The following is a 576,716-nucleotide window of genomic DNA, read 5'->3' as shown; positions in this document are numbered from 1 at the left end:
TGATTCCAGGAGACTCTTGCCAAAAGATGTTTAATACTTCCATTCTTCTTAACCAAGCTGACACAGTCCTTAGAACAGTATGAGGTTGCAGGTGTATGTGCCTGTGATTGTGTATTTTTCTTCCCATTTAAAATTCTCTAACCAATACCACTGTCCTCCTTGACATTAGCACTAAGGGAAAAGTCCTTGAAAGAGACGCTCCCATTATTTCTGGTCTCCTGAGTTTGATAGTGTGGTGGTTATATAATCTTTCTAATATTCTGAGATGCATAATGCATCAAGCTCTTTGGCTGCCAAAGGAGCATCAGAGACAGATGGGATGTGTAATGAGAGTGAGGCAGGTGAGGCAGATCTTGCTCAAAGCTGGCTGGTGGGGATAGTGAACTTAAAGCATTTTTTGATCTCTGCAAAGAATGCCATGAACTGAGATTTGGGGGATCTGGAAAAGTATCCTTAATCATGGTAGATCCAAAGCACTGGGGCCCTGCCAGACCAGGGCCCAATAAAGCTAAGCCTGTGTTAAGTAGGTTGGAAGGCCAAATCCCTGCTGAGTTACAATAGTGCTTAATTACACATACTTTCACATTCTTGGTGCCTTCCCAGAATTATTACACACAAATACTAAGATAAATTGGTTGAATCACTTTCACCAAGTTAACTGTAACAAATACTTTCCCTGTCTAGAGCTTGAGAAGGCAGTCTGAATACAGCAGGCATCCTGGCTACCTAGGAACCAATAGATGTGCTGTGAAAATTAATGAAGAGAGGGAAGGAGAAAGAGGGATAGAGAGAAAAAAGGAAACTGGATGTGAAGCAAAAGAGGGAAATAATGAACAGAAGGAAAGGAGATGAGGAGGGAGACACAAGAAAGGAGTAAGGAAGAGGGGAGAAGGGAATAGGCAGGAGTATTTAATATAAGAATCGGGGATGGGAGAGGGTTGAGGGTGAAAAATAGGCAAGAAAGAAGAGAGGAGAAAGAAGGAAAGCAGCTAGGTTGCAAGAATAAGGAGGAAGGTAAAGTGATTTTTAATAAAGAATGAAGAAGGGAAGGAAGAAACAAGTGAGAAGAGAAAAGAAAATGAGAGACAAAAGATGAAGAGAAGGAAGAAGGAAGAAGGAGAAGGAAGAAGGTCTGCTGAGGAACACAGGAGTAGTCAATTTGGGTCTGCAGAAGACTTCCATAGAGAAAGGAAGTGATTCATTCACCACGAAAGTACTGCATCATGACCAAGGATTAGTTTACTTACTACAATGTTTCCCCCCGATTCTGTCATCCAATGCATGAGCCCATTCTTCCATGGTCAGTTTCCCACAATGTTGTAACAACCAGTTCACTTCCTATGAACATACTTTATGTTGAGAACTGATCAGAGAAGAGTGGGATCATTACTGGATTAACTTTCAAGTTACTTCAGAAGGAAAAGTTTAGTAGTAACACCAGGAGCCCAAATGTTCTTCTGGTCAAGACCTACTAATCAGTGCAAGGACATTATTTTTGCTATTTTATCAGAGCACTTAGTTCATAAACCAACTTGTCATTTTTTTCTTCTCTCTTCATTTCCCAGATGAGAGTAATAGGTCAAGTTTGTGCCCTACCCAAATTGCCTTTACTGGGCTAGTGCACCATCTCCCAGCTGTTGTGTGTTTTGGATTGCAGCTGTCTCCTTTTCCAAATCTCCAATACAAGAATTGTCCTTGGCCAAAAGGAGCCACCTCACCAATGAGATAGTCTACTTCTCCCCAAAGAGTCACTTCCTGATTAACTGACATGAGGGTACAAAAGGCAGGGTCTCTGGCCTCATGGTGGGGCACTCTGTAACATGATTCACATTCTAGAGCTCCTTGTGGGATCCAGCTGAGGCTAGACCTCTCCTGAAATCATGTTTTTGCTCAGATTTTTCCTTCATTCCTCTTAAGTGCACTCCCTTAATTAACTACTTATACAAGATTCTCCACCTCAGGCTCTGCTTCTCAGGAATCTGAACTTAAACAGAGAGATTACCATCAACAAAATTGCAAACCTAAGGGCAAGGGATTCTGGAAATACTCAACATCATCCCGCTAAAAATGTCTACCTGCCAAACCATTTGCATGTCTTTGAAGTAATATTTTGTGAATTGCTGCTGCCTCAAAATTATTTGAACCAAAATACTTCCAAAATATGTGGGGGCTCCATGCAGACCCATGTAAAGTATTACATATTTAGAAGCTCATTTGCATACTGTTAGGGGGAAAAAAGGTTATTTTCAAAGAATACTTCCAAAAAGTTTTCTTTTGTTCCTTATTTGCTTGGTTTAGAAAATACTGCACTGATGTTGCAGTAATATGAATGCATAACTTCTGGGTTGAACAGGAAAGCAAAGTACCCCAAATTACTTAATATAACCCTTGTGGTGATAACTAAACACTTTCTTCAGCATTTTACCATTTATTGACTACATTTTATTTCTGCTTCAATAAGAAGCTGTCAAGTACTCTGAGAATTTCACAAATTCACTTTACCCTACTGACTACACTTTGCCATAAATTAATTACTGCAAGTGCATAATATTTATTTCTGCCTAAGGCGGTCGGCACTGGTATGTCTTATTAGCATTCATTGAGGAATATAAAAATAAAGAGTAGAGTTGGCAAGTAAAAAGCATTTATGTCTTCACATCTTCAGTGATGAGGCTTAAAAATAATTTTCTACTTTATTTCTTCGTTGAGTTTGTGCCATAGGCAGCCCCCTCACATTTTTAAGTTGGCTGTGTGAGAAAAATTCGACCAAGGGGTAATTCAAGCTCTGTCACCCATTAAACACCCACAAAGTAAACATTGCAGATGTTTGATCAATTTGAAACCTGTTTCCAGTAATTTCTATAAGTCAACACTCTAGACTTTGATGCCACAAAGAGCAAGAGACAGGTCTGGTTTTTTTACCCGATTCATTTTTATGTCAACAAAACATTCATAGCAACTTACAAATAGGTATCATTAAATGCTTATTGAATAGATGAATGAACTTGAAGCCAAAAGATAAAGAGAACAAAAACCACTGGTGTGTGGGCAATAGATTTAGCTACTAGCACATGGTCAAAAAGTGTTTAGACACTTATCTGGCATTTACTTATCTTCTCTGAAGTACTGGGGATCTGAAACCTCCCTTACAAATTTAAAGTGCTGTAACTAAGTACTTGACCTCATAGATAAAGTGGGGAAATTCAATGGTGGGATCAAGTATCTCTCAGGTGGCTCTATTTCAAACTCTTCTGTAAACCATGTTTCCAGGAAAACTAACTCGACTGAGCCAAATAAAACTGGATCTGCCTGTAGAAAATAATTTAAAGCATCTTGTTGAACTTTGCCCCTCAAAGTGTGATTCATGAGAAGCATCAATGACATCACCTGGGAGCTTGTTAGATACTTAGAATCTTAGGCTCAGCCCCAGACCTACTGATCCTCCAGACTTCCATACTCCTGGTCAATTAAATGTATGTTAAAGGTTGGGAGGCACTCTTGTGGAAGAGTTGTCAGCAAGCAGAGCATGGGCCCAGGTTCTCTTTGCCATTTTTGGGTACTCACACTCCCAAAAGCCAGCAACTGTGACTCTTTGTTACAGCCCTGCCTTCAGACTGCCAGAACTTGTTTTCCCTTTGCACACAGAAACAGGTAGTACCTAAGAATGCATGCTCCCATGGGTTAGTCCTTAACTAATGACTGATAGGTGACAGTACAAATAATCCAGACCCCAAGCCCCAGAATGGACAACTTTGTTTTCACAACTGTTCTGTCAGATCGAGCCAGAGTAAAACTCCATGGGACTTTGCTTGATATCACATTCCTCTTTGGTGTTCTTCCCTTATTCTCCTTAAGGGTCTGTTTCTGGGGATCACAACCTAAAACATATCTATCAATATTATGCTTGGAAAATTTTAAGAACCAGTTCTCTGGGGAAAAATAAATCTCTGATTTTTAGTTTTTATCAGTTGCCATGGTGTAAATACTCCCACCATTACAGATTTCAAGCTATAAATATAAGGTCATAGAATTAAGAAGAGATGCTTACAGTCTGTTCTCACAAGCCAGTATGAACTGGTTCTAGCGTAGCACAGCATATATTCATAGCCCACCTCATTTAAAACCAATAATTCTACCCCCAAGCTTTCTTGAAGAGCAACTATAGCAGAATATTACAGAGCATTAAGCAAAACTTTCTAAACATCTATCTGTCCAAAGAATCACACAGCACAAAAGATGCTCCAATTTACTGATCCAACAAACATTTATTGAGCAATCAGTATGTGCCCATCACTGTGGTAGCAGCAGAAATGAAACCAAATAAGACGTACATGATTTTAGTCTATGAGAACTTTACATTCTAGAGACAGAAGCAAAAAATAAATAAATAGTTTCTAACTGTGAAAAATACTATGCATGAAACAAAAAAGGAGTCAAGATAGACTATGTACTGGGTGAGTTTGGAGAAACTCATTTGAGACAGATTCACCAATAAAGGTCCTTTTGAAGAGCTGCCAGTTTTGTGAAGACTTAAAGGAGAAAGAAGAGCCAGCTTTGAAAGAGTGGTAGCAAAAGCAACCCAAGCAGAGCTAACAGTGTGGGCAAATGTCTGGAGACAGGAAAGAGCCTGGGATGTTTGAGGAACTAACAATAAAAAACTACTACTGGATGGGGTCCCTGGGCGGCTCAGTAGGTTGAGTGCCTGGCTCTTGATTTTGGCTCAGGTCATGATCCCAGGGTCCTGGTGGGATTGAGCCCTGTGTCTGGCTTTCCGCTGAGCGTGGAGTCTGCTTCAGATGATCTGTCTCTTCCTCTGCCCCTCTCCTGTGAACTCTCTTTCTCTCTCTAAACTATAGTAACAACAAAAATAACTGCTACTGCAGCAGATTGTTGGGGGAGGGGATTTAAACAACATTAGGTGGTTAATGTCCATGTCAGGCTGAGCCTTGTGGGTCATGGTTTGAAGTGTGGGTTTTATTCTAAATGCAAAGAACAACCATTAGAGTGTTCTGAGCAGGTAGGGGAGTGACTGATCTGAATTATGTTTTAAGGTGATTCTAAATGTGTTCAAAGTAGATTGACAAGAGGGAAGCTAGGGGACCAGTTAGGAGGCAAGAAGTAGCCCAGGAGAAAGATGATAATGCCTTTGATGTGACAGTGGCAACATATATTTGGAGATGTGAATGAGCTGAGGATACATTTTGGAAATGGAGCTGAGAGGATTTGCTAAGGGACTGGATGTGCCATTAAAGAAAAGAAAATGAGTTAAAAGTGTGATGCTAGATTGATGAGTTGAACAACTGGGGGCATGCATGTTTTACCTTCTTTTTTTCTCTTTTCCTAAAAGAAGGACAAGTTCATTTAACTGTCTTGGTCATACCTCCTTTTTTGCCCCACCTATGCTTCCCAGAATTTTTCAATTAAACATGGAAACATGTCTCTTTAAAATTCATATTACTTCATATTCTCATGATTTCAGCCAGTTTTCTCCACCCAAACACTTACTTACTCAACAAAATCCCACAACAGAACTGAACATAATTGATAAAGAATTCTCAGTGGGTACCTAGGGAAAAGAGACTTTAACTATAAATACTCCTATGTTACTCTTCTTGTCCCTATCTTACTTCAAGGGACATGAATTTGTCCAGTAAAGACATGTCATGCTTTTCAAACTTTAATTTATCAGTTTCACTTAGAAAGTGCTTAAACACAGATTGCTGGAACCCACCTCCAACATTTCTCATTTAGTAAGTCTAGGGTAGTGCTCAAGAATTTGTATTTCTAACAGGTTCACAGATGATGATGATGATGATGATGATGGTGATGTTCTGGAATCCCTACTTTGAGAACCATATAGATACACTATCAAAATTGCATTCAGAAGCTTCCAAAATAGACAGAGGGAGATGGCACTATTCATGTATTATTTTTAAGATGGTTTAACTTCCAATGTCATTTCTTTCTCTAAGTCTTAGGTAGTGAATTCATCAGTCAGACTGTTGGCAGTGCCCACCTGCCACTGTGTATAAAGTGAGAACTGCAAGCCTTCAGAGAAGCAGAACACTCTGGGCACAGTGGTAACTTCTCATTATAAGAGACGAAAACAGATGAGTTAATCAGGAAGCCCCTTCAACTCCACAGAGGTTCATAATTCCTATTTCAAGAGTTCAGAAAAGCAGTTAATCTGCTGGAAAGATGGAAAATGAACTGGCTGTAACAATCTATTCATGCCAGAGGGGACTTTACATTAAAGACAGGATGCTCATGTATTATCATTAAAGGCATCTAGGTTGTTCATTCAAGTATTTATATTTTAATGCTGTGTTTAGTGAACCTGCTGGCCTTTCCCTTCTAGGTAGGGAAGAGCCACAATAACATTATCATATGATTGTACACTACACTATAGTTTGTGAAGTCTTTAATGGAATATATACATATATATATATAATATAATATTATTTTGTTATATTATATATATATATATATATATATATATATATATATATATATATATATATATATTACAACCTTAGATTAACCTGGTACAATAAGAGTTATTCTTTCCATTTTGCAGATAAATAAAGTAAAACTCACAGAGATGAAAGACTTTCATAAGTTCACATAGCAAGATGGTAACTTAACTGATATTTAAATTCAGGTCCTTTAACTCTTTGTGAAATGATCTGACTCCATGAGAAGTCAAACTCTTAAGGATTCTATGGCTCCATGAGTTCACTTCCAACTCACCACTCCATGAGTTCACTTCCAACTCACCATTCCATGAGTTGATAAAGAAAAGCCCTAATCTCATGGTTAATATCCAGACAGTCATTAGACTGAACTCATCTCATGAAACGCTTTATTGAAGTCTATACTATGAGGGGCCAGTGGGTCTGAGTTTCTGCTCATTAACCTTATGTACATTTTTTTCTGACCAGCTAAGGCCACTGAGAGTTCCAGCCATTTGCTTTGACTACTTGTTGTTGATTTCTTTTAACAAAAAGTCAAAAACCCTAAATAAAGGCTACAACAAAAGTTTGAAGATTATCAAACCGCCAAATTTTGACCATTTTTAACCTGCTATTTATTAACCATTATTAACCAGCAATTGTATCAGTACTTTCCATTAAGAATGATGTTCTAGAATGGGACATGGCATTAAAGTCAGAAGGTCTGGGTTCAAGTCAAACTCTGCACAGAGCACCTAATGTCTGTGAGTTTCAATTTCTGACCTGATGAGACAGGAATGATTACAATAATACCTATTTCATAGTATCTTTGAGAGGATGGTGTGAGATTATTCCTTTCCACTATGATTTATCAAACAGCTATCTTGTTCTAGGTGATCTGCTAAGTGTTGAAGATACAAAAATAAATAACTTTGCTTGCCTATAGGGAACAAAGTTTAGTGAAAGAGGCAAATAAGTTAATCAGCTGTTGCAAAATAGCTCAGAAAGCTATAACAAAAGTCAATGAAGACAGAGAGAAGATAGTAGCTAACTCTGTGACCAGTGTAGGGCTTAGATGATTCCGAGGTGCCAAACAAGAAGACTATCTAAATTAGCAGTATTTAGAATCACCTGGGGAGCTTTAAAAACTGATGCCTTGAATCCCCCCTATATAACATGTTTGGATAGGTGGAGAGAGGTGGCCCGGGGTCATTTGTAGAGGAACAGATTTTATACAGTGAATGGGTGGTACTATCTGGAAACATTAATGTTGAAAAGTGCAGGAAATTGTGGCTTTCATTTCCATGGAAAGTATTTACAGATGAAAGCATAGACAACTAAAATTGAGTGTGGAAAAAAAAATAACCTTTTGAAATGGGCACACTATGTCACTTCCATATTCATGGTCAACAGTGATAATTTCTCAACCAAAGGTATTAAATTAACAACCACTTTTTATTGTTTTCAGTTGATCTGGGGGAGAAAAAAGATACCAACCATATCTACCTGGCAGATGTTAGCCAAGGTCTGGTCTGTTGCTATGATGCATCATCACTAGTAATTACAGCTGGATATGGGTGCAGCTCTGTCGGAAAATCTCTTGGGGTAAGATCACAATGTACAATGCTCTGAGCTGGAAATGTTGCCTATGCAAATATTTATAGTTGGGAGAGTATATAGATATCCAGAGACCACCAAGTTTTCTTTCCTGGCCACCACCTATGGCCACAGAAGCCTGAATGCTCCCTCAGATTGGCATGCAATGACTGGCAGTCACAGATCATAATATAAGCTATCAAAAGGGATCAAGAAGGACCAGACCAGGTCTAAACAGACCAGAATCTAAAAGGATAGATTCTCTGACTCTTTTGTTTCTCTTCCTTCTTATAGAAATCCCATTAATCAGGAATAGTGGATGGATGTTTCTTTACTGTACATTCAGTTACCCTTAGTCTTGTGGGGCAGGGGTGGGGGGCATTGTTTTTCCTTTGGAGAACTATCTTTCCTTTATAACCAGTCTTATAATTCGGGTGGAAATGACTCCAGGTCCAGCTATAGGGAGACATCCATGAACCCGGGCTAGTTATCAAACTTTATTCCCTGGCCATGGTACTGGTTAGAGAATGTCAAATAATCCATGGTGATTCTTCTACACTCAGTGCTGGTGCTTTTGCTGGACTAATTGCTAAGGAGATGCCCTATTGGGATAACTGGTCAACTATAAATCTGGGACTCCTGGGTACCTAAGAGAAAAAGCAAGACTGAGAGATGAAGATAGGGAGAATACTTCTGATGACACATTTGCCCTTTGAGATCCATCTGTACCTAAAGCCAGTTAACCCTGGACCTTGCCGCTATGAGCTAAAATTCCACTATTTCACTCTAGATAGTTTGATTTTGATTTCAATTTTCTATTACTAAGAGAGCTGAATACATAAAATACTCTGTCTTGAAGGACGGAATGAGTCCAGTTAGTAGATACAAGAAGAAGGGCATTTGCCCAGGACTGGCACCATATAGAGTAATGTTTCTCAAATTTTTTCCGTGAAGGGTTAGATAGTAAATATTTTTGGCTTTATGGGTTACACAGTCCCTCTGGCAACTACTCAGCTCTGCCTCTGTAGTATAAAAGCAGCCTCAGATAGTATGTAAATGAAAGGGTGTGGCTGAATTCAATAAAATTTTATTTACAAAAATAGTGGTGAACCTTATTTTCTGATTCCTGACTTAGAGAACTTAACCTAAAAAAAAGACAGCTATAGCACAAGTGTCAGATTAAGTAGACTACGCAGAACAGAAAATTCATGCTACAGATTCATCTCTACTTCCTCCACACCCATGGTGGGCATCACAAATCAATCATGGAAGTGCACCAGGGATTGGCAATGTGCTGAAAAGCTGCATCCTCACAACTGTGCTATCATAATACCCTCTACATCTCATCCCTCTTGAGCTATTTCTCCTTTTATTTATGGAATTTCCAGTTCTAAGTATCATATAAGAAGCATAATCCAAGGAATAATTTCTCATGGAGGAAAAGAGAGTAGGAATAACTGAAATCCTAAAATGAAAAAATCTTGAGATAATGGAGGGGTCTGTCTAGCCAAGGCTGGACTCTAAAGGGTTGAGAATTCTCTCTGTCTCTGTCTCTGTCTCTCCCCCTTCTACCCCTACCTCTACCTCTATCTTCAGTACTCTCTATATCTCTATTTCTTTTTACTGAAAACCTTCATAGATAGAAGCAGAAGGGTGGAGCATATAAATTGGATGGGCATTTTAACACTTTTAATAGTTTTTGTATTACCTTATAGTGAAAATTTAAATTTACCTTGAAATAAAAACCACCTTTATTTTAGGAAAATCACTCTGATATAGCTTTTAGCTATGCAAAGGTAAAGCAAAGAATTTTAGAATGAATTAATAGAATGCAAAGACAATCTAAGCTTCTCTAAAATAGACTGTAAAAATTTTGATTTCATTGTGTTAACATTTTACAGATTATGATTTCTCTAAGGACACATTCATTTCCTAATTCATGTGCTGTTCCTAAAAGTGAGTGTCTTTTCTTAGAAGATATGTACTCCAGGGCACTTGGGGGGCTCAGTTGGTTAAGTGTCTGGCTTTTGATTTTGGCTCAAGTCATGACCTCATGGTTGTGAGATGGGGCCCTGACTTGGGCTCTGGCTCCATGCTGAATTGGGCCTGCTTGGTATTCTCTCTTTCTCTCCTCTCTCTCTCTCTCTCTCCCTCTCTCTTTCTCTCTTTCTCTGCCCTTCTACCACTAATGACCTCTCTTTTCACTCTGTTAAAAATAAATTAACATTGTAAAAAAGGAAGATATATATTTCTATTTATGCAAAAATCATAAAAAGGAAAGCATAATAGAGAGATTGTGTCAGCAAATTTGCAAGAGGGACTCTAAAAGGAACTGGATTGATAATGCCAAAATCCACCTCAACTGTTGTACTAGAGACTTGTTGCCTAATATTGTCCACCTGGTGATGGTCATCACAAAGTGATTCCTGGAAGAGAGTCAACCAAAGATTTGTTAATTTGTTTTCTTGAAAAAAATGGACTTCACAATCAGCAGTCATCTTAGGACAGAGCAGATGTGAGGCTAGAGAGGGAGAACATCAGAATTTGATCTGGGACTTCAGATGGACAGGGGCAGCTGCTGGTTTAGAGATATCAGCTAGGTTCTGCAATTATGATGACAGGCTGGGAGCTAGCAGGAAGGACCTGGTATTAGTTTCCTAGAGATGTTATAACAAGGTACCATAAACTGGGTGGCTTAAAAAACAGAAATTTATTTCTGTTCCAGAGGGTAGAAGTCCAAAAATCAAGTGGTCAGCAAGGACATGCTTCCTCTAAAAGCCTATAGGAGAGACTCCTTCCTTGCCTCTTCCTAGCTTCTGATGATGGCCATCAGTCCTTGGCGCTCCTTGGCTTACAGCTATATCACCTTAATTTCTCTCTCTGTCTTCACAGAGCATTCTCTTCTCTGAGGCTTCATCTTAAAAGGACACTAATCATATTGGATTAGGATCCCATGTTAGCCCTGTGTCACCTCATCTGAACTGATCACATCTACAATATTTCCAAATGTGGTCACATTCTGAGGTACTGGAGTTAAGACACTGACATATCTTTTTGGGAACATAACTCAGCTCATAAACAGATCATACCTCCCAGAGGTCTTCCAGAAGGGGTTCTGACCTATGAACTCTGAGATCTCTGGTATCTATTTCTAGTCTTTATCACCCACTATTTCAAAGGTTTCATCACCCTGTATTATCTGTCTCTATGGCAGGTTAAAGAAAAAAGTATGCCCAGGCCCAGGTATAATTATAGAGAGAATCCCAAGCCTTAGTGGACCCACCTGAGACACTAAGATGCAACCAGTAAAAGAGGGCAGAAATCTAGAGTCAAACAGTTGGCAGGGGTAGCCAATGGGATAAATGTGTGGAATATTTAAGCAATCTCTGTGGATGTGCAGAGACACTTGAGGAAATCAAATATTCTAATTTTTTTTCAACGTTTATTTATTTTGGGGACAGAGAGAGACAGAGCATGAACGGTGGAGGGGCAGAGAGAGAGGGAGACACAGAATCGGAAACAGGCTCCAGGCTCTGAGCCATCAGCCCAGAGCCCGACGCGGGGCTCGAACTCATGGACCGCGAGATCGTGACCTGGCTGAAGTCGGATGCTTAACCGACTGCGCCACCCAGGCGCCCCGGAAATCAAATATTCTAAAGACAGAACTTTATGCAAACATAATGAGGGCTCACTTCTTAATTTTGGTATTTAATAAATAAAGGAGTTTAACTTTATGTTCTAACGATGGCTGATAGGGTCTTGGGGGCACTTGGGATTCACTCAGTTTGTCTTTACCAAACTTTGAGAAAGCAAGCAAGTCAATAAACATGTTTGGACAATTAGGAGCTCACAATCTTTCTCCTTCTTCTCTGACTAGACAGCATGTTTCCAAAAAGCACAATAGTTAGTGGGAATAATGGCTTCAAGAATCCACAGTGTGGAAAACTAGCCCACTCCATCTGGGAAGAAGCCAAGAGGACGATGGTCATTCCCTAGGAAAGTATTGTGAGCCAAAGGTTAAAGTGTTTTCTATCCAACTACTTGATAAACACAGAAGGGAGACAAAATTCAATGGCAGTTAATGGCATTTTCTAAATTTCTTAATTACTTGTGTTTTTCGTTATTAGTTAATGACCTGAAAACATGAGATAAGACAATATTAACTCATGAGCATCTGAATAATTGAATTAATATGACTACGCAAGATGTTGCCTGGAACCGTGTTGTAATAAATAAAAATAAAATTTCTTTGATTAAAAATTCCAAGGAAGTATACATGGCCCCCCATCCCTCCAAATTGCAGTGGAGTAACTCAATTTTTAATTCTGATTTTAAGTCTAACTTTTAATTCTGATCTTCCCTGTCCTGACTATAATCCATGAAATAGAATAAGGATAAACAAATATATATCTTTTATTAGACAGCAGTTTCCTCTCTTCCAGATATGCAAAGTGAGGCTGTAAGGAGCATTTTAGTGCCCCCCACCCCCAATGATTAAGTTAAATTTAATATATGAGGTGACCAGACTCTGGCTTAAATGTCTGTTACAAAATGAGGGAGACCCATTTCCTGCCCTCAGGAAGGTCACAGTCTACTAGGGAATATGATTTATTTACAACCAATATGAAGTGTGTAATAATAAATGTATATAAACACACAGAGATGGCATTGCTGAGGGAGATGAACCAAGTGGGATGGACAGGTAAGGGTTACAGAGATGGTTGTATTCCAGCCAGGTCTGGAATTTAGATTAGAGTAGCCAAATGGACAAAGTGGCACTAAAGAAGGCTTCAAGTACAAAGGTCTGAAGAGACAAAGGCACAGACATTAAAACAGGGTGGCACAAAGAAAAACAATGTTAAGTTTTTATGTGTCTGGAATGCAGTGTACAAGATAGTCTAGAATGATTGGCAAGCAGTCAATGGGACCAATGAAAAGTTTTAAGCACGGGAAATAGAGTAATAATTTTTTTAAAAAAATTGCAGAGGAGACTGTTGTCTGTAGCTTATTACTCATAGGTTAGCAAGAAACTTTTATGAGGATGAGATCATAGGCTCAAGTCCATGCAGGCCAGTAGCAACCTCAAGTCTGTGACCACAGACAATATTCCAGCCTCACCCCAGCCATTCCTGTTTGGGGCAATCCCTACATCAGGCTTTTTATTGTAGGCAGGTATGTTAGGGGCAGCAGCTGGGTGTCTGAAAAGACAAATGTAGGGACTATCACCAAGATGACCCAGAGAACTTGGAGTCAGCTTTTCATTATTATCAAAACCCAGATTTTGTATGCTGAGGTTGGAAATGCTACAGGCAAGAGACGGGAGGTATTATCATCTGTCCTTTCTGGCCTATACCCTACTTCTTTGGCATTTTTCCTATTTCCACTCAAAACATAATGGAAAGGGGAAAAGAAAGTTTTGGGCCCAAGAATGCCAATTCTTGTGCATCAGAACTCTCTTTCTGAACCTAGGGAAGCATCACTAATTAATCATGGGACTCTTTCCACTAATCCTCAGTATCTTTTTGATCTGTCCAGTCTGCTACCATAAACAATTAGCATTGGCACAGGAAATGAAGTCTAGTTGCCATCTCGTTTTAGAACAATTCTACAGGATGGTTTGTTAACATTGGCTTTACGAAGACATAATCCCATTGGCATGTTGTTTAAAGTGGTGGCATCCATGTTTCATGAGAAGCTTTCAGATGGCAAGGCTGAAAGCCAGACCTGGCAAAGTCAAGGCAAAAGTTAAAAGGTAAGGGTAGGAATAATCAAAGAAAAGATGTCCAAAATAAGCTCCCAGGGTCAAAGTCACATGCTGTCTCTCCTGCTTGGAATACTCTTTCAGCTTCTCCTACTTTGGTTAATTTCTATTTATTCTTCAGGTCCCAGCTTAGAAAATGTTCTTACATGGGAGATGTGTGAATTCAGCTGCACCTTCTGTTGCACTGACACCATCCTAGATTTTCTCTATCATGGCAACCTTTGCCATATGAAAGTCATATGGGTATTGTATACCACTCCAGGGATTTATGACATTAGTCCAGCTCAACCTTATAACTTGCATAGCAGATGCCTCATTTCAATTTTACAAATTGAATGGACAGCAGAAGACAGAGAACAATATGATCTGGCCCTCCAACCTGATTATCTCACTCAAAGTCTACATATTTAACTTGATGAGAAAGAACAAGAAACATGAGACTTTGAAACAATGTCTTAGGCAGAAAATCTTTCTTATTTTTCTTCTACAAGAGGGTCCCATTTTTTTTCTCAGAATACAAGTCTGAAGTTTGGGCTTAAAACTCCAATTTGCAATGTCTAACAACTCCTGACACTTGCTGAGTGAATACAATCTGTAGGCTAAAATGCTATTAGAACCCAGCTTGTTATTACATAAACCTACATGTTCTGTGTGTACCTGGAACTGAAAGAAACAATCTAATCTGGAAGAAAAATCAGTTGTTACAGTCAGAAAGATGTGGGCTTTTTTTTTTCTTTTTTAATTGGGAGGGAAGGCTTACATTTCATTTTGTAAAATCTTGGTCAAGTTACTTAGTCTTTTCAAGTTTCTAATTTATTCATTTGTAAAACACTGCAAATTTATTGTGAGAATAAGATATGATATTTGTCCAAGTTGGTACAGTGTTGTATCCATAAGAGACAGTGAAATAAAATTATTGGTACTCATTTAAAAATTATTACTTGGATAAAAAACTTACATACATAGATCATCTCTTTCAATCTTTATAAAGTAAACTCTATCATTATATCTATCTGATAGATGATACAATTAAGGCTCAAGGAACTTGCCTGATCTGCCCGAGGACATTCAAAGAGTAGTGGGCAGACCAAGATCCAGACCCAGATTCATCTGATTCTGTAGCCTATGCCCACATAATGGGGCATATAATGGTGGAATATAATGGTGAGGATAGCTCTGACCTATCAGCTTATCAAGACAGCGAAGAAATACCTCTAAACTCTAAATGCAAGTTCTAGATAAAACTATTTCCTGTCTTCCCTCGACATAGTAGGCAAAAGTTGCAGTGTGGGGCTTCTCACAAAGCTTTTTAAAAGGAGTTCATTAAGTGTTCATTAAGTGTTCCTCTCTTTTCCTCCATTCTGCTGCTGGGAACATAAATGTGATGGCTGGAGCTCAAATGGCTGTCTCACAACAGTGAGGCAACTTTGAAGATAGAAGTCATATTAAGGATGGAGGAGCAGAAAGGGAGAATATACCGGGGTGATTGATTAATGCAGCCCTAGACTGTCAACCATTGATCATATTTTATGGGAGAGTGAAAAAAATCTCCTTTCTTAGGTAAGCCACTCTTATTTGAGCTTCTTTCATATATAGCTGAATTTAATCTTAACTAATACAGGCTTCCACTCTATTTTTCATTTATATATTTCTCAGACTCTGAGATAAAGTAGTATGGAGACTCCATTTGTATTTTAAAATTTATAAAGCATAACTGAATCAGGCAAGGTGCCCACAAGAATAGCTAGGGAACACCAGAATGACAGAAGAATCCACTACTGCTTCTGGGTCAGGAAAATTGTGAGAAATGAAAGGAAAAGCAAATATTCATTATTCTGCTTTGGAGTACTCCAAATACTCATATTCTGCTCCCAAGGGGAAGACTCTCAAAGACTGAAGCTTCTGAAATAAAATCTCATATTTATCTCCTCAGAGATCATCCTACTATTTGGACTAATCTTTCTGGATTCTAGCGGAGCACAAGAAACAAAAGTAGCCCATTTATCTTCATGTTCTTGCAAGAATATGATTCAAGAAGTTCCTAAAGGACCAAAGGCAACAGCGACAGGCACACTTTCAGCAACAACCACAGCGTGGAGGATACATATTGAATTCTTACCAGGGAGAATTCAAACTCCTTTACTTCTACTTAACTCATTGAAATCTCAAAACAACCCTATCATCACTGATCTCTCCTACAAATCAGGAAATTAACATGCAGAGAGATTCTGAATTAGGTATTCACATGAAAGAATGACTTCAAAAAATAATGATAAAGCAATAATTTGAAACCCATCTAATGTTTGTAGTCGTGGAAACAGTAGTATGAGTGTTCTCCTTGAAAGAAAGAGAAGATACAGGATCGGAAATATGAGTCCCTCTTTAATAAGGAATTGACGTTAATTAAAGGAAGTCATGAAGTAAATCTCTAGAATGTTAAAGCACTTGTTTCTTCTGGTTTTAAATTCCTTCCCTGTGCAGATAGAAAAGCCACGGGATCCATCAGTTGTAACCTGGCAAACATAAAGAGTTTTAGTTGGTTGACAAACCAGCTAAGGCAGAAAGCTCAGCAAAATTTTTAATCTTCAGTGCTATTTTTGGCCCTTTAATCCAAAGAAGTAAGAAATCACTCTCAAGTAATTTTACTATAGTATTTGTGTAAATGCATCTGAAATATAAACCTCCATATTGTTTAGGTATCAAAGTCTATAAAATACATCTTAAAAAAATGTGGCAGGTTATAGAAAATAGCTAATTTAGGATAGAATAATAGTTTATAAGTTGTATCTTGTGTTAAATACTTCAGATGTAAACGAATTTATAATAAATATACACGTAAAATCATATTACTTCTTTAACATCTAGAAGTAAGCTTCCTTTTTCAATATCATTAAAAGTCCAGAACACTTTTTGAGGTGGCTTCAATATTTACTATTAATGTCTCTCTGTTGCCAGTCCCAATAAAACTGGATCAAATTTTAAAATGTGTCATTAATAGTTTAAACCTAAACCAAGTAACAAAGTCTGTTTCTTCTACACAATAGAATATGATAGTCTGGAGCTTCCATTTAAGGCAGAGTAATTATATATGGGCTAATTTTTTATAGCCTGAAAATGCCTTTCTAAGCTTGGAGTTACATGAAATGAGGACTTTCAGAAATATATCCTTGATTTTAATGGATCTTCATAAAATTGTTCACATATTATGTTTTTTTGGTTTCCAAAATTGTCCTATAATTAAAATGGGATATATGTTAGCCCCATTTCACAGAAAGAAAGTCAATGAGAGTGGGACACCCTGACTTTTTGTTCTCTACCTATTCAACTATGCCAGAATCTTCTTTACTTTAAAGAAGGAAGACAATGTTTGAAAGGCTACCTCCAGCAGGTCATTCCTCCTTAAGCTACAGCAAGGGCCTCCTCCTGTTATAATGTGTGAAATACTGAAAGGTACACATGCCTCCAGGCCTCTCACCTAAGCCCAAGACTAGCACATCTCTCCATGGAAACTAATCTGATGAGTTCATTTTGAATCTCTAAAATATGCCCCGAAAAAATGGACATAACAGTTGTTTGAGAGGTGATGGGAATTCATTAGCATCCCTTACAATATTATCAGGGATTGATTGTCATCAGGGATTAGTCCTTGGAGTTGATAGAGTGGAGGGGAAAGCCAGAAAATCCCCCAGTCGAATTGCTTAAGGGGAAGGTCATTTCAGATGATTAGACAAAAGACAACATGATAGCCAGGCAGTAATGTGGAGATGAGGCAGGTGGAAACTAAAAGGAACCTATAATCAGATTTATCTGCTCTCCTGTGTTGCCTAGGATTTGACCTTGATAGTATAGGTAACATAGATGAGCAATCACCAAGCAGAAAGCATAATATATAGATGATCAGGGTTTAATCTTCATCATAACTTTATGAAGTAGGTATGATCATCTTTAGTTTCACAGAGGCGAATAAGTGACTTTGCTCAATATCATGCAAGAGGCAACAGAATGATTGAAAAACAGGTCTGACTCCAACAGTATTTGAGCTCCCCAACAATTAAAGCCCTCATTACTGCTTCACAAGTATCCATTTGCTTCTCATTATCCTAAGATGTGGCTATCATTGGAGACAAAGAAACCAGAGCTAAAGTAATTTAAGGATTGGCTTAATTCAAAAGATCAAACAAATGAATGAACAAAGTAACTCACCATCAGCTTTGTGATTCCAATGCCCATTACTTTTCTACAATGATATTCACTCATTTGTTTAACCAAAAGTAGTGAGTGCCTCTTTGTTCATTGTGTTAGGTACTGGGCATACAAGAATGAATAAGATATGGTCCCTTTCTTTGAACTCAACATCTTAGGGGAGCAACTGACAAATATTTAGAAAAATAATTAGATTTTAACAAGGTAAGTATATTACACTAAAGGATATAGAAATCTCCAGAGAAATCTGAAAAGACTTCACTTAAAAAGATCACAATTAAGTCAGGTCTTCATACTACATAACCTTTAAAAGTGTCTCTCCAATTTATAACCTGTTGCTCTTCTCTAATAACTGTGTCATCATCACTATCCACCAATAAATTCCTAGGGACAACATGACTACTTTGTATCTCTATTGACCATACCTAATTAGACCCTCAGTGTGCATCTAACCAGAGCTGGACCAATCAGATTATCTCTCTGGAGAACCTGAACTGAAACACACAAAGCATAGGGATTGGAAGCCAAGTCACATCAATGGTGGTGTTCTAGAAAGAAACTGTCCCCACTCTGTGGTGTTGGAATCCCAGAAGCTGTTCAGAGACCAGCCCTTCCTGGGTAGTAATCTGTCCAATAAATTCCATTCCTTGTCTAAATTAGTGTAATATAGATTTATCTCACTTGTATCCAGTCGAGTTTTATGTTAGCAACTACCCAAAGATGTATAAGAGGTACCCAGACGTTTAAAAGTATATAATATTTGGAGCCACAGTTCGGAGGTTCACAAATGCCACAGTAAACATGGACTTTATACTGGAGGTAAGATCAAGCCAAAGGAGTGTGTGTTTGTTTTTAGAGAGTGTTATAGCCCTTAAATGAGCAAATTAGTAAAGGGGCAATACCAATAAGGCATAAGATAAAGAAATGTTTACAGAAGCAGTTGAAGATCTATAAGAAAATGTCAAAACATTTCCCCCAAAGTTATTTTGGAGTGAAGCTATACACAACAAAGCCTCCATTCACAGGACCCAATATGTCTGCCTTCCTTCTGGGTGGTTGTGCCAAGTATCTTTCACTTGCCCTTCCAGATCTTCTCTCCAATTTGTACCTTGTTCTGTGTCCCAAGAGGCTGGCTGACATGGGCCATCTCTGCCCTCTGGTGGACTTGGCCATTGGAGCACATCAGTGAGAGATCAGAAGAAGAGAAGAAAGTTCAGGGCATTGATTGCCTGGGTTGCCTCTCTGCATAGTCTCCATGAATTTGAAAAAAGGGTGCTGTTCTTCTCAGGAAACATTCTCCACACAGCTCTCATTTCCTCTCTCTGATTTCTCTGATCTTTTTTCCTTAGGCTTTCAGAACCATTCTTCCCCATTTCCCCTTCAGATGACCCTATTTCTAGCCCTAGAGTAGTATCCAATCTCTCTTGATTTCTCTATGCCCTGACCAGGCCTTTATAAATAGTCCTTTTCTAAAACTGTCTTCAAACTATACAATTTGTATGCCACCTTATTCCTGCAATAACCCTGATCAAAACAAAATCCTTCTAGTGCCTTGGATTTGAAGACCTGGATATGAGAAATGTGTTCCCTTTATAGCTCCCTACCTCAGGAAACAACCCCATGTATAATGTCCTTTTTACAGATTATCCAGGGGAATTCTAGGGTTATTACAGTCATAACTAAACATGTTAACAGCCACAGGGAATCCAGAATTTCCCCAAGAAAAATTCCCTGTGCCAACCTGAGATGAAGAATACATCACACTAAAATGAAAGAAGTGGCACTTGAGTAATAATAAACAGAACAATAAGCCATAGGCAAAGTCCAACAAGCAAGGAGAATCAGGCAGACATAGGGATGGAAAGTTGGGGTAAATTGCTTGATGATTTGAACCCACTTTAAGAACCAGTCACAACTGTTTAGGTAGCCTGTAGGGCAGAGAACAGAAAAAAAGAGGGAAGGTAACTTAACTAAAAAAAAAACCCTCTTTACAACAATGGCTTGAAATAGGTTTATCACAAAGTCTGTTCCAACACATTACAGTGATTCTGTTACATTTACATATAGAGTCTTTGATACATCTGCTAATATAAGGAGTATCTTCACTGAAGCCTTATTAACTCTTAAGTTATTCATGCATTAATATCTTCATTCATCCACCCATCCATCCATTCAACAAATGATGCCAGAACAGCTACAGAATATGAGACATGGAGTTACGCATGGGGATACAAAGTAAAACAAGAGATAGTGCCTAATGACAATCAGGTTGAGCAGACACACAAAAAAGATAAGTGAACAAGTTAATGATTCTAGGATGATAAGTACAGAGGTAATGAAATGCATAGGGTGAGGGGAGCACAGAGGAAGTAGATATGGCCCAGATTCAGGGGTTCCTTGGAGATGGTCAGGGAAAGCTTGATTGAAGAGGTGACAAGCTGACTTACAATGTTAAATCTGATTTTAAAGGTGAAAGGCATATGGTATGGATCATAGGCATCTTTAAATAGAGACTACCAAAAAGAGCAAAGTTTTTTCACATCCTTCAAGGAAACTCAGTGCCTTAAGTGGTACCCAGGGGCTAAAGTACCCTCATCTCCTTTCCAATATGTAGTTTGGTTGCTAGGCAACCACAACTGGGCTAAATCCAACCTCATTCTCAATTAATTTGGGGAAGATAGTTTGTTTTATAAATTCATACCCTTGGAGCTTCATTTTACAAAGAAAAGGGAATAGCTTCTGGCCTATCTGATTTAACTGTGAATTTCCTGACTTCTCTTCAATCATACCTCAACCACAATGAAGATTCAAAACAGCCACACCTATCACCATGAGAAAGTACTGGTATCATTCTTTTCAAACAACTTTTTTCCAGATACACTTGCTATAAGCCATTAAACTTTTTGAAATCTCTTGGGAAAAAGAAAGGTTATTAAGATGCATTTTGAGTGTCTTCTAAAAACAAGGAGATCTTGCAAATATAGAGAAAGGTGTTTTGTAATTATATATATCCAACTCCAATGGCCTCTGGCTATGTAACTGACATGTAAGTTGCAAAGTGATGAAATAGCAATACATTTCAGAGGCTTCATCCCTGAGAATTTTAATGATGATACGAATGTACTCCAATACAGCATTCTTTTTTTTTTTCTGACTCCCAGCAGGATACCAATTTCAATGAAAGGAGTTTTCAAAAATCTCAATAAAAAATGAGATATAATAAGACAAAATCATATACCTACCACTGTCAAAGTTTGAAAACCAGAACTATTAAATAAATGTATGAAGAATGATTTACAAAATTAATCACATTAATTAACACAAATTGATGGTTAATAAAGGAATGATTGCTATTGCAGCTCACTAGTGCTCTAGAGAGCACACAGTATAGAATATAGGTCTGGTGCTATGGGCAAGTTTTAACAAAGTTTGAGTTAAGAATTTCTCCACTCTTTATAGATAGGTTCCCAAACTGAATTCTCTACCTGACCACTAAAAGGCAAAATGCTGGTACACACATAAGGATGAAAATAACATGTATTATAGAATAATTCATACATATAAGTGATTAAATGAAACATATCCATATTGTAAAATGCTATTGAATCATCATATGGAAACAGGCAAACTTTTATGTTCTGAATTAGAAAAATCTCCAAAAAAAAAAAACAAAAACAAAAACAAATAAACACAGGTCTTAAAACAGTTCATGCAGTATGAAACTGTTATTAGGAATAAAAAAAAAAGATGTGTTCATTTGTTTCTAAATGTGTAAAAGGATACAAAAGCATATACACCAAGCAGCCTTCACTATTTACTGATTATTTTACTATTAAGGTTGAGGAAAAGTAGTGTGTATTTGGAAATTGAGCATTACATATATATACATGCAAATAGAATGTTTCTTAAAATTTCTTCCTCTGTGGGTATAATGTGTGTTTCCCCACATTCCTTAAAGAGAGGAATAAAGCCTTTACCAAAGACTTTGGAAAACCTCCTACTAAAGGTTTTCTATAAAACTCACAGAAGTTAAATAATTGCCTGCCTGCCTGCCTTCCCTTTGTGTTTTACTTTGAATTGTAAAAATATATGAAAACAAAATATAGAAAATAGTATGATATTCCCAAGTATCCACAGCCAAATATAACCAATGTTAATATTTCATATTTTCCTCAAAATTATTTTGTTTCTAATTAAAATTATAAACAAAGCTAACCCTGTCCATCCCTACCTGCACATACACATTGATAGGTAACCACTGCCCTCAAGTTGGTAATTATCATTCCTGTGCAAGTTTTTATTCTTTTGCTAAATATGCATATTATATACTGTTGATTACTGGTTCTTATTATGTACATAAAGAAAATAAATAAAATTGGATGCAGAAATATCACCATGAAAAATGGGTCCAAATGCTGAAAGACGTCTTTGGAAACAAGATGTGCCCAGTGATATTGGCCCAGGAAGTACATTTGAGAGTAAGCCTATGAAGTACTAATCTTCTACTACAGTCCAGTGGCTCCAGAAGTGCCCTTTCTCTGGCCTTGGCAGATGATCCCAGCACCTGAGCCAACACCACAGACCCGGCAACATTGATCCTATTTCTTCAGGCATCCATCACTAAGAGAAGAAAGAAGGGCTCATTTTTTTCTATCTCAGGTGGTACTGACGCCCCAAAGCTAGCACTGTAGTCAAAGGAGTGACCAATGGCCTCAGAGAAACAATCACAGAAAGAATTTCTGGCCTTGGAGCATCTCAGGAAAAAAAAAAAATACTACATGCATTGGCAGCAGACGCTAATAATCAGGTATAGAGCACAAATCTTCCAGTTCTTGATCTGTATGTCTGGGATTGTATCCTTGCCAATTTATTTATTTTAAAGTACTAAAAATAATTAGACAAGAATAAATAGAAACATGCTTTTTGTATTTTTTTTTCAAAAACAAAAAACAAAAAAGTATCTTTGAGTACCCTTCACCAAAGCTCACCTGGCTGAGCTCCAGGCCTGATGCCTCAGCCGTGCCCCTCTCTCAGCTTGGAGGGGGTCTCTGCAGGGACGGGCCATCTGACAGCTGCCTCTCTTACTCCTATCCATGAATTGAACCTTTGTTCCCAGATCCTGCTGCCAGTTGAAGACCTGGAGCTAATCATAATTATTCATCAATGGAATAAGTGCCTTTATTCATGGTATTTTTTTCTAGCCTTTTTTTTTAAGTACCCTAGTTGTAGTATAGAAAAAGTTAATTTCAGTCAAGCTCCAGTACAACTGTGTCAAGACCTAGTCTAAGGACTGTCTTTACTGATGGTATTCCCTTTGTGTTCTATATGTGATATTAAAAGCTAATTTGAAAATTAATGATAGTGTATACATAATACACTAATGATAGTGAATATATCCTTTTTTTTTGCCTGAACTGGACTCCCTGGTCTGTTTTACCCCGTGTATTGATTTAAATAATGCAATTAAATCAGCCTTACCCAGGTATATCTTGACAGAGTCAAGCAAAGAGGCTGCACAGGTGGATTAACAAAAATGCAAGGACTGTGGTTAGAGCCACTGTTGGAATTCTAAACTCTCTACAGCAGTGATCAAGAAACTATTCCTGTTAAGGACCACATAGTAGAAACTTTCTGCTTTGCAGGCTGCATGGTCTCCATGGCAACCACCCAACTTACCTATCATAAAGCAAAAGCAGCCCTAAATATTATGTCAAAGAATAAGTATGGCTATGTTCCAATAAAACTTTATACAAACAGGTTATATGTTGTTTTGGCCTGAAGGCTATATTTTGCCAACTTCTGTTCTATGGAAGTGAGGGATGCAGAAGGAATTCAGCTGCCACATCTCTCTATGGAACCCTGGGGCTGGTATGGCTGATCTAAGAAGCCACCCTCTTCCCTAATGCTCCAAGTGCATCCTTCTGGAAGTTGTGTACATTATGGAGATAAAATCCCATTCATGATGACCTCTATTTGGTCAAACTTGCCAGAGAAGGTGTGTCCCCTACTAGAACCTGGCTCTGAGTAGGTGGATCAGCATGTCTCCATGGAAGGAATAAAGTGTGGGACATGGGTTTGGGACATGGGTTTGGGATTTGATTCCCAATTTTGCCACCATTATCTCTGTTGTCTGTTGTCTAGGCAAGGCACTAACTCTCTCTGGGCATGTTCCCATCTTGCAAAATGAATGTGTTGAGGGTATATTACCTCTGAGGTACCCTACAGCTGCAAAATCCCATGACATTTGGGAAGGTATAAATAAATGCATTCTTGCGAAACCCCACAAGAGTTCTCTCTTGCCATACTGTAACAATGTTCTCTAGGAACTCTTCAAAAATATTAACAAAGAGGATGAATGACTGATTTAAATTCTAACAGTTCCCTTTCCCTACCTACTAGTCACCAGAGAAAAAGACTGACCTCAGAGAATGACCAGGGAGGTGGAAGAATTTCAAGTCAAGGCTACAGACCAGGGATCAAGGAACCAATGAGAAAGGAGAAGTTCAACATCAAAAGAGAAGATCCATTATAGAAGAGAAACCTGGCTTCAAATAGAAAGGCAGATGAAAATCATACATTACAGCAAATTTTTTCCATATTGTCCCAGAAGGGAGAAATGAATGGTATAATAAGGTGGATTTGGGTTCAGTTCAAGCAAAAGAGATACTTTCTGGAAATGATAGATTTCTAAAAATGCAGCAATTATAGGAGCATGTCATTCACACAAGTGTGCAAGAAAAGACTGGCACTTGAGGTAACACAAAAGGACTGAATGAGGAGTTGGGCAAGATTCCTTCTAGCCTGGAGATTCCATAACTATGTCCCTATGTTCACAGAAGATGGACTTTGGGTACTTAGTTCAGAGCCCAACTTCCTCCATTCTAAAAAAGCTACTGCATTTTCAGAAATACCCAGCTATTAGAAAGTATTTCAGACAAAGGAGTTTTCTGCAATATTTATGCCATTCTCCAGTACCCAGTACAATGCTGAGCACACCGTGGGTTCTCACTATTTAAGAAATGGAATAGGGGCACCTTGGTGGCTCAGTAAGTTGGGCATCCGACATAGGCTCAGGTCAAGTCTAACTAGTTCATGGGTTTCAGGCCCCACATCAGACTCTGTGCTGACAGCTCAGAGCCTGGAGCCTATTTGGATTCTGTGTCTCCCCCTCTCTCTGCCCCTCCTCCACTCATGTGCTGCTTCTCTCTCTCTCTCTTAAAATGAATACACATTAAAAATTTTTAACAAATAAATGGAATAAAGGGAGGGAGGAAGGGAACTAAAAAGGAAGGAGGGAAGGAAGGAAACAATTGGAAGTTACTCTATAAAGTATAACTAAAAATTGAATGTATACAATATTGTAAAGGGAAGTATTTAATGGTTTATATGTTCCTACTCGTACTTGAAGCACTAGCTTCCCTCCTTTTCTCTCTCAGAGGGGTCACCCAATATGATGTCTGAAATGGATGGTCCTGCTACCCCACGATCAAGTTTATTCATTACATTCCAAACCCTGCAGCAGAGTTGGCGGAGGCAGATGTGAGACAACGATTGGTTGGTCACAGCTCTAGTGCGCCCTACCCTTAACTTGGCAGCATCCCTCCATGTGCCCCAGGATGAAGTGGGCACCAGGGTGAAAATGATCATCTTCTCTGTAGCAACAGCAGGATACTCTAGAAGTCACAGCAGTTATGGAGAGGACACAGCTTGAGGCTCATATCTGGGATGCTAGGATAGGCATATAAGGGATTCTGGTATGTTACCAGTGTCAATTAACTCTGGTTTTGGAAAGGAGAGCCATAGTAGGTAAAGACTAAATGGGGAAATAAAAATCCCATTCTTTTTCCCACCTAGAGTATAATGGGTCATGTCTATGTATTGCATAGGTTAGCAAATATAAAGCAGTCAATGCTGTTGGAAACACATTTGGATACATGGCTCACTTGATCTTACTTGCAAGGAAGTCCAGGCAGGTATTTTTATATAGAAACAGAATGGAAGGGTATTTATTGAATGCCTCCTATGTTTGCTGCTTCCATTGGAAAAATGAATAAATATTCCCATTTAATCCTTCTGGGAGAGATATCATCCCCACCCAACAGATGAAAAAAACCAACTCAGACTAAGGAAAAGAAAGAATGTGTCCATTGTCATGGAGCAGGTGAACCAATCAAAACCTTCTAATCCTAATTCCAGGCTCCTGAAATACCAATAATAAATGTGAACAGTGCATCCATTTCCACATGTCTCCACAACCAAAAGACAATTCCTTCCCAGAAGCATCTGGACCTTAGAGGGCATCACCCAGTTTACCAATCAGGAACCAAAACTCCAGGGCTCTGCATCTTTGGAAATGAGAAAGGGAGTATTATTGTTATCAGTCTGTTTCTGTAGAGGAAAAAGGCTAGCAAATGAGGATCAGAATCCTGCCAAATCTAAAGCCACTGTCTTCATAGAAACCTAATTTCTACTTAATAACACTAAATGATTAAATTAGATCCTTTGACGCTTCTTAAGAACAAATGATAGCTAGCATTTTGTTTTTTATCAGTCTTTTGCTTTATGACTCCAGCCTTGAATGAGTGTGATCAAGAGGGATTCTTTGAGTTTTCTTTCAATATTGGGAGAACGCAAAAATGTTTTCTCATTATAGCAGCAATGCTGGTAGCAAACATAGGCTGCATGTAGTGATAAACATCTCGAGGGGTGGGGTTATACTTGACACTTATTGGATGATTACATTAGATTTGCTGTTAATAATTTGTAGCCCAGGAATGAATATAATGTCTCACTCTTCCCCAAAGAAATATTTTACTTTACCTTTTAGTGCAAGGGAAATTTGGTGAATCTCAGTCACCACAAATGAGATAAAGAGTAATTTGTCAGATTAAATCCCTGAGCTAAAAATTAAACTATGAGAACACTATATGAGCTTTTTATCAGTCCTAATCCTTGAGGTAATGGAGGGGCACACATTTAGATCCCAGAATTGGAGTCATGGCTGAGAAAAGTGGATTAGGCTTAAAAGGGAAGATCTCAGACAAAAGCAGATATGACTTCTGACTGGGTTTTTCAAAGGAAACTAGAAATAAGGAAAAATTTTAGAAAGTGCATTGGCCTAGATAAGATCCTAAGAAAATACAGGTTAGATCATATCCTTTGTCTGCCCAGGGCTCTTCATCTGGGAGGTGAGGAATGTGTAGGTAAGGGCATAAGGCTTCTCATGTCACATCAAGTAGAAGCCTAGAAGACATTACAATGATGACAAAGCCCATCTGATTGAGATGGCCTCTCCCTCATCTCCTGTCACTCTCATCCTTGCCTACTCCATCCAGCCACAGCAGCCTCCTAGTTTTTCTTGAAACTTCCTGTCTCCATGCAGTTGTATTTGCTATTCCCTCTGCCTGGAATACTCCCTTCACTCTGACCCCCAAGATAATGGCCTGGTTCACCCCCTCCAGGACTTTCCTTACAGATCCCCTACTGAGTAAGAATTTCCCAGATGATCCTTTTAATAATGGCAACAATGCTGCATCCCGGCCCTTTTACCTGGTCACTCTCATTGCATGTCCTTTCCCCATAGCACTGATCACTTTCCAACATTTTTTTCTCTGTCTCCCTTTTATTCTTTGTCTAATTTTACACTTTTATTCTCTGTCTCCCATAACTCCTCCCAAATACAACGTTCATGAGACTGGTGATTATTGTATGTTTGGGTCACTACTGTACGCAAAATAGTCCCTGGCACACAGTTGAATGAATAAAAGAAAGAAAACAAAATCAGGAAAGATTTTGAAAATTGTACATAAAGAATAAAGCAAGATAAGGGCACCTGGGTGGCTCAGTCGTTTAAGTGTCTGACTCTTGGTTTCAGCTCAAGTCGTGACCTCACAGTTGGTATGTTCAAGCCCTTTGTCAAGCTCTGCACTGACAGGGCAGAGCCTGTTTGGGATTCTCTATTTCTCTGCCCCTTCCCTGCTCACAAGCTCTTGCTCCCTCTCTTTCTCTCTCAAAATAAATAAATAAACATTAAAAAAAATTTTTTAAATAATAAAGAAAAGTAAATGGCAAACAGTGGGAATTCCCACTGTTTCACTTGGCATGGGTGCTTATTCCCTGTCCTCCTGTTCTTTGAAATGAGCTGCTTATATCTCAAAAGTTCTGTTCTGCATGAAGTAGTTATAGCATTGCGGCAGAGAGCACTGGGAATAAATTATTGTCTGGGCTGTGGCAGGTGTGGCCAAGATGTGTTCTTTTGTAAGAGGCTTGGCAATGGCGGGGTGAGGCTGGAGCCTGCCTGGGCCCCAGGGCTCTTGGTTCACGGTCCATTCCACCATGCTGCCAAAACATCTGGTAAGAATGGAAGGACACACACAGCCAGAGCTTGTGTCTCATCATGCCAAGCAACAGATTTATCTAAAATTTCCACTAAATGAAATGAGAACAGAGGAAGAATAAACACACGTGTAAATCTCTGCAATTCCTGGGGCATCTCGGTGGCTCAGTCAGTTAAGCATCAGATGACTTCAGCTCCGGTCATGATCTCATGGCTCGTGCGTTCAAGCCCCACGTCAGGCAGGCTCTATGCTGACAACTTGGTGCCTGGAACCTGCTTCAGATTCTGTGTCTCCATCTCTCTCTCTCAGCCCCTCCCCTGCTTGTACTCTGTCTCTGTCTCTGTCTCTCTCTCAAAAATAAACATTAAAAAAAATCTCTGCAATCCCCTGCAATTCCTCTAAAATGAGAAAAAAAAATGATTTTCTAAAAAGATATGAATCTACAAGGACAAACAAGATGGAAGAAGAGATAATAGTAAATAAGAGATGTGAACTAATTTGGGGGAAACTGAGAAACAGTGGGAGAATTACCATGTTTTATCAGCTCTAAAACTGCATCTTTTTCACACTTTCACATTTCAGAAGGAAATATGACTTTAACATCACAATTGAAATTGTAAGCATTTTTTTCTTTCTTCATTATTCACTAGATGCACTAGACAGTGCATCATAAAACAGATCTCATCTTAGATGAAATTAAAATATGGTAGCCTCAGAGATGAATCTGAATGTCAAAAGTTTGTAGACAGCCATGTCACTAAGAGGAAACAAAGCTGCCTTGCAAAACTTCAAGAGGGAATGAGGGCTTGGAAACACTAGATGCCATGAAGGTTGGACTCAAGAACAAGGCTGAAAAAGGGAGAAAGGTGCAAAGTTGGTTTTAAAACAAAACGAAACAAATATTTGGGCTCCTGCAGATCCCTGCCACCTCACACTGGTGCAGCCAGGTTACTACTCCTCCCTTCTAATGATGTGGATGGGGTTGCCAAATAAAGTACAAGACACTCAGTGATATTTGACTTTCAGATTTGCAGGGGATATACTTATACTAAAAAAAGCATTTCTTGTTTATCTGAAATTCAAATTTTACTAGGCAATCTCTACTTTGTTTTTTGTTTTTGTTTTCATTTTGGCTAAATCTGGAAGCTCTATCTAGGAAGAAATTGAATCAGAAGTATTCCAAACTCTGACATGCAAGCCCCATGGATGCTGATGAAGAAGCCCACGACTGAAAAAAAGTGGTTTAAGTAAAATCCTATTGAATGATGACAGTCTTAGCAACACTCGGCCATTCAGCTACAAGTGCGCTGTCAATCACATATCTCCACTTCCAATCACCACCGGAAGAAAGCAAGAAAGCAAAGGGAGAAAGTAGTGGGATGTTCTGTGGGAGCCTGGTCTGTGAGAGAGAAAAGACCAACTGACTTTTGGTGGTCCCCTAATGAAGCAGCTGTCCTCTACCTAATCATGCTACAGAAAGGCCCACCATTCAACAAGTTTCCCCATCTGCTCCCCCTACATATAAGGCTCACACTCTGGCTTTTGCCTAACTATTAATATGGGCAGACAACAAAAGCCTGCCAGGTGTTTAAGAAAAGCCTGTAACATGAGGCACAGTCACTGAAAATGACACAGAAAAATGTTCATAAAGTAGAAAGGTAATATGAGGAGGGGGAAAAAACCTTAAAAGATACCTAATACCTTGCTAGAGAGAAGAAATGATATAATATTTATTAAGTAAGAATATCACGACATCTTTAAAAAGGAATAAGAGGGGCGCCTGGGTGGCTCAGTCAGTTAAGCAGCCGACTTCAGCTCAGGTCACGATCTCGCGGTCCGTGAGTTCGAGCCCCATGTCGGGCTCTGGGCTGATGGCTCAGAGCCTGCAGCCTGCTTCCAATTCTGTGTCTCTCTCTCTCTCTCTGCCCCTCCCCCGTTCATGCTCTGTCTCTCTCTGTCTCAAAAATAAATAAAACGTTAAAAAAAATTTAAAAAGGAATAAGAGAATAAGAAAAACTCTTGAAAATTAACAATATACTCATCAATATTAGAACTCCACTAGAAGGACTGAAAGATAAAGATGGTGAAGTCTCTCAGAAAACAAAATAAATGAACATAGATATGGAAAACTGGAATGAAAAAAATTAAAGAATATTGAGGAGATCCATCCAAGAAGAGGAACATTTGACTGATATGAGATAAAGGAAGAAGGAAAAAAATTATCAAAGAATGTAAGGATATTATTTAGAACCAAAAAAAGCTATGAGTTTCTTGACTGACAGGGCCCATCGGATGTACAGGACCAAGAATTAAAACAGCACCACACCAGGCCCCTTGGCATGACCTTTCAGAACACTGGTGTTGAAGAAGATTCTTAAAGAATTTCTGGGGTCTAGTAGGCATCCAAGCTATGGCTCAACATCAGGTGGACACCACCTTTCAGGAAAGCCAGTCTCAAGTTGGCAGAATGAGATTGCCTACTAAGACAGTGATCTCAATGACAGTTTAGCTTTCTGGGGCGCTAAGGAATGATAATGAGGGGTACATAGAGTGAACTGGGCTGGAGTAACTCCTGAACAGTGGTCCACACTGTCTTTGCTCAAGAGAACGATGTACTTTATTTGGCTCTCATGTTGGTGTAGTTAGCCTTTTACAAGAACTTAATTTTAGAGCACACAACTGGAGGTTCTGGACACAAAACTTCATTATACATAAATTACATGGGGAAAGAGCAAGATTTCATGGCACCAGGGCATTCAGAGGAGTCATGATATTTATAAATAAAAACACTGTAAATAACTGTAATCATTCAACAGTAATTAAAATTAGAAAACCTCACCCCAAATCTAGATCTCTAGCTACAAAGCACATAAAGATCTAACATCAGGGTTCTCGGAACAATTTGCTCAAGCTTCATAATAAATACCTCTTTCAGATCTGGTATACAATTTTAATTGGCCACAAACTCTACCATTCCCTATTGTCCCCAAATCCTGAGGTCAATTGTCTGTTGCCATTTATTATTTACTGGGCAGTACTTTTTATTACAAGAGAGTTGAGTAGAAAATGATGTTTTTGGGGTGCCTAGGTGGCTCAGTCAGTTAAGCGACCAACTTCGGCTCAGGTGATGATCTCGTGGTTCACAAGTTCCAGTCCTTTATCTCGCTCTGTGCTGACAGTTCGGAGCTTGGAGCCTGCTTCAGATACTCTGTCCCTCTCTCTCTGTGCCCCTCCCCAACTCGTGCGTGCTCTCTCTCTCTCTCTCTCTCTCTCCCTCTCTCAAAAATAAATAAATGTTTAAAAAAATTTTTTAAAGAAAAAGAAAATGTTTTTCCTTTGACCTGGTCAGCACCAACCATATTCATTACCAGCTTAACATTTGTGGGCATCTGAGTTGCTAGCCAGCTTTAGCAACCCACATCATGCCATTTCACTACAACTGAGTCTATCTATCACCTTAATGCTTTCTCATAAAGATAATTTTATGTATGGGGAGTCCATGCATGGGCCAGGGGTGAAAACTATCTCATAAACTAACCAATCACTTATTCTGGACCTCTGTTTCCTTCTGCAAGAGAAATCTTGTGATATTACATTGCTAAGGTGCTGCTAATGTAGTAAGACTACCAGTTTATTTCTGTTGGGAAAAATATGGCTAACTGAGAACATAATATTTTCATTATTAAAACTAAAGGCCCATTTAATGACTTTTTTCCTCATTTGCTCCAACTCAAACATGGAACCCCCATTTCAGATACATTTCATTGTATCCCTGATGTGTCCTCTCTACATTTTCTCAATTCAGAACATAAAGAAGGGAAAGAGACAATAATTCGTGGTTATGTATCTCATAGAGATTTAAGATTGTAGCCTCAATTCTTCCATCTTAGTACAGAGACCTTTCACAAACTCAGTTGAGGACGTCTCTGAAAATTAAGGAGAAAAAATCCTGGTGTTACTGGTAACAGCTGCTGACAATTTATCAAGAACTTGATTCAACTGTGCTTTGTTGGCCCTGACTAGACGTGGGGAATCTCTGAAACTTGCCTGTAATTAGAACATCCCTATTGTGGGGTGTAGGGTAAGGTTTGCCTCAACCTTCCTCATGTGCTATTTCAGGCAGAGAGATCCAGGTGTGCAAAGACCCAGTGGAATGAAACACTAGGGCTGCTCAATGAACTCTGCATTGTCCAATGTGCCAAAGAGGGTGCACAGCTTGGGGAATTAGGTGGTATAGATGAAGGGTCATGGCAGGGATTTTGCAGAACCACTGAGGCAGACCGTATAGGATATTACACTGAATGTGTTTGTAAACTGGAAATACACTCAGAGTTTTAATTTTTTTAAACTAATTTGAGAGAGAGGGTGTGTGAGTAGGGGAGGGGCAGAGAGAGAGGGGGGAGAGAGAGAACCCTAAGCAGGCTCCACACTGTCAGCTCAGAGCCGAATGTGGGGCTCTAACTCATGAACCGTGAAATCATGACCTGAGTTGAAAGGCTCAGAGCCAGAGGCTTAATGGACTGAGCCACCCAGGCACCCCATGGAAGTACACTCAAGAGGCTTTAGAATAAACCCTTCTTGTCTTTTTTATATGCTTCTTCTTTTATGTCAGTGACAATAACCACCTTTCTGTATGGGTGCTATGAGTGCCTCTCACTACATTAGGTGCTTTATATCATCTTCTCTGACCTTTTCAACTACCCTGCAAAGAGCATATTCACCCACCTTTACCCAATTATTCACCCATCCTACACATGTTTTTTGAGTTCCGACTTTGTGCCAGCTCCATTGTGACAAGCACTGGGGATGCAGTCATGAACAAAACAGTCAAGATCCCTGCATTCATGACACTTATATTCTTGGGAAGAGTAAATGATTATTAATTGAATAATAACATGTAAGAAATTAATAAGCACTCTGCATTGAGGCAGGACATAGGGAGGTATGATAAAGAGTGTTGGGCAACTACGATACAAACATTTTTTTATGAACTGTAAATAATGGCATGACAATACAAAGGAGCTGTGCAAGAATAATTTAGACTGAGGGGAGGGGTGTCAAACAGACCTGGGTAAGTAAGAGGCATTCAAGCTGAGACCTGAATGGTTTATGGGTGAGATAGGTAGAGTGCAGGTAGGAGGAGAGGTGGCAGGGGAGTTGTAAGCAAGAAAAGCACAGGTGTGTGCCATGAGGTAGGAAAGACGTGGGTCTGTTGGAGGCACTAAAATAAGGCCATAGCAATGTCAGGCCTCATAGCGTGTCAGGTAGTGGGCCAAGGTGAGATGGAAAGAAAACTTCACAGGCTAAACCCCCATGAATGCCCAGGCCATGCCCAGGGAAAGAGGTTCACAGAGATTAATAACAGGTCCAAAGAGCCCACAGGTAATGATCAAGACTGGATTAGGTTAGATTAGAATCAAAACACAGAGTTTCTACTACACATGCTATCTCTCTGTGTACTAAGGGAGAGTTAGGGTACATACACACAGAAATATTCTCCTGATCTGGGGCTACCAGTTCAGGAGCAGATCCTTGCCATTTAGATGTATGTTTTGGTTGTTTTGTTTTGTTTTGTTTTGTTTTGTTTGTTTTGTTTTGTTTTGTTTGATAAAGATGACCTGACAGTGGCTGGCCCATTTCTTCCAGCACCAGAAGATCCTACTGACAGCTGTGTGTCTCAGTAAGGAGCCAAGACCAACCGTGCAAGTCAAAACTGGGCTGGAAGTGCTTAATAACTAAACTTCCAGAGCCACTGGCAAGTCAGATGATAGAGGAATAAACAGAGTCATTACATTCCACTCTTGGTCTGTAAATCATCTGAGAGCTGCCATCATTTTTGTTGAGGTATTTTAATTGCTCTCATTTGCAGGAGCAAATTAGGTGTAGCATTGTTCTTTGGATGCTGTTCAGAATGGTGCCAGGAAGGAACAAAATGAGCAAAACATGAAATCCCTTTTCCAAACAAAAGCCCAAACTCTTGCTAGTGTAATTGATTTGTAAACCTTGTCAAGATAGTTTCTAAGGCAAATCTAATCAGTGGATCGTGGGGTTTTTTTAATCAAGGTCGAGAGAAATTGTTCAATTAACACGTGTATTTAACACCAGGAAAGGCCCCCCTTGCATAGAATTCCAGACAGCAGGATTTCACTCCCTCATGGTCTCTAAAAGCTCAGGACAGGGGTGCCTAGGTGGCTCAGTCAGTTAAGCATCCAACTTCAGCTCAGGTCATGATCTCATGGTTCATGGGTTTGAGCCCTGCATCGGGCTCTGTGCTGACAGCTCAGAGCCTGGAGCCTGCTTCAGATTCTGTGTCTCCCTCTCTCTCTGCCCCTGCCCCACTTGTGCTCTCTCTGTCTCTCTCTCTCAAATATAAACATTAAAAAAATATTTTTTAATAAAAAATAAAAACTCAGCACAAAATGAGGATTGTTTTCTACAGCCAAACTATTGGAAGTTTGTGGAATTAAGGCTTCCCTAACACATGCTAAATAAAATGGTGATTAGAGAAATAATTTGAGGAATTCAGGCAACCCACACACTTCTCTCCATTTATCTGGTTAATGTATTTCTGTTTTCTTCTCACCAAGTTGGGCTGTTCTGACTAATTTCTTGCTTAATGATATAACCACAGGAAGGGGAGCAGGGAAAGGAAGATTTGATTTAATTCAAGAAATTTTTAATGAATGCTTACTCTGTGCCAGCTATGGAGCAAGGCTGTGGAGATTCAGTCTACAATTGGTGGTACAGAGACAGGCAGAGCCCAGAATGTATGGCCACACTGTAAACTTGCTGAGACCTCAGCAACATTCCCAAGGATTCACATAGGCATATGAGGTAGCTCTGGGGAGCACATGTGTGGGATTTCCAGTAGCAGTTCCAATACTGAACATTTGAACCAGAGACCATCAAACAATTTCCCAAATTCCAACATTCAAAGATCCAATCTAGATTCTTTTTTTCTTTTTGTTTAAAGTTTATTTATTTATTTGAAAGAAACTAGCTGGGGAAGGACAGAGAGAGAGGAAGAGAGAGAATCCTAAGCAATCACCTCACTGCCAGCTCAGAGCCCAACACAGAGCTCCAACCCACGAAACCATGACATCATGACCTGAAACTAAGAGTCAGACGCCTGACTGACTGAGCCACCCAGGAGCCCCTAATCTAGACTCTTTCTTATGTGGAAATACCCAGTAAAGTCACAGCCCTTTGTGTGACAATTAACTTGAGTATAGATCTTTAAACTACTTTTGTAAACTATTTTTTGTATATCTTGTATACCTTTTGTATATTTTGAAAATTATCATCTGTATGGCCCCTTCCACTGAGATTGTTGATTTCCAGTAAATTAAGTGCACCTATCAATGGAGTATTGAACTTTTTTTTAATGTTTATTTATTTTTGAGAGAGAGAAAGAGAGAGAGCATGAACGGAGGAGAGAGAGAGAGAGAGAGAGAGAGAGAGAGAGAGAGGAAGACATAGAATCTGAAGCAGGCTCCATGCTCTGAGCTGTCAGCACAGAGCCAGACACAGGGCTCCAACTCACAAACTAAGATCATGACCTGAGCCAGAGTAGGATGCTTAACCCACTGGACTACCCAGGTACCCCAGAGTATTGAACTTTTACCCAAATGTCTTAAGCACTAAGGATGGAATTTCTCTGGTAAAGCAAATCATTAGAGGTACGAGGCTGAAATTAAATTAATTTAATATTAATTATCAGTTCGACTTGTTTATGAGAGGCCCACCATGGAGGGCTTACAGAGACACTCTGGCAAGTAAAATTAGTACTTGGATCAAAGACAGGCCTAGTTAAGTTAGGGGTGAGGGTTAGAAAGGACTGTGAACCAGGAACCAAAATATATTACAAATCCCTCAAGAGCTCTCAGAAATAAGCTATAAGGCGGTGTCCCCAATTTCCAAACCATTTAAGTAGAGCTATATGAGGCTGCCATTTTTGTAGGATAAAAGTTGTCAAATATCAGTAATTTCATGTGGTTCAAATTAATGTAGTTAGGCTATCTCTAGATTTATGAAGTGCTGTTCAACGGATAAAAACAAAGAGGGCTGTGGGATGAGGTTTTGGTCAAATATTTTAGGCAAATCTTGTAGATTAAACATCCACATTAGCATATTTAAGTCTCTGAGAAGTTCTAGAGTTAATAAACCTATTAACCACATTTCCCAATGGTCTTTGATTTTGGAACTCCTTTTCCCTATAAGAAACCTTGGGGACACTTTAGAAAATACCACCTTTCAGTATTCAAATATGTCACTAAGAGCAGTTGTAGGTGACATTATGTCATTCGGGATTGATAGAGTGTTTATGTGTTGAAAAACGTGGCCTTAGGGTCGCCATTTGTTTCAGTACAACATCTATAGATATATTTATCAAGATAATCAGAGGAACTCTGCTCAGATTGTAAATGAGTTATCTTCATGAGCAAAATATCTTGAAAAACATAAAATCCACCCTCATAGATGTAAGATGACAATCTGAGAGCAATGAATCCTCCCATTTTTCACCTGAAATATCCCTCAGTTCTTATCTACACATATTCTTAAGTGAACAGAGTACAATGGGTAGGAATGACAGCTCTCTTTCCTCCTATTCACAATGAATTATTACTTTTGGGGAGCAATGAAGTGATTCGCAAATGATTTGGTTCAGCAAAGTGTTAATCAAATAGTGTTCTACAATGTAGAAACCTTAACAAAGTAGAAAGCTTGTGCATGAAGCACTGAGACCAAGGGAAATAAAATAAACTCTGGTATTATTAAAACAAGAGCCACTTCTTTGGAGAGACTGCACTAAGACTGGTTCAATGCACTCCCAGGTAACACGACACTGGGACCCAAAAAAGATTCTGTCACTTAATAGTTGGATATGTTAGGGGAGCCTGGGTGGCTCAGTTGGTTGAGCATCTGACCTTGGCTCAGGTCATGATCTCATGGTCCGTGAGTTTGAGCCCCACGTTGGGCTCTGTGTTGATAGCTCAGAGCCTGAAGCGTGCTTCAGATTCTGTCTTCCTCTCTCTCTGACCCACCCCCACTCAAGCTCTCTCTGTCAAAAATAAATAAACACACAAAAAAATTTAAAAAAATAGTTGGATATGTTAATGTTAATGTTAATGATCTATGGCTGGACTTGATTTTCCTCATCTGTAAGATAATGAGGGATGTCCAAAATACTTCTGCATACTCCACTGAATTCCCACTGGACTTTTTCCTTCTATTACACCTTTTCCAGTTTCTATCTTTTATCAGGTTCATGTATATGCTTATCTTATTCCTCTTTCTGGGTCTCCAGGACAAAAAGAAGGAAAAGCTAACTCTGATGCACCTTTGTGTTTTACACACCTCCTAATGGTGGTGAAGGGTGCAGTTCTTGGATCAGACAGCCTGGGATGGAGTCTTGATTCTCTTGATTCTATTCTCTTTGGGCTGTGTGACCTTGGGCATTTGCCTAACCTCTGCACCTCAGTTTCTGCAAACATTATATTGGGATTATAATCATACCTATGATATGGTTAATTCAATCCATGCACTATATTTAGAACAGTGAGTGGTATATGGTCAATCCTCATTAAGTGTTAACTCTTTCATACTTTCATTTGTTACTTGATAAGTACCTGTTGATCCAGTAAACATGTAGGTGATCATAACAGATGAATATTCCTTCTGTGTCAGGAAAATAATTTTTCTACTCTAAAAAACGTGTAAATTCTCCCCATCTCCCTCTGAGCGGCACAAAAAGTATTGTCTTAATCCTGGCATTCTCAACAAGTTATCTTGAAATTTCAACATATTTCCTTATATCCCAGCTCCCTTTTAAATTCCTTATTTTCCCTCCCATCTTTTGAGAATAAGACCTCTCCACATTTTTCTATAAATAAGATCTTTGATGAAGAATGCAATTTTATGTGAATAACACTGAGTCATACTTCTTCTAAGGCTGGGGAAGTGATTACTCTCAATTAATGGTGTTTATGTTCCCTCAACTATCTGCCTGGTATACTGGCTGGGAGATTCTGCAGATATCAGACCAAGTGTATTTATGAGAAAAGGTGAGCACTGTCAAGGTATTCCCTCCCACTAACTTCATCCCAGACTGACTCTTTCTAGTTTCTCTATAGGTGTTTAGCCTCTGTAATTCTCTCTTTCATTGAAGGTTCAGAGTGGATTAGAGATAAATCTCAAGATTTATTCTACACCATGCTGTTCAATACAGTACTCCCTACCTACATGTGGTTATTGAGCATTGAAATAATGCTTGAAAGCGCAGGGTGTCCAAACTGAGATGAGCTCCAAGTATAAAATATCCACTAGTTTTAGAAGATTTAATACTCCCCCAAAATGTAAAATATCTCATTAGTAATTTCTGTGTCGATTACATGTTGAAATAACTCAATGTTAGATAAATTGGGTGAAATAAAATATACTATGAAAATTAATTTCAACTGTGTTTTACTTTTCTGTATGCAGCCACCAGAAAATTTAAAATTTTGTGATTTGTTTCATACTTTTATTGAACGGCACTGATCTACTGCATAATCTAAATCTAGAATAATCTCTGTAACAATTCCTGTTCTTTCACTGTGTAAAGCCCAGTGAGAAATTACTATTCTTACTTTAGGTTTAATAAAATTGGGAATTCCTGGAGGCGAAACAGCTCATAAGAAGCAATGAGAACATTAAATTTTAGGTTTGTCTGACTCCAAATTCAGGTTCACATGGTTGCACTAGACTATATTTTAGTGGCAAAATGACCCAATATTAAATAACGTGAAATCCTTGAGTCTGGATGGATTCTCCAGAAGCAGATTCTGCAATGGAATTTGGGGTGCATGAATTAAGATTGAGCAAACCATAAGAAAGCCCAAGAAAACCCCAGCCAACCTGACAGGAAGCTCTAACTGCAAATCCTGCCCCTCAGAATGGTCTCTTCTTGGGCCAAAATAACCAGACCTTAGACACCTGACTCACTCAGTCACTGTGTATGCTACTCTGGGAAGGACACAGATGAGGATAGAGGGGCTCTCTGCAGCTGAAACACCCTGAAGGAGCCAAAAGCTAGGGCCATTTGGGACTGTACTCCCTTTAACAGTACATCCTATAAATCCTTGAAGGGTCTGAGTGATGCATTTCTTATTGAGAATGGTATTTTTTTTAATTTGTTTGTTTTAACTCCCCTTTCATTCTTCTAAATACCTCCCGGAGAATTACTTCTCTCACCTCATACACAAATACAAAGTGGGCTTCAGTCTCAGAAGTTTGGGAGACAATAGAATCCAGTTTCAATTTAATATTATTATTTGTTTTTAATTGCATATACTTTTATAGCTGTATTCTTACTTATGAAAATGTGTATTGGTTTTCTTTGCATGCTTGTATCAAGTTTTCTTTATAAAAACTTATTTTGAAAAAGAAGAAACTAACTGAAATATGCAAAGTAGGCCTATTTAAAGCAAATTAGATAGCTCAGTGGCCTGGGATTCAACATGACAAAATCTGGAGAGCCAGAGTTCACTCCTAATAGGGAAAATCAAGAGTACGGGTAGTCACTTCAGGTCAGGAGATGACAACTGGTGAGTAAGGGATGGAGATCACTGAAAAGCACAAAGCGAACTACCCATGTCACAGTTTGTTCTAGAATTGGACCAGTTCAGAATCAATTTTGCCTCTATGAGGTTATACATTCTTGCCAGTTCCTTCTCTTTAAAGTCTTGGTTTTCTGGGATGCCTAAATGGCTCAGTCAGTTAAGCATCTGACTCTTGATTTTGGCTCAGGTCATGATCTCACAGTTCATGGGAGATTAAGTGTGGCATTGGGCTCTGCAGTGAAAGCTTAGGGACTGCCTGGGATTCTCTCTTTCCCTCTTTCTCACTCTCTGCCCCTCCCCCACTTGACTCTCTCTCTCTCAAAATAAATTTAAACAACTGAAAAATAAAAGTCTTGGGTTTCTTACAAAAGTCTGTTATTTCACATTGCATTGCTGTTTTGTGGTGTCCTTCTTAGTTGAGAGTTTGTTCTTCTAAGCCTGATGTCCTACTGACATACCCAAAACCCTGAAGCAGTTGAGACCAAACCTTAGTAAAGCCTGTGTCCTACTATAAAAAGATTGATAAGATATTTCAATATTGTAGGCCTGCGATGGGGCCCCTACCTCTTACTCTTATATAGTAGAAAAATACAAAAGAAACTATTAAAGGCAATTCCTTCTAGGGAGCAGGGAGAAAACAGGAGAAACTGGGTCAAAGTGTGTAAAAAGGAAATATATATATTTCTCAATACTACTGCTTTAATGTTTCCCCAGTGTTATGTATTATTGTTACAGTTGTTCTTTCAAATTAGTTAAATTAAAACATAAGTACTCCAAATCAAAAAGCTGGCTAGCCGAGGAAATACAACAGAGGGCCACTGTAAGCCCATGGGGAGATGTTCACTCTCTTGAGTGTTTAAAGATAAAAAGCCATCTAGCAGCAGAGCATAGGAAGAATTGTTCTGTAGATGAATGAACCTGAGGAGACACAGCAGGATCTTTGTGAGTTACTGGGATTTACCAGCTGCTGACCATGAGAGTCAACATGGGAGAGCAACAGAGAAGACAGCATGAATGAAAGAAGTTTCTGCCGAGAGTGAGTGCTCACCCCCATAGGTTATTCACAGGGAACTCCCACTGGCTGGATCTCCACTGACACAGCAGACAGGCTGTAAGACCCAGAGACATTATTCTTAAAGGCAAGACTCTCTGTCATCTCTATCCCTTATTTTCCTTTGGTTTTTCAAAGCAATTATCAGTATCTCAATCCGATTGATTGATTGATCATTTCTCCCCTTTGCCATCATCTAAACATAACCCTATGAGAGTAGAGAGGAGATGTTGACCATTTTTTTACTGCTTTGTTCCCAGAGTCTAAAGCAATTCATAGAGTCTCAGTAAATACTTGCTGAATGAATTAACACACTGAGAGATGAGACACTGCTTAGCCAGCATCCCTATCCAACCATGAAATATGTATAAACACAATTCAACAAACATATCTGAGTCAGTGCCAAGAGACCACCAATAAAACTGAGACAAGTGTTCTCTCTGGTTTTAGCCTAAGCTTAATTATAAAATATAGTGTAGGAACTATTATTTAAGAAGTTTTGTTATTAAAACACATCACCTTAATAAGTGTGATAATGAGATCTTTTCATTACGTGAGGAGCAAAGAAGGCTCTCAGATGATGATGTAGGTTTTTCCAACTTGGTTTACCAATATGCCTTCACATTCCTGAAATAATTACTATCTTCACCATAATTAGGTTTCATTATCTCCTATTAACATAAAGTAGATGTTCAACTAAAATTTGAAACTATTAATACAAATTGGCAAACACAAAGAGTTAATAAATTATATTCATTAAAAGGACCAACTTAGGTTCTTTTTCACTGGGATGTTTGTTAACATAGTTGCAGCACACAAGCCTTTCCTTGGGTTTCCCTCAGAGTTGCCCTCTGACCTTTATTACAATTTTTATCCAGTATCTTTTACTGGCTTCTCCTCCACTCATCCCTGTAGATGCCAACATTCACCATGCTTTCATCCTTACATTTCTTCTCACCTACTCATGATTCCCCATCCCCATAATTTTATCAATTATCAGAATACCCATCATGTAATTTTCAAACCCCTATCTTCCTCCCTGACATGTCTACTAAGCTCTAACCCCATACCTCCAAGCCTTCCACCTCACCATAAATTACTATTGTGCTTTCACACTCAACATGTTCTTTCCCTAAGCTCCTTATTCACATTGTTACTCCTGTTCTTCCCATGTTCTCCATTGCAGTGAATGACACCAATACTGTCCCTGCCTCTCCATCCCTCAACAGCTCTTATATGGACTGTTTTGAAAATCCTAGCTTCAAAGACTTAAATATTTCCATTCTACCAGTACTTACCATACACTTTCAGAGAATGCACTATAGAAAACACTGAAACATACAGATGACTCTATTTCTTTAAAACCTGCAAGAACCACAGGGTACAAGATCAAAAACAACACTTCTCTGCATGGTACTATTTCTTTGCTTATCACAATTTCAATTCCCACTATATCAACTCACACACTACTATTTTTCAAGCAAATACTTGCTCTTACCCAGACACTGTAGTTCTCTCTTCCCAAACTGCTCTCTGTCTACCTTCCCCACCTAGTGAATGATGAAGGATTCATCATTCAAGATCAGTATCAAAAATCTCTTCATAATGACGCTTTCTTCCACCCTCTCATCATTCACCGAACGTACTCTCAGATTTATTTTCTGATAACTCCATGAACCCCTACCATAGAAGTTACCACATTGTATTTTAATAACTATTATGCTGATACCTATTTTTCACCTACATAGAATATAACCACTGCAAAGATCCATACTTTAGCCATTTTTTACTTTTTTGGATTCCTATTATAGCAAGTGTCTGCATATGGTAGCATGTCTGTGGATTGTTTGGAAGTGTGCATAAATAACTGAATGAGAAAAATGAATGACCAAATCAAATAACTGTGTCCTCAAGGAAATGGTGCAACCACTCAGGAAGCCGTCTACAGTATGAAGAGATCACTCTTCAATCTAAAACTACTGCTTTGCCTGCTTCATTTCTTCCCCAATCCCAAGCCATCCCCTTACTCTCCAGATCATAATTCTATAAATGTAGTAATATAGGAATCAAAGAGAATGGGTCTAATTCAGAAGATGGAGATTCTGGACATCAGTAGTCCGTTGCACATGATTGAAAATTTGGGCTTATTAAACTTCTCCTGCCCCTTACAAAGCTGGCCTGGACATCAGGTTTCTGATACTTTCAGAGCCCAAGTATTAATGTTTAACACTCTTCCCCGGGGCTGGGTAATGACTGCAGCATAGCAATCTCTCTTTGTTACCTCCTGACATTACCGAATTACCCAACAACAAATAGCTGGCATTCATTCTGTGGCTGACATTTAAATCTGTATTCTTTGTAACGATTACCTTTTATCAATGATTGGCTATTGATTACTCCCATCTGGGTCTGCAACTTGATGAAGGTAAGGTGGTTACAAACACTTTCTATGTAGGCTTGGTTCCCAGAAACCCAGCCTGAGCTGGGTAAATGAGGTGTCCAGACACAAAATGAATAGCACCAATCCAAAATTATATTAACTTTTAATGAGCCAAGATTAAAAGAGCTCCAGGGACTTAGAGTTCTTGGGGAGGAATAAAAATCTAGGCTTATTAAATACCATTTTGACTAGCTTTTGCAGAGGTTGAGATTCTGTTTTCCCAGAATTCTGCACATCTTCCATGCATTTGGAATACCTATTAAAATATATACTTCACAGCGATTGTTTGCATCTTAGCACCTCTTTAATGGAGGCCACAGAGAGATGAGATTTGAATCAGAGGGGAAGAGATGCCTCAGGAAACTTTCCATATAATTAAGCTCAGTACTGAGACCAGCTCCGTGCCACCAAAATGAGGTGAAAATTTGGGGAGGTTAGAGAATTAATTGCAGGGATTTGAAAACTTAGCCAACTATCATGTGTTTAATAGGAATTTTGGACAGTTTGAATTTGGACCCCCAATCTGCTACTCTTAACAAATGGCAAGAGAAATAAATGTCATGACTGAGAGCACAAATTTGTGTCATAACAGTCAGAATTTAAACTATAGCTTGGCCACTTAAAAGTCATTGGGTAAATTAGTTAATCTTCCTATTAATCTATATAGTAGAAATAAAAATGACCTTCTCTGAGGTGTTGATGGAAGTGGTGTTGATGGACATGACTACATTTATTGTGCCTAACAAGTTGTTCAGGTCCTAGAAATAATTCAATAAAAGGTTAATGCTATTATTATTACTTTATGCATTTACCACATAATTGTTGAATGCCTCCAGTGTGCCATGCTCTGCGATGGGGTAACAATAATGAAAGGGGGAAAAAAACGTAAGATTCCTACTATCATGTAAACATTGCTCCCATCTGGGTCTGCGACTTCAATGAGCATAAGGTGGATACATACATTGTTCATGTAGCCTGATCTGGGTAAATGAAGAAAACAGGTAATCTCTATTTGTAATAATGTCATAGGGATGTCAAGCAAGGTTTTACATAAGATAAGAATAATACAGCTGAACCTATTTTAGGTAGTCAGGCCAGAGAACACAGCTCTGGAGTAGCAGCATCTAAGCTAAAAACTAAGGAAGAGAAATGAAAACCAAGACAGAAATAGGGGAAATAGCATATTCAAATATCCTGAGGTAGGTAAGTGTGTGGGCTATATGAGGGGATGAAAGAGAGCAAGCATGATTGGAACACTGTGAACAAGGAAGTTTGCAGAGATATGCATGGGCCAGATAATGAACAGCTTTTCTGATCATGGTGAGGTATTTAAACTTTACACAAAGAATAACAGGAAGCCATCAATAATTTTTAGGGCAGAAGAGTATGTTCAAATATACATGACAATTCAGTATTCTCCCCCAAATATTTGCTTCCCTTACCAGATCTAAGGCAATATATAGAAGGAAGTTGTCACTCTCATCTCAGTGCTCATCACCTACTCTCTGTGGGCAACAATGCATTTTTATACCCCACATCTTTCCACTCCCAAGAAGAGTGAAAGAGAATGCTACCTTAAAGCAAAGCATAACAGATACACAGAGTGGTGTATCAATCAATATACTTTGTTGAGTTTATTCTCACAGTGGTGGGTTATTCGCCACAGGCTTTGAGTTCATTTATAGCCTAAGAGAGCAAATTTTAGTTTCTAAAACAATGATATTTCATAGTTCATATGAACAAATGGATCTTCCAATAACATTTTTTTAAGCTTTGCAAAGCCTTGTGGTAAAACGTTACACTCTTTGGAGATTACACAACAATATTTTAATAGTCAATTTTAAAGATAGAAACACAGCATGTACAGATTTAAATTTTAGTAAGACTTTTATCCCTTTAGATAGTCAGTTTAAAGTACTTCTCCTCCCTCTCTTGCCAAAAAGGGCAAGTTCAACATCACTTGAACATTTTGTTAGTAACATTATTCTCGTCTTCCTATCAAATGCAGTTATATTTATTTTTTGAAAATGTTTATTTATATTTAAAGAGAGAGAGCATGCACATGAGTGGGGGAGGATGGGGGAGGGGGGTAGAGAGAGAATCCCAAGCAGGCTCCACACTGTGAAGACGGAGTCCAACATGGGGCTCAATCTCACAAACCGTGAGATCATGACCTGAGTCAAAATCAAGAGTTGGATGCTTAATCAACTGAGACACCCAATGCCCCAATTATATTTCTTTAATAAGACGTAGTCAAAGAATTTAAACTCTATACCCCTCAGTTTGCAATAGTTATCTGGTGAACTCATTCACACTAAGACATGAAGATATAACTTCACCCAAGCATATCCGACTTTGAAGAGCAAGTGGATAATGCCTAGAACTTACTAGATGGGAATTTCTGAGATCACTTATAAGATATGCACGAGTAAATTAGTGTTACTGGAACCTTCCAAGTTAATTTTCTAAATTCCTCCTTTGACCATGCTTAAGATACCTAACTGGAACATTTTGCTTACATAAATTTCTGGATATCCTTCTAATGTGGGGAAGAAGTGAAGAGGAAAATAAAGATATGATCCCTCCCAAGCTAAAAGAAATCCAATTCTAAGATTACTGAATGCAGGGATTGTCTCATTCTCATAGAAACTCTATGTCACCCTCCAAAGCTCTACTTGTTCCAGTTGCTGCCATAGGAGCTATCCAATGAATATATATTGTTACCTCCATTGGCATAGAATGCTCTGGAGTACTATTATTCAGCATTGGTTGCTTTGCTTACTTACTTATGAGCAAAGAGAGACAGATGCAGATGGTATGGTGTTGTTCTGACAGAATTATGGGAAGATGGCAAGGGGCATAGTCTCACATTTCTATCCCCTACTAAGTGAGTATACCAGCCTCTCAGTCCCTCCTAGCCCTTATTCCTTCCCTCTGGACTTTCCTTATTCCTTTATCCTATAGCCTTTCTGCTGTATACTTCCTGCCAATCCCCAACCCTGGATCAATCCCACATATACGCTTTCTCCACAACTGCTCCCAGGATTCCCCCTAAGGGTTAGAGAAAACTATAATTATGCCCTTTTGGCTACATCATGTTTTCTGTTTTCTGAGTCATAGTTTCACAGCTTCTCCTGCCTTTCTTCACATTCTTTCTCATTGCCCATGAGGCCTTCTCCAAAGTTTACCAATTCAGTCAAGCATCAAGGCTCCACCTCTACCTCCTCCCATTCACACAATAGCTCTACTTGTTCCACAGGAGAAAAAAAAATACAGGCCAGTGTGCCACCACCTCCAATTTTAGCAATCCTTCCATGCATGGTTACTTACTCCCTTCTGACTCAGGGGAATAGGGTTTTCTCTCCCATCAGAGACCAACTTCTCCACTTGCTGTGTGTGTGTGTGTGTGTGTGTAATTTACATCCAAATTAGTTAGCATATAGTGCAACACTGATTTCAGGAGTAGATTCCTTAGTGCCCCTTACCCATTTAGCTCATTCCCCCCTCCCATAACCCCTCCAGTAACCCTCAGTTTGTTCTTCATATTTATGAGTCTCTTCTGTTTTGTCCCCCTCCCTGTTTTTACATTACTTTTGTTTCCCTTCCGTTATGTTCATCTGTTTTGTCTCTTAAAGTCATCATATGAGTAGTCATATAAGACTGTATCAAGAGATGCATAAGGGCATTATATCACAACTAAGGGGTCTATCTACAAAGACCTAACAATTGTAAACATTTATGCACCAAATGTGAAAGCACCCAAATATATAAATCAATTAATCACAAACATAAAGAAACTCATTGATAGTAGTACCATAATAGTAGGAGATCAACAGCCCACTCACAGCAATGGACAGATCATCTAATCAAAAAACCAATGAGGAAACAATGGCTTTGAATGACACACTGGGCCAGATGGACTTAACAGATATATTCAGAACATTTCATCCTAAAGCAGCAGAATATACATTCTTCCCAGTACACATGGAATATTCTCCAGAATAGACCATATACTGGGAAACAAATCAGCCCTAAGTAAGTACAAAAATATCAAGATCATATCATGCATATTTTCAGACCACAACACTATGAAACTCAAAATCAACCACAAGAAAAAATTTGGAAAGGTAACAAATACTTGGAGACTGAAGAACATCCTACTAAAGAATGAATGGGCTAACCAAGCAGTTAAAGAGGAAATTAAGAAGTATAGGGAAGTCAACAAAAATGATAACACCACAAACCAAAACCTCTGGGATGCAGCAAAGGTGGTCATAAGAGGAAAGTATATAGTAATCCAGGCCTTCCTAAGGAAGGAAGAAAGGTCTCAGATACACAGCCTAACCTTATGCCTTAAGGAGCTGGAAAAAGAACAGCCAATAAACCCCAAACAATCAGAAGACAGGAAATAATAAAGATCAGAGCAGAAATTAATGCTATCAAAAAAAAAAAAAAAACAAACAGTAGAACAGATCAATGAAACCAGTAGCTGGTTATTTGAAAGAATTAACAAAATTGATAAACTACTAGCCAGTTTGATCAAAAAGAAAAAGGAAAGGACCCAAATAAATAAAATTAAGAATGAAAGAAAAGAGATCACAACCAACACAACAAAAATAAAAGCAATAATAAGAGAATATTATGAGCAATTACATGCCAATAAAATGGGCAATCTGGAAGAAATGGACAAATTCCTAGAAACATATACACTACCAAAACCCAAACAGGAAGAAATAGAAAATTTGAACATACCCATAACCAGTAAGGAAATCGAATTAGTAATAACAAATCTGCCAAAAAACAAGAGTCCAGGGCCAGATGGCTTTCCAAGGGAATTCTACCAAACATTTAAGGAAGAGTTAACACCTATTCTCTTGAAACTGTTCCAAAAAATAGAAATGGAAGGAAAACTTCCAAACTCTTTCTATGAAGCCAACATTATCTTGATTCCAAAACCAGACAGAGACCACACTAAAAAGGAGAACTATAGACCAATTTCCCTGGTGAACATGGATGCAAAAGTCCTCAACAAGATATTAGCCAACTGGATCCAATAATACATTAAAAAAATTATTCACCACGACCAAGCAGGATTTATACCTGGGATGCAGGGATCGTTCAATATCCATTTGTCGTGTTTAATCTACTCTTCTCTAGGTTATACAGGTAACTATTCTCTTTCTCATTCATTTTAATTCCTCTGTCTCAACCAAATCCATTCACTTCAAAAGTATTGGGGGATCTCAATGTTCGTAAGCTATTTAACTTTCACATTCCCCTGCCCCAAACCTGAGGTTATGACCTTTGTCTCTTTATCCCTTACCTCTCAATTTCTTGAAGAGTTGTACACACTCATGACTCCATTTCCTCACCCCTCTTTTCTCAACTCTAATCTAGCAGTTTGCTCAAACCATTCTAATTAGACCATCAATGAAGCACTAATTGTTTCAACTCTTGGCTCTTTTCAAGCCTCAACCTTCTTGGGATCTCAGTGGTGCGTGACATTGCTATCCGACCTTCTCCTCCCAGAGACGTCCTTTTTCTGCCTTCATGAAGCCAATCTCTGCTTTTAACTCTGTCAGCTTCCATACTATCTCTTTCCTTAGTGTCAGTGCTTGTTTCTCTGCCATCCATGAAATGCGGGATTCCCTAAGCCATCACCATTGATTTCCTCCTTCTACATATATCTGTGGGAGTCCTTTCCCCACTCACATGGTGTCAACTATGGTTCAACACCACTGGTTTCCTAATATGCATCTCTAGACAAAAGTCCTCTACTAGGTCATCCTGCCTTGAAAGTCTTCCCCTCTGAGCAAACTGTATCACCTCAGCAAACTCTATACACAGATTTGATCACTGCCTTAAAAATTACAGTGGGTCCCTTGGTCTTCAGGGTGAGATCACCTTCATTACTAGGTTTATCAGTCTTTTCCAAGCTTGTTGTAGTCCTCCTTTTCAAACTCCATCCAGTATTTGTTGGATCAATGTAGTAAATATTACCCAAATACAGCGTGTTCTGCCTATAATGCCTTTCCCTATCCCCACTCCTACCCATAAACCACCCCCCCATTAATCTCACCCAAAATACTAATTCCAAAGAAAAGAACTAATCATAGCTGGTATTTATTGAGTGTTCACTACATGTCAGAGACTATGGTGAGTTCTTCACATGTATTATCCCATCTAATCTGCAAAACAACTTGATAGATAGGCATGATTATTATTATTACCCCTTTTATATATAGAAAAACCGAAACTTTCAGGTTTAAGTAATTTCTTTAATGTCACAAGGTTAATAAATAAATTTGATCTGAGCCTTCTCTCCCCAGCACATGACCCAAAGTCTTGTGTTTTTCCTACATATTTCTGTTTGTATTCATATCACACTCCTCCTTAACTACTCATTCATACTTCCATACTCTGGTACCATATTAAAAACTGGTTTTATTCATTTATTCCCTCTCCCCACCACACCCTTCCAACATTCTTGACAAATACTGGTGGTTGAACAAGTGCTTTCTACATCTGAATTTGAAATAAGGGCTTTATACATATTGACTAAGGAGTAGAGTGAAACTTCAATGCAAACTATCTCATAAGCCTGACTGTAAAGTTGACTGCCAGCACTTTAAATGATCCATTTACCATTGAGTCCCAGAAAATGGCAAACACGTACAGCTCATTCTCTGTCCCTCAATCTCTAAACCTCTTGAAATATGTTTTCTGTGCAGAACTGTCCAAATCACAGTGACTTACCTTGAAAGGATTTTCTGTTGATAGAAATCTATGGTTTTCATTTTTTTACAAGATAAACACTCAGAATTGTGACTTAGCAGCCCTGTGAAACTGAGATGTTAAGGCCAAGTGACCATCCATTGAAAATATTACAGAGGCAGAAATACAGCTCTCACAGATTACAGTCACAATAACAGTTTCCTATTCTCCCTAGGATATTCTGTGACATCTTACATTTACCTTGGATGGAGAGCCTGCATACTATAAAGTAAATGGTGTAAGAAGGGAAGAGATGGTCAAGTAAGCAGAAGGGCATAAAATAGAGTTATCACCATGCTCTCATTGTATCAATTTGTCTTTCTCAAATACAGAACCTGTAAGTCTCTCTACACCTCTCCAACAATTACAGGGTAGTTTATCTTCAGCTGTACCCCAATACTAAGTACTAGCTTCCCAAAATCCACTAATGCTTGACTTTTGAAATTAGTGACAGGTAGCTGTATTTTACTTGGGAATAAAATGGATTGATTCCTTCAAATGGATGTAAAAAGTTTCCCATTTTTAAAAGTGCTGGGAGTTATTTCTTTTAAAAAGGTAAACATGAAGCCAATGTGCTATAACCACCTGTTGGCTTGAGCCCTTACTCTATCTTCTCGGGGTTTAGTCCTCCATATTTTCTCCTCCTGACATCCATCACCATAATAGGAGGACAAAATAATGAAAGACTTCCTATGTAGGTTAATAGAATTTCAGGGCTGATAGAGAGAATGGGGAAACCACTAACCCAAACTCTTCATTCTGCAGATGGGAAGAATGAAGTCAGGGAGGAGAATGACTTTCCCAGACTTCAAACATTTTGGGAAAGTCCTGCTGAATCTGGCGAGAGCCAAAACTGTGTCTCACTTCCTAACTCTGCATTCAGTGATATCATGTTTGTAGATTGATAATGGTCAGAGTGGAAGTATGTACACCTGTAAGACACTACAAATTGGGTACTGTCTCCCCCCAGAGAGCTGGTTTACTAGCACACCACTGTTATATATTTGTAATATATAAATGAAACCTAACAATCTGTTTATATTCTCATGAGTCATGTCTTATTTCTTTTGCCCTCTTTTTCTTGCCTGATTGTCTGCTTTAATTAATTCATAACAAGTGGCTGTTGACCACTTTTTATATACCAGGAACAATGCAAATATTTGCAGATAACATGGTAAAGAAAACAACAAAGTCCTGCCTTCATTGCACTTACTCTAATAGGGCACATAGGCATTTAGCATATGATAGTTATAGCTATAAATAAAAGGCTTAATATGTGCTGAAAGAGCATGTACAAGAGAGACATAATCTAGGCTGGGGCACTGATATATTTCAAGGAGATCTTCTTGCCAACCTACACAACATGGTCTATGTGATTCCAGAATATGTTTTGCAGCCAGAAAGAAATGAGTTTGAATCCCAGCTTTAAATATTCTTGTTGTGTGACCTTGGACAAACTCTCAAAGCCTTCATTTTCTCTCAACTAAAATGAAGATCATCACCTTCTCCATAGGGATGATGTGAGGATTGAATTGATAAGCACATGGACTATTTAGCTTCAAGGCTGGCACACCACTGGTGTTCAATGAATAGCACCTATGTTTATGATTGGGATGATTAGTATTATCTTTTCTTCCTACTGCATGTCTAGAATGTTCACTCTGTCCATGTCTTTACAGGACATCAGCTTTGCCTCCATGTGTAATTTCTCTGAAAACGTGGGGGACTTGCAGAGGCCATCTGGCAATTGTGGACACTAGCCAAATCATCACTAATTGCCTAAATGCTCTGGCTCTCCTTGGTAATGGCTATGGCAGGTCTAATTAGTGCAGACCACATGACATCTTTGAGTTGCTGCTGTTGAGAGCTTGAGCCCAAGCCAGCAGCTCCAGTTTCCTCCAGAGTTTGGAGAGGAGCCTTTGGAGAATCATATTAACAAAAAGCTGGGGTGGGGGGGTCCTGTCTTCTCCCACGCCCTTCATGTGGGAGCTTGCTGTGACTAAAAGAAGCACAGAGGTTGTGATTAGAGGGACAGATGGAAAGTGGGAACATTCACTTAGCAGCTTTTAGTGACCTCTGAGGAGTGATCTTTAAGCAGCTCCAAGCTCTTGGCCTGGATTTTGATTTGCAGAGCTAAGGCCAGGGTCCCCCAGCCTAGGGTAGGAAGCATATGCTAGTTCCAGGATTCACCTACCATTTAGCCTCACAGCTGCCTCTTTTTGCATTGCCATATGTGGTCATGCCTCAGTCTCAGTAACAAACACCAAGATATATGTTTACTCAGTATACTGTCTGCACACAGTAGGAACTCTGCAAATGTTAGCTGAATAAACAAGTACAGGAAGTGCTATGGTGTCCTTCACTGTGGTGTGCTTCCTGATTATTACACATTCTACCCACCACCCCGTCTTTTGTTTATGCTGAGAGTCAGACATAATATAAGAGGAATGTATGGAAAACCCTTGCGTGGAACATGGCAAATGACCATACAACTTTATTATCAGGTGCTATTTCCCAAAGATAAGCAACAAGACAATGTTTCTCTAGGCTTAGCCATGGATAATGTCAACATACATTTGAATGACATTAGCCCCTATGCCCCTGCACTGTGGCCTTGACTGAGTTATTACAGATTTTCACACGCTCGCCTTTTTCTTGTATTGAAGGTCAGAGAGAAAAATGTTAGCATCTGCTGAATCTTGGGTGGTCCAGCAGTTAATAGTTTACAAAGCTATTTTCAATGCAACTGTCTCACCCTGCCCTCCTCCAGCCCTTTTGAGAGAGGTGGGGATTATCAACTCTATTTAACCTTTGTAATCAGCAGAGATGCCAGTCTCAGCAACTTGTCCAAGGTCACAGAGCTCATATACGAGATGAGAAAAACAGAGAACATCACTAAATTCTGCAAACTCTTCCTGCCACAACACTCCAGGGTGGCATTTTTCTTTTTCCAGACAAATTCTACAGTCACTAGTATTTACTTATACCAAAGCAGGAGAGAGAGGGGCTCACAAACATTGCTTGATTTTTCATTGTCAAAGTAACCTGGCTGAGGGAAACCACATGAGGCTTTTCCACCAGGGGATGAAAAGGATTTTTAGACACAGAAATATGGCCAGAAAAAAGGGAAGTCACAAGTAAAGAAACTTATGTATATATAATCTGCCTCAAAGGTACACCACAGAAATAAATAATCAAACTTAAATGTGTCCCCTAGACTAGCCTGTAAGTCCCCAGTGAAGTGTGATTAAGTGTCCAATGGTTGTCTAAGCACCCACATTCTCCATCACAGCTCCACTTCACACAAACTACAAACTGATAATTTGTACAGCTGGTGACAGTGGGGGCCAAGTTGCTTTCACATTTCCTTTACACCATGACACCCTAGAGCGATTTTGTGGAAGGCAATTTTCCCACTTCTCCAAAGGACTCCATACTCACTTCTATAATTCATTCTGGCTTTGAAGAATTGAGAAAAAAATATTACAAAACTCTTTCAGTAAAGGCCAAGTGTGTGTGTGTACTGGGGGAGGAGGGCTGGATGGGGAAGCCTGCAGGGTTCTGAGATTAGGCAATACTAATGACATTAAACAAACTCTTAATTTCTTCCCCAGGCTGAACCACTGATATTATAATAGGTTTGCTATTGGAGATTTTTATTCTTTCAGATAAATCCAGAGTCTGACACCTAAACTCTCCCTTAAGCAATGGCTCATGTTTACACGTGTTTTTCAATAAAAAGCAACCTAGAATTTGAGAGTTGGAAAGGTGTCTATGGAGACAGACTGCGTGAATTTGAACCAGAATGTTCTACTGAATTAGCTGTGTAACTTTGGGCAACTAAGTTCAGCCTTCTGAGCCTTTTTTCCCATGGAAAGGACACCAATGCAAATCCTCTAGTTAAGCCACTGCTGAGGCAAACAGGTCCATGTGGGCTGAGGCCAGTTTTGCAGAAATGCAACGTGAAACTCACACATATCCCTTTAGGTTCCCAGGCTTCACTGCCACAGTGGTGTGAGAAGCATGCAGGAAAGTGACTGGTACTCACACGTCTGCAACCCAGACCTGTGGGGTCACCCTTGAACAATTGAGGGATCATCGTTCTGAGTACTTCCTTAGGGCTCTGTAGGGAAAAATGTGTGCTTTTGTAGAAAACTAGACCCTGCATTGCCTAGACCCTGGAAGACTTCTTTTTTTTTTTCATGTTTATTTTTGAGAGATGGAGACAGAGTGCAAGCAGGGGAGGGCAGAGAGAGAGAGAGAGAGAGAGAGAGAGAGACACAGAATCCAAAACAGGCTCCAGGCTCTGAGCTATCAGCACAGACACCGATGCAGGTTTCAAACTAACAAACTGTGAGATCATGACCTGAGCTGAAGCTGGACACTTAACCGACCAAGCCACCCAGGTATCCCTAGACTCTAGAAGACTTCTATAGAAGCTATTTTACACACACACACACACACACACACACACACACACACACACACACAAGTGATTAATTTGTAATGATGTCTGAAAACCACGCTGTTCAGATGCTTCTTTCAATCATCTAGCTGAACTTTCTGGATGGAGTCCATAGGTATCTCTCTTTTAAAGACTTGGGCTATAAGGTTATACCTTTCCTTTTCTTAACTCCTTGCAATAAACTTCCTCAACAACATAGTCAAATACTGTTAGAGAACATAAACTCCAATAATTATACAGAATCTGAGCTGTCATGACTCTTACTGATGATGTGCCCATTGAAGATATCAAAAAGCCCCCTTCCATAATGACTAGGTAAGATCCATTTCTTCCTATGTGCTGGCTATTAATGAATAAAAATAATCACTTGGTGTGATCCAGAGTCGGTGTGATCTGTAACTGTGTAACAAGAGACACAATTAGCACCAGGCTTGGGAACTGTTATTTTAATGAGTGTTTGATATAAAAGGATCATTACCTTTTTTTAGTATAGGAACAAAAGACTTAATACGCCAGTTGGTGTCTGTAGACAAGCTAAATGGCTTAATTATCACCATTAGGAATCAGGTATTGAAACTGTGTTACAAATTGCTGAGGACTGAATTTTGTGCAGAGAGGGGTGTCATCAGAGAAAGCAAGGAGGAAAAAGGTTGTTAACAGACATCCTGACAGGTCATTTTCCTATTTCATTTCATTGTACGCACATAAGAACTCCCTCTGAGGTTGATGAAAGCAAGGAATCACAAGTATCCAGAAACACTGATGGAACAATCATGGGGTTCTCAGAAGCGAGGCTTTGTAGGGCTCCTGCAGCTGTTCTTGAGGTGGGCAGGGGGAGAAGGGGCCCTCTGAGAACTCTTCACACATTTCCTCCATGCCCTGCTACCCTCTTTAGCATGGTCTTTTCCCTCTCACCCTCCATGGCCTGCTTTGTACTCTTTGCCACCTTCATGTAATTCCTCAGGCCACTTTCTATCTTGAACTTCCTACACAATCCCTTTTGCTACTTTAAATCCTACCTACTCCTCTTGAATCCATTCAAATCACTCTTAACCAAGACAGTTTCTGCAGAACTCTAGCCCACTGTGGTGTTCTGAATTGGTTTTAGTCAGATCTATGGCAACCAGAACTTAATCACTCATGAGTGGCCTCCTCATGTCAGCTCTACCTTTCACTTAGATGCCTAAGTCTTTTGGTATCAAGGACTGCTTGAAGGAAAAGGGAATGCATCAGTTAGGATGAGGTTCAGTCCTGAGTGACGGGAAACTCAACATGTACATGTGGTGGCATACTTCACAAGACAGACATTTGCTTCTTTTTCATGTAAGCACTAGAGATAATATAGTGGTTCTATGACTGTTGGAGACCCAAGCTCCTTCTATTTTGTCACGCTACCATCCTCCATACACAGCTTACATTGTTAGTTTCAAGATTCCAATTAACTTTACCAATTTATCCAAATAATAACAAACATTTATAGAATAACTTCTACATCTTAAGCCCCTGTCCCAACCCATTCCTTACCCCCTCAAGGCAGAAACCAAAATAAAAGCTTACCTACAGGTAGTTTACTTGGGAATGTGACATTAAAGTGCCAGGAGAAAGGGACAAGAGGCAGTGTAATGGGTTCAGGGAGGGAAAAACAATACAAAATTGTGTTACACACAAAGGCTATCGGTATTTAATCCCTTGGGACATTACAAGAAACTGTTAAAAGATAATTTTTCAAGTTGAGTAAACCATGATTCTCATACAGATAGAAAAATAGACACATGTTAAATATTTACCTCATAATCCATGAAGGAACTAGACAGATATTTTAATCACTTTACAAAAGAATCCAAAGAACAGACATATTCACAGATGAGGAATATTGAAATGAATGTACAAATGGAGGCAAGCTTGCTTTTGCCACAGCAGGAAAGAAAGTCTTATGAACAGGACATAATTTGTCTATAGACAAGAATAATTTTGCATTGCTGTGAGTCACTTATAATTTAGGGTATTGTAAAATACTTTATAGAGAATCAGATAATCTGGAAGGGTATCCTCTAGCGTCTAGACAATTCAGGGGCTAGTTTTCTAGAAAACCACACATTTTTCCCTACAGAGCCCTAAGGAAATACTCAGAACGATGATCCCCCAATTGTTCAAGGATGACACCACAGGTCTGGGTTGCAGACGTGTGAGTACCAGTCACTTTCCTGCATGCTTCTCACACCACTGTGGCAGTGAAGCCTGGGAAACTAAAGGAATATGTATGAGCTTCACTTTGCATTTCTGCAAAGCTGGCCTCAGCCCACATGGACCTGTTTGCCTCAGCAGTGGCTAAATTAAAAGGCAGGCTGAGAAGAATTGCATTGGTGCACTTTACATGTGGTGCATTGGTCATCTAATAACTCTATTAGACAGATGGAAAAACTGAGGTGCACAGGATGTTGCCCAAGTTCACACACCTACTTTGGTAAGAGACTCTGGTTTCAAATTCACACAGTCTGTCTCCACAGCCACCATTCCAACTCCTACATTCTAGGTTGCTTTTTATTTGAAGACCACATGGAAACATGAGCTGTTATTTTGGGGAGAGTTTAGGTGTCAGACTCTAGATTTATCCGAAAGAATAAAAATTCCCAATAGCAAACCTATTATCATATAAATGGCTCAGCCTAGGCAAGAAATTATCAAGTGTTTGTTTAATGTCATTAGTGTTGCCTGTTCTCAGAACTGGGTGGGCATTCCTTCTACCCCACAACACACAACATTGTTTTCAGGATGGCCTCCTTTGAGAAACATGAACAATACAGAGCAGAGAAGACAGTTAATGTGTTTTCAGCACTCAGGAGACCTTTGTCACCACACGAGCCATCTAGACTCATGTGTGAAATATAGCGATGCTCAAGGCTCAAGGACAAGTCAGAAAAGTCTAATCTCTTTCCCTGCCTCTTAAAAGCCACATCCTCACAGGAAGAACTATGAAAAGAAGGAGAACATGCCTAGAAGTTCTACTTTTCTACAACCTTGTCCTGGTTTTTCTTTTGAAGAGTTATGGGGTTTAGATTTGTTTTCCCTTTAATCTTTTACAAAATTCCTCTTTCCAAAGGAACATCCTAACATTTTTATAACAACCAAGTAAATAATACATACATAAGAAAAAACTGTAACCATCGAACCCACTTTCACTTTTTTTTTCATTCTCCTAGACTAATGGATACTAATAGCGTGATGAGTATCTTTCCTATTCCCATGTGTAACAAAAACATAAATGCACACACACAGATTTTTGTCACGTGATTTTTTAATGCATCTTACCATTTGCATTATGCTCTAACTTTCTTTCTTAGGCAAATAATGCATTGTGGACACTATTCCAAATCGTTAGAAGATGAGTTATTAATTTTTATCATCTACATAATGATATGTAATATGATTATATGGAAATCCAATAGCTAATTTCACCCACACCTCTAGTCTTGGAATGCTTTTCCCTCCATGACCTCATCTTCCCCTTCCTGGCTCTTGTCATGCAGGCAGAGTCAAATCAACTTCCTGGAAATGAGGATGCTTCCGAAGGTTTCAGGCTAAGAACACTGCTCAGAGTCATGCAAGTTCTCCTGGATTTTCAATATCTATTGATAAAGCAAACACCAAATTTGAATAGAATAGTGAAAAGGACAAAAAAAGCTCCTGCCTGTTCTCAAGAATTTCTAATTGCTTTTTTCAAGAATTTCTAATTATGCCTAAATCACACAATAAAGAGAAAGGTTTAAGATACAAGAGAATTCAGGGTGTATCCAAAAACACAAATTGATCAGTGATGCAGGTTTAGGTCATTCAGTATAGAATCCACTCCGCAGCCCCATGGCACAGCATCCATAATCGAGTTTGAGTACACTTTTAAGTGTTCCACAGACCACAGAAAGGATGGTTTAAAAATGAGAGATGATGGGAAGAAAGAGCATTGCTCATTTTCTATCTTGCTTCTGACTTTTCTGTAAGGCAAGAGTGACAGAAAGATAAATGACTGGAGAAAGAAAATATAGACAGATATTGATCCATCAATTTCTAGTTCTATCATATACCAATAGCTACTGATACAAGAAAGGTGAAACTCAAGCTGGGTTGAATGCCTTTAAATGCTTTTTGTGTTTAGGTTTCTGATAAAGAGCATTTGAAGACACCAAGAGAATTCACAGACGAAATACATGAATGGCTATAAGGCATCTGTGAGAAATGCTGGAGAAAGGATAGCTCATTCATTCATTCATTCAGTCAGTCAGTCAGTCAATACATTTGTTGAGCATCTACTATTTGCCAGACACCTATGATAAAAAGGTGAACAAAAGGACAAGAACCATGTCTCCACATTGTAATGAAGACGTAATGCAATGAACAAGGAAATAAAATAATGTAAAATTTTAAATTGTATCAAGGATATAAGGTCATATGTACTGGTAAGCTGCATGTGAGATGTTTCATTCAGATCTGGCTGCCATACCCTCAGTTGAAGCCTGACAAACTAGAATATACCTAAGGAGACAGTTCTTCATGATAAAGAATCTGGAGGTCTTGACATTCAAGAAATCATAGAAAGAAATGATGTTGTGTGGAATAGAAAATTCATAGTTAATGTGACCCTTGTCTTTAAATCCTTCAACAACTGCCACATATATAATCCCTTTTTATATATGAAATCATAAAAGGTGGACAGTCTTGCAATGAGGAAAATGTCAGGTCAATATACAAGACAATGTTCTGACAACTGGAACTATCTGCACATGGACCCTCTCTGCTTTGGGAGATAGTGGGCAGTCTATCACTGGAGGAAATAAAACTGAAGTAATAGGTCCACCACCTGGAATGTTGTGGAGGGCATGTGTATATAATCAACAAAATAAAACCAAACCTACTCTTTACTTCCTTCTCCTTCTAAATGGAGTCTAGGAGAAAGAACCTTGGTCCAAGAACTTAGTCCAAGACCTTGAAGTGGTGGTGTCACCCTGAGCAGGGTTTGGAGAAGCTTGAGATATCTCAATTTCTCTTCACAAGAAAGGGAAAAGAATTTGTTTTGATTCTGATTGGGAAGGGATCTAGAAGAGAGGACAAAAAGGGAAATAAATTTAAATATAAGAGATAACAAGTGTTGGCAAGGACATGGAGAAAAAGAAAACTTATTATAGGCATACCTCTGAGATATTGTGGGTATGGTTCCAGACCACCACAATAAAGTGAATACAACACTAATGCAAGCCAAATGGATTTTTGGTTTCCCAGTACATGTAAAAGTTATGTTTACGCTATACTATTAAGTATGCAATACCATTATTGTCTGAATAAAACAATGTCTGAAAAAACAATATATACACCTTTACTAAAAATACTTTATTGGGGCACCTGGGTAGCTCAGTCAGTTAAACATCCAATTCGTTTTTTTTTTTTTATTTTTTTAAGTGCTTATTTATTTTTGAGAGAGAGACAGAGACAGAGAGACAGAGACAGAGACAGAGACAGAGAGACAGAGTGTGAGCAGGGGATAGGCAGAGAGGGAGGGAGACACAGAATCTGAAGCAGGCTCCAGGATCTGAGCTGTTTACACAGAGCCCAACGCGTGTTCAAACCCACAGACCGTGAGATCATGACTGAGCTGGTCGGATGCTTAACCAACTGAGCCACACAGGCACCCCAAGCATCCAATTCTTAATTTCGGCTCAGGTCATGATCTCATGGTTCAAGAGTTTGAACCCCATGTCCTGAGCTCTGTGCTGCCTGCTTGGGATTCTCTCTTTCTCTCTCTGCCCCTTCCCCACTTGTGGCACATATATATTGTGCCACACACACTCCCCCTCTCTCTCTCGCCCTCTCAAAATAAATAAACATTAAAAAATACTTTACTGATAAAAAATGCCAGCTATCATATGAAATTCTGATAGGTTATAATCACTAATTGCAAGTCACTGTAACAAAATAATAATGAAAAATTGAAATATTGTGAGAATTACCAAAATCTGACACAGAGACACGAAGTGAGCAAATGCTGTTGGAAAAATGGTGCCTATACACTTGCTTGATGAAGGGTTGCCAAAAACCTTCAATTTGTAAAAAATACAATCCAAATATCACAATAAAGCAAAACACAATAAAACGAGGTATGCTTCTACATTGTTGGTGGGAAATGTAAATTGGTTGAGCCACTTTGGAAAACAACACATAAATTCCTTAAAAATTTTAAAAAATAGATCTGCTATATGATTCAGCAATCCCACTTCTGTGTATATGCCCAAAAGGAATGAAAAGAGAATATCAAAGAGATATTTACAGTCCTATGTTTATTGTTACATTATTCACAATAGCCAAGATACGAATGAATAAAGATGCTGCGTGCACGCATATGCGCGCACGCACACACACACACACACACACACACACACACACACACACACACTGGAATGTTTCTCAGCCATGAGAATAAAGGAAACCTTGCCTTTTGCAAAAACATGGATGGACCTTGAGTACATTAGCTAAGTGAGAGAAGTCAGAGAGAAAGACAAATATTATATGATATCACTTATGTACAAAATATGAAAAGCCAAATTTGTAAAAACAGAGAGTAAAATATTGGTAACCAGGGGTTTGGAAGTGGAGGAATAGGAGACATGTTAGTTAGGGGCAGAAACTTGCAGCTAGTGGTAAATAAGTGCTAGAGATCTAATGCATAGTGTAGTGAATATACACAGCAGTATTGTGTTGTAATAGTCAAATTTGTAAGGAAACTAGATTTCAATTACTCCCACAACAAAAAAAAAAGAAATGGTAATAACGTGACATGATGGAGGTGCTGCCACCATAACGGCAATCATACTACAATATATAAATATACTAAATCAACATGTTGTACAACTTAAGCTTACCCCATGTTATATGTCAATCATATTTTAAATAAAAAAGGAGAAAAGAGGAAGGAGGGGGAAAGAACATCTGGAATATGACTTGATGAAATGATCCATCTACTGTTTGAAGAAGAGTTAAGTCTAACATCCATTTTTAATTTGTTAGTAGACCTGATTTCAGAAAGTATTCTGTGTAAATGTGTATTTAAATAAAGAAACAGGACTGAGTCCCTTATTTCTGTTGATTTGGAAAAACAGGAACAAAAAAGTTATATTCAATCATTTATTCATTTCATTTATTCATTCGTTTAACAAATATGAATGAGGCACCTATAATGTCTTATGAATCTTGCCTTTTGCAAAAACATGGATGGACCTTGAGGACATTAACTGAGAGAAGTCAGAGAGAAAGATGAATATTATATGATAACACTTATAGCTGCAAGTTTTTAGAGCTCATATATTGATGTAAGATGATACTGATTGTAAAATGCACTATTATTTTATGTAACACTAAGAGAAAAAAATGCTTCCAATTAGACTACAACTTTAACTGTAAGTTGGATCCCACTTTCAAAGTTGCTAAGATGTAAAAAAATAAAATGTATGTCTTAGAATCCATGAAATACAATAGTCCTATTTTTTCTAGGCCCTGCTTGGAATAACACCTATTAAGTATAGTGGCCACATTTTAAAAAGGAGCTGATGAAAAGGAAGTTTTCCAGAGAACACTGATATTTGGATACAATCAAAAAACAGAAAAGTAGAAGAAAAACACACACAAATACAACCAAAGCAAGAATATAGAGCTAAAAAAAAAAATGTAGAACTGGAGATGCCCATGGGAATCAAGTCCATAGGTATTCTCATAAATCTTCCCACTGGTCTGGTCCCTTCTCTAATCCGTAGAGCAGAGGTTTCAACTAAGGGCCAAAATAATTCTAGAAAATATAGTGAAAAGATATCCCAAAAGAGTATCAAATGTAATCCTGCTCTGTAAAGTGTTTAAAAAGGTAATCTTTATTAATCAAAGAAGTTTGGAATAGATTTAATTACAAGAAAATTGAGATAGTATTATTAATTGCAAGAGTTTGCAGGACACTTTATATGCAAAGGTATATTAAAACCAAACCAACACACAAAGGAGTAGTTTTCCCAGGTTTTTTTTTTTAACTTTTCATGATAATACACTAAATATTGACATATTTGGAACCTTTTTCTGGAAAACACCAAATTGTCAAACACTTACCTAAAGTATAACTAAATAGTTTTGTTCAAGTGGTGTTCTACCCAGACACCCAATGTGTATGCTTAAAGTGGAGCTGCTCTGATTTAAGGTGAATAGAAAGGCTACAGGGCGGGAGTGGCAGTGCCTTGTAGGTCTAGGTCATCTCAGTGCCCTCAGGGGAGCACTCGAGTCCTCTCCAGGGATAGTTAAATTCTACAAATCAAAGTTTGGAATAATGTAACTTCTAAGGTTCATTACAATAACGTGCTAAAGTTGCCTCCTATTGATTCTTGAGGGCCAATTCTGCTCATATCTTCCCATCTTCATGGTCAATAATATCAAGTATAGCATGAAATCAGCCACTGTGGGAGGATTTACACCTCAGAAATGGGCAAACACCACAAATCAGAATTTGTTTTCCAGAGTCATTTTTCCAGCACACCACTGCTTGAAATTATGAGTCCAACCTACCACAAATTTTGAGGTGAGAGAGCAGAGGTTGGGGACATGACCATGGCTAGGACTACTTTTAGACAGATTTCGCATTTTTCTGCTTCGTCCAGAATGTCTTCCTAATTTTGATTTCAGCCTATTTAGATATAAAGAGCTTTCCTCACATGTTTTTGCTGCCACGTTTTCTTCTTGCTTTCAACTTCTATTGCATTTGTTCCAAGATGCTAGGCTGAGAACTCATCAGGGGTCTGAGAGTTACAGAAAGATTTGCCAAATTCTCTCTCTCTCTCTTTCTCTCTCTCTCTCTCTCTCTCACAAACACACACACACACACACACACACATTTCCTGAATCAAAATTTTTGAAAAGTATATATAAGATCGTGTATGTATGGGGGAAGTATATGAGATAGAGAGGAATTATATGAAAACAGCTAGGAAACACAACTTAGGGCTTTACCAAAACTATATTCTATCTTGTATGGTTTGGTGTGCTATTTTTCTTCTCTTCTTAGACTCAGTCTACTCAGGCTGTTATAACAAAATACCACAAACTAGTGGCTTAAATAACAGAAATTTATGTCTCTCAGTTCTAGAGGCTGGAATTCTGAGATCAAGTTTCCAGCAGAGTCTGGTTTCTGATGAGGGCTTGCTTCCTGGCTTGCAGGTTGCTACCCCTCACACATGGAGAGGGGGAGCGCTGTCTCTTTTCTTGCTTTTATAAAGCCACAGGGCCCCACCCATAAGACCTCACTGAACCTTAATTACCTCCTAAAGATTCTATCTCCAAAATTAGTCCCAAATTAAGTCCCACTGAGAGTTAGGGCTTCAACATATGAAAGTAGAGGAGGACACACAACTCAGTCCACAGCAGACTCCATGTTCCTTAAGGAGAGAGCATAGGTTAGCTATCATTATATGTAAACAAACACCTACAGCATGGGTTACGTTACACGTGGTTAAATACACGGTGATTGAGACAGGACCTCCCACCCCCAGTTTCTTCTCTCCATGTTGCCTACTGCTCTTTTCTAGGATTAGATAGAATTTGAGGGTAAGAGTAATGAAGACACAGAGCCTAGAGAAGGGAAGTAATTTGAGTTAGAAAAGTGATTTGACCTACTTCACAGCACAGAGTAGGAACTGAATAGATATTTTAAACTGGTGGACTGGATGTCCCAGGTCACACAGTGATTAGGGACAGTGGTTCATAGGGATAACAGTTAGGTCTTATTTATTTCTGTTTCCATAGTGTTTAACACACCAGAGTCAGGTGCTCAATGTACTTTAATCAAATGATTGTTTGTGACAATGGGGAAGTCTCTTTTATCCTCTTTGGTACAGTTATGTCATCTGTACAATGGAAATAATAATGTCTTAAAGGTAGGAGACTATATTAACTGGTCTTTTGGTCCCATTGTGCACAGAGCTCTCTGCCTCTTTGTTAACAGAAAAGAAGATGATGCAGTGTAGACAGGAAGTTAAAGGGGAAGGCAAGTCCCTTTTCTTTTCCTGCATATTTCAAAACCATCCTGTTCCAGGTCTTTATTCCCTGCTCCTGTTCACTGAATTCTTTATGTGGTTGTAAACTGACCAAAGAATGGTACAACTTAAGGTTAAGCTGATTTTATGTGACAATGGAAATAAAAGACAGAAATCAAAGTATATGTCTTCGTTGGATGATAAGGTTCTCAGCTATGATCTTGCACAGAGTCTCTATGGCTGTGCATCAACCCATCCAGATGAAAAAATTAAGTGCCCTTGAATCACTGCAGTCTTCTGTTATGGCTCAGCTGGATGGTGGAGAATTACAATTGTGCTCATTGCTTACACAGTATTGTGACACTCAGAAGACCAACCTGACCTAATTTGTAATCTCTATAACCACTCATCTGAAATCATATACAAAATATATTTTTTTCTCTATATATTTTCTCCCAACAGCAAAAATTTTGGATCTCATTTGTCTTAAAATGTATGGATTGCTTCCTGGGGTCTTTCAAGAAAGAATAAAACCCAACACAGCCCAGCAAGGGTTATTTAGAAGAGGGTGCCATTTCCTTTCATTCCACGCATTGGGAGGCCTGGCCAATTGGGAGTCAAGAAAGCCTGTCAACTTTATTTAATTAAAATGAAAGGAAAGAAAATCCACTTGAACATTTCTAATCAACAGGAGTCTAATGAGTCATGTTGGTTCCTGGAGTTGAGACACAGTAGGCCATTTTTGGAGCTAATTTGCTTCATTAATATTCAAAGGATGTAGATCTCCCAGCATTTTCTAGGAGACACAAGAGCCAGATACATCAGAGAGAAGTTTTTATTTTGCATGTGATGTTAAACAGATGTTCCTCAACGAACCAACTATAGCACCTAATATAAAATGTCCATTTGAACAATTTTCATATTTCCTGCCTCATTCCCACTTTCAAAATGGATCTGTAACTCTTACCTCTAAGATTTCTCCTCTTCTCAAATTTTTAGATTTGATACTGATGCTACTAAGACAATGGTGCCTGGCTCCGGAATAGTGGAAATCATTTGGCCTTTGGAGCCCATCAGCCTGGGTTCAAATTCAAGTCTATTCAATTTTCAGGTGTTATTTTTAAAAATAATTTGGTTAACTTGTCTTCTGTTCAGTAATTTATAAAGATTTGTTAAGCACTTCTGTGCTAGGCACTAGATCAATGGGAGAATCAAGGCACTCTGAACCTCAGTTTCCTCTTCTGTAAACTGGGGGCCAAATGTTCTGTTTCACAGGATCATAGTGTTAATGAAATGGGACAGGATAAAGAAGACACACGGATCACAGTGGTCATTCAGTAAATGGTAGTTTCATCTCCCCCAGTCCAGGATCACCATACAGCTACAACTATACTCGGGCATTTCATTGCAAAGTTGTGACTTTGGCATAGAATCGCAAAGTTGAAAGGTAGGGTTTTAAAGGCCAATCTGTAAAGTATGGATAAGCAGAAACTCTCTGCGAGGAAGTAACCTAGACCTTGTTGTCATTTATAATGTGATCTATCAGACAAATTATAAGTCAGGTACTATTAATTCCCTAGGCAAATAGTCCTTGCACAGGATCTTACATGTAGCATGCATTCAGTAAATGGTTTCAGAAGTAAGAATGACCCAACTAGAGAAAGAGTGGTAATTACATCTCTACCCAGGAATAATAATAATAATAATAATAATAATAATAATAATAATAATAATAAAAACAACACTCTACAAAATGTACAAAGCTATGTTCATTCATTTAATTCCTGCTTGGTTATGTACATATGTGTGTCTATACACTTACACAGATCACTATGTTTAAACATAGTTCTAGGCACTGGAAATATTTATAAATAAGACAATGGCCTTGCCCTCACAGAACTCATTTCTAATGAGAAAAAAATGGTCAGTAAGCAAAAAGAAATAGAATGTCAGTAGTGGGAAGAAAATGAAGTTCTTCAGTTACCTCACACATTCCTGTCCCAGAGTCTTTTTGAAGAAAACTGAAATAATATGAGTAAAACTAAAGAAAACCAAAATAATATTATAGGAGAAAGAAGTATGTGTTATTTCTTGACAAGGTGGTCGTGGAAGAGGTCTCTGAGAAACTGTTGTTACAATGAAGTCCACAGGCTAAGCTAAAATCTAAGGTAATAACATTCCAGGAAAAAGGAACAGCAAGGGTTGGGACCTCAAAGTGGGAGCAAGATTTGTATATTTGAAGAAGAGCAAGATGACCTGTGTGGCAAGAGGAGAGGGAAAATAGAAGAGAGGGCAGAGGTGGTGGGAGATGAGGACCAACTCTCGTAAGTCATGGTAAGGATTTTAGATTTGATCCTGTATGTAATGAGGTGAAAGTATTCAAATATGGCTCCAAGAATCCCTTCCCTGGCTCACACATGTTATTCCTTGAATTAAGAGGTGAAGCCAGTTCCCATGCTCTTATATCTAGGCTGCCCATGTGAGAGCTCTGATCAAGAGAATAAGTAAAGTGATGTTCTGTGACTTCAACTCCAGGCCTCAAAAGGACTGGCAGCTTTTGTCTCCTTCCTCTCTGAGCACTGGGAACATTCTATCTCAGAACACAGCTACCATGTCACTTGGAGAGACCGCATGAAGAATTCATTCAGTCCGGTCAAAAGCCCAACAGAGCCTCTAGCTGACAGCAACATCAACTTCCAGCATATGAGGGAGCCATCTTGAATGTTCCACACCAACAGAGCCCCCAGAGGACCCCAGTAAACACAGAAGGGAGGAGAAGTGCCCAGTCAGCCCACAGAATCATAGAAGATACTAAATCATGATACAGAATCATGGAAGATACTAAAATGGTTTTAATGAAGTTGTGAGTGTAATTTGTTACACTCATCCAAAATAGATGAGAAGCCATTGGATATAAACTCCAGTATGATATCTAATGTTGATACTATCCCTAGGAGGTAGGTTTCACTATAACAGGCATATCTTGGAGATATTTCAGGTTTAGCTCCAGGCCACTGCAATAAAGTAAATCAAATTAACTTTTTGTTTCCCCGTGCAAATAAAATTATGTTTACACTATACTATAGGCTAGTAAGTGTACAATAACATTATGTCTAAAAATATACATATCTTAATTTTAAAAAGTTATTGCTAAAAAGGGTTAGCCATCTTCTAAACTTTCAGTGAGTCATAATAACTGATCACAGATCACCACAACAAATATAATAATAAAGAAAAAATTTGCAAAATTGCAACCACTACCAAAATGTGACACAGACACACAAAAGTAAGCAAATGCTGTTGGAAAAATGAGCCAATAGACTTCTTGGCACCAACTTTCAATTTGTAAAAAGCACAATGTATGCAAATCACAATAAGGCAATAAAACAAAGTAAGCCTGTAGTCCCTATTATATATGTAAAGATACAGAAGTTAAATATGAGTTGCCAAAAGTCACAGAGTAGCTAAAAGACAGTCTGGTGTCAAATATGGGCCTTCTGCAGAGTTCCTTCCCTTGAGTATTGTTGAACATGTATCCAACAAAACAGAGCCACCTAAATTTCATGGACATAATGGGTAATTCCAGATGCTCCATTAATCACATTGCTATATACCTGAAATGTGCCTATTAAAGTATCTAAAATTTAAATTTAAAACTAGAATTCTTCCACCATCTGTATCAGACTATTTAATATCCAGCCTAAAATCACTCTGGGGATGTTGAATATGTGAGATAACTAAAGACAATGTCTACCAAATGTTTTGTAGCTGAAGACAAAAAAAAAAAAAAAGAGCAAATTCATGAATTTACCTTTGCTTATTCTGAAATTACAAAGTCAGTATTAGTCATCTACATTAGGGACTTCCATCTTGAACAGAGACTACTTATTTGAAAATGTAAGTGAACTTATTCCCGGGGGCGGGGGTGGCGGGGGGATGCAAGACTTATGAAAATTAAAATGTGTGAAAAGTAACTATATTTAGACAGGTTAAGAAATCCACATTCAATTTGTTTGCTGAGTGGGTAACCTGAAAATAAATGCATGAGTATATTTTCCTTCTTTTGAGTATACCAGAAACAGAGAACAGTAAATGCACTTTCCACCACATGCACTGTGCTAACAGCCTTTGAAGTAGTGCTTCTTTTTCTCAATATAGCGTCTAGGTGCAGGGGATGCTCACATTACATGGTGAATTGCCTAGCGTATAGTAGCCCTCAATACATGTTCATTTGTTGAAAATGTCCCTACTCCAAGACTCAATTTCTTCATCTGTAGATGAGGATGTGGCCTAACAAGGTAAACAGGTGACTTTATGATCTTTACTTGCAGTGAACACTTCCCCTTGTGAGACTTTCCCTTTGATCCTAGACTCTACCTTACACCCTTTATCGAAATGGTACTTCGGATGTTCTACTAGTTACTCACGGTAGGTCCTTGAGAAGGAACCACTTATCCTTTGCCAGGCAAGTATATGCTGCTCTCCAACCTCTGAAATTTATGACCGCATGATCCTCAAACCATGGAAATCTTTAACCAAAATTCTTCTTAAAATGTTTGTCATTTTAACATAAGGAAGATGATTTTACCAGTAACTGTACTGAACTACCCACCATGGACTGCGCTGGGTGATTAATTACTTAAGTACTAATTATCACTTCATTCTTCACTGCAGTGTTTATGGCATCTTTGTATATTTAGCATGTAGAAAGCTCTTTAGCTCTTTTGAATGACAAGGTGAGCAGAAGTGCCTCTCTATTAAAAATGTCTCTATAATTTGTAAGTCATAACAAGTCATGTTTTTATCTAGACTTGAGTCATCAAACTAGAAAGTTAAGATCTAAGAAATTGTTCCAGTAGATATAAAGGGGTGGGTGGTGGAGGGAAGAGGAGAATCCTAGTAAATAAAAGCAGGGTCACATAGCCTTTGAAAGAGTACGAGCTGTGTGCAAAACATTGTGTTAGGTCTTTAGGGACCTCAAACTAGAGTATGACAGTGTCTACTCTTCAGGAACCCATTGTCTAGATGGACAAATACAATTACCATGGCTCACTGTGCTAAATGTCAAAATGCAACAGGATATGCTCCAGAGATTTGATGGAGAGAAAGGTTAATGTGGGTGGGAGCTTGGACAAAGAATGCAAAGACAACTCCCTGGAGGACAGAGGACCTGTTTATGTAACCTGCAGCATCTAGCTAAGTGCCTGGTATATAGTTGATGCTAAAGAAACATTAGGAGAATTCAACAGACATAAGATGTACTTAGTCAAGTAGAGAAGAGGACATCTGAGTTGAATGCACAGAAAAAGCAAGGTGGGGATGGCTGGTCCCAGTGACCTCTGGAACACAAAAGGCAGGCCTGGAGCAGGATGTCCAAAAGGTGAGAAGAAAATAATGCTTTTTCAAAACTATCTCCTTGAAAAATCTCACCTACATCTCAAAAATGCCTTCTGTTCCACAGACTCACATTTATTACTTCAACTCTACTCCAAAGTTTGTTGGAGCTTATTCTTTTCTGAAACAGCCATGGGACATCTGTCTTGGAATATTCCACTGGGTCCTCAAAGTCAAGTACTCTGAAATCCTTCTCCTCAACTCCCTCCTAATTTTCCTCTTTTTGGTATTGAGAACAACTTCACACAAGACTTGAGACGATATTGGTACTCTAACCCCCTTATGCTCAGACATATTCTTGATGATTCTCCATTGACCCCCACACCCTATTCTCACTGACAGCCCCTCTGGCAAACAAGGTTCATGCCTTCCTTCATCTCCTTTGATCAATTATATATGATTTTATCATCTCCAGCCTGGACCCACTACAATCCTTTCTCTCATATTAACCTCCCAACAGAACAACTTGCATCATGGCATCTTTCATGTATGCACCCATTACACCGAGTAAGCACCTACTATATTTCCAGCTCTGAGTTTTCTGATCACCACTCTCCCATACACATACACACAGAATCAGAAATAATTTCTCATTCTTCTTCATTTGTAGGATATTTATGTGATCTCTGCTTTTATATTTGTGAGATACTTGGAACCATAATCATGTCTGTCATAGTATTGCTTGAACCATCCTAGCACCATGGTCTTGCACAGAGCTAGTGCTCAATCAATGGTTATGACAAAAAAACAAACAAACAAACAAAAGAAAATAATGCAGGATGTCAGCACTATACAGCTTGAGGATCCTAAATGCCAGGCTAAGCTATTTGGCCTTCATTCTACAGGAATTTGAAAGCTCTTGAAGATCTTAGGTATATTAAGAGCCATCTGCAAGCCTATGAATTAGGAAGATTGTTCTGCAATCAATAGATAGAGTTATCTGGGGAGAAGAATCCTCTGAGCAGCCTTGTTTTTATGAAGAATTGTGATACCTTAGATGAATGAAAAATTGGTTAAGAGAAAATAAGTACAAACATCAAAATGAAAATTGAGAAAAAATAAGTCTATCGTATATCAAGTGTCTCAATAATCCTTTAGAATTACATGAAGATGTCATTACAGTATTTTTCAGTTGTCTGTGGTAATCAGGCAGAGTAGATAGTGTTAATATAACGCCATCTTAAATCTTTTCTGGGATAAAGAATAGTAAAAATAAACTATATGCCTATGTAATAAAGGAAATAAACCTTTGTTATGTCAGGATCTCTCTCTCTCTCTCTCTCTCTCTCTCTCTCTCTCTCTCCCTCTCTCTCTCTCTCCCTCTCCCTCTCTCTCTCTCTCTCTCCCTGTCCTTCTCCCTCTCCCTGAGAGAGACAGGGAGAGGGAGAGAGAGAGAGATTGAGACATATAGATACCTACATATATAGAGATAGATAGATAGATATAAAATCATCATCATATAAGGTAGAAAAAGTAACTTTAAGAAGCAGTTTAGTTTATTTGCACTGACCATCAGGTGAGAGAAGTATATGTGAATATGGAAAGGGTTACAGAAAATTCAAAAAGAAAAGAGGTAAACTAAGATCTCTAGAAGTGCTATCAAATGAATTACCAGACTCCAGGTAAATTAGAAAGTTGTGGCATCCCCATAGTCACATAACATGTACATTGGGCCAAAAGCTCCTCTCAATGATTCATCACCTTGGCCACAAAACTTGGTCCTATTTTCTATGCAACCAGGTAGATATAAGAGTAATTGAAGATTCCTGCCAATGTCCTAATATGAGTGAGGAGAGAAAAGATATACTGACCATCTGGGTTTGGAAATTGACTCTCTTTTTTCTCAGAAAACAAGGTTTATCAAGCTTAGGGATGTATATTTTCCAGCAACTGCTTCCCAAACCACCAGTTTGTTGTTGTTGTTGTTGTCGTCATCGTTGTTTTTATTCAGAGATGTGCAGCAACCATTTATTATATACATATATATGATAATAAAATATAAAACATATTTATATAAAACATTTATATATTTAGATAAAATATAAAACTTTATATATAATATAGTATATATTGTCATATATAAAACTATTTATATATATAAAACATATTTATATACATAAATAGTTATATATAGTTATATATTACTATAGTTAAGGAGATTCAATAGTGAATCAGATAGATTTGACCCCAGTTCTCATGATATTGCAGTCTAGCCAAGAGAACAGGCATTCAGCAATTAAATACCACAAATTGCGATGAGTGTGGTGACTAGGGAAGTTACCACAGGACCTTATGGAGTAGCCAGGGGGTATGAGGGAGAGTATCCAAAACTAGTCTAGCACATCAGAAATATCTCCTTCTGGAACTGATGTTTAAGCCGAGACCAGAGTGTAAAGAGAAGGTAGCAAGTTAAGTGGTGAGGAAACACCCAGCCTAGGAAAGGCTGTGTGCCAAGGCCAGGTGATCTGACAAACTGGAGGAAGCTCTAGATGGCTGGAATATTGAAAGAGGGTGCACAATGATGAGAATTGAGAGCTAAGAATATTAAGAGGGCATATGACCTTCTAGTACATGAAGAAACACTTGAAGTGTTTATAGCAGATGACTGACAGTGTCATATTTATGACTAATTATAGTTATCTGGGAGGAAAATGAACTAGAAGAGAGAAGATGAGAAGCCAATGCCTGAAGATGCCACCATCTTCTTCTGCCATCTTGAATTAATTCTTTCAGTGACTTTTTTTGTGAATACATTTCTTTTAGGATGCTCACAAGAATCACATACTAACACTGTCCTTCTGATGTGATAAAGAATACATATATCTGACACACAATGTGGTAGGAAAACAGGGGTAAGGTCCCTCAGAGCTGGTACCAAGTGTCCATTGAAGACATCTCCATTCACCGGAGAGGATGTTTCCTTGACTCCAACATCTCTGCTATAGATTCCAGTCAGGTCTCCATGACTTGCCCAGACTTCTTCCATTCCAGCATCAGTTGACCCTCTTTTGTCTTGCTACTCTGGACTCCTTCAAGACTTAGGTCAACTGCTCCATGTCTAACTTGCCCAGGCAGCCTCTGGAATTCTGCATCACATCTTCAATGTTCTGCTGCCCTGTCACCGTCAGGGGCATGTTAAGGATTTGGGGGAAAAGGGGAATAACATCACATCCCCAAAGCAAACAGCAGGGGCAGATTAGCAAATGACACTTGAACATACACTTAACAACCTCACAGGATACATGCTTTCTCCTCAAATGATACGTAATTACATAAAAAAATTTATCTAAGCTGTTGGCTTAAAAGTATCTACACACTTCATTGGCTTAGAGATGATTTCTTAAATAGTAACTACTAGTTACTTTGGGTGATGCTATGAAAACACCAGTAGATCCTGGAGAACTCTCTTATTCACCCACTCACTTATCCAGACATGCACAAGTAAACAAGACCAAGACACAACTAAGCAAACAATGCCAACACAATTAGATGACAGCTAAAACAGATAAAGGGGATTCAAGTCCTATGATGAGTCAAAGAGGGAAAACTAATCCTGTTTGGAGATGTCAGAAAGTACTCTCAACAAAAGTGATGCGTGAATAGTTTATTTAATAAAACTCATGGTGGTATCAGTATTATGAACAATAGCAGTATTATGAATAATAAGAACAATTATTGATGAAGTAATGACTGTTAAGTCACAAGTGATTTTTCTTAGATTATCTTATTAATTGCCATGAAAGCCCTATAAGGTAGTCATTTTTAAGATGTCTTGCAGATGAAAGAACCAGAGACACATAATATTAAGCAAGAGGGTAAATAGTTCAACTATTGTATCCAAATCCAAGGGCTGATATCTTTCCATTGCTCTATGCTCCTAAGACTTAACAAGGTAAGCAGAGATAGGAAAATGGAAGATGGAATGTTGTGAATGAAGGCACGGAGCAAAAGGGAGCATGGAACATTTGGGAAGTGAGTGTGATTGCTCTGCATGAATAGAAGATACATGTGCAAATGTGGTGAGCAACTAGAATAGTCAGATCCTTACCAGCCAATGTGTTGGCACTTTACTCTGAAAGCAATGGTGTGAAGTCTTTGCAGATTATTGAGGCAGAGGGTGGCAAGAGTAGATTAGCATTTTATAACGGTCACTCCAATGTCAACCCCATTGGAGGGAAAGTGGAAATGCAGCTAGGGAGAATGGCTGCAGGAATCCAGGTGAGAGCACTGGAGGCCTGTACTAGGGCACAGCAATGGTAACAAAGAAGATGGCAAAACAAGACAAGGGGATAGAGAAGTAAGTAAAAAAAAGCAGAGGGCAATTCTTAGTTTCTACTGGGAAAATAACCACAGTTAAATCTTTGAATATTATTCTTGGAAAGGAAAGCTTTCATTATCAAGATCATGGTAAAATCAAGTACACAACTATTTTGAGAAATATCCGTTACATAACTGTGCATGTAAATGAAAAAAGACCACACATTAAAGTTGTGTGTGTGTGTGTGTGTGTGTGTGTATGCTATTTGTTTTTGTCATCAAAATATATGTCTATATCAATTATCACATAATAAGCACTTTGGCCAAATGTATCAGTAAGTCCAAACCAGCCTTTCTCTGTCCACATAAAACTCTATCAATGACCCAAACATCTAGCATACACAAAAGCAGATATTTTTTAATAATTTATTACAAATGAAATTCATTTCCACATAATGATATCCTTAAATTCCATCTACAACGCTTCATTCATAGACAAAAGTCAAAAACAGTGACTGTGAATAATTGCAACCCATTGGAAAATCAATCTTGCTAGAACTCAAGAAAGCTTTCTCACTGCTGCCATGTAAAGGAAACAATAGGAAATTTGGAGAAACGTATAATGAGTTGCTTTGGGATGGGGTATATTATTTCACTGAGCCTCTCAGCTTCTCTCTTTTCTGACCTTGATTTCTTATTTACATTTTATCATGCTCTTGTGGAAAGAGTCAGAGGCTAAAATAAATCAACAGAAATGTTCTAAGTATTGACAATGGCTAGATAAAAGGTGAGAAGTGTTCTTGGGCCAGAGGCAAAGTGGGTAACAACACTATAATGAGTTAGCAACTGCTTGTCACTACTTCCCAAGAAAGCATTCATTTGTATGTTTTCTCCACAATATCAAAAGCCCTTAAGAGGAAGGAAGAGGCTTAATTGTGACCTTCTCTATCCTTAGCACCTATTACAGTTCTTAACCCAGACATTATGACTAGATGGCCATTGTTTCTCATCTCAACACAAGGATGGGAGTTAACTGTCCAGGCTCATAAACAGTCAGTGTGCAAAGTCACAATCTACTTCCACAGCATTTCAGAGATAATGCTCTACAGTAAAACTTTGAGATGTAATTTGTGTATTGGAAAGACAACATTTTAAATTTTGTAACATTATATCGAATTTATATCTAGGTTTACTGGAATTTTATAAGCAACTAAAATTTGTGCCACTGGGTCTAGTTTAGAGTATTATAATGTAAATAGAATACTTTCTGGCTGTCTAAGAGTAGTTTATGAGTATTCAGGTAAACCTCTGCAAGTAGCTTTTTAAAAAAAATCTGGGAAAATATACATAACATAAAATTTACTACCTTTGCCAGTTTTAAGTACACACTCCAGTAGCATTAGGGATGTTCACATTGCTGTGCAATCATCAACACTATTTATTTCCAGAACTTTTTCATCATTCCAAACTGAAACTCTGCATGCATTAAACAGTAACTCCCCATTCATCCCTACCCAAGCCATTGGTAACCACTACTCTACTCTCTCCATGTATTTGACTACTTTAGGGATCTTGTATAAGTGGAATCCTACAAACTCTGTCCTACTGTGTCTGGTTTATTTCACTTACAATACTCTTTCCAAGGTTTATCTATGTTATAACAGAATTTCATTCATTTTTAAGGCAGAATAATATTCTTGTGCATATGTGCGTGTGTGTGTGTGTGTGTACCACATTTCGCTTATATATTCACCCATCAATGGACATTTAGGCTGTGGGTACCTTTTGGCTTTTGTGAATAATGCTGCTATGAAAATTGTTGTATAAATATCTGTTCCTACTCCTTGCTTTATTTTGGACAAATACCTAGAAGTGGAGTTTCTAGTTCTAATCCTGTGTTAATATTATGTTTGTTGGTTTATTTTTAGGAACCACCACATCTTTTTTCCACAGTGGCTGCACCACTTTATATTCCCACCAACAACGCACAAGAGTTCCAATGTATTGATGTTTTTCACAACAATTATTATTGCTGCTTGGTTTGTTTGGGTTTTTTTTTGTGTGTGTGTGTTTGTTTTTGGTTTTGGGTTTTTTTTTCATGCTAGGTATGAAGTGGGATCTCACTGTGGTTCTGATTTGCATTTTCCTAATTGTTAGTGATGTTGAACAATTTTTTTGTGTCTTTATTGGTTATTTGTAGATCTTCTTTAGAGAAATACCTATTCAAGTCTGTTGTCCATTTTTTAAACTAGGTCTGATATTTGTTGTTGAATTCCAGGTATCTTTTCACAACAAGGAAAAAATTTCTTAAAACAGGGTTTGGCAAACTATGACAATGGGCTCTGTGCCCATTGTAAATAAAGTCTTATCAGACTACAGTCACGTTCATTGGTCAATGCACAGTCTACAGCAGCTTTTATACTACAAATGCGGAGTTGAATGACAGCCATAGAGACCACATGGACCACAAAACCTAAAATATTTACTACCTGGCCTTTTACATAGAAAGTTTGTCAACCGCTCTTCTAAAGATGCCATCTGGTTGGGCTATTTTTGAAAAGATACCTGGGGCTAAGAATCATAATTTTGTTCTTTTATATTTTGTGTGCATAATGTAGTCTATGATCGGCCTATGGTTTAGGGTTGCCAGATAAAATAAAACATGCCCAGTTAAATTTGAATTTCTGATAAATGACAAATAATGTTTTCATATAAGCATATCCCAAATATTTCATTGGTCATACTCACCTTAAAACATTATTGTTTTGTTCATCTGAATATCAAATTTAACTGGGTACCCTGTATTTTTATTTACCTTTCATGACAATCTTAGTATGGTTTCATAAAATCAGGGTCAGTAATGAGCCCCAAAGTTTTGGGGGAGCAGGAATAGTTTTGGCAGGTTTTACATTTTTTCCACATTTTCAAACATTTTTTCCTGCTGTTCTCTTTGCTTGAAAGGCCTTTTTACATGTTGCCTTGTGAACTCCTGAGACTCAGAACCGTTTGAGGCCTTTATTGACTCACTTCAGGTGAAGCTGGTGCCCTTTCTCTATGATTACCTTGCACAATGTTAATAATATAATCATTATTAGTAGCAACAAGAGCTAAAACAGAGTCGATGATTTCTATGTGTGAAGTGCTCGAGAACATGTAGTAGGTCTTCAACAAATAGTTAATGAATAAACTTAAATAAGATGGTGCATGAATTAAATTGCTGATGGGCACTCTTTTCCCCCTCCTTTAATTATCCTGTGCAGCCAAGACTGGTTCCCAGCTGTTTAAGAAATTGCATGATACTAGCTTCTGGACCATCTCTTTACCACTACAGTCCAGAACTCTCTTCCTAAGCCTCAGACATGCAGTGTTCCTCCTGTAGCAGCCAAGAGGGGTGGAGTATCCCCATGTGCTTACCAAATGTTCCCCATCAAAGTATAATCCATCCAGCATCCTAAGTCCTTTGACATCCTAGCTTTTGCTTCTCCGTGAACACAGGTACTAGAATATTTGCTGCAAGTGTGTTTGTTAGCTAGGGTACCCTTGCTGGTAGGTAGCACCATACATTAACACACTTGTAATGAAAAGTACCTAAGGAAGGGTCTCACAAAAGGTGCTAACTTGGGGAAGAATTTTCTTTTTTTTTTAAATATAATTTATGGTCAAAGTGGCTAATAGACTCAGAGGCAAAAACTGGGACTACAAATAAAGGGGAAGGCTTCCCCACTTGGCTCTCCTCCAGTCTTTGCCCATTTGCCTTCTAATCAGTTCCTTCCCTATCCTTACTCTTCTGTCCACTGTTTGGGGATGACTCTATAAACTACATTTCTCAAGTTTATTTGCTAAGTGGCTTTCCATTAGGTTCAGCCAGTGGGAGGCTCCTGTGGGAAAAGCCAAGGCACTCTCCTCTTCTCTCTTTGTCACAGGCAGTATCTCTGGCAAAGGCTGTGTTTCCACCATGATTACACTTAGCACTGAGCAGCCCTGGCTCCTTGGCTCTGGTCACACCACCTCCTCTGTTTGTTCTTCAAGCTTTGAAGTGACAGTGGATTCCTGTGATTGTTAAACTCTGAGGTGTCTCATACCATTTGGCTTTTGAGCCCTCCCAGCAGCTTTCTAAGAAGTTGCTGCCATTTTATTCATGGTATTAAATTTCTGGCAAGTTCTGTTTCCTAGACCCCTGTATGATAAACCTGCCCTTCAGGAAGGGGAATGCAGCAATTTTGTCATCATTTCCCAGGACAGGGCCAGAGCCAGGGGAAGAAGGATTGCTCTGTATTCCCAGGAAATCGTAATCATGCTTGTGCTCATTCTAGATTTCAATGGGACAAGGTAGGAGGAGGATTAGGGAAGAAGGACGGGTATAAATGTCACTAACATTTGTTTACCACTTGAATGTCTAGGATTTTTAATTAATCCTTAGATCAATCCTTCTGGGTATTATTATCCTCAAGGATTGAAGAACAACCTTCAAGGTAAGCAATGAGAAGCTACTGCTTTGAAAGATTGAGCTGAATTTCCAAGGTTACATAGCTAAAGAAGCCAGTACTATGATTAGAGCCTAAAAAGGTCTTTTTCCCTCCACTCTACTGATGAGATAATTTTCATAAAGGCAGAAAAACTCGAAATCACAAAAATCAAATCAGGTTAAACAAACAGTATGTTCAATTCTGTCATGGTTGTGAAATAATTCCTCACACTTGAGGTTTTTTTTTAACATTAACATATAATTAAGAACTGATGTATTTTCTGCAAAACAAATCAGATTCACCTATACAGACAACTTGAGACATACTTAGATGCTCTAAAAGGTAATGTTCCATCCAAAAAATTTATTATCTCATAGTATTTTATGATGCCATCAGGGGGCATCGTGAGCCTCTGGGTCTGTCCATGAAACCCTGGCTGATCTAGATCCACCTGACGATGAAATTACACACATGTTTAGCTGACCACTGGGGGCAGGTCAATGATGGACATAATGAGTCACTTAAACTCCATGGGACATTTGAATGCAGGGGGTCAGCTTTTCTACTTTAGGTAGTGAGTAGTGCTCTATCGGTTCAGTTTAGCTCAGGTAGCTAATTCTTCTAGTGACCCCAAAGACAAAAATAGAAACCTTATGTTTTAGAGTTCAAGATAATTCTATAATTGAAAAAGCAAAGACACCCTATTGTAACATTAAAAACAATGGAAAAATCATAAGCCAAACACAAAAATGAATACTGTTTTAACTACCTAATATATGTCATAGTGTATATGTATGTATGTATATGTGTGTGTATATATAGATGTATATATACACATAAAAACACAGTATATATACTAAAAACAACTAGAGCTAAATGGAGCATTAAAAACACCTAGTATATATCCCTAACTTTATAAAAGAAGACATTTTGAGCAAAAGAAGTCAAGGTACATGTACAGGATATATCTTATTCACACATATATACACATGCACACACACACTCATACACACACATACATGGAGAAAAAGAATGAATACTGTGCATCTATACATCAATTAAAGTCCCTGTCAGTGAAGTGGTAGAAATGACAATCAAATAACAATTATAAGAATTTTGGTTGGAAAAGAAACTGTCTTTGGCCTGCTGAGCCTTTTGAAAAGGTGACTCTTTGATGGAATGGGACGGAGAAGAACATACTGTTCTGAAGAGGAAATAAATAGCATGTGGGGGTGGGACAGAAGAGAGAGAAGAGAAGACTGGAGAAGAGAGGAATGTTAGTGAGAAACATGACGGGAGTTTTAAAAGCAGACATTTTAGGTATTTAGATTGTTTTATGTGTTTGTGGTTGTGCCAATATAAGGATCCTCCAGAGCCTCTAACTCTCAGCCAAGTCTACAAAGCACACAGCCTTGTGTATGGGTTTGAGGTAAAATCAAGGTAAAGGTACTGAGTTCTAGGAGTAGGTGGCAAGGAGAACAGGCAATAGGAAGTGAGATTCAAGGAAACTCAACGGCTCAGTAGGAGCAGGAACTCTCCACCAGCAGAGAGCATGAGTCTGCAAGGTCTAGCAAAGGTCTGGAGAACTTGGGACAAACACACTGTCCAGGGCTTGAGCTGACTGCTTGAACCATGCATGCAGCTTTGTGGAAATCCCATTTTTGATGTGCTAGGGATGTGGGCAGGTTCTAGCCCTCTCGTTTCTGGGTTGCTGGGAACAGAGTCTGAAAAGGTAGTAGTGCTCTCTGAGATTTGAGGCTCTTCTGGGGTGGCCAACTAAGAGGAGAGCCACAATCCCACATTCGCAGAGGGATGACCAGAAAGACAGAGACTTGACAACCATGGGGTGATGCCTACCAGGGGCAGAGGAGAAGCTCTGGCCTGAAGCCACAGGGGTTGCTGAGGACAGTGAAGCTATGGAATTACTGCCCATTTACATGACTGTCCTCAAGTCTCAAACCCATGTTTAGCCTTCTGTTATGGATGGTTACTATCATCTCAGCAAATCAGCAAGATTTGTGTCCTAATAACCAAAGTTAAGAGCTAAAAGCTACACACTACTATCAGAAGGGATGGGAGGTAGAGAGAGACAGACATGTGTAAATTGAGCCAGAGTGTCCACTCCAGATGATTGAGAGTGAGGGACCACATCTGGAAGTCTAAGCTTACACTAGCATCATCTGGAAAAAAAATGTGTTTCTCTAGTTGCCTTCTCAACTTGCACATGCACCTTTCAGCTCTGTTCCTTCCTCTTGCATCACTGGAAGGGTCTGGATGGTGGATGTGATGGGAATTAAAAAGACAGCCACACCATTTTTTAACACAAGTGACAAAAACCTGATTCAGAATAGCTTAAATGAAAAGAAAGTGTATTGGGTCAGGCAATGGGAAAGTGCAGGTGTGGTACCACCTTTGGGAAAGACCAATGTTTACGTGCTGTAACAGTAGGGCTTGGTCTCTTGCTTTCCTTCTGTCTCCCTCCATGTTTTCTGCTGACTGCATTTCCCAGGAGGGGAAGATGGCTTTCAACACTCCCAACTTCACCTCCCACTTAGCAAGTCCTTTGGGAATGAGGACCCTTCTCTCCCCAAACACCCTTACACAAACTCACAAATGGTCTTTTGGCTAATATTTAAAACTCTTATCCATTCCGTAAGTACTTATTGAGCTCTTATGATCTTGAAAGCACTGTTCCACAGCTAACAAGACAAAACCCTTGTTCTTAGGAAGCAGCTATTTATGTGCCTGAGCTATTCCCGGGGAGAAGGGATACTATGCCTGGAATGATCTGGACTAGATACTCACCACCATGGGGCCGTGGCAAGGAGTTCGCACTGTGACTGATGGTCCCATTCAGACATCATGGAATGAGGGAGGGACAGTTTTCCAAAGAATACAGGTGTTTCAAGCACACAGAACAATTGATGTACCATACAGCATCTCACTGTTTTCTCTCTTAATAAATTCCAGAGCTGTCACTTCAAGCCCACCAGCTGCATTTAAGTATTCAGACAGGAAAGGATGCCAGTGGAGGCGCTTTTTTTCTGGGACAGCTTTCATAATCCCAGATAAGGCAGCAAACACACAGGTGTTTAACAGGTATGAGGAATATTGTCTACCACATCCAAGTCTGCAAACTTAGTAACTGTGTTGGCATCTTGGCAGCTGATCTTGTTTGCATTTATAAATTAAGTTTTTAATACTCAACATTTGTATAGGTGGTATTTTTGGCATTTGACTTTTGTCTTGAAATCAAAATGTCATGGTATTTTTTAAAGTGCAGAGATTTGAAACAAATGCAAAGCAAGAGCCTCTGGCTTGGAAAATAACTGGACTATGGTCATCCTGAAATGGGATGTAGTGAGAGACCCAAAAAGACCCATATCAATTCTTCTAACAGGGGCCACATCTGGGCGTGCCCTTAATTTTGAAATTCCAAATACTTTTAACAGTGTTTGTGTCTGGAGGAACATCGTAAATATAATTCACGGCACCTAGGAGATTCAGGAAATGAGATTATATACATAAGGGGATAGGAAGGTCTTATAGGTGTCACAAGTACTTGGTGGAAGGTTACTAAAAACTAGCTTTTTTTGTTTCACTGAATGTCAGAGAAAGTCATGTGGCTGTGAACCTGAGGCAGAAGGATGATAGGAATATTCAATGCATGACAAAAGGGGTGACACCAATCAGCAATCCTGGGCATTGCCCTTCACGAACACTTACCTTCCTGTTTTATACTTGCTGGATCACTTCTATTTCCTTTACCGGATTCTAAGTTCTGCAAGGACAGAGACCAAATGTTTCTCACTTACCTCTGAAATCACAAGGCCCAGAAAAATGCTTTTCACATGAGGATGAGGATGGGGATGGGGATGGGGATGAGGATGAGGATGAGGATGAGGACAAGTTTAGTGATGACAGGGTGCCTGGGTGGCTCAGTCGGTTAAGCGGCCGACTTCGGCTCAGGTCATGATCTGACGGTCAGTGAGTTCGAGCCCCGCGTCGGGCTCTGTGCTGACAGCTCAGAACCTGGAGCCTGTTTCGGATTCTGTCTCTCCCTCTCTCTGACCCTCCCCCATTCATGCTCTGTCTCTCTCTGTCTCAAAAATAAACAAACGTTAAAAAAAAGTTAAAAAAAAGTGATGAGAATGGTGATGAGGATGGTGATAAGGATGGTGATGAAGATGAGGATGAGTTTGGTGATGAGGATGGTGATGAGGATGGTGATGAAGATGGTGATGAGGATGAGGATGGTGATGAGGATGAGGATGGTGATGAGGATGGTGATGAGGATGAGTTTGGTGATAAGAATGGTGATGAGGATGGTGATAAGGATGGTGATGAAGATGAGGATGAGTTTGGTGATGAGGATGGTGATGAGGGTGGTGATGAAGATGGTGATGAGGATGGTGATGAGGATGAGGATGGTGATGAGGATGGTGATGAGGATGAGTTTGGTGATAAGAATGGTGATGAGGATGGTAATGAAGATGAGGATGAGGATGGTGATGAGGATGAGGATGAGGATGGTGCTGAGGATGAGGATGGTGCTGAGGATGGTGATGAAGATGAGGATGAGTTTGGTGATGAGGATGGTGATGAGAATGGTGATGAAGATAGTGATGAGGATGGTGATGAGGATGGTGATGAGGATGAGGATGGTGATGAGGATGGTGATGAAGATGAGGATGAGTTTGGTGATGAGGATGGTGATGAGAATGGTGATGAAGATAGTGATTAGGATGGTGATGAGGATGAGGATGGTGATGAGTATGAGGATGGTGATGAGGATGGTGATGAGGATGGTGATGAGATGAGGATGAGTTTGGTGATAAGAATGCTGATGAGGATGGTAATGAAGATGAGGATGAGGATGGTGATGAGGATGGTGATGAGGATGAGGATTAGGATGATGGTGATGAAGACAGCCAGCAGTTACTGAGTATTCCTCATTTTCCAGGCACGATTCCAATCACTTTAAATTAATTAATTCTTTGAATCATCCTAACACCCTTGAGGGTGTTATTACCATTACTTTTCCCCCCTATGTTGTAAAGGCTCATAGAGGTAGTGATTTTTCCAAAGGTACACACCTATGAAATAAAAAAGGTAAGATGGAAGTCCAGGTAATGTGACTCAAGATCCTGAGCTCTTAAATACCTGTTGAGTGGATGAGGAAAGGCCTCTTATGATCCAATTACTTTATTTTTAATTCCATGAGAGAGAGGAAAAGAATGAAGCATTCTGGATACTGTCTGTGAGTAGAGAGCGGGGAAGTGAAACACCTTCCAGAACCTCATTTTGCTGAAGTCATAGCAGCAGATCAATCAGCAACCTGCCTAAGTGAAGATTTTTTTAATTAAAAAGTTTTAAAATCAAAGTAATACATTCCTTTGAACGAATGTTCACCCACCCTTCACAACCTCAGTCCTGTTTGGCAAAACATTACCAATCCTTGGTTGTTTCTTTTGGTAGTTCTTCATACTTGGACTTCATAATCAATATCAAATTTAGTCATTATGTATCACCTGCCATATAGTAAGGCAAGATTTGGATAACTTATATCACTCTTTTTTTATTTTTTAAAAATTTTTTAATGTTTATTCATTTTTAGAGAGAGACACACAGAGTGAAAGTAGGGGAGAATTTTTTTTGGTCTTTTGATAATGCAGAAAAAGGAAATGAGGAAGGGATATAAAGAGGCCTGTTGCATGGACTCTATCTACAGTGTGGTTAACTGCCCTGGAGAGAAGCATGACCCAGTGTGTGCTCATCTTTCTCCTTTCTGCCAAAGAGAATTCATGTAGTTAAAAGGTAAGGGGGGAAAATCTTGTAGGAAAGCACCTGAATCTCCTAATAGAGTTAAATTATCTGGCCCTGAACTAACATAATCATTCTCAAACATGGGGGTACAAAAGAATTACCTAGTCTTTGTAAACCATGCAAATTAGCCAGAAACCAGGAGGTTCTAATCTAAAGGATCTGAGATGGGTCTCAGGGATCGTCATATGGGTGGGCAGGATAGACGTTGGAAAATCACCAATATGACTACTGAAGAGTCTCGAAGGTGGGGTCATGCACTGCCAGCAGGAATGCAGGAAAAAAATGTCAGCCCTGATTCCAAGGAAATACACTTTACTAATGTTCAATACATAAATTGGCAGAAATGCTTGTATATAATTTAAAATAAACACATAAATTAAAGCTACAGAATGAAAGAAAATAAGTTTTTAAATTGAACTAAAAATTTTGGAACCACTACAAAAGATCATGCAGCAAAATATATGTCTCCTTCCCATTCCTGACCCCCCATTCCTCAAACTCCCCTCTCCAAGTTGACCCATTAGCCCTGATATCTTTTCTTTCCTTCTTGGGAGTTTGTGTATACACAAATACCTAAATCTCTTTTTCCCTGGACACAGATGATAGCTTGTTAAAGACATTAACCAGTATCTTGCTTTTTCTTTATTTCACTAAAAAATATAAGGTGTTGGTTCTGTCTTATCAGCAGATGCTGATGTGTCTCATTCTTTCTAGGTAGAAGGAAGCCACATAATGAAATGATTTTCAGCCCTGACTCTTGGGCTAGAGTGTCTGAGTTGATATTTCATCTTTGCCATTAACTAGCTGTGTGACCTTGAGCAAATGACTTAACCACTCTGAACCTTTGTTTCCTCATCTGAAAAATGAGAAGAATAATAATAGCACCTATCTCATAGGACTGAGTGAAGATTAACTTAGTTTATGAAAAGTAATTAGAACAGTGTCACATGCATTGTATGTGCTTATTAGCATAGGAAAGGATCAGGTGATTCTGATGGGAGTGGGCCAAGGAACATACTTAGAAAATCTTGCCCTAAATTAAAATGGTTTCCTATATTTCTTCACTCCTTCATTCATTTATGTACTGAGCACTTAGAATGTATCATATAACAAATGTAAACAAGTGAACAAAAAGAACCCACTCTTGCCTCACAGAGAATCCAAAGAGAGGAACATCTAAGAGTAGAATTTTAGGATATATACCACCATCAAGGGTTCTTAAAACACACAAAATAATGTAGTCAGCCTCAATAATAATATCTCTCGTATGGTTGCTAGTAATTTAAAATTTATAAAATCCTTGAACTTTTTATTTATCAAAACTTCTCTGTGGGCTGAGTTCACTATCCCTGCTTTGCAGAGTAGGAAATAGGGCGACATCACACTTAAACAACTCGTTTAAATTCAAAGTGCTAAAAAGGGCCAGAGCCAGAAGTCAAACCCTAAGATCCAGCCTTCATCTCTGATTGCCTTCCCATCTCACTGTGGTCCACTCTTACTGGGGGCAGAGCCTGGGGAAAGAAGATATATTATTACTATAACCTGCCTATTGTCTCAGAAAGTCACACTCCCAATCTTGTGGTGATCATTTATGAACCAGGCATCTGTTCCAGCATCCTGCCCAAGGCCGTGATGGATGTAATTCACCCCTCAGTAAGGGAGGGTTTTCTGTGATCTCAACTGGAAATGCAATCTCCGTGCAGCAAGCTTCCTAATTCAATAGTTTTGGGCCAAAAAACCCACCTCTTCTCTTGTTTCTGTAGCTGTGATGCCCTCTAGTGGGAAAAACTGGCATCATGCCCTGAAAGTTGCGCTGAGTGACAGGATGTCGCTCATAATCCTTCCTGACAGGGTGTGAATTGCCACGCATAAACTCTGATCTGCCTTGGCCTAACTCAGCATTATTGAAACACTGGGTCACATCCCCAGATTAAGATGTGAGAGCCTCCTTAAAGCCTCAGGATGCAGAATTATATCACAGATAACATATCTAGCTTTTTATTTTAAACTATGTGTATTTCCTACACTTCAGGGGACAGCCTCCTTCCACAACACACACACACACACATGAATGTAGAAATTATCTGGCCCAGAGACTGCACAGACAACTAATCGAGACTGGGATTGTGGAAGTGTTTTTGATGGCCTGCACAGTGCTTTTTGCTTCTTCATTTGTTGTTTTTTTTCTAAAGTGAATTTAAACATTTAAATGCTTTTAGGTGAATTTGTACTCTCTAGTTATCCACATACTTTTGTTGTTGTTAGTTTTTTATGATTTCCTATTGTTTCAGCTTGATTCCCCCAAAACAGATCCAAGACAAGGACTTGAATACAGGTGTTTCATCTGGGAGAGGATCTTGGAGGCCGTGAGACAGTGGGGAGACTGAGACAGGGAGGAGAGCAATGCCAATAAAGAGTGTGTTATGGGATGAACTGCGTCTCCCCAAATCCCCATGATCCAGTCCTAGCCCCCAGTACCTCAGAAAGTGACTGCATATGGCTAGGGGGTCTTTCAAGAGTAAGTAAGGTAAAACATGGTCACATGTGTGGGCCCTGATCCAATAATGACTACTACCCTTATAAGAATTGGAGATCAGGACAGACACATACAGAGGAAAGACCATGTGAGGACACAGGGAGAAGGTGGCCATCAGCCAGTCAAGCAGAGAGGCCTCAGAAGAAATCAACCCCTGCTGACACTTTGATCTTGGAGTTCCAGCCTCTAGATGGAGCAGATACATTTCTGTCTGTGGTCTGTGGTCTATTTTTATGGCAATCCCAGGAAAAGAATACTGGATGTTTGAATGAATGAAGGGGCCACTGCTGTTGGCAAATGGGGCTCAGTCCTGCTGAGGTCTCTCTGAGAAACCAATGGGAACACACCTCAGAATTGTGCTGCCAGAGATGGAAAGGCTGGGGCATTTGCCCTAGCATGGTCCCCCCTTGGCTGAGGGCTATTTCCAGGAGCACTGCTGATTGCCCTGTGAGAGATGGAGCCGGCTTTTCTGATGTTGGAGAGCAATGTCTGAAGGGAGAGGAGCAGACAGATGCAGGCAGTTGAGGTGAGAAGCGTGCATAGTGTTCAGGATAAATGTCCACCTTCTGTGCAGGTAACCCAGAAGTGGGCCAAGAGGAAACAGGACCAGCGTCAGCTGGGCCTGCTACACTAAATCTCTCTCATCAGTATTAATCTATATTAATATGCTGTGCTATCACCTCACAATGAACTAACTGCTTTGTACATTTACATCAGTGCAAGTGCTAAGGGGACATGTGTACTTCTGCACTAACTGTCCCTCTGCCTTGAGCACCCACTTCCCAGACTCCAACATGTCTTCTTCTGACCATGCATGTCTCACTCAGGTCACATCTCTTCCAGAGAGCCTTCCTCTGACCACAGAAGCTGCCCACCACAGGCATGCTGGACAGACCTGTCCAACTTAGAATCCCTGCCACTCCCCCCATGCATGCAGTTGTGCACATGGCACCAAACATCCCCGAGCCTTTGCATGTGCTGCCTTTTATATGAACATTTATTTCATCATGTGATGTTTCTGAATCTTAATAAGAGGACAGTGCTTGCCACTGTTGTACAAAGCAAATGTATGACAGTTATCACTTTGTTTTTCTCCATTTGTCAATTTACCACATCCCCCTTCCAATGACAAGCATTGTTCTTTTGCGTTAGGGCAAAGCTAATGATGATGCCCCTGCATTGAGTACTGTTTCTCAGCCACAAGATGCTTTCAAATGTGTCATCTCAGGAGGCCTTCAGACACACTGGTGAAACATAGAAAAGGAGCAGTATCACCCCTACATTCTACAGACTTGCAGACCAGAGGCCAGAGCAACTGTGAGGCATCCCAAGGTCACCTAACAAGGTTGCAACAGAGCCACACTGAGAAACCAGTTCTCTAACTCCCAGCTTGGAGTCATTTAATGTTCAGATGCTGGTAGGAAACAAAGTCTCATTTCACACACAAAATAGGATAGTTCTGAAAGAAAGCAGAGCATCAAGAATGGCTTCTAAGGAAATTCCCCATGAGAACTGACTGTTTCACTGGCTAGGGATTCCTCTATCTCTTCATTGGAATTGTTTTGTTGTTTGGTTAACAATGGTCTTCAGCTGCCACTGCACAATTAAGCTCCTTTCCGGTTTAGAAAAATTATATAGTATACTTAAGCAGCTTATCCCTACCGCCACGGCCTGAAGAATCTATTGGCTTATTTTTCTAAAGTTTGTTTTCCATCTAAATGATGTTACAGATTAATAACCAACTATTGCACATGTAATCATGCCAAAGCCTTCTCAGTTTCTTTCTTTGCACTTTTTTTCTGCCCTACACAGCAGCTAGAGTGATCCTTTGACTCCATATGACAGATCATGTCACTGCTTTGCTCAAAACTGTTTCCCACCACAATGAGGGTAAAAATCATGCCCTACATGACCTGCTCCCTGACCCCTCCTCAACTCTCAGACCTCATCTGCTATCCCTCTCCTCATTCATCCTGATACAGCCTCACTGGCCTCCTTTTTGGACACACCGACTGTGTGTGTGTGTGTGTGTGTGTGTGTGTGTGTGTGTGTGTGTGTGTGTGTGTAGGGCCTTTACACTTGAGGTTTCCTTTGCTGGAACTTTCTGCCTGATTTGTGCATGCCTACCCTATGCCTCTTTCATGCTTTGTTTAAACATTATCTTTTAGTGTGACTCTTCACGCAGGAAAGGATTTGCTTGCTTGATTTGCTATCAAATCCCCAGCTCTTACAGAACTAAATAATATTTGTTGAACTGATAAAGAGGACATATATATATGTAGTGTTTGAGTAGTTGTTAAATATACCTTATTTAAAATAATTCCAATAAGGAATCTAAACATATGCCATGGATAGATTATGGACAACTCCACTATAAAAATCTCACATATTGATCACTTCTGTAACAGGAAAATATGGGGAAGTCTCTGACATTGGCAGATACATGGTTATTGAAACTGTAAGCTCAGATGTGAGTTCTGACTTACCACTGTCAGTAAGGCAAGTAAGAAAGACAAGAGGGGCATTTGGGTGGTTCAGTTGGTTAAGCATCTGACTCTTGATTTCTGCTCAGGTCATGATCTCGAAGTCATGGGATCGAGTCCCTTATAGGGCTCCATGCTGAGCATGGAGCCTGCTTGAGATTCTCCTTCTCTCCCTCTCTCTCTGCCCCTCCCACACACATGTTCTCTCTCTCTCTCTCTCTCTCTCTCTCTCTCCCCCCTTTGTCTCAAAAATAAAGAAGTAAACTTAAACAAATAAAATGAAAAAGTAAACTCTCCATTAAAAAAAAACAAGAAGAAAATGTGTCTAAATGCATATGTAACTCTTAAAATCTTTTTCAGAATCTGAGGTTGCATAAACTTCTCAGTGTCTGACTTAAATCTCCCATGTTGACTGTTCATCAAGCACCTACTCTGTGATTTAAAAAAGAAGAAGAAAGCTCTTGGGAGGGACATTGTTTATATTTGAGTTTCCTCAGCAGATCCTGAAGAAAAGGTTGGGGGCATGTAATTGCTTTGGGACATGATGCCAGGAATCAAAGTAGAGGAAAGGGAGATGAGACAGGGAAGGGAAGGAAGGCAAAAGAAAGGGGTCCTAACAAGCAAATCATCACTGAAGACAAATGGAGTCAGTCCTCCTGGGAACCCTGGGAGAGACAGCCTCTGGGAAAGGAGATTGTGTGGCAGTGTGAGTAGCAAAGGCAGGCATGAGCCACCAACCAGCACAGAGGAGGGCAAAGCCGTCTGTCAGAGCTTCAGGAGACATCCTGAGGAAGTGATGGTCAACAGGAGCCTTGCCAAGCAGAGATGATGGAGAACGGCATTGCAGGCCCTGGAGCCAGCTTATACGAAGCATAGACGGGCAGTGGAGACAGATGTCAATTCACATACCTGGGTGTTTTAGACATGTGACTATTTCTCCAATAGCTGAATTTAGTTTTTCCTTTGGGCCATCCACTGGGTGAAAGAAAATCAATTTAGGTCCCCCACCGCCCCCACCTCCCCACTGCCTTCTCACTACAGGAATTTGCAGAAGCTCCAAAGGCAACAGGTAAGGTGAAAGTATCTGGTTCGGTGGTTTCAGGTCCTGATGGTTAATTTTATGTCCCAACTTGGTAGGAAGTGGTGCCTGGATATTTGACCAAATACCAGTCTAGATGTCACAGACAAGGTAATTTTTAAGTGAAATTAATACTTAAATCAATAGACTTTTGAGTAAAACAGATTACCCTTCATAATATGGAGGCCATAGAGAAGAAAGTTGGACCTCCCAAAAGGAAGAGGGAATTTTGTCTCCAGACTGCCTCCAGGCTCGAGCTGCATCAACTCCTCCCTGGGTCCCCAGACTGCCAGAATCTGGACTTGCCAGTTTCTATAGTCACATGAGCCAGTTCCTTAAAATCAATCAATACTTTTCTTCTTCTTCCTCTCCCACTCCCTCTCTCCTTCTCACTCTCTCTCTCCATCCTATTGGTTCCATTTCTCTGAAAAAACTCGAACATTGACCTACTTGCTTTGGAATCCTTGGAAGTAAAACTGTTGCCTCTGGCCTCCAGTCACACTTCCTCAAAATAGAGGATTCCATGAAAATATCTGATTTCTCTCTGCCCCTGTAGGAGGGATGGAACACTGGTGGTTCTCTTGTGTATCTCTGGAACCAGAAGAGGTTCTGTGATGTGTGTGTGACCCTCTGTGCCTAAGCATGTCATGGCAGCCTTTCTGTGGTACAACTCCCTCACCATACTGAGTACGGGGGAACCTCACCAGCCTCAGCCCAGGATGCTTTGGCTTGGGGTCCCCAAACTTACGTTCCCATCCCCAGCCCCTTGCCAGAACCCGATGGAAGCAAGCTTGCAGAGGGTGTGGAAGGAAGAATTCTGAGAGCCAGGCTCATTCTCAGGAGCCATGCTAGCAAATTACCCTAGCTTCCCCTCAGGCATCCCGCCTCTCTCTACAATCTTAAACTGTCATTTGTTCCTCCTGTTCTCTTCCTCCTGTTTTCTCCCTCACAGGATTTTTCATAGTTGTGTGCTGGTTCTTTGTTATTCATCATTGAAAGAGTAAGTTTTCCTTAACCATCTATAGAGAAGGGAACAAGGGTGTGTTTCAGGTGAGCAGGAAATTTTTCTTCCACTCAAGTGTTTATTTGTGAGTTTGTTTGGGCTTTACATCTCTCTAGGGAAAAAAGGGTTTATATGTGAGTTTTTATGGCCTTTACATCTCTCCAGGCAAGAAAAAAGTGGGGGCAGGGAGCAATGAGACTGTTCATACTTTAATTCTCTCTTTTCTTCCACTACCTCAATGACAAACTTCTGTCTGCAAACATGGCTGTCTCTGTGTGATTCTTTGCTTAGACTCACCTCCTTAATGTCTCAGACTGAGACTAAATTCAGGGCAACTCCATCTGTCAGCCATGGCCCTGTTTGCCAACTCTATTCTCAAGTAATTTTTTGGTTGACATCAAAGTCTGCTTGCTTGGCTTCTAGAATCATCCTTCCCAGGCTTTTCCTGAGACCTTCAGTTTCTTAACTGCACCCCAGTTATACCTCTATTTCGTGGGTCTGTCTTTCCACCTATGTCATCATGTGGGGCTTCAGCAATCTCCTTCCACTAAAGGTGAAATTTTTATTTGTCTCTCTGAGAAACTTTCAGCTGCTGTGTTCAAACCAGATGTCTCTTATGGGCTCATTATCTAGTCCAAGAGGACAGGAAACCTGGCTCTGCCCAGTCATACCTTTTTCTGCACTTACTTGTTTAGGTTTGAAAATTCAGGCCCTGAGGTCTCTGGACTTCATTTTGAAGATCAGGTCCTTGCAACTGAAAAGCCTTTCTTCTCAGAACTTCTCTGTCTGTAATGTACTTGAAAAGTGTGTTTTAAAACTCAAAAGCCAAGATCTGACTTTGGTGTTACCTGAGATGTGCCCAAACCACCATGTGCTAAACCAAAGGATGCTTCAAGTTTCCTGGCAGGCAATGGATTTAAAAAATTATTTTCTGAGGATAAACACATACCAGCTAACATATCAAATTATTATTCTGCCACACAGCATAACGGATAACATTTCAGAGCCCATATGCTACAGCAGGAGCTAATTATCTTTTATTATGGTGCAGCGAATCATTACAGACAAAATAACAACTAAAAATAAAGAAGTACCACCTAAGTGCAAGGACAGCATTTTGGCAAAGAATCTTTTAGCCATCTTTCCTAGACCAATCAATCTCTCTCCCTGTAACACTAGCTTGCTTGCTCTCTCAGGATGTTATGATTTAAAACATATTCCTAAATATTTTATCCCCATTTTGTAGTAATTTGACCACATGTCAAAACTGTTACACAAAACACATGATACAAATTTACTATGATTTTGTCAGAGGCAGGGTTATCCAGAAATCATTAATAGTATAAATAAAAATATTTTATAGGCATCTAAAGATATGTATTACATTTCTCCCATCTCTCAGAAAACTATTATTTCTGGAGTCTGCAAACTATAGTATAATGTATATTAGAGCCAAATTGAAAATTTCTAGGTGATAATATTAAATAGCACTAATATTTTTAAATGTGAGCTACTCTTTCTCTCTTTAAATGTTAACAGAATAGAGGTAACTTAGCATGTTTCTCTTGGCACTATCTTGTCGGAAAAATAAACTCCGAGAATTTATTTGTATATGCAGACTTTATTTCATTCAGTTTTGTATGAAATATCATAACCTTTATTACAGAACACATTGCAACTTTTTATCTTTGGTCTGGAAGTTTTCTAATAGCCTGTGCCCAAAGCAATACAATTCTGACATTTAGATGGAGTCAAATATCCAAATATCTCAAATGGGTTGTTTCATGGTTTTTTTTTTTTTTTTGGTTGAAAGGAATCCAAGGTGATCCAGAAGCTTCTATTGGTTAAAAGTGAATTGCAAAGCATTGTCAGTGATTCTGTATCCACAAAAGGAGGAATTCAATTGAAAAAAATACATCAGGAGAGAAAGTCAGACTAAGAGGTTGACAAGTATGAAGCAAGGGGCCAGAACACCTAGGTTCATGAGCTTATTCTAGCTTCTTAACCAACTTGGGTCTTGTTTTTCTCATTGTAAAATGGGAAAGTAATAATAGCTCCTTAGCAGAACCATTTTGAGGGAAAGGTGGCATGTGAAAAACACTATACGCACAGTGAAATATGTGCATCAGCTGCCATTATTAACAGAACATTGCATTTTATCTCAAACCATACATAAAACATTGCATCTCTCGGGGCACCTGGGTGGCTCAGTTGGTTAAGTGTCCGACTCTTGATTTTGGGGTGTGTGTGTGTGTGTGTGTGTGTGTGTAATTTATTGTCAAGTTGGTTTCCATACAACACCCAGTGCTCATCCGAACAGGTGCCCTCCTCAATGCCCGACTCTTGATTTTGGCTCAAGTCATGATCTCATGGTTCATGAGTTAGAGCCCTATGTTGGGCTCTGTGCTGACACTCTGGAGATTGCTTGGGATTATCTCTGCCTCTCTTCCTCTCTCTTTCTCAAAAATCAATAAATAAACTTAAAAAACACAACATTTCATCTCTGTGATGTGTCTTCAAGTTATCTCTGACTTAGGCTAGCATCCCTAGGAGAGTCTGAAACCAGCATGCTTCTTGGGGAGAAAAAGAGAAAAGGGCAGGAGCAGAAACCAAGGAGAGGTGAGGTTTCAGCTACCATCCAGCCCTAGCCTGATCCCCTGGGGAGCTCTGAAGTATGAATGATATCATAAGGTCACCTTCACTTAAAGCAAAGGGGTCTTTAGCACCTCTACATCTGTCACTGTCTGTGGGGTAGGTGGAAGTGATGTAATACCCCAGGCATTTCCAGGTAAAGCAGCTCTGTCAAGGCCAATTCTCCAGCAAAGGGTATAGTTGTGGGCTATCAGCAGCTAACCCTCCCTGCACTGGGGGGGGGGGGGGGGCGTGGAAGGATGCCCCACCTGGGCAAAGGAGGTCTTGACTAGGGCACCACAAGCATCTTCTATAACCAATTTGTTGACCCCAAAACATTTAACCTTATCCAGATCTTTCTCACATTGATTCCCTGTGCAGAATCAAATTATCTGTTAGTCTACGCAAAGCCTCAACCATAAAACCTGTAGCAGCTTAAAATAGAGAAACTGGTAATGTGTTTAAAAGTCACCAGATTCATATAGTCTTATCATATGATTCACAGATAAAAGCTAGATATGAAAATAAGATTTGCTCTTGTTTATAGATCCAGCTGTCATTTACTGAATTCCCAATATGTGCCGAGCCCTCTGCTACCTACTTCCACACAGTAACTCGTGCCACCCATACAACCGTCTTATGAAGTTGTTATGTATTATCTTCCTTCTGCCCACCTTGAAATTTTATGGCTTAGGAAAATGAAGGCTCCCTTGAAGAGTATTCACTGAGAGATGGAATTGAAAATGTTAATAGTCCAAATGACCAAGATTACCTTCTAGTTCTTAAGGAATGTTAGAGAATGTTGAAAGTTATCCCTGGCATTTCAATTCTACAATTTGTAACCTCGATGTGTGTCAAGGTGCACATAGGAGCAATGATGAACAGAGCAAGCAGAGCTGGTCCCTGCCTTCTAGGAGTTCACAGAAGGGCGGGGGTTGTTGGTGGCACCAATGATTCCTCATGAATGGTGGTATCCCTGAAGAGAGCCAAGGAATTAATTCAAAATGCCTTTACTGAACACCTACTCATGTGCCCAGGCTTGAACCCAGAGTGGGGTAAGGTACATTAAGGAATAAGCCGCAGTCCCTGCTGCAAAAGGGTGCATGGTCTAATGATCTAATGTGTCCTTATTATTTAACTTTCTGGCTCATAAGTCCTTACCTTAAAATCTAATCTTATCTTTACCTCAGTCTTATGTTTGATTTATTCCAGAATGGACATGTTAGTAGCAGTCCCAAGGGCTACATTGTTCCACCGACGCATTTATATGCAAAACATCAAGTCTTTGCTAGAGAATAAATACTGACATTTGTCCTATAGGGACCACATCAGGCAAAAAAGTAAGAACTAAATTAGATATCTTCACTTTAGTAAAACAAAAAAATCACTTTCCTAGAGATGTGGTTAAACATCAAGCATAATCTTGAATAATCTGAACTGCAAGAGTTGCCACTTTATTTATTTTTTATTTTTTTAATATGAAATTTATTGTCAAATTGGTTTCCATACAACACCCAGTACTCATCCCACCAGGTGCCCTCCTCAATACCCATCCCACCCCCCATCAACCCTGTTTGTTCTCAGTTTTTAAGAATCTCTTATGGTTTGGCTCCCTCCCTCTCTAACCTTTTTTTTTTCCTTCCCCTCCCCCATGGTCTTCTGATAAGTTTCTCAGGATCCATATAAGAGTGAAAACATATGGTATCTGTCTTTCTCTGTATGACTTATTTCACTTAGCATAACACTCTCCAGTTCCATCCACGTTACTACAAAAGGCCATATTTCATTCTTTATCATTGCCAAGTAGTAGTCCATTGTATATATAAACCACAAGTAATCTACACATTCAGTGCAATCTCAATCAAAATTGCACCAGAATTCTTCTCAAAGCTAGAACAAGGAATCCTAAAATTTGTATGGAACTATAAAAGACCCCGAACAGCCAAAGTAATTTTGAAGAAGAAAACCAAAGCGGGAGGCATCACAATCCCAGACCTTAGCCTCTACTACAAAGCTGTAATCATCAACACAGCATGGTATTGGCATAGAAACAGACACATATACCAATGGAATAGAATAGAAACCCCAGAATTAGACCGACAAAAGTATGGCCAACTAACCTTTGACAAAGCAGGAAAGAAGATCCAATGGAAAAAAGTCTCTTTAACAAATGGTGCTGAGAGAACTGGACAGCAACAAGCAGAAGAATGAAATTAGACCACTTTCTTACACCATTCACAAAAATGAACTCAAAATGGATAAAGGACCTGAATGTGAGACAGGAAACCACCAAAACCCTAGAGGAGGAAGTGGGAAAACACCTCTCTGACCTCAGCCGCAGCAATTTCTTGCTTGACACATCCCCAAAGGCAAGGGAATTAAAAGCAAAAATGAACTATCGGGACCTCATGAAGATAAAAAGCTTCTGCACTGCAAAGGAAACAATCAACAAAACTAAAAGGCAACCAATGGAATGGGAAAAGATACTTGCAAATGACATATCGGACAAAGGGCTAGTATCCAAAATCTATAAAGAGCTCACCAAACTCCACACCCAAAAAACAGATAATCCAGTGAATAAATGGGCAGAAAACATAGACACTTCTCTAAAGAAGACATCCAGATGGCCAACAGGCACATGAAAAGATGCTCAACGTCTCTCCTCGTCAGGGAAATACAAACCCAAACCACACTCAGATACCACCTCACACCAGTCAGAGTGGCTAAAATGAACAAATCAGGAGACGATAGATGCTGGAGAGGATGTGGAGAAACGGGAACCCTCTTACACTGTTGGTGGGAATGCAAACTGGTGCAGCCACTCTGGAAAACAGTGTGGAGGTTCCTCAAAAAATTAAAAATAGATCTATCCCATGACCCAGCAATAGCACTGCTAGGAATTTACTGAAGGGATACAGGAGTGCTGATGCATAGGGGCACTTGTACCCCAATGTTTATAGCAGCACTCTCAACAATAGCCAAATTATGGAAGGAGCCTAAATGTCCATCAACAGATGAATGGATAAAGAAATTGTGGTTTATATACACAATGGAATACTACGTGGCAATGAGAAAGAGTTGCCATTTTAAATAGATACATTGGATTTATTGGAATAAAAACTTTGATCATGCCAAGCATTTCAAGTATTCCAAAATTCAAACAATAACTGAGTTTTCTTTATTTAATTTTTTAATGCTTATTTATTTTGAGAAAAACAGGGGGAGAGAGAGAGAGAGAGAGAGGGAGGGAGAGAAAGAGAGACAGAGAGGTGTAGGGGCATGGAGAGAGAGGGGGAGGGTGGGAGAGGGAGGCAGGGAGGAAGGGAGGAAGGGAGACAGAGACAGAGAGAATCCCAAGCAGGTTCCACTATCATCATAGAGCTATCTCAAGGACCAGATCATGACCTGAGCCAAAATCAAGAGTCAGATGCTTAGCCAACCAAACCACCCAGGTGCCTGTACAATAACTTAATTTTAATTATTCCCCCTGTTTCATCAGATTCCATCTTGACTCCACCTCAGAAAATAAGTCATTTCTTTGTCTGAACTAAACAGGGATTTATCTATCTATAACTAATGGCAGTGGTCAACTCCTGGCTCACATTAGAGATATTTCTATACAGTTATCATACCTTATCTCTCTTAATGTCTTATCTCCCTTAACACATCCCCTTCTAGATTTTCAGCTCCTTGAAGTCAAAATATTTATTCTGATTAGTCTTTGCTTCCTTTGTGGCACACAGAAGTCATCCAATCACTGATGATTGAATGGCTGGCTGGATTCATGAATGAATGGATGAGTATAGAAATGAAAAATGTGGCATTCTTTGCCTGTGTTCTCTTGGGGCTGTTAAAGACTACAGGACATTATATGATTCATCCAGAACAGAAAATGAAGGAAGAGAAACTTAGGGATAGAACACTTGCTAGTGGGGAAAAATGGTTGGCAGAGAACATAAGCCTTGTACATAGTATGTGCTCAAGGAAGTCTCTTTGAATTGTGTCTGAATTCCACAGGTGCAAACTGGGTGAGGGATTTCCTAGACATGCATACCAGGAGCCACAGATTGGGAAAAAAAAAAACAGGAAACAGAAGCAGGGAGCAGGATCCACCATCCCTTGAGCTATCTTAGTACTATCCACTACATCCCTGTCCCACTTGCGCTCCCTGACATCTAAAAACTCTTTCATTAAAGAACATTTAGAGATAAATATTGATATCTAATCCTCCTGGGTAATTTCCCTGGATACTTATTCTCTGGCCTCTCCACATTCATTGTCTCTTCTACAGGGGACAGCCTTAACTTTCATTTGGGGACCCACTTCTCCCCAGCTTCACCATATAATCTGGACTTGTGGTGTGACAAATGGTGTTGACCTGAGATAGCTAGTGTGTCACATACTCTGGCCCATTGTGAATGGCTCAGAAGTGGGCATGTGATGCAGAGCAATTTGGTAAGAATGAGGTTTGGAACTTTTGCTGGGTCTTCTAAATAAAATGTTCACTCTTCCACTGTATTTGAACCTAGAAGAATAGAGGACCTGGGCTGCTAGCAGCCACTATGACTATGCAGAAAGAGCCTTTTTGAAGAAAGCTACCACACAGAGGAAATGGAGACTTCATCATTTAGCACCTAAAACAGACCTTCATCTGGACTTTCTTTTTATGTGATGCAATAAGTTCCTTTTGTGCATAAAGCCAGTTTGGGTTCAGTTTACTGTTACTTAAACCATGAGACCTGACAGAGAGTACAAATGCCTTGAAGGAAGTGTTACCATATGAGTAAAATTTACAGTAAAAAAATAAAGGGCTATAGCAGACACAGATGGTGCCTCCCCCAACCCCACCTGCTATATCCATACTTCCACCCAGGTGGAGGTGAAACTGTAACTTCAGTGGACAAAAGTCATACAGGCTGATGGTTTCCTCAATTGCCCAAATTTTCGCCTGAGGACTTTCTCTAGTCACAGGATCATGGCCATTCCATACACATGGCAAAATAGGGAAGATAATGTACCGAGAAGCAAACTTTAACCAATGAAGGATATGAGTTGCCACCCCTCAGTGGGATCATTCTGATTTGGGTTTTAAAAAGTCTATCTAGTAGAACAAAGTCCTGCTCTCCTGCAGTAGTAACTCACTCACTGAAACTACCCTTACTGTTCCTCCCTTCCCATCTTGCCTCCACATTCCCTCACTGCACTACATGGAATCATCTCTCAAATAAACAACTTGCACCCAAATCTTTTGTCCAGATCTGTTTGGGGTGGGGGACTCAAATTTAGGAAATGACTGGGGAAAAAAAAGAAAATGATTGATAAAAAAATGTTTCTAGAAGGCAGCAGGAGGAGGGGGAGAGGGACTAGTAGGCGCTCCCATGAAGGAACACAAAATACAGAGAGAAGACATATGAGAACCACTGTCTGTAAGAAATAGCCCACAACACAACTGTGCAGAGATCATGTGTGTAACCCAAAGCCTTCTCATCTCTATCATAAGGAAAAGAACATGAGATTTGGAACCTCAATATCTTACAGCTCTACCACTTTCTGTTAATGTTAATTTTCAGTGAGTGACTTAAAACCTTTAAATCTTGTTTTCCTCATCAAGGGCTGATAATACTTATTGTAAAGAGTGGTTTGAGGTCAAAGAACAAAAGAGAGGAAAATGAGTTGTAAACTCTAAAGCACCAGGCAAAAGCAATTATTTCTGATTCTCAAGTACAGAAAAGGTAACGTTCCAAGACTAAAACCAGATCTGAACATAGAAGAGAAAATCACACTGAGAATGCAAAGTGAAAATATTCCACCCCAGGAGATTACTCAGACTTGAAAAAGGATAACTATATGACACAAACATGTGTTAATATTAGATGGTGCCACTTCAGTAGTTACTGGTTTATTGTGATCTGTCAAGGAAGAAGTAGAGTATTAATACAAATCCATACTCTACAAATACTATAAAGATAAAATTGGTTTAAAAGAAGATGGTCGACATTATTCTTTGAAGGTCCCAGATGGATATTTTAGAAAAGGGAGTCAGCAGTAAAAGTGTTTTATAGCCTTAGAAACTTAACTAATTTAGAATCAGAAGTTTACTGCTTCACCAATATTTATGGGATTACAAATTTATCTAAAAATTTGTTTTTGTCCCATGTACCCAAGGTTATTAATGAGCCAGCTGCTGGTTATTAATCTTCATTTCCTAAAACAAAACTGGCCCTATGTTCCTTGCAGACCGTACATCACATACAGAAACCATATCCTGGAAGCCAAATTAAGCTTGAGTCAATAGCCTGTTAAAGCCAAGAGTTGTGGGCAAAAGCCATAGGGAACTGCATGTCTAACGTTGCAGTGATGGAACCACATTTAGATGTAGAAAGATTTTGGAAACATTCTATTTTTTCACATAGCAAATAACTTAGAGCTTTAAAACTTGGTGTTTTTTTTTTTCATCTTTATTCCACTCTATTTTTGTACAAGTGTTTCATCTACTACAAATTGGGTTTCAAAGACAAGGTATAAAGGGACTGAGCCAACATCCATCCACTGACAAGTGAGAGACAAAAGTTCATATGAAGAAGAATGCTAATATTATCAACATTGCTTGTGAGTTTAGTAGGTTTCAAGAGGTGCTAAGTGTTTTAGTTACCATTTTATCTCCATCTCACAGATGTGCCATCTGAGACTCCAAAAACTTCCCTGATACACCAAAGGTCATAGAGATCATTTGTGGTACATCTCAAATCTGAATGTAGTCTCTTCCAGGGCTCTGCTCTTAATAACTCTGTTATCTATATCTCCCACAAGAAATAAACTAATGGACTTTCACAACTCTTGTTGACCAGGAGGAGTGACAGAATGCACTAGGAAGTTGCTCAAACTTTTACTACTCTTCACCAGAGTAGATGGGATTTTATGTAAACTTTCATACTGAATTTGAAACAGACACATGGCAGCCCATCATCTACCAGTAGATGGTAGGTCTTGTATTGTCAAGTCACAGGGGTCAAGCCTTAAGATAAGACAGCAATTTCAGCCAATACCTTCATTGAAGACTTGTTAGGAACCCAGAGGACTCCACTAGGTCACGCCCAGAGTTGTGACCACAGAAGCTATGAGATAATAAATGTGGGTTGCTTTAAGTCATGATTTTGGGGGTAATTTGCTAAATACCTGCAGATAACTAATATAGTAATGTTTTTACATGTGAACACCTGTAGGCCTTACAAAATCCACAAGAAAATAACCAGTACAATTGTGAAGGTTAGGGTTTTCGAGAAGGGCTTTCCACCAACCTTACCTTTAAAAAATCAGAATGGAATATTTGCGATAATCCAGTTTTTAAACATGAAATTTATATACTTCTTTATAAGATGATGCATTTGGCTGAAGTTCTTGCCACAAACAGGCTTTTCATCATTCTAGAGATTTTTTTTAAGTCATTAAGGGGAGAAATAGACATTCACATTTAATGATGACTTAGGACTATCCTACATATTCAATCATAAAGCTTTTTATCCATAATAGAGTAATTAGCATGGAGCAGTGAAATTCTCAATGAAGTTGTGTTTCCAGAACATGAATTATTTATTTCCTATTGATACAATGCATCTCTGTCTCTTTCTAATTTCTTTTCATCGGATGTTTGCAAAGACATCACTTCATAACCAAGGAATTAGAGAGAGGCCAATGACAGGTAAATGGCTTTACTAAATGCTCACAAATTCCTCCAAAGATTTTAGCCTTCATGGGAGATGAGTCATTGTTGGTTCCTAAACAATTGCTTGCTTAACATCGCTGGTTTATATTCCAATTTACTGAATCGAGATACATGCACTAAGCAATAGCCACTTACTGTCCTCCACAAGTCCTAATGACTATGTGTGGGCATTTTATTATTTTGTTTTCCCACACTAGCTTTCACCTTCTGAGAAGGATTTCTAACTTATATTCAGGTCTTGCTAGAAAAGCAAGTGATGAGAAATTCACTTTGAACGGTGTATAAGGGCTGAAACGTGAATGACAATAGCTTATATCAGAGACACAAGGATCTAGAGTTATTAAAGACCTGACTTTACTTACACAAAGACCAGAAGGTGGGAGGGACAGGACATAGTATTTACTACCACTACTGTAAAGGAGCAAGTGAGGCTTGTCCTGGGTAAGTGTGTCTCCATATTCAGTTCTAGAAAAGCTGGTACTAGGTGTTAAAATGTCTCAGTTTCTTTGTGGTCTGCTTGCTAAGTAAATTAGATCCACGGTTACTATTAGACCCTGTCATTAGGTTCAAAGGGTTTTTCCTTGTATGGGTTTTCAGAAAGTGAATATGATAACTGAATCAACATGCATCATGAGAGATGGGGTGTCAGCCATCTGTGACGTCACAGCCATCTGTGGTGGTGATGGGCCAGCATCTGACCCCCTTCCCCACCAGAAAGACCGTGTAAGAGAATTCTGAGGTCAGTACGTTGATGAGGCGACATGGAGAGCTGCTTCTTTGCTCGGGTCACATTCAAAGTTTCTGCAGACCTGCAAGGCTGTCACTCAAAATGATGCATGGTCATTAATTCACTGGTCATTCCAAGCATGGGGAATTGTCTGGGACCAGGTTGTAGTGTCAGGAGTGTGAAAATTCATGGAGCAGAGAAGATACAGGGTCTTAAAGACAAGCCAAATTGAAAGTGTACCGGCTGTCAAAATGTCTGTTAGCGTACAATTTACTGTTGCGCCAAACCCTTTTGATACATTATCTCATGTAATTTTCCCAGGAACCCTCTGAGACAATGGCTATTTGCGGTTTCTCTCCATGGTATCTATTCATAGCTGAGAAAGCTCTGGCTCAGAGAGGCAAAGTGATTTAGTCAAGGCCAGAGTTCTTAAGTGGAAGGTCCTGGATTTGAACCTAGATTTGCCAGCATGTAAAGCCACACTGGTTGCCCTCTGAAATTGTTGTCTCAAAAGGTTAAAGACAGACTCACAGCAGGACATCATCCAGGAAAGGAAAGGAAGGGAGAAGAGCAAAGCTCATTGAGGACCCCTAAGCCAATAATATGGTGGCTATTCTTTATCAGGAGTATCAGGGGTCAGGCAGGAGGGCTCAAACTCCACCCAACAAACAGGCATTCTGGGGAAAGGCACTGTGTCTCCAAGGAAGAACAGACAAGGACATTAGTTCATGCATTCTGTCATTTACTCATTCCATAAATATTTATTAAGAACCTATTATGTACCAGGCACTATACCAGGCACTAGTTATATAGTGATGAATAAGAGGAACAGTAAAGTTTCCTGCTGTAACAAGTGCATGTTCAGGTATAGGAGATAGGTAGGAAGGTTTGCAGATTTGCAGATGATTTCAAATAATGGTAAGAACTATGAAGAAAACAAAACAGGTAACAACACAGGCTAATACACCTATCTCTGAGTGCCATGTAACCTAAGTGGTAAGGGAAGGTTTCCCTAAACTTAAAGATAAGTTAAGAAAAAGACCCTGCTAAGGTCTGAGGTGAGGGACAGGCACTGCAGGCAGGAAGAGCAAGTGAAAACCCCTGAGGTGGACACAGGCATGGCATGTTTGAGAAACAAAAGAAGGTCATCTGGCTGGATAACAATGAGCAAGAGGGAGGCAGAAAGACAGACAATAAGAAGACCTTCTCATGTTAAGATAAGTCTGATGAGAAGCCACTGGGTGATTTGAAGTGAGAAACTAACAGGATTTCAATAGGGCCTGGAGGCTGGGAGGAATTAAGATTAGTAGCCATAGCATGTGGTCAGTGCTCCAAAGTGGGATGCTGGCTTCAGGACATGAGGTCAGGGAGGGCTGGGCAGGCACAATACAGAAACAAGACGAGACAGAGTGGCCATGTGGGGGCAACATGGGAGCCATGGGCAGATCTTGAAATCTGCAACCAAATGCTGTGTGTGCCTCAATGTTCACTGATTCTACATGCATACTGACACACAATCCTGGGTGCAGGGATTAGCACACTCATAGAGTTGATGTTCTGGTAGAAAGAGAAATGAAACAGCTATGTTAGGTCATCACACTCAATAATAAGTGCTCCAAGATAGAGTGGCTGGGCAATGAGCTTCTCTAGATCAGTCAAGACTCCATGGAAAAGGTGACTCCCAAAAGATGCAACTCACAGAGGCAAAGATGAGAGCACTCTAATCAGAGAGAACAGTGCAGAAAAAGGCACAGAAACAGGAAAAAATCTTACGTTGGAAGAAAAGGAAATCAGCCAGGGAGCCTGCAGCTTAGACAGCAGAGGGGAGGTAAGCAGTAAATGAAGGCAAAAGGCCGGTAGAGGCAGTTTAGGTCAGAGCAGAGAATCTATCCTAAATCACAGAAAGGTTTTCTTTAGAGGAAATGCACAATTCACTTTACCGAAAAAAAAAAAAAGCAACAATAGTTAAAAGTTAACTGAGAACTTGCTATTGAGTGAACATTGCATTTGCTGTTATTACTATATGCCAGTAACTGTTGCAAGCACTTTACTTACGTTACTCCTCAAAACAACTCTTACAGCTAGGTACTCTTTTGTCATTTTGCTAATGAGAAAACTGAAGAACGGAGAGGTCCAGCGAGTTTCCAAAGGTCACACAGCTCGCCAATAGCTGAACCAGGACCTGAAACTAGGCATTTGATTCCAGAGTCCCTGCTCTGGTCTATCACGCTAGGTTGATGCTCTTTAATATTCAAATATATTTGAGTGCAGGAGGTCATAGGGAGATGTGAAAACCAACAGTGTGGGTAGAGTCAGCATCTGGGGTCACCCTGAACATAGAGTAAGCAGAGTTATTCTTCACTTTTTCCCCTCTTCTATGTATTCATTCAAAAGTTTATTTGACATTTACTATATCCCACACACCATGTTAGATGTTAAAGATCCCTGGAGAGCAAAAACAGAGATCCTCATTGGTGTGCTCTCAGTCTGTTGGGGGTGGGGAGGACACAGGTATGAAATAAGCAGAGAAATGATAATGATTTGAAATTAAAACAGCAATGGGTATCATAGGGGAGACACAGGTGCTGCTCCAAGAGTAGATGACTGATACAGCCACCATGAAATAGTAAAACTCAAGAAAGAATTATGTACCTGAAAGGCCTTTTATTTAGAAAGTACTTTTGGCTCCAGATTCCTGAGTGTGGCTACAAAGGCTCAGTGGGAAGGGGTGGGAAGATGGTTAGCATGGAGACATGCCAGGCTCCTCAAAGTGACTCCACAGTCTGGATTGACAGGTGAGAGATAAATTGTTATCTTTAATCACCCTTCTTGATTTTCCAAGTCTGCTCAGTCTAGCAGGTAAGAGAGCCAACTCGGGATATGTGCTTGGACCAGGAATAAATGTGGTTATTTGGCTGCATTGTCCTGTGGACCCAATCTCTAGTGAAGCTGGATTTTCCCCCAAAGGCATGGATTAGGAACATCAGTGGGAGAAGGAAGACAGCTCTTCCAGAGATCTTGGCATTTTAGCATGAACCACAAATATTAAGGTAAGAGTGAACTCTAGGAAGCAGGATAATAGGCAGAAAAGTAAGCAAACTCTGGACTCGACCAACCAGGTACCTGTTTTAGTTTGGGTTTCCCCCAGAAGCACAGCCTAACTCAGGGATTCCAGGGCAAATAGTGTATCTGGGAGGTGACTGCAAGAAACCCAGGTAAGGGTGTAAAGATGGGAGAAAGGGAAGGCAGTCAAAAAGGGTGTGTTTTCAAGTCAATTACTAAGGAACTAAACCCTGTGAGCTTAATCCTACTAGAGAATCCAGGGTGAAACATGGACTTCAAGTTTATACCATTCAAAGGGTGAAGAAGGTGGGGTGTTTATCCGCTATTCCCATCAGTCAGTCACTGGATGAAGGTAGCTCCAAGGGGATGTTAATTCACCAGACTCCTCTACCTGCCCTATTTCCAGGCAGAGAAAGCTCAGGTGAGCCACAGATAGCGTCATGGGTATAAGCACATATAAATTAGGCTGCACGCATAGAAAAGGTAGATGCCAAGGGGATAAGGGCATCTAATCAATAGAAATCTCCATACAAAGAAAGCTATATATACCTAACTTCTTGGGGCCTCAGTTTCCACATCCATAAAAGGAAGATAATAATATCTCAATCTCTCAGGACAAGAGTCCAAAAGAAGGCCAACCTCATAGAGAGATGCTACTTGCACAAAATTTACAGCACATCAAGTGTTCCCACAAAGGTCTGTTCAGTGAATGAATAGATGTGGGTGTATGCTGGAACCAGCTTGCCCTGCCTCACAAGAGCAGATTGTTAAATATTCAGGAATTTTACAAGCCACTTGTTAAACTGTTGGTAGCTCAAAACCAGCCATAATGGGTGGTCTTTACACACTGCAAGATCAGAAAATACTGCACATCAGGTTATTGTTTTTCTCTTTTTTTCCTCTGAGAGCCAGATCACGAGCATACCACTGAATGTATGTGGAAGTATTTGGCCTGCATCAAACATACAGGAGGTGCTGTAAAATGTGTATTTTCTTTCCTTCAATGAAATTAAATGTGGTGATGAAAAAGCACTCCTTTGCACTGTGTTTTTCATCTCATTTCTAGTTGCCAGCAAGTGCTCCTCAAAGTGGGCAATTATCTGTTATTTTTTTATTCATTTAAAGAATTAGAGGGGAGATAAAGGAAATATGATGAAATGTTAAATCTAGGTAATGAATAATACATAGGAGTTTATTATTCCCTGCAATTTCTTGAGCATTTAAAATACTTCATAATAAAATAAAAGGAGGGAGAAAAACTAAAGATGCCCTTAGCTTCAGTTCTGATGCCATGGTGCCCCGGGATTGGACAGGATGAGGGTTTCACCATCAATACACACTGAGAAACACCTGAACAAGAACAAGTGCCACCATCAAATGTGGGACCAAAGCAGGGCTGCAATTAAGCCTTCATCTGCTGTGAGGCTGAGCACAGCGAATTTAGATGGAACTTTTGAATTATCCATAATCAGAGGTAAAGGGAGAAAAAGAATAATTAACACATATCACATATGCCTTGTAAATATCAGTGATAAACATATCTGATCAAATTGTGGTGTTTCCCTCGTCGATTTCTTTTCTCATTCCTGGTAATTTTCATTAGAATTTGGCTACACTGATGAAACCTTGCCATCTTTTGCTTGGCTCCTCTTGTTTCTAGAATGATCAGTAAACATGATATATGCAGGGAATTGCAGATAGTGCTTCTTTTCCTCTCCCAGACCATAGTCCATCAAACTTTTCAAAATAATAAATTCTTAATACCAAAATGTTTGCCACTAAGTGTCTATAGACTCAGTTTCCTATTTCTCCACCAAAGAATTATGAAGAAGATCTTAGGCATTACTAAATTCAACCCTCGTCAAATGCATCCATCTGTTTTCAGTCCCTGTCAGTGGGGCACGTCCAAACTCCACTAGAATCATTTTAATTTGGATGCACTGATCTGTGCTCAGCTGCCCGGACAGACCCCTTACTTACCCCCCTCCAACCAAACATGAATGTGTCCCCTTAGTCTGACGTCTTCAAAATTTTCTCAAGTCAGATATTTTCTCCATACTTCACTGATCTGGACTCTCTCCTTCAGACGTTCTCCATTTTAGATACACCTATGTTTCTGACTTTATGTTTTTTTTTTTCATTAGTGTAAACCTATTTCTTTCTTACCATGGCTGCTTTAACATAATCACTGCGTTCTATCCATAATAGTTTTGACTTAAAATGTTTTGATAGGTTGGTGGGTGGGGGCAAGGAGGTGGGTATTTCAGAACTTTCAGTGAGCAGACCTGGTTTCTGGAGTTGTCTCCATCTTGATTTTCTGTTTCACCTTGCATAAGTAACTTAATCTCTCTGGGTCAAGTTTCTTGTGCACATTCACAATGTGCACTAGATCCCCAAATTGTTCATGTTTGCTGAAAGCTCATTATTTCTGTTATTTTACCTCTAACGAATGAAAAATCCTGACATTGGGGAATCAGGAAACTATATTTTCCAAAACCTCTCTTAGTGTTTCTAAACAAACTGATCCATGGATATGTGTTAGGAAAAAATAAAAACATAACAACATTGGCTAACATGTATGGAGTAGTTGCTTAGCACTTTACAACTCTGGAAGTCAAGTATTATCTTGTCTTCATAGCTAAGGAAATCGAGGCCAAAAACTAATTAAAAACAAAACAAAACTTTCCAGGGGACATACATCCATGAAGTGGAAAGCTGGGGTCTCAACCTAGGTAGTCCATTCTCAGAGCCCATAATCTTTCCATTGCTGTGTTGGACTATTCTAAGAACGACTGCATAAGAGGATGTAAATGATCCTTTCAAATTTATTATCAACTTTTATTTTTTTCCAGTAATATTTTACAACTTTTGTACTGATTTCTGAAGGCTCTATCTTCTTTGTGATGGGTTAAATATGTTTTTAAATAACTTCTAGGCTCTTTCCATAATTTGGCTATTGTTGTAGGCACTGCTATAAACATTGGGGTACATGTGCCCCTATGAATCAGTATTCCTGTATCCCTTGGATAAATTCCTAGTAATGCTATTGCTGGGTCATAGGGTAGATCTATTTTTAATTTTTTGAGGAACCTCCACACTGTTTTCCAGAGCGGCTGCACTAGTTTGTATTCCCACCAACAGTGCAAGAGGGTTCCCATTTCTCCACATCCTCACCAGCATCTGTTGTTTCCTGAGTTGTGCATTTTAGCCACTCTGACTGGTGTGAGGTAGTATCTCAGTGTTGTTTTGATTTGTATTTCCCTAATGATAAGTGACATTGAGCATCTTTTCATATGTCTGCTGGCCATCTGGAGTCTTCTTGGGAAAAGTGTCTATTCATGTCTTCTGCCCATTTTTTCCCTGGATTATTTGTTTTTCATGTGTTGAGTTTGCTCATCACCTGATGAATGGATAAAGAAAATGTGGTTTCTATACACAATGGAATACTACTTGGCAATAAGAAAGAATGAAATCATGCCATTCGCAGCATTATAAATGTAACTGGAAGGTATTATACTGAGTGAAATAAGTCAGTCAGAGAAGGGCAGGTATCATGTTTTCACTCATATGTGGATCTTGAGAAACTTAACAGAAGACCATGGGGAAAGGGAAGGGAAAAAATAGTTACAAACAGAGAGGGAGGGAGGCGAACCATAAGAGAATCTTAAATTCAGAGAACAAACTGATGGTGGATGGAGGCGGGGAGAGTGGGGAGAGAGGAAAATGGGTGATGGGCATTGAGGAGGGCACTTGTTGGGATGAGCACTAGGTGTTGTATGTAAGCAATGAACCATGGGAATCTACCCCAAAAACCAACAGCATGCTTTACACACTGTATGTTAGCCAATTTGATAATAAATTATAACAAATAAATAAATAAATAAATAAATAAATAAATAACTTCTAGACACACAGGGAAAATTTTTTTAGCATTAAAAAAACGGTCCTTTGGAAATATTCCTCTGCCTAGAATATCTCCTTCACCATTTTTAGCCACCTTTGCTGTTGTCATCCAAGAATCCACACAAATGCCATTCCATCCAGAAAGTCTTATTGATATTCTATCCCTACTAATTAGTACGCATTAGTGATTAATGTGGGGTATATTATCATTATCAATCAATGTTGATGCATATATCTCCAACTTTTCAGTGCTTGGGTTAAAATCATAGACCCTGACCAGCCTCCCATTTGGCTTCTTGCCTAGGAAATACAGCCAAAGGAGCTGAGGAGTAGATAAGGTTAACCAGGAATCCAGTCCAATCCTCATAGCTATGTACTTTGCTCCTTATCTTCAAAATCTGGTCTTCAATTTCCACCAGCTCCTCTCAGATACTTTCTTCACCATCTAGATTGTTGTTCTGCACTACTCTATCTTTTGCCCATAACATGTGTGTTCTGGGGTTATTAGCTACAATAAGATACACACACACACACACACACACACACACACACACACACACACAAATATCATCTAATCATTCATTAGTCCCTTCTGCTTAAAGAATATCACAAAATATCTTCAATATCAAAACTCAAACTTCAGACTCCCAACTTATGACCACCATCTTTAGGTCTGATTCTGGCCCTACTATTTACCAGATGTCCTAGTCAATACCTAAGCATTCTCCTTCACTCTTCTCTCACATCCAATTGATTCCTATTTCAACATAGACCACCACTATCTCCTACCTCCAAAGGTCCCCCTACCTCTCATCCTGCTCCCCTACAATTCATTCTAAACAGACATCTTTCTAAAATACAAATTTGATTATGCCACACTAAACCGTGTCAGGAGGCTCCCCTGGCCCCCAAAATACAGCCCAAATTCTTTAGCAAGGGAAATAAGGTGATCAAGACATAGCCCCTACCTACCTCTCTTATTTCCCTCGAGGCAACTGGCCCCCCAATTTTGCTGAACCACTGTAGTTTTCTGTATATCTCTATCAAGTGGTCCTTTGCATGAACCTTCTCTATGTTCCATTCTCTTGTTAACTATTTTCTATTTGCTTTTCATTATCCAAATTAGTTATCATTTCATCCAGGAAGCTTTTGCTGACCCTTTCTTCCCAACTTTCACCAAAAAAATATGGTACCTCTTCTCTATAGCCCCTGTGCTTTCTATTGTCATTCATTAACTTTGTTTTCACCATTGGCAGATTTTACTCTCTACTCCAAGCTTTTCAAGGGAAGGAACTATGTCTTTTTTGATCCTGCTTATAGAGTTCAGTAACTGGTAGATATGTGGCACTTAGTATGTTCTTTGAATAAATTAATATTTGCTTGCCTTTAATCCACCAAGGATCTTGGTGCATTTAATATCCAAGATGACAGCAGGATAGAATATTACATGAAATATCTAGAAAGCATAGACACCATTTGCTCTCATTCTTTCAGGAAAGGCATGAAGCTTTGAAACCACTGTAACCATCCCTTCAGATAAATATTATAAGATGGAATAGTGTTCTATTTTTAAAATAGAGAACATCTTTCTTTCCCTTGGATAAGACACAATGAAATCCATTTCTATTCCGAAAATAAGAAAAATAAAAAACTTCTTTCTAAGTTAATATCCAAGAACTTTCTGTGGAGGTAGTTTCAGCAACCATAACTTGACCCAGAGAATATCTGAATCCTTGTGATAATATATAACATTACAGCAGGTTTGTACTTTTAGAGCAATGTGAAACTCAGCTAAATTTATGATACTGCAATACAATGATATAGATTCCAAAGACTATTTCCTGGGCATGGAATTCAAAGACCACAAACAAAATATGGGCTTTTCTTCTCTATTTCTATTTACCTTCCCAAATAACTTATGAAGAATTTCTCTACGATATAATCATCTCTACCATCTCAGGAACTATTAAGAAACTGTATACCTTGACACAATGCAGAATGGAGGCCGAGATTTAAGGACATTGTAAGTTACATAGGACTAATTCTAGTTCCTTCAGAGGACACATTTCTTTGGGGTCTGAGTTGAATAGCCTAGCTGCACATTTCTCTTCCCGATCATCTGAATGGTCAGCATTTGAATCTCAGTTCATATAGCAGGCAGGGGAACCTCATTAAACGCCGTGTACTCAAAAGGTCAACAATTTCTCACACTGAAGAAAGGAAAAACGAGAAACCCCTCCAGAAAAACAACTGAAGAATACTGTAAATGTTAGTAAATGAGAAAATGCAGGAAAGACCCTGCTGGAAGAAGATACTGGGCAAAACAACAAAACACAAAGGGAAATCCTCTATCATCCATCATGGTCCACACTGAGGTCTTCTGGTTAACCAACGTTTTGATTAGTTAGAAATTTATTACCTATTAAAATGTCCAATGTTCAAAGAAATATGATAAAATTAAGTAACACTCAAGGTAATTTACTTTCTCTTGTGATTTAGAGAAATTCAGGATATGGCAGGAACTCAGAGAAATCCAGCAAGCCTAATTATTCCTTTGTTCTTATTTCTCCCCCTGAAATCAAGTTTCTGCAAAATCTCTGTTACCTTGTACTTAGCTACATCGGAACTCCATGTTGCCATCTTTAAAATGAGGGTGACAGAGGCCTGGATCTCTCCTAGTTTTAACTCAGTAATAATATATTCCTTTCACCACAAAGTTATATTGATACAGGGAAAAAGCCAGTTATTGATTTCTGTAATGATAGATCCCCCCCCCGCCCCCATGTAGACTGCTAAGCTCTTTTACCATTGCTGAATTTCTTAATGGTGTGTTTAGAAAATCAGATTTGGAAGACAATTTGTTCTGTTGTTGGATGAATTAATTCAGAGAAAATCATTTGATACTTTTAAGTGTGTTGAGTTTTTCTTGTATTTTCTCAAATATAGTTTCTCTAACACATCACTGTGATTGTCTTTAAAATTAATGTTCTGAGGCTAAAAACTCCAGAGTGGACACAATGGGCAAAAGATATTCAACAAAGTGAAAGAATACTATGTCTAAGGAATATACAAATGCTTCTTTTTCAAATTTTCCTTCCAAGAGAAGGTTGTAACATCCATCAAACACTCTTTCAAGCAGGCAGCACATTTATTATTAGCCACTGAAACCCAACCTTCTAAAATTTTCCATATTAATGACAGCTCCTAGGGATAATTCCCATTTAGGAGGTTAGGAGTCATTACGCTTTATTATCTTCCATGTCAACAAATATTATTGGGAACAAGTGAATTAAATATTCAAGACATTTAATGCATTTATTTACAAATCCCAAGAATGAATTTATTCATGTCGTTCCATTTGGGTTCATGCTTCATCAAGCATTAAAAAGCCTTCTACCACATGCCTTTCATAATTTGACAAGTCTGTCAGCCTGGCTCTACCTATGTGCATGAATAGGTAAATCTGTAAAGACACAAGGTGAGATAAAAAAAAAAACTCACTTGTTTTCAAATGACTGCACTAATCATTCTAATTGTGCTTTTGCTGAAACATCTCCTTAAAGAACTCTGAAATCTCATATCCACTCTGGCCATGTAAGAACAAATTATCCTTCCATATTATGTCAAGCCCCAATTATCCATAAATTTGACATTCAGTTGTCTTTTCTTTTCAAATCTGTAGATTATTTCTTTAAAATGAGCACCAAACTGAGGGACAAAAAATAGGGTGGTAATCTTTTAAAACAGGTATACACATCACTGAAAAATGTTTGCCTTGTGGAAAGGTTGATGTGTGCAGTGTCAATGCATTTGGTAGTTCTAAATTTGATTATTTGAGTGTGTTGGAATCCTTCAAGGCAAAAATTCTCTTAGGCAAGTGAGATGTTTTTGAATCAACATATTAGGGCCAGATTGCATCAAATAAAAAAAGAAAAAAATAGTGAACGATTACTGCTTCTAACTGAATATCTGGGGAATTCTCTGAGCAATCTAGGCCACTTGACTGCCCCTGTGAGAAGAGACTAAAGATGACGATTTAAAAACAGCTAACATTTTGTTAATAGTGTACATTGTTGAGTACTGCGAGGACAATCTGAATTCTCATCCTAAAAACATAAATAAATAAAGCCAGTTTACCTCCCAATGGAGATCAGAAGCTTTTACAAATATTTATAGGTTCACTAAGATTCATTAGATAAAAGTTGACTATAAACATTATGAGAAAATGCTGAAAATATTCAGGGAGAGAAGGAAAGAGAGTGTAGACAACCAATAGGAGAATTCAGGAAGATGTGTTTTTCAGTATTTTCTTTCTAAATATACCATCAGGAATGCTAGTGATTATTCTCTGATGCTAAGCTTATGAACGGCCTTCTTTGATGTCCTAATATATTATTTCCTCGTGACACCTAGTAGATGAATTTCTGAAAAGCTCCCTTACAGACCAAACTATAGGGAACATGTGACACCAAAAGACAGATCAGATCTGAAGGGAAATTAGACCTGTAGCCATGGCAACCAGAGTAATCAAGTAGCACATTTTTCTAAGTTGGGAATGAGAAAAATTCAAAACATTACTAAGGGGGGCAAATTCTTTCCTAGCTCACCATGGGGTGAGTGCTGAGGGAAAAGAGTGGGTTTTGATGGATTTGTGTTGGGTGAGAGAGTCAAAAGTAGTGTAACAGAGCTAATGTAGGATTTTAGCACATTAGGAAGCCCATACTCACCCACCTATGGAAGGCACAGGGTCAAATTTAATGTGTTTCTTCAGACAAGAGAAGAATGTTCACATTTATAAAGCCTCAGTGAGAAAAATTAATCTTGCAAAGGAAATGCTCTGTTGACACTAGAGGAAAGGTGAGTGCTGATATTCTTGTATCCAGTCCTTCACCCCACATATATACCTTAGGCACCTGCAGCACTGGGGCAATGCATCCAATTGGATAATGGCTGCCTAAATAGTAAAGTGACCAGAAGGTGAACAGCAAACCAAAGAGACTTTTCTAGAAAGAAAAGAAGTCCTCTGTATAGGTATATAGAAACACAGGACTCTCCTTGAGCACATGTTTCTACGCTTCAGAGGATGTTCTCCCCCTCTCCATCATCGATTTCCTCCGTAACATAGAAACCTTACACACATGATGTTCCATCAAAGCCAATAGTTGTGGTTTTCAAACATTAGCATGCATAAGAATTACATGGAAAGTCAGTTATATGTTTAGGTTTTTAAGTCTCCACCCTAGTGGTTCTAATTTAGTAATCTGAGGTAGAATCCAAGAATCTGCATTTTTAACTACAGGGAATCCTTGGACCTCAATTTGACAAACAGTGGACTAAGGAAACCATTTTCCCTTAAGAAAAGATGCACACTTAGAAAGTCCAGATAACATAAGACAGAATATACTTCTTCCAAACTTGGAGTGGGGAAACAAAAGGATAAAGACAAACATTTGTTTTCATTAATAAAATATAATTATTATGTGTAATAACTATTAAATTTTACATCCTGACATTTAGGTCACTTCAAGCTTCTGCTGGAAATACTGGGCATCACCTATACTTAGTTATGGTGACTGTCCATGAAAGGTCTTAGTCAGATGAGATGGGGGTGTAAATGAATGGGACTTTGGGAATCATATTTGGTCTTAAGGAAGTCTTCATTGTAGCAAAACCATTCCTAAAAGAAAGTGTTCACACATATAGCGGCCAAGTGGACTGTTTTCCTTTCTATATAAAGAAATTATCAGGGGTCCTGAGTGGCTTAGTCAGTTAAACATCCAATGCTAGATTTTGGCTCAAGTCATGATCTCATAATTCATGGGATTGATCCCTGCATCAGACTCCGTGCTGACAGCACAGAACCTATTTGGTGTTCTTTCTCTCTGTCTCTCTTTTCCCTTCTCTCTCTCTCTCTCTCTCTCTCTCTCTCTCTCTCAATAAGTAAATAAACTTAAAAAAGAAAGAAATTATCTTTGGAGATGGGACTGAATTCTAAACTACAGCATCCTGGGGTGGCTACATGGCTCAGTTGGTTAAGCGTCTGATTTTGGCTCAGGTCATGACCTCATAGTCCACAGGTTTGAGTCCTGTGCCAGGCTCTAAGCTAACAATCTGGAGGCTGTTTCAGATTCTGTGTCTCCCTCTCTCTCTGCCTCTCCCCCACTCGCCTTCTCATTCATTCATTCATTCATTCTCTCTCTCTCTCTCTCTCTCTCAAAAATAAATATTAAAACTTCTTAAAATCTAAACTATGGCATCCTATTACAACCATGGCATGACCAATGGGAACCAGAAGAATATCCTAATATTGGAAATACAGGAGATACAATAGTCAGTGTTTTCAATCTGTTATCAATTATAGGGAATTCTCTTGGAGTAAAGCTCACATTACAATTACCTGAATTCTACTTTAATTGATTTAAGGAAAGCTGTGGCTATCTGACTACTTTGAAATGGGAAAAAAATTAATGGATTTTCTACACCATTACAACAAAGACAGGTATGCAAATGTCAAATTATAGAATGTCAATAAGATTTTAATTTGCTGGTTTATATTTCTAAATACCCTAAGATAGTTGGTTATTTGGCTGACTTTTATAGTAAAATATTAATATTCATTCCTCAACTGTTTTGTTACATCTGGCCTTCCAAACAATAGAGTTTGACTCTCTGACTTCTGAAGCACTAAGAAGAAAGAGAGAAATGCTTAAGGATACTTTTTTAAAACTGAGTGAGAGATTTTTAAATATAAGGGATTGTCTCTCTCTCTCTCTCTCTCTCTCTCTCTCTCTTTGATGGGTTCATTACTGTTGTCCTATTCTCCTGGCAGTATTGTTATGAGAGTCTTAGATTCTGAACTCCTAGAAAATTGAAATTGTACCTTAGCCTATCATTTTATCTTAAAAGACTCATAAAAGATGTGCCCTAATGATCAAAATAGCCCACAGTGATTTCCATGGCACAGCCCTGACCTAGACAAGCAAGTTCATACACCAGAGGAGGTGAGGAGGAATAAATAACAACTAAGCACTTCAATTATCAGTAGAATATCTCACTTCACTGTTTCCTGTTGCTTTGTGGGTCTTTCCTCAAAGAGAGCCTGATCTTACTCATTTATCTACAAGACAGGTTTATAAGCTATAGAGGAAGCTAGTGGACATTTTCCAAAGTGCATTTATACCTCATTTCCCACTCACTCAAAAGTACTACTTTAAGGTAGAACAGAAAATATTACTTACCATGGAAATAGAGGAAACTCAGAGTAAAGGAAATAACAGACGTTACATAAGCTATACATGGTAAAACTAGGGCTAGAACTCAGATTGCCTGACCCGAGGTGCAACCCTGTGAGCTCTGACCACGCCTCTTATTTTCCTACCTCTTGGTGTTCTGTTATTGAAGTTCCTCATCACTAAGGCTTATCATTAAGTATTTATTTAGCATCTACTATGTGGAAAATATTTAATTCATCTGCATAGGCCAAGGTATAGTCATGTTTTCAACTTCCACTATCTGAGACTTCATATTATCTTCATCTGTGCAAAGGGTACAGACTGGATTGACTCCAAGGTTTCTTTCCTTCTGGGGCCAAGCGTGTAGTTTTTGTTTTTTTTTTTCTTTTTCCCAATATATAACAAGGGGGAAGAAGATACAAGTTACTCAGGCATAATTTAAAAAGTCTGCCTATTCAATTGCCATTTAAATTTCCAGGGGAGTTGGAAGACGCAGCATCTTCCCTTGTTTCTGGTGGGTTAATAACTTCTACATTACATAAAACACTAGGTTGCTTAATGATATATCATAATAATGAGGGTAATAACCAGAGGGCGCATGCTTGTTTTGACCATTTGTCATGCTGCTGGCTTGAAACCATTTATTTCTCCTAGTCACTATGTTACAGCCCAGGTTTGTACTTGTCCTGTTCCATCAATCATTAGCTTAATTGAGAAAGAGACCAGATCCTTATTAATCGCAATTATCCTTTGAGACAACATCCCCCACCCCCCACCCCCCCACACACAAAATCCAACAAAATCAGATGAACAGATGTAGTCTAGTTTGTATCTAGTCCTTATCTTCTAAACTATTTCAGAAGAAATTATTCTGGCATAGTATAATTCTGATGTCATATCCATTTGTATATAATAAGGATAGTTAAAATATTTTTCCAATAAGTGCCTAAGAATGAAACTCTCTCTCTTATATATTTGCTACAGTGGAGGATTTGGATTCAGAGGACCTAGCTTGTACTTCTGAGGTATATCACATATGCTATTGAGCATTCTTTATTTCTCAAAGTGCTTTCATGGCTTCCCTCTCAATACATCCTTAGCACAACCCAAAAAGGGAAAGAGGACAAGTTGTAAATGAGGAGGGTGCAGTATCTACATAGGACTACAGTGAACAGTCTGAGGTCTTAAGTCAGACAAAGACAGAAGTCAGACCCCGTACCTCTAACTTCTAGTCTAGGCCCTTTGTCCTCAGTTGTACTATGATTTTACACAAACTAGGATGGGTGTTACATAAGGAGTCATAGCAGCTTAGCCTCTGGGCTCTCAGTCTTTCTGTCAGTGGATCACTCCTATCTTTCTTCCCCCCTGGGGTCATTCAATCACACAACTGGGTTAACAGTAGGGAGCTGGGACATGAGCAAAATCTGAGAAAGACATTTAGGGTCTCAAGCAATGTTAAGATTTAATGGACACACTTCAACCGAACCCAATGACAATTAAAATACCAAACCAGAAAAGAAGCATGAGAACATCCAGGAGAGTTCTTAGTTTTCCTAAATGGATACCTGGATGCTTGCTTTCTCACATAATTTTTTTCCAAAGAACATTTTGGAGGGGTCTCCTGCTTTATAGATATTCCAAGCATATATACATTGTGCAGTCAAAAGCAGCCACTTGGAAATGAATAGCAAAGAACACACTCAGACACACACATACTTCTCATCCTACACATAACCAATGCCTACAGCAACGGACTCTACCAAACCAGTGCCACCTCAGGCCCAGCTTGCTGTTGGGGTATGGTGTCAGATCTCTGAGGAAAGTTTACATGAAGAAAGGCACAACAAACAATGTGCTTCCCCGAGGTGTCATCCTGTCAACTCTGTTTCCTTCCACCAGGGCTAGAAGACTGGGTGCTCTTCTAACCGAGTCAGAATCATTTAGCTCATGAATAATCCTGTCACAACTAGTGATACGCTCCACTAGAATCATTCAAAGTTAATACAAGTGTAAGTTTAAGAGCTTGATAAAATCCAAACACAGCTTCCTTGCTGGGGACATCGGTGGTACCAAAGAAAGGAATAGTGGGCCCAATAACTTGATAATAAATATGCCCCTTAAATTGCCAGTGGGAGGATACAATTCCCATTGTGTCCATTAACTCAGGAATTGTTCTTTCCATTTGCAAGTGAGTTTTGAAAGGAACAATTTGCATTTCCAACAACGGTGTCTCAAGCCTGTGACAAGATTTAAACTCCATATCAAACTTCACTCTGGCAACTGTATATTATCCTGTCCTAACTCTTCAATTAGACATTTAGTTATGAATTGATTTCCCTGGTAAGTAGTTGATTGTGTATGGTGGAGGTGAGGCAGAGGAAAGGATTGCTGTGTGGCCCCCACTCTTTGCAGTGCTGGTTCGCTCATCTAGACACACAAATCATACATGTGTTTATGGTGGCAACTGGCTCTAATGGCCCAGTTATATTTAAATTCAAAGTACAAACTTTAACAAAAAAGTATTCATGGTTTACTGTGGAAGAAAGCCAGGGTGACAGCTAGCCACTTTCTCTTTAAATAAGCAAGATAATAACCAGGCAGCACATGTAAATGATAGCTGCTGCATATTTTAAGCAGTGATGGTATCGCTGCTAAAACAATACTTTATTCTAAATTATGTTTCATCTGAGACCAATAATATTGGGAGTGAGCCATTAGCCTCTCTTTTTCTTTGAAAAGAGCTGATTGTGTGTTATCAATTCCAAAGACCTACCTGTAGTTAAAGCCGAGGACAGCTCTCTGAAGTGATCAGGGATCTCACCTTGCCAGAGAGAATTTCCCCAAAGGACTAGGATTAGCTGCCTCCATGCATTGAGCACCCATTAACTGCAAGGTTTTTATATTTGGAAACAGGGATTGAACCCATTATAACCTAAGTGCATAGCAGCCAAAGCAGTGTCTTGTGGATTTGGGAAAGAAGGGAGATCGGTTTTGATGGTCCTTGACCCTTACTGTCCACAGATGAGCTCATGTGTGGAGCAATTTCAGCCCTGCTACATCCTTCTCACTCAACCCTCCTCCCCCACATGTACATTTATGCAGGCTCAACCTCATCCTAGGTTGTGGGATTAATCCTGAACTGAGGATCGAAGGAAGAAAAAGTTGGCCCCAACCTCATCCTCTGAAAGGCAGCACCTTCCTCTGTTTGTCTAGTTCCCTCACAGAGTGCACCATGAACTGATAATATCAAAAGATGGAAAGAGTCTGGACCCCTGAAAAACCAAACGGATAAGAATTTACACTTAGTTGCACTGCAATCTACTTGAGCAAAAAGCAAACTGTCCTATGATAATTCACTGAGATGGGGGATTTATTAGTTGCTAACAAACTATAAAATAATGAACACCTCTTTCCCTGGACCCCACCAAGCATCCCCATCATTTAGCCAGAATGACATATGTGCTGTCATTTCAAATGCCAATCTTACCCTTTAAAGTCTTCTTCAATCATTAGTCTTCTTTTGACTCCTGGCAACTCTCCACCACCCATTGAAATGTTGACTGTCCCTCCACTGTGTGACAGGGTCAGTAAGAAATGAAATGAATCAAAGCTCCTGGCTGTGCCCCAGCAAGTTGGCTGCAAGTACAGCCAGTTCTAATTGATGGAGCAACTTACTGAGTCTCTAAATTAAAATATTCGATTTGAGCCACATGACATCCTAGGATCTGCGTGACCTCTCTCTGGGGCTCAGAGGTGGTGACATCGGAATACAGCAGGAAGCGGTAAGTGCACCTGTTCTGTAATTAAGGTCCTTCCTCACTCTTCAGGGAATGATTCCAAAGCTTTGACTTGAGACACAGGGCAGATAAAATGTTAATTGCAATCATGTAGGAGGAGGCACAAGGTATGAGCTGCACTGCTCACCTTGCTAAGTCAGATTTCCAGAAGGCGGTATCTGAGGGTTGATGGCTCTATTAGCATTCTTACTGTGCTTTCTAAGCCTGTAATATTTGCTGAACTCTCTCGACCAAACACATGGTTAAGAAGAGAAAAGGTGCCTGGTAGGTAAGAACAATGGGGCTCACAAGTGACAACTTACAGGACTGGGGGATGTTATACATGCAGAATTACTATTATTATGCATCGTACATTAAGTCTGTCTGGAATGAATGCTGATCCAATTCTGTCAAACACAGAACAACAAAAGGCACATGTGCTCAAAGTATGCTCCCTTAGAAAATGTCCATATGAAGATGCTCACTGGGAAATGTGTAACCATTTTTCCCTTTGGTAAGTATATCAATAGATTTTGAGGAATTGACACAAACAAATTTAAAAGGGAAAGGAGAAATTATTGGCATAGCTCTCACCCTTAGGTGAAAACTGACCCCAGTCTTCTGACTGCTGTCCAGTGGCATTCCATTATACTACTCCCTGGTATCACAGTGATCACACCTTTTCTATGAATAAACTTAGGATGTCTAATATATGGCATCTGAGTAGACACTATCTAACTCCACTATGTCATATCTAGCTAATTAATCTCAGCACTGTTGTTCAACCACATTCTCCAGATGGCCAGTAGTAATTGACCAAGGTTAATAAAAGAGATGAAACTAATTGTTCATTCAGATACTGGACATTGCATTTATTATTCTGCTAATAATGCCTTGAAGGTATCCCACTAGCACCCATATCCTCCCACCCCCAGACCCCTACAGTATGCTCAGGAAGTCAGATTGATCAGGGCACAAAATCCACCTTCATTAGCCTCTGGCTATGAGTCCTGGGAACACTCACCTGACTTTTCTTTTCTTTTCTTTTCTTTTCTTTTCTTTTCTTTTCTTTTCTTTTCTTTTCTTTCTCATGAAAAGAACTGAATATCTTTTTATTTTTTTATTTTTGAAATATAATTTATTGTCAAGTTAGCTATCATACAGAGTACACAGTGTGCTCTTGGCTTCAGGAGTAGATTCCCATGATTCATCACTTACATACAACACCCAGTGTTGATCCCAACAAGTACCCTCCTCAATACCCATCACCAATTTCCCCTCCCCCCTAGTGCACCTATCAATCCTCAGTTTGTTCTCTGTATTTAAGAGTCTCTTATGGTTTAACTCTCTCTCAGTTTGTAACTATTTTTTCCCTTCCATTCCCCCATCGTCTTTTGTTAAGTTCTCAAATTCCACATTTGAGTGAGAACATATGATATCTGTCTTTTTCTGAGTGACTTATTTCACTTAGCATAATATCCTCCAGTTGCATCCATGTTGTTGCAAATGGCAAGATCTCATTCTTTTTCATTGCTGAGTAGTATTCTGTTGTATATGCATACATCACATCTTCTTTATCCATTCATCTATTGATGGACATTTGGGCTCTTTCCATAATTTGGCTACGTTTCTGATCCTCTGTTGTATTACTGAAACCATTCCCCATAGGATTAATGGTTGAATCTAGCAGAAAATTTAAAGCTTGTCTTTCAGAGAACTGTTTCTCCCTGATCAGGTATCTTTCCTTTTCAGATCCCACTAACAAATCCACTAGCTATTTCTGCAGAATCCTGGACTCAAGGTTAAGGGAAATGGTTCCAGCCTCAGAGAAAGCAAGGCCCTATATTCCTGGCCTGAGATAACAAGCCCAAGACCCTATCCAGTCTATACCAGCTCTTGGAGCATGCCCACAGCCTCCTCTCCTTGTCCTAGATAAAGTTTTGCCTCATTCTTATGTTGCCTCCACCTTAGAGTAAACATAGGATGTATGTTTCATACATACATACATACATGAACACATGCTCAATGTACATGCTCCATCATTCCTTATGAATAGTCATAAGGTCCCCTGACCTTTTTCATCAATATGTATGTCATCTCAACCCCTATGATTCTAAAAAAATTGGTTTGTCCCCTTTGAGGGTGGGGGATTTGAAGCTCGTGCTCCTGTCTCCTCATCTGGCTGCTTCTTGAATCAACACTTCCCTTGTTGTATACCTGATGTGTCAGAGATTGGCTCTGCTGTACCTCAGACAAATGGATTCAGGTTCAGTCACATTATGCATAAAAATGAGAAATAATGAAATCTTCATTACAGTATGATTGGGTAAGGATTATATAAGGTGAAATATATGAAAATACCTAGCACAATGCCTGGCATATCAAGGGTGCTCAATAAGCATGGGTTCATTTCATTTTTCAGCATGAATAGCATTGAGATGCCATCCAGAGACAAAGATAACTTGCTCTCAGGTCTTATTTTTCTTTTACTCCCCCATAATGTTACACCTATTAAGTAAGAAACATAAACTTCATGACATACTTCACACTTAGAAACAGGATTCACAATAGTGCTGAAAATATGAAGGCATGCATGCAAAATGATTTTTCAAATATTGAATTTTGTTCCCAACAATGTTGGCAGAGAAAATTGGTATAAGCTATAGGGTTTCATGCATTACTACTAGGATGAAGTTAAAGCTTCCTGGGCTTTTTCATGGAAGAGGCTAGAAGATGGAGGCTGGAATCTTTGGCATGTGTTAATTAACAAAAACAATGCTGGGAACAACTTTGGGAGATGAGGAAGAGGAGTCTCTTGTTTTCCTAGAACAATAGCTGGAACTCAGAGCCCGTCAAACTCCGCCTACAGGTGCCCTATAGGTGCCACAGAAGTCAAGCAGATTATCAACGAGAAGTGAATGTGAAATAAGAAGAGAAGCAGCAAGCCCACAAGCCTGTTCTCTAAGGACTGTAACAAGGCAAGACTGAAATCTTTGAGCAACAGATAATGTCAGTTCCTTCAACCGATGAAAAATCTCCAGCACCACAGAGACCATTGAGGTTGGAGTGAGCCAGGTAGGTCAAGACAAAAGAAACCTGTTTCCATCTGATATGTATGTTAAGGGAAGATCCCTGAAGGCCATTTCAATGGCTCCACACAGCCTATAAGACAAAATCTGAACCTCTAAGCATAACCTACAAGGCCCTCCATGGCCTAACCCCACCATTTTCTCTAGTCTCATCTCTTACCACTCTCTGCCTCATAGAGCAGCTCCACATTGCTTAAAACTCTGTGCATACCATGATGTTCCTCTTCTGTGGGCCTTTGCTCACATTGTGCCCTCCACCTGGAAGACATTCTTTCCCTTCTTCCATTCCTCCCACCAACCTCTTCCAATTCTCCTGCTTGACTCCTTTTCTTCTAAACCTCAACAATCACAGTGGCAACCGGGTGGCTCAGTCAGTTAGGCATCCAACTTCAGCTCAGGTCATGATCTCCCAGTTCATGGGTTCGAGCCCCATGTCAGGCTGTGCTGACAGCTCAGAGCCTGGAACCTGTGTCTCCCTCGCTCTCTGCCCCTGTCCTGCTCGCACTCTGTCTCTGTCTCTCTTTCTCTCTCTCTTAAAAATAAACATTAAAATAAATAAGTAAACAGACAAACAAAAACTCAACAACCCCAGGAGTCTCCCACAAACTGTGTCACATGCTTTTTCCATGTGTCCATTAATTTACTGAGCATAAGCCCTGTCCCTGCACTTACCATCCTGCTTTATGACTAACCACCTCTGAATCTTCTAGTTTAACATATAAACAGCAAGAGGACAGGACTCCATGCTTTTCAGGGCTGTAGAGCCAGTGCCTAGCTCTGTGCTTGGTACAGAACAGTACAGCAATGGTTACTGGATAAATGATACCTGGATGAGGAATGAATGACTAATGAATGCCTTAGACATGGAAAGGCAGTAAAAGAGGGAAACCACATCTTACAGACCACCTACTAATCACTCCAACCACTCCCACCCAGAGATATGGAAGTGTTTAGGTGACAATATGTGGGAAACACTTAAGACTGGGGTTTCTAGAATTGTCACACTAGCTCTCCCACCACACAGAGGGGCAGCCAACCTATCTAGCCCTGAGTATATCCAGTTTCTTTCCCCAGAGATGGCCTTAAAGTTACATTCCTTTTTTTACCCCTTCTGATATAGAAAAATCCTCAGTACTCAAACACTAATCACATTAGACTGCTTGTCACTTCAGTCGACACCAGAGGTGAAGCTATGTCCACTCCAGCCTCAGCTCGTCATCATACCTGATGACAGTGTGATGATAAAAAGTGACATGAGGCACGGCTAGCATACGTGCACCACCCACTCTTGGCGATGCGAGAGATTTAGCTCACAAGCATTTTAAGAGCAGAAGGAAAGAAAGTGGTTTCTCAAAATTTGTGGTTGGAATAAAAAGGATAGGTAAAGTACTCTCCAGACAGCATCATGATACAAATGGTATTAAGTGATGCAGTATTTTTTGTGAGCCATTTAACCCATTACTCCCTGACATAATAATAAATGTTACAAATATCCAGTTCATATTACAACCTTGCTTTCCAAGAGACCAGTTGATCAGTTACTTACACCGCACAGGAGTCAATATGGGAGCTACGGAGGATAGAAAAATGTTTATTTTGTGGCCCCTCGAAAGGTTATCAATTCAGCCTATTTGCTACAATGTACACTTTCTTCCATTAAGACATTTAACAAATATTTGTTGAGTTCCCACTCTGTGCACACCACTACATGAAGTATTGGAGGCTTAGTTGGGTCAAGAGGGAGAAGGGATGACAAGACTGGGAGGGTGAACTGACATCTGAAATGCAAGTTGATAAGATCCTAAAATAAATCTTTCTTTGTCAATTTTTTAGTGATGTTCCCTTTAACTTTGTGGATCCAAACTGGGTTTGCAGCGTTTGTGATAGCGAGTGTCAAGTTTATGTTCTATCTTAGAAGGTGAAGTAGAAGTAGCTTTTGGATATAAGCAGAAGTCTTAACCAAAGATGCAACAAGAATTGATTTATTCATTAATAGAAGATACAGCATCCACAGTAACCCTGATCTAACTATTCTGGTAAGAAAACTAGGAGAAATGGAAAGGTAATGAAGAAACTCCAGGAGCTTTAGAGAACTCAGAGAATGAGGAAAGGTGTTGAAAGGTTAAATGAATAATTAATGTTTAATAAAATTAACAGTGATTAATAGCAAAGTGGCATTTCATCTTAACACCTGGTACCACTATTGGAGAGAGAATTAAAATCATCAGAGAAGTGACTTATAAGGACTTAAGTAGGTGGTGAAAGCCTAAGGATTTAGGACCAGGATATCTGAAAAGGGCAAAAGAAAAGGGAAAGAGTTGATTTTTCTCCCAAGGGCAGGAGAGATGAATGAGAAAACGAGGAAATAGGGAAGGTAGTGCTGATACTGGGCATAGAGACATGAGCCAAGAGAGCCACTGGCACAAAGTTGGCTCTAAAGAATTTTAGGAAGGAGAAATTCTAATATCCAAGGTTAAAACTGTTTCACGTGCAAGCGTGCAATGTCACCCTCTCCTCTGTTCCTCTAAAACTTACAAAACCTCTCAAAAAACTTTAGGCTACTATAGTTTTCTTGGAATCCAATGAGTTTTATATTGAATTACACAGAAAAGCACACACACACACACACACACACACACACACACACACACACACACACAAATGCATGTGGGAATAGAATTCCTGAGGCAAACAAGGGCAAGGGATTATAATCCCTGCAAAGAGTTCCCCGAACCCTTGAAAACTCCCACAGGCATTTGAGGGGCTACTTACTTCTAGGTTACTTTGGATCTTTGAGGCCATTGGGAGTTGCTATCAGGGGCACAATTTTTGGGCATCCATCTGTAGGGGTTATGATTGTGTCAACTGGCCTTCAAACAATCAAAATCTGGAAAGTCATCTTTCTTCCTTGGCAGAAAAGTAAAAGTTTCTAATCAAAAGGAAGACTTTGCAATTAAAAGCACAATTGAAACTTAATCAGTTGGTATGGTCAAGTAAATGCTACATTTTCTTTCCTAATCTACCACTGAGTGCAAACAGGCAATAGAGACAAATGATTTCTATGAAAGTTCATATAATATGACCACAACTTTGAAGGGAATCTTGAAATCAGCAATTGAAATAAACCTCATTTTTCTTACTACAAAATAAAGTTATTTAAAGTTATTTTTTTAAATAACTTTTTAAGTTTATTTGTTTATTTTGAGTAAGAGAGAGCATGAGCAGAGGACAGTTAGAGAGAGAGAGAGAGAGAGAGAATCTCAAGCAGGTTCTGCAGGGTCAGTGCAGAAATCAATGTGGGGTTCAAACTCACCAAACTATGAGATTATGACCTGAGCCAAAATCAAGAGTCAGATGCTTAACCGAATGAGCCACCCAGGCGCCCTGCAAAATGAAGTTATTAATGGCGACATTTGAATAACGTCTGTAGTCTAGTTAACAGTATTGTACCAATGTCAGTTTCCTGGTTTTGATAATGTATGTAGTTATGTAAGATGTCATTATAAATTGGGTTAAGGCTACATAGGACCTCTTTGTACTAGTTTTACAACTTCTTATAAGTCTAAAATATAAGATAAAAAGTTTGAAAGAAATGGTGTTAATATCTTTTTCACAGGGTAGTAATAACTAAATGGGATAAAACATGAAAATATATTGTTAAATTGCCAAAAGTGCATGATTCTTGGTGGTTTAATAATCATTCCTATTTTCCAGCTCTCAAAACCAATGGTTTTTCTCAGGGTAATAATAGCTAATGTATATGTACCCCTTACATGAGTCAGCTATCATTTTAGTTTTTTAAGTCTGTTTCCTCATGTAAGTCTCTCAACAATTCCATAATAGACTAATTGTTTTCTTTTTGCAGGTGGGCAAAATGAGGCTGAGGGAAGAGACATTTGGTAAAAGTCACATAGCTTAGAACTGGGTAGAACTGGGTCACAAAGCTAGATCTCAGATTCTACTGCTGGAGCTCTTCAATACCACACACAATGCCTCTCCTTTTGCAGTCTCACCTCCCCAAGATACCAGAATAAAAGAGATTATGGTTTGTATTCATTTGTTTATTTGCTGCATAAAAAGTCACAGCAAACTCAGTGGCTTAAAGCAATAGTCTTTTATTATCTCATCATTCTGTAAGTCATAAAGTTGGAGTATGGCATGGATGGGTTCTCAGCTCACATACTCATGCACTGAAATCAAGGGGTTGGGTACCTGTATTTTCATACAGAGCTCAAGGTCCTCTCCAAGTTCAGATGGCTGTGGCAGAATTCATTTCTTTGCATTTTAAGACTAAGGTCTCCATCTCCTTGCTGACTGCCAACCAGAGGACACTCACAGCTCCTCGAGGGTACTCTGATACCGTGCCATGTAGCTCCCTTTATCTTCAAAGCCAGCAATGGAGACTCTCCCTACATGAAATCCTTTTGGATTTCAAATCTCTATCCCTGGAAGAGTCTAGGCCGTTTTAAGGGCCTACCTAACTAGGTCGTCAGTCCAGGATAATGTTCCTTTTTGTAAAGCCATCTGTGTCGCATAAATAACATAAAGATGGCATGGCATATTTCAGAGTCACAGCTTGGGGATTACCTAAGGGCCAGGATCTTCAGAGCCATCTTAGAATTCTGCCTATCCCAGTGCTTTTCCAACACTGCCAACCTTCTTAACCTTGAAGTACAAGGGTATGAAAAGATAAAAGACCATCTCAAGTTAACCTCAAAATGCAATTAACTGGCTAACCCAGGCCTTTGGTATGTATTATACAACTGGGAAAGGTGGTGTGCTACCTTTCCCAGAGTTCCTTGATTAGTGGAGACTTAAATGCATACCAAGAGTCAATGTTCGATTGTTGTTGTTTATTTACTGTCCTATTTTGACTAGGACAGAAATTGCTATGAAAAGAATATATCAAGGAACACATTGAATGACAGCTTATCAGGATAACTAGGAAAATCCAGACTACATTCACTCATGCGACATGGTTACTCTTTAGGGGACTCATAGAGGCACGACTCTCCAAATGGACTACTTTGAGTATTTTCCTGTCAGATCAACTGCTGCTAAATGTTAAATGTGAAGAGGCCAAAATACTAAAGTATCAAAGGTTTTAGACCTCCCTCTCCACCAGAGGACAAAACATGCTATATTCACCCCCCAGCTCTTCTTCCTCTCCCCCACTGCTCCTGCAACACCTCCCACTCTCCAGGAAAGAACATTAGGGCCAGACTGTTATTTGGATTTGTGATAGAATCATTACAGAAGGGGCAGAAAAAACAAGACTTAGGGAGGCTGAGGTAAGAAAGTCCTTTACAAGAAAAGCTAAGTCAATCTATAAATTAAAAAGCTGAAGAGAAGGAAGAGATAAGACAGAAAAATGTGTGCAAGCTGAAAGCAAAAAGTAGCAGGGGGTGGAGTTAGAAAATGAGCTACTTGAGAGAATATGAGATAGGAAGAACAAGGAATCTTTCAACCTCTTCTGAAAAAAAAATTCTTAACTCAATCTGAGTATTAATTTGCTTGAGGGGGGAGGATGTTCCTAAATCTACTAAAACTATACGTAAAATTGTGTGTGAATATAATTTCTTGAAAATTAATCTATAAAGATTCTGGGAAGGTTATTTGACCCTAAAAATATTGTGAGAAAGATACCATTACTATGGGAAGAGCTCCAGAAAATGCCTGTATTCTTCTGGATAAGACACAGAGTTGTTATTATAGTAAAGGACTCAGACAATTACAGGCATACAGAGGCCCTGAAGATATAAGTCACTGGCTTCCCGGTTATGCATGGGACAGGGCATACCTAGCACATACATTATAAAAGTGTACCCAGTATTTGATGGTTGAGAAAGCTGGCCTAGTAGATATTCTATTGTCACTTGATAACAGTTTGTGGTGGCCAGCCTCCAAGATGTCAACCAATGACCACTTCTTTCTGGTTTCTACACTTTTTTGCACTCTTTTTGCATAGTGAACCAGGGGAGGCTTGAGTGACCAACAGAACACAGAAGTGGTAATATTTTGCTATGGAGATTAAGTCATGGAGGTCAAGTGTTGTGGCCTCTGCCTTGGTCTTTTGGATTTCTTACTCTGGAAAGCTAGCCACCATGTCAAGAGGGCACTCAAGTTGCCCTATAGAAAGTCCCACATGGAGAGGAACAGAGGTCTCTCAGCAAGAGCAAGCATCAACTTATCAGTTACATGAATGAGCCAAACTAGAACTGGATCCTCCAGTCCCCATCAAACTTTCAAATGACTGCAATCCTGGCTAATGTCTGAATGTAATCTCATGATATATTCAAGCCAGAACTGCACAGTCATGCTGCTCCAAAACACCTGATCTACATATGTTGTATAAAATAGTCAATTATTATTCTATAAGCCACTGAATTTTTTGAATAATTTGTTACCTAGTGTCTAGCTAGTTAATAGGCCAATGTGCAGAGGTGGTGCTCAATTATGAATTACTAACACTGATATTCAATCTAATATAAACAAAGGTAACATTTGATAAAAACATAAATGCATGTTTTTGCTCATTATGAATGATAATGGTGCCATAACTTATAAAGCACACAGTAGCACATTTTTACCATTGGCTGGCAATGAGTTTATTCCCTCCTGGTTACAGTGGGAAAATGCAATGCTTATATTTTCTTTTGACATACTGATTTCACAAGCTACTATAGATCCCTCTAACTCTGCAATAAAACCACTACCTATTAAACAACAACACCAAAAAAATCCACATCCTTTCTACATTGCTTGCCTTTACAATAACAAAGGGAAAAGCTTATACTAATCCTCAGCTGGATTTAGAAACCAAAGAAAGTGAAATGTAGCGGTATGCTAGTGACATAATAATGAAAATCATCAAATCGGCATTAATACTGTTGGAATTTGTTTAAGTAATAAATTTAAATGTATTCACTACACACCTTGAATAATATTATATTCTCTACAATCAAAAATTAATAAGCATGAAAGTCTACAATGTTTTTATTTCTGAAAAGAACAAATATTATGGCTTCATAAGAACAACTGAGTGATCTCAATATTTTCTCCCTCAAATATAAGGCAATTAAAGATGAACCAACCACGAAGAAATATTAATAATTACAAAATGAAAACCACTGAGGAAAAACTCACAAACAAATGATGGATTGTGTAAACTAGATCATTAAAGCCTAGTAATTTGCAAGGTTTGCTGAACAGATCAAGTATTATTTATTTACAACATGAGGAATTATAGTCCCTCCCTTTTGCAGTACTCTGGTAATGACAAACAGTGTCATTTGGAGCATTTTCAGAAGGCAAACTGTATATTTCTAGAGGTAAACTATATTTGTGTCTCAATGAGAAAACCAAACTCTCTCTCAAAAATAAATAAATAAACATTAAAAAAAAAGAAGTTCAAGAAAGACAGGTGATTGCTGAGCTTTTACTGATAATCTTTTTAAACATCTATCAGCAGGGATGAGCATGTCTGTAGCAAGTGACAAGAAGAAAGTTAAACTAGTGTAGGCAATAATAAGAGCAACACATAGTGAGATTTATTAAATACTTACTGTAGATTGAAAAAGTGACCATAATCACTCCTAGCTCTCCCTCTATTTAAACTCTTTGCAATGTGACAGATTTTCGTATGAAAAGGTAGTCTACTTCTCCATTTCACAGATGGGGGTTGGTCTCATGACTTCCTTGGTCTAAGCACCATGAGAGAAAGGATGTGGGAGGGCTTGCTGGAGGATGTGGGACCGTGCAGAGATAAACCAAGCCATCTCAGAAACTTACCACAGATGCATGAGTGAGCAGATCTGAGACAAGAATAACCACCCAGCGGAACCTAGAAAAAAGGCCAACCCATAGAATCATAAGTTCAATTGATGGTTGTTTTAAGTCACTAACTTTGGGGTAGTTTATTATGTAGCAATAGTTAACTGGTATGTGCCAGGCATTACCTAAAGTGTGTTACACACATTATTTAATATAATCCTTGCCACATGCTATGAGGTAGGTAGTATTAGTATCTCCATTTTAGAGGTGAGAACCTGAGGCATAGAACAACAGAGGGAATTCATTGTTTAATGTACCTGAAATATTCCAAGGAGATGATCCTACTGGATTCAGGTATGACTGGTCTAGATCTTTAGGCAATGTCACCAGGACTCTGCTTTAATTATTATCCATTTCTGGCTCCACTTTTCTCTTCACTGTATGGATTTATCCTCAAAGTCCCCTTCCCTGGGGGCTGGCTATCTGCTCATAATCCAGAGGAAAATAGCTCAGGTAAAAGTCTAGGGAGGCTCTGACTAGCTAGACCTACTCATGTGCCTAATTCAAGGACCAGGGGGCAGGTGAAGCCTTATGACTGGCAGTTCCATCAGAATCACCTGATGGGGACGGGCTAGAGAGCAATTGTTCTGGGATGGAGAAATGAATACTGGGCGGACAGTAGAATTATGCCCTCTGCAATGAATCACAGATTCATTACATGGATTCTAGGACCCCTGAGTGCTGACGTGATTGGAAATATTTGAACTATAACATCGAGTCTGTCTAGAACCTGGTGTACCCTCCAACACACAAAACCAAGGACTCTACTCTTCTAGTCCCCAGGCACCCTTCTCTTCTCCCATCTCTCCATGCCACCTTGTCACAGCTCCTCTCCCTGTATAATAAGAACACTCTCTGGCACTTTTTAGTTTTATAGATTTAGCTGATGTTTGAAGAACAGCATTTTCTCCACAGCTAAATTGGAAAGTGGATTATTTGCTTTACAAAAGGATTCTCGACTTTACAAAGGATTTCCCAGAAGAGGACTTTAAATAGCAACCTCCCCCTAGTGCATTTAAACTATAATTCCATTTGCAAGCTACTGCTTCTCAATACCTCAAATTTAGTTTACTTGAGGGGCTAGGCTAGGCAGGGACTTCTAAAAGTCCCTCCAACTCAAAAAGTATATGAGTCTGACCAACAGCTCATAGCAGAAAGACCAGGATAGTGGTACTTGTTGCTCTCACCTGTAAAAGGTGTGTAAGAATGTCACCTACCACAAAGTTATGTTGTGAGGACCAAATTAGTTAAGATAGATGGCATGTCTAGCACATTGCTAGTACAAATCAAGTAGTCTGCCTGCAACTACTTTGACTAGCTTCCAACCCGTTTTGGCTTCCTAGCCAGAGGTGTCCATTCAAAATATAAATTCTACCTTGTCACACCATTCCACTCAAAATCTCAATAGTTTTTCAATGCCACAATCAAAAACCTCATTCCTTGGAAGATTCAATGAGGGCCCAATACCTGGCCTTCCCCTGGCTGCTAGTACCATTACTCACCATTCTCCTTCCCATCTTTACACAAAATCTGATATTTTCTCCAAATTACAAGAAAATGAAATTTCTTCTCCTCTTCTTCTAGCTCCTCCTGTGAGCCTCAGCTCCATTTCTGTGCTCTCCTTTGCAATGAAACTTCTTGAAAGATTTGTCCATGTTCATGGTCTTTAGTTGTTCCCTCCCCACTCCCTACTTGAAATCTCCACTTGGATATAAAATGCAAATCTTATCTGCATGTCCAGCAACGAACTCCTAGTCCCCTCCTTCTCTATCTTGCTCTCCCTGGACTTTTTCTCACATAAGTTGATGCAAATCCAAACTTCTGGATATCTTGCAGGACTGTCTGTCTATACCCACCATCCATATCCATCAGTTAACCCTATTGCCTCACCTTCAGAGTACAAGTGAAGAATGACCACTTCTCACTAACTGCACTGCCTTCCACTGGCCTATGCCATAGCTGTCTATTGTTGGAATTACTGCAATAGCCTCCTCATGACCTTGGCTTCCACCCTTGGCTCCCAAACCTTTATTTCCAGTAGAGTAGGAAGATAAATCCTGTTTAAACAGCAAGTCAGATCATGTCCTGATTGCTGAAAACCCTTCAGTAGCCATTTCACTCCGAGCAAAAGCCAAAGCCCAACAATGACCGGAAGGCCCTCTGTAATCTAACCACCACCCAGATCTTTCTAGCTTATTTCCTACTAACTCTCCACCTGGTCCACTCTGCTCCAACCGTAACAGCCTGAAACCTTTCCTGAACATGACAAGCACACTCCCATCTTTTAAACTGGCTGTCCTCTCTTCCTGAAACACTTTTTCACTGGGTATCTGTGGAGTTCTCCCCTCACCCTTCAGACTGTCACCTTCATAATGAGGCTCCCCTTTATCAGTACCTTCAAAAGCAGGAGTTGCTCCCACCTGGAGATACTCATGATTCTCGTTACCCCTCACCATCTGTTTCCCTTATCACTTTCTAATGTACTATATAATTTCATTATTACGTTTATTATTCACTGACTCTCCCTTTCCCAAATATATTAGCTCCTCAAGGACTGTAATCTTAGTGTGTCTTGTTCATGTATCCCACACAATCAGAAAAAAAAAACCCAGCATATAACAGATGCTCAATAAATATGTTAACTAAGTAGATGCTCTTGTCATGCTGGTCTTCCATTCTCCTAAAACTTGAAGCTATAGTTCATACATCACTTCCTCAGAAAAACCCTCACTGATCTCCCTGGTAAATTTCCTTGATGACAGTTTCCAAAGTCCCTCTGCTTCACAGAACTTGTTTTTTAAAGTTTATTTATTTTAAGAAAGAGTGTGTGTATGTGAACCACAGAGAGAGAGGAGGAGAGAGAATCCCAAGCAGGCTCCATGCTCTCAGTGCACAGCCTAAAGCAGGGCTTGATCTCACCAACCTGGAGATCATGACCTGAGCCGAAATCAGGAGTCAGACGTTTACTCGGATGAGCCACTCAAGTATCCCTCCTTCATGGCACTTTTGAGACATCTAACTTATATTTGTTTTGTGACTACCCAAGCTCTCTCAGGACAGGGAAAATTCTGTTTTTATTTATCATCTTTATCACTAATACCTAAGAGTCTTTGCATATAGTAAGTGCTCAATAAGTATTTTTTAAATAAATGAATAGCAGATGGTTATTCATATTATTATAAGAAGTTAATATTCCTTTACTCATCAATGGCCCCCAAGCACATACACAATTAGCATGATTAAAATCAACCTTCTTTAGGAGCACATGGGTGGCTCAGTCAGTTAAGCATCTAATCCTTGATTTTGACTCAGGTCATTATCTCATGGTACCTGGGCTCAAGCCCTCCACTGGGCTCTGCACTGACAGCATAAAGCCTGCTTGGGATTCTCTCTCTCTACCTCTCTCTTTGCCCCATTCCTGCTGTTGCATGCTCTCTCTCTCTCTCTCTCTCTCTCTCTCTCAAAATAAATAAACTTTTTAAAAAATCGTTAAAAAATTTTTTTAATGTTTACTTATTTATTTTGAGAGAGGGAGAGAGAGAGAGAATCCCAAGAAGGCTCCACACTGTCAAAAGAGAGCCCAGAGCAGGGCTCAAATTCACAAACCATGATATCATGACATGAGCTGAAACCAAGAGTTGGACACTTAACCAACTTACTCCTCCCCAGGCACCCCTAAAATTTTTTTAAATTTTATTTCCTTTATTTCCAGTAGAGGAAACAGCTAATTGTCCCCCAAATAGGCCAGTGGTAACCTGCAGGGCTCCTATAGATACTCTGCCTTCTACCCTATGTGGCTAAAGGACTGTACCCAAGTGATCTGAGTGCCTTCTATTAGAACTTTACCTCAGTATTAGTTGGTTTCATCTGAAACAGGCCTTTTCATTTCCATCTTAAAAGCATGCAAATATTTTTGTTTTATGAATAAAAAATTGAAATTTGCCTGGAGAACCTGAGTGGTTCAGTCAGTTAAGCATCTGACTCTTGATTTTGGCTCATATCATGATCTCACCTATGTTGGGCTCTGGGCTGACAGCCTGGAGCCTGCCTGGGAATCTCTCTCTCCCTCTTTCTGCCTCTCCTCCACAAACACTGTGTTCACGTGCTCTCTTACTCTCTCTCAAAATAAATAAACTTAAAAAAAAACAAATAGAAATTTGCAGATTAGACTCCAAAAATATCCATTCTTAATCTTTTCACTTTAAAGTGTTTTCTTTTTAAATTTATTTTATGACAGATTAATTCAAAATTCATCATTGTAAGAGAGATGGGCATAATTGCCCAAAAAAGAAAAAGATGGTGGTACATCTCTGATCTTCTGAAAACTATGTAAATACTGATATTCTACATGCATGGAATTATGACTAACTGAATTAGGGCTGATATCGTATACCCTGGATTTGTTGGGTTGTGTTAGTAATTTAACACAGAAAATTACTGATATAATCATCTGGTTAGTAAAATTAAATAGAGCTTCTTTCTTGATACACTATAGCCTTTTAATCTGGGACTTGAGAAGGCTCAGAATGAAGAGACATGGGTTAACTGCTTATGTATTCCTAGTTTTCTCCTCAGAACATTTACATAGTGTGTCCCTGTTGGAATGTTCAAGATTGACTGTTGAGCACTAAATAGCCTGGGCCCAGCCATAGGAATAGATTAGTACACAGAGGCCTGATGGAATTTTCCTCTGAAGAAGGGCTCTACCTCTCCTTCTCACCCCACTCTGAACAGACACTGTAACTCTTGTGTGGGTCTGAGGCCTTGGTAAATAAAGCAGTGGCAAAGACGGTGGGTTAGGCATCTTATATTTACCAAGGACTCTTGAGAGAAAAAAGGAAACATTTTAACAATTTTACTACCAAATATTTCAAGCATATAAAAATGTATACAAATAATAAAACTAACACTCTTACGTCCACTATCAAACTTTGTCAAATCTTAACATTTTACCTTGTATCAGATCTAGTAGAAATAAAAGGGAACATCAGAGATGTGGTTGATGTTCTCTAAGGACCCCACCTGTACCACACATTCACCTGTCTTCTTTCCAAGACATATTTACTCTCCAGAGTTTAAAGTTTACATTGACGTGTGTTTTTTATTGTTATCTATAAATTTTTTGTGTTTTAAAATATATTCTCTAAGCAAGTTGTACATACACACATACACACACACACACGCACCTTGGCTCACTATTCTATTTTTCAGATGTATCCATATTAAAACTTGAATAAATCACATTCCATGTCATCTACTTTAAACCAGTGAATTGCATTTCAGCATTTAAACTCATAAGTGATGGGGCACCTGAGTGGCTCAGTCAATTAAGCGTCTGACTTCAGCTCATGATCTCACAGTTTGTGGTTTCAAGCCCCGCATCAGGCTCTGTGCTGACAGCTCATAGCTGGAGCCTGCTCCAGATTCTGTGTCTGCCTCTCTCTCTACTCCTCCCCTGTTCATTCTCTCTCTCTCTCTCTGTCTCTCTCTCTCTCTCTCTCAAAAAACTAATAAATTAACATTAAATTCCTAACAGATCAACTCATTCTCATGGTGGTATATGTTCATGTTGTTTCTTTTTCTTGGTATGGCAGGGGTACTGGTGGCAGGAGTGAGGGAAGAATAAAGAGCTACTTTTTCTTCCTGGTGATTCCAATATATACCCTGCAAGAGAGTCTGTGTGGTTAAAAGATGTCTGTGATGGTTAATCTTACAGGTCAAGTTGTCTGAACCATGATATCCAAATTTTTAGTTAAATGTTATTCCAGAAGTTTCTGTGAGGATGTTTTATGGATAAGATAAACATTTAAATTGATGGAATGTGAGTAAAGCAAATTGCCCTCCATAATGTAGGTGGACTTCAATCAATCAGTTCAAAGAGAAGAAAAAGCTAAGAGAAAAAAGACTGAGGTCCCCTGTGCAAGAAGGAATTCTTCCAACAGACTGCTTTGTCCAATGAAATGCAACTCTTCCCTGAGTCCCCAGCCTCCCAAGCCATCTGGTAGATGGTGGATTCATGGAGTCTTCAGAAGCACATGAGCCAATTCCTTAAAATCAATCAATCAATCAATCAATCTGCGTGTGTGTTTGTGTGTGCACATACATATATGAATGTACATACACACACACATCCTGTTACTTCTATTTTTATGGAAAACGCTGACTAACATAAGGTCAAAATATAAATTTCATTTGTTTTCATTTGTGGCTCTCTGGTCTTTGGAGATCCAGAAACTTGGGAATGGAGCAAAAGCAATGGACACATTTGTTGTGTATGCTTTTCTAGTTGTTGTGTATGCTTTTCTTTCACCTAAACTTACACTTTCGGCCCTGGGCCGTGAGTTATTTTCTCTACTCTCTGTGCTTTATCAGAAGATGTAAGATAAGGGGCACCTGGGTGGCTCAGTAGGTTAAGTGTCCGACTTCAGCTCAGGTCATGGTCTCATGGTCCGAGAGTTTGAGCCCCGCATCGGGCTCTGTGCTGATAGCTCAGAGCCTGGAGCTTTCTTCCCATTCTGTGTCTCCTCCTCTGTCTGCCCCTCCCACACTCATGCTCTGTCTCTCAAAAATGAATAAACATTAAAAAAAGAATTAAAAAAAAGAAGACACATGATTAATCTCATAGGCACTCAACTATTGTTTATTAAATTATTAGCTGAATAAATGTGCGTGGTAATTTCAGAGAGCCAAATAGGGATAATAGTAATAAAGGGACCACTTAACCAACAAATCCATCAATACAAATACACCTGTGTGGCATGGTCATATATTTAGCACTATACTGGAAAGTGTTGGGTAATAGGGTCCAGAGAGACTTGGAAAAATAATTGCAATGGTGACATTTAAGGTAAAAACATAAAAGCAATCAAAAAATGCCGGTACAAAAGGAGCATGTGATAAAAACAAATATAAAAAGAATCATAAGATAGTAGTGATAAAAATAAATATGAGAATAAGTATGAGAAGAATGAGAGGTAGCATGATACGATGATAAAAAGAATGCCGAATTTGGGAACTGAAGGACTGCATTCAAATCATAACACTGCCACCCTGTGTTCCATATAACCCTTGGCCAGACAATTAACTCTCTAGCCTTGTTTGCCTTTTTTACAGAATGACTTTCAATTGTCTCTCACTGTGTTCACCCTCTAGATTTCCCATGTGTTGAGTGGTGAATAAGTCAGTTATATGAACGTCAAGTACTAATTTATTGATTTCCATCTACCTGAACATCAAGTACTAATTTATTGATTTCCCTCTACCCTCTGTTTGTCAATCACAAAAACTACTCTGTTAATGAGGTAAAGCAGCATTCAGTACTCAAGGTGCTATGTTTAAAATTTTTTTTACATTTATTTATTTTTGATAGATGGAGAGAGAGAGAGACAGAGCACAAATGGGGAAGGGGCAAAGAGAGAAGGAGACACAGAATCAGAAGCAGGCTCCAGGCTCCGAGCTGTCAGCACAGAGCCCAACGCGGGGCTCGAACTCACAAACCATGAGATCATGACCTGAGCTGAAGTCAGACGCTTAACCTGAGCCACCCAGGTGCCCCCCCAATGGTGCTATGTTTAAAAGAAACTACTGAACTCTGTCAAAATCCAGTGACATTACCAAGTACAGGATGAACCACTCTGCTACTTCTTGGATGACTTCACAATTTACATCCTGTTCTGGAAACTTCAGAATCTTGTGACAGATCAGATCATGCAACACGGGTCATGTAAATGCCTTCAAGTTGCTCAAATCAGCAACCCCATAACAAGATAGGCAGTCAGATGAAATTATCAGAAGCACAGATGGCACTCAATTGGGTTTAGTGTGGGAGAATTCTCAAAACATGCGGGGATTGAGTTCTCCTTTATGCTACCCCTTTGTGGAAATGCTTTATGTTTAATCAACCTCTCTTTGCCCACATGCCTGAGAAATGCAATTCCCTTTTCAGTGGGGAAAATTGGCCCCTGACTGATTTCCATTATATTTATATATCCTTTGCCTTCCTGGGCATGCATCGGCTGGGTCTCTGCAGTGACAAACTGATGGATGGGGCTCTCTGGAGTGGAGAGGAGATGCAGCTCCATAGGACAGGGTTCCTCCTTTCCATCTATCTGCTCTGAAGGTATACCATCTCCCAGCTGGAAGCCACAGAAACACAACACAAAGATCCTGAGACTCGGAAAAGTGCTTTGAAAAAGAGAACTGAGAAATATAAAGTACAGTCAAAAGTGTCAGGGTATTCGGTTACAGTCCTGGCTCCACTGATAGCTAAATAGGTGACCTTGGATAAATCACATAAACTCATTAATAAAATGGAAATCTTTCTACCTCATTTCTCTTGGGAAATAACCAAAAAGTGAAAACGTATATTAGGAATGCAAGGGTTTTTGGGTTTTTTTTTGATAAATATGATCATATATAGTCTACTAGGGATAAAAATCTCAAGGTGCTTCCTGTGGTACCCTCATTTGGCCCTGAGCAGTAGAGCTTTGTGGTTACATGTAAGGAAGGGATTTGGAAGTCACCTGCAGGATTTAAATCTCACCTCCAACTCTGGCCATAGGTGTGACCTCACATAAGTTCCTCAAACTGAATTATCAACCTTTTTTTTTCCTTATCTACAAAATAATTAGCTCACAGAGTTATTGTCATGTTAGTTCCACATATGACAAAATTAACATAACTGAGTTGATTCTAGTTCTGGAAATTATTCTGGACACGCTGGTGTTATTTGGTATAGTATTTGTGTAAAAGGCTGAAAAGAAGCCAACGTAGAGGATGCTAACACAAATCGTAGAGAAGGCAAAGTTTCTTTCTATGTCTAGTGCCAGCAGGCACCCCCAGACCCTCGTTCCTCCTTCCTGCTATCCCTTTAGTGAGCTCAATGGGATTTTAAAGCGGCTCTTCCTCCACACTGCCAATAGAAGAATGAAATACAGATATAAGATGCTGTCCTCCAAAACGTACATTTTGTGGGGCCAAGCACAGGAGACAAAGAAAATCTAGAGGAAAATTCTAGAGTGTACACACAAATGCTCAAGACATAGGATGTCAGAGATGAAGAAGCAAGGGAATTATCCTAGTGGTATACAAGCCACCATGGCTGTATCACAAAATCACAAAATCACAAAATCACAGTGAAGTTCTTTTGTATTCACAAAGTCACAGTGAAGTTCTTTGAGTGTCTACTGTGAAAACATTGTCCAACATACTTTATTATCTATAATCTCATTCAGTCCTCATAAATCTCCTTCAGAGTAAATATTACCATTCCCCCTTTAGAGAGGAGGAAAGGCTCACAGTGATGTCTCCTAGATGAAGTCACACAGCAGTTATGAAAAGAGAGTGAGTCTGTGATAGGTTTTTACAGCTCTGCCTTACCTTCCCAGAATTTTAAAAGTTCATTTGGCTGGTCACATAAAATAACTCACCCCTAAGTGTCCAGGGCGGTCTTCTGGATTCTGGACCTTGTGCCGTTATTTTCTTGCTTTCACTGGCCCACTGGAAGCTTCAGTTTCCAAAATCTCCAGATAAGGAGTGGTTCCAAAGGTTCCCTGAACCTAAAAGGGAGAAGAAAATAATAGGTAGACAAAATCGTAATTGCACAAATAAAAAATAATGGCAGAATAGACCACTAAAAATAGGAACTAATATTTCCTGGAAAATGAGGGCAACAAAGTTTAAGACTTTATCCTGATAAAATAAAACTAAAATGTATTAAAGGGAGTTAATTTTACATTTAATAAAAATATAAATTATACTGCAATTATTTGACAACTATTAAAATTAACAAAGAATATTTGAGATCATTTTCCAAAGAAATTACGTAACTGCATGCCCATGATACCCTCCAATGTAAAGGGAACCATGCTTGCAAAAAAAACACTGAGAGTTCATCAATTTTCCCAAAGGCTTCCCTGCATCCTTTGATATTCAAATCATCAAATTATTCTCCTTTGAAGCCTATCGTGTCATCCTCCTTGTCGATTTTTCTCTTCTTCAATTATTAACTGGCCTAACTCTGTCAGATCCTCATTTGTCAATTATTTTGCATGTGATTAGAGAAATTCATCATCCCTTCATCTTTGCAAAATCCTGCAGCTTTTTCCAAGACGTGCAGTTTCCTTCTGCAGTCAAATTGGAATATACATGTGCTATGTTGTCAGATGTCTGAGAGTACCCAGCAAAGGTACCAATGCTGTGGATGTAGAGAGCAGTATGTTAAGTGAAGAGAGATATTCTCATGGACACTAACTGTAATGAGGGGACAGTTTATTAGTCCATGCTCTCATTCACTGATGCCTTTCATCCCACTCTCCTACATAGCTGTAACTCTAGGGGTGATGGTAAATAATATTATGGTAAAAGGATTCTCTGTATTAGGAAGAATAATAACTCCTAAGTCCTGGGGAGCTCTTCACAGACAGCAAGCTACTTTCACATCCACCACCAGTGTATCCTAACACTATCCTTTAAAGAGAGGTGGAGTAAGTATTTTTATATACAATTTCTCAGACGAGGAAACTGAGACTCAGCAAGGTGTACATTTTTAAAGAATTTCTTCCTAACCTACTCTCCATCTTCAAAGTATTAACTTTTGTTTACTATTTTCTTGCTTGGCATTGAGTACTGTGCTAAGTATTTTACATGTAGCACCCCATTTATTCTTGATAACTGTCTGAGTGAATGATTACAATTAGGCATAATTAACTTAATTTTGTAAAAACAAAACTGAGGATAATTAAAGTTAAGGAACTTGTTGTATTAAGTCACTTATTGCTACAACAATCCTGTATAAGAAATGACCCCAAAATCTCAAAGGCTTCCAACAACAATCATTTATTTCTTACTCAAAGAATCAGCTGGAGGGCTGAGTTGACTCTGGTTCAGGCAGTAAGTTGGGTTCAGATCTGTTCCATGTGGGTCATTTATGACCCATGCTGAAGTTGCAGTAGCTATCTGGGGCAAGACCTCCTCATGACATGTCAGCAGTGCATGAGGCTATGTTCATGTCATATCTCCAAACCTGCCACTGTCCAAAATGAGTCACTGAATAAAACCAACTCAATGGAAAAAGGATGTAGAATCTGTCTACACTGCTGGGAAGCACTGAAGAGTCACATGACTAAGAGTAGGGGTGGATAACCTATCATAGGTGTGGGCAGGCAAAGAGGGTAACAGTTACATATTTTGTATTTCTGACAACAGCCATATCTTACCACTGGCCCAAGTCTCCCCACCAAGTTCTGACTCCAGAGCCCATGCTGTTAATCACTTCCAGGTACTTTGCAGGAACTGCACCCAACGCACAAAAGTGAGTCCTTGTGGTCATGTTGATACTATATCACCACTTCCTCCTGATCAAAGTTGTTTGTCACCTTCTAGCTGAACCCTCTTGATCCTCCTCTGTATATATAGCCCCGTGTAGCTCAGGAGCTAACCCAGAACTGGATGATTACTTTCTGTATTTCGAGGACAGCAGCTAAGAAGAAAAGATTTCCTCCTGGGCTGCACTGACCTTAATAGTATATTGAAACAGCAATTCTCAGTTCACAAAGCATTTTCATAGTTCTTATCTCAATGGACCCTTCTCCCTTAAATTTCAGGTAATAGACATTATTATAGCCATTTTAAAGATTTAGAAGCTGAGGCTTAGCAAAACAAAATTACTCTACAAATACATAGTTCATGAGCTCCCTGGTCTGGAAATGACGTGAAACCTTCTGCTTAATGTACTTCTATCATCTGGGCAGGCCACTTACTGAGACTCCTGCAGATGACTTCACTTAATTTTCACAGCAGTGAAATGGGTCAGATGTTCTTATCTGTTTCTGTACACAAGAAGTTAGAACTGTCCCAGGTCATAAGTGAGGGAAGTGGCAGAACCATAGTCCAGCCCAACTGTGTCACTGCACTGCCTCTTCCTTTAAACTCTACATGCTATTTTGTTTCTTCTTTCATTCTTGTCCCACCTCTCCACTAGGCAATCAGCTGCCAAAAGCCAGATGGTCTCTTGCCTCAAACCCTTGTGATATAGCCAAACCATGGTCTGGACCCAGGATTTGTCTTTGACTCCATACCTGAACATTTTCGTTCTTTTTTTTCTCAGTCTCCTGTATGCTACTCTGTCTAGTTCCATCTGGATCAATTGCTTGCTGACCCTCAGGCCTATTGGCTAGATCCTGATGCCTATTACCTCTCATCCTGCCACACAGAACTTCTCTTCTTAATGTCCTATTTTAAGACATTTCTACATTTACAACTCTATCAGTTTGGACTAGAATGTCTTCAAGTTCAACTTTGGGACAAATAGGTTTTCAACATGTTTACAAGAATAAATCTATCCTTGATGTTTTTGTCCACAATATGTCTCATGTATTTAAAATGTTCTTTTTATTTAAATTTACATATAATAAAATTAAACCTTTTTATGTATAGTTCCATGGCATTTAACACATGAATAAGTTTGTGTTACTATCATAACTGATGCACAGAACCATTCTGTCACTTCAAAATTCCCTTCTGCTTTCCCTTTATAGTTACACCCTTCTTCACTCCTAACAATTGATATCCACTGATTAGTTCCTCACTGCTATAATTTTGTGTTTTCAAGAATGTCATATAATATGTAACCTTTTGAGCCTGGCTTCTCTCACTCACGATAATGCCTTTGAGATGCATCCAGAATGTTGTATGCATAAATAGGCCATTCCTTCTTATTGCTGAGTGACATTTCATTGTATGGATGTGCCCTGGTTTGTTTTTACATTTCTCTGTTGAAGGACATTTGGAAAGTTTCCAGTTTGGACTGATTATGAATAGAGCTGTCATAAACATTCACATATAGATGTTTGTATGAACAGACATTTTCATTACTCTAGGATAAGCATCCAGAAGCAGACTGCTAGGCCATATGATAAATGTATTCTTAACTTTATAAGAAAGTTCCATACAGTTTTCCAGAGTTAGAGGTAGTTTTCTTACCTACCTCTATGCAGTTTTATTACAGGCAGACTTTTGTTTGTTGGTTTGTTTTGTTTTGTTTTAGAGACAGTGTGAACAAGGGAGAGGGCAGAGGGAGAGAGAGAAAGAATTTTAAGCAGGCTCCATACTCAGTACAGAGTCCAATGTGGGGCTTGATGCCACGACCCTGGGATCATGACCTGAGCCAAAAATCAAAAGTGGGACTCTCAACTGACTGAGTCACCCAGGTGCCCCTCACAGATTCTGTTACAGTGCTTACACCCGGTCTTTGCTCCTCCAGATTTACTCTTGGCTCTTCTCCATCTTTCTCCATGCTCAGAAGACTAGTATCCATGGCTACACCAAGTAACTCCCTTATTTTTTGCTTCCCATTGGGTTTGGCTTGTGGGAGGCACTGTCAAGATGGCAGAAGACAGGAAGAGAAGGATGTCAGGATTTGCTTGCCTGATACCTCCCTTCTGGTTGTCACAGTTGGTGTATCTCTCTAACATAACCATTGTTTCTTCCAGGCCACACACTTTGATTCCCTTGCCTCCATGGGCCTATTCTTGGTCACCAGGGGTCAATGCACTGTCTCTGATCATTGTATATTCTTTTTATATTCATATGTTTATATGCTTTTTATATTTATATTAATCTTTGCAAAGTCACTATAAAATAGGAAGATAGCTGAGAAAACAGAGGCACAAGGATAAATTGCCTGAGGTCACATAGGTGGTAATTAGCAAAGCCAAGATGAAAATCCAAGTCTTTTCACCCTTAAGCCCATGTTCTTCCCAATAAACTGACTGCATCTTATTTGTGTCAATTCTCTTTTCATATATCCCTAGAGATAATTCACCACACATGCTGGGAACATTAAAATAAACTAGCAAAGTCTTGAATTTATTGTCCACATCTTCTCAGCATGTTGACTACATCAACATAGCTTCTCTTCTTCCTATTTATTGATTTTCTTTCTTATTTTTTTCTTGTTTTTAAGTGAAAGAGAGACAATGGGGGAGGGGCAGAGAGAGAGAGAGAAAGAGAGAGAGAATCCCAAGTAAACTATGCACTGTTAGCACAGAGCCCAACGTGGGGCTTGAACACATGAACTTTGAGATCATGACCTGAACAAAAGTCAGACGCTTAACTGAGTCACCCAGGCACCCCTGATTTTGTTTCTTTATTCCTAATACCCATGGTATCTTTTGTATCAATTCTAAGCTTAATAAAAAATGATCAAAATTCCTGAATAAAACATGGGAAGGCTAAATAAAATATTTTTGTTCTTAAGTGACTATTGTCTAATGCTAATATGCCCTATATTCATTATTTCAATGAATAATTGAATACATTAATAATTTCTTTTAAACTTTAAATATTTTAACATAAACATCTACTGGAACAATGGTGAAATTGAAAGGAACCATTCTTATTTAACAAAATAACCAATGCCTATGGGTGTCTGGCTTTACTACCCTTAGGAAGAACATGAATATAGACACAATGCACAGCTCTATATGCACATTCATCTATTCATTCCTTTGCAAATTACTGACTTCATTTAAGTCATTTACCCAACGTCTTTCTACTAGTAAATAGAGGAGCTACTTCTCTTGATTTTCACATCAGGAATCTATTTACTATGTGAGAGTAATTTAAACTGGGATCTGTAGAACCCCAGGGGTCCCTACATGCACTCTTAAGGATGTGCTAGGTGCTCTTCAGGGTAACCAACCACCCCAATTTTTCCAAGAGTGAGGGTTTTTCCCAACATGTGGGACTTTCAGCACTAAAACTTGGAATATTCTGGGCAAACTAATGAAATGATCATTCTAACTGGACAGAATGTGTTTGAATTCAATTACAGGAAGGTCACCCAGATGATTCAGTATATGTGTGTATATACACACATATACATACATATATATAGATATATATACACACATGTGTATATATATACATATATATTAATATTAATATTGGAATTATGCAAACAAAATTATTTGTAGCTTTAATCCTCTTCCCTACCACATTTCCTTTCCCTTATCCTCAACTCCAGAGGAGCCAGAAGCAGAAGACTGAGTTGGGGGTAAAGTGGAGAAAGGAGAGCAAAGAACAGCCTGCATTTCCTTCGCCATTGCTGGTCAGTGGAATGCAAAGAAAACCTAAACTCGAATGAGCAGATCAGCTCTGAATTGGATGACAGACTGGATTCTTGAATTCTCCATCTCTGAAAATGATATTGGTAATTATCTCAAAGTGACCAGAAAACTAATGGAATCTGCTTAACGCAGCAGGTGGGAAAAGAGAAAGGAATTCAATAGACATATGAAGGCAGAACTGGGCACAAAACAAGGCCCTTTCTTGGCTGTTCCCTACCAAAGCCAGCCTGCTTTAAAAAGTAGTTATGGGAATGCAGGTTATCTCTTTGAATATTGATTTCAATTCTTCTGGGTGAATTCCCAGATGTAGAATTGCTGGATTATATGGTAGTTCTAGTTTTAATTTTTTGCAAAATCCCTATACTATTTTCTATAGCAGCTGCATCATTCACACCAACAATGCATGTGTTCCAATTTCCCCACATCCTCACCAACATTTATCTTTATTTTTAAATAATAGCTACCCTAACAGATACGAAGTTTGCTTTTGATTTGCACTTCCCTGATGATTAGTGACACTGAACATCTTTTCCTATACCTGTTGGCCATTTGTATGCCTCTTTTTGCAGAAACGTCTATTCAATCTGATTATTTGGATATTTTTGCTATTGAATTATAGGAGTTCCTTACACATTTTGGATATTAACCTCTTATAAAATATATGGTTTGCAGCATTATTCATAATATCCAAGATACCTGAACAACATAAATGTTGATCAATGGATGAATTTAAAAAAAAAAAAGAAAATGTGGTATACACATATGATGGAATACTATTCAGCCTTTAACAAGAAATAAATCCAGGGGTGCCTGGGTGACTCAGTCAGTTAAGCATCTGACTCTTGGTTTTGGCTCAGGTCATGATCTCATGGGTTTGTGGGACTGAGCCCCACATCAGGCTCTGCACTGACAGTGCAAAACTTGCTTGGGATTCTGTCTCTTTCTCTCTCTCTCTCTCTCTCTCTCTCCCTCCCTCCCTCTACTCCCCCGACCTGTTCTCTCTCTCTCTCAAAATAAATAAACATTTCAACAACAAAAGGAGAGAAATCCTTCCATATGTGACAACATGAATGAACCTGGAGGATATTATGCTAAGTGAATATGTCAGTCACAGAAAGAAAAATACTTCATGATGTCACATGTGGAATAGAAAACAGTCAAACTCATAGAAACAGAAAGTAGAATGGTTGTTGTCAGGGGCTGGGAGAAGAAAGGAATGGGAACTTGCTGTTTGACAGTTATAAAGTTTCAGTTATATAAGATAAATAAGTTTTATAAATGCTGTTTGACAGTTATAAAGTTTCAGTAATATAAGATAAATAAGTTTTATAAATCTTTATACAACCATGGTGCCATTTTTAACAATAGTGTAGTATACACTTTAAAGCTTATTAAGAGGATAGGACTCATTTCAAGTGTACTTACCACAATTCTAAAAAAAAAAAAAAAAAAAAAAAAAAAAAAAGGTAAGGCAGTTATGAAAGAATCAAAGGCCCCAGTGAATGACTTGTACGTGGAAAAGGAGAGGCAGGGATCAGGGTTCTCAGTCTACCTATGGGAGAAACTGGAGTAACAATGATACTTCCATGTATTATTAAGGCCAATGACGTGGAGATGGAAGGTTTAAGTTCTAGTAATATTGTATCACTTCCTGGCTGTGAGACATTGGGAAAGTCATGAACTATTTGAAACCTCACTTCTGCATCTGTGACATGGGAATGGTAATATCCACTGCATATGGTTCTGGTGATGGGAAAATATGTATGCACAAGTGCTTTGTAAATATAAAGCACTATGGAGACATGAAATATGATCATTGGCAACAGAAAGAAAATCAAGAGAAAGAGTCTCAATAAGGCATAGACAGCTGGTTTTCTATGAGGTCATTCTCAAAGGAAAAACCACAGAGGAGTGGATGAATCCTTAGATAGTAGAAAACAAGACCAGAAATCAAGGTCAGGGTTGTTGATTTATGGCTTTCTCAGGTGAAAGACAGCCACAGTCAAGTATTTTGTACCACACCCTTCCCTCACTCCCTTGTTCAATTTCAACTCATCCTTCTGATTTCATTCATCTTAATGAGCACTTCCTCAGGGAAGCTTTCTCTGAACACCCTTCCCACCTGTCAGAAAAAGTCCACCTCAACATAGTTGAAATGTCACATTTACTTTTTCAATTACTTGATTGATGCACCTCTCCACCCAACGCCTAGATAGCAAGCACCAAGAAGGAAGGAACCAGAACCATGGAGGTTTATCTTTATATCCTTATCACTAAGCAGATTGACTGGTGTGGAATAAATGTATACTGAAAACCTTAATGAATAAATGAATAATACATTCTGCCCCATCTGTCCTTCCTGATCTGCCTAATAATACTACATACCATCTATCCTTGAATTCTGAAACTTTATTATATCTAGCCTTTCATTGGAGTTTAAGTTAATGTTGTGTCTTTCCAAATTGACTCTCTGCTCTGTAAAGACAGATGTTGGTTTGTCTCTATTTGTTCACCCCACATTGCCCAGGATGTGGATGAACTCATAGGTGGTACTCAGTAAGAACACAGTGCCTCTTAGTCAGCTCATGAATCCACTTTTTCCACCATCCTTGCCAACTGCACCCAGGGGAGTGCTCAATTCAGAAATGGATGCCAATTGGATCTCTAATTAAAGTATATTATTCAGATTCTGACAAGGCCTCCACATGCATAATGGATCTATAGAGTCCTTTGTCCAAACGGTCTCAAACTGCACCTCAGAGTCCCAGGGTTCACTGCAGAATTTCACAAGCTGAGCAGATAGAGAAGCTTGGTGGGAGCCAAAGGGGAGATTTTAAGTTTTCTCATCTTTTCTATAGGCCAAGAAGCTGTCCTCTCTGTTCGATACATGGGGGGTTCAGGTTAAGATTTTAGTGGCCAAAAGAACTGCTCTAGTACAATGCTAGCATTTTACTTAGGGGGAATTACCCAGATAATGGAGGGAATTGGTGGCTGAAAATTGACAGCAGAACACCACACGAGAAAACTACAGTGATAATCTCTTCCGAATGGAGTATTTTCCAAGTTTCTATGTAATCTGAAGCTCAATTTCTATGAAGGTAACAGTCCCCAGAACCCTCTCTGTATCGCATATTCTATGATCTGGCTGATTTGGCATTATTAATAATATCATTTAGAGAGTAGAATTTAATAGTCATCCATAGAGACTTGCTGAGCATGTCAGTGTGAGCCCATGCAAGTGAATTCCCTCATGGGTGTGGGCTTAGGTATGTCTTCCGTAAAAGAAATCATCCTGTCATTAATGTGTGTACAGCCACACTTGTCAACAGTAATCACAGCAACATCAGTAACCGGCAGAACACAGAATAGATATTTTGGGGGAAATGGACACATCTAAGACATTCCAAAAACAGAATGATCTCTAGCATTTGTACTCGTTAATCTAAGTATGCAGGGTCTATTTTCATTGACAATGCTTTTTTTTTCATTTATTCTTTCTGACTTCCTCAATGAATATAAGTTTATAATATTATTTTCCATTTTATAATCTTATGGGCTGAATCACTGAAAACATACAATTAAACCAGCAAAAAGAAGGAACCTATTTTAGGCACTATAAGACAGGGAATATTAAAAATGTCCCAGGACAATAGACACTGTTTTCTCTTGAGAAGCTCTGCCATTAATCTAACCAAGAAAAGAAATTTTCTGGGCCTAAATGATCATAATGAAAAGAAACATACATACACACACACACACACACACACACACACACACACACACACACACCAGCAACAGATCACTGCAAAAGAAATTCAAAAATAATGGGAGAAAGTTGGTTAGCAAACAGCATGAGTCTTAGTGTTTATTTAAAGGAAAAAAATATTAAAAAAACTACCTCTCACAAATCATTCTCAACCTCTTTTGGTCTCAATACCTTATGTACTTAAAATCAATTGAAGACCCCCACAGCATGTGTTTATGAGAGCTGTATCTTTCAATATTTACCATGCTTAAAATTAAAATTGAAAAATATAGAGAATATTTATTAATCTATCTTAAATAACAATAAACTAATTACATTCATAACATATTTCTATGAAAAATGAAAAAAAAGGCTTTCACCACTGAAAAGCTGTGAAGCTCAGGTTGGCAACTATACATTTTTCTGAAATTTGAAATAGTGGCATGGACCCTCAAATTTGCCATTGGCAAATAGTGATGGCAGCTGTTTTTCTTGAAATGGCATGCTCAGTTCATTCATTTTAGAGAAAATGTCTGCCAAATGCCAAATACCAATAGCGTATCAGCTAGTTGGTCTTTCAAGTAAAAATGCTGTTCAATGAAAAAAGCAGATAGTTCTACTCACAGCTCAAACAACTGCTGAACCACATTTCCTCAAGATGACCATTATATCATACTTGGCTTGCAACAGAAATATTTCATGTGTGCTTATTATTTCTTCACACAGAATAATTAATTAAATTAATAATGTTGCTACCTCATCAAGGACAGTCCTAAGTGAAACTAGCATTTTTTTAATATGAAACTTATTGTCAAATTGGTTTCCATACAACACCCAGTGCTCATCCCAACAGGTGCCTCCTCAATGCCCATCACCCACTTTCCCCTTCCTCCCATTCCCCATCAACCCTCAGTTTATTCTCAGTCTTTAAGAGTCCTTATGGTTTGCCTCCCTACCTCTCTAACTTTTTTCCCCCTTCCCCTCCCCCATGGTCTTCTGTCAAGTTTCTCAGGATCCACCTAAGAGTGAAAACATATGGTATCTGCAATGAGAAAGCATGAAATATGGCCTTTTGTAGCATTTTTTTAATACTGTAAATACATGGTTTGAAGAATACAAAGACTCCTCATATGATTTAATCCTACTGCCTTGGTTTGTACTGAAGCAGCATTATTTTTGAATTGGCAGTATCAGTGGAAAAAACATATGGCATCTTGGCATTGCTATGAAAATAGTTTGAACTTTCAGACTCCATGAAAGGGTCTTGGGGACCTCCAGGGGACTACAGGGATGACCAACTGTCTTAAATTCTTCTTCTCTTTCTTTCCTCCCTGTGCTTGTAAACAAAGCCAGTGGAAGCCTGGAGACAAATACTGATGGGCAACCACAGGTAAATATACTATGTCTCCTGTCCCCAAAGACCCCGGGCTCCTTGAAAGCCCCATCTCCTAGTGATACACTCTCTTTCTTCCCCCACATGGACCCCTGTCATTTGCAACAAAAACAGTCCCTAATCAAGCAGAGTATTCAAAAGGCCCAAACCTGACCTTTCAGGTTTGATTCCATTCCACGGATTTTCCATCCATTCCATGGATTTTCCATAGCGTACTTAATATTATTTATATCTATAATATAGTAGCATTGATTAATTGATCAGTATGTAAACATTCATTCTCATTCTTTTTCTTACATTCTGAAACATGTTATGAGTAAGTTTATTAGATTAAATTATATGAAATTTCCATTTTGGAGTGTGTCAAAAATGGTTGAATAAAATCAATTTCATATAGTTCAACCTAATAACCAAAGCATTATTTTCTATTATTAGAAGGGAAAAAAACAAAATACATCAGCTGAAAAAAAATGGACTGTCTTCAAGTGATGGACATTTGTCCATCCAAGGAGGGACATTTACTCCAATAAGAAGGAAATTCAGGGAGGTAAAGATTCCCTGACTTAAAATGTGTTTAAGTTGAAACAAACAAGGCAATTTTGGACCCTGCTGGTTTCACTCAAATATTGAACACATCTGTTTTTTGTTTCCATGACCCGATATTGTTGAGAAAGATAGATCTCCCATTGCTGATGTCCTTCCATGTGGACATCTCTCACACACCCCATCCCACTCACTCCTCCCCATTGTCCTTCCATGTGGACATCTCTCACACACCCCATCCCACTCATTCCTCCCCATTGAGAAATTTGAGATAAAGAACAGGAACTTAACTGGACCTATCCACCCTTTCTCTTAGGATGACACATTCTGCTCTATACCTTCAAACTGTACCTTGAACAGGGGCAGCCTCCTAGGTGAGAAGAGATGGGCTGTGTTGCTGTAGCACTATCTTCAGTAGAAACTTTTATAGTAATCTGGGGTTCACAGTAAATAATCACACAATAAGCCCATACCCAAAGCGCTGACTTCTCAATGTCTAGCTCTCAATATGGCAGGAAAAGAAAGATTAATTTTTGACTCTTTAGACATCAACATCGTGTTGTTCATATTTATTCACCCAGTCCATAACATAATGCCTCGTACACAGCAGCCATTGAACAAATTTTTGTTGAATGAGTGAATACTTGCAAATACGCAGCTTCTTAAGAATTAGACTCTGGGTTACCCATGCATGAAGCCCATGGGAAGAAGTTTATATTTTATGTTAAGGATGTTGAAGGAGTGGGAAATTACTGAAGGTTTGAAGCAGGAGGATGCACGATCAAATTCATGTTTAAAATGTTAATTAAATAAGTGTAAAGACAAATGGAAATTTGTTTCTGGTGGAGATCCAGACAAGGGCAGGTGGTGGCGAGTGTGGGAGGAGAATGTCATATGGATCTGTTTCCACCTCATTACTTTCATGGTCTTCTTTCCAGAGATGAAATGGGGAACTAGGCATCCTGCTTGATCTCTGTAGGTGGGTGGTATTACTTTTGCGACCTGCTCTGGATATCTGGCTGTTTGTCCTTGATACAACAAGGCCTCTCTGGGGCTTATGATGATGATGTAAATTATTTTCCTCAGAGGGAAAATAAAATTGACTGTGTAATTTTATTGATGAGTTTTGGCTATCTGCTTCTCAAAGATAAAAAGCCTTCCACACATTACATGACTGGCAATTTAGACACTCCTTCATAGTCATTGTGGTCTAGTGATCATGGATGTCAAGTGGGGACAAATAATTTTCTTGTCTTTGCCTTCTGTCTCAGAACTGCTCTGTAAACAGGCTGATGGAATATTTCAGATATGGCAAGCAGACCTGAGGACCAGCTTTAAGGTTTTAAGGGTAATTTTACCACTTACCACTCTCACCTATAAATTGGTCTCTTTTCCCTTAAAAGTCACCATCTTTAGTAAAAGCCACATCATCTACAACATGGAAGGAGGAAGAGACTGCCAGCCTAGCCAACTAGATCAGCTGGATTAATCATGACCATTTGTAGGATAAAAGAGTAGATCAGCAAAAGCCCATATCTAAAATCAAATTGTAAGAAAAAGTTGGAGTTGGAATGAAAGCCAATAGCGACCAGGAGTAAATGTACAACAGTTTGACATTGTCCCAAACTCACGAGGCTATTTGTTATCAAATACAAAGGTAAAACGGAAGCGTAATAGCTATTGATACTGTTTTTCCCCACAATCCCTAAGACTTGGAACTTGGATTCCTGATGAAAACTGGTAGGGTTTAGATCATGCTGCAAGTGAAGAGCACAGAAGTGAAACCACACCACCTTTCCAGTCTCCAGTATAACAGGATTAAGTGTTCTCCTTTACCAGAGTCACATTCATCAGAGAAATGTTTGCTTACAAGTTCAGTTGTGCAGTTTTTTGCATGGATAAGCCATAGAGTCTAAATATTTGCATTCATTCATTCAACAAATATTTACTGGATGGCTGCTGTGTGCCAGGCGTTATACTACAGACTAAGTAAATAGATATTAACAAAACAGACACAGTCTGTAACCTCAGGATTACAATATATGCAGGCATGTGCAGAATATAAAATTTCCATTTCTTCTCTTTTTTAACGTTTACTTTTGAGAGAAAGAGACAGAGCGTGAGGGGGAGAGGGACAGAGAGAGGGAGACACAGAATTGGAAGCAGGCTCCAGGCTCTGAGCTGTCAGCACAGAGCCTGATGTGGGGCTCAAACTCACGAACCGGGAGATCATGACCTGAGCTGAAGTTGGATGCTCAACCAACTGAGCCACCCAGGTGCCCCTAAAATTTCTATTTCTAAGCCAGATACCATGAAAACAATTTAACCTATGCAATTATTATATAGATGAGAAAACTGAGGTCTAAGGAGTTACTTTCCTAGAATCACATAGGTAGTAAACAATAGCATCAGAGGTGATGATAAACACCATTAATCTCTATTGAATACTATGTACCAAGTTCCTGGTAAGCAAGTTCTTGACATGGGCTACTTTCATAACTTTTTATGTAATTTTTCTAAGATAAGTACTATGTTCATCTTAATTTTCTAGATAAGACAGATATATGTTCATAGTCCTGGGAAATCATTGAGCTAAGGTTTATTTCTAGGCAGGGTGACTTGAGGAATTCCTAATCACTATTATACTCTAAAAATATGTCAGCTCAGCAACACACCCCCTCATCACCAGTTAAAGTCTAACACCTACTAGTATCCACAAAACAAAGAGAATTTAGCCAATGTATAAAGAGAGGGTGATACAGTAACCATCTGTTTGCTTGCATTAAAGCCAGGAATGGCCATGCAAAAATAAAATAGCTTTGAGATTTCCAAAAAGTATCTTAAATCTTGGTCACTGGTATATCAAATTTTAAACTAAGAATTATACATGTTATAAAATGATTATTCTTAACAATAGAGGTTGAAAGGATGTAAGTTCCTTCATTTTACCAGCAAGCTTCCAAGAGGATCTTGAAATTTTATAACTTTCAGGTCCCTCAAAACTTTTATTTGTCACTACTTTAGCCATATAGAAGTGTGTCTTAAGAGTTAACTCTGGCTTGACGTTTACCATGAGACTTTGGGTAATTCATCTCTTGGAACCCCTATTTCCATATCTACTAAATGGATATATACAATCTTGGCATCATAGGGTTGCTAGGAGAACGAGAGTGGCCATGTTCATATAGCAAGAAAGATCAATGTTACATGTTGCTTCTTATACCTCAATTTCCTTGAGGATAGCTTTTATCTGTAGTAACAAAACCTCAAGATACAGTGGCTAAAATGACTAAGGGTCCACCTTTCCTGATTAGTAAGTCTAGAAAGAGTCTCAGAAATATCATGGGGATCCAGACTCTGAATCTTACTCTTTAGCCTTCCTTAGTGTAGACTCCATCCTCATGGTCTCAGAATGACTGCTCTACTCCAGATATTGTGTTTGCATTTTAGGAAGAAAAAAAGGAGAAGGGAACATGAGGTATGCCAGTTAAATTCATCTCCTTATATCAGGAAAAATATTATTATTTCTAGAAAGTCCACTGTGTAAGGAGAGAGTTAATTTGTACGGAATCTGTAATAATTTTATTCTTACCTCAGGGATGCCTGGGACCATGCCAGGAAGCATGGTACTGACCTTTGGGCAAGAAAGGGATAAAATGCACTAGCTAGTGGTTTATAATATTATGTTTAAAGTCCAAAACTCCCCAGAAGGCATGCTATACCAGCTTCTCTATACTGTTCACTGCAAACATGTAGATTGATAGGCTACAGCTGATTTACCTGGTTTTATAGCCTAGTTTGTGTTATTTGACCAGTAGGGTATAAAAAAACTCAGTAAACTTGTGCCTTAGCTTCCCTGAGAACAAGCTATCTCACATGTATCTTAATAGTTTATTATCTGGTAAGGAAGTACCTCCTCTGAGACTGAGAATTTATGCCTAGGTATCTCCAACTTCCCTGATGTTTACCCATGATTTCTGTCTCCTGCTATATTGTATCTTATGTCATCATTCAAGATACATATGTATGTATATGTATATTTATAGAGATATACATATATATCTTTAAATATATATATATATATCTATATATATGATATATAGATATATTTATACAGAGATAATATTTATGTGTCTAGAATTTATATATACGTGTGTGTGTGTGTGTATATATGATCTGCATTTACACACAGGATCTCTATTTCTGTGTTACACACACACACACACACACACACTTATGAGTTATTTATCCAACCCTGTGTAAACGTTGCAACCATCCAGTTATATCTCATTGATAAGAAGTGAATCCCATGGCAATTTGAGCTCTATGAGACTTGGGTAGTGAGAATTTTTACCTGGTAACACTTCTTAAACAAAATTGGAGTTCTGTACACATGAAAGAGAAAGTCATTTATCTAGTATAACATTCTCAAACTTTTGCTAACATCAGAATTATCGATCATGAGGCCCCATCCCCAGAGTTTCTGATTCAGTAAGTCTGGGATGCGGCCTGAGAATTTACATTTTTAACAGCTTCCCAGGTGATGCTGTTGCTACTGGTCCAGGGATTGTACTTTTGAGTACCATTTGTCTCACAGAACGAAAAAGGATGGGATTAGTTTTGCTTAATCTCTGACAGCTTCTACTGGGTTGATTTTATGGTCCAAGCAAAGCAGAAAATAAATGAAGAAATGAATATTAAACCTGGATGGGGCTTATTTCTATTTTCCTGGGGAAAACACCAGATAAATGTCAGCCCATTTCATTGGCTTTATTTGGTATGGGGACCAGAAGCACGCTAATGAAGAGGCTGGCTATTTGGCCAAGGAGTTTTAAACCTATCTCAGTGGTGACGAGTGAGCCACCTGTGCCAAATGCCATAGAAGAAACACAGAGGGAAAATGACAGATGAATCCTAGGGATGCCAGTTCTGAAAATGCCATTTTCCACCACAAAAATATGACCAGAGAGACCATGCGTCCAGAAGCTGCCAAGTAGAAGCAACAGAAAAAGAGGAGAAAAGCTGAGAAGTGATGCCAATAGCTTTTTATTACAGGTCTTCATTTACTTCAGCATAAGGTTTGTGTTCCGTCTATCATGGGAAGGGAATCTGAGGCTTTTGGACAAGCCATTGGAGAAAGACACTAGACCCAGCCTGGCTTGAGAGATACCTGACCCGCCCCTTCTCTCCTAAATTCTAATGACCTATTTCCCTAAATCTTGTTTGATAAAGGTCTATGATTCTTTACCCACAATTCTGAAATCCAAACTCTCTGAAAACCAAGAGTTTGTGGTAAAACCTGACGTGATTACATTCGGCAGCAAAGCCTGATGTAATCTGACATAAAACTATTCATAGTCTTTAAATTTTCTTACTTGGCATGAACAGTTCTACATTTCACTGCAGAAAAATTAACACACTTGATTATAAAGCTCTGCCCAGACATGCTGGGGAGATTTTACACAATGAAATATGCATCATGTTACCTTTCAAAAGAAGAAAAATTCTGAATTACAAAATGGATATGGTCCCAGGAGTTTTTAATACCGTTTTGAGGACCTGACCTTTGCTTTGTCTGATCACGTTGGTTCCCATTTTTGATGAATCTTTGTCACAGCCTTGTCCAGATCTCCTTCCCCCGGGGCACCTTTTCAATGCATCCAGATGTTCTTGAGTTTCCTAGCAACTAGAGATGTGATGCCACTAGTCTGTGGCTGAATCCTATTTTGAACTCAGCAGGAAGCCTTGCTCATGAAGTCCCATCTCAGTGGACTGAAACTCAGGAGAGTAAGTCTGAATCTTCTGACATGACTGGTTACTTTGGGAAAATCACCTTAATAGTTTAATTCCTCTGTTTCTTCCCTTAGACCACATCCCTGGCAGTATTTTTATACACGAAGGGAAGAAACCAAAGCTCAGAAAAATTAATCAACTTCTTACATTACTGTCTCAACATGATTCTAAGACACAATGTTGGAAGCAACTTGAGGCAAGAAACAGATTCCACCATCTTCTATACAGAACAAGCTGCATAATTTGCAGTGCCTTGTGAAAACAAAAGTGCAGGATCCCTGGTCTAAAATGTACTAAAAGTTTCCAGATGGAAACATGAGAGCATTTAAACCAAACACCAGTGCTTTAAGTGTGAGGTGGTGCATGGATGCATAAGGCACATGCCCATGAAGCTGGCACTGCTACTACATTTTCCACAGCACCTAATATAATATGACTTGATGAAATAATGTTTTAATTGAATGTCATCCATGTCAATTGATGGGAGGTAATGCCAAGAAATGACACCCACAAAATATTATAAAGTTGACTTCACAATATTCCTCCTTACTTTAGTACTATCCATTAGACAGTCTGCTTAACTTGCAAACTGCCTTTTTATGCATTGAAACAACACTTCTGAAGCAGGCATATTGCCCAGGAGATGCCAACACTGCTAAAAACCTATCTGTGCTCAAAGTAATTTATTATCCTTAAAGCTCTTCCTTCCTTTTATAGACCAAGTTATAACCTCTTCCAGAAACCATTACCCAACACTTTCTCAAAACACTTCCTTTTGGTTGTATTGTAGATGTGATGGCATGTCCATTTGTCATGGTGAGTTTATAAACATCTAACATCTCTTCACTGAATATTCAACTTATTCAAATACTGCCAGCTCAGGACATGAAAAGAAGCCAATCAGCCAGTAAGGCCAACCTCTACACAATTATGGTTAATTGGTAGAAAAGTTTGGTCTTATTGTGAATAAGCTGGTAATGTTCAATTATCTGTATACATGAAAGGGAGAAGTATTTAAAGTCTAAAATAATGCACAATTCAAAAACCTCTTTTGTGACTGTAGAGTTGCCTTTTTTCCCTATATTCTCAACTGTACTTTGTGTATGATGTGTGAACAATGCCATGTACACAAAATACACAGGCAGTGGAGTCAGATAAGCCAGAGACTTGGCTGGTGTCTCCTTTTTGTCACCTTGTGCAACTCTAATGACAAAACTATGCTCAAGCTTTGAGGAACCTTAAATAATCCCTGCTTTTTCATACCATGGGAGGAGAATCTGAAGCTCAGAGAGGCTTCTTCCTGCAGTTCTGTCCATACTGGAAACTGGAATCAGATTCCCGTCTTCCCTGCTCTCTTCGAACTCACAAGGTAGCTAAGGGCTTGCCTTCTAATGTACTAGCCTAGGTTCCACGTCAAAAATAGAGCTAAGCTGTCAAGGAAACTATTCAAAGCACATAAGGCATCCTGTTATTTTGATTTTTCAGGTGTCCACAAAATACGTTCCTTAGGGTGGTAAGCATTAACTATCATCAGGTCAAGCTATTTACTGAATCATTAAATAGCATCAAAAACTAGCTAAATAGCACACTGCCAGATAACTAAGGAGTTAACAACAACAAAGAATGAGGTGATAATATAGTCATCTTCCTCATGACAGGAGTCAATGACCAATCTGGGAGACAAAAGTGGGTTGTCAATGGACCCTAACCTCCCCTGGAGCAAGTTCTGTCTGTGTGCCTTTTATCTCTGCAGCCAAAGCAATCCTTCCAAAAGTGAAGTCTTCACAGTCTTTCTCTGCTCTTAGAATAAGGGCTAAATCCTTACTGCTGTCTTTGAGGCATAGCACAATATAAACTAGGGGTCAGAAAACTTCTGCGTAAAGGGCCAGATAGTAAACATTTTCAGCTTTGCCAGACAATCTCTATGGCAATGTCTCCATTCCATCACTGCAGCAAGAAGGCAGCCACAGAAGCTTAGTAAGTGAACAGGCAAAACAGTGGTGCAATAAAACTCTGTATAAACACAGGTAGTGGGACGATCTGGACTGCAATCCATGGTTTGTGGATTCGTGGTATAAACTATGTATCTCAAACTTTATGCCTACTAATCACCCGAGGATCTTGTTAAATAGAGATTTTAATACAGTCTGTCTGGAGTAGAGACTGAGATTCTATATATATTTTTAAAATCCAAGTTAGTTAACATATAGTGTAATAATAGTTTCAGGAGAAGAATTTAGTGATGCATCACTTACATACAACACCCAGTGCTCATCCCAAGTGCCCTCCTTAATGCCCATCACCCATTTAGCTCATTCCCCACACAAAACCCCTCTAGCAACCCTCAGTTTGTTCTCTGTATTTAAGAATCTCTTCCTGCATATGGCAAGATTTCATTCTTTTTGATCGCTGAGTAATATGAAAATCTTCTCTTTTTCTTTAATCTATTCATTCAAAACCCATCTCAGGTGCCCCATTCCTTAAAAAAAGATGCTCCACAGAGGTCAAGCACACCCCATATGCTCTCACTGGTCCAGACACCTCTCCATCAGAGTGATTATCACATTTATAATTTTATATTTGCTTGTGTCATTCTTAAGGGCTATCTCGTCCATTGGAATGTAAGCTGCTTGAGAAGAGATGATATGCCATTTTGGTTATTTTACACCATGTCCCTAACACAGTTTTCTGCAATAGTTGATACTCGTAAATATTTAATAAATCAAGGAAGCAATTAATCCTTATTGTCTAGAATGGCTCATAGTAGATAGGCACTTAGTTAAGACTGGCTAACTATTATTTTATTTTATTTTATTTTACTTATTTTATTTTATTTTATTTTATTTATTTTATGCGAGTGTTTGTGTGCATGAGCCAGGGAGAAGGGCAGAGGGAGGCAGGGAGGGAATGGGGGGAGAGAGAGAGAGAGAGAGAGAGAGAGAGAATATCTCAAGCAGACTCTGTGCTGAGTGTGGACACAGGGCTTGAACCCACGATCCTGGGATCATGACCTGAGTCAAAATCAAGAGTCAGCACTCAACCAACTGAGCCACCCAGGCACCCCAAGATTGTTGGATAACTTTTAGGAAGTTTTTGAATTCACAAAATTTAAAAATTTAGAAGGTTTTTTTATACCTCTTTACTGTTCTCCTTCCTTTCCTTCTGTACTCTACTTCTCTCTCTCTCTCTCTCAAAACCAGTAATGTCCAGTGGAGCTTTCTGCAATGATGGGACTGTTCTATGTTGTCCAATATAGTAGCCAGCAGTGCTACTGAGCATTTGAAATGTGCTGGTGCAACCAGGGAACTGAATTGTAATTGTATATAATTTTAAAATTTTAATGTGAATGGACACATGTGGCTCGTGACTACTGTATTGGATAGTATAGCTCTAGATTTTCTTGGAGTGATTATATCTATTATAAAAACAATGGCTATGATGATAGTTACTAAATCATTTAGAATTGATTCACCAGGAGTGTGAGGGAAATACCTTGTTTTGGAATCCATTGTATTGCCCTGTGTCTGGCATCAATTGTACTATGCCCTTAGCTTGAAGTAGATCTGAGTGGTACATCTGTATGATGGCTCAGTGCCCAAACATGTTCCTTTGTGAAAATGTGAGAATGCTCTTCCTCATCTTATTAAACACAATCGCATTTATTCTTTCCTGGGGGAAGTGGGGTTAACTTGAATATGGGTTTTTATCATACTTTTTGATAATTCACATAATTCACAAACCATAAAATTCACACCTTTAAAATGTACAATCCATTTAGTACATTCACGATGTTGTATGATCATCACCACTAAATCCAGAACTTATAACCACTTCAAAAAGAAATTTCATACCAATTAGCAATCACTCTCCATCCTTCCTTATCCTAAAGCCCAGGAATCCACTACTGAATTTACTGTGTCCTTGGATTTGCCCATTCTGGACACTTCATATAGATGGAATCAATATGTGGCCTTTTTTGTTTAGTTACTTTCACTTACCATGAGGTTTGATTGTATCAGTACTTCATTATTTTTATAGATTGTATCAGTACTTCATTATTTTTATAGCTTTTTAATGGTACAGCACATTTTCATTATCCATTAATTATCAGGCACTGGGGTCATTTCCAGGTTTAGACTATTAGGAATAATGTTGCTATGAACTTTCATGTACAAGTTTCATGTGGGCATAGTTTCATTTCTCTTGGGAATATACCAAGGAGTGGAATACCTGGGTCAAATGATAGCTCAATGGGACTGCCAAACTGATTTCTAAAGTGGCTGTGCCACTTTCCAGCAGCAATTAGGATGGTTCCAATTTCTCCACATCATAACACTTGCTATTATTGTCTTCTTTATCATAACCCTCTTAGTGCATGTGAAGTGGTATCCCTTTGAAATTTTAGTATGAAATATACTAATTAATGATGTTGAGTGTCTTTCATGTGATTATTGACTACTTTGGAGAAGTATCTATCCAAGTATTTTCCCCAATTTTTAATTAGGCTTTTGTCTTTTAATTTTTGAGGTGGAGGAGTTCTTTATTCTGTGTATAGTCCCTCAAAAGATATATAATTTGCAAATATTTTCTCCCCGTGGGATGTCTTTATACTCTCTTGATCATATCCTTTGAAGAATAAATAAGTAAATTTTAATGGAGTCCAATTTATCTATTTTTTTCTCTTTTGTTGCTTTTGCTTTTCGTGTTATATTTGCCAAATATTAGGAGTCACAAATATTAATTTATACTTGTTTCCTTTTGAGAGTTTTTTCATTTTAGCTCTTTATGTCTTGGATCCATTTTGAGTAGATTTTTGTTAATGGCATGAGGTAGAAATCCAACCTCATTCTTTTCATGTGGACATCCAATTGTTCTAGCACCGTTTGTTGAAAAGACTATACTTTTGCCCCATGAATCATGTGGTATCTCTTTCTTTCTTTTTCTTTTACTTACCTAATTGCCTTGGTTAGGACCTCCAATGCAATGCTGAAAAAAAAATGATGTGAGTGGACTTCCTTGTTTTCCTGATCTTCCTGGACACTTCAGTTTTTTACACTTAAGTGTGATGTTAGCTATGGGGTTTTTGGTGGATTATCTTGATCAGGTTGAGGAAATTCCCTTCTATTCAGGCTTGTTCGAAGTGTGTTGAATCATGAAAGGATTTTTGGATTTTGTGAAATGTTTTTTCTGCATCTATTATTAAATCAAATGGGTTTTGCCCCTTCGTTCTATTAATGTTACGTATTACACTGATTGATTTTTTAATGTTAGGCAAACCTGGTATAGCTGTGAGATAAATCCCACTTGATCCTGTCATATAATCCTCTTTATATGTTTTTGGATTTAGTTTGTTGGTATTTTGTTAAGATTTTCATTTTGATATTAATAATGTATAGTTTTTTTCTTTTTCATTTAAAGTATTGTCTAATTTCCTTTGTCATTTCTTCTTTGACTCACTGGTTATTCAGGTTATTTAGGAAGGTAGTGTTTAATTTCTACACATTTGGGAATTTCCCAAATATCCTTCTGTTGCTTATTTTTATCATTCCCTTGTTGCCAAGGAACATCATACTTTGTATGATTTCAACTCTTTCAAATGTATTGAGATTAGTTTTATGGCCTAATATATGGTCTATTTTGGAAAATGTTCTCAATACACTTAAGAATACATATTGTGTAGTTACTGACTGAAGGACTCTATAGACGTATGTTAGGTCTAGTTCATTTAGTTTGGGTAAGTCTTTTGTTTCCTCAGTCATCCTCTATTCAGGTGTTTTAGCCATTATATAACATAGAGCATTGATGTTTTCAACTATTAATGTTGAATTGGTTAATTATCCTTTAAGTCTATCAATTTTTGCTTCATGTATTTGGGACTATATTACTGGGTTTCTATCTGTTTATAATTATTATATCATCTTGGTGAAATTAACCTTTTATTATTATAAAATATCCTTCTGTGTGTCTAGCTTTTTCATAAAATCTGTTTTGTCTAATATTAGTAGATCCACTCCAGATTGTGGGGTTACTTTTTTATGGTATATCTTTTTCTATTCTTTTGTTTTCAACAGATTGTGTCTTTGAATATAAAGTGTATCTTTTTAGACAGCATTTAGTTCAATTATTTTTCCAGTTTTACTGAGAAAAAACTGACATACATCACTGTGTAAGTTTAACATATACAGCATGATACTTTGATTACCATATATTATAAAATGATTACTACAAAGGGTTTATTTAACAACCATCATCATAAATTTTTTTAAAAAGAAAAAAAGGAAGCAACCCAGGTGTCCATCAACAGATGAATATATATACATCCCATCCTGTGTGTGTGTGTGTGTGTGTGTGTGTGTGTGTGTATGGAATGTGTGATATATATATATATATATACACACAATGGAATATTATTCAGCCATTTAAAAAATGAAATCTTTCCATTTACAATGATGTGGACGGAGCTAGAGTATAATGATAAGCAAAATAATTCAGAGAACAACAAATACCGTATGATTTCACTCATATGGGGAATTTAAGAATCAAAACAAATGAGCAAAAGAAAAAAGACAAGGATACAAACCAAGAAACAGACTCTTAACTATAGAGAATAAACTGATGGTTACCAGAGGTGGGTAGATAAGGGGGTGGATGATATAGGTGATGGGTATTAAGGAGTACACTTGTGATGAGCACTAGCTGATGTATGGTGTAGCTGAATCACTATGTTGCACACCTGAAACTAATAGTGTATGTTAACTATACTGGAATTAAAATAAAATTTTATAAAATACAAAAAAAAATTTATTCTTATGATAAGAACTCAGAATTTACACTCTTAACAACTTTCTTATGTAACCTCCAGCAGTGTTGACTGCAGTCATCATGTAGTACATTACATATCAGTACTTATTTACCTTGTAATTGCAAGTTGGTATCTTCTTTTTAATGTTTATTTATTTTAGAGAGAGACAGAGCATGAGCATGGGAGGGGTAGAGACAGAGGGAGACACAGAATCTGAAGCAGGTTCCGGGCTCTGAGCTGTCAGCACAGAGCCCAACGTGGGGCTCGAACTCACAAGCTGTAAGATCATGACCTGAGCTGAAGTCAGCTGCCCAACTGACTGAGCCACCCAGGGGCCCCAACAAGTTGGTATCTTTTGACCACCTGCATCCAATTCCCCCACCCCTCAACCCCCTGTCTCTGGTAACCACAAACCTGACTTCTGCTATAATATTTGTGTGGGTTTTGTTTGTTTGTTTGTTTGTTTGTTTGTTTGTTTGTTTGTTTTGGGGTTTTGGGGGGGCTTTTTAGATTCCACATGTAAGTGAGATTATACAGGAGTTGTCTTTCTCTGACTTATTTCACTTAGCTTAATACCATCAAATTCCATCATGTTGTTACAAAGAGAATTTCCATATTTTTATGGCTGATTAATATTTCATTGTACATACATAGCACAGCTTCTTTATCCACTAATCCACTGATGGGCACTCAGTTGTTTCCATGTCTTGGTATTATAAATAATGGTGCTATGAACATGAAAGTGTAGCTATCTTTTCAGATAGTGTTTTTGTTTCCATTGGATATGTTCCCAGAAGTCAAATTGTTGTATTATATGGTGGTCCTATTTTTAATTTTTTGAGGAATCTCCATACTGTTTTCCATAGTTGCTGCACCAATTGACAATCCCACCAACAGTACACAAGGGTTCCCTTTTCTCCACATCCATGCCAGCATCTCTTATCTTTTGATGATGGCCATTCTTACAGTTGTGAAATGATCTATCTGTTGGTTTTAATTTTTACTTCCCTAATGACTAGTGATGTTGAGTATCTTCTCATGTACCAATTAGCATTCATTAACCTCTTTGGAAAAATGTCTATTCAGGTCCTTTGCCCATTCTTAACTGGATTGTTTGTTTGTTTCTGCTATTGAGTTATAGGAGTTCTTTATATATTTTGGATATTAACCCCTTATCCAACATATGGTGTGAAAATATTTTTTCCCATTCCATAGGTTGTCCGTTCACTTTGTGGATGGTTTTCTCTGCAGTGAAGAAAGCTTTTTAGTTTGATGTAGCTCACTTATATTTTATTTGGTTGCTTGCACTTCAGGTGTGATTTCCAAATAAAAATCATTACAAGAACCCATGCCAAGGAGCTTTATTTCTATGTTTTCCAAGGGTTTTCCAATTTTGTTTATCTTTGTAAATAACCTGTTTTTAGTTTAGTTAATCTTTTCTGTAGATTTTCTGTTCTCTATTTCATTTACTTCTTCTCTAATCTTTATTTTTTCCTTCCTTCTGCTAACTTTGGGCTCAATTTTTATTTTTCTTATTTCTCCAGATATAGAATTAGGTTGTTTATTTGAGATCTTTCTTGATTCTCTTTCTTTCCTTTTCTTTCTTTCTTGATTTTTAATGTAAGTGTTTATTGCTATGAAATTTCCTCTTACAACAGTACACTGTTGCTGCATCACATAAGTTCTGGTAAGTTGTGCTTCCATTTTTATGTGTTTCAAGAAACTTTTATTTCCCTTTTAACTTCTTCTTTGATCCACTGATTATTCAAGAGACTGTTGTTTAATTTCCATGTGTTCGTGAATTCTCCAGTTTTCCTCTTGCTCTTCATTTCTAGTGTTATGTTGTTGTGGTCAGAGAAGATAGTATAACTTCAGACTTCTTGAATTTGCTAAGATTTTCTTTGTGGCTGAACATATGGTCTATATCCTAAAAAATGTTCCATGTGTATTTGAGAAGAATATGTGTTCTACTGTTGTTGGATAGAATGTTCTGTATATGTCTGTTAGGCCCAGTTGGGCTATAGTGTTGTTTAAACCCACCATTTCTTTATATTCATTCTCTGTCTGGAGCATGTATTCACTGATGAGAGTAGGGTATTTAAATTCCTAACTACTATTGTATTGGTGCTTACCTCTCCTTTTATCTCTGTTAGTTTTTGTTTTATACATTAGATACTTCACTGCTGAGTATATTTACAATTGCCTGTGAGGTGAGTCCAGAATAGAAGCTCCCACAAAGCAACCCACAATGCTAGGGGTGCTAGTTGTTCCCCTAGGCTCTCTTTTCTCACTGAGGAAAAAGGAATTCCTTCTGCAAGGTTCTGCACTGACCTGAGGGAAGGACCATGTGGTTAGGATGTAGCTGTTCCTCTTACCTTTCTAATGCAGTCCATCTTGGTCTCTGTGGTACAGGGGAATGTTTCAGCCTCATTCACACATTCTAGGAGTCTCTCAGTGGTGTCTTGTTTGTGAACAGTTGTCAGTTGTTTTTCTTGTGAGGCAGACTGAGGCAGGAATGACCAAGGCTACCATCTTAGTGATGGCACTCCTGGATAATTTGTTTTTTAACTCATTCAGCCAATCTCTGCCTTCTGATTGGAGTGTATAATCCATTTACAATTAATGTTATTACTGATAAAGTAGAATTTGCCCTGCCATTTTTCTATTTATTTTCTGTATATCTTATAGTCTTTCTTGTTCCTCTGTTACTTCATTTTTGCTTTCTTTTTCTGTTAAACAGACATTTTCTGGTGTATTATTTTAATTATTTTTCCATTTCTTTTATTATTTTTTATTACTTTCTTAATGGTTACCTTACAGATTACAATTAACATTTAGTTGATAACATTGTAGCTCAGATTAATGCCAACTTAATTTCAATAGTATACAAAAACTTTGCTTCTGTATACCTGCATTTCTTCTCCTCTTATGTTGTCATTGTCATATAAATCACATCTTTATGAACTGTGTGTCCATCAAAACAATTTATAAGTATTGCGTTATGCAGTTGTCTTTAAATCAAATGAGAGAAAAAGGAGTTACAAACCAAGCATGCATTTATGTTGTCCTTATTATTATTCCTTCCTACAGATTTAGGTTACTTTGTAGCATCATTTCGTTTCAGCCTAAAGGACTTTGTTTATTATTTCTTACAGGGCAGGTCTTCCAACAATAAATTGTCTCAGTTTCTGCTTACTAACAGTGTCTTCACTTCTCCATTTTTGAAAGATAGTTTCACTGGATATAGAATTCTCAACTGACAGTCTTTTACTTTCAACATGTTGAATATGCCATATGAGTTCCAGGCTTTTGATCAGAAATCAGCTCTTCTTATGGAGGATCCTTGTAAATAACAATTTTCTTCTTTCTTCCTGCTTTCAAGATTGTCTCTGCTTTTGGTTGACTGTTTGCTTATAATGTGTTTATGTATTATCTCTTAGCGTTTACCCTACTTGGAATCATTGAATTTATCTGATGTGGAAACTAATGTTTTGCATCAAACTTCAGCCATTATTTCTCCAAATATGCCTTCACTTTCTTTCCTCTCTTTCTAGAACTCTCATTAAGAGCGTGTTAAGTTGCTTTATAGTCTCCCACAAGTCTCTTAGGCTCTATTTTTAAAATTCTTTTATCTGTTTTTCATTCTGAATCATCTCAATTAACCCATATTTAAGGTCGTTGCTTCTTTCTTCTTACTGATCAAATCTGATGTTGAATCCCTCTGGTGAATTTTTAATTTCAGTTATTATACTATTCAACTTCAAATTTCTCTTTGGTTCTTTGTTTTAACATTTTTTAATGTTTTATTCATTATTGAGAGACAGAAACAGAGCATGAGCATGGGAGGGGCAGAGAGATGGAGAGACACAGAAACCAAAGCAGGCTTCAGGCTCTGAGCTGTCAGCACAGAGCCCGATGTGGGGCTTGAACTCACATTCCATAATATCATGACCTGAGCTGAAGTTGGATGCTCAATCGACTGAGCCACCCAGGTGCCCCTGGTTCGTTTTAAATAATTAATATTCCTTTACAGATACTCTCTATTTGGTGAAACATTGTCTTTATCAGCTTGGGCTGCTATAACAAAATACCACAGACTGAGTGATTTCAACAACAGAAATTTATGTTCTCTTAGTTCTAGAGACTGGAACTCAGAAATCAGGGTAACTGGATGGTCAGATTCTGTTTGGGTATCTCTTCCTGTATTGTAGAGGCTGCCTTCTCACTGTATCCTCTGAGTTGGACATAAAGGGAGAGCAAAGTCTCTGCTTTCTCTTCTTAGGACCTCACCCTTGTAACATCATCTGATCTTAATTACCTCCCAAAGACCCTATCTCCAGATATGATCACATGAGGGATTAGGGCTTCAATATAAGGGACTTAATACAAAGGATCTGAAACTGACTGACATTCTGAATAAAAATCCCTAGTACATTTTCAGCCCACCTCTTTTTGTCCTATGCTGCTGAAGGTTCAAAATCCTACCCTATCTCTGATCTGTTTTTTATCTATGACTTTTAAATTGTAAAAATATGGTTCTAAAACATTCCAAATGAAAGTTCCAAACATAGGAAATAATTTCAAAAACATTTACTGAATTCAACAGAAGCCAGTGAAGCTGCTGATGAAGCATTTCCACAGATCTCCGTGGTCTCCTCTATAATCTTTTCCTCTGCCCTACTGACCTAGCTTCTTCCCACTCATTTTCTACTTCCTTCTGCATCTTTTAAATTAACCAAGGTTCTTCCTTTCCAACAGAAAACACCTTGTAATATTCTCATTGTAAAGTGTTAAGTGATGGATGATACAGTAAAAAGGAACACTGAGACTTAGTTTCCAAGATTGCTTTTATATCCAAACTTAGTTCATAATTAGAAAAATTTCTTCTTCCCTCTCAAGTACCACATGAAAATATTGATCTCTACAGTTTTATTTTTAGTGTTGCATGAATCCACAACATAAGTTTCATAAGTTGCATAATAGTGTTATTATTAAGTCATCACCCCTAGGCACTATATATTTTTTAAAAGTATATGCATTTAAAAGAGAATAAAGAACGATGGCAATGTTATATCTTAAGGCGGGACTCACTAGTGGTAAGATTTCAGGTACTATATACTTATTGTATAAACACTTATTTAGGGTCCATGCTAAACACCCTCCCTATGTGTTAGTAATACAGAGATAAGTGACCACTGCCCTATGAAAGCACATAGTCACACAAATTAATTTTTGGAGAAGACTTCGTTCAACCAGAGTTGGTAAATGAAATCTTACCTCCCTTGCCAATTTCACTCTATTAGTAATTCCCACCTTAATAATCATTTTGGCTCCTCAGGATAGACTGCTGAGAGTGGATAAAACATATGTGTTATGTATATAGGTGATACAATTGTACAAGGGCCACAGATTTCCTTTCCCTACTCTGAGATTACCTCATGCAGTGACTCCTTTTTGCTTTAGTTTTCCATCTCTTCATGTTAGTTTTCCTTCTTGTTCACTATGTTTTACCTCCCTGAATCTTACCTCTCAACTATATTAAGGGGATAATGATAGCACTTACTTTATGGGGCTATGGGAAGACTAAGTTAGAAGATGTATGTAAAAAAAAAAAGATGTATGTAAAACAATAAGCAGAGTCTGATACACAACAGAAAACCACTATCTTCTAAATCATTGGTTCTCCATTGGTTTAGAGCAAGAGGTAGAGTAGAGCTATTTTCCCCTAAGGGGACATATGGCAATATATGGAGTTATTTTTGTTGTAACTTGGGGAGGTACATTACTGGCATCTACAGGGTATAACCCAAAGATGCTGCTAAATGGCCTACAATGCACCAGCCTCCCACAAAAAAAGAATTATCCAGCCTAAAATGTTAATAGTATCAAAGCTGATAAACCTTGCTCTAACTTAGTGCTAGAAAAAAATGTTAAAACAAGTTATGACTATAATATATTAATTTTTGTTAACTCTCAAACTAAATATTTGCCTACTTTTCTTAAAATCATAACACAATAAACTCAAGAAAAGTTACTGTATGCTTAAGAGCAAGTACCAGGCAACACAGAAAGTAAAGCCTAGCTTCTCTCCTTCCCTACGTCCTTCTCTCCATCTCCTCCTATCTCTATTTTTCCGTCTGTTTCTCCCTCGTTCCCCTCTCTCTCCTTTTACCCACAGTTCTGCAAAGATGGCTTCCAGGTGCAAGCAAAGATTTGCAAAGAGCATCAAGGCACATCATTTGCATTTCAAGTTCACCATGAAAATTTATGTTCCTGCAACAAGCAGGAAGCCCAGGAAGCTGATTTTCTCTGGTGACATATGTACTCCATAAGGCAGAAATTGTTGTTGTCAGAATAACTGAGCTAAAATATCAGGATATTTGCCTAAACTCAGAGAGCTTGTCATATAAATTGCCACTGAGCAGGGACTGCATATGGGATGAGAACCTGCTTTTTGGAGAGGTGATTTGTCAGCCAGGTAGCAGAACTGGCACAGTAAATAACACTAAAATGAAATGAGCTACATTCTCAGAAATGGTGTACTTTATGTTGCAATGCGCAGTTAGGGAAATAGAGATAAGTAATAGCTACCTACTACATGCTCACATTTCTACCTAATCATGGCCTCCTCAGTCCCAGGTACTATGTACCAGTGTGGAGACTGACCATGGGTCTGACATCTTTGATGGGGAGGAATATGTGCATATAGCTAATAACATGGGAGAGGAAATAAAAATATGGGTCTTGGGAAAAAAACAACAACATAGTGACATGAGTAGATACAGGCTGTAGGTTAATCAAAACTAGCTGGGATTAAGGAAGACTTTGAGAAAGTACATTTGAACTCAGTTTTACAATATGTGTAGGATCTGGATAAGGACTTCTTGAACGCCAGGACTTCAAATCCATGAACTTGAATGGAAAACAAAATCACATCTTGATATTCACCAATCTCTGACATTTAACATTCCTTCATTTACTAAAGTAAACCACACACATAATAGTTTTGGTAGGACCTGTGATTCGGTCACCAGTAGAAATCATAGGTACCCTCATGGCATGTTACTACATTACAGATAATTGAAATATTATTTATGTTCATCGCTCCCTTGAAATTACAGTAATTATTAGACCAACTGTTACATCTTATTTATGAGTCCATTAGAAAAGCACATACATTACCCTAACAAATTAAGTTTTTAAATGTGTGTTCATTATTTTTAAATATAATTGGCTTTCTGTGTAAATTTATAGATTTTATATTATGCATTTTAGAATGCTGTTCTGACAAGAAGTGAACAGATTTTACCAGATGCCAAATGGACCCATGGCACAAAGGAAACTAAGAACCTGTAACAGAAAATGGAAACTGGAGAGGTGCCTGGGTGGCTCAGTGGGTTAAGCAGCTGACTCTGGGTTTCAGCTCAGGTCATCATCTCACACTTCATGAGTACAAGCCCTGCATCAGGCTCTGCAGCTGGCAGCATGGAGCCTGCTTGGGATATTCTCTCTCTCTCTCTCTCTCTCTCTCTCTCTCTCTCTCTCTCTCCCCCCTCCCCTACTCATGTTGTCTCTGTCTCTCTCAAAATAAGTAAATAAACTTAAAAAATAAAAGAAAATGGAGAATGGAGTAGACACATTTGTCACATAACAGTATAGACAAATATACAAAAGGATGACTCCATGATTTTGAGAAATGACTTCATGATTTAAAAATAACAAGAATTAGACCTGACATTTTTATAGTTCTTTAATGTGGTTCAAACACTGATATTAGTCAATTTAGCACTCTAAAAATTTTATGAGGTCATTATGATTATTGCCCCCATTTTACAGATAAGGAAACACACAAAGACAGGTTGAGTGATTTGACCATAGTAACACAGCTGTTAAGAGTTAGAGGTTACCAAGCTGACAACAACTATGTTATACTGCTACACAATAATAATGGCATTCCTAAAAATAGCAATGATCATGTGCTAAGTGCTGCATAGGCATCAGGCATTGTGATAGTGCATTACAAACTTCATGTAGTTTAATTCTTATGACCATTCTGGAAGGCAGTTATTATCCCTACAGTACAGAAAGTGAGGCTTAGAAAAACTATGAGATTTTCCCAAGTCAGACAATAAGTGGCTAAAGGAGAATCTGAACTCAGGTTAATATGATATCAAGCCTGGCCTCTTAATGTCTTCAGCCAGGCCAAGAAGTTTTATTTTAGTCTGTGGCAACAGGGAAACACTAATGGCTTTTGATGGGAAACCTACATTATATGATCTGTATTTTTTTCTAATATATGAAGTTCATTGTCAAATTGGTTTCCATACAACACCCAGTGCTCATCCCAAAAGATGCCCTCTTCAATAACCATCACCTACCCTCCCCTCCCTCCCACTCCCCAATATGATCTGTATTTTAAACAGATTGACATGGCAATAATATAGAAGATAGTTGGAGCAAAAAGCTGGAAGCAATGAGATCAGTTAAGCAGCCATTGGAGAACGTGTCCAAGGAGAAGTTAAGATAAAAGTAAGCAGAGATAGGAAAGGCATTTGAGGGAAATAATGCTATCTCGTACAAATCAGACATCACAGGGGGCAGCGTAACAAGTGGAGAGGTCAATGACACCACCCAGGTGTCTAGCTGGTGATTATGGGACCACTAAATGGAACAAGGAACAAAGGAGGACAAAAAAAACCATGAGCTCTTCCTTGCACATAATGAATCTGAGGTACCCATGAAATACCTTGGTGGGTGTATTCAACGGAAAGTTGGAAGTTTGGGTGTGGTCCTCTATAACTGAGATGTAGTTTGTGTCCTGCAGATGTTCCTACATTCCAGGACTAGATCAAAGTAGTGGAGCCAATGGAAGAGCTGAGAAATGGACAGAAAGGCTTAGGATGCAGACATCAAGAGAGGAAATTGCTCTTAATAATAGAGGGAATTAGTGGAGACAAGAGAAAAAGAAAGAGTAATAAAACAATGAAATATATCCTCAAAAAAGAATTTGAATTCCTTTATTTTTTATTTTTGAGAGAGAGAGAGAGAGAGAGAGAGAGAGAGAGAGAGAGAGAGACAGAGTGTGAGCAGGGGAGGGACAGAGAGAGAGGGAGACATAGAATCCGAAGCAGGCTCCAGACTCTGAGCTGTCAGCACAGAGCCCAACGCAGGGCTTGAACTCAGGAACCGTGAGATCATGACCAGAGCTGAAGTTAGACACTTAACCGACTCAGCCACACAAGCGCCCCTTGAATTCCTTTTTTGAGGCTCTTTAAAGCAGGTAGGAATAGTCATCTTAGACATATTTAAGTCCTTATTTGCATAGAGGCAGAGAGATGGAAAAAATGACACTATTAGGTCCTGCCTGATCCAGTCACAGATTGGGAGTTCTAAGATAAATGATGAAAACAACATTTGGGCTCCTGCATAAGGAGAGAGGTTAAGACGGGGAGCAGGTGAGTAAGAAACTATCTTTTCAGTCGGAAAACTGGAATGAGGGAGGTGTGTGTGTCCATGTGTGTGTATGTTGGGGGCTGGCCTTAAATTGTTTACATTTATATGCCACGGTTACAACATTGAAAAACTCTAGAATCAGCTTACATAGAAATTTAAACCATGAAAATAGAAAAAGAGCCTGAATATGAATGTGGTAATTTCTATAAAAAGCCATGATTCTTTGGTGGGGGAGGGGGGATATAGAGTGGTGGATAATAAACTACTCAAGCAGGTGAATCATTTTAAATACCTGGGAAATCTCAATAGCCCAGGGGAGGAAAGAATCCTGAAGCTAAGAGATTAAAATTTATTACAATAAAGAAGAACATTAAAGGAGATTTATAATATCATCACAAAGCCGATTATTAATTTTGGCAGGGCAACTTGGATATGGAAAGGAGAAGATAAAAAGACAATATGGTAGAAGCTGTTGAAATGAAATTTCCTGTCTTACTTGAGGCTTGGATAAGATTTAAAGAGTGAAAATACACAGGATGCAGAATATTGGTAGTCAGTGGTAATTGGTGACCAGAATTTACTTTTACAAAAACAGAAAAGATCAACTGGAAAACACATTGAGACTTTGAAATACCAGGTAGTCTGAACCAAACAAGACACCCCAGATAATGCCTGCCCATTCAAATATAGATCCCATCGATACCAAGAATAAGAACCAGTCTTCTGTGTCTGACTCGATTAGAAGTCTTCTGATTTGCCCACTAACAGAAAATCAAACCCTCCTTGAGGAAAAGAGAAAAGTCTTGACTTCTGAACCAGGAAGTACTAGGGCTAGCATTACATTTCAAGTCAGCTTGAGGCAGAGGCTCAAATGCTTTCCTAAGAACTCTGTTCTCTTTGTCTCTCAGATCAGCTCTGCTCTTCTCTTCCTGTGATTTCTTTCTCACTCAGTCTCTCCTCCTGATCTCAAGGTAGCTGCCAAGCTCTAGACCTTACCTCCTCACAGTTTTCCAACCAGTGGGAGAAGCACTGTTCTCCCTACAATGGTCAAGCATGAATCTCAGATATGATGCTCACTGACCAAATGGGAGCCTTCTACCCATCCCCAGCCAATCACCATGCTCAAAGGAATGTGATACGATAATTGGCTTAAACCAATCTGAGCCCAGCCCTGGAGTGTGGGGGACAGGTGAAGATTAAATCATAGGAGTTAAAAATGAGGGGCAGTTCCCCAACAAAAAGTAGGGGATGTCTTTCACAAATGGGGACAAGGAATGCAAAATATAATAAACATTCACTGTAGTTAACAAGCTTCAGTTCTGAGAGTCCCACCCTGTGTATAATTTAAGCTTCTTATGCTAAAATTTTAATCCATTCCATAGATCAAGGGTGGTGTCAAGTACATATCAATAAGCAAAAATCCTCATTGTTGCAATGGAGAAGAGTCTTTTGATATTTCATATGGGTGGTCTGCCTAATTGGAGTAATTCTAGTTATTGTAATTGAGTTATTTTCATATTTGTGCAAACAAGGTAAGGAAGATGATAATGGAATATATATTTAGCAAGGTAAAATCACCTATCCACACAGTCATCAAATATCATATTGTTTATCATGTAAAGAGCTTTTGATTCTTTTTTTTTTTAAATCTTTTAACATTTATTTTTAAGAGACAGAGAGAGAGAGAGACAGAGCACAAGTGGGGGAGGGGCAGAGAGAGAGAGGGAGACACAGAATCTAAAGCAGGCTCCAGGCTCCGAGCTCCGAGCTGTCAGCACAGAGCCCAACGTGGGGTTCAAACCCACAAACCATGAGAGCATGACCTGAGCCGAAGTCGGCCACTTAACCAACTGAGCCACCCAGGTACCCCTCAATCGTTTTGTTTTGTTTTTTTTTTTTTTTTTTAGTTCCTCTGGTGATCACCTGTGCCTCCGTGCTGTAAGATGTCCACCATTCACTGGCTCCAGTTTCACTAAGAAAGGTCTGAACATATTAATTACAACCTCTTAGACTTCCATGCAATTCATGCTGTTGAGAACATCAAATCTCTTGGAAAATAACAAAGGAGGGTGGGGGTTAAGCATTACAGATTTTGGCACAGCACACAACAAAGCAGCACACAGTCACTTTTTTTTTTTTAAGAGAATGTGATTTTTAAAGAGAATGTGATTTTTAAAGAGAATGTGATTATCATGCAGAAGAAAGAAGTCAAAAGGCACTGGATCTCCTGCTCCATAGGTGGGGGTATTTGAACACATTAACACATTAAACTTTTTTAACATCTGGGAGAAGAGTTACACTCTCTATGTTATAGTTTCACAGTGTATAATTACAAATGCCAATCCAGCCACAGCAACGGCTGCCTTGAATATATTAAAGGAAAAACCATGCATCTCTGGGGGGAGACAAAGAAGAGAAGAAAATTGCATTGTGTCATCATCCACCAGGCAGGGGTATTTCTCTGCACTGGGAGTGCAGAAGAAGAAAATATACATATAGGGAAAGGTCCCTATGCATGAAGGCAAGTACCAGAAGTGGCATTCTGTTCTGTCTGCTCAATCTCACCTCTTTCTTCCCACACTCCCTCTTCTCACTTGCCTAAGAGAGCCTCAACACAAAACAGCTCAAATAGAGGACTCATTAGAAAAATACACTTCTTCATAGAAACCAAGCTCTGATTTCTTAGAATCTTACTTACAATATGATTTTTAAAAAACAAAAACAAAAACAAAAAAAAGCTCTTTCTGGCTGCCTTCACATCATGTTGTCAGCTTTCAAATAAAAAGTGAATTACAATTCCTTTGTGTCACCAAAAGCAAAGCAGATAGAAAATCTTCTAGGAGGATGTATTCAAGAAACTCAGCAAATCATGTATTACAAATAGACAAGCAAGATGCCCCAGAAATACACAATCCAGTTCTTTTTCGATGTCTACAAGCATGAGGGGGATGTTCAGGATCAGTCTTCCATGGGTATGGCAGGTAGCTCTGAAGCACATTCACTCCCTCACTGAATGGACATTGGCTAATGCTTATTATGTGCCAGACACTGTGCAATTTACCTCCATATGTTTTTTCATTCAATCCTCACTTTATCTTCATTTTTAGTGATGAAAAACCTGGGGGCTCAGAGAGGTTAAATAACTTGCCCAAATGCATAAATCCAGACAGTGGTAGAGCCAGGTTTTTGACCAGCATCTGCCTGAATCCAAAGCTCATGTATTTTCAGTACACCATACTGCCCTCTGTGAAAGGCACTTAAAAAAATTTTCCCTGCCTAACATGGGGTTAAAGATTCATGAAGATGATGCTACCTGGACCTCAGGGCCCAAGGTTAAGTCTCACCTGAGATACAGGGACTACTCCAGGGCCTCCAGCCTCCTTGCATTCAGCAATGTCTGCATCTAGGACCTTGGGAAGAAGAGAGGAATCTTCCTTCAGGAAACAACATCAGGACCCAAGAAAAGGTGGCTCCAAAGGGAGCACCAAAGACTCCCCTGGGCTTACCCTCAGGAATGAGGACAGAGAGCCCAAGGTTGAGGAGACATCCATCTAAGAAAGAACATCAAGTACTACAGATCTGGGTCAGTGCTTTGGGAATGCTTGGACATCTATGGGATTTGCCCCTTCCCTTTGCATCTTGTTTATGTTAAATCTTTTTATGATTTCAATGTTTAGAAATCAACTCCCTGAAGCCAGGAAGAAGAAAAAAAAAGCACAGGAGCATATTTGCCTGAGTAGCCAGGGAGGTAGGGCCATACGAATGGCATTCACCTCCACAGCCTGTCCAGGGAAGGGTGCAGTGGCTTAAAACTATGTCCACAAATTGATACTCCACTCCCGAAGAGGTGGAGCCTAATGTCCCTCCCTTTGAGGGTGGGCTAGGCCTAGTGACCCACCTCGAATGGGAAGTAGAATAGAGCAGAAATCACATGTGACTTCAGAGATGAGGTCATAAAAATGGTAGTATGGCTTCCATTTCAGTGGCTCTTTCCTTTGAGTCACTTACTTGGGGGAAGCCAGTTTTCAGGTTGTAAGTAGCCCCATGTAAAGACCCACATGGCAAGGAATTGGGATCTCCTAACAACAGCCACAGGAATGAGGTTGCAAGTGAATCCCCCAGCCTCAATCAAGTTAACACTTTGACTACAACCTCGTGACAGACCCTAAGCCAAAACCACCCATGTAAGTCACTCCCAGATTCCTGATCTCAGAAATTGTGTAGAATGATTCATTTTGTCTTAAAGGGCTACATTTGGGAATAATTTTAACACAGCAAGTAATACATATAAATAACATAAGAGATACCTCAATGTTCAGAGAAGAATAGCATTGAAGAGTAAGGAAGGCTAGATGATTCTTGAGGATTTTCTGATTCTTGAAGCATGGCTCTGAGACCCAATCTGGGAGGAAGGGGGCTTCCTAGGCTCCTTACATGGAAAAAAACTGGAGAAGTTCCCAAAAAGGTTAAAAAGGGGAATATTTTTTTTCTTTTTTCCCCTATGTAAAGAAAACCTGTTTACAGATCTTCCAAGTGGGGCACCTGAATGGCTCAGTCAGTTAAGCATCCAACTCTTGATTTCAGCTCAAGTCATCATCTTATGGTTCCTGAGTTTGGTTCCAGCCCTGCATCAGGCTCTGCACTGACTGGGATTCTCTCTCTCCTTCTCTCTCTCTCTCTCTCTGCCCTTCCTCTGCTCCATGCTCACACGCACATGTTCCCTCTCTCAAAATGAATAAATAAACTTAAAAAGAAAGATCCTTTAACTGAGGACTTTAAGAGACAAAAGAGATGAACATAAGGGAAGGGAAATAAAAATAATATAAAAACAGGGAAGGGGACAAAACAGAAGAGACTCATAAATATGGAGAACAAACTGAGGGTTGCTGGAGGGGTTGTGGGAGGGGGGATGGGCTAAGTGGGTAAGGGGCGTCAAGGGATCTACTCCTGAAATCATTGTTTCACTATATGCTAACTAATTCGGATGTAAATTTTAAAAAATAAAAAATAAAATTAAAAAAATATCCTTTGTGCAACATAGAAATATAGGAAACATATTTAAATTTATGCTATACAAATGTTTGTGTAAAGGAGAGTGATGATATATTATTAGCTGTTAGAAAATCATATTAAGCCATCACAAAATGTGCCACAATTGTATCTTGGTTGTCTCCTCTCTGGAAGATGCTGACTAGATATTTTGGGAAGTGAGAGGTTGTTCTTGCCATCAAAGGGCACGGAGGTTTCTTACAAAGCAGAGATACAAAGAGTCATCATCTATTCAATAAATGCTTCTGTACCAGTTACTATGTGTCAGGTACTACATTTGCCTGTGGACAGATGATATGAAATCAGATGCAGCTCTGCCCTTGGGATCTTGGAGTTTACATGGAAACAGACAAGATAATAAGATACTCTAATACTACACGTGATAAGGAATAAGCATTGGATATTCAAAAAAGCACAGAACAGGGTGGTAACATAAGCATATACAGTAACACCTTGGATTGCAAGTAAGTTGTTCTATGAATGTTCAACAAGATGAGCAAAGATTTGTAATAAGTTTTAACTTGATAAAGAAGCAAGGTCTTGCAATTTGAGTATTATATGACACAAACATCACATGATCACAACTGAGCACAATGGTTCATGATCACAATGGTTCCTCTCTCTCTCCCTCCCTGCCTCTCTATCTCTCGGTCTCTCTGTCTCTCTCTCTGAGATTGTGGGTGATCATCTCCCATGCTCAGCTGCTTTGTCTCAGGCTGCAGTGTTTGGAAGAAATTAGTGATTTTTCAGAACGTTGGAAGGTGCCCACAACTGGCACTAGTGTATCTTTTGGGACTTCAAAGCACCTATGGACAGTCCTTTGCTTTTCCATACAAGAGTAAGCTTAGGAATGCTTTGCTTAATTCTGGGTCATTAGATAGGTTTCCTGTTAAAGTTGCACAAAAAGAAAAAGATTCCACTCAGCCAACAGACAGCAGTGATTCTGTTAGTGAAAGTGAAAGTCGTCCTGTACAATAACCCTCTACCCTCTTTCCTCCTTCACATCAGCCACGAAGGCTTTCAAAGGTAAGTGTAGTTTCATCTGTTCATTTTTTCTTTATATTTTGTATTTTCTTTTGTATTATGTTACAGTATTATAATCACTTGCATATGAATTTTTTGGGGTTGTGGAATGAATTGTCTGAGTTTCCATTATTTCTTACTGGGAAATTCACTTTGATATACAAGTGCTTTGGATTACAAGCATATTTCTGGAATGAAACATGAGGGAACGCTTCTAGATAATTAACAATACCAAAGTTTGAGGTATGAAACAAGAGATGTGGACACTAAGAAGTCTGAAGAAGTGAGACTTCCCAGTGGATTGTGATTATCAGAGGAGAATCGTCTAGAGAGGGAAATACGGGCCCTTAAAAGACAAGTGATGAATCTACCCCCAAAACCAAGAGCACACTGTATACACTCTATGTTAGCCATCTTGACAATAAATCATATGTAAAGGAAAGTGGTAAGGAAAATAGTCAAAAAAGTGAAGGAGACATGTCATAGAGATCACTTTACCAGCGTTAAATCTTTACATGAGAGTATTTAACAGAGGGGAAAGAGCATTTGAGAAAGTCAGTGTCTTAGTTGCTATAATAATGCTGCATGACACACAATCACCTAATCTCAGGGTCTTTATGACAAATTCATCTTTTTTTCTCACTCTTGAATCTTTGGGATAGACAGGGCAGCTGTGCCTCAGATTATGAGTTGGACTCCAGTTCACTCATGTGTGTGCACTCTTGGCCCTAGCCTTCAGGGACAGTGGTTGCCTGGGGTATGCTCTTCTCATGGTAGGTCACAGACAGGGAAATCCATGCAAGCAAAGTTCTGTTTGAATCATATTCACTCAACTTCCCTCAGTGGAAGCAAGTCATATACTCAATTTCAACAGTCATGGGATGGCAAAGTATACTCTACTCACATGGAGAGGTAATGCAAAGTTACCTGGCAAAGACTGGGGTTTACAATCTTCTTGTGAAAAAATGGAAACAGTAGTGCAATTTATCATAGCCAGTCAGAAAGTTTTTCATTTATGGTCCAGGAAGTAGAGACCTATTAAAGTTTTTGAGCATCAGAGTGGCAGGCAGTGGAAACATTTCAGTAGAGCACAGATCAGACATTGGAAGCTAGTGCCACACAGTTCATGTGTACAGCAATAGGAGAGGTAACTATAATTTAACAATGGTGATCAAAGAGAATGAAGGCTGGGGAAATCACTTGAAGGGTGGACTGAGAGGACTTTAATGACTGATTGGAAAATGACGACAGACAGATAAAGCTAGAAGAAAAGTACAAGATGATTCTAATGTCTCATATTTGGATGAGGAGAAGCTGTGTGTGTCATGCTCACTTAAAGGAGTGGAGTTGATGTGGAAGATGGGAAAATAATAGACTGTGGTATATAATATGGGGTCTTATGGTGCATTTGATGTATGGAGTAGCCAAGCTGGGGCAGCCAAGAAATGTCTAGAAGGTGGAAAGTTCCCATTAACATCTGGGAGAAAGGTCAGATTTGAATATGTATAATTAAAGTCCATCCATATGAAGGAGTAGTTGAAATTCTCAAGGAAGTGAGCATAAATAGAAAGGACCCAAGTTTATAGGACGAGGATACTGGGGTGAGGTAGATGAAAAAAGATTGTAAGACAAGGATAGTGATACTCTGCATGAGAAACAATAACTCTGTAGACAATAATACATAGGAAACAAAATTCTCGATGTAATTATCTTAGATATGTCTTTGTCCATATTAAAATTACTTTGGGATTTTAAAACAGATTGCATTTCTGTGCCTTTGTAGAGCATTATCTATAAAACAAGAACATGTAAAGATGGGAATTTACGGATGTTAAAAAGCAGAAGAGAAATGCAGCAGCTGGAGTGTTCATGAAAGCATAATCTGTTATGTGTGGAAATAAGCAGCATACATTTGCTATGATGGGGCAACCCTTATGAAACTTCATTGCAGCAAAGTGAAAAATCCAAGCAGAGAAACTTTTCCAGCCCAAAGGGAGAAATGTGATGAATTCTTTTAATTTTCTTTAAAGTCAAATGCTCCCTTGCATATGCCAGTATCACAAGAGAAGAACAAAACTGGCTGTGTATTCGTATTGTACACTTCTTTAAAAATTAAATGAATCCACTTAATGTATTAGATAATCACTATTTCTTCATGACCATATTATGTATGATGTCAAGTCAAACATGTACAGTAGAATCTTAATTGAACCATGGAAACATGTACAAATGAGACAACATTCATCCATTATATGGGATATGCATGCAAACTATGGTTCACAAAACACTTTTGTACACGATAGTCTTTGATCTTCACACAATGCCTATAAAACAGTCCTAGGATACGTTCTTACTCAATTTACAAATGAAGAAACAAAGCATAAAACATTAAATCATTTTCTCAATATCATGTAGCTGGAGGGTCGAAGTGGCTTTCAAATCATGTTTGGTGTCCTTCCTATCCCATCAAGATACTTACCTACACAAAAAGGAGTCCTCCTAAATCCCTCCACCTCCTCCCCTCCACTGAGACTTATATTGTCTATTTATTGCCTGCCAGATAAAATTCAACATTCTTTACAGAGCATACAAGCATCTTTGTAATCAGTCTTTCTTTTACCACTCTGATCTCACCCTCTGCCACTATCTTCCCACCCACCTCAACACACGGATTTCTCCACCATGATTATCTGGTGACCATGGGGCTCCCTCTGGTCTTGGTGGTGCCGTCTGAAGAGGGCAAAAAGAAGTTTCCCCATTTGGGTCATCAGGTGTTTCTTGATGGAAGAAAGTGTGGTTTGGTGGGATTCCTACCAGTGTCTCCCAGCTTCCCAGTGTCTCTGAGCAAAGGAGTGAGTACTAAGTCTTTAGGGACCAAAAGGCTGTCTTGACTAAACCGCTTGCTATAACCTGGTTCCTTTATCTGGTTCTGCTGGCCCATCTGGAATTTGGGGGTCAGGGAAGAAAGAGCCTACATGTAAAAAGAGGTGTCCTGTCCAGGGCAGCTTGCTATACCTTGGTTCTTTTTGCTAGTTCTGACACCTTCCCTTTCTATCTCCTGATAAAAAAAGGGATGGGGGGGATCTCAATATTGGTGTGGAAGGAGAAGCAGTCCCTTGTTTCTGGCAGAGCTCTCAATCTATCCTTCTTCCAAGGGTATCAGGCTCACTTCGTGTTGTTAAAGGGACTTCAGTTCAATTCAGGGGAAGAAAAAGCTTCCTGGGCTATCTTTTGTGGTTACATGAGGAGTCAGGAAATGCCAGGTGTGTAACTTTCCTCTGTTGGGTAACAGGACACAAAACCACCTGGAAGAACACTATATTGTTCTTCCAGAACTAGATCCCCAAGTAGCTCGCCTTCTTCTTACCACCTAGCAGAGTTATCCTTTGGTTGTCTCTCACACCATTTCTAGGGTTTTTAGTCGTAGTTAGCAGAGAAGAGCAGAAATAATGGGCCTAAGACATCTTGTTTGGATCAAAAATAAACCCATGTAGGGGTGCCTGGGTGGCTCAGTCAGTGAAACATTCAACTTCAGCTCAGGTCATGATCTCACAGCTCATGAGTTCGAGCCCCGCGCTGGGCTCTGGGCTAACACCTCAGAACATGGAGCCTATTTCAGATTCTGTGTCTTCCTCTCTTTCTGCTCCTCCCTTGCTCATGCTCTGTCTCTCAAAAATAAACAAACATTAAAAAAAGTAAACCCATGTTATTTTATCATATCAAAGCCAGGATTTTTGTTAGTATAATTATTTCAGACATGACTCAGTAATGTCTTTATGTTTCTCATTCCTCTCTTCAATCCATATCTCCTGCCCTCTCCATGCCTTCTTGCTCCCATCTCCAATGTCCTCACCCCAACCTTCAGCCCTTTTGTTTCAGTGAGCTCATGCAACTCTCCTGCCTCCTTCCATCCTCTCTTCAACTTTTACCTAATAATAACCATACCAGTCGTCATCATCATCATCATCATCATCACTATCATCATTATCATCACCAAGATTAAAAATGAAGCTGGTAGGAGGTACCTAGAAAATACATGCAGATATAGCCACCAAGGCTAGGTAAGATAGGGACTAAGGGCAGAGATAACCCTTAAGAGCAACCAAGAAAGCGAAATCAGAACTGCTAAGGACTGAAGTTGAAGGATGCTGAGCACCAGTATGGCTGAAGTTTAATATTAGAAATGTGTGTAACATGTGTATTTTCAAAACTTTACACTTCACTTGTGTTTTGAAGTGTTCATAAATTATTGGCTTGAAATATATTCAATAGCTTCATTTGTTAAATTTATGAATTCTAAATGATTTAAAACAAAATACTAGTATTCCCATTACTACTTTAGTGTCATGTATTTACATGGAACCAATAGTAAAAATGCAGGTAGCGATACCTTCTTCAGTGTTGAAATTGCTCATCATACATCACACTGCTCTTTAAACATGTCAACATTTGAGCATTTTAATAATCATTCATCTCCAATCTTTTAACAAAGTAAATACTTCTACCACACATTGAGCAAGACAAGAACAGCCTAGGATTATTTAGATACTACAGAAATTTGGACAAAACAGAAAACACCAGCTCGTATCAAAGTGTGGCATGCCCCTAGGCTACTGTTCAACATGGCAGTCTGCAAAGTATCCTTGTACATTGTGAATGTATTACTGTGGAACCCTACACATTCACAACAAAATCAAAGATACAAGTTAATGAAAACCCAGGGGCTTTCAGAATGTTGCAATAGGTATCATAAATGTAAGCAATAGGTATCATAAAGTGCCACGTTGCACAATGGAAAACAGCTAAGACTGTTGTGTAGAACAAAGATATTATGCCATATCCAAATGCACTTACTAAAAATACAGATGCTATAATTTCAGTATGTGGGTTTTATAACTATGGCCCTATGGGCTTTTTTCTATGAAATACTCATTAAATCTACCATTTCTATTTTTTGTGTTTGATAATAATTGCTTGAGAAAAGATAAAAGGTGAATGTTGAAACTGTTCTACAGTTTCCATTTACCACACCTGGTGACAATGACTAATTCATAGAGATAATAACAAAAAGTAATTCCCTTAACACATACATATACATATTTTTTACTCCTTATTGCTCATTCCAGTTATATACTTCTGTTTCCACGGAAAACAGATTGGCAGGAGAGAAACAGCTGCTCTTACCATACCTATTCCAAGTGGATCATGCAAATATCATCCTCTTTGTTTTTCCCAGAATTCTCTTTAGATAGAATATTGCACCTCTAGAATTTTAATGCCCACACCATTGCTCCTAATGTTATCTGATATAGAAGAGAGGTTCTATCTTTTCCACTACCTCAAAGCCTTACCTGGACATTCCATCCACCAAGAATAGTTTTGTCCTCCAACTCCTAAAGAATAACTGTCATAAAATCAAAGAATCTCTAAATGGGACAGAATCCTGTTTTAGCCTGTCCTCAGTGTTTAAGTTCATATCTATTTATCCATTCAACAAGCATTAGTTAAAACTTGCTTCATCACAAGACACTGTTCTAGACAAAATATGTAACTGAGGACACACACACATTCCATATTCTTAAAGAACATATCAGTACACCTTCTTTAGAATTGAAATTTGTCAGTTATTTAGGGTTACATTCTTTCAGCCCTTAAATAGCTCATGATGGTAACTTCATCCCTGTCTTCTCTAGTCTGAATGTCTCCAACTCTACTGAACCAATGCATTTTACTTTTAATATCTGCCTATGTCTACTCCCCAACTAAACTGTAAGCTTCTAAGAGCCAAGTTTCACATATTATCTCTATTCATCTAGCACAGGGTTTTTCAGCCCCAACATTATTGCCTGGATAATTCTTTTTTTCTGGGGAGCTCTTCTGTGCTTTACAGGATGCATAGCAGCATCCACAGCTCCTATTCTATAGATGCCAAGAGGAACCCCCCTTCCAACTATGCACTGAAAATGTTTCCAGGCTTATCCAAATTTTCCTGGGGAATAAATCACACCTGGTGACCACTGGTCTAGCACTATATCTGGCAATGTACCATGCACTGATATACAACTCACATTTATAGAGTAAATTACCATTTGCAAAATTTTTCAAATATAGGTCTCAGTGATGCTCATGATAGCTTTTGAATTATGTCTTTATGCTCAATTTGTATTTGAGACTCAAACCTGGGTAGTTTGAATCCAGAGTCAGCACTTTGAACTGAGCTGTGTAACCCTGGGAAATGTACTCAACATTCCTGAATCTCAGTTGCCTCACCTATGAGATGGAAGAAAATAGACACACTCATCTCAGAGTGTTGTAGTGATGATTACATGAGACAAACCTAGCACATAAGGGCTCAATAAAAATTGGCTCACATTATTATTCCAATAAACACAGATATGAATGCTGTGGCTGGGTGAGTGTTCCATTAAGTCATCAGGAGGGAAAAAAAAGAGTTATCAGGAAAAACTTTATCTCTTTTTGGAGATTCAAAAGGTGTTATGACTTAGGTTTGATATCACATGACAGTTATCTTTCCCACCATATGAAAACATCCTGTCTGTGACAATGGAGAAGTAGGACCACATTCAAAGATAAAAAGAGACAAGTAAAGAGATGAGAGACAAATAGAGAGACAGAGAGTGAGAAAGACAAAAGGAAAATATTTGACATTAAGTGAACCTCCAGTTCCAGCCCTGTTTGCAACTAGTCATGCCCTTGAACTTCCTAGCACTTGAACTAATGTAACTAGTAAACCCGTTACATTCCTTTTTATGCTTAGGTTAAGTAAGGATGAGTTTCTATCTCCATCATTTGAAAGAAGTTTGACTAATATAGATATTCAGGATGACTCTTTACTGTCACCCAAAGAAAACTGTTCTCTTACAACCATGAAACCATGACAGAGGTCATGAATTGATTAATCTAGTTCAAGATCAAAGGAATATTACTAAGGGATAAATATACCGTGGTTTTCCCTAAATAGTTTCTGTTTAATTCTGTTTTTCTGTAATTTATAATGGACAAAGTTATTCCAGTTAAATGTCCACATTATGTAATTAGCACTTAAAACATACAAAAAACACTTTCGTAGGTCTAAGCATATACTGAGAAAATGAAGTGTTCTCTAACTTTACATGCAATTTTCTAGAAGGACAAACAGGTAAGATTAAAAGATAACATATTATGGCATAAATAGAGTTATTTGGAGCCAGACCAAAGGATTTAAAAAAGGAACTTCCGTACATGACAGATGCCAGTTTTGTCCCCCATTGTAAATATTCATTCATATTGTGCATGCACACTCATGCACACACACACACACCCCTCTCAATTGTAATATTCTCCTGATCAAAGGGAATAACAAACAGAAATATACAAATAGCAACATGAATCCATCAAAATTATGACCAAAGAGAGAACAGTCAACTCAAGCTGTGAGCAAAGGCTCACCCTATCATTGGCATCTCAAGTGCAGCATTTGATTGGGGGCCACAATTCTCTTGTATTATTTGCATGCTAGTTTCAACCAGAATGGAGCTGGGTTGAAGATTAAGGGGTTACCTAAAAATAGCAGAGAAAATTAATCTTTATGCTATAAAACTCTTCAGCCAGAAAGGAAATTTGGGACTAGCAAGTCCTCTGAAAACATACAAATATGTTTTCTTCTCAAACTATAATTCTCTTGCTTTCCAATAATCTAGCTTTTGCAACACCTCTATGGTATCCCTATTAATACCATGTTTCCTCCACTGACTACTGTTTTAGGCCTGCAATCCTACAGTTTTCTAATTTGTCACTTCTTAGTTTGCTAGAAAAGAAAATTTACTTAGGCAAATATATCTAGAAAGACACAGATTAACAAACCAAGCTACTGATCAAATTTATATACTTATTTATTTATATGCTTAATGTGGGAGAAAGCACATTTGAAAACGGAGAGAAAATCTGTTCTTAAAACTGAATGTATATATTACCATGGTCCACCACGTTCAGGGGAGCAAAATGTGATGCCATAATAAAAATGAAAATTTTTACAGAACTTTAGAGTTTAAAAGTGTTTTTTTTACATCCATATTTTGATTTATTCCTCTCACAGGGTTGGAATTGTTTCAAATGAGGAAAGAGAGGCTCAAAAAATTTAAGGAACAAAAACCTAAGTTATAAGCTAGAAAGTGGTAGAGCTAGGACTCAGATACAAGCCCAATGACCCTACATTCCATGATATTTCCACCATACCTATTGACACATTGAGCCTTAATTTTCAGAGAGCAGATGGTGTCACTCCAGGCTGAATTTCAGAGATCAAGACTGGAGAATAATGGGGGAAAGGAGTTTGAAATGATAACACATTAAAAGTCACCATCTACCTGTGTAACTAGGAGAAATCATAATCTCATCCTTAACCTTTCCCTTCCCTCCCTACATTCTCTCCCTCAGATCGGTTACCATAGGCAAAGACATTCTTCCTACATCCATATGGTCTGTGTATAAAAACGATGAAGTCACATATACAAGTCTCCATCCCGTTCTTAGGCATTCAAGAACTGATTTTGCATGAAAATAGAATATTGTAGTAGAAGAATTAATATCTCTTTTGCACTTGGCAGGTAATTTTTTTTCATCAATTAGAAGAAACAGATACCTTAATTTGTATTTCTGACACCATGCTCACTCAACTCTGTACCATTTTTCTCTCTCAGGGGGTGGTACCATACTATGCACTGCATGGCCTATGGGCATGTCTTCCTTTGTTGGTGTGTGTCTGTACAAGTGCAGGACTTGTCTTCATGAAGCCCAATCTATGAATAGTCAAGAAATCCCTCCACAGACTGATCCAAAAAAGTGACGAGTCTGGCAAATACTTCAGGTAAATGATAATATTACAGTGAAATTTCACTTTGATAAACAATTAGATTGTATTTATCAACACAAATAAATGAGCATGAAAATAAAAAGCAGGACATACATGCCTTCACACTTTTGTCTCCATCTTCAGGGGTAAAATCCAGGCCAGTAAGTGAGCAAAGAGAGATAGGCCTCTCTCAGAAGAAATGGAACACATAAACTATTGCACCTGTGGCAGAGCATTGGAGGAAGAGTTAGCCACCCTACAAGTAGGTAAAAAGTCAGCTAAAATTTTAATTCATTCCTTAAAAGCTAATTGTAGGCTAGAATGTCATTTTGTCATACCTCCAGACACAAGTGGTATCTACATTTCCCAGAGCTCTTTACTGAGGACTCACAAGAAATGTTGGGGACAAAAAAGATCCTGGAGAAACTCTCCCTTGGTACAGAATCTCAGCGCAAGGGATGATCAGTAACTGCTGGGGGAAAGGAACAAAGCCCATCCCACTTTCCCAGACTTCTCTTTCCTAGAAAGCAAAGGCCGTAAGCTGCTGGGAGAGGAAAATAAATTTTGTCGCTGCCAGGGCACAGCAAAGAACCATTGCAAATGGAGGATGGGTAGGTGAAGCCACTCCAGAGAACTGGAAACTATCCTGGGTCAAAAACCCTATACCAAGCAGAGGTTGCTATGACAAAAGATGAAGCAGGAAACTACCAGCTAAGACCAACTACAGATCCAAGTTAAAGTTGGGTTCTCAGGAGGCAGGAAGGAATGCCAAGAAAGCATTGTTCCTAAGACACAGATGCACATTGTCATGTACACCTGAGGCTGGGCCGTGACAACAGAGCACCCTTCTTAGCCCTACCATGAGGGTAAAACAGAGGAAGGAGCAACATGAGCCCTTTGCAGGAGGAGGGGCAAGAGCCTGGAGATGCCATCTGTGCCACAGTGTGTGGGAAAAGCTGAAAGCTGAGGGTGGGTGTGTAAAATACTAATTCATGGGTCCACAACGGTAGCAATCAATGGTTGAATACACAAATAAATAATAAATGGGGAGAAGAGACAGATCTCTGTGAGGATTTCTCAATCATTTATAGATATCCTACCCTCAAATGGGTGAAACATAACTCCCCACACCTTAAATGTAAGGTGCACATGGTGACTTCTCTAAAAAGAGTACAATATGAATATGGGGAAAATCTGGAAAATACAACTCAACCATGACAAGGTCAGTATCAACAGTGATGAGTCATATTAACAGCACGTATTCTTGGAGTGACATAATGAGAATGGTAATTGACCTCTGTGCTATTCCTCCAAAGAATCTACAACTCCAGTATAACTATAAGAAACAAAATAATCCAAGAAATCTCAATTGTGAGACATCCTACAAAATAAATGACCAGTACTTCTCATAATTCTCCACGTCTTGAAAATTATAAAAATTCTGAGAAACCATCACAAACAAGATGAACCTAAGGAGACATGTCAACCAAATACAAGGAGGTATTCTGGATAGGATTCTAGAAAAAGGACATTAGATAAAAACTAAGAAAATTAGTCCATAAAAATATAACTAATGTTAGTCCATTAATTTTAATAAATGTACCATGGAGATATAATGATAACACAATTTTTATACTTTCATACTTTATATTTTACATGTAACCAATATGCAAATAATAATAAGGTGTCAACATTGCATCCAAATATACCATATGAACATAAGATATTAATAATGAAAGAAAGTGGATGTAGAGTATATGGTAATTTTCTGTACTGTCTTCACATTTTGTCTATCTAAAATTAACCCCAAACTAAGATTTTATTAAAATATAAGGTCAAAATAAGGGACTTCTCAGGCTTCTCAACAAAAATTCTGAGAAACCATCACAAACAAGATGAACCTAAGGAGACATGTCAACCAAATACAAGGAGGTATTCTGGATAGGATTCTAGAAAAGAACAAATGAACAGATATTTTTGTTGCCAGCAAACATGTGATCTAAGAAATTACAAAGGATGTTCTTTGGACAGAAGGAATAAGATCTCAGACAGAAACTTGCATTTATATAAAGAAAGGAAAAGATCTGTAAATGCTTCAAATAAAGGTAAACATGTATATATATTTTTATTTTAAATGTCTCCTAAAGAAAACTCACTGCCTAAAGCAAACTTCATTACATTGTTCTGTGGCATTTGCAACACACACAGAAGTATATCAAGACAACAGTACAAATGATGTGTGGGAGGGAATGGAAGGTCCTTGTGTGGTACATGGTCCCATAAAATTACCTGAAGGCAGATAGTGGAAAGTTTAAAATATAAATAATGTAAAAGACTAAGTAAACTGCAAAATTACAGTGGGTGCCACAAAATTAACTCATGATTAAAGGAATGAGACATGAAATAATTTAGAAAAGCCCATGAGGAAAGACTGAAATAAAGAAATCAGTAGTCACATTATTTGGTTTTGGAGGGTTTTTATTTTCCTGGTTTTTCTATTCTAACTAGAGAGATAATAATGTTTAGAATCAAAATACCCCAAAAGACAAAATAGTGATTTTACCCATAAAGCTCTTGGACTTTAATTTTGCTTAAAACCTTTTTTGGCTTGTGCCTTGCCTGGGACAGCATGAGTTAAAGGTGTGAAACAGAGGTGCATATTTTGATGGGAGTCCATGACTCTGGGTCTTCCTAAGAGTAGGGAAAGATGAGGGAGGGGATTATCTAAAGACAGAGGTAAAAAGAGCACAGGCTGACCAGGATGGTTTCAGCTCCTGATTTAGCATCTTCAGTCTGTGATCTTGGGCAACATTTGACTTTACAGGACCCTCAACTGCTCAGGCATATCCTGAGGCTAACACTCCCTACTTTAGGGAAGTTTTAAGGATGAAATAAAGGCACATAGTAGGTCATCAATAAATGTTAGCTGCCCTAACAGCAAGATGCCAATGAAGTATATTTTACTCGAAACTAAGGATGAGATTGAAAACACATAATAGACAAAACATCACCCAACCCAACAGGTATCACAACCAATAAGAATGGATACTACCATGAAAAACATCACCAGATTCTGCCAAGTCAGACTGGATGATTATCAGCTTGAAACTACAAGTTATTTTCACTTCTAATGTCGGCCTGATCACCCTTTCATAATTATCATGGACTACTTCAAACACAATTATTTCTTAACTTTTGTTTCTGTGATAAGCAAAGCAAACACCATTAAAAAACCTGTTTCCTGGTAGGTTGAAGCCTGAATTTTAAGTGTTTTGGCAATAAATCAACTGTGGTTTTGTATCATGTTTACAAACATTTGTGATTTCTCTTCTAAGTGGAAGCAAGAGTACCATGTGGGCCTATTTCTAAATTTTATTGTTAGTCTTCTCTTCAAGTTTCTCCTTCTTCTCCTCCTTCTCCTTGCCCTCCTCCCCCTTCTCCCCTTCTCATTTTTTCCTCCTTTTTTAAATACATCCTCCAGATATTAACATTTTGGTTTATATGAGAGGTTTACATCCACCAACTATTTAGTCTAATTTTTGTCTGATTGTTTTCTTTACTTGATTTTAATTCATTCTGTCTGATTAACAACTACTGAATAGCAACAAGATATAAAGTGCCTAACTGCAAGATTAAACATATAAATACATATATGAAGTCTTGGGAAAATTTCTGCTTATGTAGACAGATTAGGAAGCTAAACTAGATGGCATGAGAATCTAATCTAGAATGCTTACCATCAGAGTTAGACATTGAAATAAATTTACTTGTACAAGAGGGTCAGCAGCATGTTTGGCAAAAGGTATGCCTGACTGAGAAGTCAGGAGAACTAGGTGGAGGAAATGACAAGTCAACAGAGAGTGCAGAGATTTTCTGAAGAGTAGAAAGTTCTAAGAGACCTCCCTAAATGGAGGGACCATAATCCAAGGACCTGAGCTTCAGCCTGGCCAAAGCCCAGAGTTGCCTGACATGAGAAAGTTGATTCATGCCAATCAAATACAAGAACCTGAAGCACATGGGCCAGTCTGCTAGTTTCCAGTGGGGGGTATCCTGTTCTAATCACTAGAAATCTTAGTCCCCCATCTAGGTCCCCATCATTCTCAAATCAGAAGCCTGAGACATCAAAAGGTTGCAGTGTGACAGACTGAAAGTTTTATTTCCAATGCTAAGCGCCCAGAAAACTTGGCAATTGCAATTCTAAATGCCTGAAATGGCATGCCCAACCTGTCCCGGCAATCACGAAAATCACCGTGGTCCCGATCCAAGGAGACACTGAAGATAGAGTAAAAACAGAAAACAGGAATATGTTGTTTCCCTTTAAAATACACATAAATTTTCTTTCCCTTTAATCATCTTATTTCCTAATCTACAATATCTGAGATGCTTAGTAGTGTTCCAAATACCTGAGTTTTTTTGCTGGATTCATGAGCAATTGGAGGGATACCAATAAATAGACTGCCCAATGTGTAAATACCCAGCCATTTTAAAAGACTTGCAGAAACTGTAATTCTGGACTGAACAAAACATCTTTTGACCTCAGGAGGGTCAGAGGTGATAAATTCTCATGCCACCTCATAATGAAAGCACGAACCCACAACCTGTCCTTCTGGTTGCATTCTGAAGATGATATAATGAATCAACTGACAAATATGCATCAAAGAAGGCCAATATTAGGCTAGACCCTGGCCTCTGAAACAACTAAAAGGGCCCTAATGCTGCTGATTGAGAGAGTATTCCTGCAAAGGTAAGGAACACTTTGGTTCAATAATTAATGTCTTCTTGTTTAAGAGTTTGGTATAGTCACATTTGCTTTTGGAAACACCATAAATGGAAAATAGGAACTAATGTTAGTCCAGATCCCTCAGCAGTGAAGCCACAGATGGATATACTAGGGAGTATGAATTTAGAACAAAGGGCTGGATATTTTTTAGGGCAATTTTGTTAAGGCTACAGTAAGAACTCATACCTGAACTGCAGTAAGAGTTGATTTTTGCCACTGAAAGGTACTAAACACACACTGCCAACATCTAGCTCTGGAATACCTATCCTAGCCCTACCAAAACCATTCTCTTCTTCTGACAGTCTTTCCCCATTCATATGTAACTAATTATATTTCCACTTACTACATTACAATCATTGTTCTGTCCTATGTCCTGAGAAATGCAGGCCACCTTGAATGGATTTTCATAAACTTCTTAATCACTTGTATATCATCTTTTGGTGTGCTCCCTCACATGAAATATTCCATACACTGTGCCTATATTTTCTTAACTTGACTCTGAGAAGGCTGCTGTTACTCACTATTGACCTCAGGAATAAACATATATAGTAGTTTCAACTTCATCTATTTGTATGACTTTGTGCAAAGAATTTCATCTGTCTCACTTTGGTTTCCTCATCAATAGTAAGAGGACTAAACTCAATTATCTGAGAGTTTTTCCAGTCCTGTCACCTGTGGTTATACACTTGCCCTTCTTTGGCCATGGTAGGCACTAAACAACAGAGACAGAGGGTACAGAAACATGACATAATGATCATGTATTCAGTATTAAGAGGTAACAATTCTATATTTGCATTAAAAAACAATGAAAATATTAAAATGTTCATTGCCAAAAGAAGTGAACTCTTTCCATAAACTTACAAAATTGCTGCCTTACCAGAAATCCAATTTAACGCAAGGCACTATAATATCAAGGATATATTACTCAGTATGTTCCCTTTAAATACTGCTGTTAAAACTGTTTATATCATTGAGCATAATTTTTATTGCTCTAGGAGCCACTATTTTCCTGTGGGAACACATCTCTGAAATTTTGTCAATAGGAAAGAAAGATTCAATTTACAGAAATTTGATTTACAAACAACTCTTGAGATCTTGTAGTGCTCTTGGATGTCCCCTGGTGGCCAACTATAGTCAATGCAAGTTTAATAAAGCAGTTAATACATGTGGTATCACCAGCTCTTCTGCTCTCTCTCCTTTGCCCAAAAACTGTAGCCTGTTTTAGGATCTATTATCACATATTGCATTTGAAGGTAAATCAGATATCATTTGCCTCCACATATTAAACAGGAGTACTAATTTAAACAGGAGTACTAATCGCAAAAGTCACAAGAGCTTTGTCCAAGATCATAGAACCAGTCACAGGCCAAGTTGGGACAGGATTCCAAATGATGTGACAACCAAAAGTCCCATAAAGCTTTTTATAAGTTCCCATCTCTCAGCATACCAAGGAGCCTATGCTTCTTTGTTTTCTTCTTCTATTGTGAATATATGCAAAACAGTAAAATTGTAATTGCAAGAATTGTATACCCTCATTGAGCTCATTTGGTTTAAATGCAGAGTGCTATGATTCTTGTTGTTTATTATCCAGAACTAAAACTCCTTCATGTGTTTTGGGAAAAAAAGGAAATGATACAGCAGAATTAGGATGCATAAGTCCATTTAATTATTGTTTACAAGTCTCAGTGAAGCAGTATGCCAAGAATTTCCTTGCCACCCATCCTGTATTCTAGATGAAGAGCCACAGCCTGAACACTGACTGCCATAGAGTCTGAATAGTCCTGCCAGGTTTTAAGCAAGTCAATCCATCAAACTAGAACTCAGTGAGTACTAGCACTAGAATTGCTCCAAATCTGAAAGGAAGGATGAAATAATTGTCTTAATACTAGACATCTCATGGGAAATTGTTCAAATCCTGGTAGTGCTTAAGATTTGAGTCAGGATCATACAATCCCAGAAAAACTCCCCTGACCATAATATATGGCAAAGTGATCCCCAAATGGCAAATAATAACACAAATGCCACAGAATACAAAAATAAAAAACCCTAGGGCACAAATGTGCTGGCATCACCAAGAGATCTTTCCAAGTTTTACCTATGTTAGATCCAAAGGTGAATCTTCTTAACTTTGGATCCAAATCTAAATTTCAGCACATATTCTTCTTTTCAGATAGTCAGATTTTAAAGAGGTTCCTTCTACCCATTCATTCCAATTAAAAGTTTAACACTCTTTAATATCTCCAAGAATTTTATTTTTGCCAGCAATAAAATTGGATAAGAGCCACAGTAACAAGCAAAGGGAGATTGGCAGAGTCTGAAAAGCAGATCAGGTAATCAAAACATCTTAATACACACCTCACCAAAGAAGATATACAATGGCAAGTGAGTGTATGAAAATATGTTCAATATCATTTGTTACTAGGAAACTGTGAGTTGAACAATGGGAATTATCACTACACACCTATTAGAATAATTATTTTTTAAAAGACAAACCAGTTGTTGACAGGGATATAGAGTACCAGGAACTCTCATTCATTTGGAAAATGGTACAGCCACTTTGTAAGACAGTTTGTTGTTTTCTTACAAAACTAAACATAGTCTTACTATACAATCCAGTGATTGTGCTCATAGGTATTTACCCAGCTGATGAGTTAACTTATCTCTACATAAAGTCACTCATAAATCTTCATAGTATCACTATCCATAATGTTAACAACTGAAAGCAAAGCAAAATGTCCCTAATAGGTGATGAATAAACAAGCTATGGTATATCCATGTAACAGAGTATTATTCAACAATTAAAAAATAAGCTATTGGGGTGCAACAATTAAAAAATGGTGTGTATATATATATGGAGATATATATATGTATATATATATATATATATATATACACATACATATATATATAGAATAGAATAGAATAGAATTAAACTATTGACTGAAAGAAAGGCAGATGGTAGGGGCAAGTTTCCTGCTACTGCAATGGGAGTTTAAAGACAAACATGGGGAGAATGCCAGAATGATTCAGGCAGTAATGAATTAGAGTCAGAGACATCAATATGAACTCCTATATAGCTTAACATAGATATAGACACATACTGAAATATGTGTAGAAATGTGTATATACACAGGTTGGCATATATACATATAAGTTCTGCCTTTGTCAGCTGAGAAGGTCTAAATGGAACACCACCTAGTGGTAAGGTGTGCTCCTAACATTCGGATCCTGGCTTCTCATACCCTTCTCCAGTGAAAGGAACCACAGCTCACTGGCTCATTCTAGGACTGGGGAGCAATTGGAGCCACAGAATTAAGTGGCATTGGATTATAACACGAGGTAGAAGATAAATATCCATGAGTCCATACTGATGGCAATCAATGACTGAATACATAAATAAATGGTAAACAGAGGAGAAGACACAAATCTCCAAGAAGAACTCTGATATACTGTCCTGTCAAAAGGGTGGAGCACAATGCCCCACACTGTACGTGCACAGTGCACATGATGACTACTTTAAAGAGAGTACACTATGAGGAAATGGGGAAAAGAGAGGCAACTGGATAGTGTGGAACCTGACAAACAGGACATCAGCCATGATCAAGGTCAATAGCAAGTGATAAACATTTCTAGATAAATACACAGCATATGAAGAAAATGGCACTTTTACCTCTGTTTTCTTCCTCCCCAAAACCCAAAACCTCAGTCACATCAAGGAAAAGCATCAGAAAAAAAACAACAAAGGGATATTCTCCAAAATTCTTGATCAGCATATGCCTCAAAATTGCTAAAGTCTTCAAAAGTAAGAAAAGTCTAAAAAACTGTCACAGCCAAGAGAAGCCAAAGGAGACATGACAACTAAAAATAGTATACCAGACGGGATTCTGGAACAGAAAAATAGACATTAAGTAAAGACTAAGGAAATATGCATAAAGTACGGACTTTAGTTAATTACAATGTATGGAATTTGGTCTATTAATTATAACATACTATGACAAATGACTTTACTGGACCAGGTGAATTGTCCTCTTTTGCACTTTCATTACTTACTCATCACCCACACTTACTCTGGTAGCACATATCACATTAGTGGTAAACATCTGCTCAGTGGTCTGCCTTTTCCACCAGACTCTAAGCTCCACAAGGGAAGAAATCATGCCTACCTTGTTTATCATTACAGACATCAGGCCTGGCATGTGGGTATTAAGTAAATACTATGTGGGCCCTATTGAAATGGAAGATTTATTAGCTTCTCCATCAGACTATTAGCTACTGTGAACAAGTATTGTTGCCTTTGGTCTCCCCAGCACCTATCACAGGACCTGGAATATATTAGCTGAAGATAATATAGCAGAGTTTGAAATCAATGAGATGACATCAAGGACAACTCAGGGAGGAGAAACTTTCCCCAAAAGATGGCTCTTTAGAGTTTCCTTCCTCCAATTCACTTCACTCAGTAATCATGTGCTCAGGTTATCCTGTGTGATGTGCAATTTCACATGACTATGAATTATCTATTTAAAAAAATAGTAAGGGGTCTATTGAGATGTGAAGCAGACCTAAAAATCCTTAAGACTGACCATTTGTGCTCTTATTTTTGTAACTATACCAAGGCCATAATCCATGTGGCCTAGCTGAGAGTAATACTAGTGTTTGAAAAATGTTCAACAACCAAAGCATAATTTCAAAATGACTTCAAAGTCTTTACCATTTCTCAAATACCACAAAAAAGTACTTTTTAGGACTGTTTCCTTTCATTACCTTCCCTCACACACCAGTACCAATCCTGTGCTTTCCTCTTCAACATGTTATTTAAAAAAAAATTCCTGCTCCCAGTTAAAATGATGAATATTGCTCTTCTCCCTTCTCCACACCTTGTGAAATGATGGCCAAGTCATCATATCCCCAAGCCAAAAGGGTCACCCAACTCCTGTTACCACAGTTTAGTCACATTAAAAATAGCGGAAAGTACACTCAACTGGACTATTTATTTTTCTGCTTTAATATGTTCTGGAACAAAAATCAATTATTACTATGTAAGTGTCTCCAGTTATTTTTTTCCTTTAACATTAAAGAAGGTAAGGTCTTTCTTATTTGTTTCGTATCTTCTTGTGCCCTTCAAGTTACTTCTGTATTTATGTCAATATATTCCCAGGAGCTCTATCTTCAGGTCCAGCCTTATATCTGATCTTCTGGGCCCTCCAGTGTGGCTGTAAATACCTGATTCCCTGAATTTCTACCACATAAATCAAGAATAGTTTATATTTCCTAGGATGAAACCTGAATTATTCAATCCTAACCAGATTTTTTAAAACACACGAAATGCTAGAATCATAAAGCTAAACTGAAGGAACAAAAGGGAAATTTCCATGCACATATGGCAGGTCCTTTAGAGAAGTATCATATCTCTACCAGTGAATGAGGTTGGAAGGAGAATTTTAAAGTGTCCCTGGTACCACCAGGTTTATTTCATGCTGTTTACTAGCAACTTGTATATACTAACAGAATCGTCTGTGCTTATAAGCACTGAACCAGAAAGTATAGCCACATCTGAACATTAGGTAGATGTAAATCAATTAAATTAGAAGCACAGATGAGTACTTCTTTTGGGTCTTTTCAAAGGACTAAGTCCAGTACTTTGCTACTCAGTGAACTCCTATTAAAATAAACAATTCAAGGGGGGGAGGGAAGAAGATGGCGGCGTAGGAGGATGCTGGGCTCACCGCACATCCTGCTGATCACTTAGATTCCACCAACACCTGCCTAAATAACCCAGAAAACCGCCAGAGGATTAGCAGAACGGAGTCTCCAGAGCCAAGCGCAGATGAGAGGCCCACGGAAGAGGGAGGGTAGGAAGGGCGGCGAGATGGTGCGCGCTCCATGGACTGGCGGGAGGGAGCCGGGGCGGAGGGGCAGCTCGCGGGCCAAGCAGAGCCCCTGAGTCTGGCTTGCAAAAGCAGAGGGGCTGGACGGAGGGAGTGTGTTCCGACAGCAAGTGCGACTTAGCATCTGGGAGGTCATAAGTTAACAGCTCTGCTCAGAAAGCGGGAAGGCTGGAGGACAAAGGGAGGGAGAGCTGCTGAGCCCCCAGACAACAGAGCTCAGTTTGGTGGGGAACAAAGGCGCTCGCCAGCGCCATCTCCCCCGCCCATCCCCCAGCCAAAATCCCAAAGGGAACCAGTTCCTTCCAGGGAACTTGCTCGCTCCCCGCAAACACCCAACTCTGTGCTTCTGCGGAGCCAAACCTCTGGCAGCAGATCTGACTCCCTCCCGCTGCCACAGGGCCCCTCCTGAAGTGGATCACCTAAGGAGAAGCCAGCTAAGCCTGCCCCTCCTGCCCCTGTGCACCTTGCCTACCCACCCCAGCTAATATGCCAGATCTCCAGCACCACAAGCCTGGCAGTGTGCAAGTAGCCCAGGTGGGCCACCCCACCCCACAGTGAATCCCGCCCCTAGGAGAGGGGAAGAGAAGGCACACACCAGTCTGGCTGTGGCCCCAGCGGTGGGCTGGGGGCAGACATCAGGTCGGACTGCGGCCCCTCCCACCAACTCCAGTTATACACCACAGCACAGGGGAAGTACCCTGCAGGTCCTCACCACTCCAGGGACTATCCAAAATGACCAAGCCGAAGAATTCCCCTCAGAAGAATCTCCAGGAAATAACAACAGCTAATGAACTGATCAAAAAGGATTTAAATAATATAACAGAAAGTGAATTTAGAATAATAGTCATAAAATTAATCCCTGGGCTTGAAAACAGTATAGAGGACAGCAGAGAATCTCTTGCTACAGAGATCAAGGGACTAAGGAACAGTCACGAGGAGCTGAAAAGCACTTTAAACAAAATGCAAAACAAAATGGAAACGACGACAGCTCGGATTGAAGAGGCAGAGGAGAGAATAGGTGAACTAGAAGATAAAGTTATGGAAAAAGAGTAAGCTGAGAGAAAGAGAGATAAAAAATTCCAGGAGTATGAGGGGAAAATTAGAGAACTAAGTGATACACTAAAAACAAATAATATACGCATAATTGGTATCCCAGAGGAGGAAGAGAGAGGGAAAGGTGCTGAAGGGGTACTTGAAGAAATTATAGCTGAGAACTTCCCTGAACTGGGGAAGGAAAAAGGCATTGAAATCCAAGAGGCACAGAGAACTCCCTTCAGACGTAACTTGAATCGATCTTCTGCATGACATATCATAGTGAAACTGGCAAAATACAAGGAGAAAGAGAAAATTCTGAAAGCAGCAAGGATAAACGTGCCCTCACATATAAAGGGGGACCTATAAGACTCGTGACTGATCTCTCTTTTGAAACTTGGCAGGCCAGAGAATTGGCACGAGATCTTCAGTGTGCTAAACAGAAAAAATATGCAGCCGAGAATCCTTTATCCAGCAAGTCGGTCATTTAGAATAGAAGGAGAGATAAAGGTCTTCCCAAACAAACAAAAACTGAAGGAATTTGTCACCACTAAACCAGCCCTACAAGAGATCCTAAGGGGGATCCTGTGAGACAAAGTACCAGAGACATCACTACAAGCATAAAACATACAGACATCACAATGACTCTAAACCCGTATCTTTCTATAATAACACTGAATGTAAATGGATTAAATGCGCCAACCAAAAGACATAGGGTATCAGAATGGATAAAAAAACAAGACCCATCTATTTGCTGTCTACAAGAGACTCATTTTAGACCTGAGGACACCTTTAGATTGAGAGTGAGGGGATGGAGAACTATTTATCATGCTACTGGAAGCCAAAAGAAAGCTGGAGTAGCCATACTTATATCAGACAAACTAGACTTTAAATTAAGGGCTGTAACAAGAGATGAAGAAGGGCATTATATAATAATCACAGGGTCTATCCGTCAGGAAGAGCTAACAATTATAATTGTCTATGCGCCGAATACCGGAGCCCCCAAATATATAAAACAATTACTCACAAACATAAGCAACCTTATTGATAAGAATGTGGTAATTGCAGGGGACTTTAACACCCCACTTACAGAAATGGATAGATCATCTAGATACACGGTCAATAAAGAAACAAGGGCCCTGAATGAGACATTGCATCAGATGGACTTGACAGATATATTTAGAACTCTGCATCCCAAAGCAACAGAATATACTTTCTTCTCGAGTGCACATGGAACATTCTCCAAGATAGATCATATACTGGGTCACAAAACAGCCCTTCATAAGTTTACAAGAATTGAAATTATACCATGCATACTTTCAGACCACAATGCTATGAAGCTTGAAATCAACCATAGGAAAAAGTCTGGAAAACCTCCAAAAGTGTGGAGGTTAAAGAACACCCTACTAACGAAAGAGTGGGTCAACCAGGCAATTAGAGAAGAAATTAAAAAATATATGGAAACAAACGAAAATGAAAATACAACAATCCAAACGCTTTGGGACGCAGCGAAGGCAGTCCTGAGAGGAAAATACATTGCAATCCAGGCCTATCTCAAGAAACAAGAAAAATCCCAAATACAAAATCTAACAGCACACCTAAAGGAAATAGAAGCAGAACAGCAAAGACAGCCTAAACCCAGCAGAAGAGAAATAATAAAGATCAGAGCAGAAATAAACAATATAGAATCTAAAAAAAACTGTAGAGCAGATCAACGAAACCAAGAGTTGGTGTTTTGATAAAATAAACAAAATTGACAAACCTCTAGCCAGGCTTCTCAAAAAGAAAAGGGAGATGACCCAAATAGATAAAATCATGAATGAAAATGGAATTATTACAACCAATCCCTCAGAGATACAAACAATTATCAGGGAATACTATGAAAAATTATATGCCAACAAATTGGACAACCTGGAAGAAATGGACAAATTCCTAAACACCCACACGCTTCCAAAACTCAATCAGGAGGAAATAGAAAGCTTGAACAGACCTATAACCAGCGAAGAAATTGAATCGGTTATCAAAAATCTCCCAACAAATAAGAGTCCAGGACCAGATGGCTTCCCAGGGGAGTTCTACCAGACGTTTAAAGCAGAGATAATACCTATCCTTCTCAAGCTATTCCAAGAAATAGAAGGGGAAGGAAAACTTCCAGACTCATTCTATGAAGCCAGTATTACTTTGATTCCTAAACCAGACAGAGACCCAGTAAAAAAAGAGAACTACAGGCCAATATCCCTGATGAATATGGATGCAAAAATTCTCAATAAGATCCTAGCAAATCGAATTCAACAGCATATACAGAGAATTATTCACCATGATCAAGTGGGATTCATTCCTGGGATGCAGGGCTGGTTCAACATTCGCAAATCAATCAACGTGATACATCACATTAACAACAAAAAAAGAGAAGAACCATATGATCCTGTCAATCGATGCAGAAAAGGCCTTTGACAAAAACCAGCACCGTTTCTTAATAAAAACCCTTGAGAAAGTCGGGATAGGAGGAACATACTTAAAGATCATCAAAGCCATTTATGAAAAGCCCATAGCTAACATCATCCTCAACGGGGAAAAACTGAGAGCTTTTTCCCTGAGATCAGGAACACAACAGGGATGCCCACCCTCACCGCTGTTGTTTAACATAGTGCTGGAAGTTCTAGCATCAGCATCAGACCACAAAAGGAAATCAAAGGCATCAAAATTGGCAAAGATGAAGTCAAGCTTTTGCTTTTTGCAGATGACATGATATTATACATGGAAAAATCTAATAGACTCCACTAAAAGTCTGCTAGAACTGATACATGAATTCAGCAAAGTTGCAGGATACAAAATCAATTTACAGAAATCAGTTGCATTCTTATACACTAACAATGAAGCAACAGAAAGACAAATAAAGAAACTGATCCCATTCACAATTGCACCAAGAAGCATAAAATACCTAGGAATAAATCTAACCAAAGATGTCAAAGATCTGTATGCTGAAAACTATAGAAAGCTTATGAAGGAAATTGAAGAAGATATAAAGAAATGGAAAGACATTCCCTGCTCATGGATTGGAAGAATAAATATTGTCAAAATGTCAATACTACCCAAAGCTGTCTACACATTCAATGCAATCCCAATCAAAATTGCACCAGCATTCTTCTCGAAACTAGAACAAGCAATTCTAAAATTCATATGGAACTACAAAGGGCCCTGAATAGCCAAAGTAATTTTGAAGAAGAAGACCAAAGCAGGAGGCATCACAATCCCAGACTTTAGCCTCTACTACAAAGCTGTCATCATCAAGACAGCATGGTATTGGCACAAAAACAGACACATAGACCAATGGAATAGAATAGAAACCCCAGAACTAGACCCACAAACGTATGGCCAACTAATCTTTGACAAAGCAGGAAAGAACATCCAATGGAAAAAAGACAGTCTCTTTAACAAATGGTGCTGGGAGAACTGGACAGCAACATGCAGAAGGTTGAAACTAGACCACTTTCTCACACCATTCACAAAAATAAACTCAAAATGGATAAAGGACCTGAATGTGAGACAGGAAACCATCAAAACCTTAGAGGAGAAAGCAGGAAAAGACCTCTCTGACCTCAGCCGCAGCAATTTCTTACTCGACACATCCCCAAAGGCAAGGGAATTAAAAGCAAAAATGAACTACTGAGACCTTATGAAGATAAAAAGCTTCCGCACAGCAAAGGAAACAACCAACAAAACTAAAAGGCAACCAACGGAATGGGAAAAGATATTTGCAAATGACATATCGGACAAAGGGCTAGTATCCAAAATTTATAAAGAGCTCACCAAACTCCACACCCAAAAAACAAATAACCCAGTGAAGAAATGGGCAGAAAACATGAAAAGACACTTCTCTAAAGAAGACATCCGGATGGCCAACAGGCACATGAAAAGATGTTCAACGTCGCTCCTTATCAGGGAAATACAAATCAAAACCACACTCAGATATCACCTCACGCCAGTCAGAGTGGCCAAAATGAACAAATCAGGAGACGATAGATGCTGGAGAGGATGTGGAGAAACGGGAACCCTCTTGCACTGTTGGTGGGAATGCAAATTGGTGCAGCCACTCTGGAAAACAGTGTGGAGGTTCCTCAAAAAATTTAAAATAGACCTACCCTATAACCCAGCAATAGCACTGCTAGGAATTGACCCAAGGGATACAGGAGTGCTGATGCATAGGGGCACTTGTACCCCAATGTTTATAGCAGCACTCTCAATAATAGCCAAATTATGGAAAGAGCCTAAATGTCCATCAACTGATGAATGGATAAAGAAATTGTGGTTTATATACACAATGGAATACTATGTGGCAATGAGAAAGAATGAAATATGGCCTTTTGTAGCAACGTGGATGGAACTGGAGAGTGTGATGCTAAGTGAAATAAGCCATACAGAGAAAGACAGATACCATATGGTTTCACTCTTATGTGGATCCTGAGAAACTTAACAGAAACCCATGGGGGAAGGGAAGGAAAAAAAAAGGGGGGTTAGAGTGGGAGAGAGCCAAAACATAAGAGACTCTTAAAAACTGAGAACAAACTGAGGGTTGATGGGGGGTGGGTGATGGCTATTGAGGACGGCACCTTTTGGGATGAGCACTGGGTGTTATATGGAAACCAATTTGACAATAAATTTCATATATAAAAAAAATAAAAAATTAAAAAAATAAAACAAAAAAATAAAATAAAATAAACAATTCAAGAGAAAAATTCAAAAGACTCCCAAAGGAACCACACTGAACCTCATTATATCCATGTAAAAATGCTTTCATGCCCTCCCTAAACCTCTCTCCTTATACCCAAGACTTTTGAAACTAAAACACTCGGTATCTTATTTTATGCCAAGTTTTAAGGGTTTTATTTGCTTTTTGAGTTTATTTATTTTGAGAGACAGAGAGAGAGAGAGAGAGTGAATGAGGAAGGGACAGAGAGAGAGACAGAAAATCCCAAGCAGGTGCCATGCTGTGAGCACGGAAGTTGATGCGGGGCTCAAACCCACAAACCCTGAGATTGTGACTTGAGCTGAAATTAACAGTGGGGATGTTTAACCGACTGAGCCACCCAGGCACCCCTAAGTTTTAAGGTCTTCCAAAATCGTATTCCAGGGGTGCCTGAGTGGCTCAGGCAATTAAGTATTTGACTCTTGATTTGGACTCAGGTCATGATCTGGTAGTTGATGGAATTGAGCCTGCACCTGACTCTGCATTGACAGTGCATGGAGCCTATTTGGGATTCTCTCTCTCTACCTCTCTCTCGCTCTCTGCCCTTCCCTCACTTGCTCCATAAATAAACAAAAAAATTTTAAAAAATAAAATCTTATTCCAAATATAGTTATCATATTTCCAGTAGATAACAATAAAAAAAATGTCCAGTTTTAAACTTTGAGAAGAAAGAAAGTACAATAGACACCCACCAGAGAAAATGTATGCTATATTAGGAAAAAAAAGATAAATATTGGCACATAAAATATTAAAGTTTTCTTTCCTACAAGTGAGAAAGCTCCATTGATTTTCTTAAGTCAAAGCCATCAGGTTAATTAAAGGTTTAATGATGTAACCTAGCTCTCTTTAGATGAACTCACTTCTTTCTTTGAGCCTTTTGTTTTTTACATTATAAATGTAAAACCTGCCTCAGCAAGTCTGGGAACAACTTGGTTATTGATCTTCCAAAACCTATTACTTGGGAGTTGGCCTTTTAGATCCATGGTAGAATATGTAATGTCTACCTGGGAGTTACTGAAAGCCCCATCCACCATTTGAAATTAAAATCAAAGCATTCTACAAGTGTACAGGGAAAGAAGTTGTGAAAGAGAAATGAGGAAAGAATAAATGGCCTTTGAACATTCTTTCATATTCTGCCTATGCAAAGTGGAAATTATCGGGCTTTGCTCCCATTTGGGACAAGGCACATTCATTCTTGTCTTGAAGAAAGGAAGAATAAGAGCAGAAGAGTTGTATATATTGTTTCTCCTTCATTGGTCCCATAGACCGTGAGCCCCTCAATCAGAGGAAGGAAGCAGACCCTGACATAGACATTAGCATGCAGGAAGATTATGGAAGAATATTCTTAAGAACACCTGAGAAAGAGACAGAGAGAAAGCAAAACCAGTTGAAGGGAACAGCTAGGTTGCATTGCAGGCTCATCCAAGGGCTAAGTCAACCCTATGAGGAACTAGGATATGGGGATGGCCCTTCACAGTTAGACCTTCAGAACAATCACTGTATATGGGCTGTCACAGGAAGGGATTGTGAACTTGGGTAAGGCAGCTCTGTAGCTGAGTCAATTCTTGAAAAGGACTGACAGTAGAAGGTTGTCAGCCAAGAGCATTCACACCAGACCAGGAGTTAAGTTCTTCAATCTTGAAGGGGTATCACAGCATCCATTGTGTTATTTTATTTATTGCTTATATCCCTAATTACCCAGTAATGGGTGTACAACATTAAGTGTCCAGTGAAAACTTATTTAAATGAATTATTCTGCACTATGGAGAATCCAGCCAGAGACAGGCCTTTGTATACTATACCCTTAGGCACACTAGTCCTTATGTGCGTTTTCTCACATACTTCAGTATAATGGTCGTGAATGATCTGGTTAATGCTATTTCAAGCACTGAGAGGTAGCAGAGTGCGCCAAGAACTTCAGTTATCATGAACAGATAAAGACCTTATGTTGATGGCATTCCCCTACCAATTAAATCTTTTGGAGTAAACCATGTCCAAAGGGAAGAGACTTGGGCCATCTATAAGGGTATATTCTCTAAGGGCTAAGGTGGTCATAGTCAAGCAGAGTGTGATACTCTCCATTTTGCAAACCATGTGGAGGGCTCTTTATGCAAAGGGCTTTGCATGGCTTAGTGTCCAGTGCTCACTTTCCCATGCCAACCCTGGAATGTGTTTGGCTCTGAGCCAGCCCCTGTAAAGAAATGGAGACACTATCAAGAGACCTACCATATAATAAATTTGCTTCAGATAAAAGAGAAGCATGGTGAGAGCTCTTATGATTTTTATGGGAATTTTAAAATTAAAAGCCTTAAGCATCCACATGAAGTATAGCCATTAATTGTCTACACATGCTGTACTTGTAATATAGTATAGGGTTTGTTTGTCCTATATCTTATATAGAAAGTATCGCAGAATTCTGGTACAATGCTGGGTGATGATATTCCTTGTCTGACTCAAACTATCCCAAAGTATACACAGCCCAAAGAGCATAGAGATCATATTAAATATGAAATCATTAAGAATGTGCCTCCAACTGATAAATCCAGTTCCTTTTTATTAGGATAATTAAGACTCTGAAGGGATTTTGTAAGAGAATATCTTGGATTAAATAGTACATTTTCTAGAGAAGATCTAGGTGCAAAAGTGATTAGGGTGCCCCAAGAAATCTTTGTCTGTTGGACTATCTTCATAAGGAGCTAAGACTCTGGGAAGAAAGCAGGGTAACCTGGGAAAGTGACTTCCACTGGTCAAAGCAGAGATGGGATTTAGAGAAGAAATACACTAAGCATTGCTCCACACATTCGGGGACACACACACATGACCTGACAGCTGCGTGCCTTTCCATCTATGGCCAAGATTAGTTAGTCACTCACCAGACTCACACTCACCCTCCATAGTGTAATTATTGCTGGTAAACAAATTTCAAGCCTGGGATTACATTTCTTAGCACCCCCTTGTATCCAAGAAGGACCAAGAAATGGCAAATAGCATCTGGAAGTGATATATGTTACGCCAAGCCTGACCCATAAAAATCTCCTACACAATCCTCTGTATTCTTTTCCCCTTTATTATCACAATGGCTAGTATAATGAGCAAAAAGTAAAATTTTATTATGTTAAACCACTGAGATTTTGTGATTATTTCTAATGGTAGTGACTTGATCCTGACTAATACACCAAGAGAGTAGTGAATCAATGGGGAAAGGATGGTCAGTGTCCAACCTTCCTGTAGTCAAGTAACATGAGAAACACCCCTTGATCTGGAAATATGGGAATTCTCAATTTCTTTGCCAAAGACAGTTTGAGAAGAATGGAAAGAAGAGAAATAAAATTGAAGTGGATAGAAAAAAAAAAGAGAGAGAGAGGAGGTAAGAGATGAAAAACAACACTTGTTGACAATTCTTCTAATAAGTTTTTCTGTGAAGGAGAGAAGAAAGAAACATGGCAGAAGCTGAGAAAAGGCAAGAGGTTAAGATGAAAGAGAGAGAGAGAGAAAGAGCTAGAAATGGTGAAAGATGTAGAGATAAAGAGATTGAGATAGAGATATAGTGCTAAAGACAGATAAAGAGAGAGATACAAGCTGAGATAAAGATATAGGAATGGACAAAGAGAGAAAATGATATATAGACATAGAGACAGAGATGAAGAAAGATGTAAGGATTTATAGAAATAGAGATTCAAAGAGAGAGGAGAGAATGTAAGACATCCTAGACATACTGGCATGCTCAGGATATGAGCAGATAATTCCACTCCAGAATGGTCAGGAAATTGAAATGACTACCTGCAACCTAAGTGGGCAAATCAACCCACTTCACGGATTACTAACTTTCCAAATACACAACTACTTCCTCACTGAAATATACAGCATTTCAGGTGCTCACAACCCCACCTCTATGAACACAGAGAAAGATCATTAACAGAGCCCCCTCTCTTCCACCAAAACTATCAAGTTTAACTGTTAAAAATGACCATTTCTAGATAGTCAGACATCTCTGAATGGAAACTTATTAGAACAGAAAGACCGAATGGAAACTTAATAGAACAGAAAGACCACCAGGATCAGAGTGGAAATGGCTTTTGGCCTGGCTATGCTGGTTCAGCACAACTTACAACCTTAGACAAATCACTCAATGTGTTGGACTTCACCGAACAATGTCCAAGTATTACATACCTAGAGGCTACTGATAAGGACAAATAAAACATAATTAGAACGAGGTAAGGAAAAGAATTTGAAAACATTAAAATGCCCTGATTTATTCATCATTAATTCAGAAAATAAATACCACACATTTCCTGTGTACCTAGCAATGTGTACTAGATATGACACTGTAAGACACTGCCTCATGGAGTTTGCAGACTGGTCAGGAGACACAAAGAACCAAACCAATAAATGCATAATGACAATAAGTGGTCAGTTGAATAGAAGGGAAACATAGAGAAGGGGTGCTATCTAGATCAGATTATTAAAGAATACTTCTTTGAAAAGATAATATTAAAATGCAGAATCAAAGGTTGAGAAGGAATCCAGGCATGCAAAGAGTGAGGGTAGTGGAAATAATTCCCTGTTGTCATCACAATTTTCTTTTTCACAGTTCAAGATCAGAACAGCATTCAAATAGATCCAATCATTGGGATTTTGTGTTTCTTAAGTCTTTTAGAATCCATACATTCCCCTCCTACTTCTCTTTTCTGGATTTTGCCCTTTGCATTCCTGTGGCAACATTGTTTAACTTGCTTCTGTGTCCCCTGTAGCTCCCGTAAACTGGTAGTTAGACTGGGCTTGACTGGTTCAGGATGAGTGTTTTGATATTTCTTGTTAGTGGTTTTCTCTACTTCCATGAGTAGGCATGTAGTGTTCAATTAACTGTCTCTTTTTTGTGTGTGACATTAAAGTCAATGATGATCACTTCCTACATCTGTTATTTCATTAAGGTCTGGGGATGATCTAATCCAGTAGTTCTCAAACTGTGGTCCTGCACCAGTAGCAGCAGCAGCATCCAGCAATTTATTAAAAATATAGAATCCCCAGGAGGAACCAAGATGGCAGAACAGCATGGAAGATTTTTTCGTGTCTCACATCCAAGAAATATAGCCAGATCAACACTAAACCATCTTGCACACCTAGAAAACTGATTTGAGGATTAACACAACAGTCTGCACAACCTGAACCACAGAACTCAGCAGGTACGCAACAGGGAGAGGTGAACTGGGGAGAAGCCAGGGAGGACAGGGAGCTGTTTTTGCTTCTGGAGAGAAGACAGAGATGGAGGGGTGGGTGGGCAGGGGAAAGTATAGAAAGCATATCCCCCTGACCCCTGCCCAAAAGCAGCTGGAGACAAAGAAAGAATACACAAGAGACTGAACAAAAAAGGGAGAAAGGAGAAAGGAGAGGGTTTAAATTCCATTGAGACTCTATAAACAGGGGGAGTGCAGAGTCTGAAACTCCACAGCTCAATACCTGGCAGTGCTCTTGTGGGAAGTGCGAATCCCCAGGAGCAGAGTGAAGTCCAGGGGACTCTTCGGGCCACACAGGGAAAGGTGGTTCCCCTGCTGGGAGGACATTAGATAGAGACTGTGGCCCCCCCATCAGGCAAAGGTGCCAGGAGATTCCGGAGAACAACCACATTCACTGGTGCTGGAACAAGGTCATCAAGGATGAAGGCTGGTGCCAGATGTGTGTTTTTATTTGCCATAATCTCTGAAACGCTGCTGCCACATGATTGCATGAACTTTATCTGGGGTGGGCTGGCACCCAGCCACAGTCTCTGGGCATCAGCAGCAGCACGGTCTCCTGAACATTCCTGGGTGCATCCAGGACCCGGCCACTGCTCAGTGAGACCCTCCTGCAGAAGGGCAAGGCCACAGTCCCTCAGAAATAAAGGGTCAGGAAAATAGCCACATATGAGATAAAACTCAGGAGGGAGGTGCTGCCTGGGGAGTGGATGGAAGCTGGAGACAAAGGACTGGTGTGTGACTGCTGATCTGGGAGAACAGAGTTCCAATACTAGAGACTGGGTAGCTGAGTGACACCATTTTCACCGCTCCCACACATGTGCATAGGCCCCTACAAGTGCCACAACAACCCACCCCAGTAAGCTAAGCAGTGCCATCTAGTGGAGAATGGAGCTGTTACATTAAACCCTGCCTAAATGAGCCTACCTTGCTCTTCAGGAACACCACAGGTTTCTCCACCTGCTTAGTTTACAGACTATAAAGTGCATCATAGGTTGACTTCTAAGGGAAAATGATGTAATTTTAATCATATTTCAGTCTGCTCACTGGTTCATCTATTCAATTTTCTTTTTTTCTTTTTCATTTCTTTTATTTTTCTTAAATAAAGAAAAAAATAATATTTATTTTCAATTTTTATTAAAAATATTTCTAATTTTTTTCTCCTATATTTTTTACTTTTTTGTAAAATTTTCAAATTCTATTTTACGTCCATCATTTCATTTTACTCTATTTCATTGTATTCATTTTTTCAAATTTTCAAATGTTTCTTTTTTTTCCTTTTCTTTTTCCCCTTTGTTCTATAATCTATTAAACCCCTTTCAACACCCAGACCAAACACACCTAGGATCTAGCATCATTTATTTGATTTTGTGCGTGTGTGTGTGTGTGTTGTTTTTCATTTTTTAATTTTAATTTTTTTAATTTTAATTTTTTTAATTTTAATTTTTTTACCTCATTAATTCCTTTTCTTCCTTCAAAATGACAAAACAAAGGAATTCACCCAAAAAGAAAGAAGAAACCACAGCCAGGGACTTAACCAACATAGATACAAACAAGATGTCTGAACCAACATTTAGAATAACTATAATAAGAATACTAGCTGTGGTTGTATTAGTATTAATACTAGAAAGGGTTATCTCCTTTCTGTGGAGATTAAAGAAGTAAAACTAGTTAGGATGAAATAAAAAATGCTATAATTGAGCTGCAATCTCCAATTGATGCCACGGCAGCAAGGATGGATGAGGCAGAGCAGAGAATCAGCGATATAGAGGACAAACTTAGGGAGAATAATGAAGGACAAAAAAAGAGGGAGATTAAGGCAAAAGAGCACAATTTAAGAATTAGAGAAATCAGTGACTTATTAAAAAGGAACAACATCAGAATCATAGGGGTCCCAGAAGATGAAAAGAGAGAAAAAGGGTTAGAAGGGTTAAGTGAGCAAATCACAGAGGAAGACTTTCCTAACATGGGGAAAGACACAGACATCAAAATCCACAAGGGACAAAGGACTCCCATTAGATTCAACAAAAACCGACCATCAACAAGGCATATCATAGTCAAATTCACAAAATACTCAGGCAAGGAGAAAATTATGAAAGCAGCAAGGGAAAAAAGTCCTTAACCGACAAGGGAAAAAAGACCAGGTTTGCAGCACACCTACCACAGAAACTTGGCAGGCCAGAAAGGAGTGGCAGGATATATTCAATGTGCTAAATCAGAAAAACATGCAGCCAAGAATTCTTTATTCAGCAAAGCTGTCATTCAAAATAGAAGGAGACATAAAAAGTTTCCCAAACAAAAATTAAAGGAGTTTGTGACCACTAAACCAGCCCTGTAAGAAACTTTAAGGGGGACTCTCTGAGAGGAGAAATGATGAAAATAAACAAATACATACATTCATATATACATACATACATACCAAAAGCAACCAAGACTAGAAAGGACCAGAGAACACCACCAGACACTACAACTCTACAAGCAACATGATGGCAATAAATTCATATCTTTCAGTACTCACTCTAAACGTCAATGGACTAAATGCTCCAATCAAGACACAGAGTAACAGAATGGATAAGAAAACAAGATCCATCTACATGCTGTTTACAAGAGACCCACTTTAGACCTAAAGACACATTCAGATTGAAAATAAGGGGATGGAGAACCATCTACTATGCTAATGGTCAACAAAAGAAACCTGGAGTAGCCATGCTTATATCAAACAATCTACACTTTAAAATAAAGAATGTAACAAGAGATGAAGAAGGGCATTGTATCATAATTAAGGGGTTATCCACCAAGAAGATCTAACAATTGTAAACATTTATGCACCAAATTTTGAAAGCAACCAAATATATAAATCAATTAATCACCAACATAAAGAAACTCATTAATAATAATAACCATAATAGTAGGGGACTCCAACACCCCCACTTACAGCAACGGACAGATCATCTAATCAGAAAATCAACAATGAAACAATGGCTTTGCATAACACACTGGACCAGATGGATTTAACAGATATATTCAGAACATTTCATCCTAAAGCAGCAGAATACACATTTTTCTCCAGTGCACATGAAACATTCTCCAGAATAGACCACATACTGGGACAAAATCAACCCTCAACTAGTACAAAAAGATCAAGATCATACCGTGCATATTTTCAGACCACAATGCTATGACTCTTGAAATCAACCACAAGAAAAAATGTGGAAAGGTAACAAATACCTGGAGACTAAAGAACATACTACTAAAGAATGAATGGGCTAAGCAAGAAGTTAAAGAGGAAATTAAAAAGTACATGGAAGCCAATGAAAATAACACCACAGCCCAAAACGTCTGGGATGCAGCAAAGGCAGTCATAAGAGGAAAGTATATACCAATCCAGGCCTTCCTAATGAAACAAGAAAGGTCTCAGATACACAACCTAACCTTACACCTCAAAGAGCTGGAAAAAGAACAGCAAACAAAATCCAAAAGCAGCAGAAGACAGGAAATAATAAAGATTAGAACAGAAATCACTACTACTGAAACAAACAAACAAACAAAAAACCAGTAGAACAGATCAATGAAACCAGAAGCTGGCTCTTTGAAAGAATTAACAAAATTGAGAAACCTCTAGCCAGTTTGAGCAGAAAGAAAAAGGAAAGGACCCAAATAAATAAAATCAAGAATGAAAGAGGAGAGATCACAACCAACACAGCAGAAATAAAAACAATAACATGAGAATATTATGAGCAATTATATGCCCATAAAATGGGCAATCTAGAAGAAATAGATAAATTCCTAGAAACGTATACACTATGAATACTGAAACAGGAAGAAAGAGAAAATTTGAACAGACCCATAATCAGTAAAGAAATCAAATTAGTAATAAACAAGTTCCCAAAAAACAAGAGTCCAGAGCCAGATGACTTTCCAGGGGAATTCTACCAAACATTTAAGGAAGAGTTAACACCTATCATCTTGAAGCTGTTCCAAAAAATAGAAATGGAAGAAAAACTTCCAAACTCTTTCTATGAAGCCAGAATTACCTTGATTCCAAAACCAAACAAAGACCCTAATAAAAAGGAGAACTATAGATCAATTTCCCTGATGAACATGGACACAAAAATTCTAAACAAGGTATTAGCCAACAGGATCTAACAGTACATTAAAAAAAATTATTCACCATGACCAAGTGGAATTTATACCTGGGATGCAGGGCTGGTTCAATATCCACAAAACAATCAATGTGATACATCACATCAATAAAAGAAAGTATAAAAACCATGTGATCCTCTCAATAAATGCAGAGAAAGTATGTGACAAAATACAGCATCCTTTCTTGATAAAAACCCTCAAGAAAGTAGGGATAGAAGCATCATATCTTGAGATCATAAAAACCGTATATGAGAGACTCAATGCTAATATCATCCTCAATGGGGAAAAACTGAGACTTTCCCCCTAAGGTCAGGAACAAGACAGGGATGTCCACTCTCACCACTGTTATTCAACATAGTATTGGAAGTCTTAGCCTCAGCCATCAGCCAACACAAAGAAATAAAAGGCATCCAGATCAGCCAGGAGGAGGTCAAAGTTTCACTCTTCGCAGAGGACATGATACTCTATATGGAAAACCCAAAAGATTCCACCAAAAAACTGCTAGAACTGATCCATGAATTCAGCAAATTCACAGCATATAAAATCAATGCACAGAAATTGGTTGCATTCTTATACACCAACAGTGAGGCAACAGAAAGAGAAATCAAGGAATCGATCCCATTTACAACTGCACCAAAAACCATAAAATACCTAGGAATAAATCTAACCAAAGAGGTGAAAAATCTGTACACTGAAAACTATAGAAAGCTTATGAAAGAAATTGAAGAAGAGGCCCCCAAAAATGGAAAAATATTCCATGCTCCTGGATAGGAAGAATAAATATTGTTAAAACGTCAATAGTACCCAAAGCAATCTACATATTTAATGCAATACCTATCAAAATAACACTAGCACTCTTCACAGAGCTAGAACAAACAATCCTAAAATTTGTATGGGACTAGAAAAGACCCCAAATAGCCAAAGCAATCTTGAAAAAGAAAACCAAATCAGGAGGCATCACAATCCTGGACTTCAAGCTGTATTACAAAGTGGTTATCATCAAGGCAGTATAGTACTGGCACAAAAACAGACAATCAGATCAATGGAACAGAAAAGAGAACCCAGAAATGGACCCACAAATGTATGACCAACTATCTTCGACAAAGCAGGAAAGAATATCCAATGGAATAAAGACAGTCTCTTCAGCAAATGGTGCTGGGAAAACTGGACAACAACATGCAGAAAAATGAACATGGACCACTTTCTTACACCATACACAAAAGTAAACTCAAAATGGATGAAAGACCTAAATGTAAGACAGGAAGCCATCAAAATTCTTAAGGAGAAATCAGGTAAAATCCTCTTTGACTTGGCCACAGCAACTTCTTACACAACACGTCTCCAGAGACAAGGGAAACAAAAGCAAAAATGAACTATTGAGACCTCATCAAAATAAAAAGCTCTGCACAGCAAAGGGAACAATCAACAAAACTAAAAGGCAACCAACAGAATGGGAAAAGATATTTGCAAATGGCATATCAGATAAAAAGCTAGTATCCAAAATCTATAAAGAACTTTTCAAACTGAACACCCTAAAAACAAATAATCCAGTGAGGAAATGGGCAAAAGACATGAATAGACACTTCTCCAAACAAGACATCCAGATGACCAACCGACACATGAAAAAATGCTCAACATCACTCATCATCAGGGAAATACAAGTCAAAACCACAAAGAGATACCACTTCACACCTGTCATAATGGCTAACATTAACAACTCAGGCAACAACAGATGTTGGTGAGGATAAAGAGAAAGAGGATCTCTTTTGCACTGCTCGTGAGAATGCAAACTGGTGCAGCCACTCTGGGAAACAGTATGAAAGTTCCTCAAAAAATTAAAAATATAACTGTCCCAGAAATTGCACTACTAGGTATTTATCCAAGGGATACAGGTGTGCTGTTTCAAAGGGGCATATGCACCCCAATGTTTATAGCAGCACTGTGGACAATAGCCAAAGTATGGAAAGAGCCCAAAAGTTCATCAATGGATGAATGGATAAAGAAGATGTGGTATATACATACAGTGAAGTATTACTTGGCAATCAGAAAGAATGAAATCTTGCCATTTGCAACTACCTGGATGGAACTGGAGGGTATTATGCTAAGTGAAATTAGTCAGAGAAAGACAAATATCATATCATTTCACTCATATGAGGACTTTAAGACACAGAACAGATGAACACAAGGGAAAGGAAGAAAAAATAACATAAAAACAGGGAGGGGGACAAAACATAAAAGAATCTTAAATATAGAGAAAAAACAGAGGGTTACTAGAGTGATTGTGGGAGGGGGGATGGGCTAAAAAGGTAAGGGGCATTAAGGAATCTACTCCTGAAATCATTGCTGCACTATATGCTAACTAATTTGGATGTAAATTAAAAAAAAAATAAATTAAATTAAAAAAATATATAGATTCTCCAGCCCCATTCCAGACCTCTGAATCAGGAATTCTGGGGTGGGGTCCAGCGTCTGTGTTTTAAAGAGCCCTCCAAGCCATTCTGATGCATGCTAGTGTTTGAGAACCATTGCTCTAATTCTACGTTTTATTTTTCATTGATTAGCTGTATTGCTTCTATAAAAACTTTCTCCTCCCCAACTCTGTGGTTACCATGACACAAAGCATACAGCTTTCAGAACAGTGAGTTCCCTAACCACCTTCTCTATTTATTTGCTACCTACAGAAATGTGAATTAAAATGGGAGCTATTCAGTTTGCTTTGTATTTGTGTATGTTGTGCTCTGTATTTAGTGGCTCCAGCAAAAGCAAGGATGCTCAGATGATGGAAAATTTGAGCCTAAGCCCCTGTAAAGGAAGCACCCAAGAATGTTAGCAGGATTGACACCCTAGGAAATGAAGTGCTCGCCATTTCTCAGCACTTCTGATCTGCCTTTTCCCTGCAAGTATGTGTTACACAATACATGCCAGGCCTTATTAATCCAATTTCCCTGTCCCTATCCAAAGGAAAGGATGGCCCTAGTAATGATCAATACCCTTACTGTGATGATAAACAAAGACAGATGAGCCTGTGAGGCCTGGCTGGTATTTGTAATTACTGCCTCTGTAGGCATTCAATTACTGCTAATGAAAGGGTGACAGGGCTCCCCCCCTTGCTGACAGAGGAGCATTTATGCAGGCTCTGTGGCATGACTTGCAGCTGACAGCGGTCTCTTCTTTCCTCTCCTGACTGCAGTTCACTCCACCAGGGCAGTTTCCCTGGTATATGGAACTCTAAATGCCATGATACTTCCCCTAATGGAATTTTTAAGGAAGGAGTTCATTTTGTTCATCATAATTCTATCTTGTCAAGCTATTCCCAGGCCTGCACGTGGACTGTCAGCATGATTCACTGGCATTTTGTGACTCAGGTGGGTTGAATGAAGACAGGGTGGTGAGCACAGGTAAGTATCCCTGCTTGTTGACTCTCTGCTCCAAGTTTTTACTTAAAAGACAGACAGCAAGAAGGCAACTTGAGCAGCTGCTTTTGCTTTTCAACATTCCAGATCAGATAAATGAAAGTGCATGTGCTATAACTTTTTCTCATTGAAACAGATATCATTAAGCAACAATCAATTCCATTTCCCTTCCTAAAGAGCTAAGTACAAAGGCCATCTGCTAAGTGCCAGAGTGGCATCCATTTTCCTTCCTGATAATTGTATCTTTCAGGATCACACCTATGGACTCATGGGGCCCTGGCCAGACCTGTTTATTGGTACATGTGGCCTAGCTGCTGTATGTGTTGGCTGATAACAATATACAGCTGCTCATTCTCTAAAGAAATGTCCTCAGGCCAACAGAGGTGCCTCCTTCCACCACCACCAGGACTCAGCCAATGACTGACTAGCACATGGCTGGTCTCACTGAATGGGATCATGCGGAAGCTTGTCTTCACCTGAAACCACATTCTTGATTATCAACTTCCCACTTCCTCAACCCCCTCCTCCAATGAATTTGAATTGAGTAAGAATTTGAATTGAGTAAGAATCCCCACTGCAGACTCCATTTCTGGAAAGCCACACTCTAAGAAATTGGAAAGGGGCTGATCCCAGCAAGTTTCAGAGCCCAAGAAAAGCACTGCATTCCTCTTAAGTATCAATGATTGGTTCAGGGATGGAATTGGACCAATGTCAGGCCAACGAAAACCCTATCTGGTGGAACCATTTTAAAAAGACTGTTTTGGAACTAGTGGGAGTCTTTCATCAGGGCTAGGACTAGGGTGAGGTGAAGTGAGAGAGGAATTTCCTGAGGTGCAAAGGAGTTACCAAAAATTTCAATAAACTTGGAATTTAAATTAGTGCAGACACTATGGGATACCAAAAAATTAAAAATAGAACCACTCTACCCCACTTCTGAAAATATATCCAAAGGAAATGAAAACAGAACGTTGAAGAGTTATCTGTACCTCTATGTTCATTTCAGCATTGTTCACAATTGTCAAGATATGGAAACAACTTTAGTATCCATCAACAAATAAATGGATAAAGAAGATGTGTATATACATACAGTGGCATAGTATTCAGCCATGAGAAAGAAGTAAATTATGCCATCTGCAACAATGTGGATGGACTTGGAACCATCCCTCACCTTGGAAGGTGTGGAACCCTTCCCCCCACAAAAAAAAAATGAAACTCAAAAGAAACAGCATATAAAAGTAGTTGCCAGATGCTAGAGGGTGGGTGAAACAGGGAGAGGGAGAATGTTAAATAACAGGCAAAATCTTTTAGGTGTAACATGATAAGGCCTGAGGATCTACTGTAAAACATGGTGACTGCCAGTTGCAAAGACTTAAGTGTCTCCCCCACCAAAAAATACAAATATGTAAGATGATAGATGTTTTACTTAACTACATGGGGAGAATATTTTTACAATGCATGTATATTAAAAAAAACAGTATTCAAAATAATATTTTAATTATTTTTAAAGACAAAAAAAAACCAGATTCAACTAGGTTCAAGATGGTGGCATAGGATGATCCTGAACTCACTCCCCACATCACATGTATACAATAAATACAGAGCTACATAGAGAATAATTACCTCTGGGGGGCGGGGGGGGGGGGGGACAAGCAAAAAACCAAAACTCCACAACAAAGACCAAAAGGAAAAGCAAGATTGGTAAGTGAGGCATACAGATTATCTCACCCAAAACACCCCCTCCAAGTGTGGAGATTCATAGTCATGGGGAATGTCAAATACATCAAACTTTTCTCTGAGAAGTGAGGAATTTGTGCTCTACATTAAACACCCCAATTCTTAGATCCTGCACAAGACAGAGGAGTCCCCTCAAGAGTGTGCTTTGAAAAATAACAGGGATTACATCCAGGAAAACTAAAGAATTGCAGCAAATGGAGAACCCACTCTTAAAGGACTAGCCTTGGACAGTTGTCCCTGGACACAGTGCAAAAACACTAATTTGAAAAAGCTCACACTATACAAAGAAGATCCACTTACTAATCTTAAAGCATTTACCAGAGAGGCAGAAAAACACTGCTACTTTCTCCAGGGACAGAGTTACTGGTGGGTGCCATATTTGCAAACTTACCCTACCTTTCTAAGGTTGGTATTCATGGATGCCATTTTGTAACTGTTCCTCTAATCTTCTAGAGCCAGGGGGCAAATCCAGCTGAGAAACTGCCCACCTATGCAGCAAACTACATACTGCAGCAAGGCCAGACACCAGCCCAGTCCAACACCTATCTCAGCACTGTTGCACAACACAGCTAGGTTGGGTGACAGTACCACCCACCCCCACCACAGCAGACAAGCAAGTGCAGCCCACATATAGGACAACCCTTGAGCATGTAGCTCTAGTAGTCAAAGGGGATTGTGTATGGGGGCTCTGTGTGAAATCCTCAAAAAGAAGATCCTTTGAAACTATAAAATGTAGCTGATTTGCCTAATACATACAAACACAGAGTTGGGCAAAATAAAGAGGCAGGGGGATATGTTCCAAATGAAAGAACAAGACAAAATATTAGAAAAAGACATTAATGAAATGAAGGTAAGCACTCTACCTGATAAAGAATTCAGAAGCACTCACCAGACTCAGGAAGAGAATGGATGAACATCATGAGATCCTCAACAAAGAGACAGAAAATGTAAGAAAGTTCTAAACACAAGTTATAGAGTTGAAGAATACAATACAGTAACTGAACTAAAAAATACACTACAGGGGTTCAACATCACACTGGATAAAGCTGAAGACAAGCTCAGCAAGCTGACAGACAAAGAAACAGAATTCACCCAGATAGAGCAGCAAAAAGAAGAATTTTAAAAAGTAAAGATAACTTAAAGGACATTTAGGGAATAATAAACAAGAATAACATTCATATTATATAGGTCCCAGAAGGAGAAGAGAGAGAGAAAGAATTGTAAAACTAAATTAAAGTGGGGCACCTGTGTGGTTCATTCAGTTGCACATCCATCTATTGATTTCAGCTCAGGTCATGATCACAGGGTTCATGGGATCGAGCCCCATGTTGGGCTCCATGTTCAGTGTGGAGCCTGCTTAAGATTATCTCTCTATCTCTTGCTGCCACCTCTCTCCCCAGCTCACTATCTTAAAAAAAAAAAGTTATTTGAAGAAATAATAGCTGAAAACTTCCCTAACCTAGGGAAGGAAACATAGACACCTACAGATCTATGAAGTCCAGAGTTCCAAAAAAAAAAAAAAAAAAAAAAAAGACCCCAAAGTTCCACAAAGTTCCCAAACAGAACTTTTGCCCAGAGTTCCAAAAAGTTCCCAAAGAGAACCACACCAAGACACATTATATTTAAAATTGTAAAAGTTAAAGATAAAGAAAGACTTTTAAAAGCAACAAGAGAAAAACAACTTATTACATACCAGGGAAACCCCATAAGGTTATCAGGAGATTTTTCAGCAGAAACTTTCCAAGTCATAAGAGAGGTCACATTATACTCAAAGTCTTGAAAGGAAAAAATCTGCAACTAGTAATTCTCCAGTAAGGTTATTATTCAGAATTGAAGACAAGATTAAGGGTTTTCCATATAAGCAAAAGCTAAAGGAATTTATCAGTACTAAACCAGCCTTACAAGAAATGTTAAAGAAATTTCCCTAAACTGAAAAAAATGGCAGCAATAACAAAACATATGAAAGTAAAAATCTCACTGAAAAAAAGGAAACTATACAGTAAAAGTAGATCACTTCTAAAGAAAGCATGAAGGTTAAAAGACAAAAATAGTAAAATTAACTGAAACTGCAATAATTAGTTAAGAGATGCATTTAAAAAGATGTAAAATGTCATCAAAACCATACAATGTGGCAGGGGAATAAAAACATATAAAGTTTTGGAATGTGTTCAAAATTAAGTTGCTATCAACTCAGAAGAGACCATTGTATACATAGGAATTCCTACAACTTTACAGTAACCCTAAAGTAAAAATTTATAGTAAATTCACAAAAGAAAATGATAAATAAATCTAAATATAACACTGAAGAAAGCCATCAAACCACAAGGGAAAAGAGAAAGAAAAGAACAAAACAAAGAGGAACTACATAATTAGCCAGAAAACAGTTAACAAAATAGCATTAAGTATATAGCTATCCATAATTACTTTAAGTGTATATGGACTAAACTGTCCAGTAAGAAGACACAGATGGGCAGAATGGATTTTCTTTAAAAGACTCATTTATACGCTGTCTAAAAGAGGCTTACTTCAGAAGTAAGGACACACACAGACTGAAAGTGAAGAGGTGGAGAAAGATGTTTTATGCTAATGAAAACAAAAAGGAAACTGGTAGAGTTATACTTGTAGCAGACAAAATAGACTTTAAAACAGAGACTTTAATAATAGACAAAGAAGAGCATTACATAATGATAAAGGAATCAATCCCAAAAGACATATATTTATAAATACATGTGCACCCAATATAGGAGTACCAAGATATATAAAACAAATCTTAATAAACCTAAAAGGAGAAATTGACAGCAATACAGTAACAGTAAGAAACTTTAACACCCCACTTACATCAATGATAGATCATTCTACCAGAAAATTAATAAGGAAATATCATCCTACCACATATTAGACTAGATGGACTTAATAGATAAGTATAGAACATTCCATCTAAAAGTAACAGAATATATATTCCTCCCAAGTGCAGTTGGAACATTCTCCAGAATAGATCACATATTAATCCATAAAAAGAGTCTCAAAAATTCAGTAAGACTGAAATCATATCAAGCTTCTTCTCCAACCACAAAAGTATGAAACTAGAAACAAATTACAAAAGGAAAACTAGGAAAACCACAATTCTGGAGCTTAAACAACATGGTACTCAACAACCATGGGTCATCAAAGAAAGCAAAGGAGAAATCAAAAAATTCCTTGAGACAAATGAAAACAGAAATATGTCATACCAAAATCCTTGACGCAGCAAAAGTGGTTCTAAGAGGGAGGAACAAGAAAAATCTCAAATAATCTAACTTTACACCTAAAGGAACTAGAAAAAAATACAGGAAGCCCAAAGTCAGTAGAAGGAAGAAAATAATAAAGATCAAAATGGAAATAAATAAAGACTAAAAATCAATAGAAAATATCAATGCAACTAAGATCTGGTTCTTTGAAAAAAATAAATAAAATTGACAAACACTAAGAGGAAAAAGAGAGAGAGCTCTAATAAACTCAGAAATCAAAGAACAGATATAATAGACATAATGACATAATAGAAATTCAAAGGAATATAAAAGACTGCTATTAACAATTATAAGCCAATATGTTGGACAACCTAGAAGAAATGAATAAATTCCTAGAAACATACTATCTGCCAAGACTGAATTATGAAGAAATAGAAAATCTGAAGAGACCAATTGCTAGTAAAGAGATTGAATCAGTAATCAAAAACCTCACAACAAACAAAGATCCAGGAAATTATGGCTTTACTGGTGAACTCTACCAAACACTCAAAGATTTAATATCTATCATTCTCAACCTCTTCCAAACTTATTTTATGAAGTCATCATTACCTTGATACCAAAACTAAATACCACCACAAAAAAAAAGAAAAAAAAAAACTACAGCCAGTACCAATGATGAACTTTTATGCAAAAATCCACAAAAAAATATTACCAACCAAATTCAACAACACATTAAAATGATTATACACCATGATCAAGTGAGATTTATTCCAGGCATGCAAGGATAGCCCAACATCCACAAATACATTAATATGATATACCAAATTAACAAAATGAATAATGATCATGATCATTCCGATAGATGCAGAAAAAAGAATATGACCCAATTCAATATCCATTTATAATAAAAAACTCTCAACAAAATGGTATGGAGAGACTGTACCCAAACCAATAAAAACATAATGATGAACCCACAGTTAACATCATACTGAATGGTATGATCAGGAACAAGACAAGGATGCCCACCTTCACCACTTTTTTTCAACACTGTACTGCAACTTCTAGTCACAGAAATTCTGCAAGAAAAAAAATAAAGGCATTCAAATCGGAAAGGAAGAAGTAAAACTGTCACTATTTGCAGATGGCATGATACTATATATAAAATACCCTAAGGACTCCACCAAAAATAAAAAATAGAATTAATGAATTCCAGAAAGTAACAAGATATAAAATCAATTTACAGAAATCTGTGGCACATATATATACTAATAATAAATAATCAGAAAGAGAAATTAAGGAAATAATCCCACTTGCAATTGCATCAAAAAAGAAGAAATACCTAGGAATAAATTTAACCAAGGAGGTCAAAGACATGTACACTGAAAACTCTAAGATATTGATGAAAGAGGGGCACATGGGTGGCTCAGTCAACTGAGTGTCTGACTCTTGATTTCAGCTCAGGTCATGACCCCAGGGTCATGGGATTGAGTCCCACATTGGATTGGGCTTTGTGCTGAGCATGGGGCCTGCTTAAAATTCACTCACACTCTTTCTGTCTCTCTCTCCCTCCCTCCATCTCTCTCTTTTTCTCTCTGCCCCTGCATCCAGCTCACACACTCTCTCTCTCAAATAATAAAATGAAGGATATTTATGAAAAACATTGAAGACACAAATATATGGAAAGATATTCCATGCTCATAGATTAAAAGAATTAATAGTGTTATAATGCCCATAGTACCCAAAGCAAATACAGATTGAATGCAATTCCTATTAAAATTCCAATGACATTTTTCACAAAAATAGAACAAATAATTCTAGAATTTGTATGGAACCACAAAGGACACTGAATAACCAAATTAATATTGAACAAATAAAGAACAAATCTTGAGGTATCACACTCCCTGACTTCAAACTATGCTACAAAGCTATAGTTAACAAAACGGTATGGTACTTGGTCACGTGGGTGGCTCAGTCATTAAGCATCCAGCCCTTGATTCCAGCTCAGGTCATAATCTCTTGGTCATGAGATTGAGCCCCACGTTAGGCTCCACACTGAGTATGGAGTCTGCTTTCTCTCCCTCTCTGACTCTCCCTCATTCACACACTCTCTCAAAAAACAAACCAAAAAAATGTATGGTGCTGACATAAAAATAAACACAGAGAACAACAGAACAGAATTGAGGGCCCAAAGTTAAACCCTCACATATATGGACAATTAATTTATGGCAAAGGAGCTAAGAGCATATGGTGGAGAAAAGACAATCTCTTCAATAAATGGTTTGGGAAAATGGACAGCCACATGTAAAAGAAAGAAACTAGACCACTATCTTACACCATGCACAGAAATTAACTCAAAATTGATTAAGGACTTAAATGTAAGACTTGTAAACATAAGATTCCTAAAGGAAAATACAGACAGTAAGCTCCCCAACATCAATCTTAATAAAATCTCCTTAGATCTGACTCTAAAGGCAAGGGAAACAAAAGCAAAAATAAATCAACGGGACTACATAAAACTAAAGAGCTTCTGCACAGCAAAAGAAACTATCATCACAAGGAAAAAGGAATCCACTGAATGGAATATTTGTTAAAAGTATTCATAGTACTGTCTCTACCGCCAGAATCAATCTTTTGCAAATCATATATCCGACAAGGAATTGATATCCAAAATGTATAAAGGGCTCAACCAACTCAACAACTAATAAACAACCTAACTAAAAACTGGACAGAGGATCTAAATATTTTTCCAAAGAAGAATTACAGATAACCAACAAACACATGAAAAGATGCTCAATATTGCTCATTATTTGGAAAATTCAAATCAAAACCACAATAAGTTAACACTTCACATTAGTCAGAATGGCTAGTAACAAAAATACAAAATATAACAAAGGTTGGAGAGGATGTTGAGAAAAAGGGAACCCTCATACACCGGTAGGAATGTAAATTGGTGCAGCCCCTATGGAAAACAGCATGGAGGTTCCTCCAAAAACTAAAAATAGGACTACCATATGATGTAGTTATTCCACTTCTGGGCATTTATCCAAAGAATACAAAAACACTGATTCAAAAATGTATATGTGCCCTTATGTTCACTGCAGTATTATTTACAATAGCCAAGAAATGGAAACACACTCAATATCCTTCAGTAAAGAGATGAATGAAGATGTGGCGCGCGTGCGCACACACACACACACACACACACACACACACACAAACACTACTCTGTCTTAAGAATGAAATGTTGCCATTTGCAATAACATAGATGGGATTTCAAGGTATTATGCAAGGTAAAATAAGTCAGATGTAAAAAGACAAATACATATGATTTTGCTCATATGTGGAATCTAAAACACAAACAAACAAAACAAAAATGGACTCATAGGTACAGAGAACACATTGGTAGTTTCCAGTGGGGCAGGGAAACAGGGGCTGTCCAAAATGGGTGAAGAGAGTCAACTGTATGCTAATATATACTAACTAGACTTTGGTGGTGATCACTTGGTAGTGCATAAAAATGTCAGATTATACTGCGGTACACCTATAACTTACATAATTTTATGCATCGTTTACCTCAATAAAAATTTCACAGAAAAGTTTAACGCAAAAAAATGATAAAAATATATCAAATCTTTACATCAAGATAGTATCAGTATTATATTGATTTTTCCTGTTGCCTCATGTTCAAATCAGGCTCTGCACCACACTGCAACTCTTCTACCACTTTGGAGATCACACTGAGAATCCAGCCAAGACAGACACAGATCCAAGAGATGTTGATAGACAGACTCTTGCTGACAGAAATTACCATGTGGGATAGGAGTGAGGATTAAATAAATTTTAACTCACGTAAAGCCCTTCAACATGGCCTAGCTCATAGTAAGCCCAATATAAATGCCAGTTATGGTGGCTGTTATTGTCTCTCCTGTCAGAATCAAACCAAATCTGTCTTCTCTGAACAACTACAGCATTCTTTCTTCATCTCTTATGGTTCTCATGTTCTACTTAAAACAAGGAAATGTATGCTAATGGGTAATCTATTGTTAGTTTCTTATCTCCTTGGTGTAGGAAGTAATTTACTAATTTTTACTTGATGCCCTTTTCCAAGAACCTAGGATTTAGTCCAATGTCTCACACACAAAAGATACATGTTTGCAGAAAGAAGAAAAAGACAATTGGAGTAGGAGGCTGAGAAAACATCATAAATTAGAGGTGTTATAACTTTTACTGAGTCTGTATCAAATTATAGTATCAGGGGCTGTGTTTTTTTCTTTCAATGCATATTCCAGCCTCTCAAGTTGAGAAAACATAGTGTTAATAACATGAAATACATCTCCCTCCCTCCTTCACTTAAGCAAATCCTGGTAGTTCTTCATAATTAGTTCAAATTCTTCCTTTTCATCGAAGTTATCTTCATCCACTAAGCAACCCATCCATCCCTTCATCCTTTTCCTTGGCAATCTGATCATACATGTCATTGGTGTCCACCATCCAACAATATTTCTCTGCTTCATTAATCCTAACCAGTTGTGTGATCTTGGGCAAGACACTTAAACTGACTGCTTGGTTCAGAAGGTGATCATCATTTTCAAAACAAATAATTTAAACTCGATGGCCTCTGAGATCCTTCCTGTCTCAGATTTTGGGTCTACAATTCTCTTTTGCCAGCCTCTCACATCTGAGAGTCAATGGAAGACATTTAACCTTTATTGAACTGCTTGGCACTTGATTTTTATCACCACCTTGGTTTTACTCTTTAAGAGGGTTTCTAGGGGGATCCTGGGAAGATGGTGGCCTAGGAGGACGCTGGGATCACCACACGTCCTGCTGATCACTTAGATTCCACCTACACCTGCCTAAATAACCCAGAAAACCGCCAGAAGACTAGCAGAACGGAGTCTCCACAGCCAAGCAGAGAGGAGAGGCCCACGGAAGAGGGTAGGAAGGACAGAGAGGCGGTGTGCGCTCCACAGACTGGTGGGAGGGAGCGGGGTAGGAGGGGCGGCCCGCCGGCCAAGCAGAGCCCCTGAGTTTGGCTTGCAAAAGCAGAGGGGCCGGACGGAATGTATTCCGACAGCAAGCAGGACTTGACGTCAGGAAAGTTATAAGCTAACAGCTCTGCTCGGAGAACGGGAGGGCTGGAGAACAACGGGAGGGAGAGTTGTTGAGCCCCGGATGACAGAGCTCACCTTGGTGGGGAACAAAGGCGCTCACCAGCACCATCTTCCTCGCCCATCCCCCAGCCAAAATCCCAAAGGGAACCAGTTCTTGCCAGGGAACTTGCTTGCACTGCGCCAACACCCAATGCTGTGCTTCTGCGGATCCATCCCTCCGGCGGGTCTGACTCCCTCCCAGTGCCCCAGGGCCCCTCCTGAAGTGGATCTCCTAAGGAAAAGCGAGCTAAGTCTGCCCCTCCCACCCCTGTGCACCTTGCCAATCCACCCCAGCTAATATGCCAGATCCCAGCACCACAAGCCTGGCACTGTGCAAGTAGCCCAGATGGGCCACACCACCCCACAGTGAATCCTGCCCCTAGAAGAGGGGTAGAGAAGGCACACACCAGTCTGACTGTGGCCCCAGCGGTGGGCTGGGGGCAGACATCAGGTCGGACTGCGGCCCCTCCCACCAACTCCAGTTATACACCACAGCACAGGGGAAGTGCCCTGCAGGTCCTCACCACTCCAGGGACTATCCAAAATGACGAAACAAAAGAATTCCCCTCAGAAAAACGTCCAGGAAATAACAACAGCTAACGAACTTATCAAAAAGGATTTAAACAATATGACAGAAAGTGAATTTAGAATAATAGTCAGAAAATTAATATCTGGGCTTGAAAACAGTATAAAGAACAGCACAGAACCTATTGCTACAGAGATCAAGGGACTAAGGAACAGCCAGGAGGAGCGAAAAAAGCCTATCAACGAGCTGCAAAATAAAATGGAGACAACTACGGCTTGGATTAAAGAGGCAGAGGAGAGAATAGGTGAACTAGAAGATAAAATTATGGAAAAAGAAGAAGCTGAGGAAAAGAGAGAGAAAAAAACCCAGGTGTATGAGGAGAAAATTAGAGAACTAAGTGATGCACTAAAGAGAAATACTATACGCATAACTGGTATTCCAGAGGAGGAAGAGAGAGGGAAAAGTGCTGAAGGTGTACTTGAAGAAATAATAGCGGAGAACTTTCTGGATCTGGGGAAGGAAAAAGGCATTGAAATCCAAGAGGCACAGAGAACTCCCTTCAGACATAACTTAAATCAATCTTCTGCATGACATATGATAGTGAAACTGGCAAATTACAAGGAGAAAGAGAAAATTCTGAAAGCAGCTAGAGATGAACATGCTCTAACATATAAAGGGAGACCTATAAGACTCGTGACTGATCTCTCTACTGAAACTTGGCAGGCCAGAAAGGAATGGCAGGAGATCTTCAATGTGATGAACAGAAAAAATATGCAGCCGAGAATCCTTTATCCAGCAAGTCTGTCATTTAGAATAGAAGGAGAAATAAAGGTCTTCCCAAACAAACAAAAACTGAAGGAATTCGTCACCACTAAACCAGCCCTACAAGAGATCCTAAGGGGGATCCTGTGAGACAAAGTACCAGAGACATCGCTACAAGCATGAAACCTATGGATATCACAATGGCTCTAAACCCATATCTTTCTATAATAACACTGAATGTAAATGGATTAAATGCGCCAACCAAAAGACATAATGTATCAGAATGGATAAAAAAAACAAGACCCATCTATCTGCTGTCTACAAGAGACTCATTTTAGACCTGAGAACACCTTCAGATTGAGAGTGAGCGGATGGAGAACTATTTATCATGCCACTGGAAGTCAAAAGAAAGCTGGAGTGGCCATACTTATGTCAGACAAACTAGACTTTAAATTAAATGCTGTAACAAGAGATGAAGAAGGGCATTATATAATAATCACAGGGTCTATCCGTCAGGAAGAGCTAACAATTATAAATGTCTATGTGCCGAATGCAGGAGTCCCCAAATATATAAAACAACTACTCACAAACATAAGCAACCTTATTGATAAGAATGTGGTAATTGCAGGGGACTTTAACACTCCACTTACAGAAATGGATAGATCATCTAGACACACAGTCAATAAAGAAACAAGGGCCCTGAATGATACATTGCATCAGATGGACTTGACAGATATATTTAGAACTCTGCATCCCAAAGCAACAGAATATACTTTCTTCTCGAGTGCACATGGAACATTCTCCAAGATAGATCACATACTGGGTGACAAAACAGCCCTTCATAAGTATACAAGAATTGAAATCATACCATGCATACTTTCAGACCACAATGCTATGAAGCTTGAAATCAACCATAGGAAAAAGTCTGGAAAACCTCCAAAAGTGTGGAGGTTAAAGAACACCCTACTAACGAATGAGTGGGTCAACCAGGCAATTAGAGAAGAAATTTAAAAATATATGGAAACAAACGAAAATGAAAATACAACAATCCAAATGCTTTGGGACGCAGCGAAGGCAGTCCTGAGAGGAAAATACATTGCAATCCAGGCCTATCTCAAGAAACAAGAAAAATCCCAAATACAAAATCTAACAGCACACCTAAAGGAAATAGAAGCAGAACAGCAAAGACAGCCTAAATCCAGCAGAAGAAGAGAAATAATAAAGATCAGAGCAGAAATAAATAATATAGAATCTAAAAAAAAACTGTAGAGCAGATCAACGAAACCAAGAGTTGGTGTTTTGATAAAATAAACAAAATTGACAAACCTCTAGCCAGGCTTCTCCAAAAGAAAAGGGGGATGACCCAAATAGATAAAATCATGAATGAAAATGGAATTATTACAACCAATCCCTCAGAGATACAAGCAATTATCAGGGAATACTATGAAAAATTATATGCCAACAAACTGCACAACCAGGAAGAAATGGACAAATTCCTAAACACCCACACGCTTCCAAAACTCAATCAGGAGGAAATAGGAAGCTTGAACAGACCCAAACCAGCGAAAAAATTGAATCAGTCATCAAAAATCGCCCAACAAATAAGAGCCCAGGACCAGATGGCTTCCCAGGGGAGTTCTGCCAGATGTTTAAAGCAGAGATAATACCTATCCTTCTCAAGCTATTCCAAAAATAGAAAGGGAAGGAAAACTTCCAGACTCATTCTATGAAGCCAGTATTACTTTGATTCCTAAACTAGACAGAGACCCAGTTAAAAAAAAAAAAAAAAGAGAACTACAGGCCAATATCCCTGATGAATATGGATGCAAAAATTCTCAATGAGATACTAGCAAATCGAATTCAACAGCATATAAAAAGAATTATTCACCATGATCAAGTGGGATTCACTCCTGGGATGCAGGGCTGGTTCAACAGTCGCAAATCAATCAATGTGATACATCACATTAATAAAAAAAAAAAAAGAGAACCATATGATCCTCTCAATCGATGCAGAAAAGGCCTTTGACAAAATTCAGTAACGTTTCTTAATAAAAACCCTTGAGAAAGTTGGGATAGGAGGAACATACTTAAAGATCATCAAAGCCATTTATGAAAAGCCCACAGCTAACATCATCCTCAATGGAGAAAAACTGAGAGCTTTTTCCCTGAGATCAGGAACATGACAGGAATGTCCACTCTCACCACTGTTGTTTAACATAGTGTTGGAAGTTCTAGCATCAGCAATCAGACAACAAAAGGAAATCAAAGGCATCATAATTGGCAAAGATGAAGTTAAGCTTTCACTTTTTGCAGATGACATGATATTATACTTGGAAAATCCGATAGACTCCACTAGAAGTCTGCTAGAACTGATACATGAATTTAGCAAAGTTGCAGGACACAAAATCAATTTACAGAAATCAGTTGCATTCTTATACACTAACAATGAAGCAACAGAAAGACAAATAAAGAAACTGATCCCATTCACAATTGCACCAAGAAGCATAAAATACGTAGGAATAAATCTAACCAAAGATGTAAAAGATCTGTATGTTGAAAACTATAGAAAGCTTATGAAGGAAATTGAAGAAGATATAAAGAAATGGAAAGACATTCCATGCTCATGGATTGGAAGAATAAACATTGTCAAAATGTCAATACTACCCAAAGCTGTCTACACATTCAGTGCAATCCCAATCAAAATTGCACCAGCATTCTTCTCAAAACTAGAACAAGCAATTCTAAAATTCATATGGAAATACAAAGGGCCCTGAATAGCCAAAGTAATTTTGAAGAAGAAGACCAAAGCAGGAGGCATCACAATCCCTGACTTTAGCCTCTACTACAAAGCTGTCATCACCAAGACAGCATGGTATTGGCACAAAAACAGACACATAGACCAATAGAATAGAATAGAAACCCCAGAACTAGACCCACAAACGTATGGCCAACTAATCTTTTACAAAGCAGGAAAGAACATCCAATAGAAAAAAAGGCAGTCTCTTTAACAAATGGTGCTGGGAGAACTGGACAGCAACATGCAGAAGGTTGAAACTAGACCACTTTCTTACACCATTCACAAAAATAAACTCAAAATGGATAAAGGACCTGAATGTGAGACAGGAAATCACCAAAACTCTTGAGGAGAAAGCAGGAAAAGACCTCTGTGACCTCAGCCATAGCAATTTCTTACTTGACACATCCCCAAAGGCAAGGGAATTAAAAGCAAAAATGAACTACTGAGACCTTATGAAGATAAAAAGCTTCCGCACAGCAAAGGAAACAACCAACAAAACTAAAAGGCAACCAACGGAATGGGAAAAGATATTTGCAAATGACATATCGGACAAAGGGCTAGTATCCAAAATTTATAAAGAGCTCACCAAACTCCACACCCAAAAAACAAATAACCCAGTGAAGAAATGGGCAGAAAACATGAAAAGACACTTCTCTAAAGAAGACATCCGGATGGCCAACAGGCACATGAAAAGATGTTCAACGTCGCTCCTTATCAGGGAAATACAAATCAAAACCACACTCAGATATCACCTCACGCCAGTCAGAGTGGCCAAAATGAACAAATCAGGAGACGATAGATGCTGGAGAGGATGTGGAGAAACGGGAACCCTCTTGCACTGTTGGTGGGAATGCAAATTGGTGCAGCCACTCTGGAAAACAGTGTGGAGGTTCCTCAAAAAATTTAAAATAGACCTACCCTGTGACCCAGCAATAGCACTGCTAGGAATTGACCCAAGGGATACAGGAGTACTGATGCATAGGGGCACTTGTACCCCAATGTTTATAGCAGCACTCTCAACAATAGCCAAATTATGGAAAGAGCCTAAATGTCCATCAACTGATGAATGGATAAAAAAATTGTGGTTTATATACACAATGGAGTACTATGTGGCAATGAGAAAGAATGAAATATGGCCCTTTGTAGCAACGTGGATGGAACTGGAGAGTGTGATGCTAAGTGAAATAAGCCATACAGAGAAAGACAGATACCATATGGTTTCACTCTTATGTGGATCCTGAGAAACTTAGAAACCCATGGGGGAGGGGAAGGAAAAAAAAAAGAGGTTAGAGTGGAAGACAGCCAAAGCATAAGAGACTGTTAAAAACTGAGAACAAACTGAGGGTTGATGGGGGGTGGGAGTGAGGGGAGGATGGGTGATGGGTATTGAGGAGGGCACATTTTGGGATGAGCACTGGGTGTTGTATGGAAACCAATTTGACAATAAACTTCATATATTGAAAAATAAATAAATAAATAAAGAGGGTTTCTATTTAAAAACTGGGTGCTGACTTTTGTGGGGGAATAATTCTAAGCACTTAAATCATCTCCTGGCTCCCCAGAGCTCCAAACACTTTGCAGGCAATTGTCTTATTAATCCTCATGCACTTTATAGAATGAAAAAAAAAACTGTCAAGAATAAAAGCTTTCCTCAAAGATCACCTGCTAATCAGGGTGAACCCAAGAGAAGAGGCAAAGGAAAATATTTCTGATGTTCTCTGTCGTCATGACCCAAGACACTGCCAACCTAGGGAAGTCTGACATGATTGAAATTTGCTCCCTAGTCAATTTGTAGAAAACTAATCTGAGGGCAATACAAAACATCATATCATGAAAACTTTAGATTCAATTTATCTTTGAAATACAATATATAAGATGACATAATAGGATATGAATTCAATTCTATTATCAGCATCTGGGCTCAAAATTATAAATTTAACCCCTTAACACCTGCAGACTTTGAAATTTACTTTCTCTTCTGTGCAAAGAAGAAAAAAAATATTCAAACTTATTTCACTTGTTTACTTGTGAGGTTTAAGGAAGAAAATGGATTAAACAGTCCAGCATTTAGTACATAGTAAAGACTGAGTCTCTGTATGCTACTGCCATATTTCATAGTATTATTATTCCTCTGTAGCACTTTTAAAATATGTTTGTTTGTTTGTTTGTTTGTTTGTTTGTTTGTTTGTTTTGAGAGAAAGAAAACACAAGTTGGGGAGGGACAGAGACAGAGGGAGAGAGAGAGAATCTCAAGCAGGTCCACACTGTCAGTGCAAAGACCAAAGCAGGGTTTGAACTCACCAACCACGAAATCATGATCTAAGCTGAAGTCAGATGCTCAACTGACTGAGCCACCCAGGCGCCCCACTCTGTAGCATTTTCTCTCCCATACTTCTTTTGTAGAGGTTAGAGATTTAGAGAACACAAGTGAAAAGGCCTCAGTGTGATAGTTTGAGTAGTTAAAAGGACCCTTTGGGGTGGGAGGCACAAAGATTGAATGTGCACCTAAAGATAATTATTCATTCATCAAATATTCATTGTGTCCGATCTTATGCTAAAGACTGGGATTTCAAAATGAACAGGAAGGCTTCCAGTTCTGCTATCAAGGAACTCACAATTTTTGGCAAAGTCTGCTCCTCATACACTGTTTTTGATAAACAATGTGTCTACTAAGGAGAGAATGGGACAAAGGGGGGGGGAAAGTTTTATTTTGTTGATATTCTTTGATGTATTAGTTACCTTCTGCCAAATCACAAACCTCTCAATGTCTCAGTGGTTTAAAACAATACATATTTATTTCTTGCTCATGTTACATAAGCAGTGCAATTGATTGTGGCTCTGCTAGGCTCAGCTCCACAAATCTTTTCATACCAGAACTTGAGGCTGAAGGAAAAGGTATATTCTAGAGCATACTGATCTCATGATAGAGAGCAATAACGAGAGATGCAAATCTAAAACAATTACAGCTTCTGTTCAGATAGTTTCCTTTGGCTACAGAAAGTCATATGATCAAGCTTAGTATCAATGGGATGGGAAAATATGGTAAGGCTATAGGGAAGTGAGTCAAAATGGAGCACAACAAATAACTGAGAGTAATAAATTTGTCACACCTGTAATGAAAGATAGTGGTAAGCTGTTAATATTCAGGAAAGGAATATTCAGAAAAGGAAATAAAAAAAATAAAGACATTAGTGGAATTAAGTCATTATGGGGCTTTGTCTTACAGAATTTGTATGTGCCATAGACAAACTATCAGAAAACTATGTGACTGTTGATATCAAGTTTGGGAAGCAAGTCAGAAAATTGGGTTTTTAGCATATTGATGTTGCTTTTCCCATGTCAAATCCAGCTTATAAGAGACATACCCTTAAAATAAATACCTTTGTATTACTTTACCTTTTTTTAAACATTAAAAAAATTTTTTACATTTATTTATTTTTGAGAGACAGAGCACAAATGGGGGAGGGGCAGAGAGAAAATGAAACACAGAATCTGAAGCAGGTTCCAGGCTCTGAGCTGTCAGCACAGAGCCGACGGTGGGGGTGGGGGGTGGCCAAACTCAAAAACCGTGAGATCATGACCTGAACAGAAATTAAGCATCGGACACGTAGACTGAGCCACCAGAAGCCTCACATTATCTTTTTTTTTAAGTTTAAAAGGAGTAACTATATGTCACTAACTATATTTCCTTAGTGACAAGCTATGAATTTTATATAGATTACCAACTACAGTCTAATCCTCCAGGAAATATATCTAACTATGTACTCATTATCTTAAGTCTCAAATTCATTTATCAAATAACAAGAACAGCAACCGGATCTAGTTACTTTTTAACCTTAGACTTCACTATGCATGGAGTGAATAATAATTTTTAAAGGTTGGATTTTCAACTGTCACGTCTTTCAGCTTTTGGGATAAAAGAAATCAAATGAACAAATTACTAGTTTATGGAATACAATATATAAAAGAGTAAGATTTTCCCATATTTTTTTGTCCTGAATAGAAAGTTAACAACCTTTTTGTTCATTTAGAGATCTCATGCCTAGCAGTGATAAATTTCACTCTACTATAGAATTCAATAGTGCATATTTTTAAAGTATTATTCTTGCTTTGATAACTGCAGCTCTACATTTTACTGCTCAATATTTTCTGTCACCAGCTAGAAATTAACATATGGCTTCTGGTCAGAAAATAAAATAACACAATTAGCACTTGTACAACCTTCTGGTGAATAATGCAGACAAAATGTTCAACCTCACAGTAACAAACACAGATTGAGCCAATGACAAGTTTTTATGACCAAACAACTGGTAAAAAATTTGGTAGCTGCCTGAGCAGCAAGGGACTCAGGGATATTTAGATATATCATCTCACTTTAATTTTCAATCTCAAGCAGCCTAAAGTAAAAGATGTTAATGCATTAAATTTACTTGGGTGAACATAAAAGACTCTTAAAAACTGAGAACAAACTGAGGGTTGATGGGGGGTTGGAGGGAGGAGAGGGTGGGTGATGGGTATTGAGGAGGGCACCTGTTGGAATGAGCACTGGGTATTGTATGGAAACTAATTTGATAATAATTTTCATATTAAAAAAACATCGACTTAAAAAATAATAATAAATTTACTTGGGTGAAAGAGAGAGTCTCAAGACTAACTGGATTGCAACAAAGAAGGGAACCATCATCTCTGTAACTCCCCACACAAAGTTCTATAAGTCTAAGTCTCTTAGACTAATACAAAGGATTACTTAATTTCTCATCATTTTAACCTTCCCAATATTGAGTTGTCTTGAGGCATAGTTTTCTGACTGGCCATCTGGTTTTAACACTACCTTTTCATTATTAGTGTATTTTTATTAAGATAATGGGCCTAATTATAAAAGCTACTTTGAAATCCTTTTCTGGCTATTTCCAATATCTTGGAGTCAGTCTGCATTTATTTTATGTTCTCTTTCTTTTTATTGTGAGAAAACACACATGAAAATTTACCAGTGTAATCATTTCAAAGTGTACAATTCAGTGATATTAGTACATTCACAATGTTGTATAACCATCATCATTATATAGTTCCAGAATTTCTCATCATCTCAAGTGGAAACCCTGTACCAGTTAAGCAGCCACTCCCCATTATTGCTTACCCACAGCCCATTACAACCACAAATCCATTTTTTCTGTCTATCGATTTGCCTATTCCAGATTTCATGCAAAAGGAATCATACAATATATAGCCTTTTGTGTTTTGCTTCTTTCACTTAGCATAAGGTGTTCAAGATTCATCCACATTGTAGCATGTGTCAGTACTTCATTCATGTACATAGTTGAATAATATTTCATTGTACAGACTCTGCCTAGAATATATTTTTCCATCTTTTTAATTTCCTTGTTTCTTTTCCTTTGGATCTAAAGTAATTCTGTTGTAGACAACATATAGATGAATCATGTTTTTAATCTATTCTTCCAATCTCTACGTTTTTTAGTTGAAGAGTTTAATCCATTGACATTGAATTAACACCAAGTTACGTTCAATAATATAAAAACTCTGCTTCAGTTTAACTTTGTCCCTCTCCCTTTGTATTCTTAGTGTCACAGATTATCTATCTATTACATGCACATTAAGATAGATTTATAATTTTTATTTTTTATTTACTTTTATTTATTTTCTATGCATTTCTCTTTTATTTTTTTTAACATTTATTTATTTTTGAGACAGAGAGAGACAGAGCATGAACGGGGGAGGGTCAGAGAGAGAGGGAGACACAGAATCTGAAACAGGCTCCAGGCTCTGAGTTCTCAGCCCAGAGCCCAACGCGGGGCTCGAACTCACGGACCGTGAAATCATGACCTGAGCCGAAGTTGGCCGCTTAACCGACTGAGCCACCCAGGCGCCCCTGCATTTCTCTTTTAAATTATATAGGGGGGAAAGAGAGGAGAAGCAAGCCAAAAAAACTACATATACCTATGTAGTTACCTTTACCAATATTTTTTATTTCTTCATATGGTTTTAAGTTACTCGTAGTGTTCATTTATTTAGGTCTAAAAGATTTCTTTTAGCGTTTATTGCAGGGCACGTCTACTATTAATGAACTCCATCTTTTGCTTATCTGGAAATACCTTAATTTCTCCCTCATTCTTGAAAGACATTTTTGCCACATACATAATTCTTGGTTGAAAGTTTTTATCTTTCAGCAATTAAAATTTTTTAATATTTACTTTTGACAGAGCAAAACGGAGTGTGAGTGAGGAAGGGGCAGAGAGAGACAGAGACACAGAATCTGAAGCAGGCTCTAGGCTCGAGCTGTCAGCACAGAGCCCTCTGCGGGGCTTGAATTCACGAGCTGTGACATCATGAACTGAGCCGAAGTCAGATGCTTAACCACCTGAGCCACCCAGGTGCCCCTATCTTTCAGCAATTTAAATATGTCATCCCAACCACCTTCAGGCCTCCACGGTTTCTAAGAAATTGCTACTCTCATGTGTCTCAGTATGGGTCACCTTGACTTATCCTACCATGAATTCTTTAGCTCCTTTATGTGTAGGTTCACATTTTAAAATAAAATGTATGAAGTTTTAGACCATTATTTCTTCAAGTATTCTTTCTTCCCCTTTCTTTCTCCTCCTTCTGGGATTCCCATTAATGTGTATGTTGCTAACTTTTACAGTGTTCCACAAGTCTCTTCAGTTGTTTTGTTTTTTGGGTTTTTGGTTTTTGTTGTTGTTGTTGCTGTTGTTTTTGCCCCTGGAAGTGAATAGTTTAATTTGACATATGTTCCAGTTCTTGGATTAATTTTTCTGTCTGTTCAAATTCTAGTTTGAACCCCTCTAGTTAATTCTATACTTCAGTTATTGTACTTTTCAGCTCCAAAATTTCTATTTTTAAAAAATATTTTCTTTTTATTGATACTCTCTGTTTATTGAGAAATTATTCTTCTTGTTTTATTTTTTCATCCATTGCTTCCTTTACCTCTTTGAGAACATTTCTGACAGTTGATCTAAAGTCTCACTACAGTAAGTATAATGTCTGTGCTTCCTTAAGGACAGTTCCTGTTAATTTCTTTTCCTTTCCTTTTTTTTAATACCATACTTTGTTTCTTTACATGCTTCATAATTTTTCATTGAAAAGTGAACATTTTGGATATGTTGATTTGCAAAAATAAAAAAAAAGAACAAGAAAGTAAGTACAGAAAAACAGGTAATGAAAAAAGAAAAAGAAAAAGCATATACTCCAGGTCTTTTTAATTTGGCTTTCTGTTGAGGCATACTTTCAATGCTCAATCAGACCACTCACAACTCTATGTTAGTTTTCACGTACTCTGAGCCCAAAGACCAGCTAAGGGTGAAAATGTATGGTCTTCTCAAGTCTTTTCTGAGCATATGTGCTGGCTTGAGCATGTGTGTGTCTTTCCAGATTCCCCATGAACATGGCAGTTATTCAAAGCTACTATTCTCCCCCCAAAAATGTTACTCCCTGGCCAGTGAAGTATAAAGGTAGATAAAGTAACTCAGAGAGAATGTGGGAAGTGGAAGGAGGATAAAGCATTGGTCCCAGCACAGAACCCTAGAGGAACGTAAGGAATAGATGAGACACCAGAGGATTCCCTGGAGCATGACCACACAGAGAAGTGGGAATAGACAATTCTGTGAAGAAGACATTCCAATGGACAACAGACACATGAAAAAATGCTCAACATCATTCATCATCTGGGAAATACAAATCAAAACCGCATTAAGATGCCACCTCACACCTGTCAGGATGGCTTACATTAACAACTCAGGTCACAACAGATGTCGGCGAGGATGCAGAGAAAGAGGATCTCTTTTGCACTGCTGGTGGGAATGCAAACTGGGGCAGCCACTCTAGGAAACAGCATGGAGGTTTCTCAAAGAATTACAAATAGAACTACCCTATGACCCAGCAATTGCATTAGTAGGCATTTATCCAAGGGATACAGGTGTGTTGTGTCAAAGGGGCACAGGAACCCCAATGTTTATAGCAGTGCTATCGACAACAACCAAAGTATGGAAAGAGCCCAAATTTCCATCAATGGAAAAAGAAGATGTGGTATATAAATACAATGGAGTATTACTCAGCAATCAAAAAGAATGAAATCTTGCCATCTGCAACTACATGGGTGGAGCTAGAGGGTATTATGCTAAGCCAAATTAGTCAGAGAAAGACACATATCATATGACTTCACTCATATGAGGAGTTTAAGACACAGAACAGATGAACATAAGGGAAGAGAAGCAAAAATAATATACAAACAGTGAGGGGGAACAAAACATAAGAGACTCTTAAATATGGAGAACAAACAGAGGGTTACTGGAGGGGTTGTGGGAGGGGGGATGGTAGGTAAGGTGCTTAAGGAATCTACTCCTGAAATCATTGTTGCACCATGTGCTAACTTGGATGTAAATTATAAAAGATAAATTATAGAAAAAAAAAAGAAATGAGAGGAGATGATGTGTCCTCAGAATTTACTGGTGAAATCAGAGCTTCAGCAGCAAGAAAGCCAAAAGGCCACATAGGGCTGGGGAAAGGATTGAACACGGGCTTAAAAAAAAAATGAGGTCCTGATTGTCCAGGACTCCTCAAAAATTTTGAGAAGTTTTAAGAAGACAAAGGAAATGGAATGATGGGTTTGTAACTAGAAGGGACTTATATCAGCCTCTTACCTTATACTTATTTTTATTTTTAAGGTGGAAGAGAAAATAAAACATTTTTTTAAAAGATGGAAGAGAAACTGTGTTTAAAATTGGAATAAAAGTTAAAAGTTAAATTTTATTCTCATTGAATAAAAGAAGTTGAAGATATAGGAAAGAGGACACCTTTTAAGTTACTCTTAAATAAATAAAAAAATTGGGGCACCTGAGTGGCTCAGTTGGTTAAGCATCCAATGCTTGATTTGGCTCAGGTCATTTTCCCAGGGTCGTGGGATCAAGTCCCATGTTGGGCTCTACACTAACAGTAGGGAACCTACTTGTGATCCCCTGTCTCCCTCTCTCTCTGACCCTCCCAGCTCATATTCATTCTCTCTCTATCTCTCTCTCTCTCTCTCTCTTTCCAAATAAACTTAAAAAAAAAACCACAAACTCATATGAGCAGTACAGAAGTAAGTAAAGTAGAAAATGAAAGCCCTGCCCCTTCCTCCAGGACCTACCACATTAAAGTCCCAAAGGTTATCTTTGTCCTGATTTCATTTTTCCTTAATGTGTATTATTCTTTACCATACAAGGTAATTCCATTTATTATGTTTATTATTCATTTCCCTGGATGAAAATGTGAACTCCACCAAGACAGATTTATTTCTTATTTACTGCTTGGCACATAGTATTCATTAGATAAGTATTTTTTGAGTAAATCAATGTTGCAGATGCTTCTGGATTTTCTGTACATTAAAAGAGACCTTACAATGTACATTATTCTACAACTTTCTTTTCAACAAAATACAACTATATCCTTGCAAAGGGATCTACCTTATTCATTTGAACAGTTACATAAAATGCTATAGCAAGATTTATTTAAACAATCTTTTACTGATGAGCATCACAGATATTTCTGATTTTTATTATCATACATAAGCCCATTCACACATTCTATTTTTTTACTTTCTTGTGAGAGAATTTCTAAAAGAAAAATTCCTAAAAGTGGAATTACTGAGTCAAAGATTATGCACATTAAGATGTTGACAGTGCATCTGAAATTTGACCCTGAAACTATGTTGGATCAACTTGAGTAGATGGGAGTGGAAAAGGGCCATGGACAGAGCCAAGTTCCACAGGATATGGAGGACTTTGGACTGGAAGAGGACTCGAACCAAGCATAAGGAGAAGCTCTAAATAAAAAAGATACTTGGGTAAAGAGCATACCTGTTGAATCACCATCAGAACAAAGTAATGAAATCTTTGTCTCAGACAAATAAACATCACGAATCCTCTCCCTTCCCAGAGCCACACAGAGAGCTGGCAACACAGACTGCAGAAACTATTTAGCATTCCTTCCCTGGGCCATCCCTCTCCCCACTGCTTTGTGCCAAAAGCAACCACGGCTCCCTGTCTCCCTTTAAAAACATAATTAACATTCTCAGTGGGGTGAGTTGTGCACATTACTTGCAGATGGATGCTTCCTGTCTTGTTAGCTAGCAAGCCAGCTTTGGAGTAATACGCCAAACAACGCCCTTAGTTCACTTTTTCTTTAATTAAGGGAACCTTTTGACTCTGCTGCTACATTCTGACTCTCTTCAACAATTCCACAAACTTGCATTTGTGCCAGACACCGTGCCCACCCAGATAAATCAGACATGGCCCTGCTTTAAAGAACTCAAATTCTTTCAGGAATTCAGGCCCATACATAATCACAAGGCAATGCAGTATTAGAAAAATACTATATACAGAGTGCTTTGAGGGAGCTGTAGAAGCAGAGGAGGAGAAAACAGGAATTGATTCTGTCTGGGGCATAGAATTGGGATGCTTTTGCAAAGGACAGTTTAAACTGGGAGAATGAGGAAAAGATTTGGTGCCAGAAAAAAGTCCAGTTCCTTGTCCTAGCTCCCCTCTTACTAGCTTAGGGCCTCTGGGCTTCAGTTTCCTCATTTACAAATTGGAAAACATAGTTATCCCTACATTTGAGGTGGTTGGAGGTACCTATTATTAACCACAAGAGACCACACAAATATGAAGTAGCATAAGCATATCAATCATTTAGTTAGCATCTACTAATACCAGGCATCGTTTAGGCATTTGATATTCTTTAGCAACATCAGAGCTCTCGCAAGATGGATGTCATTATTTCATTTCATAGCTGAGTCAGTCATTAAATAAATTCTAATTGGCAGAGTCAGAACATGAACACAAAGCTGCTAAAACGTGTCCTCCTTCCAAGTTACCATGCTGCCTTCTGTTTTTCCTGTTAGGCACTGGGGTGGCCAAGATGCTGTTGGCTCAAAGTGGATTCTGGCAATGAAAGGGGCACTACAGGAGACATTATAAATCTACAGATTATGAATATCCTCATCAGCTCCTCCCCTCCATGCTTATAAACCACTTGCTACCACCACCACTATTTTTTAATCCATAAGAATTTGCTAAGTGTAAACTGTAGTTGTAAAGCCTTGTAAGAGAATGCCATTAAGGATGCTGCCCTCCTGGGGTGCCTGGGTGGCTCAGTCAGTTAAGCCTCTGACTTCAGCTCAGGTCATAATCTCGCAGTTTTGAGTTCAAGCCCCACGTTGGGCTCTGTGCTGACAGCTTGGAGCCTGGAGCCTGCCTCAGATTCTGTGTCTCCCTCTCTCTATGCCTCTCTCCCTTTTGTACTCTGTCTCTCTCTCTCAAAAATAAATAAACATTAAAAAATATTTTCAAAAAAAGGATGCTTCCCTCCAGAAACCTTTACTATTGCTGCAAAGGTAGAACTAACATCTATAGAGTAGAAAGCAATCTACTTAGTTTGGTCTAGCACATCCTGAGTCTGAGACCTTTAAATGAAGATGTCCAGTAAGCAGAGAAAAAAAAAGTGTATCTGGAGCTTTGGAATCTTGGAATTGTTGGCATGCAAGCAATATTTGAAATAAATTGCCTAAGTGTTAATACAGTCACCAATCTCACTCTGAATTCTGAAGCCCATAGCAATCCAGGGAAAGTACAAAGGAAGAGAGAAATTCAGTCTCAATTTCTTACATTCAGTTACTAGGAGAACAATATCATTTGGCTTATCTTCCTTTTCTCCATGTTTTCAGAACAAATATCTCACCATTGCTCTCAAAGAAAAAAATCTACCCTGAGGATGTAAATGAAAGAAAACATACCTCTTCCCTGACTTTAAAATAATAAATAAATAAATAAATAAATAAATAAATAAATAGGAGCATAATGTATCTAAAAGGTAGTTCATGGAATCCACAAAGCCATGAAAGCTGTATTAAGAACCATGTGGCATATATTTAGCCTTATACAACCAGAAGTAGCATACAAATCAAGCCTCAGAGTATTTATTCGTGCTCCAAATGCAGTTGGTCAAATCCCGGAAGGCATTTCCATAATGACAGTTTTCTATATGCCTGCTCTCTACCAGAAATTATGGGTTCCATAAAAAGTAATAGCAGTATGATTTTAGTTAAAACCCAATTTACATTCTGCATTTCTGTTCAATAGTCTAGTTGATTGAGGCCCTTTGGGAACAACTCTCATCCTGTGGTATCGGAGCTCATTAAATAAAACCATGAATTGGGCAAAATGGTTACACACTTGGTTTACAAGTTCTTGAAACATTATTTACTTTTCTCCTTGGCTTAAAATATCAAGCAAAAAAAAAAAAAACCCACAGATATATTGTTACTAAATTTTTCACATACCAGGAAGGAACCACCTTAGTTTATTGGAAACAGCAACCTCATCTATGTTTGGGAATATAAATTGACATAACTGCCTCAGAAATTGGAAATAGCATATTTCTACAAGTAGCCACTAAATCTGCTACATGTGAATCCAGAAGCCAAAAGCTCAGTGAGGTGCTACCTAACTGAACAGAAGGAAGAAACAGGTGGAGTGATTATGTGGTTTTAAAGTTAGAAGCATCAGGGTACCTGGGTGACTCAATCAGTTAAGCCTCTGACTTCAGCTCAGGTCATAATCTCACGGTTTTGAGTCCAAGCCCCACATTGGGTTCTGTGCTGACAGCTCAGAGCCTGGAGCCTCCTTCAGATTCTGTGTCTCCCTCTCTGCCTCTCCCCTGCTCGCTCGCTCTCTCTCACTCTCTCTCTCTCTCTTGAAAATAATTAAACATTAGGAAAAAATAATAATAATAATAAAGTTAGGAGCATCTGTAGAAGCTTCACTGTTATTCACCAACATTCATAACTCAAAAACCATGTCCACTGTACAACCTTTCCCATGTTGTGCCAGATCATTCATTATTAACTTGTGATCTTTGCTAGTCCTCTGAACCTCAGAAGAGAAGCTGAGAACTTCATTTCCCATAGCCTCCTTGCCCCTAAGGTTCCTGATTAGACCATGAGAGGCAGTGCTGCATGACCTGACAGGCATACTAGATTTGAAGTGGCTCTTGAAAGAAATTCTTGGGAACCTCCTGTACTTACACTACAGACCTGTGGTTCTCTAACTTTAGTGAGCGTCAGAATCCTCTGAAAGGTTTGTCGGAACACAGATTGTCTGGGCCCCATCTCCATGGTTTCTGATTCAGGAAGTCTAGGGTGGGCCTGAGAATATGAATCTCTAGCAACTTCCCAGATGATACCAATGCTGCAGACTGTGAGACCACATATTTAGAACTACTTCAACACACTGAGATACCTGGCGAGATTCCCAGAGGTTCAAGGAATTCAGAGATGAATTCACAAGAACTACTTGCATCACATTTGTAAGCTGAGATCATCAGGTCTTCACCCAGAACTTTGTCCTGTCCCTTTCTTCCATTGGTCACATAAGCTTCTAATTCCCTTGTATGAAAACCTTCACATACCTAAGATAAAGACTGATGATATACATCTCCTCAAATTCATAGCCACCACCCTTCTTATTGCTTTTTTCTCACCTGACCTCTCCCTAACCCAGCTATCCTCCAAATGATAAAATTATCTGGTGCCCCTCTTAAAAACCTTTGATGCCCCAACCTGAAAACAATTGAAATGTCTGTCAGTGGTGACTATGGACACAAATTGTGGTTCAATGGAGTACTAATCAACAATAAAATAAAATTAAAAAACCACTGATGCATGCAATAATATGGATGAATCTCAAGGACAACTTGCCAAATGAAAGAAGCCAGACTCAAAATGTTACATACTCTATGGTTCTGCTTTTATGACATTCTGGAAAAATCATAACTTTAAAGCCAGAAATCACATTGGTGTTGCCAGAAACTAAGATGGAAGATGGAGATTCACTACAGTGGGGTAAAGAGCATTTAGGGAGGTATTCTACATCCTAATTATGGTGATTATATATATTTCTGTGTATTTGTAAAAATGTATACAACTGCACACCTCAAAAGGGGAAATGTTATTGTATGGAAATTACACCTCAATAGACCTGACTTAAAAAAAAATGGATGCCATGCTCTCTATTACCAAGGGCATTAATTCTAAATTCCCTATAATGAAAATGGAATGGAATAGAGGCAAAAGGAGAGGATTTGTGCTTATGAGTGGTGCAGAAAACAGATAAGACTGAAGTCCACACCAGCATCTGCGGTCCCCTGTACACTCAGAGAATTCTCTCTCAGGACTGCTATCAGTGGCCGTAAAAATCTCTAAAAACCAGAACAGTGTTGGAAAGGGACGAAGAATAATCTAATCGTGACATCACATTTGACATGCCCAGAAAAAAAAGTAACTTAATTAAAGCCACAGGCTTTGACACTTTCTTCTAACTGTCCTAAAGAATATTGCAGTGGATGGAAACTTGGAATAGAAGTAAAACCTCAAGCTAATATTGAGTAAAAATTCAACTCTTACTTTTTCATAAGCTGGCAGATATTTTGGAATTGTGGACATCTGATCCAGCTACCAGCATTCCAACATTATTCTACAAAACTTCAGCCATTGGCTCTCTGGAAATCTCTACATTTAATGAATTTGTTGGAAAATGCACTTCATGCACTATGGTAGAGGCTTCTACTGTTCACTTATATATAGTTATCCACTCCTTCTGGGTGCATGAAACGATTACACTTCTCTGACTCCCACCCTGCATGGGAGAAGGGCCATATGACTAATACTAGTGTGTTGAAAGAAGTAACATGCTTGACTTTCATGCTGGAACACTTATTTGATGGTGTAGGATGTTCTAGCACTCTTTTCTTGCTGCAGTGATCAGGGAAGAAGCCTTGATGTTGAAATGGAAGGCAGTCTGAACTATGGAAAATGGACAACAATTCCTCAGGACAGTAACCAGTATCCCCAGAGGACTTGCATAAATGAGAAATGGGGTTTTGTTGTCCCAGGTAGAGACCTTTAGGTTGTGTGTTATAGCAGCATCACTCAATATATCCTGGCTAATACACTCATATTTAACACCCAAGTTTAATGTTAACTGAGAAAATTTATTATACTATTCAATTTTGTCTCAGGACATGATTATTCAACCCACAGGCCTTAGAAACTTTGATATGAAAGGAGCTCAACACTTGTCTGATATGAAAGGTCATCTGTTACATAAGAATCATCCAGCCTCACCTTTATTTCACTACAGCTCAAAGTGCCTCTTTACTTCCAAGGGGAGCTCTGCTTTGTAAACAGACAATAAATATCAAGTCTCCAGCCTCAAAGACTACCGATAATAATGATTATAATATTACTGTTATACTATTATACATTTAAATATATATATTATATATATTTAATAATATATATATTATATAAATTATATATTATATTATATATAATATATATATTATATATATTATATATTATATATATATTATATATATATTATATAAATATATATATTTAATATATAATATATATTTAAAGAAGCCACAGGAAGAGGCGCCTGGGTGGCTCAGTCGGTTGAGCGGCTGACTTCAGCTCAGGTCATGATCTCGTGGTCCCTGAGTTCGAGCCCTGCGTTGGGCTCTGTGCTGACAGCCTGGAGTCTGTTTCAAATTCTGTGTCTCCCTCTCTCTCTGACCCTCCCCCGTTCATGCTCTGTCTCTCTCTGTCTCCAAAATAAATAAACGTTAAAAAAAATTAAAATAAAATAAAATAAAATAAAATAAAGAAGCCACAGGAAAACTTTAACAGTTCCTCAAACTTTCTAAATTATTTTTTAGGTACAATCTACCACAATTTCTCTTCTCACACTATTTTATAAGATTCTTATAACTGAATCAAGTCCATGAACCTTACCAAATGGTTTGTTGGTCTATAAATCAGGATAAACTAGGTTACACTATGGTTAAAAAAAAAAAAAAAAAAAACAAGCCTGAAATGTTTTATACCACAAGCTTATTCCTCACCCATGGTATATGTCCACTGCTGGTAAACAGTGGGCTCTGCTCATTGCTGTTACTCTAGATATTTGCTACCACCATCACTGAAACAGCAGGAAGAGAAAATGTCAGATTACATATTGGCTCTTCAGTCCTCCCCCACATGACTTTCCAAATTTAATTGGGCCAAATTAAGTGACATGATCACATCCAACTTAAAATGGTATGGCAAAATAAAATCCTACTCTGTGCCTCGAAGAAGAGCCTCAAGTTCAAGTATGTGATTAGCAGTCAAATGACTTACCTTCCATGCTAAGTAGATTTCTATGTTATCTTGTATTCTCTTTCTCATAATGTAGATACTCTTATTCATATTTCATAAAAGAGTAAACAGATAAAAATCCTTTACTTATGGATTTCCCTAAGGTTACACAAATAGTAAAAGCAGAAAAGGGATGGATTTGAACCCAGGTCCAAAGCCTGGTCTCTTTCCACTAAGCCACATTAACTACAAACACAGCAATGAAAATTTAGCAATGCTATGGACTATTTATATAAATATAAGTGTTTGTTATAGATTATTGCCATGCATACTCAATTTATTAATTTAATAGATTTAGGTATTAAGTAACTATTATGTGCCTAAAACTTTAGCTGTTATGGAGTATCACACACATACACACAATGAAATTACCATCTTTAAAAAGCTTAAAACCCTTTCAAGGCATTCAGGTTACAAGACACTGGTCCATGTTCCTAGTCAATAGGATGCTGTACCCAGAATGAACAGTATTTGCATACAGGAACTCCGATTCAGATTGTGATTTTGTTACAGGTGGTACAAAAGCAAGTGAAAAAATTCAACATTGCCAGACACAAATCTCAAATCTCATGCCTAGCAAAATATTCCCATTTCCCCCTCAGTCTTCATCAGCCTGCTCATTCAAATCATCAGTATTCCTGTCAGGCATGACATCAAATGACTCAACAGCAACATTTCTCCCATTCTCTGGTGTAAAATTTTATTTAGAGAGTGACATACATTTTGACATTTGAGATTTTTTACTAAAATTTGAAACACAAAGGCAAGAAAATGCTGCCAGCTTCTGAAGTACAAGCATTTACCTCAGGTTCAATAATAAGATCTCATCAAGAAATATGGACAGCCAGTGTCCTAATGGAAAATTTTTGCCTGCATTTTTAATATTTCTGTCAAGAAGTTTGATGGCTGAAGCTGGTACATTTTCCACAAATAATTTTTTATTCAGCAAAATCTCTGCCATCCTTGGTAATAGGGGAATGATTAATTGAACACATACTCCTGATTTGTCTGAGACCTAAATGGATATTCTCACCAAGAGGACCTTCAAGTTGTGCCCTGCTCAAAGATGCCCTGCTGAGGGGCGAGTGAGGGGCAGAGACCCAGGCTAGGCTTGCTTCAACCCACCATTTGAAGGAGAGAGGGTTACATTTTCTTGTTCACACAGAGATGATAATGGGCTGGCAGAGTCCTAACGGAAGCCCTTTCAGAGAACAACCTTGCTTTTGACTCTCTAGTTCAGCCTCATAGTACTCCTCCCTCCCCTCCTATCTCTTCTTCCTCATTTACTCCAGTATCCTCTGCCTGAGTCAATCATTGCTTTTAAGCTCATTCCATTACAGTCCAGGATTTTTTTGGAACAGGCTGTTGTGTGACAAGAGAACACAGGGAAAAAAATTCTCAGAGGTTTTACTGGGCTCCATTGCTCCCTTAATCTAAACCCCAGTCCTTTCTTTGATCCATCTGGGCTCTCTGGCCCTAGGAAGCCCTTACCCTGGAGCCCCCACTTCTGTTTCGGTTCCCATGAAACTTTTTTGGAGAATCTAAAAAGCCATGAATTCGCATCACAGTCCTCTATGGCTCATTAGCATCTTATAGGGGATTCTGTCTTTCTCAGAAGGCTCTACGTGAAAAAAGAGTAAGAAGTAAGTTACCAAACCATATTTGTGACCCTCTGCCTGACATTTTTTTTTCTCTCATCATGAGTGTAAAACACTAAGGAAATTGTGTAAGAGTAGAATAGGAGAACACTGGAGGGTAATGTTCTGTACCTTGATTTTGGTGATGGTTACATGACTGTATGCATTTATCCAAACTCATAAAACCATGCACCAGAAACAATGAATGTTACTATATGTGAACTTAAAAATTTGTAAGAAGAAATAAAACCATTGAAGGAAAACGAATCCATCTGGAGCTTGCATGAGGAGCAGGAAAATGGAGGGAAACCCTGAAATTGCCTTTCTTAGGGCCCCAGGAAGAATAATCATCACAGAGGAGTTGAGAGGAAAGTTCTCAGTCCCAGGGCTGATGAAGGAGAAAGGCAGCAATTGACAGGCCACAAGGTATTGAGATACAACCCAATGATACTTGCTGGGAAAACCATCTCCAACTTCTGCATCTTCAGTTATGACCCCTGTTCTTTTAGTCCCCACAACTTGGCTCCCCTGGGACACTTCCTTCAGATTGTAGAAGCAACCATGAAACAATGAGTTCTGGGGAAATGCTAGCTCCAGAGCAGCACAGTGCAGGAAGATGTGTTCCTGAAATTCTACTTATACATTTTCTACAAAAATGTTTTCAAGTTTGGTTCAAATAAGAGTTACAACAATAGGGGAATAAGCCCAATAGTTACTGTGAGCCAGAGAGCCCTTCATCTCCTCAACAACCACATGAAGAAGACATCTTCACTTTTATTTTATAGAAGAGGAAAAGCTGAAAGACGCTAAGATCTCAAAGCTAGTGACAAAGCTAGAATTAAACTCAAGTACAATGAAAATTATGTAAACTCAACGCAATTAAGTTTTCCGCTCTGTATTCCAAGGGGCTTATGTGCTGAATGGGCATCTGTGAGCTATTCTGGGCACCGAACTGATGCCTAACTGTGCCTCTATGGGAAAAGGAATTCCATTATCCAGCAACCACCTGGCACAGACTATGGAGACCCATCCTGAGCTAGAAATGATCCTATAATCTGAACAAAATCACCAGATCTGCCTACACAGGTTTATCAATGCTCAAAGCCTTAAAGTACAACAGGTCATCCATGAGACCAACTAGATATAATTTCATGTCTTCAGTGAAAATTCAAAAGGCACTTACAAAGTCCACTAGATCTCAGGACTCCCATTGCAAAGTAAAACCTTCACCAAACAGTAGTCTCCAAAGCACCAGTTTGCAGAGATTCAGAATTGCCAGTGACCAGCTAGTATTCCATTCTCCAGCAGAGGAAAGGGAGATTCAGTGAGGTCAAGCAACTGCTGGTTCTGTGGGCACCCGGTGGAGCCTGGATTCAAATCTAAGTCTGACACCAAAACCCTGCCTCTTTCCATAACCCCATATTGCTTTACAAAGGCAAGGCTATCTGCCAACAGTCTCTGTATCTCAAAATGGGAAAACTAGGTGAGTTCACATTTTAAAGGTGTTTTTAAATAGCTAAATTCAATCAATATTATGGTAAAGAGAAAAAGAATTCAGGCTTTTAATTCCATCCTGCAGGCCAAAATGCTTCCACTCTGTCACACATGAGCTTTCCTTGGTTTCAGCCTTGTGGAGAAAGAAGCCCTTTCCCTGGGGGTTCCACGCCTTGCAAATGTCAGCATAAAATCAGCAGTGCTTACATAAAAATTAAAATTATCTTCTCTTTCAGAGCACCTGGGTGGCTCAGTCTGTTAAGCCATGATCTCATGGCTCAGGCCATGATATCATGGTTCGTGAGATCAAGCACCACGTCTGGCTCCGTGTTGACAGTGGAGAGCCTGCTTGGGATTTTCTCTCCCTCTCTCTGCCCCTACCCAGCTCACGTGTTCTCTCTGTCTCTCAAATAAATATTTTCAAAAAAAATTATTTTCTCCTCCTCCTGACTGAAAAGGGAGATACAAGGACAACCTTAGAGATCAAAGAGCAGCTTCCACAGAATGTTGGTTGATGACAGTGAGTGCTTGATAAAAAAAATAGCATGATTTTAAAATTACAGTAGGTGACACATCTCAGTGTAGATACATACCAGGCACCATTCTGAGCACCACCAATAGAAAACTCTATTAACTCTCATGGCAACTCAAGGTAGATCCTTTCATTTACCTCCACTTAACCTATGAGGAAACTGAGTCACAGGAAAAGTAAATAAGCTGTCAAAGGTAATATGGTCTGTAAGTAGAGTTAATTTCAGCTAATAATTGAATTCATCTTGAGAATAAGGATTTGGAAGAAGGTTAAATGTTATGGATGATATTACTCATATTCTTCCTCTTTTGAGATTCACATACAGCTCATATAATTTAGAATACATTCATTTATCTGCAATTATATATATATATTTATATGTTATTATACTTATGTATTATTGATAGATAGTATATTAATATATTTAAATTACATAATTTAAATTTTATATAAAATCTTATATTTTTACATATAATTACATATGTGATTATGTACAAACATTATATATTACAATAAAATATGATACATAATATAGTAATATATAAAAGTAGCAGGGAGCTTTCACCATAAACTCCTATCTAATATATGTGACAGAAACTACTATCTCTGCACTCTTTTTCACTGAGGCCAAAAAGGAACACAGATACCTTTTTGACACAGTTCTGCAGACAACCACAATCAACCAGGTAGAGCTACTGTGGCAAGCTCGAGTCTAGATGCCAGACTTAGGACACCCGAGACTGAAGACTAGTCAAGGTCCGTCCTGTGAGTCATTAGTCTTCAAGGGTAGCACGTGGTTTCCTTGTCACCATATCTCACTTAGCGGCAGAGCAGTGGGCCCTATCCACCATGAGGGGGCATGTGAGCAGGATCCAGAATGGAAGTGACTCTAGGGAAGAAAAGCCCTTCTTCCCCTGGCCACGAAGATCACCAGGGCGAAACACAGTTTAAAAACAGTGAAATTTACATTCTTAAATATCGGGCACTTCCAGTTAAGGGGCATGTAAAAAGGAACCATGACTTCATCTCAAATTAATCTAATTAGTTCATGAGGTGCTTTCTAAGAAGAAGCTTATCAGGACACTCAATACACACAAACTCAAAAGAACACTCAGAACCTTTCCTTTAGAGATTTCCTCTTCTCACACTTAAAAAAAAGAAAGAAAAAAAAAGTGTGCAGTACTTTAAAGATCCTTACCAGCAATCTATTTGTGGCCAATGCTTGTGACTAAAGCTCAAACAAGCAGAAAAGAATGTGTAAGTGTAGGAAAAGTTTAAGGTCTCATTGCAGAGAATTCAAGCTCCCACTTTTCAGCCAGAATCAGGTGCTATCTGGGGATCCCCAACACCAAATATTACTCTTTAATTTCTTTATTCATTACTCCCTTGGGCAAAGTGCTTGCTCATAGTTTCTGTAACAACCCCGTTAAGTCTATGGTTGTTAACCTCATTTTGCAGACTGGGAAACTGAGGCTCAGAGAAGTTAAATAACACACCCAAGGATGACAAAGCTGGTTATCTGAATTATTTCCCCAGGAGACATCGCAGACTTGAGAACTCAAGGAAAGTGATTTATTATGAAGTATTTCCAGGGAAAAACTAGCAACTACCCAAGTGGGGAATCAAGACATTAGGCAAATATCCTTCCCATGAATGAAACTCTGGAAACAGCATGGGTCTCACTTTAGAACAGAGAGGGAGACAAACCATAAGAGACTCTTAAATCATAGAATAAACTGAGGGTTGATGGGGGGTGCAGTAGAGAGGGGAAAATGGGAGATGGGCATTGAGGAGGGCACTTGTTGGGATGAGCACTGGGTGTTGTACATAAGCGATGAGAATCATGGGAATCTACTCCCTAAACCAAGAGCACACTGTATACCCTGTATGTTAGCTAACTTGACAATAAATTATATTTAAAAATAAAATAAAAATTGAAAAAATAAAACAAATATAATGTCCCTCACAAAAATATTGCTGTGGGGGGAAGGAAGCCAGAGGGAAGCCACCCGTTCCTTTCAGGATCAAAGCTCTCATTCTCCAGCTGCAATCCTGCCCAGGAATTGCCTTTGGCCAGAGGAGCAGCTTTGAGCAAGGTTCAACCTCCTGCCAGAAGTAGCTGCCTCTCATGACTGGTCAGTGTGGGAACACAAAGCCCTTGGCTTTCAGTGACCCACTCAGAAGGGCTATTCCTGCTCCAGAGCTCCCTGCAGCAATGCTGGGGGTGGGTCCTCCTTTGCCCAATGCTGTCTCCCTCACTCTCTTACAGGTGTGGGTCCAAAGCTCTCAGCGAACCTCTTGTTTGCAATTCCTGCCTCAGAGTCTGTTTCCCAAGAAAGCAAACTTGGGTCAAGAGAGAAAGCACCCCAGAAGCCAGTGTGGTCCAAAACAGCAAAGGGAAATGAAGGGATGTTGGAGGGGTGCACTCCCAGCCTCAACCACACTGGTGCATGATGGAAGCAGCAAACAATTACCCTAAGTTGCTAAAAGGCAAGACATGGCATACAGCTTCATTTGCCAAATCAAATTTGGCAAATTTTATTGGTTGGACATATCCTCAAGCTTCGTCACTTTTTGAGAACCTGTCCCTAGAATTGCACAAAATATCTGGAAAAGCACAGGAAAGTGCCACTGGCACACCTCACCTCACTCAAGGATGTCCTGAGGAGTGGGAACTGCATTATTGGCAGGGGTGATGATGGTGATGGTTCAGGGTAAAGAAGGACAGAAGGACAAGGGTTATAGTGGCACAGGATGAAAAACTCTTAAGTTATGTCCCTTCAATGCCCACCAAGCTCTGCATAAGCCAAGCTTTGTAACTGTCCCCAGGCCCTGACCTCTCACCTATTAGAGAAGAACAAGCCCTCCTCACTGGTAAATGGTAGCACGTGGGCCACTCTGTATAGCTGTTGAAATTTCTCCCTTTGCCTTCCAAATATTATGTCTTCTGACCCCTCTTACCCTCTTCAGTCTTCCTCCCTTCCTACCTCCTTGCTGCTCTCCCCAACCACAGGCCTTGTGGGGAGTGGGTCTTCCACCACCCTCCCTGGACCCTGGCTGCACCTCTAGTCACTCATCCCAGATTACTCCATTCAGACTTTTCTCTTAGCCAGAAATGGCCTTTCATTCCTCCTCCATTTGTTGAGATCCTATCCCACCTCTCCAGCTGCAAGACAACTCCCTATCCTCCAAGAAGCCTTTGCTGACTGCTTCAATACTGACAGACCACTCCCTTCTCTAACCATCAACACCACTCAGTCACGGCATGCCTTTCAGTGAAAATAATCCACCTGTTCTCATTTTTACACTGATTCTTCACCTCCCCAAAGGGACTATCTGCCAAGACCTAAATAAAAGCCCTTATAATCTTCCACAGCACAGAACATGGGGAAACAGAGGATATTCTCAAAAAAATAATAATAATAAATCCACTGACAGTTTATTATAGTTAAAAAGTTAAAAGCCGAGAATGATTCCTAACTCTAGCAGTCCTTCAAATACCAATTACAAGCTATGGTCCAAAGTGTGTCCATTATTTTCCTTTAAGTTTACTCTTTTTTTAATGTTCATTTATTTATTTTGAGAGAGAGTGATAGAGAAAGAGAGAGAAGCAGAGAGAATGCCAAGTAGGCTCCGTGCCTGTCAGCACAGATCCTGACGCAGAACTTGATCCCATGAACCGTGAGATCATGACATGAACTGAAATCAAGAGTTAGATGCTTAACCAACTGAGCCACTCAAAGTGCCCCTCAGGTTTAATCTTCAATATTAATTGAGCCATATTTCATTCTGAGAAATATTAAAGGCTCATTTTCCCACTCTCTTCCTCTGTATCCATCCCCAAATCCTTTCCCAAGGTGAGACACACTATCTTGCATCAAATGCCACCATTGCAGTGTCTCTATTTAGTCTGAGAGGCAGATCAACAGCTGTTGGACATTATGCTCCTCCAGGCATAAGCCACAGGGCCATGCACATGGGTCTGTATGCACCAGACCCAGATGAACTGAACAGAAAGGGTACCCACAAAATGGATAATAGGTCCTGCCATGCTCAGAGACAACAGAGATACTGGAAAGAATGAGAGGCTTGCAGAGAGTAGGATTAATGAGCATGCTCAATAGTGAAGGCTGACATGAGAACCATTTCTTGCCATCTGGGAAATGTAGCAGCAAGAACAGCAAGGAGAAATGATGCTTCCTTATGTGACAATGCCAAGGTGGTTTTTCTAAGCCAGAAAAACCTGGGTTCAAACCCTGGTTCTGCACTTTCCAGGAGATACCATGAGTAGGTTACTTCAACTCTCTGAGTTCCTTACCTAAAAGATGAAGATAAAAATAGTACCTAACTCATAGAGTTATGATTAGGGCATAAATGGTTAGCATAAAAGGATTGTGTTCCCTGCACTTAGTATACAGCTGTGTGGGGAACACTGCTCATCCAGGACTGTGTCTCCCAGACTTTTCCACATCTAGATAGGATAATGTGATCAAGTTCTGGCCTACGGGACCCTCCACATTCACACACACACAAGCCTCCTGATGTAGAGGATCCAGCGAATGGCTTTAAACCATACCAGCTCCCAGACAAGAAAACAAAAGACACCCAGTCTCTCAGTCATTTTTAGGAGGATATCTGTCAATCAAATTCCTATAGTGGACTCATGAATATATAAGAACTAAATTACTATATTAAGCCACGGAGATTCCAAGGTTTGCCTATTAGATAAGCTAATCTTAAATTAACCAAAACAAGGATTACGTGTTTTTATCTCAAGCAGTGAGCACCACACTTGACACACAAAGTAAGCTCCTCTTCTTATTAGCCCTAACTCTGTACGGCACTTTATACCTTCTAGGATGTTTCTATATTGGACAGACTAATTCAATGTGTGTTGCCACTGAAGAGGATAAAAAGTTAAGAAATAAAATGCAGACTCCATTCTTCAGGGATGCATGCACTAGTGGTACAATTAGACCTGTATGTAAGTGATAATATTGCAAGGCAAATTTTATTAAACACTTTAAGAGAGGCTCAATGTGCAATGAGAAGGGGGAGATTAAGTTTACCTGAAGAGTTTGAAATATTGCTGGATGAGGGAAGATTTGATTGGGGACTTGAGACACAACTTATACTTTGACAGGTGGACATTGGCCAAGGGGCTCTGGCAGAGAGGATATTATAGATAATGGGCAGCAGTAAAAGGTCCCAGTGTAAGTTTCCAAACCACATCCTCCATTCTTTTGTATAAGGAAAGCGTAGCAAGGGGTAATAAGCTTTGTCAAGGCCAGGTACAGGTGGAATACATGTGCTATGAGGCAGAATGGGAATTAGGGCTGCATAGGTCACTGGGGCCTCAAATGCCACACTCAGGAGTCCAGGCTCCACATTATTAGTAATGAAGTACATTACTCATGGCTTTGACTAGAAACTACAGAAACCCTAATGGTACAAACTTAAGCAAACAGGGATTTACAGGCCCTGCTCATAATCAAATTACTAGTAGGGTGAAAGCTGGTCCTTTGGGACAAATGGAACCAGGGATCTGAGCACCATCAAGAATCACAGGTAGGAACCCTATGCCCCAATCCCTATTCACTCTCAAAATCCTATTTTGTATTACTTTTACTGTTTTCCACTGTCCTAAAGTCCTTCACTTATTGGCTTGCCCAACCTCCTAGGATATAAGCTTCCCAAGGACACAGGTCACTCATTCTCTTTGCCAGACATCACAGCTTCTAGTGTGGCCTCTTATATGTCAGGTACACAGCAGGCACTCAGTGAGTATTTGTTGCAAGAATGATGTAAATGGACCAGACATTTTTAAATGTTGAATGTTTATGAATATTTAATCTCCCTGATTGCTCCAGCTCACCATATAAATTCAGACATCTGCAGTAAACTTTGTATGGCTCAGTATCTCTGTGATTAAAGTCCCCAAGAATCACCAATGTGTGTTTGAACAAAGCCGAAGGTCACAAGCTAGCCTCTAGTGAATAAACCATCTTGTGGTACCCCAGGGAGGTCAACCAGCCGACCTGTGTGAGATGTTCTAACAATTCCAGGAGGCTTCTCTGAAATGTCTGCAATTTCAATCTCAGAAACTCCTCCTATACCGTGTGCCAAACTCTATCCTTGAAGGCTGAGGCGCATATACAGGTTTTATGTCACATAAAGGGTCACAGTGACATTTTTTAGACTTCATCCCTATTCTATAAATGGAGGTCACTGTGGAACTGTGGAAGGAGTATATAACTAGGTGTAAGTGAGACACAATCCCCTCTTAGACCTTAGACTCTGAAACTATTCCACTCTCTCTCTCTTTTCTGAGGTCCTGCCAGGTCCTTTGGTTTTGCCAAAACAGAGATGGTCTGAACATACTGGAGAGTTCCGCATTTGTTCTCCCTGTTATCACATAATGAGATGATCACAGCCCTATTTTGAGTCTTTTTGTCTGAAATAGCCTTCCCTATTTTTACTACCATTTGACAAAAAAAAAAAAAATACAGCCAAACTAAGTTATTTCAGGATCAAGACAAAGAATCATCACACAATGCTCTGGGTAGATTGAATTTTTTTTTAGCCACTCCACCCCCACCCTATTTTTGTCCTATATTTTCACCTTGATCTGAATACTTTATATGTATGTTACTCTGAAAATAAACAAGGCATCACAATATTCTTTTGTCTTTTCATTCCATTTTTTAATAGTTTGGTATACATTTTTGTTGGAATTGTTAAGTACCACCAGAACTCACAAAACAACACAGGCATAGGGACATATTACATACCAATACATCACACTTTGGTCATTTTAAGGAAGTCTATTGATGAAAACCAGGAAAGGAAAAAAGGTAAATAGCAAAGACAGGAATACTCCATAATTTTCTCAACAACAAAAATGGCTTCTCTTTGGAAGGCAGAGAATCTTATCTGAAAACTATTCCCAGTTGATGCAATCACTGGGATTGCATTAGTCACAAACCCTTTCATATGAATCCAAAAATACTTTTCCCCAAGCACTACCATGTGCTAAAATGAAATAATGGTGAGACCAGTGGTGCTACAAGCAAATTACTATGTTGTTCACCTCTCCACTTTGCTGCCAGGATGAAGTTCAGTCAGTATTAGAGAGAGGAGTTTGTGCAAGCCCATTTTTAAATCTCATTTGGTACCACCTGGGACCAGTGATATTTATTTACCAGGTGGTAATTAAGACATAATTTCCATCTGTAGCTATCTCCAACATGAGACTCAAATTTTCTATTCATCCCAAATCTTTACTGATCAGAACAAAGATTTATGCTAGGGACTGCAGAGCATGGGAGAAAATCATTTTCAGTCCTTTAGGAAATGACAATCAAATGGGAGGAAGAGAAAAGCGGCATTAATATGCTAAGACAAAAGTGAGTGCCCTTAGAGCTAAGAAAAGGGAGCAACATAGCAAACGGCAAGAGCTGTGGACAAAAATGGAGTTTGACTCTCCCCCTCAATGTATCATTCAGCCACTACTACAATAATACAGGGCAGCAAGTATGCTTGTAAGCTTAATAGCTTGCAACATCAAACATTTTTCTCATCCTGCTGGACACCTGCACTCAGCTGATCTAGAGTGTGCTCCTCCTGAACATCCTGAACTTGGCTCTAGATTGTGCATTGGATTCAGGTCTTCTCCACATCTTTCTCACCTCCTTGAACCAGTGACTCTGAGACATATTCTCATTATACAGAATAGGCACATGACCTTTGATTTTGGCCACATGAGCCTTATACATTTTACTCATAATGGACTCAAGTTTTATCTATAAAAGAGATCATTTATAAAGGCTGTAATTTCCAAATGTCAAGAACAATATGCATGTGAAAACAAAGCCCTTTCCAACCCCTTCCTGTCTCTCTTCTACTAAGACCATTGTGACAATAGCACAATACTTGCAAATCTTTTGTTAGTATTCTAAGGCTAATGACCTTGCAGGGATGCATTTCATTTCTTTGAGAGGTATAAGTTGCTCTGTATCTTACTTTCAGATGGGGTAGAGAAAGTAAAACCACTCTGAGCAAAATGTGACAAACTTTGGGATGTTGGAGTCTGGTGCCTAGGGAGAAGAAAAGTCTTAAGGGGAAAGAATAGACCAAAAATATTATATTGAGCAGGGACATTGTTGGGGTGGTGGAGCACAGGGTGAGAAAAAGAAATCACTCTGATGAGGAATGGTTAAGTCTTCTCGGGAGTAAGAACTGATGTTAAATTTTAATTTGCCTCTATTGTACTGTTCAGTTATTTTTCCCTTCAAATACTGTATGCCTATAAGTAAAGGCTGTGTCACACAACAGCCTTCTATAATTGAACTTGAAGGGAATGAAAGAATAAAGATTCTGGGCAGCACAGAGCAAAGTTAGTTATAGCAGAAAACAGGAGATGCAAGATCCAAGTCAGGTTGAAGAGGTGAAAAATTTAGCAGCTGGAAGAAATCCACAGTGAGAGGTAAAACATTAAAAACACAAGCCTCTCAAAGAATTATTAGCATTCTGAGCTATCTCCAAACTTCCAGCATTCTTAGTTTCCCTGTGGAAATTCCTCTCCTCCCTACTTGTAGGTCTGCAAACACATGGCCCTTCTTTGCCCATGCAGTAGAGAAGGGACCTGCAACACAAAATGCTCAGTGAAGAGCCCTCTACCCTCCTGAACACAAAAACTGTTTCGGGTTGGACATTCAGTTTAATTACAGTCCTATGGAATGGAGACAGAAGTTACAATAGATACTGGGAATAAAAGGGTATCTTTTCTTCATCAGGTGTAAGAACTAAGGGCCATATAAGCCCACATCTGCTGTTGGCCATCTTTTCTATCACCTAAAGACAGCATGCCTGAGAATGAAGCCAATACGACAGAAAGCAGGTACAAAAGGTAGAGAATCAGAGTCCTGATGGCATTCTTTATGCCCATGGATCCAGCCATAACTGAAGCCCCATCCACACCTGGGGTCTTCAGACCCAGACTCCAGAAAGGATTCTGTCACAACCCAAAGAGTGCCTCCTCATAGCCTGAGTTTATGTGCACACCAATTTACCCAGTCTATTCTCTACAGCAGGAGTCTTTCTGTAAAGGACCAGACAGTAAGTATTTTAGGCCTTGTGGGCCAGAATGTCTCTCTGTTGGAACTACTCAACTCTGTTGTGGTGCAGAAATAGCCATAGACGGTATGTAAATAAATGAGCAGAACTCTGTTCCAGTAAAATTGTATTTATAAAAACAGGTTGGCAGCTCAAATTCTCTCCTCGTGTTGTAGTTTACTGACCTTGGCTCTACAGAAATCTTAGATGGTAAATTTCACTAATGGCCCCTGAATTTGTGCTTAAAAAAATTCAGAAAGGAGTACATCTTATAGGGGTGGTTCCAAAATTCATTGCCATGGTTAAAAGGGGATTTGAGTGGGGGAGTGCTGTTTTATTTTTTTATTTCAATGGCTAATACTATGACTGATGTAACAGATTCTGCAATCATACACAATGTTTCCTCTTGTCTATTCTATCTCTGAGGTCCAACATAGGAAACACTCAGCGTTCATAAAATTTAGCTGGTAACACTTTACTTTTTAGGCCTAAATACGGTGCAACTCCGAAAATCAGTTGATTGTCTAAGCAAACTACTACTGACCAAATCAGTACAAAGCAATGCTTCTTCCGTCATATTTGTGCATTCCATATTTGACAATGACTGTTGCCATCCTGAGATACCGCTAAGCTTTACTTACCCCTTTGTTGAGGGGCTGAGAAAGCTTCCTTTCCAGCTTATTAGTTATCTCACATTCCAATGTCATTATCCTCTAGGAGAGTTTTCTCCTTGAAATAGTTGTTAGAACTTTGTGCTCCACTGATGTAAATGGACAAAACACTCACCTAGGTAGCTTTATTACTTTCTTGTGAAATGCAGTCAGAATGGCCACCATCGGCATGTGTATGAATCTAATTCAAAGGCAACTTTGAGAATCAGTCATGAACCAAGAAAAATCAGGTTTACGTGATCAGCCAGCCACAAGTGCAGAAAATACAGACAACAAGGCTAAGCTCTGCCATCACCTGGCCATGCTGTTCACTGTTTCTCCAGGAGCTCTAGAAGTTTCTATTTGGGTCACTTAGGGTTGAATCTGACCAAGTTCTAGAACTTTTGAGATGACAGCCTTCCCTCTGGGGGCCTCAAAATCCTGATGACTGATGTCTGGATTTATTGAGGCCCTGGTTCCAGAAACTGTCATCTGGTGTAGCTAGTGTCCCTGACTCACTGATGTTTAGTCTTTTCTGAACTCAGGATCAAGACACACACATTGCCTCTAGACCAGAAAAATCTTACCTGACACCCATAGAAGGCCAGAGGCTGGGAGAAAGAGGTTAATCTCTGGGAATGGGAAATGTTAACCACATTCACTGCCCCCAGGTTGTAGGAACTCCAAAACCTTAAACCTACTCCTTTCCCAAAACTCAGGATCAAATCTGTCTCCCTCCAGCCCATCAGATCAGGCCCTAGTTGGGTTTCCCAGCAGAATCCCAGGATCCATGTGCTATAAATTTCCTTTAGGTCTTCATTGATATAATCCCAGTGCTTATCATAGTATCTGGCACACTATGTGCCAGGCATTATGTGTCTGACACTATGTGTCAAACATTATTGATTGCATAGGCCAATTAATGAATGTGTTGAGAACTTGTGCATACCCCTCAAATGGTATATGGTAATAGAATACTGTTTGGCAAAATTTATTCCCAACTTTCCTCCCACACAAGAAATATACTTGCTTGACTGATGTTAGACTTGGCCATAGGATTTTCTTGTTGTTCTAATGATGACAGATTGCGCTTCCCCATGCCTTGAATTTGGGGTTAGCTATGTAACTTGCTTCATCCAATGGGGTGCAGGCTGACTTGATGCAATAGAGACTGTGCAATGGGGCTAACCTTCTTATACTTCCCTCATCATCGTAAGAACCCCACTCTCCCCAAGGTAGCCATAGCTCCTTTGCTCTGGGATGTAGAATGAACACATGCAGAACAACTTGAGCCCATACCACAGTAAGGAGCCAAGCCCAGCTGGATCTGCATGTTGATGTACAGCCACCCAGCGAGGCTAGCCTGGAACAGTCAACTGTCAGGCAAACCAGTGACAAGTAATCAGGAATAAATGACCACAATACAGTGATGTCAATTATTTCCTCATTAATAGTGAGGAAAAAAATAAAAAAATATTAAAAAAATAAATGGCTGTTATTTTAAGCCACAGAGTTTGCAGCACTTTGTTATGCAGCATTATTATGGTACTAACAGATACATCCACTGCCACCAGGAATATTAACAGCACTGTCACTACTCCATCACTGCTGTCATCATGACACAAGCTTCAAGCACAGGAGAGCTGTGCTCACGCTGAGAAGACAGAAGAAACAATGGCAGCCCTAGTGCCTAAATAGAAGACATGTAAAGGAGATGCTAGAGAAGGAGAAGACCCATAGACACTGCTTGTTTAGTCCACAACAGTATGGAGTAACTGCCTTGAAGGTAATAGCTATCATATCAAGAAAATCCTCTTGGGGCGCTTGGGTGGCTCAGTCGGTTAAGCGTCCGACTTCAGCTCAGGTCACGATCTCACAGTCCGTGAGTTCGAGCCCCGCATCGGGCTCTGGGCTGATGGCTCAGAGCCTGGAGCCTGCTTCCAGTTCTGTGCCTCCCTCTCTCTCTGCCCCTCCCCCGTTCATGCTCTGTCTCTCTCTGTCTCAAAAATAAATAAACGTTAAAAAAAGAAAATTAAAAAAAAAAAAAGAAAAAGAAAATCCTCTCAACTGAAGAAGAGAAGCGTACCCTGTGATTTCTTTCCACTTTCCTATGAAGTGAAGAAATCAATTAAATTCCTTTTTTAAAATAACCACATCAAAAGGCCCTCACAGATTTGAGTGGGTACACACATTGTGACAATAGCTAATAGCATTAAGATGCAAGTGCAGTCATTTGTCAGGGTCCTGGACATTCAGCACTGGTGACTATTAAATGCAGCCCCAAGCCCCTCATCCTTCCAATCAACATTGGTTTTGAGGCTAATACCGATGCTTGCATATACATTTGTTGACTTTTTCCCGAGAAGTTTCTAAAAAAGACAAACAACAACAACCAAAAAAAAAAAAAAAAGGCAATGAAAAGAAAATGGCTTTTTGTTTGAATTTCCTTAAAGAGTCATTTGGTGAAGCAAGCATCATCGGCTCTGGTAAACAAGCAAAATTCATTTAAGTGATCTCTGACTGTTCTGAGAAATTGGAATCTGAAGCCTTGTAGCAAATTGTCTCAAACGGATCATGGAATGTGAAACGCATATGATATAGGCAGGATTGCCTTTATGACAACTCAGTGAAGAAAACAATTGCTGGGACTTCTAATGCTCAAAGTCAAGGCTCTGATGTCTGCTATCTTTTGAAAGAAAATTTTAATGTTTATTTATTTCTGAGAGACACAGAGATACAGAGCACAAGCAGGGGAGGGACAGAGAGAGAGAGAAGGAGACACCGAATCTGAAGCAGGCTCCAGGCTCTGAGCTGTCAGCAGAGAGCCCGACATTGGGCTCGAACACACAAACTGTGAAATCATGATCTGAGGTGAAGTCAGACAGAGCCACCCAGGCATCCCTCTGCTGTCTACTATCTTGATAAGAGAATGACCCCAAAGCTTGGGATAGATGCGGCAGGTAGCGTGCAGGAAGGTGAGGATACCTGAAAGATACAGGAGCCCAGGAAGCAACCCAAGCATTATCCTAACTCTTCACTTATCTGCCCCTTCCTCCAGCTTCCAAAGAGGTGTTCAAGGATGTCAAAGAGACCAAACTGTATGCCTAACAATAATGACTAGTACAAGCTGGCTTACCCTGTGTGCATCCCATAAATAAAGGTGTTTATCTTCTGGCATCTTTTTCCTACTTCTGCCCTTTCACTTGGTTCCTTCTCCCCCTGGAAATCTCATCTACTCCATAGCTGATGCCTATCAAAACTCTAGTTCCAGCCTGACCTCTCTGTTGAGCAAAATCCATATGTCAAACAAGGCAAGTAAGTTATTTCACATGAACTAAGACTCCACATGATCCAAGTAGAACTCATTAATTTCCCCCAGATATATTTCTTCTCCTGCCTTCCCTTCATCAGGCAAAGGCATTAGCCCAAGCTGAGGGACCCAGAATCATTCTTTATCCTTTTATTCTTTCTACCCTGAAAGCCAGCAGGATGCCAACAGCTACAATTTCTACTCTGCTAACCTACATCAGCCAGTCTTTCCAGGCAACTTCCCACTCATTTATTCATCCAATATTCACTGAGTCCCTATTCTGTTCCAGGCCCTTTTCTAGGTGTTTTTGGGATATAGCAGTGAGCAAACAGACCAAGAACCCTAACCTTGAAGAGCTACTTTTAAGTATGGAAAGAGAGACAATAAACAATAAATAAATAAGAAAATTAGATGGCATGCTATGGAATTGTGGTGGTGTTAGGGAAAACAAATCTGAGTAAATGGATGGTAAGTGGGCAAGTAGATGGGCTGTGTGGAGGAGGAGCAGGGTAAGTGTAAGACACAGTGGGCAGGGTAGACCTGCCTGTGAAGATTAAGTTTGAGCAAGGATTTGAAGGAGCAAAGACTTAAGCAGGATTAAACAATCCAGGCAAAATGGGATGGGGGCTTAGACCACTGGTAGCAATGAAGATAGTGGGGAAGGCAGAGGCAATGGGATTTTAGGATTGGTTTAATATGGCATATGAAAGAGCAAAGTCAAGGGCAACTCTAAAGTTTTGTCCCCACCTACTTAAAGGATGGAGTTACCCACCAACTGAGAGGAGAAAAGCTGGGAATGAAGCATGTTTAGAAAAGGGAAAATCACTAGTACAGTCTTGGGCATGCAGAGTTTGAGATGTTTATTAGACATGTGAGCAAGGACATCAAGTAGGCAGCTGCTGAGATCCCAAAAGAGGCTGGGATTCAGGAGGGAGGTTTAGAGCAGAGACACAGCCCTAGCCTAGATCCATCGCTTTGCCTGCATTACTGCAGGGATCTCATAATTGGGCTCCCTGCCTCCTATTTTCTATCTTCTGTAATTGTGCTCCATATTACTACCAGACAAGTATCTCTAAGGCCAGAATCAATTCCATTCCTCACCTGCTTAAAACTTCTGATTAAATACCAAATTAAACACTGTTCCACAGTATGGCACTCAAGTCTGTATTTCAAGCTCTCTCTTATTAGGCACAAACAAATGGAGATGATACACTGGCCCCTAAACTAATCGATAGCCTTGAATGCATCAGGCAGCTTTGAACATTTGTACATGTTCTCTGGATGTGGAGTATCACTCCTCCCTTCTATTTCTGGCAAATCCAGTCTTCCGTAAAGTCCTAATTCAAGTGCTGCCTCCTTGCTAGCCCTTGTTCTGCACTTCCCACCAGAATTAATTGCTCTTCTTTCTGTCTTTCCATTGCACTTTGTACATCCCTCTAGTGGTAATACTTACCATGTGGCAACACAGCCTTCCATCTTTGACTAATCCACTGACTAGATGCTACTTTATTCACCTGAGTCAGTGGCTAGCACAGTGTCTAGCAAGAAATGCACAGAATTGCAATGAACCAAAAGAAATACAGCTGCCTTGTCAGTGCACATGACAAATTGGCCCAATCTAACAGTCTGGGGAGGTGGCATGGGGAGTGGGTAGTGATGTTCCCCCATCACGTGGGCAAACCAGGGGCTCTCAGTCAGGGCGAGGAGGCCTCCTCCAGGTAGGTGACTGCCTGGAGCTCACGGCAGATAAAATTCCCCTTTCATTCTGTCCTACTGCAATCCTGGCAGAGAAGAGCAGTGGGGTTAACAGGCTTGAGTTCTAACAGTAGGGGTTTTGTTTAGGCATAAAGAATGTCCTCATTAAACCAAGAAATGAGATGGAACTTGCAGAGAAACATTAAGGGAAATAGAAAAATATTCTCTAAATTCATCAGACACCAGAGACCTCAGCAGGCACCTCAGTTCATCACACTTTGCTTCCCTTATATTTACAAAGCATCCACAGGCCTGCTTCTGCAGTTTATTAATAGATATACCTCCACCTCTGGATCCCCATGCATACCCTTTTCCTGCCTTCTCTATGACAGTGTCAGAGATCACATTGAACATTTGAAACAACTGCCTCCCAGCGCTAGTTGAGCCCCTCTTTCAAAGGTCTTTTGAAAACTTAGCACTTTTTAAGTTAAAGCAAAACCCTTCTCCAGTTCAGAAGAGATGAGAGAAACCTCTCCTAATCCCAATTGCAAAACTCCCACGTTCTCCTAGAGAAATAACCAGCCACAAAGTTCACTTTGGGCTCTTCTCTGGGACTTGGGGCTAATTCCTAATTCCTATAAACATGAGAGACCACAGGGAAGCTCTGAGTCCTGAATATACTAAATAAGGCTCTTTGGGAGAAAACCAAAACAACAGTGACTTGGGAATGGATTTATTCTTCAGTATGTTTTAGGTCTCAATTGCTTCTAAGGAAAAAAGCAATTTCCAGGGGTGCTCAAATGTGACTTTGAGGCAAAAATAATCTAAGATTCAAGAGGTCCAAAGAGAGGCCACACCATGAAGCCAGGAAATTTTATTTGTTTTGTTCACAGTTATATTCCCAGCCTCCAGAACAGTACCTGGCAGAGTGAGTACACCATAAACCTTTGTTTGATAAACAATGAATCACAGGACTTAAAAGCTAGGTACAAATGGAAGGATGAGAAGTCAAAGATCAGTTGCTGTGGTAAGGAGCCAAGCAGTCATTGTATATTTTAACCTGATTAAACACTCTTAAAAATACGTAAATAAGCAAACTATGAGGTGTCCTCCCAGCATCTAACAGTGTTTGTGTCTAATGTGTGTACAAGTAGAGAAGTGAGACTAATGGAGACATCCCACCAAATATTTACCCACGGGAGGAGTCCCAAATACCCCCGCCCTTCTTCTCTTCTTTACTCTCTCCCCCAACTCTTGGTTGCCCTGTCTCCCATCCCCTCACTCACCATCCTCAGGCAACCTGCCACTAAATATTATGGTTTTTGTCTATGTGCTCAGTCCTCTTTGTCAAGATCTTTTTATCTCTTTTCTGCAGTTGCCTCCCACCATTCTCCTCTCTCCAGGCACTCGTGGGTTCATCCTCTCTCCATTCTGCTGCCCAAATGACCCTTCTAAATCACCTGACCCTATCTTTTTCCTCCTTACAGACCATTACATCTTCTCCCTGTCTAAAACACAATGTTTTAGTCATGTCCAAGACTTCACCAGCTTCACTTCCAGCTAACCCTGAGCATGCCTTGCCCTGTATGTGAACTGTCCTATGTCCCTCTCCCCACTGCCTGCTTGGCAAGCCCCTACCCATAGTTCAAGGTTCAAATATCTTAAGGATTTAGTAGTAAGTAAAAATATTTAAAAAACTAAGCCTCTGAACCCTTATACCATCCACATGCCTAGAAGGAAAAAGCTATTGTACATATTTTTCTAAAAGCCTGAAGGAATTCCTGGTTAAAATGTACAAGTTCAAAAAAAAAAATACAAATGCTTTCAGTCCCTGGAAGGGTGAATCCCACATTTCTGTAGTTAGCTGATATGTATGTGGCCAGAATATCTTAGTAACAAACAGTTAAGCAGTGGCACTCTGAAAGTCATTGCTGATTAATCTACTTAGGTGTCTTATTTGTCTTTGATTTTGTGATTTCTTAATTGTGCCATTTCCTGCAAGGATTGAGGCTGCCAATTACTGCCACCTTAATGAAGTAAAATAATATATTTTCTCCAACAGTGAGAGTTAGAATAATTTAAGGCCATATAATATTATGAGCAGTTTGGCATTCATTTCACTGAATTTGTTTACTCTTGTGGAATTAAAGATAAGAACTTCCAGCAAGACAATAAACTCAACATTTAGTGATATGTCTGTTTCTGTCTCAGAGGCCATATGCCAAGGATGACAGCCATGTTTGGAGATAGTCCAAATGTAAGTTCTTTTCTCAGTGGTGGGAGAAGTTGTCCTCAATCATGAACAACATGTAAAGTCAATAAAAGAAACTTCCAAAGGATATGAAAATGCCACTGTAGGGCTCAGTAAAGATAAGTGGAAAACAGTAAAACTTTCTGCAAAATCCTTTTTTTTTAAACTATAGTTTCAGAAAGGTAAAAATCATATACCCTTTCTTAGCCTTAATTCTAAGCCCTCTAAGGTAGTTAATTAGTAATATTAAAGATGTGATAAAACAAAACAACAGCAACACACAGTTTTTAATTACTTATAAGTTTCAAAGAGCCTGCAACAGAGAGGGAGTATATCTCATAGTAAGAAAAATCCTGTGATTGGCAAAGATAAAATAGTAACTTTTCTTTAACACATTCTGCTTATAGAAGGAGGAAAATGCAGAGAGTAATTCTCTCTCATGTGAATGAAACACAAGCATGCCTGGGAATCTGAGTTCTTTCTAGAGATGAACACATGGAAACCCCACATTAAGTGTTTACAAATTGGAGGACCCTCCTGACCCTACAGTGCAAGCCACAGAGAAATCCAAACCTCTCCTTTCCAAGCACAAAACAAAAACCACAGTAAGTCCACATTAGCTTAATGCAAACCTTGCTAAATTAAGCAGTGATGGGACCAGCTGAACCACTGTAAGAGCAGTAGCTGTTTGTATATAATGTTTTCATCCCTTCAGATCATGTTCAAATCAAAAGGCTTAGATACAGTAGGTCTCATCTGGCATTTTGAAAACCATTAAGATAAAGCCATAGAGACAAACGGGCACAGAATAAACCAACAATGTCTTCCTCAAAAGTTTCACAGGTGAAATTTAATGTGACCCGTGTGAAACTGAATCTTCCTAGGGTTGGGTCACATTTCACTTACCAGTCAGGTTTCATGTAGCTTGTCTACTATCACAAACTGCATTTTGCTCTGTTCTTCTCCTTAGGATCCTAAATGTAAAAAACCCTGAAGACTCAACAACAACAAAAACAAAAAATCAAAACAAAACAAACAAACAAACAAAAAAACCCTTCAGACCTAATAAGTAAAGTCATTAAAAGTTCAAAATACAAAGACACCAATAGTGTCTAGACACCAATAGTGAACTCTGTGAAAAGGTAATGAAAAAAACAAGCACTGTAACATCAAAAAGAAAAAAATGTCTAGGAAGCAATTTAAGCAAAGAGGTGAAATACCTGCATGTTGAAAATTTTAACAGTGATGAAGCAAATGAAAGAAGACACAGATAAATGGAAAAGACATTCCATGTTTATGGGTTGAAAGAATATTGTTAAAATGTCTATGCTAACCAAAGCAATCTACAGATTCAGTGTGGTCCTTGTCAAAATCCCAAAGGCATTCTTTACAAAAATATTTTAAATTGTTTTAATGTTTATTTATTTTTGAGAGAGAGAGACAGAGCTCGAGAGGGGAAGGGCCAGAGAGAGAGGGAGACACAGAATCGGAAGCAGGCTCCAGGCTCCAAGCTGTCAGCACAGAGCCCAACACAGGGCTGGAACTCACGAATGGCGAGATCATGACCTGAGCCAAACTCAGATGCTTAACCAACTGAGCCACCCAGGTGCCTTAAAAATATTCTAAAAAGTAGTCCTAAAAATAAATGAATGAATGAATGAATGAATGAATGAATGCCAAAGCGATCTTGAGCAATAATGACAACGTTCAAGGCATCATACTTCCGTTTTTAAAATATATTATAGGCATCCAAATTGGAAAAGCAGATTTACAACTACCACTATTGGCAGATGACAAGGTACTAAACACAGAAACCCTGAAGACTCTACCAAAAAAAACTATTAAAACTAATAGGTGAATTCAGTAAAGTTACAAAATACAAAATTAATATACACAAATCTGTTGGATTTTTATACAGTGAGTTATCAGAAAGAGAAATTAAGCAAACAATCCCATTTACAGTTGAAACAAAAAGGAATACAATACCTAGGCACAAATTTAACTAAGGACGTCAAAGACCTGTACTCTGAAAAATAGAAGATACTGATGAAAGAAATTGAAGAGAACACAAATAAATGGAAAGACGTAAATAAATGCTCATAAATGTAAGAAATTATATTGTTAAATTGTCCATACTACCCAAAGCAATGCACAGATTCAATGCAATCCTTATCAATATACCAATGGCATTTTTTCACTGAACTAGAACAAATAATCTTAAAATTTTCATGAAACCACAAAAAAGAAAACCACCCAAATAGCCAAAGTAATCTTGATAAAGAAGAACAAAGCTTCAGTTACCATGCTCCCTGATTTCAAACTACACTACAGAGCTATAATAATTGAAACAGTATGGTACTGGCACAAAAACAGACACACAGATTAATTTAACAGGATCGAGAGTACAGAAATAAGCTAACAATTATACAGTCAATCATCAAGAAAGAAGGCAAGAATGGGGGAAAGATAGTCTCTTCAATAAATGGTGTTGGGAAAATTAGAAATATACATATACATATATATGTATATGTATATATGCAAAATAGTACAACTGGACCACTTTCTTATACCATATTCAAAAATAAATTCAAAATATATTTAAGACTCAAATCTAAGATTAGACACCATAAAACTCCTCAAAGAAAACAGACAGTAAGCTTTTGGACATTGATCTGAATATTTTTTTGGATCTGTCTCCTCAGGCAAGGGCAACAAAAGCAAAAATCAACAAATCCAACTCCATCAAACTAAAAATCTTTTGGTAATGAAGGAAGCCATCCACAAAGCCAACAGGCAACCTAATGAATGGGAGAAGATATTTGCAAATGATTTATCTGATAAGGAGTTAATATCCAAAAATATTCAAACAAAAATTTGGGCACAGGACCTGAAGAGACCTTTCTTCAAAGACAGATAGCCAACAGGCACATGAAAAGGTGCTCAACATCTCTAATTATCATGGAAGTGCAAATCAAAACCACAATAAGGGATCACCTCATACCAATCAAAATGGCTATTATCAGACAAGAAATAAGTACTGGTGAGTATATGGAATATAAAATGGTATATCCACTAGTCAATAGTATGGAGGTTCCTCAAAAAATTAAATATAGAACTACCACACACTCTAGCAATTTTATGTCTGGGTATTTAGCTGAAGAAACCAAAACACCAATTTGAAAAGATATATGCACGCCTATGTTCACTGCAGTATTATTTACAACAGCCAAGATAGGGAAGGAATCTAAGAATCTATCAGTAGATGAATAAATAAGATTTAGTGTGTATATATATATATATATATATATATATATATATATGTGTGTGTGTGTGTGTGTGTGTGTGTGTGTTAGTATATATATACATATATATGTGTATGTTTAGTATATATATACATTTATATACACACATATAGTGTAGTGTTACTCAGCCATAAAAAAGAATGAAATCTTGCTATTTACAACAATATGGATGGATCTAAAGGGCATTATGCTAAGATAATCAGAAAGATAAAGTTAAATACCCTATGATTTCATTTATGTGTGGAATCTAAAAAGCAAAACAAACACAACAAAACACAAATATACTCATAGATACAGAGAATAATATTGTAGTTTCCAGAGGAGAGGGGATTGGGGACATGGACTAAATAGGGGAAGGGGATTAAAGGGCACAAACTCTAATTATAAAATAAATAACTCACAGGGATGCAATGTGTAAGTATAAGGAATATAGTTGATATTTTAACAACTTTGTATACTCACAGAAGGTAACTAGATTTATTGTGATCATCACTTCATAATGTGTATAAATGTCGAATCACAATGTTGTACACCTGAAACTGATGTAACATTGTTTGTCAACTACACTTCAATATAGACACATATACGTGCTACCATAATCAAAAGAGTATGGAAAGCAGACACATAGGCCAATGAACAGACTAGCATGCATCTAAAGTGAGCCAATTTTCAACCAGGGTATCAAGAATACACAATGGGGGTCTGGGCGCCTGGGTGTCTCAGTCAGTTAAGCATCCGGCTTCAGCTCAGGTCATGATCTCATGGTTTGTGAGCTCCAGCCCCACGTCGGGCTCTGTGCTGACAGCTCAGAGTCTGGAGCCTGCTTCATATTCTGTGTCTACCTCTCTCTGACCCTCCCCCACTCACGCTCTCTCTCTGTCAAAAATAAACAAACACAATGGGAATACACAATGGGAAAAAGAATACACGATGGGAAAAGGATGGTCGCTTTGATAAATTGTGTTGGAAAAACTAGATATGCACATGTAGAATGAGACTGAACCGTTATCTCACACTATATATATAAAAATCAGCTCAGAATGAGTTGACAACTTAAACACGAGATGTGAAACCATAAAGCTACTAGAAGAAAATGTAGGGGAAAAGTTTCTCGACATTGTTTATTCAACAGTTATTTACTAAGACCCTGGCTAGACCCTGGAAATACGAAAAACAATATCTTCTCACCATCTTCACTAACCTCAGGGTCTAGCTAAGGTAAGACTGAAGTTAGAAAGTAGCAAAAGCTAAAAGTTCTGCTGGTAAAAAAAAATGGTGATCGCTTGAAAGAGTATATTCCAATATTACAAAGTAACTTCACATTTGTAAAATGCTAAAATTACTCATTTCTAGGACCCAAACTGAAGGAAATTATGCATGAGGCTACACAGATGCTGTGCTAATCATCTGGCTGGGAGCAGTGGAAAAGACATTTTAGGGAGAATAATCAGAGAGGGCTTCCTGGAGGACAGGACATTCAAGGTGAGACAGAGAACACAAAGGATCAGTTATGGGATGGTGAGGAGATTTAGCTACAACATTACCACAGAATTTCTAGACTACTTAGGAAAGAGTGAATTTGGTATTCGACATCCCTTACTTTCACTTTCAGACTCCTTTTGTCCCCTTACACTTCCTTTGATTGAGGTGACCCTCTTGTCAGGGGAGCAACTGTCCCGTTTCATGTTAGAGACTTGTATTCATTAGTGAGGAGTTCCTCAACTTCTTAACACCACCAGGGAGATACAGAAAAGCAAATGTAAACAGTATTCATACATGTGTGTAAAAGTTAAAAAGTGAGGGCTAATGTATACATATATGCTTATATATGCATACAAGATCTGAAAAAACACACAAATATATTGACAAGCATGGTTGATTCTGGGGAGGAAACTGCAAATCTTAGGATCCACAGTGGAAGAGGAGGCTTTTTTCACCGGCTGCCCATTTGTAATGTGTTGGTTGTTGTTGCTGTCTGTTGCTGACTTTGTCCATGTACTACTTATCAATTTTAAACTAAAAATTAAAAAAAAAAAGCCAACCCAAAGGAAGACCGTTACCATAATGCCAAAGCAATGAACAACAAAGCTCAAATTGACAACAATGAGGCACAGGGTGGGAAAGCTATTTGAGGACTCAGAGAGCCCTATGTGAAAGTTGCCTGCTCCTTGTGTCTGTTAGAAGCAGCCTGACCCAGGGCTGACAAGGTGCCTTTATTATACCATGCTTAAAGTTCATAATATACATAAGAGGCTATCCTAGTCAGTCTGGGTTGCCTGACAAAACAACAAAGACTGAGTGACTTCAAACAACCGAAACTTAGCTTCTCACAGTCTATTCCGGTTAAGAGCAGCACTCTTCCTGGCTTGCTTAATACCTCCCTAAGGCCCCACCTCCAAAGAGCATCACATTTCAGGTGAGAGCTTCAACATATGAATTTTAGAGGCCGTACAGTTCAGTCCATAGCAGATGGTATGTGTTAAGATGCATCTTAAGATAAATATTTGGTTCCCATCAAGCACATTTATCTTGTAAAGGTGAGTCAAGTATAGAGGGCTCACTCTTAAATAACACTGTGTGTGTTTTGCGGCAAACTTTTTATCAGAAAGAAGTGTAGATACAGGGTTGAAGTATAGAACCTGGCAGGAGAAAATGCTTTGCCCTTCCAACCCAGGAAGACGCAAAGTGGAAGCCAAGTAGGCTCATTAAGAAAGTACAAAGAGGGTAACAAGGAAAGCCTTAGTGCCACCTGCTTCCATCTCTCCTTATATCACAGGGTAGAAAACTACCCTATAAAGCTAAGTAAAACGCCATCTGTGCTGTTGCTTCTGGAAATTGCTTAATTGATAGTACACCAGGAAACAAAGTGAAGTGAGCTTCTAATTCACTCAGCTCAGCCTCACCTCAGGAGCCTCAAAGACATGGGGAACGTGTATTATGCTTAATTTGGAAGTTTAGACTCTTCCTCCTGCATCAGATTTGATAACCTAACAAAGAAATATCACACTGCAGTATGAACCCATCTTGCGAACAAACAGCCTTGGTTGCCACGTGGCTTCCAAAATCATCACTGCCCCGGAGCCTTTCTATTTCTCGCAGCACTGGCAGCAGAACACTGGAGGTCTAATGTAGTTCCCTTAACACATTTTCCTGTAGTTCCATAAAGGTCCATTTTGCAAGAAAGGCAACATGTGTTTTCTGAGAATGGAAGGCAAAGTTACACACAAAGAGAAATTAACAGGATGACAACTACCTAGAAAACTAAATACAAGCTCGTTTTATTGCAACTCACTCCTGAATGCCATTGAAACCTACAGGCTTGAGATCAATACTCAATCAGCGAGGAGGTCTCAACACCTTGAGAATCAGCTGGCAATGTGCCACCCATCTATACAATAGGTAGCTATTGACCCAAGCAGTGCCTGCAGCAGATATAGCCACGTTCCCTCAGGTAATCTGGACCCTCCTGATAACCCACACTTGGCAGCCAGAAGGATCTCTTATCAGTTCATTATCTGCCAAGGGGAGAATTCTTTAACAGCACAATTGGTGCTTCAACATATACACCAAGTCATTGAAACTAAGTTTTGAGACCTTTAGAATTGTAAGGTTCTTCGATTGATTCTATTCGGCAAAGTACTGACTTCAATCTGTAGCTATGCTACCAAGAAATTGAATATTTTGATTCCTGATTTAGAAAATTCACCTTAAGGGTTTTAAATCTCCAGGCTCAGAAAGAGGTGATGTCTTTTTCTTCCCCACAGGCATGTTTCTATTTGTAGCTGTACGGGCTAGCCATGAGGCAAGCCATGTCACCTCTTTTTTTTTTTTTAATTAGAAAATGAGGCAAAAAAAAATGACAGTATTAAGTACCATAACCCAAGTTTGTGGGGCAATAACCATGACCTTGTAGGTTGCTTACTACTGTCTAAATGCTTTACAAAGATCCACTCATTTCATTCTCATAGCCACATAGGAAATGGCTACCATTTTTACAGATGAGGAAGTTGAGGCACAGATAAAGTAACTTGACTAAAGTAGAAAGAGTTTGGGCATATTTCAAGGAGGCTTCTGGTTAGTTTCAACTCAAACACTTGAGTTTTGATGGGGAATAGAAATGTCCTCCCTCAAAAAACAAACAAAATATAACTTAACATGGTATCCCTGAAATTCTTAATGCTCTTAGGTAAGTACAATGAAGACATGCCTCCTCCACCCTTTCTGCGTATGTATGTCCATTAACCTGACGTCCCTACACAAAGTACATATTCAGTGAAAGGTGCCAGAAGGAGAGAAGAAAGGCAGGAAGGAAGGGAGGGAGGGAGGAAGGAAGGAAGGGAGGAAGGAAGGAAGGAAGGCAGGCAGGCAGGCAGGCAGGCTGCCTGGCTCCCAGTGTTTTTTCTAAATTACTGTGGTCTCTACAAAGCCCTTTATGCAGACATGGCCTCGGATAACAAACAAAAATGGTGTCTTCTCAAGGCTTTAAAGATTGCTCTCAACTTCAGCACCCATCCCCCCAAAATCAATACCTGGATGACTCATTCCTTCCTTATCTGTGAGCAGTTTCATCTAGTATCCACTGATCTACTTCTGCTTAGTTCTACATAGCTCACATCCCCACCCTATGCTATCTGGTACCCCTGTCTTCCCCAGGGTCCAGGTAGTCAGAGCAGTATGTGTGGGGCAGACCCACAGGCCACTCAAGTAGGACAAGCTGACTCCACACAATCACTCTACCAACTCCCAGAAGACATTCTCTTCCCACTGTTTCTGCCTCCCCAAGTAAGAGGAATCTTTAACTTGCAGTTAAGTAGGGAAAGTGGGCAATATAATAGATAACAAGCACTTGAATGGAGTCAAGACACTTGGATCTATCAGGCTCTTCCTTTCCATTAACATGCTATATGACTTTAAGTCTCTTCCCTCCTAGAAAAGCAGAGGCTACTGGACTACCTGGGTGACAGCAAATGCATGTTACCATTTTTCACCCCCAGTCCCAAGGCATGAATCACTCATCAGTCATTTTCTGATGAGCCAAAATTACCAGATGTCAAAATTCTTCTCAATAGACAAGCACTACTGAAAAGTAGCATAATGGCATAAGCCTCTTTGCCACCTCCCGAATTTGATAATACTCAACATCTTTTCCATTAATTAACGTGTGCCTTATTGTGTTGAAATCAAGGGCAACTGGTCAAGAGTTTGGGGATTTTTTTTAATCACTACTTATTTACTCATCTCATCTATGGCATGCGTCTCATTCTCTCTACCTCCTCAGAGACTATCAAATATATGTGTACCCATAGTATGAGAACCTAGAAATGTTGGTTGTGGGTTAGGAAATTTGGAATATGTTCCTTCCTTCATTCCAACTCACTCGACAAATTGTTTCTGAGTAGCAGCCATGGACCAGCTTTATCCAGATGCACTCTTGATAACTGCTTACCTGTTTGGTTGAGGATTCCCCATTCTAATTTGATTCTTTCCTTTCCAGTGAAGGACATTTTCCCTAATAGAAGTCATTAAACCAGCTGGGTATGGCTGGTTGTCTCCTATGCTTACTTTTCAACTGCAACTCTCCCAGGGATATGTCCACCAGTTAGCCCCTAAAACCTCCTATTTAAGGGCTGCATTAGATGGAGTTTGGGTGTGTTTAACCCCAATAACATAACACAACACCTCTCAGGCCCTAAAGAAAGAAATTTTCCAAGAGGAGAGAGGACCCTGAGGTGGTACAAGGTGAGCTAAGGTCTAATTTTACTGACTTTTACATTTTTGTCTGCATTAAGGTACATTACCTGCCCACTCCCTGGCCACTTCACTCACTAAAAGGTTCATATTCCAAAGTCAGGACTAAATGATAGAATTAAAGAAATGGGGCCCAATCACTTTTTCTAACATCTACAGGGAACACAGAGGCCAAAAGGCCCAAATGGTTCCATGCCTATTACATACAAGGTACAATGCTGACACTCGGATGGGAATCAAAAAAAGAAGATATCAGGGAATAATTTCTGACTCAATCAAAGGACATGTGAACAGTTGCGGCTGCCCATAGACAGAGGAGACTCCTCAGGGAGTAAGGAGCTTCCCAGCTTGGGGAGTAGTAGAAAAAGGGGGAAGATATATGCTTGTCTTCTTCAGCTCTATTACCTCAGTGTCTGGCACACAGATGCTCAATAAAGACTTTTGAAAGAGGAGAGGAAAGGGGATATAAAGAATCAAGATAAAAATCCTGGTTCTAGACAATCTTACTCTGAGAGTGGCTGGCTTAAAAGACCTTTGGTCCCTCCTATTTCTGAGACTCTGTGATTCTGAGAAAAAAGAGAAGTATAATGAAAAACTTGACCAAGGTTGTTTTTAGTTTTGGTTTGGTTTCGGTTTTTCTAAGCAAGGTTTTTAAACAGCGATCAACAGAACTACTAAATGCGGGAGCTCCCCCTACTGGACTTGATGAGCTTTGCTGATTTGTCAGTTCTTGGAACTGGGAGGTAGAAGCTTGCTTTCTCATACAAATCCTTCTAGACGGTGAAGAATTTACTACTCAGTATGCTACACCCAGGCCTGAAGAATTAACTATGGGAAATGACAGAGTCATAAGCAGTGACAACACTATTGATTCTGATCAAGAATTTACCTTGATCAGTCTAGGCTTTATTTCCTTCTTTCAAAGAATCAGGTTCATCACCTACAATAAAGCCACACCCCGTTCTATTAAATGCTGCCAGTCAATTAACAGGTCTGTATTAAAAACCTACTATGCACCAAGCTGTTTGGCACTAAGGATGCAATGGCGAGAAGTAAACACAGACTATCACTAAGATGAAGTACAAGATACTATGAGAATGCCTACATGTCATGTGAGGGGGATATGGGAAGGCTGTTCCAGAAAGACGTCCAGGAAGACTGATTTTCCGGGCTAATGTCTGAAGGATGAATGGGAGTTCACGACGCACAGTAGGTATTCACCATTTACAAATATTGAATGACTAAGCCACGCAGCCCAACCTTTCTATTTCAGTTTATTTAAGATTTTTTTGCATGCCTACTGCTAAATAGATTGTTCATGCTTTGAGGGCAGGTGCCTTAGCTTGGACACCTGCTAGCCCTTAACCTAAATTATTTAAATAGAGGATACCAGGAGATTTTAGGTCTCTACATTGAACTAAGGAATTAAACCAGAAACCTGTGTTGACTTCACTTTCAGCAGTATCACCTTTGACTTGGAAGTAATTGGAATGTTAATAATAGTTAAAATTCAATCTCCAAATACCACTCATGGGTTTCACATTTAAAAGACTTTAGATAATGCAGACTCCTCCTACCCATTTTGAGAGGTTAACACATGGAGTCATAAATAAGCATTGATGTGAGCAGGAGTCAAGAATAGTAACTGTTAACCCAGGCATGCAAGGTGTAAATGGTAACTACTCCTGAGAAGAAGGAATTGAAAACTGACATTTATTGAGTACCTACTATAATCCAGATATAAGTTTCTACTTCTGCATTTTATCTTTGTAAAAACGATGTGAAATAGATATGTCAAGTTCAATTGATTGGTAAAGTGACATAACGTAGACCCTGGGTCACAATGGTTGCACAATAGTAACAATTACATTTCTGCCAATCTTCCCAAATTGCAAAGCAATAAAAATATATATTAAGCCACTATCATGTGCCAGGCTTTATGCCCAGTGTTTTACAGAAGTGCAGCACTGACTTAATTCTGGGTACCACTTTTTTCCTTTCTGAATGGGTGCACTGGGGCTCTAAGAGATGTCACAACTTGCCCAGAGTCACAGAGCTGCAGAGTGAATGAGGCAGGACTCTTCATCAGGACCTGACTCCAAAGACCCAGTTCCTGGATACATGTTACACAGCATCCCTGTGCACTCAGACAGACAGACCTAGAGGACACAGGAGGCTTGGATCACACAGGAAGTCATCCACAGGGAAATCTTGTTTTCAGCCTACCAAAACTCCACCCTATTGTCCATGCTGAGCATGAAAAACAGAAGAATCATCCTTTTGCTCAGGCAAGAAAGAGTGAATTTTATTCTCCTGGCATACATTTCAGGCTAGAAAAACTCTAATAGGCAACCTCAAACTTTAGATAAAGTTTATGCAAAGAAGATGCTCTAGATTGCTACAATTTAACTTTTAGACTCCTTGCCATCATGAAGTCCTTCAAAGGGATCATACTTTTTAATGTTTTTTTTAATTTATTTTTTTAGAGAGAGTGTGAGAAGGGTAGATGCAGAGAAAGAGGGAAAAAGAGAACCCCAAGCAGGCTACCTGCTGACCGCAGACAGCCCGAAGCAGGGCTTGAACTTACAAACTGCTAGATCATGACCTGAGCCAAAATTGGATCCTCAACTGACTAAGCCAACCAGGTGCCCCTCCAAAGGGATTCTATTCAAGCAGGACTTCACTAAGACAACCAGGAGGGAGTTTAAAAATACAAGATCAGGCAAGCAAGGCCAAGAGTGAACAATGAACAATGGACTGGGGAGAGTTCTTTGCCCTCTTTTGCTCCGACTATACCCTCCACCAGACTCACCTATGTGAACTCCACCCAACTCTTTTCTCTACCTAGCTGCACTTGTTCTGCACTCTGGGGCATGACTGCAAACATGTACTCACCTCCTTGGATATTTAGTGTATTCACCAGAAGCAAGGACGATGGCTTATTTGTCTCTATGATCCCCAGGGTCCAGCTCCATAGCTCACCAAGAATGTTCCCTCAAAATAACTTAGCTGTTTCACTTCTATCCTAGTCAGCTTGGAATACCACAACAGAATGCCACAGACTGGGTGTCTTAAACAAGAGATTTTTTTGTCATAGTTCTAGAGACTGAGAATCCAAGATCAAGGTGTCAGCAGTTGGGTTTCTGGTGAAAACAATCTTCGTGTCTTGCAGATGTTGCCTTTCACCATGTCTTCATATGGCCTTTCTTCTGGGTGTGCAAAGAGAACTCTCTGGTAGCTCCTCCTCTTCTTATAAGGACACCAGTCCTATACAATTAGAGCCTATCCACATGACTTCACTTAACCTTAATTACCTCCTGAAGGGCACCATCTCCAAATATAGTCACATTTGGGTTAGGGCTTCAACATATTAATTTAGGTGGAACACAACTGAGTCCATAATAGATGTATCATGATTTTCATCGTCATCTTATTTATTCTTGTATTTCCGACACGATGGCCCCAACACGATGTAGAAACTCCAATGAATATTCACTAAATAATCCCATTCCACAGCACCCACAAGCTTTGCAGTCAGTGTGACCAGCTATGTGCTATACAGGAGAAAAAAAAAGCCACAGAGCTGTAAAAATGTAGGTTTCCTGAGTCTAGAAGGACGTGATTAATCATCCACCCGTTCAAGCTAAAAATATTAATGGAAGATGCAAAAAAAGAAAATGAGATCTGTCAAAAGGAAGAAAAAAATGAATGTGCATGAATGGATCAATCAACTAATCAATCAAAGTGTGTTTTGTATGGGATTCGGAGGTAGCTGCTGTTTTCTATTTCTGCTGGCCCTATACCTTACAAGCTGAAACACTTGGTTTTGCTTCTGGATTGGTGCATCAGATACACCGTTTGGGGTTTATAAATCATGAAAACTGGCTCTTACTGTTAGAATCACAAAGGCTTTTCATGTAGATGAGAGTGTTTGCAAATAATCAGGATAATAGACATTAATTGTAATTAGACATTGATTGTAATGCCAATATTATGTACATACATTATAACACAAATACCATTTTTCACATGTAACTTCTAACTCATTCAGTCCCTGCAGGCAAAAAGATAAATGACTGCTCCTGGAGTTAACTGGAGTCAGTGACTCTTCTCTTTTATTAGTTTAAAAATTAATATCCTGTGAGAAGAAACTGTATGGTCTGGAAAAGGACTGTTCCAAGGCATGTCCTTTGGGATCAGATTAAATGCATTCAAATCCCCACAGTGCCACTCATTACCTTGGAGAAAATCTTTGCTATTCTAGTGCCTAGGCTTCTCATCTGAAAACCAGAGGCAGAATAATACCAGGGGTTAGATGTAACAGCATACGTGAACAGGCCCTTAGTTTTTCTTGCGTTTGAGAGCTGCAGTATCCTGTATCATCTACAAACCTTCACCCTTTCTTCCCAAAAGTTACCACCCCCAGGGCTCTCTAGTCTTAAAAGAAAATACAAACCATCAGAAATTCTTTTCACTCAACACTGGCAGTCTACAGTGAAAATTAAATTTTCAATGTGAATTTGGGAGGAGGCCAAGGTGGACAAACAGCATAGAAGTCTTGTTTTTGCATCTCTCATCCCTGAAATGCAGCCAGATCTACACTAAACCATCCTGCACACCTAGAAAACTGATTTGAGGATTAACACAACAATCTGCACAACCTGAATCACAGAACTCAGCAGGTACGCGGCGCAGAGAGGTGAACTGGAGAGAGAAATGGCAGAGGGCAGGGAACTGTTTTTGCTTGTGGAGAGAGGACAGAGACGGGGTGGTGTATGGGAAAAACAACCCCCCCAAACGTAGCTGGAGAGAAAGTGTAAAAGTGGAAACAGCTGCAGGGACTGAACTAAAGAGGGAGAAAGGAGAGGGTTTAAATTCCATTATGACTCTATAGTCTGAAACTCCGCAGCTCAATACCTGGCGGTGCTCTAGTGGGAAGGGCGAATCCCCAGGAGCAGAGTGAAGTCTGGGGGTTCTCGGGCCACAGGGGAGAGGCGGTTCCCCTGCTGGGAGGACAGCAGGTAGAGGCTGTGAGGCCTCCTACAGGCTCTCAGTGGACCCTGGAGAACAACCACATTCGCCGGTGCTGGAACAAGGCCATTAAGGGTGAAGCCTGGCACCAGATATGTGTTGTGATTTTCCATAATCCCTGAAATGCTGCTGCTGCTACACGATCGCGTGAACTTTTTCTGGGCAAGCAGTCCCCAGCCACAGTCTCTGGGCATTGTCACCAGCACTGTCCCACGAACGTACCTGGGTGCAGCCGGCACCTGGCCATTGCTCAGCGAGACCTCCCCCAGGAGGTCTAAGCAGGTCAAAGCCGCAGTCCCTCAGAAGTGAGGGGTTGGGAAACACACCCCCATTTGAGATAAAACTCAGGGCAGAGGTGCCGCCTGGCAGCCTAACAGCTTGGTCACAGACACTGTAGAAGCGGGGAGTGGACAGAAGCTGGAGACAAAGGACAGGGGTGCTTTTGCTTGTCCGGGAGTGCACAGAGTTCTGATACTAGAAATCAGATAGCTGGGTGACGACATTTCGACCTCTCCTGCGAACGCACACATAAGCCTACACATGCCACAGCAATCTACCCCAGTAAGCTAAGCAGCGCCATCTAGTGGAGAACAGAGCCATTACATTAAACCCCGCCCAACTGGGCCAACAGCGCTCTTGAGAGACAAACACAAGTCTCTCAGCCTGCTTAGTTTACAAACTACAAAGCGTTTCATAGCTTGACTTCTACAGGAAGCCAGATGTAATTTCAATCGTACTTCATTCTGTTCGCTGGTCCTTTTATTCATTTTTTTTTCTTTTTCTTATTCTTGAATACAGAAAGAGAAAAAATCTATTTTTTATTTAAAATATTTTTATTCAGCTCTCTCCATGGTATCTCATCGCTGCGTCAGTGCAGTTAGGCATCAGCAAAGTAATGAGAGGAGAGAGGAGGCCCCAGCTCTTGGGCACCTGCAGAAACTTAACTCCAGCTCCAGACACACCATAAACACTTTCATCTAACGGAAGATAAGCTGTGAAACCGGATTTCTGAACCACAAGACACTTGTGTAAAAACTGCATTCCATGCCAGGCCTGAAATGTTCCAAAGCTCAGTTCGTATTTTCTTTTAGAAATTATTTTGGCGAGGAGAGAGGGAAGATGGTGGCGTAGGAGGACACTGGGCTCACCACACGTCCTGCTGATCACTTAGATTCGACCCACACCTGCCTAAATAACCCAGAAAATCGCCAGAGGATTAGCAGAACGGAGTCTCCGGAGCCAAGCGCAGACAGGAGGCCCACGGAAGAGGGTAGGAAGGACGGCGAGGCGGTGCGCGCTCCATGGACTGGCAGGAGGGAGCCAGGGTGGAGGGGCGGCTCACTGGCCAAGCAGAGCCCCCGAGTCTGGCTGGCAAAAGCGGAGGGGCCTGACAGACTGTGTTCCCACAGGAAGCGCGACTTAGCGTATGTGAGGTCATAAGTTAACAGCTCTGCTTGGAAAGCGGGAAGGCTGGAGGACAAAGGGAGGGAGAGCTGCTGAGCCCCCGGACGACAGAGCTCAGTTTGGTAGGGATCAAAGGCGCTCGCCAGCGCCATCTCCCTCGCCCATCCCCCAGCCAAAATCCCAAAGGGAACCAGTTCCTGCCAGGGAACTTGCTCGCTCCCCGCAAACACCCAACTCTGTGCTTCTGTGGAGCCAAACCTACGGCAGCGGATCTGACTCCCTCCCGCTGCCACAGGGCCCCTCCTGAAGTGGATCACCTAAGGAGAAGCCAGCTAAGCCTGCCCCTCCTGCCCCCATGCACCTTGCCTACCCACCCCAGCTAATACGCCAGATCCCCAGCATCACAAGCCTGGCAGTGTGCAAGTAGCCCAGACGGGCCACACCACCCCACAGTGAATCCCGCCCCTAGGAGAGGGGAAGAGAAGGCACACACCAGTCTGACTGTGGCCCCAGCGGTGGGCTGGGGGCAGACATCAGGTCGGACTGCGGCCCCTCCCACCAACTCCAGTTATACACCACAGCACAGGGGAAGTGCCCTGCAGGTCCTCACCACTCCACGGACTATCCAAAATGACCAAGCCGAAGAATTCCCCTCAGAAGAATCTCCAGGAAATAACAACAGCTAATGAACTGATCAAAAAGGATTTAAATAATATAACAGAAAGTGAATTTAGAATAATAGTCATAAAATTAATCGCTGGGCTTGAAAACAGTATAGAGGACAGCAGAGAATCTCTTGCTACAGAGATCAAGGGACTAAGGAACAGTCACGAGGAGCTGAAAAGCGCTTTAAACGAAATGCAAAACAAAATGGAAACGACGACAGCTCGGATTGAAGAGGCAGAGGAGAGAATAGGTGAACTAGAAGATAAAGTTATGGAAAAAGAGGAAGCTGAGAGAAAGATAAAAAAAATCCAGGAGTATGAGGGGAAAATTAGAGAACTAAGTGATACACAAAAAAGAAATAATATATGCATAATTGGTATCCCAGAGGAGGAAGAGAGAGGGAAAGGTGCTGAAGGGGTACTTGAAGAAATTATAGCTGAGAACTTCCCTGAACTGGGGAAGGAAAAAGGCATTGAAATCCAAGAGGCACAGAGAACTCCCTTCAGACATAACTTGAATCGATCTTCTGCACAACATATCATAGTGAAACTGGCAAAATACAAGGAGAAAGAGAAAATTCTGAAAGCAGCAAGGATAAACGTGCCCTCACATATAAAGGGGGACCTATAAGACTCGTGACTGATCTCTCTTTTGAAACTTGGCAGGCCAGAAAGAATTGGCACGAGATCTTCAGTGTGCTAAACAGAAAAAATATGCAGCCGAGAATCCTTTATCCAGCAAGTCTGTCATTTAGAACAGAAGGAGAGATAAAGGTCTTCTCAAACAAACAAAAACTGAAGGAATTCGTCACCACTAAACCAGCCCTACAAGAGATCCTAAGGGGGATCCTGTGAGACAAAGTACCAGAGACATCACTACAAGCATAAAACATACAGACATCACAATGACTCTAAACCCGTATCTTTCTATAATAACACTGAATGTAAATGGATTAAATGTGCCAACCAAAAGACATAGGGTATCAGAATGGATAAAAAAACAAGACCCATCTATTTGCTGTCTACAAGCGACTCATTTTAGACCTGAGGACACCTTTAGATTGAGAGTGAGGGGATGGAGAACTATTTACCATGCTATTGGAAGCCAAAAGAAAGCTGGAGTAGCCATACTTATATCCGACAAACTAGACTTTAAATTAAAGGCTGTAACAAGAGATGAAGAAGGGCATTATATAATAATTACAGGGTCTATCCATCAGGAAGAGCTAACAATTTTAAATGTCTATGCACCGAATACTGGAGCCCCCAAATATATAAAACAATTACTCACAAACATAAGCAACCTTATTGATAAGAATGTGGTAATTGCAGGGGACTTTAACACCCCACTTACAGATATGGATAGATCATCTAGACACACGGTCAATAAAGAAACAAGGGCCCTGAATGATACATTGCATCAGATGGACTTGCCAGATATATTTAGAACTCTGCATCCCAAAGCAACAGAATATACTTTCTTCTCAAGTGCACATGGAATATTCTCCAAGATAGATCATATACTGGGTCACAAAACAGCCCTTCATAAGTTTACAAGAATTGAAATTATACCATGCATACTTTCAGACCACAATGCTATGAAGCTTGAAATCAACCACAGGAAAAAGCCTGGAAAACCTCCAAAAGCATGGAGGTTAAAGAACACCCTACTAACGAATGAGTGGGTCAACCAGGCAATTAGAGAAGAAATTTAAAAATATATGGAAACAAACGAAAATGAAAATACAACAATCCAAATGCTTTGGGACGCAGCGAAGGCAGTCCTGAGAGGAAAATACATTGCAATCCAGGCCTATCTCAAGAAACAAGAAAAATCCCAAATACAAAATCTAACAGCACACCTAAAGGAAATAGAAGCAGAACAGCAAAGGCAGCCTAAACCCAGCAGAAGAAGAGAAATAATAAAGATCAGAGCAGAAATAAACAATATAGAATCTAAAAAAACTGTAGAGCAGATCAATGAAACCAAGAGTTGGTTTTTTGAAAAAATAAACAAAATTGACAAACCTCTAGCCAGGCTTCTCAAAAAGAAAAGGGAGATGACCCAAATAGATAAAATCATGAATGAAAATGGAATTATTACAACCAATCCCTCAGAGATACAAACAATTATCAGGGAATACTATGAAAAATTATATGCCAACAAATTGGACAACCTGGAAGAAATGGACAAATTCCTAAACACCCACACGCTTCCAAAACTCAATCAGGAGGAAATAGAAAGCTTGAACAGACCCATAACCAGCGAAGAAATTGAATCGGTTATCAAAAATCTCCCAACAAATAAGAGTCCAGGACCAGATGGCTTCCCAGGGGAGTTCTACCAGACGTTTAAAGCAGAGATAATACCTATCCTTCTCAAGCTATTCCAAGAAATAGAAGGGGAAGGAAAACTTCCAGACTCATTCTATGAAGCCAGTATTACTTTGATTCCTAAACCAGACAGAGACCCAGTAAAAAAAGAGAACTACAGGCCAATATCCCTGATGAATATGGATGCAAAAATTCTCAATAAGATACTAGCAAATCGAATTCAACGGCATATAAAAAGAATTATTCACCATGATCAAGTGGGATTCATTCCTGGGATGCAGGGCTGGTTCAACATTCGCAAATCAATCAACGTGATACATCACATTAACAAAAAAAAAGAGAAGAACCATATGATCCTGTTAATCGATGCAGAAAAGGCCTTTGACAAAATCCAGCACCCTTTCTTAATAAAAACCCTTGAGAAAGTCAGGATAGAAGGAACATACTTAAAGATCATAAAAGCCATTTATGAAAAGCCCACAGCTAACATCATCCTCAATGGGGAAAAACTGAGAGCTTTTTCCCTGAGATCAGGGACACGACAGGGATGCCCACTCTCACCGCTGTTGTTTAACATAGTGCTGGAAGTTCTAGCATCAGCAATCAGACAACAAAAGGAAATCAAAGGCATCAAAATTGGCAAAGATGAAGTCAAGCTTTTGCTTTTTGCAGATGACATGATATTATACATGGAAAATCCGATAGACTCCACCAAAAGTCTGCTAGAACTGATACATGAATTCAGCAAAGTTGCAGGATACAAAATCAATGTACAGAAATCAGTTGCATTCTTATACACTAACAATGAAGCAACAGAAAGACAAATAAAGAAACTGATCCCATTCACAATTGCACCAAGAAGCATAAAATACCTAGGAATAAATCTAACCAAAGATGTCAAAGATCTGTATGTTGAAAACTATAGAAAGCTTATGAAGGTAATTGAAGAAGATATAAAGAAATGGAAAGACATTCCCTGCTCATGGATTGGAAGAATAAATATTGTCAAAATGTCAATACTACCCAAAGCTATCTACACATTCAATGCAATCCCAATCAAAATTGCATGAGCATTCTTCTCGAAACTAGAACAAGCAATCCTAAAATTCATATGGAACCACAAAAGGCCCTGAATAGCCAAAGGAATTTTGAAGAAGAAGACCAAAGCAGGAGGCATCACAATCCCAGACTTTAGCCTCTACTACAAAGCTGTCATCATCAAGACAGCATGGTATTGGCACAAAAACAGACACATAGACCAATGGAATAGAATAGAAACCCCAGAACTAGACCCACAAACGTATGGCCAACTAATCTTTGACAAAGCAGGAAAGAACATCCAATGGAAAAAAAGGCAGTCTCTTTAACAAATGGTGCTGGGAGAACTGGACAGCAACATGCAGAAGGTTGAAACTAGACCACTTTCTCACACCATTCACAAAAATAAACTCAAAATGGATAAAGGACCTGAATGTGAGACAGGAAACCATCAAAACCTTAGAGGAGAAAGCAGGAAAAGACCTCTCTGTCCTCAGCCATAGCAATTTCTTACTTGACACATCCCCAAAGGCAAGGGAATTAAAAGCAAAAGTGAATTACTGGGACCTTATGAAGATAAAAAGCTTCCGCACAGCAAAGGAAACAACCAACAAAACTAAAAGGCAACCAACGGAATGGGAAAAGATATTTGCAAATGACATATCGGACAAAGGGCTAGTATCCAAAATCTATAAAGAGCTCACCAAACTCCACACCCGAAAAACAAATAACCCAGTGAAGAAATGGGCAGAAAACATGAATAGACACTTCTCTAAAGAAGACATCCGGATGGCCAACAGGCACATGAAAAGATGTTCAACGTCGCTCCTTATCAGGGAAATACAAATCAAAACCACACTCAGATATCACCTCACGCCAGTCAGAGTGGCCAAAATGAACAAATCAGGAGACGATAGATGCTGGAGAGGATATGGAGAAACGGGAACCCTCTTGCACTGTTGGTCGGAATGCAAATTGGTGCAGCCGCTCTGGAAAGCAGTGTGGACGTTCCTCAGAAAATTAAAAATAGACCTACCCTATGACCCAGCAATAGCACTGCTAGGAATTGACCCAAGGGATACAGGAGTACTGATGCACAGGGGCACTTGTATCCCAATGTTTATAGCAGCACTCTCAACAATAGCCAAATTATGGAAAGAGCCTAAATGTCCATCAACTGATGAATGGATAAAGAAATTGTGGTTTATATACACAATGGAATACTACGTGGCAATGAGAAAAAATGAAATATGTCCTTTTGTAGCAACGTGGATGGAACTGGAGAGTGTGATGCTAAGTGAAATAAGCCATACAGAGAAAGACAGATACCATATGGTTTCACTCTTATGTGGATCCTGAGAAACTTAACAGGAACCCATGGGGGAGGGGAAGGAAAAAAAAAAGAGGTTAGAGTGGGAGAGAGCCAAAGCATAAGAGACTGTTAAAAACTGAGAACATACTGAGGGTTGATGGGGGGTGGGAGGGAGGGGAGGGTGGGTGATGGGTATTGAGGAGGGCACCTTTTGGGATGAGCACTGGGTGTTGTATGGAAACCAATTTGACAATAAATTTCATATATTAAAAAAATAAAATAAAATAAAATAAAATTTCTTTAAAAAAATAAAAATAAAATATTTTTATTCAGATATTTTTAATATTAAAATAATTTTCTTTTTATTAAAACATTATTCTTTAATTTTTTTCTACTATTCTTTTTACTTTTGTGTAATTTTTTTTAAATTCTATTTTACTTCCATTATTTCATTTTATTCTATTTTATTGTATTCATTTTTTCAAAGTTTCAAACGATTTCTTTTTTCACTTTTTTCTTTTTCTTATCTTTCCCTTTTTTCCCTAATCTATCAAGCTTCTTTCAACAACCAGACCAAGACATACCTATAATCTAACAACCTTTATTTGATTTCTTTGTGTTGTTTTTAATTTTAAGTTTTTTACCCTACTTCCTTCAAAATGACAAAACAAAGGAATTCACCCCAAAAAAAAGAACAGGAAGAAATGACAGCCAGGGACTTAATCAACACAGATATAAGCAATAATGTCTGCACCAGAATGTAGAATCATGATAATAAGAATACTAGCTGAGGTCGAAAAATAGATTAGAATCCCTTCCTGCAGAGATAAAAGAAGTAAAAACCAGTCAGGATGAAATAAAAGATGGTATAACTGAGCTGCAATCTTGACATGGCAGCAAGTATGGATGAGGCAGAGACGCAAATCAGCAATACAGAGGACAAACTTATGGAGAACAATGAAGCAGAAAAAAAAGGGAAACTAAGGCAAAAGAGCACAAAAAAAAAATTAGAGAAATCAGTGACTCATTAAAAAGTAATAACATCAGAATCGTAGGGGTCCCAGAAGATGAAGAGAGATAAAAAGGGGTAGATAATTTATGTTAGCAAATCATAGTGGAAAACTTTCCTAACCTGGGGAAAGACACGGACATCAAAATCCAGAAGGCACAGAGGATTCCCATTAGATTCAACAAAAACTGACCATCAACAAGGCATATCATAGTCAAATTCACAAAATACCTAGGCAAGGAAAGAATCATGAAAGCAACAAAGGAAAAAAAGTCCCTAACCTACAAGGGAGGACAGATAAGGTTTGTAGCAGACCTATCCACAGAAACTTGGCAGGCCAGGAAGGAGTGGCGGGATATATTCAGTGTGCTGAATCAGAAAAATATGCAGCCAAGAGTTCTTTCTCCAGCAAGGCTGTCATTCAAAATAGAAGGAGAGATAAAAAGTTTCCCAGACAAACAAAAATTAAAGGAGTTCATGATCATTAAACAAGCCCTGCAAGAAATTTTAAGGGGGACTCTCTGAGGGGAGAGAAGATGAAAAAGAAAAAGGAAAGAAAAGAAAAAGAAACAAAAACAAAAAGACCAAAGTCAACAAAGACTAGAAAGGACCAGAGAACACTACCAGAAACTCCACCTCTACAGGCATCATAAGAGCAATAAATCCCTATCTTTCAGTACTCACTCTAAACGTCAAAGGTCTAAATGCTCCAATCAAAAGACATAGGGTAACATAATGGGTAAGAAAACAAGATTCATCTATATGCTGTTTACAAGAGACCCATTTTATACCTAAAGATACATTCAGATTGAAAACAAAAGGATGGAGAACCATCATGCTAATGGTCACCAAAAGAAACCTGGAACAGCCATACTTATATCAGAAAATCTAGACTTTAAAATAAAAACTGTAACAAGAGATGAAGAAGGGCATTATATCATAATTAAGGGGTCTATCCACAAATAAGACCTAACAATTGTAAACATTTATGCACCAAATGTGAAAGAACCCAAATATATAAATCAATTAATCACAAACATACATAAACTTATCGATAATAATACCATAATACCAGGGGACTTCAACACCCCCATTTAGAGCAATGGACAGACCATCTAAACAGAAAATCAACAAGGAAACAATGGCTTTGAATGGACTGAATGGGCTTAACAGATATATCCAGAATATTTCATCCTAAAGCGGCAGAATACACATTCTTCTCCAGTGCACATGGAACATTCTCCAGAGTAGATCATATAGAGGGACACAAATCAGTCCTCAATAAGCACAAAAAGATCAAGATCATACTGTGTTTATTTTCACACCACAATGCTATGAAACTTGAAATCAATCACAAGAAAAATTTGGAAAGATAAATACTTGGAGACTAAAAACCATCCTACTAAAGAACTAATGGGCTAAGCAAGAAGTTAAAGAGGAAATTAAAAAGTACATGGAAGCCATTGAAAATGATAACACCACAGCCCAAAACCTCTGGGACACAGCAAAGGTGGTCATAGGAAGAAAGTATATAGCAATCCAGCCCTTCCAAAAAAAGGAAGAAAGGTCTCAGATGCACAACCTAACCTTACACCTTAAAGAACTGGAAAAAGAACAGCAAAGAAAACTGAAAACCATCAGGATATAGGAAATAATAAAGATTAGAGCAGAAATCAATGATACTGAAACCAAAAAAAAAAAACAAAACAGTAGAACAGATCAATGAAACCAGGAGCTGGCTCTTTGAAAGAATTAACGAAATTGAGAAACCTCTAGCCAGTATCATCAAAATGAAAAAGGAAATGATCCAAATAAATAAAATCAAGAATGAAAGAGGAGAGATCACAATCAACACAGCAGAAATAAAAACAATAATAAGAGAATATTATGAGCAATTATATGCCAATAAAATGGGAAATCTGGAAGAAAAGGACAAATTCCTAGAAACATATAAACTACCAAAACTGAAGCAGCAAAAAATAGAAAATTTGAACAGATCCAAACCCAGGAAAGAAATTGAATTAGTAATCAACAATCTCCCAAAAGACAAGAGTCCAGGGCTGGATGGCTTTCCAGGGGAATTCTACCAAACATTTAAGGAAGAGTTAACACCTATTCTTTTGAAGCTGTTCCAAAAAATAGAAATGGAAAGAAAACTTCCAAACTCTTTCCACAAAGCCAGCATTACCTTGATTCCAAAACCAGACACAGACCTCACTAAAAAGGAGAAGTATAGACCAATTTCCCTGATGAACATGGATGCAAAAATCCTCAACAAGATACTTGCCAACCAGATCCAACAATACATTAAAAGAATTATTCACCATAACCAAGTGGGATTTATACCTGGGGTGCAGGGCTGGTTCAATATCCACAAAACAATCAATGTGATACATCACATCAATAAAATAAAGGACAAGAACCACATGAGCCTCTTAATAGATGCAGAGAAAGCATGTGACAACATACAACATCCTTTGTATGTTTCTTGAGAAAAGTCCTCAAGAAAGTAGGGATAGAAGGATCATGTCTCAAGATCATAAAAGCCATGTATGAAAGACCCACCACTAATATCATCCTCATTGGGGAAAAACTGAGAGGTTTCCCCCTAAGGTCAGGAAAACAACAGGATATCTACTCTCACCACTGTTATTCAACATAGTACTGGAAGTCTTAGCCTCAGCAATCAGAAAACACAAAGGAATAAAAGTCATCCAAATCAGCCAGGAGTAGGTGAAACTTTTACTCTTTGCAGATGACATGATACTCTATATGGAAAACCCAAAAGATTCCACCAAAAAACTGCTAAAACTGATTCATGAATTCAGCAAAGTCGCAAGATATAAAATCAATGCACAAAAAATCGGTTGCATTTCTATACACCAATAATGAAGTAACAGAAAGAGAAATCAAGGAATCTATCCCATTTACAACTGCACCAAAAAAACATAAAATACCTAGGAATAAACATAACCAAAGAGGTGAAAAATCTATACACTGAACACTAGAGAAAGCTTATGAAAGAAAGTGAAAAAGGCACATATAAAAATGGAAAAATATTCAATTCCAGGCTCCTAGATTAGAAGAACAAACATTGTTGGGGCTCCTGGGTGGCTCAGTCAGTTGAGCGCCTGACTTCAGCTCAGGTCATGATCTCGCAGTCCGTGAGTTCAGGCTCCACGTTGGGCTCTGTGCTGACAGCTCAGAGCCTGGAGCCTGCTTCAAATTCTGGGTCTCCCTCTCTCTCTGCCCCTCCCCCACTCGTTCTCTTTCTCTCTGTCAAGAATAAATATTTTTAAAAAAATTTTTAAAAGAACAAACATTGTTAAAATGTCGATACTACACAAAGCCATCTACATATTCAATGCAATACTTATCAAAATAACACCAGAATTCTTCACAGAGCTAGAACAAACAATCCTAAAATTTGTATGGACCCAGAAAAGACCCCGAATAGCCAAAGCAATCTTGAAAAAGAAAACCAAAACAGGAGGCATCACACTCCCAGACTTCAAGACATATTAAAAAGCTGTAATCATCAAGTAGTATGATACTGCACAAAAACAGACACCCAGATCAATGGAACAGAATAGAGAACGCAGAAATAGACCCACAAATGTATGGGCAACTAATCTTTGACAAAGCAGGAAAGAATATCCAATGGAATAAAGACAGTCTCTTCAGCAAATGGTGCTGGGAAAACTGGACAGCGACATGCAGAAGAATGAACGTGGATCACTTTCTTACACCATACACAAAAATAAACTCAAAATGGATGAAAGACCTAAATGTAAGTCAGGAAGCCATCAAAATCCTTGGGGACAAAGCAGGCAAAAACCTCTTTGATCCTGGCCACAGCAACTTCTTACTAAACACATCTCCAGAGGCAAGGGAAACAAAAGCAAAAATGAACTATTGAGACCTCATCAAAATAAAAAGCTTCTGCACAGCAAAGGAAATAATCAGCAAAACTAAAAGGCAACCAACAGAATGGGAGAAGATATTTGCAAACGACATATCAGATAAAGGGTTAGTATCTGAAATCTATAAAGAACTTATCAAAGTCAACACCCAAAAAACAAATAATCCTGTAAAGAAATGGGCAAAAGACATGAATAGACACTTCTCCAAACAAGACATCCAGATGGCCAACCAACACATGAAAAAATGCTCAACATCACTCACCATCAGGGAAATACAAATCAAAACCACAATGAGATACCACCTCACACCTGTCAGAATAGCTAACATTAACAACTCAGGCAACAACAGATGTTGGTGAGGATGCAGAGAAAGAATCTCTTTTGCACTGCTTGTGAGAATGCAAACTGGTGCAGCCACTCTGGGAAACAGTATAGAGGTTCCTCAAAAAATTAAAAATAGAGCTGCCCTACGACCAGCAATTGCACTACTAGGTATTTACCCAAGGGATACAGGTGTGCTGTTTCAAAGGGGCTTATACACCCTAATGTTTATAGCAGCACTATCGACAATAGCCAAAGTATGGAAAGAGCCCAAATGTCCATTGGTGGATGAATGGATAAAGAAGATGTGGTATATATATTCAATGGAGTATTACTCAACAATCATGAAGAATGAAATCTTGCCATTTGCAACTACCTGGATGGAACTGGAGGGTATTATGCTAAGCAAAATTAGTCAGAGAAAGACAAATATCATATGGCTTCACTCACATGAGGATCTTAATAGACAAAACAGATGAACATAAGGGAAGGAAAGCAAAAATAATATAAAAACAGGGAAGGGGAGAAAAGATAAAAGACTCTCAAATACAGAGAACAAACAGAGGGTTGCTGGAGGGGTTGTGGGAGGGGATATGGTCTAAATGGTACGGGGCACTAAGGAATCTACTCCTGAAATCATTATTGCACCATATGCTAACTTGGATGTAAATTACATAATAAATAAATTAAAAACATAAAAATAAAAAAATAAAATAAATAAAAATAAAAAGCAAAATAAATAAATGTGAATTTGTATGGTGAGCCAAACATATTCCCAAACATGGAATGATGACTCAGACCATCACAGTTCACTTACAGGGACCAGTACCTGACTCTGGCTTCCCTTAGAACAGGGCACATGATATTAAGGTCACTGACAACTGGTAAGGAAAGTCCTAGCAGTGGCACTCTGATGAAATAGGACTCAGATTATGCAAGTGAACCCAAGTCACACAGGTGTAAAATGGCAGAGCCAAGGTTTGAACCTACATTAGTGTGAAGGCAAAGCCTGAGAGCTTACCTGTTATGCTGTAATATTTGCCTATCGAGTAAACATCACCCTGCCCTCAGTACCTTTGCTTTTTCAAATCAACCAATCAATCAACCTTAAAGATGTTCTACACAAGCTCAGGACAGAACGACAGGCTTCTATATCACCAGAAATACATATAGCAAGAAGCTAAAGTCCAAGAAATTCAGCCAATATATAGGCTGCTGTTTCCTAAGATGTCAAACAGCTTACCTGGACGGAAATTTTCACTGGGGGTCCTCTCAGTTTTGAATCACATTGACCCAGCACTGGGTGTGCCAGCTCTGCAAACATAATAGCCAATATCTGGAGCAAGATGAAACAAATTATCCCCTCATCCAGATGTTTTGATGTTCATTAATTGACATCTTATTAAGAATGTGTTATGTGCTGGGTATCTGGTAGGAGACTGGCTCATTTTTCTTATTTTCCAGATGTGTTGTACAATAAGAATGGAAACATGGTCTCACTCCTAGAAATGAAATGAGTGGAGAAAAATGACAGATTATAAAACAAACATCTCTGCCTAATTTGCAATGAATTAGCAGGATTTATTACTAATAACAACATAATGGGCTGGCATACATTCATGGAGAACTAATGGCATGTCAAGCAATATAACGAATATTTTATGCATATTATTGTCACATTTAATCCCTGCACCTATTTTCATTGGAGACACAAGGATTTGGAGACTTGGAGAGGCTGTAAAGTGGAAGTGGTCAAGTTACATTCAAAGTGTGACTGTCTGACTCCAGAGCCCTAACTCAACTGTCACTTCAGTGACTGTTATGTCTTTGCTACATAGAGTGTGGTTCATGGACCATCAGCAACTGACTTCTGGAAGTTTGTTAGAAATGAGGGATGTCAGCCTCCCTCCCCAGATATGATGAATGCATGCCTACACTTTACCAGGATCCTCAGGAGACCATGTGCTAACTTCTAGATGTCCTTCACAGACCACTTGCTTCATATCACCTGAGTGCTTGTGGCAAAAAAAGCATCTACTCTCCATTCCAGGTTCATTGAACAAGATTCTCTGAGGGTGGCACCCAGGAATCTGTACTTTTATGAGTTCTTCAGTTTGTTTTGATGGCACAATGACATCTGATAACCAATGCTGTGTTATATTTCTTCTTTTCAAGGTCTAGCTGTGGGGTTCTATTCTTCTGGAAATGGAAGATGTATCCCAAAATGGAAGAACTGTAAAAAAGAAAATTGGTCCAATTGAGGGCTCTTAGGAAGACATTCACTTGTTGCTGATTTGTAATCCTGGGGAAGCTTGAACCATCCTATCAAAGCCAACTCATCAAGTCCATCCAATTCAGCAACATATGCTGAGTCGGTGTGCTCAGCATTAGGAGCAAGGAACAAGGGTGAGTTTTTAACTAGGAGGATGATAAAAAGACACAAACAAACATGATCTAAAACACCGGAGCTCATTGGCATAAGAGATGCACACTATCCAAATCAGGTCTGCCTAACTGGAAACCCCAACACCTTCTGTCAGCCAGTTAGCCCCATATGGAACCAGGGAAATAGACTGGCCATGACCTCAGCCCCTCTTCTTGGTGCTGTCTGAAGTTAGGCTGGTACACAAAAACCTCTAGGCCTCCCTGAGCCTAGACAGACATTTGTACATCAGCATACAATTGCACACCAACCATGTTGCCCTAATGTATTCACTTGGGTTTTGGCTTTGCTTCTCCTGTTTAGCTGTCAAATAATCTATTTAGATTAAAGCTTCTGCTCTGTCAGGACACACACCCATGGCTGATGTCCACCAATCTCCCTTTTAGCTCCCTGAAGTGAGCTAGCATCTGGATTTTAAGCATTCATTCATTTTACATGCAAGTGCCCAGGATTAAGATACTATGGAGATACAAGACTGATTCTATATTCTACACCTGGAAATTTGACTTAGAGTCTAACAGTGCAGGACATTAGCCATTAAATACTTACAAACAGAGATCGATGCAATGGAGGTGAGGTTTGGAGTCCTGTAAAACTTAACAGAGGACCAAAAACTCAACCAGGGTCCACACAGCAGTCTTTCCTGAGGAAGTGACATTCAATGGAGACCGGAAGATCCAGAGATGAGACTGATTACCTGGACCCCTGCCATCCCTTATGGATCAAGAAGACTTACACCTGAAAGTCTACTGTTCTACAATGGCCTTCAATCCGCATTTAATATGTACTCAATCTGCATTTAATATGTACTAGTGTGTGGGGCGCCTGGGTGGCTCAGTCAGTTAAGAGTCCGACTTCAGCTCAGGTCATGATCTCACGGTTCGTGAGTTCGAGCCCTGTGTCAGGCTCTGTGCTGACAGCTGAGAGCCTGGAGCCTGCTTTGGATTCCATCTCTCTCTCTCTCTCTCTCTCTGCCCCTCCCCTGCTCACACTCTGTCTTTCTCTCTCTCTCAAAAAAAAAAAAAAAAAATATATATATATATATATATATATATATATATATATATACTGGTGTGAACAAATGGGTTTTGTGCTTTGTTATAGATTGAGTCTATGTTGAAGCCCTAATCTCCCATGTGACTATATTTGGAGATGAAGCCTCTGAAGAAGTAATGAAGGGTAAACCAGGTTATAAGGATGGGGCCCTGATCCAATAGGATTGGTGTCCTTTTAGAAACACCTGAGAGATCCCTCTCACTCTATGACATGTAAGGGCACAGCAAGAAGGGTGCTGTCTGCAAGCCAGGAAGGTTCTCCCCAGAAAACAAACCCTGTTGTAAACTTGATCTTAGACTTCCAGCCTCCAGAACTGTGAGAAAATAAATGTCTGCTGTGTAAGTCACCCAGTCCATGGGTTTCATTATGTCAGCCTATGCAGACTAATACATGCTGTATTTTGATATGCATCTGCTAAAGCCACTTCTTTACCCATTTATCATTACTTAGAATTACAAGAGAAAAATTAGACACAGGGTCTTGAGGATTTATTTTCTCTCCTTTTTTCCTGATCAGCAATAATGTCTGTGTGATATTTGTAACAGTGGGCTAAATTAAAATAAGATCAGTAATTTTATAGTTTAGGCGAACAAAATCGATTTTCTATCACAAATATATTTCTTAATTTTAAGTAAACAAGGTATCCAATAAATTTACACATTTAAATGGTTAGAATGATAATTTAGTGTTTGCTTATTCACATTAACTATTTAAAATTATGGAAAAATATTGTTTTAACATAAGAAAATGAGTATTCCTCAAGTTTTGCCACACCTCCTTTTTTTTATAGTATTTAGGGATGAATAGTCTCCAACATTTTTCTTATTTTTTGTGAGAAAGGCAAAGGTTAGCCCAGCATCTTTTGGATTTCACAAAGGTTTTTGATTTGTTTTTTCACAATTACAATTCACATTTTAACAACTATGGCTGGTCTAAGAAATGAAAGCCTTTATTTTCTTATTTCCATTAATTTCCTTAATTACTGTGCTCTACCCTTACAAATATATAAGCAATGAGGTAAGTAAGCATCCTAATTCCTATTCAGTATAGGGAAACGTGGTGCAGGGAGGGGACATGAAAATAACGCCAATGTCACAAAGTCGGAAAATGGAAGTCAGCTTCCAAATTCAGAACTGTTTGACTCTCATCTACTGCCTTCTACACTTAACCACTTAATTCCTCATCTATACTTCCTTCTCTTCTGATTAGAGCTCTCCTCTCCACCACCTTCCCAACCCAATACCCTCACTAGCTATGCTGTCCAGAGGACCCTTCACCATCCATCCTCCCCCATCTTGTCTATTCTAGCACACACTGGCTCCCTCTCTCCACCTCACATCTCACACCCACACCAGAGTGTCAGGAAATGAAGCACCACTGGAATCCAAAATGTGGAAAAACCAACCCCCTACCACTGGTATCTATAGAATGTTAGAGAGAGGCAGCACTTGACCTTGAAGTTTTGGGGATGAACCAAGCTGTAGAGACATGTAAACATTATGAACAAAAGTAGGGAGTAGGTAAGTTATAAAATGTATGAAATATATCCCAAATCAGAGTTCTATTTTGAGAAAGAACAGAGTGCATGCATTGGACATGTCTATCACCCAGACAGGTTGTCTAAGTGAGCTGTAGGGAATACTAGGCACAGGTTGGTAGAGGCTTGCTTGTGTCTCCCCAGCATCTCTCTCTGCTGCTAGTAACAGATGCCAGCACATCCATGTGACCCAAATGAGGCCAATTCTAGTACCGCCCCCTGACAACAGTGATTGGTCCAAGGTGGAGGGCAAAGCACTTGACTCTAGCTGGACTGATCAGATTCTCTATTCTGGGAATCTGAGTATTCTTCAGACACATAGTCACCAAGAGTGGTTGAACTTGAGTCACTCTCTGACACTCTTCTAGAAAGCAGGTCATGCACTTTGGCCTCTGAGACCTCTGGGGCATCCCTGTGTCCTATTATTCCTAAGACCTGGTTATCTGTCTCTTCCTTTGGTTTACTGAGCTACTCCATTTGCTGGAGTCAGATTCTATTGCTTTAACACAGACTAAGGAGTTTGTACTTCATTAAGTAGGAAACTCAGGGTCATTAAAGGATTTTAAGAATATGGGGATTATTATCAGGCATGCAGAAATAATCCACAGGGATAGACAGAAACAGCATAAGAATGCCATTTACTGATATGCTCATCAATGATTATTCAGAGCCAGAGTTACAGTCCTTGTACTGGAAACAATGGGACTGATGATGGGTTTAAAATATCAACAAAGAAATCAGAGAACTCAAAGTAAGGAGTCCCATAAAGCAAGGTAAATTATATTCCAGACAGTCAGAAACACATTCTTCTTTAATCTTGATCATTCCAGATTTGAAAACTATGATTTTCAGAATCACAGAATATTCAGGTGACATGTGACATTCCATTACTTGGTCTCAGGAAATTGTGTGTGTGTGTGTGTGTGTGTGTGTGTGTGTGTGTCTGTGTGTGTTTTAAGTGTGTATATATTATTACATTTTCCCCAACCCCCTCAAAAAAATCCAGCCATGTCCAAAACCTAAAAAGTCCTACAATTCAATAGTATTCCTGATGAGACATTATGCTCTCTTTTTAAATTCATTTTTTAATGTTTCTTTATTTTGAGAGAGAGAGCATGAGTGGGAAAGGGGCAGAGAGAGAGAGAGAGGGAGAGAGAATCCCAAGCACACTCCACACTGTCAGCACAGAGCCTGATGGCAGGGCTTGATCTCACAAACCGCGAGATCATGACCTGAGCCAAAATGAAGAGTTGGACATTCAACTGACTGAGTCACCCAGGAGCCATGAGAAGCCTTGCTCTTAACCTTCCTCACTTCTCACCTTTCAAGAAACTGTGCTTGGATGATATGAGCTCAGCCAAAGGCCAGTGGACTCAGATTTTCCTTGGGATAGGAAGAAATAAGAGCATCCCATGATTATGTCCCAATTTAGGTAACTTTGGGCTTCATTTTCTTTCACGATTTGATGCTCAGAAATGAGAGCAGAGAGTCATGGGTATCACTGACCTGCCTCCACATGCAAAAGGAGCCTGTCAATTCACACAGTTTGGAAGGTCGCCCATTCCAGCATCAAATTCCACATTCTCTAACAGGGACTGTTAGAGTGTCCACACTCTTGCTTTGTTCTCCCATTTCTGTCCTCCCTGCTTCTCAGCAGACCATACAGGGTATTATAACATGTATGAGCCTAGATGTATATGCTTGTGTGCATTAGGAACAGTCATTTTAATTCTTTAGTCACATATCATAACAATATCATCAAGGACTAGAAAATCTGAAGACTTTACCTGTGTACAGAATTTTTTAATTTGCTAAAACTTTTTACATTATTCCATCAATTATATTAAAAGGCAGAGTTTCTCAACCTCATCACAGCTGACATTTAGGTCTAGAAACTTTTTTGTGGTAGGGGACTGTCCTGTGAATTGTGGGACATTTAGCAGCACCCTTGGCCTCTGACCATTACCTACCAGTAGCATCCAGCCCAGTTGTGGCAATCACAAGCATCTCCAGACATTTTGGGGGCAAAATTGTCCCTGGTAAAAATTGCTGCTATAAGGTATTGCCTCATTTCTTCTAGATGCCCCTTACTCCATCCTCTATATCTGCCTCATTGGCAAAGTCCTACTCATCTTTTCATGGTTAGTTGATACATGGCCTCCTCCTGAAAGTCCTCCCTGGCCTCCCAGAACCAGTTAGGGGCCCTTCCCTGTCTTTCTTCAATCCCCCTAGTCACCTTAATTTGCAACTGTTATACTTAAATTTTTTTTTTACATTTATTTATTTTTGAGAGACAGAGAGAGTCAGCACAAGTGGGGGAGGGGCAGAGAGAAGGAGACACAGAATCTGAAGGAGGCTCTAGGCTCCAACAGCTGTCAGCACAGAGCCCAACACGGGGCTCGAACCCACAAACCATGAGATCATGACCTGAGCCAAAGTCGGACGTTTAACCGACTGAGCCACCCAGGCGCCCCAGCAACTATTATACTTTACGACAAGTGCCTGGTAATGTCTCCTCCCCCATCGACTGTGAGTCCCGCTTATTGTTCATGCCCAAATTGCATGGCAGGGTGAATTATATCTGGTAGATATCCAAAAACTCCTTGGAACAAAGAAAATAGGGCAGGTAATATTAGCACCACTTTGCTCATGAAGAGACTGAGGTTAAGGTAGTCAACTGACTTCCTTATCTACGGTCATAAAGCTTCTTAAATAGTTCAGCTGCTTTTACTTCCCAAATGTCTCTGGATTCCAAATATTTGCCTCCATCCTCATGGAAATCACCCAAGTCAAAGTCATCATTTCTCACCTGGGCTTCTTACAATCCTAGTGGTATCCCCTCCAGGACGTATCATCCGTTCTGTACATGCCAGCCTTGTGGTCTTGCAGATGCTTATCTCCAAGATCATAGCTCAACTCTGCTAGGGAAGGCCCTGCCCACCTCTACACCCATATCTACCTCCCCCTACCACGCCTACCCCCTCCCTGGATTTCCCTCTATTCCAAATATGGGCAACTCCCTTCCACAGCAGGGCCCTGACATACACTTCCCCCTCTCCTGTAATGTTCTATTCCTTCTTTTCACCTAACAAACTTTTCTATTCCTGATACTCTTAGTTCTAAAGTCACTTTTCCTTCTTCAACACTCTACAGCATGAATTAGATCAAGTACCCCTGGTGTAGGCTCTCATGCCCCAATACCTTTCTCTCATAGCACTTATTATTTATGACTGTTTGTGTTGAATGTCTCTGCCCCTGGTAAGAATTGCCGCTATAAGGTATCACCTTACCTCTGCTATATAAGTTCTACGATAATGGGCCCATGTTTATTTTGCCCACTGTTTTTATGCTACTACATTGCACAGCAGCCTGGCACATAGTAGGCACTTGATGCACATTTATGGAAGGAAGAAAGGGAGGAGATAGGAAGGAAGAAGACAGAAAGAGTAGAAAGAAGGTAGCAAAAGGGGAAGGAAGAAATGGGAAGAGGGCAGATTCAGAGGAAGGGAGGGAGGAAGATAGAAGCATGCAAAGAAATATGTAATACACAGAATTATCACTGCTAGCTTATACACTGTGGCATTCTTAAAGAAAAAGCCCTTTTCATCTCCACTTTGACAAGAATGCTCAGACCATCTTAAACCATCCACTTATCTAATGTATCATGTAAGCAATTGTTTGGAATCTGCTACACAAAAAGAGAATCAGAAATCAATAGAGCTTGTGACCTTTAAAGGAAATGACATTTTTTGCAGGATACACTGGTGGCACATGGCGAATGTGACAATTTTCAGGCAGCATGTTGTGCCTCTAGAAATATATTACAGATTTTCTGTCTGTACACCCACCTTTACCTAAGCTGTGGTTGGATTTTTCCACATGGGAACACTGAGGTCATCAGCCTCCCCTCCTCCTGCAGACAGAGTCTTTGCATATGGAGCAGCCCTTTGGGAGGTTGGCATTGGTGTGGGAGAGGGTGAGGGCCACGGGAAAAGGGAACCTGAAATGGTAAAGGATGGAAGCTAATGGAGAAGAACAGAGACAGCAAGGGGGTGCCACCTTTCACCCCTTCCCTTCCCCCCTCTCCTATTTTCTCTGATCAAAGATGGGGAGAAGTGAGAACACTGGCTCCTCCCAAAGCTATAAGATAAATCTGGTTCTTATCAAAATGGGTGCTTTAGGGCAGGCCTGGTATTCTGCACTTAAGTCCCCCTGCACTTCTATTCCCCCTTTCATCCAGGGAAGCCCAACCTCCAACCCCTAAAATGTTCCAGATTTCATAAGTCCCCACCACTTGTGATGGTTGATTTCATGTGTCATCTTGGCTGGTCCACTGGTACCCAGTTTCAGGTCAAACACCAGTCTAGATATTGTGAAGAATTTTTTTTTTGTAAAACACTGAAATCAGTAGACTCTAAGTAAAGCAGTCACCTTTTACAATTTAAGTGGGCCTCATCCAATCAGTTAAAGGCCTGAACAGTAAAGGCAGATTCCACAAGAATAGAGAAATTCTGCCTTATAGACTGCCATTGGACTCAAGGGGCAATATCAACTCTTCCATGGGCTGCCTGCTGGCCTGGACTGCAAATACGGGGCTGAGACTCCAAAAATCATGTAAGCTAATTCCTTAAAATAAACCTCCATCTCCTAATCTCAGTATGTCCCTTCCTGCCCCCATCTCACTGTACACACACACACACACACACGCACTCATATACACACATACATCCTATTGGCTCCGTTTCTCTGGAGAACCCTGACTAATATACAACTCCTCCTCCTCCTAATCACAATGCACAACTCTGGGTCTGACTGCCCAGGCTTGCTGGGACAATCTGATTAATGATTTCTGGCTGCAGCATTATTAGATATGAACACAGTGAGAAATTACCCCTTCGGGTGAACACTCACTGTAGCTAGGGCCCACAGGTGTATCCACACACTGATTTTTATCTCACAGCTTCCCAGACAAGCAAAGAGAAGGACCATCTGTATGTCCCTTTTTACAAATGAGGAAAGTAAGGCCCGGGGAGGTCAATTGGGATGCCCAAATTCACATGTCTACTGTCAATTGGAACTCAAACCTGGGTTTGTCTTCCATTCTGGCCTCTTTCTGGCGTTGTACTGGTCTGCCCAGAGCCAAGCTCCTGACATTACAGAATCTAATGGTGGGACCCTGAGACACAGTGTCAGGCAGAGGGAAAAGCTGAAACATGTGGCAAAAGAACTTGGATTTGGATTAAGTCAGACCTGCATCCTAACTGTGCTAACTCCCTGGGGGATCTTGCACAGTCATTTCACTCCTCTTGGCCTCGGTTTACCCAACTGTGAAATGAGAGGGCTGGACTAACGATGAGTAATTTCTGGGAAGGATCTCTCTCTTTGTGCAGCTTCCAAAGTGCCATGATTGGAGAGTAATGGCCAAGTAACAAGAATAAACTAACACAAGGAAGGAACAAAGGTTTCTGGTGTGTGTATGTGTGTGCATGCGTCTGTGTATGTTTGTGTGTGTGTGTGTTGTTGTTATCACTTTTCTCTGCTGCCAGGGTCTGTTTTGAGTTTTTCCACCCTTGACACCCGTGTCTGACACATCTCTCCAGCTCATAATGAGCTTTCATTCAAGTCACTGATCAATAGCAGGAACGAGCAGGTCTGTGTCTCCTGCTTGTTTTCTCTATCTTCAATCTGCCAAGACAGATTAGGCTATTTCCAAGGTCACTCAATATTCAGGGAGAGAATGGAAAGATATCTGTTGGGCTGTTCATAGAACAAGGCTGCAAACAGACAAGCTGAGAGCTCAACTGTGTGTTCCATGACAGATTCGATTTACATCAAGGTCAAAGAGGGTACGTTTTCTTGCTGAACCCTTCCCGAGTCAGAGCTGTTGGCTAGTCCATCAGCTACCAAGTCAGGGTCCTCCCTAATGGAACACTGACTTATAAACACAGAGCCAGCCTCACCAGTCAAGAGGTGCAGTGTAATCTTGTGATTCGAGGTGTCCCTTGCTATGCAATCTGCTTTACCAGTCTGTTGAAACATTCATCACTGGACTTCAGTGCAGGATACAGCACAGAGCCTCTTTCCTTACCAATCCTGACATTTTTGTTGCAATAGCTAAGTCTAATCTCTTGACAAGTACTTCTATTCACCCAATCACGGCAATGCAGTCAGTACTTGTAGAGAAAGCATCTGTTCAGCCTCCACCTTTGAAGACATGCATAGAAGTTTCCTGGTTCAGGAAAACAACACAATAAGAATGGCATTACCCTATTCCCCCAATTATTTGGGAGGAAACTGGGAAAATAAGACATAGAATATCTCAAGTAAAAAAAGGTTTCCAATTTTAAACCTGTAAGTGATCGTTCAAAAACTGTAAAGATAAAACCCAGGCTACAACATACAGACTTGGGGGGGGGGGGCCTGCCTCAACTCTTATTCTCTTTTGAATTGTGTCTCCACAAAAAGTCTTATGTTGAGGTCCTAACCCCTAGAACCTCAAAATGTAACTGTATTTGGAGTTTAAAGTATACCTTTAATGAGGTAATTAAATTAAAATGAGATCCATCAGGGTGAGCTCTAATCTAACATGACTGGTGATTTTAAACAAAGAGAAAATCTGGACACAATCACATACAGAAGGAAGATGGTGTGCAGACACAGGGGAAGATGGCCATCTACATACCAAGGAGAGAGGCCTGGAACAGATTCTTCTCTCAAGGCCCTCAGAAGGAACCAACTCTGCTGTCACATTGGTCTCAGATTTCTAGCTTCCATACCTGTGAGAAAATGACTTTCTGTTGTTGAAGCCCCCCAACCTGTGGTACTTTGTTATAGTGGCCCTAGCAAACTCATAAAACTCTCTCTGAAGACGGTGCAACATTTGTCGAATACCTGAGGCATAGATTCAGATGCAGGGGTCTCTCTCTTAAGAGGTTTAAAATGCCAATAAAATAGTCAGCGTTTCAAAGGGGATCCTTTCTAGAGGAAAAACATGTAAATATAATATGTATATATGAGAGAAGAGAAAGAGAGAGAGAGACACACTTTCTGTTAATCCTTTATTTGCTATGATACTTTGAAGTTGTCTAATCTGGCTATGTGAATCACAGTACTACTAAGGAGCAGTCCTTGGTGTTATTAAGGATTTAATTCAATCATTCTATAAATATTTATTTGACATTTCCTATATTCCAGTCACTGTACTAGGAACTGGGGTTACAAGTGTGAACAAAATCCCTACTCTAATTGAGCTTATGTTCTAGGAGGGGAGATAGGTGAATAAGAAGTCATACCTAAGGAGTTGGTTAGGCAGTGATACAAGCTATGGAAAAAAATAAATCAGGGAAAAGGAATGAATTGTTGAGAGCTTTCATTTTAGACAGAATGGATGGGGCATGCTGATTGGTGACCCAATGTCTCTCTGCTCTATCCCAGTCCTTCCAAGGTCAGTTCTGTAAAGCAGGGGGCTGGAAGCCTGTGAATTATATTCCTAAGATTCCCTTGCAGCTGGCACCAGCTAGGTTCTGCCAATGCTTCCTCTGCCAGTAGGAATCACTGATGAGAGACTGGAAGGCAGAAGGAAGGAAGAAGCAATGTTCTTTCTGCTTCTGGTGGTGCTTTAAGCAACTTTAGCTGCCATGGTGGAGTGGGCGGGTAAGGGGGGCTCTTGAGTTCCTGATCAGACAGACTGACACCAAGAGCAGTAACCCTGCAGCAGTTAATGGCTCTGCCTTTGGCAGTGGTAACACCAGAAGCAGGTCTCTTCTAGCTCCCAAGCACCAATGGAAGTAAAGACTGGTCTTGCTGCAAAGCAGTGGCAGTGTTGGACCCAGAAGCATCCGTCTCTGTGGCACATGTACAGCCTCTGGGTTACACCATTTCTCCTTTTCTTTTCCAGCCCCCCTGCTGTCATGAATCTGTATGGGCCCACCTATTCCTTCTGCCCCACCAGGCTTTCAATTTGTAATCAATCTCCCTCTATTACATTCTCTGAAAACAAACAAACAAACAAAAAACAATTGTTCCTGTGTTTCTAATTAGACAATGACCAGGACAGAAGGTCTCACTAAGAAAGTGGCATTTGGGTTAAGGATATAAAGAAAACAGAGTGAGACTTGGGAATATCTGGGGTAGAAGCATTCCAGGCAGAGGGAAGTGTGAGTTCCAAGGTCCCAACTGGGAACATATCTGTTATTTTCAGGGAACACTAAGGAGGTCATGGGAGATGGAGGAGAGTGATGAAGGGAGAGAAAAACAGAAAATGAGATTAGAAAATGAGCCTCAGATCATGAGGCTACTGAGATGATGCTATTACCCTAAAAAAAATTCAAGATCCCCTATTAAATGTATAGAGAGAGAACGACAAAGCTGGACGTCATCATAATTTTGAAGGAATATTGGAACCCAGTGTATGCCTGCTCCAACATTATGAAAATGGAAAAACCATGGGAACTGTGATTTAAAACAGGCTCCTTGAAGACTATAGCCCACAGGCCAAATCCAGCCCACTACCAAATCCAGCTTTTGTAAATAAAGTTTTAGTGGCACACAGCCACACCCATTCACGTACACATTGCATATGGTGGTATTTGCATCATGATGGTAGACATGAGTACTTGCAACAGAGACTATCTGGACCACAAAGCCTAAGATATTTACTCTTTCCTTTGTAGAAAAAGTTTGCCAACCCTGATGTAGAGAGTTAGTCATTTCAGTGATAAAGAACTGATTTCAGAATAGGAAAATAACCATATATGGTTAGTAAAAAATTTTTACCTACATAATGTAGAGTCTTGGTATAAAGTTAGCAGAAGTATCATAAAATAAAAACCTTCAAGCATCACATCACAAAACCTTCAACTACTTTTTCTTTCACCTATTTTTTTAAAAAAGGTAGAATCAGACCAATAAATACAGAGAATAAACAGATAGTTGCCAGTGGAGAGGGGGCTGGAGGGTGGGCAAAGTGGGAGACACAAGATTCAAACTATGGAATAAATAAATCACAAGGATCAAAGACACAGCATAGGGAATATAGTCATCGCTACTGTAATTGCTTTGCATGGTGATAGATGGTAGCTACACTTTGATAAACGTAGCATAACGTATAGAGTTGTCAATTTACTATGTTACTTGAAACTAATGTAACATTGTGTGTCATCTGTACTCAAATAAATTAAAATTTTTTCAACTAAAAGCAGTCTGCATATAGTCAGGAAAGTATCAATGAGTCGTAGGAAGGGAATGAGGCGATGCAGGGAGGCACTGAAGTCAGCCATTGGCATGATCTCTTGAGCAAGATGATACCTGCTTAATCAGAACGGAACAAACAAAAGCCAATAGGTGTCCAAAAGAGTGGTGGAAATTCAGCAATTCTGGATAAGACAAAGCTTCACATGGTTGGAAATCCCATCCTAATCCTAAATCCTAGGACACGGAAAGGGAGAAATGCATCTGTAGTTCTCACTCTACACCCCCCTCCCACATCTTCCCAAAATGAGCACCCTCCGTCCACTTCATCTTTCCTTACTTTTGCCTAGGTCATATCCCACACTGAGCACTGAGCACTGAGGGAGAATAGTAAAATTTGTCTTTGCATATGGAAATTTAGCTCCTCATTTTCTTGAAATGTACAGAAGCAGAAACTAACATTTGCATTTCATAGTCTCCAGATTCCCACAGACCTTGATGAGCCAAGAGGCAGTTAACACAAGCATTCCTGGGTAAACTCAGTTTTCTATTGGCAAATAAATCTTTTTATATTAAGGTGAAACAATAATAATCATTTTAAACAATCATGTGGAGTGTGATTACAAAATAGCTCATTTGGAAAGAACATTATCAGCTTATGAGATCCTTGGAGATTCTAAGACGGAAGGTGCTACAGATAAAACCAACTGTTATGGGGCTTTGTTATTTCCACAGCACAAGGAGGCAAAATTCACATTTTAACACTGTAATAAGAAAACAATGCAAAGTCTGATTAAGTAAAAAGTGAGAGCACTTGTTACAGCCAAACTCAATGTCCCTCACATGCTTGCTGGCATTGAGGAGGAATCATGGGAGAGGTTTCTAAACTCCCGGGGCTCCTCAGGTACCATTCAGTTTTGTGCACTCACATTCTGATCACGCTCCCTTTGATGGCTGGGTAATAGCAAAGGTTTGCTAGCAAATGCAAACAATTACATTTTGCAGTACTCCATTCTCTTGCTATTTACCCAAGGTTTCTGGAAAGCAGAATTCCATCTGGCCGAGTCTCAGTCATGCTGAGCTCATTTCAATGGTGAATTTTCCAGAACACTATAACCTCCCTGACTTGGGTTTATTGGTAAAATGTCAAGACTTGAGTTACTCAACCTGCAGAAGAGTCGGGAGCATTGAGTAGTATTGCCAACGTATGGTGGAATTGTTTCTGAGTACATAGTAACTCCTGGAATAATAAAGAACTAGCATTCATTCATTCAACAAACAGAAAGTGAACCCCTTCCTTGTACCAGATGCCGTTCTAGGTACTGGAGATAAAATTATGAGATCACAGTTGGGATTTTTCCTCCTTGGAACTTCATATCCAACAGAAATGGGAAAGATAGGTCAATGGTTTTATGAAAAGATGTGCCCAAAACCATTTCCTTGTGAATATGGCAACCAGCCCCATTAACCTTATTTACACAAGGACAAATACTACTTAACCTTCTTTCATAACAAAATTATAGGCAATTTTGAGCAAAGCCATCCAAATCATGACATCTGAACCAATGCAACTTAACTCCTCCTTGTACTGATAAAGGCAATATCTACTTTCTGAACTATCTGAACATTTTTCACCCTTGTGGGGTTTTTTTGCTACTGCCACACACATCAGGCTTGCTTCTATGCAAAACAGAAATTGCAGATGCTTGGATAATACATTCCCTTCCTCATCAGCCTTTCCCATCTTTATGCTGTTACCTTCTGTTCCCTTATTAGCCTATTACAACATGGCTTCTGCCTCCATCTTGCCAGTTGAGTATTGACAACTTTATTAATAACTTCCCTGTTGCTTAAGTCCAACAGACAAATGTCATTCCTCAGCTTCCTGATCTTCTCAGCTGTATTCAATAGAGCTGACCACTCTGTCCTACCCTTGTCTTCTGGGGCACTGCATTCACGTAGTTCTCCTCTTACCGTCTTGACATCCCTTGCTCACTGATCCTCCTTTAAATGTTGACATTCCCCAAGGATGTCTCTACAACCTTTCTTCCTGGCTTCATACTTTGTCTCCTAGCTTCCATTGCCATCTTTGTGCTAATGACTTGAAAGTTTATGTGTCCAGCTCATGCCTCTCCTCTGAGATGAAGAACAAATGCTCAATTGTCTACTTAACATTTCCCCATATACCACCACTACCTCAAAATCACATATCTAAAAACTAAATTCATGATCCAATTCCATAATTCATTTTTCTCCAAAGTCCTCTGTCTCCATGAATTGCACTACCAAATTTTATAAACTAGAAATTTCAAAGTTGATATTCCTCCTTCCTTACCCACCACATCCCAATCAATGTCAAGAATTATTGATTCTACTCCCTAAATATCTCTAGAACCCATCCAAAGTGTGTGGCATATCCGCTAACACCTCACTTGTTAAAGCTAGTCACATGGCCAAGCCCAGAGTCAAGGAACAGGACTGTCATTCCTCTATTGCAAATCTATAGGGGAAAAGGCATGGGTATATAAATGGTTGAAAAACTGAGGCTACGGAGGGGTGCCTGGGTGGGTGAGGTCGGTTAAGCATCCTACTCTTAATTTAGCTCAGGTCATGATCTCATGGTTGGTAGATGGAGCTCTGCATCAAGCTCTGAATTGACAGTGCAGAACCTGCTTGGGATTCTCTCTTCCTCTCTCACTGCCCCTCACTCCCAAAGAGAGAAAGAGAGAAAGAGGAAGGAAAGGAAAGGAAAGGAAAGGAAAGGAAAGGAAAGGAAAGGAAAGGAAAGGAAAGAAAGAAAGAAAGAAAGAAAAAGAGAGAAAGAGAGAAAGAAAAAGAAGGAAGGAAGGAAGGAAAACTGAGGCTAAGGATACAATCTACTCCCCCACACTGACCTGACATCCACTTGAACACAATCCTAGTATCCCATACACAGCACAGCTTGGAAACACACTAGCAGCCCCTCTCCCTTTATTCTCTTTGGACCTTTAACCAGTTCTGCTTCCTGTCTGGTCTCATATTCATGAAAACCTTCATACAACATGGCTCATGATGACTGTTAGATGACAAAGACTAAAAAGACAATAATCAATGTTCTGTTCTTTTCTAAGGGGAGGGCTGTCTCTAGGCAAAGAAGAATTTATTTTAATCTTTTTAAAAAATGTTTATTTTTGAGAGAGAAAGAGGAATTTATTTTAAAGGCAAACAAATAATAGGAGGGTTGTGTGCCATTTTGGTGTTATCTGGGCCCTTGCTGTGCAAAGTGTGATTCATGGACAAACGGATGGGGCATCACCCACGGGCTTGTTACAAATGCGGAATCTTAGGCTCTGTCCAAAACTACTTCATGAAAATTTGCCTTTTGACAAGATCCCCAGGTGATTTGTATGCATATAAAATTTGGGAAACACTGTGCCATGCTATGATTCCTTCAAACTCAGAGACCAAGAGGTTGCTTTGGAAATGATGATGACCAAAATTGAATATAACCAGTTTCCACTCTTTATAGACATAGAAATGGACAGCAAACAGCAATGTGGCAGTTGCTATTAGATTATTAGACCCAAAGCTTTAGTTTTCAAAATCTCCTGTAGGAAAGGGGATGATGTGTTCCTTAGTGAACAGTCTATTTCTTTTGAAATCATGAAATTTCACAAATTACAAGAAAGGTCACATTGAAAATTAAAGCTATAATTTTATTGGGTGACTCCTCTCAGGCCGACAAAATGGTTTTTCTTCACTGCATCATTTTTATTGAATTTCTGGGTTATTTAAAAGGGGGAAAAAGGTATGCCCAAAGTGAATGAGTATACAGTCTGTTGAGTGAAGAAAAAGTATAAAAGATTGTCAATAATTGTGAAATGACAGCTTATGATGAATGACAAAATTAACTCAAGAACCATGTAGAAAACAAAAGCACCCAAGCAACTTTCTAATGTATGAATAATATTGACAGTAAATATGAAAAACAAAGTGCATTTTCAGGACACCTGGGTGGCTCAGTCAGTTAAGCATCTGACTTCGGCTCAGGTCATGATCTCACAGTTTGTGAGTTCAAGCCCCGCGTCAGGCTCTGTGCTGACAGCTCAGAGCCTGGAGCCTGCTTCAGATTCTCTCTCTCTCTCTCTCTCTCTCTCTCTCTCTCTCTCTCTGCCCCTCCCTGTCTCATGCTCTGTATCTCTCTCTCTCTCTCTCTCTCTCAAAAATAAACAAACATTTAAAAAAAAAGAAAGTACATTTTCAGATATAATCTACTCATCCAGAATGTAAGGAGAAATGTGCTTTATGTAATTTGGACAACATATATACATCTGCAAAAGTTTCCTGTGCCCTTTATAATTCATTCTTCCCTCCATCCCTGGTCCCCAGGCAACCATTGACTGCCTTCTGTCGTTACAGATAAGCTTGCTTGGATTTTTAGAATTTTATATAAATGAAATCATACATTACATATTCTTTTTTTGGTCTGGCCTCTTCCACTCAGCATGATTTTGAGACTCAACCATGCTGTTGTATGTATCAGTAGTTGACTCCTTTTTATTGCCAAGCAGGTTTCCATTGAATATGAGTATACTATCACCTGTTAGTGGATACCTGGGTCATTTCCATCCAGGATATTAGAAATAAAGTTGCCATGGAAATGCGGGGATAGGTCTTTATTTGAACATATGTTTTGGTCTTCCTTGGGTAAGTACCTAAGAATGCAATGACTGGGTCATGTGGTAAGCATGTGTTTTACTCTTTAAAAAAAACAATGTAACCATGTCCTAAAGTGGTTGGACCATTTTGCATTCCCACCAGCGAGGTATGAGAATTTTGATTACTCCTGAACACTCAGTCTTTTTCATTGTAGCCATTTTAATGGGTGGGTAGTATTACCACTCTATGGTTTTAATTTGCATTTCTCTAACAAATAATTATCCTCACCATCTTTTCACATTCTTATTGCCCATTAGTATATCTTATTTTTGAAGACTCTATTCAAATATTTAGTGCCTTGGTGGGTCAGTGGGCAAAGGGTTCAACTCTCAGTTTTGGCACAGGTTATGATCTCACAGTCGTGAGATCGAGCCCTGTGTTGGACTCTGTGCTGACAGCACACAGCCTGCTTGGGATTCTCTCTCTCTCTACCTCTTCCCTGCTCATACACACATTCTCTCCCTCCCTCCCCCTTTCTCTCTTAAAATAAATAAGTGTTTTTAAAAACAAAAAACAAAAATATTTAGCTTGTCTTCACTGAGTTATTTTGCTTTTTATTATCAAGTTATACAAGTTTGTTATGTATTCTGGATACAAGTCATTTGTTATATGATATAAAAAAAGTTTCAAGGTTCTTTCTGACTCTCACATTTTAATAAACCATTGTTTGGAAGTATTCTGAATATTCAGATACTTGTAATTGTGGAATCGAATGGTGTGATAAGTATTTTACTTTTCACTTAATCATTTGTACTTTCTGCAGAGGTAATCCACTAAGCATGGATAAATTTAAAAGGACTCCAAAGCCTTCTGTTCATTTATTTTGTTTTCTAGGACCAGAGAAGTTTAAAATATACAGTGTGACTTTGTTAAAAGCAACTGTTTTGTCCATTTTCCAGCAGCTATGGAAGAAATGGGACCTATTTTGGAAAAAAGAAAAAGGAAGAAAGAAAAAAAAAAGTCATACAGAAAAGAATCTGTTGTTCCTTAGGCGTCCAAAGAAGCATGTGCCCTAAAAGTAGATAGGAGCTTCCTGAGCCTCCTAATAAGACTTGACAAAAGGAGTCATGAAGGCTAATTAGAAGACATCACAGACAGGACACCAAAAGATAAAGGCAAGTCTCACTTGAAGACCAAGTGAATGAGTTTGGTTACTGGTTATTGTGGCCAAGAGAATGAGGAAGACTAGAGAGATAGGCAATATCAACATCTCTGGGCGTATGTAGTCCCAATATTTCTTGGTGCCCCTCAGGGCTTCTGATGACTTCTTAAGTACTACAGCGTATGTATTCAGCACTGCTCTTCAGCTTGAGAACAAAGAAGGGATCAAAGGATTCCTGCCATCAAGGCCAGAAAAGGCAGATAACAACAACAACAAAAAAAACTAGGATGAGAATCCAAGAACAGTTCAGGTAGCATGGTGCACCACATAAAACAACACGAGGCATTCGAACCCAGCACAACCAAGCAGTGTGATACAAAGGATTGGAGATATACCACGGTTTCTCTGGCACCCCAGACCAGATGTCCTTCTCAAGTGGGGAACTCAAAGCAGTCAAGTTGGAGCGAGACCCAAGGGCAGAACCAGAAAACATCATGACAGCAGCAACATTGATGGCATCAGGGCCAGAAAGCCTAACTTCAGAAAATGAACAGAAACTACAGAGAGATATAACCCCCAGATTACCTTCTTGTGATTAGCCTGTTTCTAGACATCAATGGCCAGCAGCAAATGAAAGCTTGACAAATCAAGGGTAGAACCTAAGAAAAGAATGACCCCAAAGAGCCTGTGGTCAGAGATGGTTCTATGCCTCTTTTTACCTTCCATGGCAAAAAGTCTGTGTTTGTCCCAAGTGAGAAGACTGTGTTACAATGCTATAATTAATTAGACATATGTCCAAGTTAACTGTTTGGTAAAACTCTATAGTAGACTATTTACATTCTCCTCATACTGGTTCCTTTATGCATTTTTCCATAAAAGAGACATAAAAAAGAAGGAAATCCTGCTGCTTGTGACAACATGGATGAACCTGAAAGACATTATGCTAAGTGAGATAAGCCAGTCATAGAAAGACAAATACTTTACAATCTTAGATGTGAAATTTGAAAAAGTTGAATTCATACAACCAGAGACTAGAACAGTGGTTTCAAGGGTCTTGGGAGTGAAGAAAATGGTGAGATGTTGGTCAAAGGGTACAAACTTCCAGGTGTAAGACAAACAAATTCCCGAGATCTAATGTACAGCATGGTGATTAATGCTGCAATGTATACTTCAAATTTGCTAAGAAAGTAGATGTTAAGTGCCTCACCACACACAAAAACAGTAACTATGTGAGGTGATAAATGTGTTAATTAAGTTGATTGTGATAATCATTTCACAATGTATACATATATTAAAACACATTAAACACCTTAAAAATAAAATCACAGGGGCGCCTGGGTGGCGCAGTCGGTTAAGCGTCCGACTTCAGCTCAGGTCACGATCTCGCGGTCCGTGAGTTCGAGCCCCATGTCAGGCTCTGGGCTGATGGCTCAGAGCCTGGAGCCTGTTTCCGATTCTGTGTCTCCCTCTCTCTCTGCCCCTCCCCCATTCATGCTCTGTCTCTCTCTGTCTCAAAAATAAATAAACGTTAAAAAAAATAATAATAAAATAAAATCACATTGTAAAACTTAAAAATAAAATAAATTTTTCAAAACTGGTAAGATTTAAAAAATCATATTCAAGAGCTAGTAGAGAGGCTATGAAGCAAGGAATAACCCCACTTCAGAACTGTCTCAGTGAGGGCTGCCTGGGTGCCTCAGTTGGTTAAGGTCATGATCTCCCAGTTCATGAGTTTGAGCCCCACGTCTGGGTCTGTGCTTACAGCTCTGAGCCTGCTTGGGATTCTCTTCCTCCTCTCTCTCTGCCACTTGTGTTCTCTCCCTCTCTATCTCTTTGTCTCTCTCTCTCTCTCTCTCTCTCTCTCTCTCTCTCACACACACACACACACACACACACACACACACAAACATTAAAAAAAAAAAAAAAGAACTGCCCCAGTGAAGGTCCCACTGCCTCTAGAACAGACACTGAACTTGGTCCACGGATGGGCCCAGAACACTAGGACTCCCGCACATACAAGTATCCCCAAAAGTCAGATGCCTCCAACATGCTCCCCAGAAAAAGGACTCCATGCCCCACCTGCTTCCTCCTGCCACCTGACTCAAAATCTGTCCCATGTTTGCATCTTATTTGCTGAGCCTATGTCATATGTCTGCACCCAGCAGCAAGGGAGTCTGGGAAATTGAGTGTTCAGCTCCTACCTTGTGTAGGAAGGATTCATACTAAGAAAGACTTTTCAGAAGACTCTGTGTGGCCACAAAACAATACATGTCCACAACATACGTGGGCACTTCTATCCAACCAGGCCAACAGTTAGCCATGCTGGGGGTACAAGTAGGGAGAGGGAGACTAAAACTTTCCATGGCACAGATATGTATGGCAAAACATCTAGTTTTACTAAATTTTATACTCATTCCAACCCAGTCATATGTTTCTTACTATTTTTTCATGTTCTTTTCCTTTTTTTTTTTTTTCATCTCTTATCAGAGGTTCAAGTCAAGCTTCAGCCTCTGTCACTGTCATGGAATGATAGATAAAACTGAGTTTCTGAATTACTGTTGCTGGATAACAAGCCTACGCTCATTTTAAAGAGCTTTGCTCTGCTCCACATACAATAATGATTAGCTAACAATCACTATTGTATTTTTGCAAGTACATTGAACTTGTAAAAAAAAAAAAAACTTTTATGTGACCAAAGCTAAGTGTCTAAACAATGATAAAAACATCAGAGGCCACAGAGAGTGGAAAAGTTCCAAAGAATAACAAAGGCTATTTTTCTCATAATAGCAAGCTGAAAAGAAGGTCATGTTGGCAAGATAAAGAGACTCTCCTAAAAGAGAAGATCAGAGCAACCTATTAAAATGAATCTATACTACTAATATCACAGAGTTGTCATTCAATTATCTTGCTTAATTTCATGAAACAAAGATTAGTGATTATAAACCAGAACAGAAGGCTCAAATTATTCAGGTAAATGGTATCTGTATTATCATAACTTCTGATATTACAATAAGGTCAGTCCAAAATTGCTCAAGCTGGTGTCTGTCTACCTACACCAAAAATGTAATACATTTTTTAAGTGCACACGTGCACACACACACAGAGCAATGAACTGCTTTGTTTGTGGACAACTGTACCAATAAAAACATAAGGAAATTATCAGGCAAACCTAGTTTAATTTTTCAAATAAATTTTTGTAGTATAAAACTTCTCAGAAATGTTTTCTTCTTCTTTTAATATTTATTTATTTTTAAGAGCAAGAAAGACTGAGAGAGAGAGGGAGAGAGAGAATCTGAAGCAGGCTCTGAGCTGCCAACACAGAGCCTGATGTGGGGCTCAATCTCATGAACCTTGAGAACATGACCTGAGCCAAAGTCAGATGCTAACTGACTGAGCTACCCAGGTTCCCCTCAGAAATGTTTTCTTAAGAGTAATGCATTATTTAAAATTGTTTAATCTTGGGGCGCCTGGGTGGCGCAGTCGGTTAAGCGTCCGACTTCAGCCAGGTCACGATCTCGCGGTCCGTGAGTTCGAGCCCCGCGTCAGGCTCTGGGCTGATGGCTCAGAGCCTGGAGCCTGTTTCTGATTCTGCGTCTCCCTCTCTCTCTGCCCCTCCCCTGTTCATGCTCTGTCTCTCTCTGTCCCAAAAAAATAAATAAACGTTGAAAAAAAATAATAAAAAAAATAAAATTGTTTAATCTTACTTAACTATCTTTAACAGTCCCAAAGCTATGAATACAAGTCAGACTGACTTTATCATTCTAGGTAGATATACTTTGTGTAAGTGCCAAAGCCCTACTTAATGTATACTATACTATCAATATTAATATAAAATAAATTCTATTTTAGATGAAACTTTAAGAAAAATCAATGAGTATATAATAGAAATTGGGCACTTAACACATGAAATACCAACCAAAAATTTATTTTACAATTATGTACTTAAGGTCTTTAAGAGCGGTAATACATACAAATTCAAACTAGTAATGATTTCTCTTAAGTGAATTTACCATGTGAATAAAAATACTAAAATCAAAATAAATATCTTAAGTCTGACAGCTTTAAAAATATGCCTACAGTTATTTTTAAAACTGTTAGAAAGCATAGAAAATTTAAGCATTCAATCCACGTATTTCTTAAGGAGCCATTTCATTAAAAGATATACCCTTTTTTTTTTTAAGTTTATTTATTTATTTTGAGAGACAGAGACAGCGTGAGTCAGGGAGGAACAGAGAGAGAGAGAGAGAGAGAGAGAGAATCCCAAGCAGACTCCATGCTGCCAGCGCAGAGCCCAATGCAGGGTTTGAACCCACAAATCCATGAGATTATGACCTGAGCTGAAACCAAGAGTCAGATACTTAACCAACTGAGCCACTTAGCACCCCAAAAGATATACCCTTTAAATAAAGGTGTGGCAGTCAGCCTGGATAAACTCGTAACTAAAGTCCAGGAAGTACTTTGCCATCCAAATCGGCACTGCCTTGCTCATAAGCAGCGTTAGGACCCCATATTCCTAGAACCATGGCTTTTCAACTGGTCCTCTTGAGAGGAATGGAGCTTCACATTTTCAAAGCTTATAGAAGAACTTTACAAATAAACTTCATACATTGCACTGTTGAAAGTCACACAGCCTTGTCTTTCCCACTTCTGCTGACCTGGAGGACCCAGTGGACCCATACGGGCTACCTCCATTATTCCACAAATGTTCTCTAACCTCAAGCTGCCATTCTCATCACCTGCAGAGACAGAGATGAATAAGAAAGGTGGATGGTGATTTCCCTGATATACGTTGCTAATCATGTTAGTGACATTAGGCCTAGACAGAGAAGAATTACCCTCACAGCTAGATGGATAAAGTGCCCTTTATTTGCAAGTTCCTGGGATGGAAAGCTAGTGCTGGACAAAACAGTGAAGTTAGTTAGGAAGGTTGACCCCAACTTAGCACACTCTCTTCCTCACCTCCAAGTGTCCTGGGTTCTCACACTATTCCCTAGAGCGAGAACATCCCTCCACACCCCTCAGCTGCTCTCAGCCTCCAGTTCCCCATCTGAAAAATGGGGATAATAATGTTATAATTTTTGTGTTTGTTAAAGGAGCTGTTATAGGTAGCTAGATCCCAGTTTGTGCTAGCCCAGTGTAAGATATTTTCCATTTATATCAGCACAGGTGATATCAACCACACACTACTCATCAAATTTTCTAGTTATGGTTTAGGGCTAAATATAATAATCCTAGCTCACATTACTATTGACAGCATCATCTTTAACTCTCATGAGCTCTGGAGCCATGCATAAATGAGGTAGAACAATGGCTTTATATATTTTTATAAATACTATCCATTTAGCTTTTTCTATGCACCAAGCACTGTGGTAAGGATTACACACACACACACACACACACACACACACACACACACACACATCTCTTAACCTTTGCAACAATCTGAGAAGTGATGTGCTAGCATCCATGCTGGGGCAGGGAGAGCAGGGAAGGAGTAAGAGAACTCTATAGTGCTCCTCTAATACCAGGTAGACAGCTGTCTCCTCCCTCTACATGAAGGGCTCTTTTGGAAAGCAGACTCCCCCAAAAGTGATCATCATCTTTAATAAGAAGCACAGAGTATGTTCATGTGTGCACATCCTGAAGATGGATGTGCAGCTCTATTCACATCCCACCTCCAGCCTGTTCCGTCAGCTGGAGCAGGTAATTTCATTTTCCTTAGACTCAGCTTCCTCAAGTGGAAAGCACAGGCTAGATAATGTCTACAGGTCTTAAAACCCCTAACATTGCAGATAGTTACCTAAATCATTCTGTTGCAAAAAAAAAAACAGAGGTCCACTGGAGCTAGTGCATGAGGAAGCAGCTTTTCCATAGTATGGTCACAGCTAGAACTGGGAAGTGGTTCAGCCCTAAGGAAGCTCTGAGGCCACCCATTCTATCATGGAGTTTCTGCTTCATTCTGGGCTTCAACTCTGTTGTCTTCTTTTTTCTGTCCACCTGGGCTCTCCATTTCTAAACTATTTCTCTCTCTCTCTCTCTCTCTCTCTCTCTCTCTCTTCTTTCATGACCCTGATAATGTCAGTTTGCACATTTTCTTCCTCATGACATTCTATGCCCTTTAGCACCCACTGTTATGTGGGTTGGCGTGTTGGTTTTCCAGTTTCTGGAAGAACTGAGCGCTCCAAGCAAACACTTCTTGCCAGTTCATGGTCATGGGTCACTGTTTAGGCTATGCACTGGCTGCTTGCAGTAGACCCCAGCCCTGATACATTCAGCTGTGATCAGTGAGGGGAAAACACCACCTGGTATGAAACAATCTCATTCCTCAGCAGGGTTTCTGGGTGGGGCACCTTCCTGGGGGAGGAGTAATGTTCAGTAAGGACACTGGAATGTCTAGCAAGACTGCTATACCATATTAATGTCTCTATTAAAAGACATGCTTTTGGAACACCTGGGTGGCTCAGTCGGTTAAGCATCTGACTTCGGTTCATGTCATGATCTCACAGCCTGTGAGTTCAAGCCCCATGTTGGGCTCTGTGATGACAGCTCAGAGCCTAGAGCCTGCTTCAGATTCTGTGTCTCCCTCTCTCTGCCCCTCCCCATCCATGCTCACTCGCATTCTCTCTCAAAAATAAACATTAAAAAAAATTGAAAAGATATGTTTTTACCAGTGAATAGTGGCCATGCTTACTGCTGTGCCTTGAAGACACATGCACACACACACACTCACAGACACACACAATTTTTGACTCACACACCCATGCATACACACATGAAGAAGCATTAACTCTGTATCTGTACAACTGCAAACGTAACATATTCCACACTTTCATAACATGTAAGAAAGACCAGAGCAGCCCTGACATCCAGCGAGCCCTTGAGGTTCTCCTATTGAACACAGACAACGTCACAGGACATCAGCATCACACAGGGCCGTGCTATGAGCATGATGGGTCAAGACAAAAACAAGAACCGCTCCATCATCATGTCTGAATAGAGACAAACATGAACACTGTTCAAGGTGCCACAGAACCACAAAAATAACCCAACAGCGGTTTACTAATTACAGCATCAGCCTCCATTTCATCTTCCCTCCCTCTAGATAAAATGCATTAAGTTATCCAAATCAGAATTACGGCTGCATCCTGACAACAACCAATCCACAACAAAGCCCCTCTTCTTTAAACTCTCCCCAAACCACCTGACCCCAGGCCAAATCTCATCTAAGTCTTTTCTAACACCCTCTGGAACATCCGATAGCTCCTCATGGGATCATTCTCCCTCACTGCAATGACTAATGGACCAAACCTGTATAATTCCAGGTGTGTTCTTGGAAGGTACTGACATGCTTAAAGCTTATGAAACAATTTTACTTATGTGAAATTCACCTACTTAACCTCACACTTGCTGTATGAATACAAGTTATCAATAAATGAAGTCAATAAGTGAAGCAACTAAGTCAGTAAGCGAAGCAACTAAGGTTTAGCAAAGGTTACTGGAGTACACAACTGGTCATCAGCAAAGGCCAAATTTAAATACAGAGCTGGCTTATTCCAAACCCAGTGTTCTTTATTGCAGAGGGAAATAACCTTCTCAATGTGACTGTTTTCCTTGGAATAATTATAGAAGCCAAAGACCGTTGTCTGTATACTTGTGTGTCTCTGTCAGCTTCTTCCGCTTTCTCTTTCACACAACCCTCTTCCTAATTTAAAAACCAATGTGAACAACATGAAACTATCACACTTTTACTCAAAAGCTGTGATCAATTAGAATCTGAGGATTGGCTGGAAACAAGGACCAGCACCATGATTTAGGAGAAAATGCCAGCGGCACATGGAGATACTGCCCCAGATGACATGTGGCCCCTGGGGACATCTCCCCCTCAACACCAGCCAGCCTGGGCCAAGCTGACCAATTACCATTCTTCTCCCCTCCTCTCTCTTTTCTGCCAACTGGCAAATATCCAGTTTCCATTGCTATTCAAGCACATGGATAGGAACCAACTCCTCCTCTCAAACTTTTCATTTAAATGGAGGTGAAAAGTCATCGTAATGTGTACTTACTATGAAGAGTTGCTCCTATAAATGGAGTACTGAATGACAGTTAATAAAACACTGAAAACGAGGCATTTTCTCACCTGAGAACTTAATTGCTACAGCAAATTTAACAAGGAGCCCTTGACATTCTATTTCATAAAAAGTGTTTTATTCTCAAATTGTACCTTTGATTTACAAACTGCAGAGTGAGGGCCTATCAGTGGCCACGGGGAACATTTCTCTTCTGAAATACAAGGTATATATAATTTACACATGTCAAGACTAAAACTAATTTATTTGGCTTACAATATAACTCAACGTACCTTTAATTTATGTCATTATAATTTTGAAAAATTAACTTTGAAAATAAATTAAAGCACTGCCCATCTTCACAAATACACATATCCCTTGAGATTTTGTATAGCCCAAGGGCTCAAGTTATCACTATAAATGGGAGTTAGAGAAGATCCTTCCTTACCCTTCTAGATTGGTTTAAACCAAGAATATGAATAATAGAATGTTTATTTCAAGTCCTTATAAATATTTTAGGACTTATTTTTCTTAGCAAGGCTAAATGAAGGTTTAAGTTTTCTATCTTAAAAGAACTTTATCAAAGGATTTTACATGATAGAGAGTATGGGTATACCTTGTTGTTGAGGAAAAAAAAGCTATTTTTGAACATGTTCCAATTTCATTGACAAATACTTATTAGGTGTTGATTATATCAATCAAGTCTCAGCTGAAAATATATGCACACTCAAAATAAATAATCCCAAAGGGCTTATTTGCAAAGGGGCAAATTTCAAAGGCACGGGCATACAGTAATCACAAGGGGTAGGCACCTGAGGCTAGCAGCAGTGAAGCCACGTGGCCCCTAGGCCAGGGGCCCAAAGTAGAGAATGGTTCCCAGACCTGGAAGGAGGGAGTCCAATAGTGGAAGCTACCTTTAGAGGAGAAAGGGTCTATGGGAGGATAGAGGATGAATAGTTGGTATGAAGAGCACTCACAGGGAGAGAATAAAAATCCTGATCTCACTCTTCTCTCCCTTTCCATTTTTGGGGGTTGCTAGAACTGTCCATTGGCCAAACCCAAGTTGGATTAAGAGGACACCAGAGCCCATTGATGCAATGCACAGAGGTCAACCTTTGGGAAGAGAGGGCAGGAAAGGATGGGAAGTGGATGGGAAAGAGCATAAAGAAGATGTCAAGCACACCTAGCACACTGTGCTAAGAGGACACACAGTTGAATAGCATCCCTGTCTCCCCTCAAGAACTGTGTGGTCTATGGAGAAAAGAATATAGGTGTATAAATTAAATAAATTATAAATAGAGTATTACTGAATTTTAGTGAAAGGAAAATTGTAATTCTTAGAAGCTGTCTTTTTTGCGAATAAGGGGAGGGGCTTTCTCTATTTGGTACAAGCACCCTTATTTTCCTTAGGATAGTTCTCAAACTTTAGTGATATGTGAATCACCAGGAAGGCTTGTTAAAATGTAGATTATTGGGCCTAACAAGTTCTGGGGTAAGCCTCAAGAATTTGCATTTCTAATAGGTTCCCAGTTGATGCTAATGCAGCTAGGGAAACTATCTGTCTGCCACACTCCAAACCTCAGTCCCTAAGGCTCATACAGGGCTATCAATTTCACACCTATCCAGGACCCAGGCCTGACCACTCAGCATCATCCATCACCTTGAACCCCATCCCACTGGGGCTAGGTTGGTCTGTGTGAGGCATCGCTGACCGTAGGACGCCCATCTACAGTTTCCTCTTCTTCACTGGAAACTGGCCCAGCTCTCATGTGCTCACAACACTGTTTACTCAAGGGATACATCTTCAGGAAATGATTCAAAGTCTGTGCCAAGATTTAGCAATAAGGATGCTTGTCCCAACATTATTAACCACCTAAATACACAGCTATAGGAATTTGGTCAAATAAAGTATGATACTGTCCACACAATGGTATACCAGGAAGCCATTCCTTGATAAAGAATGTTCACAATGCATTAAGCTAAAAACAAACAACAACCAAAAAAAGCAAGTTACAAAACTATCTGTAAGATATTGTCCCCTTTTAAGTATATATATGCGTATGTATGTATGTGTGTGTATACATACACACACACACACACATGCATACATACACATATATATGAAAGTGAATACACCATTGTATTAACTCATTGTTTCTAGGTGAGTGGAACAATGGGCTTATTTTAATTTCCTTTTTTCTTTCCCTGTCCTTTTCAGAATGAGCATGGATTGCTTTTGTAATAAAAACAAATATTAAAAGAAATTTCATTTTGAAACACATACGCAGTTCTCATACTGACTATATCTAATTTAAGGGCTCAAAAAATAAACGCCTATATTTTCTCTGTTTTCTCATACTTCTGTGGCTTCATAAAGTCCAGATGTATTAGTTATAATTACGTTTTGCTGCATGTGGCCTAAAACCCAAACTGAGAAGGCTTATATCTGAGAAGGGTTTATTATCTCCCATAAAATATATGAAGATGAACAGTCCAGGGTCAATGTGACAGCTTACACATCCAAAGGAACCCTGTCACCTCCTAGGCCTCCCCTCCATTGTTGCTGGAATGCAGCCTCTTCTGTAAGATGGCTGCTCAAGTCCTGATCATTTTAGTCCTATTCCAGCCAGGAGGTAGGAGAAAAGGCAAAAAGAATAAATACTCTCCCGCTTCAAGACAGTTGACTATACTGTGCATACCACTATGCACACCACCTACCCTGTCCGTTGGCTAGATCTTACCCATGCTGACATCTAGCGGCAAAAGAGGCTAGCAAATGCCTTTACTGTGCATGGCCATATCCTCAAATAAATTTGGGAGTTCTATTACTGTAGGAGAAGTGAAAATGGAGACGGGAAACTAACCAGCAGTCCATGCTATACCATGTCAAGTAAAAGGCATAATCTCCTTAAAGTCTCCCCCAGTAATTCTTCCAGATAAAGCACTCAAAATTAGGGATCTTTCTACAACATCTCTTGGTAACCTGGGTCTCAAAATTCCCTAACCTCATGCCATTGAACTAACATACCTCAGTGGCTTTATTTCAGAGATAGCTAGTATAAGAAGAGAATGTTTAAGCTTGGAAAAGTTTGTAAAATTTCCACTTTTCCTTCACTGTCATGGCTGACAAGACTCTTGCTTCTGAGAAGCTGGTCACCAGATAGAGTGGAGGTTCGTTACCCAGAGAGTTTCCTGTATCTGCACTACTGGAATCTCATTTTAGACAGAACATCAGATATGGAGCTGATTTCCACAACAGATGGAGTCTACTGATTATGCCACTCCAGCGGCACTGGCCTTCTCATTGACCAGGAATGTGCCAGACAGCTCAGTGCCTCTGACCTTGCTTGGTCTCTGTTTGGGATGCTCAGAGGTTAATTTGGCTCAGTGACTCACTCCTCTGCCTCCTTCAGATCTCTGCTCAAAAGTCACCTTATCGAAAAGGCCCCTGCTATCCACTCTCAATTTGAAATGGCAACGGCCTGCCTCCCCACCCAGCACTCTCTGCCTCCCATTTTCTACTTCATTTTTTTCCTTTGCAATAATTTATGTCAAATAGAGTGTTTTGAGCAGTCAATTTCTGCCCTGCCCCTGCCCCAGATGGTTAACTCCATGAAGGCAGCAATCTTCCTCTGTTTTACCTAATCTTTTTGCCACCTGGCCTAGAGCAGAACCTGGCACATAATGGGTACTCAATAAAAACTGAATCGATGAATTAATGAACAAACAAACAAACCTTACATCCTAGTATCTCTGACAAAGTACTGACTCAGTTGAATGGGTATTTTAGGAGAGAATAAATCAAATAATTCTAGGTGTGACTCATGAAATTCAGAGCTCAGGTTTGTACTTTCAAAGCCCTTGTCTTGCTAGGCTCTGTGCTAGACAATAACTAAACAATGGTGAGCAGAACCAGAAAGGGTCTAGGTCATTCAAGTTTCAACCCGATCAAGTAGCACAATACAAGTCATACAGTCCCACAAACAAATGTAAAACCAGGACTGTGCCAATCACTACAAAGGAGACAGACTTCTTCCCAAATGATTGTTCCTATCACCCTGTATTTTTATATCACCTTTCAATAGATCTTACGTAATTTTCTATTTGTTCACTTCTTATTATATACCTCCCCCACTAAAATAAAGGCCCCCTGATAATAGGGATTCATCTACCTTTTCTCTCTAACCTCAGTACCTGCAACAATGCCTAGCACTTAGAAGGCATATGGTAAATATGGTTGGATGGATGCATAATGCTATGGATGCATGACAGAAGGTGAGAAAGGCAAAGGAATGGTATGATTGATATGAGATGTGAAAGCTAAGAACAAGTTAACTGGGCAAAGAAGGAGAGGAAGGATATTCCAATCAAAGAAAAACAGCAGCCTGTACAAAAGCTTTATGGTCAGAAGGGGCATTGTCTGTACTCAACTACAGCTTGTGGTGTGATATACACAAATAATCCAACTCATCATCTGTTTTTGTAAATAAAGCTTTAGTGGAATACAACCATGCTCATTCCATACTGCCTATGACTGCTTTCACACTAAAGAGAAAGAGCTGATTAGGCAGTGGTAAGTAAATGCAAGGAAGGCAAAGGGACCGCAAAGCCCTAAATATTTACCATCGTTTATAGAAAAAGGTTACTGACCTTGATACAAAGGCTCATTGTTGGACAAAAATATGGTAGGCAGCACTACTCAGAGTGTAATCCTCAGACCAGCAGCAACAACATCCCCAGGAAAAGTTTCAGAAATGCACACATCAGGCCCCATCCCAGTCCTACTGATTCAGAATCTCCAGGGCATGCAGCCATTTGCATTCTGAAAGCTCTCTAGATGATTCTGATGCACACTAACCACTGTGGTAGAAAATGAGAGGCAAAGAGAAATGTAGTAAGCAATGAGACTGGAGAAGTCAGCATAATCTAGACCATGCAGGCATAAGGACATGTTCAAGAATTTAGTCTCTATCTAAAGGATAAAAGGAAGCCACTGAGTCATGTTAAGCAGGCAAGTAATATGAGCAGGTTTGCAATTTGTTATCATTCTGGCTACAGTGCAAAGAATAAGTCATATGGGGGCGCTAGAGCACAGGTGGCCAGACCAGTTGGGAAGTTGCAGTCCCCAACAGGCAGAAGACGGAGAGGGATGATTCTAGTCTGAACTATGAAGGATAAAGGTAGCTGTGAATTTAGGGGAATGTAAGAAACCAACTAAAACATCCAATCACCACGCTTTTGTTGCCCTTGTTGCTCTTATCAAACCTGAACTTCAGTTTCCTTACCAGTAAAATGGGGATAGTAACTCACAAATTTGCACTGATAATTAAAGGATACATTTTATAAGAAGCACCCAGCACAGGCTCTAACACAAGATAGGGATTCAACTAATAGGAGTTCTTTTTTTTTTTTTTTTAAGCTTATTCATTTATCTTGAGAGAGAGAGAGAAAGAAAATGCACAAGTGGGTGAGGGGCAGAGAGAGAGGGAGAGAGATAATCCAAAGCAGGCTCTGCACTGTCAGCACAGAGCCAGATGCAGGGCTCAAACTCACAAACTGTGAGATCATGACTTGAGCCAACATCTGGAGTCACCCGCTTAACCAAGTGAGCCACCTACGCACCCCAGGAGTTCTATTCCTGAGATCCCTTTCATTTTTCTCCTGCTTCACCCTAAATGATGACTCTTCCATTCTGCTTTGGCCAGTCTAGAACATGACAACTTGGAAGACAGGAACACATTCCTATGTCCTTTCATCTCTAGCAAGATTGGGGTCCACCTTTATGGCCAACTTTAAAAATGCTATCAAAAACACTGAAAACCCATTCATCCAAGATTTTAAGTGAATTAACAGAGCCCAGAATTTATACAGTTATTAGGAGGGAATTCTTTTTTTAAAGCAAATAATTTTTGTTCACTTACACCCCACCCTATTCCAAGCAGGATTTAAGATGGCTTCCAAAAATGTGCATACCACAGAAAAATAAATCGAAAGGAAGACAAAGGATACAAAAAAGAAAATAAGTAAAAGAAAGTGATTCAACACCATGAATAAGGTCAGTAAACTCCCTAGGACTATGCCACTAATTTGGCTGAGTTTTGCAGAAGTCAATATGTCAAGAAAGCCAGAGTGGGTTACAGGATTCACAGTGTCCATCAGGCTAAAACACAACAGTGCTAAAGAAAAGCTCTTAACACAGAGGCCAGAGAAAGATGCCTCCCCTGAGCCCTCAGATGAAGACTCGGAATAGGAATAATGTAACAAACAACATCCTTGCCAGCCCCACAAACAGCCCTGAAAAACTGCTTCCTAATGTTACATTTTGTAAAGCCGGGATTCCAGTTAGCAAAGGGGAGAATAGGACACCGCGAATGTGCCACTTTGGTATGTGGATGATTTTGAGCTGAAGGATCAAGATCCAGCAGATTTCAAAAAATTTTATCTTTCCCTTAACTGCCTAAAACAGTTTAGATAGAGGGCCTAGCCCAGAAAGGGAGCTTTATCAGAGATAATTTTTTATCTGAAGGAATTACCTGCATGGCAGGGCAAGCATCTGATTGCCAAAAGTCTGCCCTTCTCTTCCTATGAACTTCCCTCCTCCCCTTTAAAACCCCAGGCCTCTATCCCATTCCTTAGCTCTGGTGGCATAGAAGCCAGAGTTGCCAGACTACCTTTGGGTCTTACATTTTTATGGGACTCCCGTACATTTGAAATTAATTTTGTTCATCTCCTGTTAATCTATCCTGTGTCGATGTAATTATTAGACATGCCAAAGAACCTAGAAGGGTAGAAGAATGATTTTTCTGCCCCAGCATTAGCATCATCTATCATTAAGTGGTTCCCTTGAGACCTGAGGAATTAATGTTGTTATTTCATTCAGCTGTGTTAGTCACATGCAAGGGGAATGTGGGAGTTGGAAAGTAAGAGGAATCCTCCAGCCCAGAGTTTCTGAGGCTATGTCTTGGATTCCCTGGATTCCAGAGATGCCTCAGAAAAAGTGTGGGCTTGGAGGAATATGCCAGAGGCCAGTGATGCGGTTTGCACTCCATGTCCTTGGCTCTAAGCAGAGCAAAGTCTGAAAACCACCATGGCCTCAGTAAAGTGAAGATTTAGCGAGCCCACTTGAGAGTTATTTGGTGGTCAGAGAGACTAGGTTAAAATTCAAACTTAGATACACACTAGATCTGGGATTTTGGAAAAATTACTTAACCCCTCTGTGCCTCAGTTTCTTCATCTGTCCAATGGGCATATTATATTAATATTACCGCCAACATAAGGCCACTGGGAAGATTAAGCTTCTTGATGAAGATACAGTCTTCTGATGCTATGATTTATAATAAATACATAGTTTGGCCTTCACCCTGGTTCTTGGCTCACAGATCTCAAAACCCTTGGAATTTCCTGAGTGATAAAAGCAATGGGAACATCTATTGTCAAAGTATTTGGTCTCTTGTCCTCAATTCCTGAAATTGCTTCAGAGCCATGAAGGTAAGTTGGGCATCTTGTTATTCATAACAAGTCTCTTTCCACCACAGTTGGGTGTCAGTTAGGTGACTTTTGGAAAGCATGTAATGAAGGGGCTGCTTGCCAGGAAAACCAACCATGCATAGAGGGTTGGAACTTTCAGTCCTATCTCCTGATTTCTGGAGGGGAGAGAGGCTAGATGTTGAATCAATCACCAATGACCAATGATTTAATCAGTCATGTCTGTATAACTAAGTATCCATAAAAATCCAAAAGGAAGGGGTTCAGGTAGTTTCTATGTTGATGAACCAGAATACTTCCCTGTACCACCATGCCAGGCCCCAAACTATACAAGGACAGCAGGTCCTTTTTTCAAGGCTTCATCCTATGTATTTCTTCATCAGGCTGTTGATTTGTATCATTTTATATCATTTGTAATAGGTTGGTAATCTAGTGAGTAAAAAGGTTTCTCAGAGTTCTGTGAGCCACCCCACCAAATTAACTGAACCCAAGAAAGAAGTCATGCGAGCCTCTGATTTATAGCCAATCCATCAGAAGTACTGGTGATAATCTGGACTTGTAACTGGCATCTCAACAGGGTGCAGGCTTGTGGGACTGAGCCCTTGATCTATGCAATCTGTTGCTATCTCCAGGTAGATAATGTCAGAAATGAGTTGAATTGTGGGACACCCAGGTGCTGTGGGAGAATTACTTGGTGCTTTGAGGAACTCCTCCCCCCCTCACCTCTACCCACCCCCCCCCCACACACACACACTGGAACCGAATTCAAAACCCACAAGTCCTTTAACAGAATGCCTGATACAGAAAAAGTGCTTGGTAGTGGGGCTTTTTTTAAGTTTATTTAGTTTGAGAGAGACAGAGACAGGGCAAGTGGGGGAGAGGCAGAGACAGAGAGGGAGAGAGAGAATCCAAAGCAGGCTCCACACTGGCAGCACAGACCCTGATGCAGGGCTCGAACCCATGAAGCCATGAGGTCATGGCCAGAGCCAAAACCAAGAGTTGGACGCTTAGCTGACTGAGGCAGCCAGGCACCCCTCAGTGGTGATTTAATAGCAGAAGTGTGGGTAGGAAAAAATATTAACCCCCGCATCTAATTCAACCTCCTACATAGGAAGAAATTGCTGCTATAAAAATACTCTGTCCACACAAGGGCTATTGAAAAGAAGACTATCCAGAAGTTGAAGGGACTTGCCCCAAATCACATTTCCACTAGCAGAACAGGCACTGAGCCCAGCCCTCCTACCTCCTTGTCCAGTGCCCGATCCACATGAAAGGGAGACTGGTTCCCATTCCTCACAGCTGTGCTCCAACTCATTCTCATGGTCTCACTGTACCTATTTCCTGAAACTCAGTGTATGGAATGGCAGTTAAGTTCTCATTTCACATGTGATCTCCAGTGAGCAGCTTCTAAGAGAAGGAATCTAGATCACATTCAGGATTAGCAATACAGAGTTTGGCAATAAATTATTAATCCCCACCAGTGGAAAGAGTAGGGACATATTTGCAGATGTCCTTCACTATAGCAAATACCATGCTACATAATAGTTTCTTGAAGATGGAAACCGTGTCTTAGTGTTTTGGACTCCCCACAGCACATCTCCCTATTGTGAACACATAGTAAACCATTTGTCAATGTTTACTGAGTGACCAACTAATCATTTGTACAAAATCTTTAATGAACATTAAAAAAAACAATAACGATTCCTTTGACCTTTTACAGAACATAAGGTAGATGGTATTACTTGAGGCTAAGAATTATGTGCATTAAGTTATTTACTTTCTTAAGATCCTCTGAACATATAACAGTGCTGAACTTAGTTTTTAGAAGGTCCGTTGGCTGAACAATGGGCAGGAACATTGCACTGATTTCTATTAGGAAGATGTCCATTTGTGAAGGCACTTAAATCAGTTCAGAACTCTTACATAATGGCTGACTACAATATGCATTGCCTCTGAAACTTGCTTATTTTCAAATAATTCTGACACTCCAAAGTTACTGGGTCCCTATATCACCCAGATGCTGCACTGCTAGCTACAAGCCATAGGCAAATGAATCAATGAATCAGAGTTGCTGGCTTCCAGCAAAGATATAAATGCCAATTAATCTTAAGCATTCAGATTTATATGAATATAAGAGCAAGAAAATTGTTAATAGAACATGTGCCTGGGGCAGAGGTGGTGAGTGGGAACACTTCTTGGAGAAGTTTCCTTTGAGTAAGATAGATTCCAAAGATCTGTTATGGAGGGAAGACCATTCCAGATAGACAGACAGGCTTTAGCACAGGTGTAGAGGTAAGGAATTACAAAGCATGTGACAGAAAGTAGCTGTCCAAAGTAAGTGGAGTAGCATGTGATAGAGTAAACTGGAGTGGAAAATTGAAAAGGTTGTTAAGCACTGATCACCAGGCAGGAAACACTGGAGTTTTCCAAAAGATAATGGAGTGTGGAAATGTTTTTGAGCAGAGAGCATTGCCTTCAAGTTACTGGAGAGAAACAACAGAGAGACAGAGCAAGATAGACAGAGACAGAGAGGCAGAGAGAACTAGGAGGTGAAACTGTACCTAAGATATACAGAGAAATGTTCTGATTTTTAAATAAATCAAAACTGCTTTTGGAACTGTAACTACTCAAAATTCTGGGTGTGTTGACTAAAAGCAAGCCTTACCCTTCATCAGTGCATTTGTAAAGAACTTCTTTTTATTATTATTTTTTAATTTAAATTCAATTTAGTTAACATATAATGTAATAATAATTTCAGTAATAGAATTTAGTGATTCATCACTTATTACAACAGCCAGTGCTCATCCCAACAAGTGCCCTCCTTAATGATCTTCACCCATTTAGCCCTTCCCCCCCAACCAATACACCACCAGGAACCCTTAGTTTGTTCTCTGTATTTAAGAGTCTGCTCTGGTTTGTCACCCTGTTTTATTTTATTTTTTGCTTTCCTTCCCTTATGTTCATCTGTTTTGTGTCTTACATTTCACACATGAGTGAAATCTCATAATTTTGTCTTTCTCTGACTTATTTTGTTTAGCATAATATAGTCTACGTCCATCCACATTGTGGCAAATGGCAAGATTTCATTCTTTTTCATCACTGAGTAGTATTCCATTGAAAAATATAACACATCTTCTTTGTCCATTCTTCAGTTGAGGGACATTTGGGCTCTTTCCCTACTTTGGCTATTGTCGATAGTGCTGCTATAAGCATTGGGGTGCACGTGCCCCTTTGAATAACCATTTCTGTATCCTTTGGATAAATACCTGGTAATGCAATGGCTGGGTCGTAGGGTAGTTATATTTTTAATTATTTGAGGAACCTTAATACTGTTTTCCAGAGTGGCTGCATCAGTTTGCATTCCCACCAGCAGTGCAAAAGGGATCCTCTCTCTCCACATCCTCACCAACATCTGTTGTTGCCTGAGTTGTTAATGCTACCCAATTCTGACAGGTGAGAGGTGGTATCTCATTGCAGTTTTGATTTGTATTTCCCTGATGACGAGTGATGTTGAGCATCTTTTCATGTGTCTATTAGCCATCCGGATGTCTTCTTTGGAAAAGTGTCTATTCATGTCTTTTGCCCATTTCTTCACTGGATTATTTGTTTTTTGAGTGTTGAGTTTGGTAAATTCTTTATAGATTATGGATACTAACCCTGTATCTGATATGTCATTTGCAAATATCTTCTCCCATTTTGTCGGTTGCCTTTTAGTTTTGCTGATTATTTCCTTCCAAGCTTTTTATCTTGATTAGGTCTCAATAGTTTATTTTTGCTTTTATTTCCCTTGCCTCAGAGACATGTCTAGAAGTTGCTGCGGCCAATTCAAAGAGGTCATTGCCTATTTTCTGCTCTAGGATTTTGATGGCTTCCTGTCTTACAGTTAGGCCTTTCATCCACTTTGAGTTTATTTTTGTGTATGGTGTAAGAAAGTGGTCCAGGTTCATTCTTCTGCATGTCATTGTCCAGTTTTCCCAACACCATTTGCTGAAGAGACTGTCTTTATTCCATTGGATATTCTTTCCTGCTTTGCCAAAGATTAGTTAGCCATACGTTTGTGGATCCATTTCTGGGTTCTCTACTCTGTTCCATTGCTTTATGTGTCTGTTCTTGTGCTAGTACCATACTATCTTGATGATTAAACCTTTGTAATACAGCTTGAAGTACAAAATTGTGATGCCTCCAGCTTAGGTTTTCTTTTTCAGCATTGCTTTGGCTATTTGGGGTCTTTTCTGGTTCCATACAGATTTTAGGATTGTTCGTTCTAGCTCTGTGAAGAATTTCTAATGAATCAAATTACTTCACATCAGTTATCTCACGTTTGATCACAGTCATGGAAGATAAGGAGGTTTGGGATTATCATCCCATGCTTACAGATGAGGAAGCTAGGACACAAAGAGGTCCCATAGCAAGCTGGTAATTTTTAATACTAGAAACCATCCTTCTCTCCATTAGCCCCCCTACTCATTTATTTAACACATCATAATATTCATTTCATAATTATTTCTTGAGCACATATAATATACTGAACATCACAGCAGGAAGGCATTCCTAAAAGCCAGTACAATACCTGGCATAGTCTAGGTGATCAATTAATTCTATTTCCAGGTTTTCCTCTCCATTTGTTGCCCTGAAAAAAGCCAGTACCTCATGTGGCAATGAGAATATGCCTATAACTCTTCGTTTCTGAATATTTTTTACTATTATCCAGGAATGCGTATAACTTGCATTTGATTTTGCAAGTCCTTCTCCTATTCAAGCAAGCCCCCATCATAACCTTTCTGAATAGCAATGAACCCAGGAGTTCATTCAATCATTCAATAGACATTTACTAAGTGTCCATGGTGCAAGCACTGTTTTAAACACTGCCTATACAGCAGTGGATGAGACAGACCTACAGTGTCTGCCCCGATGAAGCTCATAAAGGAGTGAGGAGGTCAAAGCTTGAAGGGTGATTGCAAAGTGGGAACAATAAAGATATGTACCAAAATTGCCCCTGAGAAATTTTGAGTTTCAAGTGAATGACGTATGTAGAAATATCCTTGCAAAATATTAAATACTGAACAAAAATGTATGGTTAATATGGTAATAATCCTAAGTACAGATGTATGGAATTTGTATTAGTGGAGCAAGAAAATAGCCAAGTTTCTTAATTTCTCATCAAGAGTTTAAGACAAAGTTGGCCAAACACCACCAATGTCATTTGAATAAATATTTCAAATAATAATTTGACCAGGGAATTAGAGATTTCATCTGTGTTGTGATAAAACTTTATGACTCTAAGAGCAAAGTTGCCTGAAGAGGCTAACGTAATACTTTCTTTTCTCCCCTCCAAAATTGCTAAATCTCTAAAATTCAAATTATGATATACCTGGGCAAAATCATTTTCAAAAACTGCAAAGTACAACTGTTAAATCATGTATTTATACTTAAAATGTGTAGACTATGTACCCTGTAGCAGGTTATAGAGTTGAATAGTACACAGGCCCTTCCCTACAAAGACTCTCAGTCTAATGGGAGAGGAGAACATGTGACCTGGTCCTTGGATTAGAATGTGGGGTGTGCAATAACAGAATTCTACCCTGAAGAGAGTGGGAATCTAGGGCAAGGGCATCCAACTTTACCTTGAGGGGTAAGGGTTGGGGGAAGGGATAAAATGGAAGTAGAACTAAAAAAGTCTTTCTAGAAGAACCAATACCAAAATTAATACCTAGATGAGAAGTTAGTCAGGCAATTCTGTTCATCCTCCTTTCTGCTCCGTGAAATACTTGGCTCCCTTGTTTGACAGAACACAACATCCTCCCCTAGCTTTTCTCCTACTTCTCTGGAACTGGGCCTTCTTAGTCTCCCTTTCTGATTTCTCCTCATCTCCCTAAATTCAAAACATTGGAAAATCCCAGAGTCCATCCCTTGAATCTCTTTTTTGTTGTTGTTGTTTTCAATATGAAATTTATTGTCAAATTGTTGTTTCAAATTGTTGAAATTTATTGTCAAATTTGTTTCCATACAACACCCAGGGATCATCCCAACAGGTGTCCTCCTCAATGCCCATTGCCCACTATCCCCTCCCTCCCACCCCCCAACAACCCTCAGTTTATTCTGTTTTTAAGAGTCTCTTATGGTTTGGCTCCCTCCCTAACTTTTTTTTTTCCCTTACCCTCCCCCATGGTCCTCTGTTAAGTTTCTCAGGATCCACATAAGAGTAAAAACATATGGTGTCTGTCTTTCTCTGTATGACTTATTTCATTTAGCATAACACTCTCCAGTTCCATCCACGTTGCTACAAAAGGGCATATTTCATTCTTTCTCATTGCCAAGTAGTATTCCAGTGTATATATAAACCACAAGCAATCTACACACTCAATGCAATCCCAATCAAAATTGCACCAGAATTCTTCTTGAAGCTAGTACAAGCAATCCTAAAATTTGTATGGAACCACAAAAGACCCCAAATAGCCAAAGTAATATTGAAGAAGAAGACCAAAGCAGGAGGCATCACAGTCCCAGACTTTAGCCTCTACTACAAAGCTGTAATCATCAACACAGCATGGTATTGGCACAAAAAAACAGACACATAGGCCAATGGAATAGAAGAGAGACTCCAGAATCGGACCCACAAAAGTATAGCCAACTAATCTTTGACGAAGCAGTAAAGAATATCCAATGGAAAAAAGACAGTCTGTTTAACAAATGGTGCTGGGAGAACTGGACAGCAACATGCAGAAGAATGAAACTAGACCACTTTCTTACACCATTCACAAAAATAAGCTCAAAATGGACAAAGGACCCTAGAGGAGAAAGCAGGAAAAAACCTCTATGACCTCAGCTGCAGCAATTTCTTACTTGACACATTTCCAAAGGCAAGGCAGTTAAAAGCAAAAATGAACTATTGGGACCTCATGAAGATAAAAAGTTTCTGCACAGCAAAGGAAACAACCAACAAAACTAAAAGGCAACCAATGGAATGGGAAAAGATATTTGCAAACGACATATCGGACAAAGGGCTAGTATCCAAAATCCATAAAGAACTCACCAAACTCCACACCCAAAAAGCAAACAATCCAGTGAAGAAATGGACAGAAGACATAAATAGACGCTTCTCTAAAGAAGACATCCAGATGGCCAACAGGCACATGAAAAGATGCTCAACATCGCTCCTCATCAGGGAAATACAAATCAAACCACACTGAGATATCACCTCATGCCAGTCAGAGTGGCTAAAATGAACAAATCAGGAGACTATAGATGCTGGAGAGGATGTGGAGAAACGGGAACCCTCTTGCACTGTTGGTGGGAATGCAAACTGGTGCAGCCACTCTGGAAAACAGTGTGGAGGTTCCTCAAAAAATTAAAAATAGATTTACCCTATGACTCAGCAATAGCACTGCTAGGAATTGACCCAAGGGATACAGGAGTGCTGATGCATAGGGGCACTTGTACCCCAATGTTTATAGCAGCACTTTCAACAATAGCCAAATTTTGGAAAGAGCCTAAATGTCCATCAACTGATGAATGGAGAAATTGTGGTTTATATATACAATGGAATCTCTTTTCTTTTGCATTAACATGCCCACCTGGTCATCTCATCCAGTATCATCACTTTAAATGCTATCTCTATACTGATGGCTCCCAAATTTATGTCTCCAGCCATGGCCTTGCCTCTGGACTCCAGACTTGTGTGTCCAACAGTACACCTACCATCTCTGCTGAGATGTTGAAAGGTATCTCAAACATAAAGTGTCTCAAACCAATTTCTGACACCTCCCTCCAAACCATGCTTCTTCCAGTCTTCGTATTCTATTCTAATTAACTACATGGAAAATCCATCCACTCAGTAGCACTGGCCAAAAACCTTAACTCCCTCTTTTGCTGGTAAGTTCCAAAAACTCTACCAGTAAATTCTCTCCACTATGCCCTCATTTTACCCAGAGTTTAATCCCTTCCCACCACCTCTACTCCAGCACCATCATTTTTCAAATGAATTACTGCTCTGTCTCCTAACTGATCCCCATGCTTTTACTCTTAGCCACCTGCACCTCTGAATACAGCAGCCATAGGGAACCTATGTAAGGATCCCTATATAAGACAGATAATTCGGTTCAAGTCCAAACCCTCCAACAGCCTCACCATTCACTTGGAGAACAAGCCTAAGGTCCCACATGATTTGCTCTACTCACATTATCTCTCTGACCTCATCTCCCATTACTTGCCCCATCACTCACTCTACTTCAGCCACATGAGCTCCTTGTTGTGCCTCAAACACTCCAGGTACATTGCTACCTCAGGACCTTTGCACTTGATATTCCTCAACCTGGGATGCCCTCTTCCCAATTATCCACATGGTTCACATCCTCATTCCTCCAGGCCTTCTACTCTATCAAAAGTTATGTTCTGCAAGCCATTTCCTGGCCACCCTATCTAAAAGTGCAAGCCATACTCTCAACATTTCCTATGCTTCTTCCTTGCCTTATAGTTTTGCTTAGGACTCACCACTCTCTTGTATATTTTACTTCATCAGTTTGTGTATTTTTGATCTCCCCTACTAGAATGTAAGCTCCATGAGTGTGGGCACTTTTGTCTCTTATTTACTTTTGTGTCTTCAGCACACGGAACACTGGCTAACACAGAGAAGGCATTCAGTAAATATTTGTTAAATGTAGGAAAGAGAATTCCATTCCAGGCAGGAGAAAAGCAGACAGAATGCATGATGATAAGAAATAGTCCATATTCTTTTTTTTTTTTAATTTTTTTTAACATTTATTTATTTTTGAGACAGAGAGAGACAGAGCATGAACGGGGGAGGGGCAGAGAGAGAGGGAGACACAGAATCGGAAGCAGGCTCCAGGCTCTGAGCCATCAGCCCAGAGCCCGACGCGGGGCTCGAACTCACGGAGCGCGAGATCGTGACCTGAGCGAAGTCGGACGCTCAACCGACTGAGCCACCCAGGCGCCCCTAGTCCATATTCTTTTAGTGAAAGGAACAAATATATTAAATGTATTTTCCAAACTTAGAAAAATTTAGAAGAAAAAATATTTGCATGGCAGCAACGAAGCTATATAATGAACACTGTGTGCTTTTTCTGCAATTCCTAATCACTTTTATTTTAAATGTTTTATAAATATATTTAAAAGCTCAATGAATTTTCAAATGCTTCAAAACATCAGGAAGTTATTCTGGAACATCAAATTGTTTCTAAATCACTTTCAAAAAATTCAACTCATCAGCAAGCTTACAAAATAAACTAGTTTAATATCTAAAATGTTTTTAAACTGTGCCTTAAGATGTTTGGATTTAAAATGGGGAAAAAATGTTTGGAAACAGTTGTGAATGCCAACTGTTTTCAAGCTGATCATGTTTAAAATTTGATGTTTTTGTTATCCTGGTGAGGAGAAAGAATAAATCAAACATTTCAAAGTTACTTACAAAGCAACATTTCCAAATTTGGGGGAAAGTAATTTGAAAATGTTCAAAGACACTTTGTGTTGCCTTATCCTTAGTAATAAATACCTGAAAATGTGTCTGTCAATAGGAAAACTAGCTAATAAATAAAACATTTTTTTAAAAAATTTTAATGTTCATTTATTGTTTTTTTTTTTGAGAGAGACAGAGAGACAGACAGACAGAGTGCAAGTGGGGAAGGGGTACAGAGAGAGGATGACAGAATCTGAAGTAGGCTCCAAGCTCCAAGCTGTCAGTACAGGGCCCCACGCGGGGTACAAACCCACCAAATGTGAGATCACAACCCGAGCTGAAGTTGGATACTTAACTGAGTGACCCACCCAGGCACCCCAATAAGGCATTTTAAAATGGAATATTAAAAAATACCAAATGTATTCAGCAAAGAAAGTAAATTGTGGAACAAAAGGTAAATCATAATCCCATTTACATTTTCTCTAGGAAGTTTAATGTATTTATCTATAAGACATACCCATGTCTATGACTGTCTGGAGGAATAATTCTCCACTGATGCTAATGGGGGTTGCCCCTACAGTGAGACACTAGGTAGAGGAATAGGGGGATTTAACTTTAATTTAACCTCTGTTGCACTGTCTTAAAATTCCTTGAAATGTGATGAGTTATCCATGAGGTTTTTTTCCTTAAAAAATAAAACGGAAAACTGTTTCAAAAATTTTAAGCATAAGTAGGCCTTCCCAGCTTTTGAAGGACTTTAGGTAATAGAATAAATAGCCAGACATGTTAAGAAATACTTTTTCTACAGTATCATAAGCTCTGTAGCAACAACACAAAGTTTAGGAGATATACAGACAAAGGAACATCTCAGTCTGCTAGAAAGCCTTCCCAGAAGATAATTGGGTCAGTTCTTGAGGGACATATAGAGCTGAGCAAAGATATTTCTGGCAGATTAGCAGAGCCAAGGCATGTAAAGGGCATTTTGGAGAGAAAAAGTGGCAGTTTAGCTTGACTGGAAGATGGACACAAGACTCCTTCATGGCTATTTCTAGGAACACTAAGCCCAAATTGGGATGAACTTTGGTATAAAAGAGGATGTATATAAGTAAAAGTGTCAGGCACATACCCCATTTTGGTCCAAATCCCAAGCCTGTGGTTCTTCTAAACTCCACAACTTTCCTCTGATAAAAAGTCCCTGAGTTGAGCATCCTCACACAAAGCTTCCTGTATAAAGGTGAAAGGGTACTTATATATAACTTACCAAAGGAAGAGACTCTTAAGTAATAACCTTCTTGATTCAACTTTTAAACTTTTCTTACTAATGCCACATCCATGATTATGTTTGTTCTACCCAGTAACTCACAAGAATAGAGGAGTTGGGATATTTTTGCCTCCATTTTATAGGAAAGATCATGGAGGCCAAGAGACTTATCATTCTGCAAGTTAATGACTTGGCTAGAACTTAAGTTCACATTCCTGGTACCTCCAGGCCAGTGTACCTCCCACTGGGTCACATCATAAAATGATAATGGGTCTTTCAAACCAGAAGTGAGTATCTGAGGGCATGTACTACCATTCACCATTCTTGGCATCTTGGAGAAAATACTGAAAAGAGATATTCATTACTTCATGAAATTTCTTCCATAACAGTAGTCTTTTTTTAATTTCTCATTGTTGAGTGAATACTTAATTTGTTGATGGTTAATCCCCAAAGAAGTCAAAATCTATAGAACCTATTTTAGGTAGAATCTAGTGGTTCAAAAAACAATAAAGGAGAGAAGCTGATGCTCCAGAAGGGTAAGGAAGACACATATAACCATGTTTTGATCAGGAGTTAATTTATCTTTGAAGACAGAAGGATAAGAGACAGACCACAAATACCTGTTCTTCTTTGTAAATTCACTTTCCTGATTACTTGCCTTTACCCTGAGGAAAAAAATCAGTGTCTAAAACTACTTTTACCTTTTTGTGACTTAATGTCTCTGAACTTCTTTTTTTTAAGTTTATTTATTTTGAGAGGGAGAGAGAGGAGAAAGAGAGAGAGAGAAAGAGAAAACACAAACAGGGGAGGGGCAGGAGAGGGCGAGACAGAAATCCCAAGCAGGCTCTGCACCATCAGCACAGAGCCCAATGCAAGGCTCAAAACTATCTGGAAGCCTGGTTCATAAATCTGCTTTCAGCCAAAATTTTAGAACAGTAATCAGATTTACCCTTCCCACCTAAAACAAGGAAAAATTGGACAGAAAATATGAAACAATGGGTTTCAAGACACTGAACAACGGGCAATGAAGGACACTGATACTTGAGAGATGAGATGAGCCCTAGGATGGCCCCAGATGACTGCCTTGAGAGAGTTTCCTGACTAAAAACACCACAAAGACATTAAAGGATTAAACTCTAAGTAACATAACTACATATCAGAACAAAGCTTGAAATTATTCATAAGAATACAAAAACATCCAACCACAAACAAGATAAAATTCATAATGTCAGGCATCCAATGAAAAATTCCCAGATATACAAAAAGTGTGTGTGTGTGTATGTATTTATGTATGTATATGTGTGTATGCATATATATGTGTGTATATATGTATGCATAATGAGGAGAAAAATTGATTACTCAAAACCAGCCCAGAAATGATACAGTTGTTAGAATGACTAGATAAAGATGTTGAAAGAATTATTATAACTCTATTCTATATGTTCAAAGTTTAAGTAGAAACATATTTTTAAAGACAAAAATAGAATTTGTGGAGATAAAAACTAAAACATGGAAATGGAAAATACACCAAGATTGACAGAAGATTAGACTTTACAAAATAAAATCAGGGAACTTGAAAACATAACAGTAAAATGATTTGAAAGACGAAGATCCAAATTCTTCCAAATTTGATTAAACCTATAAACCCAAGAAATTCACTGAAGTACAGCACACACACACAAAAAAATATTTTAAACATCGAGATAAACTCAAGGCACATCATAATTAAACTGCTCAAATCACTGAAAAGGAAAGAATCTCAAAATCAGTCCAAAAAAAAGGCTTATTACAGATAGAAAAATAAAGATAAGAAAAGATGATAGCAGCTTTCTTTTGGAAACAATGCAAGCAAGAAGAAAGTAGAACGTCTTAAAAAAAATTTTTTTTTACATTTATTTATTTTTGAGAGACAGAGCACCAGCAGGAGAGGGATAGAGAGAGAAGGAGACACAGAATCCGAAGCAGGCTCCAGGCTCCAAGCTGACAGCACAGAGCCTGACAGGGGGCTTGAACTCACAAACCATGAGATCATGACCTGAGCCCAAGTCGGATGCTCAACTGACTGAGCCACCCAGGCGCCCCGAAAGTGGAACATCTTTAAAGCACAGAAAGAAAAAAATGTAAACATAGAGTTGTATACCAAATGTAAATATATTTCAAAAAAGAAATAAAGTGAAATAAAGATGTGTTCAGAAAGAATTCATCACCAACAGACAGGCACTATAAGAAACGTGAAAGAAAGTCCTTCAGGCAGAAGAAAAACAGTATCAGGTAGAAATACAAATCCACACAAAGAATGAACATCACCAGAAATAATAACTGTATGGGTAAACTGTTTAAGATGTTCTCTTACGACTTCATGTAAAAATAAAATATACGACAATAACAGTCTAATGGTCAGGAAGGGAGAAATGAAAGTGTATTACTACAAGGTTCTACTACACTTGAAGTGAAATAGTATCACTTGAAAGGAGACTATAATAAGTTAAAGATGGACTATGAACTGTAGTACACACAATGAAAAAATAGAGTTACAGATAAGAAGCCAACAAAGGAGGTAAAATGGATACAAAAATATTCCGTCCACAAGAAGAAGAAAAGTAGAACAAAGACAAAATGGGGCAAACAGAAAACAAACAAAAAGATAGTAGCTTAAACCTAATCACATTAAGCGTAAATATCCCAATTAAAAGGCAGAGACTGTGGCACTGGACAAAAATGCAAGACACAATCATTTGCTACCTACAAGAAACACAGTTTAAATATAAAGAAACAAATAGATTAAAAGTATGGAAAAAGATACACCACCCTAACACTAATCAAAACAAAGCTGGGGGGCACCTGGGTGGCTCAGTCCATTAAGCTGAATCAGACTCTTGGTCTCAGCTCAGGTCATGATCTCAGAGTTCATGAGTTTGAGCCCTGCATCCAGCTCTGTGTTGACGGCACAGAGCCTGCTTGAGATTCTCTGTTTTTCCTTCTATCTCTGCCCCTCCCCTGATTGTGCTCTCTCTCTCTAAAAATAAATAAATAAACTAGAGAGAGAGAACTGGTGTGGCTATATTAATATCAAAGTACATTTCAGAGCAAAGAAAATTATCAGAGATAATATGTCATTTTTATAATGACAAAAGTGTCATTCATCAGGAGGATACAACAATCTTGAATGTTTATATATCTAATAAGAGAAGTTCAAAATATAAATAGCAGAGAATTATAAAACTGCAAGTATAAATAAATTCAAAAATATAGGCAGATATTTTAGTATCCCTCTCTCAATAATCAATAGAATAGACAGAAACTCAGTAACAGAGTACAGAAGACTTGAACAACACTTGCAACCAATAACTGGCATTCATATTTACAAAACACTCAACTCAGCATTTATTATAGTAGAGTTAATTGTGCCTCTAAAAAAGGTATGTTAAAGTCCTAACCCTCCCTCCTATATTGTAGATGTGACCTTATTTGGGAAAGGGGTCTTCACAGACATCATTAGTTAAGATGGGGTCATCCTGGATTAGTGTGGACCTTAAATCCAATGACTGGTCTCCTCACAGGGAGGGCATGAGAAAACACAGAAAGATATAAAGGCAGAGCATCATCTGATGATGAAAGCCAATGCAGCCATAAGCCAAAGGACACCAAGTATTACTAGCAACACTGAAGCTAGAACAGCATGAGAGAGATTCCCAGGCAGAGCTCCCAGAAGGAAACAACTCTCACAAAACCTTGATTTCAGACTTCTAGCCCCCAGAACTGTGAGAACTGTACATTGTTTCAAGCCACCTAGCTGTGGCTAGTTGTTACAGTAACTCTAAGAAACCAATACATTATAGATCAAAGTTTTATAGGGTTTTTGCATATGAATATCTCATTGTTGCAGCACCATTTGTCAAAAAGACTATACTTTATCCATGGAATTGCCTCTGCAGCCTGCATGATAGGCAAAAACTAAGTCCAAGGAGATCACAGACCTAAATGTGAACTTTAAAACTATAAAATTTAAGGAATAAGACAAAAAAGAATGCTTTTTTGTGACTTTGGGTTAAACCAAGTTTTTTTTTTTTTCAGATATGATATCAAAAGCATGTTCCATGAAAGAATAAAAAGATAAACTTTATCAAAATTAAACACTTCTGTTCTTCAAATGAAAATAAAATGAAAAGAAACACCACAGACTGGGAGAAAATACTTGCAAGTGATGTCTCTGGTTAAAAACATATTTCTAGAATACATAAAGAACTCTCAAAATTCACTAATAAAAAAATGAAAAGCCAACTGAAAAAAAATGAAGATTTTAACTGACCCTTCCAAACCAAAGAAATACACAAATGGAAAATAAGCACATGAAAAGACGCTCGACATTATCTGTTAGAGAAATGCAAATTAAAATCATAGTAAGATCCCATTACACACCTAGCATAATAAGTAAACCTAAAAAACTGGCCACATCAAGTACTGACAAGAATGTGGAAGAAATGAAGCTTTCACACTGCTAAGATGTAAAATGACAGAACCAGTTTGTAAAACAGATTGAGTTTCTTCAAAGTTAAACATATGTTCACCATATTATCCAGTTGTTCCAGTCCTTCTATTTGCCCAAAAGAAATGAAATTGTATATGCTTATGTTCGTACAAAGACTTTTCCATGAATGTTTATTATGATTTTACTTGTAATATTAAAAACTAGAAACAACCCAAAAGTTCATCAACATGTGAATGGATAAACAAATTGTGGTATACCTATGCAGTGGAATACTCCTTACCAACAAAAAGTAATGAGCTATTGACATACACTACAAAGTGGATAAACCTCAGTGATGATCTTGGGTAAACCAAAATGAGTATTTTGAAAGAAACCAGACTTGAAAGAGTACATATTTTGTGATTCCATTTATGTAAAATTCTAGGAAATGCAAACTAGTTGATTGTGACAAACAACAGATTACTGGGTTGCTTGAGATAGGGCCCAGGAGAAGCCAGGGGAAAGGATCATAAAGGATGATGAAGAAACTTTTAGGGGTGACATATATATTCATTATCTTGATGGTGGTGATAGTTTCCTAGATGTATAAAACCATACTCTTTACATGTATACAGTTTACTGTGCCTCAATCATACCTCACTAGAGTGGCTAAAAAACAAAAACAACAACAAAAAAAAACAAACAAAAAATATCCAAGAAATAAATGGGCTCAGAGATGTAAAAAAATTTTCAAACTACAACATAGGGCGTGTCAACAAGTAAAGCCAGGTTAAATAGGAATTTAGAAGAGAGTATATCATCACTTTTCTAAGTTTCAGATTTGCAATGAGTTTAAAGTTTTTTAAATGATTTCAAAACAATTTGAGATATGTCAAAATAGCATTCAATAAGCTTGGGTTCAAATTTTGACACCTGCTAGAGGTGTTGGACTTGGGCACATCAAAATCTCATTGTCGTACAAATTATAGAAACCCACCTCAATGACTTGAATGTCCTGGCTCAAATAAATGATAGCTCCAGCTCAAATGCAGCTAGATTGCAATCAGTATGGTCAGACCTCTGTTTCATTTCCTCTTGGCTTCTGCTACTTTGGCTTTATACCAGCATTCACATTTTCCCCTGGAAAAGCCAGGACAGCAGCCATCATCTCAACCTCCCTTCCCTATACCCAATGGGAAAGACAGATCTTGTAGTCTAGTTGATTTAAAGAAAGTCACCTAATTCCTTCTGATTGGCCTGGTTTAGGTCACATGATCATTCTGACTTATCCACTGTGGATAAGGAAATGTGATACTCTGAGTGGTATCATACTCCCTCCAGAGGGCATGAGAGGAGTTTATCTCCAATCAAACACTGGGGACCATTTCTAGAAAATAAGAGTTTGGCTTCGAGGGAGGCTAACACCAAATCCCCAATAGAAGCAGCAAACCCAGTTTTCAGCACATGATACATGTTCAGGAAACAGTACCTCCAACTTTAATTCTGGATCAGAAAGGAGCTAGTGATTTTATATCATATAATGGAGGGCATGCCGTCAATAAAACAGAGTTTTATCCAGTTGCCTCAATTTTTTCCTCAGGAAATTAGGGAAGACCAGACAAGAAACATTTTCAAATGTTTCAAATGTTCAAACATTTTCAAATGGATATACCAGGCTAGAATTCCTAAAAGTAATGTTAAGGAAACTTAGGCTGAGACTATTACAGTGGCCATCAGCTATGTGAAGGATGCTTATCATCCCTTTTTCTGGTCATAAGGCCCCATCTCTTCATCTCCAGGGACAACCATGTAACTCAGACATGGCCAATGACAGTACACATTCCCCAGCCTACACTGACTGGTTCTGGAGAGGTTCATGCCAAAAAGAGAAAACCAAGAATTTTGACTGGATTTTTTTGGAAATAGGATGCTCTTCCTAATGGAGTTACTAAGCAAGTAGTTTACGAGCCTACAGCTGTTGATGATTACCTTTGTCACCATTATGGAGGGTTTGACTGAAAAGAGGACAACAGAGAAAAAAGAAAAGCTCAAAGAATGAGAGACATTTCCCAATGACCATATTTGAGCTTCTGGATCCAGCCATACCTGAATGCAGTAGTGCTCCCAGACTTTCCAGTTACATGACCTAGTAAATTCCTATTTTTGCTTAAGTCAGGTTTAGTTGGTTAGTAGAAACTGAAAGTCTGCATACTCACATAATTCCTCAGCTCCCACACAGCCAATTCAGTCCAGAACCCTGACAAGGCTTTAGGTCACAGTGGAAAATAGACAGCAAATCCGCTTTCTAAGGATCAAGCTTCAGATTTTTTTGCTCCTAGATTGTCTACTCCTTGCACGTCTGACTTCAAGCACTTGAATTGTCTTGACTGTCAGGTTATTTGGACTTTATTACTGTTCAATTTACAGCTATGTCAATGTAGAATTTGGAATGAGTAAGTGTAATAAATTGATCCTATTTGCTGTGATGCCAGAGCTTAGCTAGATTCAATCATCCTCCAAGTGATACATCTACAGCTGGGGCCAGCATGGGGGGAAGCACAGGAGGGGAGGAAAGAAGGTCAGGGGGTGAGAGTTAAAGAAGGCAAGCACAGCAAAGTAAGGAGAATCACCTAAATGCTGTGGAAAGTACACTGGACCAGACATACCCAGACCTAACCCCACTCACTCTACCTGGGCAAGCCTTTTCCCCTTTTGATACCTCCACTTTCCTCTCTACAAAATGGGCACAAGACTGTGTGCTGGGACCACTTTCCCAGGGTGTTTGGGAAAAGGAAATAAAATAATAGATGAGCAATGTAGGGATAGTCTTGTTATTGCATCTATATTTTCATAGGGGGAGGCTATGCGGCACGTCACGGCATCTCAGATCCAGGTGACCCTTCCTGGAGCCTCCCACAAGTTACCAATCTTCCAGGTGGAGCCTGTCCTCCTCCACCTGCCTATTTTTCGTACAAAAGGTAGGTATAATCGGATAGGAAGAGCAGGAGATGGGTTCAACCAAATCTGAGTTTGATGCTCGCTCTACTCCTTTCTAACTGCATGATCTTCAGCAGGTGAGTTGGAGACTCACCTCTGGGGGTAATGAGGTAGTGGTGGAGGAAGGTAAGAAGGGAAGGGAACAGATAGGTAATGAGGACTTAGTAAGTGTCAAACATGCCAAGCACTTTATAAATGTGAACTGATTTAACCCTCACATGACTCTGTAGGGCAGTTATTATTTTCCTTATTACACAGGTAAGAAAATGGTCTCAGGTGAAGAACTCAGCTGGCCTACAGTCACACAGGTGGTGAACAGGAAGATAGCAAGGATTCCAGCCCTGGTTTGAATGTGTCCAGAGTCCATCTTTATTTTACTGCTTCTGCTGGCAATAAGTTCAATAACAACAACAACAACAACAACAACAAATAATGGGAGGAGTGAACCTTATCAAGTACTGTGTTCAGGACCTCAGAATGGTATCCCATTGAATCCTTTGACATCCTTATGAGACAGACCATCATTTCCAGATGAGGAAATAGAGGTCCTGCAAGTTGTAGTGACTTTCTCAAGGTCACAGAATGCCCTTGGCAAGTGGCCAAGGTAGGATTTGAAACTGCACAGTGTGACAATATAGCCTGTGACCTGTTCACTGCTATGCAGTATTGTCTCCTATATAACAGTATTTGGGAAAATGTGAAGTGAGGTCCCTAGTTCACACAGAGGTGCTCCTGGGCCCTAACCTTGATAGGGTGGCTGCTCCAAGACTCATTACAACTGTGAGGTCTGGAGCACTTTCCTAAGTGTCTCCCAAAAATCTTTCTCATACACTCAACTACCACACTGCTGCAGGCTCTGTGCTCTGTTGCTCTGTCCTACCCTGGGCCAGAAAGGGGCGTCCATTCACCCAGAGCTTCTGCACCACAGGTCTGTTGGGACTTCTCCTGTCTGTCTCCATTTCTTCAACATGTTGTCAAGTCCATCAGAGCCACCACCTGATAGAAAGTCTCCCGGATGCCTCGGGGTTCCTATCTCCTCTGTGAAGCCTATCTGCACCTTCTCTCCTCCTTCCCTTCCTCCCTCATTCTCCTCCACAAATATTGATGTAACATCATACATCTGAAGAAAGAAGAACTAATCCTGGGTGTTTCAGGGCCACCTCTTCCCCCTAATTTCCAGAGCACTTGTTTGAGACCCCAAAGCCCATCTTAGGAGTCACTCTCCAGCCCCCTCCACTTCCAGATGCCCATCAGGGCAGGCTGCTTCACATGACTCCCTGGCTCTCAGCTCATACGCCAAGTGCTCAGCTATGTACTATTAGCTGATATCTGGTATCTATTGTTGCAGGTCATTTTCCCAACAACCTGGTGAGATAGATCTGATTACTTCCTGGATATATTAATGAGAGAGCTAAGGAGTCACATAAGACCTTAATGTCACTCAGCAAATGGTGGGGCCGAGGCCCAACCACTGCAGGTTCCATAGTGGTTTCTTGGCAGGGTTGGCATGGCAGACAGAAAGAGACTCATCCCTGGGGGGCAAGATAGCCAGGAACTAGCCACAGTCAGCTTCCCTCTCAAGTGGAACCTTCCCAAGTCCAATCCTTCTCCGGGCTCTGAGTCGCTTGCCATCTCTAAGTAGGAACTATGGACTGGATATTAATAACAGTACTACTAGATACTATTAATACAGCTTCCTTTCTAAGTCCTTATGCATTGCTAGGCACTCTGCCAGGTGGACTTGACAGATTGGGAATACCAATTGTTGGACTTGATTCAACTCTTGGTTCTACCACTTTACTCATGAGTGGCCACAGCCAAGTAACTTTTCTCGATTTCCTCATGTGAAAAATGGGGATAATAAGAATACCTACTTCAGAGGTGCCCCAAGGATCCAGTTAGTATAGACAAAGGCCCCTGGAACTACATTTAGACTGAGATTGTGTTGTTGCTGTCTTTACAATCTATGCCTTAATTATCTCATATAATACTCTCGCCAGCCCTCTAAAGTATAGACTATGATCTCCATTTTATAGAAAAGGAAGCATAGGCTTAGCAAAACTAATTAACTCGCCCAAAGCCACACAGTCACTTATGGGTAAAACTGGATTGGAACCCAGGTTTGCCTGACTCCAATGTCCAGGCTCTCATGCTATACATGGCCCCACTACATCAGGGATTCTCAATCTTGGCGCTGTGACATTTGGGGCCAGATGATTCCATTTTGTGGGGACCCGTCCTGTGCATGACAGGATTCTGAGCAGCACCCCTGACCTCTACACACTAGATACCAGTAATACCACTCCAGTTATGTCTCCAGATATTGACAAATGTCCCCTGGAGGGAAAAACTGCCCTCTGTTCAGAATCGAGATGCTCCCCAAGGTCAATCTCACTCTAACATTCTACATTTCTACTCTATTAGAACTCTGACCAAGTGACATCCTCCAGGAAAGCAGAGAGGCTGGTGATACTGTTTATTAGACAGAACTTAGTGGGCATGCATAACTCATCCTTATAGGGCGGCAGCAAGTTCAACTGGCACCTTTGTGATAAAGAAAGGTGCACCCATTGAACAAATACTGCATTGCATCCTTTTTACTTTTTAATATCTTTGAGGTCGACATGTTTTATAATCAATGGCCTATCAAGATTTGATTGGCAGCATCTCATCTTTCTTAGTTGTACCTAAAATAGTGGAGCATCTTACAAACAATGGCACCTTAAACGTGTTGATAGACAATTTGCAAAGCCCCCACATCCTCCCATCACTGAAGAATAGAAATTAGAAAAAGTCACCACCTCTGAGCATAGATGGCCCCAAAGGCCATGGCTCAGCAAATGGATAGTACATTGGTGTGAAGAAAAAGATGCCACTTCCTCCAGGCAGACATAGGGCACAGAGCTTGGGGTGGGGGGGGGGGGAAGGGGAGGGAAGCACAGGCTACATTTCAGCCCCAGGGGTATTTGTGTAACATACAGCCTTACAATACATGGTGGTCTAGCTGTTCCCTCATGATTCACTGACCAACTGTGCCCAACCCCAGCAGCTAAGAATTAAAATATCATCACACACCACTGGCTTCTCCGAGTTTGAAATAATTTCACATTACACTTTGTTGAAACGGTTTCCATTTGTTTGTTGTTTTGCAAACCCCAACAAAGCAGGTTATTCTACAGATTGAGAACGCCAACCAATTACCTGAAACTCAAAGGCAAGTGAATAAACATCCACGATGTGATATTCTTTAAAGAAAAGGGAAATGCTCCCTCAACAGGAGACAAATGTAACAAAACAGCTATTAATATTGTTCCCTGAAGAAGAATGAGTTAGTATAAAACCGGGAAGGACAACAGCCATGCATCTTTCTCTGCCTTCATAAAATACAGCCATCCTTAAAATTGATGTGATTACTTGTGAAGCCAAAGTTTCTCTACTTTTTCTTCTTTGATAGCTGTGTGTGCCTTAATGTGTTTTAAATGTGTAATAAAAATCTAATGAAAAACATACATTTATTCAATGTGGCTGCTACAACATGTGCTATAAAGCCCAAATCCTATAAAGTTGAATTTTATAGCATTTCTTAAACTTGTTCCTTCTACTTATAGCTGCCCTACAATATTGGTCAGAATTTAGTGCTTCTCTCTCCTACCTCCATCTCCTAGGAAATTACTGAGCTTGGACATTCAGTTCCAATCCCTGCTCCTTCCTTTTGCTTCCAACCTAGCTCCTATACTATATCCTCACACCCCTCATGTTCCCAGCATCTGCCCCACCCCACGATATTCCACCACAAAGACATTTACATGAGCCAGAGCTTGTCAGAAAACCCATACCAAAAAAGCACATGACCAGACTCCCCTGGCTAAAAACAACTTTTTATATTAAAATGTTGAGCAGTAGAGTTAGATCAGGGCTCAGCAAACTACAGCCAGATCTGGCCCTCCTCTGTTTTTATAAATAAAGTTTTATTGGAACACAGCTTTACTCATTTGCTTAGAGATTATCTATTGCTGCTTTCATGCTACAAAGGCACAGTTAAGTAGCTGCAACAGAGACTTTATAGACCACAAAGCCTAAAACACTTACAAAGTGATCCTTTACAGGAAACATCTGCCAACCCCTGGGTCAGAACCAGCTCTCCAGAGCTAGAATGCCTGGGTTCACATCTCAGTTGTGTGCTTTACAGCTCTGAGCTCTTGGGCAAGCTAATTACCCGACTTGCACTTCAACTTCCTATAACTAAATGGAGATAATAAAAAGAACCTACATCATGGGTTTGTGAAAATGCATAGCACGTAGAAGAGTACCCGGCAAGTGATGCAAGAAGAGTTCTCAAGAGTTGGGTGTTGTTACTGTGCCAACCTAGATGCTCTGCTCCCTAGCACTCCTCAAATGATGAAAGAGTTGGCCTACCCTTCCTTGTCTTCCTTCCCTAATCTTTCTCTGTCTTCTCAATCCACTGTCTTGTCCCACACCTTGGTCATTCCAATAAGACTGCTCAAGATTTGCATCCCTCCACATGACCACATCCTACCACTTCTGAAATCTTTATTCCATTCTACTTTTCAGTGTATTCTGATAGGGTAGGACCACACTCCTCTTGGGGATGGGCTTCCTCCCTGGGAATATCCGTTCAAGGGTATGGGTTGACTGCTACAGTTGCTCTAGGCTCTCATGCTTTAGAGAAAAGCAGTTCTTTCCCCTGAATTCGATCCCCTAGTAAGCCACATTGAGGCAGCATGTACACATAGCAGCCACATTCTACACAGAATGTACACAGCAAGAGCAAAATCCCTAGTCTTCACTCTGATATCTGCCTAATGACATGAGGATCTTCAATTACTCCCCTCTGAGGAGTGAAAATAACTTTTCTTCCTTGACAAAAATTGTCATAGTTTGGGTTCCCCAAAAAGCAGCCCTGAGGCAAGACCACAATGTAAGTAGTATACTTGGGAAATAATCTTGAGAAATATCGAAGAGGAGGAGGAAGAAAAGCAGAAAGGAGAAGAAAACAAATAGAAGGTATATAATCAGGCAACTTATAAGGACGGGCAACAGGTACTTAGTTCTGATGTGGATCTTTGAGATACAGCTCAGAACATATATCTCCAAGTCATCTCAAAGGGGCAAGGAAGTGTCCTCTCAAGGCTCTATCCACTGATTCTTATCAGTCACTGGTTGTGGGATGCTCCCTGAGGTGTTAATTATTTGGCCCTCCCAGCCTGCAAGGCATGCAGGGATAGCAATTGGAAGTCAGACCAGAATGCACTGTAAAGAGGCAAGGGGATAGGGGCACCTATAGCATTAGAAACAACACTGTGTCAAATAAATTACCCCCAGTGGAAGGAGGGAATGGGATTGGAGTTCTGGAAGATGGCAATTTTATGTAGAAATTGAAATGTGCTCGTTAAATAGAGATGCCATGTGGCTGTTAGACAACAATTGCCTTAACCAAAGGCAACTGAAAGTGTTTGAATTTGGAACAGAGAGTATTTATTCTTCTGATAGACCTGCTCTGGGATGTTTAAAATAAGAGCAGCTCTCTACTTTCAAGGTATTATTAATGTTACTAGGCTGTCAATCAAGCTCTGTTTTCATTTGTCCTAGAAGAAAATGCCCCCTTTTCTCTGTACTTAAATTGTGTTATTTCTCTTCACCGGTACTACTGAACAAAACTGTCCCTGTAATGACATATCAAGCTTTTTAACATTTTTCCTTTACATGAACACAAATAACACTTTTAGGTTAGTCTGGTCCATATTTCACAATACAATAAGTGAGGGACAAAGATATTTTTAACATTGGGCAGCCATATCAAATTCACTCATTTTGCGGTCCTTTATTCAAGCACTCATCCAATCAACAACTTGTTTTTTGAATATTTATTTTGCAATTTGTTAAAGGCTAGAGGAGGGTGTTGAAAAATTAATAAGCCATAATCTCTGCCTTTAGAGAATTTAAAGTATAATAGTGTTGCAGAGAGCACTGGTTATTTTGGGTCTGCCAGCATCCATCCCTCTCCTTTAGTGATGGCTCTCTACCTCAGTACAGAGAGTCCCCATCCAAGGTCACATGGAGGGCCTCGGATGTAAATCTGAGCGTTTGGATTGGAGTGGTGAAGTGTAGGACAAACCAGTACATATAGTCCTCATATAGACCTGTATCTATACTAGGTCATGGGACCCAGGCCAGTCAATCAGCTCACTGAATGCTCTAAGACACAGTGATTCATTCAGAGGTAACCACATGATCAAATTTGTTTTATCAGAGTAAACTCTAGGACTTGTGTGGGACTTGCCAAGAAGATGTGCTTCCTCCTTTTTCCATTGAACCTGAACTACAACTGATTGAGGGTGGAGCTCCTACAGCCATTTTGCTCCCAACAGAGGAGAGGTTATCTGAGAATGCAGCTAAAATGAAGGATGAATAAAAGGAAATGGAGCCCTGATGACACTCATTGCACCAGGGACCAAACATTCACTTCTTTGGACACCTTGGGGATGGGACCCAATAATGTACCTTTTATGACTAGGCCAGTTCACAAGAGATTTTCTGATAAGCTTAATCAATCCATGATGATATTTTCTGATGAGTAATTTCATATGTTCATCCAGTTCATGAGACAACAATGTAATGTAGTCACCCAGAGATTAAATGTGTCCTCTGGATGTAATGAGAGAGATATAGAGTATAGAAGCACAGAGATAGGGTTCTTGATCTTGATCTTGGCTGGTCAGACCCAATCTAGAATATTCACAAATTCTGGATAGATCCCTGAATAAATTAAAAATGTTTAGGGAAGGGAAAGCAAGATTAGGTAAGACCGCCTAAAATCATGTCATAATAATGACTAAGATCATCGGGATGCTTATCTAGAAGAAGAAAAACAGGATAAGTTATAACTTTACAGTTATTTGTATAATTACTTAATCATCTGAATGATTGGGGCATTCTAAGGACCATCAAATCAATAGTGTCCTCCTTGTGACTGTGTTTCAAGCCAGCCTTTGGCTTTTTACTTTGGCTGAAGGACTGAAAATCTGACATCATGGTTTGCTGGTCTGTGAAACTAAGCCTAAAAGTAGAATCCATCAGTGGTACTTGAAAGTTAATTCTGTTACAGGCAATACTGGAATACTGGATATTACCCATTCATCCAGCATTGCCTGGTCTCATCTATCACCAAAGGTAACTTCAGAAGCAGTTCTCATGTTGGCACAGATTCCTTAACAAACTGAAACATCTAATGTAACACACCTGCCTGACCAATGCAATCACAGCCCCGCCCTCAGTTCTTCAATCTTCTGTAACTAAACAGCATATTCCAGCATTAGGGGATTTACTTAGCAAATACTTCTGAAGTATCTAATGATCATAGGGCATTTTGAAGGTAAACTCTGGTTGCTGTGTATCTAATTCAGTGAGGTATTATTTACACCCTTAAAGGACGCACAAATTAGTGTTACGATGTTACGTGCATAAGAAAAGCACAGCGGTATTTCAGAGAAGCCATCTAAGAAACTCATGTCTCAGTTCTTCTTCTTGCTCTACACAGACATTGCTAATGACCATGACAATCTTTCCCCCTAGATGCAACTTCAGAATCCTTCTCAAGACAACTTTCCAAGCAACTATTATTAATTGACCAGATTTCCTTCCAGAGATGACATAGTTTCCACTTCTGACTTGGAGTTTATAGGGAAAGGAGATTGATTCCTACTGCAGAGATTTCCAGTACTAAAAGAGAAAGAATGTCTCCACAAAGAAATTTGAGTAACAGTCTCACCATATGGAAGAAACCACATGAGCCATGATTGAGATGGGAAAGTAGTGCCATTTGGCTGAAGTGTCTAAGAGTGAAAATAAGGCAGTGAACAGACGACTGAGGCATCAGACCCTACACTGGCAACCAGAAATTATTTGGAGGGTAAAAAAGAACTATCGAAAATATTGTATCAGAAAGGTACTATGTTTTATAAATGTCATTGGCAGGACTCTGGGAATAACAAGAACAGGAGAAATCAAAAAATAAAATACGGAGAGAGGGGTTAAACATGGGATGGGGGGAGAAGAGAATAAAGGTCTCAAAATGAAAATAACAAATGACAGTTGGAAAAAGCATCATGGAGAAGAGAATGATGGGGTACTGGCCTGCGAGTGGGAAGAGGAGAGAGTGGGAAAAGGAGATCTTGACTCTGGGATTTTGAGTTTGAGTGAGAAGGCACAGTACCATGAACCCTGAGGGGTTAGTTTCTTTTGGAGCATGCTGAGCTTGAAGTGTCGTAAGACATCCAGTTGCGATTTCCAAGTAGAAGTTGAGAATATAGGCAGGAACAACAGGGGAAATAAAGGATGAAGACATGGTGGGGAAAGCTCCAGGCATGAGGAAGTAGGAGCTTAGTGTGGATGAGAGGAAGGATAGCCAAGTGATAACTTAAAAGAAAACCTGTATCTAAGAAGCAGCGTGAAGGAAGAGCGTCGCATGAAAGAAACCAGAAACACTGACACACACTGTTTTCTAAGATAATAATTCCTATCCAGGGCCATAGATGAGTTTGAATCAAACAGGATCTTTCTTTCTTTTTGTCCTTCCTTACTCCATTCCTTCCTTCTCTCCTTCCTTTTTATTTATTTTTATTTTATTTTTATTTATTTATTTATTTATTTATTTATTTATTTATTTATTTATTTTTTTTTTTGGCAAAGCAAGCTGCTGTAGCAGTCTTGGCACTGACTGTTGGTATGGTCATCTAGAGGCCACCACAGAATCACTCACTTCCTGGACCCCCAGAACTCAGGGTAGAGAGAGCTGTGCACAAAGCTAGGAAGAGATTCTCTTAGCTAAAGACTCAGGTCCAAGCCAAACTAGCCTCCCAGGGCCAGGTGCAGGGAAGCATCCACTTGTGTACCTCACATACATTTATGGCACCCCCTATGAGTCAGGCTTTGACTTGATACTGGGTATGCACAAGTGAATGAAACCCAAGCCCTTTGAATACCAGCCCCATATTGGGCCTGGTAGCACTAAATATGGATGGATGAGTGGGTGGATGAATGGGGTGGGTGGATGAATGGGGTGGGTGGATAGATAGTTGGGTAGGAGTATAAATTTGTTGATAGTGATATGGAATAACTGTTAACATACTGGAGTTACTGTCTTTCCCCTCTCCCTGATAGCAAAAGAAGATACTCATTTAGTCCTTCTCCTTTTAATGCCCTGCAAAAAGGATACTGCAATTGTCACAGATCTTCTTTCCAATCTTTGGAAAAAAGGACCAAACCAAACCACTCACACCCATGCTGATTCCTATGAAGCAAAGACTGAGAGTTAATGATGCAGTGTACCACTACTCCTCCTTCTGCCGCTCTCTATGGGTGGCATGTGGTGGGGAGGGTACATCTAAAATGAGGGACAGAACCCTTCTTGGATATAAGCTAGTAGTCCCAAAACGTTGCTGGACTCGGGTTAAGAAACAATGCATCACGGGGGTGCCCTCTATGTTCTATACCAGGTGCAGGTTGAAATCAGAATTCCCGCCTGGATTGTGTTCCCCTGAATGGAATGTGTGACAAAGACAACTTCACCAAACATGGCATGGGCTTCCTTGCGTTTCCCAGACTTCTTGAACTTAAAGTTCTGACCATGTAACTAGATCTTGTCGATGAATGATTAATGGAAATGGTATGTATCCCTTCTGGACTAATGTAATGAAGAGCTGCTGCATCTTTTCTAGCTCCCTCTTCCCTCCCTGATGATCTATTTATAAACCACATATTCTAGATATCACAGTTAACAAGATCGAAGAGGCTGCCAGAGTGAGAAATGATGACATGTTTGGACCTTTAAAATGTTACATCACTCAGATGTCAGGGTTTGTTATTGTAGCACAGACTAGCGTTATTCTGACCAATACCTAATACCACTCTGGCCATGAACCACATTGGGTCACAGGCTCATTTCAGTTATGATTATGATATGGAATAAATCTTTTGAAAGGTTGCTAGACTCATTCTCATATAACTTCATTTTCTAATTGGTTGTCTCTGAAATATACAAGCACTCATACACAGGGCTGTACTGTCAGATGTACATACCAAAAATACACATTTGTATTTCAGATAATATTTGTAATACAAACGCAAACCTGAAAATTCAAAGAAAAAGATTTAGCATCCATATCTACCCAGATCAAACACTGCTTGTTTTCTCTTATACACACTGTATTAGATTACAGTATGTTTGAAGCATGCTTTTCAGAGCTACAAAACACTTACAAAAGCAATAATATGAGACACAATTGATGTTACATCTATGTATGAATAGGAAACTGATGTAAAGTTTAGTGTCCTGTTTTCAAGACAGTCAATTTAATTTCAAGGAACACTTATAGAGGTGCTTGAAAGATAGATCATTTTTATTTGGTAGCTTCAGGGGTAAATTTTAACTATCCTCTCATTTTTTCTATTAAAAAAGGATACAGGAAAAAATGAGAACACTTAATTTTTTTCAACCCTCTAGCATAAGTATTAGGGACAGTCAGAAACACAAGAATGAGGGAATAATGAAAAAAGCTTTTGGCTATTATATTGTTACAGTTTATCAATACTGTCCTGTAAAATTTTTATATGACATCTCAAGATGTGATAAAAAAAAGTCATAAGTTTAAAATAAAACTGTCCCTCTAGTTCTCTTCTAATCAGCCCATATGTGAAGTTGTAGAAAATATTATACTTGAATTCTGCAAGAAGAGAGAAGGTAGATCATATGAAAAAGATAGAACAAAGCAAATATATAATTTTGTTTTAAAATACTAAATTTATTTTACATAAATAAAAAAATTATATTCATTTTATTTTTTAAACAATACCAGTACTCATTAAACCACTCTCAAGGTCTATAGAAAGATGGCAGTCTCCGTCAGTCTAATACCAAATACTGTGGAAGTTACAACTAGTTTTCAATTTCTTCCACTGACGCATCCATCCTCCCATCCCCCCCATCCATCCACCCCCCATCCTCCATCCATTCATTCCACCATCCATCCCCCAACCCCCCTTCCATCCACCCCCCATCCCCCCATCTATCCCCCCATCCCCATCCACCCATCCCCCAACCCCCCTTCCATCCATCCCCAATCCCCCCATCTATCCCCCCATCCCCATCCATCCATCCATCCACCCATCCCCCAACCCCCCTTCCATCCATCCCCAATCCCCCCATCTATCCCCCATCCCCCATCCATCCATCCACCCCCATCCATCCATCCCCCCATCCACTATCCATCCGTTCCCATCCCCCCATCCATCCATCCCACATCCCCCCATTCCCCCATCCCCCCACCCTCCCATCTGTCCATCATTTATCCATCCCTCCATCTATTTCCCCATCCATGTATCTATTCATTTCATTCACTAAATGTTCAATTAGTTTATAAAATACAAATGCTAACCTCAAAGAACTCTGTAAACTATTAACAAATAATTTTAGAGCAAAGCTGACAGACATATGGCATAGGAGAGGTACCAAAAAAGTACTGAGAGTTAAGAGAAGAGAGGAGTAAGCTCAGTGGAGATGGAGAAGCATTCAAGGAGAAGGCTGAAGGTAGAAACAAAGGGGCTAAATCTTGAAGTAACATTATTAATAAATAGCTACCTGTCTCAAAGTAATTTTATTAGCTGCCACCAAAACATATAACAATTTTTTAAATTTGTTTAATGTTTATTTATTAAGGAGAGAGAGACAAAATGTGAGCAGGGGAGGGGCAGAGAGAGAGGGAGACACAGAATCTGAAGCAGCTCCAGACTCTGAGCTGTCAGTGTGGAGCCCAACGTGATGCGCAAACCTAGAAGTCATGAGATAATGACCTCAGTCAAAGTCGGAGGCCCAACTGACTCAGCCATCCAGGCACTCCAAAACATACAACAATTTCTGCCAACAACTCCTGGGAAGTTTTACCCTTTACCTAAAAAAAAAGTAGAATGTAGACTGAAGTGGCAGTATTTTTTTTTTCAACTTTGTTAAGCAGAAAGTTCCACAATGTCTTTCCAAGTAGGGCCTGCAATCAAAATGTCATCGATGTGCCTCCTCCTGTTTTTCCAATCTCTCAGGAAAATTGCCATTTAAAAAAAAAATCATGGCAGAACATTTCAACATTATTTCTATGCTGCTGTCCAAAAAGGTGGCCTTTGATTAATGTCAGAATTCAGGTATTATTCACATTGGATGCTGTCATTATTTTTTTTTAACTTGGGGCCTGACTTTTCTGGCTAAGATTTTCTAGCTAGACAGCTAAGGTTAACCTCACATACACATTCCACCTGCCAAAAGGGAGAGAGAAAAAGAGAGAGAGATAAAGAGAGAAAGACAAAACTCTGTAACTTTTGGGTGCATAAGAAGGGAACTCAGCGGTATCTCTGGGGCCCACTCATGGGATGGACATTTTGGAGAGTAACACATTACTGATGAATCAGCCCACCTTTTGCTGATTTTCTGAAGTCCATGGGGACTCAGAGCCGGTCATTCTCTTTGCAAGAGTGGCAGGTTACTCTCCTGTTTTCCCATCAGCTGTACCACTATTTAATCAAGGGAACTAATCAACCGTGGAGTTCATAATGGATGTCAGTAACATTTCCTGTGTTATGATTGATGAATCTACCTTTGGACTTAATGCCTTTGTTCAAAATTAGATGACAATAGCATCGAGATTAACACCATATTTTCTTAAAGCTGCATTACATCAGCTAATACACGTAGTTTTCTCACAGCGATTCTACTGCACTGGTGGGACCAGGGATGATTTTAGGCAGAGTCTGAATCTTTTTTCAGGCTAATGACTTTTTTAGGCAGAGCTTGACTTTTTTCATTCTAATGACTAACATGTTATATTTTAACATGCATTAATAGAAAGCTTCTGTTTATGATGACTGATACTGGCTTTTTTCATGAAAGGTGGTGATAAAAATTTTCCTTTCTGTAAGTATTTAAATAAAAATTAGTCCTCTGCACATATGTGTTGAATGAATAAATCTCTTTCCATCAAAAAAAAAATCACTTACTGAGTCACCTTTTTCCTATCTCTATCTCTTTCTGCCTCTCCAATCTATTCTCTCCCTTAATATTAAAGTTAATAAAATGCAGATTACCCACAGACAACTAACTCCCTCAGCCAAGTGTGCCCTCTAGGGACCTAGTATCAAACTAGTGACAGAGTCCTCCCCACTGAAGCCTCTCTCCTAGCACTGGTGAAACCTGACCACTAAATCCTTAACCTACTGGGTACTTGCTTCATTTACAGTGTCTTCTTTGTTCCCTCCTATTTTCTTTCATTTTTTGATTAATCAACAATGCTTCTTAATAATAATCTCAAAAGAACCTCTTGATAGATTGCAACCATTAAAGGACTTTCTCTACAGAGAAATGTGCTTGAAATATTCACTGGGTTGAGGGGTAAGGGCAGAGGAGGGACCACGGAGGAGTCCTTCAGCAGTTATAATAGGAAAAACTAATAAGACTAAAAACATTCATTTCAACTCAATGGGGAAAGAGTGTGGTTTTTTTAATTATTAAGTTCTTAAGACAACAAAAGTCATATTATTGCACTATTAAAATTGAGCAAAAAGCAAAAGAATCTTCTGCATAATAATAACTAACCATATTATCTTGATTTAAATCTTCACTTAGCCCCTAGAAACAGTTCTCTCCTGATAATACAGAAATTTCAACAATTATCCATTTCTATAAATCCCTTTCCATTTGCTTTTCTTAATTTCTTAGTGTGCACTACAACACATTTAGGAAGGGGTCTCCCCTCATTGGAGCATGTAAATGTGAGCTGGTTTTGTCTTTTCCAGGAATTGTCACCAACTATGCTCTGTAGAATTTCTGATGCTTCCTGAATAGAAGCCTGATTGTGTAACTTGCTGGTCACCTATTAAAGCAGTCTCAGGTTGGTCCTTTAGGCTCAGTCATGTTTGTTTCAAAGTGTCCATTTCTTTTTTTTTTTTTTATGTTTATTTATTTATTTATTTTGAGAGTGGGGGGAGGAGCAGAGAGAAAGGGAAAGACTCCCAAGCAGGCTCCAAACTGTCAGCCCAGACTCTGTTGCTGGGCTCCATCCCATGAACCATGAGATCATGACTCCAGCCAAAAACCAAGAATTCCACACTCAACTGACTGAGCCACGAAGGCACCCCAAAGCATCAATTTCATATTCAATTCCCAACTAGCCTCTTACCCTTTTTGTCCTCACTACACACTAAAATGGTGGCTCAAGATCCTGAAAAGGAAGGAGGCAGGCAGTACCAGAAGTTTCTTTCCCATTCCCACTTTCTTTGTGAATGGTCTTGAAGTGAAGAAGGAAAAACAGACATCTTCTTTTGGGACTGCCCCATAGCTGCAATGAGACTCCTCTTTGGTCATAACTACTGATGTATTTCTTTGTACTATGGACTTACGCAGTAGAAGTAGGGACTCCAACAGGCCCTTCTGCTGGGGGCTTCACTCAACATCTGTCCAAGAGGTAAAACCTCAACTCCTCAGCAGGACATTTAAGGCCATTTATAATCTGTTTCAAAACCATTTCCAATCTCACTCCTGTCACTCCACTCCAGGGACCCTCTGTTCCAGCCCTAGGAAAACTCTGTTTGCCAAATCTGTCATGCTCTGTCCTCTGTCCTGGCTTGTCCATTTGCTTCTCTGTCTCCCCCAATTTGGATTGCCATCCCCATCTTCTCAGCTATCTAAATTCTTATTTATCCACTGGTCTTGAGATGCATTAGACTTCAAGGCAGGTATGAGGCTAGGGATACTCCCAGTTCACCGAGTTCTCTGGAATTCTGAAACAGAGGACTCTAAGATTTGGAACTGGGAGAAAACTGAAAATATCCAAACTTACCTTTTATAAGTCATCTGTACACAGAGGTGATATTTTCCCTCTGCTTTCAGTACTTTCTATAATGCTGCTATAATTCTTCCAGAACGAAAAGTCAATTTAAAAATAACAATAAGCCATAGAAAAAAGCCATCAAGAAAACATTTTAAATTTCTTTCACAAGTGCCATCATTACTCCCACATAAATGATGCTGTTTTCTTAAAACAAACAAATTATTAAAATGATCCAGCAAAATAACAACCCTGATTGTTTCACTTAATGTTACTTCCTTGAGAAAATACACACACACACACACACACACACAGTGGAATATTCCATTATGGTGGCTTCTATATGTCATCTCACATACATGTCCTCAAAGTGATGCTTCACATCAAAAACAACAAAATGCGATAATTAGATGACGTTAACTCAAACACCATATTCTCTGTGCCAAAGAATAAAGCAATAGGAAAGACTCTAAACTGACATCTATAAATCAATGGTCTTTTTTACAGGAGGGAGATTTATCATTGGTTGTCTGGAATGGAATTTTCTATCATGTTATCTATCTCCTCCTCTCTCTCCAAAATAAACCATACATATAGAAATAACCTGAAAGTTTAAAAAGGAACATTTGCTTTAAGTGAGTAGAACATTTCTATTTCTTTTCTGAAAGGACCCTTGTTTCAGGTTCCATTACTCTATATTCATGAGAAGAGATACAAACTGAAAATTAGTTTGGGCTTTTTCCTTCCTTGGAAGGTTTTACAAAATTTCTGTAATGTACTCCAGGGTGGCTGCCTGCCTGGAGTCCTCAGAGAGTCAGTGAATGGAGGGGTAATTGATTGCCTTCAACCCATTAGACCTCCCCAACATGGGAATCCAGGTCCCAAGCAGGGCAGATCTGGGCATGTAAAACTAGACAATTTCTCTGCACTCCGGCCCTCAGGTTTTCCCTGTGGTGAAACTGGGAAATCCTGCACAAATTCTCCCACCAAGGCCAAAAACACCATAGATTATTTTAATTTCATTTAAAATTCCATTTTGTAATTTGAAGCAAAGAGTGTCTTTATGGAAACATGATAGCTGGGTGGATCTATATGAAGCAGGCGAATGAAGTAAAATAAACATTGCTATCACCAGCCTCCATAAAATGAGATCACAGACCTTTCTTTACCACCATCCAAGGTGTGGATATGATCATATGGACCTTCGCAAGGACAAGGTCACGGGGCAGGAGTTCAAAATCTGTTGTAAGACACTCTATCTAGAATCGTTGGGGTTCTCTGCTCTAGAGAAATGTTACATCTCATCTCTTGAAACTAAATCTGTTCATAAATCGCCGATACTGGTAAGTGACTGTTAGTAATAATAATAATAATAATAATAACAAAATAAAATAAAAATAGACAAAGTCTTTCCTCTGAAGGGAATGTTGATGGCATGCAGGCAGCATGGTGAAGGTCTGAGGCCACTGGTGCAGAGTACAAGTCCCACTGCTGACAGTAGCTAAATGTGTTAGTTAGTAGGGGGAAAGCACAGCTTCCATTGCCCTCAATTCTTCAAATGTAAAGTAAAGTTGGAGGAGAATTGCAGATTTTCCAAACTTTTAAAAACTAGTTAAGAAATCTTTGCTCCAATGAAATCTTGTGTAAGACCCCATAATATAGAAGAATAAAATATTACACTACTCCAATTGAAAAGAAGTAGGGCAGAGGCCCATCCATCCCGGGAAACCCTGGAGATCTAGGGTCCATGGTTTGAAATCACTTGAGCTATGGCAGAGGACTTCTCAAAACATTTCCAGCCCCAACACTCAAAAATATGGCTATGCAAACTATAGCCCACAAGCTAAAACCAGCCCACTGCCTGCTTTAAGAAAAACCTTTATTAGAACACAGAAATACCACTTGTTTCATTATTGTCTATGGGTGCTTTCATGCTACAAAGACAGTTGGGTTCTTGTGACAAGGTCTAAAATATTTATTTTCTATCCCTCAAAAGGAAAAGTTTGACAATTTCTAATCTAAATACTTTTAGCTTGGTACTTGGTGCACAGGTGATAATCAATCAATCAATCAATACTTCCCATCACCCCATTCTATGCTGTAAGAAAAGGGGTGCCAAGTTGCTGGTTGGAACACTTCCCCGTAAAAAGCCAATCTACAAGTATTACATGGACAACGGCACCTAGGTGGCTCAGTTAGTTAAGCATCCAACTCTTGATTTTGGCTCAGGTCATGAGATCATGGTTTGTGAGTTTGAGCCCTGAGTCAGGTTCTGAGGTGATAGCATGGAGCTTGCTTGGAATTTTCTTTCCTTCTCTCTCTCTACCCCTCCCTCACTCACACCCTCAATCTCAGTCTCTCTCTCTCTCTCTCTCCAACATTAAAAAAAATATTATATGGACAAAGAGAATGGAACATGTAGACTGAGTTTCCAATAATGTCACTCAGTCATCAATCTGACCATACAATTGATAAATGAAGTAATGGCATCGCTTCCTTTCTAGTTGAGTACTGTCCCAATCCAGGGACCTTCAGAAGAAATAGGAATCTCAGGTGACTCATGTCCCATACTACTCACTGAATGACAAATAGGAACATCTACAAAGAAAAAGCAGTTGCATTAGATCATTTGGTCAATAAAAGCAAACAATATATTCATAATCTGGTTATTTGAAAGTGAAACTGTGAAGACACCAAGATACAAAACCAAATTAGATACTAGTGATAGCAGCAGCCCAGATCAGAGTTCTTAATAACGTGAATAGTAATTACATTTCAACTGGGGCTTCAGTACTATATGTGAGATATTCTAATCCGTCACTCAAACGTGAAAAACACTGGCTTTGGCCACTGGCTAATTATTGGATTGTCATAACCCATTTCATGCCCACCCATCTTTTTCTTTTTTAATAAGCTGATTTTGTTAGTGCTTTTATTTTGTAATTACAGTCTCCTGACAAGTGCCTCTCCCATACCTGTCACTTTACAATGGAATCTACTGAGAGAGGGGGGAAAAATCCCCTATGTATAGATACTTCAAATATCTTACCATCTAGTCTCACATGTAGTTTTGAAACATTGCGGGAGGAATGCTGAACTGCCATTCTAATGCCATATAAGGTTATCGAGAGCCTTAAGGGAATATATAACCTCTTTTTTATATAAAACTTCCTTTAAACATGTATGCAGAATTAACAACTCTAACTTAGATGCATTTCAATGAATCCTGGGATTAGCTCTCTTTTTGGGCTGATTAGTAGTTATTTTTGAGCTCCTATAATTATCAGGATGACTAATTTAATGAATACCATGACCAGTATTCACACCCCTCGTAACAGAGTGTATAGTGGGACTTGCTTAGAGTAAGAAAGGGGTGGCTTCACAACCTCTTTCCAAGTAACATTAAAATCATGATTTTTTTTTTTTTGGCCATTTCTGTCATGGTCATACTTCATGCACCAAAAATGGTATGCTGCTCACTCCTCTGGATCCACACAGCCACACCTGTGAGCACCTACTATGTTGTCAAGTGTGGGCTCATCATGGTATGGACAGCTTAACATTTTATATGGCCACCCTACTAGACTGTAGATGGGGGCTGGGAGAAAGTCTTATTTATCTATAGGTTTCTTACCCCTAACCTAACAGGTGGTACCTTTCAAAATCTCTTCAGTAAACATTTGTTAACTTACACACAGCTCTGCTGGTATGACAAAGCCCATTCAAGTCAAGCACAATGCCACCAAATTGTGAAGCCCAAAAAGGCACAAACTATATTTCTCTTCTATGTATCATCAATGCTTATCATCAATAAGGCCTCACACAAGGTAGCCGCTGAATGAAAGGTTTGTGGAAAGAAGGAAGATTTTCACTCAGGAAGTGAAAAGCCCATTTGGTCATACAAAACCAAAATAACTTTCACCAAAAACGCTGTGGATCTAAATCAGCGGTCAACAATTTTTTTCTGCAAAGGACCACTAAGTAAATATTTTAGTCTTATAGGTTTTACTGTTTCTGTTGCAAAGACTCAATTCTGCTACTGTAGCATGAATGCAGCCAGAGACAATATGTAAATAAATGACTGTGTTCCAATACAACTTTATTAATAAAATGAGGCGGGGGCCATATTTTCTTGCCAGCCATAGTTTGCTGACTTCTGAGATGAGAAAGGCAAAATATTAAAGCTCCCATAAGGTAATACAGCAAAGTATCTATAAGATCTCACCATATGGAAAGAGTCTTTAAACAAAATACAAAAAAAGCAGTTAAACCATTATAGAAAAAATCCCGTATCAGAGTTAAGAACAATGGAGTACTATGCAGACATGTAACTAACCGTAGCTACCAACACAATATGAAAAACTTCATGACATAATGTTGAACGAAGGAGACACCGTACAAATGTTCACATACAAACACCATTAATGAAGGGAAAAGGTAAGTTACAGGGGGATAAAGAAATCTGTCACTTACGTAACTAACAAAGACCATAAACGCATTCTGGAAACAATTCCAATGGATGTTTTCTTTCCCCCACACCAACAAGCAATTCCCCAGCACCAGCTGGGTGCCCTAAAATTCAACTCAATTCTGACACTATCTACCCAGAGAAAGCATTAGACGCCAGAGGTTAAGGGCTCAGTCCTACAAGTCTGCTCCCTGGCCCCCTCTGCCTTCAGATGCCAGCCGCAAGCCCAGGTAACAGCTGTGCTTCAGACCAACTGGTTAAATCAGAGGTTTCCATGACCTCCTCTTCAGGTTTGATTAATTTGCTAGAGCAGCTCACAGAACTCAGAGGAACATTTTACTAGCTCACTAGTTGGTTACAAAAAATATAACTCAGGAACAGCCAGATGGAAGAGACGCATAGGGCAAGGTGAGGGGAGACAGTTCAGAGCTTCAAAGCCCTCTCCAGGCACACCACAATCCCCAAATCTCCATCTGTTCACCAACCTGGAAGCTCTCTGAAACGTGTCCTTTCAAGTAGTTATGGAAGCTTCATTACATAGTTGATTGATTAAGTCAGGGGCAAGTGGCACTTGATTCAACCTCTGGCCCCTTTCCCCTCCCCAGAGGTCAAGGATTGGAACTAAAAGGTCCAGGCTTCTAATCACAAGGTTGGGTCTCCCAGCAAGCAGCCCCCATCCAAAGAGTGTTCCAAAAGTCACCTCATTAACATAAAAAAAGGCACGGTGATTGCTCTCAACGCTTAGGAATATCCACAAGTGGTGCAGCTCTGTACCAGGAACAGGGACAAAGACCAAATACATACTTCTTTTTTATTTTATTTCTTTTAATGTTTATTTATTTTAGAGAGAGAGAGACAGAGTAAGAGTGGGGGAGGGGCAGAGAGAGAGGCAGACACAGACTCTGAAGCAGGCTCCAGGCTCTGAGCTGTCAGCACAGAGCCTGGTGCAGGGCTCAAACCCACAAACTGTGAGATCAAGACCTGAGCCGAAATCAGACTGAGCCACCCAGGTGCCCCTATATTTCTCATTACAAATCACAATACCACAACCCATAACACAGAAGGAACCCCTATTTATCACTAAGGGAAGGGCAAATGAAATAGAAAAGTGGAAAAGGACAAGAATAAGCAATTCATCAAATAAGTATGTCCAAATGGCCAATAAACATATGAAAATAAGACCAACTTAATTCATAATTCAGAAAATACATGTCAGAACCACAATGATGTACCACTCCATGCCCACTACAGTGGCAAAAATTTTAAAGGCTGGACACAGTCCAAGATGGCGTCTGACCTCACCCCTCACCTCCTCCCACAGTCACACTGAATCCACAGTGACATACAGAACAATTTTCTCTAAAAAAGACCCCAAAACTAGCGGCCGGACAGCTTCTTCCCATGAGGAAAAGGGAGAAGGCCCACAAGGAAGTGTGTAAGAAAGGCTGGGACACAATGTTAGCATAAAACCCACCCCAATCCACCCACTATAGGGGAGGAGGGAACTCACACGCGTGGAACTTCTCCCGGAGGAGCGAAGAGTCCGTACCCCACATCAGGCACCCCCCAGATTTTAAGACTTGCACGTGAAAGACAAAGCCTCCAAACATCTGACTGAAAAGCAAAAGTGCCACCAGGCAACACAAGAGCTGGGGCAAAGTGAGAAACTGTTCTTAAGGGCCTGGAGAGAACTCACCTGCCCTCGGGGCCCAGCTTGGAAGCAGCCATTTGCAAATCACCCAGACTTGCTGTGAAAGATTCCTTTGCTCAACTGAAAGCACCTGCCTCAGGGGCTGTGGCCTGTAGGGCCCAACTGGTGCCATTTTCACGCCCTCCCTCTACCTTACTAAAGCCAGCAGGCTCCAACAAATGTCCCCCTCAATGCCCATCACCCATTTTCCCTGACCCCCCATCTCTATCAACCTTCAGTTTGTTCTCTGCATTTAAGAGTCTTTTATGGTTTGCCTCCCTCTGTTTGTAACTATTATTTTCTTTCCCTTCCCGCATGGTCTTGTTAAGTTTCTCAAATTTCACATATGAGTGAAAACAGATGATATTTGTCCTCTGACTGACTTATTTCACTTAGCATAATACCCTCTAGTTCCATCCACATTGCTGCAAATGGCAAGATTTCATTCTTTTTCATCACCGAGTAATATTCCATTGTATACATAGACCACGTCTTCTTTATCCATTTATCAGTTGATGCACATTCCATAATTTGGTGGGGAACCCTCTTGTCCTGTTGATGGGAATGCAAAGTGGTGCAGCCACTCTGGAAAACAGTGTGGAGGTTCCTCAAAAAAATTAAACATAGAATCCCTAAGACCCAGCAACAGCACTACTAGGAATTTATCCAAAGGATACAGAAGTGCTGATTCATAGGGGCACATGCACCCCAATGGACTTTTTCTTTTCCTCTTTGCAAGTGCCATCTTCACCCTCCAATAGGTGGGTGCCACCTTCTCGTTCTCCCTCAGCTATGCTCCACAGCACCAGTATCTTGCAGAGGGAAGCTTTTACACGTATCTGTGCCTGGTTTTGCCACTGTAGTCCAGGGAATGCCCCTCTCGGCCTGGCCCTGGAGGCCAGGGTGGTTTGCGTTCCTGGTCCCATGGGACTGTATAATTGGAGAGGCAAGTCCTGGTAGGCTCCCATCCCCAGTGCACTGCACAGACAGCAAACTGAATTACCACCCCCAGCCTTTCTGAGAAAGAAGCCTATTTGCTTGTCCAGGGGCTTTGGCCCAAGGGGCAGGCTAGTGGTCAGACACACATCTAGATGCCTACCGGAGACAGGGGGTGGGGGCACATGCAGGGAAGGGAGGCAGGTGGACACAATCTTTGCACACTCTCTGCCTCACTCTAGCTCGCCGATATCTCCCATAAAGGAGCCTATGCCCTTGTCTAGAGCCTATGCCCTGATTTTTGCAGGTGCTGCCTGGATACCTCTGTATGCCTGGCTCCGGTGGCCTGTGGGGCTTACACTTGGGCACCTATGGGTTCCCCAGGACCATAATCAATGGGATAAAAGTTCTTAAACGGCTATCCCCAGGGCATAGTCTTTCTGTGAAAGAGACCCAGAAGCTTATTTTCAGAGTCGGAGCCTGAGGGGCAGGCTCCTGATTAAACACACATCTAAGGGCTGGCCATAAAGCTTTCCAGAAACCTCAGAAGGCAGGCACTACTCAAGCTCTCCCTCTGCTGTGCTCCAGAGTGCCAGGATCTCTTGGAGGAAAGCTCTCACATGTGTCTGGTACCCCAGTTCTTATGGCTGCACCCAGGAGATACCCCTTCAAACACCTGGCTCTAGGTGTTCCTGGGTCCCCTGAGACTTCTTGACCTTTAAAACTGCTGGGGTGCCTGGGTGGCTCCATCAGTTGAGCATCCGATTTCGGCTCAGGTCATGATCTTGTGGTTCGAGAGACCCACATCAGGCTCAGTGCTGTCAGCTCTGGAGCCCACATTGGATCCTCTGTCTTCCTCTCTCTCTCTGCCCCTCCCCCACTTGTACTCTCTCAATAATAAGTAAAAGACTAAAATAAATAAATAAATAAATAAATAAATAAATTTTAAAAACCTGCCAGTATTTTACCAGCAAAAGATGGGCTTATGCAGAAGAAAAAGAGAACTGCAATGTGAGGCAGGTTTCAGGTTTGGCACACATCTAGGTGACTACAGGCAGGCTCTCAAGGGATGTAGGCTGGTGGGTGCCATCTTTGTGTGTTCCTTCCAGTTCACCCATCACTCTCAAAAATGAGCTTATACACTCATCTGGAGCCCTGATTTTTGTACTATCACCCAGGCAACACTTCCAGATCACCTGGTTCTGAAAGCCACCAGGGATTGTGTATGTGGCCCAATAGGACCACATATATTTTCATAGTTTAAAAGCTGCTACCTGGGGGTCTGGCTTCCCATCAGCCTGAATATAGCTAAGATGACCCAGCTATAGAACACTGACAAGTCTTAACACGACCTCAACAACAAGTGATAGCTATTAAAAACAAAATAGGCTGCTTGGACAATCATAAACGTTCAAGAGATAACCAAAAGCTAGGTCGACCCATGAGATTCAACTCCTACACAAGAGCCCATTCCTTCAAGACTGAGAGAGGTGACTGTTTCATCTAATACACAGAAATAAACACAAAGAGTTGAGCAAAACAAGAAAACAGAAAAATATGTTGCAAATAAAAGAACAAGAAAAAAGCTTAAGGAAAAGGCTAATAATACAAAGCATTGATGAAATTTGAACAACAGAGCTCTCTTGTGATGTTTTGGGAGCATGAATTGCTACAATCACTTTGGAAAACAGTCTGCCACAACCTGCTAATGTTGAATGCATACTCTAAGAGAAATGTGTGTGCAGGTATAACAAAAAATATGTTTAAGAATGTGCATGGTTGCATTAATTGCTAGGAACAACTGGAAACAATCCACGTGTCCACCAACAGCGGAATGGATAAATGTTCATGCAATGGAATATTCTATAGCAGTGATTTAACAAGCTAAAGCCACACATACAACATGGACTTCACACGCTCACAAACAAACAAAAAACCTACAAATGAGCACATGCAATAATCCCATTTGTATTAAGTTCAAAAACAGCAAAACATAGCCAGTGATTACCACAGAAGCTGGCCATGTAGTCACCTTCATGGGGCAGAAAGAGGTTATCATTGAAAGGGGTATCTTAAGCCTTGTGAGTTCTGGCCATTGTTTCTTGACCTGTAATTGCATAAGGATTAGCTTGATAATTACTTATCAAGCTAAATATTTATGTGTGTGTGCTTTTCTCTCCGTGGTAATAGTTCATAATTTTTAAAAAAGAGCTTTAAATTATTTAAGGCCTGTTACCTGTGAAAGTAGAGATATTTAAAAGTATCACCTTCAGCAGGTCTTCCTGGTCTCTTCAATGATGCTGCTACTACATCTTTTTTTTTTTTCAACGTTTATTTATTTTTGGGACAGAAAGAGACAGAGCATGAACGGGGGAGGGGCAGAGAGAGAGGGAGACACAGAATCAGAAACAGGCTCCAGGCTCTGAGCCATCAGCCCAGAGCCTGACGCGGGGCTCGAACTCGCAGACCGCGAGATCGTGACCTGGCTGAAGTCGGACGCTTAACCGACTGCGCCACCCAGGCACCCCGCTGCTACTACATCTTAATGGATGTGCCATATTCCTTCAAGCAAAAGTGCTACTACATGTTTTCTGAGACTAGGTCATAAAAGGCACTGCAGCTTTTGTCTGACTCCCTTGATAGCACATTGGTTCTCACGGCACCCCTAGGAGCATAGCCGCCATGCTGTGAGAGGTTCAAGCCAAGAGGAAGGTCATCTGTGTGCTTCAGTTGAGAGCCATAACTTAGCCGAGCTTTGGAGTCATTCCAGCTAGGTACCACACATGTGAGTGAAGAAACCACCAGAAGATCCCCACCCTCAGCCAGTGACATCCTCCCAGCTGAGGCTCTAGACATCCCAGAGCAAAGACAAGCTACCAGCCATACTAACTCAAGTCCCTGACCTCCAGAAACCATGAGTACAAGGAAATGGCTATTGTTTTACGCCACTAGGTTTGCAGTGTCTGTTACATAGCCATAGCTACTGGAATGACCACCTTAACACCATTGTTTCTAATTTTTGTAAGAATTTGATGAAGATAGGCATTTCACTAGTGTTTGTAGGACAGTGTGGGTAAGGATTAGAGCAGTAAGGTGAACTGCCCGATGTTATATGCTGGAGCCTCCATTTAAACCTCAATCTGTCTATCCCTGAAGTGTGTACACTGTCTATAGGTCATGCTGCCTCTCTTTCAGGAAGGGATCAATCACTCCAACAACATACCTCAGAAATGTGTGCACCAGAGATACAGGTTTCCTTGATGTCACATCTGATGCTATGCCTGACTGCCAGAATTTCCTTAAGACTAAGAGGGTTTAACAGACTCTGCCACACAATAGCTCCATGCCATGGGCAATTCACCCAGCCCCCATTTTCTCACCTGTGAACTATCACTCCAACACTGGGACATATGATAGGCTAATGGTAACTTTGGGGGTTTTATGAGGATAAAAAATGAGAAAATCATGAAATTTAAAAATGATGATGCCATCAGACATGGTGCATCTTGGCCAATTGACTAGTTTTGAGAATGTGAAATTCTTACACACGTCTGCAAAGCACTCATAGTTTTCAAGGCATTTCTACAACATACCTAGGCAAAAGCACTTGGTAAAATGTAAGGGATGATGACAGACAGCATTATTGTTGAGACACAGGGAGACAATAAAATCTGAGGACCATCATTTTGCTGTGGCCGTGGAACCAAAATGAAAGAGGAGGCACAAGAAGGATCGGGCTGGGCCATGGGAATGTGGTTTTCCTTCTCTGTATCCTCATCATAAAAACAGAGCCAGATACTCAGATGAAGTGTCAAACTTCCAGAATCATATTGCATAGTACAGTCCTTTTCAAGCCAGCCAATGAAATTTATGAAATCTCGGAATTGGAATAACCATCTTCTGTAATCTACAGGAAAAATTTTCCTCCCAATTCTGCTCCCTTGTGTGAGAGCTCAGCAAAACCCTTCATCGTGGCAATGAGGAGAAAAACAAGGAAAGTCCATCAGCATATTTATGGTGGCCAGTGTGACATTCCCCTTTATGAGATAAACCTCTGTGAAAGGACATACACCTCTGAAGAGTCAAACCTCCCACAAAAGGGTGGTTAGGGCCCCACTCAGTGATCTCAGTTCAAGGACTTCCCGCTTTTCTAGACTACAGGAGTTTAAAATGTGCTGGGTACCACAGGCTGATTCTCTCTCTCTCTCTTTCTCTCTCTCTCTGTATCCACAGCAGCACACACAATGGAACATAACATGAGGTCAAGAAAAAAGTAGAATAGAAATTCACTTTCTATCTCTAGGAAGAAATGGGAAGATGGAACGTCATGTTCTGAAGTGACTTTCACTGCTCTCCAAGGAGCAAAACACAATGAGAGACCCAAAGAGCAGGGTTAGAGGCCATTTTCTTGCACAGCTTTTGAGCTAATGTACTTTATTCTTGGAGTCTTTTATTGTACTCTGCTCCTTTTGGGGCAAAGAAAGTCATTTCAGAACTTGTTCTGCCACCTTCTGTGTTTCATGGAGTCAAGTGTTGGTCTGTCTTCAAAGGACAAAGCATTCTTTGTTGATTCCAAGTCTTTATGGAGTTCTTACTATGTGTTCACACAACATAAAGTTCTGTGTATGCCCTGGCACCCAAATCGATTTGGTGATCAAGAGATGCGTGGTTATTCATTCAAATACTGACTGTGCTAGGCTCCCAGCTCAAGTTGATGAAACAGACCATCTCTGCCCTAATGGAGCTCCAGTGTTATGGAAATAGCAGTGGGTCTAGGTCCGGAGTGCCATAGCCCTAGAAGCAGAGGTGACTAGCTGTCTGTCACAAATTCATGCTTCCCCCCATAAAGTAGTTACTGGGAAGCAGTTGTCTAGGATGTTTCTAGCTCCCTTTACATCTAGGCTCTGTCTTGCTCATCATGCCCTAACCAAAAAAAAAAAAAAAGTGTGAAAGTGATACACACTACTTCTAGACCCAGCCCATAAAAACTTCCTGCACAATCCTCCATGCTCTCTGTCTTACCCTTCTATTGGCTGGATGCCAATGTCTGTAGGAGACACATAGTATAGGTAAGACAACCTATGTCAGCCTGGATCCCAAAATGACTCCATGGAGCAGACGTTTCTGTCTTCAATCTCTGCCCTGCCACCCCACCATCACCAATTAGACTTGACATAAGTGAAAAAATAAACTTCTATTCTATTAAGCCACTAGATTGAAAGTTTATCACTACTGCTATCTTTCCATAAGCTACAAATACAGCATCTTCTGCTCATTCACATATTTTTTAAAGATTATTTATTTATTTCTGAGAGAGAGAGAGAGAGAGAGAGAGCGCACAAGTTGGGGAAGAACACAGAGACAGGGAGACAGAGACAGAGCTCGAGTAGGGGAGGAGCAGACAGAGAGGGAGACATAGAATCTGAAGCAGGCTCCAGGTTCCAGGCTCTGAGCTGTCAGCTCAGATGCAGGGCTCGAACCCATGAACCATGAGATCATGACCTGAGCTGAGGTCGGAACTTAAACAACTGAGCCACCCAGGTGCCCCTATTTTTTATTTATTCAACACACTATTGAGAACCTACTATTAGTTAGGCATAGTGCCAGGCACTTGGAATACCATAGCTAGGTAGGGACAGAAAACAAACAAAAAGATAAATACACAAGAGAATTAAAATTGGAATGATGCTATGAAGGTGTCTGAGTCCATGCAGGATGCTATAACAAAATACCACAGACTGGGGAGATTATAAACAACAGAAATTTATTTCTCAGCATTCTGGAGGCTTGGAACTCCAAGACTGAGGCACCAGCATGGTTGGGTTCTGGTAAAGGCCCCCTTCCTATTTCATAGTTGGCGCCTTCCCGCTGTATCTTTACATGATAGAAGGAGGAAGTCTCTCTGTAAGAGCAGCATTCCTATTGATGAGGGCCCCGCCTTCATGACATAATCATCTCCCAAAGGCCCCACGTACTAATACCATCACTGTTAGGGGTTAGGATTTCAACATATTGGGGGGAAAGGGTACAAACACTGAGACCATACTGAAAAGAACAAACATTACTGTGATAGAGAGTAATTAAGACGCATCTCTAATGAGTTAACAATCTGACCTGAGACCTGAAAGATATAAAGGAGCCAGCCACGTACATACCAACTGACGGAACAGCAAATGCACCGACCTCACTAGGCATAATCTGGGAACCACCCGAAGTTGTGTGCACTATACTAGGTAAGTCAGGATACATACAAGGCATAAACTGAGACAGCTCCTAGGAGGTATGGTCCCTACTCTTGACCTTTTCAACCACAGTTCCAAGGTCAGTCACACCTTCCCTGTAGTCCCAATGTCTTCCCTTCCCAGTGCTTCACCATCTGGCTGTGGCTGCCCCTGGCGAGGACTGACTGACCCCCAAATGACTGTTTTTTAGCAGCTGTAGCAGCAAGCATAATTTTAGAACACTGCTTGAAATCATCTTCTGAACACTAAAATGAAATCATTTCAATCAGTGAAGCATTTTAAATTTATGACTTGTTTTAAACTGGTGAAATTAACATTGGCTTGAATGTCCCCAAGAATCTTGACCTGAGGTTTCAAGAAACAAACACCATGCAAATTGCCAAGTATTTTGTTATAAAATAAATAAATAAAAGGCAGGGCAATCACAATAACCTCCCCATAGAGTGTTTCCTCTAGTAAGGAACAGGAAATTGTTACAGTTTCATTTCGGGACTTGGGGACCACATTTGCTATGAACTCTCCTGCCCTTACATGAAATATTGAATTAATTTCTGTTATCAGTTGGAATATGTTGCTGTCTCATTCACTGTGAATCACCCTGGCTGAAAATATTTACTATGTTTTCCCCTTTAGAGTCTCCTGTGTCAATAGCCTGGGGGGATAAACTGTCTGATTTAGTTATAGAGAAAATCACTGTTTTTATTTGATGCCTATTTTTTTCCAAGGGGACAAGAAAAGCATTCTCACCACTATCAACTTGTTTCTAAGAAAAGAAGAAGGTGCCATTTCACTAAAAATCTATCATACAGTCTGAATGAGATTGCTTTGAGCTAGGATGGGGGAAGCTCCAGGAGATGATTGAAGAAGAAATGAGAAAGGAATGCTGGCATAAAAGAGAAGTACTGAGTAATTCCTGATGTGGCCTTGACCTTGGAGGCAAAGGGAAGCAGAACCTTCCATGTTCAATGGTCTCTACAGGAAAATAAGAGCTGAAAAGGGTAGGGAGGGAGAGAGGTAAATGGAGTCAGAAGGCTGGACTGTGGTCCTGACTTCATTTCCAAGTAATAATATGTAACTATTACTCTGGGCCTCAGTTTCTTCACCAGTTTCTTCATCAGATTTTGGTTTAATCTCTGCCAACCCTGATGGTTTTCTCAATGTTCATTGAATGTTGTGATAGTTATTTTTATGTGTAACCTTGGCTGAGCCACAGTACCCAGATATTTGGTCAAACACTTTTCTAGATGTTTCCATGAAGGTATTTTATGAATGGGGTTAAGTTTTAAATCAGTAAACTTGAGTAAATCACATTGCCCTCTATTATGTGGATAGGCATACAAAATTGAAGACTTTACAAAAAAGACTGACTTCTCCCAAGAGAGGGAGTTCTGCCAGCAGGTGGCCTTCAGGCTTGAACTACACCTCTTCCCTGGGTTTCCAGCCTGCTGGATTCTGGGCCTGCCAAAGTGCACTTTCAAAATCACATGGGCCAATTGCTTATTGGTTTTCTTATTGGTTCTATTTCTCTGGAGAACCCTAATACAACCACCTGCAATGTGCCATCATCCTAAACAGTAGGGATTTATTTAAAAAAAAAAAAAAAGAGGCAAAGACTCCTGCCCTCTCAGAGTTTATGATCATGGCTAAGTCTCTGGGGACTGTGTGGGATCATTTCCTAATCACAGTCCTCTGGAGTTGGTATTGACCAGGAGTAGAATGAGAATCAAAGATGTGTTGAAGTGGTCAAAAATCAATAAATGATTGAAATAAAATAAAACCCAGTGGGCTCATGTCCTGCAATAGAGGGAGATACCTTGTTTCTCCCTGTTCCTCAGACCATCCCTGGAACATACCCAAGTGCAGTAAGTTCTAAAGGCCTTTTCACACCATTTTCAAACCACTGGAAAATAGAACATATCCAGGTAGGACTGTCCACACTGGTGAAGCTGGCCCAAAACTCAAATGCTCTATAGCAAACAGTGGGGGAGGAATGCAGATTTTTTAAATTTCAAGCAGTGGTTCTCAACTGGCAATGATTTTGTCCTCCAGAGGACATTTCTCTATGTCTGGAGACATTCTGACGGCCACAACTGGGTGTGCGACCGGCATCCTAGTACATACAGTCCAACGTACAACACACAGGAGGCCCGCTCCCAATAAAGAATGATCCAGACCAAAATGGCAAGAGCTCTGAGGTTGAGAAATCCTGAATTAGTACCAAAGAAGGCAGATATCTACTTAATAAAATGAATACTATTCTTTGAGAACTATGTAAACATAGAATCAGGGGCTCTATAAGAAATGAGTTTTGTGTTGCAGGACATTTCCAGGGAGAAACTACAATGCAGTCATGGATATTACAGAGAAGATCCAAGTCTTGACCTAAAAGTGATTCTCAAACATATACAGGAAGCTGCATGGAGTGGTCTGTGAGTCTACATCCAGTTTAAGGATGAAGAAACATCAGAAGTCAAATGATTTAGGGGTAATCCTGTGGTCCTCTGCAAGCAGAGTTAAAATTCATAGCTATGGAATCTTGTAAGGAATGGAGAAAATTCATCTTTGATTCAGCAGACACAATAACTTAACTGAACAGAAAGTAAAAATAATGTGATCGTTATTTATAATTATTGCATCTACCATATTTGAGCACTTCCTCCTAACCCCTCTGCATGTCTTATATAATCCTCACATACAAGAGCGGGAAGTACAATCAAGAATGAACTCATGACAGTCTTGAGGCAGCTACTATTATTATAATACCAATTTCTCAGATGAGGACACTGAGGCTGCCTGAGATTAATTAATTGGCTCAGGGTCATTCAGGCAGGGCTCGGCAGAGCTGGGATGTGAGCCCAGCCTGCCTAATAACCAAGTCATGTGTTCTCTAGAGTGTGTTCCAGCTACACGAACAAAACCAGGACCAGAAGATCCTATAACTGAAGACTAAGTGAAGCATTAATGATGCTGCTTGTACACTGCATCATAGTTAAATGCTAGAAATTAGCTTTCCTGAAAAAAAATCCCTGTTAATGAAAATCCACCCTGCTTCATCCTCTGTCAGCACAACCAGAAGACTCAGTAGAGGTCAGACTCTTGGTCTCCCTGGACCTAAACATCATGGCTTATAAAACAGGGCAAAGACCCCATCAGTTTGTGAGACCCGTTACAAGTACTAAGATCATGTTTATCAGCAGGGTCCCAACAGGAAACAGATGTACTACTCAAGAACATTTCAAAGAGGGAAAGGGATCCATTCCAAAACTCAAGGGACAGTACAGGAACCTGGGCTAATAGCAGTGGAGTTATCTGGGTGCTTGGGAACTGAGGGACAAAAGGAGAAAGTAGGTCCCTGAACATGGAAGCAATGTAGAAAAGCCACCTTGTGCACATAGGGGACTGAATCTGTGTCACTGACTGCATAGGGATTGAGAAAGTCAAGAGAATAAACACTCTGACCTTACTCTGCTCCCTTCCCACCCTATCTCTTGTTGGGACTCCACATTGGCCAAACCCCACAGAAGGGACAGGGCAGGGACCCTATTGGTGACCTTTTCTGACATCACCTCCCAGGGGCAGAGAGAAGAGAATATTGGAAAGGAGATTTGTAGAGACAAAGCATGCTGTCAAACATGGGATACGATGGAGCCTTAAAACACATGAAGAATGTGCAGCCTCATCAGGATCAGAAGGGGAAAAAAACAATTTTAAGTATTTTTCCTTTCAAATTTGGAAGAAATATTTTAAGATAACATCAAGTGCAAGTGGCTTTGATGAAACAGGTATACTCATTATAGCTGACTGAGGTAAAGATGTTCCTTGTATCTGTAAGGCACTTTGGAAAAAGCAGCAAGAAGTCTTAAAATATTCTTACCTTTTGACTCACTAGAATATTCACTCTAGCATTATTTATAAAGGTGAAAAGCTATAAGATTAAATGTCTAACAATAAGACTTTGGTTGAATAAATTATAGTATATTCCTATGATAGAAAACTCCACAACCATATCGTTGGAGAATATTTAGTGATAAAATGTTCAAGATATAATATTAATGACAAAAAAAATCAAGTTATAAAACATATACCATGAGACCCAATCCTTTGAACATATTCTGCATGTATATCTGGGAATACATCTGAATTCAATCAGGAAGGAAGTACGCGAAAATATTAGCAATAACAAACTACTTCTGAGTCATGGGATTTTGGGTGATCCTTATTCCCTTTTAGCTGAGACAACAGGAAAAAGCAAAAAGGAAATATGTGCCAGGCATGGGTATGCCTCAAATCAGCAAGAAAATCAATGTTTTAAATTTTAGATGAAAACATGGTGTTATTCCCTAAGGTCCCTAAGTCATATCAGAGAACTCAAACAGGGAAGGGAAGGGGGATACTCCAGTCGCCTTTCTTAGTCAGGAAAGACAAGATTCTAAAAATGAATAAAACTTACAAGTCAAGTATCTATTATTTCTTAATGTAGCAATTTAAAGTCAAGCTTTAGTTACTTTAAACAATAAACCCTAAAATGAATGGCTCTATCAAAATGCATGCCTCCCATTCTCATTAAGTGACACCATTTACTGTTTGCTGGTCCCCAAGGCTATGACAACAGTTTCTTAGAGACAAAAAAAATCCAGTTTACCAGACTCTCCCATATATACCACTTCCGGTATATTAGCCTCCATGTTTGCACGGAAGGAGCCATATGCAAAGCCGCCAGCACAACTGATGGCTGATACACCACTACTGAGCTCTGCTACAACCTGGAAAGTCAATGTTGTTGTTCGAATTGTGCTGATGGGGAGAGTGAAACCAGAGTGGTGAATCTTCTCACCTAAGGTTACACAGCAGGTGATGGCTTCAGCCCAAGAATTCCAAGGCATTTTCTTTACACCATCTTCTCTCCAGATGGCTGAATGTGCTTGAGGCAAATGCAAGGCCAAGAAGCCCCTGAGGAACAGACGCCCTCATACATGGCCGCTCAGGAGGGCCCTACACGTGAAAGCCTTAAACCGGACATGCTCTTGGTTCTGCATTTCATTTCTCAAAACTCATCCCAATGAATCTTCAAAGAGGTACACAATTGTTTATGGACAGAGACTCTTATGACAGTTGTTTTTAAGAGCAAAATAGTAGGAAACAACATAAACGTCCAACAACAAGGGAATGGTTAATGAAAGGATAGTCTAACAGTATAACAGAATACCATGTAGGCATTTTAAATGGTTTCAGAAAAGAAAAACCCAATGGCATGAGAAAACGCTCACATTATAACTCTGAACGAAAAAGAAAACAATGTGGCAAAGATGACAAATTGCAATCCACAAGGACAAATATAAAATGATGATTTCAAAGAAGAATGACTGCCTTTTGCAGTCTCTAAATAAATACTGGGAGGACTTTGTTTTCAAAATAAAACAGCTTAGACCCTTGAAGAGTCTTTTCTGCTGACCTCTATCTTCAAAGCAGTTCAACAAAACTACATTCATTTTGGTTATAGCTTTGCTTCTGATTATAATTGTAATACATGCACAAAGCAGAAAACTTAAGAAAATAGAAAAACAAAAAGTACACAAAAGCACCAATAACTGTCATATTTACCCTACACAACCTGTGCCCCTCACCTAGCCAGTTAACAGTTTTGTCCAAAATTCTCCCCTTTTTCTCCCACTACAATTGCTCTTAACCAAGTCTTGAAATTCGGTAATTAGTATATACGTGACTATATGAACAGAAATCAAAAATATTCCTTAACTCTACAAGCATATTTTGTGTCTTCTTCTTTCTTGTGTTGTTCAAAATGAACTAAAATTGTAAAATAAATAAATCCTATCAACCCACCAAAACTAGCGGCCAGCCTTTCCTTCCCCAGGCATCATGGGCAAGTTCTTTTTGCCCAAGAATGAGTAGAGGAATTAAGTCTGAATGAATGAATGCATGCCAAGTAAATATTCCTGGACTGGAAAAGAGAGTATGTAGCTGTCTGCTAAGCTGTTTTCGGGCCTATAAACAATTAACAGCAACACAACATGAGGCAAAGCTGCCATCAGGTTTTGTGTGTCTTGCTACGGGAATTTCTGAACTGCTTTTTGCAATCCTCACATCAGTAAGCACAATTCACTCCTTATAGCACTTTTTTTTCACCTAATGGGCTTTAAACTATTTGGCTTCCAAGTGTTCATGTTGAATGAGGCAGCAGGGAAGAGAAAAAAAGTGTTTGGCAAAAAGGGCTAATTGTCTTCACCTCGCTGGAGGCACTCTGCCTTTGGTACTGCCCACAGTGTCCCTGGGTCCTCTGAGCCTACCAGGACCTTCTCTATTATATCTCGCTGCTTCGTGGAGACAAGGAGCGGGATATCTACAGACCCAGTTATCACTCTTATAGACATTTCTATTCCACCAACACCACTCATTCTTCTCTTGCTCATAAAGATCAACGTATTAGAACACAGAGTTCTGGTGTCATTTTGTTCATGGTCTTATCCAATGATAAATGGCAGAGAGACAGAACAAAGACATGATCTCTCTTTTGCAAGCTCAATGTTACACTAAGAGACAGATACTCTTTGATAACTCTCCTGGTTATCATTAAGCATTCATTATTCATTCGTTCACTCAATAAATCCATATTAAGGGCTTACCATACTAAGCCCAATGCAATGAGCTGGTGAAATAACAGGGAATGAGGCAAACATGAGCTCTGTCTTCATGAAGCCCCCACCCCAGTGGAAGGAACAATGAGGAAATAAGGAAATAATCAGACTCTCAGATAGAAAGCAACAGGACAGACACAGGGTGGGCAGGGAAGGTTGTATGGTGCATCACAATGCTCAGATCCTCTTTCAAAGCAGGACTTCATGCCTGGGAGTACTGTCCACTCTTGACCTTCAGATGTCAGAGCCTTTACAGGTATGGTCTCAGCTGCAGAGAGTTGACTCCTCAAGGTTGCATCCTTTCCAGTGGGAAGGGAAACCCCCATTTAAGGCTGATCCATGAGAGAGTATAAAGGCCGGGTCATGGCTGCCAGCTGGAGGAAACACTGCAAGACCATTCTAGATACAAAGATACAAACCACAAATGCCTGTGTGGTCGACCAGGGCTGTGCCTGGCCCACATTGCTCCATGACTCCCTCTGCCCACTCCAGCTCCATTCCTCTTCCTCCCGCAGTGGGTGAGCCCAAGAGCCCCCACACACATCACACCCATCATGCTAAATTCCACCTCAGAGTCTGCTTCCTGGGAAAGGCAAAAGTTGACCCTTGAAGGGTGAGCAGGAGCTAGCCATACCAAGAGGCCAAGGAAGCAATACAGATTGAGGGAATGTTATGTGCCAAGTCACTGAGGCATGACCTAGTTGGCACAGCAAAGGACCAGAGAGGTGGCGCATGTGTTGGGAATATAGTCAGCAATCTAGCTGGTTAGGAGACAGAATCAGGCCCAGACCATGAAGGGATCTGTAGACCATGACAAGGGGCTTGGATTTCATCCTAAGGGTAGGGGGAGACAAATGAAGTGTTGTATTCCAAGAAGCAATGAGATTGAATGTTTATTTAAGAGATGACTCCAGTGGCTTACTCTTCACAAGACTGTTGTAAGCACTGGCAATACCCAGAGGCATAAAGCTCTATTCAAGCTGTCCCAGTATATGACTTTGGGCAGATAGCAACTACTTAAGATTGGTCCAAAAGATAACCTTGCAGGGTAAGAAAATGGAAAATGCCTAGCAGCTAGTGAACACCTACTATGTGCTAACCTAACAAAGCTTTCAACAGAGGCATAATTGCCTTCAGGTAGCAGGGACAGCAATGGGGGCAAAGAGAAAGAAAGTGGTCTAAATTCAAACAAATAGTTAAAGAAAGACCAGGGATGTGAATCCAGGTCTTCTGGCTCCATAGCAAATTACCTCCTCTTTACAAGGATTATAGTATTGTAACTATGTATCATATATATTCTTATTTTATATAACTATGGTACTATATGAGTATAGTATAAATATTATAAAATATTATGTCTATTGCAAAGCCAATGACAATCACAGGCATTTAAATGACCAATATTTGCTGTTCTATATAATCCCCAACCTATTGAACAGTTGCACCTGCCCCTAAATAATCTTCCTAGAGGGCCTTAGAGAGAAAAGGAGGAGCCCAAATGCAATTGATGGCATCCAAACGCTGTTTTGTGTCCTGAATAATTTTGGGCACCTTCCCCCCAACAGATCCCCCAGGAATGTTTCACAAGAAGGCCTTCCCCTTTGCAGGTTGCCTACTACAGACACAAATGTATATCCAATTATCAGCCAACTTTGGCTGATTCATGTATCCCGCAAGCCCACCCATTGTAATTCAGTGTAAGTGGCTGAACTTTCAAGAGTGTCTGCCTCTGCTATCCCTTGATCTGGAACAAGATAGCAAGGCAAATGCCTGCAATTGAAGGGCTTTTATAGTGTGGTGATGTGAAGGTCAGGGGAATGTAACTTGCTCCCTCTCCCCTCCTTCCAAGGCTTGCACAATGAAGATTTCCAACACAAATAATGTAAAAGGGCAAAGATGAATACCCCCTCTTCTTAAACACTTCTGAGAAAAACCAAGGTCATCGATGCATTACATTATTTCAGGGAGTAAGATTCCTGCAACAACCTGAAAGGGCACAATACAATTCCAGCCCCACTTCCTCCCCCAGGAAACCCAGTCAGGGCATGCTCTTTTCTTTACTAAACTATTGCTTTTCCTGTGTTCTGCCTTTGTTTTCTTTTTACTAGTACTGCACCTATAAGCAATGGACAGGCCCTGCTAGGGAGCAAAAGGAAAATCTTGTGGCCATTGCAAGGTTTCAAATAGTTTCAAAGTCATCAGTAATTAGGCAAAACAAAACAAAAACCCTGAGGCAGGTTCAAGTAGACTATAGACAAGAGAGGACAAATCCAAAAAAAAAAAAAAAAAATCCTTAAATCGAAGTAAAAATTCAAGAACCAAGAAGTAACCATATTTAACTTGATGAGATTTTCTAAATGTATGTTTAGAAGTTAGTAGAATCGCTTCTTGGCCTTTTGGCTAAGATCAAGTGTAGGAGTTAGTAGATAATGTCCTAATTTTCCAGAACAGCCAATTCTCTGGTCAAGAAGGTCATCTCTTCCTGCACTGAGCTTCTCTTGTAGAAGGATGAGTGTTTTATTTAATAAATGTTTTTTAATTAAGTTTATTTATTCATTTCAAGAGAGACAGAGACCAAGCTGAGGAGGGAGGGGGAGGGAGGGAGGGAGGGAGGGAGGGAGGAAGGGAGAGGGAGAGAGAGAGAGAGAGAGAGAGAGCAAGAGAGAATATCCCAAGCAGGCTCCACACTGTCAGTGGAGATCCCAACGCAGGGCTTGAACTCACGAGCCGTGAGATTATGACATGAGCTGAAACCAACAGTTGAACACTAAACAGACTGAGCCACAATGCCCCAATAATAGTTTTTAAAGGTAATTCACTTAACTTCAATATATTATATACACTGAAGTGTGTAATTAGTAGAGTATAGCTTGACACAGTTTCACAAAGTTAACATTCTCCTGTTACCAGCAACCAGATGAAGAACTTGAACACTGCCCAGCATGCCAAACCTCCTTCACAGCCTTCCCAGACTCTACCCCCAGAGCTCTTCCTCAAAGGCAATCAGTATCCTAACTGTCACAGGTTAGTCTTGTCTGGTGTTGAACTTTATATAGGTGGAATCAAGTAGCATGCGCTCTTTAGCAAAGAGCTTGACTTCTTGCTTAACACAGTGTTGTTTTATCCACGTTACAACGTGGAACAGCAGTTCATTTGCATTACCTCCTTGCGCAACCATAAAATATCCAATGTAGATGGACACTTTGTTCTTTCCTGTTCCCATCCACCATGAACAGTGCTGCTATGGACTTGCTCGCACAGCTTGGGCACACAACTGTACACACCTCTGTTGGAACTTCTAGATCACCCAGTATGTGTGGAGTCAGTTTCAGTAGATACTGACAAACAGTTTTCAAGTTGAGTGCACTAATTTACATTCCCAATGACAAGGTATGAGAGTTCCTGGTGATCTAAGCCCTTTTTCCAAGGTTTGGCTGGTTTTGAATTCTTATCAAGTAATACATGTTTGTGGTATTAAGAAAACAATTCCATAAGACTTGTAATGCAAAAGAACAGTCCCCTACCCTACCCTGAGGTCCTGCTCCCCAGAGCCAAGCATGTTCAATTCTTTTAGCTTTTTCCAGCATTTATCTTTGTGTTTCTATACACATATTTTTTTATTCTTTAATTATTTTAAGGATTATCTACTGATTTTCTCCTATAGAAAGATAAAGTTTGAGTACTCTTACACCCTATTCCCCACCCTCCTCATGTACATTTCACCTCTACCTTCTTGGTAATACTGCTTTATTATAATGTTGGTTGTATCAATAGTTACTGTTCAAATTATTATTATATAATTATTCACAAATGAAACCAATAGTATAGCACAACCTCATTCCCCCCTTTTTTAAGGTTTATTTATTTTGAGACAGAGGGAGAGAGCATGAGTAAGAGAGGTGGGGCAGAGAGAGAGGGAGAGAGAGAATCCCAAGCACGATCCACACAGGCAGCACAGATCTGGACTTGACGCTCGATCTCACAAACCATGAGATCATAACCTGAACCAAAATCAAGAGGCAGACACTTAACCCACTGAGCCACCCAGATGCCCCCGCATTCCCCTTCTTACACAAAATTGTGTTTTCCTTAAAGTTAGTAATTGCCTTTATGTCTCATCTACTCAGATTTCTATTTATCACCAGTTTTTCTCAGACTCTCTGAAGAATTACAAACGCCCTTCAAAAAGGTGCAACTCCTCAGGAATTCTATCAGTACTGCATATTCCCTTTGAAGTTTGGTGAGATTTTTTGGGGTTCGGGGGTTTCGTGGGAGCTTTTTGGGTTTGTGTGTGTGTGTGTGTGTGTGTGTGTGTGTGTGTGTGTGTGTGGTTTCTGTGTTTTTGTTTCATTTGTTTTGTTTGGCAAAAGGCCTCTGTCTTCCTGCTCACTGAGTCTCCTGAACAGCGGTCATACTGGGAAATCCCCTCTTCATCATTCTAGGAATTCCTGTACTCCTTTTTATAGCTGGATCCCCTGTCTCCAGAATCTTACATTTTCTTTCTTTTGCTTATTGGAGCAAATGTTTTCTTTTGCTCATTGGAACAAACCACCAGTAGCTCCCCAGGTATAAATGTTTTGAGACCTCTCACATCTGCATTCTATCTGTACCTGTGATTGACAGGCTAGAGGTATATGGATGTCTAAGCGAGAAGCCTTTGCTCAGCCTTGAAGACATTGTTCCCTTGACTTCTTGGCTTCCAGGTTTGCTGTTGAGAAGTACGATCTCACTGTGATTCCTGATCCTTAGATATGTGACTCATTTGCTCTTCCCTGGCAAGGGATCTTCTCCTTGTACCCTTCATGCTCTGAAATCCTATGGTAATATGCCTTGATGTAGACTAATGTGCTGAGTACAGTGAGTCCTTTCAATCTGGAGTTTCAAGTTCTTGGTTTATGTATATGTGTGTGTGTACATATATATGATTTTAAGTTGTTTTTTAAAGTTTTATTTATTTTGAGAGAGATGGAGAGAGCAAGTGGGGGAGGGGCAGAGAGTGAGGGGGAGAGAGAATCCCAAGCAGGCTCCATGCTGCCCACGGTGGAGCCCGAAGTGGGACTCGAACTCACAAACCTCAAGATTCATGACCTGAGCCAAAACCAAGATCCCAGTGCTTAATCAACTGAGCTACCCAGGTGCTCCAATATTTTAAAAAAGACTTCCCTTTTGTATCTCTCTTGGTTGGTTGTTGCATCTACGAGATTAATTCTCTGATTTTCTCATCATTTCTCTCCTGCTATCCATGCCTTTGCTCTTTTTCTCTACCTTTTAGGAGATTCCCTCAACATTAATTTTCAAACTTTTGATGTTTTTTTCCATTACTATTACAATATTTTTCATTTCCAAGAGCTCTTTGTTCTCCAGTCCTTTTTAAAAATAGCATTGTATTTTGTTTTATCAGTGAAATATCTTCTCTTTTCTTCTGAAAATATTAATTATAGCTTTTTAAATGAAGTTGCCTCCTGCTCACTTCACTATCACTGTATTCATCAGGTTCATTTCCTCCCAGTATTTGCTTTGGTCTTTTTCATTTGAGAATAGAAGCTTTCGTCAAAATCTGGTGATTCCTACACATCCACTGATATTTAAGAGCAAGGCAATAAAATGCTGATTGGCAGTTCACGGTGAGTAGGCTGGGGTTTACTTGAGGGTGACTGGGTAGAAATTTATCTAATTCATTAGAGGTCTTTTCCTTTGGAGTGCCCAGCTACGCATAAGAAAAATCTTCCCATCTCTGCTGCCTACATTCTGGGAATTGAGGAGAGGAAGGGGATTGGATTAAGAAGTCTCTCTCCTTATTTGGTTTTAATGTTTGAAGCCACCTCACCATTGCTTCTGATGTCCTCAGTATGAACCCCCTCTGAGTTTCTCCAGATGCTGTGGGGGAAGATCCATTACCTGGATCTTCAAAGTGGGAAATAGCATCCCAGATAAAACAATTTATTACACGTGCAATATTAATAGGGTGTGTGGACTTTTTTTTTTTTTGGCTTATTTTCTGCTTTTTAAAAAATTGCAGGGGTGCCTTGGGTGGTTCAGTTGGTTAAGTGTCCGACTCCAGTTCAGGTCATGTTCCTACAGTTCATGGGTTTGAGCCTTGTATTGGGCTCTGTGCTGACAGCTCAGAGCCTGGAGCCTGCTTCAGATTCTCCTTTCTCTCTCTCTCTCTCTCTCTCTCTCTCTCTCTCTCTCTCTGTCCCTCCCCACTCATAAAATGAATAAAGTTGGGGCGCCTGGGTGGCTCAGTTGGTTAAGTGTCCAACTTTGGCTCAGGTCATGATCTCACAGTTCGTGAGTTCCAGCCCCGCGTCGGGCTCTGTGCTGACAGCTCAGAGCCTGGAGCCTGATTCTGATTCTGTGTCTCCGCCTGTCTCTGACCCTCTCCCGTTCATGCTCTATCTCTCTCTCTCTGTCAAAAATAAATAAACATTAAAAAAAATTTTTTTAAATGAATAAAGATTTTTTAAAAATTAAAAATAATTGCAGGGGTGCCTGGGTGACTCAGTGGGTTAAGTGTCCGACTCCAGCTCAGGTCAGGATCTCACAGTTCATGAGTTCAAGCCCCACATCAGGCTCTGTGCTGACAGCTCAGAGCCTGGAGCCTGCTTTGGATTCTGTGTCTCCTTCTCTCTCTGCCCCTCCCCTACTCAAGCTCTGTCTCTCTCTGTCTCTCAAAAAAAAATTAACAATAAAAAAAAAAGAATTGCAAACCACAGAAATGAACTCGGGCAATTTAAATTTAAATTTAAATGGACTCAGGTAGGTAGTTCACTGAATTCCTGGGAAGGCTGCAAAGCCAGGTTCCAGGATAATCTTCTAGAACTAAGCCCAAAACCACCCAACAGAACACTCTGATGAGGAAATGTTCACAGACACTGCTACCCACTCAGCACAAAAGTAAATTATCATTGCTCCCACAACTACCCCACCAAAGCCAGTTTTATAAAGAAACTTGACCTTACATCACTGCTTCCACTAAAAGCTTGAGTTCTCTGCTTGAAAAATGAAAACACACACAGACCCTCTTTCCTCAGCTCACTTCTAAATTAAAATGTCATGTGTCTGATTGGCAAAGCCAGGTCCCATGATTGTAGGGAAAGCTGGGAATTTGAGTTTTCATTGGGGAAGAAAGACTATCACTGTAGATTTCCCTAAGTATAGAAACACTACCCAAAAGATGATGGAAGGCCACAAATATGAGAGCTATCCTCTGCTGAACGGATTCCACACATATGTCTTTAGAGGTAAGTGTGGGCTCCGATTTTCAAGTCTCTAGAATTCTGTGGCAAAAATCGGCTTATTTCTTGTTGGAATTCTATTCTCTGGGTATTTTGTTCAAGCTTTCTTGCTCTCACCATCCAGTTGTCATTCATCCATCTGCTTTCCATCTTCTAAACCCTTGTTGACATCTTTAATTTGCTGTTGGTTCCTTCCTCTGACCTTTGTCTCTGTAGGTTTATAGCTTTTTAATTCTTTTCCCATCATCTCAGTGGGGTTCTTGGAGAAGTGGAAATCAATGTGTGTTATATCTAATCAGACTTTAAGGTATCCTTTGTGTGGCTATTAAGAAGAATATATGTACCAAGTGATTTATTGATTATTTAATGTACCACAGAGTAACCTCTTGAAAATTTTAAAAGTTTTAGTGGGCTCAGACACATCAAGACTGCTCCACCTCTCACCTGCTGAGTTTCTTCTACCTAGGTAGGAAGTCAGGCCTATGTGGACTTTCTTGCTGAGAATTTTCAATATTTCAAGAGTGAAAAAGGAGAAATTGGCAAGGTGAGTCCTACTTTGTTTTTACCACATGGTGAAAGGGAGCTCCAGTCTCTTACCCCTGTAGCATTTCTCTCTCCAGATTCTATTGGAAAATCTCAGGGAAGAATTCTGATTGGCTGGCTTGGGTCACACACCCACCACAGGGGTCAGTGTCCATGAGGATTTATGTCTGGCCCAGTCTGGCTTACTCCATCCTCCATGACTAGAGCATGGGTCTTTTCACAAGTGGTTGGGGGAGTGGAACAAGACATTCTGAGGCAAGTAGCCACCTAGTGTGTATACACAACACTGTTGTGCAATGGATATTCCTAGACATCACACAACCAAGGCAAGATGCAGACATGGAAAATAAATTTGTAGTAGGTTGAATAATGCCTTCAAGACATATTCTCATTCCCTCCAACTTGTGAATGCTACTTTATACAGCAAAAACAAACAAACAAACAAACAAACAAACACTAATGTGCATGTGTGGTTAAGTTAGGGGTCCTGGGATGGATGCTCATCTTGGGTCATCGGTCTGCTCTCTAAATGCAAACAATCATATACAATCAGTATATGCAATCAAATATATCCTTTAAAAATAGGGGCTGGGAAGAGAGGAATTTGAGAGGAATTTGACCTAGCCATAAAAAAGAGAACTCAATATGGTGATGTAGACAGATTATATCAGCTGTTACAAGCCATGATGTGCTGGGAGCCACCAGAAGCTGGAAGAGGCCAGAAATGAATTCTCCCTTTAAGCCTCCAGAGAGAGTGCAGCCCTTGGTTTTGGCCTAGTGAAGCTTTTTTTTTAATTTTTTTATAGTTTATTATTTTTGAGAGAGAGAGAGAGAGAGGGAGAGAGACTGAGAGCAAGCAGGGAAGGGGCAAAGAGAGAGGGAGACAGAATCAGAAGCGGGCTCCAGGCTCTGAGCACTCAGGACAGAGCCTCACGTGGGGCTCACACCCACAGACCTGATCATGACCTGAGCTATAGTCAGCCACCCAACCGACTGAGCCACCCAGGCACCCCTGGGTGAAACTTAAGGAAGATTACTATCTTCCAGAACTGTGGGAGAATAAAGTTCTCCTGTTTTAAGCCTCCAAGAGTATGGTAATTTGTTACAATAGCAATTGGAAACAATTACAGATTTTTGGTATCTGCTGTAACAAATTCCTACAAATGTATAAGTGGCTTTGGAATTAGGTAAGAGGTAGAGGCTGGATTTTGAGACCCATGATAAACAGCACGTTAACAGAAATGTGAACATTAAATGCACTGTTGGTGAGACCTCAGAAAAAAGTAAGCAACATGTTATTGGAAACTGGAGGAAAGGTAGCCCTTGTTTATACAGTGGCAAAATGCTAAGGTGAATTGTGTCCTACAACTTCTGGAGAGGAGAACTTATAAGTTATGAACTTGGACATTTAGCTGCAGAGATCTCCAAGTAAAGCAGTGAAGGTACAGCAGTTTCTGCATGCTATTTAAAGTAAAATGTGAGGGCACCAGGATGGCTCAGTCACTTAAGTGTCTGACTTCAGCTCAGGTCATGATCTCACAGTTCATGGGTTCGAGCCCTGCATCGGGCTCTGTGAAGACAGCTCAGAGGCCGGAGCCTGCTTCCAAGTCTGTGTCTCCCTTTCTTTCTGTCCCTCCCCTGCTTGTGCTCACTGTCTTTCTCTCCCCTTCTCTCTCTCTATCTCAAAAATAAATAAACAATTTTTAAATTTTTTAAACTATATTTTAAAGTAAAATGTGGAAGGAAAGACATAATATGAAGTAAGAAACATTAAGCAGAAGAGAATCGGAACTTGGTGACTTGGGGAATTAACATCCTATCTGCATTGCAAAAGAGGCCAAAATTAGGAGATAAGGTCATCACTATCAGGAAATCATGCTCTGAAGCCTAGGTGAAGAGTGTGGTTGGACAACCTTTGGCAAATGCCTACAAAATTGGGGATGTGACTTACGGATCCCCTCAATTATCTCAGCAGAAGCTGGGAATAGACAGGATTATCCAGGAAATATCTGTGAAGAATCCTGTTGTCTAAAGGCAGGAGCCCCTATGACATACACTGGAGAGCCACAAGATTTTTGTGAGAGTTCTATTTGCAGAAACACCAACAGTTTTGATAGAAAGAGAGAGAGGATAAAATGAAGAGAAGCTTTTGAACTCTCAAAATTCTACAGGCAAGAAAGAGACTCATAAAACTACTTCAAAGAAAAAAAAGGCCGGGGGTGGGGGGTGGAGAATAATTCCCAGAGTGGAGCCTTGGGCTGAGAGGTCAGAGCTACAAGCCACAGAGGATTATTTCCAGGCCTTGAGACTTAATGGAACTTTCCTGCTGGATTTTAAAATTGCTTAGGATCAATGACTCCTTCCTTCTTTTCATTTTCCTCTTTTTTGGAATGGCAGTGTGCATGCTTGTTATCCTATGCTAGTCCCACCACTGTATTTTGGAAGTAGAGAACATGTTCCTGTGGTCTACAGGTCTACAGATGGAGGAAAAAATGTCCCTCATGAGGAATCATGCCAAGAGTTTCACCTATACCTGACTGATAGAACTTAGATGATGAGATTTGAGATTTGAGCTGATGGTAGTTACATGAGATTTTGGACTTGAGTTGACGTTATAATGGGTTGAGACTTAGGGCAATGCTGAGATGGGGTGAATGAATTTTGTATGTTTGGGAAGGACGTGAATCTTTGAAGGCCAAAAGGTAAACTGTGATAGGCTGAATAATAACATGCTGCCTCCAAAATATTATCTTTTCATTCTAATCCCTAGCACCTCTGACTGTTACTTTAGAATGAATGAATGAATGAATGAATGAATAGAAAGATATATGGATAGACAGATACAAAGATAGACAGACAAATGGACAGACTTTTCAGGTGTGATAAACTAAGGACCTTGAAATGGCGAACTTGTCCTGGAGATAGAAAGATGAAAGATGGATGGATGGATGGATGGATGAATGGATAGACAGACAGAAAAATGGCCAGACTTTGCAGGTGTGATAAACTAAGGACCTTGAAATGGTGAGCTTGTCCTGGATTGACAAGGTGAGCTCTAAATGCATGTATCCTTATAAAACAGAATCAGAAGAAGGTTTAACTACAGAGGAGAATACAATATGAAGACAGAACAGAGAAAGAGAGATTTAAAGATGCTACCCTGCTATCCTTGAAGATAGAGGAAGGGGCCATGAGCCAATGAATCCACCTCTAGAAACTAGAAAAGGCAAGAAAATGGGTTTTTTTCTCTATAGCTGGGACAGAGAGTATGAGCCTGCAGACACCTTGAGTTAGCTCCCTAAAACTTACTTCAAATGTCTGGCCTCCAAAACTGTACAAGAATAAATCCGTATTGTTTTAAGCCACCAAGTTTGTTGTAATCTATTACAGCTACCATAGAAAATGAACACACACGTAAAAGGCTCAATGATCCCTGAGACGAGAACAATCAAGAGGTAGTGAGTAACTGGATGCCCTAAGCACCCCAAAGTCCAGACACTGCCACTTTTATCTATGTGACCCCAGGCAAATGCAATCTCTAGGGACTCCCTTTCTTTACCTCTAACGTGGGGTGACAATACCTGACTCACTTTTTTCCCTTGGTGGTTTTGAACTTACATAAAAAAAAAAAAAGTAGATTACAGTGCTTTATAAAAAAAAACGTGCAGTGAAACATGTATACTGATTACTTTTAATGGATGAATCCATCCAAGACATTATCATAAGTTGAAATGTAGTAAGTACTGCAAACATAGGTTACCAAGACTTTTTTCTTTATATTTACTTTTGAAAGACAAAGAGAGACAGAGCCTAAGTGAGGGAGGAGCAGATAGAGAGGGAGACACAGGTTCTGAAGTAGGCTCCAGGCTCTGAGCTGCCAGCACAGAGCCCAGTGCAGGGTTCGAACCCATGAACTGCGAGATCATGACCTGAGCCAAAATCGGACATTCAATCGACTGAGCCACCCAGGTGCCCCAGTTACCAAGACTTCTGATTTTTAAAATGTAAGACTATGACACACACTTGAATTCACTTGGTAAAACATGAAGGCTTGGGAATATGACTAAGGGAAACTCGAGTTCTGGGGAAAGGATTGATTTCTCTTCTTCATCTAAGGCCAGGAATGTCAACAACCTAGGCAAGTTCTTCCACTCCTTCAAAGCTAAATGTGCTAGCTACTCTGAAAGATAGGTACAATATGTCCCATTTACCAGGCATGATAAAATGAGACTTGAAAAAAATAATTTGGGAAACTAAACACATTCAAGTGACACTGTCGCTGTTCAAAACATCTGCAGAATGACTCTTCGAGAATTTTTTTCAAAGCCAATTTCACCACCCAAACAAGCAAACAAACAATTCACTAATTCAAACTAAGTCTTTGATTTGGCTTTAAAACAGTGTTCCCCAGAATAATTTACCACCTTATTCACAAGACTCGTCTCTGAAAGTGTTGAGGGTATTTCCAAAAATGAAATCTATCCTGAAAGGACCAAGATTTGCTAACATGAAAAATCGTCTTAAAAAAAAAATTACTCTGAAGATCATTCCAAAAGAGCAATCCCAACAGTGTTGCAAACAACAGTAAGTCATTCCAGTGAGTTTCTAGTACCTCCAGAGGGACTACTGAAAGGCAGACGTGCTCACATCTCTACGCTGACAGGCAGAAGACTCCAGCAGAAAAGACCAGGGCGGTGGAGACAGACTGACCTGAGTTAGACTCCAGCTCCATCCTGCACCTGCTACATGACCTTGAGTGGCTCATTTACCTCCTCTGTGCCTGTTTCCTCTTCCATAAAATAAACACAATATCTTGGGTGACCATATAATTTATTGTCAAACCTGGGGCACTTTGGAAAGTAAAAAGGGCTCATTTAATACTTGCATGAGGACAACAGGCAAACCAAGATGTTTAGTCATCCTAACACCCACTCCTCCTGGATTTTTGTGGGGACTAAGTAATATGATGGGTTCGTTGAGCACGCTTAAACGGTAGCCCTATAAAGCTTATACCAGGTTTAAAACAAAACAAAACAAAACAAAAAAAGCCATTCATTTTGGTGATGCCTGTTTGCTTCAATGGGTTTTGCTTTCAAATGCCTTTTATTTACAGATCTGTGCAGGCCTGGCACCTTGGGTGTGATAAATGGGTGTGTGTTTTACACTGACTTGTTGGCAGTGCTACTGACATGCCCGTCCCCCCTCTATCCGTGGGACACCACCACAGAGCGGCAGATTTCCATCTGAGCCTAGCCGGGGAGAAGGCAGCACAAGGTCCATTTATCATTTGCTGTGTATGCAGAGAGCTGACCACACAGTAGAGATTTTGGAATTGTAACAGGCTGAACACTGGGCTCAAGTTGGCTGAACTTTCTCAAGAGAAGCCGGTTAAACCCAAGCTTATCTGCACATCCAAAGGTGTACAGACATTTGTGCCTATTGCATTTCACCATGGGATAGGAGGAATTTCTTTGGAGAAAAAAGTTACTAATAATCCAAGCCCTATATAAGCTATGATATCCTTTAAGGCTAGTACCTACTTTGGGAACAAATGCATCTGATTATCTTAACATGAAATCAGTTTTCTCGGATGAGCTCCCATGCCGGATTAATCTTTTGGCTACTTAGGCCTCCCTGAACAAACTGCAGTAATAATAATATCAATCACAAAAACATATCATAAAGATGAGGAGCACAGACTCAGGTAGCAATCTGCCTAGATGTGACCCCTGCCATTTATCAGCTATGGGAGCTTGGGCAACTACCTGAATTTCTCTGTGCCTCAGCTTCCTTATCTGTTAAACGGGAATAACAGTACCTAGCTTTTGGACTTGTTACAAGGAGCAAATAAGTTAAATGAGCCACCTGCACTTAGTTAGCACTACATAAGTTTTTGTTAATTTTCTTTTTATTTTAGTAAATAGCATTACAATAACGTGAGCTCTCAGTTCCTAGGTCCTTACTGTGAACTAAGTACTTCACTAGGCTCTGTTTGGTTTTTCTTGACACCACATACCTCATCCCAACACCAATTGTCCAATTCTCGGACAAAAACTAAGTGTCCTACAATTCGGTTCAGTTCTGACACCACCCACCCACATTTAGCACAAACCCCACAGGCTCAGGACTACTCCCACAAGAAGGCTCCCTGTCTCAGACAAATAAAGTCCCCAGACAACTCTCACTTCTATCTAGCCAACTACAACTTCATGGGTTCTCAGGACCCTTCCTTAGGTTCAATACTGTGTTAGAACAACTCACAGAATGCAGGAAGGTGCTCTATTTACTACTATGGTTTATCATAAAGGATACACATGAACAGCCAGGTGAGGAGGTACACAGGGCAAGGTCTGGAGGGTCCTGAGGACAAGAACCTCTGTGTCTGTGCAGCTGGCATGTGCCACATTGTCCCAGCACGGATGTGTTCTCCAACCTGGAAGCCCCTGCAATCCTTATCGTTCCAAGCTTGCTTGTTTGTGTTATCAAGGTTTCATTACACAGGCACATTCATAGAGTCACTGGCCTTTAGTAGCTGAACTCAGTTTTTAACCCCTCTACCTGCCCTGGAGGTCACGGATGGGGCAAAAGTTCCCACTCCAGTCCTGTGCTTGGTTTTCTGGCAACCAGCACTCATCCTAAAGTGAGGGACCTTACCAGGAGTCACCTCATCAGCATACAAGAGACACTCCTCTCACTAAGGAAATTCCAAGGGCTCCAGGAGATCTGTGCCAGGAAAAGGGCCTTGTACCACAGGCTCTTTAAGTGTGTTGTCTCCTAATTATCCCCTTTTCAGGAGGGATAAGCTGAGCCTGAAAGGTTGAGTTACTTGCCCCAGGTCACAGCTGCTAGGTGACCACCTCCCATGTCTGTCTCACATTAAAGCCTTTCGTTTTTTCCTCTACACCAGACACATGGGTTTGACCCAGGCTCAAAGGCTGGCAGAGAAGAAGGATGTGTCCACATGAAGCAGACTGCCTCTAACTCTGATGTGTCCTGAATTCAGCCCCATGGACTCACAGCTTGCCACTGTCAAGAGGGAGAGCAGTCACTAAAGTGGAGACGGCTGATTCAATCTGGTAACCCGTTGGGGCACAGGCAACATGGCAGAAGCCCCCTCTTAGGGACCGCATTTGACACAAAAAGAAGAAAGCAGCTTCCCCTTGCCTTCACAGAAGCATGGCACCCAGTCCGGGAAGGAAGGAAGCCCCCAGGCCTGGCCACAGAGGAGGAAACAGACGGCCACAGAAACAGCACAGCTGGTCATAGTGGAAGGCCACAGCCCCTCACGGACAAATCAGCAACCGCAGTAGGAGACAGAAGAAACAAAATTCCTGGAAACCCCTGACCACACAGTGGTAGGATTTGCTCTCGAGTCCATGAAAATTCCTTGTGGAGACCCCACCAAATGTGTGGAGATTTATTTCAAGGAACAGGCACTTGTGTGAGCACAAAGAGACAAGAGCCAGTGCAAGTGATAGTTATGACTCATGTGGTCCCACAGGCAAATAGATATTGGGCTAAGATAAAACCCAACCCCAGATTCAACTTCACAAGTGCAACCTTTAATGCATTCTCTCTTTATTTATGTAAAATGTGAGAGCCAAGAGATATGCCATTAATTCAGTTGCTTTTTGCATTCAAGTCAAGCCCTCCACAAACATGTCTTATTAAACCCACACAATCGGTCTGTCCAGAGAGACAGCATCTGCATGTAGGATTTGAGCAGCCAGGCCCTATTTTAATTACGACATGACCACAAGTGGACTACCCCAGTCAATTGTTAGGGCTGCCATAAAAATCTTCATTTAGGTAAACCCATCCATTTTAACATGGTAAATCATAACAATGAATAATTAAATCCTGCTTCAGATGAAACAATAGAACAAAGACAGGTTTATTAGTGTCCCCCCTGACATCCAAAAGCAAACAGGAAACTGGAAACTTTGCCCATTCTGACATATCGCTTAGGGACAGAATGCGCTGCTGATGTAACGGGATCATTTTGGAGTCTCAGCACATGAAAAGGGTGCTAAAAGAAGTAAGTGGTTACCTGGGGGAAATATGTGAGAACTATGAATGTAAACCCTGTTGACGTTTTCTCAGATTCAATTTTATCTTGACTTAGCCGCCGCCATCATTTCACAAACATTTTTGGGTTCAATTCCATCTTGAGTGGAGCCAGCTACAATCATTAGGCAAACATAAGATTTGGGACATGTGTCAATACAAAAATGATTTGCTCTGTTGATTGCCACACAGCTGTAGAACAGACTTAGATCCAGATGGACCCATCAGTCAGCTTGTTTTATCCTCCCCTCCCTTCCCCTCCACTCCCCCCAAATCTCCTGTCCACCAGAGAAAATTCTCAGTTCCCACTGGTCTCTCTCCTTCTCCCTAAGGTCTGGTATGGCAGAAATACCAGGCTGGTAAGGCCTCGTATGCAGGGTCTCCCGCCTCCCTACTTTGCTTCCTTTCTCTTAAAACTCGGTCAGAAGAGGACTCCCAACTCCAACTGGCTCCATTATCTCTCCCAAGGGGACAAATCTAATTAATCACTCTTCTGACCAGATCATGTTGACCAGTGGATAGTTAGAGTTGTTTCATAGGCTATTTCAATGCCAAACACTCTTACTATCTGAACTGTAACTATTTGTTGCCCTTCGCTCCTATTTTTCCAAGATTATCCCAGAACTATTCTGCATAGGAAAATACACACACAGAAGCTGGCATCCGCTCTCTTTTCCATCCCAAACGTTAAGCCACAAATTCATAATCAGGACTTAAGAAACCTATACACTTACATCCATGCTGATGACAACGCTTAGGGTGGGCAATGGACAGAGTGGATTTTGTTCAGGGCACACTTGCCTAGTTATGGGTCTGGATCCCAGAAAACAAAAAAAGAAAAAAGAAAATTCTCCAAAGCTCTTGCCTGATGTCCCTGCTATAGACAGACCAGATCTATGGTGTTGGGCTTTGGAAGTCTGGCCCTCAGCCATTCACAGGGACTTTCTGCAACTTTTTAAGGATCTGTTGCAATTGAAGATGGTCACAAATCCTTTAACACTCCTTGCATCAAGAGGTGGGGTCCATTACCTTGAGGGCACTATGCTAAGTGAAGTAAGTCAGACAGAGAAAGACAAATAGAATACTGTATGATCTCACTAATACGTGGAATCTAAAACAATAAATTTAAAACAATGTACTTGAAACAGAGAGCATAATGGTGATAGCCAGAGGTGGGAGGTGGGGGTGGACAAAATAGGTAAAGATGGTCAAAGGTAGAAACTTCCAGTTATAAAACAAGTAAGTCCCGGGGAGGTAATGTATAACATGGTGACTACAGTTAATAATACAGTATTGTATATGTGAAAGTTGCTAAGAAAAGAGATCTTAAAAGTTCTCTTCTCGTTCCAAGAAAAAAAATTGTAACTATGTGTGGTAATGGATGTTAACTAAACTTATCGTGGTATTTCATGATATACACATATATCAAATCATGTCTGTTGTGCACCTCACACTAATATGATATTACATGTCAATTATATCTCAATTAGAAAGTGAGAAAGAAAAACAGAAAGAAGGAAAAGAGGGGGAGGGAGGAAGGAAGAGGTAGGGGCTATTTATTCCCCCTTGAAGAAAGAGGACTGGCCTTTCTGACCAGAACAAGTGGGCAGAAGTGATGGCATGTCATAAGTAATCTCTGGGTCTCTGCTTTAAGAAGACAGGCAGCTTCAACCCTGGTCTCCTGGAAGCCAGTAGCCAAGTAAGAAGTGCACGTACTCTGAGACTATCATACTGTGAGAAGCCCAAGCACTATGGAGAGGCTGTAAGGAAGAGACACCACGTAGAGAATATAGACTCCAGGCAGGAGCAGGGTGCCAATATGTGTGTGAGGAACCATCCTGAAGCATGTCCTTCTGTATTAGCTGACCTTGCTGGTAACACCAGGTGGATCCAGACGAACCACCCAGCTGAGCCTCTCTCAATTCCTAACACCTAGAAAACTCTCAAGAAAATAAGTAGGTCATTTAAAACTACTGAGTTTGGGAACGGTTAGTTATGAAGCAATAGATCGCTGGGAATAGTATTAATTTACCAAAAACGTTTATTTTGCCCTTGGCACGCTTGTGCCCACGTCAGAGCCTTTGACCAGTTTTTCCCCTGGCCTGATATGTTGTTCTTCAAGGCATTTGCCTGACCAGGTCCTTCCAATTATTCAGGTTGTAGAATACACACCTCCAGCTTGGAAAGTCCTTCCTGGACCACCATATCTGAAGTGTGTGCCCCAAACTTGCTCACCTAAGTCACCCTTTGTCTTATCACCCTACTAAAATTCCCTTTTTGTTCATTTTTTTTTTTTACTAGTTGGTAATAGATTTCCTCACCTCCTTCAGGATATGGAGCTTTGGCTTGTGTGTTGGTGGCTTTATTTCAATCACCCAGAACAGTGAATGGCACGCATTAGGTACTCAAGAAATACTTGTCTACCAAACTAGACATTTCTTTTTTAAAAAGGAAGAAAAAATAATAAGCATAAGTTGCCAGAATACTTGAGAAAGCAAAAGAGATCTCAAGATAAAATTATGTTATAATAAAGCAATTACAAGCTTTTCTCCCTTACTTGCCTGGTTCTTGTGGTTCACATGTTTCCAAATTAAGAATCTAAAGGAGTGTTTTTAAATTTTTCCTTCTTGATTCTCCAGAGGAAGACCTTATCCATTAAAATATAATTTACAACAGACATTACTCCATTATTGAGCAATGCTCCCCTCTTAAATGTAACCCATTTTTCTTACCTCAAGACTTCAATTTGAAAGGTACACTAAGGTGCTATTTTGTTTAGCTAAAACCCTGAAATCAAAGATACTGCCACAGTGCCACCTGGTGGCTGAGGCTGATTCTGCACATATTTTTCCTTTGGTGCAGAAGGGGAAGAAAGGAATCTTCGCACCTCAAATTACAAAGTGATGTACATAGTCTTATTTGAGATACAATGATTCTGAAGTTGGTAATATTATTCTCATGTTAGGGAGGATGAGAGGGGGAAAAGGACAGTGACAAACCTTTATTGATACCTAATATGTGCCGTCTTTAAGAAGGCTTTTTCAATAGTTTTTCTCATTTAATACTTGAACTAATCTTGGGGTATTGATATTACCCTCATTTTTGTACAGAAGCATACTTGCACATAGTTATGTTAAATGTCTTGTCAAACATCTAGAAGATGGGATTTGGGCCGAGGAATGCTGGCCTCCGAGCCTGTTTTCACCGTACTGGATAGTGGAGTTAAACATCCTCCCCACATGTGCTGAGTCTATAAATTTCAAAGAGAAAAATCAAGCCCCAGACTTCTGGATCTAAAGTTAACTCATTCATTTATTGAGTTCCTACTGTATGTCAAGTATTATTCTGGATGCTGAGGACATTCTAGTGAACCATGCCTATCACCGTGTTCTTTCTACAGCCCCAAAACCCAGCAGGCTGTAGTCAACTCTGGATATGTTCATTCATTTGTTCGTTCATTCATTCATTCACTCATTCATCCAACAGTCATTAAGCACCTACTAAAAATGTCACTGTGGGCAAAAGCAGAAGTGGCCCCACCATCATGGAGTTTACAGCCTAGCTGGGAAGACAGACATTAATCAAACCATCACATTAAAATATACAATACCCATGGTGCTATATACTAAATGGGAGAGATGTGGTATGTATGAATATATAAAGCAGAGAGCTGACTAGTTCAGGAGGTCAGGAAGTGATGAGGGGCTGACAGGGCAAGTAGGAGTTGTGGGGGCACGAGAGAGGGAAGAACTCCAGGCAGAGGGAACTGCATGTGCAAAGGCCCTGAGATACTTGAGGGAGATGCTGTGTGTATCACCATAAATTTAAAAACCCTTTCCACTGGGCTTCTGCCTTACATTAGAAAAGAGAAGTATGTTCTCAGCACTTCAGATACATTCAGAATCTTGTGGACACCTAAGAAGATTAAAACAACTATGAGCTAACAAGAGAAATCTGTATAGCAATTTCAATTTTCAAAACACTTTTACATTCATATTATGTTTGCTTCTCCCCAAAATGAAGTATATAATTGTTCTTGAGTGTCAGAAGAGAGGGAGGCCCCGAAAGGCCAAGTGACTTGTGCACATTACATTAGTCCTGCTACATTAGAAGGTAGCCCACACAAAACTTTTACTCAATCTCAATCCAATTATCTTTTCACTATGCTTATTCATTTTATGTTTTTAATGTTTATTTATTGTTAGGAGAGAGAGAAGGCGAAGGGTAGAGAGAGGGAGACAGAAGATCTGAAGTGGGCTCTGCGATGACAACAGAGAGCTCAACCCGGGCTCAAACCCACGAACCACAAAATCATGACCTGAAGTCTACGCTTAACCAACTGAGCCACCCAGGTGCCTCTGCTTCTTCATTTAATTTCTTTTTAATTTTTTTTAACGTTTATTTATTTTTTGAGAGAGAGAGAGCATGAGCAGGGGAGGAAGGGCAGAGAGAGAGACAGACAGACAGAATCAGAAGCAGGCTCCAGGTGCTGAGCTGTCAGCACAGAACCCGACGCGGGGCTCAAATTCACGAATCCCAAGATCATAACCTGAGCCGAAGTCAGACACTTAACGAACTGAGCCACCCAGGCGCCCCCAGCTGCTTCTTCATTTCAAATGACAGTGTCACTTAACCCCTGGTTACTGCTAACTTACCACATTGCAACCAGCAAGTAATCATTTGTCACCTAAGTCAAAATTAATTCTAATTTTCATATTATTAACATTCTTAGTCTTCTGTGCAACAATTTTTTAAATGTTTATTCATTTTTGAGAGAGAGAGAGAGGGCACAAGCAGGGGAGGAGCAGAGACACAGACACACAGAATCTGAAGCAAGCTCCAGGCTCTGAGCTGTCAGTACAGAGCCCAATGCGGGGCTCGAACTCACGAACTGTGAGATCATGACCTGAGCCAAAGTCGGACGCTCAACCGACAGAGCCACCCAGGTGACCCTCTGTGCAACAATTTTGTTGAACTTAGTTCACTGGCCAGCAAGTCTTTGGTTAATATTCTGGTCTTAAAAGCAGATACCAGTCTTGTGTTTTCTTGGCTCAAATGGGAAATTTAATCAATGAATCAATTGAAACTAGTTTAATTAATTTTTTCCACTGAATTGCTCATTTAATTGATTTTTATCAAATTGATCCGTTATGTAAGTTGAGAAGATATAACAGGATAATTCAATTAATTTTAAATTTAGTAGGAAAGTGGGATTAGAAGGAGTAAACACCACCATTTGCTATTCCATAGGAAAAGAATTATATTCTCCAAAACAGATACCAAAAAAAAAAAAAGCCAACCCTGTCATCCATTCATTCATCAGTCATTCTTTCAGTCATTAATTTTGTATCTACTAAATGCTAGACATATGCCAAGTAGATGGTATAGAGACGGTCAAAGGGAAGGTACAAGAATATGCCAGCTATGGATTTATTGCCTTTTTCAGATCCAAATCGTCTTTCACTGCCAGTTCAATGAAAATATTGCTTTTGAAGAAGGTGTGATGCTCAATTCTTTCAGTAGAGGGCGCTTCAGAGACACTGCCAGAAGAAGGGGCTTCTCTTTTTGTTCTAAGCTGTTACACCGTGCTTCTCAGGTTCCTACCAAGGGCTGTTTGTGGCCAGCAGTGTGTTAGGGGAGTGGTCAGTGGCACTCATTCATTTCAGCTTCAGTGACGCCCCCAGGATGGGTTTCCAGTGAGGCACAGGAACCCTGCAGTCCCTCCACTTGTGTCCAGATGGGTGTTTCCTGCTGGATGGACTCTGCCTCCCCTCCAGTTGCTTCCTGCTTGTCTAGCAACTGTACAAGAGCCTGGGCCAGAGCTCCTGAGAGAACGCCCCTACGGAGTGGACCGCAGCCGCACCTTCTTCAACACGTCTGAATCCCAGCTTGGGGAGGGGTCCCCCTTCCCAGCATGTCCCTCCCCTCATATTCTCCCTCAGCCCTAGGCTTTTCTGTAGAGTTCTGTTTACTCCTTTCTGGACAATCTGATATAGGTAAGTAATGATTTCAGCAGTGATTCTCAAGCAGGGGCCATTCCGCAGACCAAAGGGACATTGGCAACATCTGGCCACATTGTCAGTTGTCACAGTGTGGGGAGGAGAGAGAACCCTGTGGGTATCTAACGCGTAGAGGCCAGCAATGCTGCTAAGCACCCTATAGTGCACAGGGAAGTCCCCCCAAATTCAGAATTATCCAGCCCAAAATGTCAAGTGTGAAGCAGAACCCTGAGCTTTCCCTGTTGAAATTACTGTGTGGTTTCTTTCTTCTCATCGCACCCTGACTGACGAAGAAGGTGGGAAAGAAATGAAGGCAGATAAATTAAATCAGACCTTGGTAGCTTTCATCACCGTGCTTTTGTCTTCGCAGCTCTGTCTTGTCTAAAGAATCCTGCTTTTTATTATTATCTGACCTGATGTAAACACAAATGCTGGAGGCTGCAAAGAGGAATCCAGGGAAACTTGAAAGATTCAGCTTGGCATGGAATCCCTTACTGATGAATGGGGAACACACATTTCACGGACTCCAGCGGCTGTGTCCTACCCAAAACTAGGAAAGGTGGGTAAGGGCATCATGAGATGGCAGCTCGTGTACTCATAAACAAAGGGAATTTAACATGTAATACCAGAAAATGATAAATTCAAGAAATCTAAAATATAATTAAAAATCACCTCCTATTAGAGTGGGAAGTGCCTTAAAAGGCCACCAACCCAATGGGACCCAAACTAGGAGGAAAATCTGAGTCATCTGGGGATTTTCTGAACAACACAGCATCTGGGGCCCCCTCACACAATGATAAAAATCAGAGTTTCCGGGAGGCACTAGAGTCCAACTCCTTCATTTTAGACAGGCCCATTGCTGGCCTTTAATTAAAGGCACCCTCTGCACCAGGCACATGACTTGGCAGGTGGAAAATCCAGATTTTCGTCTCCTCCTACCCCCTTAGCCAAATTCACTGGTGCAGTGCACAACCTAGATAACTCTATAGGGAAAACCTAATTTGCAAAATGAAGAAATTGAGGCCCACAGGATTCAGTTTCATTCTTTTGCTAATTTATTTTCTGGCCCATTCATCCACTCAACCATCATTTATTGAGCACTTGACATGCCAAGCTCTGTGGAAATAAGATGAATGAGACATAGCCCCTGCCCTTAGGGAATGTGTAGTACATCTGAAAGATAACTTTAACAAAACACTCTTGTTTATGTTATTGCATCTGATCCTCCAACAACGTGGAGAGGCAGGTACTAGTGGTATTATCCCTATCACACAGGTGGAAAAACAGGGTGAGAGATATGTTCAAAATCACACACAAAACCCAGTCCTGAGATGCAAACTGAGCCCAGGCCCTCAAATCCCAGTGCAGTTTGTTCCTTGATACAATGTTGCCTGCTGGAGGAAACCACAGTGGTGCCTTGTACCCCAGGCTCACACTCAGCCTTTGCAGCCTATCCTCCAAATTTGGGCTATCAAGAGTCATTTTCTTCCCAAGGCTCACATCCTTGGGCTTTCCTCCTGACTGGGGACACCTGTGAGACGGGCCTCGCTGAATGTATACACCCTCCCAGTTTCAACACAGCATTTAAGAATGAATGAGAAATTCCAGGGGAAGGTGGGAAGATATGAAGGTAGTAAATGTGTATCCTGTTTGTGGAAAACATATCCAGTGTTAATCTGTCCTCTAACAAAAACTTTTTTTTTCTTTGTAACGCTAATCACTAGATGACTCTAACGCTTACCTGTAGATTTGCTGTTATCACTCAAATGTCAGCTCTTTGAGGGTTGTTAATTGCCTGTCTCCTTCAGTTCCATTCTCTTAGGAGGCCAGGGCGGGGCTCATAGCAAACACTGGCTGAATAAGTCAAGGAATAAAGGAATGAACACATTTTATAGAAGCTATGCCAACCAAACTATATTCTGATTTAGGAGAAGAGCCAAAAGCTATGAGGTTTTGTAAGTTTCAACAAAACGCCTGTAAAACCCCCCAGCTTTAATAATGCAAACTTATTTTCAAGAAACGTGAACGTTTCCTTTCCAAACATGTACTTTTATAGTTCAGATATTTTTTGCTTCGTTGTCAGTAAAGGAATGTTCTTACAGTGGCACAAGCCAGTTTATGGTCTGTTTCTTTTTATGTGGATGGTTAAAAAAAAAAAAAACAAAAAAACAAAAACTCATCATTTTGTGCCATGCCAGTGGTCTGGGAAAAAACATCCAAATCAAATGTGGACAGTATATAAACATCATGCTAGTGATGCCTCACAGAGTCACAAATATCAGAGCCGGCAGAAATTGTCAAGTATGTGTGTCAGTCCAGATTGGTTAAGGAAATCATGGAGAACCACACGGCAGGTTGGTGTCAGGGCTGGGGCCAGACCCCATCTCTCGATGAAGGTTCATTTCTTCTGTTGGAGTGTTCAGAAACAGAATCACAGCGCTGGGCACCTGTGGCACAAACCCACAGGAAGGTGTTGCCGTGGAACGCTGAAGAAGGAGAAAGGTGGCTCCAATTCATCTGCCCTATCAGGTGCCCCTACTGACACCACCCAAGTCTGGGATGAACGGATGCGACTTGAAGCTGAGTGTATTGGGTAGATTTTATTGCAAAACCAACTGCCTCAAAAGCCAGTGGCTTAGGGGACGCCTGGGTGGCTCAGTCCTTGAATGTCTAACTCTCTATTGTGACTCAGCTCATGATCTCACGGTTCATGAGACCAAGCCCCGCCCGCAACAGGTGCAGAGCTGATGGCGCAGAGCCTGCTTGGGATTCTCTCTTTCCCTCTCCCTCTGCCCCTCCCCTGCTCACGTGCACACATACACACACTCTCTCTCTCTAAAAAAAAAATATTAAAAAAAATAGTGGCTTGAAAAAAACAAACCTGAATTTGGCACATGGTTCTAGGAGTTGGCAACGTGGACTGGCTCTTCTGGTCTCACTTTCCTAGAGCATCAGCAGTCAGCTGCTGGCTAACAGGAAGCTCCATTTCTGGGGGTAGCTGGTATTCCAGCCGGGGTGATAGGAAGGATTGGGCCACACGTGTGTTACCCTCTGGCAGTGGCAGCATTATGACAAACAGAAGAAACACGTGGCCACAGCCAAAACTGGTACACCACCCCTTCCACAACATTCTATCGTTGTGGCCGACCGCAAGGCCAGCCAACATTCAAGGAAGCAAAGAACAGACTCTACCTCAATGGCAGGAGCTTAAAGTCACACTGCAAAGGCATGGGACCTGGGCAGGAAGGAAAATGCCTGTTTTTGCCATCTCCCCCACAGCCCTAGAGTCCAGCATGTGCTCTCCTACCAGACTCTCTGCCAACCTTCGAGGACACTCATTTGCATCTTTATTAGGTGTAAGCTCACGTCCACATTAAGAGACATTAAGAGGACAAGATATTTAGAATGAAGACGGCCAGCAGTCCAGTAGGGGAAGTGGGGCACGCAGAGTCACCTTAAAGAGTTACCTGCAGACAGAAAGTCCATATAGTAGTTACATGTGTGGGTCCTGGAGTCAGCCTGGCTGGGTTTGAATCTCAGAGCTAGATTCACCAGCTATGTGATCCCACACAAACTTCTTAACCTCTCTGGACCTCAGTTTCCCTGTTTGCAAAATGCAATGACCCCAATGGTATTATTAAATAATGCGCAGGCCTCACGTTCAGGAGGGGGTAAATAAATATCAGTGGCAATTGGCTTACATGTAACAAAACAATGAGAGAAGTGCTTTCCCTTCATGCCCCCTGCATTTTTGTCCTCCGGGTCCAGGCAGAATTTGTTGCCTGATGGCTGTACTGTCCACAAAGGGGAGGAGGAGAGGTCGGTGGCCCAGCCCGGAGAGATACCCCAACATGAGGAGGAGGGGAGAGAAGGTAGCACCTGACCCCTTTCCCTTCCAGCAGCCCTGGAGTGGCGGACCACCCAAGAAGATATAAGTGGAAACAGGGGGCTCAACCCTAAGCTCTGCGGCACCCAAACTCTCACAAAAAGGCCCAGGAGGAACCAACCCCCCCAGAGGCACAATGGGACCACAACAGCCAGAAGCAGTCCCCCAGGCAGGCCTCCCCATTCTGGACCTTGAGAATCCCATGGGCTTCTCACACAACCCAGGGTGGAGGGAGGGTTGCCCCCAAACATGAACCAGGCTGAATGTCTTGCCCTTGCTGACAAGAGAGGAAAGGGTCAAGCAAGATTTATTTGATTTAGAAACAGAGAATGGATTGCTTCTGGCCCCACTTCTTGTTAGGATATTGGCCCGAGAGTGAACTTCACCCCCCCACAGAGCGTGTGCTCACCTAACAACCCCCAGGCCAGAGCACTGGCTGAGGGCTGTGGGGAGGCCCTAAGGCATCTAGGTGTCCTCTACCAGGACCACGGCTGTGCCACATCTTGTCAGCACAGTAAGAGAAAGCCACGGCCCATACGTCCAACAGTCCTGCTTCAGTGGCCAGGCTTCTCAGGCCAGCATGGGGACAGGGATGCTTGGGAGGCAACTGAGGTGTCCCATAGAAGACATGGGATGAGTAAGTTCAAACCTTAGCTCTGCCACTTGTCTGCATCTGCCTCCTCTCTGTGCCTCAGTTTCCTCTTCTGTTCAGTCAAGATTGTATCCACCTTGCAGGACCATAGTAAGAACTAAGTTAGATCATGTATATAAAGAACTTGGCAGGTTGCCTGGATGGTTCAGTTAAGTGTCAAACTCTTCTTTTTTTTTTTTAAGTTTATTTATTTATTTTTGAGGGTGGTGGGGAGGGGAAGAGAGAGAAGGAGAGAGAGGAGAGTCCCAAGCAGATTCTGGACCGTCAGCACAGAGCCCGATGTGGGTTTCCATCCCACAAGCCATGAGATCATGACCTGAGCCAAAATCAAGAGTCTAACTGACTGAGTCACCCAGGCACCGCATGTCCAATTCTTGATTATGGCTCAGGTCATGATCTCACATTCCTGGGATTAGATTGATCCCTATGTCGGGCTCTGCACTGACAGCTCAGAGCCTGCTTGGGATTCTCTCTCCCTCCCTCTCTCTCTCTTCCCCTCCCCTGCTAGCACAGGTGCACACACACACACTCTCTCTCTCTCTCTAATAATAATAAATAAATAAGCTTAAAAAAAAAAAGAACGTGGCACATATGGATTTGTGATAAATATTACCACATTGTCAATAGTTTACAGGATCTAAGTAGAAGTGGCATCTCAGTGCTGATATCAGCAGACAGAGCTCTCTATCCTCTGCACTCTCCCCACAGAAAACAAGAGTCCTCCCCGGTCGTGACCTTTACTCTTTGGCTTCTGGACCCATCTTCCTAAAGAACTGAGCTCCTCAGCACATGTGTTCTGAGGCCTGGTTGTACTAGGTGCTCAGTAACTGGTACAATGCTAATTTGCCAGTCCAGGATTTAAACTTCACCCCCATAACCAGATAGAAAAGTCTGATTTGGGGATCATCGCCACCAACCCTCCAAAGGGTTGTAGTGACGGTCAAAAGAGATGATGTCCAGACCAAGTTTGGCATTATTGTCCTTGTTAGCTCAGAATTTCCCAATAAATGGTAGCTACTGTTATCAATTATTAATAATTAATATGTAATGTAATTATTAATATTATGTCATTATTAATATCCATTGCTCTCTCAATCCCCTCCCTTTGGCATCTCATCCCCACCCCTTCTGAGAACATTATCAACCTCACGTCCTGATGTCCAGTACATATAGATGCATCTTAGGTACACAGAGGTCAAGATTGGCCTGTGGCCCCTTGTACTTCAGTTCCCTTATCTAGAAAACAGAGATGATAAATTGTTGGAAGGATTCATCATGGGAGGGCCTAGAATAGCACTTAGAACATGTTCATCATCAGCACCTTGATGATCTTCTTTAATAATTTCAACTCCCACCAAGTAATACATTCCATGACCCTCTTTTTCACTCATGGGCAAGCCCTTCTCTGTGAGCCATGCTTCTGTGACTCCCTCTTGCCCTTTTTTTTCCCCTTTCCATTATAAAAACAAGTCTTGCTTGGTTGCCAAATAAAACCCAAGCATCACATTCAATCTATTGCAAGCCTGGCAAAATCCAGGCCAGCCATGGAACAGGATGGCAGGTGCTGAGATCCGCGGGGCCAGCTCTGGAAAGAGCAGCCAGAGACCCATTCCAGGCGTCACTGGGAGGCACCCTGAGCCAGGCCAGAAGTCACCTGGGAAGGTGTATACCCAAGAAAAGGGAAAAAAGATGCACTAAGTTGGAAATAAGCATTTCTGGAAAAGTCTGAAGCTGATGCGAATTTTCTATCTTGCCTGAAGCATCTTTCTGGCCTGGGGCAGTTTTCAAAGCCCTTGAAGGCATGTCTAAGCTCTCCTTTGCTTATAGTCTTCTAACAGCATTTCATTCGATTCTCTCAGGGTCACCAGTGTGATTTTCCTTTAGCTCCAGCTCTGATTTTTGTTTTCTAGGATTGAGTATGAGCTGTGCTCCCTTCCAGGCCTGGACCAATCAGCTCCTTGAGCCCCTCCCCCAAGTAGCGGGCCCTCATGCTGAAGGACCCACAGTGACAAGCACGTCAAGGGCCCTCTGCCAAGGCGGGAGAAGCTTTTCACAAGAACTAAATTAAGGCACGACATTATTTTTCAAAATGAGAAAATACTCATTAACAAAGTGCACACCCTACGTTTTAATTTTCACTCTTAATTGTGAATTTGTTCATGTTAATTGCTCAATAAAATGAAGTACAATGGGTCACAGGATATAGAATCCCTCTCTTCCCAGGCCTACAACACCTAATTATTCCATCTGGTATTAAAATCACAGCCTCTGCACTCAAGATTATGTAGCCACAAAATCCCACCTGACTAAGCTAACACAAGACGCTGGCATCCCCTAGATTAAGTTCCTGAAATTGCATGTGTATTTATGAAGGATAATTAAATACTTTAACATTTATATTGTGCTTTTACATGCTTTAAGTGATTTATAAGCACTAATTCTTGTCATCCTTGTAATAACATCACGAGATAAGTACTAGTATAATTAGTCACATTTTGCAAATGAGGAAAGCAAAGCCCAGAGAGATGGAGTTACTTGTCCAAGGTCACACAGCTACACAGTGGTAGAACAAGATGTAAATGCAGACAGGCTGGCTGGCTACAGTGCCTGTGTGCATAGCCACTACACTACCTTGTGACTAGAACTTTCCACTACACTTGGGAAAATGTGAATGCTACCCGGACACATGGTGAAATCAACCATCTCAAAACATCCAGTTTCAGTGACCCCTGCTGGCCACTCTGAGACTGCACAACCACAGAGTCAGGTTTAGCCTTGAACCTTGGGGTAGGTCCCATCCATTTTTAATCTTGGCTCAGTTACTTCACCTCTCTAAAGCTCAGCTTCTGCTGTAATGAGGATTACAAGGGTAATACTTGCAAAACATTCGAAGCAGTGCTTGGCACACCCTAAGAGTTCAATAAATACTAGCCCCCATTATTATTATCATTTTGCAGATGAGAACGCTGAGAGAAGCAAAGGACTCCCCCAAAATCAAAGCCACACTGCTCATTCATAAGAGTCCCAAATGGAGGGGTGCCTGGGTGGCTCAGTCGGTTAAGCATCTGACTTCAGCTCAGGTCATGATCTCACGATTCGTGAGTACAAGCCCCTCATCCAGCTCTGTGCTGACAGCTCAGAGCCTGCTTGGGATTCTCTCTCCCTCTCTCTCTGCCCCTCCCTGGCTCTCTCTTGCTCTCTCTCTCTATTTCTCTCTCTCTCAAAATAAATAAATAAACTTAAAAAAAAAAGTATTCTTAAAAAAAAAAAAAAAAGAGTCCCAAATTAAGATTCAGACCCACGCGCCCGGGGTGCCTCAAGCATATTCTACTAGAGCAGGTGTGGATTCATCTTGTCACTTGCCCTTCCCTGCCCTGACAGTTGGGATATGTGCTCATTCTAATGGCACATCAGGGCTCCTGGCCCCCAAGGAACCCCCAAAACCCATCAGGAACAAATAGGGGTTTCAAATTCCAGCTTTGCCCCACAAACCTGTTGCCAGGAAGCTCCGGATGAAGGCACAGAGGCTCATGGTCACCCCTCACGCCAGCGTACTGAATCAGTGTTTGTTTCTTTCAAGGCAGCCCCAGGGCTGTGATGGCTGGAGAAAGTAAATGTGAAACCAACAAGGGAGAGATGGCCACGAAGGCAAATGAACAGCCAGCAATCGATATAATTAATCTGTCGGAAAAGCAGGCACCAAACTCAAGTGGGTTTGCTGCCAGTTTGAAGCATTTATCTTAAAGGCTGAGACGCACTGAGTCTGCTGAGAGAACAAGTTTGCATTTCAAAGATGCCTCCAGGAGAAGCGGTACCCCGTCTGCAAACAAGGTCTTTGAAGGTTTGTAATTCCTCAGCATCTAGCAAAACAATCACTCCATAAAGGCAGCTTAACTCTGTCAGAGGTTTCACTGTGAGAAAGGGGCATCTTTTCACGGTTCCCCCCAGAGACCCTGGGAGGTTTTCCGCCCCCATGTTTGAGGCAGGCATGAGACTGTCCCACCAGGAAATCAGACTGTTAGGACAAGACAGAGTGGTCACCTTTCCCCCAGCATATATTTCTCCAGAGATAACTTCTCTTAAGACACAAGAGGCAGTGCCTAGGACCCAGGGCAATACTTTTAGAGGACCTGGAACATGTTTTAATTCCTTTTAAAAGAAAAAAAATGATCTTTTAGGTGGTTGGAAATGTTTTAGTACTATATATGTGTATATATAGTATATATATACATATACATACATTTGTCTTTATACCCACATAGCTGGTGTGTGTCTGTGTGTGTGTGTGTTTAAAGTTTATTTATTTATTCAGCGAGAGAGAGAGAGAGAGAGAGAGAGAACACAAGCAGGGGAGGAGCAGAGAGAGAGAATCCCAAGCAGGCTCCCCACCATCAGCACAGAGCCGGATGCGGGGCTCAAACTCACAAAACACAAGATCATGACCTAAGCCAAAACCAAGAGTTGGATGCTCAACCAGCTGAGCCACCCGGGCACCCCTGTGTGCTTTGGGGTTTTTTTTAATGTTTATTTATTTTTGAGAGCAAGAGAGACAGAGAGAAAACATGAGTGGGGGAGGGGCAGAGAGACAGAGAGAAAATCTGAAGCAGCTCCAGGCTCTGAGGTGTCAGCACAGAACTGGACATGGGGCTTGAACTCACAAACTATGAGATCATGACCTTAGCTGAAGTTGGACGCTTAACCAACTGAGCCACCCAGGCACCTGCTTCTGTGTGTTTTCTTAGTGTAGGAAGGGGGCATTGGAGGCAAAAGTGGCAAAAGTCTCCAACAGGCACATGACAAGATGCTCAATATCACTAATCATCAGGGAGATGCAAATCAAAACCACCATGAGATATCACCTCACACTTGTTAGAATGGCTATTATCAAAACAAAACAAAACAAAACAAAACAAAACCAAAAACCAAGAAATAATAGTGTTGGCAAGGATGGGGAGAAAAGAGAACAGCCCATACACTGATGGTGGGAAAGTAAATTAGTGCAGCCACTGTGGAAAACAGTATGGAGGTTCCTCAAAATATGAAAAATAACAACCACCATATGATCCTGCAATCTCACTTCTAGGTATTTATTCAAAGAAAATGAAGATACAAACTCAAAAAGATAAGTTCATTGCACGTTATTTACAATAGCCGAGATGTGGAAGCAACCTAAGTGTCCACTGATGGGTGAATGGTAAAGAAAATGTGGTACACACACACACACACACACACACACACACACACACAAATATTATTCAGTCATGAAAAAGTATATATGAAATCTTGGCACATGTGACAACATGAATGGATCTTGAAGGCACTGGGATAAGTGAAATAAGTCAGAGAAAGACAAATACCCTATGATCTCACTTATATGTGGATTCTAAAACAAAACAAAACAAAAAACAACTAAGTTCGTAGAAACAAGAACAGAGTGGTAGTTGCCAGAGGTGAGGAGTGGGGGGTGGGAGAAATGGGTAAAGGGAGTCAAAAGGTACACACTTCCAGTTAGAAAATAAAAATTCATGGGGATGTAACGTACGGCATGGTGACCATAGTCTGTAATGCTGTGTTGCTTATTTGAAAGGTGTTATGAGAGCAGATCTTACGTTCTCCTATGAGAAAAATAATTTTGCAACTATGTATCATGACAGACTTGAACCAAACCTCTTCTGGAGATCATTTTGCAACATACACAAGTATTAAATTGTTATGTGGTACACCTGCCAATTAATATAATGTTATGTGTCCATTATATATCACTAGAAAGAAAATGGCACAATCGGCTGGTGGCCTTCCCTTCCCTGCATCACCTCCCCACCGCCTCTCCACTTCCTTCCTATGTCCCAGATAAAAACTTGAACTCGAATCCTCAGTTCAGAGTCTGCGTCTGCTTCTCCCTTAGCAATCAACCCATTGCCTTTATGTTCAAGGCAATGTGACCCACAGGGGAGCACGCGTAAGGAAGACAGGGCTCACCCACTCACTGTTGTGCCATTCACAGCCAGACCTAAGTGTCTTCTGAGACAGCCTGTGGGGGTTGGCCACCCCACCCACCCTCTACACCCTGGAGAACAATGGAGTCTGGGGCCTTAGGGAGCAGAACAGCATCGTCAGAGGCCTGAGATCTCAGAACTGTCAGCATGTTAGTGGGTCTGCCATCCGCATCTCATGTCAAAGGGGACTTAGCGGGGCACCTGGTCGGCTCAGTCGTAAGAGCATGGGACTCCTGATCTTGGTGTTCTAAGTTCAAGCCCCATGTTGGGTGCAGAGATGACTAAACAAAATTTAAAAGTTAAAAATTAAATAAAAGATGACTTAGCACTTAGCACTACTAAGATAAACAGCTTATTCTTTCCAAACACAAAAGCTTTCCAAGTATTCAACATCCAAACAAGAGGGTACTCAAATACCTTCCTGAGAAAAAGTCACTACCTCATTTATGAGAAAGCCCACTTTCCTTCCTCATGACGGTGGTAGTCAGCAGACCCCTTGTGCGGTAGACTTCTAAAACTTGATTTTCTTATTTTCTGTATTCTTTTTTTTTTAATTTTTATTTTTTTATTTTTGAGACAGAGTGTGTGCAGGGGAGAGGCGGAAAGGGAGGGAGAGAGAATCCCAGCAGGCTCCTTGCTGTCAGCGCAGAGCCCAATGCAGGGTTCAAACCCACAAACCGTGAGATCATGACCTGAGCTGAAATCAAGAGTTGGAGCTTAACCCACTGAGTTACCCATGCGCCCCTGTTATGTTCTGCATTCCTGATGCTCTGGCACTTGAAGCCTTTATCCCAGTGAGGATAACGTCTCCCAGGGCTAGCTGATTCCTGGGCATAGCAAACACCTCTCCACAAGTGTAAGTGCCTCAAATACGCACTGCCAACTAATCCCAAGCCCATATTCCAACCATCTCCTTTATCAAATTCTCACACCTCAAATCAGCATTCCCCCTGCTCCAAATCAGCCAGGGCCAAGTACTCCATAACTGAGACCACCCTTAAACCCAGAGCCCACAGAAATGATTTAAACTATTATCCAGCCCACAATTTACTCAGAGCTCCTATCCTGCCTATTTCTTCCACTGAAAACCTCAGTAAAATCTCTGGACCTTCTCCCCTCTCCTGCTTCCTGACAGACCTGAGTGTCCTCCCACGTGACCCTGCATAGCTCACTGAGCCTCCTGTTTCTAGACATCTGTGAGTGTAAACTTCCTTCTTGACAATCATGCCCTGGTGAAAACAAATCCCAGGTACAATTGTTAGAACAACCCCACCCAGTGTCAACCTTTATAACTGAGAATTGGCCTAAGCAGCTGACAATGCTGAGCCAAGCTAGGAAAACCCCCACCCTCAAGTGGATTTTTCCCTTTTTAAGCTTATTTTCCAAAAGTTTTCCCTGACTTAATGTGACAGGACAATTTACTGAGATGGTATGGTTTCTTCCTTCCATCACTTTTTCTCCCATCCACGCAATTCCCACATGTATTTCCTTGACTTGGAGAATTTTGGGAAGAAAGCAGAAGCTGCTTGAAGTCAGTAGCTTTTCCCTTACTTGGCAAAAACTTTACTAATGGTCATGATTACGCTATAGATGACCCCAAGGAGAAAGGGAGGAGCAGGCTTTGTCTGGAGAGTAGTGAGAAAGATGAAAGAGAAGTTCTCAGATGCTCCCAAGAGTTACAACACCCCAGAGGGGACCGGTAGGACCCAACCTCTGGACCCAGCCCCAAGCTTGACAACAGAGTCCCCAGACTCCAGTGGACCGGGTAAGTTGGGACATGGGGCCACTGCAGAGTAACCAGCATGGACCAATGCTTTGGAGCTACCCAAGAGCCTCCCTCCACTCAGGACTTTAGAAAGACCCCAGGGTAGGAGCTACAATAATCGTGAGATGTAACATACCTGTACCCTGTGCAGCAGAAGTTTGGAGGGTAATTTAGATTAACTAAATAAAAAAGAAGCTTGATGGGGCAAGCCAAAAGGACAGAGGTGCTGTGGTAGGCAAAAAAGGACCCCCACAAAGACATCCACACTGTAATCCCCAGAACCTGTGAGTATGTTACATTACACGGCAAAAGGGACTTTGCAGGTGTGATTAAGTTAAAGATCTTGAGATAGAGGGGATAATGGGCTTGGTTGTGCCCCCTCAGAATTCATATGCTGAAGCCTTAACCCTCAATGTGACTATACTTGGAAAAAGAGCCTATAAGGAGGAATTAAGGTTAAATTAGGCAATGAAGGTCAAATTAGGTAGGGCATCAATGTGATAGGATCAGGGCCCATAAGAAAAGACACCCGGAGGGAGTTCACATTCTCTCTCTTTCCCTGCCTTGTGAGGACACAGCGAGAAGGTGGCCATCTGCAAGCCAAGAAGAACACTCTTACCAGGGACCAAATCAGCTAGCACCTTGATCTGATTTCCAGCTTCCAAAACTGTGAGAAAATAAATGTCCCTTTGGGATTGCTGGCTTTGAAGATGGGCGGAGGCCATGAGCCACTGGATGTGAACAGTCTGTAGATGCTGCAAAAGACAAGACTAGGAATTCTTTCCCACAGCTTCCAGACAGGACTACACGCAGGCAACTTCTTGATTTTTGCCCAGTGAGGCCCATTTTGGACTCTGACCTCCAGAACTATAAGATAATAACTTTGTGTCATTTTAAGCCATCAAGGCTATGGTAATTTGTTACAACAGCCATAAGAAATTAATACAGGAGCCAACCTATAAAAAGAGTTCTCAGTGGCCAAATCTGAAGCCATTTAAACAAAAAATTAAATAGCATGGTATTGGATTGCAACTCAAAGTATAAAATAAATATATGGGTTACAGGAATCCATATTGATATAGACAATTGAATAAATAAGTAAATGGGAGGAAGGGGTGAGTCTTCCTTTACAGAATGATTCCAAATAATAGAAGTAGATAATTCTCCCTCCAGGAGGTGGACCTTAACCAACTCCCTCTGGTAAGTGGGGTTTCCACTCACTAAACAGGCACCCAAAGAACAGAGTATGGAAAGGAAAAAAATAGCGACCCGGCAACATTACCCTCATCAAATGCTCAGGGTTAATGTCACTAGCGGCCCCTCTTGTGACTTAATCATGAGAAGTGTCAAACAAACCCAAATTGAGGGAAAGCCTACAAAATATCTGACCAGGGCTCTTCAAAACTGTCAAAGTCATGAAAAACAAGGAAAGGCTGAGAAACTCAGATCAGAAGAGATTAAGGAGATACCATGGATAAATGCAGTATGGTAATCTGGATTGAATCCTAGAATACAAGAAGGCTTTGGTGTAAAAATTGGCAACATCTGAATAAGGTCCACAGCTTAATGAATAGAGGGAAGGGAAGAGAAGGGAAGGGGGGAAATGTGTTATTTTGTCAAACCTGAGTTTGTGATTACAAAGCCCTACCAGCTACATAAACAAGAATGAGGACGAGGAGGCTATTATAAAGTACTAGTTATAAAGTAACACAGAGGTAACTGTGTAGACATATAGACACATAAGTATGCAAGTTGTATTTTGTCTACCTCAGGGGCAGTTCTTTAACTTTTAAAATTACCTAATCAGGAATCCACACCCCAGGGTGGGGTGGTTAGCATCTGATGGACTCTAAGCAGAGGTCCAAACTCTAGAAGCTGTCAGCTCAAGCACTTTAAACACTTCTATATAAATCTGCTCTAAAGGATCATTAATTGGCAGATAAGACATTAGAAAAACTTCTTCAGTGATTAAGTGGGTGGAGCACAGGGTACGTGGGAGGCTGGAATCCCATTGGTCCTGTCTCCTGCCTTTGTCATCTGGTCTTTCTTGTCTGTTGGCGGATCTGCTTAGAAAGTTTAGCTGCTGTCCCAAAGATCCTTTCATACAAGGGGCTTGTCGAAGCACCTAAAAGCACAGCAGCCAGCACGGAGCTGGCAGGACATGGAGGGATGCTTTGGTGGCCTCTTGCTTAGTAACAAGTGTGGCAGAGTTTAGAGAGGGCATAATAAAACACCCGGAAGTGAGGCAGTGAGAGGGAGACCTAGAGCCTCCACTTGACTCTAATAATTGGATGCTCCAGATGGTCACCAAAAAGAGCAGGACAACTGAATGGCCAAATGGGCTGTTTGCCTCAGTAGGGGATGGGAGGGAGAAAGCAAGGGAAGGGGGAGAGAGAAGAAGAAGGGAATAAATATGAAGAAAGAAGAGAGAGAGAAGGGGTCGAGGGGAGGGGAAGAGAAAAGAAAGAAGGAGGGTAGAAGGAGGAAGAGAGATGTGGACGATGAGCCTTGGCTTGGAGTGGGAGAGGACCAGGGACAGGAGCAGGATGAGAAGGGTGTTGATGTGGCTACGGACTGGACTGAATGCCTGTCCAGCAAGGGAGTACGCATCACGTGCGCTGACCAGCATTTGCACCCATGGTCACAGCCGCTGCCTCCAGCTTTCTGTTTCCCAGGCAGTGCTGGCTGCAGGAGGCAAAAATCAGGCCATGACTAAATAACTACAGGTAGGGGTGCTAACAGAGGAGCTTAATGAGGTGAAAATAGCACACTCCTGTCCCTACCAAGGCCTGGAGTAGGGAGGGAGATGGGGCCCCCAGCAGTAGCACAAGGGAGCCCTGAATCTTAGGGCCTAAGATATCTGGGCACCAGCCTCCTTGGGAGCACAACAAAGTGTTAGACCAACCAGGGCCCCTTCCTGTCTAGGCCACTGAGCACCCAGAATCTTAGCAGAGCAGAGACTAGCTACCTCCTTCCAATGTTTCAATAAACAGCAGCTGGCTTCTCTCCTCCCCCAGGAAGCCTTCCTGGAATGCCCTTCTCTAGTAAGCTTCCTCCACGGGTCTCAAACAATATCCCTTCTAGGCCGCTTACATAAAACACTTTGAGGCATTGAGAAACGCACAAGGATTTGGAGACAATAGTAAAATATTACTATTAAAAACGACCACAATAATAGGGGATATGCTATATATTAAGCACTTATTCTGAGCCACATTTCGGGACAGCCATGCCCACATACTGTCTCAATCAATTTTTCCAACCTATGAACCTAAGTACTATGAAAATCCCCATGTTAGTGCTGAGGAAAACTTAAGGGAACGGAGGCACCAACAAGTCAAATATCTTTCCCAAGGTCATGACTAAGGGGTAATGAAATCATGATTCACACTCTGAATCAGACCCTAGCTCAGCCACTGGCTCTCAGGGGCACTGGGACAAGGGACTTCAGCTCTCTATACCTGGGTTCCCCCAATGGTGTGGCTATTCCACCCACCCAACAGGACTGTAAGGAATGACAAAAAATAACATGCGTGATGGGCCCAGTTGATAGCCTGGGAAGGGAGAGCCACTTAAGAAACAGTTGCTGAATAAGGAAAGAAACATGTAATGGCCACCACTGTTGCCTTGTGACATCTCCTGAAGTTCTCACATCCATGGGTAGTTTGCCCAGTCGTCGGTGCTGTGGTCAGGATGCTGCTCAGTAGTACCCACCTCCCCGGGGCCATCATCAGTGGAAGTGACCTTGACCTCCAAGTTCATGGGGTTTGGGGTGGGGGGGAGGGCCTTGCATCTAGTCCCTCCAGACCAACCAGAGTCCTCTCTTGAGGTTTTTCCAGCAAAACCTAGAGAGGACAAGCCTTCAGCTCTGACTAGGGAGTCCTCAGGATGAGAGCAGGGGTCTGCTGGCAGCTATTTCCCCACTGTGCAGCAGGGGCCTCCACTTGGAAAGAGAAGATGAAGCTCTCACTCAGAGAGAGGTACAGATGAACCCCGCCAGCAAGTGTGTGAGTGCTCGGTCCCAGTTGTCGCTGAAGCCAGCCCCATCCCCACCCCTGCTGTCGTGTGGTTTCTTGAGCCAACGCAGTCCCCTCTTTGAGCTAGTTTAAGTTACATTCCTGTTACTTCCAAACAAAAGAAACTCAACAAATACAATCACTGAGCTCACCATTCATTCACTTGTTCATTCATCCAACAGGTAGGTGTTCACTGGGTGCTAAAAATAAGCCACGCACAGTGGACTCCGTGCAGACGCTGGAAGAGACACAGTGAAAGAAGAATGCAGAGGGCACAGGTGATGTTTCTGCTGAATCCAAGAACACACACTGGGCACGTGCAAGGAGGACAAGAATTCTGCCAAGTAGGTACTCTTGTCCCAATCTTACAGATAATAAAACTGAAATACAAAGTACATGTTCACTACTGTAATTACCATAACCATTATCATTAGCTGAGTGTTTACTATGTGGCAGGTATTGTGCTAAATGCTCATATTTAGTGATTCACTGTATTTCACTGACTCTAAGGAGCCATCACTTATAAGACACATTAACTGAAAAGACAACATTTTAGACGTTTGTTGCAGATGAATTGTGTGTTCCCAAAATTCATGTATTGAAACTCTAACCTCAGAATGTGACCTGATATGGAAATAGGGTGACTGCAGATGTAATCAGTGGAATTAATATGAGGTCACACTGGGGTGTGATGGGCTTCTGATCCAACATAACTGGTGCCCAAAAAGAAGACTGCCATGGGAAGAGACAGACAGATAGACACACACACGGAGAACACATTATGAAGGTTGGAGGGTGGCTGCTATAAGCCAAGGAACTGCTAGGAGAGACTCTGGGAACAGATCCTTCCCTACAGCCTCCAGGGGGAGTACGGCCTCACCAATACCTTGATCTCAGCTCTCTAGCCTCCAGAACCATGACAGGATACATTTCTGTTGTTCAAGCCATTCAATTGTTTGCACTTTGTTACAGCAGCCCTAACAAACTAATACCACATTGTTGCTTGGAAGATGCCCTTGAATTACAAGATGTTAAAATGTCAGTCATCCAGCCATGAAATAAAGTAGTTTGGTCTTCACAGCGAACCGACAAGCTGTCCCCATTTTACAGATGGAGAAACAAGGTACCAAATATCTTACTCAAGACTCACGTTATACACTGGTGGGGCCAGGACTGAATGCAATGCTGGGTTTTTAGACAGTGTCCTGTGTTGCCTATCAGAGGCCCCAAAAACCACACACAGCTTCACACACACATGTGCACACCCCCCCACACACACACACACACCTCTAGATTAATACTTAGGCCCTCAACTCACAGACCATTGAGAACTACTGACAAAGTTCCATCTCCAAAGAGGAAAGACCATTTGTCCAAGGGGAATTCCTCTTCTAACTTTTGTGGCCAAAACCAATTCAGACTTTGCTCTTTGCTCAGACCAGATTTGTGTCAGCCAGTTTACACTCTTCCTCAAGTGGTGGAGATTGTCCAGACCATTCCTTGGTAAAATTCTAGCCATGATGTATCACATCAGCACAGAGGGCTCCTCAAGGGACGCAGCAGGAATGCTGACAGAGGCCACAGCTTGCCCCCTCTGCACCATGAGTGCAATACAAAGTCCCCAAAAGGTTTCTCAAGTCTCCCAGATGGCTTAGGGGACACTTGTGTCATGGTCTGGCAACCCTGTTAAATTCTGGAAATGCCTTCCAACCCCTTCATCACTTTTCCTGTGTTCTTTTAGTTCTCAAAGGCATCTTGAGAAAAGGGCATTTGTGACACTCCTCAGAGACATTCTGTTTGGTGAGGAATGGGGAAAATGTAAGGACAAATGATTCCAGAGCTTTTATTTAAGAGTTCATTACAAAGTGCCATGGCTCCATGCAAATAAGGCAGGTCAGAAACTGTCATCTGCCACCAAGAAGGTGGGGTTGGCTTTGTTTGTTTTTCCCTGCGGTATCCCTGGTGCCTGGACCAGAGCCTTGTGCACAGCAAGCCCTCAAAATACCTCACAGAATTAACAAAGCAAAAAGGGTCAAGGATATAAGAAAACAGGAGTCTAAACAGAGAAGGAGGACACAGAAAACAAACGTTCATGAAGAACCTACTACGTGATAGGGACTTTCCAGGCATCTTCCCTACTTTCAGGGGGACCAACCATTCCAGTTTGCCCTGGACTGATTGCGTTCCTAGGATGTAGGACCTTCAGGGATAAGATGAAGAAAGCCCCAGGCGAACAGGGGCAAGTTGTTCATTCCACTTACATCATCTCATTAAACCTCGCAACAGTCCCATGACATAGATACTAAGAGCCCCAATTTATAGATGAAGAAACTAAGGCTCAGAAAGGTAAAGTCTTGCCCAAAGCCATATGGAAGTTGGCTATTATGGCAAGATTGAAATCAAAAGAAGTCTGATTTCAGAAACCAAGCTCACCCAACCAGACCATGACATGGAATCCAACTGACTTCATGGCTTACTCAAATATCATCCCAATTTCCAACTACTACAAGGGCAGTAAATCCTGGCTTGCCAACCTTTGAGAACTTGCTAGAATAGAATACAGCCAGGATCCGTGCCTCACATCATGCAAGTCTGCAATAAGTACCTGTTGAATGAATGAACAATCAGTTGGGAAATCTCGGCCCATCTCCTTCCTCCCTGTTCTCTATCACGTGCACTGGAACCTACTTTCTTGGGCCTCAGTTTCCCCAAAGTTTTCCAAAATGGAAAGATCTGGTACCAGACCTTCAAAGGGGGTAGACTTTGGGCAAAGGGGAGAGGTGGAAAGAGAGTTCCAAGAGGGCAGAATGTCATGAACCAAGGCAGGGAGAAGGGACAGCTAGAGTGTGTTCAAGAGGTCTGAATTAGAAATAGAGTCTGTATCATAGCAATGGGCCCAAATGGCAGAAGATTCCACGTGTCAGGAGGACACAGATGATTCCCTGGGGCATAGGAGGAGAGTGTTAGACCCCTATTTATGTTTACTTTTCCTCAGATTTAATTTTTTTTATTTTTGTCTACTTTTTAATGAAAATAGCTTATTACTGAAATAGGACACATACAGTTTGTAAATAAAATAAAAACACTGGAAGTTCTCTAGGTTTTCATAGCTGAGGCATAGTTTAAAAAACAAAGAGACAAAAAACGAACAAACATCTGGGAGTCACTGCATTTGCCTAAGGGGAGCTTAATATTTTTTAAAGCAGGGAAAATGAAATGGTCAAATTTGTACTATAACTTCCTGTTTCCTTGAGCTTTTACACTCCCCAAAAATTCACTGCACTTTTCCTCCAACTATCTGGTTACTTACTTTACTTTACTGTCTTAAGTTGAACTAGCCATAGATTTATGTTCATTCTGAGTATTAGCCAAATATACAGTCAGTTGGGGTTTAATGTGAAGGGTGCTAAGTTAGTTCCAACTGGCCAAGTGCCAAGGGGACTGATATATTCTGCATTTATGATTGTTTTGTGTATTTAACCCTGAAAAAGGATACTAAAATAAACTGCTATTTAGAACATGCTGTGTCCCAGTTGTATGTTAGCACTTGGAATATAAAAGAGAAAGAGAGAATTCTTGGGGTGTGGGTGAAGGTGGGGGAGATTTCACTGTTTATGGGGGACACAGGAATGTAAACATATTACTACAATTTAATGTAATAAGTGCCTGATACAAAGTGGCTTTTCATAAAATAGTATCGACCGAATGAGTAGATGAAAAACAAATTAAACTAAGGGAAATAAGAAATGTCTTGAAAACCCAGAAGAACTGGCCTGGGTGGAGCAGGGGCAATTCATGGAGCTGGGGGCTGTGGGTGATACATGAAGAATGACTCTGTCATGCAAAGAATGGAATCATGGGACTTCATACTGTCAATCATCTGGCACCAAAACCTTAACTCCAGTCATCCTAGCGGGATTGAGGGACTGGGATCCTAGCGGGATTGACTACTGATGCAAGTTGGAGCACTGAGGTTGCCTGACTCCAGAAAGACAGAGAAACAGAGACACCAATGAGGCAGATCCAGGGTGAGGGGCAGCTTTTTGGGAATGGGGAGGGAGGGTTGGAGGAAGCAGAGGGGGGAAGGAAGAACAAATCTGAGGCTTTGCATTCAGCTTTGACAACTACCTCATCAAACCACTAGATGTCACCAAATGCAAAACCCGCTGGAGAGTCCAGAGAAGAAAGCCAGGAATCTTCATCCTTAAGAATTCCTCAGCTCACTCAGCCTTAGGAAAGTTTTAAAGCTAAGGAATGCTACGCCCAGATCACTCTAAGTCAAGGAGGCCTGATTTTCACAACTGTCACCAAAGGAGATGCCACAACTTGGTGTCCCAGCATCTCTATCTCAGGCACGCAGTATCTCAATGAAACCTCAGAAAAACCCAGAGAGGCAGTACCATAATTAGCCCCAAATTACAGGGGAGAACACGGAGAGCCTGACAAGCTCTTACCTACTCATGCTCGCTCAGCTAGGAAGTGGCTGAACTAGGATTGAACCCAAGTCTCTCAGACTTTTCATGAGCTTGTTCACCTATATTATGACATATTCCCAGGGACATGGCAGGCTGTCACCAGCACAGGGAGTCATCAGACATGAGGCTCAAAAGGCACACCGAATCAATTCTTTAATTCATTGACTCCGTGATTTTAATATAATTATTTTTCCTTGATTTTACAATAGGTAATAGGAACAGCTAGTAGAGTGGAATGATAGCCTGAGTTACCCCCAAACACAACTTTAAAAAAAAAACTTTTGACATATACTGTATATGTTGCACTTCATTTGGCAAGGGGGGGGAGATGAGGGAGGTGTTGTATATTGTTGAGCAGCCTATTTATTTATTTATTAAATGTATATCTATTTTGAGAGAGAAAGAGAGAGAGGAGGGGGGAGAGGAGGGGCAGAGAGAGAGGAACCCAAGCAGGCTCTTCACCATAGGTGCAGAGCCCAATGTGGGGCTCAATCCTATGACCATGAAACCAAGAGTCAAACACTTAACCAACTGAGCCACCCAGGAGCCCCTTGAGCAGCCCTATTTAGCATCTCAGTGTTGTTTGGTGTGGGATACCATCCGTGTGAGGGTATATGTTGTCTGACACAGGAAATGTATGAAAATATAGACTGATGGAGACAGGCAGCATATTAAGAAACCTACCACTCAACCATCAGAAGTCAAGGGACAACAGCAGTTTAGAATGGAGTGCACCAAAGTGTACTCATGTTCTCATTTGAACATTTCCTGGAAGCCACAGAAGTGGCCGAGGCATGCCCTTGCCTTTCCAGCCGGTCCCCACAGTGGAGAAAAACTAGAAGTGAATAATCACAAGACAGCACACCCAGTGCTGTCTTTGAGACACAGAGTGCTAGTGGAGGGGAAAAGAGGACAGAGAGGGAAGGCACAAGGGAAAATGACTTTACAAACCACTGGATCTGGGTTTCAAATGTGAAGAGAAATTCAGGTGCAGAAGGGAATGCCAATCAACCCTGTAGGGCAGGTGCAAAGGCACAGAGGCACAAGGACATAAGAAATTCACAGGATGGCAAAAGTTGTGGTGTGCTTGGTGGACTGGCAAACTTGGGGAGAGTGAGAAACTGGAAAAGGAGACTGGAGGGGTAGCTTTGGCACCACTAGCCACTAAGCACTTGAAGGGGGGCCGGTCCAAACGGAGATGTGCCACAAGCAGAAAATTCGTAGCCAATTTCGAAGACTCGGTTGGAGCAAAGAAAGTAAAATACTTCATTAATATTTTTATATTATTTTCCTGTTGAAATGATAATATTTGGGATATAATGAGCTACATAAAATTGTTAACATTAGTATCGCCTGCTCATTTTTACTATTTTAACGTGGCTACTAGAAAATTTAAGATGGCATATGTGGCTGATGTTATATCTCCACTGGACAGTGCTGGGCTCGTTCAAGCATGAGAGCATCGAGTGCCAAGGTAAGGGGCATGAGGTTCATCTTGTGGCAGGAAGGAGTCATCAGAGGTTTGCAGCGGAGAGGCGATTCAGTATGATGAGGGTTTAGAAACATCCTGGGTGGGTGCAGATGGGAGGGGTAAAGCTGTGGTCTGAGAGGGCACTTGGGACCATCAAAATTTGCTAAATCAGAAACGTTTAGTTCTGAATGAAACAGAAAAAGGAAACTTGGGAAAGCTATTTAGGAGGGCGAAAAAAAAAAATACCTTGCAGTTCCAATTCAGATTACTGCCCTGCAAAAAGACAGTCCTTTGGGCGGAAATTCCTCCTCCTCCCCAAATCACAAAATCAAACCTCCATAGCTGATGTAGAACACAAAGCTGAAAGGATAGCTCTCAAGGCACAGGAAAGTATAGTGGCCATGCTTAAGAGAAGGACTTACTCCTCTTTCCTTGTTAAGGATCCAAGAGGAAAATCCAACCCCCATTAGGCCCCAAACAGCAACACTCAACAGTGCGCTCTTTTATTCGTAACTTCAAGGCTGCTGACAGGAAAGACTGTTGCCATGGAAACAGGCCCAGCCTGGAAGCAGAATGGGGCAAGCACAGACAGTCTCACAGCCTGCTGTGTCCACAGAGCTGACCAGTTGGTAAATATTACACCAGGCACATACCAGAGACACAAACAGTAAGTCATCCCAATGCTGTGCTGGAATCGGTCCACCAGGAAATGTTGAACTTGGAAACTGTGTGGCTTGGTTCCTGTGTTACAAAGGACCGTCTCCCAATACAACAGGGTCTCTCAACATTTCGCTATAGTTATAATGAGTCTCTTGCAGACTATAGACCTGTGGCTCCTAGCCTTTCCAGACTATAGACACCAGTGGCAAGAGAGACGTCAAGTTATTCTGGAGAGAAACAGAAAATCAGTGGGCAAGTTACTGTCCCTTCTTAGCAGTCTTACATTTACCTTTAAAACATAGGTAAACAGTCTTATGTTTACCTTTAAAAGGGGTATTATCAGGGCACCTGGGTGGCTCAGTCGGTTAAGCTTACAACTTTGGCTCAGGTCATGATCTCACAGTTCATGGGTTTGAGCCCCACGGAGGGCACTGTATTGACAGCTCAGAAGCCTGGAGCCTGCTTCAGATTCTGTGTCTCCCTCTCTCTCTGCCCCTCCCCCGCTCACCCTCTATGTCTCTGTCTCTCTCTCTCTCAAAAAAAAAAAAATGCTAAAAAAATTTTTTTCAGTGGGTATTATCTACATGTCAAAAGGTCACTGGGAGCATTCAATGAGATTAGGTTAATAAGTAACTGTGTAGCAGGTATATAGTAAGCGCTTAATAAGTGTTAGTTTCACTTTCCACTAACGTGTATTCACATAATGTGTGGCATCTAGAACTAAAGATATTCTAGGCATGGTCTGATCACCATACACAACTATAGGATGATCACCTCCCTCTTTTTAGGCACAATATTTCTGTTAAGCATAAAGCTGTCTTAACTTTCCTTCTCAATACCTATCACTGAATAAAACCACAGTGACTTTTCTTCCTTTTTATTTATTTATTTGTTAATATTTATTTATTTTTGAGAGAGCACAAGCAGGAGAGGCAGAGAAAGAGAGGCACAGGATCCAAATCAGGCTCTGCGCTAAGAGCAGAGAGCCCGATGTGGGGCTCGAATTCATGAACCGCGAGATCATGACCTGAGCCGAGGTTGGCAGTTTAACTGACTGAGCTACCCAGGCACGCCTCCTTTTTATTTTTTACATTAACTGTAGCTCTAGTCTAGCAAGATGATTTTAAAGCTACCCTCCGTCCTCAGAGACCTTACTGTCTGGAGCACTCTCTCAAAAATAAATAAACATTAAAAAAAATTTTTTTAAATACCTATCTATAAAGAATCTATACAAATTCTATTGAAACAAAAATGGCCATGCCCTTTGTTCTCTTGTTAATGTCTTCTAAATCTCTTTTAATCTAGAAAAATGGTAACCATTGATGTTTTGGGGTTGTGTGTTAAGTACACATAACTTGACCATTTTAATTATTTTAACATACACATTTCAATGGGTATTTAGTACATACACAATGTTGTGCACGCATCACCACTATCTAGTTCCAGAGCTGTTTTATCTCCACAAAAGGAAACTCTATACTCATCAAGCAATCGTTTCCTATTCCCACATCCCTTGAGTCCCTGATGACCATTAATCTACTTTTTATCTCTGTGGATTCATCAATTGTGGACATTTCCTATAAATGGAATCACACAATATATGACATTTTGTGTCTGGCTTCTTTCACTTAGCAGAATATTTTCAAGGTTCATCCATGTTATAGCATGCATCTGTACTTTATTCCTTATTTTGGCTGAGTAATAGTGCATTGCATGGATATACTACATTTCATGAATCCATTCATCAGTGGTGGGTATTTAGATTATTTCTACCTTTCGGCTATCATGAATAGTGCTGCTATAAATGTATATGTACAAGTTCTTGTTTGAACATTGGTTACCAGTTCTTTTGAGTATAAATATGGAAAGTTTCTGGATCACATGATAATTCTATGTTTAACGTATTGGGGAACTGCCAAATTGTTTTCCATAGGATGCACCATCTTCCATTCCAACCAGCAAGTATAAGAGTTCTGATTGCTCCACATCTTCACCGACACTTAGTCTCCTCTTTTTTTGTTGTTGTTATGGCCAACCTATTGGGCACAAACTATTATCTTACTGTGGTTTTGATTTGGTATTTCCCAAACAACTAAAGACATTGAGCATCTTCTCATGTGCTTATAACCATTTATGTATCGTCTTTGGAGAAATGTCTATGCAAGTCCTTTGCCCGTGTTTTAATTGGGTTGTCTTTTTGGTATTGAGTTGTAAGAGTTATTTTTATATTCCTGATACCAGACCCTAATCAGATGAATGATTATTAAATATTTTTAAGCCCATTGTGTGGGTTGACTTTCTACTGTCTTGGTAGGCCATACATTTTGAAGATTAATTAAATTTCAAGGTGATGGCAGTACTACCAAAGTTAATAACAGACAAGGATTTGGAATGAGTCCAGACAAAAGCTCTTCAAAGAAAATAAGGCCCAGAGAGCTACAGTGTCTGCTCCAAGGTCTTGGGGAAACTTAACAGTTTCCACTTCCAACGTAGGACCAACTTAGTTGGAAGGCAACTAGGGAAGATTTAGTCTACTCCCCCGAACCCAACATGCACATGCAAACACACACAGATGCTTGTGATCCCATTTTACATCTGGGATATTGACATCCGCCATGCACATGCAAACTTATTACCATACATATGATGTCATTTTATAATAGGAATATTAGAATACACCCATAAAACATTAATTCTTCTCAAAAATCTACATGTAATACATCTACAGTGTTTAATGCATTCAGTGCTAAACTTTCAGCATTGGACAATCTTCTGTTAAAATTCTGGGGTCAGAGTAAGAGAAAGTAAAATAGTTGTTCACTTAATGGGAATCTGGAATATGACTTTATATTGAACACTTTTATAATTTAGTCACTATTTCTGTTTTTATAAATTTGTTACCTACTGAAGAAATAGGTTAATAACTATAAAGCAGGTGTCTCATATGCAAATAACGACAGGGCCAAACATGTACTATAAAACATTGAACCCAAAGGAGGGAAAGGCAGCACAGCTGAGCTGCTTATTGTACAACTCCTGCCTTGTCATGTTGCCTCTTATTTTATGTTCATTTATTTATTTGGAGAGAGAGTGTGTGCATGTGAGCAGGGGAGGGGCAGAGAGAGAATCCCAAAAAGGCTCCACACTTGGCACTGAGCTCCATTCTGTGCTCCATCTCACAACTGTGAGATCCTGACCTGAGCCAAAATTAAGAGTTGGATGCTTAACCCAGATGCCCTGTTGTGTTGCCTGTTAGAACACCAGGCATACCAAACAAAATGGCAGGATGAAATACTTCCAATGGCTGTGACAGCCCTCAACCAAGCCACCACTTGATGATTCCTATGTAAAATGCTCCTCCTCTTATTTTGAAATAAACTAAGTATCTTGGTACCTGATCCTCTCAAATCTAAAGAACTAAAGATTAAGAAAACAAAAGAAAAATGATCAAGTACTGAATGAGTATCTATTATGTGTCTGGGGCTGGTCCATCTACTAACCTCAAAGGTGCAGAAGTGAGGAAAGGGTAGAATCATCTGAGAGTACGATGCTAAGATGCTTAGCATAGTATCAGCAACCCACAGGTGCAACAACTGGCTAGAATTATGTGTTTGTTCATTCCTTACTTCTTTCTCGAAAGGATTCTGTGGAAGCCTCCAACAAAGAGTATAATAAAGTTAGTAAAATAAGTACAGGAAAGGTAATTCTAGACAAAGGAAAAGGTGGAAGAAGAAATATGAAACATGGTAGTAAGATAGCATAGAGTCTATGAGTAGCATCAAATTTGGCTGTGAACTTCCTGGCAGACGGGGTGAGGGAAGGAAACACTACATAATTTTTAGCATCAGGACCAGTGATTCTTCACAAATCCTTAAGAAAGAAAATGTTTTTCTTTTTTTTTTTTTAATTTTTTTTAATGTTTATTTATTTTTGAGAGACAGACAGACAGAGCATGAGCGGGGGAGGAGCAGAGAGAGAGGGAGACACAGAATCCGAAGCAGGCTCCAGGCTCTGAGCTGTCAGCACAGACCTCGATGCGAGGCTCGACCTCACAAACCGTGAGATTATGACCTGAGCTGAAGTCGGACGCTTACTGACTGAGCCACCCAGGCACCTCAAAAATGTTTTTCTTAATTAAAATTCCCAAAGAACATTCTTAATTAAAATGTTTCCTAGTGGTTTCAACATAAGGATTTGATAAGTGCATCTAAAAACTGTCATTCTACCATTAATGCTTTCTCCTAATATTCTGTAGCAGTGAAGCCCCATGCAAAACAAACAGACAAATAAGACAGCTTCTGTTTCTGTAGCAAAACAGAAAGCTGTGTGCTACAGTTAAGAGAAGAGGGCATACTGTAAATCTTGTGGAGGACCTGGAGGGCTCACATGTTCAGCCACACATGCCCATCCCAAATAGGGCCATTCTCAAACATCAAGAACAGTCTACACTACACATCTCAGGAGTGAAATAATTCCAGAGTCTTATATAGCTTTCCAGGGAAACAGAATGGATAGCTCTGTCAAAAGAAAGAAAGAAAGAAAGAAAGAAAGAAAGAAAGAAAGAAAGAAAGAAAGGAAGGAGAGAGGGAGGGGGAGGGGAGGGAAGAAAGAAAGAAAAAGAAAGAAAAGAGGGAGGGGGAGGGGAGGGAAGAAAGGAAGAGAAAGAAAGAGAAAGGGAGAGAGAGAGGAAGGGAGAGAGAGAGAGGAAGAAAGAGGGGGGGAAGGGAAAGAAAGAAAGAAAGAAAGAAAGAAAGAAAGAAAGAAAGAAAGAAAGAAAGAAAGAAGAAAAGCAAAGAAAGAGCAGTTCAATTTTTGGAAAGAAAGAACTGTAGCTGAGACATACAAAAGATAAGCCCCTGGAAGAAATCCAGTTATACATTTCCTAGTAAGATGATGTCCCCTGAAGCAATACGTTGTTCTGTAGCCAACACTTGGTGAACTAGCAAAGGAAGAGGCTTTCTTCAGGGGGGACTGCAAATGTTAGTTAATAAATCCAACAAACCCTGGAAGATTGTCACCCAAATGCATGTGGAAGTGGCAAAGAGGGAGAGAGTGCAGGTTTAGAACAAGAAGAAGTGACCATGGCCAACCAGAGTTTTCCATTCTGTGTCTACTTTCTAATTCTTGGTTTAGAGTTATTGAGTCATTAAATCTAAGGGATTAACCATTGCATTTATCAAGAGACCTTTATCAGAAGCAACAGAAACAAATTCAAGTTCACTTAAGCAAACAAGAAATTTTCTGATGGATAGGAAGTGACTCAGAGAATCGAGGAAAACTGGAAGAAGCCAGAAGGCCCCCCAGGAAGCCAGAAACCAGGGCATCTATCAGCATCTAGGTGCAAGAAGACAGGCCCAGTCTCCTTAGGGCACAGCATTATTATTATTTTTTTTAATGTTGCCTATAGCCTCAGAACTTGACTTCCTTAGTTCCAGTATCTTTTAAGTTTATTCATTTATTTTGAGAGACACAGAGACAGTACAGGTGGGGGAAGGGCAGAGAGAGAGGGAGAGAGAGAGAATCCCAAGCAGGCTCTGCACTGCCAGCACAGACCAACACGGGGCTCAAACCCACAAAGCCATGACATCATGACCTGAGCCAAAACCAAGAGTTAGATGCTTAAACTGACTGAGCTACCCAGGTGCCCCAGGACACAGCATTCTTGAATCAACCTGATGATGTATGCTCTTGCATCATTACTCAGCTGGAGTGAAATTCCTGGGTGGGAGAGTCTGGGTCAAATGTCCAGCCTCTGACTAGGGAAGGCAGATCACCTTGACCAGCGGTTCTCAATGGGTGGTGGTAGGGGGGATTTTCCCCTCAGTAGACATTTGGTACCATCTGGAGATATTTTGGGGCACCAGTGGGTCATCACAACTAGGGATGCTGCTAAATATCCTACAGTGCACAGATAGCCCCTCATGTCAAAGAATCCTCCTGCTCCAAATGTCAATAGTGTCAAAGCTGAAAAGTCCTGACCTTGACTGATGGGCCCAACAGGAGTGTGAAAGGGGTATTTTCTTAACATAAAGTTGAGGTGCATAGAGGACACGACCCACATTTCCTTGAATCTGTTTGGCCATTTCTCTTTTCCCCTCCCAAGCTTTGCTTCTTCCAGTTCCTCTTTGTACCTTCCTTCAAATGACAGTCCTTGGGCTGCTGGAGCCACCTGCAAGCTAGAGAGAGAGCTGGGAGTGCCTGGGAATTCATATCTTTCATGGGTGACTTTTATTTGGGGCCAGTAGGTAGGAAACCCCTGCTCTCTTGCCTCAAGCAGGTGCCCTTTACAGTCCAGAGCTCCCCCGGGGCCAGACTGACACTCGGGCTTTGCTCAGTTTGCACCTGCTTCCCACTTCCTTAGTGGGTTCTCCTGGGAACACTTTCTTAATAACTCATTTTACTCAAATCCCCTCTCAGGGTCTGCCACAAGGGGATGCTGCCCTAAGATAAGGTGCTATTACCAAAAGAAATGGAGGTGGGGGAGATTGCTAGATAGCCAAAAACAACAGAGATCCACCATAATGATGCAAACTTTTCCTGGATTTCCAGCTTCCCTCCCCCCGGCCCCGGCCCCCACTACAGGTTTCTGGGTGGCCCAGGGGTTAAGTGCACCAACTTTGCAGTCCTATCTGGGTTTGAACCATGGTTTTGCTACTGTGCGACTTTGTGCAAATCATTTCCTCAATTTTCTCTCTTTTCATCTGTGAGAAGAACATAATGTTAGGACCTACCTCACAGAGTGGTCTTTAAGATTAACAGGGAAGAATAAGAAGTGCTTATTCCGGTGTGTATGAATACTCACCAAACGCAGATGCTATGACTACTAATAATTAAAGGGTCTTTTATTTGGAGAGCAATGAAAACTATTCGTATCAATTAATTAGAGCAGAACAAACTCACCTTTCAACGTGAATCCAGAAAGTGGGGATTTGTAGGAAGGTGAATAAGACACAATTTGTAAAGTAGTGAGTACCTTCAACTCGCTGTTTTTATTTTAAAGGACATGGTAACCTTGTGAAAATCAATAACAATAAGAGAGAGAGAGAGAGAGAGAAAGTGCCCCAACCTAAATGGAATTCTAATCGGTGGCTTGCAGGCCATCTGTTATTAGAATTGCGTCTTCACAAGGAGGAGTAGAGATTTAAGACTCTAAAGTACTTTCTAATCATTAACAGGCTGATGTGCTGTAATCATTACTAGTATGTACAGCAAAATCGCCACTGTGGCAGAACATGAGGCCTCATCCATGTGGATGGCTGGAGAAGCAGCCAACCCACCCAGGTAGGAAGAGAAGATTATGGAGACAGAGAGAATTAAGATCCTTAACCACAAAAATGAGATGGGAGAAGGCACAGCAGAAAGGAAAACATGGAACCCTGGGGAGCTGAATTGCTAGTTCCTTGTGTAAATTACAGCAGCCGAAGTACAAGGTTTAGATGAATGCCTTATGAATGAAATGTAAGAGATTACTAGTCTGCAGATAACAAAATTAGATGTTTGCAACAGCAGCAGAAAAGAACAGAGTAAGCAATCTTCACAGATGTGCAAGCAAAGTCTTTGCAGTGGATTGAAACCAAACAAAGGGTATTAGCAGCAACCTGGAATGGGGGCAGAAAACTGGTCTCAGGGTGGGCAGGGAAGAAGAGCTTAAACCACTCTTGTTTCTCTGCCTTCCATAATGCCTGTCTGTAGGTGACATTAAGGGCTCTCGGTGAGGTTAAGGAGATGCATTTTTCTAAGGCTATGGAAGTGCCTGGTACAGTAGCCACTAGATACATGTGGCTATTTGAATTTAAATGATCCAAAATTAAGTAAGACTTTAAAAGCAGTTCTTCTGTTCCATTGGCTTCTCTGTTTTTTAAAGTAATTTCTAGACCCAATGTGGGGCTTGAACTCACAACCCCGAGATCAAGAGTCATTTGCTCTACAGACTGAGCCAGCCAGGTGCTCCCCTCCATCTTCCCACTCCCATTCATTGGCTTCTAATCCTAGCTCAGTCACTTGCTTAGGTAAGTCACATCCCTCCCTGACCTCAGAATCTCTTTAGGTAAATAAGGGGATCAGACAAGAAGGTTTCCAAGATCTCCTGAAGCTCCCATGTTGTCTGTTCTGCAGTCTGTCTTGGAAGAAAAACTCAGGAGGAAACATCGTTTAAGTGATGGCTAGAGCTCGCATACCTAAACATTCGAAAGCTACATCTGCCTTCAGAGTAGGATTTGTTGCCTCTCTTAGCTCTTGTTGCCTTGGCTGCAGAGAGCTGTCCGCCCAAAGTCATAGCCCTCAGGGAGCAGCCCATATCCACTGACTGAGTGAGGTAGGGCCGGAAAGCCTGGCCATTTCTCTACCACATAGGACACGTCCAATAGGCAGGACTCAGTCCTTATCTCCCCCAGGTTGAGGAGACTTTGTGGAGCCCATGGGGCAGTTCAGCTTCACCCTGTGCCCAATCCCACTTGCTCTCCATCCGTTGGTGTTGACTCCTAACAAACATCATGTCCGCCAATAAACATCTTAGGATTTGCTACCAGAAAACCCACTCTGTGTCAACACGGTCTATCCGAGGGGGTGGGAAAATCTAGGAAAGTAAAATGAACAGATTCTGTGGAGGTCTGATGATATAATAATAGCAATTAACACCAATTATAATAGCTGCTCCAGAAACCCCCCACCCCAACCCCCACGTAGGTTTCCATGTCTCTTCTCCTAACATCAAAGGTGTAAAAACAGATAAAGAGACATGGTGTGTTAGGGTCTGTCTCTGTCTCATGCACACACACGCACACACATACACACATGAAGTGGGACTTTCTCTGATTTAGCACGTAAAGCTTTATATCTGTTCAATTTTTAACTCCTACAACAAATGTGAAAGTGAAGTCACTTTTCCACGGTCACAAAGTGCATAAGTGTCAGAGTGAGGATTTACACCCAGGTAAGCTCCCACCTGTGTGCTCTTGGTCTGTGATGATTCAGGGCCATCAAGGGTCCCCAGTGGTGCTTATTCAAAGTCAACCAGCACCCTCACTCCACGCCATTCTGCAAGGAAGCAGGAGATTAAGGGAAGTGTTGGAGAAAAGAGAGGGAAGAAAGGAAGGAGAAGGAGAAAGGGAAAAGGAAAGAGACAGAGGGGAAAAGACAGACAGGGGGGCAGACAGATAGACAAAGATGGCTGGAGTTACCAGGCAGGGGTGCCTACAAGTGAGGGAACTACAACCTTTGGTTTTCCAGTCTGACACCTGCTCAGGAAACTGCTAAGTCACTCTTTCCTTTGGCAGGGAGAACAGAGAAGAGAGAACAGGAAGAGAGACATGGAGGGCTGGAGGACAAGGGTGAGTGAATTTCCTGCTGGTTAGGAGCACGCCAGGCCCTGCTTGAAGCACTTTTGACCTGAATTGACTCATTTAATGCCCACAAGAGACCCATGAGATAGGTACTTTCAGATCGCCATTTTGCAAGTGAGAAAAGTAAGGTACAGGAGGGTTAAATGATTCACCCACAGTCACACAGCCAGTCAGTGTTCCCCAGAGTTTCATCTTGAACCAGCTAATTTCCTTAAGTTTCCATGATTGGGAGTTGCCATCGTGGCACACAGTCCAGCAATGCTGGGTCACGGAGGAACCAAAGGAACATTGTACTATGAGTTAGGAGACCCGGCTGGTCCCACCTATGCCCCTAGCAAATTCTGATCTTGGGAAGGTCATTCCTATCTCTCAGAATACATTTCCCACTTATAAAACAAAATGACTGGTATAAATGATGAGCTCATGTGGTCGTAGTAGAAGTATTAGCAGTAGCAATAGTAGTAGTCGTAGTAGAAATAGTCGTAGTAACAAAAAAAGTAATAATAGATGCAAGGGTAATAAAAGTAGGGATTGCAATAGAAGTAATTGTAGTAATACAAGTAGTAATAGTAGCAGCAGTAATAGAAGGAGTAGAAGTCATAGTAGCAATAGAAGAAGAAACAAAGGAGCAAGAGGAAGAGGGAAAAAGAAATGGTAGCGGTGGTGATAAAAGAAAGAATACTAATATAAGAGGCCACAGTGCTAATAGTAGTGTGGAACAAAAGCAGTAGTAATAGAATTAGTAGTAAAAGAAATACAGGGATAACAAAAGTCAGAGCAACAGGAGTAGCAGTAGTGATGAAAGAATACTCGTTATAGAAATCATAGGCAGTAGGAATAGAATACATAGTCACTGAGGAAGACTAGGGCAGGTGGAGGAGGAGCGATAAGCCTTCCCTGAGGACCTTCCATGTGCAAGGCACTGTGCTAAGTGTGTCTCGTGCGCTCACTCCTCACATCTCTCTTGTTAGATGGCTACCTGTCATTATGCCCATTTTATCGATGTGAAAACTGAGATTTGGAGATGCCAACCTGTGCAAGGCAGAGTAGAGTTTAGACCACCTCCCTGGGGCCTCCTGTGCAGTGCTCCAGAGCTTCTCAGCTTTTACAGTGCTGATTCCCAAAGTCTTATTATATCTAATGATCTGAACCCCCTGCCCTCTGAATTAGAAGGAAACTTAGGCTAACTTCCTTCAGATAAGGCCCTTTATAAACATTTTCCATGGAATGCCCTCTTTGCTTTGTTTGAAAGATCAGCGTGAGACTGGTTGTCACCCAACATTCTGTTGACATTTCCTTTTTAAAGAACATAACATACATTCTTGGGCTGGACTCAAACATTCTTACATTTTTAAAAACTATTTATGGAAAAACATAATCATTGAAAATGCTAGGTGGAAGCCCCAAGTTCTTTCTTCCTCTATAATGAAGGGCATAAAATGTCAGCCCTTTACAATTCTAGAATTATTCGTGTCTCCATTCCCAGCCCTCAGGACTGGCACAAAGCTTTATATGTATTGAGTACATGTATTGAGAGAACATGTATTGAGTACCTAGTGCATTAAGGATGCTGAGTAAAGCATTTTATCTACATTTGTTTTCACTAATTCTCACCATAACCTCATGAGCAGGTCACAAGTAAATGACAGAGGAGAGATCTTAAACACCGATTTGTTTGAATCCAAACCAGCAGTTCCAGACTGACTAGAAGTAACTGGAAATAACCAGCTAAAGGGATTTAAATTACTATAGATGGACTGAACACTTATTTGGCAAGTGACCCCCAAAAAACCACTCATGAAAGACGACTGGCAGTATTCACCTAAGTAAGATGAGGGAGGAGGGCTCTGTGAATATCTTCACAGTCATTCATTCATTGTTTATTCAACAAACATACACTGATCATCTGGAACACAGAGCAAAGCCCTAGGAACTGGGGATACAATGGGAATCAAGATGGACACAGTTTCTGCCTTCCTGGGCAGCAGGAAGTGAACAGGCAATCATAATTACAATGGGAGAAATGAAACGCTTAGGTTAACACAAAGGAACTGTAGTAATCTGCAAGGGTACCCTGATACAGCCCTGGGGGAGGGAGAGTATGGTCAAGGAAGGTTTCCTGGAGGAGGTGACACTGAACTGCAATTAGAAGGACAAACAGAAGTCAGCTAGGCAAATAAGGTTGGCTATGGAAACAGTGGAGAGAATGGGCAGAGAGAATGCATCCATATTTACTCAGCATCTGCACCTGTTAGAATCCTTTTGATTGTGAAAAGCAGAAAACCCAATCCAAAGTCTTCACTAACAAGGGCATTTATTATTTCACATATGAAGAAGCTCAGAGGATGCAGAGTGAATTAATACAGTACCTCAATGATGTCACCAAGTACCAGACTTTTTCCCCCACGTTTTTCTCTGCCACTGTCTTGATACAGTTCCTGGTGTCTCACACAGAAATAATATTCATCAGTAGAAAAGGGGCTTTTCCATCCCTGTTTTTATTCCCAAAAGTGCTCCCTCCCAGAAGATTTCATTTCACATATCACAGAACAGAAATTAGTGGCATGCCCCTTATAATTAGGCCAAAATTTGGTTTAAGAAAAGAAAAGAAAAGGAAGACTTGCTTAGACCAGATCCACCATGGGGAACAGAAAAAGCGTCACCAAGCCTGACCCATAGCTCTATGGAGAAGGGCAAATGTAAATTATTAGAGGTTCTGCCAGCCAGGAAAAGTGGGGATGGGTGAGAAATGGATATGGGTTATTGCTACCATAGCCATGTGTCTGGCATACAGTAAGGGCTCCATAAATGTCTTCTGAACGAGGAAGAGGAAAAACAAGTTGGGATGGTTGTAAGAGGTGGGGCAATGTAGTGGCTATGGATACATATTCAACACAACTCTTTGAGTTGCAAGAAATAGTCACCGCATGCAAGCTAGTTTCAGAGAAGAATATGTTCTATTTACTGATTCACATAATTGAGAAGTCGGAGGTTATACTGGCTTCAAGACGTGGATGGATCTAAGTATTCAAGTAATATTTTCAGGAATCTGTCTCCATTCCTCTCTCAACTAGGCTTTTTGCAAGATGAGCAACAGGAGCTGCAACCCCAAATGCTCCCAGTTCAATAGCCCCATGAGAAAAGGGGCTCTTTTTTCCCCATCTTTCAACACCAGTCCCTGATCTGACACTCAGTGACCAGGCTCAGATCACATGTCCATCCCTGACCCAATCCCTGTGGCCATGAGGGGGCTGATTGGTCACCTCTGGGTCACATGGCCACCAGGTATGAGTCACATGACCATCCCATGGGTAGGGGAAGGAGGAGGGTGGGTACTCAGAAGTAAGCAGCAAAAGGGGACATGGAGGCACAGCAGGCACAGGACAGGGAGGGAAAGAAGGCTGGGAAAAGAATGTGACTTGGTCCCCTTTCCATTGTTCCCTCACAGCTTCTACCTTGCTTTCCTTGGGTAAACAGGAAACAATGGAACAGTGTGTACATTTCAATACTCTCCTCTTCCTGCTAAACAACAAAAATTACTTCCAAGAAACATTCTAAACCAAGAGCGGGGTGGGTAGATGGGAAAAGAAGTTCATATTTAATTAATGGAAACTGACAGTCTTCAAATGATCTCAGTGGTAAAACCTCATTTCACCCAGGTTTAGAAAGGGAACACTCTGGAGATTGTTAATGAATTTTTGTTTTTCGTGGCTATACTGAAAATAAAGGGGGAAGTGTAATTGGTGCCATTTGGTTAAAAGTTGGCAATTTACTCCCTGGCAGATTTGTTCAGATGGGAACCGGTGGGGACAGGGCCAGGGCAGAACAAACAGGGCAAGCATATCTTAACAACGCACAGCCTAAGTAGCATTCCAAGCTGCCTGCCCTTTTGGAAAAGGAGTTGGGTTGAACACGTGAGTGGTTTCTATGTAATTTGGAACCCACAACACATGTACTGATTTTAGGAAGATTTCCCAAATGGGGCCCTCCCACACGAGCCTGTAGGAGGCATCAAGCATCACAGCCCCCTGGTGCTGAATTCTCAGCATCTCACTAGCTGATAAGTACATGGTTTGTTGGCATATTCATAGACTTATTTATGCTCTGGCTCTAGGATAGACCCCCATACAGTTCAAGCCACTGTCCAATTTTGGTTGCCAATATATGGTCATTGCCTCCATCAAAGACTGGCACAGCTGACACTAAGATATTTGTTAAAAAGATGAAATGAGTATCTTTGGGCCCTTTCCCCAACACTTAGCCCAGATAAGGGTCATAGCGGACTCCCTGCTACTCTATCCTTGTGTGCCTCCAAATCCTTACAGAGTTTCTTTCTGGGGGAATCATGACCTTCCCCATTATCATACCTTTGGACAACCTAATGAACCCCATTCATTCATCATGGCCTTAACCAAGTGTCCCCTTTCTGTACCTTGCTTCAACCCCCACCTCAGCCCATGACAGAGTTGATTCTGCTCCACTCCCCCACCCCCAACCCGACCCCCAGTCAGTGCTCCTGCCTCTCTCTGATCTCACGGCAGAGGTGAGGTTATAGAAATAGCACAGACTCAGAGACAGACAGTTTGAATTCCGGCTCCAATGTTTACTGGCTATGGGTGCACAGGAAAATGGTTAGCTTTTCTGGACCTCAGTTTCCTTGTCTGAAAAATAGAGATCATAATAGCATCAACTATCATCATTTCTGGGAAAAATAAATGAAATCACATAATATACAATGTCCAGACCCAGAACGTCACATCGTTATTTTAGAATTCTAGCAGTAATCACAGCTATTTATGGATATGTGTATACCATAGGTTGTGAATTCTTCAGGGGAGGGATGACATTCTGCTTTTCTTTGTATTCTTGTGTCCTGCACGTTCCCTCAAATATAGTAGGTGCTCAATTAATGTTTGTCCAGTTAAACTGGATGCCATTCCAACATGACTCAGGCATTTGAGTGGCTTCTGTACCCCTTTCTCCTTGACTGACAGCTATCCAGAGAAAGCAAACCCAAACAGCTCATGTGTTAGACAAAACTTTAAGAAGAAATGTTACCAGCCATGAGAAAATAGTTGTACCCCACATTGCCACACCAAACAAAATTATTTTCTATCAACTGGCTAGTCTACACTCTGCCCTTCTAGCCCATGTTAATTAGTGTGAGCAATCAAGAGATTACTAAGAGAAATTGCACAGAACAAGCAGGAAACAACATTTGGTTGGTATCTGAGGGTCTCATCTCTGAAATGGTTGCCTCTTCACATTCACTTCTCCACGTCCACTTCTCTCCACGTTCAAGTGGAGGTCTGTTTCCCCCAAAAGTTGTTCAGAAAACACAAAACTTAATATCCTAACCTTTTGCTGCCTAAAATTACCAGCCCTTCCCTTGTTCAACCTCAGGGACTGTGTTAACTTTAAGATCCTGCCCACAGGGCCACAGAGGAGCTAGACATGCCAACAAAATATTATTTGCTTCCCTGGTTTCTGGTGCATTTGACAGGAGCCTTCAGCTCCCAGAGTCCCAAGACTGCAAATGCCTGTCCCAACCCATAACTTCACTACTTACCCTGGCACCAATCATTTTCTCAGACACCTAAGGTGGCTCCACTACCTCATTCCAAGTTCTGACTCTGCTTTCTTTTTTCCAAAATTGTGAATGTGCTTCTTTTTTAAAATATATTTTTCTTGGAAAGATCTGCATGTCCTTATTACTGTCTTTCCTACTTCACCAGAGCATAATATGTCCCTTGAAAAGTCAATCACAACTGATTAAATGGTTTTAATGCATACATTTAACAGGAAGGCAATGAGATATGCTACATCGTTCAAAGATGGGAGTGGTGTCGGGAGGGAAAGGAGGTGACCGGTGTGAGGTCACTGATGTGCCATCTGGGACCATTCTTCATTCAGCAAGTTGTTATTTACTTGGAATATTTCCTCCATTCCATAGATTTTAGGCATGCTTTCTTATTCAATGGGAAAATGGAAGGAATAGGTCATTGAGATGTTTCATTTTTCTCATTCTTGTCATATAAACATGAAGAAACTGCCCTCTCTAAAAATGCTGCTAAGTTAGGGCAGCCCAGGGATATTTCAAGCCTGCATTCTGGCCACTTCTCTGTTTTATGTGGCTTCCTGCTCTCACATCTGATGAAAATAGTTCTTTCCATGGCAACACCACATCGAGATATGGCAGGGTTTTTTTTAAGCAATACTGTTTATCTTGAAACTGAACAGAATTCTCCTTTTTCTCTCACTCCACAATCACACCAGTGTTGGCAGGCTCTCTTGAGGGCATATGAGGACACCTTAACCATCTTTACCAAGGAATTATAGTTCTTTCTCTAGTCCCCCATAGGACATTAATCCTGTGTACCTGTAAATAGCTTTTAACTTTCAGTACTAAAGTCCAAGTTCTTAGTTTGATGTTCAAGGCCATTTTCACAATTGGCCAGGCCTGCTTCTACATTTTCATATCCTAACACTGTCTACGTTTTATTTTGCACACTAACAATACTGAGCTGCTAACGTGGGACCCGAATGCACCTGAACTTTCATTACCAGCCTGCTTTATATCATAGTCAAGTTCAACATATCACCTCCTCCCAACACATGCATACTTACATGCACATATACATAAATACATAGACACTCAAATCTGTTCTCTACAGCATTCAAACAGTAAAGGTGAATTATACTGAAGGTCTATACAGAGATATTGAAAAAGGGATTATACTACTTCTGCTCTATCACCCTGGGTCCTAAAGATTACATGGAACAGAAATGCAGCTAGCCTAAGTAGCCATACAGCACAAGCATTAAAGAAACCTTTGTTCCTGTAAGCCACTAAGATTTGAGGGTCATTTGATTACTTCAGAATAACCTAACCTAAGCTGTAATGAACTCCACAAACCTTGTCTTTTTTTGATGTTCTCATGGCTGTGACTGAGACTAGCATCCCTCTATCCACACAAGTCATGCATCTGGAATTCATCTCTGGAACGTGCTCTCCTTTCCCCCAAAAGAATAAAATTAAAATTTTAATAATTGCAAGCCCTGCCAGTGAACTTTCCTACATCTCCCTGGAATGGAGTGCCTCCAGTTCTCTCTTCATCGGCAATACCATCATCTTAGGTCAAGCCACCACCATCTCTCCCTTGATATATCTGAACTCCCCAGCCCCACCTCAACCTGCCTTTTCCTCCCTCCATTCTATCCTGCACATATGCTCTGTTACAATGACAGCATCAACCATGTTCCCATGGTGCTTGAAAAATCTTAGGTGCCTTCCCATTGTTCTCAGGAGACTGAGAGATATCCTTAATTTGGTGTCAAGTCTTTCTGTGACCTGGTCCCTGCTTAGCTCCCCAGTCTCATCTTGCCCTACCCTCATGAACTCAATGCTCCAGCTACTCTCATCTTCTTACCACTCTTAAACAAGTCATGTTACCTTCAACCTTCAGACCTTGCATATGCTGTTCCTCCTACCTGGAGTTCTTTTTCCAAGACTCACCACCATTCTCCATCTCACTACTCAAATGCCACTTCCCTGGGGAAGCCTGCCATGACTGCCATAGTTTGAGTCAGGCCCCTTAATTAAATGCTTTCATTGGCCCATGTACTTCTCTTTCATAATATTTTTCACAGTTGCAATTTTAGTTAGGATTGTTTTATGAAACTGCCTCCCCAACTAGACTATAAGATTTGCATTAATGAGAATCATGACAAATTGATCTGTTAACCTGGATACCTAACAATTTCTGAAATATGACAGATGACCAAAAACTATTTGATGAGTGAGTAAGTAAATAAAGACCTCTTTCATTTGGATATTCTAGGGCTCCTTGTAATGCTTGACAAATACATGGGCTTGCTATCTCCTGCATCAGGAATTAAAGACAACCCTCCCCATTCAATTTGTTGGGTCAGAATACTCAAGATAACAGAACAGTAATATTTTTGCCAGTGTTTACAAAGCTAATTTCACATGTAATCCACTTGGGCAGTCTGGCCATGCAGATGAAAAGTTAAATTCAGAGGTGCCTTGGTGGCTCAGCCTGTTAAGCATCCAACTCTTGATTTCAGCTCAGATCATGATCTCAAAGTTCATGGGCTTGAGCCCCATATCCAGCTCTGTGCTGCCAGCACAGAGCCTGCTTGGGATTCTCTCTCTCTCCCTCTCTCTGCCCCTCCCTGGCTCACGTGCTCTTGCTCTCTCTCTCAAAATAAATAAATAAATAAACTTAAAAAAAAAAGTTAAATTCAGGATTGCTCTGGACTCAGGCCCTGGACCTAAAGCAAATAAGATGAACGTGAATACTGGCAAGTAGGACTGGGTCTCTGCAGTCTCAAAGTTAACTTGGTCATCAGCTAAAATGGACTATTTGTCTTTTGGAATGTGTACAGATGGTGACCAGAATGGAGCACTGGCTGATATTTTCCCTTAACAACCGGCCAGGGCTTTGGGCATCCCAAGGGCACGGTATGAGCAGTCTCATATAAACAGTACCAGAAGCCCACAGCAGGGCCCCTGTGTTTTTCTAGGCCACTGATCACGACACTGGCTGTGCCACTGCTCTTACTGATGGTGGGCAGAGGGAGAAGGGCTAGGCTAGCTGACAAGAGATGCTCTGTGACCGGCCAGGCTGTGTTTGTTATTTCACAGAGTTCCAACCTGAGTTCTAGAAAAGAGCCTCATTGACATTCACAGGACAGGGGAGTCCAAGTATGAGCCCCATGATACAATGAAAGGAAACCAACTCTGGCTTTTCATTCTCTTGGGTTCAAATCCCAGAGTCGCCACGTACTAGTGATGTACAACTGGGCAAGTGCCTGCATTGCTCTGAGTCTTAGCATCTTCATCTGTCAAATGGGAGCAGAGGAGGGATAATTCTTTCTACCCCTGGAGTATGAAATGGTATAACATATATGAAGCACCTAGCATATAGTAAATACTGAATACATATCCACATCTTCTCTCCATCACTAATCCTTCCTTCAAATAAGTGCAGAGTCAAATCCTCAGCTTTTATCTTAATGAACTAAGAATGATTCTTTGAACCTCATACTCTCATCCTTGCTTTCATGGAAAGGATAAAATGTTTCGGTTCCTTTAGAAGTACGAAAATTGAGGGTAAATTTCATGAAAATCAATGGACCATTATAGAAATGACTAAATACTAAGAAATCTCTCTCCTTCTGTTGCCAAAGCAATAACATCAATGTCTCCCTCTTCTTGGGTGCCTGTCAGGGGTCAGGCACTGAACTGAGTTATGTGCATCCCTACTAGCAGTGTGAGCTTGGGCAAATTATCTAGCTATGCCTCAGCTGTGTCTACCAGAGAATAAGGATAATATTAATGCCTCTATCATAGGGTTGCTTGGAGGATTAAGTAGTATACTCTTTCACTTTTAAAAACTTGGGACTGTATGCATATTAAGCATTCAGTAAACGGTAGATACTGTTTTCATTCATGAGCCTGCCAGACCCAATCTTGCTTACTCCCAAGAATAGACTGTCTGCGTTTCTTCCCAACTCCGTGCTTAGTGACATCACATAAATAGCTTGAAATCAGTTATGGTAGACATATTTAAAACAGTGTTTTCACCAGAAAACACTGCAAATAATGGCTTTTTATTTTCAGAATTAGTTATTAACTATCAGCATGCCAATCTAATTATTCTTTCTGTTTTACACATGAGGACATGATGCTTCTGGAGAGGTTAAGTGACTTACCCAAGATCACACAGCCATTAAATAGCAGAGTTGGGGGTTGTTAAATCAGGTCCATCCAACACCATATCCCATGGGCTTTTTTCCACAATAATTGTTCTGACATATAAAGTAAAGGAAGGGGAAGCAGTGTTGATTTCTAATGGGTTCCTTATATACCATGAGAGTCTTAAAAATATCTGAGCTATTGTTTTTAAATTATCAAATACCTTTATATCATTTGCTTTTATCTCATATTGCTTTTATCAGCACTTCATAAGTGTTAATTCATTAAATCCTAGTAACAACCCATTAGGTCGCTTTATTGTCATTCCACTTTACAGATGAGGTAACAGAGGCAGAGGGAAGCTGTGTAAATTGTTCAGGGTGGTGCAGCAAAACAGATTCAAACACAAATACTCTAATTATAATCTGTGTTCTCAGCTATGATGCTAGGCTGCAAGTCTATGTTAACAAGAAGCATTTGCTTCATGCTTCAGCACGAAATCTGCTCCACTCCTTAGCCCTGGGAACTTAGCCACATTTATTTTTATTTTTTTAATTCCTTGAATCACAGAGAAAATATTTATGGATGCCCCACAATCACACCACGGGGGCAGAAGTCATTGTGCACAAGGGTCTAGCATGTGGAATTTTTCAGTCAACAAAATTCTAATTATTTTACGAGTATCGACTTGGAGTAATCCCTCATGCTGCTGAGAGGTGGTGGTTAGAGGCTCTGAGAGGGCAGCCCGACGTGGTACATTGCAAAGATCTATATCTCCTTTTTACCTTTTTATTATAGACATTTTCAAACATTTGCAAAACAAAAGAAATTGATCATTTTTGATTCAAGGACTGATTTATTTCCCTAATGAACAACTGAAGACTGTTCAACTCCTGTGGTTAGGAGGTAAGCGAGTCCATTCCATATACATTCCAATTCCAGTCACTTCTCCCCAAGTCCGTGGCTGTGACCTTAGCCCAAACGGATGGTATCACTACCTGGAAAACTGTGGCAGACTCTTGGTGGGCCTCCTTGCTTCCGCCCATGCTACCCTAATTCTGTTCTCCATAAAGCAACCACAATGAGCCTCATAAAGTATAAATTACATTATGCAACATCCCTAGCCCCCGCCCCAGTGGCTCCCCATTACACAGAAATCGAACTCAAACTCAAATTCCTTGCCATGACCCGGAAGACCCTGCAAGATCAGCTCTCAGCCTATTTCCTCAACCTCATCTCCCACCAGCTCCAGCCAATGGGCTTTCCTGAAGTTGCTCAAATAGGCCAAATTCTTTTTAACTCAGGGCCCTTGCACTTGCTACTCCCCTACCTAAATATTTTCTTTCTTCCCAAATGGTAATATGGCTGCCTTCTTGCCATGATTCCAGACTCAACTCAATACCACTTCCTCAAAAAGCATTCCTTGATTTCCCTGTTTCAAGCACTGTTCTGGCATGTTCTGTCCACATTTTGTTTCCTTCACAGCAGCTGTTGCTAGCCTATGCGTTTCTTTATTTAGTCGTTATGTTAATGTCTCTCTCTGCTAGCTAGAATGTAAATTGCATGAGAGCAGGGACTCTGTCAAGTTCACAACTGTCTCTCTAGTGCCTGAAACCGTGCCAAGTACCTGACAGGTGTTTGGTCAATATTTGTTGAGTGAACTAATAATAAGTGATGAAAATGAATTATGCAATGGTGATGACAGACAGTCTGGGGAGTTCATTTCCCAAATGGGAGGGTTATTGAAAAAATGTCCTGTGGTGACAGAAGTGAATGGATGAAGAGGTTTCCCAAACTGAATAACATCCCACTGGAGGTCCTCAGAAAAGCAAAGTGATTTCAAAGACCAAGAGGTACCTATCATTCTGCCTGTACTACATCTTCAGATTGACAAGAGGGTGTGAAAGGCAGATACTCCTGCTGGTTATGCCTTTGTGTAATTGTGATGGGACATTGAACTTGCTTCTGATAACTAAAAATGGCAAAAGCAATGGAGTCTCATGCCTATAATTGCACTGCATTATTTAAGACTCCATCTCAGCAAAGCTGAACAGGAGAGGCTTTCTCTCTACTGTGGCTGCCATGTTGTAAGAAGGCCCATGGAAAGGACCATAAAGGAAGCAACTTCAGGTAGCCTCTGGAGCTCACAACCAGTGAAAAAGAGGACCCCAGGCGTACAACCACAGCAGCTGAGTTCTACCAACAACCTAGAGGAGGTCAGAAGTGTTTATTTCCACAGTTGAGCCTCTGATGAGGCCACAGGCCTAGCAAATACCTGGATTGCTGGCTGGTAAGAGCCAGCATGGGATCCAGCAAAGCTGTGTCCACACTCCAAACCCACAGAAACCATGAAGCAATTAACATGTATGTATCTTTAAGCCACTAAAGTTGTGGTAAATTATTACACAGAAATAGAAAACTAATACAGAGGAGATTAAAGTCATTCATTCATTTTCAGAAAGACCCCTTCGCTAAAGATACCTACTCTAAGGCCAAGTCAGAAGCAATTAGAATTTATAGAGCCTGGAAATCAAGAAAATAAAGAACCTGATGCTTTTATTTGCCATTTCAGAGACAATCAATGCGTGTTAACCAATAGTGAGTATGGTTGTGACAGCCCCTGGTATTACCATTAAGTTAAGCAAAATGTCCTGTTGGACTTGTCTTCTGGAGAGGCAGGAGAAAAAGGGGTCGGGAACATTTGTATCACTCTCCAGCCAGGCTTGGGGAGAGAAAGCCCCAGGGGATGGGGGACATAGAACTGAGAATAGAACATAACAGGTTGAGACCCTGGGACCTGGACAACATGGGCCCCCAAATGCAAAGGGGGCTTAGCAATAAAGGAGCCACTGGTGGCCCCAGTGTAACAGCTCCCTTCTCTTTCGTCTCTCTCTGTCTCTCTCTGGGACCCAGCTATAAACATCTTCAAACCATTCATTCCCTTAGGCAGGAGCTGAAGGGCATGCTGCAACACACATGATCGTGATCTCCTGGCACTCTAGTCCACTAGATGGGCCAAGTCTATGATGATGTTGGACAGCACCTACAGTACAGGGTTGAATTCTGAGAGTGAGTTGGGCTTTAGGTCCAACCACTTTCCAAACTCCTGGGTAAGCTTCATGACACATCAGTTATGGTCCCATGCAGAACATCTCGTCCCTCACAAGTTGTTAAAGTCAGTGCCTTGTGAGGGCTGCCACTGGGCACCAAACACATTTTGGAAGTGAAGTTACAAGATGTTGCACAGATGCAATCAATCAATCAATAAACCATCAGAGAATATTGCCAAGGTACCCATTTACTTCCTAGAATATCATCTTCATATCAACTGGTGATCCCTACCCAAAACGTGAAGTGCTTTTCTCATGGAGGTTATGACTCAGCTGCCTGGCTGTGATGGGTATGTCTGTCATGCACACTCCAGCCGCATATACCCTCGGTTCTCTTACTTCCTAGGTGCAAGGAGAAAGGGAAACACAGGTCAAGGTGCTACAGAGCAGGAGAAGGACGGAGGAGCTGTCTGGGAAGAAAAATGGGGTGCAGAATCACGAGGGAAATGAATGAGAATAAAGGAACAAAGGTGGCAAAGGATGGGGTTGGCATGGAATCAAAGGAGAGGAGGCTAGGCCAAGCTTAGGCAAGATGGTCATTAATGAATATTGGCTTGTCTTCAGTAAAAACGATCTCCTTTGGGAAGTAGTTTGTAAAGTATAGTTCCTATAGGAATAACCAGCATTGCCTAGAATTTGTCACAGGTACAAATTCTCCGTCTCTAACCTAGAACTACTGCATCAGAAATTCTGGGAGTAGTGCTTAGCAATCTGTATGAACAAAATTCCCAGGAAATTACATGCTAACTTTTGAGAACCACTGCTATTGGGTATCCAGTGCCCATTGTCTCCAGGTTTCAAAGCACTGCCCACCTAGAGAATAACTGGGTTTTGTCTTTATTCTTCTCCCCTCCCCTCATGGAATTGTATGAGCTCTATCTGCCAGGGCTCCCCGTTACTACTTTCCATGTACTAAGCCACCTAATTCATATTCAGTTACTAATATTGGTCCCAATTCACCTTTCCCTGTATCTGGTACCCTCTGCCATGAAGCCATGCAGTACCTCCACACAAAAAAGATGTATAACCCTATCCCTTTTCTTTGGGCTTGGTCATAGATCTGCTTTGCCCAAAAGGATGTTAGCAGACATGATACAAGTAGGGGCTTGCAATCTGCTTACGTGGTTGAGCTTTCCCTCTGCTATGCCTATGAAATGAGCTCCCCCAGAAACACTCCACCACTTCAGCCTGCTCCCAGAAGGAACCCATGTAGAGCAGAGCCAAACCAGCCATCTAAGCCAATGCACACACCTGAGTAAAATAAATACTCATTGTTGTATGCCATAAAATTCTGGCTTTATTGGTTACCCAGATAGCTACCCATTACACTGGGGAACAGTGTATTTGGGTGCTAGTCTCCTGGGTGATCTGTGTTCTCTACAACATAAGCCTCCTGACATCCTCGTGTCTTATGGCACAGTAGGCTTGTAAGGAGACAGCAAGGAATACAGTCATCCCCCCTTATCCACATTTACAGTTACTCATGGTAAACTGCAGTACAGAAGCAGGTGATGCTCCTTCTGATGTATCATCAGTTAATAGTAGCCTAACGCCACATCACAATGCCCACGTCACTCACTTCATCTCATCATGTATGTATTCTATCATCTCACATCAACACAAGAAGAGCAAGTATAGTACAAAATAATTTGAGAGAAAAAGAAACCACAGTCACATAACTTTTATTATTGTACGTTGTTATCATCATTCTACTGTATAATGAGTTCTTGTGAATTTCTTACTGTGCCTAAGTATCACAAGTAGGTACGTATGTATAGGAAAAAACAGATGGTTGAACCCTGAATCTACTATCTGTGGTTTCAAGCATCCATCGGGGGGTCTTGGAATGTATGTCCAGCAGATAAGGGGGGACTACTGTGTATTTTAAGGAGGATCAGTTTGGGGGATGGGGAGCTCTCCACTTCTCTCAAGCCAACTGAGAGCAGGGCTATTCTATGGCACTACTGGGTCAGCTGATGAGAGAGACACAGAGGACAGGGGGTTCAGAAACAAGATAGAAAGGAAAGACAAGAACAAGTTTGAATGGACAAGAGGCACTGGCTTAAAAGAGAAGGAAGTAACCGTCAATAAATGCCATGTTGGGGCGCCTGGGTGGCTCAGTCTGTTAAACTTCCGACTTCAGCTCAGGTCATGATCTCATTATTCGTGAGTTCCAGCCCTGCATCGGGCTCTGTGCTGACAGCTCGGAGCCTGGAGCCTGCTGTGGATTTTGTGTCTCCTTCTCTCTCCACCTTTCCTCTGCGCACGCTCTCTCTCTCAAAAATAAACATTAAAATTTTTTTTAAAAAATAAATGTCATGTTGTATCCTCATCACCTCCCACTCCCGAGGCCCCCACAGGAAACCTGCAAGTCTCAGCTCCAGGCAAACCTATCTTCACTCACGCCTGCTTCTGATCTCGCCGCCCTGTCCCCTGCCTCTCACTTAGCAAGGCTGAGAGGAGACAGGGCCAGTTTGAGATGCAGCATCCTCTCAGTGGGAGGCGGCTGGGGACTATTTGTATTGAGTGAATTATTCACTCTGGAAGCCAAATACTCCCACCCGGGCTCTCATACTGCAATTTATTATCCCTGGAGTGCTCTCCTAGGTGGGGTCACAGAAGGGAGATGCCATCCGGGCTTTGCCCTCAGAGCTGCCTGGGAACTTAGACACTGAGAGAGGCAGCTTTTGTAAGGTGCCAGCTGCCATGGTGCAGCCCTGGCTGTGCCGGGAAACCTGAGGTTGCCCTGGTGATCGGCATGCAGCTTCCCCATGTGGCAGATGACACTCACCACAGGCATGGCAGAAGCATTGGTTCTACATGTCAAATCCTGTCAAATGGGGCAATGATTTAAAAAGTGATTTCTGGGTAGCCAGCGGTGGGGAGCTGGCAGTTTTCAGCACTCAGTGACAGTGTCTGAGATATGTTGTGAAACAGCCTCTCTTCTCAACCCCAGTGAATTCGGTGGGCTTGCACTATAGAAATATCAGGCACCCCTCCCCAAGGCAGGGATGTGGGCTGGCCACAGCTTCCCAGACAGAAAGAGAGGTGGAAGCCAGGGCTGCCGCCTGAGTACTTGCTTTATGCCAGACATTGGGCCAAGTGGTTTACATAAATCACCTTAATTCACCCAATAACTCAGCAAGGTGGTCTCCTTATCCCCATTTTGCAGATAAGAATAGTAAAACTCAGGGAGTCAAGTCCACATCATTGTTACGTGGACAACCAGGGTTGAAATCCAGACTTAACAAGCAAATTTGCATTCTTGCTGTAACATACTATAGGGGCTTGTTCATTTTATTAATTGTCACTTTATTATTAACTTCCAGAGAATAAAGACTAGGTCTGTTCTCTCCCTGGGCTAAGTTTACTCACATTGCATCATCTGGTCTTCTCAGTGCTAACGTTATCCTGATTTTACAGATGTAAAAGTAAAGCTTGGAGGAGTTAAGGAACTTGCCTAAGATCACACAGCTAATAAGTGGTAAAGCCAGGACTTGAATAGAAGCCTGATTCCAGAGTCTAAATCTCTGATCATGTGCCCATTCTTTAGGTCGTGGATGTGTATGCATGATGGCCCAATCATGTCAGCTGAGAAGTTGTCACCAAGCAGAAAAAGAGCTCCCTAAAGAAACTAGATTTCTCAGAGTACATCCTTTTTGAGACATATGCCCTGCTTACATCTGTATTCATGGCAAGCTTGAAACTTCAAAAATACTTTGGTAATGAACTCTACCCCCTCATACAACTGCCCTGACCCCGCCTTTGGAGCTCACCTTTGGAAACACCAGGAATGAAAACAATGATCTGAATGAGTGTCTATAAAAGTAAGATACGTCTTGGATGAGAAACAATATTAAAAATGTATTCCGAAGGGTCAAATTTCCCCAGCCTGAAAACATCCAAAAATGGAGATAAGAGAGATAAACAAGAAGAAACAGAAAGAAACATGTCTATGATAGTTTTCCCCTCATTAATCCTAATTCTTCATGAGTTTGGAGAGACACAGGAGGAGTTTCCATGTGGACACATCAGGGGCTCCCAACCTGAGCTTATATCCTAATAAACCATTTTTTATTTCAAAATACCTACTTTTTCTGTTTGGTTTTGCCTGCTTAGCATCCATTCTTTCTTCTGGGAGCAGCATCCTCATGTTCCTGGAGGGGAACTACCATCTCCCACTTGTGTTCTGGGGTTTGGGAGGGGACTCTACTCCCCAGCCTCAAAGACACCTGAATGTACATAACTCTGGTCTCACCAGTGGGCATGCTCTGTTGCCTTGGCCACAGGGATTGGTTCAGGACCTGCTCACAGCTCAGCCTGGGCCACTCAAGAGGAATCTGTAGCTTCTGGGGGAGTTACCGGGAAGGTCAGCCCTCTGCTCCTGCATGTGTCTGCAGCTGCAGGAGGGGATGGGGCAGTGGAGACTGCGATGGAGACCCTGCCTCACAGAAAAGTTGTGAGATGGGCGGGGACACTGATTCCTGACTATTTGACCTTCTTTTGCCAAAGGAACAGATGTAACCTCAGCTTTCCCTGTGTGGCCAGATTGGTGCATTAAGAAACCACATTTTGGTTCTTCAAACATGGCTACCAAGACAACCTAACTGATATAATATTAATGAGCAGAATCCAGGAAAGAAGTACAAATGGCCACTCCCTATATCCTAGGGCACTGGACAGGAAATCTAATATTAGCCATGTACCTCCTAAGTCCCATACCCTGGGCGAACATTTTTCTTATTTTGAGGACAACCATACCTACTTCTACCCAAGTGGTCCTTCTTCCTGGAATAATCTCTCTCCTCATTTCCTCCAAGCACACTCCTACCCATCCTGCAAAACTCTCCATCACTCCCTCCTCTAGAGTTAAAAGTCACCTCCTCTGGGTTCCCACAATGCCAGCCCACATCTCTGCAGTCACTTCTACCAAATCCTTGTTTTGTATCTGCCTGTATGGTGATTTTTTTATTACCAAATTAGGGGATGTTCAATGTCAAAAAGAAAAAAAATCCTAACAATAGGAAATGAGATACAAAGGGAGATAAATTCTCCCTCAATCCAGTGTCTCTCCCTGGAAGTAAACATCATGAACACTCATGAATCCATTCAGATACTGTTGATTGCATTGAGATAAAATGTCTGTCACAAAACACGTGAACTCTCCAAAAACAGGGATTCGGCTTCATTCATTCTGCCGTGGTACTGTGGGTCCACTCTGCCTGGATTCCAAGCCTGGCTCAAATATTTACTAGTCTGCGACTTGGGACAAGTTAATTAAACTCTTTGCACCTCCCTGTCCTCATCTATAAAATGGGACTCACACTGGTTACCCCTCTTACCAGGTTCTTGTGAACATTAAATGACTTAATATAAAGTGCTCAGAACAGGGGCTAGCACATGGTATGTGCAGTGTAAATGTGTATCATGACTATGTTAGTCTCCATCTCCAGTGTCTGGCCCTAAACAAAAAGTTCTGAGTAAAGAGTCATTTCTCCGCAGCCTGCACACAGTTAAATGGACTCCACTAATTCTGCTGACTGTCTCTCAGGCAGACTTCTGGCACTTTCTCACTGGCATTTCTTCCCCTTAATAGGATCCACTTTCATCACCACAACTATTTATTGAGTCTTTACCATGGGCCAGGGCATATTTTACCCTTTCAATATTCCTGTTAGAAGTAAGTATTCATGGGGCGTCTGGGTGGCTCAGTGGGTTAAGCGTCTGACTTCGGCTCAGGTCATGGTCTCGCAGTTTGTGAGTTCGAACCCCGCATCGGGCTCTGTGCTGACAGCTCAGAGCCTGGAGCCTGCTTCAGATTCTGTGTCTCCCTCTCTCTCTGCCCCTCCCCCGCTTGAGCTCTGACTCTCTGTCTCTCAAAAATGAACAAATGTAAAAAAAAAAATTAAAAGAAAAAAAGTACTCACTAGTGTTCATAACAGCATTATTCACTATGGCCAAAATATGGAAACAAGCCAAAACATGGAAAAACTTGGTCAAAGTTCCCACAACTAGTAAAAGACATTAAACTCAAGCCTGTCTGACACCTAAGTACACTATCTGCCCAGTATGCCCAGTGTGTTGTAGGTGTTTAATAAATATTTGTTGGATGGACCAGATAATAGAAAGCTCTCATGACACTTTTCCCTTTTGCTATGTTTAATCAATGGCTTCCTGGAAACAGAGATGGCAAATGATAATCAAGTAAAAGTAAGAAAGATGTCAGTACTATCTTTGTTCACTCCAGGGCTCCCAATCCCCAAAGGAAGCAAAATCCTTGGAGCTGCCAGTGAGACACAGTTCTCCAAGAGCAAGCATACAACAACTGCACAAGGTGGTAAGAGCTGGTGGGGGGACATTCCCTTTTCCAGTACATCAGCCACACTGGTTCTTAAAGTCAGTGAGAATCAAAAAATATGGAGATAGGTCCACAGAGCTTTGCTCAAAGAAAAGCTGTCCCTTTACAGATGAAGAAAGTGAAGCCCAGAGACAGAGAGATTAATTCAATGTCCTCCATCCTACTGGTGGTGTAGCAGGGGCTAGAACCAGACCTCACATTCCACAGGTCCACAAACTTGGCAGTAAGAAGACTGTGTAGCCCTGGTACCTTCAGTATACACCAGGTCAAACTGGTCCTCCGTGAATAGCTGTGTGATCTTGAGCAAGTCACTGACTCTCTAGGACACTCCGTTTCTCCACTGATAAAATAAGATGTTAATTCTTCTATTTGGATGAGTAACAAGAACATAAGAAAAAAACAGAAATTATTAAGTAAAATACAGCCAGTGCAATAGAAAAGTAGGCCAAGAAACAAACAATTCACAAAAGAGGGGACATAGTGCCAAAGAAAGATACGTGAACTGATGTTCAATATCACTAGTGATCAAGGAAATGCAAATCAAAGCCACAATGGGAGACAAAGTTTTTTTTAAATGTATTAGCTTGGAAAAAAATTTTAAATCTGACAATTCCAAACATTGGATTGGATATAATACAAAGGCTGTCTTATACATTGCCATTCAGAGCGAAAATTGGTGCAAACATTTGGAAGAAGTGAGACACATAAGAAAGTTCAAAGGCCACACTGTTAACAAGAGCAAAAGTCTGGCAACCACCCAAAACCTCATGAGTGGAAGAGTGAATGAATAAACTGGGATATTCCCACAGTGTAATCTTCTAGAACCATCACCATGGATGAGGTACACAGAAGTGCACAATATGGATGGATCTCAGCAAGATATTTATTACACTGAAATTGTGTCAAGTATGGCAGCCTTTTGTATAAAGTTAAAAACAACTAAAATGAAATATACACATACATCTTTATGGATGCATATAGATGCAATACAATTATAAAGAGGAAAGCCAGAGTGTAGTGAAAATGGCATTCAGGACAAAGATTGCCTCTGTTGGGGTGGCAGGGATGAGATGAGAGAGGGAGCCCTATGGGTAGATATGAGTCCATGTCAATGCCTGAGCTTTAGTTCTAAGTCCAGGGTCGTGAGTTTTCATGGCATTATTAAAACATGGGATTCTGAGCGTGTGTCATGAACCCAGAGTCACTATCCATTTAGTTCTTTGAAGCTGAGGACCAAGGGTGACAACAGGGATTCCTTCTTGGCAGGGTTGCTGGGAGGATTTAGAACGTATGGCCCAGCGCCTGGGCACCTGCACCGGAACATCCAGATCCTGGCTGGTGGTAGTGGTTGAGTGTACAAGTGGCTTGAGAACAGCTTGAAGTGAGCTAAAGAAAACCAAATTTCACTCCGGCTCCCTCTGCCTCATGGCTCCACTGATTTTGTGAATCAATGCAATCTCTCCATCCTCTTGGGCATCTTGCTTTTAAAGATCACATAGCTCTGGGTCATAACAAGACCCAGTTACTTTCAAAAGCTTCAGCCAACGTTCTCTGGAGAGTAACCTCTTTAGAGTGGTGTGACAGGCTTGTATTACCTTCCCTTCAGAAGGACCTCTCATAGTTCGGTCCCTGGCTCTGTCTTCTTGAAGGATTTCACATGGCCAGGACTTTGCTTTAAAAGAAAAACTGGCTTTCAACAGAGGTGGGGGTGGGGGTATGTTGTTGACATTGCTCTCTCACCCCACTGAAGGTAAGAGTTTTCTTTTTCCTCCCACACAACACAAGGAACAGAGAAGTCATTTAAGCCTTATAAATACTGGCAGGCTCAAAAAGCAAGTCGCCAGTCTTAAAAACATGTCTCTGTTTCCTTTGGCTATTCTGCAAATCCAGTCATATTTTCAGATAAGAAGGTAAACAGAGGGTGGAGGAGATTAAGAAGGCCTGTCTTAGGCCAGTATCTTTATAGAGAGACTGCGAGAAGAAATGTTACTGGAGTCTTTCCCTTTCAGGGAAAAGGATAGTAGCTAAACCCATAATAGCCCCCAAACCTAGGAGGGTGGTAGAAGTAGGCACTTCTCTCTGCACCTCCAAGAAAAAACCAGAACACCAGTGAATAGGGTGCCAGACATATTTGTGCCAGATCCCAGACTCGGGACTTAGAGGCAGGGAACAGGGTGGAAAAGGAAATTGGTAGCGTCTGTAGGGCTGCCTCTATCCACTACTTGGATGGAATTGGCTGCCTGGAGAGGTAATAAGTCCATCATCTCTTTGAAAAAGAAACAAACCCACACCTTGTGGTAAGCTTCTCTTAGCAAGGATGCTGAGGAATGTTCTGAAGGTAGTAGAACCAGATCGGAAGCTTGAGGCTGGGGAGATAGGAAGGATACAACAGAAACCCTCTGAAACTAAAGGCAGAAGTTGGCCTAACTCAAGGGTGGGTTCACGGCTTCTACAGTATTCTCAAAGAAACATGTCACCCTAAGAAAGATAATGAACCAACAGACTAGGTGATCTTCAAGGTTTCTGACTCTGTCAAATCCCAGGATCTGTGATCCTTTAGGTCTCTGAATTCAGGGTAAGGCATGTAGATATTTCATGAGACTTAAAGATGTACCCTAAGTGGCATGGGGGCTCCATAAAGGCAAGGATTTCTGTGTGCTTCCTTTACTGTGCTGCACCACTAGCATCGACAACGGTGGTTGGCACATACTTGGGAAACATCTGTTGATTTATGTGCATGAACGAACCCTAGTCAAAGCCTCTACTTCTTTTCCTTTGTGACCCCTGGACAAATGCAGTCTCTCATCTGGCTGGCAGTGGTGATGGCTGGGCCTCGGCAAATGCTCATCTTTGGACCTTACCTGCACAGATTCAAAGAGTCTCCCCCATGATTCTAGTGATAATCTCATCTGGAATCTAACGTCAGCTCCTGATTACTCAGTCTGATGGAGAAACCCTGAAATGTCCCCCTACTTCTAGCCTGGAAAGAAAGGTGTTAACTGTGGCGCTGGACACCAGCTTTATAAAAGGCTTCTGATGCCCCTGACTTCAATCCTTCCCATGTCGCTGATATTGAAACCTAACTGTGTTGATATTGGTCTCTAAGGTAAACAAAGCTTTACAGAGGAAATGTTTGGAACTAGAGATTCCTGTTTGCTCCAAGTTTGGACTAATGGCCGGAATAATGAACATTTCCATTCATTTCCTTTTAAAGTACCACTGATAATGTAGCTAAGTGGAGAGTCCTAAACCATTCCTATTGGTCACTTACCAAAAACAGTTTCTGAAATACAATCGATACTTCCCACCCCTGTGGAATTTCATAGAGAGAAGGTCAAGAACTATTCCTGTGTGAAGGCCTCAAGACCCTGAGAGGAAGAGCAAGGAGAGAAGGGGGAAAGAAGAGAAGGTTAAAAAATGAGAGAGTGACAAATAGCAGTGGCTAATCTGAACTGCTAATCTCCACTCTGATTATGGGCCTGTCACAAAATTAAGCCTTTTAAATATATTAACTCATTAAGCCCTTTCAACAGTCCTGTGGGAAAGGTTCTATTTATCCCATTATAGATGGGAAAACTGAGGCCCAGAGACTTGCTCAAGGTCACACAGCAGAGGTGTGACCAAGCTGGGATTTGTAGGAAAGCCTGTGCTCTTAACCACTGGCTTGCACTGTCTCTCTTTATGCCCCAATTCTGCTCCTCTTTCTCTTTACCGTGTGTTTCCTTCGCCACCTATGAGGATGGTTTGACTTAAACAGTGACTCAGAGCCTGGAGAGAAGAGAAAGCAAGCCTATGAAACAGGGCACGCAGGGTGGTTCTATATGGGTGGGTTGTAGATTGCAAAAGCTAGAGATAGAAGTGGAGCTTTGTGGGTAGGCCAGGGAGCTTGACCAGGGCCAGGGCAGGATTTGATGTGGAGGAAAAGCGTGGCCAGGACTGTGTGTTGGAAACACACGCTGATTGTGGCGTGCCAACCCTCAATGGGCCCCGAGCAAGACAGACACCGCTGCATTGAGGAAGCCGTCTGGCCCACGGCATTCCCGGAAGGGGCGAGCCTGGCAAACCTCAGCCTCGTAACCCAGTCTGGGAAGCCGGCCCCTGTTGGGTTTGGCAAGGAGGCGTTTGTGAGCTCAGCAGGAGAGAATGCGGAGTGTCACTGGTTTAGAGAGGAAAAGAATCTGCTGCACCAAGATGACAGCTGGGCCATCGCATAGAAAGGCTTGGCAGTGCGTCTGGGCTACCTTTGTTTCTAACACATGTGGTATCACATCCGAACCAGAGTCAGGCTCCTCCATGGTACATGGGGGCGTAGAGCTCTGAAAATGATCTCTGTGAATCTCGTTATCCCGAGTGTGGTCCAGAGACCAGCCGTGTGGGCATACCCGGGAGCTCATCAGGGATGCAGATTCTCAGGCTCCACCCAGGCCTGCTGAATCAGAATCTTTAAAGTCCGAGAGGTGCTGTCCTAGACATGCCCTGACCTAGGATCAGAATCTCTGGAGCTACATTTCTCAAATCTGCCTGACATATAAGCTCCCCAGGTGAATCAGATACAGGCTGAAGTTTGGGAACCAACACAGGAAACCTGTGAAATGTCATAAGGCATTGAAGCCTCATCTCTCAAATGCCTCCCTGACCCAGAAAATTCCCTTTGAGCTAGCATGGAAAATATCATTAGTTGATTTGCAGTCCATCTACTTGTAAAAAAGGATTTATGACAGTTCGTGAACAGAGAAGATGGTTAGTGAAGCAGCATCACAGACTGGATTGCAGGGAAACTCCACCAGCCCACAACCCACTAAACACCATACATGCGGTATGACAGAGCCTAAAATCCTGCCGCTGGGTTTATCCCTGTGCTTCTTTTTAAAATTATAAGTTTTCCTTGGAGGAAAAGGCATCTTTACATTCAGAGTAAATTGCTGATGACTTTTCAAGCCTGCTTTCCTGATGGCAATCTGTGAGCAAATTCTGTCATTCTACCTCCAAAGAAAATCTCTAGGGTTCCACTTCTCTCCACCTCCACAGTGGCACTGGGTCTCACCTGCCAAAACCTGACAAGACCTTCCCACATGGTCTATTTCTGCTTCTGTCCCCTCTGATCTCTGTTCCACACAACTCTCAAGGCAGTCACTGAAGGAGGGAAATCACATCATGTCACATCCCAGCCTAAAGCCAAAACCTGCCTGTATCAGTTTCCTTCAGCTTCTGTAACAAATTACCACAAACATGGTGGCTTAAAACAATAAAATTTATTATCTCACAGTTCTGGAGACCAGAAGTCCAAAATCTGTATCACTGGGTTGAAATCAGCATGTTGGCAGGGCCATGCCCTGGAGACTCTAGAGGACAATCTGTTCTTTGCCTCTGGCAGCTTGTGGAGGCTATCTGCCTTCCTTGGCTTGTGGCCACATCACTCCAATCTCTGCCTCCATGGTCAAAATGCATTGTCCTCTTCTGTCTGTCCACTTTCTCACTGCCTTCATCTTTATAGAAATACATGTGATGGGGGCACCTGGGTGGCTCAGTCAGTTGAGCATCCAATTTTGGCTCAGGTCATGATCTCCCTGTCTGTAAGTTCAAGCCCCGTGTTGGGCTCTGTGCTGACAGCTCAGAGCCTGGAGCCTGCTTCGAATTCTGCGTCTCCCCCTCTCTCTCTGCCCCTACCCTGCTCATGTTCTGTCTCTCTCTCTCTGTCAAAAATAAATAAACATTAAAAAAAAAAAGAAAGAAAGAAGTACATATGATGGCACCCAGGACCACGTGGATAGTCCAGGATAATCTCCCCATCTCAAGATCCTGAATTTAACCACATCTGTAAAGTCTGTTTTTGTCATATCAGATAATGGGGACAGTTCCAGGACTAGGGTGTGCCTATCTCTGGGGATCAATCGGACTACCACACTGTCTTTCCATTGCACTTGATGAAATCCAAAGTCTGTACTGTGGCCCCTAAGGTCTCATGTGACCTGGCCCCAATCCAACTCTGAGACCTTCTCCTGCTCCACTTTCCTCATTTTCCAGCCGATTCCTCTGGTCTGCTTTTAGATCTTAAAGTAAGTACGTCCCTGCCACAGAGCCTTTGGTCTTGCTGTTTCTTTTGCCTGCAGTGTTACCACTCTGGGCCTCATTTGCTGGATGAATGAATGCATAAATCAATGAGTGAATGTCTTATTCCTAAAAACTCAGGTAACAAGATGATGGGGAAGTGGAAACAGCAGCATGGGCAGAAATGAGCTTCATCTACCTCTCAATTTTTCCTAGAAATTATTTGGCTAAAGATGCTTCACCTACTCTTTTTTCAGTTGCCAAACACTTCAAAATACCCACACCTCTTAGGCACCGGAGGCTCCCTAGAAAGGAGGTGCCTTAGATGGTTGTAGCCAAGGTGGAACTGGGCATCGATAGGAATAATATCACACGGAACCATCCCCACTCTCCTCATTCTTGAAGAAATAAGACCGTCCAGGGTACACAAAGCTATTTTGACTTCCAGCAACAATTTCGATGATGTTTCTTCTAGTGGTCAATGAATGTTCACTGTTGATTTTAGTGGCAATTTTACAAAGGCCACTGCTAATGGCTGCATCCTGCCCTGGAGACAGCATGCCTGCCAGTGGTTAAATGACCTTTAATTATCTCCTGATTCTGAGAGAAGGTCTATCATTAAGTGGAATTTCTTGCATGCTATTATGATGAAAATGTAAACAGAAGTTCTTCCTGCCCCAGAAAGAAGTAGTCTGAGTTCCATATAGTTATATAAATCAATAGTGGTCACTACATTATAGGTAGTAGGTAGTCTAGATTGACCAACTCATTTTCTTTTTAAAAAAATTTTTTTAACGTTTATTTATTATTGAGAGACAGAGACAGAGCATGAGCATGGGAGGGGCAGAGAGAGGAGGAGACACGGAATCCAAAGCAGGCTCCAGGCTCTGAGCTGTCAGCACAGAGCCCGATGCGGGGTTTGAACTCACAAACTCCAAGATCATGACCTGAACCGAAGTTGTACGCTCAACCGACTGAGCCACCCAGGTGCCCATGATCAACTCATTTCCTTCCAGTTTTCCCAGGTCTTTCTCCACTAGCACTTTAAATCCTGAATCCCAGGAAACCCCTTAGTCTCAGATACACTGGGACGACTGATTGCCCTAGTGGTAGCTAACAGGCCTACCTACCTCTAACACTTGTGGGACATAAGGAAAAACGGTATAAGTAGAGGCCCATGGGGTGTATGTCTAAATATACACAAGTTATAAATCAAGCTAACATACTGCTAAATAAAAATATATTCTATCCTCCTACCCGACAATTCTTCAAAACAACCTAGAAGGCTGAGTTTGAGTTCCAAGCTCTTGGACTTCCTTCTGGTTTCTGGCCTGTCACCACCTTCTCTTTCTGCTCCTAGCTCTGCCCCACACCCCAAGGGGTCTTGCTTAAATAAGTGAAAATACTCAAACTCCACCCACATCCCATAAGCAACCACGTATTGGTTTCCTCCTGGGCCTAGGGGTAAAGTGTGACAAGATTCATCCTTGGAGGAGAATGGCCCTAGGGCAGAGGCCCACTCTGTTCTACAAATGAGACTGGGGCCATTTACGAAGAGAATTCTGGGGTCCATGGAACCTAAGCCTGGCCTGAAAGGAATGGACCTGAAAGGGAGGACCAGGACCATATGGGGTTTCAGGATAGGAGCCACTCTTGCCTGCTGGCAGTCATCACTCACTAGAGTCCCCTTGACATTAGAAACGATGGGATAATTTCCAATTTCCATATACACCACCAGGGCCTCCTGGGCACAGGTTAGAGTTGTTCAACCAGGAGAAATAAAGTTTGAGCAAAATGTTACAGATGCCCTGAGACTGTTCCTAGAAAGAACTGAGGTCATCACTAGAGAAAACAAAATTATAGGACAGTAGGGAAAAGAAGTCCTGTATCAAAGAGGAATAACTACTTAAAAAAATGGCTCTCTTGCCTGGAGATTGATAAGTGTCTGCCAAAGAGGGGAGACTGGGAGTTTGAATGTCATCCTTCTGAGTCCAAACTAATGCAGGATTTCTGTTTTCCTTCACGGGATTTACTTTAATAGATGATGCAGACCGATCCAAATATCAGTGCATGCTGAAAATTACCTGTCTGTTCCTACAGTCTTGATCATGTGAGTATAGCAAGTATCAGGCAGCCAGTATTACAAAATTAACCGCACAGAAGTGATAGGATGATGATATGAGATGGTGGAAAAGATCACCAAGTTAGAAAATACGGAGGTCTTAGTTAAAAGCATAGTGTCAGATAAGTTGGGTTTAGATAATTCCTCTGCCAATTAATAACGGTGAGACTGCAAGTGAGTTACTTTGCATATTTGAACCTTGTTTTTAACTCCTAAGCAAAATCAGGATCTCAATAGCACCTATTACATGCGACTGGTATGAGGATTAATTCAGATAAAGCGTATTAGGAACCCAACCATTGTCTCTAACATTCTACGTATTCCAAAATATTGCTTACTAGGAGAAATGATGGTAGGGGTGCTGCTGATGGTAAAGGCTGGATTGCACTGGTAGAATACTACTAGTTAGTGTCCAGAAGAAGTAATACTACTGTAGTAATACAGAAGAGAGGCAGATTACATGGATTCTGAGGCTCACGGTTCTTGGGTCTAGAAAGGAAATTCTTCAAAGATAATTAAGATACTTAAGAATAAGGGGATGATGTATGGACTACACCTGTGGCAACTGCGGAATACCAAACAGGACTGACAGGGAGACACAAGGAAACATGACTCACGCATACCTTCACTGAGAATACATGGCACAAACTTAGTGTCAATGAGCCCGGAATCATCTCAGACCACGTGGGGGACACCAAGAGAAGTTGCTGAGGGAGCTCGCTGTTGTATTCACAGTTGTACAGACTCAAGCTGAGTCATCACAGCAGTTCAGTAATATCTCAAGTGATAGAAGACAGATCACTCACTGGCAAGCCTGAATCAGCACCAGGGCAAGCAACTATCCCCATCCGTGGCCAAACTTAGGTACCACTCAATGTGCAGATGAATCATTTCTAAATTTAGCACAAAGATTTCCAAATTATCCCAATATGATCTAACATCTGGATGGGAGATATTTATTATTGAGTTTGTGTTCGAGGAGGGGACATAAGCAGAGAGAAAAAATAGAGAGAAGGCTATGTTCTCTAAGAAAACTATTTTCTTTTGAAATAGGGGACTATTTTTGCAAAAATGACTGACTCACATTATTTGTTCATCACTGAAAAGGAAAGAGAGCATGTGTAATGGATTGCTTTACACTAAATAAAGACATCCTGTGGACATGAGGCTTTCTAATTCCGTTTTATATTATTCTAGCTACATTTAAAATGCACATACGAGCATAAGATTGATTCATTTCTGCGCTGGATTGCCTAAGGTCTTTCTACTGTTACAAATAACTTCCCGCAAAGCTTTCTCATGCCTTCTGGGATGCAGGAACAGAGTTCACCCCAAGATGCTCTCTGACCTGATCACCCCAAGTTCTTGCTCTTTTTCCCATGGGCTGTGAGGCTCAATGCAGAGCTCTTGGTTCTTTGGGAGTAGAGTAGGAAGGTCCAAAGGCTCTCTTTGCCCTGGCTTCTCAACACCTTTTGTTACAGAGTTTCCACTTCCTGGGCACAAAGGGGGAAAACATTCATGGTTATTTCCATGAGCTCTAGAATCAGACAGAACGATGTTCAAGTCCTGGCTCTGCCAATTCACTCTATGTGACCAACAAACAAGCTGTTTATCCTCTTGTGAGCCTCAACTGCCTCATCTGTGAAGTGGGAATATGTAGAGACACTAACTCAGGAAAGATTAGGTGTTGTCTCAGTGGCTGTCTACATCGCAAGGGTTCCACAAAGCTAGCTCTTATTCTTTCTAATGGAAGAGTGTTTGGAGTTATGTATTTAGACACCCAGGAAGTTAAGCCACCGGGATCTGATGTTTTAGGTAATGGAAAACTGTAATCTCCAGCCAAACTGAACTTCTTTTGCCTCAGATGCTTTTCCTATCATAATGCTCCCCATTCATCACCTTTTGTTGCAATTGCTTGTTTAGCATCTCTTTTTCCCAGGAGACTTGATTCTGTGACTCTGTTTTCACTGTGCATGTCTGACACCCAGGAGAGCTCTTGGTACAGAAAGAGATGTGCAAAAGTCATTCAGTGAATGAAAGACTGAACAACCAATGAACCAATGAAATGACTGAGTAACTGATAGAACCACAGACCAAATGACTAAATGATCAACTGAGTGATCAAATGAACAAATGAATGAACTAATGAATGAATGACTGACATTGGTCATGTAAATTCAACAGGATGTGAAAATACTTTCCTGGGGCACCTGGGTGGCTCAGTCGGTTAAGTGTCTGACTCTTGGTTTGGGCTCAGGTCATGATCTCACAGTTTGTGAGTTCGAGCCCCACATCCGGCTCTGTGCTGACAGCGTGGAGGCTGCCTGGGATTCTTTCTCCCTCTCTCTCTCTCTCTCTCTCTCTGCTCCTCCCCTACTTGCTCACTCTTTCTCTCTCGCTCTCAAAATAAATAAATAAACTTAAAAAAAATAAATTTAAGATCTCGTGGTTTCGTGAGTTCAAGCCTCGCATCAGGCTCTGCTCTGGCAGTCTGTAGGGGAGAAGACCTGTGAACATATGACAGACCCTGCTTGGGATTCTGTGTCTTTCTCTCTCTCTGCCCATCCCCTGCTCACACTGTCTCTGTCTCTCTCAAAACAAATAAATAAACTTAAAAAATTAAAAAAAAAAAAAAAGAAAATACTTTCCTAGTGTGACAAAAGATGAGACTACTAAATAAAGAATTTAAACTTGGAAAAGTAAGGTCTTTAGGGGGATACAGAACACCTGTTTTTTAATATCTCAAAATTCAATTCACCCACCCCCACCAAAGATAGGATGGGTGATAATACCCTACTGAAAAACATTACTCATTCCACACTCACACGGCCCTTAAATTGTACATCTTTCCCACCCTCCATCATAATCCAGAATCTGTTTGACAGTTTTTGGTCTCAGCGTGTCTATCTGTGTCACATGACATCATGGCCAAACCATGTGTCTTCGGCTGTGAGAACAACTTGGGAAATCAACAGGAAGCCCCAGATCTTCCAATGCCTAATTTCTGATAACTAAGAATCTTTCCTGAAATCTCCCATCCACCGTTTTCTTCTCAGTGAGCTCATCTAGTCTTTCCAGAAAGGCTGATCAAGTGGCAAGGCATTGCTGGACTTCGTCAGGGGGATTTGGTGTCTTCATACCTTGTTCATCAGCCACAGGACACACTCATCTTTCAAGAGTTCTGGAATTCTGCCCATGGATGTCTGAACACTCCACTGCAATCCCAAAGGACCTCTTAGAATGTACATGTTTAGCCACAGAGGATCCAAGCTGTTTTTAAATTAAAACCTGCCTCCCATGAACATACTAAAATGACCATTGAACAGTATTTTGACAGTCCTATCATCCTCCTAAGAATCTGTGATTGTAACAAAATACATGGAACACTCATTCAATGCCCTTTTCCTGGTGTAAGGGAGTGGGGGGCGGGAAAACTCCCAAATCCAGGCTGATGACAATGTTAAAGGTCACTAGGAATATTTTCTAAGAGAACCAAGCATGGTAACCACTTGCCTAGAAATTAGTTAAAAAGTAATTATACAGTTACCACACCTTTTCCATGCTGGGCAAGAGATTGAATACTTGGTACATACATTAGCACATTTAATCTGCCTAGGAGTCCTAGGATATTGGTATCACTGTTTCCATTTATAGATAGGTAAATTGAGGTTCCCAGTGGGTGTCCATGCAGGGATTTGAACCAAATGCCCCTGACTTCAAAGCTGATGCTCTTACCCCTCCACAGGTTGCAACACAGTTACCAAGATAGGGGAAAGGATGGCTATTGACAAAGTGGAATGGAATGGTGGAATGTAACTGAGGCCAGATAAAATAGTCCCTAAAGTCTGGGGGAGAGAAGACCTATGAACACATGACAACAGTTTTCTAACAGATCAACTGTCACTATTCAAGAAAGAGAGAGCCCTTCAAAGACATTGCAAAGGCTAGAAAAAACACGTAGGTAACAGCTCTAGGAAGGCAGATGTCAGCCAAGGTAACACAGAACCTTCTAACAATGAGAGATGTCCCAAACTGCCAGATTGGCCCAGTAAGAGCATGTGTTCTCGGACATGGAAAGCATCCAAGCAGAGGGTAGGTGCCGCATGGGTGGGGATGGGAACTTGGAGGTTCTGGCCCTCTTGTTTTTTTGGGGGGTAGATGCCCACTCATCAGCTGACAAGTTTACCCTTGCCTGCACCTGATCACCATGTGCAAGTAAAACAATGCAGAAACAGTCTAATGCAAGTTTCATCTCTGAGGCTAAAGAAAGGAACAGCAGGGAACTGTTACTCTGAATCTATTTGTGGATTTGAAGACATTCCAAGGGACAGAAAATTTGGGAAAGGAAGGAAACCATGGGTATTAATTACTTTGTATCAAACAATGGGTTGGGTGCTTTGCACATGCCCCCTCATAAAGCAGGGTGCTACCCTCTGGAAGTAGGGCTGATCACTTCCGTCTTACAGCTAAAGCAGTCTAAGAGAACAGTTAATTTGCCCACAGCCACATAGCTAGTAAGTAGTATAATCAGGGCTCAAACTCAGGATATTGGTATCACTGTTTCCATTTTACAGATAGGTAAGTTAAGGTTCCAAACCCTCACTCTTTTCTCAACAGTTTTCTGCCAAACCCAGCAGCAAGAGAAGCATTTTGCTGCATCTTGGCTGCAAAGTTGATGCAGGTCAGCAAATTACAGCGATTCAAGAGGGTCTACCTCAGTAAAGGGCTCCAAGTCCCCCAGCGTCTCACATTCAAGCCTTGTCCCCAAAGACACAAGACTGGCTTTATGTCAGCTGGAACCCTGGCATGGGAACAGAACATTTGGAAGGGCCGTCAGGCGTAGACCAAACTTTTGCATATGACCCACATTCATTCCTCACAATGAGCCCCACTGTGACACAGGAGAGGGCCAAGGCACAAGGGAGTTATGCACCTAAAGCCACTGTCAATGGCCATGGGCAGCCTCCTCTTCATGACCCTAGAGCAGCTGTGGCAGTCTTGCCCTGGGGAAGGCCCCCAAATTTGTCTTGTTTCTCCCAACACCTCCAACTGGTCTTCCTATTCTAAGCATTTGCAAAGCTCCAAATCATTTTAACTAATTCACATGCCAAGAGCAGAAAAGACCACATGAGAAACCCAGAGGGTGTTCTGTATCTCAACAACCCAGCAAAGGCTACAATGAGATCATCTCTAAAATCCACTCTGTTTCAGTACAGGTTAGGGCCCTGGCTAGACACACTTGAAGGGGTGACTGAAGGAAATTTAATAAAGGCACTCTCAGTGAAGGAGAAAACAAAGTTCAAAGGACTCACTTGAGAAGAGGAAGCACCCTGAGGCCAGTGACAGCAGGAAGCAGGGACCACGCCCAGGCCTGAAGCAGCCACGGGAGAGAGCTGTCCCCAGGCTGACAGGAGCTGTGGCTGTTGGTAGAAGAGCATGACCATCTCTAAAATCCAGGCCAACAAGGCGGAAGAGGGGAGATTAAATACACACACCCCTGATCTCCTACCAGTCTCCTGCTTCCAGGAAGACAGCAAAGGGGCCCGAGAGTGGAGACCCATATGAGTCTCCAGGTACAGAGCAAAGAGTGGATATGGAAGAAAACACAAAAAATACCCATTACAATCCTGAAAGGTGAGGAGCCCATTCTCCCCGTCTTAGTCCAAGCTAAGCCCTTACTGTAAAGCCAGACATCTTGTGAGTGATCCCAGTCGGGTTTGGATCCTAACTAGCTATGAGGCTTTAAGCAGCTTAAATAACCCAGCGGGGCTCCATTCTCTTACCAGCAAATAGGCAAATACATTGTCCGAATGCCTGCACCCATCCCTGTGACAGAGCTAAAACACATGCAGAGATTTTCTGGGTCTAAATCCTGGCTCTTCACACTCTCTCACTGACCTGGCAAATAAAGGGAAGGGCTCCATTGCACCATCAAGTGGGATATGTATCTGATATTCAGAGCAAATTTATCGCTGCCTCCTAGTAAATAACACATTTGAGTCACAAGTGGCCTTAGAGATGATGGCCAGCCATATCATTTTAGGAGAGCTAGGATCAAAATGTAGGGCTCTGGACTCCTGATCCAGTGCTCCTTCACAATGGATAGATTCTCCTTGGGTCCTTCACAGTCCCAGTCAAAGTTAGGCTACAAAGCAGGAGAATGCTTGGGTCCAAAAACCATGTTTTGTTTTTATCCCGATGTTTTGACCTTATAGACAAAGCCTTTCCTGATCTAGGAATCCATCCAAAAATCTGGAAAAAATTAGATAGTTATTCTAAAATTAAAGTCACTGTAAGAATGGCAGGAAATAAACCAAAATATTTAAGTTGTGAACAAGTCATATATACTTGGTATAAATGATGGTCCAAGTTGATACAAATTAAAACATGTAAGTGGTTCATGGTATATTTGTATCAATTAATATTAATATATTAAAATATATCATATGGTTCAGGGATTATTTGTATCAATCAATTATTGCACATCAGAATATATCAGGTGACTCATGGATTATTTATATATACCTACTCTTGGGTGCTGGGTGTTTTAATGAACACAATAGGTCTAAAAACTCATAACCAAATAGAAGCCATCACTCATGTTTGCATACTAAAACAACTAAGCCACACCTGCTACAATGTAACAATAAAAACATCAACATTGTGAGCCATTAATTATTGGCAAGTTCCTAAAGTGTCTGGCATGAAGCCAAAAGATCTGGATTCAAGGTTTGCTTGGCTTCTTTCTACCTTTGTGACTTTGGCTAAATCACTTGCCCTTCCCAGTGTAAGTAGAGTAGAGTTGAAACAGAGTAGACCAGACATGTAGTTATTGGTTTTCAGACCCTTGGTCTTTCCACCTGATAACAAGCTAGGTCTCTGTTAGTACCTTTTGGGCATCCTTGCTGTGAATTAAATAGTAAATCAGATACTGTCATTCCCTGCCCTTGCTTAAAACTCTGTAACTGCTCTGTTCAATATGGTAGCCACTGCCCACAAGTGACTACTAAGCATTTGTAGTGTGGTTAATCTCAACACAGGTGTACTGCAAGTATAAAACACACACCAGATTTCAAAGACACAGTACCAAAAAAAGAATGTAAAATATCTCAGTAATACTGTATATCAATCACAGGTAGAAATGACAACCTTCTGGATATACTGGGTTAACTAAAACATGTTATAAATAGTTCACCCATTTCCTTTTACCTTTTTTTCATGTGGCTACTAGAAATGTTTAAATGACTTAGTTGACACACATTATGTCTCACATGGAAAGCACTGACCTATAATTTCCCTCTCTTCCCAGAAAAGAATTTAGCCTCCATAGCAAGGTCCAATGTGATCCAGTTACCAAATACCTCTCAGGTCCCCTGATGTATTCTCCCTGTCCCTCACTGCCCTCCAACCACAGCAACCTTATGATCTCTCAGACACAGAAAACCTGTACCCCCCTTAGAGTCTTTTCACTTATGACTCCATCCTTCTGAAATGTTCTTTCCATGGAGACTCTACTCACAGCTGACTCATTCTCCTTCTTCAGGTCTTAGCTCACATGATCCCTTCAGTCAGGCCTTCCTGGACCATCTGACGTGAAAGGACCACATATCCAGTGAATGTCTTTTCCATGTACTTCCTCCAAAGCAATCACTGCCATCCTCAATTACCTTATCTAATTATCTGTTCACCTGATTAATGCCTGTCTCCCTCCACTAGAATAGAACCTGTGTGAGGGCAGGAACCTTTTCTGTCTTATTCATGGTGTGCCATATCTCAGCTCAGGGCCTCCTAACCCATTGTAGTTCTCAGTTCAATGTTTGTTGAATGAATGAATGAGTGAACAATGAAAAGGGCAGGAGACAGAGTGAAAAATCCCAGTTAGGACAAACCCATTGGTAATGACAATAACAACAACACCATTTTCAAGTGCTTAACTTTTTCCCCATAATCAATCCTTAAGATTCATTTGAGAGGTAAAGCAGTACAGTTGAAAGGACACAGTTTGGAGTTAGAAATCCTGAGTTCAAATTTTAGCTCTGCCACTTACTAGCTATGTGACCCTGGATAGAGCTTGACTGTCCAGTATCTCCATTTTTCTCCCAGAAAAATAATTAGAATTATTATGGAATAATTAGAAGTATTCTGTGATTGTCTTGAAGTTCAAGTAAGAGAAGAACTTTGTCAGCTGGAGAGCTCCAATAATGTTTATGACACCAAAACATTCTTGAAAGGGAAGGATTAGTTTATGTACCTGGGGTGTCCCCAGTACCCAGCACAGGGCTTGGCTAAGGCAGGTGCCCCCAAATTGCTTGAAGGATGAATGAAGCTTCTGATAAGCCCTAGCACCACAAAGCAATGAACATTGGGAAAATCAGATCTCTCACTGTTCCTACCTAGAAATGACAGTCCACTTTCTTCCAAACAGAAGCAAAAGGATCTCAGAGCTAGAGTGAAGCTGAGGTGTAATGGTCACATTTCCTCCTTTTTCCAGAACAGTCCAAAAATATAATAGTCTGTCCAGCTATCCAGCCAGGACTCTGAACTATAGGTCCCCTGGAACATTTGGCTCAAGAGAAGGGTTTGAAGAGTCAAAGTCAGCATCTTTAGCTGGGGACAGAATAAGTACTAAGCAGGGACTGGGGGGGGGGGTGCCTTTCTGCCCACAACAGGTTATTTTCCAGAAAAAAAGAGACTGAGCCACCCTAAGCAGTAGCTCCGGATTCTCACAAGAGCCACAATATCTGCCTCCTTAAATGACACTGGGGCCAAGGGTAAATATATGGAGAGGAAGAGGGTCATGTGTTTGGAGCTATACAGTGTTAAAGTTAATACAATTAGAATTATTCCACGAAACAATAATTTCTCAAGATGGGGCAAAAGGGTGGCTGGGAAAGGAGTGAGAAATGACTTCACTGAGAAGGCTTCTGCCCAGTTTGCGAGGGATAAAGCCTGTCTTTGCTATTCTCCTGGCTTCTGTTCCTGTAACTCTGAAATACAAAGGCTTCTGGCATGACATCCCAGTTCAGCACTTTTGTTCCTAGGATTTGCTACTGAATGGGCTATTCACATGGAAACTCTTTCAGGCCAGTCTTCTGTTGGCCACCGTTTATTTATACAGGGGTTTACTGTGCAGCCCACCTTGGAAGTTTGGACAAACTAAACCAGGTGTAGCACTGCACCGTTTCTTCCTAGCCCTGCCTGCCTGCTCAAAGCTGATTAAAAGACAGAACCCAACCTGCATTCACGCAACACATGTGTTCCAAGTGTCTGTCACATGCTAGGTGTTGGGACTACAGCTGGGAGCAAGCAAGACAAACATCAATTCCAGCAGATCCACGAAGGAGGAAAATGGGGAATCACGAACAGAAAGCCACCTTTTCCAGGAATGTAAAAAAGGAATCATAATTTGGGATCATTGGTTAAGATTTGGGATTGCTGGGGATGATGATGATATGTTAACAACCAAACTGGAGGAGGTTTTAAGAAGGAAAGTATCTCCAATAAGAGAGGAAGCCCTAGAATGTGACCTGCAGCTCCCCCATCCTCCCAAATAAGTCACATAAAGTACTTTAAGACCACTCCCCCTCACCCTTTCAGTCTCCCTGCAACCTGGTTTATGTTAGCCCACCTGAGTCCTGGTAGAAGAGGGTACTCATTTCTGGCAGTGAGTTACAGGACCGAAAACCTCATGAAACAGCAGTATTCTCCCCAGGGTAAAAAGGGGTTGGGGTTTAGTCCTCTTTCCGGGCAGGGAAAATGCCCCAGGACCCCAGGTTTGTAGAACCCGCTTAATAAAGATGTGGAGTTATAGGCACACAGCACGGCACTGCGAGGGAAGACCTGGCTGATAATGTCTCACAGGACCTGTTATGCTAGACATGGCCAGACACTTTCCCCCACGAATGTGAGAAATCCACAGAGGGAAGCTTGCTGGTCCAGATCTCCATAAGCCAATTTTCTGAGTTTAACTAGAATTTCCTGGTTTATGGCTTGCTATAATCCCATGCCCCTTCTTCCCAGGTAAGCGCTCACTCTCACTAACTCAGATTTTAAAGCCTTGCTGAAGAGTTCAACTTTGGACCAGTTATCCTCTCTGATCCTGTGTCCTCATGTACCAAATGCGAGTGAAAATCACCGTCATTATCATCACGGCAACAAGAACACCTTAAGTACTCACGAAACTAGAAAGAAAATGTGCATCTCAGCGCTTATTTAAAATCAGAATTGTATTCTCCTCCTCGCTGAATTGGGAGGGTGTACTCTAACACAACTTATGGAAGGCAGATTCATAAAATTTAGAAACCTGCATTTAAAAACAAAAAAAACAAAAAACAAAAAAAAAAACAACACTTAACTCCGCTGGACTCTCACCTCTTGTCTGCTCACTGGAGGGAGGACTTGCCCGGGTTGGGGAAAGTTAGCAGGCCCAGTCGGTGAGGCTGAATACCACCTGCCTCCCCCGCCTCGCCCCGCAACACTCCCCCCCCCACGCCCGCCCTCCAGAACAAGGCAGAAAGGGTGGGAAGGGGAACACGCTCAGCATTTATTTTTGGACCCAGCTCACTAAAAATACCTCGGCCTACCAGTTTGATCACTCTCCCCTCTGACCTGAATGGATCGCGGGGCCCAGCAGCCCGCCCCACCCTCTGCCCGTTGTCCTTTAAAGGAGAAGGGCGTGGGGACGGATTCCTGCAGCTCACTCGAGGGACTGATGAGAGCCGCCCGGACGGGCAGGGGCCGCGGCCACACTGACGTCAGGGCAGCGCTCGCGCCGCAGCAGCCGCCCAGCGCGGCCCTGGCCGCCCAGAGGGAGGGGGTTGAGCCGCGCGCTGCGATTGGCTGGCCGAGCGCGAGCGCTCGCGAGGATTGGCTGGCGCGGTTTTAGAGGGAGTCCCGCTCTCCAATTAAAGGACCTCGCGGCGCCGGGCTGAGCGCAGAGCTCCCCCTTGGCCCGCGAACCTGGCCATTCAGCCAGCGCTGTCCCCGCTGCGCGCCCTAGCGCCTCTGCCGAGAAGCCAGGCGCTGTTCCTGCACCACAGAAGATGGCAAAGGTGGCTAAGGACCTCAACCCAGGAGTTCAGAAGGTGAGTTGCTATCTGTCTGTACTTAACCCACATTCTACCTTTTCCTTGTGCCCCTCTCCCAGGTTTCGCGGAGACTTCCCCAGACGTAAGTAGAAGGAAATTCATTAAATTCCAAGACTTCCCAGAAAACAAGTTGGGAATACATATTTGAGCCAACAGGCACACACCCTAAAACTTACTCTTAAAAGCCATTGTGTAAAGTATTTGCAAAGAATCTTAGTTCTTCGGTGATGCTAATTAAAATTTAAATAAAACTTTTTTTTTCCTTTTTAAGAGTAATTCTATTGTCTGAAACGAGGGGGAAAAAAAACCCTACCTCCTCCCACCCCATCTTCCACCTCCTGGAATTGAGGTGAAGGCTTGGGGGAGAGTAACATTTACTCACAAGGAATCTCCCCTTTGGCTGTCTGTCCTCCTAGTATTTTGTGTTTTTCACACACACACACACACACACACACACACACGTTTCTTTAGTTGGTGATGTTGGCAATGGCAGCAGTGCCAGCACAGGGGAACTAATTTCTGTCCCCAGGGTCTGCACGTTTCCCTTTCAGGAAGGGCTGGCCCAGAGCCCAGAAGGTCACGGGTGAATTACTGCAGGAGAGGCCCTCAGCTGTGCCTGTAGCTTCAACACCCACCAGCTACTTACCTGGATGCAATTGGGAGAGGGCACAGGTCAGAGACTTAGAGGGCAAGTGAGCTGGAAAGGAACAGAGAGACAGCCTAAGCCAGTGGAGAAACAGAAGCCCAGGGTTATAGAGCATTGGTTCCAGCAGGCAACACAGGGTAAGGAAAGCCTTAGGCTCTGAAACCCTGGCCCTGCCCCTTTTTAGCTATACTGTTTTGACCAAGTCACTTTTCTGTGCCTCATTTTCCTTGTCTCCAGTTTGGGGGATAATAGACCTCGCCTCCCTCCCAGCAGTTGTATCAGTAATGATACACTATGGGTTAATCTCCCAAAGCAGTCATTTTTAAACTCTTGCGGGCAGAGTTCTCCTTAGACATCTGCCATTACCTGTGGAGTAGAATGAGAGGCAAAAAAACCAAAACCAAACAAACAAAAAACCCCAAACCCATGTCCGACTCAAAATAAAAATGCAAGCCAGATACTTAGAGCCACAGAGTTCGTGCATCTGATTTATTGCTGCACCATTACATAGCTGTCCTGCCCCAGACTCCCACACAGAGTCCTGCAAACCTTTCTGAATGTGTTCACCAAGTCAGACTTAATCAGGGCATCTCTGGAACGTACCGTGTCTCATCACATTTGCCAGACTATTTGGAGAATCAGGTCGTCTCTCCTTCTATGGAATTCTCAGAACACTTTAGATCTTGGTAAGGTACCTGCTAATTTCTACCTAGTAGTGAGTCCTGCACAGACTGCTCTTAATTCTTTACACATCTTTCTACACTCCTTGAAGGCAAACCTTTCTGGTTCATCTCTGTTCCAGCACAGCATACCATACACAGCAGGACTCAATAAACTACCGGGGAACCACTGAATATCCGTCCAGCTAAGACCATAGTGTTCACGGACAGTACATTTTGTACATGAATGTTTTTTAACTTGTATGTAGCAGCCGGACATTTGTGTGCCTGAACTGCCTCCCCAAATTCAGCTGAGGTAAAAGAGTTTAGGGCTAAAGGGGCAGAGCTCCCACTGTCCTCTACAAAGTCAGGTGATTTGGGGATGGTTTTACTACATGTTGACTGATAGATCATGTCTGAAGTAAGGCAGAGTACATGGAAACCCTCCTCCTTACTGAAAGCCAAAGCCACAGCTTGGAGGAAGCCTTGTTTTTATTTTCCTTTGCATCGGAGAGTGTGATTATCCGGATTAGAGGTGGAACATGTTCTCCTTCTTGTCACCCTCTAGTGCCAACTTCCTTGGCCTGCAAAGGGTTTATTTTCCATTTAGATCCAATTACAGGCTTAGAGAAGGAATGTGGTGGGTAGAGATGAAAGAGTGGACTTTTTTTTTTTTTAACCTCTTGGGACTGTGGCAATGAGGACGGTCACCACTATGTAGATTAACCAAAGTCTTCAACTCAAAAAGTCAAGGGAAAAGAAGGGAGTGGGAGAGAACTTCTCTTTGCTGAACTTTATAATAGTGATTAAACACTGTCATACCAACAGCATGCTGAAAAGCTTTTATTGCATATTTACTCTTTAAATCTGCAGCAGCGGGGCGGGGGGTATAACATTTGGCTTCAGGATGCCTAATCACACGTAGGCATTTTGAAACCATTTCATTAGACTCTTGGAGCTGCAAGAGACGCATTTACAAAATGAAAAATGGTTTAAAATGGCATACAAACTGTCTCTGCTGCCCTACCCCCAAAGGGAAGAAGGATACGAGGAATCCTTAGCAGCTGGAAAGTCATAAAAAGGTCTTCAGGAGAACATAAAATCCAGAACCCGGAGTACCCTTAGAGACTGTCTAACCAATCTAACAGAGTGGCTCCTGAGGATCACATACCTAGTTAGTGGCAGACCTTAGAAACAGTTACCTGCCTCCTCTCATCTGTGCCAAGTTCAATGCTCCCAATGGCTACTCTTGAGCCATCATGTGTTTTTTTTTTCTACTGGGAAAGAGAAGGTGTCCTAGCACAGAAAGTTCCCTGAGCATAGTCAACATTCCTTGGTAATAAAGGGCCTTGAAGGCCAAATGCCATTTCTTTTAGTGGAATCAACCACTACTGCGGATTTATTCTGTTGTTGATTAAGCAAATTTAAGAATACTGGTACTGCTGTTCTTGTAACCAGATCCAGGTTCCTACCCCAACTCTACCACTTACTAGCTATGTGCTCTTGGGCAAGTGAATTAACTTCTGAGGCTGTGTCCTTATCTGAAAATTGGAGAGATGGTCGCAGCACCTACCTCCCAAAGTATCCGTGGTCATTAAATGAGATAATGTATATGACAGGCTCAGCACGGCAGCTTTCAGAGTTAGCTAGTAGTAGTAGGCATAGTGGTAGGAGTAGTATTGGTTGGCAGTGGTAGATTTCGATGGGTGTGTGAATGCTGAAAGGAGTCTTTTGGTGGATAAAGGACATGCTTTTCTTTATGACTATCTCATCTCAAGAGCAACTAATTTTTATTCAGCTGAACCAAAGCCAGTTGCTCAGTCTTGATAAGTTGAACATTGATCTTGTCTTCATTCTCCCCCCAACAGATACAAAATCTGCTTACAGGGAACAGAGATCACCAGTCATCTCCCTCTGGAGTCATAGAATTTTAGGCCTGAAAAGGGACATGGAGCTCTTTTCACTTTTTAGACAAGGAAACTTAGCCCCAGAGGGGTCCAGCTCCTTACGTGAGATTGCTGAGAAAATGTGCCGAAACCCATTAGGCTTTGCAAGAATACGGGCCTATTGGCTGCCAAGGAGCCACTTGCAGGAATTTAGAAAGGACTAGAACAAAGAGATCTAAGAGCATGTTCACTGTTGACTGTACATGTGCCAGTGGATTGGCTCCAAAGGGACCAGTTTTTTCTGTTTTCACCCCTCAACACAATGTCAGAAGAGGATTACATGATGGTTCTAAGTGCATTGCCAGGTTCAGCTGGGCGTCTCCCCACATCCTCGTCTGCATCCCCTCCCTCCTGGCTTTCCTGTCCCCCGGCTTCATCCTCTCCTCTGCCCTCAGCGCTTCCTGCTTTCACCTCCAGTTCCTGCAGTGTGCAAAACTGCTGGCATGTTGCCTGAGCGAGCCGATCCAATGTAAACACAGCTCCTCAAGAACTGTCGTTGGCTCCTTCAATCTTAAAAATATACTAGGCTGTCACTTAAAGATCTTCATAGCCAAGGCAGTGGAGACATGCCCATAGGTGTATAAGGAACTTGGCCCCAAAGAGAGCCTTTTTAAAAAAGAAAGACAGAAATTATCCAAGTCCTTCTTAAAGGATCTCTGAAAACAGATGCTGAAGCCATTACTTGGTAAATTGCAGATACTTGTCATCTTGTGCAGACCTGTGTGAATATGTGGGGTTGGCGGCTGCTGATGGACTTTCACCATTGCAACCACCACCTGGGGTGGTGGGGGGCAAGGAAAGGCTTAATCACAGACCATCTCCAGGCTTTACACTCAGCCATCTAGGCTCCAAGACCTCCTCTCAGCCAGGGCTTATCCACCATTCTATAAGCAGGACATGGGGGAAAGGACTTCGGTATTTCCCTCTGAAGTTCCGATGGTTTGATCCTCTCTCCACATTAACTAGCCAAAGGTGACAGGAAGAAAAAGAATAGGCTGAGTCCAGCAAAAGCTGGGGACCAGGAAGGAGGGACAGTGACACAGGCTCACGTGTGCCTCTTTCTTTCCCACCCCCATGCCTGCCACTTCTGGTGAGAATAAGGTAAGGACAGAAAGGTGAGGGAATAATTCCTCCTACAGCCTGCTGGAGTCAGCAGATCTCCTGAAGAGGTATTCAATTTGATTTTGGAAAGGAGATTCATTTTTGCTTTCCAACTTACACATTCAAAATAGCATGTGATTAATAAAGTGGAAATCTGTCATGATGAGCATAGACCTTGGGAGTTCTTATCTCCCCAGGGTTCATCCAACACCATTGAAATATTTATTATGAGAAGTTTTCTGGCAGGGGTTGAGTCATGATAATAACTGCAGGCATTTCTTTACCAGGTGACTTTGGACAGGTCACCTTTCCTAGGAAGTAGCGGACCTTGAAGGAGAACCAGTCTTCTTTTTCCCTCCAGTCCACTGACCTTTGCAGTACACCAGATGGTCTCCCAAATAGCAAATGATTATGGAAAACAGGCCTAAAACCTTGTCCCACTGAAAGTAGAATTGTGGAACAGCTCTTCAGGACATCCAGAAGGAAGAGACAGCTGTTGTCCTTTAAGTGCCTTCCTTTGGAAGTACCACCCCCCTCCTTTTCATTTGCTGTTGGGAAGAGGATTTGGCTGGCAGCTGCCATGATCTTGCCAGGTGCAGGGCCACCAACCACTTCTATAGGAGTCGCTCAAGATGATGATATTTCTTTAACTCCACATGGAATGTCTAGGGTGTCCTAAACCTATTCTTGGAGCTTCATACATATCAATGGCATGGATCTGCAGAAGTTCTAGAAATGCTTTCTATAAAGCTTTTATAGAAAGCATTAAACAAAAAGTTGGGTCTCATTATGTGCACTGAGATTCTTTTAGTGGCCAGCACTTATACTTGGTATCTAAGCCTAAATATCTGATGTGGAAATTTGATGGTGGTTTCACAAAAACAGAAACGGTAATACAATTACAAGGCTTTGTCAAACTTCCAGATCAACTCTTTGCTCATTGTCTGCTGTTTTATATGAGAAGCAAACCCTTTTACATTTTCTCTCAGAAGGGACATGTTTGATCTTTTATCATTTATTTGGACTCCTGTCCCCTAAGGACTCTCCAGGAAGACTCCTTCATTCTCTGCTAGCAAAGACAAATTCGAGGAAAGACAAAAGAGAGGAGGGAAAGACATCTCGAGTACATGCGGGTGCCTGACATTTTCTCACATCCCATTTAGCCTTAAAGACTACCATGCAAAAATTTGAATATCCTTTCTACACATGAGTAAATTAAGATTAAGTTTAAGTGATTATATGATGGCAGGTTACAAACTCAAACCCAGTCTTCTCTGGTCCCAAACCTTAACCTCTTTCCACTCTAAGAAAAAAATAAGAAGGCTTTCCTCAGAAGTAGCAGTCTGGTGGAGGGGAGCTGTGATTATCAGCGAGAGCTCCACTCAGAGATCAAAGTCCCTCTACACCTTACTAGTCTGATTCAGGAATTACCCAGCATTTACCAAATGTTACCAGGCATTTGTACCTCTCTGGTATCTCTTGGTCACTATACTGTTACCCACATCAAGTCAAAGCCATTTCCAGATATAGAACAAGGGCTTTCTAGATTTCTCCTGGTTCCTGATTTTCTAGAAGTCTGGTATAACTCTCAAGGGAGGGGGCTAGTAGGGAGACAATCTAAGGAAGCATACAATAATATCCCGAAATTACTGAAGAAGCAGTGACCCTTGGCCAAAAAAATAAAAATAAAAATAAATCCTAGAGATCCCAGTCCCAGAGCTTCCAGGAAATTCTAGCCTGGGGATAAGCTTGACCTCTGGAATGTGTATCTCTAAATGCCTGGTCAGCCTGACTCATGGTCTACCCAATAACACATGAATCAGGACCAAGCAAAACACAGCCAAGCCCCCACCAGGACATGCTTTAAAAGGAAATAAGATTGCTGAGGGGGGCGAAAAGCAAAGGCTCCATTTGGCACATCACTCTCTGGAAGAACAAAAGAGTACTGGGGTCCAGCCCATGGCGGCTGTTTCAAATCCACATGATATGTTTATGGATTTTTTTTCTCCTTGTGTTTTAAAACATTAGGTTCTTTATCAAATTAATCTTTGGAGGAAAATGCAAATGAATCATTTAAAAGAACTGAGCAGAATCTAGGGATCCTTTGTGTGGCAGTTGGGACACAGGGGAGAAATAACATGTCCAAGATTTACCTGAGACATAACCAAAAGATGCACTGATTCACAGCATCTTTTATGAATGCAGGAGAAAAGGGGATCTTCTCTATTCTGTCACTTCCATGCCCAGAGGACTCTAATTTCACGTCAACTTCATATCCTCAAACTTCAGGTCAGGTGAACGTTTTGGCTATGAATTTAGCTTTAGCCACATGATTTAGAGGCCAACTGAGAAGCGGTTAAACACACAGCCTTTGCAAGTATGGAGATCGAGATGTGACTCATGGTTCTGCCATTTGCTAGGTCTGTAATCTCTGCCAAGTTGCTTTTCCTCTCTGGACCTCTGGTTCCCCATTTGAGAAAACGAGTTAACACTAGTTCTACATGTAAACAATAGTTAACGAGATAAAGCACGAAAAGTGCCTGGATGCCTAGTAAGTGCTCAAAAAATATTTCCTCTTGCCGTTACTGGTATCCCCTCTCATCAGTACAGCACAGAAATCCCATAGGTAGTTAAACCAAGTTCAGCTTACCTACGTCATGTCACATGTGGCTTCCAAGATATCAGATTGCAGGACCTTCTCTTTGTAGCTAAACTTAGACTTAGCCATAAATATACTCAGGCAGCATCATATGCAAAATCGTGACAATGGCAACAATTTGCTTTGGGTATCTGTTGCTCCACTTCTAAAAAGGAGCCCTCCCCTTGCCTGAGACCATTCATTGGCACCAGCCATGTGATCTTACACAGGGACTTCCTCTCACCAAGCCTCGGATGTCTTGCTTATAAATCAGGGTAATGGTCAGTCATTTCTTCATTTAGCAAATATTTATTTAGCTTCTGTCATGTGCCAAGCACCGTGCTGAGCGCTGAATAAAAGACAATGAATAAAACAAGTTTTGGTCCCTGCCACATAAACTTGAGTCTGCTCAAATGCATTTCTCATAAGTAGGATAAAGGCCAAATAATGTCAGTGTCCTAGGATTCTGTGTGTTCCATGACCATCTGTAGCGCTCAGGTGTATACACACACACCTACCTCTTCTCCTTTGCTACCCACCCTCATATTTCCCAGCACTGCATATTTGAGCCACAACCAACCCCAGTCATGTCTACAGTGCAACAGTACAACGAGTATGATAATTCTCCCAGTTACTGCATTTTAAACAGGCAGTTTAGTGATGAGAAGTCTGAGGCAAGGGGCATACTGGCAGCTCTCAGATGCTACTGGTAACGAGCAGCCCCTTCAGCTGCCTTGCAGACATGGAAGAAGACAGATTGTCTGTGCTCAGCCTATGTCCTCAGATACAGCCCAACACCCCAGGCTCTGTCCTTAGTGGTGTTGATGGCAGGGGCACCAAAGGACAGGAGCACGGAGAAAGGTCTCTTGGCTGACTAACACCCCATAACCTGCCCTTAAGAAGACAGCATCTATTTGGGCTGTATGACTAAGTGACATGTCCAGGTACTGATTCATGAGGCTGACTACCAAGGTGACTGGCCTGGCTAATCCATTGGCTAGAAGAAGTGGAGGGAGAGAGGAGCCCAGCCCTGCCCTCATCCTGGAAGAGAGCCACCCACCTGCTGGGACATTGCTGTGCTCCCTACCCAACCCTGGCACTGATGCCAGCCAGTGTCCTTCTTAAGGGGGATCTGGCCCCAATGTGGGCAGGGGTCAGCATTTGTGGGCTTATTGTAGAGGAAGTCAAGGGAATTTTTTAAATCTTGCTAGCGGATGGAGGAGAGCTTTTAAACCAGGGATCTGTGGATAGAATTGAGGGTATCAAGGAATGTAAATGAGGAAAAATCGCATCCCAATATACCCAGCCTCTATCTGATTCAGCTTTTTCTTCAGTTATGATGGAAGGCAAAAGCCCAGATAGCTTAGCAGCTCCTGACTTGTCTTTTTAACCAAATAAAGCTATTGAACAAGATATTTACATTAGAAAAAGATAGTTGGATGTAGGCCCTATGCCCTCGATACCAGTGGAAATGTGATACTTTCATATCCTATTACAGCTGAGATAGATGTCTAATGTACCACTTACGCTTATCCATGTTCTGGAATAACAATAAATCCACTGCTGAGTCTTGTTAATAACTTAATAAAGGCATGTGTGTTCCTAAATCATAGATCTGTTTTTATCTATTGATACTGTTTCAGCAATAATGGTTTCCTCTGTAATCCTACATATTTTATGCATTTAAAACATTATTCTAAGAAGGAATGCCTTTGTGTCAGACAACCAAAAGAGCCCAAATATATTAAGACCTCTGTCAAAGTCAAGCTTTAACAGTATTCTATATACATATACACAAATATGTTCATATATAGGGGCGCCTGGGTGGCTCAGTCGATTAAGCGTCTGACCATTGGTTTTGGCTCAGGTCACGATTTCACAGTTGGTGAATTTGAGCCCCACGTGGGGCTTCGTGTTGACAGCATGGAGCCTGCATGGGATGCTCTCCCTCCCTCCCTTCTTCCCTCCCTCTCTCTCTCTTTCCCCCATCTGCTCCTGTGTGCTCTCTCTCAAAATAAACTTAAAAAAAAAAAAACGAATTTAGTTTGTGCAAACATATATGCAATTATGATATGCCAGGAACTAAGCTGATAAGTAGAAAAATAGAAGGAAAAGAGTCCCAGAAGCTGATGGTTTCAGAAGAGGAAAAGCCAGTCCGGCCATTAGAGAAGAAACAGTTCCTGAAGACTTTGACCAGAGGTAGGAGTATGGAAGTGAGGGGGATCAGAAGAGGCAGTACTTAACCCCACCTGGGAGGTCAGGGAAGGCTTACCCAGGAGGCAACATCTGAGCTGAGTGTTGAGAGACAAGGATAAATGAGCTGTTAGGATCGGGTCGTGGTCTAGTTTTATGCTTTCCAAGTACGTCACGTATACTGTCCATCCTACCTGACTTCTAACTCAGGGAATATCATCCATCTTGAATTACAGAGAAATACATTTCCATGTATCCATCCATCCCTACATCTGCAGCTTTTGTTTTCTCCTCTGAGAACTTGCTCCTCTTGCCTCTCAACCAAAATATTTCGGGTGATGAGCATAGCAAACCCTGTCAGACGGCACACAGAAAGCTTTATGGCAGTGGCTTGAGACTCTCAGCAAAGGAGATCCAGCAAACTCACCCCCGTCGAGTTTGAAGTTTTGCAGGAAGATTTAGATTCAGAGACCTGAGATTATGCAATAGAAATGGGAAGAAAGGAACACACACACACACACACACACACACACACACTGTGAAATTCAGCACACAGCACATGTGAGCAGAACATGAAAACAATCCAGAGCACCACAGGCAGCAGTTTTGCCCCCCGAGTTTTATTCACCTTTAAACTCTGAAACCATAAATGATACTTAGAGGAAAAGAAATCCCAAGTAGGACACCTTAATGAACTAACAGAAAGAAAATCAGCCTTTTGAAATGCAGGAAGTTGGTTAATAAGATGGAGAATCTGCCATCACAACAATTCCTTTTGTCCATTTCTTCAGATTTCTCACTTGGTCTGACTATATGGGTTCCTTGTTGCCATGTGGTAGAGCAGATGAGGCATCAAAATGAAAAACACATGGTTTGGATGTCAAAATGCCACTGGGATGATTGTTTTTGATTTTTGTCAGTTGTATATGGTATGTAAAAGAAAAATTCCAGATGATTCCCTGCCAGTTATCTGGAAAATGAAATTACGGAGATCATTGCTATGTGTGGACCTGAGAAGAACCTGAGAAGAGGCGAAGTTTGATGGAAAAGCTGTGTTTCCTCTCGAGTCTGTCCTCCTACACAGCCAAAGGCCTGAACAGCCCATGGAGGGGAGACACCCCATAATTAAGATTCATGCTACCTAGAATGGCTGTTGTCACTCACCTCTATTTTTCCTTGGACCCAGCCCAGGGCTGGGGCCATCACAAGGGAAATCATCATACATTTATTTTAATAATGCTTGTAGTGAATACTTCAGCAACTACAATTAATTTTTAAGAGGTCGAAAAGGCTTCAGAGTTTCCCTAGGTCACCTTCCTTATTTAACAGACAAGGAAACAACAGATCTAGCAGGTTAGGTGACTTGCTCCAGGTCACAGAGCTAGTGAGTAGAAGAGGTGGGGTAAGAATTTGAGGTATCATAGCATTTCAGGTTCAGAAAAACTTTTAAAACTTTATTTTGTTCAACTGTCCCATCCTTAAACATCAGATGAACTGGACACGACAGGCAGATGCTCTGAGAATACCACTGACAAGCACTTGCAGCTCCCGAGGAGACCTATTGAACTCCTCTGCTTATGAGATAACTCTTCCTTATTGTGAGCTAAAATCTGTCTCTGCAACCTCTTCCCATTGCTTCTGTTTCCCTAGCTCCTCAGTGCAAGGATGTGATGACCACTTTTTCCTAACGTTCCTGTTCTGGTAACTGACCAAGTCCTACATGTTGTTCAGGATTAAGGTCAAAGCATCTGTTTCCTGGGTTAGTTCCTGGCTTCTGGGGGACCTGGTGTCAGCCTTTAGCCAAGTGAGATGGCCAACAGACAGCCCCCATGTTTTGTTTTGGCACGAGTTTGGTGACCTCCACTTTGGCAGGTTATTTACCTCTCCTTAAAATCTCACCCAATTGGGAAGGTCACTTCTATGCCACCAAACTATCCTATTTCTTGGAGGATAGCTTTTAAAGTGGAAAAACATGGCAAAAGAGGAGGGGATAGGCAACTCTAAGCACTAAGAACTCCAAACCTGTGTCCTAAATACTCATGAAAAATCAGCACTGGTCTATACACAAAGCACCTGATTTATAAAGGGCGGAGGTGTGGGGATATGATAAGAAATCAGAAAAGGCTAAGGAGGAAAAGAAGAAAACCTTGATAAACAGAGGTAATATCTTTTTAAAAAGCTTTTTAAATTATTTGCAAAGTTGTCATAGCTTACTATATGGAATGCTAGAACAGTAACAAAGTAGTCTAAATTTTGTATCCTGGTGACTTTACCATCTAGAGGGAATGCTCAAAATATAAATATGAAGGGGGCACACGCCTAGGTAGCTCAGTTGGTTAAGTGTCCAACTGATGATCTCAGCCCAGGTCTTAATCTCAGGGTTATGAGTTCAAGTTCCACATCGAGGTCCATGCTGGGCATGAAACCTCCTTTAAAAAAAAAAAAATGAAGTCTGGTCACCAATAATAACTTGCTTTCATTAAAAGATGCCACTAAAGGGGCGCCTGGGTGGCACAGTCGGTTAAGTGTCCGACTTCAGCCAGGTCATGATCTCGCGGTCCATGAGTTCGAGCCTTGTGTCAGGCTCTGGGCTGATGGCTCAGAGCCTGGAGCCTGTTTCCGATTCTGTGTCTCCCTCTCTCTCTGCCCCTCCCCCGTTCATGCTCTGTCTCTCTCTGTCCCAAAAATAAATAAACGTTGAAAAAAAAAAAAAAGATGCCACTAAGAAAGTGAAAGATAATCCACAAAGAAAATATTCACAGTACATATATCTGACAAGAGATTGTATCCAAAATATATAAATAACTGCTTTAAATCAAATTTTTTTACCTTTTTTTAACATTCATTTTTGAGAGAGACAGAGCATGAGTGGGGCAGGGGCAGAGAGAGAGGGAGACACAGAATCAGAAGCAGGCTCCAGGCTCTGAGCTGTCAGCACAGAGCCCGAGGCAGGGCTCGAACTCACCAACCCTGAGATCATGACCTGAGCCGAAGCTGGGCTTTCAACCGACTAAGCCACCCAGGCACACCCCATTTAAATCAATTTTTCAAAAGCAGTCCAATTTAAAAAAAAAAAATAGGTGAAGATTTGAACAAGCATGTCACAGAAAAAAATGTCTAAATGGCTAATAAGTGTAGGGAAAGGTATTCAACCTTATTACTCCTGAGAAAAACACAAAAGCACAATGATACGGCATTACATACCCAGAAGAGTAGTAAAATTAAATATTGACAATAGCAAGTGTTGACGAGGATGTGGAGCAGCTAGAATTCATACATTGCCAGAGACAATATAAAATGATACAACCTTTTTGGGAAACTGGTAGAAGAATCTTGAGGAGATAGAAAGAAGGAAAGAGAGCATGAGGGCAGAGGACACAAGACAGACATGGAAAAGAGTAGGTGAGACCAGCGTCCCTCAGCGGGATCCTCAACCATGGGGCTTATTCTAAAACCTTCTTACTCCTGGGCCAAGATCAGAACTGACAAGGTAGGAGTAGAGCCAGAGACATGGGAGGGAGACTCTGGTAGATTTAGGAAGAATCTGGAGATGAAAAGGAAATGAAAGTGAGAGGGTTGGGGAAGGCACCATTCCAAACCAAACTGAATTTTTAATGTCTGGTCCCAAGTTTTATTATCTTCCTGCAGGCTCGCCTATGAAAGGATTGGTTTTAGGATGGTGGATGAGCCAAGCCTTGATTTGCTTCCCTTCTTCAAACAACTGACTTGAACTTTCATCTGATCCTTGAGGCCCCCTCTTTCTGGCTGGAGGTCTCTTGAGAAAAAACTCCAGTGATTTCCATGGTCTGGGGAGGCAGTTGGCTCAGTGCTCTGGACAACAGCAGCCACATCTCAGCAGAGTTGGCCCTCCTGAGAGACAAGAGCCAGAGGGACAACTGAAAATTGGCTGAAATTTAGTCCAAACCACTCAGAGCTCAGACCAATATCGATGTTAAGTTTCTAGTCCTTGATGAATATTTATACCAAAATAGGGCCAGTGGAAAAGTTCCATCTGTGTGGATTTTAAGAATTTTGCCTTCCCTCAGCCACGTTGACCAAACTCAGGAAAGCAGCAGAATCATTGCCAAGTACGTACTCTTTGAAGTACAAGAAATTTTGAGAAGGCCCTGGACCCATCATATTTCTTCTTATCCCAAAAACTTAGATTTGGCACTCCTGTCTTTAAAAAATTCTTACTATCTCCACCTCTTGGTGCTTTATAATTTTAGCCTAGCCTTTGACACCATGAACACTCTTTTTTTAAATTTTTTTTTGAGAGAGAGAGAGAGAGACACACACACACACACACACACACACACACACACACACACACACACACACACAGAGTGTGAGTGGGGGAGGGGCAGCAAGAGCCGGAGACAGAATCCGAAGCAGGCTCTAGGCTCTGAGCTGTCAGCACAGAGCCCGATTTGGGGTTCAAACTCACAAACCACAAGATCATGACCTGAGCAGAAGTCAGGACACTTAACTGACTGAGCCACCCAGGCACCCCCACTATGAACACTCTTTTGAAAGAGTGGATAAGTCTATTCAAAGTCTTGTTGGGTGAAATTGCTTTCCTGGTTGATATTTTCCCCATCTTTCTAAAATCTGGGTGGTCCAGTTAATCACTTTAACTCACCTCCTTACTTTGCTAGTAGAGAAATGGCCCCAAATTTTCTCCTCAGTTGTATTACTCACTCCATACTCCTCAGAACCAAAAACAAAAAATTTCAGTAAGTTCTGCCCTTGATAGGAGGGATTAAATTAGAAGCTTTGCTCTTGCACCAGGCATATTAACTGCATTTATCAAACATGGGCCATGTGCCAGGCACTGTGCTACATAGTTTTTTCCTAATGTTTATAGAAATCTCATTTTACGGATGAGTAAACTAAGATTCAGAGAGATTAAATAAATTGCATTGGTGACATAGCTAGATGATGAACATGAATTAAATGTAAGAGAGTCAATCCACAGCTCTCCCTCTGCCCTCTATGCCATTTCTTATCTACATGTAACACATTTGCAGGGTTCCAGAAAGATGAGTAATGATAGAGAGTAGTGCTCAGGCTCAGACCTTTTAAAAGTCAATAGCACTAGTTAGAATTTAATAATGTTGTTTTATATTTGTCATATTTTTTACACTTACCTTCTATTTTTTAAATTCTTTTTAACGTTGGTTTATTTTTGAGAGAGAGAGAGCATGCACACGTGCGTGCAAGTGGGGGAAGGGCAGAGAGAGAGGGAGACATAGAATCTGAAGCAGGCTCCAAGCTCTGAGCTGTCAGCACAGAGCCCGACGTGAGGCTCAAACCCACAAACCGTGAGATCATGACCTGAGCCGAAGTCAGATGCTCAACCGACTGAGCCACCTAGGCTCCCCAGTTTACCTTCTATTTTAATATATTTTAGGGTTAAAAGGTTTTTTTTAAGACATAAGTTTTTTTTAAGTAATTTGTTTAAAGAAAAATTATAATAATAACCCAGGTGGTATACTGAGGACAGAATTCATAAAGGAGGAACATAGGCTTTCATAAACATCTAATATTGGATTACCCTTGATCTCTACAGCACTTTACAAATTTCTCAACATCCTATATGCATGATCATGTTTGATTCTCACAACAGCCCCACGAGGATGGTAGGAATTATGATCCATTTTAAAGGTGAAAAAAATCGAGATTCAGAGAGCAGAAACTGCTCACCAGGGTTACATGTGTAGTGATAAAGTAGTCAGGGCTTGGGTTCAGCTCCAACACAAATGGTGTCCCCTGCTGCTCCACCAGCAAATTCAAGGGCAGGAATGGAGAAAGCAATGTTCCAAAGCAATAATCCAAGACCAGAAATGCCATTGAAAGTCTGTAGAACTGAATGACTCTCACAGGCTGGCCTGAGTTTTCAGTTTCCCAGTGCTTGTGTGTATTCTGTTTCATGGAGAAGCCCGAGATTGCTAAGTCTGAGTTGCTCTAGATAAGTCGGATTTTCTCTCTCTGGTGAGTCACCTTTCAGAAGGTCAGAAAGTGGCTCTCCCATCATGAGAGCATCTCCTATCTTCTGGGGTACACCATGGAAGCAATGGCACACACTAGAAATGGGCCCCTCAAAGAGGAAAAGCTGGATTCTGCCCAAGAAGAAGAGCATTTCTTTCCATGTCTACTTGCCTTGAACAACTGACTGGGATGCAGACCACAGGTCTGGGTGACTGGATGGGTAGGAATACCATAAAGATGGGAGAACCAGTGGGTTTGAGTAGCAAAGAAGGTGAGGTGGGAGTGCCAACAGCCTATCCAAGAAGAGATTCCAGGAGCTGAAAGCACTCATGGAGGGAACACTGAGAGCTGGAGAGAATACTGAAGCCATTTGAATAGACAAATGCATAAGAGAGAAAAGCATGTTGAAAATCAAGAGGCTATAATGGGGCACCTGGCCCCATTGGTTAAGCGTCCAACTTCAGCTCAGGTCATGATCTCATGGTTTGTGAGTTCCAGCCCTGTGCTGACAGCTCAGAGCCTCGAGCCTGCTTCTGATTGTGTGCCTCCCTCTCTCTCTGACCCCTCCCCAACTCACTCTCTCTCTCAAAAATAAGTAAACATTAAGAACAAGTGCTGGAACCTTAGAGTAGAGGGGAGGAGGAAGCGGTTGGGGAGGGCTGTTAAGAAGGGTTGGGCAACCAGGGGAGGCTAGAATCTTGGAAACTACAGGAAATCAGGTTGATTCTTGTTTTCCCAACTCTTCCTACAGGCATCAGCCTCAGAGGAAGGGTATCTATTACGCATTAGCTTTTAACGCAACACTGAAGAAGCATTAATCGAAGGCAAAAATGAAAGTGTTATAAAAGAAGCTAGTCAGACACATGTTTATTAAGGAGCTACTATGTGCAAAGCAGAATTTGAGGCACTGGTGACAGAGCAATAAACTAGACACACAGGGACCCTGCCTCCATATTGCTTTCTGTCTAGCAGGAAAGAATGTCATTGAAGAGTTATATTCTTCAATGGATTAAGTAATAATCATGATGAGTGCTACAAAGAAGTATAAGATACAGGGTTTTCTAAGACCCTATGATAGGGGTACCTGAATGACAAATACGAGTTAGGTGAGGGGAGAGAGAAATGTTCCACACAGAAGGAACTGCATATGGGCAGACTCAGAGGTATACAGGAATGTATCATTTTTCCTGGGGCATATGGTTAAATGAATCATCCTAAATTTATTCAAGAGATAACTTTCTGGAAAGTGACTTGGTTTCCATAGTTCTGACTACATTTTGATTGTGTTAAATGAGCTGCAAAGGTGAGACCTTGAAAATGAATTATTTGCAAGGTGAGTGACCAAGTGCTGATTTCTGTTTCATAAAACTAGCTTGCAAAAACTTGATCTAAATGCCCTTAAAGTGTTTTTATTTCTAAGACTATGATTTCTTTGTGTCAGATTTTCTTAAACATAGAATTCCACTATATAAAGTATATACAACTGATGCATTATGGAGAGGGAAAGTCGAGGAGAGGATTAAGTATTTGAAGATATATTTAATATTAGTTTGAAAAACATATGCTAGCGAAGAAAAAGAAGAGGGAAGTCATTTATAAGAAAGGGTACTTGTTTTAAACCAAGAAACCTTCTTGGTAAAGGCACTCCAGTAAAACGGAAGTGGTTTCTTAACATCAAGGCACCAATGTTGGCTGAAGGAAATGTGCGTGTCTCCATGCTTCCAATGTCATAAGTTAACCTGAGAATTTATGTGTGCGATTCCCAGCAGGAGTCATTTGCATAAGCAAAGCCTTCAGACTTTTAATAACAGTGCTGTACTTTTACATGGCACACTCCCTATTACAATGTTAAGATTCGGATAAGCAAGATTAAAAATTCTCCAACTTGGTTTGCTAAGTCTCTCCATTTCCAAAATTAACTCCAATAAAAGTGTGTTATCCTTAGATCAGTAATGCTGCAAGAATTCAGACACACACACACACACACACACACACACACACACACACACACACATACACCCAATTAACATCCTTTTAGGAAAAAATTCTTAGGACATCAGGCCGCTAAAATCAGGAGTCTTATAAAAACTGGGGAGGTATAATAACTAAGTATTGCTGGCCTCAAGCTTAGAGTTTTATACTTGAGGAGGAGTCTACTAAGGGCTGAAACCTAAGAAGTAGGAAGCCCCTTAGATTTTAATTTCCAAGTATGGCCTGAAGGTATTAGGCCTGGGGACACCAACAGCTTGTTCTCATTTAGGAAATGGGGGAGGGGAGAGTAAAGAAACCCTACAAGGACTTTATTTTATCTTAATTTCCCTCAAGCCACTTGGTAAATCTCTGATAAAATTCCCAAGGGGATTGGAGAGCTTCTGGCTGGCTCCTAGCAAAACTAGTGGCATTACTTACATCTTCCCAAGAACTGGCAGGGCCTATCAGTGAAAGAAAAAAAAGACAAGTTTAAAAAAGATATGTTGGAGCCTCTGCAAACAATTTGGCAAGAAATGCCAGGTCAGCTCTTGCCCTGTGGGAATCCCTTTCACAGTCAATGAAAACAACGCCCATACTTTGGGAACCTAGTGGTCTCAAAAGATCCATAAAAAGTCTGGATGTTGGGGGGGGGGGGGGAGGGCAGGAGGACCCTCCCCCCACTGACTATTTTAACTAAGCAGTGTGCCCTCAAATAATGGGCTGACCTGTCTAAAACCAGGCAGTTCTCAAAAACAGGAGAGAGTGGTTTTGGCAGTCTGCGTTTGTGCAATTCACTATTCATGTTAGCCTGGGCAGTCCAAAGGAAGCTGGTGTCAAAGGAAAATATTAGTTCAGCCTGAAAATCCTATCACTTCAGTCCAGCAGGGTCCCTTACACGTAAAATTTGTGGACCTGCTTTGGATTCAACCACATGTACCCATGAGCTGTCAGCAAGAAGCTGGCAGCACACAGGCTGCTTACCTCTCTCCTTCAGTCACCATCATTTCTGCACTACCAAAGGAATGTTCGACGATGGAGGCAGAGTCCTGAGCAGGGCCTGACAACTTCCAGCGTTTTCCATGCGCTGCCTTCAGATGCAATCATCCAGCCGTGGAGCACTCGTTTTAGGATTTGGAGCTTTCTGCCTTGTTCTGTACTCCTCTTTTTCAAAGTGACCCCAGCCCCATCACCTTTGAAAGAAGAGTTATCCTGCAAATATTTCGAGACTGCCCACTTTGAAGGGCTCCGGCCATCGCCCAGTGGGAAAGGAGCCCAGCCATGTGAATCGTCTCATGCAATTGCTACAGCTCCTTTGTCCAAAGGTCCCTCATGTCAGGCCTTTCCAAGAGCCGCAAACCCTTGGAAAATGTACCGATTTGAGTCTTATCGCTTTTTTGCCTATTTTTGATGAAAGTGCTAAAAATACAAAAGAGTAAAATTACCCAAAAGGCAGATGGAAGCAAAAGAAAAAGGGGGTAGATAATCCCCTATCTTGGCTAGCGGAGCATTCACAGTGCCTGCTCCATTATGCCAAGTGATGATGTGGTAAGAGGTAGACATTACTAACAGACGCAGCCAACCAGGCCTGATAACGGGAAAGAATGGTTGCAATAACTTGTTCTAATCAAGACGAGACATTCAGGATGCAGACAGTTAAGGATGGGGTCAGCTGTTGGATGGGCTGCAGTGTTAGAACCAGCTACCCCAAAGGCAGGCTTCCGTGTGCCCACTCTGTTCATGGCCCTGGGTCTGGGCATTCCTGTTTTTCTGAAACCAGCCTCAAATCAGTGAAGGTTGGCTCAAAGAGGAGGGGGGGGGGGTGGATAGGAAGGGAGGCAAGAGCAGGGTCTTAAACAGAGAAAGCTTTCATTTCACATTTTCCTTCCCCCATATGGATTTGCTTTTCTATTCAGTTTTCATAGCTAGATTAACCCTTTTTGTTCACACATGTGAATCTTGGGAATCTCCAATAATTTCCTTCCCTGGAGGGGAAGACAGAACCAAACAAGTGATTACAAGTATAGAAAATGTTCCATACAGGGCTGTGTGTGCGTGCGCACTCATGGATATGCATGCCGTGTGTGTGGATGTGTGCACGTGTGTGTGCATGCATGTGGATGGGTGTCTAACAGGTCATACGTGGTGGTTAGGAGCTTAGAAAGGACAGGAGAGGGGAGAGCTTCCTGAAGAGGTAATGGGCGGAACTGGTGGCAGTTTCCAGAACTACTCCAGGGGCATGGTCATCAGGGAGACTCAACAGATGGATTGGGACCCATTTCAGGGGAAGCTGGCAGGGTAGACAGAGGAGCGAAAAGCTTCTTTCACCACCCCAATGGGCTGGGATCGCCGGGCATCCTGATGACTTTTCACACCCTCTAGAGCATGTGCTGGGATTCTGTGAATTTTCTTCTCCCTGCTGGCTGCCCTGCTTTCAACTTAATTTTACCTGTTAAATATCATGTGTTGAGAGAGGAAGAATAGTAAAGAGAACATGATGTATTTTGTCCCAAACACAAATTCTCATAGAGTCAAGCCTGGACAAACCATCTTGACGAAAACAAAAACAAAAACAAAAAACAAAAACAAAAAAACTTTTCTTATAGAGAGTAAAAAGTGCTCTTTTGTTGGGCATTTGTTCAAAACTTTATTTGGGATACCAGACACTCCTAACATGAGCTAAATTCATCAGACTAACTCTCAACCACAGCTGGTCTGAGGAATCAACTTAATACACACAAACCATTTAACAGGAAAGATAATCAGATCTATACCCCAAAATACTGACAACTCAAGCATTTCTGCCATCAGCTCATCAGCCACTAAATGTTTTCCTTTTCTGCTGCTTTAAATAGGATTGGGCTTTAAAAACAAAAAGGAAAAAGAACAAGTTTTCCATCCATTGAATTCTGAGTACAAGATCAGCTGGGCTAATCTCAATTTGTTTAGTCTATGCATTTTTATCCTTATTACACAATTCAGGAAAAGGGTATCTAAGTTGAAGTGATTTCGTTACATCTGTGCTTGTCCAGACAGCAGACTAGGAACACCCAGGGAACAACCATGGAGAAGAAACAGTGTATGTGGACACATACCCACACAGATATCCACATACATCTGCACACACACATCCATGTACACACATGCACACACACACAATCCCCTGAGGAATATTTGTGTCCCCAGATATGACCTCTGATGTAGACAAGGTCTTTGTTGCTGCCTTTGTGAGACTTGCTGTGGTTTTAGGAGGCACTTTATCCTAAGTTGTTTCCATGGCTAATTTGCATGGCATTATAGAGAGCATAGGTCAGTCAGTGCAGAATGGAAATTTGAATAAGTAAGTTTCTGCTCACTCCTCTGTACCATATTTGAAGCCAGCCACCTTAAGGCCAGGCTACACACCCCACTTTTTCATCTCCTCTTTGGGGAAGCAGGGTTTTCTTGGCCACAAACTGAAGCCCTGGCTTGAGGATTCTGCAGCCAGAGTACAAGTATCAGTAGGGAGGAGAGAGAGGCAGGAGATCAACACAGGGCAACAGATGTGCCTAAGATTGGAGGGGACAAGATGGGGAATGCCCATTTTATATATAATATTCCATATATATGTGTGTGTGTATATATATATGTATGTATATACATGTATGTATATACATGTATATGTGTATATATATGTATATACATGCATGTATATACATGTATATGTGTATATATGTATATACATGCATGTATATACATGTATATGTGTATATGTGTGTATATACATGCATGTATATACATGTATATGTGTATATGTGTGTATATATATGTGTGTGTATGTATATGTATACGTATGTACATATACATATATATATATATGTATATGGAATATGGAATAACGCCCAAAGTCACCCTAATGTAAGAGTTTGTGTTGTTCATCCAGCATCCCTGGATTTCTGGGCCCCAGTCTTTACCTCTGGTGGCACACAGGACATGTCACAAGGAGGGTTTATGTTCAGGAAGGGTGACGAATGTAACTCTGACATTAAGAATGGACAGTTATTGTACTAGTAAGTGTATTGATTTCATTACTCTGTTAAGATTTTGTAAGGCTATTTGGCAACTCATTCTTTCAATCACTGGAGAGCTTCAAAAAAAAAAAAAAAAGAAAGAAAGAAAAAACACAGAAGTTCAGACCCTGTCGAGGCCATGGGGTTCTTGAGTGGGACAATGAAATATAAGGCCCCCATTACACTTCCCAGCCAGGTCAGTCTCTGAAAGGATCACACTTCTCAAGTGGGGGGTGGGGAAAACAACTTTCCACAATGCAGCTTGTAACCATCTGGGCCTTGAATGTCCCAGCTTGGGCCCCTCTGTCTGGCAGGACCTCTCAGTCCCCACTTGGGCCCCAGGTTTAGGGAGGACCACCCTGACCTCAAGCCTGGCAAAGGATCTCAACATCAGTGGGAGTCATCCAATAAGTCATCCAGCCAGGGAAATTTAGAAGCAGAGGAATGGCTGTGGTCTCCCTTCTGTCTGGCTATTCAGAGAGTTACTGCATTTGGCATGAATGCCTGTGAGGTGGGCTTATGCCAGGGAAGAAGGAACCAAAATGAAATAACAAAAGTCAGACATGCTGTAAATCTCACCTTGTAGGGAATGGTGGTCTGGGAGGAGATGTCTCCCTCCGATGAGCTGAGAGCCAGAGTCCAAGTTGTAGTGGCTGAGGGTACAATGGGGAAGCCCAGTTGTTCCCAAACTTGTCTGCACATTGGGCTCCTCCAGAGAACTTCCCAAATGACTGAGGTCTGTTGCCTGTCCCCAGCAATTATGGCTAAATTTCAGTGGCATGCAGCTGGGATTTTAGAAGTGTTAAAAGATCTCCAGGTGATTCTATTGTGTAGACAAGTTGGGAACCGCTGATGTAGCCCTTTGCTCTTTAAAGCGTGGTCCCCGGACTGGCAGCATCAGCTTTCCCTGGAAGGTCGGTAGAACTACGGAATATAAGGCTCATCCCAGACCTGTTACACCACAGTCTTCTTGTTCCTAGATCCCAGCTGATGTTCATGCTAATCAGAGTGTCTGATTAATTTCAAACACATGCAGACCAGGCCAAATCTCCATACTAAAGTACAATGTCATGGCACACTCTTTCTAATTCCTGGCACCAAATGCATTTGCAGTTCTACAGTTATATGGGTTCTTTGAGAAGTAAGTGTAAGGGCCCCAAAATACCTGGAAAATTTCATTTCTTGGCATTGCCTGTAGTGCATTGGTTAAATTAAAATGGAGATTGGGGATTCTGAGAGACCTGGGTTTATTTCTAAGCACCAGGACTTTAATTTGACCTCTGTGAATAGTGTTAATTAGGGAGACCAACTCTTTGTGGTTTGTCCAGAGCATTCCTGGGTTCAGCACTAAAAGTCCTGCATTCAAGCCCTGATTCAGTCTGGAGCAAACCAAGACCATCCGTTTCCTTCAGTTCCTTTATGCACAGCCTGATCAGTGGTTGTCAGACTTGAGCTGTGCATGCAGATCCCCTGGGGGGCTTGAACAGCAATGGCTAGGCCCTACACCAAGTAACTGAGTTAGTGGGTCTGGGGTGAGAACTGAGGATTTGCACTGCTACCAAGTTCCAAGGTGTGTGGGGGTCCACACCTTGAGAACCACCACGAGGCGGTGTAAGATTTGCCTGAGCTTGGGCTTAGCACAGTGCTGGAAGGCTGCAAGGCCTAGTAGTTGTTCCAGCTGCAACTGATTGTTTTTTTTATGGAAAAGATGAGACATGAGCTGGTCTCAAAAGAGTAGGTGGGGCTGAAGCTCCCTGAGGTTTGATAAGCCTGAGCAAAAAAACAAAAAAACAAACCCCAGTGTATATTTCAGAGAACTTCCAGAGGCTCAAGTGATTGGAAAGAGAATCTGGATAGAAATAGTAGATGATATGGAAGTAAAAATAGATAAATTTGGACTGGTGAAGTGGGCCACATTCTAGGAGAATGGAGACATCTAACACTCAACAACATTTATCCCTCTTAAAGTGGCTTAATTCAACTTCAAAATGAGATAGGTGTGAGTATCCTTGATCTAAACAAATTATTAGGAGTTGGGAATACGTGTGCCTGGGTGGCTCAATTGCTTAAGCATCCAGTTTCGGCTCAGGTCATAATTTCAAGGTTTGTGAGCTCGAGCCCTACATTTGCCTCTGTACTGTCGGTGCAAAGCCCACTCCGGATCCTTTGTCTCCCTGTCTCTCTGCCTTTCCCCCTTTCACACAAGTTCTCTCTCTCTCTCAAAAATAAGTAAACATAAAAAAAAAATTTTTTTTAAAAGAAATACTTGAGAATAAACCCCAAAATGACTTGCCTCTTGCCTTAGTTATTATGATTTTGTTCTTTTTTAAAGTGGTAACAGTTTCTAGAAGACAGTTTTCAACATGTTGTCCCCCAAGCCACTGTCTGTCCAATCATCTCCAGACCTTGGGTTGGAGGGTGAGCCCCAGCTCCCCAGTCTGGTACTAAACATAAGTGACCTCTCGCCCCTCACTTGGGCTTCCAGGGAGGGAGCAGATAAATCAACTGAAGCCAATACCCTGGTGCTTTTCTCCTACAGGCACTGCCTGTGGTTCTGATTCACTTTCTCCTCCAACCACTGCCTCTCTAGCTGCCTTCAAAGCCTGTCCATTGCCTTGAACATGTATACTTTAGTTTATTTAGCAGAACAGAGTTGGATGGTAAAAATACTGAGACCAATGTGATCATGGCCTTGTACTACTGCCCCCAACGCTAACCTGGAACCACCCCCCCAACTCCTACAGACACACTGTCCCGCCTGTTTGGATCCAACTGGCCTAATGCCCAGAGTCAAGGCTAGACCTGTAGGAGGCCGTCTGAGGTCTGGAGACTCCTAGTGTGGTAGGAAATCATAGGGTCTGGATTCCAAAAACATGAGTATGAATTATGTCCTGAGCAGCAAATCCCATTAGACCTATGAGCTCAGTTTTTTTTTTTTCATGAGACAAATGCAAAGTGTCCACATCCTAAGGTTGTTGTGAAAACCCAGTGAGATAAGGAATGTAAATATACTTTGTAAACTGTCAAGTGCTATATCCTTGATGGAAAGTACCAGAGCAGATCAGATGAGAGCACAACTCTGAAGTAAGACCCTCCTGGTTTCACTTCTTGGCTTCACCACTTGCTAGTCATTAGATCCTGAAGAAGAGGCTGAACCTCTCTGGGCCGGCTTCCTCATCTGAAAAGGAAGTCACTAACAGTACCTCTCTCACAGGCTTGTCAAGCATAAATATTATGAACATGCCTGGCATATGCCTGGCACATGAGGTCTACTCAATAAATGTTAGCTATAGTCAGAGTCATTAGGAAAACTATAACATTTTGGCTTGAAGTACAGATGAAGGTAGAGTGAGGGGACCCCCCCCCTTCCCCATAGGGGCTCCAGCACAGACCATTCTGAATGGACAAGTTGCTTCTCCTTTCTCAGTCTGTCATGCATCCTCCGTTGTTTAGGAATAATGATTATCCTTCATAGTGTCATCATAATTGTTCAGGAAAAATGCTTAAGTAAGTAAGATCAATCCATGGATTGTCAAGCTGTTAATAGTTGGGAATTGTTGATAGCAATAGAGTCATTGCTGGAATCATTTTTTCCTGTTGATGGCAGTTCTTTTCTGGGCCTTCTCATAATTTCACCCCACCCCACTCTTCACTACCCTGACTCTACCTTCTCTCCTTGGTGGGGAGGAAAAGGTTTGTTTTTAAGAAACAGCATGTTGGCTAATAATTTTTAATAACACATATGCTTATAGGGGCTCCTGGATGGCTCAGTCGGTTAAGCGTCCAACTCTTGATTTTGGCTCAGGTCGTGATCTGACAGTTCATGAGATCAAGCCCCATGTCAGTGCTGACAGCTGACAATGTGGAGCCTGCTTGGGATTCTCTCTCTACCTTTGTCTGCCCCTCACCTGCTCTCTCTCTCTCACTCTCTCTCTCTCAAAATAGAATAAATAAAACTTAAAAAACAAAGAACACATATGCTCAGAGACTTTACCTGTAAAAATAAAGTCAGGGTGATTGACTTGAAACAGAATTTAGTGTCAATATTCAGAACACCCCAGCTCAGAAAGCAAACCCATGGAGAGTCAGGAGTGCATGTGATGGTGTTAAGATAAAATTTTCAAAAACATAAAATCACAACTCTTGTGCAAATATACAATAAAACTTAGTAAAGATTTACTCAACTCATTAGTTAATAAAGTAATCAGTAAGATATTTAGGCCAGTTCATAAAGCATCTGAAGGGCTGTATATTTCAATGTTAGGACAAGATTGATGGGTTAGGTACATAACTAGCTAATGTCCAGCAGGACAATAAACCATAACCTTTAAGGTTATCTGTTTCAAAAAGACAAAAACTGCTTGTATTTGTATCTTTACTGGACAAAAAATCTGTAAGTTAACACGTGACTGCACCAAGTCTTGGGGTAAAGCAAAGTAAATTTGTCTAGATAATCCTCATGGGGGTGGGGAGTGAGGGCCAAGGTCATTGTCACCATATGATACTGAGAAGATGTGCCACCCACTTTTCTGCCTCATGCTCAACGTTTGGATAATTTGTTTTTAACGATGGTAAATATTTTACTTTGCAAACAACCTTTTAATCTGATTTGTGGCTTACTACAGCCTGGTGGAGGCAGAAAGGGCAGGGAAAACCCATTTCTCAGAGGAGAACACCGAGTTACACAATGGGAGGAGAACTCGCATTTTCTAATCCCCAATCCTCACTCCTACACTTCGTATTGTATGTCCTCTTTTCCCTTCTTCATCCCCGTCCTGCCTTGTTCTTGGCTACATCTCCGCCCTGTAATACTTCCCCTGGCGGTTCACCTGAAGGAAATGCTCAAAGTGAGGAGAAGGCCCTGTGGCCCCCTGCCCTTTGCGCCCCGTGGCCCTTGCACCCCCATGGCTCCTGGCCTAGCTAAGTCCTTTCAAGTCCCTGACAAGATTCAGTTCCACAACATCCTACTCCTCCAGAGCCAAAGAAAATTGTCAAAACATTTTATCTCCCCTCAAGAAAAGGGTTAGAGTACATGCTACATTCCAGGGACCCATTTTTTAAAGTGATGGCTGCTTTTAAGCTCTTCTGTGTTCAGCTACTGTGAACCACTGTGAGCAGCCACTGGGCCATCTTCCATCTGAGACCGAGTCCGCATCGGAGAAACCTACTGTTTATAAACCAGAATGTCTTGTTTGAAACGCTGTTTCTGCTTGGTGTTTTCCTCCCCTCAATAAACAGGATCATCATTTTCTGTGTCCCAGATAGCTAGGTCTGTCTGGCTCCTGGATAAATGACACGCAGTGGACAAAATGGCTATTTATTGTGCTAAGCAGTCAGCCAGGAAACTGGCTGCAAGTGTGTCCTGATGGCCCAAATCTGCTGCTTCCTTGCAAGGCCATCTATTTTTCTCTCCCACGGACTTCTGTCACCATGGAAACTGTCCCACTAGCAGGATGAAGGCTAAGGCCAACTGTCTGCCTCCTCCCCTTAGTCAGAGAGACAACATTTGCACGCATGAAGCAAAGTAGACAGTAAGAAAGTCTATGAGGTATGCGCTTAGAAAGTAGTTCCTCTGAAGCTCTCTAGAATTCTGAAGCTGGGAAAAGAATTGTTCTTAGAATGTCTGATTCAGGGTCTCTCAGACCGTTTACACAAGGTACAGTGACAACAAGAACAAACACTCGGTGCATAATATGTGCATGCCAAGCCCTTTCCATGCAGCAACCCACATAACCCTCACAGTAACTCTGCAAGACCAGTTACTTGCCGAGGTCCAGCAGAAGAGCCATCCACCATTTGGAAACACATCATACAAGAGGATTCTGGGTAACAGAATTCCAACAACCTCGATCCAGGCCAGTTTTCTCATTTTACAGGGGAGCAACTTAGATGGGGCAAGGAAATGAGTCGCCTCTAGCCACACAGCTAATAAATGTCAGAGCTGGCACCATAGAGCCAGCCCCCCGCCGCAGGCCCGTGCTCTTCTGTGCTGCCTTACATCACTAGTTCTAGCCAGACCCTGAGCCAGCAGCTCAGCGCTGCCGGCCAAGCATCAGGTCTAATCCCCTTATAGGATGACTGTTGAATCTGCCGCTTATTAGAAGAATGGCAATGCTCACACGCAGGGTGTTTTGCCACTTATGAAATGCTTCCACCTAGCTCTTCTGTTTCCAGGCTTTGCTGCCTCTGGGTCTAAAACAATCCAACAATGAAGCCTTATTCATACGTTGTATACCTTCCAAAATAACCATTGAATCACTCAAACATTAAGTGCGGAAGGATGGCTGCATTTCAACTAGTAGAATCCAAGGTAACAGGAGGCAGAAAGGAGAGATGAAAGTTTGCAAGGTTTTAGATGCCAGGGTCTTAGAGAGTAAAGTTCCACGTGTGAGTGAAAGCTCCGCAGCTTAGGACGATGACTTGATGGTGAGCATGCTCTTGTTTTCAATTTTCAACACGAATCTAGCACTGAACGGGCACAAATCGGAACGTGATCCCCTTTAGATATGTGCAGTGTGGCTCTTACTCTCCAAAGTTGTGAATGTGTATAAGAACAGCATAGTATGGGGGCACCTCGGTGACTCAGTCGGTGGAGCGTTCAACTTCAGCTCAGGTCACGATCTCACAGTTTGTGAGTTCGAGTCCCGCCTCGTGCTCACTGCTGTCAGCACAGAGCCTGCTTCAGATCCTCTGTCCATCTCTTTCTCTGCCCCTCCCACACCCCTCCCCTCAAAAATAAACATTAAAAAGAAACTTTACAGAACAGCATAGTACGAGAAGATATGGTGCAAACCGCAGTTGTCAAAGTGGGGGGTGTGAAACCTAGGTGTCATTGTGGGAAGATTTGAGCAACGGAAGAGAAATCTGGTAAAGAATAACTGTGACCTTTTGTGTACTTCTCTGGATTCTAACAGTAGCAGTGAGGGTAGACTCACAAGTTTCACTCCTTTTTTTCCTGCTTAAAAGCAGGAAGAGGAAACAGGGGTGCTCAGAATACAAGACACCCCCCCCACACCATCATACCCTTTCATATCTTTTTGCCCTCACACATTTCTCTTCCAAGAATCCCCTTCTCCCTTTCTGCCTGCTCATTTTGCATAGCCCCCATCCAGAGTCACCTCTTCTAAGAAGCCTGACTGGACTTCCCCTACAGGTTTATTGACACCTTCCTCTGGGCACCTAAACTCTGTGTGCAAAACAACAGCAGTTACCATCTTGAGTACCTCATGTGAATGGGCACTTTGCATACATTATCTTTGTACCCATTTGACAAGTAAGGAGACTGAGGCTCAGTTGGTCCAAGGCCAGTATGGCTGGTAAGTCCCGAAGCTGGGTTGGGAATCTTGGTCTCCCAGGCTCCAAAGTCCAGCCTCTGCCACACAACAGGCAGCTTTCTTTGCCTCAAACTTACCCCTTCCAGGAGCAGGTGATAAGTATGTGTTTCTCTCTTCATCCCCCCCTAGTCTGCGAGTACTCCTAGGGCACACCCGAATCTTATGATGTATCCCTGTGCCTGACATACAGTAGATACTAAATTAGTGGTTAAATGAATCAAATGTCTGTTGAATGAGGAGCTTATCCGTTTATCTTACTAGTTGATGAGGACTTGTTCTTGATAAAATCATAGTACGTGTGCATACCTGCCACCAAGTCTTCCCCACCCCCAGTTGAGAGTTAGGGAAGTTTCTCAGCCAGCAGATCCATACACTAACCCCAGGCTTCTCCCATCTTAATGTCATACAAATCTCCCGGGAAGTTTGTTGGTGTGCAGATTGTGATTCCGAGGGCTGGAGCGGGGCCCAAGGGTCTGTGCTTCTGGCAAGCTTCCCATGATGCTGCTGATTTGAAGACCCCGTTTGAGAGTCATTTGGGTCTCAACACATCGGCAGCGGCTGGTGACAAAGAGTAAAACCTGTGCCGGGTGTTGTTCTCCTTCCAAAGGACAACCAGATTTCAAATGCTCCTGATTTTCCGTGGTTTAGCGAAATATTTAAGTTATGCTTTGAGCGATAGACACGTGGCAGCATGCGCATTTGTTTGTGCCTGTAGCTTTGGTTTAATCACACCCTATCAATAAATCACAAATAAATGAGGGAGAGGAGGCACTCACTGGAAGATTCCATTCCAGTGACAAGTGGACCAGGGGAGCTGATGAATATAAAGGGAGGAGCGAAGGGTTTTCAACACAGCCCTGGTGGCTGGTGACAGCACTGAAAGGCCAGCAATAAGCCCCCGCCTCATTCCATTTTTACTGGCAAGGACCCCACCCTTCCCCACTTGCCTGTCCTATGGCCACTTCCCCGGCTGGTCTTCTCCATTCTTGGTAAACAGTAACTGATGGCTTATTCATCTTGAGCCCTTTGAACCCCACACAATCCCTTTGCTGGCATGCCAAGTCTTTTAGAGGTCAAGCATCCCCGATCCAAGACTTGTGGAAGTGAAACACCCTCTTTTCTGTCTCCTTTTCCAGATGTCCCTGGGCCAGCAGCAGTCAGCAAGAGGTGTGCCTTGTTTGAGATGCAAGGGGACGTGTTCGGGCTTCGAGCCACATCCATGGAGGTAACAGACTTTGTCAGGAGAAGCTCTGCCTGCCTGCACTTCTTGGCTGTCCTTTCTGGGAACCCCAGCCATTCTTCTCTGCTGGGACTGCTTACTTAGGATGCATGCATTTCAGGGAGGACTGGCTCCAGAGTGAACGCACTCCTGCTTGGCCTCATTCAGAAATGACACAAAAGCCCTTAGGAGCCAAGATGAGGAAGGAGCTTAGTGCTTCATGCACCGTTTTGAGGTGGAGACCACCAAGCTGGCCCCACGAAGGACTGCACTGGGCAGATGTGGGCAGATGTTAGTTGGTGCCTCGTCCTCTCTGGACTGCTCTATCCTTGGGCTTGGTGCATGTGGCGGATCTCCCCATATGGTGCCGTCACCCCATTTGGATCTCAGAGTACCCCTGGGCCAGAAATAAAAGTCACTGTGTCCACAGTATTTAAAAACCAGGCGCTACATTCATATCCGTGAGGGAGGGCCGTGAGATCCAGCTGGACTTGGAACTGTAGAGTGTTTCTTTCTCTCTTTTTATTGAGGAATCTGAAAAGCAGAGGTGGAGACCTCACACTGCACAGCCCCCAGGCGCTATTCCCATCAGCATCTGTGTGGAGTTGTGCAGGGCACACAGCCTGTGTGACTGTCCTGGCAGCCCTGGAAGAGAGAGGCTAACCTCTGTAGGACACAATAGAGAAGTAGAGCTTTTGATCCCCCTGCCAGAGGGGTTCCTGGGGCACTCAGGGCAGGAGTGAAATTTGGGAGGTATTTGTCTCAGAGTTGTTGATTTCCATGGTGGGATGGCAATTAGAAAAACATTCATTGCTAAATCTTGTACGTTGGAATATTGAAGCAATCCTGAGCAGTTGGTGTTAGTATCTTAGTGTCTCCATTTTTCATATCAGGAAACTGAGGCTGGCTAACAGGGGTGGGAAGGGGATGGCTACTAAATGCCAGGATTCAAAGTTGGGGCTTTGTGAAACCCCACTCCATGCTCTTAGACATTCTACAGTAGTACTGTGGGTCGTGAGCTTTTGAAGCACGGGACTGTTCCTTGACTCCATTCCCTGACAGTCCTTGACCTCACAGGAGCTCATGTGGTCTTCTGGATGCAAGCGACTTTCAAAGTCATCCAAACCCCACTGTATCCCCCGCACAGATTCCTCCTACAGCTAGCACACTTCCTGTTGGGGGAATGCCCCACGCATCTAGTTTGGCCACTAGAGCTCTTTCTGGCCTTGAGGAGTCAGCTTCCCTATCATTCCGCCCCCTTGGTGCTGAACCTGCCATCACGGTGTCACGGAACAATGCTGACTCCTCATCAGCTCTCCAAGGACAGCTGGGATGCCTCCTTTCAGAATCCTTAGGGCAGCGGGCAGGGATAATGTTCCCTGAATGCACCCCCTGACTCAGTCAATAATGTTTCCCCCTCTCAATGTTCAGCCCCTTGCTGCCTCTTGTCTGACATCTGAACAGGGTCATTTAACATATTCTGTCTGGTTTTCTAGCTGTTTATGGCAGGAGGACACTTCTGGGCCCTGTTCTTCAGGACTGTAAGCAAGGAGTCTCAGCATTGTTGTAATCCCTACATTCCCCCACCATTCTACAAAGGACGTGAATGTCCGGTGAATTTATCCTTGAGAAATGCAGATTGCAGCCTCGGGTCCCCCATAGCAAGCATTGTATTTGGTTTGAATCACTTTAATGGGGACTTAAATTCAAGCCACACTGGAGCAGTGAGGTCCCAGAACCTTAGCAGGGAAGCTACATAAAACCATTTTTATGCTCCAATTTTCACACTGTCAGTAGTTAGAAATTTATTTAAATGACCCAAGTGGCAGCCAGCCTGGTTTAGTGAGCAATTCCCTCAAACAATAATTCATGTGCTCACTCACCTTGAACAAACACTTCCCTTCTGTAAGCCTCACTTTTTCCATCTGATAAATAGGAGCATTGGAGCCAATGTGCTCTTGGTTCCCCTTCTGGCTTTACAATCCATAGTTTCAGGCAAGTTGTCTATAATCAAACTTGTGATTGACATGGTTAATGGAATTAGAATGGTGTTAGAGGCACAGATGGTAGAGTTATTTGAAGAGGACAGTATGGAGTGAAGGCAAGAGCAGACTTTCAGAACCAGCATATCATGAAAATGGAAGGGGAGGCTCCCCCAGCAGCCTGCAGCCTCCCACTTCCCAGATGGACATTCTGGGCTTGCTGGCATTCCGAGACAACCTCAGGATGCTGAACTGCCCTTCAGGGCAGTGGGAAACATGCCTCCAGGACTTCAGGCTTTTCAGAGAGAGCCCAACAGAAAGTCTCTTCCTTGCATACAGAGATATTTTTATATTATCTTTATTGTAATAACTTTATTTTTTTTTAATGTCTACTGACTCCAGTGAGTAGAGAAAAACCGCAATTTGAGGGAAGCAGGGACACAGTATGAAAAATGGGAGATAGACCACACAGGCGCTTCAAATTACAAAGTTTTACATGCTTCAGGGGTCACTCTCCAATGGATTCTCCTGGTCTCCTCATTGTGACGTGCCTTCTGATGAGGTCTTGTCTCCATACCAGCTGCAGGAATTACATTGTTCCCTCTGCCTCTTCTGCCCAGGGCAGTGGATCTTCACAGATAACTGTGCCCTGAGATATGGGCTTCCTTTGCTTTTTGACAGACAATCTAGAGAAAGTCAACCAGAGCCGCTTAAATTCCCGAAAGGGACTGACTAGTGACTCTGGCACTTTGATGTGCATCCGAATTACCTCTGAACAGGATTACAAGTACCCATGACCAGATCCCGCTCCTGACCAGTGCATCTGACTAGCTGGGGCCAGGGAGGGCATCTCCAAGTTTCCCAAGCTGCCCAGGTGATTTGGATGCATAGCAAAGTGTGAAAACTCATCAAATAGACCAGGGGTCAGCTAACTTGCTGTAAATAGCCCATTAGTAAACATTTTAGGTTTGTCAAGCCATAGGGTCTCTGGCATAACCAATCAACTTGGTCCTTGTAGCATGAAAGCATCCATTAAGTGTGTAAATGAATGAATGTGATTATGTTCTGTAGATCTCTATTTCAGGACACTGACATTCAAATTTCCTATCATTTTCTTGTATCACAAGATAGTTATCTTCTTTTGAATTTTTTCAGCCATCTAACAATGTAAAAACTCTTCTTCACAGGCTGTGCAAAAATAGGTGATGGGTCAGATTCGGCCAATGGAATGTAGTTTGCCAACCCCTAATGTAGACCAACTCTCTCATTGTCAGATAGGAAATTTGGTATTGGAAACAGGCTGGTGTTGGGCTAGTGTTGAGGCTGGCATTACATTCCAAGGCTTTGCCTCTTCCACCATTCCAGGTAGCCCAGGAGAGATTGCAGAAATGGCCATTTTAACACCTTTGGGGATCTTCCTGGGTGTGTCCATGCCCTCTTCAGTCTGGGTACCTGGAAAGAGTAGAGTGGGGCCAGAGGGGTGTCTTCTTCATTTATGGTGTCCCAGCAACAATACCTGGCAACATGACGGCATGAATAAAAGGAGAAATAATACTGACATAATGTCAAAGAATATCTCATATCCGTCAACATTTTCCATTTCAAGGTGTTTTGCATTCCACACATCTCTAATAGCATCCTGAGAGTCTACATTAACCAAATAAGCAAATTCAGCCTCCCCACCCAGCTCCACACATGGAAGGCATTGGGGGTCCAAGGGTCCACTTGGACACTGGGCTTTCCCTCACTTCTTTCCACTTCCTCCTTCCATTTCCTCCTCTGCTGCTGTCACTCCCTACGTGTAAACTAGTGGTTTATTCCCTACCTTAGGGAAGCAGTCTCCTCCATGTCTAGCTCATGAAAGGGAGAGGCAAGAGAATATTTATCATGAGTAAGATGCCCCAATTCTGAAAACACGAGCAACAGAGAAAAAAAGAAAAGACTTCTTGGTTTTGCCCCACGTCATCTTTAGGGTCATATTCTCTTTTGTAGTGCTGGAATTATCCTTGAGATCAACAATTTTACCATTTCTCAAATTATAGCCCACGGAACGTGGACTGGGGCTGCAAGCTTCTCCTTGAATAACACTGGAAACGCTGCATTTTCCCTGACTTAAAGTCACGCTGTACATCAGTGCGTTAAAAACAAGAATCAGCCTTGCACTGAAGAAACTCATTTCACCTTCTGTAACCCACTGTTTCCCCACACTGAGCCTTTTTCCGTGTGCCACATACTTACATGCTGGGGGAACTGGTCCAGACCAGAGGAACCACCCCAGAGGATATGTGACTCTCATATGGCCCAACCTTACTCTATGTTACATTTTCCATCTGATTTGCTTTCCCTCTCCCACTCCAACTATAGGCTCCTGGAAGGGTGCGCTGGGTCCTCCTCACTTTATATTAGACAAGGTTTCTCAACCTCAGCACCATTGATGTTTGCGGCAGGATAATTCTTTGCAGTGGAGGGGGCCATCCTATATTTTATGGGATGTTTAGCAGCATCCCTGGCCTCTACCCTCTAGAAGACAGTAGCACTCCATTGCCATAATCAAAGGTGTCTTCAGACATTGCCAAATGCCTCCTGGGCATCAGAATTGACCTTAGTTTGGAACCACTGAGGTAGACTATCAAGGTGTGCTCCTGCGGGCCTCCCAGGCAATATTTGTGATACATGGGTGAACATATCAATCTCCTGAATTTAGAAGAGAAAAAAAGGAGGGTTCCTTCAGGCATGCCTAGCTGTGAGGCGCCCACGCTACTGCAGTGACACCTCTTTTGCTCGGGCCTGCCCCATCCATCCCTGCTGCAGATTCCGACATTGCTTGCTTTACTTAACAAGCTCTTAAGTCTCATGCATGGGAGCAAGTGAGATACAGCATGCCTCAGGAGTCACAGCACACCTCAGGTGACAAGGCAGAAAGGGAGGGAAGAGGTTTTCCTCTACACCGCGAACACTCTGGATTTCACAACCTTAATAGCATGGCACAAGGCAGTCAGATGCTTTTGTTTTTCATTGTCAGAGAGAAGTGTCAGGCTTTCAAGTGAATGTGAAGCTTCCCTAGGATGCTTTTCCTTCTCGCAGCCTCACAACATAGCCTTGCCAGTGAATATCAATCTCTCCAGCCCAAGGGGTTTTCTTAGCTCATTCTCTTTCCCCTGGGTCCCAGCCACAAGCTGCTTAAAGAAATTTTCCAGCTGTATTCTAACTTCAGTATGAGTGCTAAAGAGTTCACAGTTGCTGAAGCTCCAACGCTCATGAATCTTGGGAGACAATTTCAATAATTCCTTAGAGCAGGTGTCAGCAAACATTTTTTATAAAGGACCAGAGAGTGGATAATTTAGGCTCCGTGGGCCAAATGGTCTCTGCTGCAATTACTCAAGTCTGCCGCTGTAGCCCAAATGCATCCACAGACAATATATAAATGAATGGGCATGGCTGTGTTCCAATAAAACTTTATTTATAAAATCAGGTTGTGGGCCAGGTTCAACCTACAGGTCATAAAGACTCCTGCTTTTGAGCATCTTTAATGAATGAACCAGCCCTTGCTGCCACCATGAGTAAAAATGTGCTGTTCTTCTGACCAGCTGAAGTCATATCCCACATTCCCCACAGACAGACAGATGGATTGATAGGTAGTCTCCCAAAAGCAGTTCCCAATCCCAAAGTCCTTTTGGTCTCACATTACCATTCATCTGCTGCCAGCCGTTCCAAGTTACTAAAGTTGAGCCTTGAACTTGCTTTCAAAAAGGCAGATGCTACCAGCAGGAGACTGCTCCTCTTCCCTGGAGGTTGATCTCACTTTTCCTGATTACCGCCCCCCCCCCCCAGGAAAATATGCAAGTCATGCAAATGCAGCCATGAGGACCACTGCCTGAGCTCTGAGCTGGAAGACGATCGGAAAATTGGCCGCTTGCTGATGGACTCCAAGTATTCCACCCTCACAGCCCGAGTGAAAGGCGGGGACGGCATCCGGATTTACAAGAGGAATCGGATGATCATGACCAATCCCATTGCCACTGGGAAAGATCCCACCTTTGACACCATCACCTATGAATGGGCCCCCCCTGGAGTCACCCAGAAACTGGTAAGACAGCTTCCTCCAAGCAAATGGTTGTTGTCCTGTCCTTGTAAATGTTAGTCATGCCTGAATTTCAAAGACAAGGTAAGAAGAGGGCAATATTATAGAAATGATAGGAATAACTAAGGTTCCAAACCTGCTCCTGCATCACTTATGTGATCTTGAAGTGAAAACTGTCTGGGCCTCGGTTTTCCTCTTCCATGAAATGGATAGAAGTGTTTCTATGAATTCTGAGGGCCCTTCCAATTCCGGTACAGGGTCGTTCATGATTCCCTTTGGGCTCCCCACCTCTGAACAAAGTCTGACTTATCATTCAGGACTCCCACAGTGCTTGTCTTCATGTGTGAGCTGTTCCTTTTCCCTCAGAGTGGCCTGGGATGTATCCTTTGCAGGCCTGTGGGGGAGCACAAAAACAGTCCTCTCTTCTTGCCAACAGCTGAAGGCTCTTAGCCTTGGAAGGGAGAACCAGACTAGCTTTACACAACCCTGGGGGTGAGGCACCCAGAGAAGGACAACATCCAGAGAGAGCAAGTAACTTGCACAAGGTCACACCCTGGCTGCCCACTACAAAGACCCGTATCAAGTTCCCATGCACAGGCCTCACCCCAGATCAGAAGCTCCAGATTACAGGATCAGAATCACCAGACATGGGCATTTAACTCTTCAGATAATGATACCTGCAGCCATCGTCAAGACCCCACAGACCTGACCAGTGCCCCTCCAATTTCAACAAGCACATACATCATCTAGACAACTTGCAGAAATATATCTAGGAAGCTTGGGGCTGGTCCTGAGACTCTGCACTCCTGACACGCTCCCAGGGGATGCTGGCCCCCAGACCACGCTTGGAATAGTGAGGGCCTAGATGATTTCCACAAGTTCATGAGATTGAAAAAGTTCCTACAATTTTAGAGATGGAAGCCTGGCATGTAATTAAATCTCTTCTGGGAGAAAAGGAGAGTCTTCAGAGTCCTGCATGGTCATATCCCACAGGCTGCACCCGCGGCTCTGGCTATGACCCCTCACCCTTTACTTTATAGTGCTCTGACCTTCTTCTTTCCTGCTCTGGAACACTCCAGGCTTTTGCCCTCCCCATGGACTTTACACTTGCTGTTCCCTCCCCTTGAAATGCCTTTCCCTGCTCTTTGCATGGCTGGGTCTTTCTGATAGTCAGGTCTCAGACGGGCCTTCCCTAACTCCCCAGTCCACCTATCCTCCAGCTATATTTTTTTCTCTCTCCCTCCATTGATTCTATAGAAGATTTATTTATTTATTTCTCTCCCCCTCGCCATTGATTCTATAGAAGATTTATTGCGAGTTGCAATTGTCTTATGTATGTCTTTGTTTGGTTATCTCTCTCATTGGAGTGAAGCGAGGTCCACGAGGGCAGACACCACACCTGTCCTGTGCACCATCCTATCTGGCACATCCTATTTGTGCTACATCACCCTCCGGGCCAGTGGCATTCCACACGTGGTCTGTGGACTAACAGTGTACCACAAAATCCTGTGACTGGTCCACAACGAGAAGTACAGAAATTGAAAATAAATGTTGGGGAAATATAGTAGCAATTGACATCCAAGCATGTGATCAGACAACTCCTCTCACTGAACAGAATTCCACTGTGGTCAGACTCACATGGAAATCTCATGTGGCATGAGCTACATTCTCATCGCATGCAGTGAGCCCAAGAATCCTTCTGCAATCGGTGAAAAAAAAAAATCAAACAAAAAAACCTGATCCTTCACCATAGAGCACCTGAGCAGCACCCTTCTAAGCTGTAGCTTAAGTGGAGGAAAGGAGGGGGAAATCCCTTTTCAATCAAGTGGAGAGAGGCAAAGATGCTTTTTTTTAAAAAGCTATAGTTCTTGAAAACATATTTTAAAAGAATACGTCAGCATTTGTGAGCTCAGCCACCCTGTGAGGTAGGAATTATTTTACATGTAAGGAAACATAGAATGGTTAATCGGCCTTGACCAGTTGGAGGGGCTGGGCAGGGGCAGATCCGGGCCACAGAGAGTGGCATCCAACTATAGCAGTGCTGGGTGGCTCCAAATGTGGGTCTGCCTCCAGCACCCAGGTCTGGCTAAGCCATCAAGCAGGTCTCCAAGATGTCAGTGGAAACTAAAGCAAGCAGCTCGTAAAAGAGTTGGCTGTGGGCGTCAGGAACTGGCTGGTGAAAACCCCAAATGCTTCGGCTCCAGACTAATCGGAGGAAGGCATCGTGAGGCTGTGATTAATGCTCGCTCATAAAACCACATGGTATAAAGGCCCCTCTGTCTGCTCTGCATCTGGCCTGCCTGAGCAAGTCGCCTGAGATTGGACAGCTCTCCCTTCCCATTCACCCTCCCCACTTTTTTTTTTTTAATTACCAAGTGATCAGGACTGATTATATTTTCGAAATGGAACTGAATCTTGCTGTCATCCTTCCCAACCAGAATGAAAAATGGAGATATTCTTAAGCCTTTAAAGATTAGTAACAATAAACCTAATAGCTAATATTTACTGAGTACTTACCTGTGCTAAGCTTAGCATATGCTAAGAGCTATGCATACGTGGTCTCGTCTAATTTGCCAACACTGTTAGGGATATACTGTTACTACCCTTATTCACAGAGGAGGAAACGGAGGCTCAGAGAAGTGACACCACTAGCCTGATGTCCCATAGCTGGCTTAAATGACAGAGCCAGGTCTTGGATTCGGGCCTCCCTGACTCCAAAGCTTAGGCTCCCACCTATCAAGCCAGGCCAGGAGAACCAGACAGGTAGGAGGAGAGGCAGAAAACAGCATGGATTTTGGGTTAGCACTTTTAAGGGAAGGCTTCTAAGAATAGGGAGGGACTTGGGAAAATCTTTGAAAGCTAGCCAGGATTTGGGAGAGGCAAGGATGAAAAGATGAAGGGAACCAGCATCCACTGAGCATTCTGCATGTGTGTGCGCACGTGTGTGTGTGTGTGTGTATGTGTGTATTTATGATGATGGGGAGAGAGGGTTGGGTCAGAGCTATCTGTGCCACTCAGAGCTTGTTAGAGACTCTCTCAGGAATCCCTGTGATATATTTATGATTATGATAAAAAAAATACTATGATATATTTATATATATGATATATGTCATCAACATCTCACCACTCCCTACATGCTTAATAACCCCATTTTACAGGAGAGCAAACAGAGGCTCTTGAGGAACCCATGCAGGTGTGGCACTCCTACCTTATCCTCTACTCCCACACCCATGGCAAACATTGCTGGTCAGTTAGAGCACGATCTTCCATTGAGTCTCTTTGGGCCTCAGAATCCTTCTCAACACAGCACTCAAGTAGCCACTGTTGATGGAGATTAGCATGTAACACAAAGCCCATGTACTGTCCTTGCCTGACCGCCAGAGAAGCCGAAAGAGCAGGCAGGATGGGGTCTTCCGATTCCAGAGTCCATGTGTGTTCAACTATGCCCAACTTTGGGAATAAGGCACCTTTCTTTTCCACTTTTCTCTCTGCCTTTTGATTCTTCTCCTGATAAAGCCTGATTCTGGGAACCTCTTCACCCAAGATGTCCCAGCCAGACAGCAATGCACCAAATGACTCAGAAAGGTCCTCGTGAAAAACTTGAAACCTAAACCAACCTTTCCAACTGCTCTGAGAAAAGGCCTCTTGCTAAAGGTTTTGGGAACATGACCTTAATCAGCTTCCTGGAGGGATTTCTGAGAGATTCTCTTACAAGCTCTGAGTGGCACAGGCAGCTGACTCTGAGCCAGCCCTCTCTCCCCATCATCCCCTTCCCAAGCCCATGCCAGTCAACAGCAATTGTCTGAAGGGCTGTGTTGAGATGGACTGTGATGCCCTCACCGGGGTTGATGAGTAATGTCTACCACAGGTGTGTGAATAGGGTTCTCAGGCCAGCCAGGCAAGGCCAGCCATCACAAAACAACAACAACAACAACAACAACAAAACATTGGTGGCCACATGGTGTGGCCTTGACCCTGCAAAGGTAGAAAGCAGGTACTCAGCTGGGGCTTTGACCTGCAACAGGTTCCTGGGAGGGAACACTCCCTGTCTCCAGAGTTCTGGCCAGGAATCCATTAGCCCTGCAGGTCACAAACACCTGTAGCCAGGACAGAGCCATGAAAGGACACTGAATACAGGGATCAACAGACAGGTGGCCAGCAAGGCCGCTGCCCCGGGACTCCTACCACAGTGTTTATTTGTAAAGCTATGCAGGGAGGGATGCATGCTCTTGAAGGCCAGAATCACGGGCATATCCAGGGGCTGGGGGATCATCTCACTAGGCAGTGCCCACACAGCCTCCTCACCCTGAAATGAAGACAGAAGGAAACTCCCCTAGAGATTGGGGGAATTTGTTTTTTTCCTCTTTGCAAATCATTCGCCTTCTAGAGAGGCAGTGTAGAAGGGGTTGAGACCCAAGCTGCTGAGTACAAAGCTGTGTCCACCACAGACGAGTTGTGTGACCCTCTGGAGGTTATTTCTCTGTGCCTCGGTTTTTCGAGGGGTGATATTAGTGCCTCCCTCCTGGAGGTTCTGTGAGAAGTAAACGGGCTAACATGGGTCAGGCATTTAGAAGGGTGCTGGAACATAGTAAGTACCATGTAAGTGTGAGCTCTTCCTGCCATTCCTTCAACCACTCAACCTGGGAGGTCAGCAGCCCTCACAGAAGAAGAGGCTGTGCTCCCATGAGCTCGATCAGCCATGCACTTGGAACTGCTTCCACAGTGGGAGCAAATGAGATGCTAGGCAGGTCTGGGTGCCCTTTCTGGCACGGTGAGCCATAGTCTTGTCACCACCTCCCCATCCCTTCCACAGATCCCGAGGACGGGGCAGGCCTCAGACACGAAATAAGAAGGCCTGGGATAGATATTTGCCCCCCCCACCCACCTGTCTCTAACCCATCTCCCCAGGGCCCTGTGCCCTGCCCCAGCCTGTGTGCTGCTGGTCTGCTGCTTGCCCTGTCCTCAGATGGTCACATCCCTTCCCCCTACCCACTGTCCCTGAGTCCTCCGATGTCCTGCTTCAGATGACCCAGGAGGACCTGCAAAAGTGCTCACTTCTGGGCTCCTCCAGACTCCCAAATCAAAGTCTAGGGTGATCCCAGGAAGCTTTTTCACAAGGTGGTCAGGCGATTCTCATGCACCCCAAAGTCTGTGACTAGGTTCTTCAGACCTACCTGCCTGGCATTTTTGTGCTGGAAGCCACCTGTGGTTTCACACTGACCCAGGGAAAAACAGCATCACCCCACACCACCCGCAGACAGAGTCAGGACCGAGCCTTTCCCAGATGTGTGGTCAGCCGTGTGGCTCCCTGGCACTTCTTCTTCCGTGTGTTGGGGTTCAGAGTCTTGGCCTCTTTGGTGAACCGGAAACCACGGGTTTCCTTGAGCCGCTTTCCTGCACTGTAGACCCAGGTCAGTGCTACTGCCTCTCTCTCTACTAATTGTGGTGAGGACCGAGTGACGTCACCACAGACTTCTCACAGTGCTCAGGACCCTGAAGATCATGCAGTCTACCCCAAACTTTGCAATGGTGAAACTGAAGCCTGGGTGGCTGGGTACTTTCTCAGTGTTACACAGAGAACAGCATCAGGGAGGGAGCTAGAAACCAAATTCCCTGACACCCTAAGATTCTATCTACCACCCAGTCCATCTCCTGTGCCTGAAAAAGCACCTGGAAAAGTCCTTAGGGACTGTGCAGGTGAAGGGGGATTCACAGTATTCTGTGAGCCCACAGGTGTTCCAAGCTCTAGGGCAGAGCCACATAGGGCCATCTACAGCCACCTCTCACTTCATGAGTCCCACAGAAACCCGGGTCACCTGCCTCTCCCTTCTCTAAAACTGCTCTGACCCGGAATTCATTTATTATGGAAGTTAGCAAACCAGGCTCTGGACTAGTACGCCCCTCCATCAGGTTCCTTGCCCCTCTCCCTAACATGAGGCAAAAGCCAGGATTGTTCATTATGAATTACAGTATGACTTTCCATGTTGACTACCACAATCCAGTTCCAACCACGGGATGTGACAGGACACAGGCAGGTTCCAAGAGGGTAAATATGGCAACAGCCACCTGGGCAGTGGGAATCCGGCAAACTGGTGGGGGTGTCAGAGTCACAGTCAGGGTCAGGCACAGAAATGGAGACCAGTTGTAAAGGATAAACAGTTTGCTTTTCACACTTCCTCATGCTGTGTGGCCTTGACCTTTTTCTCCTCTGAATCTCCCCATCCCTGCGACCCACCCAAGTATAAGATTACTGTTCATTACAAAAAAAAAAAAAAAGCCAAATTGGACAGTTATCTATGGACATATTAACATTCAGATGGTTTTCAGTCATACTGATGTGGAAATGTTATTACCACGAGACCTTATCAATTTGTTCTATTAGAAGGTGCCTTTGCCTGTTTTTAAATGAACAAACCATGAAATACCTTACGCCTATAATGATTTAATTATACTTTTCCAAGCAAAGCAATTTTAAACTAGATTGACTCTTTTTCTTTTTAAGGAGCATTGCCATGAGGTAAAGCGAAGTAAAAATATTTAGTTTTGAAGGAAACCAAATCTGCGTTGCAAAGCCAACGCATCCAGTACAACACTCCCATTCAGAATGTGAATCTGCGACCACTTGGGTGGAGAGTGACAGCTTATTTAGGCCTCTCCGGGTGTCGCCAAATTCACAACATTTCTGCCTTGACAAGCCTTGGGGCTCTGCAAAAACAGATGGAGAAGCTGGAGGCTGCTCACCAATTCCAGATCTGGCTTGGGTGCCTGAGAATCACAGTCGGTTTATCTCCTCCCCACTAGGGCCTACAGTACATGGAGCTCATCCCCAAAGAGAAGCAGCCGGTGACAGGCACTGAGGGCGCTTATTACCGCCGACGCCAGCTCATGCAGCAGCTCCCCATCTACGACCAGGACCCCTCTCGCTGCCGCGGACTTCTGGAGAATGAGTTGAAAGTAATGGAAGAGTTCGTCAAGCAATACAAGAGTGAGGCCCTCGGTGTGGGAGAGGTGGCCCTCCCTGGGCAGGGTGGCTTGCCCAAGGAGGAAGGGAAGCAACAGGAAAAGCCAGAGGGCACAGAGACCACCGCTCCGACCACCAACGGCAGCATCGGTGACCCGTCCAAAGAATACGTAAGTGTCTGCCGTGCCTCCAGGTCTGGCTGAAAAAACCAGGCCCAGGGCTTGCACAGGCAGGGCCCCAGCTCCAGGCTCTTGCCCCTCATTCCAACATTCATTTCATGCATTCATGTCGCCAGCGGCTGTTTGGTGCTCAGTTACTCTGTGCCAGGCATTATCCTGTGGAAAATAACACAAGGTCACTGTGCTTGAGAGGCTACTCGTCCAGTGGAGGTCACAGGCTACCAAACTGCCACGGCTTAGAGAAAGGGCATCTAACCTTGCTTGAGGTGAGGGTGGGCTTGGAGGAGGAGCTGAGGCCCAGCCTGGCCGGGAGAAATGACTAGGATGAATTCAGGCTTGGCAGGGAAGACCCAGGCCATCTTAAAGAGGCAAGCTTGGGCAAAACAACCCTAAGTTCCAGAGAGCACGGTGGAGCCAGAGGATTGAACAAAGTCCCATGTGCCTGAGAGCGTGGTGTGCTGAGGGGCGTGGGGACATGACGCTGGCAGGGTCAGCAGGGGCACACTTCCTGAAGAGGCAAGCCTTCCATCCATTCATCACCCAAGTATCAACCAGCCTGTGCTGTCCGCCAAGCCCCAGGAAATCAAACAAGTGGAGGACACCGTCCCCACACTGGAGAATACCATGGATGTAGGACTTCACTCTGAGGGCCACCGGCAGCTATGGCAGGTTTCAGCGGGAGCTGTCACAGGATCTGAGCTGTGCTTGGGAAGGCGCCCTCTAGCAGCATGTGGAAGATGTGCTGTAAGGGAGTGAGGGACTGGAGGCTATTTGAGAGAAAATGAAGAAGGTAGAGTGTCCGGGAGGTGAAAACCTCATGGATGGCTTTGTCTTCATCTGTCCCAGAGGAGGTATAAAGGACTAGCTGGAGACGGGTACCACAGAGGGCTGATGTTTGCTGTTTCACGGCCTCTGGCTCCCGTCTACCTTTTGCCCTCTGCCCCAGTCAGCCAAGTGACTTCAGCTGCCTCTAATTGTTATTTGGAGATAAATGTCCCAATATGTGGAGCCCTCAAGCAAATAACCTGCCTTGCTGGTAACAGGCTGGCAGTCGCCCGTGTGAGCCGGACCGCCCAGGGAAATGCCAGTCCTGGTGATATTGTCACTACATTCAGAAAGGGCCAGGCTCTTTCCTGCCTGCAGTGACTCAAACTTGCCATCCAAAACCTGTGTCCTGAATGTCCAACCCCCATTTGTTGGCACGTTCATTTGGGATTACCGTCCAGTGAACTATGGCCTCACACAGTCAATCTGAGAACTCTAAGTCAAAAGAACAAAACTTATTTTCCTTACCACAGGTTTGGCGATGGTGTTGAAAAGACCCATTTCCGAGGAAGAATCCATGTCCCAGCAACTTAAAAAAAAAAAATTAGATCCAGTTACAGTGTTTCATAAATTAGTGTCCTCCCCATCCAGCCCTATATCCAAATAGTTATCTGTCCTTAAAGCATAAATACTGCATAATTCCAAGTTGGAAGGCGATCTCTTTAAGTCGTTGCGACATTTCCCAATTGCCATTCCCAGGAGAGATACGCTATTTTATCCTTGACTCAGCCCCACATATTTGTACAGCATGGAAGTGGGGCAAAGGTGGCCTGAGATCCTGAGCCCCTGCCTATCGTCAACTTTAGGAAGTAGTTCTGACAGTTTGGAAGCATTTAAACAATAAGACCAGACCAAAAACAGAATTTGAAGGAAGCCCGTGGTGGTTGGGCTGGGCTGGCTAGGGAAAACGGCCTTCTCCTTCCTTATCCTACCCCCAATCTTGATTGGATAACTAGTTATGTAACTAGTGGATCCCTGCCTGTACGTCATGTGTTCATGTCACCTCTAGGTGCTGCGGGTTTCTTTTTCATCTCTGTATCTTCAGCAGGCGCCATTGATATAGATAGTAGGTACTCAATAAATATGTGAACCATGAATGAATGAACAAATGGATGAATCAGTGAATATTCAGACTAAATAGAGCCTCTAACGATGGGGACAGTTTAGATGACCATTTTGCCCTGGAGGATGATGAGATCCAAGTTCACATTTATTAAGCACCTGCTGTGTGCCAGATGCCATGCCTACTCTTTCAGAGTCTTTGTTTAACTCCCCCAGCTGCCTAGTAGGGTGAATTTCACCAACCCCATTTGACAGGTATGGAATCAGAGATTCTAGAGGGTAGGTAACTTTTCCAAGGTTCCACAGTTTCTAAGGAGTAGAACCTGGATCCGATACTTTTCCAACTACATGATGCTGAGTTATAAAACCCTGCTTATTATCTGTTCCAGGAAGAAAGAAGGCTGGGTGCTTTTATTGACTCCCTGTTTATCTCCTAGAAGCCAGGGAGCTAGATAGCCTGCCAGTCCATAGACAATGTGTCCCCAACAACCCCAAATTTGTTCTGCCTTACCCTAGTCAATGGCCAAGTCAAGTGGACATGGGTGCTGGCCATCCTGTGTGTTGTGTCCCTTCTGTTTCTCATAAAGGGGAAGTGTAGGACAGTTACCAGAGCCAAGCATCAGGCAGGAAGCCTGATTTTTGCTTCCCTGATGAGGACAGTGGACTTTGCCAGAAATGGTCAGGGCATTCAATTTGAGAACCCAGATATGGGGAGGAAATTGTAGAACTCAGACTGATGCCCCAAATCCAAGCGGTGATTTATGAGAAAAAAAAAATGGGCAAAAGAAAGAACACGTGAAACACATTTTCCTAGAATGATCTTGGTGACATAATATTGTTTGTCATCCTAAGAGTGATCATTATTACTATCGTTAGCAGCTACGATTTGGCTTTCTCTGAACCAAGGGCAGCGCTAAGAACTAGAGGGTCTGATTTAAAGCCCCCAACCACCCAATGACTTGAAGAAAAGCTGTGGGATTTGAACCAACCCCCCATCAGTCCCCAAGTCCATCTTTCCTATTGCCCAAAGCTTGTTCCTCGGATAGCTAATGGATATTAGATCCTAAAGGGGTTACATGGCCATGTAAGTTTGGGAGACATTAGAGTAACCAAAACTAAGTGGGTTTCTTTGAGGTAGGACTTCTGAGAGCCTCCAGCAGGTTGTGGCTGTGGTTCTCAAACTAAAATCACCTGAAAGGCTGGCTAAAATCCAGAGGACTGGGCCCCACCCCACAGCTCCCTGCTTAATAGGAGCAGGTGGGGCCAGAGAATCAGCTATTCTAATGAACACCCGGGTTGATGCTGACGCTGGTCTAGGGACCACACTTCGAGAACCACTGCTAAAAAAAGTGTAAAAATAATTTTACATAGAAGCCGAGGAAAAATAATATCATTAAATTGGCATATGGTGAGGATCAGAGAAGACAACAGGGCATTCTATAGATGTTTTAGGCCTCCTGGCTTAGGGAGTCCAGCTCTGAGGACTCTACATAGGAATCTTCCTTTAAAGACCCACAGGGAGTTCAGGAAACACAGGCAGGGCATCACACACTGCATTACACCACACCCAACCACACTACTCAGCAGCCTGAGGCCACCAGCTCCCTTTTCACGGAGCCACAATCAGCCTATGCTGCAGGGCACTTCTGTGAGCTGGCACGGCTCCGTCTACACTGCAGGGCATTTCTCCTCGGAGCTGGCACGGCTCCATCAATCTGCTGTCAGCCCGTTACAGTGCTGTCCTTCCTCAGAGACCTTGGGACCCGAGCTACGACAGGATCAGTCTGTTGAGTCTTCACCAAGCCCCTCCACCAAAATGTGCTCAGAGGAAAGGGTTCTCCAGACCAGAGGAGCATTACTGCCAAAAGCCTTTTCCACCTTGTCCATGTGGAAATGGGCCCCTTGAGCTGAGTTAGGGGTGAGGCCACATGTATAACAGAGGTCTAGCCAGATTGTGGGAACAGCACCCTCTGAGCTCAACTCACCCATAAGGCTGGGGCTGTGCAGTCCTTAGATCCGGGTACAGTTCACAGATGTGCACCCCAGCTTTCCAACTCCAGGCCTGCACACCCACCCCTTGACGGGATAGGGCAACCTAACATCAGCCGAGGCTCACCTGAGAAGAGAACCCAGGAGCTGTGGCTGCCCTTGCCCACCTCAGAGCAGCCCTAAAGAGTCATTATTACCCTGAGCTTAGGAGAGGCAGGACACCATGGGAAATGCTGTCAGAGGCACCTGTCTTTGTGAGGAAACACTGCAGTGAAAAATCCCAGATGCTAACTCAGCCAATGTCACCCCACAAGTGTGTCCTTTAAATCAGTGAGGCCAGTTAAAAACTCCAAATATTTAATGTCTCCCCCTCTCTCCTTTACTTGCCCCACCGTGTGTGTGTTGGCAAGGAAGGGGGACAGGTGGGAAGGGGACTGTTCACAGCAGGCTCACTCATGTCTTTGAGTCCTCCTAACAACTACTGGCAGAGGCTGGAGTTGTTCATACCCATTTCACAGCTGTGAAACCTGCAGCAGAGAACTTAAAAGGCTTGCCGATGAGAGGTGGGACTGGGATTCCATCCCAGATCCTTGTTGGTCACCAGTCCTGAGGAGTCTGAGCGGTCCTGGGGTGGGGCCCTGGATGGGTGAGGACAACTCCACAGAGGTGTGTGTATTTATGTTTGCTGGTTGAGCCACAGAGTTTGGAGTCACCCACAGCCCAGTTCAGTGAAGAATCTGGGGGCCTCTTGTAGGCATGCCAAGAACAATGGAAGGCCTCGCCCATTACACCCCAATCCCACCCACCATGGGTTCTCATGGGTTTGGGGGACTTCAGAGAGCTCCATGGCCAGGGATCTGCCAACTCCAGCAATCTGGAACATTCCCTGGAGAATGGCAGAGCCCCATATCCACTTTCCAGGCCCTCCGCGCCCCACCTTTCCCACCTGGATGGAACCTATGAGTGCCTGGGCTGCGAGGTCAATGACCTCAATGCTCTGATTGTTAACAGCCCCACCAAACCATTTCCCTGCATTTAGAATGCTTACTTGGTATTTTCTCAGAAATGAAATGTGCGGATTTCCTGGGCATGGAATTTCCTCCCTTCCCTACACCCCAAACTTGTAACTGAAGAAAGGGGAAAGGAAGCCAGAACATAGCATTCAATGTAATCTCCACCCGTTAGTAATTTACCATCACTGCTGGGTGCCCCTCACCCAGCCCCTTCCCCACAGCACCCCGCCCACTGAGGCCTGCCTCTCAGATGGAAACTTACAGCATCTGGCTGCTCAGCCCAACTCCTGCCCCAACAAGGGACATATTTGTGGGCAAGGGACTTCCAAATCTTTGTGCAGCAGATGTTTGGCTTGTGGGCTCGGCAGGCTGGCTTTCCTGCCGGCCCAATCTCTGGGAATTTGAAACCACTGCCCCACCCCCAGTCCTGAGCCCTGTCTGAGCTGGAGGACAGAGGGTAAAAGGCCCAGGGAAGCAGCAGGAAAAATCACCATGGTTACCAGGCTGCTCAACATCTGCCTCCCTCCTTCTTTACAGTGGAGATATTTTAATGACATTAAAGGAATTTTTTTCCACTGAAAATTCCCTTCATCCCACTTTTTTATGCTATAAATATATTTCCATGTTGCCACAGAGACTTCACAAGTTGGTTTTTTTTTTTTTTTCCTGGAGTGGGCTGCATAATATTCCATTGACTAAAACAGGAGCTGGCAACTTTTTTTCTGTAAAAGGCAGATACTAAATATTTTAGGCTTTGCAAGCCACATGGTCTCTGTCACAACTACTCCCTCTGTTATTGTAGCACTAATGCAGCCATAGACAATATCTAACGGATGACCATGGCTGTGTGCGAATAAAACTTTATTTGCAAAAACAAGCAGTGGGCTAGGTTTGGCCCACAGATGTAGTTTGCTCACCCCAGAACTAGCACAACTGTAAAACATGATTTTTATTAGCTTTTTATGAATTACTTTGGTCTTATTCAATTTCATTTTGCTAATGCAGGTTAATGAATAATGATGATAATGATGTCATCTGCCATTCCTTGACTACCTAGATTGTGCCCAGCACTTGTGCCAAAGGCTTTACCTAGTTTTGTTTTTTTTCAACTGAATCCTAAGAATTCTCCTACAAAATATAATTTCCCCTTTTTCTAGTCATCTAGCTTGTGAGTGGTTAAGGCAGAACTGGAACTTACCCCAAACCCCACAAACACCACAGATGATGGAACCTCCTTTTTCCATAGCACCCCATGCAGCTGCAGGCACGTGCATGACCACTGTGACAAGATGACCACATATAAGGCTTCTTCCTACTCTGCAATGTCCTTGGTGGGAAGCCAGCTCTTGCCCACACACTTGTCAAAGCTGGAGTTGAGAACACCCCAGGCTGACGGTCTCTCTTCTGAGAGTAGCATTTATGAAGCCTTCCTGGCTCCGTGTTCCCCCTTCATCAGGTAACCAGTGAGAGGGATTCAGTTAGAGATGCCTAACATGTGACTTTGCTTGGCAGAGAGGCTCATGTTCAATCGTCTGCCCCAAGAAGAAGCATGAGGTGAAATCGTTGGCCAACAACAGGGACCGCCATGGGTAAAGCATCTCCCATAGGCCAGGGCCTGTCATATGTTACAAGTGAGGAAACTGAGGCTCAGGGAGGTGGGTGATTTGTCTCAGGGCTTATCAGTGATGGAGCAATGGTACAGATCTTATCCCAAAGCCCCTCACCCTAACCACTGCACCCAGCCTGCCCAGTCTGTACTGTGAGGAGTCTCAGGAAGATGACAGTGTGGAGGAACAGAACACAAGAGTCTAAAGATACCAGAAATGACACTGGGCTGAAAAAGGAAAGAAAATGAGAAAGAAAAAAAAAAAAAAAAAAAAAAAAAAACCTCTGGGATACATGAGGCTGCAAAGCAAAGATGGCGAATAATCACCATAAGAGGAAATGGGGAGAGGCTGTTTATAAATAAATTGTTGAGTATTTGTGTTGGAAAGAACCCAGTGCCTGAATTCAAGGCCCTTGTGTTAATATTTACTGTATTGTAATAGTGAGATTTTCACTGGGTTTAGACTGAGTAGGCCTTTGGATAAGAGCCTTCCAGAAAAGAACAGAATTATTGGGACAGAGCTTCTGGCAACCCCAGCAGAGAGATTATTGCTGGAGAGGGTTCTCCACATCTGCTGATCCTGCTCTGAAGGCCAACACAGCTCGGTCCTTAGAGACAGGTCCTTGGCCATGTAACCTTTGGCCACTGTCCCTAATATACTGTTGCCTAAAACACTATGTGTCTAGGTTACTCCCATTCCAGAAGTCTTAATTCTGTGTGCTCACATTGGATGTTCTCGTCACCTAATGTTGCATATCCAACCACCCAAAGGTGGAGAGGCTTAAAGAAAGAACATCTGTCTTGCTCAGAAATCAGCAATGTGGGCAAGGTTCAGTGGGGATATCTTGTCTCTGCCCACGTGGCATCATTTGGAGCAGCCTATAGGCTGGGGGCTGTCTCGGTGGTCTGGCTTCAGTGCTGGGAAGACACAAACAGCTGGGTTGGACCAGCCAGGGAGGGGGTCTTTGGGCCTGTTGCTCTCTGTGTGGTTTCTCCACAAAGTCGCCCTGGCATAGAGGTCTCGCGATTTCTTTCCTGTCCTCTCAGGGCTCCCAAGGTGTGTGTATAGAGAGAGATCCCAGTGAAAGGTGTGCTGTCTTTTATGCCCTACCACAGGCATCTGTAACATCCCCCCCACTACACTCTGTTCAATAGAAGCAAGTCATTAAGGAGGGACCACAATCAAAGGAAGGGACTTAGATACCCCATTGGATGGAAGAGTGTCCAAGAATTTGCCAACAACATTTCCACACACCATGACCAAAAGAACCCCAACCCTGCAGGGTCTTAGCTTCTGAAGTAGCCAAATCTGAAATGTTCCTCAGCTTTCTCAAACCAGGCATTTTTTGTTGGTTTTTTGTTTTTGTTTTTTTACAGATTACAAAGGCCCAAAGTATAGAATTTTCAAATCCTTTCATTTAGACCTTTTTCATTAAGAATCTCTCGCCATTTGAGCAGGGACAGGGCAAAACTTCAGGGTCATAAGGAGAAACTTCATACCTGTTCCACCTGTGAAAGATTTGGGCCACTCCCCCCTCCTCCCAGGGGGAAATGGTCTGCAAACTAAGTTATGTGGCAAATGTTAGAAAGATTCTCATGAGCAAGCTCTGATTTTAGATGGTTGAGAGTATGAATAAGAACCAACTGATATGCTAATGATAAGTGTTCTTCTGTATGCTTTTTAACATAGTCCCAAGGGACTTGTACTTGGCCACACTATCTCCTTCACAGGGGAAGTAGCCTGGGAATGACCACACTGGGCTTTCTTAAAAATTGTGTAGAATTTAAGCATCCCAGGAATTCAAACTGGCGTTTGCTATAACTGAACAGAGTTGATGATATCATTTTTGCTGAGCTTATTTTTAAGGTCATTTTTAAACTCTGTGTGGCAGTGGTTCTCAAAGTGGGTCCCCTGACTACACCAGCATCCCCCAGAGCTTCCAGATTCCTGCACCCCATCCCAGACCTATCCGAATCAGACACTGTGGGTGTGGGGCACAGCAGTCTGTTTTAAGAAGCCCTCTGGGGGGTATTGGTGCAGACTTCAGTCTGAGAACCAGGGTCTTACAGGGGGCGGTTTGGGGGAGAGGACTGACTGTAGCCGAGTCTGGGGTAGTGATGGACGATACAACTCCCAGAACCCTATTCTCTGGCCATGCACAGATGGAGACAATGGAGATGGGAAAGTACAAAGCTCATCGGTGGGAAAAGTCACTTCCTGCCAACCTACATGATCATGGTGTTATGGAAAGGAACCTCAGGCCTCCAAACCTAAAGCTCATCCTGCCTCCAATATGTCTTTGTCATCTTGGGAAAGGGATTTAACCCCTCCGGGCCACAGGTCTCTCATCTATAACGAGAGCTGGGGTACGGATAACCAGAGATTTTAGCTAATTATTACTGAGCCCTTATAAAGTCCATTAACTCTATTATCGCATTTAATCCATGCAACAGCTCTATGACATTGTTAATATTATTGGTATCCTCACTTGATGGGTGAAAAAACTAAGGCACAGAGAGGTTGGGTAACTTGTCCAAGGTCACACAGCCAGCCCCACTCTCAGCTACCTACTGCAATTTCGAAATAGTCCACTTCAATACCAAGGATTGTTGGAGAATAAGTTCGTGCAGAGAAAGGCAAGGCAAGGATCCTAGGAGCCAAGCAGGCGAGGGGGCGTTCTGACTCTTGGTTGCCAGCCTGCCCCTGGTGGCTGAGGGGCCACCAGGCTGACAGAGCCAGCACACTGTCAGATCTACTATCCAGGACACTGTCAGACAGGGAAAGGAACACAGAAAATAGCTCAGAGGCCAAGGGAGGAAATTTGTTCCTGACACATGCTGACAGGGCTCATTACTCGGACATCTTGTTTTCATAAAATGGCAGTGACACTGTTTGCTTTAAAAAGGGCTGGCTACTGGTAATAGCGAGGCCAGGAGCCAGGGATGCTGAGGGAACAATGAGGGAAGGGCCACTCCTCACTGAGGGAGGTGCTTAAGACAGCACTTTCAGATGTGGTGGGGGAAGGTCGGGACCAAGCTCTGCGAGCATGACTCTCCCTCCCTTCTCCATGCTGCCTCTGCCACTACAACTATCTCCTTCCAGTGCAAACCAAACACAGCCCTTCCAGCCTCAAGAACCAGTAATGGCCCCCCATTACCTCCAGAGATCTCAGCCATAACCTAGGCTCACAGCCACCCAGACTGCCCCTCTGACCTCCCAGCCCTCCATTTCCTTCTGTGGGTTGTGGGTGCTTTCAGATGCTCCCCAGACTCCGCCACGTGCATTTCTATCTCTTTCCCTTCCTCTGCTTCCGTGTTAAGCAACATCTGGAAATCTGGAGTTGGGAGCCCCACTGGTGTACCACAGTGATACCCAGCCAAGGTGGTGGATTGGCCCCAAGCCCCTTCTTTGCTGGACAAAAAGGGCTGGAAATTTCATCCCATGAAATTTAGAAAGCCAGGCGGACAGAAAACTCACTTGGTACTCACATGACACTTGCCAAGTAGTTTACACATCCTGGCTGTGCTGAAGGGATGGTGAAAATAAGTAAATGATGATTCATCACTTGTTTTTGGTTTAAGACCTCTGATGAGCTCCATGGGAGCTGGGACTCAGTCACGTGCAGAGGAACAGGGTTTTCATTGCGGTGAAGGACTCACACTGTTCATTCTTGTGGGCACAACTGAAACAACAAGTCCAGCACATTCTAAGGAACATTGTCAAGCTGTCCGGATCCATTAGCCAAGCATATTTTTTATGTAGACATTCATTCAACAACTACTGTGCTCAGGGACCCCTGTCAGTACGTGGGCATTCTTTGTGGTCTGGTTTTCTTTCCTTATTTTTTGTCATCGTAGCTTTTATTTTTTCTTCATACGCAAGAATATATATTAAGAATGTAATTAAACTATATAACTTAAGAATGCCAAGTGTCTAGGCTCTTAACTAATGCCTACTCATGTCTGCATGGCAGAACGAAATTTCTAGTTTGGCTGACACATAATTGGTGCTTGGTAAGCTTAGAGTCCTCATCTAAAGCCGGGGTCTGCAAACATTTTCTCATGGAGGCCAAATGGTAAATATTTTAGGGATTGTAGGCCCAGAGCCAAAACTGATGATATCATGTAGGTACTTTATGTAACAAGAGGGAAAACAAATTTCCACAGTTTTCCATTTCTCAAATTCACAATCTAATAATATAAATACAGGTTTTTGTAATACAGGTTACATTGGTCAGCTCAGACCACCATAACATAACACCACAGACTGGGTGGCTTAAATAGCAGAAATTTATTATCATAATTCTGGAGGCTGGAAGTCCAAGATCAAAGTGCTGGTGTGGTGGGTTTCTGATGAAGCCCCTCTTCCTGGCTTGTACATAGTTGCCTTCTCCCTGTGTCTTCACAGGACCTTTCCTCTGTGTGCACACAGGGTGGGAGAGAAGTTGATTGGTGCCTAGTCTTCTGGTAAGGACACCAGTCCTGTCGGATTAGGGCCCCATCCTTATGACTTCATTTAACCTTAATTACCTGGTCTTGTAGCCACATACAGTCACATTGAGAGTTAGGACTTTAACATATGAACTGGCGGCGGGCACACAATTCAGTCCTTAATACAGGTCTACTAATGAGGAAAATGAAGTTCTTTTTTGGGAGAAAACATTTCAGTGAATTGGAGCTCAAACATAAAATCTGTTCTTAGCCAGTGGGTCTTAGAGTACAGAGAGCATCAGGGTTTGGTGTGGCTGCAGTTTATGGACACCTACACACAGTATAGTAGAAAGAACCTTGGCTTTGGGGTCAGGCTTGGCCCATGTTCAAATCCCAGCTTTGCCTCCTATCATCTGTATATTAATGAACAACCACTGAAACTCTCTGAAACTCAGTTTTGCCAAGTCTGGAGGGAAATAATGATTTCCTTAAAAGGGAGCTAAATCTAGAAGGGGGAATATCTCTCCAGGGCTTCTGTAAGGAGTGCAAAATCCTGAGCATAACGCTGGATGTAGACCTGTCTTTAAGAAATGATAGCCACTGCCATCATCATCATCATCATCATCATCATCATCAGAATTTTGAGGAGCTGGAAATAACTCCAAAATGACTCAAAAGACTTTATGGATTACATATGTACTCTGGAAAGTATGTCAGGAGAATAGCAATTAACCTCTGTGGTTTTTCTCCCAATGTAATCATGACAATAACATCAGTTGAGGTCCACCTGACCAGTACTCCTCCAAACTGTCAAAGTCGTCAAAAACAAAAGAAGTCTGAGAAGTCACAGGCAAAAGAAGCCTAAGGGACATGAGGACTAAATGTGATGTAGGATCCTAGAATAGAAAAAGGACATTAGGAAAATCTAAGAACATCTGAATAAAGTTGGGACTTTACTTAATAATAGCATATCAATATTGGTTAATTAATTGTGACAAGTATATCACTTTAAGATGTTAAGAACAGAGGAAATTAGGTGTGGGGCAAATAACTCTCTGTACTATCTTCACAATTTTTCTGTAAATCTAGAACTGTTTTAAAATGTAAAGTTCATTAAAAAAAATAATTATACAGGACACCTGGGTGGCTCAGTTGGTTAACCACCCAGCTTCGGCTCAGGTCATGATCTCACGGTTCCTGAGTTTGAGCCTAGAGTTGGGCTCTGCGCTGACAGCTTGGAGCCTTCTTGGGATTCTCCTTCTCTCTCTGCCCCTCCCCTACTCAGTCTCTCAAAAAAAAAAAAAAAAAATAATTACACGTGGGTAAAAGATCCATTCAAAGTGCAAGGTGGTCCAGTGGGTTTTAATGTAAGCAGGATGAAAGGTTAATTGATATGGTTCAGATTCCCCATTGACTTTTGAGAAACTACCACTTGTCCCATTTTGATTTAGTATCAAGGAAGAATATCCACAGTTATCTGGAAAGGCTATTAAAATACTCCTCCATTCCTTTTCTAACTCCATAGCAGGGTGAGGTCAGATTTTTTTCATATATTTCAAAGAAAGCAACATAACGCAAAAGACAAAAAGCTACAACGGTTACAAGAATCCAGCAGTCCTTCATTGAGCTCGTCATTAAAGAGGTTTGCAAAGATATAAAGCAATGCCACTCTTCTCACTAAATTTTTCTGTCTGGGGAAAATGGAGTTTTGTTTTTTTTTTAGTGTTTATTGATTTGTTTGGAGAGAGAAAGAGCATGTGCACATGCGGGAGAGGGCAGAGAGAGAGGGAGAGAGAGGGTCCCAAGCAGGCTCCAAGCTGTCAGCACAGAGCCCGACATGGGGCTTGATCCCGTGAACCATGAAATCATGACCTGAGCCAAAATGTAGAGTTGGACACTTAACCAACTGAGACATCCAAGTGCCCCTACAGTTATTTTCAATTACAAATATTTATATTAACATGTCGGTTTATTATTTTAAATGAATCAACAAATAGTTATTCAAGTTTTTATTCAGTTTTAATTTTTCTTTTGGTAAATCCCAACAGCTGTTACCCATATGAACAAAAATTCTTTGGGGTTCTTAATAATTTGTAAGAATATAAAGGGTCCTGAGGATAAAAAGTTTGAGACTCACTGAGCTAAACAACTAATTCGTCCCCACAGCAACCTATGAGGTAGGTTTGAAGATGAGAAAACTGAGGAACAGAGAGGTTTAGTAACTTGCTGGAGGGCCCCCAGGAAGGAAAGAGATGAGCTGAAGCTCAAACCCATGTCACTATGCTCTCCTGACCACCTTATATCCCTGGTGTCCTCCTCCCCTTCTAGGTCTGTGAGCTCTGCAAGGGAGTGGCCCCTGCGGACAGCCCTGTGGTCTACTCAGACAGGGCAGGCTACAGCAAGCAGTGGCACCCCACCTGCTTTGTGTGTGCCAAGTGCTCGGAGCCACTGGTGGACCTCATCTACTTCTGGAAGGACGGTGCCCCCTGGTGTGGCCGCCATTACTGCGAGAGCATACGGCCCCGGTGCTCTGGCTGCGATGAGGTGAGAAGAGCTGTTCTGCTCTTTCTGAATTCTTTCTGAGCCTCAGGGATTCCTCAGCATACATATACATATTCCAAAGTGTGTGGGGCGCCTGGGTGGCTCAGTCAGTTAAGCACCCGACTCTCGGTTTCAGCTCAGGTCACGATCTCACGGTTTGTGGGTTTGAGCCCCACGCCAGGCTCTGCACTGCACTGTCCATGCAGAGCCTGCTTGGGATTCTTTTTCTCCCTCTCTCTCCCCCTCCCCCGCTTGCATGCTTGCACGCTCTGTCTCTCTCAAAATAAAATGAACTTAAAAAAAAAAAGAAGTGTTATTTATTCAAAGCCCCAGTGACCCTGTGTGACCTTGCTGGTGAAGACTGGCCATTGGCCACTTAGCTATTGTTGGTCTGTCTTCACCGGGATATGTAATCCCATCTCAGAACAAAGCCGGGCTTTGGATTCGGGCCAAAGAGTATCATGGCTGCTAGCTAAGTAAAACTTGCCTACAGCAGAGAATTTTGTTTTCCATCTAACAAGCTAAGAGACAATTATGACCTGTGCAGATAATGGTACTTACTGCCTGAGGTTTGTGTCCCATTCCTCCACTGACGCATTTGAAGGTCAAGACCAGAATGGGGGAGGAGGAACCACCATTCTGCAACTTGTCCTCGATGCCCTGTCTCCACAAGGGACAGAACCTGACTGGCGCACTGTCTCTGCTCCCCTCCCCAGATCATATTCTCCGAGGACTACCAGCGTGTGGAAGACCTGGCCTGGCACCGAAAGCACTTCGTGTGTGAAGGCTGTGAGCAGCAGCTGAGCGGCCGGGCGTACATCATCACCAAGGGCCAGCTGCTGTGCCCAACCTGTAGCAAGTCCAAACGCTCCTGAAGGGCTGCCCGGCCACAGCCGGAATCCACAGGATCCCACCAAGGAGGGGAGCCAGGGGTGCTGAGGTCATTCTAAGGGTCCGATGTGATGGCCAGCAGGCAACAAAACCAGTGATTTTTTTCAGTGGGAATATATATATGCACACGTACACACACGTATTCTAGGCTGGTAGATCCTTGAGAGTCAATAGTTTTAAAGCCAGCGATGTTCTGAGAGGTCTAAGAATGGGGTTACGTTGTTGTTTCCCAGCCACCGACTACAGACACAACTGGCATCCTGCAAGGGATCTCTAGGAGTTTCCCAAAATGCAGTTCTGAGTGATCAAATCACGTAGCTGTCGGATGTGCGTGCTTTCTCACGAACGTGGGGGCACCTCCAGGAGCTGGCTGGGATCCCAACAGTCATTTGTGGCCTCCTTTTTCAAATGGAATTTGAATTTGAAATAAAAAAAGATGTTTTTGGCATGATGAACGTATTCAATAAAAGTCTGATGAAGTCCATCTATGCCCTGATCTAGTCATTTACACCATGGCGGTGATTGCATGGCACCCGTTTAGCCCCTCGGTCCTGAGTGCTGGTGGTGGCAGAAGGCACAGAAGTGCTGCGCCTCCTTGCCAACCGCGTCTCGTCAGATTTCTTTGTGAGCACAGGTGCTCAAGGCAGAACCCCTGGACCCCCGTTCCAGGAACCCCTAGATCAGTGATGGGACGTGTCATGGTTTACGGTACATCAAAAAGCAGCCTCCGGGAGCTGATCGGCTGCCCTCGCAGGGAATGAGCGAACCCCTCTGAGAGTGAGACCAGGTGGAGTGTTGGGGAGCAGCCACACAGGGCTACCTGAGCTCAGCCAGTGGGTGCCCCGGGGGACATGGTGACCAGTGAGGGCAGTCTTGAAGAAATATAGGATGTTGATGCGAAATCTCTCTTCTAAACGTTGCCAACTCAGCACAGAATGAGCCAAATAGAACAGGTCTTTGGGCCAGATTTTCTCTCTTTTTATGACCTCTGAGCATTTGCAGCTCCCAGATTAGTTTCCTTTGCACAACATCTAACAAAAGGAATCTCTTTCTCTACTGGGGAAACAGAGACAAAAAAGGACATGAGGCTTAGGAGCTCACAGCCCGGTCACCCATGGCTTTCCTTCTTTCTCAAATTTCCCATGTGTTGCCAAGTTTCTTTCATTTCCCCACCCGAATTTCACTCTGCTCATCTCTTACCTACAATACCCTGACCTTGCAAGTTTGACCAAAGCTTTTGCAATTGCCTCCTGAGGTGGTTTTCTGTTCCCAGCTCCTTGCTCCAGTCACCTGCTACCCTGTTGTGTCCATCCGCCCCCCAGAGAGAAGCTTGGGCTGTGTCATCATCCTCACCCACCCTGCCTGGCTCCCTGGTGTCTCCAAGTTAAGAACCAAGTCCTCACCCTGACACATGAATCCTTCCAAGATTTGGATTAATTGTCTTTTTGGCCTTGGAACCCTTCATTTCTCTTGATTTCCATTTCCCTGTTTCTCCTAGACATTCACCCACTGCCTCTGGCCAAGCCCTCTTCTGAGCTTTTCCCAGTTCTGTGCTGGTTACTTGAAGGCCAACACCATCTGTTGAAATTCTATCTGTCCTGTAAGGTGCTACTCAAGCACCTTCACTTGCTTCTCAATCCCTTCCCAGAGGCACCAATGGAATATTCACTCTTTCATTCACTCACTCACTCACTCACTCATTCATTCTGCAAATATCCACTGGGCATTACAGAGTTCCATTAAGCAACCTGAGTACAGGAGACAGTGTTCATAGAAAGCACAATACCCCTGCCTCCTGGACTTTACAGTCTGTGGGGGAAATGGCCTTAGGCAAATATTCCTACAAGTCAATGTAAAATTATAAAAAGGGGAGGAACATGTCTCTATAAAGAATATAAAAGAGATTGGACCTGGTCAGGAGAGGTGCTCCTGGAAAAGTGATACTTGAACTGAGATCTAAAGGGTGAGTAAATTCTGAGCAGCCAAAGAGGGAAAGGAAGATGGTTAAGGATAAATACATGGGTGGCATGTGCAAAGGTCCTGTGGCTGAAGTAGCATCAGTTTATTCAGTACCTATATATTAGTGTTGAAGATACAGTGGTGACCATGGCCCATGAGTGGGGCTTACAGAAGACTAGTGTGGTACATACAGAGATGTGAGGCATAAGAGTTGCACCAATTTTGTGGGCAGTGGAAAAGACCAGTCTCTCCTAAGAGCAATGGGGAAACTTCAAAGAGTTTTAAGCAGGGGTAGTGATGACTGGATAGAGAGATTATTGGATACATGCTCTCTCCTCTGCTGAAACCCCAGCATGATACCTGACTGATTTTATCCTGGTATCTTCGTCCACACCATTGTGGGCAGGAGTGATGTCCCCCAGTAGACCCTACCAGATATCACCCAGAGCGTCCTCCTGCCTTCCCCATGTCTACTAACAACACCTCACGCTTGCCATTGGAATACCTGAATCCTCTCTGACACTCCTTTCCTGTCAGATAGGTCATTGTCATGGCTTTCCCTCTATCACTGAGGCCTTATTTCTCCTTGAATGATTTTAGCCGAGACTGACAATAGTGTCCTAGTGAGTCTCCCTACCCGAACTCACCCTCTCCACACACTGCCCAGATGAACTGCTCAGAAACACAGGCCTCCTGTAAAACAGGGGCTCCTTGTTGCATACCTAGAAGAAAATCAAAACTTCTTAGAATTGCAATCAAGCTTCTTAATTTCTCTGGCCCCAAACCACCTTGGCTTCCTGCTCCCCATTCAGAGGCCTGGTGAAAAGCTTGCAGGTCCCTGCTTCATGCTTTCTCCACCTCTGCACCATCACTCAAAGCTATTCCCTCTTCTGGGAGTTCCCCACGCTGTGTTCAACTGCTGCCTTTTCCAAGGGACCAGAGAGCTGAATGGCAGTTCTGTAGTAGAACTGGAAGGAGGTAGGCTGTAAAAGGCTACAACGTTAACTACCTCCCCCCCACCCCCCCCATTCAGCAAAAAAGTCAGCCACTGTTCCCATCACTGTCTTTCTCTAGGAAGACTTCCCTGGCCTCACCCTCCCCTCGGGGGTGTTTTAGGTTCCTCTGTGTGCTCAAAAGCATCCAGGCTTTCTGCAATCATTGACTGATGCTATTGTGCTATAATTACTGGTTTCTGAAAGCCTTCCTCTATGAACTTCTTGCACTATCTTTGGTTCTCCAATCCTTACTATGGCTCCTAACAACTAAATGCAAGGACAAACAGCCTAGGGCTCTTGGAGGATGCATTGTTGCCAATGGCCCTGGGCTTCAGAAAGAAAGAGCATGTGACTCAATCTTGGCCAACAGGGCTTCTCCACTGGGGAGCTGCTTAGAAAAGTTTTCTTCCTTAATGGAAAGAGACGTTCTGGAAAAAAAAGCCCTGTATTTTTATATATATATAATTTCAAACTTACAAAATAAGTTTCAAGAAGACATTGTTTTTCCCTTGAACCATGTGAGGGTGTGGCTGACACAATGCCCTATCACCCCTGAGTATTTTAGCGTCTAATTCCTATGAACAGAAACATTCTCCTACATAACCACTAAACAACCATGAAAATCAGAAACTAACACTCTACCATCTACTCCTCAGATGCAAGTTTCACCGATTGTACCAATAATATCTTTCACTACAAAAAGATCCAGTCCAGGATTATGCATTCCAGTTTAGTTACCTTGTCTCTTCAGTGCTCTGTGATTTTGAAGTGTTTCTTGTTCTTTCTTTGACATTTATGACCTTGACATCTAAGAAGTCTGCTTATTGAATAGAAGGTCCATCAAATTGGGTGTCTAATATTCTCTCGTAATTAGATTCTGGCTATGCATTTTTGGTGGGAATGCCATGAAAGCGAAGCTGGTTTCTTTTCATTGTGCCCTATCGGATGATACGAGATTTTTATTTGTTCTATTAGGTGTTGCTATTAATTTTCAACACTTGATTAAGCTAGGTTTTTCCTTTGTAAAATTACTCTTTTCCCCTTTGTATTAAATGAGTATTTTGTGGGAAGGTGCAGGCCTATCTTGGAGATGCTACGGGTTCAGTACCAGACCACTCAATAAAGGGAATATCACAAATAAAGTGAGGCAAATGAATTTTTTGGTTTCCCAGTGCACATAAAAATTATGTTTATACTATACTGTAGTAAGCATGTAATAACAATATGCTAAAAACAACGTACGTACCTTAATTAAAAACACTTTATTGCTAAAAAGTGGTAACTATCATCTGAGCTTTCAGCAAGTGAAAATCATTGATCACAGATCACCACAACAAATATAATAATAATGCAAAATTTTGACATATTAAGGAAATTACCAAAAGGTGACCCAGAGGCATGAAGTGAGCCAATACAGTTGGAAAAATGGTATCGGTGGATTTGCTCAATAAAGGATTGCCACAAACCTTCGATCTGTAAAAGAATCATAGTATCTGTGAAATGCAATAAAGCAGAGTGAAGTGAAATGAGATACGCCTCTCTTTGACACTATGTTCATATCCCGTTCCTCATCAAAATGCCACCCACTCACTCTTAGTATCCATTGATGTTTCTTGACTGAATTAATTATTATTACGTGACATGAGTGATTGACTCACTGGGTTATCACAGTTTGGCTCCACAGGTTTGCATTCAAATACAAAAAGTTACACAAGAGGGGCGCCTGGGTGGCTCAGTCGGTTAAGTGGCCGACTTTGGCTCAGGTCATGATCTCGTACTCCGTGAGTTCGAGCCCTGCGTCGGGCTCTGTGCTGACAGCTCAGAGCCTGGAGCCTGTTTCAGATTCTGTGTCTCCCTCTCTCTGACCCTCCCCTGTTCATACTCTGTCTCTCCCTGTCTCAAAAATAAATAAAAACCGTTAAAAAAATTTAAAAAAAAAAGTTACACAAGAAAGTTAGACAAAAATGTGCAATAGCCAACATTGGAGGTGATGCTGTTGAAGCAAGAAGTGTGTTGGCTCCTTTTTCTCAACTGCTACTTACATGCAGTCAGATTCCACTAATTTGAAGCAAAATGATCTCTTGGTCTGGTTCCCTCTGTTCTTTGGTAATAGAAACTACAGGCATCAGCATAAAGCATTTCTTTGGTCTGAGTTTGGGACATTGGTTCTTGAACAACAGAAAGGATTTGGACTTGGAGACAGGAGAAACAGCATCTAAAACGCTGTTGTTGCAAGTGAGGAAACTCCGATCCAAACCAGTTTAAACAAACAAACACAAAAATTGGAGGGAATTCACATTCCCTATTTTCTGGTCAGAAAGTTCAAGAGGAGCACCAGCTTCAGGAACAAGTGTATCTAGTAGTTCTGATAATGTAGTTAAGAATCTTCTTCCTTTCCCTCTCTCACCTCTGTTTCTCTTCATATTGGCTTCATTCTCAGGTAGTCTCGCCTGGATTAGGCAGCAGCAGCCATGGCCACCAGCAGCAGCCAGGGTCACTTTTACCCCTGGAGCTAGTGAGCCCAATGAAAAGGGAAGGTCTCTTTCTAGGGCTTCCTGGGAATTATTCTGATTGGCCCAATGTGGGTCACGTGCCTATCCCTCAACCAGTGGCTGTGCCAGAGGACTGGGTTATTGTGATTGCCATGCCTCAGTCACATGCCAACCAGCCAACTGCAAGGGATTCACAAAGACAGCCACAAGCAAATCACCTGAAACAGGCCCCTTGTTAAAAAAGAGAGAGAAAGAGAGATGGTGGGGGTGCTGTTAGAGCAGGAGCCAGTTGGGAGTGGGGGGGAGGTGGAGGGGGGAGCCAGTGGGGCAAAGTAGAGCTGGCTCGTTCTCTACAGAGAGGAAGGGTAGATAAAACAACAGGAGTAAAGCACAGAAAAGGAACAATCTGAGAAGCTGGAAAAGAACCAACCCGAGGAACCTAAGGGACTAAGATTGTGCGAGGAATGGGTAATATGCAGGTTCCTGAGAGGCTCCAAAGAGCAAGGATAGAAGCCAAGTCAAAAAGCTCATCTTGAACTAATTATCAGGCCACTAAAAATCTCATTTGTCTTGATATTTTTTTTAATTACTGGCAAGAAAAGACAAATGTTTTTAAAGGCCTAAATAAAATGGTATTCCCTAAAGGAGGTGTCTGAAGGGTTTTACTGTGGCTTTTTTTTTCCTCTTAATTCTGTGAAAGATGATGGACTCTCACTAAACTGTTTTTATGGGAAAACTTTAATAAATGTGGAGGATGTACTTCCAGGAGTTCAAATATGGAAAGTTTTAAAATAGAAGAGTGACACAAGCAGCTAATGATCCCAATATGTTAGATTATTCAGGCTGCTGGCAGTGGTTCCAGTTTTAATCAAATATATAAATTATGAAATATTGTTGCAAAGGATCGCAAGCCTTTGCCCTACAAGGGAATGGTTTGTGCTTCAGTTGACAGGAGAGCTCTACAGAGTTCATCTTCAGCTGATAAGGCAAGAGGGAGAAGGAGCAGGCAGGCGGGTACCCTTGGCTGACGCAAGGGGACCATCTGGTGCCAAAGCTGGACGGAAGATCATGCTCCAGCCAAAGCCCCAAGCCAGGCGGGAAGGTGTCTGTTCAATACGTTGCCTGTGTGGTCCCCCCTGCAGGAGAGGTGTTTGTGACATCTTGGACCAGGGCTTGTGGACACTGTGCTTTTAATACTTGTTCCCACCTGAAAGGTCACACTTTCACCACCTCTGCTTCCACGCTCAGCATAAGCACTCCCTCTTCCAGGAAGCCCTCGGTGATTCCTTCAGATGTTCAGTCTCAACCAGCTGCATTAGTGATTCAGCCCTTGACCAGACTGCACTGACGTCAGACTCTGTGATTTGTCTTCCAAGCAATTGGCAACTCTCTCTCTCTCCCTCACTCACTCATTCCGTCTTCTTTCATTTATTCAGCAGGCATTTACTCAGCATTTCGTATGCCCCGAGCACTGTGTTAAGGCATCAGAAATACAATAGTGGACAAAGGAGACATGGCTTCTGCTGTAAAGGAGTCACACTCTATCAGAGGAGAGTAACAAATAACAGATAATCATCTACTCAGACATAAGGGCATCCAGGTAGAATCCAGCCTGTGTCCCTTCCCAAGATACTCCGGGGATCCCTGTACATAGGCCACTGGCAGGCCTGGTCTTTCCCAGTCACCTACCAAACAGATGCACTGTGGCTGGCAGCACAGCATCGTCACTGACAGTGGGGAGCTAGATGCTTCCATTCTAATCCTGACTCTGCTGTGTCGCCTTAGATAAATTGGTTCACTTGTTCCCAAGTCTCTTCAGTGTAAAATGAGGATAGGAATAGTATTTACCTTATAGGGTTGCTCTGAGAAGTAAATGGGTTCATGCATGTTGAAAGATTTAGAAGAGCTCCTGGCACATAGTAAGTGCTCAGTAAATATTGGCTCTTACCATTATTGTTGTTGTTTGTATTATTGGCCAGTGGACCTGGAAGATGAGTCAAATGCAATCTACTCTTGGAAACAGATATGTTTAAAAATTCTGTGTGTGGGGCACCCAGGTGGCTCAGTCAGGTAAGCATCTAACTTTGACTCAGGTCATGACAAGGTTTGTGAGTTCAAGCCCTGCATTGGGCTTTGTGCTGACAGTGTGGAGCCTGCTTGGGATTCTCTCTCTCTTTCTCTCTGTACTTCCCCAACTTGTGTTCTCTCTCTCTCTCTCTCTCTCTCTCTCTCTCTTAAGTTAATAAACTTAAACAAAACTGAAAATAAAAATTCCGTGCATGTTTCTTAAAGTCCATTAGCAAAGATCATCATTAGTTTTCTCATTTCTCATCTCTGAGACCTTCTGGCAAATGCCCCTATATGACCTCCCCACTGAGAGAGACATTTCAGCATTTCGCTACGTATGTACGCGCGCACACACACACACACACACACACAGACACACTCTTGTGAATATAGATACTCTTTCTTTACTGGTAAAGCCAAACTGCTATTTCAAAGTCAGGTGGTGCTGACCTCCATTTGTACCATGTATGTTTTAAGAATGGTGAGTGGTTCCATTGACCATCAGACTCACAGTGGGCCCCCTAAAGTCATAAGCAAGTGCGTAGAGAAATGTTACATTAATAAAATTATGCATTTTGCGTCTCACCCTAGGACTGAAAACAACTCAGAAATTGAAATCCTCAGCCACCTCTATTTTACTTTGCTGCTAACATCATATCAGGAAGGTGGTATTCTAGAGAAGTGCTTCCCACGCCCAGTGTTCATGAGAATCACCTGGAAGCTTGCTAAAATGTGGGTTCTGATTCAGCAGGTCCGGGCTGAGGCCTGAGACTGTGCATTTCTAGAAAGTGCTAGGTGATGTCACTGCTGCTGGCCTGAGGACCACAGTTGGAACAGCAAGACTGGAACATGTGAGAGGTGAAAGGGCTAGTTAGAAGCCAGGTGAGATGTGGGGAAACTGAGGCCAGAGAGTTGAAGTAGCTTTATTAAGGTCACACAGTAAGCTCAAAGTGGAGCAAGACTGCAAGCCAGGTCTCCAGATTCAAAGTCAGGCCCCTTCCTGAGTCCACTAACCAGGGATGGGGATCTAGTGCCCACAGTGCCAGGCAGTGAGGGTAATGCACGAAGCAGGCCCAGTATCAACACCTGGGGCCATGTTGCATGTACACCTGCTTCTGGCTTCACTTTTTAAAAACACCAGCAAAACATACCTGTAAGCTACAATGGTCTGTGGGTGGAAAGTCTGCAGAACCTTAGACCAGAGGCCAGCTAACTTTTTCTGTTAAGAACCAAATAATAATTTAGGCTTTGCAAGCCTTATGGCCTCTGCTGCTACTCAATTCTGCTGCTGTAGTGGGAAAGCAGCCACAAACAGTATGTAAACAAATTTGTGTGGCTGGGTTCCAATAAAACTTTATTTACAAAATCACGAGGTGGGCCTGATTTGGCCAGTGGGCCCCTGCCTAAGCTGATTAGACAATGGAGGGGAGGGGGTGTCTCTATTTATACAAAGTATGACTTATAACACAGTTTAAGATGCAACTTGTATCCTTCAAACTCAGTAAACTGCTGCCCTCTGTGAGCTTGTAGAAATGGAGGACAGAAGTTGAGTGTCTTGTATCCTCACTTCCAAAGTACACATTAAATGAAAACAATACATTCTTACAACAGGGATTCATCTTAAGTTACAGTATACATTGAATTTGATAGTTTCTCCCCACAGCCCCCTACAAAGTGGTTACCTAAGGGGATGGTATGCACAGTGAGGTAAAATCCACAAGTAAGGAAACAACTCATACAAAGAAATCCACCTCAGAGAAGGAGCTAGTCTAAGACATAGTGTTCTTGGCTTCTCATTTTGCAATGGGATGGAGTATGCAAGTTGAATTTCGAAATCAGGGCAACCCACGCTTTTCCACTTTGGAAAACCGTATGGCTTACGTCCATGAAAGGCATGGATTCTGTTGGAAGCAGATGTTAAAAGTTGTCATTTCCAGGGCACCTGGGTGGCTCAGTTGGTTAAGCGTCCAACTTCCACTCAGGTCATGATCTCGTGGTACATGAGTTTGAGCCCTGTGTCGGGCTCTGTGCTACCAGCTCAGAGCCTGGAGCCTGCTTCGGATTCTGTGTCTCCCTCCCTCTGCCCCTCCTCCACTCTCGTGTGTGTGTGTGTGTGTGTGTGTGTGTGTGTGTGTGTGTGTGTATGTGTGTGTGTGGTGTCTCTCTCTCTCCCCCCTCCTCCCCTTCTCTCTGTCTCTCTCTCTCTCTCTCTCTCTCTCTCTCTCTCAAAAAGTAAAAGTTGTCATTTCCTTTCAGAAGTTATATTCTCACTCCAGCCCCACCCTACTTCCCTACAGGGGGTTTTCACAACATACATGACCAGTGTAACTTCACTAAAGGAAATCAATTCAGTAAATTATCACAAATACTGAATTACCACGTAGTCTGAAAGAGAATGAGCCATGACTCATGAGCACCTATATACTACACTCACATTTTTTAAAAAAACATTTTTTTTTTAAGTGAAAGCATTTTTCAAAATAGGGGCCTGGAAGAAAATGCCAAATAATCTAGATGAAATGCCCACAACTTCAAATGAAAACACCTTATTTTGGAAAAACAAAACAGCAGTTTATAAGGCTCCTGAGACACTTTCTATGAACTAATGAGAAGCCCGGTCATCGAGTTAGGATATATCTGGCAGCCCACCACTGGCCTCTTTTGATTTTTTCTTCTGTGTTCAGAGTCCAAAGTGCCTCCTGCCTGGGACACATATCTGCTTCGGTCCGGCTGTTGTTAGCCTGTCAACCTGCCAATTAAAGTGAGATCCTCCAGATTTCGCCCAAACTGTGACTGCTTTCTATTGTCTTGCAAAGGAGTCCCCTGCCTGGGAACGCACACAGGGCTCCATTCATTGGCCATCCATCAGTATCAGATCAGGAGTGGCCTGGGGACCGATTTCACTCTGGAGTCAGACATTATTGACTCTATGAAACTTCTTTCCACCCCAAAGTTTAAAGGCAATCCCAGTTCTGGGCAAAGGTTTTATATCAAAGGTGGCATCCTCCACACTATGAAACTCTCCAAAAGGAAAGGAGTAAGAAACAGAGCTAATCTGGATCTTGTTGGTTTCATTTGTAATGCATAATGAGAGCTGTTTTCTCTAATTCTTTAGAATTAGATGGCTTTTTTTTCCAAAACGCTAAATCATCTGCAGGCAACTGGGCAGGAGCAGTCCAGAGAGTTATTCTAACAAATACATTAGAGGCGCCTGACTCATCAGGCTTCCTTTCTACAGTGGATGAAGAGCGTTGAGCATGTCTGCCTTAACTCAAGGCCGGACGCCTGGGTTCTCCCCTTCTGTGAACGCTAGCTGCAGTGTTGCAGGAAAAGTTTAGGAAAGAGGAAAAAAGGCAGACACTGTAACTCACCATCAAAGGGGTCAGCCCTAGTTGTTACTTAGAGGATCTTTCTGAGGATCCTACACACTAGGACACCATTCTGACACTGTGCTCGTGGTACCCATGCCTCTGCTACCCTGGTATCTGGGCCCCACTGGCAGACTAGTGTAAGTAAGGAAAAAATTCTTTGTCCCTGCATGCATCTTAGGTTCATTGGCTGGGGCCAAGGAATCAAACTGAAAAAAGATGGATTACGAAGAGGAAAGAAAAAAAAAAAAAACAGTTACAATTACATACCTATGCACAGCTGTTTGCAAAGAAAAATGTGGCTCAAGGAGGTGGCCAGATGAGTGAAGCTAATAGATGGGCTTGGCCTAAACGAAGGAAAAGGGGTTTGGGGCTCCTGGAAAGGACGGGCAAGTTATGGAAAGGGGACCAGGAAAGTAAAGAAGGATTGTTTAGCGAGGTTGGTCATGCAGAATTAAGTCCATGCTTTCTCCACTGATGAGTTAGTGAGTCCTTCTCTTTTTATTACAGGAGACAAAGACAGCTTTACAAATACAAATTCACTTTACAAACATGGATTTCCTTTTGTGCCCTGCTTTAACAGCTTTTTGGGCACCCGTCTGTCCTCACTGGCCTTTAGCTCATTTTGGGTGGCACATATTCTTGTATACTTCATTAGCGAAGGGCTTTGTTGAGCCAGGGTTCCGTTTCAGAAGCTGGGGCTCCCAGCTCTCCTTGGGGGTTCTAGATATGAAACAGAGGGAACAATGGCCTATGAAGCAGAGGCTGCACTTGGCTCTGAGCTTTCCTACTTCCTGGCAAGTCACGAGATCCCTCTAAACCTCAAGAGACACCTGTAAAATGGAGGTGATCGCACCCCCCACCATGATTGCTGCAGTCACATGGGATAGCAGATAGGAAAGACTTGTGAAAACGAGAAAGAGCCCTATTCATGGAGGCCTGCTTATTTGATGTTCCCAGAAAAAATACCAGCTTTCTCCTCATGCAGTTTGAGATGAACACTCTTTCAGTGGCACCCAATGGGCTAGCTCAGGCATGTTCACACATTTTTGAGCCATTAATATTGATGAAATTTTATACAGTTTCCTTCTATATGAAATAAATGAAAGTATACGAAATAGAATATAAGATTAGCAGGGGGAGGGGAGCTGGAGACACCTCCCCCCCATCCATTCCTCTTATGCCTCAAACTGATGGCTACATCTGATGTCTCCCCACAGACCCCAGGGTTCCCAGGAAGCAGGGGGAAAGCTCCAGGCCAGACCTCACCATCAGGCTCAATCCCAGCTAATGACCATTTCACAAACAGGCAGGAGCTAAAGCCCTCTGTGTCCAATTAGGCTGCCAGGCTGGCTGCTTCTGGAAGCTCCTTGAGGAAGGACATAGACAGGGGTGGGAAGCCACAGCAGACAATCTGACCAAACAATCCATGGGGTGATGAAAAGCAGAAAGAAAGGAAATTTCCCTGCTTTTGTTTTTCCGAAACAAGCAACCAGTTGGGGCAGTAAATTGGCCCTGGAGCTGCCAGCTGCCAGGCCAGTTTCAGTGTCTTCCAAGTAGCGGATCAGGGCTGCTATCCCACAGTGTCAGGAAGGAAACCAGCAATGCAAGTGGCCGGGAGCTAACCTGCGGGTGACCAACCTTCACGCCGAAACAGTAGACAACAAGATTCTACACATGACGCACAGGACACAGGTCCTGGCCTCATGTAACTGGTGGGGACTTGCTCAGGCCCGTCTGTCCCCAAAACTGACAGGCTCCCTCCCCCACCCTCCACACCGAGAAAGACAAGCTCAACACAACTGTGTTCACTTTTCCTTGTCTGTGTCATTGTAGATCATCAGATACTAAGTGTGGAGAAAAGGAAAATTTTAACAGGGAAAATGGCAGTGCGGTTCAGTAGGAAGACGTGATTGTCAGCAACGCAGCCTAGAAAGAGCATGTCCAGGGACCCTCCCACAGGCCTCAGGTTTTGCCTACACTGGAGTAGGTGTTATTAACTCCTCGGCGCAAATGTGTCTCTGCAGTTCAGAGATGATGTGCCGTAGGGATCTTATACATGAGGAGACTGAGGCCCTGAGAGAAACGTGACTTGCTCAAAACCCCATGGCTAGGAGGTAGCAGAAATGGGACCGGAACCCATTTTCCTGGATCCTGGTCGCGAGACCTTCCTCTTTAAGAATGGTGATAGTGACCCCTGCAACAAGTAGCGATTACTAAGGATGATGTCGTCACTATTTGTCTTGCTGTTTCTCTCATCTCTGACCAAAGTTCAGAGAATTTAATTGAAGTGGATTGGCAAAGGGAGAATTAATCCTAAAAAAAAAATACCACTTGTTTTTCTTGTTTTATTGTAATTCTTCACTAGACTCTCCCCGTGATGCTGTGTGGTATTCCACTCTCAGCTTAAAAACAAACAAAATTCACGCCACCCCAATCAGTTTAATCCACATCGAGCTCGGTCCCTGCTGGCAAATCGAGTCCCCGTGTTAGCCAGAATTTGAGTGCTGTTCAAAGGATCACAACGCGCAAACATGACCTCCGTTCTCACAGAATCCACACTAAAATACTGACTGGCCTAGGGAAGTACTTGTAAGTCATATACCTCCAACAGAACATGCAACAAAGACAGGAAAAACAGTCAGTGACCCTGGCAGACCTGGCCGCATGCAAGGCACCTGCCGAGGGTCCTGCAGCCCTGTTCATAGTTCACCCAGACCACAGTGGAGAGGCAAGTTAGGTGCCAGACCATTCTGTTATGTGCTCTTCTAGGGAGCAGCTACTTAAGAGGTTTTGCTTATGTCTCCCAGCAGGAAAGTAATTTGGGAGAGAAAGTTGGACACTATGCAAACTGTCCGGCCCCGTTAGGAAGACGAGGCTCAAGAAACTGGCATGAGGGTGACAGGTGGTGAGATGCTAGTCTCTGTCCTGGGTATATAAGGGTCTCTTCCTTGCTGGTCTACTCTTTACTCTGTGAGCCCCTGAGGACTGTGGCCCTTCAATACCCAGCATGGTGACTGGCGCTCGATCACCACTCACCTGGTCTACTTCGGTTCCATCCCAGCTGGTCTCCATTCCTGCCCCCACCATGACACATTCCCTGCAAGCTGATGTTCCATATGCATTAGCTCAAGTCACTGCCTACTTATGGCCTGATGATATCTCCCTATGAGGATGATATTCTCCCTAGGAGAATATGATATCTCCTTCAGGGACTTGCCTCCCCATCCCCACTGAACCTTTGCCCGGGGTATCTACTGTCACCTGGACTGACACAGCCACCTTCAGATGGACTGAACTCTGCCCCCGTTCTCACCCTTTCCCTTTCTCCCTTCACCCCACCTCCCAAGGAATTCAATTCTGGTGCCCTTGCCACAGGAGTCTTGTTAGAAAATATCCATTTTATCAGGTTACGCCCTTGCTCTAAACTCCTGATCCTCTGTACAACTTAATGTCTAAATTCCCTACTGGAACCTACTAGGGCCCCAGCCTGACCTCTTACTACCCTTCCAACCTCAGTTCTTTCTACCTACTTCAAAGCCATCTTAAATGATAATCGTATCTTAGTGGGGAACACAAACCAATTAACAAATGAAGAAACAAGGCTATAGAAGAACTATGAAGGAGCTGCTCAGGGTAGTGTCATAAATGATCATGGGTGGGCCAGCTGAAGGTAGAGCATCTGGGAAGGCCTCTCAGAGGAGGTGGCTTTTGAGCTGAAACCTGGGCAGATAAGCAGGGTTGTCTGATGACTGGTCCCAGAGGCTCACTCAGGTTGCTTGGGTGGTATATTCCAAAACAAATCCAGTCCTTCATGTCTTCACAGCCCTTGCAATATGACTTTGCTGCCCATTCCATCATGAGGTAGAGTTTAGGGACATCTCAGTATTTCCTCATCAAATTGCTTTGGCACCTTTGTTGAAATCAATTGATCATATACATGTAGGTCTATTTTGGATTCTCTCTCTTCTACTGATCTATATGTCTATCCTTCATCAATACTTCCCTCTCTTGATTGCCATGATTTTATAGTAAGTCTTGAAGCCAGATTGTGTACATCTTCCAACTTTATTCTTCTCTGAAATTGTTTTGGTTGACTCTATATTATTTGCTTTTGCACATAAGCTTTAGAATCAGTTCATCAGTTTCTACCAAAGTGTCTGCTGGGATTTTAGTTGGGAATGTGTTGAATCTGTACATCAATTTGGAGAAAATTGTCATCTCAACAATATTGAGTCATCCAATCCATGAATATGGTATATCATTTTTATTTCTCTTACTGCAAATGTCTTCCATTGCAAAAGTCTTGGATCTTTGGTTAAACGTATTCCTAAATTGTTGGTGATATTGTAATGTCTAAAAATTTCATTTTCCAATTTTTTACTGCTAATATATACAATCACATATGATTTTGTTTAACTTTAGCTGGAAGCTACTTACGTCTGCCCTGAACATGTGTTTTCTATGTTCAACCAGAGGCATCCTGGAGAATAAGAATTGGGGTGGGAGGGTTCCCCTTCTCTAGTTCACTCCTGTCCAGGACTCCATTTTGGCTCTCCAGTGGTCATGGTAGCCCCACAGAAATTACCCGTGGTTCCAGGTAGGATCCTCATTGGAGTTTTAGCTACTGTTGATTTCACCATGAATGTACCTCACCTTCAAGCTAAAACCACAAAAACTGAAAACTACTCAATGCTAGTCCCTTCTTTCAAGTTTTGACCCTCTTCAAAATCTGTTCATGTTAGTGCACTTTTCAGAGGCTTCACATACTGGTTTTTGTATTTTATCCAGAGTTTACAATTGTTCTCTGAGGGAGGACAGGCTATCAGGAGCCTACTCTGCCATCCTGGAAGTGTAACTCCTTGTTGTTGATCTTAATGGCTCTGGCTAAACCAATATTAAAAAAAGAACATATCCCCCCAAAAAAGTAAAATAACAAGTGCTGGCAATGCTGTGGAGAAATTAGAACCCCTGTGCTTTACTGGTAGGAATAAAAATGGTATAGCCATTTTGGGAAACAGTTTGGCAATTCCTCAAAACGTTAAGCAGTATTACCATAAGATCCAGCAAGTCTCCTTCTGGGCATATGCCCAAGAGAACTGAAAGTAAATACTCAAGCAAATACTTGTATACCACTATTCAAAGCAGCGTTATTCCCAATAGTCAATAGATGGAAATAACCCGTGTCCACTGACAGGTGCATGCATTAGAAAAAAATGTCGTCTAGGGGCGCCTGGGTGGCTCAGTTGGTTAAGCGTCCAACTTCAGCTCAGGTCACGATCTCGCGGTCCGTGAGTTCGAGCCCCGCGTCGGGCTCTGGGTTGATGGCTCAGAGCCTGGAGCCTGCTTCCGATTCTGTGTCTCCCTCTCTCTCTGTCCCTCCCCCGTTCATGCTCTGTCTCTCTCTGTCTCAAAAATAAATAAACGTTTAGAAAAAAAAAGAAAAAAGAAAAAAATGTCATCTATACATTCAGTGGAATGTTTTTCAGCCATAAAAAGGAAGGAATTTCTGGTACATACTGTTTTCTAGGGCTATCATAACAAAGTACCACAGACTGGGAGGCTTAAACAACAGAAATTTATTTTCTTCAGTTCTGGAGGCTAAAAGTCCAAGACCAAGGTATTGGTAGGGTTGGTTCTCTCTGAGGATGGTGAAGGAAGGATCTGTTGCAGGCCTCACTCCTTGGCTTCCATATGGTCACATTCTCCCTGTGTCTTTATTGGATCTTCCCTCTGTAGGTGTCTGTGTCCAAATGTTCTCTTCGTGTAAGGACATGAGTCATATTGGATTAGGGCGCACGTCAACAGCCTCACCTAAACTTAACCACCTCTGTAAAGATGCTATCTCCAAATATGGTTATATTCTGAGGTGCTGGGGGTCAGATTTCGACATATGATTTCTAGCTGGGCAGGGGACACAATTCAGCTCATAATATGCTATAACATGGATGAACCTGGAAAACATTAAGCTAAGCAAATAAGCCAGATGCAAAAAGACAAATGAGATGAGGTGCTCAAAGTAGTCAAATTCATAGAGACAGAAAGTAGAATAGAGGTTTACAGGCTGGGAGGAGAAGGAAATGGGGAGATAGTGGCGACTGATTATAGGATTTCTATTTGGGATGAGGAAAAAGTACTGGAAATTGATGGTGGTGATGGTCGCAACATTGGGAATGTACTTAGTGTCACTGAGTTATTCCCTTAAAAATGATCAAAAGAGTACACTGAGTTATGTGTGTGTGTGTGTGTGTGTGTGTGTGTATTTTTAACCACATTTTATATATTTTATATATATTGCATATATATAACCACATATTAACCACATTTTATATATTTTACATATATAAATGGTTACCATATTAACCTTGGTTACATATGGTTACATTAACATATGGTTACATATTAACCACATTTTATATATTTTAACCACAATAAGAAAGTCTACTTTTATAAAAAAAAAATCTACAAAAAGAAATTGTTACCTTACGTTTCTTCACCACATCTGAAAACAGGTGGAATAGTAGAGGGTATTCCTAGTTTTTTGCTTACTGATAAAAGAAATTTCAATTTTCTGTTGTCTTTTCCCCCTTTGAATAATGCACCTCAATACAGTGACACCAACCATTATTTTAAGACAAGAGGCAGGTTATTAAAGGCAAAATGAGAACAAGGAAACAGCTTCTGGACAAGTCTGTTAAAAACGAGATTAAAGTCAGGTCTTCAGTTGGAATAGTGGGTCATCAATAACCCAGGCACTTAATTTAAATAGTTTACTTGCAGTTTCCAAGGTGGTCAGCTGGGTGTCCTTTTGTCCCAGTAAAATACCATCTTCTGGGCTGGAGACTTAGAAAGATGTTTTATCTCTGTGTCAAATGACATCATTACACACGGCACAAAATGTCGTGGACCTATGAGTTTCACGTAAGAGGACAAGCCATTCTTGTTGCGGGCAGCCCTTCAGAGGCAAAGCATTTCAGACTCTTCATTTAATATTTACAAGAGGCTTGGGGCGACTGGGTGACTCAGTGGGTTAAGCGTCCGACTTGGGCTCAGGTCATGATCTCACAGTTCGTGGGTTCAACAGAGCCCATTTATGATCCTCTGTCTTCCTTTCCCCCTACCCTGCTCATGCCTTCTCTTTCTCTCTCTCAAAAATAAACATTACCAAAAAAAATTTAAAAATATATTTACAAGAAGCTTGAGAGAATTACTACCATCCCCATCAGACAGGTGAGAACACTGAGGCCCCAGGCTTCTTCCAGGAGTCTACGTATAGCTTAATATCTGGAAAGTCTATGTGAGAAAAGCTTTTCAGTCTCTCCTCTGCAGGGTCCAAAATAACTGCCTTTTCTTTCCAGTGGTGAAAGAAAGGGCATGTAGCTGATGCAGTTATATGGAATATATGCCTATATTTTACCTTTGAGCACTTGCCTTCCCATCATTATCAGTACACTGTGTGACTTCAAGCAAATCACCTCACTTCTGCACGCTCAGGTTTTCTCAAGTGCAAGATGGAGATAATAATAGAACTTGTCTGAAACATAGTCAGCACTGAATAAAGATGAGCTCGTGTTACTACCATAATGGTGATTAGTCTCATGCTCTCAGTAGAATACCAAATGCTTTAAGCATATTATTATCTATTTGGTCTATTTCTACAGACAGACATCTGTCTATTAACATCCATCTACACCATCTAACTCAACCACCTCAACAACTCTGCCGAGTAGAATTACCCCCACCATATAGGAGGGGAAACTGAGGCTCTGAAACATTAAGTAAGTTGCCCAAAGTTTGCAAAGCATATTGGTTTGGAAGTGCAGGGGGTAGAAAAAGCTGTGGCTTTGAAGACCTGGTTCCAACACTGGTTTGTGATTGTCACCAAGTTACTTTCCCTTCTCCAGGCTCAGTTTGCTCATCTGGAAAATGGGAATAACTGCCTCCTCTGCATACTTGTTGTGGGTACCAGCTGATTCTGTCGTGATCAGAGAGTATTCAAGCTTCCCGGGGGTCCACATTTGTTGTCTTCCTGGCTGTGTCCCCAGTTCCTTGCGCTTTGGATGGGTCATGGTAAGGGGCTCAATCAAAAGTAACTGGATGTATGGGCAAATTAATTGGTTTTGAGAAACCAATTGCTTTGAGAAACTGTTTCTCAGAGCAGAAGTTTCCTGAGTAATTCCCCAAACGCTAGCAATCTTGTGGTCCTCAGAACCTGAGACAATAGTCCCAATATTTGTCCTAGTTTTATCTGTGATTCCAAAGAGAAAAAAAACAGATCCCAGGTTTCAGGAGGGATTGGGATGCCTTAATGCCAGGCTGGCTGTGCCAGAGGGAGGAATACTTAGTATTTTTGCAAAGGCTGCGATGGCTGGGCCCACTCCACAGGGAGGGTAAAGTCCCGGGGGTGTCTCATACACTGAATTTCACATAGAAAATAAATGTCAGTTTCATTTATGTCCTTATTTTGGTGGTTCAGAGCTCAGCCTCCCTTTTGAAGGCCACACTAGGTTGGGTAGAGCATTCTAAGTCACTCACCGACTGCCCTGTGGCTGTCCCTGCATTCAACTTGCGTTCCTCCAACTCTGCTCAGCAGAGATTAGATTCTCATTAGTTTTCTACTGTATCTTGGAGGAAGCATATATCTGGTGATGAATCGTGCCTGGAAAAATGAAGAAAACCCTCCAGAGGCAGCCATTTATTTGTTTGCAGATAAAACTGCAAAGGAAACCAATTAAGGTTTTTATTTTTAATTTAGGTTCAGTTTTGAAATGCTCCATTACCGAGAGCCCAAAGGAATGTGCTTCTAGTATCCTGAGGACTCGAGCAGCCAACGCAGGAGAGAAAGGAGCTGGGAATCAGAGGAGCCACAGACACCCTCCAGGGACAGGTATAGCACGGTCCCAAGGATGGAGCGCAAGCTTCCTGCCTGCAACAGCCCGGCTCTCCTGGTCACTGAGACGCTCACTCGCTGTCCTACTATTATGCCCACTGACACGCAACCCCCAGTTCTGCCCCGTATTGGACATTTAAGAGGGACACGCGCCTAGCCCTTTTGAGCCTCAGGTTTTTCATCTATAAACAGGGATAATGACGCTTGCCTACATCAGAGTTGTTCTGAAAATTCCAATGCTATGTTGATTGACAAAGCAACTTTGCAAATGGGGGCGCGCTTCTAAGAGTGGGAGCTTTCTTTTATTGTGTTGTAGCTCATCCCTCCCACCACTACCACACCTTCTCCAAAGAAAAGGCGAGCTCTTCCAGGGCGAGGTCCACGTCTTGCACAACAGCAAAATGCAGCTCACAATGAGGGGCTTTGAAAAAAACAGCATCCTTTCAATTCTTCCCCCAACACTTTATGGCCGGGTCAACATGGGCAAGTTTCTTACCCTGAGACTCTGTTTTCTCTTCTGGAACATGGGGGTCCTAATATTTTCCTCATAGGGGTGTGGTGAGGATAAAATGAAATAACAGATTTGCAGTGTGTGACAGTGGGTGTTGCGATGGTTCGTCATTCTCTTCTCCTTTTCCTTTCCCCCACGAAATTTGCTTTTGTAATTCCACAGTTTTCAGAACAGGGCTTCTGCACATAGTGTGTGCCAAATTAATGTTTGCTCGAAAAATTATCGGCACTCAATAAATACTTGTTCTAGATCATCTGGCTAATTTATCTGACCTTGTAGTGCAGCAAAAGAGTCATTTCCCATAAAGCACACCTATTACTCTCTCTGTGGAATACCCAAAGGGAACTCACAGAAGTGATAACCATGAAGCAGCTATTAAAAGCAATAAGCTAGACTTCAGTGGTCTGGTGTGGAAATCGCCATCATCACCATCATCACCGTCATCAGCATCAGCATCATCACCTAGGCAACCCTGACTCCACGCCAGGCACTGTCTAAGAGCTCTGTTAAAATGTTCGTTCATCTACTCCTCATAACAACGCTATGGATACAGGTTGTGGTACTATCCCATTTTACAATAAAGAAAACTAAGACATAGAACCCTTAAAAAATGGTCTCTAAGTACATAAAGGTGAAACAATTCAAGCGCCAGAACCATGAATAAAATTTTCGATCATGTAATTTTAAATACACACACACACACAGACACACACACACACACACACACACACACACACACACATCACCCAGTGATGAGTTTAGGCCAACTTAAAGTTAGAAGGCACCGCCCCCAAGACGACCTTCACTTCAACACCGATTGTGAATTGGAGCTGCCCAAAACCCTCAGGATCAACAATTTGCTAGGAAAACTCACAGAACTCATGAAAACTCTTATAATCACAGTTTTGGTCTATTACAGGGGAAAGACACAGATTAAAATCAGTCAAGAGAAGAGGCACATAGGGCAGAGTCCAGGAGAGGGGACAAACATGGAACTCCCATTGTCCTCTCTCTACTGAGTCATGGATGTGTTACTCTCCTGGCATCAATGTGTGATGATATGCACAGAGTATCACCAACAATGGAAGCTCACCCAAGTCTTACTGTTCAGAGTGTTAACCGCGTCTTATGACATGGACATGACTGATTCTTTGGTTGGTCTAATCGGCAAGTCAACAACTGATCATGACCCAAAGCCCCCACCCTAAATCACACTGTTACTATCTGGCTGGCCCAAGTCCCCTTGGCAAATGAAGATCACCTCCCAGGAGCTGAGGGCCAAGGCCAGACTTCCTTTCGTGCAAGGCTAAACTCGTTACTGCAGAGACACATATATATTTGCATTTGTATTTACACAGATATGTATATAAATGCATAGAAGAAAGACTGGAAGGAAACATACCAAGCTGTTAACAGTCAGAATTGAATGAAATGGAACCTAAAATATTTTATTCTTTCTAAGTGTTCTTCCTATATTTCTCTATTTTGAGTCTTTCCCAATGAGAATATATTTGCATATTATTTGTAGGAATCGTCATCTTTAAAACGTAGAGAATAAAGAAAAAAGAGAAAAGAAAACAGAGTGTATTGTGGCCGCCAGGCCAGCCTATGAGGCGCCAGGTCTGAATTGCTGCATCATTCTATAAATAGTATGAAATCTGCTGACTTAACTGAGTGAGGAATGGCATGGGCTGGCCGTGTCAGGGAATTCGGAGTTGGGAAATCCTAGTGACACTGTGCAGTGTTAGGGCTCAGGAGGAAGGGGAAAGGGAGACAAATCCAGGAGAGAAATGGTGGTCAGACAAGGTTCAGGTTGACCTGCAGCAAGCTAGAGGCCGGATGGGGCTGAGCCCTGTGAGTAGGTTACTGAGGACAGCTGGCAGGATGCAGAACATGGAATTCAGACCTTGCCCTTGAAAATGGAAGGGGAGAGGTGAAGGTCAGCAGAGCAGTAGGAATCTTCCCCACCGTGATGCTTCTGAACACCATGCCCTAGCCAGGAGTCCAGGGGAAATGAGTGGCACCACCTCACGTCCCTTCTGTGTGACACTCCATGCCACTGCTCCGGCCTGTTGTCCTGGCCACGCAAAAGCACTGCTAGCTCAGCGCCCCCGGGGGCTCCCTGATGTACACCCCACCTCACCGCACAGATCAGGGCAGGCCTGGGCCCACCTGTCATGGCTTGTCAGGACAGACCCTTTCCCTGTGGGGCCCAGTTGTCCCAAACAAAGGCAAGGCCTGCAACCTTCTTTCGAGACGCAGCTGCACTCTTTCCTCTCAAAAGACTTTCTAATGAAACTTAACAGTGAAGAAAGGCAAACTTACACAAAATTACATGCCTGAGAGACACACATTAGAAGTCAGCTTGAAACCATAATTCAAGCCCTCCATGGAAATCCCTATTATTCATATTCTCCACCATTTTCCTTTCAGAAAACGTTTTTCCTTTTTTTTCCTTTTCAGAAGAGTCACAGATTTTTTTCGAGAGGCATCACAGCAAAGGTATAAATGTGATGTCTGTCATATACCAGGTGTTGCACTAATTCAATGAATCCTCACAATTGACACTGCAAAGGACTATCCCCATTTTACAGATGTGGAAAACTGAGGCTCAGAGAGGTTAAGAGGCTCAACATCACACACACGGTGAGAGGAAGAGCCATCCTACAAACCCAAGACTGACGTGAGCATCTACACTCTTTCCAGAAGGTGCTAAGAGCTCCTGGTTCTCCCAGGCTCCCAGCCCACAGTTGCCCTTGGTTCCAATACATATTGGCCTATGGTTAGTTGCTTCCTTTCAGGCTTTGTACCCAAATTCAGAAGCATCCTGAATCTGAAAATGACTTGAGCTGACTTTAAGACCTTGACCTATCACAGGGGTACATTTTTCAAACCAAAAATAAGCCCAGGGTCTAACAGAGAAATTTTACTCTCCTTCAAGTGGGGAAGTTAATCTGGACATTGTCATCTGGACACCAGAGAGTGATGATTCCAGGGGGAGTTCAAGGGCTCGTGAAGGCCAGCGAGTAGAACCTCAAGCCCTGGGATTGCACAGAAACCCTCATTCCGGTAGTACCCTGTGAGCACCTTGGGCACGCCTGCCACCCTGATGGATGCTGGTGATTGACATGTGTCTTGCCCAATGGCCTGCGACCTGACAGCCTTGGTGAACACAGACTGTGCTGAGGGTGGGGAGGCAGTGCTGAAAGGAAGGAGGAAAAGGGAAAGAAGGCAGAGAAAGTGAGAAAGGAGGAAAGGGAGGGAAGGAGTAAGAAAAATAAACTAGAGAAATGTTGAGACCTACAGTCCCACTACTTATGAACCCACTGAGTCGAGCCCCTTGGAAAGGTTCTACAGGTGAGCAGGGCTGTATGAGGTGGGAGGCTCCCCTTTCCCTGCATCTGTCACCCAGGACCCAGCCCTTCCTGTGGACCTCAGCCAGAAGCCTGGAGCCTGCACCCCAGCACCCCACACAAGTGACTGCTGCCTCCAAGCTCACCTCCCTCTTGCTTCCAGGGCAACACGGAGGGTTCCTCCAGGGTCCTCCAGATAGCAGAGGTCACTAGGAGTAGCCCGAGTTAACTGTGCACGAGACACCGCTGACCCACCTCAGTGCCTTCACCAGTACAAGTCAGTAGGAGCTGTGCTTGGACACAGGGTATCTGGATTGCAGCCCGGCCTCCCCAACCATCCCTGGGTGTGGGAAGAAACGGGAGCTCCATGACCACACAGCCTGTAACATGTCGAATGACCGCTCTGAGGGAGCGCCAAATAATGGCTTCACGGGAGCCTGAAAAGGGACACACCAGCCCATTCCCACAGGTTGTGTTTCTGTGACCCGGCGAGCAGAGGCAGCACAGACCTGGGAGGGTGAATGGGAGGATTGGGACCCAAAAATACCCTAGCCAGCCTGGAACAACAGCAGGAGTTCGACAAGGTGAAACTTTAATGGGGACAGATGGTTGGAAGCCCTGTGCCTGGGCCTTGAAACACAGCTGCCCCAATCCCAGAGTGTGGTGTGGCTTCCCAGTGGCACACGTGAGGAAGACGGAGGGGGTTCTGTTGCGTGTAAAGAGTGTGGGCGTCTGCCAAGCCGGGCCGTGATGGTGGATGTGTGAGGGTGGGAATGAAGTGAGCGTCCGACTCCTCTCTGCTAAAGGACAGTGAAAAGCTGGGACCCATCCAGCGGAAAATGATGAGGACAGTGGTGTGGACTGAAGCCATGTCATATGAGCAATGGCTGAAAGAGCTATGTTTAGCCTGGAGAAGAAACTCGGGGAGGACATGAGAGCTGCTTTCAAATATCTGAAGGGTTGCCACAAGAAAGAGGAATTTAAACCTGTTTTATCCAGCTCCACAAGGTGATACCAGGGCCATGGAAATGGCATCAAGGCATTCTGGGCCATGTAGAAGTCAGGTTGGCATTGTGCAGCTGATAGAGTTGTCCACTAATGAAACAGGTTATCCCCAGAGAGCCTGAGCTCCCCATCATTGGAAGTAATCAAGCCCAGACAGAACGACCACCTCTTAGGGGTGTCAGGAAGGGTGTCGGCGGGCCCAGATGACCTCTGTGGGCCCTTCCATCTCTAAGAACTGAGAGGCCTCAGGAGGGAAGACCTGTCTAGAGGTAGGCATCTCAAAGGGCCTTCTCCTTAAATTCTCTGGCTGAAGGCATGAGCCAAGCACTTTCAACAGCTGCCATCCCACTGATTCCTTTTCCTAAATTAGGCTCCCTGGGGCCTCTCACCGGCTGAAGCCTAGAAATGAGGGCCCTTCATAGCCCAGAAAGTAATTAAGTCCGTGATGTCATCACTCAACTGGTCCCAAAGAACACCGAAGCCCCAGGGGCACGGGGCCAACTTTCCTCAAATTACCATTCTTGTAGCAGATTGTGGCCTTTTGTCCCTAAGGGCCCAGGCCTCTGTAAGGTGACACATGCCAAATGGTGACTGAAATAGAGCAGAGCGCTGGGACCCAGGCTGTCACCCAGGAGGGGGACATTCAGTCAAGGACACTGGGAAAGCGGCATCCAGTGTCCCTGACCCCTTCTCCTCCAGTACTGTCTGCAGTTACTTTCTTCTCAGTCAGCCAAGCAAAGTCAGGGGCGGGAGGTGGACAGGAGACATCTTGACATGGGCAGGACTGGCCAGTCTGGGTGTCATGGAAAAGCAGGGCTTCAGAGTGGAAGGGCTCCTGAGAGCATGTCATCCACTGGCCCAGGAGATGAGTGAGGGCTCACGACACACTAGGTATTTTGCTACAGCGACGAACAAGGCAGGCTTGATTCTGATGGCGGGGAAAGAAAGGAACAATAACCGAACAAACATTCTCTCTTGTGGCATATGAGGAAACTGAAGCCCAGAGAGGTTCAGGGACTTGGCCCGGGTCACAGGGCAGTGCACGGACTCTGTCAATCCTTACACAGATATGCCCGCCCCACGGGGCCCAGAAGAACCAAGGAGGCGCTTCTACCATCTAACTCATTGGCTCTTCTCATCTCTAGAACCTCTTTTTGGGGAGAATCAGAATTTGTTGAGAATCAAAACTCATATAGTGGTAGAAAATATACAATCTCTGAGCACCTAAAGGAGGCGGGTGGGAGCCCTACAAAGCTGACAACCTCCAGAAGAGCTTGGGGGCTCCGAAGACAAATTTGCCTGCCTTCTAAATTCTGCCCTAGGGATGGCTATACACCTGGGGGGCAGAACAAGGAAGGAGGCTTGTGGGCGGAAGAGAAGCAACAACACGAAGAAGCTGCCAAAACATGTTGGACCATGTTTGAAACTTCGCTCTAAAAACCAACTTCAAATAAATGTTGTCTATTACCAACTGCGTAGGGTTCAACCTAACACATTCTTTTTTATTTTTATTTTTTTTTTAGAGAGAGGGAGAGAGAGAATCTTAAGCAGGCTCCACACTCAGCATGGAGCCTGACGCAAGGCTCAATCCCACGACCCTGGGATCATGACCTCAGCCGAAATCAAGAATCAGATGTTCAACTGAGCCACCCAGGCACCCCCAACCTAACACGTCCTTAAGTACTTGTGGATGAAATAACATAATTCTAGGACTTCCTTCCCAATACCCTAGTGGGGTAATGAAAAACAGGGAGGTGGGAATAGATGAAACAAGACTGGCTGTGAGTTAATATCACTGCAACTAGATGCTGAGCATGAGGCTCATTATATATACTACTCTCTCTACTCTTGTATATGTTTGAAATGTTCTATAATTAAAGATTTTAAAAGGGGATGGTGCCAATATTTTGAGCATCACTGCTAATGTTACAGCTTCAAAAGAGAATTTTAAAAGGATGCAAATAGTTGGCAAAGGTCAATTTTGGTGTTAGTGATTATGTCAGTGCTTATTAGGCTTTCTGGAAGTCATCTCAGTGAAATGTGATGGAGCAGGGCAGGGACTGAGAAAAGCACACTCATTAAAAACATGACAGTGGGGTGCCTGGGTGGCTCAGTCTGTTGGGTGTCTGACTACCGATTTCAGCTGAGGTCATGATCTCACGGTTCATGAGATCGAGCCCCATATTGGGCTCTTGGCTGACAGCATGGAGACTGCTTGGGATCCTCTCTCTCCCTCTCTCTCTGCTCCTTCCCGGCTCATACTCAAATAGATAAACAAATGAACATTTTTTTAAAAAACATGGTAGAAAAGTGGCTCATCCTTGCTTCTCTTTTCTGGGAGACCAATTTGCTGACTTCAGCCCCCTTCTTGTCCTTTCAGTTCATTTGTGGTGATCTCCAAGCTGCACTGTTGTGCCCTGGCTCCAGCGATGTCACCAGCATCCCTTTCCCTTTCTGCAGAGCCTGGCCCATCCCAGACCCAGTTGCTCAGATGCCTTCTCTAAATAGAAGCGTTGTGTGAAGATGCCTGTCTTTTGCTGCTTGAGGAAGCCAGCCTCAAAGGCCAAGCCGATTAATCCCGAGCAAATTTGTACCTGTGACCACCTGTCAATGTCAATTTCTATGGGTCGTGGATAGTGTAACCACGTGACATGGAGATATGATAGCCCGTCTTTGGGGCAGAACTGTCCAGGATGTAGGGTGGATGGTCCACAGCCCAGCGCTTAATAATACTGACTCACACACTGAGAGCTTTGTCATGTTCTGCCATCAACTCTCTTCAAATCTTGCTGGTGACTACAAGGAGAAAGGCTCATTTTTGGTGCCAGTGTCTTTAACACCTTTCTAAGGTTAGCTGATCCCCCTTTTTAACAAACAGAAAGCAAGCCCCGGGTTTGGAGCCCTTGCCGGCAACAGTCTCTAGCCAAGATTAACTAACTTAGATTTTCATCATACTGAATTCTTGTAGCCACTTTCTATTTATGGAATGGAGGCCACTTTGATGTACAACCATAAGACAATGTAAAGAAATGTTACGTAAATATAATTTGGATGTTCTGCATATCGTTGACGACACAGATTTAATGAAGCTTGCACAGGCTTCCTGAGGCTGCCCCAACACCACCCAGCACAAGAGAGGAGGAAGTCAGAGGACAGAGAAGGCAGTCAGAGCCAACTGCTGTTAAGATATCCAATATCCAACTTTTCAAATTCTACAAAAGCATATAATCATATGAATATATTCTGAATGGTATTTTTCTTTTCTTAAAAGGTGGTCTCTCAGTCACCTGGATTAGAAATCCTGACTTTTTCTTCAGATTCCACTTGTCATCTCCATCCATTATGGTAGATGTCACCATAAATATCGTCACCACCATTATCTTCACTGTCATCATTATCGCCACCACCACCATCTTCATTTATCATCATCACCATCATCACTACCTCCATCATCACCATCCTCCTCATCACTACCATCCTCATCATGAAGGGTTAACAGCATTTACTGAATGCTTTCTATGAGCCAGGCAGTGTGCAGGCTTCCTTTGAGTTGTTTCAGTGAATCCTCCCTCTCTCCACAAGCAGAAATACTCTTATCTAGCCTATCTGGACCATAAAACAGACTCGGAGAGGTTAAGTGACGAGACCATGTTTACACTTACAAGTAAGTGGCATAGTTAGGATTCAAACCCAGATTGATCCTTAGAGACCAAGCTCTTAATCATTACACTTTCCTGCCTTTGGTGCAAGCACTGACCTAGCTTACGCCTTCAGTATTTCTTCTCTGGTCTTCATTACTACTTAACCAGTCTTCTTGCCTCCTATCTACCTTCTACCCCCACAAGAACCAAGCCATCCATTGTCCACTCACCAGCATGGGCTATATAATATTCAAACATGTCCCAGAGACTCCCCTGCCTAAGATCTTCCAAAGGAGCTCTACCACCTGGATGGTATAAACTCCTTGTACCTATTAGGGCTCATTGATGAAAAGCAACAGAAACAACTCTGAACAATTTAATAAAGAAAAAAAGGCAAGGGCAGAGAAGGTCTTGGTGTGGAGGTAGCTCACTTAACCACAGAGCCTAAGGTATAACAAGTACTCACCATGAGTTTGTTGAACAAATAAATGAATGAGAGAGTAAGTAAATGGATGGGGCACGTTGCTTGGTTTCTAAGTGCAACTGTGAAGATCCATGGAATTGCTTCAAAATCCCAGGGTGGGGATGAGGCTCTGGGCCACACAGAACCCCTTCCCCACTACTTCTATCTGTTTATGAGTTGAGAGGACTCAAGTAAGACTCATCTGTAAGAGGTTCTACTTTTGCAAAACCACAGGTTGAATAAGTAAAGCACCAGCCTGGAATCTGGAGATTTACATTCTAATCCTGGCTCTACCTCTCACCGCGTGGGCATTCTTGCTAGACATGTTCCCTCTCTCAGCCTCAGTTTCTACATCTATAAGATGGTCACATCCAGCAACCCAGGGAGCAAGTGATCCGGGATGATAGCACACACAATGGATAAGACCAAACACAAGCTCTGGGGATCAACTTTCTTAATCAGATTTTTCTGAGTTAACCATAAAATGAACTCTACCCAGCCACAGCACATGATGGGGCCACAAGCGTAGTGACAGGAAGATGTCCTTGTCAGGGGCACGGCAGCTCTAGGTTTTAATAGCTAGTACTGGCAATCTACGAAGTGAATTTCCAGCATTAGGATTAGCTGGAGGAAACCAAACATTAAAGATGGATGATTTGTCATTTCACCATCCACCAAGTGGACTATACAGTAAAATGTATACTTGGGGCATGTATGTGTGTGTGTGTGTGAGCTCATTGGGAAGTCCCTAGAAATCTTTCCAACACTAACCCACGTGGTGAAGCAACTGAGACCCAGAGAGGCTAAACACCTGCTTCTTGTTCTACCGTTGATTTTGTACCAATGGCCTCTTGAGGCCCATGTCTCCTGATTCCACACCTAGCGCATGCCTACTCCTCCCATTCCCCATACATAAATCCTTTCTCAAACCCATCCTGCCTGCTTCCTGCCAGGGGGTCCCAGTGCTCAGGCAGTTTCCTGGAGGAGACTGCGGTGGCTCTGAGCCTGTGAGAGGATGTTGCAGATGCTTCTTTCCATGTGAGCCCAACACACAGTGTATTTACTCTAAGTGGGTTGGCACCACCCCATCAGCAACCTGCCAAAAATTTCCTGTACTCTTTGGGTTCAAGCCCAAGGTCATTGTATCACCTTCCAGGGAGCTATGGAATTGGTCCCAGAGGGAAGAAACATCTAGAAAGTGGAAAATAGATACGTATTACCCTTGGAGCCAGAGAAACTCTCACCTACCTACTGCATATGCTCACTACCAGTGGGCTCACCTTTAAGACTAATGGTGGTGAAGGTGGGACCTGGGGGCGGGGTGGGGCCTTGAAATGAGGCCCTTCCCAACTCCAGACAGGCAGAGCCACATGAACACCTGACCTGAACAAGAAATAGGACGAGCACAGCTTCTCTGGAATGCAATTTATCTGCACATAACAGGAGCTGTTAAAGTATATGTATAATGTCACGCACAAATTTTGTACTCACATTTTTATGTTCATGTCTGATTATTTCCTTCATGCAGAATTTTAAAAGTGGGTTCATGGCCTGAAAGGACAGAAACATATATATATATATATATATATATATATATATATATATATATATATATATATATATGATATATTGAACAATATACATTAGATATGTGTATATATTGTTATATGTGTGTGTTTAACCATAATAGCAAAAAAATTAGAAAACAGAAATTAAATGCCCACTATCACAGGAATAGTTACAAAAACAAGCTATGGCAATCTGCATGATATAAAAAACAGTTTTAAAAATCATGTTTGGGGCGCCTGGGTGGCGTAGTCAGTTAAGCATCCGACTTCAGCCAGGTCACAATCTCGCGGTCCGTGAGTTCGAGCCGCTGATGGCTCAGAGCCTGGAGCCTGTTTCCGATTCTGTGTCTCCCTCCCTCTCTGCCCCTCCCCCGTTCATGCTCTGTCTCTCTCTGTCCCAAAAAATAAATAAACGTTGAAAAAAAATAAAATAAAATAAAAAATAAAATAAAAACCATGTTTATCCATAATGTTTACTCATAATGCTAAGAGAAGGGAGTAGAATACAAAGTTGTAGGAACAGAATGACCACTATACTGGAAAAAAAAAAAAAAGCCTGGAAGAAAATATACTAAAATAGCAACTGAGTTCTAAGTGGTAAGATCCTGCGTATTTCTATTTTATGCCGTGATTTTCAAATGCCCTATAATGAACCTGAATTGCTTTTATAACCAGAAAAATGGAGGAGCATCTTTTCAATCTCCTAGCTGACTTGCCCGGACTGTTCTGTAAGTGCCTGAGCTCTGCACCCTCCAATCTGGCCAGCTGCCCTCTGTACTTACTTGTCTGACATCTCCTCTGGTTGACAGCGTAACTAATCTTAAACCAAGCCCTGTGTTCACGATCCTTCAGCTCTTTCAACGCTGCCATCTACCTGACATGTAACGTTGAGCCCCTTACAGTTTTCACATCAGTGAAGTGATCACCCCCAGCCATTCTCCAACTCCCCACTCTCTGAGTCTCCAGATCCTCATTGTCCCCAGCCTCAGTCGAAAGAGGACCACACCAGGATGGCGCAAGGGGCCCCAGCCTGGGTAAGTTCCTAGGGCCACCCTGATTATTTTGGGACTCACAGTTTTTACTTCCCAGAGACCGTAGCTGCACGAGAGCACCTGTTGGCTACAACCGGAAGTCAGCGATTCCCTCGCCTGAGTGAACTGCTGCTCGGGCCTCCCACCCAGGATGCAGAACCCATGCCTCTCAGGCTTCCGGGAGAAATGCGCTCATCCCAAGAGCGTTGGTCAGTGTCTTGGCAGGAAACAGCCAGCACACTCAAATTAGGACAATTTAGGGAGTGTTTAATAGAAGAAGATTTTACAAAGGTGTGGGCAGGGTGTGGTTGGTTCCCTGGGGCTGGCAACAGCCAACTCAAGGCAATGTAGAAGCAGAGGAACAAGCAGCCCCCCCCATCCCCGCCACACACATATCACTCTCCTCATTCCCTCTGATGCCCTGACCAGACATAAATTGGCTCCACATTGGCCAAACCAAAAGGAAGCCAGAGGGCAAGAGAACCTCTGCCAGATGGCCTCCCAGGCTATAGAAGCAAAGAGAAGAGATTCAGGCCACCAAACCTTGGGGATCTCTTAACAATTTCTACTCACACTGTATATGTTCCCAGGGAAGACCCAGCACCCTGAATTTCTCTTGAAATGTCCCCCACCTGACACTTCAACATTCCTCAGGCCCTTCTCTGCTATTCCTCCTGTCTATCGTCCTTCCTCCACACAGTGGTTGGGTTTTTTCATTTTTGTTTTGTTGTTTTTGTTTTGTTTTGGAGAGAGAGAGAATGCGAGGGAGAGGGGCGGAAGGAGGGAGGGAGGGAGTGAGAGAGAGAGAGAGAATGAGAATGAGAATGAGAATCTTAAGCAGGCTCCACACTCAGCACAGAGCCTGATGGAGGGCTTGATCCCACCATCCCAGGATCATGACCCAAGTGGAAATCAAGAGTCAACCGACTAAGCCACCCAGGAGCCCCCAGATGTCAGCTTTTAAAACCTCCCCAATGTCCAACTGCCCCCTCCTTAATTATGCAGAGCCACTTATAAGGCATCCTGCTCTCTGTTCCAAGGGGTCATCACAACATCTCTTCTGGGCCATACAGCCCCCTCCCCCAGAGGCAGTTTGGCAAATCATTTTCTCATCTCGCTTCACGTTTTTGTCATTCGTGTTGCACAGCTCCAAGTCATTATCAGCCGCAAAGCCTTGTTTGGGGAGTGGTGCAAAAATAAATTAATAATTCTCCCTAATTGATCTGGATAAACACATGTCTGTCAATACAAATCCCATCCCTTCACGGATCATTTGCCGCATCTTCAGCTCTACGCTCCAGGGCAAAGCTAAGAAGGCTTTTCTGCATCTGTACAGGGGCAGTCACTGAGTGGATCTTTCTTTGAGAAAGCTCTCTCAGAGCCAAGCTGGAGGGATGAGAGAAATCAGCAGAGGCCAGGAGGATTTTCATGTTTGCATAATGAAATCTGGTATGTTCCCTTGCAAGAGTCAAGATTCCCTCATGCCTACCAACCACCACAGACCCAAAGCCACCTGCCCAGTCTGCCTGTCACTGCCCAGGGCCAGACCGCACTGGCTCCTGCAGCCCAGCTTGCCCTCATTCACTCTGTCATTCTAAGAGGCTGCATTCTGCACTACCTGAAGACAGCACGTGTCCCTTAGAAGCAATTGGCTTTTTGTCTTCCTGAGCCAGCTCCCCACTTTGAGGCAGAGCAATCCTCAGTGGACAGTGTGCCACAGGGAGGAAGGAGAGTGGAGAGCCTGACTTTGCTGCCTAGCTTCAGAGAGTCTCAGCCCAGCCCCTGCATCCTCAAAGGAAACTGTGCACCCAAGTTTCTATCATGTATGACACCGAACAGGTCCAAGCTCACTGTCTCAGGATGAAAAGAGGTTGGTTGGGGAAGGGGCCAATCTAAAGTGTGCACAAATGCTGCCCTGGGCATTGTTTATTCGGTCCCATGGATTCTCTTCTCATTCTGGGAATGGCACCCAGATTATCCTAAGGGAACCAAGCTTCTCCCCTTTTGTATCCAGGAGGTTTCCATGGAGCTGGTTCCATCCTTGGATCAAGGCTTGGCTGATCAGCTCATTTCATCACCTGGGCCACAGGCATTGGCACTAAGCTGGCCCAAACCAGGCCATTCGGCCCAATGAGTCTCAGTACTGGAACCTTTTCTGGAGCAATCAGGAAAGCCATGTGCACTTAGCTGTAAGAGTTGCTGAGAGAGTCAGCATAAGCCTGGAATTAAGGTGCATGGACAGCATGTCACCCAACTGGACAAGAGTTGGAGAGAAACAGGTTCCCATGGCACTGTTTCAACCTCTGGGTGCACCCAGGCCCCAGGCCAGAAACCACCTGAGGCTTTCCAGTTCTGCATGTCAACAAACTGTTTCCATCAGGGTGAGCAAGGCTTCTGGGACCCACAACCAAGTGACCCAGCGGCCACGTGTCCATCTATGTTTTTCTTCCTCTGTAGCTAGGTCACTCTTTGCTGCTGGAGTCAGCAACATCTATCCTCTGCACACCTTCCTCTTCTGTCTTCGAGTGTCCTGCCTTGGTCTGGAGAGGGCGGTATGTGATGAGTGAGAGTCCTGGCCAAGCTGCACGGTGGATGTGTGGCAAGCTGGCAGGTCTGGGATAAGAACATGGAAGCTGGACCTAGGGACATCCGGGATCGGATGCCGGGAGAGAAGGCTCCGGATGTCCAAAATGGTCTGCACTGTGAGAAGTGGGGCGGGTTTGGGCTCCAGGACACGGCTCAACAGGAGTCATCAGTTACAAGAGGGGACAAAACTAGAGTCAGAACAGGGGCCTCACAGACAGTGGGAGGCTGAGCAGGGAAGAGAGGACAGGGAAGGAAGAACCATGCTCTGTGTTAGTATGTGCCTCCTGGGACTCCTGAACCTCTTCTGGTCTTAAAGGAACTCTCTTCAATTCCATACTGGAGGTCAAGAAACCAGAAGGTCCTGGCTCTAGTCCAACCCACGTGACTTTGGACAGGACGCTCAAGCTCTTTGCACTTCATTTTTCTCATCTTTGAAATGGGTCTTAAAGTAAATAGGTCTCAAAGGATTAATGAGTACATCAGATTGGGACAGTAGGTGGAAAAGTGTTTTATAAATAAGCAGTTAGAAGCTGGTGTGGTTTAAAAGGCTGTTTCCAGGGCACCTAGGTGGCTCAGTCGATTAAGTGTCTGACTCTTGATTTTGGCTCAGGTCATGATCTCACAGTTCATGAGTTTGAGCCCTATGTCAGGCTCTGCACTGACAGTGTGGAGCCTGCTTGGGGTTCTCTCTCGGCTTCTTTCTCTGCCCTTCCCCTCCCTCAAAATAAATAAATAAACTTTAAAAAATAAAAATAAAAGACGAAAGGCTGTTTCCTACATAACAGAAGGTCAGTTTCAAAGAGACTTCAATGCCTAAGAAGGACGTAGGATTTGGAGCCTGAATGCTCTGAATTTCAGTCACGACTTTGACCCTTACTCTTTAGGAAACCTGGAACAAGACATTTTGCTTTTTTACGTTTCTGTTGGAACGTCTTTCAAATGAGAAACGCATTTCCAGCTTTCCCTCAGATCCAGAGTGAGAACCAAATGAGCATAAAAGAACTTAGTAAAATAAAACACCAAAATAGTAAACGGCTCTTTAATGAGCACTTACAGTGCGCCGTGCATTAAGTCATTAAGTCCTGCAGTGATCTCTGAGACAGACGCAACAAGAGTGATAATAATAGTCGCTGGCACTGGCTTAATGACAGTGACCACTACGGAGTGCTTAGTATGTGCTAGGCCCACTGTAGGGGCTTTCCAGGCATTATACACCCTTAGTGCTCAAACCACCCCTGAAGGAGGAACTACTATTAACATCCCATTTTGCAGATGGGCACACCGAGTGCTCAGAGATTGATGAGCCAAGGTCTTCAGGCTAAAAAGAGCATAGCTGGGATTTATCCAAATGTAGGGGTGATTTTACAATTTATCCCACACACGTTGTGGGATATATCATGTATCATATACAGTAGAACATATGAGTAACTCTAGCCGCGTGAATTCCTGGCGGGGAGAAGGATCACACAGGGCTCTGTTAGCCCCCTTCCCCAGGACGTATCACAACTAGGAAGCCACGGACAGGACTGTTACTTGCACTGCAAAATAAAGTTCCTGCTCTCGGGTGTGGCTAAAGAGGTGACCTGGGACCCAGCCACCTTGAGAAGAGGCCAAGTCAGCTGCGGCCACAGAGAAAGTTGGGCCCCAAGTTTCTGCCCAAGAAGAACAATGCACTTCCTTCCAGCAGCTGCCAGGCTGGGGCCTCCCAAAAGCCGCAGCTGTTCCAGCCGCCTACAGGCAGGCACACTGTCCGCCCACCGGCCTCGGGCAGGCCCTGCTGCTGCTGTCAGCTGCTCCACACACTTTTCCCTTGGAGTCCTGGAGGTCACCCCCTCTTGGGCACATAAGCACACCGTCTATACTGGCCCACTGCATTTGCACCCAGGACTGAAAGCCAGACAGCATGGCTCTGCACTTTCCTGCTCTGTGACTTTGCACAAGTGATTTAAACTCTTGGGGCACCTGGGTGGCTCAGTCGGTTGAGCATCCGACTTCGGCTCAGGTCATGATCTCACAGTTCATGAGTTCGAGCCCCACATCGGGCTCTGTGCTGACAGCTCAGAGCCTGGAGACTGCTTTGGATTCTGTGTCTCCCTCTCCTGCTCATGCTCTGTCTCTATCTCTCAAAAATGAATAAACGTTAAAAAAAAAATTTAAACTCTCTGGGCCTCAATGTGTTTATCTGTAAAATGGGGATAAAAACTGTCCTTCCTTCACAAGGTTGTTAAGAAGATTTAGGGCTAAACACTTGTAAAATGGTAGAATAGTGCCTGGCACTTGGTAAAGGCTTAATAAATGTTCACCGTGATTATTACCTGTTTCAATCAGTGAAAAGGGGAACAGGGAATTGGAAGGAATCGCAGTGCCTTCCCAAGGCAGGTTAGATGAATCCCACAGAGCTGTGCATCACACTAAGGTGGGAGGAGGTGAGGTTCTGTTAGCATAATGAAGTCCAGATGTCGGGTTGGGTCTCCTGGATGGAGTCAGGACCGCCTATTTGGCCCCGTGCCTCTAACGCAAGATGCTTGGATTTCTACTGGGTGTTGGGGGCATCCAAAAGAAACAGGCAAGAAACACAGCATCTTTCCTTTTGACTTCTTCCAGGAATCCAGGACACCATCACGGAGGGCAAAGACCAGACTGAAAGACTGCCTGGGTGAGGGGGGCAGAGGTAAACAGCTAATGATGAGCCACCTTCATTCACAAGGTTACAGTGCTGTGCTGGGAGTCCCCCCAGAAGGCCCTGAGCTGACAGCCCATTCTCGCCTTGTCACACTGAGACTCACAGGTGCCTGGTGGGGGAGCATTACCGCCCCCATTTTGCAGATGGAAACTCAGGCCCCAAAAGGTGACCTGTGGCCTCACATGGCTAAAGAAAGCCAAGTGGAAGCAATCATTTGGTTCACGGTGCTGATAAATCCATGAGAAGAAAGTGCTTTGAGGTTGACAGCGCAGGGCTCAGCAGGCACTGGAATCCCGGGGGGCTGAATCATGACTCTCTGAGACCTCTGAGAAGCATGTGGGTTCCAAAGGCAAGGAGGAAATCAGTAAGAGAGAACACCCCTTCGCAGAGAGGTAAGGGGTGTTCAAATTCACTGCTGAATTCAGATTCAGCAGTTCAAATGTCATCTCTTCCAAGGGGCCTTCACTGCTCCCCACTGGGTCAAATCAATGCCCCCTCCCTCCAAGTCCTTTTAGCCTCCAACTCCACTCCATTCAGCCCCGGAATGCTCGGGGCTGAGGCTCTAGCTATAAACTGGATCCAGCTCTTTACTCCTTAAGGGATACAAACTTCAGGGAGATAGGTGTCACAGGTAGGGCTCCCCCCAAAGCAGGTCCTGAACCAAGGATTGCAATGGGAGTCCTTGCAATCCTTTAGTTGGAAGGTGATTCCAGGAAACAATAGTAGGAGTGAGAGGAAATGCTACCTAACAAGTAGGAAGGCAGGGAGCATGCATAATGGAGCTGATACCGCTGTGGCCACCTAGAGCTCAGTCCCACTGGGGAGCACCAGAGGGCGATAGAGAGCACACCTCAGCGTCGTCCTGCCCTAGGAGCTGGGGTTATTGATTCTCTAATCCCCACCTCCACATCATCTTCCCAGCACTGCCCCCCTGCCCGGCTCAGCGTGCCTGGGAACAAGGAGTGACTAAGGCATGAGTGTCTTACAGCTCTTATTGCCAAGTCATTATCATGCCTGTCTCCCCCACTAAACCAGGTAGATCATGGGCTCTGGAGTCACACTGCCCATGTCTAAATCCTTGCTTCTCCCCTCAAAGTGGGACCTTGATTTAACTTCTCTGGACCTTAATGCCCTCCTCTGTCAAGTGGAGGTAATAATAATACCTACCCGGTAGGGCTCACATCAGTTAGCACATATGAAGAACCTAGGACAGCAACTGATACATGAGTAATTCTCTAAAAATGTTCACCATTATCTTAAAGAACAGTCCTCAAGGCTAGGAGGTCAGTGGCTGACCTGATTCAACTTTGTTCTCCCTGTGACTGCCCTAGTCAGTGCCCAGCACAGAGAAGGTCTCGGTTTTGGGGTTTTCTTTTTTAAGTTTTATTTATTTATTTTGAGGGGGGAAGGGAGGGAGGGGCAGAGACAGAACCCCAAGCAGGGTCCTCACTGCCAGCAGAGAGCCCCATGTGGGGCTCAAACTCATAAACCCATGAGATCACGACCTGAGCTGAAATCAAGATTCGGAGGCTTAGAGAAGGAGTCAGTCGTATCTACTGAACGAATGAACGAATGAGTCAGTGAGTGAACGAATGAATTGGTTTCGAGAGCCAATGTGTTGACCTCAACCATTAACTTCTGGTTTGGCATCTGCAGCCTGGCTTCCTAAATGTCAGTCAGTATTGTTTCCCATGATGTCCTTCTGGAAGGATAAAACATTTTAACTGGAGCCTCTGAATGATATTCAGTATAAATATACTGCATGCATTCCTGAAGAACTTTCTGGAGACACCTCAATCTCCCTGAGGCCCGGACCTTGCAAGGGTCTCCGTGGCCCATGAACTGCTGAGCACCACCTTCCTAAAGTTCTGATTTCATGAGACAAGGAACTCACTTGTGGGAGAAACTGCTCCAAGGTTTTGTGTGCGTGCACCTGCTGCCCCCTGGTGGGCAGGGTCAAAAGTAACAGGAAACCTTAGAAACCATCAAGGTTATCTTTCCCACTGGTAATAAGAAAGATATATATATATGCAGTGTGATTTACAAGCACTTTCACATTCCAAGTCTTATGTGAGCCTTCAAACAACCCTGGGATGTAGGTAGGGCAGGGACTGTCCCCATTTCATAGAAGAAGCTGAGGTTTTGAGAAAGTAAGCCCACAGTGAGCTAAGAACTGAAATTTAAGGCAGACAATTTTGATTCCAAAGCCCAATCATTTTGACTCCAAATGCCAATTTCCTGTTCTATGCACAAGAATCATCTCGGGGCATTTATTAAGGCTACAGAATCTTAGACACCAATATCCTGAATATCTAGGGGTGAGACTGGGAATCTTGATCTTTGATGAACTTTCTAGGGAAGGCTGCTGCAGTCAGGTCCCAACACTCTGACTGGCTTTTGGAAACCACTGCCTTGTATCACATAGCGTTAGATTCTGTACGTAGACACCATCTGCCTTATTCTGTGCTGCTCTAACAGAGTACCATAGACTAGGTGGCTTAGAAGCAAAAGAAAGTTGTGCCTCACAGTTCTAGATGCTGGAAGTTCAAGATCAAGGGACCAGAAGACCACCAGTGTATGGTGAGGGTGTGATTCTTAGTTCATAGACGTTGTCTTCTCACTATATCCTCACACGGCAAAGGAGATCCCTGTCTATTCTATAAAGGCACTAATCTCATTGATGCGGGCTCTACCTTCATGACCTAATTACCTCCCAAAGGTCCCATCTCCAAATACCATCACATTCCGGGGTTAGGGTATCAACATATGAATTTTTCGGGGACACACATAGTCTACAGCACCCTCCTTCTGCTCTACCCCCAATGTTAAGGGGGTAGATCTCTCTCTCCCAATAGTTGCCTCTTCCTGTATACTATTAACCTATACATACTACTAACCTCTCACACCATTGAGGACTCAAATGCCACACAAACCACACACACTATTCATTGCATCTCCCACAAGGTGCATGAGTCCACATGGTGAATTGTGGCTGAGCCAGAATGGGAAGCGCAGGCTGTGGCCACAAGGCCACATCATGTGGCTTTGTGCACACTGTGCTATCTCCCCTACAGAATGCCCCACCCTCTGCCCCAACCCCCTTAAAGTCATGCCTGGCTTTCCCACCATGGGACAGAAACTAATTGTTACTAAAATGACAGTGACTAATTTTGCCCTAAAATATTAGCTCTTGAAAATATTAGCTCCCTATATCCAGGTCACCTCTTTCTTCTCCTTCAGGGGAAGACACAGCCTTTCCCAGTATGGAGCACCTACTGACTGAGCTCTGCACATCCTGTCCCTTTCCAACACGCCCTGCAAATCTAGTGCTGTCATCCCCATCTCACCGGTGACGAAACACGCTCAGCAAGATGAGTGAATTGCTGTCACTCGGCTGACAACAGGCAGAGCCAGAGCTTCAACCAGAGGGTATATGACCCCCAAAGCTACGTCCCTCCACAGTCCCCGACCACTAGACACAAGCATATGCAGCCTGGAATTCTGAGGGTAAGCCGGCGGAGTCCAGGCTGCTTGAGCCGGAAGGGTCTCTCCTCCTGCTGAGAAACATAACTCCACCTGGGTTGTTTGTCCTGACTGTGAATAAAACAGTTGTCTCTTCATTCTCCATAGCAAGGGCTGCATGTGAACTAGAAACTGAAGTTGGCCATGGGCTCAACAAGCTAACCATACAATGAAGGTTGGGTATTGGGAGCTACACGGAATAACAGGGCCCTGGAGCTAAGGGAGGAAAACTAGGTCAGGGGAGGAAGTTCCTCCAGCCTTTTAAGCAGTATGCTCCCCATCTGGCAAACACACACACACGAACGCACGCACCCCCTATACATGCACAGCCCATACACACACACACCATATACATGCACACACACAGACATATACACATACACATGCACACACATACAATGTACATGCAAACTCCATGCACACACATACATAAACATGCACACACATACCATACACATGCACACATACACATGCACACACTCATACATACACAATGTACATGCACACTCCATAAACACATGCACACACACGCACACACACCCTATACATGCACACCCCATGCACACAAACATACACACACACACTTATACACCTATACCTCATGCACACACACATGCACACAGGATACACACACCCTATACATGGACATCCCATGCATACAACCCTATACATACACACTCCATGCACACAAACACGCAAATATACACACATGTGCATACACACATATCATGAATGCACCCATGCACATGTACACACATATACACATATGTACACACACACACAAGCACACATGTATCCTCTCTCATTCCAGGACCATATCCCTCCCCTGAGACCAAGGTCAGTCCAAATTCTTATTTTAACAGCCAAACTGCAGAGGATAGCAGCCCTACAACCCCAGCAAATACAGAGAAGGGAAGTTCAGGGTTTAGACAGGGAAAGGACCCAATCCCAATTTCACCTCTCTGGCTTAAGATGTCATTTGGGGCAGAGTACACAAAAAAACTCCGGAACATCATCCCTGGATAAACTCAGCACTTTCTGTGTGTGCCTCTAGTGGACAGGTGCCCAACTTCCAGGGGTCTCTCTGATAGTCCCAGGCTGCCCCCAGTTTAGGGGGAGAGGGTTCCACGTGACCTAGACTGGCCAATTCAGTCACTACATTCACTGGTCAGTGATTGGTTCAAGAATGGGCATGTGACCCAAAACAAGCCACTGAGAACCTTCCCTGCGACCTCTGTGTGAGAGTCTCTGGAAAATTAGCTTGCAGCCCCCTCTTCCTGAGGTCATTGAACTCATATGATGAAATTCCAGAGCTGCTGGTAGCTGTCTTACTGCCAAGTATGGAAAGCTTGCCTGTGAACAAAAGCAAAAAAGAGAAAAGCAGATAGGAAAAAGAGGGAAGCAGGGCAGGAGAGACCACGTTGGAATGAAATCCTTCAAATCCCTGGATCCAGCTATACCTGAAGCTGGTAAACTTTATTAAGGGATAAGAGCTAATCAATGAGTCAATTTGAGTCACTGTCACCTGTAATCACTACTACTGACTTGGGTCTTAGGTATCCTCCTCTTATAAAGCTACCTGACTATCACATTCATTCTTTCATTGTCCCCTGCATATATTCTCTCCTACTATAGTCTTACAGTCTTATATACTATAGTATATAGTCTGATAGTCTCTCCTATAGTCTTAGGGCAGAGACTGCAGATCTCCATGAAACCCTCACAAAGCCCAGCATGGTTCTGGCCGCCTGGCAGACTGACCATCAGTGAATAGAGAAGAACAGGGCTGGGGCTCTCCTTTGGGAAAGCAACAAAGAATAAGCAAATCACTTGAGTTTGTGTCCTTTTAAAACAGAATGGAGACCAGAGCCACAGTCTGTGGTGGCCAGTGTTGGGGTCCAAGCTGTCCTAATATTTTAATCTCTAACCCACCCCCCACCCCCCACCCCCCCCCCCCGCCAGTGACTTCAACTAGGTTTAGGGCTACACACGGGCCAACTGAGCCCGGGGATAATAGAAAGAGGCAGAAATAGAAAATGAAGTCATACCCTGGCTGCAGCGAAGGTCATAAAAATAGCTAACACTGCAGGGAGAAACAAACGACTGTTATCAAACAGCCAGAAGACCCAGGATTTATTTGGGACT

The 576,716-nt window shown here is 41.2% G+C and overlaps 1 protein-coding gene and 1 long non-coding RNA gene across 2 annotated transcripts; one reads left to right on the top strand and one right to left on the bottom strand.

Moving 5' to 3' along the window:
* Positions 1-139,315: 139,315 nt before the first annotated feature.
* On the bottom strand, positions 139,316-476,818 carry LOC113594637 (uncharacterized). Its single transcript, XR_008297018.1, has 7 exons — positions 476,654-476,818; positions 412,108-412,198; positions 298,028-298,222; positions 297,233-297,491; positions 178,910-179,047; positions 177,947-178,012; positions 139,316-141,302 (listed from the first exon to the last, which is right to left on the bottom strand). It is a non-coding gene; the product is annotated as an uncharacterized LOC113594637 (long non-coding RNA).
* Positions 476,819-476,968: 150 nt separating this feature from the next.
* Positions 476,969-534,921, top strand: LMCD1 (LIM and cysteine rich domains 1). The gene is made up of 6 exons (XM_015069303.3): positions 476,969-477,129; positions 506,794-506,882; positions 512,690-512,945; positions 519,741-520,070; positions 533,334-533,549; positions 534,263-534,921. Exons 1-6 carry the CDS (start codon positions 477,088-477,090, stop codon positions 534,419-534,421), a joined length of 1,092 nt encoding a protein of 363 aa, XP_014924789.2. The 5' UTR covers positions 476,969-477,087; the 3' UTR covers positions 534,422-534,921.
* The last annotated feature ends 41,795 nt before the right edge of the window (positions 534,922-576,716 follow it).

Source organism: Acinonyx jubatus, chromosome A2 (assembly GCF_027475565.1).
Source record: "Acinonyx jubatus isolate Ajub_Pintada_27869175 chromosome A2, VMU_Ajub_asm_v1.0, whole genome shotgun sequence".
In the NCBI taxonomy this organism is placed as follows: Eukaryota; Metazoa; Chordata; class Mammalia; order Carnivora; family Felidae; genus Acinonyx; species Acinonyx jubatus.
The sequence above is the reverse complement of the archived record's forward strand: the minus strand, read 5'-3'. Positions and strand labels throughout refer to the sequence as shown.

Coding starts and splice junctions, on each gene's coding strand:
- LMCD1 (XM_015069303.3), top strand. CDS start 477,088: ATGGCAAAGGTGGCTAAGGACCTCAACCCAGGAGTTCAGAAG. Junction 477,130..506,793: donor TCAACCCAGGAGTTCAGAAG/GTGAGTTGCTAT, acceptor CTCCTTTTCCAG/ATGTCCCTGGGCCAGCAGCA. Junction 520,071..533,333: donor GTGACCCGTCCAAAGAATAC/GTAAGTGTCTGC, acceptor CTCCCCTTCTAG/GTCTGTGAGCTCTGCAAGGG.